The 568272-nt window shown below is 52.5% G+C and overlaps 8 protein-coding genes and 3 long non-coding RNA genes across 29 annotated transcripts; 4 read left to right on the top strand and 7 right to left on the bottom strand.

The window, feature by feature from the left end:
* Positions 1-132695: 132695 nt before the first annotated feature.
* Positions 132696-148165, bottom strand: LOC123376583. Of its 2 annotated transcripts, none has more exons than XR_006581837.1 (3): positions 148074-148165; positions 138088-138234; positions 132696-133385 (listed from the first exon to the last, which is right to left on the bottom strand). It is a non-coding gene; the product is annotated as an uncharacterized LOC123376583 (long non-coding RNA). The 2 variants fall into 2 exon arrangements; XR_006581836.1 differs by having other exon boundaries at positions 148024-148152.
* An 8155-nt stretch (positions 148166-156320) lies between these two features.
* LOC123375762 (collagen alpha-1(I) chain-like) lies at positions 156321-268727 on the bottom strand. Its single transcript, XM_045027005.1, has 9 exons — positions 268708-268727; positions 268083-268382; positions 267472-267967; positions 267252-267355; positions 267081-267188; positions 165431-165630; positions 158908-159834; positions 157861-158631; positions 156321-156601 (listed from the first exon to the last, which is right to left on the bottom strand). The coding sequence occupies exons 1-9, from the start codon at positions 268725-268727 to the stop codon at positions 156321-156323; spliced, it is 3207 nt and encodes a 1068-aa protein (XP_044882940.1).
* Positions 268728-272570: 3843 nt separating this feature from the next.
* HYI (hydroxypyruvate isomerase (putative)) lies at positions 272571-277518 on the top strand. Its single transcript, XM_045025989.1, has 8 exons — positions 272571-272797; positions 273450-273561; positions 275451-275565; positions 275863-275941; positions 276049-276098; positions 276521-276590; positions 276841-276975; positions 277345-277518. Exons 1-8 carry the CDS (start codon positions 272599-272601, stop codon positions 277416-277418), a joined length of 834 nt encoding a protein of 277 aa, XP_044881924.1. The 5' UTR covers positions 272571-272598; the 3' UTR covers positions 277419-277518.
* A 1287-nt stretch (positions 277519-278805) lies between these two features.
* Positions 278806-358151, bottom strand: SZT2 (SZT2 subunit of KICSTOR complex). 11 transcript variants are annotated; one of them, XM_045027418.1, is made up of 75 exons: positions 358061-358151; positions 356054-356179; positions 355649-355822; positions 355036-355206; positions 353612-353665; positions 353114-353245; positions 348640-348799; positions 348257-348363; positions 347760-347970; positions 346312-346482; positions 343154-343385; positions 342329-342458; positions 341572-341714; positions 339914-340066; positions 339154-339268; positions 336665-336870; positions 336007-336231; positions 335510-335588; positions 333962-334059; positions 333442-333610; positions 330801-330915; positions 320670-320783; positions 319039-319236; positions 318824-318936; positions 318133-318271; positions 317465-317623; positions 316352-316556; positions 315967-316079; positions 315402-315645; positions 313978-314137; positions 313802-313894; positions 313527-313608; positions 312934-313221; positions 312384-312522; positions 311918-312034; positions 311761-311824; positions 311249-311434; positions 310781-311116; positions 310490-310682; positions 310003-310077; positions 309733-309871; positions 308588-308708; positions 308257-308386; positions 308016-308168; positions 307709-307811; positions 307220-307337; positions 306776-306887; positions 306061-306179; positions 305496-305660; positions 304010-304091; positions 303278-303328; positions 299196-299384; positions 298726-298908; positions 298295-298470; positions 297924-298090; positions 297485-297582; positions 296723-296855; positions 296414-296541; positions 293974-294095; positions 293277-293459; positions 289061-289331; positions 288751-288830; positions 288320-288445; positions 287830-288032; positions 287630-287720; positions 286211-286291; positions 285531-285605; positions 284447-284512; positions 282913-283126; positions 282278-282461; positions 281913-282035; positions 281088-281586; positions 280623-280739; positions 280077-280145; positions 278806-279494 (listed from the first exon to the last, which is right to left on the bottom strand). In XM_045027418.1, the coding sequence occupies exons 1-75, from the start codon at positions 358088-358090 to the stop codon at positions 279351-279353; spliced, it is 11034 nt and encodes a 3677-aa protein (XP_044883353.1). In that variant the 5' UTR covers positions 358091-358151; the 3' UTR covers positions 278806-279350. The 11 variants fall into 11 exon arrangements, with proteins under 11 accessions (XP_044883353.1, XP_044883364.1, XP_044883355.1 ...); XM_045027429.1 differs by having other exon boundaries at positions 281169-281586; XM_045027420.1 differs by having other exon boundaries at positions 308588-308705.
* On the top strand, positions 358072-377943 carry MED8 (mediator complex subunit 8). The gene is made up of 7 exons (XM_045027431.1): positions 358072-358216; positions 362861-362979; positions 367510-367654; positions 368407-368547; positions 369297-369378; positions 374594-374842; positions 377436-377943. The coding sequence occupies exons 1-7, from the start codon at positions 358211-358213 to the stop codon at positions 377498-377500; spliced, it is 807 nt and encodes a 268-aa protein (XP_044883366.1). The 5' UTR covers positions 358072-358210; the 3' UTR covers positions 377501-377943.
* On the bottom strand, positions 372823-416212 carry LOC123375958. The gene is made up of 3 exons (XR_006581642.1): positions 416093-416212; positions 395650-395768; positions 372823-373029 (listed from the first exon to the last, which is right to left on the bottom strand). It is a non-coding gene; the product is annotated as an uncharacterized LOC123375958 (long non-coding RNA).
* A 9436-nt stretch (positions 416213-425648) lies between these two features.
* Positions 425649-458668, top strand: ELOVL1 (ELOVL fatty acid elongase 1). Of its 4 annotated transcripts, none has more exons than XM_045027383.1 (9): positions 425649-425749; positions 436261-436335; positions 451228-451384; positions 452095-452285; positions 452508-452588; positions 453003-453059; positions 455879-455984; positions 456423-456559; positions 457018-458668. In XM_045027383.1, exons 3-9 carry the CDS (start codon positions 451339-451341, stop codon positions 457276-457278), a joined length of 879 nt encoding a protein of 292 aa, XP_044883318.1. In that variant the 5' UTR covers positions 425649-425749; positions 436261-436335; positions 451228-451338; the 3' UTR covers positions 457279-458668. The 4 variants fall into 4 exon arrangements, with proteins under 4 accessions (XP_044883318.1, XP_044883316.1, XP_044883319.1 ...); XM_045027381.1 differs by having other exon boundaries at positions 451191-451384; XM_045027384.1 differs by lacking the exon at positions 425649-425749 and adding an exon at positions 434817-434945.
* An 18061-nt stretch (positions 458669-476729) lies between these two features.
* Positions 476730-492649, bottom strand: CDC20 (cell division cycle 20). The gene is made up of 11 exons (XM_045026027.1): positions 492492-492649; positions 491549-491790; positions 489315-489460; positions 487146-487242; positions 486269-486397; positions 484376-484572; positions 479266-479360; positions 478467-478698; positions 478077-478202; positions 477655-477772; positions 476730-477231 (listed from the first exon to the last, which is right to left on the bottom strand). Exons 2-11 carry the CDS (start codon positions 491769-491771, stop codon positions 477059-477061), a joined length of 1536 nt encoding a protein of 511 aa, XP_044881962.1. The 5' UTR covers positions 491772-491790; positions 492492-492649; the 3' UTR covers positions 476730-477058.
* Positions 492650-493163: 514 nt separating this feature from the next.
* LOC123375329 lies at positions 493164-494006 on the top strand. The gene is made up of 2 exons (XR_006581402.1): positions 493164-493414; positions 493783-494006. It is a non-coding gene; the product is annotated as an uncharacterized LOC123375329 (long non-coding RNA).
* A 1603-nt stretch (positions 494007-495609) lies between these two features.
* On the bottom strand, positions 495610-516195 carry MPL (MPL proto-oncogene, thrombopoietin receptor). 4 transcript variants are annotated; one of them, XM_045026079.1, is made up of 12 exons: positions 515928-516195; positions 509929-510064; positions 507371-507549; positions 506296-506450; positions 504438-504594; positions 503896-504025; positions 503077-503249; positions 502424-502566; positions 501906-502065; positions 498148-498286; positions 497670-497757; positions 495610-496409 (listed from the first exon to the last, which is right to left on the bottom strand). In XM_045026079.1, the coding sequence occupies exons 1-12, from the start codon at positions 516028-516030 to the stop codon at positions 495873-495875; spliced, it is 2100 nt and encodes a 699-aa protein (XP_044882014.1). In that variant the 5' UTR covers positions 516031-516195; the 3' UTR covers positions 495610-495872. The 4 variants fall into 4 exon arrangements, with proteins under 4 accessions (XP_044882014.1, XP_044882016.1, XP_044882017.1 ...); XM_045026081.1 differs by having other exon boundaries at positions 507371-507471; XM_045026082.1 differs by having other exon boundaries at positions 507371-507468.
* Positions 516196-516268: 73 nt separating this feature from the next.
* Positions 516269-559269, bottom strand: TIE1 (tyrosine kinase with immunoglobulin like and EGF like domains 1). Of its 2 annotated transcripts, XM_045027953.1 has the most exons (23): positions 558723-559269; positions 557248-557535; positions 546242-546352; positions 544120-544275; positions 543021-543152; positions 539383-539523; positions 538196-538324; positions 537277-537422; positions 536446-536590; positions 534816-534974; positions 533522-533659; positions 532618-532908; positions 529086-529376; positions 527950-528143; positions 527532-527742; positions 525866-525976; positions 525488-525678; positions 524279-524392; positions 523887-523957; positions 523401-523441; positions 519978-520074; positions 519524-519623; positions 516269-518716 (listed from the first exon to the last, which is right to left on the bottom strand). In XM_045027953.1, exons 1-23 carry the CDS (start codon positions 558769-558771, stop codon positions 518645-518647), a joined length of 3378 nt encoding a protein of 1125 aa, XP_044883888.1. In that variant the 5' UTR covers positions 558772-559269; the 3' UTR covers positions 516269-518644. The 2 variants fall into 2 exon arrangements, with proteins under 2 accessions (XP_044883888.1, XP_044883889.1); XM_045027954.1 differs by lacking the exons at positions 543021-543152; positions 544120-544275; positions 546242-546352; positions 557248-557535; positions 558723-559269 and adding an exon at positions 539678-541100.
* Positions 559270-568272: the final 9003 nt, after the last annotated feature.

Genomic DNA, 568272 nt, shown 5'->3' with positions numbered 1-568272 from the left:
AGTGAAGGAGCTGCGGAGTGCCTATTGCAAAGCCCGTGAGGGAAACCGCCGCTGCCCCCACAACCTACCGTTTTTACAAAGAGCTGGACGCGATACTTGGGGGTGACCCCACCGCCAATCCGAGGACCACGATGGACACTTCAGAGCGGTGGGGGGAGGAGGAGAAGGAGGGGGAGGAGGAAACCAAGAGTGAGGGTACTGGGGTGGGGGGAGACATCCCGGAGCCCCTGGAGGCATGCAGCCAGGAGCTCTTCTCAAGCCAGGAGGAAGGTAGCCAGTCACAGCAGCCGGTACTTGGTGGAGGACAAACAGAGGAGCGGGTTCCCGGTAAGCGGCTTTTATTTTCAGGATGGAAATTTTTCAGGAGAGGAGGGAGGGTTAGGGCTGCATGCATGCCTAGATGTGGAATAGCATGGGCAATGCGCTTGCGCAAGTTTATTGGGAGAGCCACTGTGGTCCTTGTCCCAGTCAGGCTAACGCGTCCGCGCCACTGTGCCGCGAGGGGTGGGGGGACCATTGCAAGACACAGGCAAGCTGCATAGGGGCCAGGGCGGAATCCGCATAGCTGTAAAAGACCCTCCCGCTCTTCCCAGCTGACCCGCAGCAGCGAGATATCTTCCAGGATCAACTCCTGTGGAAAATGTTGGGAGAGTGTTCAGTGTAGGTGCCCCCTGCAGCTGTTTGCTTTCCCCAACGCACAGAAACCCCGAGGACAGTACAGCCCTGAAGCAATCAGTCCCCCTTACTCACCATTTCGGGGCTCCCGTGGGTTGTGTGCGCTCTCTTTGGTATGGGAAAATTATGCTATTGTGAAGACTGTAAACTCCTTCACTGTGTGGGAATAACTGTCTGATATAAACAATGCTGCCTCTACTAAGTGTTGCCTTTCCACAAGCAACCTTGAGATCTCGGCTGCCCATGTTATCAACAGCTCAAAGATTCCAAAACCTCCGGAAGAAGCCGCGAAAAAGCAAAGAAGACCTGCTGCAAGCAGTTATGGATCACTCTGTCACAGAGAATCAAAAAGTGCAGGACTAGAGGGAAAGGGAAAGCAGGATCCGCCAGAAAAACGCAGCGGCCATGAAGAAAAGCACAAAGCATCCTGGCGCGCCCAAGCGGACTCTATCCAGGCATCTGAAAGAATTTGCTGAGCACTTGGTGAGCACTGTTGTGGAAAGTGTTTTGATGGGTAATTTTAAACTCTGGCCATATGAGATGCAATTCATCGCATTTCAACAATTAACGTTCAGATTTATGAAAGATGTTACACAAATGCTTGGATCATGCTACTTTGGATCATGCTATTTTCTTTCTCTATTCTCAATTAAGTAAGCCAGCCGTGTTTACCTACAGAACAGTGGATGTAATAAGAGAGCTGGCAATTGATAGTTAACTTCCGCCTGTTTTCATTATACCTTTCCTAACTTCAGTTCCTGATTTTGTGTGACTTGATGGTGTGGGTGGTGGGGAGAGCCGGGGCTGCATTTGAAGCCACCATTTTAGCTGAGCTTTCTTTCCTTTTCACTCTCCCACCAGTTTTTTAAAAGATAAAAAAGACAAAGGAGTCTCAAGAATAAGGACAGAACTGAAGATCCAGTTCCCAATGCATAACATTTCTCAACAAGTTTTTTTCAAATAAAAGTCTAGCATTGTAAGAATGTCTTGCAAAACCTTTCCTGGTTTATGTCTCCTCCAAAAGGGGAGATACAAGTTAATATCACAAATACAGTCAATATGCAGATCTACCACGGATGTGTTACAGTGAAGCCAACTTCTTAACTTGCTGTCACTAGAGGAAATTACAGTTAGAGCTGGGTACCTACTCCAATAATGCCAAGTTTTTCCTGACTTGTCCTTTTCACTAGGGCAGATACTCTGGGTTCTGATGCAGATTTCGGTCTAGATGGCTCTAAGTTTTCAGAGACTAATTAAAAGCATACTTCTGATGGTACAGTTGAAATATTTAACAAAGGTCAAATTTTCCTCCTAAAAAATACTGTCTAGTACAATACGATGGCAGCTCCAAGAGCAATCTGGGAGTGATCATGCACCTTTAGTTGACATTTGAGAATCACCTGGTGGCTGACAGTAAAGTGCCGATTTATGATCTGTAGACGACATTATTTGAGGGCAACGCTCCCCATAGGCAGGCACTGAGACAGCACAGCATATCTGTAACTCTCTGTAGCTCACTCTAATCCAGTGCATTCTGGAAGCTTCAAATGCAATCTTTATGTGAGCAGGGCAATCTTGCATACAATTTTCTTTTTAAAAGAATTTTCGATTTATTTTAATCAGTTCGAAAACGTTCCTGCTTCCTCTAACAGAGAGTAGATGGTCTCATTTACAGAAACTGACTGCAGCTACTTGGTGATTCCAAAACAAAGACTAAGAATAAGTGTTCGTAGATTTCTCCATCTCTCACTGTGTAGAAAATTGGGTCATTCACAAGACAGGATTTAGAGTGGGATACACACTTTTAGGAGGCTCTGCTAGGCTTTTAAGTAAACAACTGATTTCTTTTCTTTCCATTGTAATAAAAGCTTGAGGTGTGAATCATTAAAAAGCCAATGTGAATCAAGCTGCATAAATTTCTCAAGTATCTACAGAAAACCCCAAATATTAAATCCTTCCTTTGGAAGCTGAGCATATAGTTTGGTCTATAAATGGAGAAAAATTCTCAGCAGTAGTGATTTTATAGTTCAGAGTAAGGACAATCTAAATCTGCAAAGATATTTTCTTTTGTTTAGGAGGAAAAATAATCTGCCACTTGTAAAAATTATTGATTTCATGCAGGCTAGCTAAACTGCGCATTAATTAAAGTAATATGCCCGTTAAAGAGAGATAAAAGACTAAAAACTGCCTTTCACTATTTTAAGTCCACTCAGCTGGCATTGGGATGGCAGAGTTCAGTTTGGTTTTGCTAGTTTTTTATTCCTTATTTCAAAACTAGAACTGGACTCATCTACCTTTGTATGTACTATTGAAGAGATTCAAGTGAGTTGTATGGGGTTGGGAGCAAGTTGCATTTACGAAATCATAACTAAGCTTAATATTAAACACCCCAATTAAAGTAGAGTGTTGGAAATGTCTACCTCTGTTGGCCCTGTTGTTTCAACCTCTTTGGCTGCAACCAAATGCACATAGATATACAATGGGTTGAAGATATACTGCATTCGTATCGTTTGTAATTTTTTTCATTCCACTCTACTTACATAGCTTTCATTTGCACAATAATCCAAAATATCTTTAGTCACTCCAAAACTGCTGAGGATGCAGCAGCACCCATAAAAGTTAATCAGAACACTCACACATGTTAGAGGTTGGCAATATTATTCTCCAAAGATTCCATCCACAGTGAGCATAGTCCATCACCACAAAGCTCCTGTGTGCCAGCCAGACTGCACACACTCCACCACAGGGCTCAGCAGGATTTTTCCTGCAATTACTCCCCGCAGTTGTCAGGGGACACTGCACTGCAAGAACTGAGATGTTCTCTCCCTGATTCCTCCCCCCTTCTCTCTCCACTCCTCACTAGTGCCAAGCCAGCATGGAGGAGGAGGAGGAGGAAGCAACTTGACTCTAAATGCAAAGGGGTGAGGAATGTGGGGGATGGGACAGAAGGCAGGGGAAGGAGGGAAAAGATTAGGAGAAGATGGCAGGGACATGCTGTTAGGACAGAGGCAGAAGGGTTTATAACCACAATACATTCCCCTCCACAAGCTGGCACTGAACCCATGATTGATTAATCGCAACATTCCTCTGCTGTCTAAAAGCCAGCTGTGAATCCCACTAGCAAAAACGCATCCTCCATTCCTTTCTAGTGGCTGGTCCACACTAGCTACCAGTTACTCTGTTAGCTGCAGTGGTAGAATCTGTTCTGGGACAATGAAAGGTCCTAGACCTGATGATAAACCACATAGGGATCAATGTGTTCCACACGATGGAACTTTTATTTTATTTATTTATTTTTTTACTTTGCTTTCTGTTATTTCATACCAAAAACTACATAGTGCTGTGCTGCATATTACATACAAAAAGCTACATTAAAACTATAGTAACATTGCAAAGTCAAGCATTTAGAAGTTAGGAAATGCCAGAATTACAGTTGTCCATGCAACCTTAATTCAGCCCTTTGTGCAAATGCATTATGATAGTCTAATTACACAATTACCTACTATTTCTTCCACAGCAACCTGTCACAGTCAGTGCATGGCATGGACGACATTCATCTCCTAACTTCTGAGTGCTGGAATTTGCAACCTTGATGTTCTTTTACCATTTTTTTTGGTAAAAGAATATGTAGCACAGCACTACATTCTCTAGACAAAAATGACTGACGCAAGTTAAGATACAATTCTTTAAAGCTAACCAGCAGCTTCAAATCAATAACAACTTAATTATTTGACAAAGAAGATTAAATGATGCCGTGAAAATTACTAGCAGCATTCTTCTTCCCAATTCAATGAAGTGATAATGGCATGATGTTATACTGATAGATGCCAAGTGCTTTACAATGAAACACTGGCATACACAATGTGGCCTTCGACTCTTGTTAGAACAGCACATATTTTAACTGGGGGCAGAAGAATTTACACTTCTATTAGCCTCCTTTGATACTAAACTTTGAGAGAGGGTAAGTTAAGAAAAGGTAAATATGACAGTAATCAGAGAACATTAAGACAAAAGCATCAAAGGGTAACTAAAAAACTAACCGGATGCAACTTCAGCTAAGGGTTTGTCAATATGGAGCAGCAATGCACGCTAGAGAAAGAGCACTACATTAAAGGGCTCTAGGGAATTTTTAGTTCATGCCAGCAGTGTCTACACAGACGAGTTAGTGCACAACATGGTGGTGCACTCCATGTAGACAGGTTTCAGAGTGATAGCAGTATTAGTCTGTATCAGCAAAAACAATGAGGAGTACTTGTGGCACCTTAGAGACTAGCAAATTTATTTGAGCATAAACTTTCGTGGGCTAAAACCCACTTCATCAGATCCATGCAGTGGAAAATACAGTAGGAAGATATATATACGCAGAGAACATGAAAAAACGGGTGTTGCCATACCAACTGTAACTAATCGATTAAGGTGGGCTATTATCAGCAGGAGAAAAAAACTTTTGTAGTGATAATCAGGATGGCCCATTTTCAACAGTTGGCAAGAAGGTGCGAGTAATAGTAGGAGGAAATTCAAAAGAATAAATGGACACAAATCAGACTTCAAGAATCAAAACATTCAAAAACCAGTCAGAGAACACTTCAACCTCCCTGGTCACTCAATTACAGACCTCAAAGTCTCAAATCTTCAACAAAAAAACTTCAAGAGCAGACTCCAACGAGAAACTGCAGAATTGGAATTAATTTGCAAACTGGACACCATTAAATTAGGCCTGAATAAGACTGGGAGTGGATGGGTCATTACACAAAGTAAAACCTATTTCCCCATGCTAATTTTTCCCCTACTGTTACTCACACCTTCTTGTCAACTGATGGAAATGGGCCATCCTGATTATCACTACAGAAGTTTTTTTCTCCTGCTGATAATAGCCCACCTTAATTGATTACTCTTGTTACAGTTGGTATGGCAACACCCATTTTTTCATGTCCTCTGTGTGTATATATTTTCCTACTCTATTTTCCACTGTATGCATCCAACAAAGTGCGTTTTAGCCCATGAAAGCTTATGCTCAAATAAATTTGTCAGTCTCTAAGGTGCCACAAGTACTCCTCTTTCTTTTTCCATGTAGACATGCTCTTATTTACTTTCTAGCTGCAGAACACTGTGTGTATTAGGATTCATTTTAGAGCCACTTTTAAAAACCTGATCTCAGAAACAAAAGAAACAATTCATTCCCTACCTGTTGATTCTGTTTCCATGCCTAGAATCCACCCTTATAGGCAGGATAGGTTATTCCCTAATCACATCAGTCTGAGTAAACTAACTGTGTAAAAGGATTTTATGCACACACCACTCTTCTCTCCATGAGTTTCCCAGAGCAGTCCACAGAGAAGGCCTCTATGCAATATGTGGAGATCCATGTTGGCAGATCCCAGGCACACAGATCAAAAACTGTTGGCTTTTTCCCTGTAACTAAAATCTCAAAATGTTATCACTAGAGATTTCGAATGTTGGATTAGACAGGTGAAGTACCTATGATAAGATTTATAGAGCTGCTTGCTACTCTTGATATTGTGGCTGTAGATCTGGTTATAGTCTTAAGCTTCATATTGTCTATAAAGTGGCGAGGGGTCTTCAAAAAGTTACATCAAGTGCCTTATATTCTGGATAAATTCTGAGGATTTTTTTTTAAGATACACTCTTGGGGACAATAACTGCCAGGCACAAATACAGCTGAGTAAGAATAACAGATTATCTTAAATTGTACGCAGACAAATTCAATAGTCAGAAAGTAGAAAATCTGACCAGAGGGGAAGCCACACTGCATCTACACTGGAAACCTGAGTTAAAGGAGGTACTCCGATACACAAGTGCCGGCTTTCTCCTTTCCCTGGGGTGCTCAACCCCAGGTCCCACCCCACCTCTTTACACCCTCACCCCACCTCTTCCCGCCCAGTTCAACCCCCTCCCCTGAGCATGCCCCACTCCTGCTCCTCCCGACCCCACCCCCAGCGCCTCCTGCATGCAGCAGAACAGCTGAGCGCGGTGGGCAGGAGGCACCTGGAGGAAGGGGGAGGAGCTGATTGGCAGGGTCGCTAGCAGGCGGGAGGTGCTGGGGGGCGGGGGGAGGAGATAGCTGCTGGTAGGTGCTAAGCACCCACTCATTTTTTTCAATGGGTGCTCCAACCCTGCACACTAAACCCAGGTCTGTGGGACCCAGGAGGGTTGCCAGCCCTCCAGGATTGTCCTGGAGTCCCCAGGAATTAACGATTAAACTTTAATTAAAGATTATATCATCTGATGAAACCTCAAGGAATAAGTCAAAAAAAGTTGGCAACCCTAGGATCCAGGCTTGTGGACTTGGTGTTTCCAAGCCTGTACTTGAGCATCCAGACTGCATTGTAAACCTGAGTTTACAGTTATTGGAACCAGGTCTCCCAGCCAGTCTCATGCATCCACATGGTACTACTGCCTCGGGTCTGAAGCTTGATGTACGTCTACACTACAAAGCGACAGGGCTTGGACTCCAGTCATAGTGGAACTCAGGATCTGATCCACCCCCCTAGCAGGGTCCTAGAACCCAGATTCTGAGTGTTTGCTGACCCGAGTCAGACTAATTTGTGCATAGACAAAGGGGGACTTGGATTCAAACATGAGTCAGAGCCCCAGCTTAGTGTACAGTGTAGAGGTATTCAGACATACCCACCCAGAGAGATTAGAAACCTTGGTTCCAGCTAACACAAGCTAAAGCTATTTGAATTCAACAGAGTAAAGAAGGCATCCACAGAACAAATTAACAAGAAACTCGTAGAGATCAAGAAACAGACTAAAAACTGAAAGGACATACATTCATCATATTGAGTTGAGGTGGGACACAGCGGAGTGTCTCAAGAGTCAGTCTTTGACCTGTTCCTATTTATTAGTGATCTAGAAAATAAGAGGAAAATTAGCCACATTTGCAGATACTGGGCAGTGTGGTGAGGACTGAAATATGTAAACAATTTAAGAAAAGTGTGTAAATTGAATAATGGATTAGAGGAGATAACCTATAAAGAAAGACTACAGGAAGTATAATTATTTGGCCTAACAGTAAATATAGGGTAAGTATGATAACCATCTAATTAATATCTGCAAGGTGCAAACACCAAGGAGGGTAAATGAATATTATATAGTGGTCAAGAAGAAATGTGACGAAATTAAGCAAAGAAAAATATAGGTTAGCTATCAAGAGATAGTTCCTAACAATGAGATCTATTTCTGTAGGCTGTGGAACAGGCTGTCAAGTGAAGACATGGAAGTCCCATCACTTTAGTCAATTAAACTGGGTCTGACAAAGCACTGGAGAATACATCATACAAACATTCTTTAACTGGGCCAAGTAATGAACTCAAGAATCTTCTTCAGCTCTATATTTGTTATGAAAGTCTTGCTCCAACTAGAACCAATTTTAGTGATCTTATGAAGTCTAAGTTGTGCTAAAGTATAATCTGAAGCATGCTGGGCAAAATCTGGAGATGGACCCCAACTTTTGGATAATACAGAAGGCTTCAAAATATAAGACTTGTGGCATAAATAAAATACAAAAGGGGAGTGCGAAGGAATGCATGCAGTGCGCCAAGACAAAGCAAAGAGACTGCACCTTGAGCAGAGAGAGGACTGGACTGAAGATATTCCAAACCTTTATATACTGTGGTTGCACTTTCCTTGATCAAGAGTGGCAAAGCTTTGTTTGTCTGAACTGGGGGATATCAGATTCAGCACTACCACGAATGTGTACAGAACACAAGATTATAAATGACCAGTTCTGATTTTCAAATGTATTTTAAATTAAGAAAGGTAACTTAGAAACCTCTCAACATACTTTGCTTTTAAATCTCTCACCACAGTCTAGGGGATCACTTGAGGACATTGAGCACATTCTAACTAGCTCCCTCAGTGTACCTGGAGAAAACTATCATTAAGGCTATGTTTTAGTCACGGGTATTTTTAATAAAAGTCATGGTCTGGTCACTGGCCGTAAACAAAAATTCACGGCCTGTGACCTGTCCATGATTTCTACTATATACATCTGACTAAATCTTGGATGCTGGGGGGAGGGTCTGGGGGGGTACCATGGATGCGGGGAGGGGGGAGTGTCCATGGTGGGGCTGACAGGCTTCCTACCTGGCTCTGCGCGGCTCTCCAGAAGTGGTGACATGTCCTTTGACTCCTAGGCAGAGGCGCGGCCAGGGGGCTCTGCACACTACCTCTGCCCCAAGCACCAGTTCTGCAGCTCCCATTGTCCAAGAACCATGGCCAAGGCCAATGGGAGCTGCGGGGGCAGTGCCTGCAGGCAGAGGCAGTGAATGGAGCTGCCTGGCTGGGCTCTGCCTAGGACCTGAGGGAAGGACATGTCACCGCTTCCAGGGAGTCCCCCAAGGTAAGTGCCGGCCAGAGCCCTCACCCCCTCCCACACCCCAACCTCCTGCCCCAGCCCTGAGCCCCCTCCCACATGCAAACTCCTGCTGGGGTGGGGCACAGTGGCCTGCAACTGCCCCAGCAGCGGTCAGTCTGGCTGATCCAGGGCCTACCCAAGCTGCTCAAGTGGCCCCCCAGACCAGCCGCACCAGCTGCTGCAGAAGTCACAGAGGTCCCAGGAATCCGTGACCTCTGTGACAAACTCGCAGCCTTAACTATCACACATGGTTCCTGAATACCAACCCTACTAAGACGTAAGTTTGCACCTTCCACTGTCAGACCAAACAAAAACTCCAGATATCGGGAGATGTTACAATATTTAAGTACTATGAATTTCCAGTGTACCCTGGGGTTACATAAGACTGAAAGCTGACATTTAAAGAGCACACATTAAGAAGCAGAAAAAGAAAGCGAACTCCAGGAATTGTGTACTTCAGGAAAGGGCCAACAGAAAACGGGGAGCTGACCCCAAAACACTGTCAGCAGTCTCACCCTGTGTTACTCAACGGAGGGCTACAGTGCCCTAGTATGGTCATGCTTGAACCATGCACACAAAGTTGATACCAAATGTAATCAGCCCTGTAGCGTCATCACAGAGATCCTGAACCGCAATTCCACACTGTCACTGTACTGCCTTGTAGGGACTGCACTTCATCAGTGAGGCGGGATGCCTTCAGTAAAATGGAGACACCAAAAACAGATGCATGAGCCAAGACATCCCCTTCATGGACACATTCCACATCTAAGAGGTTGAAGTGCAGAAAGAGCTTTGCTTCTGAAAATCCCTTACTCCATAGCCTTCCACAGTGGTATTTGGGGGTAACAAAATGCCAGGAAATAACGATCTTGGAGAACCTGGTTCTTTCAAAACTCCTCCCTCCAGGCACCGACCTCAAAGGTAAACACTGGGTTACTCTAAATCAAGGGAGAGCTTGGGTGGCAAAGACTGGTGACAATATGACCAAGCAGAAGCTGTGGAACGATCCCAAATGTAAAGCCCAGGTGGACACTTGAACACTGCTTGATGTAGTGCCTTCTGTCCACATCATGTGCTCCCAAGGAGTACTGGATTTTGGCAGCATTTTTGGAGTGATAAGCTATGATGATAACCCCAGTCTAGATAATAAAATTGAAATATTCCTCCATTTTCCCCATTGCTATGAGAACTGTAGCTATGGGATTTCTTTAATCTTAAAAAAAAGTTTAACAGTTTTAGCAGAGGAGGATTCACAATTTTCTCCCACATGTCTGGTGCTGGACTGGAAGTCCTGAAGACAGACATCCTCAAGACATAGAGCATGAAGAAGCAATGAGATTATTCCACACTGCCCCACCAGTGATGGGGTGTGGTGCTACTGATATGGGTGACAGAAAAGTTTTTTCTTTGTGGCCTATTCAGTTCTTGCCTCCTCCCTTTCAGATCAGCAGTGAAGAGAAGTGAAGTCACTACCAGTTGTGTTGGTAGGGTTTTTTTTACGTGAAATGAAGTTGGAGAGTTCTGAGTCAAATTCCTAGGTTGTGTCTACACTGCCACTTTCAGCACTAAAACTTTAGTCGTTCGGGGGTGTGAAAGAAGTGACAAAAGTTTTAGCGCTGAAAAGCACCAGTATAGATATTGCTTTATCGCCACTCGTTCGGGGTGGGTTTGTTTGGTTTTTTTAATCGCAGGGAGAGCTCTCCCCCGGCAATAAACATGGGCAGTGTAGACATACCCTTAGCCTGCAGAATAGCCATCAGATGGTAATAAACTTCCTTTCTGAAGTAAAGAACAGCCTCAGGTCCAGAAGTTTCTAGTACTGACCTAAAACATCCCAAAGAATAGTCTTACTTTCTAGTTTCTTCCCCCTTCAATCCTTCCCCTTTTGTATGTCCCTCATGACTGGATTGCCCAGCTGCACACTCACTGTTTAATTTCCATCTTCCCATGCCAACTGAAAAAAATAAGCTTATTTCTTTTCATTCCCTATTACTAAACGACCCAGAAGCAAGGTCAGAATAGTAAACTAAACATCTGTTCATAGAGAATACCATACAAAGAACAGTAACATGCTTTGCAAACAGCATAATGAGCCTTCTAAAAATTCCTCAGTACTAGTCACTTTATCTCAAAACAGAGAGGGTAGAAATAGAAGGGGTTCGAAGACAGGTGACAAAGATTATTAGAAGCCCAGAGAGACTTGCATGAGCAAAGACTGGGACTCTGGTTTAGAACAGAGATGGAAAAGAGAAGATGTGTAATAGATATTTGCAGTGCTGCTGTAGCTATGTTTGTTCCAGGCTATGAGAAAGACAAGGTGGGTTAGGTAACACTTTCACTGCAGAAAGTGGTCCAATAAAAAGTGAGATGCTTTCAAGCTCCACAGAGCTCTTCTTCTGGTCTCTCTCACCAGCAGAAGTTGATCCAATAAAAGGTATTACCTCACCCCCCTTGTCTCTCTCGAGACATGATAGAGACATCGATAATAATCAATGGCTCAGAGAAGGTAAGTGATGTGCTCTCATTTATCTCTTTTTATTATACAAAAACAGAGGGATTTTCTAGAAAGGGAAGTCTTGTTGGCACCCTTTCTACTTATCCCTCCCCCTGTTTACTCTGAGGAGGAGACAGAGAATGATCTTAGACACCAGATGGCCCCTATTCCTAGTCGGTGGCACTGCCATGTGGTTGTGAGACCAACTTGTGAGGTGCACCTTTAAGTCGTGCATCCTAATCCCCAAGCCACTTGGCCTGCCTCAAGGAAGCATTGTTGCTGGAGAAAATCAGCTGATCTCAGGCTGCAACCACAATGGTGGGGATGGAAGAGCTGGAACCAGTCCTCCGGGGGTCCATTACATGCTTCCCAGAGGTATGTGACCAAGGGCTACAACATATCTTCTCTCACTTTATGAGGGGGAAGCAAGTATACTGTTTCATCTCTCTTCCTCTTCTCATTTTCTGGAAGATTTGCAGGCCAGGCACCTAGAGGCAAGAGCATGAGGAAAGGACATGTTGCATGGTGCACTCCTCCAGAAGTAGCTCTTTCCATGGCCTACCCTTCAAGAATACCCCTCGCTCCCAGCCTCACTTGACTGCTGGGGAGGTCCACTGAATCCAGCTCTCTTCTGAACGGTTCAAGTAGAAGGCCTTGCTCCGCTCGGCTGCAAAGGAGCCTGGCAGAAAACACCTTTATGGCTTAAACTGGGCAAATGCTGAACACTGATAAAGGTGCCTGTTGCACATGGGACTGAATGCCAAAAAGTTGTCCATGCCTCATGCACAGCTGTGGAGGCAGCCATGCAGAGTACCGTAGTGTTGGTGGATAACTTCCCGATCTCGGAGTCCTGCTTCTCTTTTCTAGTGTTCAATCAACGAACCTAGGAGGGTTACTGTTCCTCCACCTGCTGGAGCCACTAGAGTCTGATGGAGAGAGAGAGAATTATATGTAGCTGGGTTGACATACTGAAAAGACTTTATGATCTGTCCCTGACCATTGGGAGGAACGGACACTAAAATACCTGGACTTGTTGAGAAGACTGAAAAGAGAAATGGTGCTAAAACAATACCTCTGTGGTAATTTACCAGTGGTTTGTATATGCTGTCTTATGCACTCCAGTTCTCATCTAACAGGGAGGGAGCCGCTCATGCCACACACTGCCAACTCTCACAATTTGCTTAACTCGCCTACATTTCTTGAATACACAGCTGCTAAATCTTGAGTGCCAACTCCACGGAAAATTCTGAACTCCTTCTTGATAGCATTGCAGGTCAATAATAATCATTCTTTGATCTAAGAACAGTCTTATAAAGAAGGGATTGAAATAATTTGACGTTTTGTCATTCACATTTATTTTCCCATTTTTGTGGCAACCCTTCTTCAATTTTCTTAAAGTATATGGTAATTTTTAACCACTGGTTTAGACAACAAGAAAGCAGGATGAATCATTCTGGGTATTTAAAGCCTACAATCAGACAGCTTGAATCTCCTAGTATTTTGCTACAATTCTCAAGCCAGAATTCTATTTGCTACATAACAGGGTGCAATAATTCATTTAGAGAAGAAAATGTTTCTAAGTTGGGAGGGAGGGTTTTTATATGAGATTATATATAATATATATTCATATATATTCTACCAGGTTTTACAAGTCATTTTTCCTTCCTTTATATCATTTTCCCTCTTTTAAAATTGCACACCCAGAATCAGATGACTTGACTTTAGAGCTAAAATGGCGTGGTAGCACATGTGTATAAATATACCATATAAAAATAAAACTGGGCAGATGCATAAGAAACTCCCTGCAGCATACATTATCCTTGTTTTCCTCATCACTGCGTAGGCAGCACATCTACTAATACAGTATTTCAGAAGCTAGTACTGCTCTTAGGGATAAACAGGCCGTACTGTTGGGGTAGAAGCTGCCCTTGGCAAGAAGCCAGCTCTTACCTTTGTGGTAACCTACACAGCAAAGAAAAACCTGTGGCTGGCTCGTGCCAGCTGACCTGGGCTTGTGGGGTTCAGGCTGTGAGGATGTTTCACTGCTGTGGAGACGTTCTGGCTCAGACTGGAGCCCGAGCTCTGGAACCTTCCCATCCTACAAGGTCCTACAGCCCAGACTGCAGTCTGAGATGAGAAGTCTACGCAGCAACGAAACAGTCCCTTGGCCTAAGCCCCATGGGACCAAGTCAGCTGGCATGGGCCAGCCACAGGTTTTTCTTTGTTGTGTGGTCATACCCTGTATTTGCTGTTCATTAAGTCACCAACTGAGCTGAATGCTGAAATAACTTGATGAAAATCAGTTTTAATTTGTAGTCTGTATTTTAAAATATGATACTGCTATAATAAACTCAATTAGTAAAGACTGGTAACAGTCTGTAAAGATCAAGCAAAGCTTGCTGAAGAGTTTTCTCAGGTTGAATATGTCTACTTAAGGGATCCTTTATAGCACAACAGCAATCCATGTTCCCTGCTGTTTGTTCTTTTTTAAACTTACTTTTGAAAAATATTGTAACAGTAGAAAATCTGTGTCAGACCAGAGTCTAGCAATACTTTTTTGTTTTCTCTCTCACACACACACCCCACACACAATTCTTCTATTGTTACTCAACGTGGATTTTTTACATATTTTTATTATGCCTTACAAAAACAGCAACCACCTAAAGAACCTGAGGAAACTGAAAATATCCATTTATTGTGAAACATGACAGCTACCAGACCAGAATCACGGCAGAGCAGAATTTCAATTAGGTCATGCAACATTTAGTGCCCGAATAACATAGCCTGACTGAACTAATCATATGTTGATATAGTAATACTATCATATGTCGACATGCAGGTTTTACATGGCAAAGATGAACCTGCATTGGTTCAAGTGATACAATAACTGCACCTTCAGAGTACGGTTTTTAAATTAAAAGCTATATAAAATTAATGAATCCCTACATTTATAGAACACCTTATTTCATCCCGCAGGATTCCAAAATGCTTTAAACCTTTACAATCATATTACTGGGATTCCCCTTTACTCCCTCCTCATAGAAGAGTGGAAATTTCTCTTCTTCCTTTCTGCAACCAGAGCAGGTGATAATCCCCTTTGAAAGCAGTATTTAACACCTATCTGGTAGGTGACAAGTGCTACAATCCAAGAGGATTAGCATAGTGAAGTCCTTTACAGTGGAGTGAAATTTGCTATAAGCAAAGTGAAGCATCTTTGGCCCTGTCTATGCAATTCAAAGCATTTAAACAGATACAAACACAGGGCATGTCTACACTACCACTGGTACAGTGACACTGCAGCTACGTCACTACAGCACTGCAGTGTAGACACTTCTTACACTGATGGAAGGGGTTTTTCCATCAACATAGTTAATCCATCTTTACAAGAGGCAGTAGCTAGGTTCATGGAAAAATTATTCTGTCAACCTAGCTGCATCAACACCAGGGACTAGGTCAATCTAACTAAAGTGTTCAGGGAGTGAAATTTTTCACAGTCCTGAGCAATACAGATCAGACTACAGAGTAGTTACGGTCAGCGCTTGAAAAAAATCCACTTGCACAGAGGCAATGGATAAAAATTAGTTTGACCAAGTAGACTGCTAAGAGGTACCCTAACAGCCAAAAGTCAAACAGCTTGAGGAGTCAAGGTGTTGCAGTTCCAACAGGCAGTGCTTCTATAAGGAGGACTTTAAACTAGGTTCACAGTGGGGAGGAGACCAGAGCCCTGAGATAAGTGGAGAAGTGGGATACCAGGAGGAAGCACGAGCAGGAGAGCGCAAGAGGGGAGGACTCCTGCCTCATACTGAGGCTTTGGCTACACTTACACTTCAAAGCGCTGCCCCGGCAGCGCTTTGAAGCGCTAAGTGTAGTCAAAGCACCAGCGCTGGGAGAAAGCTCTCCCAGCGCTGTCCGTACTCCACCTCCCTGTGGGGAATAACGGACAGCGCTGGGAGCGCGGCTCCCAGCGCTGGGGCTTTGACTACACTGGCGCTTTGTAGCGCCGCAATTTGCAGCGCTGCAGAGGGTGTGTTTTCACACCCTGCTGCAGCGCTGCAAATTTGTAAGTGTAGCCAAGCCCTGAGAAAGCAGGACAATCAGCGAGTTATCTTAAGTGCCTATACACAAATGCAAGAACCCTGGGAAACAAGCAGGGAGAACTGGAAGTCCTGGCACAGTCAAGGAACTATGATGTGATTGGAACAACAGAGACTTGGTAAGATAACACACGTAATTGGAGTACTGTCATGGATGGATATAAACTGTTCAGGAAGGACAGGCAGGGCAGAAAAGGTGGGGGAGTTGCATTGTATGTAAGAGAGCAGTATGACTGCTCAGAGCTCCGGTATGAAACTTCAGAAAAACCTGAGAGTCTTTGGATTAAGTTTAGAAGTGTGAGCAACAAGGGTGATGTCGTGGTGGGAGTCTGCTATAGACCATCAGACCAGGGGGATGAGGTGGACGAGGCTTTCTTCCAGCAACTAGCTGAAGTTACTAGATCACAAGCCCTGGTTCTCATGGGAGACATCAATCACCCTGATATCTGCTGGGAGAGCAATACAGCGGTGCACAGACAATCCAGGAAGTTTTTGGAAAGCATAGGGGACAATTTCCTGGTGCAAGTGCTGGAGGAACCAACTAGGGGCAGAGCTCTTCTTGACCTGCTGCTCACTAACGGGGAAGAATTAGTAGGGGAAGCAAAAGTGGATGGGAACCTGGGAGGCAGTGCCCATGACATGGTCAAGTTCAGGATCCTGACACAAGGAAGAAAGGAGAGCAGCAGAATATGGACCCTGGACCTCAGAAAAGCAGACTTTGACTCCCTCAGGGAACTGATGGGCTGGATCTCTTGGGAGATTATCATAAGGGGGGAAAAGAATGAGGAGTATTTGTGGCACCTTAGAGACTAACAAATTTATTTGAGCATAAGCTTTCGTGGGCTAGAACCCACTTTGTCAGATGCATGCAGTGGAAAATACAGTAGGAAGATATATATATATATACACACACACACACACACACAGAGAACATGAAAAAATGGGTGTTGCCATACCAACTGTAACGAGAGTAATCGATTAAGGTGGGCTATTATCAGCAGGAGGAAAAAAAACCTTTGTAGTGGTAATGAGGGTGGCTCATTTCCAACAGTTGACAAGAAGGTGTGACTAATAGTGGTGGTGGTGGGGGGAGAATTAGCATGGGGAAATAGGTTTTACTTTTAAAAGTTATTTCCCCATACTAATTTTTTCCCCTACTGTTACTCATGCCTTCTTGTCAACTGTTGGAAATGGTCCATCCTGATTATCACTACAAAAAGTTTTTTTCTCCTGCTGATAAAAGCTCACCTAATAGCTGGAGCACATGACTTATGAGAAGAGGCTGAGAGAACTGGGATTGTTTAGATTGCGGAAGAGAAGAATGAGGAGGGATTTGATAGCTGCTTTCAACTACCTGAAAGGGAGTTCCAAAGAGGATGGATCTAGACTGTTCTCAGTGGTACCAGGTGACAGAACAAGGAGTAATGGTCTCAAGTTGCAGTGGGGGCGGTTTAGGTTGGATATTAAGAAAACCTTTTTCATTAGGAGGGTGGTGAAGCACTGGAATGGGTTACCTAGGGAGGTGGTGGAATCTCCTTCCTTAGAGGTTTTTAAGGCCCAGCTTGACAAAGCCCTGGCTGGGATGATTTAGTTGGGGTTGGTCCTGCTTTGAGCAGGGGGTTGGACTAGATACCTCCTGAGGTCCCTTCCAACCCTGATATTCTGTGATTCTATGATTCTCAAGCCCTGCAACTTCCCCAACAGCCCCACTGCTAGCATGTAACTGTGCAAATAGGAAAGAGTATACTGAGGCGATTAAGGACCTGATGAGAACCTGGACTCTGAGGCAGCATGAAACAGATTGAGCAGGAGAACAGGAAACCAAGAGAGGCAGGACCAGGTGGACTAGAAGAGTGCAGCAGAACTCCAAGGGACCAACAAAGGGGGGAAAGCCGACTGCTGCAGAGGTGCGTGTGGATCGGACACAGACTTCTCTTACGGGAGAGTCTGATGATAGAGAATCTCCAGGTTATAGTCAGGAGCAGAGGAATGAGAAGTATAATGTAAGGGCCGGATCAGATGACAAACAGTCACATAAAAAAGAATCTGGCACATCAGAAAAAGGCAGGCTAATAAACAGGGACAAGTTTTTAAAGTGCTTGTACACAAATGCCAGAAGTCTAAATAATAAGATGGGTGAACTAGAGTACCTTGTGATAAAGGAGGATATAGATATAATAGGCATCACAGAAACCTGGTGGACTGAGACCAATCAATGGGACACAATCATTCCGGGGTACAAAATATATCGGAAGGACAGAACAGGCCGTGCAGGGGGAGGAGTGGCACTATATGTTAAAGAAAGTGTAGATTCAAATGAAGTAAAAATCTTAAGCGAATCCACAGGTTCCATAGAGTCTCTCTGGATAGAAATTTCATGCTCTAGTAAAAATATAACAGTAGGGATCTATTATCGACCACCTGACCAGGACAGTAATAGTGATGATGAAATGCTAAGGGAAATTAGAGAGGCTATCAAAATTAAGAACCCAATAATAGTGGGGGATTTCAATTATCCCCATATTGACTGGGAACATTTCACTTCAGGACGAAATGCAGAGATAAAATTTCTCGATACTTTAAATGACTGCTTCATGGAGCAGCTGGTACGGGAACCCACAAGGGGAGAGGCGACTCTAGATTTAATCCTGAGTGGAGCGCAGGAGCTGGTCCAAGAGGTAACTGTAGCAGGACCGCTTGGAAATAGTGACCATAATACAATAGCATTCAACATCCCTGTGGTGGGAAGAACATCTCAACTGCCCAACACTGTGGCCTTTAATTTCAAAAGGGGGAACTATACAAAAATGAGGGGGTTAGTTAGACAAAAGTTAAAAGGTACAGTGACTAAAGTGAAATCCCTGCAAGTTGCGTGGGCCCTTTTTAAAGACACCATAATAGAGGCCCAACTTCAATGTATACCCCAAATTAAGAAAAACAGTAAAAGAACTAAAAAAGAGCCACCGTGGCTTAACAACCATGTAAAAGAAGCAGTGAGAGATAAAAAGACTTCCTTTAAAAAGTGGAAGTCAAATCCCAGTGAGGCAAATAGAAAGGAGCACAAACACTGCCAACTTAAGTGCAAGAGTGTAATAAGAAAAGCCAAAGAGGAGTTTGAAGAACGGCTAGCCATAAACTCCAAAGGTAATAACAAAATGTTTTTTAAGTACATCAGAAGCAGGAAGCCTGCTAAACAACCAGTGGGGCCCCTTGACGATGAAAATACAAAAGGAGCGCTTAAAGATGATAAAGTCATTGCGGAGAAACTAAATGGATTCTTTGCTTCAGTCTTCACGGCTGAGGATGTTAGGGAGATTCCCAGACCTGAGCTGGCTTTTGTAGGTGACAAATCTGAGGAACTGTCACAGATTGAAGTGTCACTAGAGGAGGTTTTGGAATTAATTGATAAACTCAACATTAACAAGTCACCGGGACCAGATGGCATTCACCCAAGAGTTCTGAAAGAACTCAAATGTGAAGTTGCGGAACTATTAACCAAGGTTTGTAACCTGTCCTTTAAATCGGCTTCGGTACCCAATGACTGGAAGTTAGCTAATGTAACGCCAATATTTAAAAAGGGCTCTAGGGGTGATCCTGGCAATTACAGACCGGTAAGTCTAACGTCGGTAGGGGCAAATTAGTTGAAACAATAGTAAAGAATAAAATTGTCAGACACATAGAAAAACATAAACTCTTGAGCAATAGTCAACATGGTTTCTGTAAAGGGAAATCGTGTCTTACTAATCTATTAGAGTTCTTTGAAGGGGTCAACAAACATGTGGACAAGGGGGATCCGGTGGACATAGTGTACTTAGATTTCCAGAAAGCCTTTGACAAGGTCCCTCACCAAAGGCTCTTACGTAAATTAAGCTGTCATGGGATAAAAGGAAAGGTCCTTTCATGGATTGAGAACTGGTTAAAGGACAGGGAACAAAGGGTAGGAATTAATGGTAAATTCTCAGAATGGAGAGGGGTAACTAGTGGTGTTCCCCAAGGGTCAGTCCTAGGACCAATCCTATTCAATTTATTCATAAATGATCTGGAGAAAGGGGTAAACAGTGAGGTGGCAAAGTTTGCAGATGACACTAAACTACTCAAGATAGTTAAGACCAAAGCAGATTGTGAAGAACTTCAAAAAGATCTCACAAAACTAAGTGATTGGGCAACAAAATGGCAAATGAAATTTAATGTGGATAAATGTAAAGTAATGCACATTGGAAAAAATAACCCCAACTATACATACAACATGATGGGGGCTAATTTAGCTACAACGAGTCAGGAAAAAGATCTTGGAGTTATCGTGGATAGTTCACGCAGTGTGCAGAGGCGGTCAAAAAAGCAAACAGGATGTTAGGAATCATTAAAAAGGGGATAGAGAATAAGACTGAGAATATATTATTGCCCTTATATAAATCCATGGTACGCCCACATCTCGAATACTGTGTACAGATGTGGTCTCCTCACCTCAAAAAAGATATTCTAGCACTAGAAAAGGTTCAGAAAAGAGCAACTAAAATGATTAGGGGTTTAGAGAGGGTCCCATATGAGGAAAGATTAAAGAGGCTAGGACTCTTCAGTTTGGAAAAGAGGAGACTAAGGGGGGACATGATAGAGGTATATAAAATCATGAGTGATGTTGAGAAAGTGGATAAGGAAAAGTTATTTACTTATTCCCATAATACAAGAACTAGGGGTCACCAAATGAAATTAATAGGCAGCAGGTTTAAAACAAATAAAAGGAAGTTCTTCTTCACGCAGCGCACAGTCAACTTGTGGAACTCCTTACCTGAGGAGGTTGTGAAGGCTAGGACTATAACAATGTTTAAAAGGGGACTGGATAAATTCATGGTGGCTAAGTCCATAAATGGCTATTAGCCAGGATGGGTAAGAATGGTGTCCCTAGCCTCTGTTCGTCAGAGGATGGAGATGGATGGCAGGAGAGAGATCACTTGATCATTGCCTGTTAGGTTCACTCCCTCAGGGGCACCTGGCATTGGCCACTGTCGGTGGACAGATACTGGGCTAGATGGACCTTTGGTCTGACCCGGTACGGCCTTTCTTATGTTCTTATGTTCTAACAAACCAGCACACTAATGGGTGGGCCATGGGTCCCCTACGCCCAAACCACCAAGTAGGAGCCAATCGTTGGGAGGCTGATTCCATCATGCTGAAGCTGCAGGGGAACACCAAGGTACAGGGGAAACTAGTCAGCAGGAGGCTAGAGACTCCATAAAATCCACTAGGCTCTCCACCAATTCCAATCTAACCTGGAAAGCACATTGTTATTAAGATAAGAGGTGCCTCTGTAAAATCCTAAATTAGATGTGGGTCCTCCCCCAAAGAGCTTACACTCTACAGTGGTTCCCAAACTGGGGTTCGTGAACCCCTGGGGGTTCTCGGGAAAAAATCCCTAATGGCGGACAGAGCTGTTCCTAGGGACCCCAGGCAGCACGGGGCCAGTAGCCAAGAGCTAAGCAGATCAAAGCAAACATATCTATCACACTGAGGAGATTTAAACTTCAAGACTCCTTATAAAAAATGGAAAGGGAGATGGATATTTTTTTGCTGTTTTTAAAGTTAAATAGGCAGCTAGTATTGTTTTTAAAATTATCATGAAGAACAAGTTTAAGCTTTGTTGTAACGTGAGTTGTTTGCCTAGACTGCTCAAGACCTGAATGCTTGGGTAGGAGGAACTCTTTGAGTTGGCTTCTTAAATACCTTCATGCTGTTTCACATCTGATACTCCTTGATGAAACATAGGAGCCTTGTCTTATAACAGGCTTATTCAAAGTAATACATGCTACGAAAGTGAGATCTTGGAAGAGTGTTGCCATTTTCATAACATAATAAAAATACTGTAATGATAAATAATAATAATAGTGTGTAATAAGCATGTCACGAAAACAAATTTTATATTTCGAAGATCACTGCTTTTATAATTTATACTCAGGTAAAGGAGAAAATCCCAGGAAATATTCATTTTTAAGAGGGGGGGGTTCATGAGATTTGACATTTTAGTGAAAGGGGTTTGTAGGTTGTTAAAGTTTGGGAACCACTGCTCTACTCTAAGAAGCCAAGTGACATACAAAGGGTGGAGGAGAGGAATACAAGCAAACATGAGCAATTCTTATATATATTGTGACAAAATTCCTACTCTACCTTGGTGGGTCCTGCGCTTATTGGCGGATTTGCTCACCTCAGTTATCGTCACCTCTGGTGGATCCCACAGTCTGGGTCAACTCCTCTTGTGTCTAATCAGGAGTTGGGAGGTTTGGGGGGAACCCAGGCCCGCCCTCTACTCCGGGTTCTAGCCCAGGGCCCTGTGGATTGCAGCTGTCTAGAGTGCCTCTTGTAACAGCTGCATGACAGCTACAACTCCCTGTGCTACTTCCCCATGGCCTCCTCCAAACACCTTCTTTATCCTCACCACAGGACCTTCCTCCTGGTGTCTGATAATGCTTGTACTCCTCAGTCCTCCAGCAGCACACCCTCTCACTCTCTGCTGCCTGATTGCGTACTTCCAGTTCCAAATAAGGTGTGTGGTTCACCAGTCAAAACATAACGCTGGGGTTCATAACTGAGATTCTACTGTACTTAGTTTCACTATGCGCCCATACTTTGTATATGTCTTAAAGACATTACATAGGACAGGGGTTGGCAACCTTTCAGAAGTGGTGTGCCGAGTCTTCATTTATTCACTCTAATTTAAGGTTTTGCATGCCAGTCATACATGTTAGCGTTTTTAGAAGGTCTCTTTCTATAAGTCTATAATATATAACTAAACTATTGTTGTATGTAAAGTAAATAAGGTTTTAAAAATGTTTAAGAAGCTTCATTTAAAATTAAATTAAAATGCCAGACCAGTGGCCAGGACCCGGGCAGTGTGAGTGCCACTGAAAATCACCTCGCGTGCCGCCTTCGGCACGTGTGCCATAGGTTGCCTACCCCTGACATAAGACAAAGTTGCACAGTATTATCTTGGAAGCTTCTGCTCACAAATACACTAAATGCAGCCCCAAAAATATATGAGTAAACCAAATATATGAGTAAAATTAGTAAAAATATTTTTAGACAATGCATAACAGTGACATGCCCTCTCTACTGAACAAAACAGTGCCTAGTCATAAGGACTATGAGCAAAGATCTACACTTCCAGTTCAACAGCTTGTATGATCTCTGCTTACAGTAAAGGCTAATCTACAGGGAGAAGCGAACCAGAACAGCTATTTTGGAATAGCTCCACCTGTGGACACTACTCCAGAAAAACAATGGATTTTTTCCAGAATAAGTATTCCAATTTGGAAGAACATCAATTATTCCAGAATCAGTTATTTTTATTCTGGAATAGTGTGTCCCGACACAGAGCTTGACCAGAATTGCTAATCCAGAATATTGCCCCATGTAAGAAAATCCTAAATCATTCTGCACCTAATTAAATCCCAAATGGAAAGTAAGTGCCACAAATGTTCTTGGAACCAGAGAGAAGATCTATTACTTGCCACTCCTTGTTTAGTTAAAAGAGCCAATATGACTTTACAATGTTCAAGAGATCTAAATCCTTGACTGTGTTGTTTTAAGAAATCAAGGATAACACACTCACATCTATCTCTGGCTGTCATAAGTGCCCCATTATGGAGCCATAGTAAAACCACCTCCCCAAACAGAGCAGAGCCATAGTCAACCTACTAAAGTCGACAAAGCATGAGTGTAGGCAGCTGTCCCACAATACCCCATTCCCTGAGCACTGGAATGGGTTACCTAGGGAGATGGTGGAATCTCCTTCCTTAAAAACCTCTTAAGGTCAGGCTTGACAAAACCCTGGCTGGGATGATTTAGTTGGGGATTGGTCCTGCTTTGAGCGGGGGTTGGACTAGATATCTCCTGAGGTCCTTTCCAATCCTGATATTCTATGATTCTATGACAGCAATAAACCCCACTAGCCAGGGGTCACTGAGACCAAAAGCCACTGCCCCACCCCACCCCTCTACTTCTGAAAGGCCTTTACCTGATTGCTCACCTTGGTGAGCACACCTAGGTGCTCTCAATTATAGTGTGCAACTGCCCAGCTGACTGTCAGCTCCGCACACTAGATGTACTCCTGCCTGGAACAGACATGAGGTATTGGATATTTTGGGCCTGGGAGGAAAAGAGGCTGTGCAAACAGAACTATGGACGAGCCATAGTAACACGGACATCACTGAAAAGATTGTACGGGGGATGCCCGCAAAGGGGTATAACAGGGATTAGCAGCAGTGCAACATGAAAGCAAAGAAACTTTGCCAAGGATACCACAAGGCTTGCAAGGGAGGCTAACCATCAATCTGGTGCTGAGCCGCAGACCTGCTGCTTTTACAAGAAGCTGCATGCTATACTTGGCAGAGACCCCACCCAGCACCTCACAGACTACCATGGATACATCGGAGAAGCCCAAGACATGGAATGGGGGGGGGGTGTGAAATGCAGCGAGGGGATGAGATCTCAGTTAAAACCACCACCGCCTGTGAAAAACATTGCCAATAATCAGTGCCACTGCCCTACACTCACACTCATGGAATAGGGATGAAAATGTTATTGTTCCATGGAACCAAAATCCCGCTCACTCCCCAGACATGCTCAACATGGCTGCAGCTGGAGAGCAGTGCTGTGCAGACACACTCCAAAGCTGAAGTGTCAATAACCATGTCTTATTAAACGTTTTTATGGGAATAAGAGAAGGGAGTTTTGAAACTTAGCTTTCCCTTTCGGTTTTGACTGTAAATCCAATGATACATCTCCTTTATTAGCAGCTGCTGCCATCACAGCCTTGAGGGGTGCCCCCTACAAACCTGCAAAACGCCTGCCCCATAATGAGGCAGAGAAAGACTGACGAGGGAGGACGTGTTCAGCCAGATCCTGCAAGCCACTGCTTCATCAGACTGTGAACAAAGGGCCTGGTGGGCCAATGTGGCAGACAGCATGGATAGGAGAAAGGACCAGGAGCTCCAGCAAGAAAACAAGAGGGAGATGCACCAGGACATAATGGATCTTTCTCAGGCAGCAAACCCAACTGCTGCCGACCCTGGATGACCTACAGGTCCCAAAATTCCAGACTTCCCCCCACTTTACAAACTCTGAGAACTCCATGGTAGGAGTTCTTTACACCTCTCACCATATCACATGGCAACAAAGGCTGCATCCTTATGCCTATCACTCCACGCTGGGAGGCAGCAAGGAAAACCACAGTTTCACTTACACTGACTGGTGAGAAGCACGGCTTGTCTACGTCCGCCACAAACTACAGATGTGCACTGAAATGGCCAGAAATGTTTTCTGCCTTTCCGATTTTAAACTTCCGTTCCATTAATTTATGTTAAAAGTTCATATGGCATTGCATGTTGACTTTTTACACATTGTTTTTCTGCCCTGGCTTTGCCACTCCATAAATTTCTATCTTTGGAGAATAAAATTATCTTTATTAGTTCAGAACACGTATTGCAGAATCCATGGTAGTATGCAAAGGACACATTATTGTAAACGTACAGCAAGCACCAGAGAGCACATAGGCACAATAAAACACAGTCTAATATTTATAACTGTACATCAAGTGATGCACAATTCCTACAACCACCAAAAGCTTCAGACCAAGAGAACAGTCCAGCACAGAATACTACTGTGGCTGACCATTAAAGTGCTCTCTCAAAGCCTCCCTCGATTGCATAGCTCCATGCTGAGCCCTTCTAGGGGTCCTTACGTCTAGCGATTCAAAGTCAGCAGACCTCTCCATGTCCACAGATATTGTGCAGGATAAGACAGGCAGCTATAACCATTCAGATATTTTTCTCACTGAGATCCAATCTAGTGAGTACAAACTGCCAGTGTACTCTCAATCTAGCAAAAACACATTCCGGTCATTCTGCACCTGCTAAGCCAGCAGTTGAATCATTCCTTGGTGCTACTGAGTGTACAGCTTCATGAGCCAGCAGAGCAAGGGGTAGGTTGGGTCCCCAGAATCACTATTGGCATTTCAGTACCACCAATGATAATCTGCCAGTTAGTAAAGAAAGTCCCTGCTTGCAGCTTTCTGAACAGTCTTGTGTTTTTAAATACATGAGCAATCATGCACCTTCCCTGACCAGCCCACACTGATACCAGTGAAGCACCCAGAATGATCCACCAACGTTTGCATAAACCATAGAAAAGTAGCCCTTTCCATTGATGTACTGTGTGGGATGGTGCTAAAATAGGAATATGCATGTCATCTATCACCCCACCACATGTCAGTAACCCCACAGCTGTGACTACATCTACTCTATCCTGCACAATGCCAAGAGTCAGAGTTCTGCACAACAGGAGACAATTAATGACGGTTCCCAGTTCCATGACAATGGCCCCCCACTGTGTATTTTACAGCTCCAGAATGATTTCTCACTAACAGGCAGTAAACCAGCCTTTCAAGGCTCTCAAGTGCCACTTGCTTCTCCGCTGTCAATGCAGTTCTCATTCTGGTGTCCCTGTGCTGGAGAGCTGAGACTAGCTCAGCAAACAGATCCAGAAATGTGGCCTTTCACATACAAAAGTTCTGCAGTCATGGCTTGTCACCCCAACCCTACATTAGATGTGATCCCACCAATCAGTACTTGTTTCTCAGACCCACAAGCAGTGGTCTGCTGTCTCCAGCTACTCCATGAATGCCACCAATAACCTTGAATTGTTTCTTACTATGTCCCTCTGAAAACTGCCCTTTAAGAAATAATCATATCCTCCATTGTTGCGGTACTTCCTGTGGGTCTGCAAATACAGGAAAATCATACAATCTGCATTTGCAATGTTTATGAGAATAGTGCACCACTCTGGGAGCATCATGCTCCTGTCAGAGATGGCAGACACGGAAAAGCACCACACACACTTGTGGGATTTAAAAAAAAAGGTGCAAAAGTTATGGGTGTTTAAAGTTATGGATGGCAGTTCGGGCTAGAGAAAGTTTCATGCTGGGACCTTGCCCTTAGCTCCCAAAGATCCCTGGGGGGCTCATTTCAACCCCACAACACATTATGAAAAGATCCTAAAAGGCACTGCATGAGACAACAGCGTGTGGCACACTGGGATGGCTACCTGTGGTGCACCACACTTTGCATCAACATAAGCACTCCTGGTGAGTACAAGCAGCCACATACGCACGTGGCTAAACAACACACAAACTTTGGTGGCTGTATGCTGACATAACCTGCATCAACCAAAGCTTGTAGTGTAGACAGTCTCAGACACTATTGCAAAGAGCTCCATATAAATATGTCCATTTAAATTTTCTTTCAAACTCATGTGCACTTGTGAATTTGAGGCGCCCCAAATAGCCCATTGCTCTTCCTTTCCCTATTTGATTCTTTTCCATTCGGATACAAGCCTCTCAGAGAAAACCATTTCAAGAGGAAAGCCTGTTTTAAATCCTCTAGATATTTTTGGAACATTTTTAGTTTCTTGCGGAAGGCTGCTGAAGACAGTGGTAAAAAGTTAAAGTAAATAAAATCAACACTTTTTTTTTTAAGCAGTCTTATGCCAAGTCAGACAGAGGATAATGTGCCCCTTCCTCCAGGAGGTGTAGACACTCCCTTTTAGGGCTGGTCTAGATGTCAAATAAATCCAGCCCTCCCATGTGAGAGACACAAACCAGGTAAGGTAATATCTTTTATTGAACTACCTTTGGCTGGGGAAGAGACAAGCCTATGCAGAGCTGATTGAGTAGACCTGAAGAAGAGCTCAGTGTAAGCTTGAAAGCTTGTCTCTTTCACCAAGTGCAGCTGGTCCAGTAAAAGATATCACCTCACTCACCTTGTCTCTCTGGCCTGGTCTACACTACGCGTTTAAACCGAATTTAGCAGCATTAAACCAATTTAACCCTGCACCCGTCCACACAATGAGGCCCTTTATATCGATATAAAGGGCTCTTTAAACCGGTTTCTGTACTCCTCCCCGACGAGAGGAGTAGCGCTGAAATCGGTATTGCCATGTCGGATTAGGGTTAGTGTGGCCGCAAATCAACGGTATTGGCCTCTGGGCGGTATCCCACAGTGCACCATTGTGACCGCTCTGGAAAGCGGTCTGAACTCGGATGCACTGGCCAGGTAGACAGGAAAAGCCCCGTGAACTTTTGAATTTCATTTCCTGTTTGCCCAGCGTGGAGCTCTGATCAGCACGGGTGGCAATGCAGTGCCAAATCCAAAAAAAAGCTCCATCATGGACCGTACGGGAGATACTGGATCTGATCGCTGTATGGGGAGACAAATCTGTTCTATCAGAGCTCTGTTACAGAATACGAAATGACAAAAGCATTTGAAAAAATCTCACAGCAGGGACTCAGCACAGTGCTGCGTGAGAAGCGTAACGGAAAGCCAAAGAATCAAATGGACGCTCATGGAGGGAGGGAGGGGATACTGAGGACTCCAGCTATCCCACAGTCCCCGCAGTCTCTGAAAAGCATTTGCATTCTTGGCTGAGCTCCAAATACCTGAAGGGTCAAAACATTTTCCCATGTGTTTCAGGGTGTATGTCGTCAATTTACACCCTTCCCCCCCCACCCCCCGGAAAGAAAAGGGGAAAAAATCGTTTCTCGCCTTTTTTCAATGTCACCCTATGTCTACTGCATGCTGCTGGTAGACGGGGTGCTGCAGCGCTGAACACCAGCATCCCCTTCCCAGTGGCAGATGGTGCAAAATGACTGGTAGCCCTCGTCATCATCAGCCCGTGAGTGCTCCTGGCTGGCCTCGGTGAGGTCGGCCGGGGGCACCTGGGTAAAAATAGGAATGACTCCCGGTCATTCCCGGCAGATGGTACAAAAGGATTGGTAGCCGTCCTCATTATAGCAACTGGGGGCTGAGCTCCATCAGCCCCCCTCCTTTCATGTCTAAAGAAAAGATTCTGTACTGCCTGGACTATCATAGCAGTGGGAGGCTGCGCTCCTCTCCCCCCCCCCCCCTTTAATGTCCAGCCTGGACTATCATAGCAGCTGGAGGCTGCCTCCCCCTCATTTTATCTCACTAAAAGTCAGTGTTTCTTATTCCTGCATACTTTATTACTTCATCACACAAATGGGGGGACACTGCCACGGTAGCCCAGGAGGGTTGGGGGAGGAGGGAAGCAACAGGTGGGGTTGTTGCAGGGGCACCCCCTAGAATGGCATGCAGCTCATCATTTCTGCAGGATCTCTGGGGCTCTGACACGGAGTGGCTGTGCTCTCTGGTTCTCTAGTACACTTGCCCCATAATCTAGGCAGGACTGACTCTATTTTTAGACAAAACAAAGAAGGGAATGACCCAGGGAGTCATTCCCATTTTTGTCCATGCGCCCCCGGCCGACCTCAGCGAGGCCAGCCAGGAGTACCCATTACAGCAGGAGACGGTACAAAAGGATTGATAACCCTCATCGCCAATTTACAATGGCAGACTGTGCAATAGGGATGGTAATCGTCTCTGCTACCTTGCAAAGACAAATGAATGCTGCTATGTAGCACTGAAGTACCACCTCTGTCAGCAGCATCCAGTACACATACGGTGGCAGTGACAAAAGGCAAAACAGGCTCCATGGTTGCCATGCTATGGCGTCTGCCAGGGCAATCCAGGTGAAAAAGGGCACGAAATGATTGTCTGCCATTGCTTTCACGGAGGAAGGATTGAGTGATGACATTTACCCAGAATCACCCGCGACACTGTTTTTGCCCCATCATGCACTGGGATCTCAACCCAGAATTCCAATGGGCGGGGGAGGCTGCGGGAACTATGGGATAGCTACCCACAGTGCAACGCTCCGGAAATCGACGCTAGCCTTGGTACATGGACACACACCGCCGAATTAATGTGCTTAGTGTGGCCGCGTGCACTCGACTTTATACAATCTGTTTTTAAAAACCGGTTTCTGTAAAATCGGAATAATCCCATAGTGTAGACATACCCTCTAATATCATGGGACCAACACAGCTACAACAACTCTTCAAACACCTTATGGTACGCACATTCATTTTGGATTAAGGGTGCCTTACTTTGATTCTGCTTAAATCGGCTCCTCACCAACTTCAGCAACATTGGAATACGGTACTCAATACAAAACAGGGTGGTCGCACTGATTCAATGTAACTGGTTTCTGAATCAGTAGGAATAATGGTCTAGTGCAAAGCACTGCACTTGTTTGTGTAACAGCTCATTTGCAAAAAATCAGTTACTGAGACTGGTTAGTGATTAGTGCCAATTGGTGATGTTTCACTGTGGTGGAATTTGGAATTGGAAAAGGGGAAGCATCTCAATATAGCTGAGAAATTTGAGTTCACTTCCTTTGAAAAAGTAATTGAGTTGAAGACAACCCTCCTTCAGAAGTCCCAAAGTTTATATTAAAAAGTATTAACTGAAGACTTTAATTAGAACACTGGCTGGCTCAAGTCCTCATAAAGGGTCATTTCCTTCCACTGTGTATCCTAACTATGCACATTGCTTGTTTCTGCATTTATTTTTTTTTAAAGCTAAAGAAATTAAAGACTACCGTGGTATCGCTTTAACTCATTCTCCACAGCAAACCCCACACAGTACATACTGAAGCACACCCAGCTTTCCAAGACCTTCGCATAATAAATGACCAGGGCTATATAGTCTGAAAAAGCTTGGTGCAGCAACAGGATGAATTAAGACAATAATGATAATTCAGTTTCTTAGATTTTATTGTTTTAATTCATACTTGATCTACATACTTATCTTACTATGTAAACACACACACACACACACACACAAATCGTAATGCCATGTTTGTACAAGAGCTCTATGTTCTGGCCAACAGAATTTCCACTGATATCACTTGTCACATAGATTAATGATTCCTATATATTCACCTACCTTAGCAGTAGTATATCAAGGCCATTCCTATTGTAAATGATCAGTAGCAACCCTTGTACTTCGGCTTTAATCATGCATATCACCCATTTTATAAAATTTTGTTTAAAAATTAAAGTAATGAAAGTTTGTTCTCGTTTCTGCCAAAAACAAATTAAATAAAGTGAAGATTTTGTGGAGGAAAGGGATTTTTAATAAAATAGCTGATTTGCTGCTGGAGGGTGTCTGGTTATATTTAAAACACACCATGTTTTGCTGACACCTCCCTGCAAAGTTGACAGTATAAAGCCCAGCCACAGGGTGACTATGGCAACAGCAATGGGAAAAAAGAGAATGACGCTGAGCTATTTAACCAGATACTCTGGATTTTCTTTATTTGTTTTCATTCTTAAGGGAATATATAAGCATTTCCAGACAGGCTGCAGTGGGAGCAGTCATTTCTACATGATGGAAATATTCAAAGAAGAGAAACTTAGGATTTATATAGAGACAAACACACAAATTCACACAAAAATATTTCATTTTATAGCCAATAAAGAAACCCACAAGCTTGTCTGTAGAGATCCCATAATGTGGCTAGTATTTCAGCTCTTAACTGTCAGCATGGCAGGCATTTATTTTCCATATTCCCTTCCGTAAAAGGGGGTTAAATCTACAGTTTTACCTCTAGTACTGTGGTCTCACCTAACAAAGGGCAAGCATGCTGTTTTTAGACAGAACCATCCCCCCCCTCCTTTCACCATCTGGTCTCCCTCCCCCAACACAAAATACACAAAAGTACTTCCAGACAGCAAATTAAATACTACAAACTGAGCTGAAGTTGTTATTTCTGGTATTAATTTCTCTCTGCAGACAAATCCAGGTAGGTGATGCAGGAAATTTGAAATGACAAAGGCTTCTCTTCACACCAGTAGAGAATGCTCAGCTAGAGGGAAAAAATGGAACAGAGCAGAAGGCTCATACAGTATTAAGCTTATATACACTACACAGTGTATGTGTTGAGTCCAGCAACCAAAAAAAATGTAGCAGACTCAATACAGTATTAATAAATACTAATCCTTTTACCTCTGGGCTATTCATGAGCAATATGCAAAGCTGTTCTCAATGCTGTGGTTATGCCAGCATCAGCATTCCCATTATGAGCTTCTGTTTTCAGAAGTTTATCACTTCACCAAGTTTTAGTCTGGAACAATTTTACTGGGAGCCTATGTGATCTTAGTCCAGGGTTTCGTTTTAAGGCTGGGGAGGAAAAATTTGGATAAAATTTGCTTGGCTATAATATTAATTAGCATGCAAAACTGGTCCTCCTCAACTGCTGGACTGGAAAACCCAACAATAAAATACTTTATTTTCCAGCTAAGAAAAGAATACTCTGCCCCATATTTCCTTGCATTACCAAATCACTGCAATGGTACCCTGAATTGAGCATTTAGATTGGAACACTTGATCAGCTGGAACAAGCCTTCTCCAAAAATATTTAAAATGTTTTTCACAGCCCACTTAAAGACAAGTAACAGCCTACAACTTTGGAGATGCTCTGCAACAGTTTGTAATTGTTCCTCATCACGAATCATTTTGCTTCCTAGCTAGCACAAATAGGTGAACACCATTATCACACTGGTGCTGTACACTTTAACCTGTTCTACACTTTAACACTGTAGAACTGCTTCAAGGTCATGCTTATTTTTAAAGAATTCAGTGAGAGGGAGGCCCCAATTCTGACTGAGATCTCCTGACTGCTACTTAAATTTATAATAATAAAGATCCCATTATCTCAGAGAGTGCTTTGAACTCCATAATTCACCTCAGCAACAGTTGTAATCCCCAGGGACGCTCTGGCTCACTAAAACCACGATGAAACTTTCAGGAGTTGAGCACTTTCAGTGGCAGCCCCCCATCCCAACCATTAAATGCCACACTACCACGAGATTAAGCCCACTTCCAGAGATCAGTGTACAATACACTTCTTCGTGAAAGCCTTTCCTCTAATAACCCGTCTCCTAAATGAAGACAAAGGAAGAAAATCACACTTAAAGAGACAAAATCCTGAGGATATGAAAGTTTGGATCCTTTCAGATAAAATAGATTCTTCTTTATTTATCTATATACCAACCAAGTCCCAGGGTCTTGGGTGCATTAAAAATACATAATGTTCAATAGACAGACAATGGTTGATAATTAATGCAGCTTTCTTGTCATACCAAACTTACAATTTTACCCTTACCAGCCAGGCTTTAATATCAGTCTATAAGGCCTGTTAGATTCATAGATTCTAGGACTGGAAGGGACCTCGAGAGGTCATCGAGTCCAGTCCCCTGCCCTCATGGCAGGACCAAATACTGTCTAGACCATCCCTGATAGACATTTATCTAACCTACTCTTAAATATCTCCAGGGATGGAGATTCCACAACCTCCCTAGGCAGTTTATTCCAGTGTTTAACCACTCTGACAGTTAGGAACTTTTATATTTACCCCTATGAAAATCAATTCTCCATGCAAGTAATTAAATCCTTTGAACACGCAAGGACAAAGTCACAAAGCTTATCCACACTGTTGGTGCATAAATTTTCATTTCTGATGAATTACAGCTAAAAATTACTCTAAATCCAATTTTTAAAATTGCACCAGATCTACTCAAAATCTACCTACCGATTGTTGTGTTGACAGATGTTATTTTAAATATCCATCAAAAACAACATCGTTTTGTTCATTGTAAAGGTTAATTATTGGTTTTCCTATAACTAAAATGAAAACAGAAGGAAGTTCCCATACTAGACCTCTCAAGTACATGACTTTGCTCTGTTTTTGTATCTTTGTACCTGTATATTTTCAACCCATAGTTAATTCAAAAACTACACACTTTTCTAAAAAACAAGTTTTGTTACCCCATCTCTCTTGGTCTGTCATACGCTATTTTAGATTAATTTCTTATTAAAATTATATGCCATTGTATTGAACAAAAAATGTTATTGGCAAGGGAAGATAAACAGTAGCTCTTAACTGATACAAAATTATTTGTAGCATGCAAAGTCAGTAAGCATGTCTACCTGGCTATACTTTAGACCATAATATACATTTCATGCCAACCTAACTAGTTTAGATTGTATACTAAATTGGCAGCCACTAGCTAAAAAACATATTTAAAGTTTCACCCAAGAATCAGTATTAACACAGACTACTTTGGACTTTAGACATCTGGTATAGGACCAAAAAGAATTTTTTTTAACATGTTATTTCTCTTTGAAAGGAACAAAAAAATTCAGGAGACAAACTGTTCCTCAAAAAATTAATTTCAAACAAGCTTGAATATAACTATGGGCTCCACTACATGAATTGGAGACCAACTGAAAGACTAACATACACATATCAATGAAGCATACTGGGGAATGTTCCCAGTAAGGTAATACAGGAATCAGAATTTGGCCCGACCATGTTTAATATGCTCATTAATAATATAAAGATGGAATAAACACCACAATTACATTTTCAGATGTTAAACTGGGAGACACTGAAATCAGCAAAACACCACCCAGTGACCACGAGTTCAGAAATTAAAACAGAATAAAATCAGATTCAACCTGGAAAAATTAAAGCTGGAGAAAAATAATCCAAAATAGTATCAGAGGGGTAGCTGTGTTAGTCTGGATCTGTAAAAGCAGCAAAGAGTCTTGTGGCACCTTATAGACTAACAGACGTTATGGAGCATGAGCTTTCGTGGGTGAATACCCACTTCGTCGGATGCATCTAATCCAAAATAGATATTCAATGGGCGGGTGGGGAAAGATAACCTAGAAAGCACCAACACCAAAAAAGCTCTAGAAACAATAAGAACTTGAAATGCAATATGTAGGAAGAAGAGAGGGCAAAGCAATTTTTGATGATTATGAAGAGAAATCAGAATTACAGGAAAATAAAAAAATTCCAAGTCAATTACAAAACAAATACTGACTTTTACAAGAAAGAGCGTGGTGGTGAAATTCTTTTGTTAAGCATACAAGGAATAAAAAAAACCCAGAAAGGAGAAAACTGTGGGATCTGTTACAGACCCCAAAAACTGAAGGACAGAATTCCTGGACCAACTCCCAGAATACTAGAAGCCACAGGAGACTATTCATGGGGGGTTTTAATTAGCCAGTTCGCCATTGGATAAATACAGCCAAACAGGCATCAAAGAGGTTCCTAAGTTACATAGCATATAACCTTACAGTCTCAAGAAAGAGGTTCCAAATAGAGGAGAAGCCATCCTGGATCTACTTCTCACCAATAAGAATGAACCTATTGAGAATGTGAAAATAGAAAAGCTTGGTGCCAATGACCATTAGCTCTTTTAATTCAGCAAAGCATGGAACTGAGATGGGAGAGTGTTCACAGCATGTAGCAGAACAAAGGAATTTATTTCATTTCAGGAAAGAAATTTTTGTGGAATTAAAAGTCTAGTAAGCTCACATAGGAGGAAATATTAAAATCCCCCAGTGTGGAACAAATATGTGGAATCCTAAAATACATCCCAATTAAGGCACAACAAACTATAGCCCCTTTGAAAAGGAAGAATGTAAGAAAAAATGTTTACTAACCTTCCGTAACTGTTGTTAAGAAAATAACAATGGTTATACTGGGTCAGACCAGAGATCCATCTAGCCCAGTATCCTGTCTTCCGACAGTGGCCAATGCCAGGTATGAACAGAACAGGTAATGATCAAGTGATCCATCCCGTCGCCCATTCCCAGCTTCAGGCAAACAGAGGCCAGGTAACATTCTTTAAGATGTGTTGCTCATGTCCATTCCATGCTACATGTGTACACATGCCATGTGCACAGTTGCCGGAGATTTTTCCCTTAGTGATATCCATAGAACCAGCCTAGTGCCCCCTGGAGCCCCACGCACATGCACCCATATAAGAGGCACCACCAGCTCCGCAGCCTCTCAGTTCCTTCTTACCGGTAAAGAAGGCAAATCATGGAATGGACATGAGCAACACATCTCGAAGAAGAACAGTTACAGAAGGTCAGTAATCATTTTTCCTTTGAGTGCTTGCTCATGTCCATGATAGGTGGCTCATAAGCAGTACCCTCAGAGGTGAACTCAGAGTTCATGGATATGGTGATTGCAACATTACTCTCACGAAACTGACATTGTCACAGGTCTGTTGGGTGATGCCATAGTGCAGGTGTGGGCAAACGTTTTGGCCCGAGGGCCACATCTGGGTATGGAAATTATATGGCGGGCCATGAATGCTCACGAAATTGAGGTTGGGGTGCGGGAGGGGGTGAGGGCTCTGGCTGGGGGTGTGGGCTCCATGGTGGGGCCAGAAATGAGTTGTTCAGAGTGCGGGTGGAGTCTGTGGCAGGGAAGGTGGGGTGCGGGCGGGAGGGCAGCTCCTGCTGGGATGCAAGCTCTGTGGTGGGGCTGGGGGGTTTGGGGTGCAGGAAGGTGCTCTGAGCTGGGACCAAGGGCTGTGGAGGGTGGGAGGGGAATCCACGCTGGGGCAGTGGGTTGGGGCTATGCTGCATGCTGCCCCATCCTCAGGAGCCGCCTCTGCTGCTCCCATTGGCCACGGTTCCTGCTCAATGAGAGCTGCAGGGATAGCGCTTGGGGTGGGGGCAGCATGCAGAGTGGAGCCCCTTGGCTGCCCCTATGCATAGGAACCGGAGATGGGGGACCATGCTGCTGCTTCTGGGAGCTGCACACCACGGCCCCCAACTGTGCTCCCCAGCTCGAGCACCAGAGCAGGGCAAGCCCCAGAGCCAGCTCCCCAGCAGGAGCTCAAGAGCCGGATTAAAACAGGTGGTGGGCCGGATGCAGCCTGTGGGCCATAGTTTGCCCACCCTGGCATAGTAATACGCAAAGGTATGAACCGACGACCATGTTGCAGCTCTGGAGATGTCCTGGATTAGTATCTGTGCAAGGAATGCTGCTGATAAAGCCTGGGCTCTTGTGAAACGAGCGGTTACAATGGCTGGAGGTGGAACCTTCACCTGCTCATAGTAAACTCGGATACAGATGATTATCCAGAACAAGATTCTTTGGGATGATGATAGTCCTTTAACCCTTTCCACTGCTGCTTCAAAAAGTTGCGTAGACTTGCAGAAGGGCCTAGTCCTCTCAATATAGAAGGCCAGGGCCTGCCTAACTTCTAACACAGGGGTAGGCAACCTATGGCACAGGTGCCGAAGGCGGCATGCAAGCTGATTTTCAGTGGCACTCACACTGCCTGGGTCCTGGCCACCAGTCCAGGGGGCTCTGCATTTTAATTTAATTTTAAATGAAACTTCTTAAACATTTTATAAACCTTATTTACTTTACATACAATAGTTTAATTATATATTATAGACTTATAGAAAGAGACCTTCTAAAAACGTTAAAATGTATTACCGGCACGCGAAACCTTAAATCAGAGTAAATAAATGAAGACTCGACACACCACTTCTGAAAGGTTGCCAACCCTTGGTCTAACGTGTGTAGCCAACGTTCCTCATTGGAGCTGTGAGGCTTTGAAAAGACGACAGGCAGAAAAACACCCTGGTTGTTATAGAACTGTGACATCACCTTTGGTAGGAAGGCCAGGTGGGAGCGCAGTGGACCTTGTCCTTGAACACCATATAAAGGGGTTCTGACGTCAAGGCTTTGATCTCCAAGACTCTTCTGGGCAAAGTACTCACTCCCAAGAAGGCGACTTTCCAAGAGAGGAGCTGTAAGGAACAAGATGCCAACAGCTTGAACGGGGGCCCCGTGAGCTTCAACAGGACCAGGTGTAAGTCCCAATGGGGAATTGGGTCGCGAACTTGCAGGTAGAGTCTTTACAAGCCCTTGGGGAAACTGACTATCATCTCGTGGGAGAAGACTGATTTGTCTTGTACTGGAGGATGGAAGATCAAGATGGCTGCCAAGTGAACCTTGATAAATTACAGGGCCAGACCTTGATCTGTCAGATAGAGCACATAGTTTAAAATGGACTACATGGAAGTCCAAAATGGAGAAAGATTCTGTTCAGTGGCCCAACAAGAAGGGTTTTCTGCTATCTAGCAAGACTGACTGGACTTGCTCCAAGCAGGTCTGCTCCTTGGGGTTCGGCCATGCCACAGCCATGCTGCCAGCTGTAGGGAGGTGAAGCAGATCAGGGGAAGCAACCGGACGTGGTCTTGCAAAATCAAGTCCAGATGGGGTGTGAGTGCTGGTGGAGTTGCTACTGAGAGATCTAGAAGTGTGCTGAACCAGTGCTGGTGTGGCCACGCCGGAGCTGTCACGATAACCTTTGGCTTGTCCCTCTTGATCTTCAGGACGACCTTGTGAACCAAGGGATCTGGGGGGAAAGCATACAGCAGTCCGTTTGCCCACGAAAGCAGGAAGGTGTCGGACAGGGAGCCCTAACTGAGCCCACGTATAGAACAGAAGCAATGGCATTTCCTGCTCTGTTTGGTGGCAAATAGGTCAGGTCAACCTGGGGAGTCCCCTACTTCTGGGGGATAACACTGATGATCTCCAGGAAGAGACCACTTGTGGCGAGAGGCAAAGGACCTGTGAGGGGATCCGCCAACATATTCTGGTCTCCCAGGAGATGTGACTCCTCAAGGTGAACGGCGTGCTTCACATAGAAATCCCACAGTCGGGGAGCCTCAATTACACAGGGCTGAGGAATGAGCTCCCCCTTGCTTGTTGACGTAAAACATTGAAGCCGTGTACTCTCTGTCAAGACCTGCACAACCTTGCCTGAGAGCTGGGGAAGGAACACTTGGCAGGCCAAGCTCATTGCCCCAAGCTCCCTGATGTTCATATGCAGGGAGGGTTCTTCCTGGGACAAGAGACCCTGGGTTCTGAGTCTGCCGATGTGGGCTCCCCACCCCAGGTCCGATGCATCTGAAACCAAGGTGACTGTCAGATACAGGGAGCGAAAGGCAACCCCTTCATCACAGAACACAGGTCTCTCCACCACGCCAGAGAATCTAAGACAGTCGACGGAATTGTGGGAACCAAGTCCAAGTGGTATCTGCTCAGAGAGCAGACTGATGACAGTCACATCTGAGTTGCGGCCATGCATATTGCACCACGTAAGTATATGCTACCATGTAGCCTCTGGTAGGTAGGCCTTGGCCTGAGTGGAGTCAAGCACTTCCCCCATAAACTCTATTCTCTACACCGGGACTAGTGCCAATTTCTTTTCATTTATTAACAGGGCCAGCACCTGACAAGTGGCCCGTACTATGCCAATGCTGTGCTGAACCTGAGCCTGCAAGCAGCCTTTGATCAGCCAATCGTTGAGTTACGGGTAGATTTATATGCCTCGACATCTCAGGTAAGCTGCAACCATTGCCATGTGCTTTGTAAAAACCCATGGGGGGGGGAGGGCGGGGTGCTCACAGACCAAACGGAAGTGCAGTGAACTGGTAGTGACATTGGCCCATCACAAACCTGAGGAATTTTCTGTGTCTGCTGAAGATGGAGATGTGGAAATAAGTGTCCTTTAAATCTAGGGTGGCAGTCTCCCTGATATGGGGAGGGAGACCATGAAGAACCTCAACTTCTTGAACATAACGGCCATACTGCGTCAGATCAAAGGTCCATCTAGCCCAGTATCCTGTCTGCTGACAGTGGCCAATGCCAGGGTGCCCTGGAGGAAATGAACAGAACAGGGAATTATCAAGTAATCCATCCCCTATCGCCAATTCCCAGCTTCTGGCAAACAGGCTAGGGACACCCTCCCTGCCCATTCTGGCTCATGGCCATTGATGGACCTATCCTCCATGAATTTATCTAGTTATTTTTTCAACCCTGTTATAGTCTTGGCTTTCACAACATCCTCTGGCAAAGAGTTCCATGGGTTGACTGTGCATTGTGTGAAGAAGTACTTCCTTTTGTTTGTTTTAAACCTGCTGCCTATTAATTTCATTTGGTGGCCCCTTGTTCTTGTGTTATGAGGAGTAAACAACACTTCCTTATTTCCTTTCTCCACACCAGTCATGATTTTATAGACTTCTATCATATCCCCCCTTAGTTGTCTCTTTTCCAAGCTGAAAAGTCCCAGTCTTATTAATCTCTCCTCATATGGCAGCTGTTACATACCTCCAATCATTTTTGTTGCCCTTTTCTGAACCTTTTCCAATTCCAATATATCTTTTTTGAGATGGGGCGACCACATCTGCACGCAGTATTCAATATGCTGGCGTACCATGGATTTACATAGACAGAAAATATCATATTGACTCTTATTATCTATCCCTTTCCTAATGATTCCTAACATTCTGTACTTTTTCTGACTGCCGCTGCACATTGAGTGAATGTTTTCAGAGAACTATCCACAATGACTCCAAAATCCCTTTCTTGAGTGGTAACAGCTAATTTAGACCCCATCGTTTTATACGTATAGTTGGTATTGTGTTTTTGAATCTGCGTTACTTTGCATTTATCAACACTGACTTTCATCTGAGATATTTGTTGAGGTGATGCACGCCCAGGATGAGCTACAGGCCCCCTTTGGCCTTCGGGATTAGGAAATATCAGGAGTAAAACCCTTTCCCTCCCAAGTTTTGAAAAACTTCTTCTATGGCCCTCACACGTAGGAGGGCTTGCACCTCCTGCACATGAAGCTGCGCGTGAGAAGGGTTGCTGAATAGGGATGAGGTTGTGGGCTCGGGGGGTGGGGAACAGATGAAAACTGCAGGGTGTACACTGTCACAGTACTGAGCACCTAACGGTCCAATAATGAGTCCGGTGGCACCTTAGAGACTAACAGATTTATTTGGGCATAAGCTTTCGTGGGTAAATAAAAAAAACATCACTTCTAAGGTGCCACCGGACTCCTTGTTGTTTTTGTGGATACAGACTCACACGGCTACCCCCGGATACTTAACGGTCCAATGTTATGTAGGATCACGTAGGGCAGAAGGGTGATGGGGGATCCACAAACAAAAGGGGAGATGGATCCCGAGTTGAATCTGGCAAGTCGTCCTCAGGCATACCCTCAAAAGGCTTGTCTGGCCTCATCGGGGTACCTGCTTGAACCCGACTGGGAAGTTGAGATAGAAAGTAAGGGCTGCAGACGTTTATAGCCCTTCTCCTTTTCTCTTATAGGGTTTCTGCCTTTGAGGCCCTGAAAACCTGTAGGGCTGCTGAGACCTGAAATGCTGGGGGCCGGGGGCATATACAGGCCGATCTTTGAGATTGTGGAGTTTGGAGACCATCTGTTCAGACAGGTTTCCTCGAAGAGGAGTTCCTGGATTGACTTCTGCAGTGCGTGCGAGAGGCCTGATGACTGGAGCCACGAACAGCGCCTCATGGTGACTGCCAATGCCATCGTTCTGGCCGCTGAGTAAGCCACATTGAAGCCTGCCTCCCGGCAGGCCACTCTCTTGCCTTCCTCCAGAACCATGAACTCCTGCAGCAGGGAGACCCTGAACTTGACCACCGAGTCCCATAGGTTAAAATCATACCTCCCCCTGCAACACCTGCTGGTTAGAGATACGGAGCTAGAAGCTGCCCATGAAAATTTTTTTTCTCCCGAACAGATCTAGCCTCTTTGTTCTTTGGGGTGACGCTGTACTGCCCCCTGTCTGTCCCTCTCATTTGTGGCTACCACCACCAGGAACCGGGGGGGAGGAGTAGAAGTACTCAAACCCCCGGTGTGAATATAAGTACTCGAACCCACGGGCTGGTACATAGTACCTCTCCGTCCTTTTTGAGGTAGGGGGCAGAGACGAAGGGGTCTGCTAAAGTGCCCTGACTGGTCCCAACACCGCTCACTGACTGGCAGGGCCACTCTGGAGGGAGCCACTGTAGCCAGAGTATCAATCAGCCTGTGCGTGGATTCCTTCAGTTCTTCTACTTCCAGCCCCAAGTTTGTAGCGACCCTTTTCAGGTGCTCCTGATGGGCCATAAAATCACCTGGCGGGTGTGGGTTAGAGGGGCCTGCGACTGGCTCCATGGACAAGGAGGCAACAACTACCTCCGTGGGATGGGGAAAGAGCATTAGGGCCAGTGTTACGGATACCACTAAGGGAAAAATCTCCAGCACCTGTGCATGTGGCATGCACACACCTGGCATGGAATGGACATGAGCAAGCACTCCAAGAAGAAATATTATTAATCATGTTTATTACAGTAGTGCTAAGGGCCAACCAAGAACAGGATCCCATTATGCTAGGCCAGTGGTCCCCAAACTTTTTGGGTTGTGTCCCCCACCCCGAGCCGGGCTGTGAGCAGGGTCATGGCTCCCACGGTGGAGACGCGGACAGGCTTAAGGGGGTTAAGACTGGGGCTGCCGCGATGGGGGCTGGAAGCCAGGTACAGACCCATGCCAATCCTGGGGCCGAGACCAGGCCCGGGGCTGGAGGCCGGAGCACAGCTGGGTAACTATCCCTCCCTGCCCCCACCCCAGGGGGGCTGGCCCAGGCCTGCTGGACCCCTGCAAATATTCCTTCACACCCTTCTCTGCACTAGGCACCGTACAAACATATAGATGGTTCCTGGCCTGAAGAGCTTTACAATCTAAATAGACAAGACAGAGACAGGGTGGGAGAAGCAGTATGACACACAAGTAGAGTGAACAACGTAATGGTCAACGTAGAGGTCAGCACAGATTCCAGAGAGACTGCTCAAAAATCAGAGGTTTAACAAACCAGTACTGGAAATGGTGGAGAGAGGGCAAACAAACAAAAGTTACCAAAATGATTCTTTGCAGTACAAAATAAGTGTCACATAAAAGCCAAATGAGATACTGCTGCAGGGGCCATTCGTGAGAACACTGGACTATTAATAAATGAAGGAGGAGGAGAAATTAAAGATTCAAAGAGGCTACCATACTGACCCTTTTAAAGTCTAACAAGAAAAATAAAGAAATACTAGACAATCAAGAATGTAATTAAGAATTTATAAAAATTATTTACATAGCGCCACAGGCACACATGGTGGTTTACAGGAAAATAAAGCTTACAATCTCAATTAGATAGATCAAAATGATGACAAGCAACTATTCTCAGGGAGTATTACTGATAATACGTAGTGTGGCAGTTTCACCGTTTTTTTTTCCTTTTTTTTCTTTTTTTCCAATATAGATATAGGGCAAGAATTTATAGCCATTGCAAATTTCTCTGAATAAGTACATCTAAACAAAGGCCTTGGAAAATGTAGAGATCTACAAACCATCTGATCCAGACAATAATTCATCCTGGGGTGTTAAAGGAATTAGCAAACAAATTTAACATACTACCAATAATTATTTTTTAAGGTGTCATGGAAAACTGGAGAGGTACCCATAGATTAAAGACACATGTATAGACCCAAACTTCAGAAAAGGGAGGAGGAGAAATCTTGGCAATTACTATCCTGTAAGTCTAACTTCCAACTCCAAGTAAAAGAATCTGTATTAAGAGGGTAAAAAATCCACTAAACTTCTAGAAGATTATTATCTTCTTCCAACCAGAAGCAAAAAATGGCACTGAGGTTTATAAAAATAACATTGTGCCTGACAAAGCGGATTACTTTTTTTGACAATTGTAATTAGTGGATAAAAGGAATGCAGTAGATGTAATATACTCTGATTTTAGTAAGCCTCTGATACCGTCTTATGACATCTTACTATCAAAATCCACTCAAATTGGCATGGATGTGGACCGACCACTGACTAAAGGACAGTAGATAACAAAGGAAAATGAGAATCAAATAGTAAGCTGGAGAAGGTGCCTACTGAGTACTGCTGGAACCTGTGTTAGGTTTGGCCTTATTAATATCTTTGTTAATGATCCAGAACAAGTAGTAAATGTATGTCCCTGAAATTCAAAAATGATACTAAAGTTGGCAAACTCTAGTGAGAATAGAAACACACAAATGGACAAAGAAAAATGAGAAACGTGCAATTAAATAACGAGATTTTCCTTGGGAGAATGCAGCAAATTCATTTGAGGGGAAACACTCTGAGGGTATGGCTACACTTACGGTTTGCAGCGCTGGTAGTTTGCAGCGCTGGTCATCCAGCTGTGTAGGAGCAGCGCTGGTGTGTGGCCACACTCACAGCTACCAGCGCTGGTGTGTGGCCACATTTGCAGTATTAGCAGCGCTGTTGGGAGTGCTGCATTATGGGCAGCTATCCCAGCATTCAAGTGCAACAACGTGCTTTTCAAAAGAGGGGGGTGGAGGGTGGTGTACCGTGACAGGGAGCGGGGAAGATAGAGTGGATTTTTGGAGCCAACACTGTTGTGTGTTAGCTTCCTGGATTGGAAAAATCACAAAATGTTCATGAGCCCTTAGTCTTAACTCTTAATTGCATACAGCCTGCCTCCAACACGGACTCCCCCCCTTCCCCCCCCCCCGCTGTTTCACTCACTCCCTGTGGTGTTTGCTGTGATCAGTGTTTGTTTTAGATTAGCAGTTCAACGGAGCTCCGATAGGTTCTGTTTCATTCACTCTCCCTGCCTCTCATTTGATTGTTTACAGCCAGGTACAGATGATCACAGCAAACAGGAGCTCTGTTCGGAGCTCCGATGGGTTCTGTTTCATTCACTCTCCCTGCCTCTCATTTGACTGTTTACAGCCAGGTACAGATGATCACAGCAAACAGGAGCTCTGTTCGGAGCTCCGATCGGAGCTCGTTCACAACAAAACAAAGACAGGCTGCATAACAAAACAAAGAGAGTAATTTATAAAAGCATTCTGGGATACACCTTATACCCTGGAGGCCAATCACAGCGCTGGTGTGTGGCCACACTTGATGACCAGCGCTGCAGCACCAGCGCTGGAATCCTTATTCCCCATGCCGAGTGAGGTGTACGGCCAGCGCTGCAGCCAGGGAGTTGCAGCGCTGGAAGTGCCCTGCAGGTGTGGCCACTTACTAATTGCAGCGCTGGTAGAGGCTTTCCAGCGCTGCAAATCGCCAGTGTAGCCATACCCTGAGACACAAATACTCCAGGGGAAGAAGCAATGCAAAGAGATCTACAGGGCTTGGCGGCAAGACAAGCTGATCAAAGCTTGGGTCGCATATGCAGAAATACCATGTCAAGGAAAAGGGAAGGAGAGGTCACTAATCTTGTGCAGTAACTACACTCTATGCATCCTCATGCCCCGTACCACGGATATATAGAGCTGCATGGGTAAACCACCCACACAGTTCCTTCTGTACCTGCACAGTCCCACAGAGGAAATTGAAGCAAGAGGGAGGAGGGCAGGTAGTGGAGCCCCATAGGGACACACATCTCAAAGAACTCTAGTTACTCTCATCTCCTCTTTGTGCCTAAGGATACTCCATTTCAGGTAGGGACTACCAAGTAGTATTCCCATGGTGGGGAAGGAGCTTCAGAGCAGAGCCTAATACTGAAGACAGAAAAGCATTTCCAACAGCATTATCGGATCTAGAGGCATGAACCAAGCACAGTATAATAAAAAAAATAAAAGTGTTTGCAAGAAGTAAATACACATCTACCTCGATATAACGCAACCCAACAGAACACGAATTCTGATATAACACGGTAAAGCAATGCTCCGGGGGAGCAGGGCTGCACACTCCAGTGGATCAAAGCAAGTTCGATACAACGCAGTTTCACCTATAACATGGTAAGATTTTTTGGCTCCCAAGGACAGTGTAATATCGAGGTAGAGGGGTACTCTAATTTGTCTAGGTCCCTCTGTATCCTAGCCCTACCCTCCAGCGTATCTACCACTCCTCCCACTTTAGTGTCATCTGCAAACTTGCTGAGAGTGTAGTCCACGCCATCCTCCAGATAATAATGAAGATATTGAACAAAACCGACCCCAGGACCGACCCTTGGGGCACTCCGCTTGATACCGGCTGCTAAGTAGACATGGAGCTGTTGATCACTATTTGTTGAGCCCGATGATCTAGCCAGCTTTCTATCCACCTTATAGTCCATTCATCCAATCCATACTACTTTAACTTGCTTGCAAGAATACTGTGGGAGACCATAACAAAAGCTTTGCTAAAGTCAAGGAAACACATCCACTGCTTTCCCCTCATCCACAGACCCAGTTATCTCCTCATAGAAGGCAATTAGGTTAGTCAGGCATGACTTGCCCTTGGTGAATCCATGCTGACTGTTCCTGATCACTTTCCTCTCCTATAAGTACTTCAGAATAGATTCCTTGAGGACCTGCTCCATGATTTTTCCAGGGACTGAGGTGAGGCTGACGGGCCTGTATTTCCCCAGATCCTCCCCGTCCCCTTTTTTAAAGATGGGCACTACATTAGCCTTTTTCCAGTCATCCGGGACCAAAATGAATGATGAATGGTCTGATTAATATGAAATTCATAAGACATCTTAGGTAGAAACTTAAGATGTGGTTGTAATGAGATTTTTCCCTTGAAAAATATTGTTGGGGGTGGGGAATCTGCCATTAAAAGCCCTAGTCCTCTGACCCTCTACAAAGAAGAGATGGCCACCAAGAATGCGGTTTTCATGGATAGGTGAAGCAACAAACATGTAGCTAATAGCTCAAAGGGGTGTTTTATAAGGCAAGTAAGGACAAAGTTAAAGTCCCATCTGGGATAGGTTCACTAATCTGTGGGAAAAGATTAATCAGTCCTCTGAGGAACCTTGACTTTGCAGGGTGATCAAAAAATATTGAAAAAACTTCCACAGGGAGAATGAAAGGCTGTGATAGCTACCAAGTGAATTCTGATGGAACTGAAAATAAGACCTGAACTTTTAAATTCCAACAGGTAGTCTAGGACAGTGGAAAGAGAAGAATGAACAAAAGGAACTTGTTACCAGTTAAACCAATCGTGAAATCTCTTCCATTTCTGAAAACATTTCCCATATAATGCCTGACCGGAATCCTGAGACAACAGACTGATTGACTGGAAATCTCAGAGGTGGATGAGAAGCAAGCCGAACCAGGTAAGGATACCAAATCTGTCTCGGCCAAGTCGATGCAATTAAAATGACCTTGGCCTTACCCTGATTGACTTTATTCAGTACTTTTGAGAGCAATGGTGTTGGTGGGTATGCATAAAGAAGGCCCTTCACCCATGAAATAAGGACAGCATCCCATAGTGACTGAGGATTAAGTCCCTCTCTTGAGGAAAATTTTTTGTACTTTGTGTTGATTAGTGGTGGCAAAGAAGTCCACTTCTGGAAGCTCCCAGGTTAGAAATATGCTGTTGAGGACTTGTGAGAACAACTCCCATTCATAATTCTGGGAGAAGAGCCTGCTGAGGTCATCAGCCATGGTGTTCTGTATATCCAGGAGGTAACAAGCTGAGATAACTATCTTGTTGGCTGTGCACCCCAGATCCCAAGTCTTATTGCTTCGGCACAAAGAGAGGGAGAGTGCACTCCCCCACACACACTCCCTGATAATTGATGTAGAACATGCAGAAATCATTCTGTCATGATCTTGACAGATTTGGCTCTGATCATGGAAAGAAAAGTGTGCAAGCATTTCTGACTGCTCTGAATTGTAGAAGGTTGATGTGATGAAGACACTCTTGGAAGACCCCTGGCCCTAGATAGTGAGAGACCCTAGATGCACTCCCCATTCCCAAAAGAGATGCATCTGATGTTGTCATGGTACTAGGAGAAGGGCGTCACGCACAGACTTTGGAGGGGCCTTGCCACTAACTGAGTGAATCCAGGAGCTGACATGGATCACTCATGGCTTGTCCAGACTGTGCTTGCCCTACGCCATCCCTGGAGGACCAAAGATGTACCCTGCCAATATTAAGGTACAAGCTGCCATAAGTCCTAATAGTTGGAAACAATTTCTTGCTGATGTTTGAAGACTTACCTGAATCTTAGCAATTAGATTGTTTTTAGGTTCACGGACTTGTCCACAGATTGGTAAGCCCTGGCAGTCACAGCATCCAGAGAAGCTTCTATGAAATCTATCCGCTGTACTGGAGGGGTCAAGACAGACTTTGAGACTGAGTCAAAAGACCTAAACTGTGGAACAGAGACCTTGTTGTTTATACTGCCAAGAAAACCTCTTGGTAAGATTGGCCCCTCAGTAGCTAAATCACTGATGTAAGGGAAGACAATTATTCCCAGTCAAAGTAGGTGGGCAGCTATGGCCACTATGACCTTCGAGAATACCCTTGGGGAAGATGAGAGGCTGAACTGGGAGCACACCGTACTGGAAGTGATCATAGTTGACTGTAAAATGAAGAAAATGATTAAGACCATGGAGGGCCACACAGAGAATAGGAGAAGGCCCACTGTTAGTCATACCAACTAGATGGAGGTAGAGATAATCTGTTCCCAACAGTCTCTCTCTTAGGATAGGTAGGACAGTAATGTCTCATAGTAGACAGGAGATCCCTGAATCAAAAACAGAGTCAGAAGAATCATTCTCAACATATTCCAGGGCAGGTGATAACTGTTCATCGTGGATGGTCAATGTCAGTTAAGCAGGAGGTCTCAGTGACCCAGAAGATCTTGGTGCAAATAACTATGTTACCAGTAAGTGGCGGAGACTCTGGCTCATCCAAGACAAAAAGATCCCTTGAATATCTAAACTCTTGTGGTACCGATGGTACATGAGCAGGAGCGGAGTGGGATCCTTGAAGACCGACATAGGTACCAAGGTAGGGACTTGTCTAGAATGCACTGAGGCTGTGGGCACCAAATGCTTTGACTGAATATATCCAGACATGCATTCAGGTGTTGCCAGCATGGGGGTCTGAGACACGACTATAGGTACCAAAGATATAGAAGAGTCTTATGGTGCAGACTTCTTTGTAGTGGAATGTCTACTAGAATGGATAGGACCACCCAACACCACAGAAGTTTGTAGTACCGAATCCAGCTTAATGGTAGAGTGGCTTTTAGAGGAAGCCTTAGACCATCTCACAGTACCAGGACCACCTAGAGCCTCAACAGTACTCCTTCTGGGACCTGAGTCTACAGAACATTCTTTCTAATAGGTGACAGAATTCTTAGTAGGAGACCTAACACTCTCCTGCTCTTCTTGCATGTATCTGGAGTCTTATTGTACGAAGCTCTCAGTACCGTGGACACAGATGCAGGTGCTGTATCCCTCGCAGTGTTTGGTGACCAAGACCTGGAGTTAATTGGGGCACTTCATGCTACATCCCTTGAGGATCTTGGTCACCAGAATCCAGAGACAGACAAGGCACTAAGTGTGCTCGAAGATCAGTGTACAATTCTTGTAGCTGCATCAGAGGTTGGTCTTCAGGCTTACTCCAGCATTAGCAATTTAAATTTTACTTCTCTATTTTTAAGAGATCTGCTCTCAGAGGAGCAGATCTCCCACTTGGTCAGTATATAGGTGTCTCCCAAACAATGAAGACACTAGGAATGTCTGTCACTAACTGGGATAGCTTCCCAGCAGGAAAGACAGTACTTAAAACCTGCAGATCCCAAAAGCATCAAAGTCCAAAATAATCCCCCAGGCATGAAAGAAAAAAAAGGGGGAAAACAGACCCCCAACTAAATACTACAGCTAAATTAAGTTAAGAAACAGAAAAAAATATATTTAACTAACTACATCTAAGTGAAGCGGGAATGATTGATGTTCCATCTCACACTGAAGGCAGTTGGGAAGAAACTGCGGGCTGTTCGCCTGCACTGCTCTCTGTATATTTTGTACAGGACATGAACTTGCATATAGCACATGTGGAGACTGAACGAGCACTGCTACTGAAAATCTCCAATCAAAGGTGTATGCACACCTGAAGTGGAACACCCATAGGGACACTACTTGAAGAATCAGCAATAGCTAAATATATCTAGCTTGGCTAACAGACAACAAGGGACACAATAACAGTCCACAAATATTAAAAGGATGTAAACACAAATGAGGGGGGGGAGGAATTAGTCAGAATTATACATGGGAGTAAATGGATAAAATTAAGAAGTGGAAATACTTAAGATGAGTATCTGGAAGGTTTATCACAATGTGGCCCCTTCTCAGGCCACAGTCCTACACTCTGACCATGCATAGATACGGGGGTCCACACACAGAAGTCACACAAAGATCAGAGCTGTACGGTAGAGAGTAGTTTCTCATAGGATGTAGTGGAAACCCCACGACATAGGGCATTTCAAACTGGATTGGACAAGACACGAATAAATGTACAAGAGGAAACAATTCTGAATTGGGGCCAGAGAGATGGACTGTGTAATTTCTAAAATTGGCAGAAAGCAATGAAATTCTTAGTGAGGAATGAAAAGCATATTTACTTTCTTCCAGAAACAAGAAAACAACCATTTTCACACCAGAAACACAGCAAACAACAGAGAGTATTTTCATAGATTCACATATTCCAGGGCCAGAAGAGACCACTGAGATCATTTAGTCTGATCACCTATATAGAACAGGCCAAAGAACTTCTCCAAAATAATTCCTAGAGCAGATCTTTTAGAAAAAACATCCAATCATACCTATAGACTGTACTCTAACAACTCCTAACCATCTCTTTGTAAGATAAAAAGATTGAGCTCCTTCAGTCTATCACTATAAAGCATGTTTTCTAATCTTTTAATCGTTCTTATGGCTCTTCTCTGAACCCTCTCCAATTTATTAACATCCTCCTTGAATTGTGGGCACCAGAACTGGACACACTATTCCAGCAGCAGTTGAACCAATGTCAAATACAGAGGAAAAATAACCTCTCTACCACAGTTGCCAACTTTCACCTGGTAAATAAGCACCTCAACTTTCACAATAAGCCAAAAATCAAGCTAATCCTATTTCAAAACAAGGCCAAAACAAGCCACTTCCTAAGAACCCCAACACTCTATGTGACTAGATCCCCACGGCATGCAGTCAGACTGTGGTGGGCCTGCTGTGCACCCCTCTCTTTTCCCCTTGCCCCTGCTTGCCAGGAGCCAATCCAAAAAAAAAAATGCAACAAGCAGCAAGCTACAAGCAAAAAACTGGCCAACAAGCAACTCGCAAGCCAATTAAGCCAAAAACAAGCCCAATTTCTACTTTTTTTCCCTGCAGATGTGGCATGTTTGCTCTCTACTCCTACCCAAGATTCTCCTGTTTATGCATCCAAGGACTGCATTAGCTCTTTCAGCCACAGCATCACATTGGAAACTGATTATCCACCATCACCCCCAAATCATTTTCAGAGTCACTGCTTCCCAGAATAGAGTGTCCCATCCCGTAAATATTGCCTACGTTTTGTTCCTAGATATATACATTTACATTTAACTATATTAAAACACACATTATATGCTTGCGCCCAGTTTACCAAGCAACGCAGATCACTCTGAATCAGTGAGCTGTCCTCATCATTTACCAATTTCTCTCCCAATTTCTGTCATCTGCAAATTTTATCAATGATGATTTTATGTTTTCTTCCACGTTATCGATAAAAATATTAAACAGCATACAGACAAAAAACGACACCTGCGTATCCCACTGGAAACACACCCACTTAATAACAATCCCCTGTTCACAATTACACAGACACCCATTAGTTAGCCAGTTTTTAATCCATTTAATGTGTGCCATGTTAATTTTATATCTACTTTCTTAATCAAGCTGTTATGCAGTACCACATCAGACGCCTTACACAAGTCTAAGTATATTATATCAATCCTACCGCCTTTATCAACAAAATGTGTACTCTCACAAAAAAAAAATATCAAGTTAGTTTAATAGGATCTATTTTCCATAAACCCATGTTGATTTCCATTAATTACATTATCCTCCTTTAATTCTTGATTAATCAAGTCCCATAACAGCCATTCCGTTATCTTGCCAGGGATCCATGTCAGGTTGACAGACCTATAATTACCTGGATATTACCGTTTATCCTTTTTAAAAATTGGCACAACATTAGTTTTCTTCCAGTCTTCTGCAACTTCCCCACTACTACAAGACTTATTGAAAAATCAACATTAATGGTCCACGGAGCTCCTTAGGCAACTCTTTTAAAACTCTTGAATGCAAGTTATCTGAACTTGCTGATTTTAAAATGTCTAACTTTAGTAGCTTCTGTTTAACATCCTCCAGAAATACTAACGGAATGGACAATGTCTTCCATATAATAAGACTATATCATGTTTTCCCCCCAAATACAAAACAAACTTATTGAACAGTTCTGCCTTTTCTGCCTTATTGATAATTCTACTATTTCCATCTAACAATGGACCAATACCATTGTCATGATTCTTTTTATTCCTAATACATTCTAAAAACTCCTCCTTATTGTCCTTAACTCTGCTGGCCATAGATTTCTCCTTGTGTCCCTTTGCTTCCCTTGTCAATTTTCTACAATTCCTAACTTCTGATTTAGATTCTTTACTGTCAACTTCCCCTCTCTACCACTTATTTTGTTCTACAAACATTTGACCAGTAACAACAACAAAAAAAACCAACACACTACAAAAGTGCAATGGGACTGAGTGAATATTGCTATGAGGACTTTATATTTCCTGATTTTTTTGTAAGTTTAACTGTTCCATCTGAATATTGCATTAGCAGCACTTTGTATTTTCTTTCCTTGCTTTTATAAAAGAAAGCAAGAAACAAAAAATGACCTGTTTCACTTAGCATTTGGATAGTTCCAACTAGGTTTGAAGTTCATACCTCATCAGGATGAACAGGCTGGAGATGGAGGAGTAACTCATGGGGCCTCCTCCCAATTCTACTAATAGTCCATCCTCTTCATCCAAAACCTTCCCTAAAACCCACTTTCTTCTATGAAGCCCACAAATCCTGATCCACATCAGTAATTAAAAAAGGGGGGCAGGGGTCTCAAACCACTGCTAAAACAAAAAAATTTACACTCCAAATTAGCACCATCCTCTGAGTCTCCTAATGCACTTCTGTGTCTAGTCTTTACCTATTTAAATTGTAAACTCACAAAGGGCAGGGATTATGTCTTCCATTTTATCTTGTACAGGGCCAAGCACACTAAGTGCATAAACAAAAGTAAATAAAGTGAATTTCAGCCTTTGCTTCATCTATTGTGTGCCTGCTTCTTTTTCCCATTCCCTTTCTGGAGCATTTGATTACCCAGCCTATGTATAACTTACTTGAGTCTCTGCAGTAATAGTCATTTTTACTAGCATGCATTATTCAGAGAACATGTTGTTTCAAGCATGCCTAGAAAGTACAATTTCAGAACTCCATGAAGATAAATATTAATATCAGAACTTTTAAAGAAATATGGACCTGGGGATTACAGTTGAGAGAAGCTGGCTATGAGTCAGCAGTGTGCCCGTATTGCCAAGGCGGCTAATGGCATATTAGGCTGCATTAGCAGGAGCACTGCCAGCAGATCGAGGGAAGTGATTATTCCCCTCTATTTGGCACTGGTGAGGCCACATCTGGAGTACTGTGTCCAGTTTTGGGCCCCCTACTACAGAAAGGATGTGGACAAATTGGAGAGAGTCCAGCGGAAGGCAACAAAAATTATTAGAGGGCTGAGGGGATTGGGCTTATTTAGGGGGGATTTGATAGCAGCCTTCAACTATCTGAAGTGAGGTTCCAAAGGGAATGGAGCCCAGCTGGTCTCAGTGGTGGAAGATGACAGAACAAGGAGCAATGGTCTCAAGTTGCAGTGGGAGAGGTTTAGGTTGGGAAGTAGGAAAATCTATTTCAGTAGGAGGGTGGTGAAGCACTGGAATGGGCTACCTAGGGAAGTGGTGGAATCTCCACCCTTAGAGGTTTTTAAGGCCCAGCTTGACAAAGCCCTGGCTGGGATGATTTAGTTGGGGATTGGTCCTGCTTTGAGCAGGGGACTGGACTAGATCTCCTGAAGTCTCTTCCAACCCTAATCTTCTATGATTCTATGGTTTGTTGAATCATATTCTTTATTTTGTATTCTTACTGTAACAAGATTTACCAAATATATTAATGGTATCATTTTGGCATATGCTGCACCAAAATCCAGATAAACATTTGCTACAGAATCTTCTCTGACACAAAGTGATTTTCTGTTAACATCTGTGATGGGGTCTTGGGGTGGAGGGGTGACAAGGGGCACCAAGAAAAGAAATGTAATTCTGCAAGGAGGAGTCTACTTTCCATTGAAAACAAATTTAAACAAGGTTCTAAATGCAAATTATTGAACTTCATGTCTGTGGAATAAAGTGTTTTCACTGAGAGACTGGTGTGGTATAGTAGTTCAAGCACAGATCCAGGAAACAGCAAGCCATGAAACCTCTGTGCCTCAATCTTTTCATTTGTGGACCAAGAATATTGCCTGCCTGGCAGGGGTGCTATGAAGACTGATGTGCAGGTGACCACACCTGACACCTTTCAATGTCACTGGATTCTCCCTGTATTCCTCTGACAATTCAGGGAGGGAGATCATGACTGCTGCTCTGCCTGGCACTTTGACCTTAAACTGCTACATACCTCTGGCTCTGCATTACAGAAGATTCAAAGTGTTGCTCTAGCCCCAGAATATTAGAGAGACAAGGTAGATAAGTTAATATCTTTTATTAGACCAACTTCTGTTAGTGAGAGAGACAAGTGTTCGAGCTTACACAGGGACCTGAAGAAGAGCTCTGTGTAAGCTCAAAAGCGTCCGTCTCTCTCACCAACAAAAGCTGGTTCAATCGAAGATGTTACCTCACCCACCTTTTGTCTCAGGAGATTTAAAGACAGTTTCTCTGAGGTGTCCTTCAGTGACTGCCCCAGTTTTGAGATTCTATTCAAGTTGCCTTAAACAAAAGAACTTTTACTGGCAAATTAGAGAGAAAAAGAAGTTAAATGGAGCAGGGGTGGGCAAACTACAGCCCGTGGGCTGTGTCTGGCCGGTCAGAACTTTTAATCTGGCCCTTGAGCACCCGCGGGGGAGCAGGGTCGAGGGCTTGCCCTGCTCTGGCACTTGAGCCGGGGAGTGGGGTCGGGGGCTTTCTGCGCGGCTCCTGGAAGCAGCGGCATGTCCCCCCCTCCAGCTTCTACACGTAGGAGCAGCCAGGGGGTTCTGCACACAGCCCCTGCTCCAAGCGCTGCCCCCGCAGCTCCCACTGACTGGCAACCATGGCCAATGGGAGCTGCAGGGGTGTCTCCTGCAGACAGAGCAGAGCGCAGAGCTGCCTGGCCGGCGCCACACCTCCATGTAGGAGCTGGAGGAGGGGACATGCCGCTGCTTCTGGGAGCTGCTTGAGGTAAGCGCCACCGGGAGCCTGCACCCCTAAGCCTCCCCCCCGTGTCCCAACCCCCTGCCCCAGCCCTCATCCCCCTCCCACCCTCCAAATCCTTTGATCCCAACCTCCTACACCCCAAATCCCTCATCACTAGCCCCACCCCAGAACCTGTCACAAACCCCCTGCATCCCAATCCCCAATTTCTTGAGCATTCATGGCCCACCATACAATTTCTATATCCAGATGTGGCCCTCAGGCCAAAAAGTTTGCCCGCCCCTGCTTTAGAAACTAAGCCCTGGTCTACACTACGAGTTTAGGTCAAATTTAGCAGCATTAGATCGATTTAATCCTGGACCTGTCCACACGACGAAGCCATTTTTGTCAACTTAAAGGGCTCTTAAAATCGATTTCTGTACTCCTCCCTGACGAGAGGATTAGCGCTGAAATCGACATCGCTGGGTCAAATTTAGGGTAGTGTGGACGCAATTTGACGGTATTGGCCTCCGGGAGCTATCCCAGAGTGCTCCACAGTGACCGCTTTGGACAGCACTCTCAACTCAGATGCACTGGCCAGGTAGACAGGAAAAGCTCCACGAACTTTTGAGTTTCATTTCCTGTTTAGCCAGCGTGGCGAGCTGATCAGCATGGGTGACCATGCAGTCACAGAATCACAAAAGAGCTCCAGTATGGACCAAACGGGAGGTACTGGATCTCATTGCTGTTTGGAGAGACGAATCTGTTCTATCCGAACTCCATTCCAAAAAAGACGAAATACCAAAATATTTGAAAAAAATCTCTAAGGGCATGATGGACAGAGGTTACAACAAGGACCCGCAGCAGTGCCATGTGAAAATTAAGGAGCTCAAGCAAGCCTACCAAAAAGCCGAAGAGGCAGACAGACACTCTGGGTCAGAGCCCCAGACATGCCGCTTCTACGATGAGCTGCATGCAATTCTAGGGGGGGCCCCCACCACTACCCCACCACTACCCCACCCCTGTCCATGGACACCTGCAAGGGGGAGTCTCATGCAACAGGGATAAGGATTTTGGGGATGAGGAAGATGAGGAGATGGAGGAAGAGGAGGATAGCGCACAGCACACAAGCGGAGAAACCATTCTCCCTGACAGTCAGAAACTGTTTATCACCCTGGAACAATACCCTCCCAACCCAGGCTCATGGACCATGAAGCCAGAGGAGGCACCTCTGGTGAGTGTACCCTTGTAAATATAATGCATGGTTTAAAAGCAAGCGTGTTTAATGATTAATTTGCCCTGAAGACTTGGGATGCACTCACAGCCAGTACAGCCCCTCCTTTTAAATGGCCAACCCAACGGGTGCTTGGTATGGGAAAGGAGGGCACTGCTGTTTGAAACCATTCCCACATGTTATGCAAGTTGAAGCCAAAAAACTGTGGCTTACCATGGCTGCCTGCAAGCCAAATTCTGTTGCCCAGCCCTGCGTGTGTGATCCCTCACACCAAACCGGCAGGCCCTCAATATAAGAGGCAAAATGCGACCTTAAACCGAAAGCACTTGTGCTATGTAACGTTAACAGCTTTGTTCACCGTGAAACAATCTACCCATTGTTCTCTAAAATGTGTCTTTTTAACTACCACTCTCCCATTTTTTCCCTCCACCAGCTGCAAATGTTTCAATGCTCACACTATCTTCTCCTTCCCAGAGGCTAGGAAAGATTAGAAGGCGAAAAAAAACACACTCGCAATGAAATGTTCTCTGAGCTCATGCAGTCCTCCCGTACTGAAAGAGCTCAGCAGAATGCGTGGAGGCAAACATGTCAGAGTCCAGGAAAGCAGAAAATGAACGCGAGGACAGGTGGGGCAAGCGAGATGAGAGGTGGCGGGAGCAAGAGGAGAGGTGGCGGAAGCGCAATGAGAGGAGGCAGGATGCAATGCTGAGGCTACTGGGGGATCAAACTGATATGCTCCGGCATCTGTTGGAGCTGCAGGAAATGCAGCGAGCACAGACTGCCGCTGCAGCCCCTGTATAACCGCCTACCCTCCTCCCCATGTTCCATAGCCTCCTCACCCAGACGCCCAAGAATGTGGGGGGGCACTTCCGGGCACCCAACCACTCCACCCCAGAGGACTGCCCAAGCAACAGAAGGCTGGCATTCAATAAGTTTTGAAGTGCAGTGTGGCCTTATCCTTCCCTCCTATGCTCATCCACCACCCCAGCCAGTGCTTCCCTCCTCCCCACCCCTTCTGGGCTACCTTGGCAGTTATCCCCCTATTTGTGTGATGAATTAATAAAGAATGCACGATTTTGAAACAATAATGACTTTATTGCCGAAGAGGGGAAGGCAGTTGGCTTACAGGGAAGTAGAGTGAACCAAGGGGGTGGGTTTTCATCAAGGAAACTGGGGGCTGCTGTGATCCAAGTAGCCAACACAATCACTGAGCTGCTGCTATCAAGGTAGTGACTCTGGGAAATGTGCAGCTCATAGTGGATGGCTTTGCTGCAATGGGATTCCCTAACTGTGGTGGGGCGATAGCCGGAATGCATATCCCTATCTTGGGACCGGACCACCTTGGCAGCCACGATGGAGGACGATGGTTTGCAGTCCTACTGCCCCATCTGCTGCCAGCAGCACCCAGGACACAACAGCGGCGGTGTCTGTGAGCTAAGCTGAGTGGGCTGCACGCTTGCCATGGTATGGCATCTGTGCGGAAAAAAGGCGCGAAACAATTGTCTGCTGTTGCTTTCACGGAGGGAGGGGCAACTGACGACATGTACCCAAAACCACTCGCGACAATGTTTTTGCCCCATCAGGCACTGGGAGCTTTACCCAGAATTCCAATGTGCGGCGGGAACTGTGGGATAGCTACCCACAGTGCACCGCTCCATAAGTCAATGCCAGCCACGGTAGTGAGGACGCACTCCACCAACTTAGTGCGCTTAGTGTGGACATATGCAGTCGACTGTATAAAATCGATTTCTAAAATTCGACTTCTATAAAATCGACCTAATTTTGTAGTGTAGACATACCCTAAGACTGCTAAAAATATTGCTAGCTGGGCAATACTTTGGGGCAGGCTTTTGGGAACATGTGAATAGGGTAATTCCTCCCAGGGTAATAGTACACAAAGTTCTTGCTTATAGTCAATTAAAACTTTCCCTGATCAGTATTTCATTGCCAAGCAAAGGTAGATCAGTCCTCCACATGTCAGAGAACACAAGCATAACAATATGGTCTCCTCCTTTCAGGGCCCAGGCAGCCCTCTTCAATTTTCAGACCCAGCTGGAAAGGGCCAGGTGATCCCTATAAAGATCTAAGGGCTTGTCTACACTTACATTTTATAGCACCTTAACTTGCTGGCTCAGGGGGGTGAAAAATCACCCCTCTGAGCGCAGCAAGTCTGAGCGCTTTAAAGCGCTAGTGTAGACAGGCTCCGACCCTGGATTCGAACAGCTCCTGCTCAGACACACCCTCGCTGAGGAGCAGCGGAGGCAGAACAGAAGCCTGTTGGAGGCCTTTCCCAGGACCTTCACAGCCTTACCAGGACAAGCCGTCCCAGTCCAGCACACCATCCTGACAAACCTCGGAGAGATAATCTGCAAGGCGACAAATGCGGGAGGTATTAGAGAAGGGGGTCCAGGCAATGAGGGACCTAGGGGATATCGATAGGTCGCAGAGCCAATAATGCTGCCCTATGGTGCTGGTCCCAAAGTTGAACAGGACCCTTCGCTTCTGCAATATCCAAATCTGATGCATACTGATGCCCTGGCTTGATGATCTGCTCTATCGACTCGGAGAGGCCCAGTACATAACTCTTGATCTCATCATGGGTTACTGGCAGATCTCACTGGACCTGGGGTCAAAAGAAAAAATAGCCTTCGCCACCACGCAGGTTCTACCAATTCACTCGGCTAACCTTCGGCCTTTGTGGCACCTCAGCAACCTTCCAGTGGCTAATGGACCGCCCACGAGAGCCCCACACTTAGTATGCCTCTGCATACCTCCAAGTGGTGGTCTACAGTAGATCAGAAGAATTTTTTTAACTGAGTTATTTTGATTTAGCATGAAAATGTACTAAATGAAATAAAGGTATTTTTGTTACTTTAAAAATTAGTCACAAATTACTATTTGACTGAGCTACCACTTGGTTATTTGCAAACTATTCCACACTGATAACATCCAAAAATTACCCAGAGAGCAACTGTAAATAAATGCAACCTTTTTGAACAGTTTAAAAGCATAATGATAGCAGAGAAAGATATTGCTTATACCCGTGGCTGCAATGCACAGTTTGCAGGCATTTGAAGAATCTATCCACAGTTTGCATCATGCTGTGAATGTGCTTAGTCAAATGATGTTTTGTACAGAAATGAACTACATGATCAGGCAAGAATCCTCTTTTAGGAGTAATCTTTGTAACTAGTTAAGGGACTGCAGCGAATCTTGTAGACATGCTATGAAAACTCCAGGGCTCAGTGGGGAGGGAGGGGACCCCCAGGGCAGGGGCCTTGGGCATAGGCATTGTTTGACTTTTATTTGAGGGGGGCAGAGGCAGGAAGGGGGTAGCTAGGGGCTGTGTGCGGACAGGGGTAGCTCAGGGTGCAGGCAGAGGGTCGCTAGGGGCTGTGTGCGGGCAGGGAGGTAGCTTAGGATGCGGGCAGGGGGTAGCTCAGTGTGCAGGGAGGGGGCTGGCTAGGGGCTGTGTGAGGGCAAGGAGGTACCTCAAGGTGCAGGGAGAGGGTAGCTAGGGGCTGTGTGAGGGCAGGGGGGTAGCTCAGGATGCAGGGAGGGGGTCGCTAGCGGCTGTGTGTGGGCTGCGGGTAGCTCAGGGTGCAGGGAGGGGGGTGGCTAAGGGCTGTGTGTGGGGAGGGGGTAGCTCAGTGTGCAGGGAGGGGGCTGGCTAGGGGCTGTATGTGGGGAGGGGGTAGCTCAGGGTGCAGGGAGGGGGTGGCTAGGGGCTGTGTGTGGGGAGGGGGGTAGCTCAGGGTGCAGGGAGGGGGTGGCTAGGGGCTGTGTGTGGGGAGGGGGGTAGCTCAGGGTGCAGGGAGGGGGCTGGCTAGGGGCTGTATGTGGGGATGGGGTAGCTCAGGGTGCAGGGAGGGGGTGGCTAGGGGCTGTGTGTGGGGAGGGGGGTAGCTCAGGGTGCAGGGAGGGGGCTAGCTAAGGGCAGTGTGCGGGGAGGGGGGTTGCTAGGGGCTGTGTGCGTGCAGGGGGTAACTCTGCCAATGGGCTCAGGGCTTCTGCCCCACAGGGAGCACCAGTGCTCAGGGCTCCAGGATTCAGACCCCGCACCTCCCAGCTTCAGCCCCGCGGGGGGCACCAAGAATCGGGGCGCCAGCCCCGCACCTCTCCAGGGATCGGAGCTTCAGCCCAGCGCCTTCCAGCTCAGCCCAGAGGGGGGCGCCAGGGATCAGGACTCCAGCCGCGCGGGGGGCGCCAGGGATCGGGACTCCAGCCCAGCGCCTCCCAGCTTCAGCCCCGCGGGGGGTACCGGAGATCAGGGCTTCAGCCGCGGGGCCCCATGGACCCCTTGAAAGGGCTCACGGACCCCCAGAGGGCCACGGACACCCGGGTGAGAACCACTGCCTTAGAGAAAACACTGCGCAGTTCTAACTCCACGGATTTGGAAAAGGAATACGTCTGCCTAGAGCCAGGAACAGTCACTTTGTAACCTGTTCCCCTAGAAACCCAGCTGAAGTCCTGCCAGCTGGAGGGCAGCAAGCCCCGCGGCCCCAGCCGGCAATCCGAAGTGCTGCCGAAGACTGGGAGCGCCGCCCGGTGAGTACAAGCCCCGCCCCCCCAGGAATCAGGCCCCGCACTTGCTAAAGCCGTCCCTGAGTGGTTCTCAGACGTATTTGATCGCACCCCCTTTCTGTATCAGAGGGGTAGCCGTGTTAGTCTGGTTCTGTAGAAGCAGCAAAGAATCCTGTGGCACCTTATAGACTAACAGACGTTTTGCAGCATGAGCTTTCGTGGGTGAATACCCACTTCTTCGGATGCAAGCAGTGGAAATTTCCAGGGACCCTTTCTGTGTGTCTGTAGTAGTTTAGGCCCCTCCCCCAGCACACAAGTACATAAACCGATACAAAAAACAAAATGCAACTCTCACGAAATGTTAAAAACAATAAAGCATTGATTCAAACAGAGCCAAGGATCCATTGTAGTAAGAGCAAAAGCAAAACTGCGATGGTGGTATGCTTACAATTAAATGTGCACACCATATCGTAGCAAAAGGATTAAAGTACAGATGGCAACAACTTTGTATAATGCTCTGCAAGCTTAACAGAAATCTGTCAAAATGCACAGCACCATCTAGAGTCAAACGCACAGTGCCATCTGAGGACGTGATATGTCTGGAGGAATCAGCTTTGCTATTCATTGCTGTGGGTACAATATGTGCAGTTTTTTGCTGTGGGTACAATATGTCCAGTAAGTTCCTAAAACGTCTCATGCCCTCCCACCCCACCCCCAATACATTCCACACACACACCCAGGAAGGCACGCCCCCCAGTTTGAGAACCTCTGGTTTAGATCATTATCTCACTTTCAGCACCTACTACCCTTTGTGGAACAAGGGCAGGGCAGCTGAGAACTGCAGCATGGTTTCTGAAGAAGTGACTAACTCCACAAGTTTTAAGGAGTACATTTTTCCTGCTTATGGGTTTTCCCACAAAATGATTTCCCTTAATCATTACAAAGTTATGATTTGGCCCTTCCTTTTTATTAAATGGAAGAAATCCAGGTAATCACAGTTTAAATTTTGAGGCCTTCTTGACTAAGCTGATCAATGTCATTTAACACACACGCATCCTAGAGATAAAACTTACTCTGCACCACTGAAACTATATTTCTATTTGCATTACCCCTCAAGATTTTCTTCATCCCAAAATTAAATGTCCACTGCCCAGTTAACCAATCTATACACCAAGCTTAGAATCCATAATCCTAAAGTATCTGCATCAAAATCTAACTAAAAAAATCTCCTTTTCTGCAACCACATTATACTCACCCGTGTTATTAAACCAATTTCCATATTGGGGTTTCAAAATCCACCATTTTCCTAACATTTTATGTGTAATATCTGTCCCTCTCCATAAAGGGTCATTTTTCTCCTCGAACAATACATTATTGGAATAAATCTGAGGAAAATATTTTAAGGAAGCAGTAAGATTTGGAATTCAAAACAACAATAAAGATCAAACAAACCCAGAACATATGAGAGAGAGAGAGGGAAAAATAAGTCAGGTAGTTAATCGCATCACTCTAGAATAAGCTTGCTAGCCCACTTGTTTTCTTCTTGCCACTTAATTTCAGTTAAATCAAACTATACTGCATAAACTTGACTAAATAGAGGAAGCTGCTAAAATGTTCTCTAGCTAGTTAATTAGAAAAACTGATTTAGCTACACTTTAAAGACAAACTGCAAAGCTCTCTGAAAAACAAAAACTAGTCTGTAAGATTCCAAATACCATATGACTGTTGTAAAGTAGATCATAGAAATGCCTATAAAAAATAAAAATATCAACACAGCCCTGCAAAATCATGAAAATTTACCAGCCCCAGTGCAAAATCTATTCACCCGACCTTACTGAACTCATGATGAAAAATCTAAATGATACTGCCCTGTCAAAAAAAAACCCAAAAAATAAAGACGAAGTTATTCATTGCAGGCTAGTGGGTGAACTGAGTTTTACAAGGCTGATCAGTAGTACTGTATCTTAAACGTGAACCAAAGTATATTTGAAAACATAAGGTGAAAACACTGTTGGATCTCATATCATTAACAAAATACAGGGACAGCTATAATGCATGTTAAGAGTAAACAAAGTTATGTTTCCTGCCAACACCTGAGTGTTCGGCTCTTGTGGAAGAACCGCCTAACACCTAATAAACATTGTCCTTTCCGTCTTCCAGCACGTGTATGTCTCAAATATGTCTACAGTATCTTCATTGGAAGCTGCTTGGGCTCCGAACACATCCTCCTTCACATCTTGCACAGTAGCATTTGCTGGTGCTTAACAAATAAATAAATAAATGCAGAGAACTGCCATGGGGTCTGTAATGTCATGAGAAAGACTGTGCCATGAAGTCAAGGTCTTTTGTTTCAAATGCAAATATACTTATACAAATTTATGTTTATACACAGTTTGTTAATGGTTTAGGACCTTATGCAATATTTGGTATATAGAAGTATCGCAAAAATGTACAGACAATTAGTCCTATCAAACCCATAAGAATCAGAGTTGCAGATTTCCTGGGTCCCCTGCCACAGCAAACAACATCACAACCCTCCCCCTACCATCTCCCCCTTTCTCTCTCTCTCTCTCTCTCTCTCACACACACACACACGCTGGACAAGACTTCCATTCTAGCTCTGAATTTCTTTCTATCTGACCTTTTCCAAATGTTTGCCTTTTGGGACATAAATTCTTTATCTCAGCCCAAAGGTTAATAAATATTTTCTACTATGTTGGTGCTGTGGGAATGTGACTCAAGTGTCTTTTAGGTGTTTCTAGAACAAACGGCGCATAGGCAAGGAGAGCCTTTGGTGCCCCTCCCCCACTTGTTAAACTTTTGAATACTTGGGGGGGGGGGCATTTGTAGCCCATTTCACAACTCTGATGCATGATCTGCATGCATGATTTATCCCTGTCATATAAAACAATAAATTTGCAAACAAGTTCTGTAAATCTGTATTTATTCATGTCATATATAAGCAAATACAGAATATCTGAAACATGTTACTTCAAACATTCTATTTTCCCTTTTGTTGCTAACATCAAAAACAGCACCTGGAGCCTGGCGGCCCCCGCACCCCACCTGCCCCTAAATCTGGCCCTGGTGATAGGTATAGGGCACTGCAGAAGCCAAGTCTGAAGGCTGCAAACACTTGGATCACTATGGTCATAACTGCATTCAGCAAGGAAGGCAGAGTCTTTTGACCAGCTAAAGATAGTATAAGGCATTTCTCTTTACTAAAGCTGTTTGTGTGAACAAGGACACAAGTTCAGAAGACAATGTGGATCAGCTTGCCTTGATTATCAGAAAACAAATGCCCTCAAATGATGGCAACATTATGGTTTTGACCAGTTCTTCAAAAGGTTTCTCTCTGCCCACCTACAGTACATCTTAGTTGCGTTCAGTTTTAGCTAGCTATTCATCCACAAATGAGACTTTGAAATCAAGAAGGCCACGTCCCAGACCCAATCCAGACAACCTGAGGACAGTGATCACAACTCAGCAATCTCAGTTGCCCTTGATGGGACAGAACAAAATATGACCATCCATGTACCACAGTCCTAGATTTTAGTTGCCTTTTTAAACAGTATTTGGTACTCAGAAGACATTTCACAATCTAAACATATTTCAGTTAGAAAATCTATAAATTATGTTGATTGTGACAGTATTAATGAAAAAATCTGCAGTAACAAGAAATCTTGTACTTAGGACAAAAAACTGCAGAGGCGATTTAAATGAATACAGTATGTAGCATAGATTGTTATTTCTAATGGAAAGGTGCATGAACTGTTTTTTTTCTTTGATCTTTCAAAGATGTGAAACTTCGCAAAAGTTGAATGAAAAAGGACAAGATCCCAGAGGAATCAGATTCCCTGCTTCTTTCAGTGAATTTCTAAAGTTCTCTCCTAATAACCAAAAAAGATCACTTCCAAGTGAAAAATGTAAACTGAAGCATTTCTACTCAATTCCTTTCATGTCTTTCCACTGCCTAGTTTGAGATCATGTGACCACTTCTGACCTTTACAAATTCTCCTCTCTGCCTTGCTATCGTGTGTTATTCAGACTATCAACTTCATTTAGTGAAACTATCCTGTTCTTTCACACTTGACTCTTTTTACAGACAAGCAGTTCATTTTCATGCAGACCCACTTTCAACTTCAAAAGGTTTCTTTATATCTCGGTCTCTCATGTCCCTTGTTAAAAACACTTTCAAATAAGGATCTAAAAAAATATGTGGTATCTGGGAACTCAGCCCTGAAAAAGAAAAAATTTCCACCATTAACCAAAGAGGGCAAGCATCCCACAGGACTTCATGCAACTCCTCAGTACCACACCTAGCTCTTCTGTGCACAGTCAAGGTCACAAGAATTGCTCTGAAACCTGAACCTACTGCTACAAGGCTGGGTTGGTTTCCTGTAGTTACCTTCATGATGACAGGTGCCTTTATAATATATACCTTCTGTGAATTCATTCATTTCCAGTTAACTGCTCATAGGCTTTCTCAAAAGGATTATCTAACTTAAACCAAAGTATAACAGAATCTAAAAGGTATGTCACAAATGACCAAAAAATTTAAGGGTGTCTTACATGTGGCAATTGCATATTTTAACAAGTGAAATGACCCTGAGCCACCCTAAAAATGAGAACAGTAGTTTTATTCACTTGTTTAAACCCAACAGTATCTCATGCACCATAAGACTTAACAAATGAACAAAAAGTGTTACGTATTTCAACAAATCAAACTAATTTTATTCCCCTTTCTGTATCCTAATATAGCCTCGTCTCCAAACCAGTGCACAGCAATACATAACTGTGCTCCTCTCAGCAAATCAACATTTCGAAAAACACAAGGCATACACATTCTGCACAAATGCTTCAATCATAACTGTGAACTTGTCCATTTTAAAAGCTTGTATTTCAAGCACTGAATCACCCACATCTGTTGGTCCGCCCAAAAAACATCTAATACCTATTCTGAAATGCTTCAGCAATCATGCAAAACCAGTTTATTTTAATTAACAAGATTATACAACAGTGTGTAGAGTGGTTTAGTTGAGAACACAAGCTAAAGAAAAACTGCAACACTTTCTGAAATTTAAACCCAGCCAAAAAATGTTTGTTTTGCAGTAAACTCTATTAAAAACATTGCAATAGTGCTGATCAAACAATCCTATAAACGTAGAATTGGAAAGCACCTCGATAAGTCATTTAGTTCAGCTCCTTGCACTGAGGCAGGACTCAAACCATCCCTGACAGGTGTTTGTCTAACCTGTTCTTAAAAACCTCCAGTGATGGAGATTCCACAACTTCCCTAGGTTTGTTCCAGTGCTTAACCACCCTTACAGTTCGAAAGTTTTTCCTAATGTCTAATCTAAATCTTCCTTATTGCAATTTAAGCCAATTACTTCTTGTCTTGTCCTCAGTGCATGAGGAGAACAATGTATCGCCCTCCTCTTCACAGAATCGTAGGACTGGAAGAGACCTCAAGAGATCATCTAGTCCAGTCTCCTGCACTCATGGCAGGACTAAGTATTATCTTCTAGACCAGAGATGAGCAAACTATGGCCCACGGGTCCCTCCTGCCGGGCCCCTGGCCCAGGAGGCAAGCCCCCGATCCTCCCCTTCTGTTGCCCCTCCCCCGCAGCCTTAGCTCACTGTGCCGCCGGCGCAATGCTCTGGGTGGCGGGGCTGCAAGCTCAGGCCGGCCTGACCCGGTGCTCTGTGCTGCGCGGTGCCATGGCTGACTCCAGCCGGGTGGCACAGCTGCCTGTCCTGGTGCTCTGGGCAGTGGAGCTGGTAGCACCGCCAGCCACCGGTGCTCCAGGCAGCATGGTAAGGGGGCAGGGAGCAAGGGGGGTTGGATAGAGGGCAGGGGAGTTTGAGATGGTGGTTAGGGGTCAGAGCGGGGAACAGGGGGATTGAATGAGGGCAGAGGTCCCGGATGGGGCAGTTAGGAAGGAGAGGAGGGGTTGGATGGGGTAGCACATGGAGGGGTGGATGGAGTAGGGATCCTGGGCGGGCCATCAGGGGACAGGGTGGGTTGGATGGGGCAGGAGTCTTGGAGGGGCCATCTGGGGGCAAGAAGCAGAGGAGGTCGGATAGGAGGCGGGGGCAGGGCCATGCCTGGCTGTTTGGAGAGGCGCAGCCTCCCCTAACTGGCCCTCTATACAATTTCTGAAACCCGATGTGGCCCTCAGGCCAAAAAGTTTGCTCCCCCCTGTTCTAGACCATCTCTGACAGATGTTTGTCTAATCCGCTCTTAAAATCACCAATGATGGAGATTCCATAACCTCCCTAGGCAATCTACTCCAGTGCTTAACCACCCCGACAATTAGGAAGTTTTTCCTAATGTCCAATCTAAACTGCCCTTGCTGCAATTTAAGCCCATTGCTTCATGTCCTATTCTCAGAGGTTAAGGAGAACAATTTTTGTCCCTCCTCCTTGTAACAATATTTTATATACTCGAAAACTGTTCCCTCTCAGTCTTCTCTTCCATGTCTAGTTGGCAGCCGGTATCAAGTGGAGCGCCCCAAGGGTCGGTGCTGGGGCCGGTTTTATTCAATATCTTCAATAACGATCTGGAGGATGGTGTGGACTGCACCCTTAGCAAGTTTGCAGATGACACTAAACTGGGAGGAGTGGTAGATATGCTGGAGGGTAGGGATAGGATACAGAGGAACCTAGACAAATTAGAGGATTGGGCCAAAAGAAATATGATGAGGTTCAACAAGGACAAGTGCAGAGTCCTGCACTTAGGACGGAAGAATCCCATGCACTGCTACAGACTAGGGACCGAATGGCTGGGCAGCAGCTCTGCAGACAAGGACCTAGGGGTTACGGTGGACGAAAAGCTGAATATGAGTCAACACTGTGCCCTTGTTGCCAAGAAGGCTAATGGCATTTTGGGTTGTATAAGTAGGGGCATTTCCAGCAGATCGAGGGATGTGATCATTCCCCTCTACTCAGCACTGGTGAGGCCTCATTTGGAGTACTGTGTCCAGTTTTGGGCCCCACACTACAAGAAGGATGTGGATAAATTGGAGAGAGTCCAGCAGAGGGCAACAAAAATGATTAGGGCGATGGAGCACATGATTTATGAGGAGAGGCTGAGGGAACTGGGATTGTTTAGCCTGCAGAAGAGAAGAATGAGGGGGGATTTGATAGCAGCTTTCAACTACCTGAAAGGGGGTTCCAAAGAGGATGGATCTAGACTGTTCTCAGTGGTAGAAGATGACAGAACAAGGAGTAATGGTCTCAAGTTGCAGAGGGGGAGGTTTAGGTTGGACATTACGAAAAACTTTTTCACTAGTAGGGTGGTGAAGAACTGGAATGGGTTACCTAGGAAGGTAGTGGAATCTCTTTCCTTAGAGGTTTTTAAGGTCAGGCTTGACAAAGCCCTGGCTGGGATGATTTAGTTGGGTTTGGTCCTGCTTTGAGCAGGGGGTTGGACTAGATGACCTCCTGAGGTCCCTTCCAACCCTGAGATTCTATGATTCTATGATTCTCCAAACAAACCCAGTTTTTTCAATCTTCCCTCATAGGTCATAGTGCCAGATACAGAGGTAAAATAACCTCTCTCATTCCTACTTGAGATTCTTATTTATGCATCCAAGGATCGCGTTAAGAAGCCCTTTTCACCAAAGCATCACACTGTGAGCTCATGATCAACTGATAATCCACTATCACCCCAAATCTTTTTCAGTCACTGCTTCCCAGGATATAGTCTTTCATCCTGTAAGTATGGCCTATGTTCTTTGTTCCTAGATGTATACATTTACATTTAGCCATTAAAACATGTTTGCTTGCACCCAGTTTATCAAGCAATCCAGATCGCTCTGTATCAGCGACATGTCCTATTCATTATTTACCACTGCCCAAATGTGTGTCATCTGCAAACTCTATGATGATTTTATGTTTTCCTCCAGGTTGTTAAAAATGTTAAACAGCTTACAGCCAAGAACCAATCGCTGCAGAACCCCACTAGAAATGTACCCACTGAATGATTTTTCCCTGTTTACCATTACATTTTGAGACCTAGCAGTTAGCCAACTTTTAATTCATTTTATGTGTGCCAACCGATGTGTTAAGCAGGGTTTGGGTCAACTAGAATCAGAAAATTCAGAGTAGAACCTGCCTATGCCACACAAAATCCACGCATATTATAAACATGCTTTTTTTCTTGCTGGCATAGACAGAAAAATTTTACCACCATATTACAGAAGCATATTATAACCTCTATTGTCCTTTTCTACATTAGCCTTTCATCCCCTAAAATTTACCAGTAATACTACCACCAGTGCAACTCCACAGGTAATAGCAATGATGGGAGTCCCAGTTTAGACAAGGGGCCTTGACCATCAACTTTTTAACCACCTTGCCCTCTAGGTTAGATTATACAGGAGTCAGAACACCAGCAGCTCGTCTACATTAGCATTTTCACTAGTAATCGCAATGGCATGAAATTTTAGGGGTGAAAGCCTAGCACAGACAGTTTTAGACAAACATAAGCTAAAACGTGGTTCTGTAATTTGGTTATAAAATTACTATTTTCTGTCCACATCAGTAAGCAAAAATGTTATAGAAGGGTTTAGCCGTAACAATATTTCACAGCTATGCTTAAACAGTTAGATTTGCAGCATAAACAGCGTGCCGCATCTTTGCCTAGGCACAATATAGTGACAGCTTTCAGAGTGGTAGCCGTGTTAGTCTGTATCAGCAAAAACAAGGAGGAGTGAACTGGAATTAATTTGCAAACTGGATACCATCAGATTAGCCCTGAATAAAGACTGGGAGTGGTTGGGTCATTACAAAATCTAAACCTAATTTCCCCAATACTAATTTCTCCCTACTGTTACTCACACCTTCTTGTCAACTGTCTGTAATGGGCCACTCTCATTACCACTTCAAAAGTTATTTTTCCTCCCTTGGAATCCTGCTATTAATTGATTTATCTCATTAGACTGACCTCACACTTGGTAAGGCAACCCCTATCCTTTCATGTATTTATGCCTGCTCCTGTATTTTCCACTCCATGCATCTGATGAAGTGGGTTCTAGCCCACGAAAGCTTATGCCCAAATAAATGTGTTAGTCTCTAAGGTGCCACAAGGACTCCTCGTTGTTTTTACAATACAGTGAGTTATTGAAGTAGTTCAGAGTAGGGGATAAGACAGTACAATATATCCTGCAAATATACTGTGTTGTGTCTAGGGTTTAAGTAGCTGAGAGTTGTTCTCTTTGATATTTAGCACTATTTGACAAATAATGGATACAAAGAGAGACTTTGGGACAAAAAGGTTTGGCATAGTATAGTGCTTCCAGTGATAGAGAGGTATGGAACGCATGGATTTTAAAGATACAATAGGTCTGTGTTGTGATCATAAAATCACAGAAGATTAGGGTTGGAAGGTACCTCACGAGGTCATCTAGTCCAACCCCCTGCTCAAAGCAGGACCAATCCCCAACTAAATGATCCCAGCCAGGGCTTTGTCAAGCCTGACCTTAAAAACCTCTAAGGAAGGAGATTCCACCACCTCCCTAGGTAACCCATTCCAGTGCTTCACTACCCTCCCAGTGAAATAATGTTTCCTAATATCCAACCTAGACCTCCCCCACTGCAACTTTAGACCATTACTCCTTGTTCTGTCATCTGCCACCACTGAGAACAGCCGAGCGCCATCCTCTATGGAACCCCCTTTCAAGTAGTTGAAGGCTGTTATCAAATCCCCCCTCACTCACAAGCCCAATTACCTCAGCCTCTCCTCGTAAGTCATGTGCCCAGTCCCCTGATCATTTTCGTTGCCCTTCGCTGGACTCTCTCCAATTTCTTTACTGGGGGGCCCCAAACTGGACGCAATACTCCAGATGTGGCCTCACTAGTGCCGAATAGAAAGGAATGATCACGTCCCTCGATCTGCTGGCAATGCTCCTACTAATGCAGCCCAATATGCCATTAGCCTTCTTGGAAACAAGGGCACACTACTGACTCATATCCAGTCTCATCCACTGTAATCCACAGGTCCTTTTGCTTAGCCAATCCATCCCCAGCCTGTAGCGGTGCATGGGATTCTTCCGTCCTAAGTGCAGGACTCTGCACTTGTTCTTGTTGAATCTCATCAGATTTCTTTTGGCCCAATTCTCCAATTTGTCTAGGTCACTCTGGACCCTATCCCTACCCTCCAGCGTATCTACCTTTCTTCCCCCAGCTGTGTGTCATCTGCAAACTTGCTGAGGGTGCAATCCATTCCATCATCCAGATCATTAATAAAGATGTTGAACAAAACCGGCCCCAGGACTGACCCCTGGGGCACTCCGCTTGATACCGGCTGCCAACTAGCAGCCAACTGATGCTGATGAATCAGTAACAAAGATTATTGTATTATTTTCCCACCAACAATAGACTTGAAATATGAATTCTCGATTGAATGTTCCAAAACATTTTGTCTTATCATCACATATATGGCCATGATTTGCTCAGTAATGCTGTCAATGTTTAGATAGATTTCTTTGGCACTGTAACGGGTGGTATCAAACTAAAATAAGGTAATGTGAAACATGGATCTTATATGGATTTTTACCTTCTTAAAGCTGATATTGCAATTGAGCTGCAGGCTGAGTGCTAAAAATGGCCAACTTTCCAGCTGATTGCAATGACTGCTACAAAATACTAGGTTAGCAGAACATAACAGCAACTTTTCTAGTGAAATATTGGTCAAACCAATGGTAAGTAGGCTAAAGAGACTTGAAACAAATACTTGCTGGCAATAAAAATGGCTGTTCAGCAAGAAATTTGGCAACAGAATTACATATTTTCACAGCAGTCGTTCAGTTTGTTGGAAAAATATCTTTCTGAGAAGTTATTTAAATTAAAACATTTTGGCATTCTAGAATTTCACTTAGTTCATCACTGTGGTTGTTGTGTAGCCTACAGCTGTATTACCTCAAGAGATTAGATAATAAGATTACCCACGGCTTTTTCTACATATTTCAGGGCAGCCCTGCAAAAATTTTCGTTACCAATTTACCAGACTAAATAAAGTCTATTTGCCCAGCCTTTATTGTGGTAAAAATTATAACTAAAAATAATAATTTATTGGTCTGCCATGACAAAAAATTTACTTATCCTGGCAAGTGGGTGAATAAAGTTGTGCAAGGCTGTTTTAGAAGATGAGGATGTTGTCTAATATTGTTATCAATGGAAGACGACCGTGGGAATATTAGACATCTGTGGCATGGAATCAGTTTTTGCATTAGTAGTCAGTGCAAAATATGCGCTGTGAAGTTCTAGTATTCACAACACGAGACTTCACAATAAAAGCAAAATTTGCGCCCCCACCCCCAAAAAGGCCTCCTACCAAATGAAGCATGACTAGCCGTACTGGAATGCTGACTGTCCAAATACTGCATTGACACACCTGCAAACAGCACTCAAAAACAATCAGATTAACTGCCACATCACCGAAAACTGTTCATTATTTCTGCTTTTTCCTTGGATCACAATTACTAAATTAAAAGACTGGGAAATGATGACTGTTCATATACAAAGCAAACAGAAATGGAATATTTGTCACATCCCTACTTTTCCCAAACAGTATTAGAAAAAAACTGTTTTACACCAATATGAATGAACCATTCTTCAACATGTAATAAAATACTAAACACTGGGATATTAAGTATTGACAATCAGACTCCCACTGAAATCAATGGGATTTTTGATAGAACCCTTGATACGGAATGTAAATATGTATGGTAATAGAAACGTAAATGGACAATAGCTGCTCTTCACAGTTAAACCCAAACATTTAAAATATCTTAAACAAAAATACACCAGTCTACACTAGGACTGAGTGCAGAAATTGGGGACTGGAAATGGAAATTTAACCCATTTCTAACAGTGTTTGCCTCTATTCCCCAAGAATTTATGTGCTGTTTTTCAGCCCGATAAGAACTTAAGTCAGATAATAAAGCCTTCAAAAATTGATTTTTAAAAATAATAAAATGTCCCCATTACTCCCTCACCTCTGCAACAACATACCTTAACTGAGGAAGTATGTAGAGGCACAACTATGCAAGCAGAACTGGCAAGTGACACTTAGATATAGTGGTGCTAGCAAACTGATACAATAAATCAATATTAATTCGACACACTTTCATTATAAAAATAAAACTATGAAATTCCCTAATGCTCACCTGCCCAGACAAATCTCAGACCAAGATTGCTGGTGGAATTTTTTTGCAATGTCTTTCTAAAGATATGTAATTGATTTCAAGAATAAACTTGTGTTGAATGTTCACTGAACCAGATAAAATAATCTCCTTTCAGGAATCTATTAAACATTATGTTTTTATTTCATTTAGAGACCTTGGAATGACAATCTGATTAAACAAAAAAAGGAGGCAAGTTTTTCTGTTTTAAGAAAGTATCAGAGGGGTAGCCGTGTTTGTTGTTTTTTACAGATCCAGACTGAGTCCTGTGGCACCTTATAGACTAACAGATGTATTGGAGCATAAACTTTCGTGGGTGAATACCCACTTCATATTCACCCACGAAAGCTTATGCTCCAATATATCTGTTAGTCTATAAGGTGCCACAGGACTCTTCGTTGTTTTAAGAAAAGCAGTTATGCCCACAAGACCTTTTTTCTGATATATTTTACCTGACTCTTCTAATAATCTCTATAAAATCCAAGAATTATCTTAATTTCTTCAAGGGCTTTTTATACATACCAAGCAAATCTGAAAGCTTCTTGACACAGAAGCAGTATAGAAACATCTTAGAAGTAGAGAGAACTTTAACCTAGGCCATGTCAATACATACAGCACTGTGGAATATTCACACCCCCGAGCGACATAAGTTTTGCCAATATAGGTGGTAGTGTAACATAGCCCTATTGTAAGAAAGAGGAGGGAAAAATCACCGTAATTAACATCAAGACTAAACAGCCCCATCATTATGGTGATCTATGGCAACTCTGGCTTAGATGATGCAGTGCAGTGGCTCTCAACCTTTCCAGATTACTGTACCCCTTTCAGGAGTCTCATTTGTCTTGCGTATCTCAAGTTTTATCTCACTTAAAACCTACTTGCTTACAAAAGAGACATAAAAATACAAACATGTCACAGTGCACTATTACTGAAAATTGCGTACTCTCATTTTTACCATATAATTATAAAATAAATCAACTGAACATAACTATTGTACTTACATTTCAGTCTATCGTATATAGAGCAGTATAAACAACTCATTGTCTGTATGACATTTTAGTTTGTACTGACTTTGCTAGTGTTTTTTATGTAGCCTGTCGTAAAACTAGGCAAATATCTAAATGAGTTGACCCCCTGGAACACCTCTGTATATCCCCAGTGGTACACATACCCCTGTTTGAGAACAACTGATACAGTGAATTAACAAACTACAGCTCTCCATATGCAGATTCAAAACTTGATTGTGTCATAAAATTTGATTAGTACTGAGATTTCACACTAATCCTAATCGGTTTGTCATATCACAATAACTGCCACATAATTCGCTAAAATTCAGTCTAAACCAGGGGTCAGCAACCTTTGGCATGCGGCCTGCCAGGGTAAGCCTCCTGAGCGGCCAGGCCTTTTTGTTTACCTGCCTCATCCACAGGTTCGGCTGATCGCAGCTCCCAGTGGCCACGGCTCCCCGTCCCAGGCCAATGGGGGATGCGGGAAGCGGCGTGGGCCGAGGGATGTGCTAGCCAGCCTTCCCGCAGCCCTCATTGGCCTGGAACGGCGACTCGCAGTGGGAGCTGCGATCAGCCGAACCTGTGGACGCAGCAAGTAAACAACCTGGCCTAGCCCGCCAGGGTGCTTACCCTGACAGGCCGCATGCCAAAAGGTTGCCAATCCCTGGTCTAAACCATGCTGACCAAAAGCATACTAGCAACAACTGCGTGTCCTCATTGTTTCCCTGGAAAAAGAACTTTCTATCAACTGTGTTATTAAAATATTCCTTCCTATTATCTTTCACAAAAATTGTACTATGACCCTTAAACACTGTTGTTGCTACCGTGGTAGGCAGGGTCTTATTTCAGGACAAGGCTAGGACAGCAAAACCTTTACAGGTTAAGACTGGAGCAGAACTTTAGCAGCACTAGCTAATCATTAACTTGCATAAATTCCCAACTATACATGACTATCAGTCAATAGCTTATGAAAAACACTGTACCTATTTAAATTACATAAGCTAAATAGATCATTTAACAGAGGCTCTCAGACTCTGAGCCATGAACCAGCTACACCCCATAGATCCCTTACCAGTTGTCCACAGAATGAAGCACTTTTAGAAGCAGCAGGAGATTGGAAGGGGAGTTAGTCTACTGAACTCTCCCATGAAGTGGTCTGCTGAACGAACCAGTTAGAGAAGTGCTGCACTAACAAGCAAGAGAAACTACAAAGACAGGAACTGAACTCCGTTCAAACACTCCTCCATACAAGAGAGCTTGAACTGCAGTTATTAGGAAAAACATCTGGTATGTTGCTTTGATTTTCAACACTAGTCATTGGACAGAAACAAAATATCATTATTTTCCCCTCAAAGAAGTAAATAATTGCAAATTTACATCTATGTATAACCTGTCATTTATTCACTTCATCAGTGACTGCTTGAGTCTAATGGTATTAAACACTTAAGTGTGGCAGTTTTTCTTAAAAGCAATAATTACTTTATTTCTAGAATATACTATTAGGTAATGAAAAATGAAAATGAGTCTGCCTAACAATATTTTATCCACTCTCACAGAAATACTACTGGACTGGAAACAGGCAGCCTAATAATAAATAAATAAATAGTATTAAAACTACTTTCACCAAAAGTATAGCAGCTTCTAATTTAAAACTTCAGCCAAAGGCAAAATACATAAATGATTAGCATGATAGTGTTTATTTTAATTACACTGTGCAATTAGAATCCAGCGAGCTGTCAACTCACTTAAGATGCACAGAAAACCAATAATTTCACAACAGGCTCTAGTCAGAACACTTGCCCCTCAGTTGCTACATTACATGCTTATTTGGCCAGTTCCAGCACCAAGATGTCATGACAATACACCAAACCCAAACTGAAATGTTAATGCTTCTGATCACATCTAAAAACAGCACACATCTTTAGTGATAAAGGGTAAAAGAAAAACAGGGGAAAGCAGTACAGCCCTGACGTACTTGCTAAAGGAGACATACATGAATGACAAGAAGACATTAATCTTCAAAATGCAACTAAAATTTAATAAATTTAGAATAATCCACCTTTAACGCCGATTTCTATTTACAGACAACATTTTTCACTACTAGAACAAATTAATATTAAATATTTTACAACACTAACATGCTCAGAACCACACAGTACAGATAAAGTGCACATGATCCCTTCCCCTGCACAGCTTGCAAACTGAACAAACAGAGCAAAACATATCATTTGTTGTGTATTAAAAAGCCATTATTCTTATTGTCACTGTGGGTAGACTGTTGATTCTTGTGATTTTGGGCAGGCTATTTTTCAAGAAGTACACAATGATCTGTTCTGTATCTAGCTACTTTCATGGCCCTAATCACCATTGTATCTGAGCCCCTGCAGAAACCCTTATTCACTTTTTTAGAAAAATTCTACAGCTTTAAAAGGTACCAAACATTACAAAGTGTCTGGAGATCAACAGAAAGCCATGCAGCCTGTGGCTCATTACCATACAATGCCACAGAATTTACTCTTACTCCAGTTAGTTTATACCACCCAACCTCCCCTTGCTCCCTAACATTAGCAAAGACCTATGCAGAGATTACACAGGTGTAAGAGTTAATGTAATAATACAGTTTTGTCACTGAAGTCCGTAAGAGCTTTATAAGTATAGTAAGAGCTAAGCATAATTAGTCATACTTTGCTCATATAAAACTCTTACAATTTTGTCACAAGGCATGTGTTATGCTCTAGGTAAGTATAGTACAAACTTACCTACATGCCTCCTGCTTTCATCCAGACCATATCACATGATCCATTGTCTACAGCCAAGCTCTAAGATACAACCGCATTTGCTCCAATCCCTCAGACAGAGACAGACACCTATAGGATCTCTATCAAACGCTCTTAAAACTACAATACCCACCTGGGGAAGTTAAGAAACAGATTGACAGAGCCAGAAGGGACCCAGAAGTCACCTACTACAGGACAGGCCCAACAAAGAAACTAACAGAACACTACTGGCTGTCACCTACAGCCCCCAACTAAAACCTCTCCAGCGCATCATCAAAGATCTATAACCTATCCTGAAGGATGATCCCTCACTCTCACAGACCTTGGGAGACAGGCCAGTCCTCACTTACAGACAGCCCCACAACCTGAAGCAAATACTCACCAGCAACTACACACCACACAACAGAAGGGAGGGATAGCTCAGTAGTTTGAGCATTGGCCTGCTGAACCCAGGGTTGTAAATTCAATCCTTGAGGGGGCGATTTAGGGATTTGGGGGCAAAAATCAGTACTTGGTCCTGCTAGCGAAGGCAGGGGGCTGGACTCAATGACCTTTCAAGGTCCCGTCCAATTATAGGAGATATACCTATCTCCAATTATTACTTATTACTATTACTTAAAAACACTAACCCAGGAACCAAACCCTGCAACAAACCCCAGTGCCAACTCTGTCCGCATATCTATTCAAGGGACACCATCATAGGACTTAACCACATCAGCCACACCATCAGGGACTTGTTCACCTGCACATCTACCAATGTGATCTATGCCATCATGTGCCAGCAATGCCCCTCTGCCATGTACATTGGCCAAACCAGACAGTCTCTACGCAAAAGAATAAATGGACACAAATCTGACAACAGGAATTACAACATTCAAAAACCAGTAGGAGAACATTTCGACCTCCCTGGTCACTCAATAACAGATTTTAAAATGGCAATTCTTCAACAACAAAAATTCAAAAACAGTCTCCAACGTGCAACTGCAGAACTGGAATTAATTTGCAAACTGGACACCATCAAATTAGGCCTGAATAAAGACTGGGAGTGCATGGGTCATTACAAAACCTAATTTTACCATCCTAATTTCCCCCTACTGTTACTCACACCTTCTTGTCAACTGTTTGAAATGGGCCACTCTCATTACCACTACAAAAGTGATTTTTCCTCCCTTGGTATTCTACTGTTAATTGAATTGTCTTGTTAAGACTGACCTCCCACTTGCTAAGGCAACTCCCATCTTTTCATGTCCTATGTATAAGTACTTGCTATTGTATTTTCCACTCCATGCATCTGATGAAGTGGGTTCTAGCCCATGAAAGCTTATGCCCAAATAAATTTGTTAGTCTCTAAGGTGCGACAAGGACGCCTCGTTGTTTGTGCTGATACCGATTAACATGGCTACCACTCTGAAACCTGCTTTATGTCAACGTAACTGTAATATTTTCATACCAGCAAAGATGCAGTATCAGGAGGGGGAAAAAAACAACCGCCACCCTGTTTTTGCCAGTATATTTTATTTTACTCGGGAAATCGGTGTAAGCCAGTGTTTCTCAAACTCGGGTCTGCGGACCACTGAGGGTCTGCTGGCCCTGCTGATCAACTCTTCCTGTTCCCTCTAGCGCCTCCTGCACAACAGGGAACAGCTGTTCAGCAGTATGCAGGAGGCAGTGGGAGGGAGGAGGAGCGGGAACAGGGCACACTCTGGGGAGGGGGCGGAATCATGTCTCGGGCTGCCAGCCCCACTGATCAACTGCTCCCCTTCCCTCCCAGTGCCTCCTGCATGTCGCAAGAGAGGCAGGGAAGACGAGGGGCAGGGGTGGAGCGGGAAGGGGTGGGGTGGGGGTGGGACCTTGGGAAAGGGGTAGAATGGGGGTGAACATTTTTAAATCAAAATGGAGGTCCTTGGGTTGGTAAAGTGTGAGAACTGCTGGTGTAAGCTATACTAGCCAAAGTACTTTTTTGCCAGTATAAACTGCATCTACACCAGGACGGTTTGCCTGTGTAGTTATGCCACTAGATATTTTCTAGTGCAGACCTGATATCACAAACTGGTTTTATTATACACCTTGTAATGCTGTAAAACACCCTCCACCCCAAATTATTAAAAGGCACATTTCATCATGGCCAAAAATATATATATATTGAGTCCTTTTGGACGTATTAAGAACCCTCAAAAAGTTTTTAAATAAGTTTAAAAGTTAAATTTAGGGAAGTGCTCCAAATTCCCAGAAAAACTCTAACTTACAACAAGGTGTGGAATGCAAAATTTCAGGAAAATAATTTTATTTTATTCTAAGTAGTATTAGTTATGTTTTGATCCTGCCAAAAAGCCCCAATCAGGATCGGAGTGCTATTAACACTTTCTCAGGGCGTTCAGGATTGAGAATCACCATGTTACCCTTCTGCTTCCAGCAAGAAGGAGTATTACTTGTGATAGCTGGATGTCATTCATCTCCCTAACACTCTAAGGCTTTGGCTACACTTGCACTTCAAAGCGCTGCCGCGGCAGCACTTTGAAGCGCTAAGTGTAGTCAAAGCGCCAGCGCTGGGAGAGCTCTCCCAGCGCTGTCTGTACTCCACCTCCCTGTGGGGAATAACGTACAGCGCTGGGGCTTTGACCACACTGGCGCTTTGCAGCGCCGCAATTTGCAGCGCTGGAGAGGGTGCGTTTTCACACCCTGCTGCAGCGCTGCAAATTTGCAAGTGTAGCCAAGGCCTAAGCCCTTCAGCCACTCAAGCACTCCCCTCAGGACTCTGCCAGCCCCTACTTTGCCTTGCAGGTTAACAGTTGATGTATTCCAGTCCCTGATCTCTGCAGAAGCACCCCCGTGCAGGATCCAGTGAATCACTGGACACTCTCAGTAACTATCAGTAAGCTCTCCCCAAAGAGACAGCGTACACATAGCTTGACTGGCACAACTCAGAATCAGCTCCCTATATAACACAGCATTGGAATCTACTTATACTGAAAACAAATTTAAGTTTCTTTACAAAGATTAAGATTTAAGAGACAGTGAGCAAGGATAAGAAGAACAGGTCACATGTAAAACAAAAAGGATGCTTCCTACACTTAACTTTAACAGTCTAAAATCCTTACCTAAAAATATTTTCTCACCTAAAGCAACCTCCCAGCATCACTAGTGCTTATGGTCAGGATCCAACTTTCATGAATACAAAAAGCACTGTCCTTTTTGCTTCCCAATGTCTTTTTGCTTCTCCTTGTATTTACCAAACACATTATTTTCTCCCCCAAAGACGGGATAACCTCTGTGACTTTCTTCCTGGGGTGCTGGCTCCAACATGTCTTCCCAGACTCCTGTTTGTTTCACATTCTCCAGTTGACCGGTTTTTCCTGTTGACTTTCACATGTAAATGGATCTTCCATTGTGTTGGCTTTACAATGCTTGAAAATACCTCCCTTTGTCTGGCAAAACCAGTTTTTCCACCTCTACTGGGGAGTAAAACCTTAATACAAACGATAAGGATATATTTTCAGTATACAGACATTGCTTTTTAAATATAATCTGTACATACATTGCATAATGCTATTAATGACCAGCATGATCCTGGCTTTCATTTAAGATCTCACATTATAACTACTATGGCAGCAAAGTGTTAGGTGTAGTGAGTTTGTCAGGCATGGTAAGAGTTACTGTTACAGAACAGTGAACTCTGCTAGTTAGCATCAAGGGGGTCTTGGGATCACAGTCCAATTGTGCTAGGTGCTATACAAACCCCAAAAAAGGGAGAATCCAAAACCTGAAGGGCTTACAGCCTAAAGACCCGGACAGATGAAGAGCAGGGGGCTGGGGACACAGGACACAATCAAGTAAAATTGCGAAGTCCTTTCACAGCTTCATAAATTACATGGATTGTAAAATGTGGTGGGGAAGGAGGCTAAACTTAAGGCAGGTGGATTTTTAAAATTAGTTTTACAATGGGATAGGAAGCAACTCCCACCACTCTCTAAATGAAAGATGCAGTCCTGGCACTCAAACCCTGCAGGAAGAATTTGCTTCCAAGCACCAAATAAATACTAGTAAGAACCACACACATTAATAAAACCAGTGAGAAAAGCAACCGTTTTAGATATAGAAACTTCAATCTCTCAGGTCTACAGGAAACAATCAGGTTTTTGCAAAAATTTACCATTTTTATCTTAATAGCAAGAGATGTCGGAAAACTAAATCCATAACCTTACGATCTGCTGGAATATTTGTTTACATGCATTTATTCTTTTTCATATCTAACACTGCAGTGATTGAAAGTTACCCAGGAACAAGACTAGCACAAGGAAACAGAACCTCAGCAATCAAATTCTCCCTGGAGGGAGAAAAATTAATGTACCTTAAAGAGAGAAATGTCTCAACTCAACAACCAGCATTTGGCCAACTCACCTTTAGAACAGATAACTGAAACGTGGTCAAAAATGCACACTTCAAACTGACAAGTTAACATTTTTTTTAAATGGGTTCGCTTACCTTACATTAATACAAAGGTTTTACTAAAAATCTAATTAAGATCCTAATCATGTAAGCAGTCCCAAACTCAACAGAACTATATACATGCATGAAATTATTTCCTGCTTACACGTTTGTAGCTTTAGTACCCTAATTTTTAACTATTTATGCTATTTACTTTTTGCATTTCTTTCTGCTTGGACAATGAAAAAGACTACTGGATTTCTTGTGTTTGTTCCCTGTCAGCATCTAGTCACTTTCACTGTCAAGTTCTATGCATGCTACAAGTTACAAAGATTGCAATGGAAAATTTGTATTTTATAAAACTTTCCTTTGGATTTTTTTTAATTGAAACATTTCTATTGTTTTTATATTTTGCAAAACCTAAACTTTGGGCCAAATTTGCCCTGATGGTAGTCCTTTAACAAAATATAAGCAAACATAACTGTTTCACATTTGAAGTACACCAGTACCTCGATATAACGCCACCCCATATAACACAAATTTGGATATAACGCGGTACGGCAGTGCTCGGGGGCAGGGCTGCACACTCCAGTGGATCAAAGCAAGTTCAATATAATACGCAGTAAGATTTTTTGGCTCCCAAGGACAGCGTTATATCGAGGTAGAGGTGTAATAGGCACCTTACTAAGAAGTTCACTCAGAGAACATATTATCCATTTTTCCTCCTTGGAGATGTGTCATATCTTGATAAATATTAGACAAAATAGATATATAGTATCTTTGTAACACATTTAATCTGACAGGTTTAATGTGGTGTACAACCAGCACCATTCCCATAGGGCACGTCTTCACTGGCAACGTTCAAGCGCTGCCCGGGCAGTGCTTTAACGTGGCTTGTGTAGTCATGGCAGAGCACTGGGAGAGAGCACTGGTACTGTCTATACTGGCACTTTACAGCACTGAAACTTGCAGCGCTCGGGGGGGGGGTGTTTTTTCACACCCCTGAGTGAGAAAATTGCAGCACTGTAAAGTACCAGTGTAGACAAGCCCATAGTGTTTTTTCAGCTCAAGGATCCCAAAGCTCTTTACAAACTACATTTTTAAACACACATCATAAAATATATACACATAACAACCAAGATAAGGACATTATCCCTCCACTTTATACCTCTTCTCAGATTCATTTACTCTTTAGTTTATATAGTGAACCTATCAAAACATCTCTAGGCACATGCAGAATTTAAAAAAAAATATTTGACAAACTGACATACCAACAGTTCCAAAAACTACCCCACACAAATGAGAAATACAAACTTCCTAACACAGCCATGTGGAAGCAGAGAAAAGGATAAAGGGAATTTGAATGCAGATATCTTAACTTTTAGGAATAAAGTAATAGGCTACCACTAGCTCTAATAACGTGAGATTTCAGGCAGGGCCTGGGCAAGTGGAAAACGAGTGGAACAAAAAAAACTGTAAGAGATACTGTTTTTCGACCATGTGTTAGATATGAATGGAATACAGACTGTAGCAGGAACTGCTGATAAAAGTAAGATATCAGAAGGAATATGTATAAACAAGATGCAGTTGTTGATCATTATTGTCTGTAACAAAAGGTATAAATGCTTGCCCTAATTGTTTATCTAACGGAGACCTGACTGGGACGGGGGGGAACCCCTGTCCGGGTGTACTCTCCCCTTGCAAGTGTCAGGAAAATAAACTGTCTCTGACTTGTTACAACTAACCTGAGTGTGAAGACTCTGTTTTCTTCCACAGCCACGTGGGCAGAGTGGTCTTCCAGGCACACTACAAGGTCTAACTTTGGTTCTCTCAAGCCAAACACAAGGAAATCTAATTCAAGAATCAAGTGTCCTATGTTAATAACTTCCTGTTGCCCAAAGGTACAAAGCTCAAGGATCCCAGTTGATTTCATCTGTTAAAATGAAACACGAAGAAGCCAGACACTGAAAAAAACTTCCAAGCAGCTGCACTATACGGGTCTTACAGAGACAGAGCTGAATTTTATCCCTGGAACACAAGTGTAAGGAAACTCATGCAGTTCAATGCTGAACACTCCACAGAATTTTAGAAGTTATAAATGGTAGAGGCTTATTACCCCAGTACAGGATTCTCCTCTATAGTAAACGTAAGAGTCTTTGGCTTAAATAAGTGATATTGTTCTACCATTGCCCTTGAGACAGGATGCCACATATTCAACCTTACATTTTTCCTCTGTTCAATTTCATCCTGCAACTCCCAATTATAGCCCCCTCGTGCCAATCTAAATAATTCCTCTCCTCACGGGTAAGGCCTGAAGAAAGTACTTACCTACATGTCAACTGCAACTGAGAGTTTAGTGCTGAAAAATAAATAGCTTTCTGAAAGGCTGTATCCTAGAAGTTTATATGTTTACTGAAGGAAGGGTAGGGATCAGAAGACTACTCTGCATGCATTCTGCCCCTTTGCTGAGAATACTCCCTCCATGCTTCTGCCATACAAAGGATTGCACTGGGTGACAGAATTAGAGGAGAGATATTCTTGCTAGTGGCCTGACCTGGTCCTGTGGGGTGCTTCTCCAGTTCTGCTGCCAACCAGGGTTAGCTACCTGTATTACTCCCATTCTCCTCCCCAAAGCAATGGACAACCTCACAGCCCAGCACCCAAAATCCCAACAATACCCTAAGATCTGGAAAAGAGAAGATTCCCAAACTGTAAGCCCCTTGATTGGGGGCAGGAACTGTGTCTTTCTGTAAAGCACAATGTGCATCCATACACTGTATACAAATATTAAACAGCAGCAAATGTTCAGGCTCCCCTCCCTGGGTCTCTCATAAGAGTCTCAGAAGATCTCAGACCTTCCACAGACGGCAGAAGAACTTTCTGGCACTTGCCAATCACATCTCCCAGAAGAGATGGGAAGTGAAGACTGATCAGAGCCGCCCAGAAAGGGGGGGGGGGGCAAGTGGGGTAATTCGTCCCAGGCCCCAGGCCCCGTAGGGGCCCCGTGAGCCGCCCCAGGTTTTCGGCGGCACGCCCTTCACTCACTCCGGGTCTTTGGCAGAGGGTCCTTCAGTGTGGCGGAAGACTTGGAGCGACTGAAGGACCCGCCTCTTAAGTGCTGCCGAAGCCTCAGAGCGCCGCCCAGTGAGTACAAGCGCCACAAGTGGTGGGGAAAAAAAAAAAAAAAGCCGTGACCAGCGGCACTTAGGCTGCTCTACTGCCGCCGCTTCATTCTTCAGCAGCAATTCAGCGGCGAGTCCTTCCCTCCGAGAGGGACCTGCCGCTGAATTGCCGCCGAAGACCCGGCCTTCCCCCAGGCTCTCTGAATCCTCTGGGCGGCCCTGAGACTGATACCAGATAATTATACACCCCCCCCCATAACGGAGAAAGAAGAAGGAAAATGGAGAGTGAAGGAGGAGTGGGATGAGTAACAGGATGGGTCAGGGATATTTTAGAACATAACGGGAGGAAGAGATGGGGGTGCCACTCAAAATTTGCCACCTGTTAAATAAGATAGTTAAACATGGATAGTCCTTCCAGCATGATGCACTAACAAACACCACACTCCAAGAAGCCATTCATGAGATTCTCACCCAGGCATTGCCCCTGGACACTGTTGGCCTCCACTCAACCAATTTTCCTACTGGCCTCCAAATCAGTAGGATTTGCTTTCTAACTAGAATAATTTACCACAGTTTATATATTCTGCACATTTAGACATAATCTCAGCAAAGCCATAGAGAAGGGGACTATTATCTTATTGGTACAAGACTTTCTTCCTGTCTCTCCACAACCCAAAGTCAGTCACGTTGGCATCCATACTCCAACTGCAACTTCATATGTAATTTGCTATCCACTAATGACCAATAAGTCTTTTTCTAAAACTATTTTCATATGCATCCTAGACTAACCACAAAACTTGGAGGATAGCAGTCAATTTCACTATAGTTCTGTGGAGTTTCCAATAATATATCATGAGCACAATAAGTGAAAAACACATAAATATGAAAGATCAACAAATAAAACCCACACCACTCCAATGGGAGAGTAGTTCCCTCCCCTTTAATCTGCAATTACTGCACCTTTACCCCGTTGAATAGTGTTAAGTATTCACTTTGATAACATAGCTTGAAATGTATTCACAAAGAGTTTGGCAAGATTCTGAGCTTGATTTCTTGGTTAATATTCCAAACACTGAAAGACGTTTGTGTAGATAATAGAAAGAAAATGAAGCATGTATACTTATACAAGATGGTAATAGAAAAGAGAAAGTAGTATTGATATATTGAAGAAGTTACCATTTTATATAATAAAAAATGAATGAACTAAGACATCCACAACACTGTGGACCAAGTCTTCTGTATTGACTTAGCATAACAACAGCATTTTCCCCTGCCATCTTAGTATGTGTTTAAGTTGCATAATGGAACTAAGTAGTTTAACTCTTAGGCCTAGATTCTAAAAGGCACTTTAAAACCCACTGTAAAATTGGAATCCAAAGGTTTCCCCTTTATAATGTACTAACAAGACCAGATAAAACTGCTGCCTAGTGGCATTTAGCTGATCCAACAAATGCTTAATGGGTTTGTAATTGTACAATCCTATTGTGAAATACATGTCTCAACTTTTCATTCATAATCATGGAAATCACATTACAAAAATTGTAGCTGTATATTATGTAATATGAACATATGAATCATGTTTTTGTTTAAACTGGCTACTAAACTTCTTCCTACTGGCAACTAGTAGTCTCTGAACATCAAATAAAATTCCTGCTGAACTGCAGATCATCTGAATCTGTTAAAGCTCCACGGTCTGAATCTGTTCTACAGTCTACAGTCTCCCTAAGACAGAGTGGAAAGAAAGAAAAACCTGTTTTTAATTAGAAAGTTAGTGAAGATTCAAGAAAGTAAGGATGAAACAGGCAGCAACAAATGTTTTTTTAAATTACATATACAGCAACTATACTATAAGAAACATTTGCTGGTAAAAGTAATACTTAAATTGAGATCTATAGCTGAATGTTATCACAAGGATTGCACTTACTTGACAGTCTGCTATTAGCCAGCTCCATTATCGCTATTTGCAGTTTTTAAATGTACAGATTCAGAAGTAACTGTACAAGCCTCCATTACAAGGGGATTTATAGAAAGCCACAGACACAGCAATAATCATCCTCATTAAGCATCTCTTCCCACAGCCCTGCATTATGTGGACACAAAGAGGAAAACATTTCTTCTCCGTTACCCACAAGCTTAGATCTTTCTGCTTATAATCACAAGCTCAAGCAACTGTCATTGGCAGAAGCATAAAACCTAGTCCAAACATACCCAAAAACAGTCCCATAAGCAAAAAAACAAGTTAAAAATACCTAAACACCTCTCAATCCACAACCACTTCGATTTCCCAACAACTTACATTTTCAGCACCAGAATGCATCAGAACAAAACATTAACTATGGCTTTATTATTTTGCTAAGAACTACAACAGTACATCTATCCAAGATACATTTATGCTCATGCACATAAAAAGAAAATGGCAGATGGCAATATTTGTAACTAAGCTGAATTATAAAAAATCTTTTGAGCTAAAGTGATGCATTAACTCTTCATCCATAAGCTGTTTTAACTCCTTAGTATGAATGTTCATGGTGCATCCTATTCCAGCAATAGGATACATGTCAAGAAAATCACACTTCAAGTCAAAGGGTTAAAAGCACATTAGAAACTCAGATAACCTGAGACTACTATCTACCACACATTCAGGTCGGAGATTGGCTGTTGTGATATGCAGCTTTTATTTCTTGATTACAAAGTTCAGTTTGCTGATTGTACACTTTAACATATGGATATACCACAAATAAGTTCTCAGACCCATAACAGGCCACCCTGGCAGAAGTAATAAAAATCAGGATTAAAGTACACTGACACCCATCATAAAACTGTTCTTGTGAGCCAAGCATGTCCCACATTATCATAAGGAGTGCTGTACACTATTTAAATAAAGCTGTTTTTAAAACCAGTCAGCAGACTTGGAACAATCACCCCAGTTACAAAGCAAAGTAATTTACAGTGTAGGACTTTGGTAATCTGAAATTAAATTTGTCATATCTCTAACGTTTACTTTGAAAAATTAACAAAAGTGGTTATACAAGCAATATAAAGAGAATGTATTTGCTCATCTTCCCTGCTCAAGTTAACTGTCTTCGGAGAGTTCCAAACCAGCAAATATTCTACAAAAATGCACATTTGAAGCTATGATTATCCAGTTCGCTCCAGAATAAATCACTCTTTATAATTCAATCCTATATGTGACAAAAGAGCATTTTATTTGATATTGACAGTACAACTTAATTTAGTTACATCTGTGATAGCTGAAATAAATATGGATCTTCAAAATGCTTTAAAACAGTTACCACAATCAATGCCCTGGAAATAGAATCCATCTTCTTCTACATGACTGTATCTTGGTTTAATAGTGTGGAAATACTTTTTATAAATTTACATTTATGCTAAGCATTTAAACTGCAACTGAAATGCTGAGTTAGGGTTTAAAAACAGTTTCAAGATACTGGAAATATCAGAAAGCTAAATGCATTAGTTTGCAGCATACGTTTTTCTTCTTCCATATTAATAATTCCTCTAGCCACATTTATGATGTCTAAATTGAACTCTGATTCCATACTGTGACTTCATGGTTTACACTTTTGCACTATCATATAGCCCACCACGAGAAGATTAAAAACTCCAAGAAGCTAAACACCAAAAATGCTACTTTAGATCCTGATAATTCAGAGGTTTTGGGATTTCATACAATCTGCTAGTCTCTGCTCTGTTAATAAAACAAATCAACAGGTTGAGTGGGAGACTGCTCACAAAGTACCTACACCATTTGCATTTTAAAAAGGGGCCTTTTTCTTCTAATCTAGAGATCACTTCACCAGTCCAATAGGGGGCAAAAGTTGGAATCTTAGGCATTTTACTTTAGAGCCCCTTTGAGAATAAATTGTGAGAAAAAGGAGGGGACATAGTTGGGAATTTAAAGAGATTTTTTCCAGTTTCAAATTATCAGACAGACAACTATCATTGAATACCTCCTCTCTAACTCTGAGGGGAATTTTTCCATTATTTTTCCACTCCTTGTTAAAGGCCTTTGAGAATTACTATCGAAACCATTTTGTTCTTAGCACCCATAAGAACCTACTGAATACTTAAGAATCACCATCATCATAACACTTTTCTCTTTATCATCCATTAATATTATTCTATGAGCAGAAAGTGATCACCACTGACCCTCATCACAGAAAAAATATGCAAATAGCTTGAATACGAGGCTCACAAATCATTTTAATGCACTTCTTTCTTTGAAGGAAAAGTGATAAATGCTAATAACCAACTGTTAGTGCAAAAATGTGTTGTAGGTAGTTTTCTAATTACCCCATATTTAGCTTAAATCACTAACCATATACTTTGAAACAAGAAGGCACTTTTCTAAAGCTATCCGAAAGCATAAAACCACAAACCAGTATAACCAAAGTCAGGAAACCCATTGTATTCTATCTTTTCTCTCAATCCATCTGCAGTGGAAAGAACAAAGCTTTGAAGATAAAAAGCCCAACACTTTCCGTTGCCATTTGAAAGAGTGAAGCAGCCATTCTGAAAGCATCTGGTTTTTGAGGGTTACTGCTAAAGTGGTGTCATTGCCTCTTTTCCAGACTGCTTGGTGGACCTCGTTGAAATTCAAAATTTTGTTTCTGAACATTTGTCTCTGAGTGGAGGAGCAGGAAAGGCAACATTTCTATGGTTTCCTATCCTAGGCACCTCAGGTAAAGTCAGACAGTCTGGATCATGTGTATTCCTTACCTATTAAAAGTGCCAATGGGAGAAACATTTATATGAAACCGGAAATGATGAACTTTTCAAAACCATGACGACTTAGGTACATTCTTCCACTAAGAAAGGTCACTCAGCCATTTTCATTAATAATTGAAGATTCATTACATCAATACCCTTTCCTCTCTCGTTAGGTAATTTGTACCTAGAATGTTTCATTTGTTGTCCAAGTAAATTAGTTTTAAAAAGGGTTAAAAATCCAAAGACTAAAACTGGAGAAGATTTTCTACAACCCTCTAACTGTGTGTCTGTTCAAGTGCCCGCTCTTTCTGCTGCAAATCAGCCAACACTTGATAAAAAAGGAGTTTTGTGCTTGCCAAAAAACAGTATTTAAAATACACAGGTGGAAAAAAAAATAAAACAGTTACAATCAGGTACAATTAAGTCCACAAGAGCTATTTAATTATAAATAACCAACGAACGCAAACAGAATAACCTTAGAAAGGGGTGCTGATTTGCTGGATGGTCTCAGTGTCCACACACCGTTTTTTGGGTTTGTTTTTTAACAATGAAATACAAAAACGTGTAAGAGGAGGCTGTGATGAGCCAACCAAAGCCAGAGTACTGACAAAGCTAAACTGGCTTCACGTTTCTCCTTTTTCCAGAGACCCGAGTTCAGGATGGAGTTTCCATTGTGATTAAATAGCTTTTTGTATTTTGTTTCCTTGGGTTAAGGCAAATGTAAGCCTGCCCGTGAAAGGTCAAAAGCGGGTTCTCGGCTCCAGGCGGATGAGAGCCGGTACGATCAGTTCCCGCACTCCGAGAGACCGCGGCCCAGGTCCTGGGGCCCCCGCCATGGGGCAGCGGGCCCGGCCCCTGCAGCGCGCTGGAGCCCCGCGCTCCTCCGCCGGGCCCGGGATCCGGGTCCGAGCCGTGTCCAGAGCCGGGCTGGAGCCCCCGCCGCAAGCGCGAGCCCCGGGGGGGAAGGGGCCGAGCCCGCACCGAGCCCCCGGGGGGGGAACCGAGCCCGCACCGAGCCCCCCAGGGGGGGAGGGAACCGAGCCCGCACCGAGCCCCCCCGGGGGGGAGGGAACCGAGCCCGCACCGAGCCCCCCCGGGGGGGGGAAGGGGGCCGGGCACAGGTCCCACCCACCCGCGGGCTCCAGGCCGCCGCGGCAGGTAGGGCTGCCCGGGGCGGGGCGCGGCTGCCCGGGGGTCTCTCCCCGGGAAGGCTCCGGACCCGGCTCAACAGGCGGCGGCATTGGGGCTCGCAGAGCTGAGCCCGCGGGCTCGGGTCGGCGCCGAGCCCCAGGGGTCGGGGTCGGGATCGGGCGCGCACGAGCGGCTCTCACTCACCGCGGGGCTGCTGCTGGGGTCCCGCCCGCCCGCATGCTGCCTCCCGCCGCTCCGGCTGCGCGACCGCCCGCCCGCTCCGGCTCCGGCTCCGGCTCCGGCTCCGCCGCCCGTGCCCGCGCGCCCTGCGCGCCGCCGCCGCCAGCCCGCCCGCCAGCGCCGGGGCGAGCCGCGCGTGCCCGAGACCAGGCTCCGCTGCGCTCCACAGCGGCCACCCGCTCCCCCTCGCCCTCACCGGTCCCCCCTCACCCCGCTGCCTCGCCCTCTCCCTCACACTGCTCCCCCTTCCCCTACCCCGCTCCCACCCTGCCCCCCGCCCTCCCTCACCCCCTGCCCCCGCCTCACGCTGCCCCCCTGCCTTGCCCTCCTCCCTCACCCCGCTGCCTCACCCCCTGCCCCCTCCCTCACACTGCTCCCCCCGCCCTGCCCCCGCCTCACGCTGCCCCCCGCCCTGCTCCCTCACCCCGCTGCCTCGCCCCCTCCCCCCTCCCTCACGCTGCTCCCCCTTCCCCTACCCCGCTCCCCCGCCTCACGCTGCCCCCCGCCCTGCCCCCCTCCCTCACCCCCTGCCCCCGCCTCACCCCGCTGCCTCGCCCCCTGCCCCTGCCTCACGCTGCTCCCCCTGCCCCTGCCTCACGCTGCCCCCCGCCCTGCCCCCCTCCCTCACCCCGTGCCCCGCCTCACCCCGCTGCCTCGCCCCCTGCCCCCGCCTCACGCTGCTCCCCCTTCCCCGCTCCCCCCACCTCACGCTGCCCCCCCGCCTTGCCCTCCTCCCTCACCCCGCTGCCTCACTCCCTGCCCCCTCCCTCACACTGCTCCCCCCGCCCTGCCCCCGCCTCACGCTGTCCCCCGCCCTGCTCCCTCACCCCGCTGCCTCGCCCCCTGCCCCCGCCTCACGCTGCTCCCCCTGCCCTGCCCCCTCCCTGCCCCCGCCTCACGCTGCACCCCGCCCTGCTCCCTCACCCCGCTGCCCTGCCCCCCTCCGTCACCCCCTGCCCGCCTTCCCCTTCCCTCACCCCGCTGCCCCACCTCACGCTGCCCTCCGCCTGCCCTCCTCCCTCACCCCCTGCCCCCTCCCTCACACTGCTCCCCCTTTGCTCCCCTGCCTCATGCTGCCCCCCCACCTTGCCCTCCTCCCTCACTCTGCTCCCCTTTCCCTCCGCTTCTGCTGCCCCTCTCACCCCACTGCCCAACCCCCTGCCTCTGCTGCCCCCTTCCCTCCGTGCCCAGCCCCACCCCCACCCCAGTCACTCCTCCACCTAGTCCCTCACATCCCCTCCCCTCACCCCTGCTCCCTCAGCACCTAGCCCCCTCGCCTCCCCCTCTGGGCTCAGCCTCCAGCTTCCCTCGCCCAGCCTCCTGCTGCCCCTTCCTTGCCTTGGCCCCCCTCAGTGCCCAGGCCCCAGTTCCCTCCTCCCCTCAGCACTGCTCCCCGCTCAGTGTCCAGCCCCCCACAGCATCCTTACCCCACCGGCATTGGGCTGGGAGCCTGGGCTCAGCCGCTCCCTGCCCACCCCAGGTGTCCCCAGCCTGGCTTCTCACCCCACCCTGCCTCCCCCCCTTCAGCCTGTGCCGCCTCATGGAGCCTGCCCTGGGCCCCAGTGATCTCACTGGCAGGGAAGAGTGAAACTGTTGCTTGCTCTGGTGCTTTGGGTTCACAGGGATGTGTGAGCAGCCCCCACACTAATCTCCGCTGCAGCCACAGACAAACTGCCTCCAGCTCTCCCCTCCCACTGTGCTCCACAGTTGTTTCAGGTGGTGCTCATAGCCTGCAGGACACCCCCACACCCGCAGTGGAGACAGGTGATATCTGACAGGAAGCAGACAAACCTGCTATCCCTCTTTTGTGAGGGGCCTGCAGGGGAGGGGTGCTCCTCCTGAACTCGTGTGCACCACATTGCATCAGCCTGGCACCAAGTGCACCTCACATATTCTTGGGGCTGTTAAAAATAATTAATAAAAATCACAACGTTGTGCATTTTCAACCATGTTTTGAATCCAGGTACCTCTTAATGGTGTTATATGAGTTTATGCTTGTTGGGGCAGGCATGGCCTTAGGCCGTGATTTGCCAGGCATTCACTAAAGATCTATATCTGAGCCACCTTTGGAGAGAAAGAGATGGAGACAAAAAGAAGAAACAAGAGACAGATGGAGACAGGCAGAAGCAGCAAAATTAAGGAGCTGCTGGAGACCAAAACGGAGCAATAACCGGGATCATTCCCCCTGCCATTTGTAAAATAAAAATCCAATAAAATAAACAATATTCACCTTCCTCATCTTTTTTTCTCCTGAACATATTTAAATCCCTTATAGATTTGTTCTCAGAGTTCCCATCTCTCTCTTTCTTTTGTTCCTCCATCCCCCTGTTGGATTTATTCCTTGTGTTCTTTCAGGCACTGCTCTTCTTCCTACATTCAAACTCTTTCTGTCCTCATTCCCCTACTAAAGTCAGCCCACTTCTTCCTTTACCAGGCTCACCAGATCAGAACCCACTTTTTTCCTCCCTTGCAGCTCCCTTCCAGTTTAGAGTCTTCCTTGGCCCCCATCCCAGCTCAGTCCTCCCCAGCTTCCAGAACTCCTGTCTTATTGCTACAAGCTTTGCCATGTCGTCATGATTGAGGGGTACATCCACATAGCTTGCTGGTAAGTGCAATGGCTTTGAAGCTCCTCCAGTGCTAAGGGGTAGGATAGGCAGGGGACGGGGAAAATAGGAGGCAGGTGAGGATTGAAGTGGGATTGGAGTTAGTGAGAAATCTATGGAGAAGAGCAGATAAGGTTGAATGAGGGCCTCCGCAGGGATTGGACCACCTTTCATAGCTCAACAACCCTTGAGAAAGAACAGAGCTGCACCAGGGGGACAGGTGTGTAGCGGAAAGGTGGTGTTATGCTACACAGCCACACTGGGCCAATACAAGCACTGCTCATCTGTAAGAGACTCATAATCCTGCCTCTGTGGGGGTTTGTGATGCTCCATTACCTAATGTTTGTAAAGCACTCCCAGATCCTTGCCTCAAACAATACAGAAGTGCAGAGTTATTGTTCCTATCCTCTTTTCTCTCTCATCCCACCTAGTTACATCATTCCACTCCTTCACTCATCCCCAATCACTGCTCTCTTCCTTGGATTCTTATCACCCCCAACTTTGCTGAAAAAGTAACATTTGGGTGGGTTCAGCCCAATCTCAGCAGGGAAGGGCAGAGATTCCTCAGTAGACCATGGGGATGCTACATATGCCTTGCAATGGCAGCCACAGCAGCAATCAGATAATTAATTAGATTGTGGCAACTGCATGTCACCTTTCCATCAAAGACGGAATGGTGCATATCTTGTAAAGAGACGCTTTGGGTGAGGTGGAAGGGGATGGTTCAGAGAAGCCAAGGAGGCAATTACCCCATTAGAATGAGCCTTCTGTCTTGGGAAATGAGGGTTCTCCTTCATTCAAGCTGGGAACAGCAGAGTTCTTGCAATGCCTTTGTTCTCCTTCCCCACACTTCACAGGAAGAGAAAGGGAAAGGGAGTGATTTTCTGTTAATCCCAGAATTTATTTTAATTTGTTTTTTAGCAAGTGGTGCACTTCATCTACATATTATCTACAATGTAAATCCTATTCATTTTGTCATTGATCCATAACATGGAACCATCACAACACTAATGTGAATAAATTAATACCAGAAGAGTTTTAGTGCATGCTCAGTAGTCAGCTTTTACATATTAATGGTTTCATAAAGAGATGGCTTTAGGGAACTGGCTTGAATCCGGCCCAGGTCAGAAAGTGAGCATGAGGTTGCATCCCTGGCCATCTTGACTAATAGCCATTGATGGACCTATCCTTCATAAAGTGATCTAGTTCTTTTTTTAACCCTGTTATAGTTTTGGCCTTCACAACAAATTCCTCTGGTAACAAATTCCACCGGTTGACTGCACATTGTGTGAAGACGTTCTTCCTTTTGTTTGTTTTAAACCTGCTTCCAGAGGCCACGCGTAACTGTGGATAGCCGGGGGGCACATTTGAAAGGTTCTGGGGGGTTCATGACCACCCGCCTATTGCCTCTGCCTCTTCTCAGTGGTCTGCAAAGCAGGCAACAGAAAGAGCTGGAACTACAGCAGCAGGGAAGGAGAAGCATCCCCATGGTCAGCTGGCCATCCTGCTGCTTCCTCACTCCCTGCACTGCAAAGACATAAGGTGGGTGCCACCACCTGGAGGAAACGCTGCCTCCTCACTGCTGGTCGTCCTGGCAAGAGACGACCCAAGAAATTGGGGGTGGGGGGCCATAACCCTGCATGCCTCACACACACATCGTCTCTGCGTGTTGCCTATTTAATTGGGTGACGCTTGGTCAGGGGTGGGCAAACTATGGCCTGCAGGGCGGATCCAGTCCACCAGCCATTTTAATCCAGTGCGCGGTCTGGGGCTTGCCCCACTCCAGCCGGGGAGCAGGTTGGGGACCGCTCTACCTGACTCCCGGAAGCAGCAACATGTCCTCCCTCTGGCTCCTATGCGTAGGGGCAGCCAGGGGGCTCCGGTCTGCATGCTGCTCCACCCCACGTGCCACCCCCGCACCTCCCATTGGCTGGGAACTGCAGCCAGTGGGAGCTACAGGGGTGGCACCTACGTAGGGGCAGTGTGCAGAGCCCCCTGGCCATGCCTCCGCATAGGAGCCAGAGAAGGGACATGCTGCTGCTTCTGGGAGCCGCTTGAGGCAAGCGCCGCTCGGAGCCTGCACTCCTGAGCCTCCCTCTGAGCTCCAACCTCCTGCCCCAGCCCTGATCCACCTCCTGTCCTCCAAACCCCTCGATCCCAGCTCGGAGCACCCTCCTGCACCCCAAACCACTCATCCCCAGCTGAAACCTGCACCCCTTCCCACACCCCAACCCCCTGGCCCAGCCCTATCCCTCTCCCGCCCTCTGAACCCCTCAGTCCCATCCCAGAGCCTGCACCCCCAGCTGGAGCCCTCACCCCCCCCCACACCCCACTCCACAACCCCAGCGCCCCCTCCCACACCCTGAACTCCTCATTTCTTGGCCCACCTGGAGCCCCCACCCCATCCAGAGCCCTCACCTCCTCCCTCACCCCAACCCCAATTTTGTGAGCGTTCATGGCCTGCCATACAATTTCTATTCCCAGATGTGGCCCTCGGGCCAAAAAGTTTGTCCACCCCTGTGTAGTTACATTCAATCTGTAAGCCCTATGACGTGAAGCCACAGAAAGAAGGAGCTCACTATTGACACCTATTGGTGAATGGAGAGAAGTGCAGCCCCGAGCTGTGTAAAAGCTGCAGATGGACGGGCTTCGTAGAGGAGGGAGCTCTGCCAGGGTCTGTGGGAGAGCTGGGGGGACTGACTGACTGAATGGTCCAGGCTTTGTTTGCTTTCTCTTATGTAACCATCTGGGGCATTTTGGTTAAAGTGCAATTAAGTTTCGAGCTTGGGGGCACCAAAATGCTATTGACCATGTTGGAAGCTGAAGCCAGAAGACAGTTACCAAATGTGCCTGTGGTCACTCAGTCAGGCGTAGCTAGATACAGTCTCCTGGATTGGGCTACGGTGAAGGGAAAAGAGAGTGTTGTTTTCCGATGAGGGCCTCTGCCTGGTTATCAGGACTCTGCTAAGGGGCCGAGATACCAGTGGCTTCTCTTGGAAGAGCAGAGGTGGTTTTGAGACAATGGCCAGCACAGAGCAGAGGAAGCTTGGGTTGAAGCTGAAGAGAGGAGCAGCAGCAGCAGCCACCTACTTAAGGGAGTCAGGTGTGGTCTCCCTATCCAGCAATTAAAGCTGAAATCACCTGGGCTGTGGCAGGTGGGAGAGCCCCTGGAGGAGACCAGGCAGCACTGTCCTTGCAGAATCTTTGGACTCCACCAACTCAGGACAGCAAACTGTGAGTGGGGAGCCCAGCTAGGAAGGAGGAAAGTGGCTCAAACGCAGCTGCCACTCACTCCCAGGGGAGGGCAGAGATTGGGACTGTTGTTAAAACATCCTGGGTGGATGCTGGTTTTTCTAAGTGTTTTCTCTTGTCTCCTTCCCTCTTTGTTTTAAATTCTTGGACTCGCTGCTTGCGAATGGGAAAGTATTGCCCATCTAGGGTGCCCAGGGTAGTGTAAATAGTTTCCCAGGTTTCTGGGTGTGTTCTTGAACCACTGTTAAGTCTTCAAACATTGAACTTGTCTGTTTTTGCTGCTGACAGCACCTGGAGGAAGGGTTACAAGTACAGGGATGCCTCAGAGCATTATCAGCACAGGCCTCAGACCCATTTTCATCCCTGGGTTGGAGGCACAGGGTCCTAGGTGTTGCAAAGGTACAGTCTGAAGACAGTCTCGAACTGTGTTTTATTGAAGCAGGTATTTGCCTGCTCTCATCGAGATGGGATTCAGCCACAGATGCTAGGATTGGACGACGGCGGATAGATCACTTCACATGACTATCACCCTGGTCTGTTCATTCCCAGCACCTGGCATTGGCTACAGTTGGAAGACTCAGCATGGCTGTTCTTATGCTCTGTGTGGTTTGAGCATTGGCCTGCTAAACCCAGGGTTGTGAGTTCAATCCTTGAGGGAGCCATTTGGGGATTTAATTGGGGATTGGTCCTGCTTTGAGCAGGGGGTGGGACTAGATGACCTCCTGAGGTCCCTTCCAACCCTGATAGTCTATGATTCACCAAATATAATTAAAACTAATCAGCCCCTGTTTCCCTTACCACCCTCTACCTGTCTTGGGGCCTTATTGAAATTGACTAAAGGCCCCTCCCCCAACCTTTGGGGAGGAGCCACTGGACCTGGGACTCAACTGAAGAGGGGAGACAACTAAGGAATAACAGGGCTGGGAGTGAAGGTCACAGGTTCAAAACTAGGGATCCAGAGAGGGACACCAAGCAGAGGACCCCGGACAGCGCCCACTGCTCCTCACAGCTGTCCAGGGAGCCAGCGGACGCCGCCCAGAAGAACTCTGTGAAAGCCCTGGTCTACACTAAGCTCGGGGGTCGAACTAGGGTACGCGAATTCAGCTACGTGAATAACGTAGCTGAATTCGAACTACCCTAGTTCGACTTACTTACCGTCCAGACGCCGCGGAAGCGAACTCCGCGGCTCCAGGGTCGACTCCGGCAACTCCTCCTGCCGCGGTGGAGTACCGGAGTTCGAACTAGCGCTTCCGGGGTTCGAACTATCGCGTCTAGATCAGACACGATAGTTCGAACTCCGAGCAGTCGAACTCGCCGCGTCGACCGTCCCGGTAAGTGTAAACGTACCCTGAGACAAGGGAGTAATGGAAATAGGCCCCACAGCTGCAGAGCACCTCCCCTTCCTGGGTTATATTGCGCCAATTGGGCCAGGGACAGGAAGAGGTTGACTTCATGGGGCCAGGGATGGGGTGTGCATATATGAACAGGTGTGGGGAAAAGTGCAGCCAGAACCTCAACAGGAGGTTCCCGAGGAGCCTGAAGAGGGGCTGCAACCTGGTGCATTCCAGATAGGCATGTGCCCGGGTCTCCCTCATGCCGCAAAATGGACAGGCAGTGGGGATGGGGTGAACCGCGCCAGGTAGACGCCCATGCTCAAGGCTCCATGAAGGAGCTGCCAACCAATATCTCCAGCAGGCCATGGGACCAGGGTGGAGTACAGGCTGGCCCACTGGGATTCCTCACCTTCTGCAGGTGGTAGTAGGTCCTGTCACTTGGTATTGGGGCGGGACACGAGGGTGAGGAAGTGAAATGTGTGGAGCACGAGCATGTAAAGTTGTTCCCTTGGTGCGGTTCGGAAGTGGCTCAGATTGTGGAAGGGAGGGGGCCTGCAGGGCTCGCAGGACAGGGATCTGATGAAAATGTCTGGAGAGCCTGTGTGGGGGAGCACCCTCTCTCAGGACCGGCTCAAGGAAAACCCAAGAGGTGGGCGATAAAGCTGCCCCCACCTCCTGTGTACCCTCACGGGGGTCTGAAGGGTGGAGAGCCCCATGCACTGACTGAGCACTCAGAGATCCACCCAGTCCTGCCGGTCATAGTCCAGGAGGTCTCTGATTCTGGTGGTTTCTGGTGGTGTTTGTCTTAGGGACTGTGTCTTACCATGTGTCTGTGCAGTGCTTAGCACCATGGGGCCCTGCAGGGCAGGATTAATCTTTTCTGGGCCCAGCGCCAAACAGATTTGTGGGCCCCCATGGAGGCAATGGAGCCTGGCATGGGGAGGTCAGTCCCCAGAGCGAGGGGCCAGTGGGGGCAATGGGGCATGACAAGGGTGGCCCTGCTCCGCCCAGCGCGAGGGCACTAGTTACAAACCAGCACTTGCCAGACGCACAGTGGCCTGCCCGGCCCTGTGCTGCCAGCGTGTCCCTTCCCCTCGGGGGCAGGCCCATGCTGCACCACACAGCCAGCCCCCTCCCCCCCCGCCCAACACTCCCTGACTTCCTCTGGCCAGAGGCCCCACCAACCTACTATGCCCAGCGCCCCCCCACCCTACCCCCACCACAACTGCCCAGCACCCCCACAAAAACCCCACTCCCTAGTGCCCCAACACACATTTTCCCACCCCCTCACAGCGCACACACCCCAGAGACCCACTCCCCCGGGCCCTGCCTCCCGGCTGCACTCACCTGCTCTGCTGGGAGGCGCCTGTGTCTGCTGGGATGAGACAGCAGCGCAGCCAGGGCTGGTCCCGGGGTGGGGAATCGCTCTGGCCCCTCGGGAGTGGCTGGGCTCCCTCAAGATGCACTTGCCTGGGGGGCCCAGCCAAGCCCCCCCAGTGTTCTCCCACCCCTACCTGGCTGAAACTGGCCAGGCTTCTGCACCAGTCCCAGGCAGCTCAGCTTTGGGGAGACAGGTGGGGCCCCACAGATGGTGGGACGCAGTCAGAGACTGCCTGGAGCCGGAGGTGCACTGGGTCCAGCCAGGGGGCAGAGAGGAACTGGAGGGTGGGGCCAGGGGGCGGAGAGAAGGCCTCAGCCAGCCAGCGAGCAGGCTGAGAGGACCAAGTGGTGGGCGGGGGGAGCCAGTGGGGTCTCGGGGCACAGTGCAAGCAGAGCAGGCCAGGGTCCCTTAGCATGGCCTGGCTCCATGGTGCCACTGGCACCATTGTAAACCCGGCACTGGGGCCCTGATCTCAGCTGGAGCTGCAAAGCGCCATTCCACTATAAATAATATTTAATTGAGAACCTTCCTTTAGTCACACAGGTCCAAAGTTGCAGACTGGGAAATGTAATAGTCTCCTTATAAAAACTCACAAGCTTGCCTTTTTCAATCTCATTATCTTGCCTGTGAGGGTTCAGAGTCTTTCCACCATTCCTCCCCATCCTTCTTAGGTCTCCGAGGATCTCCAAGTTCTTGCTGATTTTGTTATCATGGCCTCTATGCCCAGCAAATGAGAACTAGCCAGGACTTCTTCTGGAGCCCTTCAACATTGGTCCTCTCCAGTTTGGGCACCAGGGTTCCATGCTGAACACGTTCTGAGAGGTGCTGAACACCCTCAACCCCCACTCACCTCCCTAGCACTCAACTGACAGACCACTGCAATCTGGAGAAGAAGAGACTGAGATCTGAAATCAAACTCAAGGCTTTGTTGCGGTAGAATCATTGGCCTGGACCAGTGATGGGGATTTTGATACTTCCCTTGAGGAAGGAAGGTGTCTTTTCCACAGGTCAATATATCTCACTGTCAAGAAGCTTTTCCTGATATTCTGCCCAAATTCCTGTACCCGGTTAACTTTAACTTTGCCATAAAATTTACCTTTAGGGCTGAAAGATCCCCTGCTTGGTCTCAAGCTAAGAAAGTGAATCTTTTCTGTCAACTGTTATTTTAGCCCAATTTGGCTTGTTCAGTTTGTTACTTTGTTACCAGAACGTGTTTTAAAACATTAAAAAAAGCAGGTATGAAAAGTTGATATGGTAGAGACTTTTATGCTCAAATATCTTAGACACAATGTTGTTTTAAAACTTCAAACTTGGCTTGTATGTACTGGATGAGGAATGCTGCTATCATACATTCTATCTACTATGTACAAGTGTGGATTTTTGATTAAGTGCTTTTCCTGATAAGCATTTAGAAGGGAAAGGGAGTGACATACCTTAGTCTTACAGCAAATTTATGGACCTTGTTAAAGGATTTGGTACTTTTATACTGAGGGAACTCTCAACACTTTCTTCCTGCAACAAAAATACTCCTGAAAGTTTCAAATTGTGACCCATGTAGCAGATGCAGTAATACAAAATACTGCATACCAGTGCAAGAAAAATATCTTAAAATGCAATTCTGATCTCAAAAAACTATTCTGTAGAAATAGCAGCTGTTCATTCAAATAGCTCTGCTCCCTGCCTCTGTCAGAGTGATAGCTACCCCCTTTAGTAACAGAAAAATGATTTTTATACTTTGTATTCTTTTTAGCATTACAGAACGAATTCTGTCCATTCTCATGCCCCTGAGTTCCGACTGCAGGGCCCAGTTCTTCCTCACTGCACATGTACAATTTTCTAATTATTATCTTCTTCAGTGGGTTGCACAAGTGTCACTGAGGTGTGGGGTGGCCCTGCAGCAGCTTTCCTGCTGAGGATGACAAGCAAACAGGAAAGATCTGAGACAGAGTTTCAGGTCCCAAGATGAGTTTGGAAGGCTGCTACTTAAAAAAAATATACATTTATTAATTGAATTAATTAATTTGTAAACTGAGTAAATTTGATCCTGAGGTTGCGAGGACACAATAAGCAGGGAGATCCATTTTGACAGAGTCCCTTTTCAGAGCAGACCCACGCTGTAGTTAGATTTGTAATCCTGAGAAAGTGAAGAAATTAATGTATTGTTTTTGCGGCAGCTAATCCCAGACCTCTTGCATGTGAGTATTCTCTTTCCCTGCATGCAGCAAGGGCTGTGTCAATTCTTCCTGGGCCTGTAATGGTCACAGGAGCCCCACCCTCACCCCCAGTATAATCCACATGTTTCTGTTCTGCAAAGAGAGTCAGTGTCTGGAGAAGCCAGGCAGGGGAATTTGGATATAGCAATCTTCTGCAGTGGGTCCACGGAGGAGAGCGGAGGGCCTGTGCAGTGGATACGTGAAAGTCTGGATCCCCAGGCCAAACCCCATGTCTAGGAGCCAGAGCTAGCCATGCATACTACAGCAGCCTTGAGACTATGGATGCTGTGCATGCCCTGCCACAGGCATGGGAGAAGAAGGATTATGCCCCACTGTAACTACCTATGAGGCTGTGGACAGCTTTCTGCAAAGACCAGAATTAATACAGATGCACAGCATGGCTAGGTACCCTCCCAGCTGCTGAGGAAAACCATAATGCCGCCTATCCTGACCTTAGTACAATTAACATCTCTGTCTTCATGTTACACCAGCACAGGGTGATGTCCTCCCTCTGGTCTGTGTGTAGAACTCCCATTATTCTCAGGGAGTGATTGTCTCCCCTGGGCAGAAGGCCAGCACAACGGGCTCTGTATTATTTATCCTATGAGTCTGAGCAGGACACGGGGCTTTCACAGCCCCTCTGCACAGGGCTGAATTTCAGCTGGGGAAACTTCTGAGCATGGGAGCAGGGTGAGGCTATCCCCCGTTGAGTTTTTTTTGCATTTAATGCAGCCTTTATGGGTAAGCCTGAGCAAGCCGCCTTGACAGATCATTTAAAAAAAATGCTCTGGTACTAGCAGATTAGGGTGACCAGATGTCTCGATTTTTATAGGGACAGTCCTGATTTTTGGGTCTTTTTCTTATATAGGTTCCTATTACCCCCCAACCCCCTGTCCTGATTTTTCACACTTGCTGTCTGGTCACCCTATAGCAGATACATATTTCATAGCTTGATATTTTAGAGGCTGATGATTGGTTAGAGTCCTTTCAGCACATGTACCTCTTGCTGTGGGCTCCTGCCTTCAAATGAGTCCCTGGTTGTCATGATTTATTGTATTTGATACAAGAGGAGTACACGGTTTTGCCAAGGAAAGACATTTGGGTACTATCTGGGAAGATACTGGGAGATTTCCTTAGATCAGTGTTTATGTAGAATAGTTTTCTTGTTTCTGAAGTCACCTGTGCTAGAAGGACCAACAGGTACAGCCTTGTGAGCAGCTGAGTCATCAGCTGCGAGGCCACAAATGGTTCTGTGTGAGTGCCAGGACTGTGAGGGAGGGTTGCAAGTTTAAAATGGAAAAACTATCAAGGGACTCAGATATTCAGAATATCAGTTTTGTCTGAATTTAACAACCACCCATCTCAATTCCATCCGAATGGTACAGTCCTGTGAATATAAGAACAGCAGCTAAGGTAGAGATAATAATTAATGTCGTTTATAAATATCCACCATCAGGATGCTCAGGGTGGTTTTACATCAGCATGGAAACCACTTAACATACATTTCCAAGCCTTAGAGGTTACAAATTTAAGCTACAGATTTAAACATACAAGACCAATAAATCAGGGAGGTAATAAATGTGAGGCAGACATTGATCGAACTTTGGAATAAAGAGCATTTAAAGGTATCACTTAAAGCGGGGGAGAGATGGTTCTCATGTACCATAGCAATGGGCGCTCTGCAAATACAGCAGCTCTGTTCATCTCAGCAGCTTGGGGACACCTCTCTCCAAAACTGAAGGGTTCGGCATTTTAAACAAATGAAATAATCTGAGTAGCTGAACACTTCTTAGTTCCCTGTCTCCCCAGCCCCTTCTGCGTGGAGAGCTGCAAGGCTCCATCCTTTGCCCTCCTCAGACTGGAAAGTCTTACTCAGCCTTGTATGTCTTTCTGTTCAGATAACCCCTAACTGTTCAGCTCTCTGACCTATCCAGCTTCCCTGCACTGAATGCTTCAAGGACTGAAGTCATCCCTCTGGGAACTAGCTGTTCTTTCAGTATCAGATCTATCTCTGACTCCTCCTGACTCAAACTCCCAAGACTAGAAAATGTTAAGACATCCTTGATCTTGTACATTCTTTTCCCTCCCACATTTTCCTATCTACAAGTCACCACTTGCTACGTGTGCAGCATTGCCACATCTCTTCTGCACAGGTTTCTATCCTGCTCTCCTCCCTATAGTATCTGAGCACCGAAGTGCTTGCCTAGCATCTGCTGGGTGCAGGTCATTTTCTCTCATCCTCTCCCAAGGGGGAGAATCCTGCGTGCAGTGGAATGTCCTGTTTTGGGATATTTTTGTTTTTAAATGTACACACTGTTCTGTGTTTATGGTGGAGAAGGCAGGTTGGAGAAGTGCACCTGGCCCTGGGAGCAGAAGGTGGAGAGATTTGTGATGGTCCTTAGTGCCTGCGGAAGTTTGCTCCACAGTCTAAGAGCAGCCTCTGAGAAACCTGTCATCCACCCTGCTGAGCTTTATCTTTGTGGTAGAAAGTTCCATTGTGCTTGAGGAGCAGAGCTGCTGACCACACAGCCTTCATCCAAGAGTTTTATGCTCTTTTAGATATGCTGGGCCTCGGCCACTGAGAGACTGGACTGCAAGTCAATCTTTACCTTATCCATGCACTATATTCATATGGTTATCAAGAATATTCAGAGTTGTCATAATTAATATGAAGAAAAAAATTGAAAGGGATATTAAACCACATGCTTTAGGACTTAAGCTAATCCCTAGCTGTTAGAGACCAGGATGGGAATTAATGTGGGGGGAAGATTATTCCACATCTGCCAGTTGCAGGAGTCTTACACCTTTGCAGCATCTGATGTTGCCACTGTCAGAGACAAGATATTGGGTTAGATGGACATGGGGGCTGATCTAGTCTGGCAATTCTTATATTCCTATATTTTGAAATCTTTATTCATGTCCTTCAAGGCAGCTGGGAAAGGACTCACAAAGGCAGAAAGACATCCTGTACAGTACTACCTTTTCTCTTTACTTTTCTTCCCACATTTTTATTACAATGGATATTTACAAGACGACAGCTTCCTGGAGTTCTTCTCTGTAAGCTTTGTGTTTTTAATTACATTAAGAACTCTACTATCTAAAAGATGCTGAAAGAAAATAATGCAATTATCAGCTCCAACGTTGGTTTAAAAAGTCTAAATGGTCCCTGCCCATCAGTCTTCAGATGAAGAAAAGGGAGCAATAATGTTCCTTAAAGAGAGGTGAGGAAAAATAGACATGCAAAAAGGGTGGGGGAAGGGGATTTGGAAAGAACTCTCAGCTATTCACTTTATCTTGGTAGGCAAGGAACCAAACCTTCACTGAAAATTTAACTCTAATGAAATACTAAGTAATCTTTTAAAAATAATACAAATAAGCTTTGCTGAGTGCAAGGCATTTCTATAGATCATCACAACGCCCTGGCACTGTCTTAGGAGTCAATTTTAGAGCAATCTAAACTGATAAAAGCCTGAAACTGCAAAGAATGAGTCACAAAGCAAGCTCTAGGCTGCCTCAGCTCTTCCATGATTTTACTACGAGCACTTGAGGGGAGTGATATCCTTCTCTCCCACACATTCCCCTTCCCCATGACTGCTTTCCAGAGAGCCAGGCACAAGGCAGGCAGTGCTGACTCCCTCCCCCATGCCTCGAACAAGAAAAGTCCATGGATGGAAAGCATCCTCTGCACACAAAGGGGAGGGCCCCACCTAGCCCAAAGTGTAGAATCTAAAAGGCTTCTTTATAGCAAGGTGCATATTGAAGCCCTGCAGACTCAATACACTAATATTATGGGCCAGATTGAGTGGTGCCACTCCAGTGGTGCAAACCAGCCACAGAGCCAGCTAAGCTCAGCTGGGTTTTTCAGCTGCGTTGCATGGCCAGATCAGTATGAAGCAGCCACCCTGTACTAGGGAACCTGAGGAGATATATTTAACTAGTCCATTTTTTCCCTTGTTGGTTACTCCAGAGAGAGATGGGGAACCTGGCCTCCAGAGAATGGAACCATTCCCCTCTCCCTTCCGCTCTCAAAACTGGAGGAAAGGCTCCCAATGCATAGTAGCAAAGAATCCTGTGGCACCTTATAGACTAACAGACGTTTTGCAGCATGAGCTTTCGTGGGTGAATACCCACTTCTTCGGATGCACTTCTTCTTCTTGCATCCGAAGAAGTGGGTATTCACCCACGAAAGCTCACGCTGCAAAACGTCTGTTAGTCTATAAGGTGCCACAGGATTCTTTGCTGCTTCTACAGAACCAGACTAACACGGCTACCCCTCTGATACTTGACACAATGCATAGTGTGACTGTGCCCTGCTTGCAAAGGCCTCCAATTCAGAATCATATTTTAAATAAGAAGCATCTTGGGTGTCCAGTAAACCTTCCTAGTGGGATCCAACTTCACTTTTACAGCAGTGAAAATTAACAGCATAGATTGGAAGTAATTAAGGCCAGAAGGGACCATTGTGATCAGCTATTCTGACACAGGTGAAATTCTCAGGCCTGGTGATTCTTGCATCCACCCAATAACTTGTGGTTGAACTAGAACGTATCTGTTAGAAAGGCAGCCAGTGACAGAGAATCTACCACATCCTCCTGGAACCTGTTCTGATGGTTAATCATCCCACTGTTAAAACTGTGCACCTTGGTGCCAGTACAAATTTGTCCAGCTTCATCTTCTAACCACTTGATCTCCTATACCTTTGTTTGATAGACCAAAGAGCTCTTTAGTATGCATGCTGCCTAGAATCACTGCAGGAGCTGGATTATCTAAGGTTTCTGCATCATTTTCCAGTTTTTCAGAGTTTCTGTTATAGAAGGGTCCTCACTGAGAACTCAGATCTGAACTCCAGATTTTACAACTGGCAAATCCAGGTGTCAAACACTCCTGAAATCAAGTCCTCACCCAAAGTTCCCCAAGTTCAGGGTGTTTTGGTGCCGTGTTCAGATCTGACCCATTTTAGAAAGATGTTTGAGCTGCAAAATCCAGAACGTAGCCTCCCAAGGCTGGCCTACAAGGGAACCAGAGAAACCCAGTTACTGATTCCAGTGCCGAGTTTATCTGATGTTACAGACTCTGTGGATAGCTCCAACCTGACTCTCTGATCTCCTGTTCCTGACGCTCCTCGCTGCCCCTCCCCCATGACTGTCCTTCCCCCACCTACAAAACGTGCACTGTATCCAAGCCGCTTCCTCTCTCCAAGTGTCACCCGCAAGCTTTATTTGCCTCGTTCTCTCTCTCTCTTGCTCATGATGAATTCTCTCTGAAGCATTTTGAGACACTCAGTCTGAAGGATGCGCTATAATGAAGAATATGTTGTATTGCACTGCTTTAAAATGCCGACTGCATTGGTCTTTCAAACTGTATTTAGTGGTGCCACTTGTGATGCTGTAGATAAAGCTTTGTCAGTGTTCCCATTATAGACTTCAACTTCCAGCGTTTACCACCAGGTGAAACTTGGCAAACAGCCTCTCAGACTGGAGAGTAATTCTTGCGAAAGGTGAAGAAGATACAAAACCCTTCTGAAAATAATTTCTGAAAAAACAAACTGTTACTGGGATTTGTTGCTTGTATAACCCAGGAACAGTTTTAATTAAACAATAAATCTGAGAAGCAATTAGGCAAACAGTAGTTGAAGCAGAGATGGTATTTTGAAAGAGAGCCAATCTATTGCTGTTTAAAAATCAGCTCTGTTGTGTGCAGCAAGACTCTGCTACAGCACCTGTGGGCGAGCTGCACGCGTACTGCACAAAGTGATAGTTCAGAAGCAGATGCCGAACAGGCAAGAGGGCCTCATGGGTAGGTTTGTAATTATGCAACTTTCCACCAGTGACATGTCACTGTAGATATGGGGGTGGGCACAATTTAAAGGTTGTGGTGTGAACCCTGGCAGCAGAGGTGATGCATGAGGGGGAGGGGGCACGCCATAGGGCCTCGTGGTCACCCGGTCACTTGCTGCGCCTTCCTCAGTGCAATGCGAAGGAACTTCCCTGCTCAGAGCCAGCTCCTGGCCCCCCGGCCAACCCCCCAGCCAGCCACACCTTTGGCCACAGACTCCCAGTCCCACCTGGCCTTTGATCCCAGCCTCCGAGCCTCTATTTCTGGCTCTCTGATGGAGAGACGAATTAACCTTAGGGGCCCTGGCCGTGGTCCCACCCCGCTGCTCTGCCCCAAGGCCCCACCTGCGGCTTGCACAGCAGGAGGGTCAGAGAGGAGCGAGCGGTGGGGAGGGTGCGGAGCACAGGAGCGGTGTCCTTCGGGGTGTGGCAGCCTGGATTCTGGCACCATCGTAAGTCCGGTACTGCCGTGGTGGACGCTGTGAGCTTGGACAAGGCAGCTGGACCAAGTTCTCAGGGCTGCAGGTGCAGCCCCTGCGCACACACACACCTGCACAGCTGCAGGAGGTTAAACGTGAAGCCTCCCCCACTCTATGCTGGGGGACCCCCCCCCTCACTCCCAGCGGTGCCCTGCAGCTTGTAAAGCTCTTTGAGATGCCGCCGGAGCAGGGCAAGCTGCTTGCTGCTCTAGGAAGACGTGCTCTGAGCCAGCCTTGGAGACCAGCCATGCTGAGCCCTCCTGGATTTCTGCCAGGCAGAGGTGACACGTAACTGTTAATAGTGGTGGGGGGGACAACACAATTTATAAGTTCTGATGGGAACCCTGGCAGAAATCTGGGGGCCCTTTGACCCTGCTGCCTAGGTGACCAGACAGAAAATGTGAAAAATCGGGACAAGGTTGGGGGGTAATAGGAGCCTATTTAAGAAAGACCCAAAAATTGGGGCTGTCCCTATAAAATCAGGACATCTGGTCACCCTACTGCTGCCCTCCCTCGCTGCATTGCCTCTGCAACTGTTTAAAAGCAGAATATTTATACTGCAGGCTGGGTTGGCTTCAGTCATGTGCATAATAAATGCATTTGGAAACATCCTAATTACGTGTTTACCTGACAGAGGGAGCCAGTAACAGTCACCTTGGCTCATACACAAACACGTTTGAGAAATCGGCCTGCTTTTGCTCTTATCCAAGAGATGTAAAGCGCACGTTTTATGACCTCTTAAAAAAAATCCACAAAACATATAAGGTTTTCAAAGGGTGTCATTAAAGGCTTTTTAAACATTTTTCGTCTCACTATAACTTGGAGTAAACTTTGTCTGAGTTGGACTCTGAGCTTTTCAGTGCAGGGATCTTGCCTTTTGTTCCAACAGACACATAATCTCCACACTCTAGAAATAACACCCTCCAGAAAGCCTGATGCTACCCCTCTGCCCCGAACGAGCATCTTTCCCTTCAGTGAGCAGGTGCGTGTTGTGTTGTGATGTTGGATTTGCTCATGAACCCCAGCATGCATGGGGGTGTTTGTGTGCGTTAGGTTGTAGGGTTTCTCCTGAGCGTTGAAAATATGCCCCTGAGTTTGCTCTTGTAGCGAGTTCCAGGCTGCACACGCTAGTTTGTTACTGACACTTTGTTCCTGGGTCTTTGGGTGTGCATTCCAGACTCGTTAAAGGACTGCTTGTTAGGACTCCACTATGTAGTCTCAGTTGTTATTTCAGGGTCACTCATGACTGCTGGAGCTAGAGGAGATATCATTGTGTTTGTTTGCTTCGGTGCGTTTAGTTCTATAACATCTGCTAAAAATAAAAGAAAATATAAAGAATTCCAAGAACTTTGCAAACAGCCATGGGAAGAAAAGTGTGGCAAATGTGGGGCTTTGTAACCATGAAAATCTCTCTTTAAATAATGTCAGCTGCCTGATATACTGGCAGAAGTAAGGTACATTAAAATTTACAGATGACTCCATCCTTAACACACAGGATTCTGGTTTAGAAAGAGAAGGATCATACCAGCAAGATTTAAGGATGGCAGTGGCAGCCTTAGCTACCCATTCTTTCAGTCTCATTTTAACTTAAACTCTAACTGATTTAACAAACTCACATTCTGGATTTAAAGGAATACTCTTCAACTTGATGTTTTCTTTAACACAGCTTCATCATTACTAACTTAGATATTTATAACTAAAATATGTTAATTCAAACTGCAAAAAAATACAAAAACAATTTAAATTAAAAAATGAAGCAGGGGTTGTGGTTGCCCTCACTGGTTGGCGCGGCCTGCCAGCCTGGTTATACAATCATTGCATTTGTGCTGGGCTCTGCAGACACTAAGCGCTGCCGTTCTATTGTCTAACATGGCTCCAATTGCTATGGGTGAAACCCTGGCTCCATTGAAGTCAATGGCAAAATTCCTATTGACTTCGGTAGATCCAGGATTTCATTGTCTCTCTTCAGAGGTCTGAATACCAATAAATTATTGAACTCACTAATTCCATGCCAAAGAAAACCAAACCTACCATTAATGCTACATTAAGGATGATTAACTCTGACTTTTAAGTTTCAGAGTAGCAGCCGTGTTAGTCTGTATCCGCAAAAAGAACAAGAGTACTTGTGGCACCTTAAAGACTAACAAATTTATTTTAGCATGAGCTTTCGTGAGCTGCAGCTCACTTCTTCAGATGCTTGATTTACTTGAAAACTCAATCTCTATGGCATATGCATTTTAAAAAAATAGACCCCCAACTTCAAAACAACCACATTTCCTTCAAACATGGGCTTGTTTTTCGATCTCAGATCTATGGAGCAAGCTAAGTTTGAACAAAATTTGTTCAGATGCTGTTGTTTTACCATATATGATCATTCTGATTAGAAGTTACAGGACACACGCTTGTCGGCTTCTTGTACATAAAGGTAGAATTCAGAATGGATTTACTGACAGATTCAAAAAGAATCAGACCCATCTGGGCTAAGATTTCAGCCCCAAAGGAATTTGTATGTGAACATTATGAGCCATCAGAAGGGGGGATTACAATCCAATTTCATTTCAATCATAAATAACGGCCCCAGAAGCTGGGGCTTTGAGCAAAACACCAGATATTGTGACAACTGGCAGAAATGTATCGGTAGCTCCTGCATGTCCCAGATCTCTCTCCCCATTCCCGCCCCCCAGCCTCCTATGAAAGAAGAAGACTGGCAGGCTATTTCCCCCAAAGGAGATGGTGGAACCTTGCTGGAGACATTGTTCTGGGGAATACACTGGAGGGAACAATTCGAGCTGGCTGGGGATCAGCTGATCCCCTAGCAGATTTCCTTCATCTCTGTTTAATGTGCACTCCTGCTTGTTAGTTTCTACCGTGGCTTGGTCAAAGGATCCTTTGGGGTCTGAACAGGCTCCAACCCCCTTCTGCTGCCTCAGGCTCCCATCAAAGATGTTTTAATAGGAGGCTTTGCAGATCCTGCCTTCTGAAATGCCACTTTACCACTGTGTGGCAGCACTGGATACTGGAATTGTGCTCACTGGCAGGCCATCAGGCAGAGTGCGCTTTCAGGGGACTCCTGGCACAAGGGTTGCTAGTGGAACGTACAGCAACTTGGGCACTGCTCTAATCCAGCTGAGCTTGGCAGTGGGTGTAAGTGTTTGGTAGACCTAGTTCTGCTTCTAGAGCAGGGCAGCCACAGAGCGGAAGCCCCAAATGCAGCTGGCACATTCTAGATACAAGGTGGGTGAGATGATAAATTCTTGGACCAACTTCTGCAGGTGAGCAAGACAAGCGTACCCAGAGCTCTTCTGCAGGGCTTGTCTACACACACAACACCGCTGTAGCATTTAGTGAAGACGCTCCCTACACCCAAGAGAGAGCTTCTCCTGTCTGCATAGGTACTGCCCCTCCCCGAGAGGCGGCATTGGTGGGAGAAGGCCTCCAGTCAACATAGCACTGTCTGTGCTGGGGGTTAGGGTGTTTAACTGCGTCACTCAGGGGGGTTCCACACCTCTGAGCGCTGTAATTATGCGGATGGAAGGTTGTAGTGTAGGCCAAGCCTCAGTGTATGTAGCTCCACCACTCTAAACAAGTTGTTCTGCCTTGTAAGAAGTTAACAGGCATTGTAAGGGCCCATTCAAGGGAAAGTGACCAGTTAACGTCTCTCTAGTCATAGAACAAAAAGGGGGGTTCATGAGTTACAGATTGTAACGAGCCATAAATCCAGCATCTTTACTGAGACCATGATTTTTAGTGGCTAGCAAAGTTATGAATTTAAGCTCCCAGGCTCGTCTTTTGAAAGCATTGAGCAGGCTCTCGGGACGGGGGCAGCGTGCAGAGCCTCGCTGGCTGCCCATGCATCTAGGGGCTGCAAGGACCTGGCGGCTGCTTCTGGGAGCTGCGTGGAGCTAGGGCAGGCAGGGAGCCTGCCTTAGCCCCGGACCCCTGCTGCGCCCCCGACTGCACTTTTAACAGTGCTGACTGGAGCTGCCAGGGTCCCTTTTCAATCGGGCATTCAGTCGAAAACCGGACGCCTGGCAACCCTATCTTACTGCCCAATTGCCCTTACTGGAAAGAACCTAATCTCTAGCCTATGCTTTCCTGTTTTAATTCCAGGAACTTGCTCTGTGTCCTACCATCTTCTGAGACTGTGAATTAATTCCCTTCCTTCCGTTATGTTGTCACCTGGAAGCAGGGCCGGTGCAAGGATGTTTTGCGCCCTAGGCGAAACTTCCACCTTGCGCCCTCCCCCCACCCGCGCCCCTGCCCTGAGGCACCACCCTGGCCCCAGCTCACCCCTGCTCCGCACACGAGCACCCCGAGCATGCCGTGGCCGCTTCACTTCTCCCGCCTCCCAGGCTTGTGGCACCTAAGCTGATTGGCGCCGCAAGCCTGGGAGGTGGGAGAAGCGAAGCGGCCACGGCGTGCTCGGGAAGGGGGCGGGGCAGGCATGAGCTGGGGCAGGGAGTTCCCCTGCATGCCGCCACCCCCTTACTTGCTGCAGGCGGCCCTCCCCGCACTCCCCTGCCCCAGCTCCCTCCGCCTAAATGCCGGCAGCGACCAGGGTGGCCGAAGATCCGGACGCTGCAGTCGCGGCCGAAGAAAATGGCGCCTCCCCAAATGCCAGCACCCTAGGCGACCACCTAGGTCACCTAAATGGTTGCACCGGCCCTGCCTGGAAGGTGTTTATAGACAGAGATTGTGTTCCACTGATTCTTCCATTTGCTAAATTATAAAACTTCAGCTCCTACAGTCTCTGTGCTGTATGCTTCAATCCGGTGTCATTTTTGGAGTTTTGTCTATCTTTCCAAAGCTTTGGGGATCTTCCTAGCATAAACACAGAGCAGCATGCACACTCCACCAACCACCAAAGCCCCACCAAAACAGAACACCCTGCTGCACTCACGATGCTCCCCACGGCGGGAGAGAGAACAAACAACGTCTGGTGGATGTTAGTTATGTTGCTTACTGCATGGTTGGAGGGCGCTCGGACACTATGGCCAGGAGAACCTGGACAGAACAGAATAAACCAGAAGGGCCCCCCGCATTCCAGATGAGGTCATACCAGGGCATGTCTGGACATGCATTTTCTCTCCTCCTCACCCCCATACAGACACACTACAAAAGATCTTGGCTTTGTTCACCACTGCATTATACTTCAGGGTCGTACAATAGTAGCTTTATCACCTGCTAGCCTCAGTCGCTCAGACTTGCTGTTATTGATTTCTTCTCCCTAGGTTTATGGGTTTATATTTACTGGCATGGAATCTCATCCCATTTCACGCAGTCCACTGCCTCAATGTCTCCGGGTCACTTTGGATGCCTTCTGCTGGGTGTTTGCTGTCCATCTGGTTAAAATCAATCACGGGTGATATTACATCTTTCTCTGCTTAATGAAATTTTAAATACAGGTCCCAGTGCTGACTCCTTCAGTGACCTATTCAAAGCTGTTACCCCTTTTGGAGGCTTTATCTTTAATGATCAGAGGGGAGCCGTGTTAGTCTGGATCTGTAAAAGCAGCAAAGAATCCTGTGGCACCTTATAGACTAACAGACGTTTTGCAGCATGAGCATCTGAAGAAGTGGGTATTCACCCACGAAAGCTCATGCTGCAAAACGTCTGTTAGTCTATAAGGTGCCACAGGATTCTTTGCTGCTTTTATCTTTAATGGTTACTCTTTGATCCTGACTCATCAGCAATTCCTAGCCCACACTGAAATATTTGTATCTAGTTGGAATTTAACCAGTTTATTTTGTGGCTGCAACAAAAACTGAAGTGAGGGGACTGAGCAGTCAGTTATTTAATGAGGATGGTCTTTTGGTAACGGGGGAGCAAAATTGTTCTAATCAAAAGGGGGTGGGTCAGGGCTGGAGGTTTCACAGCTACACAGGCCACTGGCCATTCCTCTGGGCAGAACGGGGTCCAGAGCTGGATGTGCTGCAGCAACGCCGAGGCTGCAGAACTGGCCACAAAGCAACTGGGGGTGGAAGATTCCTCCCCTGCTACTGCAGACACCACAAACACCCAAAATGGTTACTTGGGTCTGGACTTGCTATACTGACTCCCCCCCGATTTTACAGTTGACTTCTCCCCCCTCCGCCTGCCAAAAAACCCTAAAGCTTTAGTTTGGGGAATGATTCCAGGTGCAGTAACAAAGGTCAAATGCAAACAGATTCCCTCCTGACGTACTGGAAGGATTAAAACAGGGGTCACCAACCTTTCAGAAGTGCTGTGCTGAGACTTCATTTATTCACTCTGATTTAAGGTTTCGCGTGCCAGTCATACATCTTAACGTTTTTAGAAGGTCTCTTTCTATAAGTCTATAATATATAACTAAACTATTGTTGTATGTAAAGTAAATAAGGTTTTTAAAATGTTTAAGAAGCTTCATTTAATTTTAAATGAAAATGCAGAGCCCCCTGGACCGGTAGCCAGGACCTGGGCAGTGTGAGTGCCACTGAAAATCAGCTCGCGTGCCGCCTTCGGCCCCCGTGCCATAGGTTGCCTACCTCTGGATTAAAACAAAGCCATATATATATATATATATATATATATAATAGAGAGAGAAAAAGAAATGAATGCAACAAGCAAGCTGCCTTACCTGAATGTTTTGATTACTGTAGTTTAGTGGGGGCCCTTGGCAAGCACTTGGAGGTTCAGCAAGAGAGTAACAAAAAGAAGGGGAAGAGATGAGGGGCCCAGGAAGAGCGAGCGAGAGAGAGAAGTGGTTGAATATTTTGCCTGCAAAGAAAGTGTGGTGAGTTGGCTGGTAGAGTCCTCTTGTCCTCCCTTCCCAGCCTTTCTGAAGACAGGAGCCACATTTGGTCTTTCCCAGGCACCAGGTACCTCTTCTGAGTCCCATGATAAATGGAAGATTATCTTTCACAGCTTCTCTTCAGTGACTTCTTTTACAATTCCCAGGCAAACCACATCTGGACCTGCTGGTTTACAATATATAGATGTAATTTTTTCAGATACTCTTATCTTTTGGTCTTGGCCTCTCAAGCTGCTCCCTAATAAATTCTCTGCTTCCTGCACAAGGTTCCCTGATTTTTTCCCCAATTTTATTATAATTTGTCCAATTTTTGGCAACATACCAACAAAAGTGATAAAATGTTTAGAAAACCTGACCTATGAGGAAAGGTTAAAAACACTGGACGTGTTTCTTCAGTAAAGAGGATTGATTGGAGACTTGATAACAGTCTTCAGATATGTCAAGGTCTGTTCTAATGGGGACAATGACCAGTTGTTCTCCATGTCCACTGAAGGTAGGACAAGAAGTAATGGGCGTAATCTGCAGCAAGGGAGATTCGGGTTAGATATTAGGAACATTTTTCTAACTCTAAGAGTCATTGTGCTCTGGAACGGGCTTCCAAGGGAGGTTGTAGAATCACCATGACTGAAGGTGGTTAAGAACAGGTTGGACAAATGCCTGACAGGGATGGTCTAGGGTGACTTGGTCCTGCCACGGTGCCGGGGGTTGGATTGATGGGTTCTCGAGCTCCTTTCCAGCCCCGCATTTCTATGATTATTGAAGAGTGATCAAAAATAGTTCTATGAAATCTATGCTGTGGTGGAGCCTCCCCAGCTCACTCCTCTTCTGTTGCACAGCTCTCATTCTGTCCTTCGTTCTCCTCTTCTATGCTTGTGTTTAAATTGCAATGTTCCCTTGTTAACTGCTGCAAGATGAGCAGGAGCAAAGCTGTTAAAATGAAGGATGTTTAATGTACACAATTTGAGCATGTTTCAGGTAAGACTTTGTATCGTGAGTACAAAGTTACGCTGTCACCTGCTGATCTTTATGCTGATTCTGTGTCCTATTGTTCTTGGTGCATTAATACACAGGTCATGGCTCTACTTGTCTCTATAGACTCTTTGCTTATTTCCTGCGACTCACCTCACTTGTGTGTAATTTCATTTTGCTTTTTTGCCTTCCTAAGTCTGTATTTCTTGTTGGCTGTCTTATACCTCTGGGTCAGCTGTGAACTCTTACTGTGACAAGTATGCTCACAGGCAACCCAGTCATCCTGTAAAATGGGGTATGGCCCCTTTATCCATCCCCCCGGTCATCCCTTAGTCATCAGTGACAAAGATCTGACTATCAGCCAGTCTGATCTTAATGGGCATGAGGCAATGGGCACTGCACCCACTGGCATCGCTGACAGAGCACAGCAGATTGATGATGGTAGCGCACACACTGGTGCCAGGTGGTTGGTGTTCCTGCAGAAACTAACATGTGTCAGTGCAAAGCGCTTGCTGGGCACCCTCACTTGTTGTCTGTGACCATATGGAGAAACAAAGTGGTATCCCAGGAGCTGAAGGATGCTAATGCTGGTGCCATTTACAAACCAAATGAGTTGTGAAAACTGCCACTGCCCTGTGCCAGTGTGACACCTGCTACCCCAAATATTTTCCTGCCACAGACACAACATGGACAGGGTCTGAGAGCAGAGCAGCACCTCAGACAGAGTTTCTGCCTTGGTGCCAGAAAAATGCCTTGAACCGCAAAATGACCCATACTCTGTCCTCGACTAAAGCCTCCAATGCTGAAGGATCACCTAGGTTATGGAAACTGCTTTCAGGCTCTGAATGCTCCCAACGGTGTGTGAATTTTAAGCACTGCCTGTGTGATGACCTGCAAGATCCGAGGGCATCCATGGGACTGCGTGCGCACCTCTGGGTTCGCGGGGATAACACGGCTGCAAGGAAAGCTGGAAGAGGCTGGACTGAACTTCCAGCTCAGTTCTGGCAGCCCTACCAGTGCCTGTGAGATACACATTTTAAAATAATTTAAGCTAAGTTTCTAGCTCTGCTGGTTGGAAAGAGAACTTTCCAAATACTACCTGATGGCAGTGCTGAATTCCTGAGTCTGCAGGAAGAACTAGCCTAAAAAAATAGCTCTAAGAGAGGGATGAACATCTTGCGTTCTCTTCAACAGGATGTTGATTCCGAAACCCGATGATGATGATGATGATGATTCAGCAGTATTAACTATTTACTGCTGCTCATTGTGGGCTTGATCCTGTAAGATACTGAGTAACAGGACTCTGATCCATTAAAGTACCTCCTTTAATGTTAAGCATATGTATAGAATCATAGAATCTCAGGGTTGGAAGAGACCTCAGGAGGTGATCTAGTCCAATCCCCTGCCCAAAGCAGGACCACCACCAACTAAATCATCCCAGCCAGGGCTTTGTCAATCTTGACCTTAAAAACCTCTAAGGAAGGAGAATCCACCACCTCCCTAAGAAGTAACCCATTCCAGTGCTTCACCACCCTCCTACTGAAAAAGTTTTTCCTAATATTCAACCTAAACCTCCCCCACTGCAACTTGAGCCCATTGCTCCTTGTTCTGTCATCTGCCACCACTGAGAACAGCCAAGCTCCATCCTCTTTGGGACCACCTTTCAGGTAGTTGAAAGCAGCTATCAAATCCGCCCCCCTCACTCTTGTCTTCTACAGACTAAACAATCCCAGTTCCCTCAGCCTCTCCTCATAAGTCATGTGCTCCAGCCCCCTAATTATTTTTGTTGCCCTCCGCTGGACTCTTTCCAATTTTTCCACATCCTTCTTGTGGTGTGGGGTCCAAAACTGGACACAGTGCTCCAGATGAGGCCTCACCAATGTCGAATAGAGGGGAATGATCATGTCCCTCGATCTGCTGGCAATGCCCCTACTTATACAGCCCAAAACACCATTAGCCTTCTTGGCAACAAGGGCACACTGTCGACTCATATCCAGCTTCTCGTCCACTATAACCCCTAGGTCCTTTTCTGCAGAACTGCTGAACTAGCTATTCGGTCCCTAGTCTGTAGCTGTGCGTGGGATTCTTCCTTCCTAAGTGCAGGACTCTGCATTTGTCCTTGTTGAACCTCATCAGGTTTCTTTTGGCCCAATCCTCCAATTTGTCTAGGTCCCTCTGTATGCTATCCCTACCCTCCAGCGTATCTACCACTCCTCCCAGTTTAGTGTCGTCTGCAAACTTGCTGAGAGTACAGTCCACGCCATCCTCCAGATCATTAATGAAGATATCGAACAAAACCGTCTCCAGGACCGACCCTTGGGGCACTCTGCTTGATACCGGCTGCCAACTAGACATGGAACCATGGATCACTACCCGTTGAGCCCGATGTTCTAGCCAGCTTTCTATCCACCTTATAGTCCATTCATCCAGCCCATACTTCTTGAACTTGCTGGCAAGAATACTGTGGGAGACCATATCAAAAGCTTTGCTAAAGTCAAGAAATAGCACATCCACTGCTTTCCCCTCATTAACAGAGCCAGTTATCTCCTCATAGAAGGCAATTAGGTTAGTCAGGCATGACTTGCCCTTGGTGAATCCATGCTGACTATTCCTGATCACTTTCCCCTCCTCTAAGTGCTTCAGAATAGATTCCTTGAGGACCTGCTCCATGATTTTTCCAGGGACTGAGGTGAGGCTGACAGGCCTGTAGTTCCCCAGATCCTCCTCCTTCCCTTTTTTAAAGATGGGCACTACAGTAGCTTTTTTCCAGTCATCTGGGGCCTCCTCCCATTCGCCATTCCAGTGCTTCACACCCTCCTAGTGAAACAGTTTCCTAATATCCACTCTAGACCTCCCCCACTGCAATTTGAGACCATTGCTCCTTGTTCTGTCATCTGACACCACTGAGAACAGCCGAGCTCCATCCTCTTTGGAACCCCCCTTCAGGGTAGTTGAAAGCAGCCATCAAATCCCCATATCAGGAGTTCTGAATGTGTTTTGCTGGATTGAGGCTTTGGTGCTCAGCAGTTCCAAGGGTTGAGTCCTTTAACTGAAACATGCAGAGTAATTGCTTGTCCAGAGTGGTTTGATGACAACAGAAGTTAGAAATGGGAAAAAAAATAAATTAAAATCTCAAACAACCTGGATGATCTCTATGACTTAAATTGCAAATCATTTCTTCAGCAAATAAAAAGAGATCTGAGGTGCTGGGGGAAGTCTGCAATTTCTTGGCTGGGAAGAACAGCCACAGTCAAAATGAACATTTTGCCAAGGATAGCTTTCTTGTTTTAAAGTCTTCCTGTGATTGTGACGGGTTGCCCCCTTTGGATGCCATCTGATGTGCTGAGATACCACTGAGCCTGCCTGTTATGCCAACCTGGGCGCCCTTTTTTACTTGTTTTGTTGAGTTAAGCTATTAAGCTTCCTCCTGCACACACACAGAGGCAGGGCCACACCCAATTGCAGAACGAAACAGACACTGAGATCGGCTCTGGGAAGGCTCATCTTAAGGGACTTGCCCCAGCACTCAAGTGTCTACCTCCCTTGGAGTGCAGACCCAAAGGTGTATTATGAAATCTGCCGCCTCCCGCAAGGCAGAGGAAGGTACGGATAGCCTCTTACTCTCGCCCCCTTCAATTATGAATTGTACACACAGGGTAAAGTTATTTAACTACAAAAGGTGAATTTTAAGTAAATATAAGAGCAAATAAACCAAAGTACACAAGCTAAGCTCAATATACTTAAACAGGTTACCAAATGTAATGTCGTACCCTAAATGTCATTTTAGGCGGGTTGCAAAGGTTCTGTGGTTCAGAGTTGTAGTTGTATTCCTTTTCAGACTGGACCTGTCTCAGTCTGGAGTCCCCACTTGCCTTCCCTTTCTTTTTGGGCAGACAGGCCATGGAGAGGAGGGGTCCCGTTTGCCTTCCTCCCCACCCTTCAATAGGATTTACATAAGGCAGGAATCCTTTGTTTCCCAAACTTGACCCCCCCCCTTCCAGTGGAAAGTACCTAGGACTTCTTGTAAATGTTTAGAATCAGGTGACAAGGCCACCTGACCTAGGCATGTCCCCGGACACCTCCCAGGAGGGAGAGAGACTAGTATCCCATGAGTTTGTTGTTCCTTCTTGATGGCCCATCAAATGTGGTGACCTGTCGTCTGGTGGGTGTCTTCCCTGTACACACCCAGTTGTAATTTTACATAGTCCATGTTTCTAACTTTAGCTACAGAGATGATACATGCACACAAATTGGATAATCCCATTCAGTAAATCATAACCTTTCCAATGATACCTTACAAGAGCCATCTTGCATAAAGTACATCTCAGTTATGTCATGTCCATATTATAAGCATATTATCATAAAGAGTATGGAGTGTAACGTCATAGTGATCCTCTCAGATAAAAACCTAGCAGGAACACAGAGGATGTTGTTAGAATTTATATGAAATAAGCAAGGATCAAGAGTGAATGCAGACTCTTTGTACATCGCCATTAAACAGGGTGGACTAGCTTTTACAGATAGTCTATGGTACCAACAACCCAGCCAGGTCAAAGCAGTAATGGACTGGGGTTGCTCTAACCAACCAAATGCTGGGTCTTTATTGAACAAGAAAATGGCAGCAGTGTAAACATTACTAGGCTACCATGGGATTAATTAAAAAAAATAAATAAATCATGCCCTCCAGAACTGTATACAACATCCTTTAGTGCAGACTGCTCCTCAGGGCTTGGGACCAAACCAGAGTTGATAGAAGTTCTTTCCCCTCACCATTGCCAACAATCCAGATATTAACCCAAACCACAAACCAGGGCGCACTAGAGATGGGAAGAGCCATGGGTTACGTATGGTTGGCTAGCTATTCAGCAAAGAAACTTTTCTAATTTTATTTAGAGATCAAAACTACCTTTAGCTGGCTCCGTCTCTCCGGGTACCAGTACTTTCAAGTGACACATTATGGTTCTCAATTTTCTGGCTATGCTGTTTTATACAGAAAACTAACTTTAATAGGTTCTAAGGCCAAAAGGGAACATTGTGATCATCTAGTCTGACCTTCTGTACAGCACAGACCAAGTACCAAGGTAGTCCTGGTAGTCTGTATCCACAAAAACAATGAGGAGTCTGGTGGCACCTTAAAGACTAACAGATTTATTTGGGTATAAGTTTTTGTGGGTAAAAAATCCATTTCTCCATGCATCTGAAGAAGTGGGGTTTTTACCCATGAAAGCTTATGCCCAAATAAATCTGTTAGTCTTTAAGGTGCCACCGGACTCCTTGTTGTTTTAGCACAGGTCAGAGACCTGCCCCAACATAATTCTCAGAGCAGGTCTTTTAGAAAAACATCGAGTCTTGATTGAAAAATCGGCAGTGATGTAGAATCCACCATGACTATTGGCAAATTGCTAGGGTGACCAGATAGCAAGTGTGAAAAATCGGGATGGGGGTGGAGGGTAATAGGAGCCCATATTAAAAAAAAAAATCCCCAAATATCGGGACTGTCCCTATAAAATCGGGACATCTGGTCACCCTACAAATTGCTCCAATGATTAATTTCTCTCTGTTACAAAATGTACGCCTTGTTTCAAATCTGAATTTGTCTAGAAACAATGGCATCTGGTCAATTAGGAAACAAACTAATAAAACTATAACTAATTTATATCAAACTTTGCAGACTGCTTTCCTAACTAAAAAAGGCCATATACGACACACTGGGCAAAGGACCTGGACAGACAAATGGGGTTGGATCTGGAAAGGAGGACCAGCAACCTCCATCTGCAGCACAGTAAAAGGCAATGTCTTTAAGATACTGTTTCAGTGGTACCTCACTATATAGAATGAGGATAAATGGAGAAATTCTGGTGAAAGAGGAGATTTTATGCATATATGGTAGATGTGTGCAATCATTAAAGGTATCGGGATGCAATTCAGAACCAAATATCATAAGATGTTTGATAGGTATTACCAAATGATCTTTTAGTAATCTTCCTGGGGCTTCCTAGCAGAAATGGTCCCACAAAAGAAAATGAAGAATTAATCTCTCCTCTGCCAAGCTACTGATAGCCTTCTTTGGAAAAAGAAAAATAGTTCAACTCTCAAGGAATGGTTCATAAAATAGAGGAGGTGGCTGTTTATGGAAAAATTAACTCACCAATTACTTACCCAGACAGAAGAGAAATAGATACTCAGATTTGGTTACCATTTATTCAATACTCAAATAAAATACATTCACCTGCCAAAAACAACAACAACAACAAAAAAACCCTAGTACACCTGTTAATTTATTTTTTAAATATGAACATTTGATAGACATGCCTCATTTGTTAAATATGAGTAATCCGAGAATTTACTCAATTTTATAAAATCACTACAAGCACCATGTCATGAGTAGTGCAAAGGTGCTCACTCTGTCGCACGGTCACGCCCTGTAAAATAGAGATCAGTAATTATATTACTGAATAAGGCTCACTATTGTTTATAGTTTAGTCTCTAATATGCAGGTGGATAGGATTTGTAAACTGGTTAAAACTTCCACAATAAAGACATAATGTGTGGGATTGTGTGTGGGGTTTTTTTTTGTTTTGTTTTTTTTAAGAAATGGAAAATGTAAGAGTTTGGTGGTGGTGGTATTATTAATTAGTGCTTTTCAGCCCTAGAGCTCAGAGTGCTCCACACAGGAGAAGAGACCAGGCAGTTTAACTCCTACTTTCAATGGGGTTAGAGTGGGACTGTTCTCCGGGGGACAGTGGTTGGACCATTTTAGGCTTAAACAATTCAAGGGATTCTCTTGGGAGAGGAATCCACAGCCTGCTCTTTATTTGTATTGTGGAAGTGCCTAGAGCCAGGGCTGCATGGTGCTAGGTACTGTACGAACACCTGTCAGACAGGGTTGCTGCCAGAAGAGCTTATAGTCTTAGTAATGTGGCTGACAACTCTCCCTGTCAGGTCACGTTTCCCTTGATATTCAGACCTCACATTCTGTTCTTAGCATTACCTTGTAACTCTTAGTTAAACCACCAAGGGGGAATCCTGGCCCCATTGGAGTCACTGTGAGTTTTGACATTGACCTCAGTGGGGCCAGGTTTTCACTGTGGGGCTCAGAATGAGCCACCAGGAACGGGAAGCTTTTACCTTTGAGATAACGTGATGTGTACTGAAGCTGGCCAATAGATTTTTATTTTTTTTAATAATTTTCAAAGGCTCTTGGGTAACTAGTCAGCTGTAATCTATCCCTGTGCTCAATGGCTGGCTGGTTTTCTCGGGACAGGGCCACTAACAGCTCATGCCAGGCTTGTTGTTCCGTGCTTTCAACCTGGTCCCCCTGGGTTTTGGCAGCCTTTGGGAGGCTAGTGACTGCAGTGATTCTGGATACAGGATTTCTAATGACCAGAGTTTTTCCAATGCCTGTTCATCTGTCTGCTCAATGCCAGCCAATTTCAGTTGCCAGCTATTCTGGTAAGGGAATATTGACTTTTCAGGTTGGTTCTGAAGTGTCTTTTTTGCTGTCTATAAAATTTACATTGTCTTCAGTTGTGCTTTTTAAGAGTCCCAGCCCAATTTAAAATAGCAGCCATCAAAACTGCAACACCTCAACCCTCAAAGATCTGTGCAATTACTGTTTGAAATACGTCAGGAGCAGGACTAATGCTAAAGGGCATTCGCTTACATGTATAACGTCCAGAGGATACATTAAAGATGGTGTAGGAGCTAGCTGTGAGCTTGTCTCATTGACATTTACTTGCCAAAATAGATGTCCCTCATTTAATACTGAAAATGTTTTTTTTTCTTGAGAGCTTAGCTGCCATGCTAGTTGTTGTCCTAGGGTAATGCTAGTTTGATAGTGTTGTTTAAAGGAGGTAAATTACTGGGAGAAAGCATGGTCGAGTGGCTAGGGCCTTGGCCCAGGATGTGGGAGACCCAGGTTCAATTGCTTGCTCCACCATGGACTTCCCGTGTGACCTTGGGCAAGTTGCATAGCCTCTCTGTGACTAGTTCCCCATCTGAGTCCCACCCTGCTTCCTAGGGCTGTTGTGAGGATAAATACATTAAAAGATCGTGAAGGGCATTATTATTCATTAAAACATCTCTCTGCTGCACTTGGCACTAACCCCCAGATTTTCCATATTATGTTACATTTTTGCTTTATCTATTCAGGCTAATGGATTTGTTCTTTGTGATGGGTCACTGGAGGACTAATCTATCTTAGCATGGTATTCTCTTTCCTAACAACCTGAGCCTTACCAGACATCTGGGAATTCTTCTAGGCAGGGCCTATGATAGCAAATGTCATGAGTAGTGCCTGTTTTTGAGAACCAGTGCAGCTACATAGCTGCTGAAAAGCCAGCACTAAGTTTGCTCGTGTAGGTGAAGCTTTGTATGCGAACGTCTGGGCTTAACTGTTGCATAGAACTTGGGCTGGCCCACTGCACAGGTGAATATCCTATATGCAGTTCTGTGGCATTTACAGCAAACGTCTCTAATTAATTTCACAGCTGGGAGAGGCTCTGAGTTCTAACTAAGGTGATGCACTGGGATTTATTATTTGGGAAGTTATTACATGATACTAATTTTCAAAACAAGTACCAGCTGTTGTGCTGGTATATTGTATGTCCAAACTATGACAAAAGCATCGCTTTAGGCTTCTGACTAGTTTCCTTAGCTGCACTATTCTGTGTTGTCCTTAAGGTAATATTGCATTGTGCACTGGTTTCCAATTTAGAGGCTATCATTTAAACCTACATTTTCAAAAGCATCCACTGTTTTTGATTGCCCCAGTGTTACCTGGGACACCTAACTTTGGTTTTCAGAGGCACTGAGCACCTGCATTGTCTGCTGACTTCAGCTGGCGTCCTGGGTGTTCAGTACCTCTGGAAATCCGGCTCCAGCTGTCTCAGGTTGGGTACTCACCAGGCAGACACTTGAAAATGTAAGCCAAGGTGTTAAAATATAACTAGTGAGTGACTTTAGGGCCACTCGAGTTTGGGCCCTAATGAGGCCTGATGTTGAGAGTGCTTGTTCAGCACATTGTGCCCTTTTGGGTCTCTCAAGTTAGACACCCAATGTCACTGGTTCCTTTTGAAAAATCTTGTCTTCAGAGGGAGGTTTTCAAAGGAACAATGTGGGAGTTTGGAGCCCAGCTCTGTGTTTCTAACTCATGAGTGTCTCAGTATTTGGTGTGTTTGTTCCTTAAAGCCCCATCTCCTGGAGTCATGTGATAACAAAATAATCTCAGCTTTTCTTTTTTTTTAAAGAGTGTTTGTTTCTAGCCCTCATGGTTGCAGAGAATTGCTTGAAAACCTGGCCCCAAGGGCCCCCTAAAGGCTCAAAGTCCAGAAGACAAATGAGAACTCAAAATGTGTTGGTTTCAAACATCTCAGAGGTGTTGGAGGCTCACGCACCATTGTCAAATGCTCAGGCTTGGTGCTACTGTTGACTTTCAGTGGGAGCCCAGCTGACGTTGTGCCTTTGGGCATCTCCCTGCGAGCATAGACCCTTGCAGCGCTTTCCATGCTGGAGCAGTGGCTCTGCAGTCGCTCTCTGCCCCTGGCAGGGGGGCTCTGTCTCACTGTTCTCCACGGGGCCGGGCACCCTGGGACAACAGCGCAACGTACTATTGAAAATGGCTTTCTGTTGCAATGATAGCCCGTTTGATTACATTTGAAGCAAGTCCTTGGCCTGTGTTCTCAGCGAGTCCTTGCATGCAGGGATTATTACCTGTCAGTTCACTCCTGATTCCTCTTTGCTTCCCTTCATTTCTAGCTTCCTGTCTTTGAACGATATGCTAGCTGTTCATTTAGAGCTCTAATTTGCATGTACCTCTGCAAGGCCTCTTCACCCTCTCCTCCAGTAGAGATGGAGCGGTGCATAGCCCTGCTGCTGGCCCTCCTTCGCGCAGGGTGAACTTCACCCCAGATGTCTCTGGCTCAGGGTCGGGTTCAGTCAGTTTCCCACAGCACTCTGTGCTTCACTTGCTTAATTATATTCTACACATGAGCCTATCTGTTCTTAATGAGTCACTCTGCTTCCCAAGATCCTATGTTTGAACTTTAAGGTTTAAGTCTGTCACATGTGCATCAATTAATTTGCAGTGCTCTTAACTGTGAAATAAAAATGAGTCCCTCTTCCAAATAACACTTTCTTTGGGAGTTAGAGATCTGCTCAGAAGTCTCCATAATCTGTGGCAAAGCCTTGTTCTCCTGGGGAAGTATCATGAACCTACAATACTACTTATTACGCCAGCTGGACTTCAGCCCACAGTCTTTGGCACCACGCCACAGGCTCCAGAACAGAGCCAAGAAGCCGGCTGGTTCTGCTCTAGACAGCTCACTATGTGGGCAGATATCCTGCCGGCTCCATAGCTGCTTCCTCAGCAGACTCGGGAGTGATGAGAAATGGTTCAAACTGTTGCTTAAACGAATTCACTCTCTCTGGAAGTTTGCCTTGTGAGTCGAGTGGGTTTGGTGGGGGTGGCTGTTTGAAACCGCTTCTGATTCCATATGCTACTAGTGAGCGTGCAGGAGCTAGGCTTGCCAGGAGAGAATGCCCCGCACTTCTCATTGGCTGCATGAGGCTCTGTGTGACTCTGCTCTGGCATCTGGAAACATCTTGACTAGCACTGGGCATGCTCAGGGGCTGAGCACAATTGCATCCACATTAACATTACATCATCTCATTTGCATGGTGGCTCACATATTAATGACTTGGTGCTTAGCCTTCACAATGCTCTCGGATTCCTTTATCATCATCCATAGGCTTTCACTATCTCCCCCTCCCTCCCATGTGTGTCTGCACTCCAAGGCTTTTATGTACATTTTGATATATGGTGCTACATCCTTTATTCCCCCTAATGATGCACTTCCCTGCGTAGTCCCCTGTTGGCATTCCAGTCACGTGTCATGCCACCAGGTCTCTGTAATGCCAGCGAAATCACAATTGTGTTCATGCATGAGAACCTCTCATTCCTCCTGCTTATTCCCCTGGTTCCCAGAGTTAGTGCAGAGATGGCTCTGACATATTTTGCCTACTCCCTCCTTAATTCTCTCTTAGTATTTCCTATACTAGTCACATAGATGCATTTTTTGTCCTGTGCAGACCCCAGACTACTGAGTCCTAACATGGAGAAACATGTCCTTAGAGCTGCACATCTGGCCTGGTTAAACTCTCTTCCTGTTCAGCAGCTGCTTTGTGCTGGAGCTGCGGATAGGATTTCTTCAGCGAAATGAGATGCTCATTTGCATGCTGTCATTACCCAGAATGCTCTTCCAGACAGCTGATTTTCTTCACTTCTAGACTCCAGACTAGAAAGATAGAAAAACAATTTAATGATAAAAATTCAAACATGTTTCCATTTTGCAGGGTTCAAAACAGAATAATCTATTCAGGATTTATTTTTTTTATTTGAATTTTCATCCTCTCTCTCCCTGTTTCTCTTGTCACTGAGTGCTATAAAGTGGATGATTATCTGGGAGTTCTCCCTTCACGTCTCATTTTATCTTTTTGCTATTGTTGCTTTCCAGGACTTCCCCAGCTTTGCTGGAGGTCCAGAGTGATAGTTTTGTTTTTCATTTTGCCACTTTATCCCGTCTCCAAAGTTGAGGAGGCTTGGATGAGTTCCAAGGTGGCAAAAGAAACAATGGAAAAGGTCAGGAGAAAACACTGCTAGATATCTCCTTTCATCTGACCTGTTCTTAAAATAACTCCAGTGGTGGGGATTCCACAACCTCCCTTGGTAGCCTGTTCCAGTGCTTAACTAGCTTTAGATTTTCCTAATATCTCACCTAAATCTCCCTTGCTGCAGATTAAACACATTACTAGTCCTCCCTTCAGTGGACATGGAGAACAATTGATCACAGTCCTCTGTATAACAGCCCTTAACCTATGTGAAAACTGCTATCAGGTCCCGCCTCCATCGTCTTTTCTGAAGACTAAACGTGCCCAGTGTTTTTTAACCTTTCCTCATAGGTCAGGTGTTCTCAACCTTTGATCCTTTTCATTGCTCCCTCCAGAATTGGGCACAGTGCTTCGGCTGAGGCCTCACCAGTGTCAAGTAGGATTACCTCCCATGTCTTCCATACAACGCTCCTGTTAATACACCCCAGGATATTCGCCTTTTTCGCAACTGCATCACATTGTTGACTTGTATTCAATTTGTGACTTACTGTAACCCCAGTTCCTCTGCAGCAGCACTGCCGCCTAGCCACTTCTTCCCATTTAGTAGTTGTACATTTGATTTTTTTTCCTTCCTACGTGAAGTTCTTTTCACTTGTCTTTATTGAATTTCATCTTGTTGATTTCAGACCAATTCTCTAATGTATCGTGGTTGTTTTGAATTCTAACCCTGACCTCCAAAGTGTTTGCAACCCCACCCAGCTTGGTGTCCTCTGCAAATTTTGTAAGCGTACTTTCCACTATGCTATCCAAGTCATTAATGAAAACATTACAGAACCAGGACATGATGAGATTGTGGATGATAAAGGGCTTCCTGAGCAGAGCCCTGGCACTGATCAGCTGGAGCCTCAGACTCTGGTGTGTGTTTTTGCTGGTTGTAAACTGATGCGAAGCAGCTGTTGTATTGTTGCATTTGATTGGCTGCTGTGCTCTGGGTGCTACTTTGCATGTGCTGTGGGTGTTTCTTGCAGGCAGGGTGTGGATTGGGAAGACGTGTGCCTGACAGCTGGGCACGGTACTGTGGCAAAGCCATGGGCAGAGGGAAGGCTGCTGATATCTGGCTCCAGAGTAGAGAGGAGTGGGAGGCAATGGAGGTGCAGGTTCTAGGCTCTTTCAGGAGTTGGGGTGGGGAGGGCTGCAGCCCATAGGCTGGTGTAGTGCTGGGACGTGGTATCGGGATGGGTCCCACTGCCCTTTTGGCTGGGAAGGGGAGAGGGAGGAGCTGGCTGCTCCCGGGAGCCTGCTCCCGCCATGGTGAGTCAAAGCCACGCAGCTGACCTGCTCTGTGCCCTGACCGTGCGCTGCTCGCTCTGAGGCCAAGGTGGAGGTGCCAGGAATAATGCAAATAGTGATTTAACCCCAGGGCGGTGACATCGACACGGGCTGGACAGTGGAGAGCCATTACCATCTAAAGAGTGCTGGGCCTGGCTGGCAGGCCGGGAGCAGCTCTCTGGGAGGCAGAGCGTAGGGGCGGCTCTTTAAATTTAGGGAGAAAATCCTCCGATGTTCAAAAACCAAATGACAGAGTTTTGTGTGAGTCTTTGGGGACACTATCAAACAGGAGCCGGGGCCTTGAGTGTGCTCGCTGGGTGGAAGCCCAGTCTCTGTGTTGTGTCCGAGTCCCTTCCTTTTTATCTCCCCCCTCAGTTTCAAAGGCATCTCCCTGATTTCACATCAGGCTCAGCTCCTTGGCACCTTCCCGGGTCCTGCAGAATCTCTCTCGGCTGCACCAGGGGCCAGCGCTGGCAGGACTGCACAGCTGCAGGAACTGGAATTGGGCAAGGCCAGCTCTCAAAGGGAGCGGCCGCACCCTGGGGCTCATGGGAGGCACGTCCCTGCCCCGCTGCTGACCTTTTCTGAAACAACAAATTTTCAGTGCCTCACTGGAGCAAAGGAGGGGAGTGCAAGGGAGGAACGGACAGATCCTGTGGGGAGGGAGGAGTTATTGTCACATCTGGCTCGGGCGGCTCTGCCGGTTTTCCTTTGGCTGTACAATACTACAAGGGACTCAAGTCAAACATTCACACATTTTGAAAACCAAATTTCTTTATCACCTCAAACCTCTAAAAATGAAAACTTTATCAAGCTGACAAATTTTTAAAAGTGTCTTGGGACCAACAACATATAAGACATTAGTTAAACCCTTGTTTTATTCATGTCAAGTTATTGCCAGTATAAATAGCCATCATTAAAACTTGTTACATTTTTACTAAACTCACCGAAAAAAACAAACATGTACAATGATGGGGTCTAAATTAGCTGTTACCACTCAAGAAAGATCTTGGAGTCATTGTGGATACTTCTCTGAAAACATGCTCAATGTGCAGTGACAGACAAAAAGCGAACAGAATGCTGGGAACTGTTAGGACATGAATAGATCATAAGACAGAAAATATCATATTTCCTTTATATAAATCCATGGTACATCCACACCTTGAATACTGCGTGCAGATGTGATCGCCCCATCTCAAAAAAGATGATATATTGGAGTTGGAAAAGGTACAGAAAAGGGCGACAGAAATTATTAGGGGTAAGGAACAGCTTTCGTATGAGAAGAGATAAGACTGAGACTTTTCAGGTTGGAAAAAAGACGTCCAAGTGGGGATATGATAGGTATATAAAATCATGTGGAGAAAGGAAATAAGGAAGTGTTATTTACTCCTTCTCATAACACAGGAACCAAATGAAATTAATAGGCAGCAGGCTTAAAACAAACAAAAGGAAGGATTTCTTCACACAACACACAGTCAACCTGTGGAACTCCTTGCCAGAGGATGCTGTGAAGGCCAAGACACTAACAGGGTTCAAAAAAGAACTAGATAAATTCATGAAGGATAGGGTCCATCAGTGGCTGTTAGCCAGGATGGGCAGGGCGGGTGTCCCGAGTCTCTGTTTGCCAGAAGCTGGGAATGAGCAACAGGGGATGGCTCACTTGATGATTCCCTGCTCTGTTCATTGCCTGTGGGGCACCTGGCATTGGCCACCGTTGGCAGACAGGAGACTGGGCTAGATGGACCTTTGCTCTGACCTACTATGATCGTTCTTATGTTTTCCCTCCTGCCCTGCTCTTTCCCCATCTGCAGGGTGTTTCCTTGTGCATTGCCTGAGTCCGCCTCCTGTGGAGTGCTGGGCGGCTGTTCTGGGAATGGCTTTGTCCCAGGGGAAAGCTCACTGCTCTCAATAATCGTCGTGTGGAGCAGGCTTGGGACAATAACCCATTAACAATTAACTTGGCACAGAACAGCGCTTGTAATAGCATCCTGGCGCCCTTCCCTAGTCTCGCACGGTGCTCAGCTGATGCAGGCTGTGGCTGGCATGGCGTCCATGGGTAATTGTTACTAACGCCTGCTCGCTATCTGGATCTGGCTGCGCCTCCACCTCTTGTGTAACCTCCCACCGGGCTCAGGAGAGTGCGAACAGGGGCACTGCGGGGGGCAACGCACCAGCCAGCCGAGGTACACATTTCGCTCCCCTTTCTCCGATTCATGGGAAATCTCTCTCCTCCCCAGCCATCCCGGACTGCGGCAGCCCAGGCACCCTTGTCCCATACATGAAATGTCCTTTTTTCACCGTGGCAGCCCTCCCCTGTGCTGTGCCCAGAGCCGATCCTGGGAGGGGAGCCGAGCTGGCTGGGGGAGCACCGGGCCGGAAGGGACGGGGTGACCCTCTGTGCCCCTTGCCAGCGTGGCGCCCTCCTGCTGAGTGCGAGCTTTTCAGGGCTGGGGGAGGGGCTGGGAGCTGGAGGAGCCATGCCTTTAAAATGGAAGCATTCCTATGGCATTGTGTGAGTCAGGAGCAGCAGAAAGTCCCTAAAAGTGGGGGGGCCACCAGCGCCTGAACCATGGCCCCGCCCCCCTATGCTGCCTCTTTCCCCCCCCGCCAAGACCCTGCCCCCGCTCGCTCCTCTCTGCTCCCTCCCCCCGTCGCTCACTCTTTATGGCTGGTGAAAAGTGGGGGGTCATGGCCCTGTGCCCCTGGTCTGAGTGCGCCCGCCAGGTGGCTTTCCCCGCTGACCGGTGTGTGAACCGCAGACAGTGGTGAGCTGGAGCCGGTTCCCACCGGTTCTCAATTAGACCTCCGTGGAGAACCGGCCTTTAAAGGGCCAGGGGGTGGGGCAAAGAACTCCGGTCCGCGGGCCGGATGATCCTGTTGCTCCCAGGATTGCCAGCTGGGGAGGCTGAGGCTCCCTCCCCCGCTGCCCCCCAGCTGCAGCATGGCCAGCCGCTGGCACCAGCTGGGCAGCTCAGCTGAGCTCGGGAGTCGTCCTGCTGCCGCTTTTTTAGGCCCGGCAAGGTGTGGGGGCGGGGCTGCTGCAAGCTCTAGGGCTGGCCAGAGGGGAGGGGAGGGGGCAAGTGGGGCAATTGGCCCAGGCCCTGCAGGGACCCCCGGCCCCACGAGGATCTCTCCCCCCGCCCTGGCCCCTCCCCCGCTCCTCCCCCCCCTTAAATAACTTTTTATAGGGAACCGGTTGTTAAGATTTTGGCAGCTCATCACTGACCACGGAGGGGTGTGTTTGCTGTGTGTGCCTTGCTCAGCAGCCTCCGGATCAATCGCAGGCCCGGTGTCTGCGTAATGTCCTTGGGGAGCATGTTCCTCTCAGCCTGCTGCCACCAGCTCTGTCGCCACGCTGCAAAAAGAACCCAGCAGGGGGAAGGAGCAAACCAGGAGTGCCAGGTCCCAGCAGGGTGAGAACCATCACAACCTCCCCCGTCCGTCCGGGGCAGAGCGTCTGCAGCCCCCAGAGCTTCGTAAAGAGCAGTTGGCTGAGCAGAGGAAACCTTTCAGCACAGAGCAGCGTGTGAGGCCATGGAGACCCTCTGACAGAGCTGTCAGCGGAGAAGGGCACTGCCCCACTCCTCCAGCAGAGAGCAGGGCTTAGCTGGCAGTGTACCAGGAGCCCAGAGACCCCCCTTCCCTGTCATGAGATGGAGCAGACTGCGGCCCCTCGGCCCTCCCCTCCCCTCTTCCTCACCGGGCATGCGTGCAGGAGAGCCCCCGGGGAAGCTACCTGCAGGGAACAAGGTAGATGGCAAACGTCATGAGACTTAGGAGAGAGGGGCCATCCTGTGTGTTCCCAGCCAGGGACCCTCCCCAGCAATTCCTGCATCCAGCCCAGAGCCTGAGGTGCAGCCAGAGGGTGTTTCATTATTTGCTCTTCTCTGGCAAATGCTGCATGCTGGAGAGAGCTCTCGGGACCACAGCCCATGGAGCCCTGCTGTGGGACTGGGGCCTTAACTCCCTCCCGGACCAACGTCTGAGGAAGGGGGCTAGGAAACATGCTCTCCCCAGCACTCCTGGGGGTCGATCACACCGAGCACACGCTGTTCCCTGCGCTAACTGATGCTTGTTACAGCTAAAGTACTCCCGGTTCCTGAGTCACATGGTGGCACCTGTGCTGGAACTGGGAATGTGCAGTGGAGACAGAGTGGCAGGGCAGCACCCCACCTCTGGGCCCGTGACTTCCTCAGGGCAGGCTGGGAGTGGATGTGGCGTCACGGTGGCCTCCTTGAGACTCTCCTGGGCCATTCCAGAGTGGCCTGACTGCTGGGGAAATGGGCGATTGTACGGTGGTGGCCAGAGTCAGGCACTGAATTACGTGTGGCCAGGGGCAGCCAGCACCCTGTCCCGCTCGTGTAACCGCTAAGGTGCTGGGGCTCCAGCCAGGGCCTTGCCTAGGGTTCAGTGGATTTGGTACAGGCCTGGGGGAGTGCTGGCGAGCGGGGGCGGGGGGTGAACACCCCAAATCCCTTTTCTGATGCCCCCGAATGTCCACGAGCAGTTTCCTCACTCGTCACCCGGCTGTGATGGGGCCGGAGCAGCTGCCACCTGAGCCCCAGCTGAGGAGCTCCCTGTGCAGTGAAGGGAGGCGGCGGAGGGAGGTGAGTCCCAGCCCTTGAAGCCCTGTGCAGGAAGGACTCCCCACTCCTCTCAGGCAGCCACTAACGAGAACGGTTCCTCCTTCTCTGAAACAAATTCCTGTACCCCCCGCCCCCGGGACTTTCCTCTCCCCTCCCCCCGTCACTCTGATGTCATAGTGTGTTTCCATGGGGACAGCCATGAGGTCACCGTGTAGGAGTTGAGGGATGGGTGTGAGACTGTGGAGAGACTCCCGGGCCCCCGTTCATTTAGAAATGCAGAGAAATGTAATTCATCAATCAAAATTCTTTCATCAGCGAAGAGAATTAATTTTAAGCACCATTTGATTTTAAAGAGCTGGAGTCTGCAGCCACCAGAGACTCCGAATTGAGTGCAAATGCAGCTTTTAAAAAGCAAATGATTGAGAGTCTGTTATGAAGCTGCCTTCGCCAGCTCTCCCCTCCCCCTTCTTCTCCCTCCCTGCTTCCTTCCAGGCTACAAACTACTGGGGCGGGTGCTGCCAGAGCTGGCTGAACGGGCCTGGAGCAGCCTGGAGCATAAGCTGTGGGCTTTTCACAGGCACAAGGTCACACCTGCAGGAACAATCCCTGTTTCTGATTCCTGAGGAGGTAGCGTATGTGACACCCCAAGGCCATGGAGCCTTTATCTTATGAAAGATAAAGTGTCAGCTCCAGGCAGCTCGGCCCAGCCACGTGGGACATCTGTGGTTACATGCAAAAGGCCCGTTCTTTGCAGGCCAATGCGAACTGGTACTTCCTGGCAATCCCAACACCAGTGTTCCCCTCTACATCTGCGTGTCCTCCTGCCAAAATAGCAAATCTTCCCTTCTCAGCAGCGTGTGCCTGGATTTCACGGGCTGCGCCCCAGCGCTACGTTGCCTGATGTTCGCTGGTTGTTTTTTTTAACAAGTTGTGAATGTTCCAAAACAGTTGTGCTTGGTCCCTCCACGCTGGCTCCCAGAGTGATCTATAAGCCGCTGGCAGCTCGTGCAGAACGGAAAAGTCAGGCCTTCCCTCCAAACCCCCGAAGCGTCTGTGCTGCAGACGTGTGTAAAGCTTCGTGGTCTGGGCACTGCTGCCAGCCCAGCAGCTCTAGGATTTCAGATTCACAGGAGCTGTGAGGGGGTTTTGCTTCACTCTGACTTTCCTCTGAAACTAGCAAAACAGAGGCCAGTCAGTACTGCAAGGGACAGACACCGCCTGCGAGTTCCCACCTCCTTCTGGCTGCTCTGCACAGGGGCCTGGCCTGATTAGCAGATGGAAAAACACCTCCTCTGCTCCAGAGAGCTGTTTATGCAGGTCCTGCTTTATGGCACTCCCCCCGAACTATCAGGGGAGCTCCCCACTCTGCCCAGGCAGCTGTGACGCGGCTGGGGCACAACGGCACGTGAACGCGAGCCGAGAGCTTGGGCTCCTGCACAGGGTTGCCATATCAACCGGCTCCTTCAGCAGAGAGCCGTGTTCTGGGTTATTTTGTGCATGCGCTACATGCAGGCGGCGTGTTTTACAGTTCCACGGAGCCACCAGGCCCCAGGCCCAAGCCTCAGCCCCCTTCCGGTTCTCTGGGGCTCTTCTGGGGTGAACTGTAGGGCGGGGGGTTGTCATCAAGCCAGGGCCGCCCAGAGGATTCCGGGGGCCCGGGGTCTTCGGCGGCGGGGGGCCCTTCCGTTCCTGGACCCGCCGCTGAAGTGCCCCGAAGACCCGCGGCGGGGGCCCCCCCGCCGCTGAATTACCGCCGAAGCGGGACCCGCCGCCGAAGCGCAGCCCGGTCTTTGGCGGTAATTCAGCGGAGGGGGGCCCCGCCGCGGGTCTTTGGGGCACTTTGGCGGTGGGTCCCGGAACGGAAGGGCCCCCCGCCGCCGAATTACCGCTGAAGACCGGGCTGAACTTCGGCGGCAGGTCCCGCTCCGTCTTTGGCGGTAATTCGCCAGCGGGGGGGTCCTTCCACCCCGGAGCGGAAGGACCCGCCGCCGGCGAAGACCGGGAGCGGCAGAAGCTCCTGCGCCCGGCCCCGCAAGAGTTTGCTGGGCACCCCGGAGCAAGTGAGGGACCCTGCTCCAGGGGCCCCGAAAAACTCTGGTGGGGGCCCCTGTGGGGCTCGGGGCCTGGGGCAAATTGCCCCTCTTGCCCCCCCCGGGCGGCCCTGCATCAAGCCCAATCGGCTGAAACCACCACGCTCTTGTTCTGGTTTGACCAGGTCCAGGCTTTGAGCCCCTGTCCCCAGGCTGTAACCTAGCAACCGGCACTCCCGAGTCTGGCCAGTTGAAATGGGGATGATTAGCCGTCGGCAGGATGGCTGGGCCCCTGCCCTGCGGGTGGCCCTCTGTCTGTCTGATGCCTCTGGGCAGCTGTTAATGTGGCCAGTTGGAGCGATGAGGAGGTGAGCTCCACAGGAGTGCTGGCCAGAGGCTGAGCTCTCTTTCCTGGCCCCACACGTGATGTTGGCCAGGGAGGTGAAGGGTTAATGCTCCCGACCCAGGGCACCACCAACCGTGCAGGTGGCCTCAGACAAGTGCAGGGTTGGGGAGCTTGGTGTGCAGGTCGGCTGCAGGGGGCATGCTGCCATTTGCCTTGCCTCGTCGAGGGAGGCTGCTGTGCTCTGCCGCAAAGCTCTGCTGGCTATTAGAGCCCTTTCAGAGGGTGCTGGAGCAGCCTGCCTGAAACACCCCTCCTAGTCAGCTGGGAAAAGGTTAAGTGGGTGCTGCTGACTCATTGAGGCAGGTGGCTCCTTACCCCACCTGGACATGCGGGAGGGCAGAGAGGGTGTGGGCTGAGCAAGCCTGAGGGAGGAGCCCTGGGAGCAGCCCAGCCTGGGGGAAGGTCTGAGTGTGACACCCTTATTCACCACTAACATGTAATTAGGATATGTTTTGCACAAAGTGTGCCTTGTGAGGTAATATTCTAAAAGTCTGGATCTGCTAGACATTAATATCTCATTGGATTGTATGTGCTACCGTTGTATGTGAAGTTGTGAAGTTTGGCTATGTATGTGTTGTGTTGTGAGGTTGAAAACACCCACAAGCAGCGTTTCAGGTACAACAGTAAAAAGGCCAAACAATGTTAATGGCTTATTGAGGAAATGCACACAAGCACCAGGATTACCCCAGGAACTGTGTACAATAGAAACCTCTCAGAGCTAGCACTACATAGTGGGAGCTGTCTGACCCAGGTCACAGCAAAAGAGCTTCCCACCTTTATTTAGTGGGAGGGATAGCTCAGTGGTTTGAGCATTGGCCTGCTAAATTCAGGGTTGTGAGTTCAATCCTTGAGGACACCATCTAGGGACCCGGGGTAAAAATCTGTCTGGGGATTGGTCCTGCTTTGAGCAGCAGGTTGGACTAAATGACCTCCTGAAGTCCCTTCCAGCCTGGATATTCTATGATTATAAAAGGGGGAAAATTACATGATGGGACCTCACTCTCCCCACAACAACACACCTGGAAATACCTGAGGAGCAATGACTGAACTGGGGATGGTCCCAGGCTAAAGGGATTTCTAGCCTGTGTATGAAAACCTGGGGAAACCCAGGCTGCAAAGCAAAGGCAGCTTGTGGCTTAAGAATCTGCCAGCCTGTTTATCACTCAGGGTGAGAATTTGCTAATTCATCTCCTACCTATCTAGTATGTTAAGCTCAGCTTGCATTTTTGTTTACTAGGTAATCTGCTTTGATCTGTTTATCACTTATCACTTCAAATCTATCTTTTTGTAGTTAATAAACTTATTTTATGTTTTAACCCAAACCAGTGTGTGTTTGACTAAGGTGTCTGGGGAAAATCTGTTTGGTTACCACAAGTGTGCACTGTCCTCTTCACATTGAGGGAATGGCAGACCGGGTATTAAACCCATAGACTGGCCAGATTTGGCCAGGGCAGGATGGTTCTGCTCTGGGACCTAGGCTGGTGGTTCAAGAGCCCGAGTGTAACTGCAGCTGGGTGTGTCCCGACCTGTGTGAATGCTGGTGAAAGTGCAGGCTGGAGGGCTTTGCAGTGTGCCACAGCAGCACAGGGTGGGAGGGAGCTCAGGCTGGTGGGTCAGAGGGCTCAGTGGTACCTCGGTTCCAGGTGGCGCCCGGGGGGAAACTGTCACACTGAGGTGGAATTTATTTTCCTGTATTGTTCTTTTCTGTGTTATTAAACCCAGACCCCAGGGGAGCAGGCTGTGTCTGAGCACAGGCCCTGCTCCCAGTGTCCAGTACAGACTGGGGTGCTGGAGCAGCTGCCTCTGTGTAGCGCCATCATGGCAGAGCCAATCGGTTCCATGAACAGCTGTGAATTCTGACTAGCAAGGAGGGGACACCAAACCCTCCAAAACCAATGAAAAGCCTGCGGGGGAGAACCCATCCTCTGCGGGCCGTGCCCACAGGCCTGTTTCATGCTACGCTGCAGGCTCTGGCTGCCTCTTCAAAGGGTCCTTCAGTGCTGACGTTCCGGCCCCTTGTTCCTGAAATCAGTGCTGAACAACCCCTGACCGCGCTCCCGCAATCCCGTAACAGACGCTCTGTCTGACAAGAACGGCCTGAGGAGGAGGAGGATCAACCGTGGGCAGGGGGTAGCATAGTCTGGGAAAGGCTGTGCCTCCCCAAGCAGCCTGGCATGGCCTCGCCCACCCCCCACCCCCAGGCCCTGCTTCCTGCTTCCAGTTGCCTTCCCGCTCTTCCGTGGCCGAGAGGCTGGGGCAGGCACCTGGGGCTGGTGCGCACAAGGCCCAGGGCTAGGGGGGCTGGGGACACGCCGAGCCACCTGTTTGTCTGGCACTGGGGGGGCTCCGGCTATGCCCCCTGCCCAGCACTGGGGCTGGGAGTGTGCGACGGGGCCAGCGGCCGTGGGGGGTGTGCTCCAGGCTCCGGCAGGGGAGGGAGGCGAGGCCTCGGGCAGAGGAGGAGGGACCGGGGTCTGGCTGGCCTCCTCCAACAGCAGGTTCACCCACCGCCTCGAACCAGTGCCTGTTGGCACTCAGCACCACACCGTGTGCTGTCAGAACCTCCCCAGGGATCCCCCAGCTGAAGGTGGCAGGTGCCGGAGGTACCGGGAGAGATGCTGGCAGAGGGAGAGGGGGAAAGGGCTGGGCAGCTTGGCACAGGCTCGGACGGGGTGAGAATGAAAACAGAAGAGCAGCAGAGAAGCTACGTGCCCATTTCACTGCCCCTTGCATGGGAACGTCCCTCCAGCACCTGGGAGCCTGCTATGCCTGCCCTGTCGTCGTCGCCTGCTGATAGGCCCCTGCCCCACTCAGCGCCAGGCACGCTGGCTGCCACCAGCATTCCCACGGCCGCCTGGAGAGGTTCCCCTGCCCTTCGGGGCCCTGGGGCTCTCCCGTCAGCACAGACACAATGGCAGGAATTCGCTCCCGAGGCCTCACTCGCTGCTTCAGATGCTTGGGATGCCTCAGTGCAGAGGCTGTTTACATTTCTCATGGCTTATCAGTGCCCTGCCCCTGCAAGCCATGGACACACCTGCCGGGGCTGCTCCCTACTGCACAGCAGGGGCCTGGGCATGTGCCTGCAGCCGGGCCCCTGTGCTTCTTGTCTCAGCCCTGCCTGTGGCTGTGTGACCCAGGGGCTTCACCGCACAGCCCGTGCCAGCCTGCCAGGCCAGGATCAGGGAGGCAGGGGAGAAGCACAAAGGAGAGCCAGCCGGCCATGGTTTGGGTGTCTCTGTCTCTGTCTCTGCCTCTGCTTGGGAGGCCCAGGCCCCTGGACAGGGCAATGCCTGGGGCTCCCCCAAAGCCCCCAGAGGTTTTCTTTCACACACTGCTCCTCCCACTGGCAGTGCCACTTCCTTGCACTGGTCCAGGGCCTGTCGCTGAGTCCCGTGGAGTCGAGCCCCTGGTGCAGCAGGCCAGGCCAGGAATCTCTTACTAGTGATGCTGTTCCTCTCATTCTCCATGGAGCCAGGCGGCCTCATTAAACCTCCCCAGCCCTGGACTGGGCTGCTGCCAGTGCTGTGTCCCTTTATTCTGTGATGTACGGTGCGCTGGGCTCTCTGCCGGACACTGCAGGCCCTCCCTGGAAAGAGAAAGGAATTGTCAGGAAGGCAGCGGAGGGGCTGGCCTGCCACGGCCAGAGAAGGTGGGAGCGGGCTGAAGACGGAGGGCAGCAGACAGGTTCTCTGAGCAGGAGAGCTAAAGCCAGCAGGGCAGAGGGGGCAGGAGGCAGCGGCAAGGTGTAGTGCCAGGCGCTAGAGGGATACCTGGGAGATGAGCGTGGTGAGAAATGCTTGGTGCATGGACAGGCTCTTGGGAGGTGAAGACAGACTGTAGTGTGCCGGGGAAGTCTGGACAATGGTTGTGCTGTATGTAGATGGGGTTTTCCATATTAACCCCATGCGGGCTCTACATACTTGGAAAACCTTGGTGGACTATTTCTGGGAACCACTGGAAGGGAAACTGAGGCAGACACACCTGTTGTGCTGCAGCCTGTCAGAGGAGGGCACCCCACCCCAGGAGGGGCTGCCTTACGGTCCCTTCCATCCGTGAGTTGACGTGACCGATGGTCTGGAGGGGACAGATGGAGCCCAGGTTTGGGCTGGGGGAAAGGGAGCCTCCTGTTGGATTCCCAGTAATGTTTCGGAGCAGGACAGAGGCGTGAGTAGAGGGGCAGAGGGGCGTGGAGCTGGGCAGATAGAGAAACATCCCATTTCTGCCAGGTTATTATAGCAGAGCAAGACTCAAAGCACCCTCCACCCTGCACCCCACCACACAGACCTGCCAGCACTGCCTGATCTAGCGCAGCCTCTCGGGCTCTCTCTAGGGCCTGTGATTCTGGGCTCTTCCGTTTGCTATGGGAGTGGGGGTGATACGCGGCTCCTCCGTCCCTCCTATTTACATCTGCCAGGCGCTGCATCAGAGGCCTGTCAGTGACTCCATGGTGAGGCTGTTATAGGGCCCGCCTGGGCAGTTCACACTCCATAATTGGTTGGTGAAATCCAAGTACAGAGCTCACAGCCGGTTTGGGGTTTGTGCTCTGGTTCCTACCAGTGCCCCGAGGCTGGTACCCGCGCTCTAGAGTCCCTGCAGGCAGCATTACAAAGGGGTCCTAGGAATGTAGGCATCACCGACTGGATCAGACCAGTGTCCATCTAGTCCAGTGGCCAGCACCAGATGCTGCAGGAGAAGGTGGTAAGATCCTCCCAGAAGCAGATGTGGGATAATCTGTCCTCTTGTTAAGTCCCACTCTGAGCCCTTTAGTCCGGGATTGGCTTAAATCATGAGGTTAAATATTTGTCCAATATTTGTTAACAGTGAGAACGCTGGGTATTGTTAGCCAGACACGTGTCCAGTTCCTTTTGGAATCTTGCTGCGTTTTCTGGCTTCTACAGCATCCTATGGCAATGAGTTCCCCAGTCCAAGTACACGTTTGGTGTGGTAATATTTCTATTGATCAGTTCTGAATTTGCCATCTTTTCATTTAACTCTTTGTCCTTGTACCGTGGGACACAGTGCACTGTAGTGCCTGCTCTCCCTTCTCTAGACCAGCCATGATTTTACAGATGTTTATCTTGTCCCCTCTTCTTCATCTCCTTTCCCAGGTAACAATCCCAGTCATTTCAATCTCTCTTCCTAAGAGAATTTTCCAGCCTTGGGATCATTCCTGGTGCTCTGTGCTGAGCCCCCCCTAGTTCTGCGCTATCCTCTGTGAGATGCAGAGAGCAGTGCTGCACCCAGCGTCCAACAAGCTGTGTAAATATTCTCTGTTATTCCCGTCCTGTTCCTGATGCCATCTAACATCACATTTGCCTTTTTGCCTGCAGCTGCACGTTGAGCAGAGGTCTCCCTTGAGCTGTCTGCAGTGACACCCAGGCCCCCTCTGAGCTGTTGCAATTCATTTAGAGCCCTCTCAGGTGTCCAAGGCGTTTGTTTTTCCATCCAATGTGCATGACTTTACTTTGTCAGGCCTGGATTTCATTTGTCATGATGCCCATTCTCTGCCTTGTTCTCTGGAGTTCCTCACAACCCTCTCTGGTCCTGGTCCTAACTAACCTAAATAACTGGCTCACCTGAAAATTTTGCCCCTCACTGCTCACCTTTTCAAAGAATTAATAAATATATGAAGCGTGTGACCTAGTAGGACCCTTGAGGACCCTGCTGTTCACCTTCATCCAGGAGGAGAATTGACCAATGACTCCAACTCTTTGTTTTCTGCCTTTTGGGGCAGTTTCTGCGTCATAATAATACTTTGCCTCTCATCCCCTTGGTGACTTAGCTCCTTAGTAGCCTGTCGAGCAGGAACTTGTCAAAAGGCCTTTGTCAAATAAATAAATAAATAAATAAACTATGTCAGCTGGTTTTTCTTTATCCACCCATTTATGGATATGTGTGAAGAATTCTAATAGATCAGTGAGACATGATTTTTTTTGGCAGAATCCATGATAGTTATAGCCTGGCATATTCTGATCTTCCAGATGTTTATTATTCCATTTTTAATTATTGTTCTAACCTCCAATTTCCCAGGAACAGATGTAAGGCTGACTGGTCTCCATTTCCCCAGATTATCCCAAAGCCTCTTTAAAATACAGGTACAACATTTCCTACCCTCCATCTCAGGTAGAGTAGCTCTTTTCAATGAGAGTTTGCATATTTTTTTGCTACCTGTTCTGCCACTTCATACTTGAGTTCTTTCAGAACTCTTGCAAGTACCATCCAGGGCCAGTAGACCCAGCAGTGCTAATGCTCCCCTGGTACTTGAGTTCCTGCAGCCCTGTGCACTGAAAGACCTTCCCATCAGATGTTATGGCAGAGGTTGAGGAGGGCAAGGAGTCGAGATCTTATCGGAGCTGGCGAAGTCAGAGTGGGAGGAGGATAGGCGGGTGGGTTCCTCAGGTTCATCTCTTGCACAGAGAGGTGGTGGTTGACTGTAGATATAGGAACTTGTTGGCCTAAAACAAAGCTCCTTTTGCTGTTAAGAATGCTAATTGTAAAGGTGCATCCAAAGTCAGACTCTCGGGTGAGGATACGTACAGGGGGCCATAGGCGCTGACTTATTCAGAGCCCAGGGGGTGCTCGACCTCTGTTCCACCCCAGACCCCTTCCCCACTCCACCCTTTCGTCCAAGTCCCCACCCCGCCCCGCCTCTTCTTGTCTTGCTCCTCCCCACAGCGCCTCCTGCATGCTGATGAACAGCTGAACACGGTGGGTGGGAGGTGCTGGGAGGGAGGGGGAGGAGCTGATTTGTGGGGCTGCTGGCGGGTGGGACGCGCTGGGGTGGGAGGCGCTGAGCTGCAGGGCTGCTGGTGGGAACTTTTTTCTTCTTCAGTGCTTAACCAGACAGTCGGCCGTAGTGATCATTTGCCATTTGGTCCATTCTTGTGCAACCACAAAGGCTTGTCGGCCTGAGAGTCCAACATCGGAACAGACTTGATGAACCCATGTCATAGGGGGGTCTGCTGTGGGTCGCCTCCACCCCTCGGTTGGTGGGATTTTATCCCGGATGTTACAAGCCACCCGGAGAACTGTGTTCGCTGGAATGTCTTGTGGCATCCTTGCAACATGTCCGAAAAGTGTAAGATGCCACTTGCGGACAATGGCCCCAGTAGACTGTAGACTCGAGTAACCATAGACATCTGCATTACAGATGAAGTCATTCCACTTTATGTCCAATATATGATGTTGACATTTTGCGTGGAAAGCCTCCAGCTTTATTCAGTCTGAGCGGCGTAGTGTCCATGTTTCACAGCCGTAAAACAGTACGGGAAGGATACGGCTCGAATAAATCCTGAACTTGGTTGTCATACTAAGATGATGTTGATTCCATCTCCATTGTAAACGGCTCATGGCAGATGCTGCGATGCCAATCTGATAGAGAACCTCCGTGTGAGAATTGGAGGAGCTGGTAAGTATAGAACCCAGATAGCAAAAGCTGGAAACTATTTGACAGTTTCGTTGTTCAGAGAGATTGGAGTCACGGGAGGACCTGGTCCTAGATTTTGCAGTTTTGTCTTTGAGCATGAAACATGGAGACCAATCTTAGCTGACTCCTCCTCCATATGCTGGAGTACCTCATGAAACCACTATTTTTTTTCTGTGGATGCTCCAGCCCCAGAGTCAGCGCCTATACAGGGGGACCAGAAATCTGTCTAACTGCCCAGGTGCTGGTTGGGAGACTTTGCTCTGGGCCTCCAGAAATTGCTCTTTATTTTATTTGCACTGAATATTGTGTGTGCTTCAGTCCCTCCCATGCATGTGGCTGTGAGGCCGATTCATCAGGCCGACCACAGACGTTTCCTGACCTTGTAAAGTGAAAATCTGCTCTGTGATGACTGCAGAAGACCCTGCCACTCTCAAGGATGAAGCCAACCGGCTTTTGAAGTGGAAGCCTGGATTTTCTGTAGTCGCCTCATTGCTGATTTGCCCAGGGTGCAGTTCCCCCTTTTTTTCTCCGCCTCCTCCGAGCCACAGGTGCTCATTCTCATAAGGCAGGGAGGGACGTACCCCTGACACCTGGGAATCCCACTCCAGCTGCACTGGGGCTGTGTCGCGTTATTGACTTGAACTGGGACCATATAGAACATGGTTGCAACCAATGTCCTGTAGTGGCACCAAATCTCCTATAAAGTTGGGGTCTAAGACAAGGTTGTGGGTTGCTGGTTAGGATTGTGCTGTCTGGGTGCATGTATCAATTTTGTAGTTGAAGTTATGAATATTGGCTCTGTACTGTCTGTACTTCAAACTTCTGCTGTGCTTCTGAGAGACACCCCAGACAAGTTGGTGTTAGCTCTGCCTAGCCTGCTTGATGGCCCATTAAGGACCATCAGCTAATACAACTGACCCATTGAGAGAAGGCAGATACGCCTTGTAACTCAGCAAAGTGCAGGGACTTGCCCACGTGACTCAAGACTCCATTTTGCTGTAATTTTCCACAGTAAGGACAAAGAGGTTCTTACACCTGGAAAAGACTATAAAATGCTGATGCCTCATCTCCATCTTGTCTTCAGTCCTGCTTCTTACCTCTGGAGGGACTTTGCTACAAGGAAGCTCTACACAAAGGACTGAATGACCCATCCCAGCGGGGGATGTTCCAGAAACTTAATTTAAACCTGCAGTTTATTCTATCCCGGCTACAAGCCTGAACTAAGAACTTTGCCATTACTGTATGTAATTGATTCCATTTAAGCAATTCTAGCTCTCATCTATATCTTTTTCCTTTTATGAATAAACCTTTCCTTTTTAGAGTCTAAAGGATTGGCAACAGTGTGATTTGTGGGTAAGATCTGATTTGTATATTGACCTGGGTCTGGGGCTTGGTCCTTTGGGATCAGCAGAACTCTTTTTCCTTTATTGGGGTATTGGTTTTCAAAACCATTTATCCCCATAACGAGTGGCACTGGTGGTGATACTGGGAAACTGGAGTGTCTAAGGGAATTGCTTATGACTTGTGGTTAGCCAATGGGGTGAGACCAAAGTCCTCTTTGTCTGGCTGGTTTGGTTTGCCTTAGAGGTGGAAAAACCCCAGCCTTGGGCAGTGACTGCCCTGCTTTAAGCAATTTGTCCTGAATTGGCACTCTCGGTTGGGTCCTGCCAGAACCAACATTGTTACAGTGCTGGGAATTCCACTCCAGCTGCACTGGGGCTGGGGCTGGCCCTTGAAAGGGCCCAGCTAGAGGGGGCGATGCCGGCATAGCGGGGAGGGGATTCCCTTCTGGAACTCCACCTTCCCCTTGGGAAGGTAGCCACTCTCCCCGCCCTGCTACACAAAGGGCTGGGATCGTCCCTGGTGTAACTCTGGAGCGGGGGAGTGATTTGCAGGAGTTACCCCAAGGATGAGCATGGGCCCTGTTTTGCAGGATGGAAACCCAACATGTGAGTCAATTACAGGGTGAAGGAGGCTGTTTCCTGGGCCTGTGTATGCGCACACCCTAACTCCCTCCCAGAGCCCAACCCCCTGCCCCAGCCCGATCCCCTCCCAGAGCCTGCACCCCGCAACCCCTCCCACACCCCAACTCCAGCCCTGAGCCCCCTTGTGCACCCTAAACTCCTCATCCCCAGCTCCACACCAGAGCCCCCAGCTGGAGCCCACACCCCATCCCCCTGCCCCAGCCCTGAGCCCGCTCCCGCACTCTGAATCCCTTGGCTCCAGCTCAGAGCCCCTTCCTGCACCCCAAACCTACCATCCCTGGCCCCACCCAGCAACCACATCCCCAGCTGGAGCCCTGCCTCAGCCAGGAGCCCCCTCCCACACCCTGAACCTCTCGTTTCTGGCCCCACCCCAGAGCCCTCACCCTCTTCCACACCCAACCCCCCCTACCCCAGCCCAGTGAAAGTGAGTGAGAGTGGGGGAAAGCGAGTGACGGAGGGATGGAGTGAGTGGGGGCGGGGCCTCAGAGAAGGGGCGGGGCCTTGGGAAAAGGGCGGGCATGAGGCGGGGCAGTGGTGTTCGGTTTGTGCCATTAGAAAGTTGCCAACCCTAGGCTGGTGGGATCCTTCTGACCTTAGCCTCCCTGCAGAACGGAAGGAGGGGTCAGGCATACCCCAGCTCTGCGGCCAGGGCCGGCTCCAGGCACCAGCCAAGCAAGCTGGTGCTTGGGGCGGCAGACTCCAAGGGGCGGCTTCCGCCCAAACCTTTTTTTTTTTTTTTTTTTTGCGATTCGCTGCTTCCGCCGCCCCTGCAGGATTTTTTCTTTTGGTTTGCTGCTCCTGCGGCCCTGTAGGGGGCGGCGGCGCGGAGGAGGGGAGCTGCTGGGAGCGGTGCCAGGTCTGCAGCAAGCCCGGCACGCAGCCCGCGTCCTCCCCTGCCCGCCCCCCGGAGCGGCGCGGAGCCCTCCTGGCAGGCGGCGCGGCAGGAGGGGCCGCACGGCGAGCGCCCTGCTTAAGGAGCCCTGGCCGCCCCCTTCTCTCCCCCCTCCCCCCGCTAGCTGGGGTGTGCACACCACTGCCCGGGGGCTGCGGGGCTGGGAGTCCCCCTGCACCCGCGCTCCCGCCGCCCCGCAGGGATTTTTATTTCTTTTGGGTTTTTTGTTTTTTCTTCCCTTTGCCGCTCTGGCCGGCCGGGCGGTTTGTTTCATGCCCCTCCCCCCCTTCGTTGCTCCAACCGGCTGGCAGGTTTCCTGGAATTCCTGCCCCCCCCCCCACCCTCTGCTGCTCCAGCCGGGCGGAAGGTTGGTTTCCGCCCCCCCCCCCTTTGCTGTTCCGGCTGCTGCAGAGGTTTTGGTTTTTTTTTTGCTTGGGGCGGCAAAAAGGCTAGAGCCGGCCCTGTCTGCGGCTAGCAGCTGGGCATAGGGCTTTCAGAGCAGGCCACCAGCATGGAAAGGCCCTGTAACAGGCTGGGCTGCTCCTTTCAGGGCCGGGAGGCCGGGGTCTGTCCAGCCCTGAGACCCAGCTGGGAAGGAGTCAAGCAGCAGGTGGCTCAGTTGGGAAAGTGGCTCCTGCAGCAGGGGATGGAAGGGAAAGGAAGGGGGTGTCCTCCTTCCGGCACCGAGAGGCAGGGGCGGCGCTAGCCATTTCGCCGCCCCAAGCATGGCGGCACTCTGCGGGGGGCGCTCTGCCGGTCGCCGGTCCTGCAGCTCCGGGTGACCTCCCGCAGACGTGCCTGCGGATGCTCCACCGAAGCCGCGGGACCAGCGGACCCTCCGCAGGCACGTCTGCGGGAGGTCCATCGGAGCCGCCTGCTGCCCTCCCGGCGACCGGCAGAGCGCCCCCTGCAGCATGCCGCCCCAAGCATGCGCTTGGCGTGCTGGGGCCTGGAGCCGCCCCTGCCGAGAGGCCACGGGAAAAGCCTCTGGGAGCTGCAGCCCGTGGTGGCAGGAGGCTGGCTGTGTTTGGATCAGGCTCCGTTTTGTGCTGGAGTTAGAGGTGCTGCTCCCTGGGGCGACGTGGGCAGAATGCCCTGGGATTAGGGATGACAACAGACCCCTCCAACTCGTCCCGCGCTGGGCTGGAGCGCAGAAATGAATTCATGGGGCTGACCACCCCTTCCTGGCCGTCTCCAGAAACCCTCCTGGTGCTGGGAGCTTCCTTCCTGAGTGTGTTCAATCCTGGGGCTCTGACGCAGAGCTCCTGGTTCCAGTGCACACAGGCCCAGCCCCACTGAACTCTCAGCCACCCCACACATCCCCTGCTGGTGCTAGGGCAACCTCTAGCCGGGCCTCAGCTCCTTGGCTAGCGCCTTGCCTTGCTCGCTGACGCTCAGCCTGCTGGGCCAGCGCGCACTGCTCGGTACGCTCCGCTCCCACAGACCTGACTGCTAGCCACGCCGGCCCCTGGTGGCAATGAGCAGGGTCAATGCTTGTCAGGGCCAGAGCTCCGGGCCCTGCTGGAAGGACCCTCCAGATCTGAATCGACATCTCAGGACTTGCTTCATTGCAACCCCAGGGATAAATCCAGCCCCCTTCCCCACCCAGGCAAGTCTCGGACTGATTACTGTGGACAGGACGGCCTGCCAGCTGCTCCCCACCCCTCTGCTTCGCTGGCTGATCAAAGAGCAGGTGTGCAGCAGAGTCAGTCCTGGCTGGAGCCCTGTGCGCTGAGTCTCTCTTACATTCCCCAGCTGCGAGCCTCACTTTGATGGGCCTGGGGCTGCTCAGCTGAGGGTAGGGGAGAGGACACCACACCTCTGCAAAAATGAAATTGACTGGAGCTGGGCCAGGAAACCCCACTTCACTGAGTGGCCGACAGCAGCACTAACTCAGCACTGGGCTTTCCTGCATCATTTATTTATCTGTGCTGGCCAGCAGGCTCCAGGTGATTAGCGCTTCCTGCCCACACTGCTCCTCTTCCTGCTCTTCACAGGAGATTAAAGGCTCAAAAGCATCTTCCAGATCTTTCGCAGGTCAAGTCTGCTGCAGCCCAACCTGTCCTGCGAGGGGAAACCTCTCCCGGCCTGTCACCCCTTCCACTTAGCTCTTGTGCACACTGGGGCCGTGGTATGATGCATGCCCCTCGTGCAGGTCATTGGCGCTCACACCCGGCTTTACACTGGGTGATGGGTGTCAGTGCATGTTGCAGCATGGCACTGTTCGCCCCCCACCATCTGTGCTGGTGAAATTCCCAGCTCGAGGGAGCCAAGGGCGCAGCTAGACACAGTCAGACCGAGTTATGGCTGTTTGGTGTCAGATCAGCGGGCCCAGGACTGTAAATGTTCTGCGGCACGAGTGCCTTTTTGTTCTGTTTAGACAGTGCCTAGCACACTGGAGTCCTGGTCCAGGACTGGTGCTCCTGGGTGCTACCACAGTACAACTCATAATAACCGTACCAGGCGCTGCACCGACACCCAGTGAGCGACAGTCCCTGCCCCAAAAGCTTACAATGGAGACAGACCAAAGGTGGGAGGGGAAACTCAGGCACAGAGCAGGGAAAGTGACTGTTCAAGGTCGGATAGCAGGTCAGCAATGGAGACAGGCGTAAAGCCCACGTTTCCTGTGTCCCAGGCCCAGGCCATTGTCCTATCCATTAGACCACGCGGTTTCGCTGTAGGCAGGCAGATTCTAGCAGCGTCGCTCGCTGCTGCATGCAGGGTTCCTTTGGAGAAGGGAGCGGGACTGGATCTCAGTCCAGCTGAGAGAGGAAATGCTGGTAACTGTTAGCTTGTTACAAAATTGTAATTAATATCAGAAAATTTCCTATCTGCAAATAATTCAGCCCTTATGAAATCCCGATAAAACCATTTATCACAACTGGCCCTTGCATGCTGCCGGCAGAGTGCCCAGACACGTGGGCAGTAATTGATGGCCTAACAGAATTTTAAATTAAGGTTTGTGTTATTAATTTGAGTCCCTCCAAGTCCCTCTTTGCTGCGAATAAACCCAGCATTTCCTGTCAGTCCCCGGGGAGCTGAGTGACTCCTACTCCTGTCTCCAGTGCTGACCTCTTGGCCCTGGAATCATTCCATGGCATCAAATGGGGCAGACATTTCACCTCCAGGGAGGCCAAGCCCGGCCCTGTCCCACGGCTGCTCTGAGATGGTTACCACCCAGCTCTCCGGGCGGCTCCTTCCCCGGCTCCTCAACTCTGCGCTTGTGACATCATAGTCGTTGCCATAGTCACCAGCAGATGCCCTGAGCCCAGGGTTGTGATGTCACTGCGGGATACGGGTGGAGCTGACCTGGAGGAGGACAGCCCTTCTCCAGCCAGGCCCCGGGCTGGTGCTGGGGTGCCAGCGAGGAGCAGCTGGGGTGCTGAATTCCCCAGGCTAGTGGCTCTCCAATCCCTCCTGGCCTAATGAGCTGGACATGAGCTTCTGCCCTGCCCCAGCCTGGACCCTGCCCTTGGTCTGGTCCTGTCCCAGCCTTGCTCTTGCCAGGACCCGCGGCCAAGGCTCCTGGTTCTGACTCTGTCTTGACTCTTGGCTCTGGCATTGGGACTCTGGCTCAGACCTTCTGCTACAACCACTAGGCCTGACTCCTGCTCTGACAAGCCCTCTGCTTATCTCTTTCAGCTCCAGAGTGAACTGCCCCCCTGCCTGGAGGAGGGGGCTGGGGAGGTATGCCAGGCCTCTGGGACTGGAGTGGGAGAAAAGCAGGAGGGTGGTAGGGAGTGGGGAGAATTGAGTGTGTTGACGACAGCCAAACAAACCTGTGACCAACAAGTTGCTCCCCCCATCCCATTGCTTGGCCGTGGCATCCATTTCCTGCACCCAGGGGCGGCTCCAGTCCCCAGCACCCCAAGCGCGTGCTTGGGGCGGCATGCTGCAGGGGGCGCTCTGCCGGTCGCCGGGAGGGTGGCAGGCGGCTCCGGTGGACCTCCTGCAGACGTGCCTGCGGAGGGTCCGCTGGTCCCGTGGGTTTGGTGGACCATCCGCAGGCACGTCTGCGGGAGATCCACCGGAGCCACGGGACCGGCAAAGCACACCCCGCGGCGTGCCGCCGTGCTTGGGGTGGCGAAATGGCTAGAGCCGCCCCTGCCTGCACCCCCTGTCCGTCTCTCCCCCTGTGGAGAGTTTGGAACATGCCTGACAGGTTTGGCGCTGCCGCAGCGTGGGCCTGGGCTGTGGTGTTCATGGCCACGTGGTTTCCTCTCACCACCTGGTGGGACGCCAGCGACGTGAGGACACCACAGCTGGGAGCCAGCAGAAGCAGCAGGTGTTTCTTGCAAGGCACCAGTGGGCCCCCAGGATCTCACAGCCTGGCTGGAGTGCGGGCAGCGAGCATGGTAGAGGCAGGAGGGATTCGTTAACAGAAACAATGGGACACTTTTCAGCTGAGGACGTGGGTGGCTTTCCTGACACAACCGTGGGCTTGTTGCACCCTTCCTCCAGAATCCAGTGCACCTGGCGTTCCGCTACCTGGGTGTGGGTCTGGCTGGCGGCTGCCGACTGCTGAAACCAAGGGGAGGTGGCAGGTGAGCTGCAGGCAGGAAAGCATCGAATGCTGCCTTAGGGTGGGAGGTGAGTTGTTCTTATAAGCCAGGCAGGGCCAGACCTGGTTGTGTCTAATCAGTACTTGGATGGGACTCGCTAAGGGGTGCTCAGTGTCTTGCTGTGCTGCAGGTGTGGGGCAGGGCGCACTCACTCCCTGAGTCAGTGTTGACCCAAACACCCCAGCACAGGGTTACCTGGCTGGAGGGCAGAAAAGACCCCAGGCTGCATCTGCATACAAACCGCAGCATTATGCCACCTGAGGCCTCCAAACCCAGAAACCTGCCTCAGGCAGAGGCCAGCACCAGCTGCTTCAGTGGAAGGCGCAAAAGCCCTGCAATAGCAGTGGAATAATCTGCCAGGGGCAGCTCTAGGGATTTTACCACCCCAAGCACGGAAGTCAGGCTGCCTCCGGTGGTTTGCCTGCGGGAGGTCCACCGAAGCCGCGGGACCAGCGGACCCTCCGCAGGCAAGCCGTGGAAGGCAGCCTGCCTGCCGCCCTCACGGGGCCGGCAGAGCGCCCCCCGCGGCTTGCCGCCTCAAGCATGTGCTTGGCGTGCTGGGGCCTGGAGCCGCCCCTGTAATCTGCTCCCCATATTCGTTCTCCTCCTGGTCCCTAATAGCCAGAGATGGGTTAAGCCCCACAGCAGCAGCTTTACTATCCCTGCGCAAAATCTGTTACCATTAATATTGATACCCCTGGAGATAGTCTTGCCATAGAAATATCCAACCCCCTTTTGAATCTTACTAAGGTCTTGACTTCGACAATTTCCTGTGGCCATGAGTTCCACCAGCTAAATACTCATTGTGGGAAAAACGATTTCCTTGTATTGGTTTTCAGTTTCCCCCTTTAATCTCATTGAATGTCCCCCTATTTGTGTGTTGTGAGACCAGAAAAAAATAGTTCCTGATTGCTCGTCTCTAGAACATGCATTTTTTTTATAGGCTTTATCATGGCCCCTCTTATTCGTGCATTTCTTTGATTTGCTGTTGGATTCCATTTGCTATCGTTGCCCATTCACCCGGCTTGTTCAGCTCTCTCTGAAGTTCTCCCAGTCCTCTCTGGTCCTGATTAATCTAAATAACTCTGTGTCAGCTGCAGATTTTGCTCCCCTTTCCAGATCATTAATAAACATATCAAACAGCACGGGACCTGGTACTGAGCCTTGCGGCCCTGCTGTTCGCCTTCTGCTGGGAGGAGAATTGACCATTTGCTCCTATGCTGTTTCCTGTCTCTTTAGCCAATTTTTGATCCATGACAGTACTTTGCATCTCACCCAGTGACGACTTGGCTTCCTTAGTAGCCTCTTGTGCGGGGCCCGGTGAAAGGCCTTTTGGAACTTAAATAAAGCATGTCAGCCACTTTTCCTCTATCCACTATGTTACTGACACATTTAAAGAATTCCAAGTGATTCGAGAGACACAAGTTTCCTTTGCAGAATCCATGCTGGCTAGACCTTGCCAGATCATGATCTTCCAGGTGTTGCTATTCTGTTTTCAATTATTGTTTCTACCAATTTGTCAGATCCAGATGTAAGGTGTACTGGTCTATAATTCTCCAGATCACCCTGAGACCCTTTTTTAAAATACAGGTACGACATTTGCAGCCCTCTAGTCCTCCGGAACAGTGTCTGGTTTTAATGAGAGATTGCAGAGTTTTGTTAGCAGATCAGCTACTTCATATTTAAACTCCTTCACAAACTCCTTGATTTAGACCATATGGGCCTGGGGACTGGTTTTTAAATGATCAATTTGCTCCAGAACTCCTACTTCTTGCATCTCAGTCTCTGAGAGAACCTCCGCATTGGTCGCAGAATACAGCAAGTGTGGGGTCAGATCTCCCCAACATCCTTGGTGTTGAAGATTGAAGCAAAGAAATTATTTAGCTTCTCAGCAATGTCCAGCACTTCCTTTACTGCTCCTTTAACTCATGCATCTGACGAAGTGTGTATTCACCCACGAAAGCTCATGCTCCAATACATCTGTTAGTCTATAAGGTGCCACAGGACTCTTTGCTGCTTTTACAGATCCAGACTAACATGGCTACCCCTCTGATATTTAACCCATGGTGATCCAGTGGACCCACCAGTTCTTTCCCAGGCTTTCTGATTCTGATAGACCTAAAGAAACTTTCGTTTTTACACTGTTAGATATTGGTTCTTCGAATTCCATTTTGGCCATTCTGATTTTCCTCTTCCTTATTACCTGTTGTGAGTTCTGCTCCTGTGTATTGGCTTTGCCGCGGTTCGATTTCCACTTTGAAGGATTTCTGTTTGGCTTGACTACCCTTGGGAACCTGCCATTTACCCCTTGCCTTCCTGTTTCCCTTGTTTTGCAAGATGAGGGGCAGCAGAATTTGTTATCTGAGTAACTGCAATTTACTCATCCTTTAGCAGAATTCCTGTCCCTCTGCCCCCACAGTCCTGCGTAGCATTGTTAAGCAGCTACTGCATCCTACTCCAGAAGCAGCTGCATTTCAGTGGTGGGTGAAGTGAAGTGATCCCTATACATAAGTGGTTTATAGTTCTGAAGTGTGCTCTGAAGCTTGCAAAAGATTCCCAGAAATGCATATATAATGATAATCGAAATGTGACAGTTTCACAATCCTGGAGATAAAATATTCACTAGTAATTCAACCAACAATCAAAATAGAAAGGAACCAAAGCCCACGGCTAAGCATTCTGTGTTTGGCGAGATGAGTCACTGCCATTAAATGTGTTCAGATAAAGTCGGCGGCGAAGGGACTGATTGATTCACTAGCGGTGAATGGCAAGAGAGAGATGTCACTGAAATGCGTGCAGATCCCACAGGGCGCAGGAAGGTGTGTTGTAATAATTGGGCGTACAAATTTCCCCTAATTGTGAGCTCAACTGTCAAATGTGAATGTAAATTGCTAAGATGTCACAATAACTGATAACAACCAGTGTTGGTGGGACAAGGTGCCAAAGGCAGACGCGCTGAATTAGTCCCAACAAAAGGGCCTCCGGATAGAACTCGAGGACTGTGTTAAGATCACGCCTGGTGAACAAGAACAGGGTGGGATCAGAAATCAATGGACCAAAATTGGTTTCTCAGAAACTAGGCCTAATAGGTGGATAAAATAATGAGGCCATGGGCTGTTCCTCCCATCACTGCCTTTTGGATCCTTAAAGAAAGAGACTTTGGGGAGAAAAATTGGCTACTGAAGCAAGCTGCACCATCCTGGATGCCACCCCCATCTCCTGGTACCCTGGGCCTTCATCCCCCTGATACTTAGAGCTGGCCTGACCTGGCCAGACTGAGCGGGAGAGAAGGACCCAGATCACAGTGCTGCCTCCCTGGCTCCAGCTGAATCCCAGCCACCACCTGGGACAGGAGACTGTCACACTGCCCCGCCCCCCAACCTGGTGTGTCCTTTTCCTTCTCCACGTTAGTTCTTCTCTTTCCTACCCCCTCTCCTTTGCCTTCTGTCTAACAAGAGCCTGGCGTATTGTGCAGCACGGCTGTGAGCCTGCAGCCAGCCCGAGGCAGCTAAAAGCAGCGCCCTGAACAGCCCGGCGCTGGTACGAGTTTGTCAGGTCTCGGAGTGGCTGATCCGACCAGCCGTGGGCTGGGCCAGGGTTTCTCCAGCAGGGAGGTGGCAAGTGAGGGACACCCCAGGGACAGAAGCTGCAGCCTCGCTCTGCTGCTCTTTTCCCTCCCCCGTCGTGTGTGTTCGTCTGGTTTTGTCGGCTAGGAAACGGGATCCAGCTGCAGCAGCAGCAGCAGCTCCAGCCCAGCTCCACTAACCTCTTCTCTTGGCCCAAAAGACCAGAGATCCCGTCTTTCGTACCCGCTAACAGGCTGTCCAACAAGGGGGTTTTCCTTCTGAAAACTGTCTCCAGCTGCAGGGACTGGGACCCAGGGACATTGTCACACTGACAGCCGCACTCAATACTCCACCTTTCTGTGGTGCTTAAACTCCCCCCTTGCAGTACCGGTAGGAAAAGGCTGGTTTCCGGTGTGTTTTGCACAGCTGAGGTCTCAGCCGGGCCTGACACTATTTAATGTTACAGTGATTGGGTTCAGTTAGACCCTGTGGCCCCCAGCGCTCATCTCCATTAACACAAAAGGTGGGGTGCCAAACAGCGTCCCCCTCATTTTTCCCACTAGAGTGACCAGATGTCCTGAATTTATAGGGACAGTCCTGATATTTGGGGCTTTTTCATATATAGGCTCCTATTACCCCCCACCCCGTCCCAATTTTTCACACTTGCTGTCTGGGCACCCTATTTCCCACCCACATGCGGAATGAATTTTGTTATGTGCACCAGTATGGAGGTGATGTGTGGCGGGGTGGGGCCGAGGGGTTCGGAGTGTGGGAGGGGGATCAGGGCTGGAGCAGAGGGTTGGGGTATTGGGGCGGTGAGGGCTCCATCTGGGGGTGTGGGCTGTGGGGTGGGGCTGGGGATGAGGAGCTCTGTGTTGGGGTTGGGGGGTGAGGGCTCCGGCTGTGGGGTGGGACTGGGGATGAGGGGGTTGGAGTGCAGGCTGCCCCAGAGCTACGGCAGGGAGAGAGGACTCCCCCCAGCTCTCTCTCCCCACAGCAGTACCTGGGCTGGGGGGAAGAGGTGCCTCTCCCCACTGCCATAGGTCTGGGGTGGGGCTGGGGTGGGGCCGGGGGAGGGGTGCCTATCCCCTGGCCGTGGCAGGTTTGTCGCTGGGCCTTAATAGGCAACTTAGAGGGAACTTAGGCCAAACACAATCCAGGGACGATGCAGCCATGGAGTGGAGAGAACAGTGGCTTATAAACTTGCTGGGCGGGAAATGATTAGACACAGTCTGGCCGGGAGCCGCGCCCCCACGGTGCCCAGACCTGGGAAAGGGTAGGAAGCTTGGCTCAGGCAGGTTTCATGCGGTTCATTAGTGGGGGAGGTCTAGGTTGGACATTAGGAAACACTATTTCCCTAGGAGGGTGGTGAAGCACTGGAATGGGTTCCCTAGGGAGGTGGTGGAATCTCCTTCCTTAGAGGTTTTTAAGGTCAGGCTTGACAAAGCCCTGGCTGGGATGATTTAGTTGGGTTTGGTCCTGCTTTGAGCAGGGGGTTGGACTAGATACCTCCTGAGGTCCCTTCCAACCCTGATATTCTGTGGTTCTGTGAATGTGCATGCAGGGCTTTGAGCGCATGAAGCCCGCAACACGGGCAAAGGGCTTGTTATTTTCAGTGATTTCTCCATTTTGATAACTAGAATCCATTTGGCCAGGAACAACCCAGCTACACCCAGGCCTGGCGGTGTGGCTGGCCTGGCAGAAGCTGAGTTGCGAGGCCAGGAGTGACAGGAGGTAAGTGCTAAGGGGGTGACTGTGGGTTTAGCACAAAATTTCAGCTCTTGAAACTGCTGCAGACCCAGAGGGCGGCTGGGCTTCCTCTCGGAAGAGAGGACAGGAGTAAGCACTGGTGAGTGACGAGGGGTGCTCACCCCATGCCCCAGTGCAGCGCGAGGGGGCACGGCCCTGCAGGGAGTGGGGTGGTGGGCTCAGTAGGGGGCGCTCTCCTCCCAGAGTTGTTGCTGACCCTGGTGCTTCAGTGCAGCACTGGGGGGGCGCTGTGCTGCTGGCGTTGTTGCCTTAGGGCTGCAGTGTTACGCCAAGGCCCTGCTCCATGTGTCGCTGCGCGCTCCTGGCACTGTCCTGGGGAATCTGGTGTTCGCCTTGGTGCCCGGGCTGGGATCCCAGTTTGGGGGTTCCCTGCGACAGATGCCCCCAACCGTGTACTGTGGCAAGGCTGGTGCAGCCAGGTTTGACATGCGAGACACACCTGTGTGACCCCAGGCTCGATTCTGCCCCCCCTGGCTCCCGGGGGCCCATGCCTGACTTGTGAGCTGTCCCTGGGAGCTCCCCGTGTGCAGTCCAGGGCAGAGTCTTTCCTGTGCCTTCCCCTGCAGACGCTGTGCTGGCTGGAGCTGCTGCTGCTCCGTCCCAGTCTGTGTGGCCTGCAAAGCGGCCCTGCACCCAGGGCCAGGCCAGCAGCTGCCCAGGGCTGACATCTCCTGCCGCACTCCCAGCCCCTGCATTTGCTGGCAAGACCCCAAAGGAGGCTCCATCCAGAGCAGCGTGTGAATCACAGGAACCTCGTTGGCTGGTGCGTCATAAACTCCCCTCTTCTCCCTCTGCTGTGGGACCTGCTCCCACTGCCTCCAGTGCGCTTGGTTGGTGTCTGCACGGCACCCGCAGGCTGGCCCCCAGGCTGGCTCCTGGCAACGCTGACGTGGCGGGGTGCCCGGGGGGCTGGGGGCTGCACAGACCCAGACGTGGTCCCGGCCCCAGAGAGCTCACAATCGAAACGAGCGTCGTCATCAACCCCGCTGGCCCCGGGAGATGGGTCGGGATCGTTATCCCCGTACCAGAGGGGAACCTGCGGGGGCTGCGGGGCTGGGCTGGGAGTCCCCCTGCACCCGCGCTAGCTGGGGTGTGCACACCGCTGCCCGGGGGCTGCGGGGCTGAGAGTCCCCCTCCCCCCCGCTAGCTGGGGTGTGCACACTGCTGCCCGGGGGCTGCGGGGCTGGGAGTCCCCCTGCACCCGCGCTCCCGCCGCCCCGCAGGGATTTTTATTTCTTTTGGGTTTTTTGTTTTTCTTCCCTTTGCCGCTCTGGCCGGTCGGGTGGTTTGTTTCATGCCCCTCCCCCCCTTCGTTGCTCCAACCGGCTGGCAGGTTTCCTGGAATTCCTGCCCCCCCCCCTTTGCTGCTCCAGCCGGGCGGCAGGTTGGTTTCCTGACCCCCACCCCCACCCCCCGTTTGCTGTTCCGGCCGCCGCACAGGGTTTTTTTTTTGTTTGGGGCGGCAAAAAGGCTAGCGCCGGCCCTGCTCAGTAATGGGACAGTCAGTTAAGGGCCGGGCAGCGAAGCTGCGGTGGTGGGAGCAGCGTTCGTCCTCGTGCCACAGGCGAGTGCCTGGCAGAGTCCAGCCGTTGACATCCTTTCTCGGGTGCCATGTTACGATGGGCACCTGGCCCCAGGCAGGGGGCAGCCCGTGTCGCACGCAGGCAGGGGACAGTGGGCCGTCCCCATTAGAGGCGGCACTGTCAGCAATTGGGTTAGTGGGGCCTGGAGCCCACAGTGCTCCCCACAGAGCTGAGGCGAGTGGATGGGAGAGGGAGCGTCGTCTGACTGGGGGATATGTTAAGACAGACCCCCCTGGGTAACGGGGGTGGGGGGTGGGGGCTATGCTGCGCCCTGCAGTGATATGGGTGAGTAAATCCCCGAGACTCCCTCCAGCCAGGGCCATAAGGTGCCAGGAGAGGGAAGGGGTGTGTGGTGATAGGCCCCTCCCAGCTCACTGCAGCGAGCTCAGGAGGTTCTTGCGTGCGCCTTCCCTGCCCCACGTCACCCTGCCCCGCCCTTGTCTGCCTTCCCTGCCCCTCGTCGCCCTGCCATGTCCTCGTGCGCCTTCCCTGCCCCACGTCACCCTGCCACGTCCTCGTGCTCCTTCCCTGCCCCTTGTCGCCCTGCCCCGCCCTCGTGTGCCTTCCCTGCCCCACGTCGCCCTGCCACACCCTCGTGCTCCTTCCCTGCCCCACGCCACCCTGCCACGTCCTCGTGCGCCTTCCCTGCCCCTCATCGCCCTGCCCCGCTCTGCTCCTTCCCTGCCCCTCATCGCCCTGCCACGTCCTCGTGCGCCTTCCCTGCCCCTCCTCACCCTGCCACGTCCTCGTGCGCCTTCCCTGCCCCTCATCGCCCTGCCCCGCCCTCGTGCTCCTTCCCTGCCCCTCATCGCCCTGCCCCGCCCTCGTGCTCCTTCCCTGCCCCACGTCACCCTGCCACGTCCTCGTGCGCCTTCCCTGCCCCTCATCGCCCTGCCCCGCCCTCGTGCTCCTTCCCTGCCCCACGTCGCCCTGCCACGCCCTCGTGCTCCTTCCCTGCCCCACGTCACCCTGCCACGTCCTCGTGCGCCTTCCCTGCCCCTCATCGCCCTGCCCCGCTCTGCTCCTTCCCTGCCCCTCATTGCCCTGCCCCGCCCTCGTGCGCCTTCCCTGCCCCTCATCGCCCTGCCCCGCCCTCGTGCGCCTTCCCTGCCCCTCCTCACCCTGCCACGTCCTCGTGCTCCTTCCCTGCCCCTCATCGCCCTGCCACGTCCTCGTGCTCCTTCCCTGCCCCTCATCGCCCTGCCACGCCCTCGTGCTCCTTCCCTGCCCCACGTCACCCTGCCACGTCCTCGTGCGCCTTCCCTGCCCCTCATCGCCCTGCCCCGCCCTTGTGCTCCTTCCCTGCTCCACGTCACCCTGACATGCCCTCGTGCGCCTTCCCTGCCCCTCATCGCCCTGCCCCGCCCTCGTGCTCCTTCCCTGCTCCACGTCGCCCTGCCACGCCCTCGTGTGCCTTTCCTGCCCCACGTCGCCCTGCCACGCCCTCGTGCTCCTTCCCTGCCCCACGTCGCCCTGCCACGCCCTCGTGCTCCTTCCCTGCCCCACGTCGCCCTGCCACGCCCTCGTGCTCCTTCCCTGCCCCACGTCGCCCTGCCACGTCCTCGTGCGCCTTCCCTGCCCCACGTCGCCCTGCCACGCCCTCGTGCTCCTTCCCTGCCCCACGTCGCCCTGCCACGCCCTCGTGCTCCTTCCCTGCCCCTCGTCGCCCTGCCACGTCCTCGTGCTCCTTCCCTGCCCCTCGTCGCCCTGCCACGTCCTCGTGCTCCTTCCCTGCCCCACGTCGCCCTGCCACGCCCTCGTGCTCCTTCCCTGCCCCACGTCGCCCTGCCACGCCCTCGTGCTCCTTCCCTGCCCCACGTCGCCCTGCCACGCCCTCGTGCTCCTTCCCTGCCCCACGTCGCCCTGCCACGCCCTCGGGCTCTTTCCCTGCCCCACGTCGCCCTGCCACGCCCTCGGGCTCGTTCCCTGCCCCACGTCGCCCTGCCACGCCCTCGGGCTCCTTCCCTGCCCCACGTCGCCCTGCCACGTCCTCGGGCTCCTTCCCTGCCCGACGTCGCCCTGCCACGTCCTCGGGCTCCGTCCCTGCCCGACGTCGCCCTGCCACGTCCTCGGGCTCCTTCCCTGCCCGACGTCGCCCTGCCACGTCCTCGGGCTCCTTCCCTGCCCCACGTCGCCCTGCCACGTCCTCGTGCTCCTTCCCTGCCCCACGTCGCCCTGCCACGCCCTCGTGCTCCTTCCCTGCCCCACGTCGCCCTGCCACGTCCTCGTGCGCCTTCCCTGCCCCTCGTCGCCCTGCCCCGCCCTCGTGCTCCTTCCCTGCCCCTCGTCGCCCTGCCCCGCTCTGCTCCTTCCCTGCCCCTCGTCGCCCTGCCACGTCCTCGTGCGCCTTCCCTGCCCCTCATCACCCTGCCACGCCCTCGTGCGCCTTCCCTGCCCCTCGTCGCCCTGCCCCGCTCTGCTCCTTCCCTGCCCCTCATCGCCCTGCCACGTCCTCGTGCTCCTTCCCTGCCCCACGTCGCCCTGCCACGCCCTCGTGCTCCTTCCCTGCCCCACGTCGCCCTGCCACGTCCTCGTGCTCCTTCCCTGCCCCACGTCGCCCTGCCACGTCCTCGGGCTCCTTCCCTGCCCCACGTCGCCTTGCCACGCCCTCGGGCTCCTTCCCTGCCCCACGTCGCCCTGCCACGCCCTCGGGCTCCTTCCCTGCCCCACGTCGCCCTGCCACGCCCTCGGGCTCCTTCCCTGCCCCACGTCGCCCTGCCACGCCCTCGGGCTCCTTCCCTGCCCCACGTCGCCCTGCCACGCCCTCGGGCTCCTTCCCTGCCCCACGTCGCCCTGCCACGCCCTCGGGCTCCTTCCCTGCCCCACGTCGCCCTGCCACGCCCTCGGGCTCCTTCCCTGCCCCACGTCGCCCTGCCACGCCCTCGGGCTCCTTCCCTGCCCCACGTCGCCCTGCCACGCCCTCGGGCTCCTTCCCTGCCCCACGTCGCCCTGCCACGCCCTCGGGCTCCTTCCCTGCCCCACGTCGCCCTGCCACGCCCTCGGGCTCCTTCCCTGCCCCACGTCGCCCTGCCACGCCCTCGGGCTCCTTCCCTGCCCCACGTCGCCCTGCCACGTCCTCGTGCTCCTTCCCTGCCCCACGTCGCCCTGCCACGCCCTCGGGCTCCTTCCCTGCCCCACGTCGCCCTGCCACGCCCTCGGGCTCCTTCCCTGCCCCACGTCGCCCTGCCACGTCCTCGGGCTCCTTCCCTGCCCCACGTCGCCCTGCCACGTCCTCGGGCTCCTTCCCTGCCCCACGTCGCCCTGCCACGTCCTCGTGCTCCTTCCCTGCCCCACGTCGCCCTGCCACGTCCTCGTGCTCCTTCCCTGCCCCACGTCGCCCTGCCACGTCCTCGTGCTCCTTCCCTTCCCCACGTCGCCCTGCCACGTCCTCGTGCTCCTTCCCTGCCCCACGTCGCCCTGCCACGCCCTCGTGCGCCTTCCCTGCCCCACGTCGCCCTGCCACGCCCTCGTGCTCCTTCCCTGCCCCACGTCACCCTGCCCCGCTCTGCTCTGCTCCTTCTCTGCCCCACGTCGCCCTGCCACGCCCTCGTGCACCTTCCCTGCCCCATGTCGCCCTGCCCCGCCCTGCTCCTTCCCTGCCCCACGTCGCCCTGCCTCGCTCTGCTCCTTCCTTGCCCCACATCGCCCTGCCATGCCGCCCTGCTCCTTCCCTGCCCCACGTCACCCTGGTTCTTTGCCGCCCCACACGGCCGTGCCCACTGCTCAGCACGCCAGCTCACCTGCTGCTGGGTGCAGCCTGCAGGGAGGTCTGGGCTGTGTGTGGGGTAGCTGGGACAGCGTCTGTCAGCCTGATGCAGCAGGGTTGGGTGAAGGGCTGGGCTACCTTGCTCCTTGCGCAGAGCCTGGGAGACTGTTTCTTGGGTGAGTTATGACTTTGTTTTCCCCGGTGTAAATTGCCAGGCAGCACAGCTAATGTTCTGTGTGCAGCCGAGGCAATTACAGTCCTTAGCAAAGCAGCGCTGGCCCCCAGTCCCCTCATGCAAATCAGGCCTGGGCCCGTCCCCACCCACCGTGTGTAGACACACACATGCAGTGTAAAGAGAGACCTGCTAAACCAACAGCATAAACCAAGCCTGGTGCTGCCTGCGGCCCTGCATCTGCCCCGGGAGCCTCCTGCACGGCTTCCCCGCCTGGGATAGCAGCTGCTCCCCTGAGCCTGCCACAGGCCCAGCTCTTCCCACGGGCTGCTGGAGAAGCCCCATGCTGACCCCGCCCAGCAAACCAGGGGGACAGGCCCCCCGGGAGACCGGCCCGGGGACAAGGTGCTGGCGGCACGGTTACCAAGGGGACCTGGAGTGACGGCACAGCACTGACGGCTCCCAGCCACCCACCACATGCATGTTGGAGCAACCGAGGCTGGGAGCATTCAAAGCCAGCAGGCACGGTCGCCCCACGGCAGGCAGAGCTGGGGTGAGCTGGTGGCGCCCTGAGCTGGGGCCCCACGGGACAGACGGCCCTGAACCAGCCTCATTAAGAGTCACTGATTTGTTTGCTGCTTAATATATTTTTCATTTCCAAATGTGTTTTTCCAGCTCCACAGCGTGTGCAGCTTGTACCAATTAAGGCAGCCGCATCGAGTGAGCACTGCAGCCCATTAATTAAACGTATAGGGAGAGATTAAGTGCCCACTCCATTCTCCCTGGCAGCCCTCGCTGGCCAACAGACTCGCTGGGTACCGCTGTGAGGGCATGTTGGGCAGAGAGCAGTGTCTTACTGCGACACCCCCACATGTGCACTTAGACACCCCACACGGGGCCGGCTCCAGGCACCAGCCAAGCAAGCTGGGGCTTGGGGCGGCAGATTCCAAGGGGCGGCTTCCGCCCAAACCTTTTTTTTTTTTTTTTTTTTGCGATTCGCTGCTTCCGCCGCCCCTGCAGGATTTTTTCTTTTGGTTTGCTGCTCCTGCGGCCCTGTAGGGGGCAGCGGTGCGGAGGAGGGGAGCTGCTGGGAGCGGTGCCAGGTCTGCAGCAAGCCCGGCACGCAGCCTGCGTCCTCCCCTGCCCGCCCACCAGAGCGGCGCGGAGCCCTCCCGGCAGGCGGCGCGGCAGGAGGGGCTGCACGGCGAGCGCCCTGCTTAAGGAAGCCTTGGTCGCCCCCTTCTCTCCCCCCTCCCCCCGCTAGCTGGGGTGTGCACACCGCTGCCCGGGGGCTGCGGGGCTGGGAGTCCCCCTGCACCCGCGCTCCCGCCGCCCCGCAGGGATTTTTATTTCTTTTGGGTTTTTTGTTTTTTCTTCCCTTTGCCGCTCTGGCCGGTCGGGGGGTTTGTTTCATGCCCCTCCCCCCCTTCGTTGCTCCAACCGGCCGGCAGGTTTCCTGGAATTCATCCCCCCCCCCCCCCGTTTGCTGCTCCAGCCGGGCGGCAGGTTGGTTCCCGCCCCCCCCCCCCCTTTGCTGTTCCGGCCGCCGCACAGGTTGTGGGTTTTTTTTGTTTTTTTTGCTTGGGGCGGCAAAAAAGCTAGAGCCGGCCCTGACCCCACAGCTCCCCCACGCCCCACAGACACCCCCCACTAAACTCACCTACACCCAGAAACACCCACCACACCCCACAACCACCCCCAATAAACACCCCCACACCCACAGACACACCCCACTAAACTCACCGACACCCACAGACACCCCCTTACTCACCCACAGACACCCCCGTACACTCTCCCACACCCACAGACACCTCCTTACACTCACCCACACCTCACAAACACTCCCCAATAAACTCACCCACATCCACAGACACCCCCTTACACTCACTCACATCCCACAGACACACCCCACTAAACTCACCCACATCCACAGACATCACCTTACTCACCCACAGACACTCCCTTACACTCACCCACGCCCCACAAACACCCCCTTACACTCACCCACACCCCACAGACAGACCCCACTAAACTCACCCAGACCCAGAAACACCCACCACACCCCACAAACACCCCCCAATAAACACTCCCACACCCACAGACACCCCCTTACACTCTCCCACACCCACAGACACCCCAATAAAATCACCCATACCCTGAAAACACCCCCTTATGCTTTCCCACACCCACGAACACACCCCAAAAACACAACCATACCATAAACACCCCCTTAAGCTCACCCACAAACACACCCACACCCACAAATACCCCTTTATGCTCACCCACCGCCACAAACACCCCAGTAAACTCATCCACACCCACAAACATCCCCTTACATTCACACATAACCCACAAACACCCACAAACACCCCAATAAACTCACCCACACCGACAAACACACCCCTCCACACCCCGCACATCAGAAACACCCCATCACACAACTCTCTCTGTCTTGCTCACACCCCACAAACGCTCTCTCTCTCACACACACATGCAGTGTGTCTCTCTCTCACACCCACTCCAAACTCAATTCCCTGGGACAGCTGGCATGGCAGGCTGGGTAAATGTGGCCCAAGGGTCTGGCCCAGGAAGGTGGGGCCCGCCCCAGACGGGGTTACGCTCTGTGTTTCGGGTTGGCCCCGTGTCCGTTTGTCATTGATGCCCATTCCCGGTCCCGGGGGAGGTTGTTCTGGGTACAGGCCGAGCCCCCTCGCCACTGATCAGGGCAGGTCTGCAGGGCTGGCCCTGACCTGGGGGCCTGGCTGGCGACTCCCCACCGCACAGAGAGCCCCGGCTGGCTGGAGCTGCCAGCAAATCCTGCCCCACTCTCTGACCGGAGCAGCGGCCCCATGCAAAGGGACTGGGCAGGCTGCAGAAGGGACACAGCCCTCGGCCGCCCACCCTGGGGAAAACAACAACCAAGCATGTCGGGTGGGCCCTGCCCTGTGCTAAACGCGGGGCCTTCCACGCAGGCGCAGCCCAGCCGCGGGCCTTTGCTCCTGTTGTAACTCGGCCTGCGGGCTCAGGACCCGGAGGGAATGCACACCTGAGCAGCGCTCACCGAGCTCAGCCTGGCCACAGGGCGGCTGGCTCGCTGCCATGGCTCAGCGGAGGGCAGCCTGGCCGAGCCGCCAGCAGGGAGCTGGGCTTCTCCTGCCCTGCACTACCTGTCACACTGTGATGTCACAAACGCAGCGTCCCGGAGACGGGAGGGGCTGGGATGGGAGGGACCCTCCCCCAGAGCAGGTGAGGGGCTGGAGCTTGCCGCATGCCCAGGCGCTGGTCCCGGGCAGAGGGCCCTGCCTCACGGAGCAGTGTTATGTGGCTGGGGGTTCTGGGGGCAGGGCTGTGCGTTAATGATTGGGCAGGGGGGGTGCTTTGGGGGTGCCAGGCACAGAGGCCAACTCTCCAGCCAGCTCTTACCTGGCCTCTGACTGTGCCCATGGTGCCACCTGTGCCCGTGAGTGGATTGCATTGGACAGCTTAGTGCCAGGATGGGGATGCATCCTGTGGCCCCCCAGGCTCTCCTGGGGTTGTGGGACCCTTTTCTACCTGGACACCCCAAGACAGAACCCTCCCCCGTCAGGGTCACCCTGGTGCGGGCAGGGCAGGGCAGGGTGGGGGGCGGAGGAAGCAACAGGTAGCTCTGTGTGGTGTGCAGAGCAGGGAGTGCCCTGGGGGGGGGGAGGGTCACTTTGCTGGGCTTGGACCATGCATAACCCACCTCCCTGGGCCTTAGCAATGCTGGCCAGCCCAGTACCAGAGGGCTGTGGGGGAAGAGGAGCTGATTCCTACCCGGCTTTGTGGGGGCCGGCTTTAGGCCTATTCCACCAATTCCCCCGAATTGGGCCCCGCGCCTAAGAGGGCCCCGCGCCCAGTGAGAAGCCCTTCCCTGGCTAGAGGCACCTTTTTTAATTTTTACTCATCCGATGGCACTTCGGGTCTTCAACGGCACTTCGGCGGGTCCTTCAGTGCTGCTGAAGACCTGGATCGAGTGAAGGACCCACCACTGAAGTGCCACCCAAGACTCGGAGCACCGCCCGGTGAGTACAAGCCCCACGTATTTTTTATTATATTTTATTTTATTTTAAACACGTGTGGGTGGTTTTTTTTTAAAGTCATCCCTACCGGGGCCCCGTCGAAACTGTTCGAATTGGGCCCCGCACTTCCTAAAGCCGGCCCTGGGGGCTTGGATAGGGTTCTGGGGGGCTTGGTATGGGGCAGCCTGGATCTGTGGCCTGCCTTGGTGCTGGCACTGTGCTATGGCAGCTGCGTCGCTCGGAGTATGTCCTGAGCTCGGGACCCAGGCATGGGCGGTGTGTGAACTGTCCGCAGGGGAGGTTAGCCCCCCGCCCACCAGAGCCCAGAGTCCCTGCACCGCGGCCGCCGGCCCCTGCACTGGGAGGGAGGGCGGCGCGACCCAGCCCCTGGAGCTGGGCTGCAGAGCGGAAGCAGGGGCCTTGGGGTGCAGCGTGGGCGGGGCCATGCCTGGCTGTTTGGGGAGGCAGAGCCTCCCCCAGCCTGTGGTCCCCGGCGCCCATGGGCCCAGGGGCAGTCCTTCAGTGCCAGGGTGGCAGGGAGCACTGAGGGGCAGGCAGAGCGGGAGGGAATGTCAGGCCGTCTGGGCGCACAGCATCTCGGCCTGCAGGGACCCGGCTCTGCATTCGCGCTGCTCAGGGCAAGGGGAGCAGCTCAGCCCCCTGTGCCCACAGCGAGCTGCTTTCTGGGTGGCCTCGGGTGCGTGTGCGGGGCGGGGGCCTGAGTGGGTGACCCCAGCCTAGTGCGCAGCCCGGCCTGCACCACAGCAGGGCTGGGGGTGCACAGGTTGCAGCTGCCCCCAGTCTCTGTCCTGGTCCAGAGTGGGTCTGCCGGAGCGGGTGCGGCGGGGCTAACCTGGGCCTTGTGTTGCAGTAACGACCCTGCCCGAGCCGACGCCGGCCACCCTGCAGCCAAGGCTGTTTCTGGCCTAGCTCGGCCCAGCTGGGAGCGGGCAGAGGTGATGCCTGCCATGGCCCAGCCATGCCCCCCCCATTCTGCTGGGGTCAAGGGCCCGTGATGGGCTCCCTGAGCCGGGACCTCTCAGACAGAGCCGCTGCCAGGCACCGTGGCCTCATCCTCACACTGGCTGACCTGGGGCCGGTGCAAGCCCTGATCCGTGGCGCTGCTTCCAGGGGAGAGCAGCCGGGCCGGCGTTTCCAAGGCAGCCGGGAGCTGAACGGTCCTTGCTGGGAACTGGCTTTGCTGCAGATACGCTGCCGCTGGTCTGGAGCAGCTGCTCCGCTCGGGGCCTGGGGTGCTGCTCAGCAGGGATGGCCCGGACCTGCCGGGGGGGGGGGGCAGAGTGAGCGCAGCAGCTTCAGCAGATGTTACTGAGCATGCTCAGTACAAGCCAAGCAGCAACTCTGGGGAGCCCCTGCCCCACGTGCCCCTCCCGCATTGCCTGTGCTGCTCAGGGACGGGAGCGCTAGCTCTGGTGACGCCAGCAGGCAGGGCCGGGGCGAACCGGAGCTGATTGTCAGAGCCTCGTGGCACGAGGGCTCAGTAACCGGAGCCCCTTGAGGCGGGGATTCCCCAGGCCCGACTCCTCCATTCCCCGGGGGCGGTGGGGAGGCAATGCCGGCCGCACCCCGTGGTTCGGGACCCCAGGGATCCTGTGGGCCCCGGCTGCCGCTCGTGCTGGCAGCGACGGCTGCCAAGTGAGCCCGGGTGGCTCTAGGTATTTTAGAAGCAGCAAAGAATCCTGTGGCACCTTATAGACTAACAGAAGTTTTGCAGCATGAGCTTTCGTGGGTGAATACCCACTTCTTCGGATGCAAGCAGTGGAAATTGCATCCGAAGAAGTGGGTATTCACCCACGAAAGCTCATGCTGCAAAACTTCTGTTAGTCTATAAGGTGCCACAGGATTCTTTGCTGCTTCTACAGAACCAGACTAACACGGCTACCCCTCTGATTCTAGGTATTTTGCCGCCCCAAGCACGGCAGGCAGGCTGCCTTCGGTGGCTTGCCTGCGGGAGGTCCCTGGTCCCACGGATTCAGTGGCAGCCTGCAGGAGGTCCGCCGAAGCTGTGGGACCAGCGGACCCTCGGCGGGCATGCTGCCGAAGGCAAACTGCCTGCCGCCCTCGCGGCGACCGGCAGAGCACCCCCCGCGGCTTGCCGCCCCAGGCACGCGCTTGGCGTGCTGGGGCCTGGAGCCGCCCCTGCAAGTGAGGGTCTCACCAGCCGGGCCTGGCATGAGGGCTGCACCCGGCCCTGTCCTTGAGGCCGTTCCCTAGGGTCATCTGGCGGCTGGGTCAGTGCAACACGCCCCATTGGTCCCCAGTGGGAGCGACTGCCCTGCACGCCCGTGCCCCTGTGGCTGGGCCCGTGGGGATGCGCTGCCGCAGGGCTCCATGACCCAGGCTGCGCCCGCTCCATGCCAGCCGCCCCTGCTGTCGGTTGGGCAGAGCAGAGCTGGCCGTGGGGCTGGTGTCCGTGTCGCAGCACAGCGGCTGCTGTGCTGGCGTGTGCGCGGCTCGGCGGCACAGCCTCCCCCTGCTAACGTTACAGCTCCCCTTACACAGCCAGGGTTTTACTGTCTTGTTGCTTTTGATTTAGCGCCTGTGCCGTAAATTAGAAGTTACAGTTTCGGGAGCATCTGCATTTTAATTAGTAATTACAGAGGCAGCAGCGTCGGCTCCTGCCCAGCTGCTGCCTCCTTCCTCTCCGTCTGCCGCTGCCGCGTGGTTTGGGGCCACCCCAGCAGGGGAGCGGGGCGAGAGCAGGGCTTTGGGTCCGCCCTCGGTGCAGGCAGCCCTGCCCGTGCCCTGGGCACACCAGGGGAGGTGCTCCGGCCCAGCACACACCCCCACAGCCATGCTGCTCCCTCCCCCTCAGGGTGCCCCGGCAGAGGGCAGCCCAGATCCTGGCGTGCCAGACCCTGGGGACACACAGGCTATTTGGTAGCCCCCCGCCCTTCCCCGCTACCAAACTGACTGCTGCTGCATGGAGGGCAGACCCCGGGCCAGTGGGGGAACCGTGCAGGCTCCTGGGGTGCAGGGAGGCAGAGAGATTCAGGGGGTGAGGCAGAGACTGTTCTGTATTCGACCCCCCAGAATATAGCGTTCAGATGGGTTTGTGGCAGGTACCTTCCCCCCACCCTGCCCACCCACCACGGTTTGTGGCAGGAACCATGTCACCTCCCCCGCCCACCCACCACGGTTTGTGGGAGGAGCCATGTCACCTCCCCCCACCCGTCCACCAGGGTTTGTGGGAGGGGCCATGTCACCTCCCGCCCACCCACCAGGGTTTGTGGGAGGAGCCATGTCACCTCCCCCTACCTGTCCACCAGGGTTTGTGGGAGGAGCCATGTCACCTTCCCCCCCTTCCCCGAGGCCTCACCCCCCACTCACTATATCTCCCCTCCCTCAGTGGCTTGCTGTCCCCCACCCTCACTCACTTTCACTGGGCTGGGGCAGGGGGTTGGAAAGCAGGAGGGGGCGAGGGCTCTAAATGGGGGTGCAGGCTCTGGGGTGGGGCCAGAAATGAGGGGATCAGGGTGTGGGAGGGGCTCTGGGCTGGGGCAGGGAGTTAGTGTGGGGCGGGGTGAGGGCTCTGTCTGGGGGTGCAGGCTCTGGGGTGAGGCCGGGGATGAGGGGTTTGGGTGCAGCAGGAGGGGGCTCCAGGCGGGGGGGTGGGGCTGAGGGATTCGGAATGTAGGAGGGGGCAGTGGGTTGAGGCAGGGGGTTGAGGTGGAGAAGGGGTGAGGGCTCGGGGGTGGGGCCAGGGATGAGGGGTTCGGAGTGTGGGAGGGAGGGGGCATGGGGATGAGGGGTTCAGAGTGTGGGAGGGGGCTCTGGGATGGGGGTGCAGGCTCTGGAGTGCAGGAGGGGGCTCTGGGTTGAGGCATGGGGTTGGGGTGCAGGGGGGGTGAGGGCTCTGGGGGTGCAGGCTCTGGGGTGAGGCTGGGGATGAGGGGTTTGGGTGCAGCAGGAGGGGGCTCCAGGCGGGGGGGTGGGGCTGAGGGATTCGGAATGTGGGAGGGGACAGTGGGTTGAGGCAGGGGGTTGAGGTGGAGAAGGGGTGAGGGCTCTGGGGTGGGGCCAGGGATGAGGGGTTCGGAGTGTGGGAGGGGGCTCTGGGATGGGGGTGCGGGTTCTGGGGTGTAGGAGGGGGCTCTGGGGGGGGGCTCAGGGCTGGGGTAGGGGGTTGAGGCACAGGTTTACCTCGGGCAGCTCCCAGGCAGCGGCACAGCAGGGCTAAGGCAGGCTGCCTGCCTGTCCTGGCTCCAGGCTGCGGCCCAGAAGCAGCCAGCAGGTCCGGCTCCTAGGTGCGGGCGGTGAGGGTGGGCAGGAGGCTCCACAGCGCGAGCTGCTCTCACCCGCAGGCACCGCCCCCCCCAGCTCGGCCAATGGGAGGGCAGAGCCGGTGCTCGGGGCAGGGGCAGCGCGCGGAGCCTCGTGGCCCCCCTGCCGAGGAGCTGGGCCAGCTGGCTGTTTCCGGGGTGCAGCGCGGTGCCCCAGGACAGGTAGGGACCAGCCTGTCTTAGCCCCGCAGCACCGCCGACGGGGCTTTTAACGGGGGCTGGTATCATCGCTGCGTACAGGCTGGTGACGGTCAGTATCTCCAGACAGTGCCAGCTGGCGGGTGGTTCTAGATTGCAGGGATGGGTTCTGTGGCAGGCAGGCTGCATGGAGCCGCTGCAGGAAGCTGCCACAGGCTCTTAGCTCCTTTGCAGCAGACAGTGTGGTGCTGAGACCTGCTGGAGGGATGTTCGGAGACCTCCCTGCCCCCCGTGCCTGTGGCTTTCTGGGGGGTCAGGGCTCTGGGTCATAACTGCATCTGCTTCCCACTGCAGAGTCAGCCCTGGAAACGCTCATTCTGCCTAGCCTCTCCAGCTGCCAGCTGGGGACGCTCCGCCTCTGCAGGCTGCGGGTGGGTCCCCAGTGGCTGCTGCATGAGCTTCAGAGCGACCCTCAGGAAACCAGAACCCGCCCAAGAGTGCCGTGGCAAGAGGACCCAGCCTCGCACCTGGCCCCCCCCATCCTCTCCAACCAGAGGCTCCTGCCGCGTCGCTGTGGGGGCCCGGAGGCCGATGAGCCCCTCTGCAGCGGGAGGGCATCCCAGCAGCCCTGACCGCCCTCCTGGGGCTACACCTGGGATGCTCTGATCAAACCACAGCCCTGCAGGCATCTCCGGGGCCGGGGCTGCGCGTAGGCGCCGCTGGGTGCCGCTCACCAAGTGGACTCCTGCGCTCAGTGCATCTTTGCCTCCTGAGCCAGCTGGCTCTCGGTGGGGTCTGCTGTCCTGATCCAGAGCTCTGGCCCCAGGCTGCCTGGAAAGGCCGACTCACTGCCAACCACGCGGCACTTCAGCCGCACAGAAACCTGCAGAGCAGAGCAGCTCCAGGGAGCGGCTGGAGTAGTGGGGATCTGCCCCACAGCCAGCACTCCTGCCCCACTCCCCACAGCGCCCCCTCCTGGTGCTGGAGTAGCGGGGATCTGCCCCACAGCCAGCGCTCCTGCCCCACTCCCCACAGCGCCCCCTCCTGGTGTTGGAGTAGCGGGGATCTGCCCCACAGCCAGCACTCCTGCCCCACTCCCCACAGCGCCCCCTCCTGGTGCTGGAGTAGCGGGGATCTGCCCCACAGCCAGCGCTCCTGCCCCACTCCCCACAGCGCCCCCTCCTGGTGCTGGAGAAGCAGGGATCTGCCCCACAGCCAGCGCTCCTGCCCCTTTCTTTGCGGGTGCTGCCATTACCCCGAGCGCAGCGCAATGCTCCCTCTGCTCCCCTTCACTCTGCTCCCAGGCCACGGGGCATTTAGTGTGAATTCTTTGACTCTCTGTTCTAGCATCTTTCTCCTCAGCCTCCCTGCTTCCTCCGCTCGGCGCCAGCCAGAGGCCCTGCCCCTGGGGCCCGTGGGAGACCTGCTCGGCTCAGTCCTCGTGGGCCTTGCTGCAGCTACTGCCAAGCTCTCAGCCAGTCCCCGGGCGAGGTGGGGAAGCCCCAGCTATGGAAGCCCCTGTGGTTAGCGAGCCGAGACACCGTCAATGGAAGAGGAATGTGGCACCGCAGCTGAGCCCAGTTGGGCGGGGCTGCAGGGCTCACTGAGATGCCAAGAGCCCCAAACTGATGTGTGAGCGTCTCCTGCAGCCTGCGCCTGGGGAATGCGGCGCTGGTTAGCAGGAGTGGGGGTGCGCTGCAGACGTGTGGCTGCACAGCCGTGCGCAGGGCATGTTGCTGCCGGTGCCTGCCTGGGAGGGCTAGCTGTGCGCAGGGTGTGTCCCCACAGGCTGGTGCATGCTCAGTCCAGCCCTGGGCCTGTGTCTGGGGTCAGGGGAGGCTGGCTGCTGAGCAGCTCCCCAGGTTGCAGGTGGGTGGCTCTGTCCACTGCCTGGGGAGCCCAGCCGAGCAGCGTGGCAGGGGGCATTTGGTTCTCCAAACTGCCCAGACCTGCAACCCAAGCCCAGCGGAGCTTCTGGCTAGACCCTCACCAGCAAGGAGGGGAGGGGCGTGGAGGGGAGGGGGCGGCACCCACAGGATCCGTTAGGTGGACAGAGGTGCTGGGTGGAGGGAGCATGAGCTGCAAAGTGCAGGCCGCGGGAATGCAAACACCGGGGGGGAGGGGAGCTGCATGGGGTTAGCCTGAGAGGCCCTGGGAGCTAGTTAGGGGGGTGAGGTCTCTGTGCCCTGAGTGACGGCTGCCAAGAGAGCAGCGCAGGGGCTGCTTCCCAGCACTGCCTGTGCCTGCGATTCCTGGTGGAGCCGGCACGGGCGCGCGCATGCTGCTGCACTCAGCCAGGAGCCCTGCCGTGCTGGCCAAGGGAGCTGTGGTTAGCTAGTCCCCATGTGCACCTAGAGCTGCCTCCGCCCTCTGCCACACCCTTGGCAGCTCTGTGCCAGCCCTCAGGGCTCCAGGCCCCATGCCAGAACCCAGAGGTAAACATCCTGCACTTGCCACACCATGGGGGAGCGTGCCCTTGGGGAGCCCCCCTGATTTCTCACCCAGGGGCTCTGGGACTGCCTCCTACCAGGCCTGGCCCCTGCTGGGAGAGTGGAGTGGGCAGGAGCTTGCCTTCTGGGCCTGGCCCCGGGGCCAGCCTGCTCCACAGGGCACACCGCTGGCAGGGCCCTACAGAAGGGTCCTGTGGGCTGGGGGAAGCTGGCACCGTCTCCCTGGATGGCACCTTTGACTGCACTGCTGTCCTGGGCTCAGCTGTGCCCGGTGTCTCACTGCAAACCACCTGCTGAGCCTGCAGCGTCTCAGCTGCTGCTCCTGCAGCAGCGTGTCCTAGGACTGACGCTGTGAGCGTTAGTGGCCAAGACCCTCGGGTTCTTCCCCGCCCCCGTCACCAGGGCACAGCTCCATTTAACGAGGCTTTTAGGCCTAAGTGCTGCTTGGCTCGACTGGGAGAAATTGATATTTTGAGCACATGATTGCAGGGCCTCATGAATAATTCACACCTGGGGCGGTTCTATTCCCATAACCAGGCCGCAGAAAAATCTCACTTAACAAGGAAACAAATTCTCCTTGTGCGAAGCCCTGGCCCCAGTGCCACTGCCACGGCAGCTCTAGTCTCTGTGAATTGATTCCCGTAAGGCAGGCGCTGTGTCTCTAGCCTCTTAACTGGGATTTCCCGTCTTCTGCACTGCCTGGTTTGCCAGGCCAGGATGAGACATACAGCGGCTGCTCGGGGGTGGCTTACTCAGAAAAATGCCTGTCGGAATAGAGGTGTAAAACCCTGCGGCTCTGAGGTGGGTGTGGACGGGCAGGCCCATGGGCGTGAATGGTGCTGGGGGGGCCACAGCCGTGTGGGTGCAGCTCAGGATGGCTCGTGAATCCCTGTATCCAGTATCAAGTGCCCCGAGCCCTGGGGAATAGGCTGGTGTAGCAAAGCCGCTCTGAGGAGCAGGTGCACTCAAGCCTGGCTTGCTGGGTGGGGCTGGGCTGCGGCCTGGGGTTTATAGTAACCCTCACCCAGGGGCCGCGAGGCCCCGTGAGTGACCTGGAACAGTACTGCCTAGTGCTAGGAGCAGCTCTCAGCTGCCCGGCTCCTTGTGCCCCAGGGGGTGGGGGTGGGGGTGCATGCAGCACCATGGGGCCCATGGCGGTACTCAGCACGACCCTGAGGGGTCTGGGCCCAAAGCCCACCTTGGCCGGGCCCCGGGAGCTCTGGCTTTAGCCCTGCGCTCTCCCCAGGGGCGGCTCTAGGCATTTTGCTGCCCCAAGCATGGCAGGCAGGCTGCTTTCGGTGGCTTGCGTGCGGAGGGTCTGCAAGCTGCCGAAGGCAGCCTGCCTGCTGCCCTTGCGGTGCTGGCAGAGCGCCTCCCGCGGCTTGCCGCCCCAAGCACGCGCTTGGCGTGCTGGGGCCTGGAGCTGCCCCTGGCTCTCCCTTCCAGGTTCTCCACGTGGCTGCGTCTCTGTGCTGAGCTCACTAGTCCTGTCTCCCCGTGGCACAGATCGTGCTGCAGAAAGCCAATGAGCTGGGCTTTAGCTGCAGGGAGAATCCTTCATCGGAGCACAAACCCCGGCAGCCCTTCTGCGAGGCGGGTGATGGGGTAGGCAGCGGCCTCTGGAGCCGGGCTGTTCTGGACTGGAGAGTAGACGCACATGGGCTCAGCTGGGGCTGTGCGAGGTGCTCTGCTCCTATTGGCTACACGCACTTGGGAGCAGTGAAACCCCAAAGAGCTGCCCCTGGTTAGGGCCGGCCTTAGGGCGATTCACTCGATTCCTCCGAATTGGGCCTTGCGACGTCCCTAAGGACCCTCCGCTGCCGTGCTGCCGAAGGCACCGTCAGCCAAAGTTTCACTGCTGTCTTCACAGCAGCTCTTTAGAACTGGGCCCTGCAGTGCCTAAAGCTGGGTTCTCTCCCTGGCTCTGCTGCTGAATCACTGTATGCCGTCCCCTGCTCTGGGCCTCAGTTTGCCTGGGTGCCTTGCACAGAGGGGGCTGAAGGACAGGAATGTGCTGTCATAACACCTCACTGCTCCTGTTCTAACCATTAACTGCCGGAAAGAGCGCTGTGCTGAGCAGGAACGTGAGCTGCTTTGACAAGGAACTCCAGGTGGGTGCTTTGTAATCTCTGCACTGGACCCACATGCTGCATTCCTGCTGCATAGCTGGGCCCATCCCAGAGCCCAGAGCCCGTGCTGATGGGAGCCCTGAGAGCAAGCACCTCCTCCCTGTGAATCCCTCCCTGCCTAGGGCGTGGCAGGCTGGAGAATGGGGTGCTTGCTTGGCCGGGCTCTGCCCCGGCACTAGGCCCGTTGGTTGGGGAGGGGTTGTCGGGCTGTCAGCGTGGCTGGAGCCAGGCGTGAGAGGGGGTGGGCTGCCCGAGCTGCACCCCTGCTCAGCAGCCTGGGCTGGTTCAGGGACCGCTTCCTCCTGGCACTTCTTCCCCCTCCCTCCCCCGGCCCCTGGGGCAGAAGCAGGAGGCCCAGCCCTTCCTGTGGGTGGGTCACCCAGCCGGTTTAGCCAGCTCAGGGTGGGGTGCAGCGCAGCAGCCTCCCTACAGAGAGCGGGAAGCCCAGCCAGCTAGGCGGGGATTGGACCCAGCTCCAGGGCAGAGGCAGAGCTTGCTCGCTGGGCAAACTGGGTTTAAATCCCCATCAGCCAGCCCTGGGGTGCTCAGCTGGGGTGGAGACCCCCACCAGGACTCAAGCAGGCCATAGGGGCTGTTAGGGCTAGACGGGAGGGTCCCACCATATAGATCAGAGCATGGCGAAGGTCCCGGCTGTTGTTAGAGTGGTTGTTAGACCAGATCAGCGGTCGGGGTCACCAGTGTTGTTAGAGTGGTACCGGTGTGGTGCTCTGCTCTCTCCAATGTTGATATTACTTGGCTGCGTGTGTGTGTTCCCTCTGTGTGCTGCCCCAGCTCTGCGCAGATAGCTGACACAGCAGACCCAACGAGAACCCCCAGTAACCACAGAGTCCAGTAAGATGCAAAGTTACGTCGGCCAGGTTTATTGCGACCTCGGACACAATGGCAGTTCCCTGTAGGTTTCTTAGCCTAACTCAGGGCATACTACAAGAAAGTGCCTTTTGGCAATGGACCCGGCTCAGTCAGTGGCGGGATTTTTCACTGCCCCCTCGGCCGGACAAAGACACTGCCCCAGGGGTACATTCTTATACACAGGTACAAACAAGTTACACATCACACCTGACGTATTGAGGGGCCACCCCTCTACGCAGCACGGTTTAACCTCTCTACGTATTAAGGTGCCGCCTTTTACCTTGTACATGTTGGTTCAATTAAAACAACTTTATCCATCATTTTACCCTTTTGCCCCTGTCATTGGGATGGGTCGGCCTGTTCTTTTATTATCTATGGAATGTTTCAGTATAGTGTATTCTAGTGCTGTGTTTATACTTCGGTATGCTAGGTAAATATATGTTTATGCAGCATCAGCCCTTTTCTTGCTAGCTTCTGTGAACTGAGCCGGCCTTCAGCTCACAGCCTTACTTTGCTTTTTAGCTAAGTCTTGTCCATTACTTTAGTTCAGGCCTCAGGCCTCATACTGGGCCTTTATCAGGGCCTGCACTTACTACACCGACCCCGTCACGCTGAGTGCATGGGGATTGGTGTGCACGTGGGAGGGGACATGCCCCTGCTGGGGTTCTCCTGCACTCATCCCAGGCAGGGCTCAGACTCCCTGGGCGCTGGGGAGGAGGGCAGAGAGAGTAGACAGCAGCCCCCCCCAGCACAGGGAACCGCCCCCCAAGGGCAGCCCCTGGCTGCTCCTGCCCTGCAGCGCCTGTTGGAGGCCGTCCTGTCGGCAGGGCAATCGCTACCCATCAGCCAGTCTCCCCACCTCTGGCACAGGCCTGGCGCTCTCCGCTCGCTGCTGCGGAGTGCTGGGGGCTCCAGGCCAGTTCCCAAAGGGAATCCAGGTTTGGGATCCTATTCAGTGTCTGGTTCCTGCTGCCCCCGGGCCCTCCCAGCCCCACAATCAGAGTTTCGGTCACGGGGCGAGCTCCTCCTCTGCTCCGTGGGCCTTGTGGGCAGAGGAGAGGTCTGCCTGGGCAGCGAGCCGAGCCCAGCCAGGGGGGGCGCGTGTCACAGGCCCATTATTTCTCATTTGAAATGTTTCTCTCACTAGGTCCCTCGCTAAAGAAAAGGATAAAGGGCACCGAATGCTTGTCACCATGGCAACGGGGGCAGGGGGGCGGGGGTTGGGGAGGTGAACGGGGTCGCACGGGGGAGTGACGACAGCTGCCTGGGAACCCAAACGGGGGGACTCCTCTGTGGGGGGAGCCTCCTCCTGTGCCTGCCGCCTCTCGCCAGGCCCTGGACCCTGCCTTGTCTTCTCACACCCATGACTCTGCCTGTCCCCGCTCGGCACGTCGCCGGGAACTCAGCCACCCCCTTGCCCTGCCTGTGGCTGCCGCTCCAACCTAGGCCCCCGCAGCCTGCCATGGGGGAGCATTTCCCGTGGGCTGGCATGTGTCACGGACTCACAGATTGTGCCCACTCTTGGCCCCGTGTGGTCCGGGTGGGGGGTGTCCCTTTCAGTGCAACAGCCCTTCTCGGGGTCCACTCTCTCTTGGGGTCAGGCCCCTCCACCTCCTGGAGCCGCACCGCTCTGAGCCTCAGCACGTCTGTCTCTGCCGTGGGCCCCCTCAGGGAGTCCACGTGCTCTGGACCCCTGGGGCCTCCGCCCCCTGAAGGGGTTGATGCAACCCTGCTCTCTAGCCCGGAGTGACTCTCAGCCAGCGGAAAACAGGGGGGTTTATTGAGCATTGATCACAGCAGAGGAAACTTTCAGGGCCTCAGGCCTGGCCTCCCTCAGCACAGCACATCCCAGTCCCCCTGCAGCCAGGTCGGCCCTGCCTGCCTTCTCTCTCCAGCCCCGAGCCCCCCTGCTTCCCAGCTGGGCATCTGAAATCACCGGCCCCAGGCCCCCCCTCTGTCCATTGTCTTCTCTCCAAGTAAAGAGGGTCGTCTAGGCCTCCTCTCCTCTCCGCCCTCCTCTGGCTGGAACCGGCTGCGACTCCTGAGCTGGTCTCCGGGTCGTCAGCTCACCAGCCGCTGGGGTGTCCCTCCTCGAGGCCATTGGCCGGGGTCCCAAGTTCCCTCTCCAGTCCTCTGTAACAACAAACTCCCTCTCTTCTCCCCTCGTTAAACCAGTAACACCCGGGGACACTGAGTCCCACCCCCTCTGCATGCAACTCACTGGAAAACCACGAAAAAATTAAAAAATCTCCCACTTCGTCACAGCATGTTACATCCGGGCCCTGGGCTGGCCTGCTGGGAGGGGTTTCTGTGCCCATCAAGATGGGGGGATCTGGTGACTGCCCCCCTGCGCCAGGGTAGGCAGAGCAGCGGGAGCCAAGCGGGATGCCCAGTCAGAGAGCATCAGGCAAGATCAGTTTGCACCAGCAACCAGCGAAGGCCCATTTCTGAGCCCACCGCTACCAGAGCCGCCCAGCGCCTGCCAAGTTGGCAGGTCCGAGAGCCGCCAAAGTCATTTCTGCTGCCACAGCAGAGCCTGCTCACTGCTAGTCTCTCTTCCTCTCTGGTGGCTCGTTACTGGATGTCGTCCAAGCGACAAGACTCAAAGAAATGCATCTGGCCGGTTTCCTAACACACGGGCAGGCTTGCTTTGGAGAAGGGCTCAGTGTCTGCACCAACGCAGCTGGGGCAAGAGACGGACCTGGAGCCAGACCCGTTCCAGGGTCTCCCCATTGGTGGCAAGCTGAGATCAGTTACATTGGGCCAGTGCTCAGATGGGGGCAGCCCATCAGATTCTGCAGTGGGGGTGCGCGTCCCTCCGAGTCGCTGCTCATCCCAGTGCTGTAGCATGATGCTAAGGTGTGTACTTGGACACAAGGCTGACGCCAGCTGGGCTGCAGGGAGCAGGGCAGGGGACCCAGCGGAGATGCCGGACGGCAGGGAGCGGGGCGGGTGACACAGAAGGGGTTGCTTTTCGGGGGGCACTGTGCTGCAGGGAGCAGGGCAGGGGACCCAGCAGAGATGCCGGACGGCAGGGAGCGGGGCGGGTGACACAGAAGGGGTTGCTTTTCGGGGGGCACTGTGCTGCAGGGAGCAGGGCAGGGGACCCAGCAGAGGTGCCAGACAGCAGGGAGTGGGGTGGGTGACTCAGCAGGGGTTGCTGTGCCACAAGGCGCGGGGCGGGGGCTTGCCGGGGGGGCACTGTGCTGCAGGGAGCAGGGCAGGAGACCCAGCAGAGGTGCCAGACAGCAGGGAGCGGGGCGGGTGACTCAGCAGGGGGTGCTGTGCCACAAGGTGCGGGGCGGGGGCTTGCCGGGGGACACTGTGCTGCAGGGAGCAGAGTGGGGGCTCGCTGTGGGGGGCGTGTGGGGGGGGAAGCGATGCCTCTGGGAGCAGGCTCGCTGGGGTGCTCACCTGTGCTGCAGCAGGTGCCATCTTTGGAGCAAGCCATAAAGCTGAGGCCCTGGCCGCTCGCTCTCATTACCAATTACCCAGCTGGCATGTTAACCCGGCAGCCTGGCTCCTTACATCCTGTTGCCCCGCCGGGGCTGTAGCCAGGGCATAGAGCTGGCCAGAGCGGTTAGCTGGGTGCACACCCCCGGGGCGGTCCCAGGCACGATCTGTGAGGAGCCCCCTGGTGCAGCGGGGAGTTCCTCGTCTCCTGAGTGTAAGGGGAATTGGGCCGCTGGACTCTGGCTCGTTGCTGGAGAGGTGAGAGGGTGGAGGATGGAGCTGTGCCTGCCCCCAAGGGTGGCAGAGGGGAGACTGTGCCCCACCCCATGTGCCCCCGCCGGCTTGCACCTTGCTCATGTCAAGAGGGGGGCTGCACTGCTCCTGCAGGGAAGTCAGGGTCTCAGGGGTTGCCCGGGCTGAGACGCTGGCCAGGTCTGCATGGGGAGAGCAGGGCTCTAGCTTTGCGGGCAGTGGTGCCCCAGGGGGTGAAGGAGCCTGGGCTAAGTGCACCATGTGGCCTGGAGCTTGCCAGGGGCTGGGTGTGGACCTGGCACATGAGCTGGTCTCTCTCCTGGCTCCGGCTGCCATTGATTTCCCACTAATGGGCTCGTTGTGCAGGGTGGGGCTGGGGAGCTCTTCCCACAGAGCTGCAGCCGCCCTGCCCCTGCGGTGCTGCTGCTGGGCCTGCTGCAGCCTGGGAAGGGTCGGGGGAAAGGCAGCCTCCCCCTGCACGGACCACAGCATGTACTCCTGCCTCGCTGCCCTCCTAGGCCACCATGCAGACGGACGCTGGGCTCGCCCCAGGTGCCTGAGCCCTGCCAGGCTGCGCCAGGTGTGGTGCATGCTGGGCCCAGCCCTGGGGTGGCCATAACTGTACTGGGAGAGGGCATCTGACCCTCCCAGAGTGCAGGTGTAACCCCGGTCGACAGTGGGCGGAATCGAACCTGGGACCTCTGGAGCTTAGTGCATGAGCCTCTACTGCATGAGCTCAAAGCCACATGGCCCTTAGCTAAGGCTGCAGCAGATGCATTAATTGCTAAGCGGTCTCGGTGCCACTGAAGGGGACAGAACACCACACCCAGGTGTGTGGGTCACACAGGCAGGGCATTCGGCTGCCCTGTGGTGTGCAGCGTGTGCTGTGCACCCCGTGGTGCCTGTGGGGAGTGCGCTGAGGTTTGTATGGTGGAGGTGGTGCCGTCTGTGCAAGGTGCAGGGCCTTGGGGGGAAGAGGTGTGTGTGTGTGTGTGTGTGTGTGTGTGTGTGTGTGTGTGTGTGTGTGTGTGTGTGTGTGTGTGTGTGTGTGCAGGGATGTGTGTGTGTGCGGGCGCTGTCCGGTCCCTTCCTGGATTGCTCTGGTAGCAGTCCAGCCCAGCTCCCGTGTCTGCTTCAGGGGGATGCTGGGGGCATCTCATCCCGAACGATGCCAGGCTCTGGGTCCAGATTGCTGCCTGCCTGCTGCTCCCAGGGCCTAGTGGGGTTGCTCGGGGCCGAGGGGCTGTTCAAGGGGAATCCCAGCCACCCTGTGCTTGGCCAGCATTAGCATTCCCCGGGTGCGCTGCCTGCGCCTCCCCAGGGCTCCCCATGCTGCTTGTGGCTCCTGCTGGGCCTGGCCTGCGGCAGCTTCGCCTGCTGCCCCCATGCTGGTGGCTGGGCCTGGGAGACTGATTCCGTCAGTGGCAGCTGCCTTGCTCGGTGCCTGCCAGCCCCTGGGCTCTGAGTCCGGAGCTGGCTCTGGCCGCCCTCCCCACTGCCTCAGCTCCTGGCGCTGCAGCAGCTCCAGGAGCATCTGCCCTGCCCGCCATAGCAGCACCCTGCCCCCTTCCTGCCCCCAGGCCCTGTCCCTGGGAGCTTCCCACCCAGACTCGGGGGAGGAAACCCCATTGCACGTCCACGCCCTTTAGTGCTGCAGGCATCAACCTCCACTTTGTGCAGCAGCCTTGGGGGGCTCTGGGTAATGGCGGGGGCACTGGGGCTGGGCACTGGGGGATGCTGGGAGCAGGGTGACAGTGCGGAGAGCTGTGCTGGGTGGGCACTGGGGGGCTCTGGGTAACGGGGGGGCACTGGGGGATGCTGGGAGCAGGGTGGCAGTGCGGAGAGCTGTGCTGGGTGGGCACTGGGGAGCTCTGGGTAACAGGGGGGGCACTGGGGGATGCTGGGAGCAGGGTGGCAGTGCGGAGAGCTGTGCTGGGTGGTTCCTGGGGGGCTCTGGGTAACAGGGGGGGCACTGGGGGATGCTGGGAGCAGGGTGGCAGTGTGGAGAGCTGTGCTGGGTGGGCACTGGGGAGCTCTGGGTAACGGGGGGGCACTGGGGGATGCTGGGAGCAGGGTGGCAGTGTGGAGAGCTGCCCTTGGGAGCTCTGGATAACAGAGGGGGTGCTGGGGCTGGTTACTGGGGGATGCTGGGAGCAGGGTGGCAGTGCGGAGAGCTGTGCTGGGTGGTTCCTGGGGGGCTCTGGGTAACAGGGAGGGGCAATGGGGGATGCTGGGAGCAGGGTGGCAGTGCGGAGAGCTGTGCTGGGTGGGCCCTGGGGGTTCTGAGTAACAGAGGGGGTGCTGGGGCTGGTTACTGGGGGATGCTGGGAGCAGGGTGGCAGTGTGGAGAGCTGCGCTGGGTGGGCACTGGGGGGCTCTGGGTAACGGAGGGGCAATGGGGGATGCTGGGAGCAGGGTGGCAGTGCGGAGAGCTACCCTGGGGGGGCTCTGGGCTGTGACGAGGGCTGTGCTCAGCCGCTGGGAGCGTCTGTCTGGGAGCAGCAGGGGCCGGTGCGCTCTGCTCTGTGGCTGTTTCAATTTCAGCATCTTTCATGCAGGGCAGGACGAGCATCTCTGACAGGCTTGATCTTCGAGGGATGTAATTAAACCCACTGTCTGAAAGGGAGCTGAGCGGCCCCAAGCTGGGTTGCCTGGTACGAGCAGCAGGAAATCGGCCGTGACCAGTGGGCCGCGCACGCTGCTCCTGGAGAGGAGACGCATCCGCCTGGGCTTCGTTACCATCAGCATCTCGCCTCACTGAGCTCCAGCAGGCCTGGCCGCTGCCTGGAGACCTCTGCTAGCCTGGGTGTGTAGGGAGGGGAGCTCCCTGCTCCCAACCCCACCCAGCCTGGAGACCCCCCAGGAAATGCCTCCTATCTCTGGGGGTGGCAAGGGGAGGCCGATTCCCATGGTCAGTGGCGTCCCAGCCCCGCCTCCCTTTGGGCTGTGCAGCCCAGTGGCAGGAACCGCACCGCTTTGGGCTGGCCAGCTTCCCACGGCAGATGTTCTGAGACTCCCCCACTGCCCCTGGTCTCAACCCCTGTAGTCTCGATGGTGATGCCTCCCTACTCTTGCTAGCTTGCCCCAGTGCAGCCAGCACCAGCACACGCCCGCTTGGCTCCCGTCCGTTCAGAGAGCTGGACTTCATCACATCCCCTAGGCTGGAGGACCCTGCCCGTCAGAGACGCTCGTTCCTGCCTGGCATGAGCAAGGCAGATTTGGGTGAGATGAAGGGGCAGAAGTGAGCATGCAGCACTTCAGAGGTAAGAGTTGGAAGAGTCCATGAGAGGGGAGCATGCATGGGGGGGTGGGGGGCATGGGAGGGGAGCGTGTCTGGAGAGGGCGGGGTGTATGGGAAGGGCGTGTGCATGGAGAGGGTGGGGTCAGAGAAAAGGCAGTGCCTGGTGGAGGCAATCCTGAGTGAATGGGGCCATAAACCCTGCTACCCCCATCACTTTCTGGCCCCAAACTGCCAGGGTCTGAGAGCTGGGCACCAGCAGGGCACCAGCAGGGCAAGGCTGCTCTGCCAGGCCAGGGAGAAACATGCGGAGGAGGAGGATCAATGAGGAAAGCAAGGTCAGGCTGGGCCTCGGGCTGGGGGCTGCAAGGTACAGACCAGTCCCAGCCTCCTAGCGCCTGGTGTGTTTAGATGGAATAAAGGGGCCCAAAGAATCGAGGTTTGAACGTGACCCAGTCACCGCCCAGCTCTGAACGGTGCTAAACGAGGGTCGGGGTTTGGTGTCCAGAGACCCCCGCCTGCTCCGTCCCAGGCAGCGACACCATGAACGGCCCGTCACCCTTTCCGTCCAGATACAGACCGGGGGGGGGGGGCAGCGCTCAGTGAGGCTGTCCCTGTAACAGCAGCCCGTGGTCCCGGGCAGTTTAGCTGGAGGGAGGTTTTAGAGACGGCTGGACAGTCTTGAGGGGACTCACTGGCCTTTGGGGCAAAGAGACGGGCAGGAGCTGCTGCTGCTGCAGCTGGATCCCGTTTCCTAGCCGACAAAACCAGACGAACACACACGACGGGGGAGGGAAAAGAGCAGCAGAGCGAGGCTGCAGCTTCTGTCCCTGGGGTGTCCCTCACTTGCCACCTCCCTGCTGGAGAAACCCAGGCCCAGCCCACGGCTGGTCGGATCAGCCACTCCGAGACCTGACAAACTCGCACCAGCGCCGGGCTGTTCAGGGCGCTGCTTTTAGCTGCCTCGGGCTGGCTGCAGGCTCCCAGCCGTGCTGCACAATACGCCAGGCTCTTGTTAGACAGAAGGAAAAAGTAGGGGGGTAGGAAAGAGAAGAACTAACGTGGAGAAGGAAAAGGACACATCAGGTGTGATGAAGTGGGAATTTTCTGTAATATGTGTATGGGTCACGTGTGCCTCAGTTTCCCTCTATAATTGCTACCCAGTTTGGGGGGGGCGTGTGTGACACAGCTTCTGAAAGAGCACAAGAGATATTGGTGCATGCGTGTGTGTGTGTGTCACCTCGCTGCCTGGGGTGGTGAATAGGGTCGCTAAGGAACTGGTTGACACCAACCCAGATCAAATGCAAACTCCAGCAACTCAACACTCAGCTGTGGAAAGCTCTGGCAAGGGGGGTTGTGACCTCCGCATGGAGAACAGGGGCCTGGGAGGTGAGCAGCAGGGAATTAAGTCTGGGCTCCTGGTAAGCTGGCTGCTCTCACCTGGGACTGCCTGGAGCAGTCAGAGAGACAGAGCCTGAGACAGAATCTGCACCAGCTGGCTGGGGCTTTGCGCTGGCCTGCCCAGCCTGGGCCCTGCTTGAAGCTTTATTTCTCGGGGCTGACCTCAGGCCATCCAGCGCTGAGTCCAGCTCTGTGTCCCCGACGAAGAGCGCACAAGTCTCTGCCAGGGGTCGTACTGTGAAATGGGCGCTGGAGCCCAGGTCCTGTTCCAGGAGCAAGGTCAAGCTGCATGGCCTTGTGGGACTCCTTAGGGGGCTCTGCCAAGAGGCTGTGGAAAAGCTGGGGGGCAACACCAATTCTGAGGCTCTGTGACAGTGCGAGTGGGGCACAAAGTCCCACATCTAGGGTGGGCACAAAACCGAACACCCTAGTCCTGCCCCTGCCCCGAGCCCCCCCCTGCTCACTACATCCCCCCTCCCTCAGTGGCTCACTCTCCCCCACCCTCACTCACTTTCACTGGGCTGGGGCAGGGGGGTGGGGGGTGGGAGGGAGTGAGGGCTCGGGGGGTGCATGGGGATGAGGGGTTCAGAGTGTGGGAGGGGGCTCTGGGATGGGGCAGGGAGTTGGGGTGGGGGGGGTGAGGGCTCCAGCTGGGGGTGCTGGCTCGGGGGGTGCATGGGGATGAGGGGTTCAGAGTGTGGGAGGGAGCTCTGGGATGGGGCAGGGAGTTGGGGTGGGGGGTGAGGGCTCCAGCTGGGGGTGCTGGCTCGAGGGGGCATGGGGATGAGGGGTTCAGAGTGTGGGGGGGGCTCTGGGATGGGGCAGGGAGATGGGGTGAGGGGTGAGGGCTCCAGCTGGGGGTGCTGGCTCGAGGGGGCATGGGGATGAGGGGTTCAGAGCGTGGGAGGGGGCTCTGGGATGGGGCAGGGAGTTGGGGTGGGGGGTGAGGGCTCCAGTTGGGAGTGCAGGCTTGGGGGGTGCATGGGGATGAGGGGTTCAGAGTGCGGGAGGGGGCTCTGGGATGGGGCAGGGAGTTGTGGTGGGGGGTGAGGGCTCCAGCTGGGGGTGCTGGCTCGAGGGGGCATGGGGATGAGGGGTTCAGAGTGTGGGAGGGGGCTCTGGGATGGGGCAGGGAGTTGGGGTGGGGGGTGAGGGCTCTGGGGTGGGGCCAGGGATGAGGGGTTCGGAGTGTGGGAGGGGGCTCTGGGATGGGGGTGCGGGTTCTGGGGTGTAGGAGGGGGCTCTGGGTTGGGGGGGCTCAGGGCTGGGGTAGGGGGTTGGGGGCTCGGGGTTGAGGCACGGGTTTACCTCGGGCAGCTCCCGGCAGCGGCACAGCAGGGCTAAGGCAGGCTGCCTGCCTGTCCTGGCTCCGGGCTGCGCCCTGGAAGCAGCCAGCAGGTCCGGCTCCTAGGCGGGGGGTGAGGGTGGGCAGGAGGCTCCACAGCGCGAGCTGCTGTCGCCTGCAGGCACCACCCCCCCAGCTCGGCCAATGGGAGGGCAGAGCCGGTGCTCGGGGCGGAGGCAGCGTGCGGAGCCTTGTGACCCCCTTGCCAAGGAGCCGGAGCAGCTGGCCGCTTCTGGGGTGCAACAGTTTTGCAAACTGCTGCTGCTAACGGGGAGTTTCGCAAGGGAGTTCTCCAGGTGAAGGATGAGCAAATACAGCACCCTTGGGGTAAGTGGCTGTCTGTAGTGTGTGTTTGTTTGTGTTTGGGGGTTACTTGCTGTGTGCTGAGCTTGTGTTTGTGCTGTGGCTGGCAGTTGGAGGCTGTGAGCTTCAAAGGAAGGTTTGAAAGCTCGAAGCCTCTGGTAATTGGCTGAGCCTTAATCAGTGGGTGGGGCATTCACTCAGGCCAGGGCTTTATAAAGCCGCGCACAAGCGACCAGGGAGCTTTGCGAACTGGGGCTGCTAACAGGGAGTTTCGCAAGGGAGTTTGGGAAGGGAGCGGGGGTCCCTTGTTGTCCTATCTGTTCCCCTGTAGTCCCCTTAAAACCTATAATCCAAACCACATTTCAAAACCTCTTTCTTTAAACCGCCCTTCCATTAACTAGGAGACAATGCAGGTAGAAGCCCAGCAGCAGAGTGGGGGCTATCCAGTTTATTGCACTGACTGTCGCATGTATGATTCCCTGCCCTGTGGGCGGGTGGCGTGTGTGTGCAGTCGGTGCAAGGAGCTCCTGGCCCTCAGAGACCATGTACGGACTTTGGAGGCCAGGGTGGCGGAACTGGATGAGCTAAGAGAGGCAGAGAGGTATGTTGATGAGGCTTTCCGGGACACTGTAGAATTGTCCCACCTCCGCTCAGACAGCCCCTGCGCTGTTGAGGAGGAAGAAAGGCCCAGGGAAGCAGAGCAGTCAATGGGAGCAGAGGGAAACTTTCCCGTAGTTGGGACCCTCCTTCCAGATGGTGCTGGGTTTGCCTCTCACACTGAGGTTACCTCTCCGGGGGAGGGAACTGCAGTTTCTAGGAAAAGGCAGGTGTTAGTAATGGGAGATTCGATCATTAGAAACGTAGATAGCTGGGTCTGTGATGACCGGGAGAACCGCGTGGTGACTTGCCTGCCTGGTACGAAGGTTGCGGATCTCTCGAGGCATCTAGACAGACTTACGTGTAGTGTTGGGGAGGAGCCGGTGGTCGTGGTACATGTAGGTACCAATGACATAGGGAAGGGTAGGAGAGATGTCCTGGAAGCCAAATTTAGGCTGCTAGGGAAGAGACTGAAATCCAGGACCTCTATGGTGGCATTCTCAGAAATGCTCCCAGTGCCACGCGCAGGGCCGGGTAGGCAGGCAGAGCTTCAGAGTCTCAATGTGTGGATGAGACAATGGTGTAGAGAGGAGGGGTTCACGTTCATTAGGAACTGGGGAAACTTCTAGGATGGGAGGAGCCTATACAGGAGAGATGGGCTCTACCTGAACCAAAGTGGAACCAGACTGCTGGCACTAAACATTAAAAAGGTTGTAGAGCAGTTTTTAAACTAGGAGATGGGAGAAAGCCGACTGCTGCAGAGGAGCATGTGGATCGGACACAGACTTCTCTTAGGGGAGAGTCTGATGATAGAGAATCTCCAGGTTATAGTCAGGAGCAGAGGACAGAAGAATATAATGTAAGGGCCGGATCAGATGATAAACAGTCACATAAAAAAGAATCTGACACATCAGAAAAGAGCAGACAAATAAACAGGGACAAGCTTTTAAAGTGCTTGTACACAAATGCTAGAAGTCTAAATAATAAGATAGGTGAACTAGAGTGCCTTGTGATAAAGGAGGATATTGATATAATAGGCATCACAGAAACCTGGTGGACTGAGAGCAATCAATGGGACACAATCATTCCGGGGTACAAAATATATCGGAAGGACAGAACGGGTCGTGCAGGGGGAGGAGTGGCACTATATGTGAAAGAAAATGTAGATTCAAATGAAGTAAAAATCTTAAGCGAATCCACATGTTCCATAGAATCTCTATGGATAGAAATTTCATGCTCTAATAAAAATATAACATTAGGGATCTATTATCGACCACCTGACCAGGACAGTGATAGTGATGATGAAATGCTAAGAGAAATTAGAGAGGCTATCAAAATTAAGAACCCAATAATAGTGGGGGATTTCAATTATCCCCATATTGACTGGGAACATTTCACTTCAGGACGAAATGCAGAGATAAAATTTCTCGATACTTTAAATGACTGCTTCATGGAGCAGCTGATACGGGAACCCACAAGGGGAGAAGCAACTCTAGATTTAATCCTGAGTGGAGCGCAGGAGCTGGTCCAAGAGGTAACTATAGCAGGACCGCTGGGAAATAGTAACCATGATACAATAGCATTCAACATCCCTGTGGTGGGAAGAACACCTCAACAGCCCAACACTGTGGCATTTAATTTCAAAAGGGGGAACTATACAAAAATGAGGAGGTTAGTTAAACAAAAGTTAAAAGGTACAGTGACTAAAGTGAAATCCCTGCAAGTTGCATGGGCCCTTTTTAAAGACACCATAATAGAGGCCCAACTTCAATGTATACCGCAAATTAAGAAACACAGTAAAAGAACTAAAAAAGAGCCACCGTGGCTTAAAAACTATGTAAAAGAAGCAGTGAGAGATAAAAAGACTTCCTTTAAAAAGTGGAAGTCAAATCCTAGTGAGGCAAATAGAAAGGAGCACAAACACGGCCAGCTTAAGTGCAAGAGTGTAATAAGAAAAGCCAAAGAGGAGTTTGAAGAACAGCTAGCCAAAAACTCCAAAGGTGGTAACAAAATGTTTTTTAAGTACATCAGAAGCAGGAAGCCTGCTAAACAACCAGTGGGGCCCTTTGACGATCGAAATACAAAAGGAGCGCTTAAAGATGATAAAGTCATTGCGGAGAAACTAAATGAATTCTTTGCTTCAGTCTTCACGGCTGAGGATGTTAGGGAGATTCCCAAACCTGAGCCGGCTTTTGTAGGTGACACATCTGAGGAACTGTCACAGATTGAAGTGTCACTAGAGGAGGTTTTGGAATTAATTGATAAACTCAACATTAACAAGTCACCGGGACCAGATGGCATTCACCCAAGAGTTCTGAAAGAACTCAAATGTGAAGTTGCAGAACTATTAACTAAGGTTTGTAACCGGTCCTTTAAATCGGCTTCGGTACCCAATGACTGGAAGTTAGCTAATGTTACGCCAATATTTAAAAAGGGCTCTAGGGGTGATCCCGGCAATTACAGACCGGTAAGTCTAACGTCGGTACCGGGCAAATTAGTCGAAACAATAGTTAAGAATAAAATTGTCAGACACATAGAAAAACAAACTGTTGAGCAATAGTCAACATGGTTTCTGTAAAGGGAAATCGTGTCTTACTAATCTATTAGAGTTCTTTGAAGGGGTCAACAAACATGTGGACAGGGGGGATCTAGTGGACATAGTGTACTTAGATTTCCAGAAAGCCTTTGACAAGGGCCCTCACCAAAGGCTCTTACGTAAATTAAGCTGTCATGGGATAAAAGGGAAGGTCCTTTCATGGATTGAGAACTGGTTACAAGACAGGGAACAAAGGGTAGGAATAAATGGTAAATTCTCAGAATGGAGAGGGGTAACTAGTGGTGTTCCCCAAGGGTCAGTCCTAGGACCAATCCTATTCAACTTATTCATAAATGATCTGGAGAAAGGGGTAAACAGTGAGGTGGCAAAGTTTGCAGATGATACTAAACTGCTCAAGATAGTTGAGACCAAAGCAGATTGTGAAGAACTTCAAAAAGATCTCACAAAACTAAGTGACTGGGCAACAAAATGGCAAATGAAATTTAATGTGGATAAATGTAAAGTAATGCACATTGGAAAAAATAACCCCAACTATACATACAATATGATGGGGGCTAATTTAACTACAACGAGTCAGGAAAAAGATCTTGGAGTCATCGTGGATAGTTCTCTGAAGATGTCCACGCAGTGTGCAGAGGCAGTCAAAAAAGCAAACAGGATGTTAGAAATCATTAAAAAGGGGATAGAGAATAAGATTGAGAATATATTATTGCCCTTGTATAAATCCATGGTACGCCCACATCTCGAATACTGTGTACAGATGTGGTCTCCTCACCTCAAAAAAGATACTCTAGCACTAGAAAAGGTTCAGAAAAGGGCAACTAAAATGATTAGGGGTTTGGAGAGTGTCCCATACGAGGAAAGATTAAAGAGGCTAGGACTCTTCAGCTTGGAAAAGAGGAGACTAAGGGGGGATATGTTAGAGGTATATAAAATCATGAGTGATGTTGAGAAAGTGGATAAGGAAAAGTTATTTACTTATTCCCATAATACAAGAACTAGGGGTCACCAAATGAAATTAATAGGCAGCAGGTTTAAAACAAATAAAAGGAAGTTCTTCTTCACGCAGCGCACAGTCAACTTGTGGAACTCCTTACCTGAGGAGGTTATGAAGGCTAGGACTATAACAATGTTTAAAAGGGAACTGGATAAATTCATGGTGGCTAAGTCCATAAATGGCTATTAGCCAGGATGGGTAAAGAATGGTGTCCCCAGCCTCTGTTCAGCAGAGGATGGAGATGGATGGCAGGAGAGAGATCACTTGATCATTGCCTGTTGGGTTCGCTCCCTCTGGGGCACCTGCCATTGGCCACTGTTGGTGGACAGATACTGGGCTGGATGGACCTTTGGTCTGACCCGGTACGGCCGTTCTTATGTTCTTATGCAGCGCGGTGCCCCAGGACAGGTAGGGACTAGCCTGTCTTAGCCCCGCAGCACCGCCGATGGGGCTTTTAACAGTCTGGTTGGCGGTGCTGACCGGAGCTGCCAGGGTCCCTTTTCAACCAGGAGTTCCGGTTGAAAACCGGACACCTGGTCACCCAACCCACATCCCAGGTGATATGCATGATTCAGCTGGGGCCAGTTGAGGTGGCACTGTCATCTGCGTCCCTCTCTCTGGCCCAGTCTGGTTAGGACAGCTCTCGGGAGGAGGCTGAAGAAGGTGTAGGGTCCCAGGAGATGGTGGGAGATGGTAGCCATGAAGGTGAAGCCAGCTTTTCTCCCCCAAAGTCTCTTTCTGAAGTTCCCAAAAGGGAGGGATGAGTGGACAGCTCATTGCTTTGTGCACCAGAGAGGCCTAATATCTGACACACCACTTTAGGTTTATTAAGTTTTGGTCCCCAGTTCTCCTTGTTTACAAGACATGATCTTAGCCCAGTGCTGGGGTTACATCAGGAGGCCGTTGTGTTTAGACTATTTCTGTCTCCCTTGGGCACCGTTTACAGGTTATTTTGTCACCTTGTGAGCTTTCGCTCGCTGTTCACAGCGGAGCTCACAATTCGGTACCTGTGTGGGCCCTGTTATTACAGCGTGTCCCTTCCGGGCCGTTGGAGCAGCTCAGGACACGTGGGGGAGCTCTCCTCAGGGTGGGCAGACTGGAAACTGGCAGCAACAGCCTTGTAGCTAGAGGGACCCTCACCCTTGTACGAGCCCAGCCTGTCCACACGGACGTGGGCAGAGCACCCTGTGCCCTGGGCGTGCACTGGCAGCTGCTGCCCTCGGCCTCAGCGTGTGCCACAGCTTCTCCTCCAGCCCTAGCTCTCTGGGGCTGCACTGGGAAACATGAGGGGAGGAGGCAACGCAGAGCCAGGCCAGCTCTGAAGCCAGAGACCTGAGCTGAAAAGCTTTGAGTGGCAGCAGCTGTTGGGCTGAAAATGCCCCTCTGGCAGCTAATGGCAGCACCCGCGATTGCCATGCCTGGCTGGATGCGATTTGAGCCCTTACGCTCCAGAGGGTGGCTGGAGGGGGAGGAACTGCCAGCCTGTGCATGGGCACAGCTATGCCGTCCCTTCCCCAGGGGCCAGGGCAGCGCGGGGGTGACCTTGTCGACTGCAGCCAGCTCCAGCTTCCTGGAAGCTTGTGGCGAAATGAATCCTGCAGCATTCACCCGAGAGCCGGCACTGCCAGGGCAGCAGAGTCTGCTGGGCTGAGGGGCCAGGTCGCTGGCACTGAGGCAGGGCGGGGGGCTGCCAGGAGGGCAGGTGTCCCAGCTGGAGTGACTGTTTAGAATAAGGAGCAATGACAGGAAGGCCCTGCCCAGAATCTGACCTCTTACGGCTACCCCAGCCCACTGGATCCCTGCAGCCTGTCCCAACGCCCCACCTGGGGGCAGGAGAGTGACCGTCCCTTCCCCACTTGGCTACACAGGCTAAGGGGCTGGCTCCCTGGCAGCTGGCAGCAGCACTGGGTGCCAGGGCAGAGCAGCGCCCCCCCTGTGCCCCTGTGTTTGGAGCGATGGCTGGTGGAGGAGACTGTGACATAATTGATATAAACTGGGACCATATAGAACATGGTTTGCAACCAAGATCCTGTAGTGACACCAAATCTTATGTAAAGGGGGTCATATAAGGTGTCTAAGACCAGGTTATGGGTTGCTGGTTATGATTGTGCTGTCTGTATGTCTGTATCATTTTGTAGTTGAAGTTATGAGTATTGGATCTATACTGTCTGTATTTCAGATTTGTGCTGTGCTTCTGGGAAACATCCCAGACAAGTTGGTGTTAGCTCTGCCTGGCCTGCTTGATGGCCCATTAAGGACCATCAGCTACACAGTTGACCCATTGAAAGGAGGCAGATACGCCTTGTGACTCAGCAAAGTGCAGGGACTTGCCCATGTGACTCCAGACCCCATTTTGCTGTAATTTTCCACAGTAAGAACAGAGAGGTTCTTACACCTGGAAGAGCCTATATAGGGCTAATGCCTCATCTCCATCTTGTCTTCAATCCTGCTTCTTACCTCTGGAGGGACTTTGCTACAAACTGAAGCTCTGAACAAAGGACTGAATGACCCATCCCAGTGGGGGATGTTCTCCAGAGACTTGATTTAAACCTGCAGTTTATTCCATCCCGGCTCCAAGCCTGAACTAAGAACTTTGCCATTACTGTATGTAATTGATTCCATTTAACCAATTCTAGCTCTCATCTCTACCTTTTTCCCTTTATGAATAAACCTTTAGATTTTAGATTCTAAAGGATTGGCAACAGCGTGATTTGTGGGTAAGATCTGATGTGTATATTGACCTAGGTCTGGGGCTTGGTCCTTTGGGATCGAGAGAACCATTTTCTTTTACTGGGGTGTTGGTTTTCATAACCATTCATCCCCAGGACGAGTGGCACTGGTGGTGATACTGGGAAACTGGAGTGTCTAAGGAAATTGCTTGTGTGGCTTGTGGTTAGCCAGTGGGGTAAAACCGAAGTCCTTTTTGTCTGGCTGGTTTGGTTTGCCTTAGAGGTGGAAAAACCCCAGCCTAGGGCTGTAACTGCCCTATTTGAGCAATTGGTCTTGAATTGGCACTCTCAGTTGGGTCCCGCCAGAACAGCATCGTCACAGAGATGAGCCAGGCAGGTTGATACCAGCTTCCAGCACACGGCACTGGTCCTGGCCAGCAAAGCCCCCGCCGCCCCCCATCCCATCCCCCTGCTGTCAGAGCTCCCCCACGTACCCAGCGTGCTGCTGCGGTTCTGGTGGCCAGGATGGCAGGAGGTTGGCCCGACCGAGAGCCTGTCTGAGCCGGAGAAGGTCGGAGCCAGCGGCTCTAGGTCCCTGCCTCTTACAGGCAACCTCCTGGCTCCGAGGACCTCGCTGAGGCTGGGACCGGTTCTGCTGCGAGCCCCATGGCAGGACGAGCAGCCAGCGCAGGGCTCCCCCTCCCAGGCTCAGTGCCGCTCAGGCACGTGTGAGCACTGCCAGCAGGGGCAGCATCCCCGCATGCCGCAGCCAGGTCTGGTTGCATGTCCTGCACGGGACGCGGGTCCTGGCTCCACACTGCCCACGTTTGGAGGAGGGTGAGGGAAGACAGGAGCCAAACAGGGGCAGGCATGGGGCAGGCAGGGCCTTGGGGCGGGCTCCCTGTGCTCAGGGCCTGGGGCTGGGGCTGGGTTCCCCCCGCTCAGGGCATGTGGGGCTGCACCTGGCCTTTGCGGCTCCCTACATGAGGCCCCGGGGCCATCTCCCAGCCCTCCCCAGCAAGCCGCAATGTGGCTGGGACAGAGCAGCGAAGGTGAGTCCTCCAGGCCTGCCTAGAGGGGCCATGTGAAGCACCAAGTGGAGCCCAGCAGAGCCCCGCCCCGCCCCAGGGAGAACCAGAGTTGGGCTCTGGCTGCGTTTGCTGGGCTGGGAGGAGGCAGCAGCGGGTGCAGGGAGCTGTACGTGGCTGGGTCCCCAGGCTGGCGCCCGGAGCAGCGGCAAAGTGCTGTAAACCCCGAGGAGAAGGGGACGAGGCTCGTTCGGAAGCCCGAGTGAAGGGCTGAATGTAAAAGCCTGAGCTGGGGCCGATGCCCCTGGTGGGGGCAGGCAGACCGTTTCTGGTGGGCTTTGCTACCCTGGAAGGGGTTCGTGTTGACTGTGACACCTGGCTGGAGGGTAGGCCATGGAGGACCCGCCAAGGACAGCCGGCAGCGTGCTGTGGGAGCCGGGGTGAGGAAAGGACTGCAGTGCCACACCCAGCTGCTAGGAGGTGCTCAAGAGGTGAGTGTCCCCGTTACAGCCAGGTTCTGCCGTCCCTGCGCCTGGCGTTATGGGCAGGTCCCCCCAGGCTCGGGGCTGGGTTTCCCTGTGTTGGGCACCCAATGTGCTGAGCCCAGCAGCCTGTCACGTATTCGGGTGCGCAGTGGGGACGGAGCTCTTGGGAAGGTCTGGCCTTTGGACTCTGCTGGGCTCAGAGAGACGGAAATGCAAGGCACAGAGAACTGCTCCCCATAACGTGCAGAGGCAGGGAGTGTCCTGCAGCCCTTGTTGCCTGATTTGGGGAGGGTTAGTAGGGACAGTGAAATTTATCCACTTAATTTAGTTTTATTTAATAATTAATTTTCTAATTAATTAAGAATGTTAGTAATAATTAATAAGTATTAATAATATGGGTATGGCTCGCCAATATGTGTGATCAGAAGATAAAAGTTCGTCTTGAATCAGGCTTCACAGAATTTAATACAAGGAGATTGGGGTATAACAGGAATTTACACTGAGACAAAGTTTAGTCAAACAAGACCTTTTATTTAAAACCAATAAAACAAGAAGTAAATGTAAAATGTTAAAAGCAGTTTGATTACAAAGTTACAAAATATCACAGTTCTTTAAGAGATATGATATGATATCTAATGCACTTTGCAGCAAATAGTACTAGAGTGAATTTCACACCTCTGCTAGAGGAAGTATAGTTATAAAGAAACTGGTTATGAATTAAACCCTTCTTAGCATAGATGCTTTAGAGGTGAAGTAGAAATTAAGAATTATTTCATACTTACAGCTGTGAAAGGACAGAACACTACGACTTATCATTAGTTGACAGCTTTCGTAGGTGTAGGCAGGGTGAGGCGATGAGAATAGAAGGATGGGTGTATCGCCTGCCCTAATGGTGGATTATCACACCTTTTATAGGGAGAAATCCTTCCTCTTATGCCCAAATTTGTCTTTCCCCATGGAAAGGTGAGGGTACCTGTTTTCATAGGCTGACCTTTGTATACGTATTAAATGACAACTATCTACGTATCTTGTGGTGTACTTGTTAGGTCCTTTTGCACCTAACTAGGTGAAAGGTTAGCAGATATTCGAAAAGTCCCTAGACAATTTGCGTAGGTTTGTTTCCTATTATCACTTTTCTGAGTAAGGGTCTTAAAGGTTGCTTTCAGCGTCACAGAGGAAATAGGCCAGGATGTCTGGTCTAGAAGTTTCTAGGTATCATTACAGCTTATTGCAAATTCTATTAATCTATGCAGCCTACACACTTTTATCAAAAAGACATTTTATACAGACCAACAGATTAATCCTCAGGGCTACACCCTTCAGCTCCCCACTGCATCCTGGCCTCGGGACTCCCGTCCCGTCTCTTCAGCCCGAACAGCTCCCCGAGCCCCACGGCTCTGGGGGTGAGGTGGGGGCTGAGGACGGCTTGGCGGTGTAGCTCCTGTGTGCTCAATGGCAGGTGTTATCCCGAGAGCCCCACAGACTCGTGGCCTTAGTTGGGATCCATGTGCCCGGGCTGCTGGGCCCCGGGCTCACCTGGCATCCATGGGCTGGGACAGATCAGTGACTTCTAATTCCTCTGTCTGGATGGACTGAGGTGACTTGGAGGCCTCCTCCTCCAAGATGGGTTGAGTTGAAATAGCTTTGGATCAAGCTGTCCGTTGGGTATGGGTCCCCAGTGGGGCCATAGGGGCTCAGGGCAGGCAGGGTCCCCAGTGGGAGCGAGGGCTCTGGGGGCGGCTATGTCCCAGTCCCGTTCATGCTCTGTGTAATCGCGGAGCGAGGTGCCTGTCTGTTAAGAACAGGGCAGAGGCCTTGGCTTGCTGCCATTGTTCGGGGAGAATTAGCTGTAATAAGTCATGATCATCCCTGGCGACGAGCACTTAATGCGCGCCAGTTCTGTTATCAAAGCACCTCTTACAGCCCAATCACCTTGTCGATAGCAATGGCAGCGGCTGATGGATCCCCGGCCGGCCGCGCGGCCACTCCCAGCATGCCCCGGGCAAGGCCATTGATTTCCCACAACTGCCAAAAGGCGAATATCTGAAGAGTGATAAATAAGGGGGGCTGCCGTGTGTCAGCGCCTGGGATTAAGGCAGCGGAGTGAGACGAGCCAATTAAATCCCAATAAAAATGGCTGCAAATTCAATTTCCCCCTCATCCGTATCCATAGTTGGTGCCGCGGGGGAGGGGGCGCGGAACATGGGCTCATCGATTGCTGCTGCCAGGAAGAAATCTCTCTGAATGTAATTAGATTAGAAAATACACAGGCCCTCGCAGGGAGAGCGATTAGCTGAGGGTGTTATCTCCATCAGCAGGGCACTGCCACGAACACTCGGCTGGCGCCCGCTCTGCTCCTCCAACCGCCGTCTCAGAGGGGGCGCAGCCATGCAGTGCTGACAAACCATGGCCTGCTCTGTGCCTTGTACTGCCCCCTGCCAGGGCTGGAGCAGCTGGGAGCTGCCACCGCTCCTGCCCTGACCCTACAGCAGCCGGCCAAGACTGAAGTAGCCAGGGGCTCCCCTCACAGCCAGCGCTGCTGCCTGCAGCAGTCTGCATTCTGCGCCCCCGCACCTTATTTCCAGTCTGAATGTGTTTAGCTTCAGCTTCCAGCCATTGGAGCATGTTATAGATCTTTCCGTGCTAGATTGAAGAACCGCTTATTAAAATGTGTTCCCAATTTAGGTACTCAGAGACTGTAATCAGGTCATCCCTTCACCTTCTCTTTTTGTTAAGCTAAATAGATCGAGCTCTTTGGGTCAATCATTATAAGGCAGGTTTTCTAATCCTTTAATCATTCTCATGGCTCTTCTCTGAACCCTCCCCAATTTATCAACATCCTTCTTGAATTGTGGGCACCAGCCCTGGACACAGGATTCCAGCAGCGGTCACACCAGTGCCAAAGACAGAGGTAAAATAACCTCTCTGCTCCTACTCGAGATTCCCTGTTTATGCATCCAAGGATCCCATTAGCTCTTTTGGCCACAGGATCATGCTGGGAGCTCATGTACTGTTGATTATCCACCATGACCTTATTTATTTTTCAGAGTCGCTGCTTCCCCCAGGATAGAGTCCCCCGTTCTGTAAGTATGGCCTGTATTCCTTGTTCCTAGACGTGTACATTCACATGTAGCTGTATTAACATGCACATTGCTTGTGCCCAGTTTACCAAGCGATCCAGATTGTTCTGAATCAGTGACCTGTCCTCGTCATTATTTATCACTTGCCCAATTTTTGTCTCATCTGCAAACTTTATCATTGATTTTGTTTCTTCCAAGTCATTGAAAGAAATATGAAATAGTGTAGGAAAGTGTTCCCTCTGCTTTTGTACATCCCTGTGCGGAATGAAGTTTGTTATGTGCACCAATATGCAGGTGATGTGGGGTGGGGGTGGAGCCGAGGGGTTCGGAGTGTAGGAGGGAGCTATGGGCTGGGACAGAGGGTTGGAGTGTGGGGAATGTGGGCTCTGGCTGGGGGTGCGGGCTTAGGGGTGGGCCTGGGGATGAGGGGATTGGGGTGCAGGAGGGGGCTCAGGGCTAGGACAGGGAGTTGGGGTGCAGGGGGGGTGCAGGCTCTGGGGTGGACCTAGGGATGAGGGCTTGGGGTGCAGGCTGCCCCAGGGCTGCAGTGGGGGGGAGGACTCCCCCTAGCTCTCTCTCTTGCTGCAGCAGCTCGGGGCTGGGTGAGAGGTGCCTCTCCCCGGCCATGGCAGTCCCATTGAGGCAGGGCTGGGCTGGGGGAGGGGTGCCACACAGCTTACAGGGAACTTAGATCTAGGACCAAGAACTGATCCCTGCTGGCCCCCACTGAAACACACCCACTCAGTGCTGATTCCCTATTTACAGGTACATGTTGAGACCTATCAGTTAGCCAGTTTATAATGCGTTTAATGTGTGCCAGGATAATTTTAGATTCTTCTAGTTTTTTACTCAAAATGTCATGCAGCACTGAGTCAAACACCTTAGAGAGTCTGTCTGTTACCTCAGCACTATCGCTGTTATCAATCAAACTTGTACTCTCATCAAAAAAGCTATCAAGTTAGTGTGACAGGAGCTAGTTTCCACAAACCCATTTTCATTCGCATTAATTACATTTTCCTCTTTCAGTTCTTTGTTAGCTGAGACTTGTAGCAGCTGCTTCATTGTCTTGCCTGGGACTGATGTCAAGCTGACAGGCTTATAATTACCCCATCAACCTGTTTACCATTTTTAAAAATTGGCACAATGTGAACTTTCTTCCAGTTTTCTGGAACTTCCCCGGGGCTCCAAGACCTACAGACAATCAACACTAATGGTCCAGCGAGCTCCTCAGCCAGCTCTTTTAAAACCCTTGGGAGCAAGCTATCTGGCCTGCTGATTTAAACATGTAGGAGCTTCGGTTGAACATCCTCGAGAGATACCAGTGGAAGGAAAAGCATTGCAAAGTATAGCCCCTCCTGAGAGAGGCGGGGGGGCTCCCCTTAGGCCCCCTCCAGCGCTGTGCAGGCTGGATGGGACAGGAGGTCACTGCTGCGCTCTGGCAGATGTGCACTGAGCCCAGAGACTTTGGCCTCTCCTGAGCACATGGTGCTGGGCTGCATGTACAGCTCAGGCGGGGAACCTCCACAGAACGGCGCATGCAGGCTGAGAAGTGGCTAGAGCCGACAGCCTCTCCTCTCAGCAGGTTTAATACCCAGCTGAACATTAAGTGGGTCAGCCTGATGCATGTTGGGCTGACATGTTTCAATCAGCCCAGCTGCTGTGGCCCTGAAATCTCCCAGAATGCACTGCTTGTGGAGCGGAGCCAGGAATTGTGGGGAAGGTACGCAGAGGACATTGCTACCCAACCAGGTTTAGAGCAATGCTAGCGTGGACGCCTGGCACAACCTGTCCTGCCTCCGCTGGGCTAGCGTGGCTGCTGGCACGGGCCCCTTTGCGCTGGGCCCGGCTGAGCCCTCGAGTGCAGCCAAGGCCGGTGTCCCAGCCAGGCGGGCGCGCAGCAGCAGTGAGGCTTTCGTAACAGCCTTTAGGCAGGAGTCAGGGCTCCTCAGTGATCTTCCTGCCCCTGCACCCTACTGTGGAATGGGGTGATGGTCCCAACTCTCCTCCCAGAGGCGGGTGGAGAGAAGCAAGACTCGGGAGGTGGATTCCTGGGGTGCTCTTTGCTCCCCAGGGGGTGCCCCTCCTTCCCAGGTTGCACTGCTCAACTCCGTGGGGCCGTCCAGGGGTGGGGAGGGGCTGGGCTGGGCTGGAAGGGAGGGGTGCAGATACAGGGCTCTGGCTGGCTGGGAAGCAGCCGCTCCATGCACCAGCTGCCCTGGTCTCCTCACCCTGTACATGCCACATATATCCTCCTGTGGAGCTGACCTATCTGCCCGCTTGCTTGGCCCTGCTTGCAGCTGTCCGCTAATACGTCTTCCGCCTCAGCGCATGCATGCTGCCAGGCCTGGGCTCCCTGCGCCCAGACAGAGGTTCCTGGCCAGCAGCTCCACTCCGCAGCCTGCGGATCGGAGCATGTGCTGGGCATTTCGGCTGGAGAATTGGTCATCGCAGGGAGATGCCACACCACACGCGGCGTGCAGCAGCCACCTGGCCGTCGTGCTTGTAGCACTGGCCCCTGCTCGCTGGGACAGCACTGAGCTGGGGTCCAGCAACTGCCTCCAGCCCCACCCCTCCAGCCCTGGGTGTCACACTGCTGTGTGCATGGTGGCCAGGGACGGGAGGACGAGGACTCTGTGCAGCCCACTCCCTGGAGCACTGGGTGATGGGGTGAGAGTGGGCGAGGCCAAGGAGATTGGTCACGGCACAACCCTCACCACCCACTTCAGGGTGCCCATGGCCCCCACCGCCTGCCCCAGGTAGGTCAGGGTGCCCGTGGCCCCCACTGCCCCCCTCCCAGACAGGGCAGGGTGCCCGTGGCCCCCATTGCCCCCCCCAGGCAGGGCAGGGTGCCCGTGGCCCCCACTGCCCCCCCCAGGCAGGGTGGTGTGCCCATGGTGTTACTTTCTCCCTCCTTGAGGAGTTCAGCTGCAGAGTAATGAACCTGTCAGGCTGAAGAGCCATTAAGTACAGTCACCATAGAAACAGAAGGGACCGTTCCTTCTGAAGCGTCTTCCCCCCCACAAATTCCTGGGAGACCCTCCCCCCCAATGCCACCCAGGGGAGCTAGGCCCCACCACACACCGGGGAAGTGGGCCCCTCCCCCACTCCACTAACCCCCAAACACAGGAGCTGGGGCCCCTTAACTCACCCGGGGAGCCCAGTGGGGTGAGGCTGAGCTGGTGCACTGTGTTGGGGGTCTCTCAGGCCTGGTCTACACTAAGAAGGGGGGTCGAACTAGGGTACGCAAATTCAGCTATGTGAATAGCATAGCTGAATTCGAAGTACCCTAGTTCGAACTACTCACCCGTCCAGACGCCGCGGGATCGAAGTCTGCGGCTCCAAGGTCGACTCCGCCACCGCCGTTTGCAGTGGTGGAGTACCGGAGTCGACCGGAGCGCGCGGGGAGTTCGAACGATCGCGTCTAGATTAGACGCGATCGTTCGAACTCCGAGAAGTCGAACTCACCGCGTCGACCGGCACGGCGAGTGTAGACCTACCCTCAGGCTGTGCTAGGGGATGTGTGTGTGATGCTGTAGCTCTGGGAGCTCTGGCCTGGATCTCAGGGAGATCTGAGCCCCAGCCCCCCTTTGCTGCAAGGAAAGGCTTTGGTCCAACAAGTGGGGCCTGTCCTGGCTGAAGAACAGGGCCCGGGCACTCAGAAGACCCCGGCCAATAGTGTTCTTTAGCTAAAATAGCTCTTCCCCCTCCCTGGTTTTTATAGAGCACTCAGATCCCTGCTCCGCTAACGAAGCCAAGCTCTTCGAGTCTCCTCTCATGAGATTGGGCCGATCCTATTACTAGTTCTTCTCTGCACCAGAGTGACGTCACCTGTCTTGAACGTGGCTGACCAGACCTGTACACAGTGCTCCAGATGAGAGCTTCCCAGTGCCTTGTGCAATGGCATTAATACATCTCTAGCTCTGCTGGCAGTGCCTCGCCTGATACATCCTTGGATCCCCCCGAGCCCCTCTCTGATGCCCTCTACTACACCGAGTCTACCTGGACCCGGGAGTGGGTGGGGATGGTGTGTAATGCGGTCCCGACACAGGAAGCCGCACAGTTAATACGTGGAGCTGGGGGGCTGGCCACACTCCTGAGATGTGGCTGGATTTTGCTTATTTCCCTTTTCCCCTGTAGACGGTCCCTGTGGTCCCAGGCTCCCAGGCCTTTGAGTGCAGCCGCTTGCAGGGTACCAGGAGGTTCTGTTCTCATTTCCCAGAGCCAGCTCGGGGCTGGGGGGGTGGGGTCTGAGTGTGGATGCCCCAGGTGCCCCATGGAGCTCCTGTACCTGTGAGCTGCTCTGACCGGCTTGGCATGCGGGGGCGGGCGCAGAGATCCAGGGCAGAGTGCAGGGCTGTGAAGAGGCATGGGCTTAGCGCGCTGCGATCCCCACCCTTGCGGGTGTGCTGGGGAGAGGCAGCTGGGCCGGGGAGCTGGCTGGATCACACGTGGGTCATTGCGGCAAGAAGGGGAAGCTCAGCCTGGCTGGATCCTGGCTCAGCCCACCCTGCCAGCTGGCCCCTGCCTCTCAGATCCCAGCAGCAGACAGAAGATCCAGAAGCCGTGCCCTGATGTGGCTGGGACATGGGCATGGGCCAGGCTCTGGCCACGTGGGGATGCTCTCCCTGGGCAGTGCCTGGTTCAGCCGTCCACAGCCATGTGGCACAGCAGGGACCAGGGGATGTCTGGCTGGGAGCAGGACATTCAGCCAGAGGGGCCGATCTCCCGCAAGGGGCAGCTCCCGCCCATCACCCCTCAACACTCAGAACTCAGGCTGCGCTGCCAGTTCTCCCCAGGGGCAGAGCTGGCTGGGGCAGTGCTGGGGGGGACAGCTACCCTAGGACATCAGCCCTTGTCTGAATGAGGCCGGGTTTGTGGCTTCTCCTACTTCCTCCCAGTGCTCTCCTTATGACATCAGCCTGTGGCCATGGTAACGTTGGTGATGTCACTGCAATGACCTCATGGCTGGCACCAGCAGGGCCATGGGGGAGGCAGTGGAGGAGGATTTACAGTGATGCCTCCAAGGTGGGTTTGCGGGCTTGCCCCCGTGTGCCAGGGTCCCTCTGAGAAGGCAGCATTTCCCCGATGTTTCTTGGCGGTAGCACCCCTTGTGCGGCGGGTTTCCCCGACCTGATCTGAGGGCAGACCAGGAGGCCAAGGTCAGGGGAAGGGCAGTGAGTTATCCAGAGACAACCTGGTTCCCTGGAAGCAGCAGGGAGAGGTGGGACTGCAGTGTGGCAGGGGTGGTGTGAACTGTGGGAGGCAGCACCGCGCACAGACAGCTGCCTGGGAGAACCCCGGGGCGCAGCTGCCAGGATCTGACACACGGGCCCATGGCCAACAAGGAGCCTTGCAGGGAGTGCCAGGGAACAGAAATCCGATGCAATAGCAGATGCGGAGTCACAATGAAACTGACCGCATTCAGCATGGAGTGGGGGAGATGTGGGGGGCCCTTGCAGTTTGGGGGGCAATGCCCCCTCTGCCCCACACACTACACCCATGGGGCAGGCCTTGGTGTCAAAGAGCCAGGCCTGGTGGGAGGACATTGCAGGACAGAATGGAGCAGGAACAAGAGGTTTGGCTGTGGGCATGGAGAGGAATGGACGGATCTTAGGGGAACCCTCCCTTTCTCTTGGCTAATTATCCCTGTGCCATGTCGGCATCGTCTCGCCCGATCAGATACACGGCTCATGGCTGGATTGCATCACGGGAGCTTTATCTCCCAGGGCACAGGAGCTGAGTGCAAATGGGAACAGCAGGAGCTGTCAGCGGGGATGCAGGGAGCAGATTGCAGGATATGGGAGATCTCTGCTGATTGTGTCTGGCTGGGCTCTCTCTAGTCTGCTGCGACTGCAGAGACTGGGCTCCTGTCACAGCCGCGCGCTCGTAGGCCCCGGTGAGCTGACAGGGGCCCCCAGGGCCAGGCCTTGGCTTTGCAGGACAGCACCCTCCTGCTTCTGGTGCTAGGTCCCGTACGGGGAGGGTGGCTTGCAGGTCCTTTGCTGCCTCCTCCTTAGCCTGCTGAGAGGTCCCTTATGGAAGTGTAAGGGGACTGTTGCCCCCTTACTAACATTCAGTGGGGGTGTTTGGTTGCTAGCTCCCAGCACTAAAAAGGGAGCGGTCGATGGGAAATCAGGAGCCTGAGACTGACAGTCTCCAGGAACAATGTGGAGAGGCCAGTGCTCCAGGCCGCGGGCAGGCTAATCAAGGAGTCAGGAGGCCAGGGGGTCCCGTCCTCCGTGTGAGCTGAATTTGTCTGAGTCAGATGGAGTGGGGCCGAGCTAAGGAGAGAGAGCAGGGCCCCAAGCTAAGCTGATGGGAGCGGAGCTGCAGCCCAAAAAGGCCAGACAAGCAGCCCAGGAAGCAGATGAGAGCTCAGAGTAGAGTCACAGAAGCAGCCTGCAGAGCAGCCCTGCCTTGGGAGCAGAGTGGTAGCAACTGGAGCCAGAGAGGCCAGAGAAGCAGTCCAGGGAGCTGGAGTCAGAGCAGCAGCAGCAGCCGTGCTGAGGCAGAGTGGAGCTGGAGCTGGAGCTGGAGCAGTCCGGAGCTGGGTGCGGTGAGCAGCTGGGGAGAGCGAGGGGGACCCCGGGCAGTGGGCCCAGCGCAGGGAGATACCTCAGCCAAGAGGCCCTGCTGGCCAGACTGGGAGGGGGATCGTAACCCTGACAGGGCGGGGGTGACGCTGGAGAGAAGGGTCCTGCCACCCAGAGCCTGAGAGTGTGTGGCCACCGCCAGAGCAAGTGTCTGACCCACAGCATCCTTGCAGCACAGCCAGGGCCTGAGAAGGAGGCCTGGGACCTACAAGGAACAGACTGTGAACTGCCCTGACCTTTCAGAGACACTGTTTGTGATGTTCCCTGCCACAGAGCAGGGTGATGTGTTTTCCTGTAACCTTTCCCATTTTTCTTATTCTTTTTTTAAATTAAGTGTTAATTAAATAACTTGTATTTGCTTTAAATTGTATGATGTGATCAGTGGGTCAGGGATGTGCGCAGGTGCAGAGAGAGAGTACCCCGGAGTGGGGACACCCTAGCCCCTGTCCTAGGTGACCGCAGCAGGGTTGGGGGTCGAGCCCCCTAGGAATCCTGGGCCCAGCCTTGTTGGGGTTACGAGGACTCTGCCAGACAGGAGAGTGGAAGGGGAGTCCTCAAGGGCAGGGAGGCCTCTGGGTAAAGGAAGTGGGAGCGAGGACTCAGATCCTTTCGCTAGCCCACTTCACCGGGGTAGTGCAGAAGCCAGGAAAGTTCCCCACAATAGCGGGACCATTCCCCCGCTTACAGAAGCAAGTGTTCAGCCTCTGCTGTCTCTGGCTGCCCTGCTGGAGGCCCCTGAGCTGTCCCGCTCCCCCAAGCAGGGCGAGCCGCTCGGGGACATCTGGGATGAGCCTGAGCCCATGCAGCTGGCAGCCTGCACTGAGCCCCGATGGCTTTCCCAGGTCAGCTACCTCAACCGAGCGATGGCAGCGTGGGGTGGGAACAGCTGGCAGCCTGGCACCAGGGCAGACTGTGAGGTCTAAGGGAATAACCCTGGCACAGAGGCAGGAGGCCTGGCACTGTTGCACGGCACCGCGTGGGGACTGGTTGGCCCCTCTGTGGCTCAGCTGGTGCCGAGCAGGGCCCAGTGAATCCCATGGGGCAGCGCAGTCTGGCCATGGCGCAACAGGCCGCCGTGATGCATGTGAGATACCAAAACACACCCAGTCCCGGTCCCATCGGCTGCGTCCCACAGGTGGCAGGGGCCTCGGCCGGCTAGGCCCCATGCAGTGGGGCAGGCAGGGGAGACACAGCTGTTCTGCAGATGCTGGGAAGAAGCCATGTACTGGGCACCGTCCAGACACGTAAGGAGACCCAGGCTCTGTCCCAAGGGCTGCGAAATGGAGGCAGAGCCGCCAGGGAGCTCTGGGTCTTGCAGCAGGCGGGGACCGCAATGGTCCCTCCATTCTGATGGCAGCTGGGTTTAGGATTCAGTCTGTAGGTGGTCTGAGTGGCGAGAGGCAGTGGTGTCAGCTAGGAGGGCCTGGGGGTGGCTGGGGGGGTGAGGGGGGGAGACAACTTGCCTCCCTCCCAGGTTTTTACGTTTGCTCAAAGTTTCCCAGGCCACGCAGCTGGGGGCGATGGCCCGAGTGCTTTCAAGCCGTGGTCCCACATCAGATCAGTCCGGCTGCTGCTGGAATGGTCTGGGTGCAATGGACCCAGCCGCCACTCTGTCCGGGGAGAGGGCCAGCCAGGCCACATGGTGCTGCGACCTGGTGTGTGGGGCGTCTGTTCCTGTGTGGCAGAGTGCAGGGGAATCTCCCAAGACCTGATTCCTGGCGGCACTGACTCGTGCTCTCTGGGTGGCCCAGTCCAAGGGAGACCAGAGATGCCTGCTGGGGGGTCAGGGGAACGAACGGGTCGCTGCTGGGCAGGTGTGAAGTTATGAGTGTAATATAATATCTCATTGGGTACGTCTATACTTACCGGCCGGGTCGACGCGGAGCGTTCGACTTCTCGGAGTTCGAACTATCGCGTCTAATCTAGACGCGATAGTTCGAACTCCGAACGTGCTCCCGTTGACTCCGGACCTCCACCACCGCGAACGGCAGTGGCGGAGTCGACGGGGGAGCCGCGGACTTCGCTCCCGCGGCATCTGGACAGGTAAGAAGTTCGAACTAAGCTATTCGCTATTCGCGTAGCTGAAGTTGCGTACCTTAGTTCGACCCCCCCCCCCCCGCAGTGTAGACCAGCCCATTGAAAGGTCACAGGGCCAGAAAGCATTAATTACCTCACAGACTGACCTGACCCATGGCAGAACTTTAGAGCCGGTTAGGAAGATCTGTAAATGAACAGAGCTTTGAAATGCATTGTTAGAGATAGAAAGGGAGCTGTTTGCTCAGGGCTTGGGATGTAAGCAAACAAGTCTTGTCTATTGCTATAGCTTTGATTCAAAGATCAAAAAAGGAATATTGGTATTATTGTCTCTTTGAAGGTTGTGGTAACCTGTATCTGAACTGTTTAATGGATAAAGTACCCTGTGCTAATTGCCGTAATGTTTAGGAGAAGGAGAGTTAAGCCTATTGTTTTCTCAGGCCAAAAGGCTGCAGGAAAAGTATAAAAACCCTGAGACATGATCCTTCTTCATCTCAGATCTGCTTTGGGTTTCAAGAGGGGGAAACCTTAAGCCACAAGGCTTGAGAGCCCCAGTCACTGACTGGAGTCACCCTGAATATGGACATTGGACTATAACCTCTGGACTATTTCTAAAAGGACTTTTGGCAACTACAAGCTCATCTCTGCTGTGTATCTGAACCTCAAGAATTGAATTCAAGTCTGTCTGTATATTGATCTTTTAACCAACATTCTCTCTCTTTTCTTTTTTAATAAATTTTAGCTTAGTTAATAAAAATTGGCTATAAGCATGTAATTTGGGTAAGATCTAAGTTATAATTGGACCTGGGTGTGTGGCTGATCCTTTGGGATTGGAAGAACCTTTTCTTTTATATGATGAGAGAAGATTTTCAGTAACCATCATCATATCTGACAGGTGTGTCTGGATGGAGGCCGGAGGCTGGGCACTTTAAGGGAACTGCGTTGTTTGGACGTCTGAGTAACCAGTGAGGTAACACAGGAGCTGTTCTGTGCTGGTTGGTGAATCTAAGTATTGGAATAACCACCAGCGTTTAGGGTTTGTCTGCCCCATTTTGTTTGCAGTTCACGCTAATTGAGTGACCTCATTTGGCTCCCACAGGTTGCATTGTCACAACAGGGATCAGACGTTGCTCCCCCCGAGAAGTATCTGAATCGGTGCCACTGGAGAGAGGGTGGCACCTGGGTCTGATCAGGGACGGTGGTGGTTTGGGGAACCTATGTACAGCTTACGCCTTGTGGTTGATGGTATGCACCTCCCTAAGCAGACATTGCTATGAAAGTCGCTGTGTCAGGGATGCCCTCTCTGTCTCTGTGCACCCGCCACAGCAGCCCAGGGCCCATGGGGGGTCATTAGAGCTCAACAGCTGTCCAGCCCGGGTCCAGCACCTGAGGACAAGGGGTTTGCTGGACCGGGGAGAAGAAATTCGCCCTTCTGTGTGAAGGGAACGGGGCAGTGGAGCATGGCAATCCCCGGGCAGGAGAAAGAGGGAGGGACCTGGCAGGTGGTTATGAAAGGGCTCCCGGCATGGCTCCGGGCCACACAGGTGCCCGTGGCCAGGAGAGGGGAAGAGGTTGGCCAGGTCAGAGCAGGTCAGGGGCAGAACCCCAGGAAGCAGGCATGCAGCAGCCCCGGGTGACCGTGCGCCCAGCTCAGAGTGCTCGGGAGTGGGGAGGAAGCTGAGGCAGGGAAGTGCACGTGGGGTTATACAGATCTGTGTATTTCGCGTGTGATTATCGAGAGCAATAGTGGTTTAGAACCTCGAGCAAAGCATGTGGCTCTGCTAAGCCTTTGCCCTCCCATGCGCCCCCCGAGTGGGTGTTTGAGCCCTGGGGAGCCTGGGGGCTCAGCACTGAGTCCAGGGGCCGGGCAGGGGGTGCCAAGAGGCTGCAAGACAGTGGCAGTGCCTGGCCGGGGTGCAGGCTCCGGGGGCTCAAGCGAATGGGGACTGAATGGCTGAATGGCTGTTTCTAGTCTGGCAGCTCCTTGGGGCAGGGACTGAGTCTCCCCGGGACTTTGTCCAGTGTCCGGCCCAGCACAGCCCCATCCTGACCAGTGGTAGAGCCCCCCTCAGCCCCCTGCCCCCTCTCAGCCCCCTCTCAGCCTCCCCCTCAGCCCCCTGCCCCCTCTCAGCCCCCTCTCAGCCTCCCCCTCAGCCCCCTGCCCCCTCTCAGCCCCGCCTCTCTCAGCCCCCCCAGCCTCTCCCTCAGTCCCCCGCCCCCTCTCAGCCTCCCCCTCAACTCTCCTCTCAGCCCCCCCCAGCACCCCACCCCCCTCTCAGCCCCCTGCCCCTGTGGTGCAGGGCAACAACTCCCCCCCCACACACACCCTGAGCTGCAGGGCTACACCCCCATACACACACCCCGTGGTACAGGGCTACACCCCCCCCACACCCCAGGGTGCAGGGCTACATCCCCCCCCACACACCCCGGGGTGCAGGGCTCCCCCCTCCCGGGGTACAGGGCTCCCCCCCCACACACACACCCCGGGGTGCAGGGCTCCCCCCCCACACACACCCCGGGGTACAGGGCTCCCCCCCCACACACCCCGGGGTGCAGGGCTCCCCCCCCCACACACCGGGGTACAGGGCTCCCCCACACACACTAGTGGCACAGCGCGGCGCTGTCAGCTGCAGGAACAGTAGGCTGGTGGTGTGCCACTCATTTGCCACCCCGCTGTGTTTATCCTCTCGATCCCTCCCCCCTGAGGTGAGAGGAGACGGTGCTAATTAAAAGCCGATTACACTCCCATTAAAGCCAGCAGCACTGGGGACGGTTTGAGCTGCAGCGCCCGCCCAGGGACTCCTGTTCCCCGCTGTGCCTGGAGCGGCAGCTGCGGTGCTGGGCCAGCTGTGAGCTCCCAGCATGGAGGAGTGGCGTGGGATGGCTCCACTGGCCCATGCCGCTAGCTGGGTCCTGCAGCCTGGTCACCGAGGCTCGGGGCGGGTGGGGGGCCTAGCTGCTGTCCCAGGCAGTGCAGCTCCACCCCGGGCCTGGGGAGACGATCCTGGTGTAACTGTGCTGAGAGACATTGCCTCAGCTTCAGCCTAAACCTTCCTCCTCCTCACTCTGTGCCAGCCTGGCCTGGGCTGCGGTGTCAGCTCTCCCCAGCGCAGTGCGTTCGTGGCCCCTGCTGCAGGACGGCTTGCGACGGCACGGAAAGCTGAGGCTGCTCTGTGATCTGGGGGCGACAGATTTCAGAGGCCATGGCTGAGAACTTGCCCAAACTGATTTTCAGCAGAGCCGGAAGGAGACCTGGAGGGGTCCCATACCCAGGCCAGGTCTACTCCACTTTGCCTCCGTCTTTCAGCAGGAAGATTAGGAGCTTGTGAGCGTTGTGTCACTCCCTAGTGCCAGACTGTAGTTTTCACTGCCAGGGAAAGCCAAGAACGCTTCTGCCCAGGGCCCAGTGCTGGTGGGAAGCCGCTGGTGGCATATGTATTGTGGCTCTGTGTGTGGGAGTAAGACCCTGCTCCCCCCACCCCAGTCCTTCCCGCAGCTGAAGCAGGAGGCGGCTGGGCTGTGGCTCTGAGGGCTGCGGGTGCAGATGCTGCCTCAGGCTGGGGAGAAAATCCCCAGATGTCTGTGTTGGAAAGTTGGTGTCAGGCCTGGCGCGCCGGCTGGATGCTCTGCTGTGCGACACGGTGTGCGTAGAGCTGGATTTGGCTGGTGCACCAATACTTGTGCGCTGTTGCTCTGGTGAGTGGGAGCTGCCTGGTGTGGCAGCCGAGAGCCAGCGTGAGGGCCAGGCAGGTGACCAGGCCGCTCCAGGAATTCAGCCTTCCACAGCTTGGTTCTTCCAGGCACCACCTCGGGGCTTACAGGGACTGCTGCCCCAGGGTGGCGCTAATGACTTTTCACTGGGGGTCCCCATCTGGTTCCTGCCAGCCCAGCAGGGGTTAACAGCTGTGCCATGGTCCCTACAGGGGAGGAGTTTGGTGGCCCTAGTTTCCGCATTACAAACTCGCCACCACTTTCCATTGGACTGTAAGCTCCTGGGGGCAGGGACTCTCGTGCTCCACGTGGCTATGGGGCCTAGCACGATGCGGCCCCAGTTTCAGCTGGTGCCACTAGCCAGTGCTCCTGGCGCAGGGTCCAAGGGCATGAGTTGGGAGCAGAGCTGGTGGCCAGCGTGCAGGGGACAGGAGGCGGGGACCCAAACGCACTGTTCCATCCTTACATAAATTGGTCTGGGGGCCAGCGTTGTGGGTTTGGGGGGTCTGGTGTCTTATTTTTGAACAGGTGGGGCTGGCACTACCGTGTGGGGCGATGTGTGTCCAGGCATGTGCACTAGGTGAGGCGTCATGCAGGGTGTCTGGGTTGGCCTGGCGTCACTCCTCTGGCTCCACAGCACATGCCAGTTCTGTGGAGTCATGCACAGGTCCAGCCACTGATGCCATGGGGCAGATCCTGGCACTGGGGTTGCAGAGCCCTGGGAATAGGCCCCTGCAATCTCCTGGGTGCAGTGACCAGCACACATTCGCTCCCCCGTGGAGCACGGACAAGGAGAGGCGGCTGTGGGGGCTTTGCCATCGCAGGGGAAGGTGCCTTTGCCAGGCGCACAGGGGCGGGGGGCAGTCGCTCTGCCCACGGCAGGACCAGCTGCTGAGGGAGCGAGCGAGTGGTTGTAGCTACCCCTGGGCTGGTGAAGCCCTCTGTGTATCCGTGCATGATGGTGTCAGTGCAGTGGTGCAGGAAAGAGAACATGCTCCTGAGGTGCCAGCCCTGGGGCCTGCAGCCCCGAATGACACCAGCTCGCTGGCACGAGCGCATGCCCGCGTCAGCCTTTCCTTGGCATGACATTCTGCAGCGTGCGCTGTGGGAGTGCAGCCCGCTGGTGTCCCAGCCCACCTCCTACAGGCACCCGGAGAGAACAGACGGGGGCTGAGAGCACAGGAGAGGGGACCCAGCATGGACTCTCCCAGGTGGCGCAGGGAAAGGGCCTGGGACAGAGCTGCCTGCTGGGCCAGGGGATGGTGCCATGTGTTATCTGGGTGGGGTCCTGTCTGTCTTGCATCCAGCCACCCTGCTCTCTTGTCTGAGCTTAGTGGAGAAGCTGCAGCTTGCTGGGGTGTCCCCAACTCTGCCCTGTGCCCCAGTCCAGCACCTGGCAGGAGGCCAGAAATCTCACTGTGTGGGGTGCGGAGGCTGACGGCATCGGTCCCCCAGCAAGGAAGTTGTCAGAGGCTGGGGAGCCCGCCCTGGAAAGTCGCTGGTACCCAGGCAGGGAGACACAATCTGCCATGCAGCCTGTGTCCCCGAGGGGCAGCCCTGGGGCTCAGCCCCTGTGCGGGGCTTGAATCAGAAAGGGTGAAGGCTGTTTGCTGTCACTGAGAGAAAACGACCCCCCTTCTCTTTTCCTGCTGGGTGCCAGCGAGCCTGGGAAAGGCTCTCGGGTGGTGCTGGCCAGCATGGCAGCTCCGTGGAGTCCCGGGTGAGGCTGCGCCCCGCAACGTTCTGTCACTGCAAATGTAACTCTTTGTTCCCCACAAAGCTGGTGAAATGCTGGAGCTCTGTAACTCCCAGCCCGCTGCACCTGCCATCCTGCTCCCCGCCAGTTCGGGGAGGAGGGGGTGCATGGCTGCTGGGGGCTGGGCTAGCTGGAACGCTTGCTTGCAGACGAGCTCTCTCAGGACAATGCTCTGGAGTGAACGCAGAATATCTGCAAATGTGCCCCACGCCTGCTCCAATGGCTGCATTGGGCGGAGACATTCCCTGCTGGGCTGGCAGGGAACAGGGGCAGGCCACCCCGGTTCTGCTAGGACAGAGCATGTGCCTTGTGCTTTCCATGCACTGTTCTGCTCTGGAGGAAATCTCTCCCTCTGCAGTGGCCAAGGTGGCTCAGCCCAGGACATGCCCTCAGTGGGACATGGTCCCTGCCAGGAGGCGCTGCTAGCCCTGGGGGTGGATACAGCCCACTCAGGAGCACAGGCTCTCCCCTCCACATCCAACTGCAGCTCCCATTGGGGAGTAACAGCACCTGCCAGAACAGCCTGAGCTTGCCTGGGTCGGGGCCAGCGCCAGACACAACTGGAGACCGAGTGTCCTTGGTGTCTTCCCTCCTGGTGGGGTGCAGGTTGGGCCTGGCAGCTGCCTGGGTGCAGGGAATGTGGATGTGGCTGGAGCACCCCTGAGAGCAGGAGGTTCCTGCTACAGGTCTGAACACTGTCTTACCACACCCGTCTCAGGAAAGGAGCAGATGGTTGCGAGGAAGCAGCCAGTGAGGGAGGCTACAGGGTCAGAGTCCGTCAGTTGCTGCCTGGAGCTGGAGGAGAGGGACCCGTGCTCCTGGCTGGTTGCAGGGACTGAGGAAGGACCAAGCCCAGGGAGGGCTGCAGGAAGACTGCCTCCAGGGAGGAAGCCCTGGGGGACAAGTTAAAGACTCAATATCCTAGAAGGGAATTGTTCTGTTCCACATACAGTGTGTGACTCAGCCAGAGGGCTGAGTCACTGAAAACCCGCCTGGTCACCACCACTGAGAGACAGCAGACACACGCGCTCACCCGGGGGCTCGCGAGAGGTGGGTGTCACCCTGTTCCAGGGAGATACAGGCCACACTGCAGCACAGAGCGGCTGCATGGTCTACTCACACTCTCCCCTTCCCCACTGTGTACGCCAGAGCACTGGCCGGGCTGGGGCGTCGGCCCTCCCCATGAGCAAGAGACAGCCCTGATAGCCCCGAAGACTTGTGGGCGGGCAGGGGCTCAGGAGTGCAAGGAAGGTGCAGGATCAGCCCAAAGGTGCACAGCAAGACGCTGGCACAGGTGTGGCTGGGCCAAGCTCTGTGGAGTGGGGACAGAAGGGCTTACGGCAGGAACCTGGAGGAGGGGTTGTGCCAGCACGGGACACCATGTGGGTGGGTTACACAGATACTGTCCTGACATGCAGCGAGCTGGGGTCTGGTAATGGTGCAGCCCCCGTGCAGGCCGCATGGCTGAGTGTGTCCAAGATGCGGGTAGGGAGAGGGGGGTCCGGACGGATCTCTAACTGCAGGTCGGTTTCACTGGTAACTCAGTGTCACTCTAATACTGTTGCTTCCTTAGTTGCCTAGTTACCAAATTCCCCAAATGCAGCAGAGCCAAGATGCTGCTGGTAGGAGCCACTCGTGGGCTCCCTCCTAAGGATTAATTGGGAGGGAGATGGATGAGTACATTGCTAGGGAGCGTTTCAGCCCACGCTGCAGAGAGCTCTTGCCCAGCGCTGAAATGCAGCTGCCTCGAGCCCGGGCTGAGGCACTTGCCCAGCAAGAGGAATCTCATAGCCAAAAACCTACAGGGGAAATGGGGGGGAGGCAGAACCTGGGCTCCCCAATAGGAAACTTATTTTACTATGGTAGCCCCCCGAGTCCTCATCACGCCAGAGACAGTGACTGAGACAGTGACTGAGATCAGGGTCCGGGTTAGGGGCGTGTACAGGAATAAAAATGTGGCTGCTTTTGGAGGGGCACTTTCTGTGTCCCCCCACAGCCGGAGGAGCTGGCTCTCCCACTCCCCCCCATGCACCCAAAGGAGCTGGCTCTGCCCCTGCAGCCCCGGGGCTGGTGGAGCTCACTCCCCTAGCAGGCAGTGAAGCTGTCGTCTCTGCCATGGCCTGGGGCAGCTTGCTCTCCCTGGCCCCAGAGGAGTTCTGGGCTCCTGCTTGACCCCCCTTGTGCACACCCCTGGTGTGTGGGGCACTACCCAGATCCCGAGTGACCGAGATCAAGGCCCTCTTGTGTCAGGCACTGCACAGTCACATGCTGGCCGAGACCAGGATGCCGTTGGGGAGGCAGCATATACAAACAAAGCAAGGGGTATTTCCAGCCACAAAGAGCCTGCAATCTAACTAGACAAGACAGCTGCAGGGTGGGAGAAAGGAAGGGCTCTGACCCTCACTGGGCAGATGGGAACTGAGGCCCAGAGAGACTAAGTGACTTACCAGGGTCACACAGGGAGTCTGTGGCAGAGCCGGGATTTGAACCCAGGGCTCCTACAGCCAAACCCCCACAGCCTTACACACAAGCCCATCCTTGCTATGGGCCTGAGTGCTCCAGTCATGGGCCTCCTCGGGTGCTCTGCAAACACCACAGCGTCTGGTCTAGAAGATGCCTTTAGCCCAGGGGTGGGCAAACTTTTTGGCCCAAGGGCCACATCTGGGTATGGAAATTGTATGGCGGGCCATGAATGCTCACAAAATTGGGGTGCGGGCTCTGGGTTGGGGCCAGAAATGAGGGGGTTCAGGGTGCGGGAAGGGGCTCTGGGCTGGGGCAAGTGGTTGGGGTGTGGGGGGAGGGCTCCGGCTGGGGGTGCAGGCTCTGGGATGGGGCTGGGGATGAGGCATTTGGGGTGCAGGAGGGTGCTCTGGGCTGGGATCAAGGGGTTTGGAGGGTGGGAGGAGGGGGATCAGGGCTGGGGAGGGGCTCAGGGGAGCAGACTCCGGGCAGCACTTACCTCAGGCAGCTCCCGGAAGCAGCGGCATGTCCCTCTACGGCTCCTATGTGAAGGTGCAGCCAGGCGGATCTCCGTGCTGCCCCATCCGCAGGTGCTGCTCCTGAAGCTCCCATTGGCTGCAGTTCCCGGCCAATGGGACCTGGGGGGGCAGTGCTTGGGTTGGGGCCAGCACGCTGAGCCCCCTTGCTGCCCCTAAACATAGGAGCCGGAGAGGGGACATGCCGCTGCTTCCGGGAGCTGCGAAGAGCTGCGGCACATGCGTGTGGACTGGCCACCAGGCCCGCTCCCCGGCTGAAGTGCGGGAGCCCCAGACCCTGCTCCCCAGCGGGAGCTCGAGGGCCAAATTAAATCGTCTGGCAGGCCGGATGTGGCCCGCGGGCTGTAGTTTGCCCACCCCTCCTCTAGACACACGCTGCTAACCGTTAGGCTGGGGCCATGTTTCAGTGCTCACCCTGGGGCAGGGACTGCCTGCTGTAGCACCAGGGCTTTCTGGTGATCACCAGCTCTGTAAGCCCAGCCCAGCTGTCTGCCACTTGGGAGGCCTCAGTGGCCTGGCTGCAGCCGGGTCATGCTGGGAGCCTGGGGCTGGGGCCAGGGGCTGTGCCAATCGCTTTGCAGCCTGCACCCCTTTGTGTGCATCCGGCACGTCTCCTGAGGGCAGGGGCCGAGCTGCCCTGCGTGTCTGTGCAGGGGAGGGCTCTGGCTGGCAGTGCCTCACTAGCCACTAGCGATGCTGCCACCTGGGCCAAGCCCGGCTGGGGGCCAGCCTAGGAAATGCCCTTTTCCCAGCTGGGCCCCTTGCCCCCTGGCAGCTGCCTGGGCCGTGCGGGTGCATGGGGGGCAGAGGTGCTCGGGAGGGCTGGCCTGCAGCCAGCCAGTCAGCTGAGGCGCTGGCATTAGCTTGCATCAGGCTCAGCCCTTCTAATAAGCAATGTTTAGCTTCTGCCTCTCGCAGGGAAAACACTAATTACAGGGTTATAAATAAAATATTTGCTGCTGCCGCAGCAAGGGGCACACGTGCCAGTTCCTCCGAGGAGCAGCTCCTCCCAGGCAGAGCCCATGGCTCCACGGGGCTCAGGGCAGGACGCAGCGCGGGGGAAGGGAGGGGTGGAGGCGGGCTCGGTCCGACACCAGCGCGAGTCCTGCAGGGCCCGAGTTGTGGAGATGCTGGAGTCACCCTGATCTCTGTGCAGAGCTGCCAGTGGAGGGTACCGCCCTGCCAAGCTGCCCCAGCCGTGAGGCACCGGACTCTGGACCAGAGGGTGCTAGCGGGCTCTCCAGCGATGGTCCCTTGGTACCCTCCGCCCGTGTCTGATTGCTCTGTGCTCTGGGCTGGCGTTACCCCCACACCTCCCGGGGCAGGGCAGGGCTATTGGCCATGCAGGGAGTCTGGCAGAGCAGGCCCAGCTTTCCAAGGCCCTGGCCATCACCCAGCCTCCTGGGGCGTGTTGCCACCTGCTTTCAGCTGCTGCCTGGCCAGTGTCCAGCTACTCTAGGCCCCCCAGAGCCAGTCACGTCCCTGGGTGAGCCTGAGACCAGCCAGACCCGAGCCAGCCCACCTGCATGCTCCTGGCCCCATGCTGCCAGCGGTCCCAGGCCTGAGCCGGGGCCGCCTGAGCTGTGACGGGGAAGCCGAGTCTCCAAGGGTTTCTCCAGCAGGAGCCGCCTGCGAGGCAGGAGCTCCCAGCGGTCAGGCTGTGTGCGTCTCTGCGTGGCTTGGCCGGGCTCTGTGCGTCTGTCGGTCTCTGTACGTGTGTGTGTGCGTGGGCACGTCCGTCAGTCTGTGCATGCACACACGTCCCAGCATCTGTCTGCACGCGCACGTGTGTCTCGGTGTGTGCGTGGCAGGGTGCTTACATACGTGTGTGCACGCATGTGTACGTGGCTCCGTGCCGACACGGGCATTTGCACAGACAGGCCAAGCTGCACTCTCCCTCTGCAGCTGGGGGAGTAGGGATGTGATTGTGAGCGGCTCAGAACCCTGGGGCGGGGCGGGGGACCAGTGCTGACCCCAGCGCCTCACATGCTGCTGGGAGCCGAGCCGCCGTGCTAGGCTGGGGACGTCGGGCTCCATGGAGCAGCCTGGCCAGGAGCTGGCTGCGTGGCTCAGAAACACGGCCCATTGCGTGAGGCCAGGGGGCAGCCCCGCTTCAACGCAGAGGAGACGCTTCCAAAGAGATTTTGTTTCGTCCAGATGCAGAAGGTTCCCTTCCTCCCTCCCCCAATCGCCAGCCAGTCCCCGCATCTGCATCCCTGCCTCTGCTGTGTCCTCTCTGTGCACCAGGGCACAAGCAACGGGCCTGTGCTGGAAACAGGCTTTTATGGAGGGAATTGCTGACTAAATTTTTTCTGTAGATAAATAATTGCTGGGAGGAGCGTGTGGTGCAGGGCCCTGCCCCCGCGGGGGCTGCACTGGCCAGCATCAGGGCGGCCAGGCGGCACAGCAAGTTGAGAAGAAACAGAATCGCCTTCGTCTGTGATGGGGGTGGGGGGGTGCAGCTGCCTGCCCTGGAGTGGAACCTGCACTCATGGCCTTCGTGCTGAGGAGACCCCACTGGCAGCCTGGACTCCTGGGTTCGCTTCCTGCTCTGCAGACTTGGTGCATGGCCTCAGGCAAGTCACTTCTCTGTGCTCCTTGCTCCCCTCTCTGAAAGCTCACCCCAGCGTCCTGCCTTCACGCCCCCCACCCCCGCAGGCCCTGCCCCTCTCCTGTGTTCAGGCCCCTTGCGGCCAGCGCCCAATGGCTGCGCCAGGTGCTGTGGTTGCTCCGTGTCCCCTGTGCCATGTGCCAGCCTGGCAGCTCCAGGGCCAAGACTGTGATTCATCATCCCGCCTGCTCCCCTGCACACGCACTGGCAATTAGATAATAATTGTAATATTTGCATATTCATAACAGCTGAAATTAATCACATTTGCATAATGGTAATGAAAGGGACTTCATTAATTACTGCTTTTTCCTGGAGATTTTGCATATAAATGGGCTCCATTAAGCTGCTGTGAGGAGTGTAGCTGGCATGGGGAGGGGCCGTGGTGTGTGCTGTTCCCCGGGTGCAGATGGCACTGCCATGCTGTGGGGGAGCCGGGGTGGGGGGAGCTGCTGTCCACACCCCAGCGGGGCCCAGTGAACACTGACCAACTCGGAGCTGGAGCCAGGCTGGCTCACCGGTGGCTTAGTACCGGTAAACCAGGTATTTGGGTTATCAGAAGGGTTCAGTGTTTGCACTTTATGGAATGCTGGCGAGTTGCTGGCAGCATTAATCTCACGTACGGCATCCGTATCCCGCCTCGTACGGTAATGTTGGAGCATTTGCATCGTGAACCTCTGTGACTATAACTCACCAGCCAGGAGAGACACTAAGTAGTGTGAAGAACGTCTCCAAGGAGCTCTGTCCTGCCGCACGGGGGGCCCAGCGACACCAGGCGGACTAGAGCGGGACATTAAAGAGGACAAAAGCCTGCCCTGTCTCAGATCGATTGTCTAGCACCCAGGGTGTGCCGCAGCGCTCCCTCCCCACTCACCTGGGGCCCTGTGCATGGCTGGCCGCCTGCCGGCCTGGCAGATCACTGCTCTTCAGGAGAGCCTGCGAGGTAGCGCGAATGGGAGTGGGAGCCTGCTCCGAGGGGAAGGTGGCAGCACTTTATCTGAGGGGGCAGCTCCCAGGGAATGGCTGGTGACCAGGGCTGGGAATGACAGGGATGGATGGGCACGGGATGGAGTCACTGCTAACGGAACTCCCTGGTGACTTGCAGCCCAGGGCGACACACCACCGCAGCCCCCCAGCTGCATGGGAGAGATGGCTGCCTGCCACTCACCCTGCAGCCCCACCCCTCTGCCAACAACACCCACCACACGCAGGCCCTCTGCCCTTTGGGGACTGGGCTGGGGCACTGTGCTCGCCCTCAGGGTGCCCGAGGCCTGGAACAAGCTGGCCGGTGGTGGGACCCCTTCTCCCAAGGCCACCCCACAGACTCTGCACCCAGGATAGCTGGCTTGGGCCTTGCCCTAGGATCAGCCCTGGCAGGTCGGTGCCGTCTGAGCCTCTCCCCTGTGGGCTGATTGTCCCAAGCCCCTGCCTCTGAGCCGCCCAGGGAGGGAGCCGGCCCTGTCCCTGGCTGCCCGGCTGGGACTCCTGGGGGGTGGGGGAAGCAGCCGGAGCTCCCCTTCCCCAATGCCCGTGGGCTGGGGCACAGGGCTGGCACATGTGGGGCTGGTGGGAACAGAGTGGGGGGAGGGGAGGCATGGCAAAGCATGCTGGGAAAGGGGAGGAGTCTGGGCCTTTAAAGTCTGGGCTCGCCCCGCCCCCCCCCCTCACTTGTGGCGGGCTGTCCTGCTGGGGAAGTGTGGGGGCTGCACAGCTGGTGAGTCTGGCTGGGAGGCCAGAGGAAAGGGATGAGGGAAACTGAGGCTGGGATGAGGAGTGGGTGGCCTGGAGAGAGGCAGGACTTTGGGATAAGCTCCCTGGCTGAGTGAGCTGTGGGGTGCTGTGTGGGGAGCCCCATGCTTTGGGCAGTTAGCACTAGGCTGGCCACAGAGGCTGCCCCTCACCAGGGGTTGGGGTGGGAAGGGACAGCAGTGACTGAGGGGAGTGTGCCCCCCCGACTGACACCCCCCCCCCGCTCCCATCACTGCACTGGGCCTGGGGGGCAGCACTGACTGAGGGGAGAGAGCCCCTGACTGGGACCCCCAGCTCTGGGGTATTGGGGGGGAAGCACTGACTGAGGGGAGAGAGCCCCTGACTGGGACCCCCAGCTCTGGGGTATTGGGGGTGGGAAGCTCTGACTGAGGGGAGAGAGCCCCGACTGGGACCCCCCAGCTCTGGGGTATTGGGGGGGCAGCACTGACTGAGGGGAGAGAGCCCCTGACTGGGACCCCCAGCTCTGGGTATTGGGGGGGAAGCACTGACTGAGGGGAGAGAGCCCCTGACTGGGACCCCCAGCTCTGGGGTATTGGGGGGGAAGCACTGACTGAGGGGAGAGAGCCCCTGACTGGGACCCCCAGCTCTGGGGTATTGGGGGTGGGAAGCTCTGACTGAGGGGAGAGAGCCCCGACTGGGACCCCCCAGCTCTGGGGTATTGGGGGGGAAGCACTGACTGAGGGGAGAGAGCCCCTGACTGGGACCCCCAGCTCTGGGGTATTGGGGGGGAAGCACTGACTGAGGGGAGAGAGCCCCTGACTGGGACCCCCAGCTCTGGGGTATTGGGGGGGGAAGCTCTGACTGAGGGGAGAGAGCCCCTGACTGGGACCCCCCCAGCTGTGGGGTATGGGGGGTGGGAAGCACTGACTGAGGGGAGAGAGCCCCTGACTGGGACCCCCCCAGCTGTGGGGTATGGGGGGTGGGAAGCACTGACTGAGGGGAGAGAGCCCCTGACTGGGACCCCCCCAGCTGTGGGGTATGGGGGGTGGGAAGCACTGACTGAGGGGAGTATCAGAGGGGTAGCCGTGTTAGTCTGGTTCTGTAGAAGCAGCAAAGAATCCTGTGGCACCTTATAGACTAACAGACGTTTTGCAGCATGAGCTTTCGTGGGTGAATACCCACTTCTTCAGATGCAAGTGGTGGAAATTTCCTGGGGCAGGTATATATAAGCAAGCAAGAAGCAAGCTAAAGATAACGAGGTTAGATCAATCAGGGTGGATGAGGCCCTGTTCTAGCAATTGAGGTGTGAAAACCAAGGGAGGAGAAACTGGTTCTGTAATTGGCAAGCCATTCACAGTCTTTGTTTAGTCCTGAGCTGATGGTGTCAAATTTGCAGATGAACTGGAGCTCAGCAGTTTCTCTTTGAAGTCTGGTCCTAAAGTTTTTTTGCTGTAGGATGGCCACCTTAAGATCTGCTATTGTGTGGCCAGGGAGGTTGAAGTGTTCTCCTACAGGTTTTTGTATATTGCCATTCCTAATGTCTGATTTGTGTCCATTTATCCTTTTCCTTAGAGACTGTCCAGTTTGGCCGATGTACATAGCAGAGGGGCATTGCTGGCATATGATGGTATATATTACATTGGTGGAAGTGCAGGTGAATGAACCGGTGATGTTGTGGCTGATCTGGTTTGGTCCTGTGATGGTGTTGCTGGTGTAGATATGTGGGCAGAGTTGGCATCGAGGTTTGTTGCATGGATTGGTTCCTGAGCTAGAGTTACTATGGTGCAGTGTGCAGTTGCTGGTGAGAATATGCTTCAGGTTGGCAGGTTGTCTGTGGGCGAGAACTGGTCTGCCACCCAAGGCCTGTGAAAGTGTGGGATCATTGTCCAGGATGGGTTGTAGATCCCTGATGATGCGTTGTAGGGGTTTTAGCTGGGGACTGTATGTGATGGCCAGTGGAGTCCTGTTGGTTTCTTTCTTGGGTTTGTCTTCCAGTAGGAGGCTTCTGGGTACATGTCTGGCTCTGCTGATCTGTTTCCTTATTTCCTCGTGTGGGTACTGTAGTCTTGAGAATGCTTGGTGGAGATTTTCTAGGTGTTGGTCTCTGTCTGTGGGGTTAGAGCAGATACGGTTGACTGAGGGGAGAGAGCCCCTGACTGGGACCCCCAGCTCTGGGGTATTGGGGGAGGAAGCACTGACTGAGGGGAGAGAACCCCGACTGGGACCCCCCAGCTCTGGGGTATTGTGGGGGGGAAGCACTGACTGAGGGGAGAGAACCCCGACTGGGACCCCCCAGCTCTGGGGTATTGGGGGGGAAGCACTGACTGAAGGGAGGTGCTTTTAAAAGGGCCCATTTGCCAAAGCTGAGCATGGGGGGTTTTGGGGGGCCCTGCCCTGGGGGGAGCATGGGGGGCTTTGGGGGGCCCTGCCCTGGGGGGAACACCGGGGGCTTTGTGTGGGATCAAGCCCTAAGGCACCTGCCTTTGCACTGGTGGGCTGTGTTCCACGGTGCTGCTCCAGGGTCTGGCCCACGCTGCTAGCTAGGAGAAGGAGGCTGCTCCCAGCATGGCACCCAGCTTGGCCGCTGGGGGGCGGGGGGGGAATAAATCACTAGGCTCCTGCCTGAGGGCAGGTCCTTGGCTCCTTGGGGGAGAACCCCCTCCCCTCCCAGCCCCACTCTGCTGCTTTGTCCTCCTGTTGCCTGGTTTATACGTCCTTGGTGCAGGGGCTGGGCACAGAGTGAGGCCAGCTGCAAGGAGCCGACTGCAGGCCCACTGAGCCAGCACAGGGCTGTCTCCCCAGCAGGGAGCTCTGGGGGATGCTGCGGGGGGATCTGACCAGGGCAGCCGCAGGCTCTGGATCAGACTGCAATGAGGTGGCCTCGGTCGTTAGCAGGCAGCCCCTGCACCGAGCTGGCTGGGAGGTTTAAGGTGCAGACGGGAAATGAAGCTGTGCCATCAGGCCTGTACTGGCCCTTTATTACGCCGTGTGCAGCTAACAGCCCTGAGCCTGAGCCGAGGGGCAGCTGGGGCTCAGATCCTGCATTAGTGCCAGGGCAGGCCAGCCCCCGTCGTCTCCCAGCCGCCACGACTATCACGCAGGGGGACGCTGCTCTGCTCCCCCCGAGACTCTTGTCGTGTGGGATGAGAACCTGCTGCCCTGCGGGCCAGGCAGGCACAGTTCATTGGGATGACCAGACAGCAAATGTGAAAAATCGGGATGGGAGTGGGGGGTAATAGGAGCCTATATAAGAAAAAGACCCAAAAATTAGGACTGGCCCTATAAAATCGGGACATTTGGTCACCCTAGAGTTCATCTGAGAGCGCAGTGATTTTCTAGTTTCACCCACATAGTAGTTATTGGGGCATTTAGCGCACTGGATGCAGTACACCACATGTAGGATCCAGTGGAGAGATGTCTGTGTGTTTTGGATCTGCTGTTCTGGGAGGGTTGGTGGGCCCTGGTCTGTAGGGATATATGTGTTAACTACTTGTGCTAAACAATCTGTTCCACCTTACAGGTAGCTGTGACACTCTGAGTACGTTTTTCAGACCTGAAGAAGAGCTCTCTGTAAGTGTGAAAAGCTTGTCACTCTCACCAACAGAAGTTGGCCCAATAAAAGATACGACTTCACTAACCTTGTAGTCCTGGACAGCAATATGTACAACCTGGTGCTTTTAAAAGGGCCCATTTGCCAAAGCTGAAAACAATCATAAGCAAAACTGAGGGGAAGGAAATATTTAAACATGAAACTGAAAATTTGGAGTTCTTTAGGAATGCTTTATCAGTCTTTCAAAAACCACAATTCTGCAAACATAAGGGTAATGAGGGGTAATGGAAGAAGCAATTAAAAATAAATGTTTAGCAAATAGAAAAGCTGATAGCAATGAGAACCAATGCAAATTAGCACCTAGGAAACATTTTTAGCTTCCCTTTTCAATTGTTTGTATCAGTGAAGGTTTAAGGATAATAAGAATAACCAAGAGTCCTGTGGCACCTTATAGACTAACAGAGGTATTGGAGCATGAGCTTTCCTTGGACTCTTTGCTGCTTTTACAGATCCAGACCAACATGGCTACCCCTCTGATACTTGATAATAAGAATGAATTCTTTTAAATGTGTCAGGAACAAACCAAATCCTAGCAATGGTTTGCATCTGAGTCTAGATAAGGATGGTAAGATTGTCAATCATGATGCAGAAAAACCAAACGTTTTCAGTGTATATGTTTCTGTTCTGAATTTGGAAAGAAGCAGAAAGATGTATTCATAGTATCTTAGTGTGATAATTGCGTACATTCTATTCCATCAGCTACGAGAGAGAATGTTAAACAGTAGCTAGTAAAGGGACACAATCAGTAAAGAATTAAAGGTTGGTAGCATAATTAATGCCAATCAACATAGTTTTATGGGAAATATGTCTTGTCAAATAAATTTGATATTTTTTTAAACGAGCTCATAAGTGTGGTTGCTAATGATAACACTGACAGAGCAGAGTGTTAGAGGGGAAAGTGTTTAATGGCTTCCCCCAACCATGTCTTTGATCTGTAGAACAATCAGAGACTAGGACACTCAGGGACAGTAACCAACCACCTTTCATTTGAGCTGACTGGAAGGAGCGATTAAATGACCCTTTGTGTCCTGTGACAAGGTGTGGGAGGTAAGATCTCTTATTGGAGCAACTCCTGCTTTTGAGCTACCCAGAGGCTGAAGCAACAGGAAGCTGCTGCCCGGCCCAAGGCGTTGAGTCACATGGCAAGGTGGGCAGAGGGTATCCTTGGGGTGACTCCAACCATGGGCTGGGAGCAGCTGTGTGCCTCAGAGTGGGGAAGGGAGAAAGCCAGCAGAGAGCAGGAGAAGTGGTGAGCAGGGCCCCAGGAGGATGCTTAGAGCTCCTGGGGACATGGGAATGCAGGCTTGGCTTTCTGAGCAAGGGAGCTGCCTGCCCTGTTGTGGGAACAGGGCTGTGTACATGCTGTGTCCGTGAACAGCGCTGCCCCAAAGTTCTACCTGGCTCCATCGCTCATTTCCACTTCTGCGGCAAACAGCCCACAAGGCCAGGAATGCTGGCTCACCACTCTGGCCCAAAAGGGATAATCCTTCGGACTGAGTCAATGGCTCTATAGCAGCCTGCGTGACAGTCGGATTTAAGTAACCAGCTCTCTACAACGTCAGCGTAGCCTGTGTAAAATGGATTAAAAACTGTTTAACTGCTCGATCGCAGAGAGAGACGAGGTGGGGGAGGTGAGACCTTTTATTGCCCCAGCTTCTGTTGGTGAGAGACAAGTTGGTGGGCTCCACAGAGCTCTTCTTCAGGCCTCAAAAAGTAAATGCCAATGGGGAGCCACCCTCCAGGGGGTGGATCTGGTGAAGGGCCACAGAGCGCTGTTCTCGGCCCAGGGCTAGGCCACGTCTTTATCAATGGGCTGGAGGAAAGGATACAGCCATTGCTGGTAAAAAGGCAGCTTTTGGCGTGGCAAATGATGGGGGCGGGGCAGGTCTACCGAGCAGTCCCTTGGCAAAGGGGCTCATTTGAACAGCAGGCATTTTAATGGAGTCAAATGCAAGGTCAGGGGTCTAGAAACAAAGACCCTTATAAGATGGAGGACTGCATGTGAGACTGCGAGGACATGGAAAGGACACAGGTCAGTAGAAAACCAGGTGGACATGAGCTCCCAGTATAATGCTTTTGGTCAGGGCTTGTCTGCTCAGGAAGGTGACCGGCATAGCTCTACTGGGGTGACTTGCCTGGTAGATTTCCCTGGGTCGACAAGCCCTACGAGGGTGACCGTGAGCCTTGCACCGTTAAGCAGGGGAATCTCGAAGGGTATCACCGCTGTATACAGCAATAGTGAGACTATTACTGGACACTGTGTCCGCTTCAAACAGAGCTGTGAAAACCTGCTTTGCAGCAAAACTAAAGGAGCTCAGTCTACTGAGTTATCCAGGTGACCCTCAAGGGGTCCCACAGCAGAAAGTGCCCACAGGGGAAGAGACTTTTTTTTTTTTTTGATAGATGGGTGAATAAATGGAACATCATCTAGGAGGCTTGTGGTGGATTCTCCATCAGTGGCAATTCTTAAATCAACAGTGGATTTCGTTTAAAAGAGCAGGAGTTATTGTGGGGCAGTTCTCCGGCCTGTGCTGTACAGGAGGTCAGACTAGATGACCACAGTGGGCCTTTCTGGCCTTGGAATCTCTGACTCTGAAGTCTAATAATTGCGAGATTGCATCAGACCCATAGTTCACCTTGCGCAGGATCCTATCTCTGAGCGTGGCCAACGCCATAGAATCATAGAACACCAGGGTTGGAAGGGACCTCAGGAGGTATCTCGTCCAACCCCCTGCTCAAAGCAGGACCAATCCCCAACTAAATCATCCCAGCCAGGGTTTTGTCAAGCCTGACCTTAAAAACCTCTAAGGAAGCTGGTGCAGAGGAAGGTGTGAGAACCAGCAGCATGGGCGCCAGGTTTGTATAATTTTTGGTGGTGCCCAGAATGGGTCCAAGCTAAGCCATCCCATCCATAGGATGGACCAGAGCAATTGCCCCAGGCCCTGTGATTTGGGAGGGCCCTATGCTTCAGGAGGGTGCAGGGGCCAGGGCGGCCTGCGTGGTGAGTGGGTGGCCTGGCACTGGCAGCAGCGAGTGACCTGGTCCCAGCCTGCTCCGCCCTGCCCTGCCAGCTCCCAGCATCACTCAGGAGAGGAGTCAGAATCTGGAAAGAGGCAGGGTGGGGGCTTGGTGGGAGGGGTGGAACAGAGCAGGGGCGGGAGGAGGCAGGGCAGGGGCTTGGGGGAAGAGGTGGAGTGGGGAAAGGCAGGGCGGAACAGGGGCAGGAACAGGCAGGGCGGAATAGAGCACAGCAGGCTGGGTCCATGTTGCTTGCTGCTGCCAGTGCCAGGTTCCCCACTAGCCCCCCAGTCCACCCTGGACCCCGTGTCCCCCTGAAGCGTGGGGCTTCCCAAAGTGCATGGCCCATAGCAGTTGTCCCAGTCCATCCTATGGATGGGACGGCTCTGAAAATATAAGCCCAAACATTGGTGGAGCCAGGCAAACATTCCTGAATATTGGTGGAGCATGGGCACCATGGGCCCATATAACTCGCTGCCTAGGGGGATAGCATCCCCCATGAAGATCTTGTCCTAATACCTAGGAGTTAGAGACCAGTTTAAGTCCCAAAGCATAAGGTTTTAATTCCTTCTAATATGCTCCGTGTGGTGCTGCCAGACCAGGTGCCAGCTCATGCCATGCTCTCTTTGTCTCAACTGAAGAATAAAGAGGTGGAACCAGTCTGGCTCACCTGTGCGTTCGTACTGTTGAAATAGGGATTAGAGTTGTAAGAATGTGTTTAGATTTAATGAATGCTTGTGAATGGCTGCTGGCATTAATCTCACTTACAGCATCTGTATCCCATATTGTAAAGGGCTATTTGAGCATTGGTATTGTGAGTTTCTGTGACCATGTAAATCGCCTGCCAGGAGAGAGACACTAGCTAGTGTGAAGTGGCGATCTGCAACTGAAGGTGTTACATCCTGGCCACCAGGGAAGGTCCATCGACACCAGATGGACCATTATGAAACATTAAAGAGGAAAACAGACTCTGTTGCTTTGCTCTGCTCTCCCCCATGAAGATGAGTCTTGCAAGTAGATTCCTCCCATCAGCCAAGTTTGCAGCTCAGAGTATGGGGTGGAGGAGGAGGGAATACCAACACCTAATAAGAAGGAACTGTAGCTCTGTTCCACTTGGACTCTGGAGGGCAAGGTTTTCCAGGCATAAGCAAGGGATCTCCAGCTGCTTAGCTTGTTAGTCCTAAAGAGCATATAGAACTTACTAATTATAGAAGCTTCTATTACCCTTTGAAACATAAGATTGTAACTCATTTGTGTATCTATATTTACCTGCTTTAACAATATAAATACCTCATTTCCTTTTCCTATTAATAAATCTGTGCATAGTTTATTATAGGAGTGGCTACAAGCATTGCCTTTAGTGTGAGATCTAAGGTGCAATTGATCTGGGGTAGGTGATGGGTCCTTTGGGATGGGGAGTGACCTGAATGTTGCTGTGATCCTTGGTGTAAGGGGCCATCTGTCATAAACGCAGGCTCACTGGGATGGCGAGGCAGATCAGAACACCCCAGGGTCCTGTCAGTGACGCCACGGCGAGGCTGTTACAATGCCTGAGGAGTTCACACGTGATTGGTTGCTGGAAGCTAAGCATAGAACTCACCACCAGTTTGTTCTGGTTCTTAAAAGTTTGCCCTGAGATGAGTGATCACACTTTTAGTCACTGCAGGCTGCTTGACCCTGTGTTAGCAATTATTATAACTTGGCCTATTCTCGTTAGCCTACAAATGATCACTCCCTCTTTAACCTTGCCAAGTGCTAGGCCTCAACAACATCAAGTAGCAGTGAGTTCCAGAGTCTAATTTCCTGTCATGTTTTGCATTTCCTAACTTTCAATGTCATTGAACTTTCCCTTGTCCTGGTGCTAGGAGCCAGGGAGAACAGATGCTCCTGATCTCCCTTATCTAGGCCAGTCATTATTTTATAGACTTAATCACAACCTCTATTGTTCATCTACTCTAACAGTCCCAGTCCTTTCAATCTCTTCACACGAGAGTTTTCCCAGGTGATGTTTCTCGTTGCTCCTCTGAGCCCTCTCTAGCTCTGCACAGCCCTGTCTGTGCGGGGTGCCCGGACCTGCATGCAGTATCGGACGAGCTCTGCCATTGACGGATCTATCCGCATTATAATGTTGTTGGCATTATTCTGCCGATGCCAGGTGAGCTGCTGAAGCCTGGCCTGCAGGGACCCATCCTGCCACTCCCCTGGGGGGTTGGAGCCGGTGTGAGGGAGGGGGCTTCTCCAGCTCCCGCTGCTGGGCCCCCAACCCCAGCTCCCAGGGCAGCTATGCTGCTGTTCGCAGAGAAAACCCTGATGAGGTCCATGTGCCCCTAGCCTCCTGCTGCAACTGGAAGCCGAGTGCCATGGCTGGGCTCAGCCCTTTCCCATGCCAGGGCCAGTTTGTGCTGCACAGGGTGGGAGGAGATGCTAGTGGCCACAAGCCCTCTGTCCCCCAGCCAGCCCACGGTGCTGCTGGCTCCAGGCTGTCCTAAACACCAGGCCACGGTCCTGCTTTTTGCTTGCTGAGGGAGCAGGCCCAGTGCTGCTGGGACGGAAGCCAGAGAAAGGAGAGGCAGATGCTGGAGCCCTGGCACCTCACTGGTGCAAAGCAGGAGCAAGTCCCCCCCTAAGAGATTTCTCCCAATCCCCCCCCACCCAGCTTGCCCTGCGGATACAGGGTGGTGGTGGGGTCAACCGTTCTGCTAAGCAGAGGGTAAGGGGATGGGGGTTTTGGTTACCGCCCTAGTGCCTCGGGCCAATCCACCCCTGTCAGAGATGCGCACCCAGGCTGCAATGTCCTTCTCCGAATTCCCCACCTGGCCCCAGGCTGCTCTGTCCGGTGGAGATTCCACAGCAGAAGCCAGAGACTCCCTTTCCTTTTTATTAGGCTGCCTTCCCTTCTGCCAGCTCCAGCCTGCAGAGCAAATCCATGAGAGAGGCGGATCAGGGCAGCTAAAGACTCTCAATGAGATGATAATTGCTCTGGTAATGACAGCAAAGCCCTGATGCTGCAGATAAGGAAACAGCTCAGCATCACTTCCTCTCCATCTTGCTGTGATCATTTGTCCTGCCTGGCCACACGCTGCCCTGCAACCCTGAGTGCCAGGCCCAGTGTGGGGCAGGCCCAGGCCCAGGGCCTCTGCTGTCCTGGGACTCGCCAGCACTGCAGTGGGGAGCTGCAGGGGCGCTGGGGCCAGGCCCAAGGGAGAGTTCTGGGCACAGCTTGAGCTAGCAGGGGCGGCAGAGCCAGCCCTGGTGCCTGGAGCCGGCATGCATGCCAGGCCTGGCAGCAGGGGAAAAGGGGTCAGGCCTCCCCCAGCAGCAGCCAGTGTCGGTTCAGCATCCCGGGGTCACGGGATGCGGGGCTGTTCCCAGGCTGCACAAATGCAAACAGCAAGCGAACATGACAGGTGCAGGGTATTTATGGAGCACTGTGGGTGGGCATTGCCCCCCCAGCATGGCAGCAGCCGCTCCCTGCCCCAGAGTGCCAGAGATGCTGCAAAGCTGAAAGGAGCCCGGGGCACGCACCCACCCAGCGATTCCTGGAGCCATCTCATCGTTCCTGCTCCATTCAGCCACCAGAACAGCCATGGAGAGGGACAGGGCGAGCATCAGCAAGCGGCACCAAGCCCCCACTCAGTCTAGAACCCCGAGCCTCCTCCCCGGCAGCTGGAGCCAAGGGAGACAGTCTGCTCCGTGCTGCAGTGTGGGGCTGAGGAGCAGATGCAATGAGCAGGCTGGGGAGGTTTGTGTGTGCGCACACACACACACACACACACACAGACAGACATGCACACACACACACACACAGAGACATGCACACAACACACACATGCACAAAAACACCTCTACAGAGAGCGAGTGGGGAGATGTCCATGTCTAAAGGCCCCTTCCCCAGCCTTGCGGGAGGGACCACTGGACCCGGGAACCAAATGAAGAGGGGGGAGAACTAAGGAATAACAGGGAGTGCTGGGGAATTGAGTGCTGGTCACTCGCTCTCCCCCACCCTCACTCCCTCGCTCATTTCCACGGGACTGAGGCAGTGGGTTGGGATGTGGGGGGGTGAGGGCTCCGGCTGGGGGTGTTGACTCTGGGGTGGGGCTAAGGATGAGGGGTTTGGTGTGCAAGAGGGGGCTCCGGGCTGGGGCAGGGGGTTGGGGTGCAGGCTCCGGGATGGAACCAGAAATGAGGGGTTCAGGGTGTGGGAGAGCGCTCAGGGCTAGGACAGGGGTTTGGGAAGGGGTGAGGGGTGTGTGCTCTGGGTGGTGCAGACCTCAGGCAGCTCCCAGAAGCAACCGGCATGTCTCTCTGGCTCCTAGGTGCAGGGGCAGCCAGGGGGCTCTGCACGCTGCCCACACCCGCAGGTCCCATTGGCTGCCATTCCTGGCCAATGGGAGCTGTGGAGCTGGTGCTGGGGGCGGGGACACTGCATGGACCCCCCAACCCCCCCGGCTGCCCCTCTTCTTAGGAGCCAGTGGGACATGCCAGCCGCTTCCAGGAGCCACACAGAGCCGGGCAGGGGGCCTGCCAGCCCCATGGCAACTGGACTTTTAATAGCCCGGTCAGTGGTGCTCACCGGAGCCGCCAGGGTCCCTTTTTGACTGGGTGTTCCAGTCGAAAACCAGACGCCTGGCAGCCCTAAGCACAGGGGCTTGGGCCAGGGCCTCATGGGGGCAATGGGGCACCCAGACGGTGCGGGAGTGTCTGTGGGGGAGTGAGCAGCTGGGACGATGGGGTGTCTGGGGGGAGGGGAGAGGGGCAGCAGGGGGCTGACCTTGGCAGGTGGACGAGGTGCTCGAGGGGGGGTAATCACTGCTGGCCCCATGGGCCCTGCCCCTTGTCTCTGGGGTTGCAGCAGGGAGTTGGGTTTTGTTTCTCTGGAGAGCAGGATGGGACACTGCTGCCCCTTGTCCCCCTCGTGCAGGAAGGCCCTGGGTGCGGGGTTGTGCAGGTCACTGGGCTCCAGGCATGGGGTGCCTGGTGTGGGGCGAGAGTGCCCTCTGGTGGCTCATGTGGTGCATCCCACAGCACATGCCCCGGTGATTCCCTGCCGCTGTTCCTCCCGGGCTCTGGACCAGGTGCTGGCTTTGCAGCCTGTGTGGGCCAGTGTTCTGGGAGCGCGGGGCGGGGTGTGTGAACCTGGCTGGGACCTGCTGGCCCCTGTTGTCACCCCGGGGGGGCTGGCAGGCCTACCCAGTGTGCACCTCACTGGGGAAAAGCTGGGGAAGGGTGTAAGATGGTGCCACCCCCGTAGTCCCAGTGGTGCCCAGAAAAGGACACAAGCGACGAGTCAGCCAGATGAGTTAGTCTAACCCGTGAGGCCATCAGACCTCTGCACCACTCCAGGGATTTTGTCCTTTGCCCAGGATCCCGCACGTCACGGCCTCAGAGCAGTCCAGACCTCAGCAGAGCAGCAGGGCCACCCGGCCAGCCCTGCCATGCCAGCAGACCAAACTACCCTTCCATCCCACCAAGCAAGGGGGCCCACACAACCAGACTGACTGGCGTCCTCCCAGGGGTTGGTTACGTTTGTTTTATAATCATTCCGTTCCAATGACGTGCTCTGTCACTTGGTTTAGCTCCTTTCCCTTGCGTGCCCTACCTGTAAACCTCCAATCTTGAGGGTGCATTTCTTCGGGTCTCCGCCGTGGGCTGGAGCAGGCGGAGGTCTCTGGACACCAAACCCTGACTCTTGTGTAGCGTTGGACAGTGTCAGGGGCCCGTTAACCCCTTTGACTCTGGGCCCCTTTGTTCCCTCTAAATTAGACCAGGAGCGCTGTGGCGCAGGGCTGCCCCCTTGGGACGCTCAGCCCGTCTCAGGCACCCCAATCTCACCTGTGGGGCAGCAGGGGCCCCACGTGGGGCAGCAGGGGCCCCACGTGGCATGGTGCAGGTAGCCCAGCCTCATCATCATCCAGGACTTAATTTGCTAGCCACTTCTGGCCTCTTTCCTAGGGCGACCATATTTCCCTACGCTGAATACGGGACACCTGGTAAAATTACTCGTATTCAAGCGAGTTCAACAGCAATCAACTGGAACTATGCCGCAGAGGCGACACGTAACCAGCTGCTGCCTGGCGCCTGCCCACACTCACCAACTACCGCCGCTCGCAGCGCGCAGCCAGTGCCAGCTGGAAATGGGACGGAGCGTGGGGCCCTGCTGGCCGAGACGCAGCACAAAGCGGGGGCTGCGCTAACGGACCGGCAGGGGGAGTGGCCAGCCCCACACACTGCATCTTTGCCCCGCCACCAGCCTTGCACCCCCCACTCATCGTCGGCCACTGGATCCCCCCACTCACCGCTGGCGAGCAGGGATCCGACCAGCAGCAGGACCCACCAGTACAGATGGGAGGGAGACAGAAAATACAGGACAATTTGCCCATTTCTAAGAAAAAGTCAGGACACCTTCAGGAGGGCTTAAATCGGGGCCTGTCCCTTTAAAAACGGGACGTCTGTCACCCTACTCTTTGCCCTCCTGCTCTTTCCCAGGCACCCAGAACAAAGCAGGGCAATGGGGCAGCAGCCCAGCTGTGGGTCGCATCATTCACAGAGTGGGGTGGGAGGAAGGCCAGGCCTTGTCCCTTCTCCCATGCAGCCCCCCCAGGCTTGGGGCAAGCCCTGCTCAGCCCTGGCTAGGTCCCTCTGGCCCCGTGCTGCCCCCAGCAAGGCTGAGTGACTGGTACAGAAACACTCCGGCACATGTTCCCCTTCGCCTCCTCCCCAGCCCAGCGCGCTGCTGCCATGACCCAGCCCTAACCACCAGTGGCAACAGGCCACGGCTGAGCGGGGCCTGCCACGTCCATCCTGAGCACCACCAATGGCCCCTTTCAGGAACAGCCCCCAGCCTGTGGCTGAATGAGGTCAATGGCTGGAAGGTGAACAAGCCAATTCAGACTGGAACTGTCACAAATTACACTGGGAGGGGGATTAACAACGGGACCAACTCTCCGGGGGACGTGTTGCGTCTCCAGCCTGCAGGGCTAGATTCCAGAAGGGCCGTCGGTGCCCGACTGGCACTGTAGACGGGCGCTGAGCTCCCCAGGGCACAGGCCCCATAGGCTCCCTTATGCTGGGTGGGGAGAGGATGGGGACCATGAGTGCCCGAATCACTGTTAGCCCAGTGCTTCGAGCATGCCCTGGGAGACGCCCCTCCGCCTGAGGGGAGGTGGGCTTTGACCAGGGTGTTGTCAGATGCTACCGGTGGGGTGCTCTGCTCTGTTCAGTGTTGATATCACTCAGCTGCGTCCTTGTGTTCCCTGTGTGCTGCCCCAGCTCTGCGCAGATCGCTGACACAGCAGATCCCGAGAAAACCCCCAAAGACCACAGAGTCTAGTAAGGTACGAAGGCACTTCGGCCAGGTTTATTGTCAAACGAAGCACAATGATAGTTCCCTCTAGATTTTACTCTACAGGACATACTACGAGTATGTGCCCCCTGGCAATGGACTCAGCTCAGTCAGTGGTGGGACTTTCCACTGCCCCCTAGCTGGACAAAGACACCGCCCCAGGGATGCATTCTTATACACAGGTACAAACAAGTTACACATCACTCCTGATGTACTGAGGTGCAACCTTTCTACGTAGCAAGGTACAACCCCTCTATGTAGCAAGGTGCCGCCTCTCACCTTGTACATGTTGGTTCGCCCAAAACAACTCTATCCATCAGATTACCCTTTTGGCCCTGTCATTGGGATGAGTCAGCCTGTTCCTTGTTATCTGTGTGGAATGTGCAAGTGTGCGAATGTTCTGATATCTGGTGTCCAGTACCTTTTAGGTACGTCTCTTCTTGCAGCATCAGCCCTTTCCTTGCCAGCTTCTGAGAGCAGGGCCTGCCTCTGGCTCACAGCTTAACTTTGCTTTATGTTAGCAAAGTCTTGACCATTACTTTAGTTCAGGCCTCAGGCCTCATACCGGGCCTCTGATACCAAGGTTTATATCTTAGGGCCGCCTCTTACTACACAGGCTCTGCCACCTCTCGGCTACTGTCCTAGCCCCTGGGCTATGGGGCTCCCTCAGGCTCTCTGTTGAGACTGTTCCCTGGCATTGGCACAGGGACCGTTTCTCAGGTTCAGGGCCAGGAAGGCCCAGCAGTGCCACAGCAGATCCCAGGCCAGGAGATGGCCAGGCTGGCAGCCATGTTCCCTCCCCCTCTAGCATCTTTCAGTCTCCAGGACTGTCAGTGCCCCCAAGGTCTCTTTGAGAGGACCAAAAAAGGGGAGTGTGTATGGGGGTGCAGTAGCCCAGCCTCTCATTATTTTAGTCCATCCTTTAGGCCTGATATCCAGTTCTGGGCCATGAGGTTCCAGTCCCACATGTCGCGTGTTTACAGGCACAGTCATACCACACGTCAGTGTGAGTGTGAGTCACTCGCCCAGTTACACTTTCCCGGCCCCGTATCACACCGTCACCTGCTGGGGGCGCTGCAGCTTCCTCTCATGCTGCTGAGCTCGCAGGCTCTGGCCCAGCGGCTTCGTCATTGTGTCCAGAGGGGAACAGCTTCCCCGGGGGCCTGGGGGAGCCCCCATCTGATTATCCCCTAGCCCAGGGCTTGGGGAGTGCTGTCCAAATCCCTTCTCCCCTCAGGCAGCACCACGGGGATAAACCGGCCTCCCACCTCCCAGGTGATGCCCTAACCGCTCTGAGCCAGGCCCTGGGCAAACATGCCAGAGACGGGGGAGGGGTGTCCTGGACCCCACGCAGCAGGAAAGGAGCCTACAGATCCTGGCCTCAGGGATGCCTGGGGTCTGCTGCTGCCTCTCTGGGCTGCTCCCTGGGCCCAGCCCCAAATGGAGTTTCAGGATACAGGCTCACTGATCCGGCGCCTTGGCGCAGGGCCGGTTCCAGCTCTGCCTGGCGTGTGCTCCTGCGACTCCAGCCTGTCTGCCCCAGGCTCTCTGCCAGTGCGGCCTCTCGCCGGCCTGGCTCAGGGCACGGTCACGCTGGACGCTGGGCTCTGTGTTGGGGCGGTTGTGAGCACCCAGCTGAACTCCTCACAGGAGGGGCAGGGAGCTGGGGAACTGCCAGTCCCACCCTTCATCTTGTGATGCTGATGTGCCCCCTGCATGGGGCAGTGGCCCGGTTAACGCCCACCTTCTGGAGACCTCATCACAGACCTGCAGCTTTGCCAAAATCCTGAGCCTTGCATGCCTCAAACACAGGTCGAGCTGAACCTGGCATGTGCCTGTGGCTGCCAAGCAGCATGCTGAGCCGAACATAGCGGTGCCCTGTTGGAGCAGGCCACGTGCCATGGAGGGTTACAACCCGGCGGCTGTAGCTCCCGGCTAGCGTGGGATGCCAGCAGGCTGTTGGCAGAAGGGTCAGACTATGCAGGCCGTGGAAATTGTGGGCTAGCACTGGTGACTAGCAACACATGCACTAGCTGTGGTGTCTGGCTCCCTGGGGGCGGGGGCTCCCTGGGGGCATGCACAGCTGTGGTGTCTGGCTCCCTGGGGGCGGGCGGGGGGGTCCCTGGGGGCATGCACTAGCTGTGGTGTCTGGCTCCCTGGGGGCATGCACAGCTGTGGTGTCTGGCTCCCTGGGGGGCGGGCGGGGAGGTCCCTGGGGGCATGCACAGCTGTGGTGTCTGGCTCCCTGGGGGCAGGCGGGGGGGGTCCCTGGGGGCATGCACAGCTGTGGTGTCTGGCTCCCTGGGGGCATGCACAGCTGTGGTGTCTGGCTCCCTGGGGGCGGGGGGGTCCCTGGGGGCATGCACTGCTGTGGTGTATGGCTCCCTGGGGGCGATGGGCTCACAGCAGTCAGGCAGGAGGCCGGGACGAAGTTCAAAGCCTCAGCATTGGCGTCACTGGCAGGAAGGCCCCGTGGAGCAGAGCTCTGGCTGTAGCTTGTTTGTGGAAAGGAGCTGAGGCCGGGAGGTTCCTATTAATTTGTCTCTGCACTAATTCCCCCTGGGATGTGCAGCGAGACTCGCTAACATGCTGCCATGGCCTGCGATCAATCTCTGCTCCTGCTCGATGAGCCAGCGCTGCTTGCTGCTTTTATTACTGTGCCGCACAGACACTGGCTCCGTATTTTACACGTGCCACTTCCCAGCGTGGACTCGCCAGCCCACCTGGTTGGCTGCAAAATGAAGCAGTTATGTGGGCGGACGTCTCTGCTATTAACCGGAGCCTTTGGGCCTGACTCAAGCCGCTGCTTGTGTTCAGTGGCCCAGCTGGGCGGGAGCCGCTCTGGCCGAGTGTCACAGGACACTGGCTCACTTCTTGGAGGAATTTTGCCTTATTTGAAGTTGGCAAAATTTTTGAAACCCTGCACAAGGCTCCTGGATGCCTCAGTTACTCAGCCCCATTCCGGTTGGCTCCGGTTCTCCAGGGCCTGGCCCACGTCCTCAGCATGGGGCCCTGGCTGATGTGGGACAAGCCAGCCAGGGAGTACAGACCAACCCACGCGGTGCAGGGAGCTAAGCCAGCCCAAGCTGGCATGGGTTGAACGTTGCACTCAGCTTGGGGTCAGGCACTGGTACTCAGGGCAAGCTCTCCCCCAACCCCGCACTGATGATTTTCAAAGTGGCCAAAGGAAATACTTCTCCATTCACTGCATAATCAGACTGTGGAACTCACTGCCTCAGGAAGTCAAGGCTAACCACTCACTGCAGTGGTCTCAAATTGTAGTGGGGAGGTCTAGGTTGGATATTAGGAAACACTATTTCACTAGGAGGGTGGTGAAGCACTGGAATGGGTTCCCTAGGGAGGTGCTGGAATCTCCTTCCTTAGAGGTTTTTAAGGTCAGGCTTGACAAAGCCCTGGCTGGGATGATTTAGTTGGGGATTGGTCCTGCTTTGAGCAGGGGGTTGGACTAGATACCTCCTGAGCTCTCTTCCAACCCTGATATTCTACGATTCTGTAATTTGAGGATGGACTGGAAGAGTTGGAGGCAGGACACTGGCTAGCCGGGTCTCCAGTCTCCCAGTAACGATGTTCCTCTGCCACTCATTGGGGAATTCAAAGCAGCCTTTGGGGGAAGATTCCCCTGTGTTTGCTCAATGCTGCTGCTCCCTCCCAGAGCCTGGGCCTCACTCCACCCCCGCCCCAAGACATGCGGGCCCCTCGCCTGCAGCTTCAGGCAGCCACAGACCTTGTGAGCTGCCAGGAACTCCCACAGGCAACAGGTGTTTTGCTTGGCATCTTTCTAAGGACGCACTCTGCTCCATGCCCTTCATGCTCCCCTCAAACCTTCCTGCAGCTGCCACCTCTCGGAGGGAGAACACACCAAACCCCACCCAGGGCACGAGTTCTCGTCCGACCTGCTTTGCCCAGCCTGGCAGCCCAGGATCCAGCCCCACTGAGCGCATGGGAAGGGGCAGTGGTGGCAATGGACCATAACAGAGGTGGGCTTTCCCGGCTCAGCCCAGAGGGCCGCTGTGCCATGCCCTTGGGGAGGGTGGGATGGGAACAGTTGCCCCAGAGCCAGAGTTCTGGAGGGGGCGGCCCCTTGGGCAGAGCTCTGCCTGTGGCACCGCGAAGCAGCTGGGCTGTGCAGCGCGGTGGGCCGAGCACGCACGTGGGAGGGATCTGCTGACAGCGTGATTATAGCGTCTGATTAAATATTTTTGCCGAGTGACAAAGCCCTGGGCTGGCTGGGAAATCACTTCTCACGAAGGTAGCTGTTAAGGGGCTGACTGGCACCCAGATTATAGGGGTGCAGGGGAATTGCTCAGAGCTGACAAAACTGTTGTGACAAACACACACTGAGTGTAAGGGAGGCAGTTCTGCTGCCGCCCGGCGAGGAGAATGAGTGCCAGCGTTGCCTGGGAAGTGCAGTATCCCACTCCCGGACAGCCCCTGCCAGCAGAATTGCCGGTGCCAGGCATGGGCACGCAGCCAGGCTGTGCTAATATGGATGAATACCTCTGGTGGCCAGGCCGGGTGGGTCGAGCTGCGGGTCCCCCGTTCAGAGAAGAGAAGCCGTGGGACTGAGAGGGGAAGGGGTTCCCGGGGCCTGTGGGGCTCGTGGCAGAAGGACACTGCTGCGGAGACGGAGACGCATGGCAGAGGGATGGAGGCAGAGACTGGGGTGACAGAGGGATGGCAAGTCAGCCCACTGACCGCGCAGCATCCCTGGCCAGCGGCACCACAGGCTGGTCCATGCTAAGCGGCTAATTGAGGGCGCTGGAAGTGCAGACGGGGAGGGGGAGGGCGTTCAGCTGGAGGAAGATTCTTCATTAACATGCCGGGGGGTTGGATGATCAACCGGCAGTTTAACGAAGGCCCAGCCAGGGCCGCAGGTGCCTCGCTGGCCCCAAAGGCAGCTAATGAGTCCCCGTGTCTGCAGCCGCCACGTGCGCTGCTCCCACTCGCCAGCCCCTGGACGTCCGAAGGCTCGTCAGCGGTCTCCAGGGGGGATGCGCAGGCTGGGCAGAGCACACACTCGCTCGGCCTGGCACTGTGCCCCCCCGGCCTGGGCCCACAGCCAGTCTGGGGCTGCGGTTACCACCTGCCCCACTTCCCGTGGGCACCAGCGCAGGCCCCGTGCTCCCTGTGCGTGAGTGAGAGCTGCTGTCCTCATGCCTCTCCCAGAGAGCGGGCCGGGGCGGCACACGCCTGCTCTGTCAGCCCATCCCTGCTCACGCTGCCGGGGTCCTCGTGGCCCGAGGGGTGGGGGTGGGGGGTGAGCAGAAGCCGGGAGGTGAGACCCCGAGAGCAAACCAAGCTGCGACATCCCGCCTGCAGCCGCCCCTCCGTGAGCAGCCAGGCAGGGACAGGGAGCCCAGGGCGAGGAAACAGGCCAGCATCCCTGGGCTGCTGTTTGCCTGGTGAGGGCTGAGGCCCCACCGGAGACTGAGTGGAGCCCTGCGGGGGGGTAGGGCACAGACCCCTCCCCATCCAGGGACCACAGAGAGTGATGAGAGATGAACACTGCCTCTCTCAAACCCTGCAATGCTGCCCTCCATGCCAGGGCCCCACACAGACCCCATTCCCCCTCACACCACTCTGGGCTCCTCTCCCGCCCCACCCTGCTCTGGTCCACACAGACCCCATCCCCCCAGGCCGTGCCTGGACCCCCTCCCCCTCCCTTCCCAACCATTCTCCCCCCACACCATGCTGGGGCTCCCCTCCCCTCTCCCCCCTCCCATGCCTGGATCCCACAGACCCCATCCCCCCAGGCCGTGCCTGGACCCCTCCCCCTCCCTTCCCAACCATTCTCCCCCCACACCATGCTGGGGCTCCCCTCCCCTATCCCCCCTCCCATGCCTGGATCCCCTCCCTTCCCCCCTATGCCCTGCTCCAGCCCACACAGACCCCATTCCCCCCGGGCCATGCCTGGACCCCTTCCCCTCCCCCTCCCAACCATTCTCCCCCACACCATGCTGGGGATCCCCTTCCCCATCCCGTGCCAGGGCTCCCCGCCCCCCATTCCCTCTCCATTTGCCCCCATGCCACAGCCCACACATGCGATTGGCAGCTCCTGGGGCAGGGCTGGCTCTGTGCTCTGTGTCCCTAGCGCAAGTGGGGGCGCACGGGGGATGGGACAAGAACCGAGAGCCAGTCACTAATAATGCGGCTGCCCTGCGAGCTGCACTCCCCCGCTGGCCTGATGGCTCTGACCCGCCGGCAGGCCCCGGAGTAATGGGGAGAGGGGCGCCCCGGGGTACGTCCCAGCCATTCCAGCAGATGATCATTTACCCTTTGGTTCCAGACCCATTTCCAGCAGCTCCCCCTGGAGCCTCAGGCCAAGCCCAGGGGAGGTGGGTCCCAGCAGGCCACAGCCTGGGGTCTGACAGACCCTCCACCACCAATCGCTGGCTGGGCACAGTGCTGGGCGGCCCCCTCCCGCAGGGGGCCGCAGCTCCCAGCAGCCCTGGCGCTGACACCGCTGCCCTGCTGCTCCTGTCTGCCCTCTCCAGCGGTGCGTTGCAGCCGCCAGGTCTCGCTGCTCCGAGGAGGCAGATGGACCGAGAGCGAAGCCTGCTCCAGTTAGTTAAGGAAAATAGCAAATTGCCCTAATTTGGCTGCCGGCTGCGCTGCCGGACGCGCTCTGGTCGACAAACGCTGCCAGTCTGCTAGCACAGTGCGCGGGGAGGCAGCAGGGGCGGTAGGGCCGTGGCGCTTGTCTGGGAAGCTGGGCTGATCTGCATGTGTAGCCGAGCCAGGGCTGCAGGCCCCCGCGAGCCAGCAGCCCTCAGCGCCAGGCAGCGTGTGAGAGAGAGCGAGAGCACTGGGCACGGGTGGGCCGGGCTCCTCTGACCCCAGCCTTCGTGTTCGCCCTGTCAGTGAAGCCAAGGAGCGAGGGAAGGAGAGAGAGAGAGAGAGAGAGAGAGAGAGAGAGAGAGCACGGCCACCACCGTGTGTGTGTGTGTGTGTGTGTGTGTGTGTGTGTGTGTGCGCGCGCATGCACAAGTCTGTGTGTGTGAGAGAGAGAGTGTGACAGCCATCCAGACTGTGTGTGTTTGTGTATGTGTGAAAGAGACCCTGGCTGCCCTCCAGGATGTGTGTGTGTGCGTGTGTGTGTGTGTGAGAGAGAGAGAGAGCGCCTGGTTGCCATCCAGGGTGTGTGTGTGTGTGTGAATATGGCAACCAGCCTAGGTATGTGTGTGTGTGCACCTCTATGTGAGCACGGCCACCATGATGTGTGCACACGCGCGCATGTGTGTGTGTGTGTGTGTGTGTGTGTGTGTGAGCGATCACATGGCTGTCATCCAGTGTGTGTGTGCTCGCTCATGCGTGTGCAGTGAGTGTGAGCACAGTTAGTAGGGTTGCCACCTTTCGAACTCCTAATAACTGGACCCCGAGGCCCTGCCCCCGCCTCACCTGTTTCCCCAAGACCCTGCCCCCGTCGCTCTCTCCTCCCCTGGCTCACTGGATCCTCTCCAGGACCTGCTTACACACAGGAGGGGGCCTTGGCTGAGCAGAGGCTGGCGCCTCCCCGTGCCATGTGGTAACCAAGAATTTAGTTCAGGTGCCATTTAGGGTTGCCAGGTTCCCAAAGCCGGCAGCTGGCAACCCTACATGGTATCTGGACACAGAAGCCAAAAACTGGATTTTTAATAATGGAGATACACCCATCTCCTAGAACTGGAAGGGACCCTGAAGGGTCATCGAGTCCAGCCCCCTGCCTTCACTAGCAGGACCAAGTACTGATTTTGCCCCAGATCCCTAAGTGGCCCCCTCAAGGATTGAACTCACAACCCTGGGTTTAGCAGGCCAGTGCCCAAACCACTGAGCTATCCCTGGATGGGTGGCAACCCTACTACCATGGATTGTGTGCGCATACAGGGGGCGACCGTCCCATGTATGAGTGTGCAGGTGTGTGCAGATGTGTGTGAGAGCATGGCTACTGTCCTTTGTGTGCGTGCACGTGCACCGGGGGGTGACCATCCAGTGTGTGTCTGCATGGGGGGGGCATGCATGGGTGCATGTGTCTGTGAGCATGGCTACCCTCCTCTGGGCATGTGCACACGCATGTGGGGACAACCATCCGGGGTGTGTGCATGGGTGTGTGTGAGAGAACATTGCATGGCTACTATCCAGGGTGCACCTGCACATGTTTGCACGCGCACAGTCCCCAATCCCCACCCATCACGCCAAGGAGTGGAGGGGTTTCTGCCCAAGCATGGTTCTAGGTGAGCAGAAGCATCTCCTGCGGCCTTTGCAGAGTCAGTGCGCTTTGAAAACCTGGCTCGCATCAGGGCATGAACCTGTTAACTACCTAAGGCTCTCCCCCCTCCCCCACAGCTTGTGTGAAGTTCTGTCATGAGCTTTCCAAAAAACGCAACACCCCAAAAACCTGTGTGATGCTGGCAGACCAGGTGCCAGCTCAGGCCAAGGTCCCCAGGTCTCAACTTGAAACACTGGAAATCAAATCCTACTGAGACAAACAGACTGGAACATCAATTCTGGCAAGTCAAGTGTAAAAATATAATTACGCTGCCCACAAAAGAATTTGAAAAGAAACTATCAAAAGACACAAAAATTAAGTACACCCGCAGCAGGAAGCCTGCCAGACGAATAATCAGTGGGGGCCATTGGACAATCGAGGTGCTAAAGGAGCACTCAAGGAAGACAAGGCCATTGCAGAGAAGCTAAATGGATTCTTTGCATTGATCTTCACTGCAGATGATGTGAGGGAAATTCCCACACCTGAGCCATTCTTTTTAGGTGACAAGTCTGAGGAACTGTCCCAGACTGAGGTGTCATTAGAGGACGTTTTGGAACAAAATCAATAAATTAAACAGTAATAAGTCACCAGCACCAGATGGTATTCATCCAAGAATTTGGAAAGACCTGAGATATGAAATTGCAGAACTATTAACTGTGGTACGTAACCTACCACTTAAATCAGCCTCTGTCCCAGATGCGTGGAAGATCGCTAACATGACACCAATGTTTAAACAAAAGACTTTAGCAAAGCTTTTGATACAGTTTCCCACAGTATTCTTGCCAGCAAGTTAAAGAAGTATGGGCTGGATGAATGGACAGTAAGGTGGATAGAAAACTGGCTAGACGGTCGGGGTCAACGGGTAGTGATCAATGGTTCCATGTCTAGTTGGCAGCCGGTATCAAGTGGAGTGCCCCAAGGATCGGTGCTGGGGCCGGTTTTATTCAATATCTTCATTAACGATCTGGAGGATGGTGTGGACTGCACCCTTAGCAAGTTTGCAGATGACACTAAACTGGGAGGAGTGGTTGATACGCTGGAGGGTAGGGATAGGATACAGAAGGACCTAGACAAATTAGAGGATTGGGCCAAAAGAAATATGATGAGGTTCAACAAGGACAAGTGCAGAGTCCTGCACTTAGGATGGAAGAATCCCATGCACTGCTACAGACTAGGGACCAAATGGCTGGGCAGCAGTTCTGCAGAAAAGGACCTAGGGGTTATGGTGGACGAAAAGCTGAATATGAGTCAACAGTGTGCCCTTGTTGCCAAGAAGGCTAATGGCATTTTGGGTTGTATAAGTAGGGGCATTTCCAGCAGATCGAGGGATGTGATCATTCCCCTCTACTCAGCACTGGTGAGGCCTCATTTGGAGTACCGTGCCCAGTTTTGGGCCCCACACTACAAGAAGGATGTGGATAAATTGGAGAGAGTCCAGTGGAGGGCAACAAAAATGATTAGGGGGCTGGAGCACATGACTTATGAGGAGAGGCTGAGGGAACTGGGATTGTTTAGTCTGCAGAAGAGAAGAATGAGGGGGGATTTGATAGCTGCTTTCAACTACCTGAAAGGGGGTTCCAAAGAGGATGGATCTAGACTGTTCTCAGTGGTAGAAGATGACAGAACAAGGAGTAATGGTCTCAAGTTGCAGAGGGGGAGGTTTAGGTTGGATATTAGGAAAAACTTTTTCACTAGTAGGATGGTGAAGTACTGGAATGGGTTACCTAGGGAGGTGGTGGAATCTCCTTCCTTAGAGGTTTTTAAGGTCAGGCTTGACAAAGCCCTGGCTGGGATGATTTAGTTGGGTTTGGTCCTGCTTTGAGCAGGGGGTTGGACTAGATACCTCCTGAGGTCCCTTCCAACCCTGAGATTCTATGATTCTATGACTCCAGAGAGACAATTCTGGCAATTACAAGCCAGAAAGGCTAACTTCAATACCTGGCAAATTGGTAGAAACTCTAGTAAAGAACAGAATTATCAGACACATAGATAAACACAATATGTTGGGGGCAGAGCCTACACGGCTTTTGTAAAGGGAACTCATGCCTCACCAATCTATTAGAATTGTTTTAGGGGGTCAATAAGCATCTGGACAAGGGAGATCTAGTGTACTTAGATTTTCAGAAAGCCTTTGACAAAGTCTCTCACCAAAGACTCTTAAGCAAAGTGAGCTGCCATGGGATAAGAGGGAAGGTCCTTTCATGGATCGGTAACTGGTTAAAAGACAGAAAACAAAGAGTAAGAATATATAGTGAGTTTTCAGAATGGAGAGAGGTAAATAGTGGTGTCTCCCAGGGATCTGTTCTGGGGCCAGTCCTATTCAATATATTCATAAATGACCCAGAAAAAGGGGTAAACAGTGAGCTGGCAACATTTGTAGACAATACAAAACTATTCAAGATAGTTAAATCCAAAGCTGGCAGCGAAGTGTTTCAAAGGGCTCTCACAAAACTGGGTGATTGGGCAACAAAATGGCAGATGAAATTCAGTATTGATAAATGCAAAGTAACGCACACTGGAAAACATAACCCCAACCATACATACAAAATTATGAGATCTAAATTAGCTGTTACCATTCAAGAAAGAGATCTTGGAGTCATAGTGGTTAGTTCTCTGAAAACATCCACTCAATGTGCGGCGGCAGTCAAAAAAGTGAACTGAATGTTAAGAACCATTGGGTAAGGGATAGGTAATAACACAGTAAATATCATAATGCCACTATATAAATCCATGGTACAACCACGTCTTGAATACTGTGTGCAGTTCTGGTTGCCTCATCTCAAGAAAGATATATTAGAATTGGAAAAGGTACAGAGAAGAGCAACAGAAATGATCAGCGTATGAAACAGCTTCCATATGAGGAGAGATTAAAAAAGACTGCGACTGTTAAGCTTGGAAAAGAGACAACTAAGGGAGAATATTATCGAGGTCTATAAAATCATGACTGATGTGGAGAAAGTAAATAAGGAAGTGTTATTTACTCCTTCTCATAACACAAGAACCAGGGGTCACTCAGTGTTTAGGCAGCAGGTTTAATATAAACATAAGGAAGTATTTCTTCACACAGCACACAGTCAATCTGTGGAACTGCTTGCCATGGGATGTTGTGAAGGCCAAAACTATAACTGGGTTCAAAAAAGAATTAGGTACGTTCATGGCAATTAGCCAAGAGGGTCAGGGATGCAACCTCATGCTCTGGATGTCCCTAAAACTCTGACTGCCAGAAGCTGGGACTGGATGATAGGGGGATCACTTGATAATTGCCCTGTTCTGTTCAGTCCTTCTGAAGCACCTGGCACTGGCCACTGTTGGAAGACAGGATACTGGGCTAGATGGACCTTTTCCTATTTAATCCATCTTTGGAGAATTTATGCCTGTGGTGTGAGTCTAAGGTGCAATTGCAATTGAGTCTAAGGGCGACAGGTCCCTTGGGATGGGGAGTGACCTGAATGTTGCTGTGTTCCTTGGTGAAAGGGACAATCTGTCACAGAGGCAGGCTCATCGGGGTGGCGAGACAGGTCGGTGCACCCCAGGGGCCTGTCAGTGACTCCATGGCGAGTCTGTTACAGGGCCTGGGCAGTTCACACTCCATAATTGGTTGGTGAAATCCAAGTACAGAGCTCACAGCTGGTTTGGGGTTTGTGCCCTGGTTCCTACCAGTGCCCTGAGGCTGGTACCCGCGCTCTAGAGTCCCTGCAGGACAGCGGGACAAACTGCTTTTCTGCACCAGGCTGCCCGATGCCCCTGCCTGGCACTGTGGGAGTGCAGGAGTCCTGCTGGATTCTCAGTGTGGGCACCTTGCCAAGAGCATGGAGGTCCCACAGTCCCCTCTGGGGTCCGGATGCTAAGCCCTCGGGAAAGGAAGGGCTCATCCGACCCGCATCCCAGGCTGCTTGCCAGACCCACAGTTACATGGGGATGAGGCCCTGGGGCATCTTTCCTTGGTGGCTTGAAGCAGACCCTCAGCAGCGCCGCTTGGAGATGCCCCGAACTGGTTCCGTCTGTGGAGGACCTTCTGCCAGCTGCCAGCCCAGCCACGTGCAGTGGCCTGGCAGCCTCCCTGGCTGCAGTGAGAACAGCTTTGCCGAGCCTCCATCGTGGGGCCGGCTGCAGAGCCCTAAGGCAGCGGCCTGGGTGAGGAAGGGAAGTCTCCGCTGTGAGGAAGCAGAGTTGATCTACGGCACTTACCCTGGGCCTGAAGTCGGCGGAGCACAAGGCCCTCGGAGCAGAGGGGCCGGGCACAGAGCCTCTGAAGGGGAAGAGGAGCGTCTGGAGGGAGATCGGTGTTCGCTGCCGAGTGGGCTCCCTGGGGAATGGAAAGGGATGTGCTGTAGATTGCAATGTGACTTCCATACTGCTGACTCCCTGGGTAACGGACGAGGCCCAGGGCCTGCTCCCAGGAGCTGCGGCCGGACAGGAGCCCCAGCTCGTGCGCACAAAGTTTAAACTGCATTACCCTGTTTAGTCATTAGGTGGCACTGAGAGGAGCCCACCGCAGCACATCTTTACGGCACGCTGGAGGCAATCTAGCTTATTTTTTGCAATAAGGTTGCCGGCGGTGGTGTCCATTTTGCCTCTGTAACTAACCCAACAACAATAACCCTGCAGAATTTTGTCCCAATGCCACAGTTGGGTGCCTCAGAGAGAATCAGCATCGACAGCCCAGGCTGGAGGGAAAGGTTTGCACATTTTCACATGGCAGCCAGATGCCCTGCAGAGCCTGGAGCGGTGCAGGCACGTTCCTCGTCTAGACCACCGGCGGGGAAGCTGAACGCCTCTTTCAATCCTTTGCCTTTGGTGAGGAGCCCTGAGAACAGTTACGCTGTGGTGCTGGCTAAGTGTGAGGAGCATTTTATACCTCAGCAGCGTACTGTGCTGTGAGGGAGCGTGTGCCTACCAGTGTGTCCAAATACCTGGGCAGCCTGTGGAATCTTTTCTACGAGGCTTGTGTGACATGGCAGATGTGACGGTGATCCCCAGAAGGCTTTATGAAAATATGCTTATGAATGTATCTATCTGACACAACTGGAATATCTTTTATGCTACATATGCCATGTAACATATCAATGTAAAGGTTATGATCTACTGAATCTATTCATCCTATTTGTAGGCATGTGTCATTTTTGTATTCGAAGTTATGAGTGTTGGCTGTGTACTTGCTTGATTTTAAGTAGCCTAGTACAGCATTTGGTCAGCTTCTTGAGAAAGGAATGTGCAAATTAACTGCCCAGTCAAGAACCACTTAAGCCAACAATGAACTTGAAGATGCCAATCCACATCTGAGCCTTCCCAGGAATGTGGCTTGGCTGGTAAAATCTGAGTCATGCGCGGACATGTGACTTGCCCATGTGACTCCAAAACTCCATCTTGGAACTGGACTTTGCATAGGAGTGAGGTGGGGGTCTCCACCCACATGAGAAAGTCTATTTAAATCCCTGGGAGACCCCTCCATTTTGTCTTCAGCTGGCTCAAGAGATAGCCTCTCCACCCCCAAGGATACCTGAAAGAAACTGGAACAAAGGACAGTAACTACAGCAGGTGTGAGTGATTGCTGGACCCAGACTAGAAGGAGACTAGTCTGTAAAAGGAAGCTTACTGGGTGAGGTTTTTATCTGTATTCAGTTTTCTTAGACATAGACTTGTGCGTTCTATTTTATTTTGCTTGGTAATTCACTTTGTTCTGTCTGCTATTACTTGGAACCACTTAAATCCTACTTTCTGTATTTAATGAAATCACTTTTTACTTATTAATTAACCCAGAGTTTGTATTAATACCTGGGGGGGGGGGGAAAAACAGCTGTGCATCTCTCTCTCTCAGTGTTATAGAGGGTGAACGATTTATGAGTTTACCCTGTATAAGCTTTATGCAGTCTTTATTTATTTGGGGTTTGGACCCCATTGGGAGTTGGATATCTGAGTGTTAAAGACAGGAACACTTCTTAAATTGCTTTCAGTTAAGTCTGCAGCTTTGGGGCACATGGTTCAGACTCTGGGCCTGTGTTGGAGCAGGCTTGTGTGTCTGGCTCAACAAGACAGGGTGCTGGAGTCCCAAGCTGGCAGGGAAAGCAGGGGCAGAAGTAGTCTTGGCACATCAGTTGGCAGCTCCCAAGGGGATTTCTGTGATCCAACCTGTCACAGCAGAAAGCTGTGGTTTTGAAGACAAAGGACAAAAGTGCGCTAGAGACAGTGTCGTGACTGGCATCAGACAAGGGCCTGTCAGAGAAACTGAATGGAGGGAGATTTAACCCTTCACACAGCCACAGAAATGGCAAGGCAATCAGAGGTGATTAAAAATCAAAACCGAGACCAGTGACTGCCAGAAAGAAGCCTTGAGGAAGTGACTTACACAATAGGAATCACAGCACAGTTACAAAAAGCAATTGTAGTAAATCCGCAAAGGCAATGTGGTGTCAGCCCCAGGCAAAATGTTGCCCTTTTTAGAGCAGGAGCCCAGGATGTGGGAACGATGGCGGGGAAGGGGAAAATCAATCATGTGTGATTACACAGAGCCAGCCTAGAGGGTGGAGCTGAGTATCTGTAGAAAGACTGCTAATTTTAAAATAGATGTAAATACGTATGGGTGCAAACGTAACTGTCGTATCAGAAGGGATTTATAATCGCCTTCCACCCCTGTCCGAGCTGCAACCAGCAGACCCTGTCCTCAATAGCTGGGGAGGTATTTTGAACAGTGTTGGACAATTTTCCACAGAAACAACCTAAAAAGACAAAACTTTAATTATAATGTTTATTTGATTAGAGGACAAGAGGCTGCCAGTCTCCATAGTTGCAGTATGGTTGCCAGGATGGGTCTAGTGAGCAAGGTGGAAGAAGTTGGTGGAATATTTAGTGATATTGGTGTGACGGGATCCCTGGGATGCAGCCTGGGACTGTGGGACCACCATGCCCCTTTATCTCTCCCCCCTGGGCTGTCTCTCACAATGCCTTGCTAGTGACAAGCAGCAAACCCCTCCAGGTGCTGTGATCACTCAGCACAACCTCATGTGGAGACCCACACCCAGCTAGATTGTGTGAATGCTCCCAGAGCTGCTCATGAATAACTTAGAGAAAGGCACCAGCCAAATCCCCCGAACCCCCAGTTGTACCTCCGGAATATACTGCCTTGCACTGCTCTATAGTATGTCACAACTGGACTTTTAAAAGGAGAGCCAATAGAAATAATCTTGAAAGACTATGCTGACCCACACATATGCCCCCCAGAATTCCTGTCCTGTTCATTCATAAAGCAGTGACAGAGTTAAAGAGAATGGAAAAGAATGGCACCATGAGACAACTGCATGGTGTGCACTGAAGGTACCTGTTATAAAGAGAACGGGGAAGATACAAATCTGTATGGATCTTAAAAGACTAAATGAAGTGTTTATGGAAGAGAAGCATATCCTCCCAGCACTAGACAACTTCCTACCTAAAGTGGCAGGAGATACTGTGTTCTCCAAGCTAGATGGCTCAAGTAGTTTTTGGCAAATTCCTTTGGCCAAAGAGAGTGCTAATCTAATACACTCATCACACCATTTGGGAGATTGTGCTTTCAAAAAATACCTTTTGGGATTAGCAGCATTCCTGAAATTTCCCAAAGAATGACAGCAGAATTGCTAAAGGACACAAATGAGGTTGTCATTTTTGCCGCTGACATCCCGCTTCCCATCCCATAGGGAGACCTCTATTGTGGGTCTAACATGTGGTGGCGAATGTGGGCATCGATCCCACTACCTCTCTAATTAAAACAACAATTAAAAAAATTAATTAATAAAAGCAAAAAATCAGGATATATGCAAAAAATGTATCTAAGTCTGCTCAGCTAAGAAAAAAATAAACATTTTAATCCACAATGGTCAAATATTATTTTTTTTAAATGGCAATTTCTCATTGGTATAATGTTTAAAAAATGGTCTCCCAGTGTCACAGCTCTTCTAAATTTAATACTACATCCTATTGTCATAATATTTGCATTAATAATTTTGTTAACCTTTATTATGCTATGGTTATACTGCCAAATAAAAAAGCAACAAAAAGTTTTAAAGCAAGTAATATATAAAATTGAATTGCTTGCAAAATTATAAAGTGATACAATAATTAATGGCATTAATCATGTATTAAGTGGGGGGAATGTTGGTATTTTATATGTATCTATATACACATTGTGATTCATATATTCATGTAATATGTTATAGGTCACTGAGACCTGGTATGAATGACACGTGCTTAACATAAATACATGCATTGCAAGTTGGCAACCAAAGCAAGAACTTAAGGTCAAGGACTATTAAAACTATTTGTGCAAAAACAATCTTGTTATGTTTGGAGAAAAATATGGAAAATCAGAAAAGAAAACCACCACCACCAGTGGGACTGATAAAAATTTGTATAAAAATTGAAAAAAATTGCATGCCTTACATCATGGTAGCTCGCCCAGGATTTTCTCTTTGGAATTGTGTGGATAGAAAGCCTAGTAAACAAAGCAAAAACCGATAACATGATGGAATGAACTATAAATGGTTGCCTATAACTTCTGCAAATTGCAGTAGTTTATTGATCCAGAGTCCCATGTGGATATAGATGTGGTTTTTGCCTGCTCCCCGCATGTTATGATCGGAAGGAATCTCAACTGGTCATCGAGACCATTCTGACCTTTGGACTCTGGTATAGTATGTTTGGGGTGTGAATGTGGAGTGAGTAAGGTTTTTTTGTAATCAATAAAAAGCATTTAAAGTATTATATACTAACACTGTGTCCGGTATCTGCCTACTCCCCATCTCATAGAGAGACCTCTGTTGTGGGTCTAATGAGTATACAAGTCATCAACGGAAGACTGTGACAAAACCCTCAATGAAGTTCTGAGCTTAATCAGTGGGGCCAGATTCAAGCTAAATAAAGTGTGTTTTCTGCCTACATCAGATTGAATTTTTGGGACAGATAAACAAAGATGGAATTAGTCCTAGTCCGGAAAAAGTAAAAGCAATTAGAGCATTGAATGCACCAGCAAGTGTATCAGTCTTGAGACACATGCTGGGGATTATCTTGGCTAATACCAGCAAGACTTTTCTACAGTGACAAACCCCTGAAGGAACCAGTAAAGTCCAATGCACCCTGGCTCCAAACCAGGAGACTCTCTTCAGAAGAGTAAAAGAAAAGATCTCAGCTGCTCCAAACAAACAAACTCCCAAGAGTCAGTGCTGATGCCAGCAGCGATGGCCTTTACTGTTACTGTTGGTGGTGTCCTGTTATAGTGACATGGAGATGAGTGGAAGCCAGTTCCTTCTGCCCTCGTGCACTTAGAGAAGCAGAAGAACAACATGCTCTGATTGAAGAGCCATGCCAGGCAAGAGTGTGGGCACGGAAGAACTTCTACAGCTAGCTGTGTGGGTTGGGTTCCTTTAAGCTGATAACCAACCAGAATCCTGTTGCATCTGACGAAGTGGATATTCACCCACGAAAGCTCATGCTCCAATACATCTGTTAGTCTATAAGGTGCCACAGGACTCTTTGCTGCTTTTACAGATCCAGACTAACACGGCTACCCCTCTGATACCAGAATCCTTCTGGAACCTTTATCAATAGAAAGGACCTGGATCAAGTAAAGCTGAGATACCAACGTCTTTTGATTAGGCTCATGTGATTTAACTCAGTCGCTGAATATATTCTTGGTGAAAATCTGACCCACTGTCAGCAGACCCACTGTCACAGAGACCAGTGTCACTCAAACACCTGTGAGCTAGAGGAACATGGAAAGGCTCACCTGGATCCTGTGGAAGCCTACAGACCAGTGTCAAGTAGGAGACTATTCTTACTACAAAAAGCAACCTTGGCAGATAAGCAACGTCAAGAAGTTTTTAGCTACATTTGGGCAGGGTAGCCCAAGTATCTAAGAACACTATGGCTGTGGCAAGAGACCACTTTGCTGTATGCGGACAATTAAGCAAGTTCAATGGGCTAATGATTAACGGTGATCAGATTGTCCTCCCAAGTGCTTTGAGAGGAAAGATTCTAGACCTCATCCATGAAGGACATCAAGGTCTAACTAAATGCCGTGAACAGACCAATCAGTCAGAGTGGTGGCCTGGAATCAGTAAGGACATGGAGAATAAAGTATCTTCATGCAAACATTGCAGAACTGATAGATCAACACAGTGCAAGGTGCCTCTAATAACACCACCTCTCCTGGACAGACCCTGGAAGAGGCCAGCAGCAGATTGATGCAAATTCAACGGACAGCATTAGCTAGTTGTAGTGGATTATTTTTCTAGCTATGTTGAAATAATATATTTGAAAGATACAACATGTAACAGTGTTATCGAGAAATTAAAGAGCCCATTCTCTCATTTCAGAATTCCAAAACAACTATTGACAGACAATGGACCACAATTCACTGCAGCTGAATTTATGTTATTCCAAACAAAATATGATTTTGAACAGCAGCACACCTTACCCACGAGCAAATGGAGAGACTGAGAGGATTATACAGACAGCCAAAAAAATATTGCAGCAGGACGATCTGGTCCCTGCTCTTCTGATCTACAGGTCAAAACTATTAGCAGCTACCAACTGGACCCCAGGCCAGCTTCTGATGGGACGGCAACTACTGTTCCAACCCTGGAAAAGAATCTAGCCCCAAAGCAGGGCTGCCCGGGGGAGAGGGGGGCAAGTGGGGCAATTTGCGCCAGGCCCCGGGCCCCACAGGGGCCCCCACGAGAATACAGTATTCTATAGTACTGCACGTCTTTTTATGGAAGGGGCCCCTGAAATTGCTTTGCCCCCAGACCCCCTGAATCCTCTGGGCGGCCCTGCCCCAAAGTGGCCAGACGTAGGCAGAGTAGATACATCAGATTACAATTTACAGCCGGCTCCAGAGTACAACGGGGCAGCCAGGATCTATCGGCCCTGGAGCACTCCTGCGAGGATCCATCCAGCAGCAATAGACTAAAGGGGTCGGGAGGGGTGCAGTGGCACCAGGGTCATTCGAAGTGGCTACATAAGAGGGACCAGGGACCCGACGGAGCAGGGGGCCCTGAAGAGCCGCAGACCCAGCACCCAGAGACCCCATCAGCACAGGACAGAGACGGACCCAGAGTCTGGAGGCCAAGCCCGCGGGAAGGGGGAGCCGGTAGCGAGTGCTTGCTAGACTCGGAAACGGGCAGGGAGACAGAGACGGGTCACCCGGTGAGGAGACCGGACCATGTCCCCAGCTGGGTCTGTGGCACAGACAGGACGGGGTGGGCTGTGTGGGGGCCACGTTGGGGCTAGGGGACCAGGAGCTGCACAGTGGGGCCGGAGGGGAGCACCGGAGCTGGGGGCGTGAGGCCAGGCCTCTCCCTGATGGCTGCAGTGCTGGGTCTGCTTCCAGCCCAGAGGTGCTGCCCTGCTGCCATGCAGCCAGCGGCACGGAGCCCTCCGGGCTGTGACTGCCTGACCCGCCAGGGCCAGCCTCAGCCGTCCGCGCATTGGGGAACCAGGAGCTAGGCAGGTGGTTGGAAACAGGGAAAGGTCAGTGGAAATGAAAGCAATGTCAGAGGAGAGGAAAAGCTCTCTTTGAAGTGGAGTGAGCTGTGGATTTATGGGCTAGCGAAGCAGCCTGGTGACTGGCACGGCACAAGATTAATGCCACTCGCTGGCCGTGTTTACCGTTCATTCCCTCACAAGCTAATACTTGCTCTGAATTTCCAGACCCAGCGCTCCTGGCGGCTGCGGGGGGGCGGGGGTGAGGAGTCTCCCTAGCCCCAAGGCTGCCGGCTGGCGGAGCCGGAGCTGAGCTCTTTGGCAGCCTGGCCGTCAGTGAGTGGTTGGGAACGCAGACACTCGGCCAGGTGTTTTCGTTCCCATTACTCATCGGCGGAGACCAGAGCCAGGTCTGCACCGAAACGTCCCCCTGCTAGTCAAACCAGCCAGAGCCTCAGGGCGAATAAAACTCCTTCAGCCACAAGAGCCGCTACAAGATGGCGACCTGCCGCTCCCCTGGCCTGGGGCCGAGGCTGCTGCCCGCTTGCCATAGACAAGCTGAAGGGCCTTGCAGGGACGCTGGAACATCCCCCTGCTTGTAGATGCTCAGCGCTGCCAGGCAACGTCCCAGAAACGCTGCCAGGTCACGACCAGCAGCAGGAACATCCCTTGGCCGACTCCTAGCTGAGTGCAGGGCTTCTGGCCTGTGGGTGGCCTTTCTGCTGCAGCTCCCCCGAGTCCCCATTGTTACCTTCTCCCCGGCGCTGAAAGCATGTGGACACCCCCAGAGCCCAGACCCACCCAGCGGGGGTGGGAGCCTCCCGGGCAGGGTAGGGCTGCACCTTGAGGAACTTGTTCAGAATGTCACTGGGCGCGCCTGGGTTCTTACCCCACCGCCTTCACCCCGCTGCTGGGGCACTGCCCACAGTGCCATGTGGCAGGCGCCGGTCGCTGGGGCTCCTGGGAGCCCCTCTTGCTCCCTGGCCCCGGGGAAAGTTACAGGACGGTGGACCCCTGCCGTGGCCACTCTACTATATGTACAGCTCCCGCCGTGCCCCGTCGCAGCTGCCGTGCCGCGCGTGCGGCTCCCGCCGTGCCCCGTCGCAGCTGCCGTGCCGCGCGTGCGGCTCCCGCCGTGCCCCGTCGCAGCTGCCGTGCCGCGCGTGCGGCGCCCGCCGTGCCCCGTCGCAGCTGCCGTGCCGCGCGTGCGGCGCCCGCCGTGCCCCGTCGCAGCTGCCGTGCCGCGCGTGCGGCACCCGCCGTGCCCCGTCGCAGCTGCCGTGCCGCGCGTGCGGCGCCCGCCGTGCCTATGCCCTGCCTGCCATGCTGCGTGTGCAGCTCAGAGCAGCCTGCGGGCTCTGGAGCAGAGGGTAGTGGCATCAGTCTCAAGTGGTTTTTAGAAGAGCCTGCTGAGCACCCATCCCTGGAGAGCATCTCGGTGTGGCTGATGTAGAGGCACAGCAATAGCTCTCGTCTTACGCTTGGATGGTGTGACGAAGTGGGACTGTTTTTAATGTTTCCTCTGAATACTGTGTGGGTGCCTCAGTTTCCCCTATGCATTTCGTAAGTCTCTAGGGGGTGAGAGTGTTGCAGAGCAAAGGGTCAGTGCACATAAATGGCCGACCCTCTGTCTCCTGGCAACTAATGGCCAGGCCCTCCCCCCCCGCAAGGCGATGCTAAAGGTGCTGGAGAACAAAGAGATCAGGTGACCTCCTGGCCCGGGAAAGGAACAAAGCCCAGAGGAGGAGGGGCTGGAGGGTGAGTCAGTTTGGGGCTGGCTGGGGATGGGAAGTGAGGGCAGATGTGGGGGTCTGGCTCGCTGGGCCCCAGAATGGACCCGGCTGAGGGGTCCCGTTCTCTGTACCGACAAGCTCTGTTTTAGACCGTGCTCCTGTCATCGAATAAACCTCTGTGTTACTGGCTGGCTGAGAGTCACGTCTGACTGCGCAGTGGGGGTGCAGGACCCGGTGGCTTCCCCAGGACCCCGCCTGGGAGGACTCCCTGTGGGAAGCACACGGAGGGGCAGAGGATGCTGAATGCTCCAAGGAGAGACCCAGGAGGTGAAGCCATGGGAGCTCCTTGCCCTGAAGACAGGCTGCTCAGAAAGAGGAGACTTCACCAGAGCCCTGCCTGGCTTTGCAGGGAGCGGTTCCAGAGCATCGCCCGGGGACTCCGTGACAGACGGTTAAGCCAAAGACCCGCGTCTGGCACAGCCGAGTGCAGCACTGTGATGCCGCCTGCGTCGTTGTGACTCGGGCACAGAGCTGTTCTGTGCTCCATGGTCTGTCTGGGTGACCACTGGAGAGTCTCGAATGTTCTAGCTGTGCAGCGAGTATCTGCATCTGTCCTGGTCTGTGTGGTGGTGGTTTAGGGCCGCCCAGGAGCTTGGCGGGAGATCGAAGCCGGGGATCGTCTGCGTGGGGCCTTTCGCTATTGAAGGTGAATCGTGTGGGTCCAAACGGGCTCAGGCAATGCCAGGCAGTGAGGAGGGTCCTGGTGGATGGGGAGACGTTCCTTTTCCATCATCCTCTGGAATTCCCGAAGGGCTGCGGCATCGCGGCGCAGGGATGGGAGCGACGTGCGACAGGCGCTGGGCTCGCCTGGAGGGGTGCAGTGAGGCGCCGCACTCAGTGTTCAGCTGGACGTCGACAAGTCGAGTGTGGCTGCTTCTGGTCTCATCACAGGGAGACGAACACCCATGGCAGTTGGCATGAAAGGCAGCAGCAGCCCCAGAGCCGCCTCCTCTCTGGCCAGTGGGGATGCCAGCTGCCAGCGCGCCACAGCAGAGGGGCCAGGACTTGCAGAGAGAGGAGCCTAGAGCCTGGGTCCTGGGCACAGAGAGAGACACCCACAGAAGTGACAGGTGCTGCTGGCTGCCCCAGAGTTTGGCACGCAGACCCTGCAGTAAGGTGCCCAAGCACAGGGTCACAGGCCGGAACTCCTGGCCCGTACGTAAGCACCTTGCCCAGCCCGAGCAGCCCAGCCAGCGCCCAGCTCTGGCTGACGGTCGCTCAGTCCTTGTTTATTACCCATCAGGGTGCTGATCAGGGCGATCCAATCACAGCCTCTGCGCAGCAAGCGGGGGGCTGTCCTCATGGGGCCGTGCTGCCGGTCACACCTCCAGCGTGTGGGCTCGCCCGCCTCTGCGCAGCAAGCGGGGGGCTGTCCTCATGGGGCCGTGCTGCCGGTCACACCTCCAGCGTGTGGGCTCGCCCGCCTCTGCGCAGCAAGCGGGGGGCTGTCCTCATGGGGCCGTGCTGCCGGTCACACCTCCAGCGTGTGGGCTCGCCCGCCTCTGCGCAGCAAGCGGGGGGCTGTCCTCATGGGGCCGTGCTGCCGGTCACACCTCCAGCGTGTGGGCTCGCCCGCCTCTGCGCAGCAAGCGGGGGGCTGTCCTCATGGGGCCGTGCTGCCGGTCACACCTCCAGCGTGTGAGCTCGCCCGCCTCTGCGCAGCAAGGGGGGCTGTCCTCATGGGGCCGTGCTGCCGGTCACACCTCCAGCGTGTGGGCTCGCCCGCCTCTGCGCAGCAAGCGGGGGGCTGTCCTCATGGGGCCGTGCTGCCGGTCACACCTCCAGCGTGTGGGCTCGCCCGCCTCTGCGCAGCAAGCGGGGGGCTGTCCTCATGGGGCCGTGCTGCCGGTCACACCTCCAGCGTGTGGGCTCGCCCGCCTCTGCGCAGCAAGCGGGGGGCTGTCCTCATGGGGCCGTGCTGCCGGTCACACCTCCAGCGTGTGGGCTCGCCCGCCTCTGCGCAGCAAGCGGGGGGCTGTCCTCATGGGGCCGTGCTGCCGGTCACACCTCCAGCGTGTGAGCTCGCCCGCCTCTGCGCAGCAAGCGGGGGGCTGTCCTCATGGGGCCGTGCTGCCGGTCACACCTCCAGCGTGTGGGCTCGCCCGCCTCTGCGCAGCAAGCGGGGGGCTGTCCTCATGGGGCCGTGCTGCCGGTCACACCTCCAGCGTGTGAGCTCGCCCGCCTCTGCGCAGCAAGCGGGGGGCTATCCTCATGGGGCCGTGCTGCCGGTCACACCTCCAGCGTGTGGGCTCGCCCGCCTCTGCGCAGCAAGCGGGGGGCTGTCCTCATGGGGCCGTGCTGCCGGTCACACCTCCAGCGTGTGGGCTCGCCCGCCTCTGCCCCAGCAGGGCGCTTCAGCCTGGGCTAGGAGGCAGTTCAAGCCATGATAAAACCCCTGCTCGGCTCTGAGCACCGCCTGAGCCCTGCCTGGCTGCACCCCCGGGGCAGATGTCTCGCGACCTGCACACAGACCCACGCCGGAAAGGCCATGGCACTAAACCCCACTGCACCCGGCTCTCAGGAGCGGTTCCAGAGGCTAGGGGTGACCCGCAAAGGGCCAGGGAATCGGCGGCCCGCGCAGCCTAAACGGCAGCATTAGAGCCCTAATACAGGACACTCTTGTTTCCCTTTGAATGTTTCCCTCTGGCGCAGAGCCAGGCTGCCGGCAGCCCGTGCTCACCTGCACCTGGGATCCCGCCAGCACAGCCGGCTTACGCTGTTTATTAGCCGAGAAATCCCTCTAAATGCTCCGGGTGCTCTGGGGTTGTTTATTCCTGTATCTGTAAAGCCCTGCTCTGTGCCGACTCCTGGGCAGTGTGCAGCCATCCACAGCCTGTGGCCTATGGGCATGCACTGGGGTCAGGAGACGAGCTCGGGGAGGCACAGTGTGGAGCTGTTATTAGTGGTCCCTTACTAAGGGGAGCGGGCGGAGCAGGCAGCAGCATTTCTGCGCTTCTCAGTCTCAGCACAGGCTGCAGCTGCCAGTCAAACGGCTCCTTACGCGTCCAGCCTGCTTGGGAGAGGAGCAGAACCGAGCTCCATGCGCACAGGGGCTGCTTCGCATGGGGCGCGCCTGGCTTGTTAGCTGGGCCAGGAGCTGGCTTTGCAGCACAGCCGTAAGCCTGCTCTCGCTGAGAGATTGAGGGGTCCAGGGCCAGGCCTCAGCCATGGAACGGAACAGCCCGTTAGCAGAACCACCCGCAGCCCTCTGTCCTTGTGCTGCAATTCCACCAGCTCTTCCGCCTCCCTGCAATAGCCCAGAGCGCTGCCGTGACCCTGGTGCGACAGAGACGGGAAGCACCATGCAAACGCATTCCTGTGCCTGAGTGACGAAGTGGGACTGTTCTTAATGTTTCCTCTGAATACCGTGTGGGTGCCTCAGTTTCCTATGCATTTCTTAAGTCTCCAGTGTGCATAAATGGCCGACACTCTGTATCCTGGCAACTAATGGCTGGGGCCCTCCCCCCCTGCAAGGCGATGCTAAAGGTGCTGGAGAACAAAGAGATCAGGTGACCTCCTGGCCCGGGAAAGAAACAAACCCCAGAGGAGGAGGGGCTGGAGGGTGAGTCAGTCTGGAGCTGGCTGGGGACGGGAAGTGGGGGCAGACGTGGGGGTCTGGCTCACTGCCCCCCAGGATGGACCCGGCTGAGGGGTCCTGTTCTCTGTACCTACAAGCTCTGTTTTAGACCCTGTTCCTGTCATCTAATAAACCTCTGTGTTACTGGCTGGCTGAGAGTCACGTCTGACTGCGACGTGGGGGGGCAGGACCCTGTGGCTTCCCCAGGACCCCGCCGGGGCGGACTCGCTGTGGGAAGCGCACGGAGGGGCAGAGGAGGCTGAATGCTCCAAGTCAGACCCAGGAGGTGAAGCCGTGGGAGCTTCTTGCCCTGCAGACAGGCTGCTCCGAGGGAGAGGAGGCTCCCCAGAGTCCTGCCTGGCTTTGTGAGGAGCAGCTCCAGAGCAGCGCCTGGGGACTCTGTGATAGCCTGGCAGGTCAAGTCCATTCACTGCCCAGCCGCACAGTGAGAGCGTCCTTGCCCTGCAGCGTTACAGCCCAGCGAGGATCGCCTCCCCCAGCCCATGTGTTACCCCCGTGCTGCCGGGAGGCTCTGTCGTGCACAGCTCCAAACTGCCTCTTTAACCCCCCAACTCTTTGTTCTGTTTGTCCAGCGCCCGACACCGTGGGCCCTGGCCCCTGCCTAGGCGCTGCTAGGATACAAATACCAACAGGAAAGGGGGGTTTCCCCATTGCCCAGCTGAGGGGCGGAAAGACTGGCTTGGCCAAGGGCACACCAGGAGTGGTGGGAATGGAACCCAGGAGTCCTGAGTCCCAGGCTAGTGCTCTGGCCGTGAGGTCACCCTTCCATAGCTACTCCAATCCACCGCTGAGAAAGGTCAGCATCAGCTGCCTCCCAGGACAGTACGAGAACCCAGGTTTGAATTGTGCTGAGCCTGGGGCCTCTGTGACATCTTGTGATAGAGAGTGCCCCAGGCCAGCTGCAGCCGTGTGAAACAAGTGGCCGAAGGATCTCCTTGTAACAGGCTGAATTCTTCTGCCTTTAATGTGTTCTTGTTCATCCCCTTATTCTTCTGTAACAGGCGCCCCACAGACCTTCCAGCTGGCCCTTGCGAATGGCTGACATTTGCACCATCAATGCTGCTTTCTTGGGGGCTGGAACATTGCTGGGAAACGACTGTGGTGCTGAAAACCTGCCATGTCAAATGGGGGTGGGGGATTTCCCTCCGGCACGCAGAGCCGGCACTCGGCCTGGTCCCCGGCATGCAAATCAAATGGCCCAATGAAATTCTCGCCATGTGCTGAAAAATCTGCTTCTGTTTTTGCAGTGAACAGCTGTTCATCACCAGACGCGGATTTTGATCATTGCTGAGAAGCTGAGTCAAGCTCATACTGATTAATCAATACCCTTAATTGAGTTGAAACTGTTTGATGGAGAGCGTCACTGATCCTTCCCTACCGCCGCCACCTGCACTGCCCAGAACAGCTCTCCTGCGGAAAGCCCCTGCTCCAGCCAGACTCAGCGCTGGCTGGTCACTGCTGTGAGCTGTCAGCTACTGGTCTTCACGCCTCACTGGGGCACAGGGCTTTAGGGCCAGGGCAGGGGAGCTTCCCTGCTGGCTCAGTCCATGGCAGACGTCCCAGCTGCTCAGTTAAGGTTTTCCTGACATTCAGCTTAACTTGTCCCTTTCCTAGGGCTCAGGCCCCAGGTTGCTGAGCCCTCCAGCCCCGCCTAGCCCAGCACTCACCGTGCCCGGGGGAACAGTCCCCATGGAAGCTGGGCAGTGCTCAGACAGGCACAGGGCTGGACAGGGGTCTTGGCAGCTGAACATGGGGGTGCGCTCGTGAATGAGGGGTAGGCTCGGTGGGGAACCTGCAGATCTGGCTTCTCTGCCTGGCAGGGACAAGCTATCTGGCGTGAGATCCCCGTGAATCCGTGAGAGAAGAGAAAGTGCCACCTCCCGTACTGACCCATTGTTGCAGACAGCCTCCCCCGGAAACTCATTAACACAGTGCTTGCTACATGTCAGGCCAACACCTGGCAAAAGCACCTGTGACAAAGTGGGAATGTTCTTGCTGTGTTATGTGTGTAACTCTTCTGCCCCTCTGAGTTGGCAGCAGCAAGGGCCGGGTTCAGTATCCAGGGGTTCCGTTTCAATAACGCAATGCAAAACCGGCTCGAGCCCTCACCCAGTGACCTGGGACAATTACATACCACCCCCCCCCCCGCCGCCGGGCGCCTCTAGGAGGCAAAACTTCCCCTCCCGCAAGCACAGAGTCCGAGTGTAGCAAAATCCTTTTAATAAAGGAGGGAAACAACGTGGCATCATATTGGGGAAACACCACAAACAGGATTCATAACGTAAACCATGAGCAAAAGTCCCACCAAGTAAGTTTTGGCAGTGTCCTTTTCCCCTTAGGGTCTTAAGTCCAATCACCCCAAAGTCCAACAACCCAAAAGCCTCTGTCCCTGGTCAGTGCGCCCCAGAGTTCAAAAGTTTACCTGCAGAGTTTTAACCCCCCCCCAGCCTGGGTGGAAATGAGAGGGGGCACACAGGGTGTTAAGGGGCACCTTACGTGGGACGGGGCTGACTGCCCTGCCTCTCCGTGGAGTTCTGCTGCAGCCTTCACCACGACCGGCTCCACTCCACCAGCTGTGCCGCTCCTCCAGCCATCCCTGCAAACCGTTCCACTCCGCTCCGCTCGCTGTTCTGTGGGCCGCTCCAACCATCCCACAAACCGCTCAGCTCCGCTCACTGTTCCGTGGGCTGCTCCAGCCATGCTGCAAACTGCTCCGCTCTGCCAGCTGCTTAGCAATAGATCTTCAGGCTCCCCCACTAGTTAACACCACACTCAGTGATCTCAGCTCAGTAGGTTTAGCTCTTAGTGATTTCAGCTTGTAGTAGGGGAGCCCCAGTGCTGGTGCACCATTGGCCCAAAGTGAGCTCAGCTCAGCAGCCTCTAGATGAACTCCTAATAGAACCAAAATTAGCTCTGCTCTTCAATCATGGAGAGAGGAGAAGAAGATGTAATTAGTATTCCAGGCCCTCAAAGGGGGCCCATACCATCAGGTACACACACCAACCCCCAGCCTTTCTGAATTCACTGGGTTTTGGCACCCATGTCCCTTGTCTAGCGAGTGCTACTTCATTGATGGTGAGATCCTCCGTCATAAAGCAGTTTCATAGTTCCTCATTCACATAATCAGGATGACAACACTTTATTCCTCCTGCCCCAATAACAAAGAAATTGGGGAATCCCACAGCTGTCAAAGTAACCATTTTAGGCTGCCGTGGGCTATGCTAGGCGGGGTGGGTGTGCCTATGCAAACATGATCAGCCCCTGAAATTGTTTTCCACACTCACCATAATTCACCACCAGATGTCAGGGTAGAGCTCATCCTGACTCTGCTTACATGTGAATACTGAGTGGGGAGTATTGACCTGGGAAGGTTGCAGGGGAGTTTTGCAGGGACTGTCTGCATTGGGGAAGGGAGGATACCTGAGCATGTAACATGAGAACCCAGGAGGGGGGTGGGAAGCCAGGTAACACCTCTGCCCCGGAAACTGGACAAAGGCTGGGGGAGGAGTCAGGGGGAGGCTACGTGAGTCGGCTGGAAGGAGTTTCAGTTTGGAGCTGGCTGGGAAATGGAGGGGGCCCCGACAGGGCTTGGGCTTCCCAACGGGGCTGTGGCCTCCCTGGGGGCCCCAGATGGACCTAACTAAAGGGGGTCCCGTTGTCTGTACCAGCAAGACCTGTCTTGGACTGTGTTCCTGTCATCTAAATAAACCTTCTGTTTTACTGGCTGACTGAGAGTCATGGTGAATCGCAGGAAGCCGGGGGTGCAGGGGCTTGACTCCCCCACACTCCGTGACAGTACCTTTCCCAGGGAACACACAGGCCTCGCTGGGTCATTCACAGCATCCTGCAGCCCTCTGTGATGACAGCAACCTCACCGGTGTACAACGGAGCAAGGAGAACCTGGCTCTGCCTACCAGGGCCCGCCCTGGAGTGGCCGATCCAATGACCCCAGCAGCAGAGTATTAAATACCTGACAGAAAGGCAGCAAAGCTGCCAGCCTCAGCGCAGAATGCAACAGGGTCCTACTGATGCTGGGGAACAGGCCAGGGTGCCGTGTGCACATGGGCAGGGAGGATGGGGGAGGGGGTGTCTCGTAACATTGCTAGGGGACTCTGTGGGTGGACGAGTGGATCTGCCTGGCTGTTTGCCCCCACCCCCAATCAGAGCACTCCATTTATGGTGCCACCTCAGCCAAGGCAGCAAACCTTCCCCTGCAGCCCAGGAGAGAAGACTCATTCCCTGCACTGCAGGCAGCCCTGGGGAAGGTCTCTGCCCTGGGCTATGCGGGATGTGACTGTCCCATCTGGCCTCAACACCCACGTCCCAGTGTGATGCTGCGGCCAAAAGGGCTAATGGGATCCTGGGATGCATGACCAGGGGAATCTGGAGTAGAAGCAGAGAGGTTATTTCACTTCTGGATCTGGCACTGGTGCGACCGCAGCTGGAATCCTGTGTCCGGGGTCAATGCCCACGATTCAAGCAGGATGCTGATAAACTGAAGAGGGGTCAGAGAAGAGCCACGAGAATGATTAAAAGCTCAGAAAACATGACACATAGTGATAGACTCAAAGAGCTCGATCTGTTTAGCTTCACAAAGAGAAGGTGAAGGGTGACTTCATCACGGTCTATACATACCGACATGGGAACACATAACGGGCTCTTCAGCCGAGCAGACGGGTCTGTCGTGGGCCTAGGGCTGGGAGCTGAAGCCAGGAATAAGAGGTACATTGTTGACAGTGAAGGTAATTAACCATTGGACCAATTTCCCAAGGGTCGTGGTGGATTCTCCATCATGGACTATGTTTAAATGGCGATTGGATGTTTGTCTAACAGCTCTGCTTTGGGAGCGATTGCGGGGCAGGTCTCTGGCCTGTGTTACACCCGATGTCGGACTAGTTGATCACAGTGGACCCTTCTGGCCTGGGACTCTCTGGATCCTCAGGGTAACAGCTCTGAGCCCCTGGCCAGGTCACTCCTGCCATGGTCAATCAGCAGCAAGCCGCCGATATGGGCAGAACTCAGCTATGAGCACCTAAGGGCAGGGACTGTGTCTTTCCATTGCAGCATAAAGCAGGGAATAGCCACGGCTAGGAGAAGCAGAAGAAATGCAGCCAAGCAGCCACCTGCTGCTGATTCCCACTGAGGCCTCCTCGCGGTGGGAGGTGCAAGGCTAAGGCTGTCCCCATTACAGCCTCGCTGGCCGTCGCGGAGAGCTGGCGATTGGGGTGCATGAAACACAGGCCCTGGGAGGGAGACCCAGGAGGGCAGGGGACAGAGCGACAGACAGGGGCCCTATCTACTGCCATGTCCCCCTAGCAGAGACATTTGCCTCAGACTCTTGGAACCATCAAAGATGCTTTATCAGAGAGCTGAGGAAACGCCGTTCCCGGCCCCGGGGAAAGGAGAGGCACAGCCCTGTGCTATGGACCTGTCTGCTGCCGCGTCAGAATGGGCACAGAGATCCGCCCCCAGCACAGCATGCAGCCCTGGCCTGGGCAGGCCGCGCCTGGACTCTGACCGCGCTATACTTCAGTAGCATTTGTCCAGTGTGCTGTGAACTGACGCAGTCTCTGGGCAGCTCTGGTATCCTTGTGGGTGTGAATGCACGTGTTGGAGCTGGATTAAGGCAAAGGCACAATGGATCCATGCCCTCGGCCGGGCACCGGGCGTCACGTGACGATGAAAGAATGTCAGCTTTGAGTTACGGGTCAGAAGCAATTCAGTTTATGACTGTGAAGAAAAACTTGAGAACGTGTCCCAAGTGTAACTGATGCAGCAACGTCTGTCTGAATCTGCAGAGAGCCTGACCCCATTGCTTGGAGAAGGGAACTGTCCTGAGTGTGACCAACACAGTGACACTTCCTGTATCTGCAGAGAGCCTGAGCCCATTGCTTGGAGAGCGGTGATTTACTCTTCACCGCATGTGTTTTATGTAAAACACACTGTTTGGGTGGGCTCTGGGGAGGGGGGGGCTCATTGTCACCCCATCATGGCTCACAGGGCCCCCAGGGTCCTGTGCTTGGGTGGATGGGAGCAGTGTCCACCCTCCTGCTGGACAGGCCTCAGCCCATGTAAAGCCAGGGAGCAGTGCAGAGAGGGATGGGTGCCAGCCCCCCGAGCGGAGCAAATGGCCCTTGTATGGATGGCTCCTTTCAGTAACACCCTGCAGCACCCCCTGACTTGAAGCGGTTTCCATCACACACAGGGTTCATTGTTTGGTTCAATGGTTCTCAGCACCCCCACAATACGAATTGTTCCAGCCCCCTGACCCGTGGGGGGGGGGGTTGGGCACTGTGATGGGGTGCTGTACTCACCACAGGGTGGGATTAGCTCTGCATGGCTGGCCCCGCTTCCTGCTTTGCACGCCCTCTCTCGGTCTGCAGCTCCTCGCTCGCTCCGGGGCCTGCTGCTGCCTCTTCATGGCTCAGCCCCCCGGCCCGGCCAGTCAGCATCCCCTGCGCTCCGAGTCCTTCGGAGGCTCGTCCGTTCAAGAGGCATCCGGCAGCCCTCACACCGGGGCGCTGACCCTGTCACTCCTGCAGCGACCCATCAGTCCTCCAGTTCACTGCCCTGCCAGCGCCCCTTGCCCAACCCTCCGTACGCTGAGTTCCAGCCCAGGGACCCAACAACATGCAGCCAAGGTCTGTTCAGTCCCCAGCCTCGCTGCTTCCTACCCCATGTGTCCCTCCCACAGCTTCTTCTCCACCTGCTCTCCTCAGGTACCCCCTTCCCTCTGAGCCAGGCCCCCTAGTGCTCCCTTCTTCCCGCTCGACTAAACAGACGGTGACCACAGACATCCTCCGGCGCCTGGCAGCTGCCAGCCCCCTGGGTAGCCTTGTCCGCGGGCTCAGTTGTTGTAGGAGCAGCAGAATCATCAGAATCATACCTAGAAATTGCTTATTTGGAAACCCAGATATGTAAGTAGATCAGAAAATGTGTAGAAAGACACGATTAGGTTTATTTTGTTTATTTCTTATGGCTTGTGGATTCCTCTGTGCTAACCCCAGATGCTTTTTTGGGTGCTTAATTTTTGGAATTGCTCTTTTAAAAATCTAGCAATAGTCTGAGTTTTCAGATGTATTTTCTTTCTTTTATTTTTAATAAAATTTACTTTTTTTAAGAACAGGATTTGGATTTGTGTGTCTTAAGAGATTTGTGCGTGTTTTTTAGTTAGCTGGTGGCAACAGCTGATTTCTTTGTTTTCCTTTCTCAGCTCTTCCCTGGAGGCAGGGTGAAAGGGCTTGACGATACCCCACAGGAAGGAATTCCCACATGCGCCTTCCTGGGCTCTCAAAGGGGTTCTGCACTTGGCTGGTGGCAGCATCTACCAGTCCAAGGTCAGAGAAAAGCTGTAACCTTGGGAGTTTAATACAAGCCTGGAGTGGCCAGTGTTAATTTTTAGAGTCCTTGTGGGCCCCCACCTTCTGCACTTGAAGAGCCAGAGTGGGGAATCAGCCTTGAGAGGTACAAATGCCCACAGTACTGAATGCAGGGTAGTGAAATATGGTTACCAGTGTTGTAATTATTGTTGGAATACAGAAAAGCAGGACTTGCTTAACGTGTCCCAGATATGGGGAGCACCCTCAGTTGAAAGAACCTGGTTAAGCCAGGGGCTCGAATGCCAGAGCCCTGTGAAAGTAAGAGGGGTGGGGACAGGAGTTCTGGTCAGGAGGCTGCACAACTCTTCCAGGGGGTTCTCTCTAGGCTGGCTTAACCTGTTCTTCCCCACTGTTCAAATAATAGAGCTAAATAGGCTTCATTAGGAGCCTTTTTTGTTATTTTAGTTGCTCAATCAGAGCTGAAACCAGCTGTGGTAGGAGTGTGTTTCTGCCCAGCCTGCAAAAGAGCAGAAATCACTGAGAGAATGATGTGCAGAGGTCACAGCAGAGTGGCAGAAGGTGACTGACAGTCAGCTGGTGAATGAGTGACCAGCAGGGCAGTGGCAGAGAGCGTGAGGAGTGGCCAGCAGGGTGGCTGGTGGAGGGACCAGCGAGAGTGATGAGCAAGCGGCCAGCGGAGCGAGTAAGAGGCCTCTTTGCCCTGCCCCCCTTCAGGGTAGGAGGTGAACTCTGCAGATTGAACTCTGGGTCTGCACTGACCAAGGACAGCAACTGTCCTGAAAGGATGCAGAGGAAGGACGAGCAAGTGAAAGGGACTTTAGGGTTGCTGGACTTAAGAACCTGAGGGGAAAAGGGCACTGCCCAACCTACTTGGGGGTGGGTCTTTTACTCATGGTTTATGTTTATTAACCCTGTTTGCGGTGTTTTCCCAAATTAACTCCAAGTTACTGCCCTCCTTTATTAAAAGTTTCTTTTCTACACTCAGACTCTGTGCTTGTGAGTGGGAAGTTTTGCCTCGCAGAGGTGCCCAGGGGTGGTGTGTAATTTTCCCAGGTTACTGGGTGGGGGCTCGAGCCAGTTTGGTGTTGTATTGATGGAAAGGAAGCCCTAGATACTGAACCCAGCCCTTGTTGCTGCTTGCAGAAGGGTTACACATACTTCCTTAACTCCGCTGGGCATGGATTTTACCTTGTGGCCTTTTTTTATTTTGTCAGTTTTCTATCATGCCTAGCTTCTGAGTCTTATCTATAATATGTGTACTGATGACAAGCAATGGCCCCTGGCTTCCATTTATTATAGATTAGCTTTGCTATCTTTCAATGTAATTATCCCCTTGTTCTTGTGTTATGAGATGCTGCATTTCTCAACACCGATTCCTGGCTGCCAGCGGGTTACCTGTTCACCAACCTGGTTTCAGTTTCTTTGAAGTTCCTCTCAGCGTTTACTAAATTACTGGCAAATTTAGCCACTTGCTCAGCCTGTTTTCCAGGTTGTTAATGAATATTGCTATGCTTGCAGCTGGGTGGCTCCCCACATCATGTCTTTGATCTATGAGCAGTCACAAACCTCATTGGGCATGCTAGCTGCCTTCCATTCAAGCTAAATCAGGGAACAACTAAATGACTCTTTGTTTGGTGGGAGGTGAAACAATGGAAACTACAGCCCAAAAACTAGACTGGATGCAAACGCAGGGGCTGGAGGCTGATTTCATTGCAGCTGTGTGGGTGTCTGTGCGAGTCGAAGCAGCCAGAGAGCAGCCAGTGAAAGAAGCAGAAAGCCAATGACAACAAGAAATGTACATGTGGCATGGACCTGAGAGAGAGAGCCCCAAGAGAGAACTTTTTGGACAGAGTGCTGATTGGAAAGAGGCTTGGAATTGTAAGAAAGGAAACTGTCTCTTGTTTAGCCTGCTGTGTTCAGGGGAACCAGAATTTATGGACATTCCTTGTGAATAAACATGATTGCATCAAAGAAATATCAGATTGCATCAATCAATATTTCCTCCTCATAGAAACCATCCAAAAAGCCCCAAACATTGGCTAACCACTGAGGGGATAACAATACATTAAACAACATTGGTCCTAGTGTACAGCCTCATGTCAGCCTTCTGCCAGGCTGAAAACTGATCATTTGTTTCCTGTCTCTTTGGCAGACTCTGATCTGTGGCACCATCATGCCGCTTGCCCATGGCCACTTAGTTTCTTTAACAGTCTCTTGTGAGGGACTTGGACAAAGACTTTTTGAAAATCTAAATGCATGATGTCATCCAAGTCCCTGCTCCGGTGGCTACAGTGCAACCTTGCTGAGATTCTCTCAGAACACTCAGGGACTTTGGAGAGAAGGTTCCCACAGCAACATCATTCAGCCCCCTGATGCCTGCATTTGCAACAGGGTCATTCATTACACAGTCGTGGAACACAAATGCTGGAACATACAGTGCTATGTAGGTTCCTCCACCAGAAAAAGCTACACTATTGCAGCCGGACAGCCACATGTGAAATGCAGCTCTAAGGAGAGACACAAATATTAACCCTATGTAGGCAGCCCCTGGCAGCTGAGAGCTGATCAACAGCAGGTTAGCACGGTAAGGCGGTAAAGAGTCTAGGGCCCTGGCCCCTTTAGCCCAGCCCCCTGGCTGGGACAGGCAGGCAGCAAGTGCAGTCAGGCCCCAGTCCTCTGGGCGGGACAGAGCAATACAGCAGAACCTCCAAGATACAAACACCAGAGTTACGGACTGACTGGTCAACCGGCCACCAAGTGAAACCAGAAGTAACCAGCCAGGCAGCAGCAGAGACACACACACAACATGTGCCTGTATTGCACATCTGGGCTGCCTGTCCCCAGCCCACCCCCACCCCCGGGGCAGGCACTTGCAGCAAGATGCCAGGGCTACCAGCTGCCAGAGCCAGCAGAGCAGGAGCAGCACTGGGGTCTGCACCGCTTTCACCCCTCCTCCCCTCCACTGGGAGGGGGATGCGCTGCTTTTAAGCCCCCCCTCCCACAACACGGGAGGGGGACAAGGGTTGCAAACTCATGCCAGGGCTGAGGAGGGAGCTCTGCTGCTGCTGAAGCCTCGCTCGCTCGGAGGTCTGGAGCCCGAATGGCACTTTGTTCAGAGTTACGGACACCTTCCATTCCCGAGGTGCTGGTAACTCCACGGTTCTCCTGCAGTGGCCTGTAGCCAGCTCGCCAGCCGTGCAGACTGTAGACAAATGCAGGCAGCCACCCCAGGGATGGGGCTGGCAGCAGGGGGACCTGGACTCACTGTATTCCACCAGGTCCCAGCCCAGGGCCCTGGCAGCGGCAGCGAATCCCACCCCTGAGTCAGCGGGATCCCACTGAAACACGCTGACCTAGACTTTGGCAACCAACCAGACTAATGTCTGATGTCCCTAGGCTAAACCTACCCCCACCTGTTCATCGGGCTTCGTCGCTCATGGGCCTTCAGTTCCTTGGGGGTCTCAGACGCCGGTAGTTCCAGCAGCTCCTCGGGGTACTCGCCGGGGGGGCGGCTCCTCGGGGTACTCGCCGGGGGGCGGCTCCTCGAGGTACTCATCGGGGGGGCAGCTCCTCGGGGTACTCATCGGGGGGGCAGCTCCTCGGGGTACTCGCCGGGCAGCAGCTCCTCGGGGTACTCGCTGGGGGGCAGCTCCTCAGGGTACTCGCCGGCGGGCAGCTCGTCGGCGTACTCATCGGGGGGGCAGCTCCTCGGGGTACTCGCCGGGGGGGCGGCTCCTCGGGGTACTCACCGGGGGGGGGCAGCTCCTCGGGGTACTCGCCGGGGGGGCGGCTCCTCGGGGTACTTGCCGAGTGGCAGGTCCTCGGGGTACTCATCGGGGGGCAGCTCCTCGGGGTACTCGCTGGGCGGCAGGTCCTCGGGGTACTCACCGGGGGGGCGGCTCCTCGGGGTACTCGCCAGGGGGGCAGCTCCTCAGGGTACTGGCCGGGGGGGTGGCTCCTCGGGGTACTCGCCGGGCGGCAGGTCCTCGGGGTACTCACCGGGGGGGGCGGCTCCTCGGGGTACTCGCCGGGGGGGTGGCTCCTCGGGGTACTCGCCGGGTGGCAGGTCCTCGGGGTACTCGCCAGGGGGGCAGCTCCTCGGGGTACTCGCCGGGGGGCAGGTCCTCGGGTTACTCGCCGGGGGAGTGGCTCCTCGGGGTACTTGCCGGGCGGCAGGTCCTCGGGGTACTCATTGGGGGGGCGGCTCCTCGGGGTACTCGCCGGGCGGCAGGTCCTCGGGGTACTCGCCGGGGGGGTGGCTCCTCGGGGTACTCGCCGGGCGGCAGGTCCTCGGGGTACTCGCCGGGGGGGCGGCTCCTCGGGGTACTCGCCGGGCGGCAGGTCCTCGGGGTACTCGCCGGGGGGGCGGCAGGTCCTCGGGGTACTCGCTGGGGGGGTGGCTCCTCGGGGTACTCGCTGGGGGGGCGGCTCCTCGGGGTACTCGCCGGGCGGCAGGTCCTCGGGGTACTCGCCGGGGGGGCGGCTCCTCGGGGTACTCGCCGGGGGGGCGGCTCCTCGGGGTACTTGCCGGGGGGCAGCTCCTCGGGGTACTCGCCGGGGGGGCGGCTCCTCGGGGTACTCGCCGGGGGGCAGCTCCTCGGGGTACTTGCCGGGGGGGCGGCTCCTTGGGGTACTCGCCGGGGGAGTGGCTCCTCGGGGTACTCGCCGGGGGGGGCGGCTCCTCGGGGTACTCGCCGGGCGGCAGGTCCTCGGGGTACTCGCTGGGGGGGCGGCTCCTCGGGGTACTCGCCGGGGGGGCGGCTCCTCGGGGTACTCGCCGGGGGGCAGGTCCTCGGGGTACTCGCCGGGCGGCAGGTCCTCGGGGTACTCGCCGGGGGGGCAGGTCCTCGGGGTACTCGCCGGGGGGCGGCTCCTCGGGGTACTTGCCGGGGGGGTGGCTCCTCGGGGTACTTGCCGGGGGGCAGCTCCTCGGGGTACTCGCCGGGGGGGCGGCTCCTCGGGGTACTTGCCGGGGGGGCGGCTCCTCGGGGTACTCGCCGGGGGGCGGCTCCTCGGGGTATCCCTCTGCGGGTAGGGGTGGCACAGCTCGGTCCCTGGCTCAGGAGACCACAGCAGCATCCAGCTCCCTCCCAGCTGAACTGGAGGCCCCGCCTCTTATACTTCCTGTCCTGCCCCTCTGCTTCCAGCCTGGGGGCCATGCCTGGCCTGGCTTCACCCACCAGGGGGCGGGGATTGGTGCCTCCCTGACGGCCCACGCCACCTCGCTACACCTACGTTTCCAAAAAGCCGTTCATCCCAAAGCATCCCACAGCACAAGCTCTCCACATGCACCTCAGAGGGCGACGTGGGGTTGGCGAAAGTCACGTAACACCATCGTACAACCGATCAGGGCAGGAAGTGAAACATTCGGCATCCGAGTGAGACTGCAGGGGGAATTCAGACGGGCAGAATGAAATGAGCCGAGCTGGAATTGGGCCAGTGCATCGTGGGATCTTTTAGTTCAATCTGAACTCTGAGAGACGAGTCCCCTCGATTCAGCATTAGTCCCCCCGGCCAAACCCCCCAGGGCTCAGCCTGAGACAAAGGGCAGTTAGAAACGGCCGGTTTTCACAGGGGAGAGAGCCAGGTACATAGCAGTGTCCCCCAGGTGTCTGCACGGTGACCGGAGCTGGTCAACATATTCATAAATGAGCTGGAAACAGATAAACAATGAGGTGGCAAAGCTTGCAGATGATACTAAATTACTCAGGATTAAGTCCAAAGCAGACAGCGAAGAGTTACAAAGGGATCGCACAAAACTGGGTGACTGGACAACAAATTGGCAGGTTAAATTCACTGTTGATAAATGCAAAGTAATGTACATTGGAAAACATAATCCCAACTATACATACAAACTGATGGGATCTAAATTAGCTGTTACCACTCACGAAAGATCTTGGAGTCATTGTGGTTAGTTCTCTGAAAACATCCACTCAATATGCAGCAGCAGTCAAGAAAGCGAACGAATGTTAGGAGCCATTAGGAGAGGGATAGATAACAAGGCAGAAAATATCATAATATCGCTGTATAAATCTACGGTACACCAGCCCCTGGAATACCGTGTGCAGTTCTGGTTGCCCCATCTCAGAACAGATATATTACAATAGGACAAGGTGCAGAGAAGGGCACCAAAAATGTATAATTGGGTTCAAAATGGATCAGGTAAATTCATGGAGGATAGTTTCATCACTGGCAATTAGCCAGGATGGGCAGGGATGCTGCACCCCAAGCTCTGAGTGTCCCTAAAGCTCTGACTGCCAGAAGCTGGGACTGGAGACTGGGGATGGATTACTCAATAATGGCCCTGTTCTGTTCATTCCCTCTGAAGCCCTTGGTATTGGCCATTGTTGGAAGACAGGACACTGGGCTGGTTGGACCATTCATCTGACCTAATCTGGCCATTCTTTAGGGTGACCAGGCAGCAAGTGTGAAAAATTGGGACACGGGGTGGGAGGTAATAGGAGCCTATATAAGAAAAAGACCCAAAAATCAGGACTGTCCCTATAAAATCGGGACATCTGGTCACCCTGCCAGTCTTACATTTTTATGTTCTTAGCCACACTAGGGATGTTTGCACCTGGGATAAATGTCTCTACTGCAAATTCCACTGCGCACTGGGGCTGTGCACGCACCCTGGGGGTTTGCAGCCGGCCAGCAATCCCTCTCACGCACACACCCTGGGGCCTGGGGGCTGACCCAGCTGCCGCAGGGTGTGGGAAAGTTGCATGGCTAACCCTCATGCCTGTGGCCGTTTTCTGACTGGTCTATGGGAATGATTAGCTTGGAGAATGCTGGTATTAAATGGAAAGTTGTCAGGGGATGCTTGGAGTTTGATACATGAGCCAGTTACATTGGTATCAATAAACTCTATCCATAGGCTGATGGTATTTAATCATCAGCACAGATTATTTTATCATGTCAAAACAAATGTACACTGTGCATCACCCCTCTGCTGCAGAGCTGCGTGCTCAATGCAAACCCCAGCGGGCATCGGCAAGGCAGGGCAGGGGAAGGGCCTGAGTGCACACAGATCATCCTGGATGGATTGGTTTGTGACAGGCACAATTCTGCATAGTGCTGAACATGCTCGGTCCCCATTGCTAGGTCTGGAGAGTGCGCAGCACACACAGGATCAGGCGCTTCAGTCAGATATCGCCACCGCTGAGCTCATGCAGAAAGTGCAGTAAGCAGACCCCAGAGAAAACAGCGGCAGCAGGTGCTGGGTGGGGCAGCTGTGGGTGTTGTGGAGGGATCTGGAGGGGCGGGGGCTGCAGAGACCAGTGGTGGGGCTCTGAGTGCAGGGAGCACAGCCTGGCTGGAGCTGAGAGCCAGCTCTCATTGCCGTGTCCTGGAAAGATAGAGACAAGTGTGGTGCCTTAGACACCCCCCCCCAACATGTTATTCACTCTTGCGAAAAAAAGCCTGGGAGCTCTGCAGGCAGGGGCTCTGCCATGGCTCCCTCTGTACAGTGCCCAGCAGGCTTCAGGCGCTGGCTCAATAAGTGACAAGAGCAAGAACACACCTAACGAGCCATGCAAGCCCAGCCAAGGGATAGGGATGCAGCTGTCCCGTTAGGTCAGACCTAGTGCACGGGGAGGTCAGAGCGGTGCACGGGGACATCAGCCATAGTGCACGGGGAGGTCAGGGTGGTGCACGGAGTGGTCAGCGCGGTGCACAAGGAGGTCAGCCATAGTGCACGGGGAGGTCAGCCTGGGAGGTCAGCCATAGTGCACGGGGAGGTCAGCCTGGGAGGTCAGCCATAGTGCACGGGGAGGTCAGGGTGGTGCATGGAGTGGTCAGCGCGGTGCACAGGGAGGTCAGCCATAGTGCATGGGGAGGTCAGGTTGGTGCACGGGGAGGTCAGGGCGGTGCACGGGGAGGTCAGCGCGGTGAGGTCAGCCATAGTGCATGGGGAGGTCAGGGTGGTGCGTGGGGAGGTCAGCCATAGTGCACGGGGAGGTCAGCCATAGTGCACGGGGAGGTCAGGGCGGTGCACGGGGAGGTCAGCCATAGTGCATGGGGAGGTCAGGTTGGTGCACAGGGAGGTCAGCCATAGTGCATGGGGAGGTTAGGGCGGTGCACGGGGAGGTCAGGGCGGTGCATGGGGAGGTCAGGTTGGTGCACAGGGAGGTCAGCCATAGTGCACGGGGAGGTCAGGGTGGTGCGTGGGGAGGTCAGGGCGGTGCATGGGGAGGTCAGGGCGGTGCACGGGGAGGTCAGGGTGGTGCGTGGGGAGGTCAGGGCGGTGCACGGGGAGGTCAGCCATAGTGCACAGGGAGGTCAGGGCGGTGCGTGGGGAGCTCAGGGTGGTGCATGGGGAGGTCAGCCATAGTGCACGGGGAGGTCAGGGCGGTGCGTGGGGAGCTCAGGGTGGTGCATGGGGAGGTCAGCCATAGTGCACGAGGAGGTCAGCACGATGCACGGGGAGGTCAGGGCGGTGCACGGGGAGGTCAGGGCGGTGCACGGGGAGGTCAGCGCGATGCACGGGGAGGTCAGGGCGGTGCACGGGGAGGTCAGCCTGGGAGGTCAGCCATAGTGCATGGGGAGGTCAGGGCGGTGCACGGGGACATCAGCCATAGTGCACGGGGAGGTCAGGGCAGTGCACGGGGAGGTCAGGTTGGTGCACGGGGAGGTCAGGGCGGTGCACGGGGACATCAGCCATAGTGCACGGGGAGGTCAGGGCGGTGCACGGGGAGGTCAGGTTGGTGCACGGGTGGGGAGGTCAGGGCGGTGCACGGGGAGGTCAGGTTGGTGCACGGGGAGGTCAGGGTGGTGCGTGGGGAGGTCAGCCATAGTGCACGGGGAGGTCAGGTTGGTGCACGGGGGGGTCAGGGCGCACTGGGTCTTCGGCAGCAATTCGGTGGCGGGAAGACCCCAGGCTCCCTGAATCCTCTGGGCGGCCCTGGCTGGGCCTGGCAGAGACCTGGGCTCCCCTGCTCTGCTCCAGCGCCCGCAGAGCCCAGCCGCGAGCACGTGGCAAATGCCTAGGCCCCGCCCCCGCCCAGGCCCCGCCCCCAGTCCACCGGCCCCGCTCTCCGGCAAGGCCCCGCCCCCGCTCCACTGGCCCCGCCCACCCCAGCTTCCCCATGGCCCCGCCCCCGCCCAGGCCCCGCCCCCAGGCTCACCATGGCCCCGCTGCGCTTCGCCGCGAACCTGGACTGGCTCTTTCTCGAGCGCCCGGCGCTGCCCGAGCGGCTGGAGGCGGCGGCCCGGGCCGGGTTCCGCGCGGCCGAGGTGCCCGGGCCCTACGGCTGGTGCCCGGCGCTGCTGCGCGGGGCTGCGGACCGGGCCGGGCTGGGGGTGGTGCTGATCAACACCCCGCCAGGTACCGGGCCCGGGCCCCGCCCCCCGGACCCCCGCACCTCCCCCCGGGTCCGGGCCCCGAACCTCCCCCCCGCCCCGCCTGGTGCCGCCCCGGGTCCGGGCCCCGAACCTCCCGCCAGGTATCGACCCGGGTCCGGCCCGACAACCCTCCAGTCCCCAGGTACCGCCAGGTACCGACCCGGGCCCCGAAACCCCCCTGGCCAGGTACCCCCCCGGCTCCGGGCCCCGAACCCCCCCCCCGGCCAGGTACCCACCCGGCTCCGGGCCCCGAACCCCCCCCCGGCCAGGTACCCACCCGGCTCTGGGCCCCGAACCCCCCCCCGGCCAGGTACCCACCCGGGGCTGGGCCCCGAACCCCTCCCCCCGTCACGGCCAGGTACCCACCCGGCTCCAGGCCCCCCGTTGTCTGCTACTGCCTGACGGCGGCTGTCTAGGCGCCAGCTCCTCGGGCCCTGGCCCCCTGGATGGCGTCTCGGCCCCTGGGGGGCTGCAGCCCCCAGCTTATGGCCAGAGGTGGGCACTGACTGCCCAGCTGCGGGGCCCTGGGTCCAGCCCCTGCCACGTGGGCGCAGGCGTCCCGGTCCCTGGCTGGCTGGGCAGGGGTCGGGGTCGCTCCTGCCTCTAACCCGGGCGGTGCTGGCTGCTCTCCCTAGGGGACGAGGACAAAGGCGAGAAGGGGCTGGGTGCTGTGCCGGGCCGCCAGGCCGCGTTCCGGGAAGGCCTGGCCCTGGCCGTGAAGTACGCAAAGGCCCTGGGCTGCCCAAGGTAGGGAACCAGCCCGGCCCTCCCGCCCTGGCCAGGGGATGAGCCGGGGAAAGAGCCGGGTCTTGGCGACAGACGGAGGGCGAGATCATGGGTGTCACTTTACTCGCCGTGGGAGCTGGGATTCTCCAGCCAGGGGCGCTGGAGGGAGAGGCAGCCACGGCCAGACACGCTGGGGCCCCCCACCCCTGGTCCTGCGCCTCGGTCCCGACCCACCGCACCCTGCTAGGCAGCCTGGGCTCCTCCCATGCCCACAGCTCAGCCCAGGCTCCGCTCCCACCCCCTGGCAGTGGCCCCGGGTGCTGGCATAGGGGAGGGGCTGCTAGCAGCCATGGACAGGTGGGCTGGAGGGGAGACAAGGCAGTGTCGAGCGTGGTCAGTTCCAGCTAAGTCCTGGGATGGGGGCAGGCGGCTCTCACCCAGCTCCCTGCGGCAGCGTTACGCCCGGCAGAGCGCCATGGATCAGTCGGTGCACCGGTCGCGAGCGCCCGGAGCGGGATGGGGGCAGGCGGCTCTCACTCAGCTCCCTGCGGCAGCGTTACGCCCGGCAGAGCGCCATGGATCAGTCGGTGCACCGGTCTCTTGCCTATGCTGTGCAGGGGTCAGATGATCACAATGGGCCCTTCCGGCCTTGCAATGATCAGCTGCCCGGAGAAGTCAGACAGGACCCCACAGCGAGGGCTGGGGAAGCACGAGAGGGGGCGGGGGCCATGTCTGTGGAGGAAAGTTGTTCAAATCCCTGTTTGTTTGTTGTATTACATACAGCAGCGTGGGAGAGCACCACACCGCAGCTCTCTCCCCCTGGGTTTGGCTGCTGTCTCCAGCACCTGGTTCTCTGGGCTGTCCAGGGGAAATCCCGGGGTTGGGGCCCACGGTTGCTCCAAATTGCAGAACCCTGTGCTGGGGTTCAGTGGTGGCCTCCGTTGCACAAGTCTGTTCAAGCAGCTTGTAGAAAGGGCATTTCTGGAGCACCTGTTCTTGGCCCTGCGTGATTGTAGCTCCTTTGTGGGCGTGGCAGCCCTGGGCCATGTCCTTCCCCAGCATTTGCCCTGCCAGCCACTTGTAGATCCTGGCATTCCAGTGACTCTTGCTCCCAGGGGCCTGACCGTGTTCCTCTCCCATGAGGGCCCCTTGGTGATTCGCACACCCACAGCCATGTACCCCTGGCTGCCAGTGTGTAAATCACCGAGGGGGACACCTGGCTGCACACCAACTCCAGCTCAGCTGGGATCCCAGCAGAAATACTCTCCCCCTGCTCAGCCTGTAGGTGAAAGCATGAGCAGCCAAGGAGGAGTGTGCCGTCTGTGCACGCTGTGTGGTATCCGGGTGGGTGGCGTCCCCCCGGACATGGAGATCTGAGTGCAGTGTCCTCCTTCTGGGTGAGGTTTGAGGTTCTCTAGCCTTTAGATTCCACACACCGGTCCCTCGCCGCGGAGGTGGCCTCTGGTTGGAAGGCACCTGTGGCTGCAGCCCCCCCGGGGCTGGGGAGTGCTGGCATGAGGGGGGCATGCTGAGGGGTAGAGACCCCTCCCAAGGAGTGCGTGCTGGCCTGTAGGCGGGGGGGGGTATCAAAGCCCACCTCCTCCTGCCCAACCTGAGGCAATGCTGCTGAGGGCTCCTGGATCTCCCCCTCAGAGGGAGTGGTACCCCACCTCCCCCATCCGGGGTGGCCTGGGCCGGTGCCCCAGCCGCTGCAGGAGGGCAAGTGCCTAGGGCCTGTGCCCTGGTGGTGCTGGAGCTGCTGTTCCCGTCACCTCTCCCGCACTGGGCACCTGGAGCGGTTTGCTGCATCCTCCGTCTCTGCTCCCGTCCCATGCGCAGTCAGCTCAGCTCCTGTGCCCTGTGAGCAGCTCAGCTCCTGCCCGTGGGCTCTGACCCGGCTCTGTCTGCAGGATCCATCTCATGGCTGGGCGGGTCCCTGCGGGCACCGAGCGGGCAGCAATGGCTCTGGAGATGGAAGCCACCTTCATCGAGAACCTCAGATATGCTGCTGACATCCTGGCCCAGGTATGAGGGGGACACTAGGAGGCAGCTGTGCCCCCCCCCCCGGGCCTTTCCTGCACCATGAGAGGGACGGGCAGAGACTCCCCGGGGGGGCATGGGGCCACACAGTCCATGAGATGACTAGGCCTCTGGCTGAGGAGCAGCCCCTGCGTGGGACACCAGCACCAGCTGGAGGAGAAGGGGTGGCTGGGGAGGGAGGGGAGGCTGCAGGGAGCCATGGCTGCCCTGCCCTGCCCTGCCAGCAATGGGATACAGGCATTGAGGGGACAAGCGCCCAGGGGCTCACATGTGGCTTTGCAGGAGGACATGACAGGCCTGCTGGAGCCTATGAACAGCCGCATCACCGACCCCCGCTACTTCCTGACCACCCCTCACCAAGGTAAGGGGGCCCTGCCGCACTCTGACTGCCCCGGACCCAGCCGAGGGGAGCTGGGCGCTCGTGCTGCAGGGCCCCTGCTCTGACTGACCTGCCTCTTCCCCCCACAGCTGCAGCCATTCTGGAGAAGGTGGGGAGGCCCAACCTCCGGCTGCAGCTGGTGAGTAGCTGTGGCTTGGTGGTTTCTGTAGCGCCCGGCCCCGTTTCCTGTACAGTAGAGTAAGTTCCCAGCCCCTGGTGCCAGGGGTGCCAGCCACGGGGTGCAGCAGGTAGGTAAACCTGACCCAAGCAGTTCAGAGGAGCCTGCTGGCATGGCCAGCAGTGGGTCAGTGATGGTGCCATGCCCCAGGTGGGGCCGTGCCCCCACCATTCCCCAGCCAGCAGGAGGCAGCGTGGGCCCCAGAGAGCGTTGTGCTGTGTGCAGTGAGGGGCAGGGGAGAGGGTCTCAGACACGTCTCAGGCACTAGGTCTCTGCTGCCAGCCAGCTGCGCGGTGACCCCCCTGGGCATGCCAGGAGGCGCAGTCAGTCCCTGCAGCCGCAGCCTTGCCCCAGACCCTGAACTGCAGTTCTGGTTCCTGCAGGACATTTTCCACTGCCAGATCATGGATGGGAACCTGACACGGAACCTGGAGATGTACTTCCCGCTCATTGGTGAGGGCCAGGGCTCTGCTCCAAGCATGGTGGGGAAGGCACTGGGCCTGGCCATGGGGTGGGAGGTTTGAGTCAAGGGCTGGAGGGGAGGCCTGGCCTGGCCCCTGGGAGGGAAGGGCTGCCTCATACCATTGGGTGGGGGCAGGACTCTTGGGTTAGGGGCTGTGCCCCCCTGCGGATCGGAGCTCAGGGCTGTGCCCACTACAGCAATGCCCTGGACACCCTGAGGAGATGCTGGTTCCACCCCCAGGTCACATCCAGGTCGGGCAGGTGCCTGGTCGGCATGAACCTGACAGCCCAGGCGAGGTGAACTTCCCCTACCTCTTCCAGCTGCTGGAGTCGCTCGGCTACGAGGGCTACGTGGGCTGCGAATACACCCCGCAAGGTGGGTGGGGCTGGAGTGCAGGGACCCCAGCACACACTGGAGTGGAGCCAGGCTCTGCCCAGCGAGCTCCACCCCAGTGGGCAGGGAAGGGGGGGTGGATGGAGCCAGGGCCTGGGAGCTGTGCCCCTGCCAGGGGCAGGCGCTGCCAGGCTGGGAGGGGGCTGCCCACTGTGGCTCAGACAGTGGGTGCTGGAGCAGGGCTCCTAGGGGGAGGAACATGCGTTAGGGGAGTGTGTGTTGCAGGACTCACCTGGCGGGAACTGGGCTGTAGCTACTGCTCCCTTGAGGGTACCAGCCCTGCCCTGCTCCAAGGCAGGGGAAGCTGCTCCCACCCTGTTCTCAAAGCCCCGGATCTGGCTCTTGTTGCAGGAGACACACTGGAAGGACTGGGCTGGTTGCACGCGTACTGGGAGAGCCGAGGCCGGCAGCAGCGCCGGTGTTAGCCCAGTGGGGGCCCTACGCAGGAATATTTGTAACCCTCCCCTTGCTCAAACAGGCAAGTTCTTTAATAAAAAGCAAATAGGGGCCTTCCCGCCGCTCAGGGCCCCAAGCAATTGCTTAGTCTGCTTGTGCCCAGCGCCGGCTGTGCCCACTAAATGGGGGGAGCTGAGAGGTGGAGGCCGCAGCTGCTGGGATAAAGAGCAATCAATGGCTGAGATGCAGAGGGAGCAGCTGTCCTGTGCACTGACTCCCCTGTCTGTTTGGGGGTTCACACCCCAGTGCCCCTCCCTTCACACTGCCTTGACTCTCCAGTGTGCCAGCTCCAGCAGCCAGGCCAGTGCATAGCAAGCAGCACACACACCTGCTCCCTGAGGCCTGCTGGGACAGGAGAGCAGGGCCGCCTGCAGCCGGAGGACTGCCCTGCCCCACACAGAGCAGGGGCAGGCAGCTGCAGTGGGGCCAGCCAGGGGGCAGGTCTGGGTCCAGGGCTCTGCTGTTCCCTGGAGAGGCTCCAAAACTGCCTCCTTGCAGCTCTGGGCAAGGGCAGTTACCTGGCTGAGCCTGCCCCGGTCAGGCGGGGAGCATTTCATTTGGGCCCTTGGGCCCTGCTGGGGGTCGCAGGTGATGGCAAGGAGTGGGGAACCAGCACCTTCCCACCCTGCAGCTGGCACCAGGCAGGATCTGGCTTGCAGAGGGGTGGCTAAGGCTGTTGCTCCTGCACCAGCCGACCCTGCAAGAGGGCGGGGCTGTCAGCCCATCTACGCAAGACAAGCCGCCAGCCCTTCTGGGGGTGGCTACAGCCCTTTAAAGGCAACAGGAATAACTGGGCCAGTGCTGCCTGCCTGGAGCCTGCCTCAGCCCTCAGGCAGGGGACTCCAAACAGCACAAGGTGAAGTCAGCATTGGTAACTTTCCCTGCTGAGCATGGTGGTTCAGAGAAGGGGCAGGGAGCAGCTGCTTCCTGGATGGCACCCAGGAGAACGAACCCCCCCCCCCCCACACACACACATCGGACCAATGGGCTCGAAGGCTGGTGGGGCAAAGGGAGCCCAACCTACGGAACGCCCAGAGCCAAGTGCTGGAAGGACGGCGTGGTGACAGCCAAGGGCCTGAGTCCTTCAGGACATGCTCTGCCCTCCCTGCGGCCCTGCTCGGCCGGTGAGCGGCCCCCACGCAGCCCCACCGCCACAGGACTCCCAGCACTTTGCCCCACTGTTCCGGACTCCTCCCCGCGCTCAGCAGCCAGGCTACAGGGCCAGGAGAACACTGCCCAGTGGGGGGCTTGGTTCTGCCTCCCCAGTGTGCTTGGCCCCCTACCCTCTCCCCCATGGGCAAGGCTGGGACCCCCCCGTCCCCTGCAGCACCAAGCTGAGAGCCAGGCAGCAGTGGGACGGTCTGAGGCAGTTTATTTGACAGCGACATCCTTCAGTACATCCTCGTAACCCCCCACCGCCCCGCGGCTGGCCCACCACTGAAACCCCACCCTGCTTCCACCCATCCAAGTGACGGCCTGCAGCGACTTGGCCTGGCTCCAGCCCAGCATGCCAGGCAGCTCTGTCGCCAAGCCCAGGGCTGTGCATACAGGGATGCCAGGTTTCTGGGCCCAGAGACGGCAGCTGTGCCAAGTTCCTGGTGCCAGGGCCACCGGGACCATCCCTGGGTCTCCATTTCAAATCCATTCAGTGTCAAACACACGAGTGTCCTTAACAGCAGCTCCCCTACCCAAGAAGGGGGGACACCCCCCAGCCCACCCCTTCTGGGGAGTCTGGGCTAGCTGCAGGTCCGGGGCGCCGCCAAGCCCCAAGCACCCTCCACTCTGTCCATTACTTGTGCATCACGTGACCCCCGTGCTGCCAGCAGCGCTGGGGGGATCCTGCTGGAGGGCAGCTCCTGGGTGTGGCACTGTGTGTCTGGCTGGAAGGTGCTGGCCCCTGGCTAGAGCAGCCCTGTCCAGAGGTTGAAGCAGGCCGTGTTGATGACAGATTCGAGGTGATGGTAGGTGGACACTAGCTGCGGCAGGGGGCTCTCGCTATTCTGGGGCTGCACGGGGAACGGCTCCCGGAAAACCACCGTCAGACTCTGCAGGGAGGAACGAGCTGCTCACAGCAGAGCCACCGGCCCCCAGCCCCTGCCCGGCTTGGGGCCAGCTCAGTGCCTGTAGCTGCTCTTGGCGAGGATCCCTGCACCTGCCAGCATGGGGGGGGGGACGACACCGGCTCCCAGAGGGACAGACACAGCTGGGGGCGGGGGAGGGGGGGAAGCACTGGACAGCACAGGCTCCTGGATGGGATGAGACCCCCAGTTGGGGGGCAGGGCATCAGCAGGCCCTTGGATACCTGGGCTCCAGGCTGCTGCCTCATTGAAATGCTCCTGGACTTTCCGTAGCATGGTTCGTGTGTTAGACACTGCCCCTGCTGCCCCCATTCACCCCTGCCTGGCCCCCCATTTGCTCCCACTTGACCCCCATTCAGGAGCTGACACCTGCTCTTCAGGGAGGGGATAGTTTTAGCTCTGACAGTTCTGGGCAGAGCCCAGCCTGATGGTGAATCCCCTCTGGGCTTTGCCTGGGCACTGGAAGCGCACTCCCTCCCGCTGCCCCTGGGCCGGGCACGCCTGCAGAGCCAGGTACCCGCCCAGACCCCCGCGGGGAGCAGCTCTTACCGTCTTCCCAGAGTGGGAATCCAGAAACACGAGAACAAAACAGTCTGTGAACTTCTGATTGAGCACGACCTGCAGAGAGCGCGACAGGCTGTCGGGGAGGGGCTCCCTGATGTGCTTGGGGGCACAGTGCCAGAACTGTGGGGCGTGCCAGGGGGCGCAGCGACACCACCGTGGGGTGGGGGGGCCAGTGCACGGTGCAGTCGGGGCACTGCGACTACTGCTGTGCCCTCGTGACATCACACCTCAGGGCAGCCTCACTAAAGCAGGCACAGAGGCGTCACATCCAGCCCTGATGCAGGCAGGAGCCCTGGGGTGCGTCTGGCCATGGGGGGGTGACACGGGTGGGACAGAAGAGAGTCCTGGGGCAGGGGAGCCACCTCTGGCTGCAGGGGAGGGGGCAGAAAGGTGTCCCAGGGCAGGAGGCGGGTCTGGCCATAGGAGCGAGGGCACTGCAGGACCAGGGAGTCTGGCAGTAGGTCTGGCTGCAGGGTCGTGGGCAGTGGTGGGGCCGGCTGCAGGGGCTGGTGCAGGGGCCCTGGCCCTTACCAGATACTGGGTGCCAGTTTCGATGTTGTGGAAGTGGCGGCAGCTCTGCGGGAAGCGGCTCAGCAGCACTTTGATGAGGCTCTGGTACCAGGGCACAGTCATGGTGAGGAAGCAGCCCTGTGAGGATGGAGAGAGGGTGAGGCCACCAGGCCAGAGGAGCAACACAGCCCAGGAGCTCCAGCACTCACGAGATGCGCGCTCAAACCCCGTTCCCTGACAGCCCAGTGGACCATGCCCCACAGCTAGCTGGGATTTCCCACCCCGACCCCTCACCAGCAGGGGGACAATGTTCCCGATGATTCCCACACGCCATGCTGGGACTCTGCCTCCCCCCACCAGCAGGGGCTGCTGGGCCCTGGGGGCGTGTACACACACGCGTATCTCCAGCATGGGATGATGGGTCCCGGGTGCGTGTGTGTTTATGTACATGTGCACACACATGCATGTGCGCCCCCTGCCCCTCACCAGCTGGGGGTCGATGTCAGCGATGGATTTCCCGTGCACTGCGTTCAGCAGCTCCTCCAGCTCCCCCAGCGACAGCTTGCCCAGCTTGAGTTTGTCGGAGGCCAGTGGCTCCAGCAGGAAGAGGCGTTTCCAGAGGTTGTCCCTGCGGCAGTGGCACTTGGCCAGCTGCACCATGCTGCTCAGCTGTTTCTGGGCCACGGCCACCTCGGAGGCCAGCAGGGGGAAGAGCGGCGAGGTGTAGAACAGCCCAGGGCCCAGCTTGACCTGGGCACCGCCTGCGTAGAATTCGCTGCTGTCCTCTACCTCCTGCCACAGCTCCCTCTCTGCCTGCTGCTGCCAGCCCTGACCCGGCTCCGGCGCCTCCTGCGCCGCCCGGCCCACCACTGGCTCCAGTACGCTCTCCCGCTGCAAGCGCGGCTGCTTCTTGAAGCGCCGCATATCAGCTGTCAGCCGGGGGAACAGCTCCCGTTGGCTCGTCATGATGACGTAGAAACGCAGCCTGAAGAGGAGACGCCTGTGAGGAGGGGGCGCCCCTGCCAGCCAGGCTCTGTGCCTCCAGGGCCTCCTGAAACGCTCCTTCCCCAGGCAGACGTGCCAGCCAGTGCCCACCCGACCCAGGCCCTCACCCCCCCTGCCAGCCAACGCTACCTTGGGACTGCACTGGCACAGCCACACTGTTCGTGCCCCCAGGATCTGAGCCATGAAAGCGGCCCTGGCCCGCAGTGCTGGCCTGTGCACCACCCCCCAACCATTCCCCAGGCACTTCCCCGCCCAAGTCCCCCTTGGCCTCTCCACCCATCCCTGACCAAGGGCTCTGGTTCTCACCGGAGCACGTGCCTCTCCGCCTCACTCTGCTCCTCGAACGGCGCTGCGCTGTGACACACCAGCAGGGACACATCAAAGTCGTCATGGTGCCGCAGCCCCTCCGAGTCCTTGTAGGAGCCTGAGCTGCAGGCACAAGCAGAGCGTTGGGGGCCGAGGCAGCTGGCCAGCAGGGCCTCGCAGGAGGTGTCCGGGGAGGGGTGAGGAGAACCAGCTGCAGCACCCACCCACCATCCAGAGCCCAAGACCAGCAGCTGGTGTGAGAGCATCTCCCAGCCCCAGTCCTGCTTGGCCCTGGCCAGGCAATGCCCTGAGTGGGACGGGCACTCAGGCTTCCCGGAGCCCTTGGGGCAGTGCCAGGTGCTCACCTGTTCCAGATGGAGACCAGTGCGTATTCATTCTGCTCCATGCCCGGGGTCCCCTTCCTGCCGTCGCTGCCCGCAGCCAGCCGGGCCATGCGCAGGGGCTTCATGTGGTAGGTGTTGGCATGGTCTGCCACGTAGTTGTAGAGCTGGTGGGCTGTTATCATGTTGGTGGGCATGGCCAGCAAGCCTAGCAGAGGAGGAGTCAGTGTTTGCCAGGGTGTCCCCATGTCTTCAGGGGCAGGTCGGGGCCCCCAGAGCCGGACAGCAAGTATCTGCTTCCCAGCCCCCAGAGCGCACTCACGAGGCAACGTCGCCCGCCCCGGGCAGGCTCTCTGCACAGCCCCAGCTGACCACAGCCTGGCTGGGGTCGCTCAGTCCCAGACAGCCGCGCCCTGGAACCGTGCAGGCCGGGGGCAGTGGCACAGCGTGCCCCAGGCGGAGCAGATCCATCCAGGCCAAGGAACGGATGGGGCTGGATGACGCACTGAATTTGGGAAAGGAATCTCCAGCTGGGGAGCGGCCCCACCCCTGGGGGAAGGGCGAGGGCCAGAGCTCCTGCATTGGGGGGATGGATTGAGCCAGGAGCACCAGAGCTTGCAGGGCCACAGGCAGCGCCGCCCCCCCCCCCCCCAGCTCACCTTGGAAGACGTGGTTGCGGCCGAATTTGGGGATGTCGGGGTGGTGGGCAATGAAGTCCTCCAGGAAGCTGGTGAGGTGGTAGCCCTGGCGCAGGGCCATGTGGGAGCCCAGCAGGTACTGGTGCACGATGCGCAGGTGGAAGTCGTAGCTGAACGAGTGCACGTGCATGAGGTCCCGCACCTTGTCACACTCCTCCGTGAAGAGCATGGAGAGCTGGGGAGGGGCACAGGGTCAGGGGAGCCCCAAATGCCTTGTGCCCTGCTGGCAGCAGAGTGAGACATGCCAGCAGCCTCCTGGCGAAGGCACAGGACCTGGCGATGGGGAGCTGCCCATTCACCCCTCTCTGCCCAGGCTGCGCCCAGCCCGAGGCAGCTGTGTCTGTGCCGCTTCAGTTCCAAGCCCCGGTGCAGAGGTGCTGCGGACACCTGGCTGCTAGGAACCAGACGGCCCCACAGCTGGCTCTGAGTGGCAGGGCCCCAAACCTGACAGCCTGCAGCAGCTCAGCTCTCCCACCAGTAGCCTAGATCTCGGCCCTGCTGCACGGCCCTCCAACCAGCCAGGACCCCACCGGGCTGGCATTAGGCAAAGTCAGGCCACGGGCTCTGAGTCTGGGGCAGGCGGCGCAGCGCTCTGCAAGGACTGCAGCAGGGTGAGGGCAGAGATCTGAGCTGCCCCCAGAGCAGGGAACTAGGGCCTGCTTCAGTCTCCACCCCCTCTGCCCTTCCCCACACGCCCCTGGATGCAACCCGTCCTGCTGAGCTCAGCCACTGGTAGCCCCAGCAGGACGCAGCACAGCTGCTGGGAACCTGCTGCGGATGCCTCGCCTGGGCCAGCTCTGACCGCAGACATACCCCATCCTAACTGAGCACAGCTGACACACAAGGCCAGTTCCCAGAAGGCCTGAGGAGAGGAGGCAGAGGTGGCTTCCCCCATCCGGATCCTGGGGCAGCCAGAGGCCAACTGGGGCTGGAGCACAAGCTAGAGCAGCCTCGAGGGCACTCCGATGTGTGCCGCAGTATCTGCCCTGGACCAGGATCACCAGAGCACACCATGAGGTACTGGCATTGCTGGGCTGGCTCCAGCGCCTTGATTCCTCACAGGGATGCCCTCTGGGTGGCACCAAGGCAACAGAGCTGGCCCCGAGCGTTTGAGAAATGGGGGTGAACAAGCAGCGAAGGGGACCGGGCAGCAGCACTCGCTGCATCCAAACGCAGCCCCCTGACCCCGTGCCAGCAGCAGAAAGGACACCAAGCGGATCTAAGAAGTGAGCCCAGCAAGAGGCGCCTTTGCCCCAGCCCTGGAGAGAGAAGCAAGACGAGTGAGGCTGTTTCCACGCCCTCTCCTGAGGGCCCAGCTGCCTGCTGGGATGTCTCCCCCACGGGAACCACCTAGCAAGAGGCCCAGCATCAGCCAGCACCCAGGGCAGGAAGGGGCTGTGGGTACAGAGCACCCAGCATGCCTGGCAGGGTGAGCCCCAGCCCTGCAGGGGGAGATGCTGCAGTACCACGGCAGTAGTGGGAGGAGAGGACGTACCGCAGACTCAGAGATGGAGCTGGGTCCCATGCAGCTCTTGCTACGAGCTCTGGCCGTGAGAGCACCCTGATGGAGAGAGGAGACGCGCAGCCAGTGGGAAAGGGGACACTGCCCAGGCCTGCCCCTGTGCCCTGCCCGCCCTCCATGGGCCACAGGGAGGAGCCAGCACTCCAGCCCTGTGGAAGAGGGGCTGACCCTGCAGTCCCAGCCCCTGCAATGAGCCCTATGCTAGCCAGCCCTGCCCAGTGCTCCCTGCACTGCAGAGGGAGGCCAAGCACCCCTGAAGAACTGGGCACTATCCCCTCATCAGATGCCCCAGCAGAGGTGGGACAATGCAGAACCCTGGGTGACCTACTGGGGTGACCTGGCCCCCTGCCGGAGCCTAGAGGGGTCTATGGTGACAGGAGCTCAGCTCATAGCAAAGGCTCCCCAGAAAGAAGGCTCCATGCACCCTCAGCAGCTGCTTTGAGGGCCTGGCAGACTTCAACCCAGGGGAACAGCCCCACCAGCCAGCCGGGGCGATCAGCTGCCGGTACGACCGGGTCCTGTGCCCCTCGCCCAGCTGGAACGTCTAGGGTGCTGGCTCCCTGGGGAAGGAGGGCATGTGCCCCATTCCCAGAGGCCTCCTGCACCCAGCACAGACTGCTAGGGCAGCGGGCAATGGCCGGCTGGCCCCTCTGGCAGCAGCCCACTGCTCACAAGAGAGACCAGGAAAGCTGGCACGCTCTACACCCGCTCACTGCTCCCCTGGGGCTCCTGGGGAGCGGGGCAGCCCCAAGGCACTGCAGGGAGCATAGCAGGGCATGGTGCTGGAGAGGCCTCTCCCAGCCCGGGTCGGTCCATGTGCATTCTTGGCCCTGCTCCCTCCTTGTTCCCGTGAAGCAGAGGAGCTATTGCTTTTACTGCAGGCAGTGAGCCCCCGAGCAGCCACCCCAGGCCAGGCCTAGGGAAAGGTGGAAGTGCTACCCGGAGCCCTTGCAGTCCTGCCCTCCTGTCCCGGCAGGTAGCAGGCTGGAGATTCCAGCCCTGCCTGCCCAGGCACGGAGCAGCCAGGACGGAGCAAGCACCGCAGGCCAGCTGTTACCTGCGAGTTGACGGACTGGCCCATGGGGATCCGCGAGCACTCCAGCGCATACTGCTTCACGCAGAAGTAACAGCCCTGGGGAGAGAGCGCACTAAGCACACGGCCCATGGGCAGGCATGGCCCTGCTGCCGACAGCCTCCCAAAGGGCCAGCAGGATCCTGTGCAAATAGCCAGACCACACCCCAATCCTGCCTCAGCTCCCCTGCGCCAGGCGTAAGATCTCCCGGCCTGGGCCTTCCCCCATCTGTGGCCTCACCACTCTAGCCCCAACCAGCCATGAAAGCCCTCTCCTTGGGGCGTGGCCGAGCCCTATGCCCTCCCTGCTTGTCTCACTACCCTCCTCGCTGCCTCTTGGGCATGTCAGGCCCTTGCTGGGCTGATCTGTGAGGAAGTGCGCTGGGCAGGGCCAGACGAGGGACAGCTCTGTCTAGACAGCGTTTCCGCTCCCACCTGCCACGCGGGGCTCGTCTCCTTCAGCAGCTAGCTCTTCAGGGTGGGGGCAGTGCCTGCCCGCACTGGGGCAGCGCCCAGCACAGCGTGAGCATGGCTGGCACATGAGAACAAGGCCCCAGGCTGGCTGCAGCCCGCCATTGCAGACACTACGCACAAGGTCCATGGGAGCCCTAAGTGAGCTGGGCACAGAGAACCCGGGTGGGGACGACAGATTCCTGCCCTCTCACCTGGAAGCCCAGCTCCATGAGCACGATGCCACCCGGGAGGGCTCTCTGCAGGTGGTAGGTGGTGACTGGGGGGCTTGTGCTCTGCAGAGAAGAGGAAGAGAGCTGGTCAGAAGGCAGGTGGGTGCTGGCGCCCATCAGCAGCCGTCATCCATGCCAACAGCCAGGCGGCACCAACTAGGAGATGCAGCTGGCATGGGCATCCCTCCCTCTGGAGCCAGCTTTTGTTCCCCCCACTGTTGGAGTCAGGAGGGAGACCCATGGACACCTGAGGCTCGGTCTGTTTATCTGAGAGAAGGGGAAGAGGAGACTTGTCTGGAGGCCCCCACCTTGGGAGGAGGTTTCTGGTCAAGGGTCCGTAACCTGCATTACAACAAACCTAGGGCCATGGTGGTTTCACTGGCACTTGGAGACTAAGCCTGACCGGACACCGGAGGGGCTGTTCTCCCCCGCAGCCCGGCACAGAGACATCCCCCCACAAAAATATTCCTGCCCAGAACCTCTTGCTGAGGCCTGGGCAATTTACTCTGCTTAACTGGGTCACTTGGTGCGTGAAAAATCCACCCCTCTGAACAGCAAAGTTAAGCCGACCTAACCCCCCCCATGTAAACAATGGTAGGTTGATGGAGGAATTCTTCTGCCAATCCAGCTGCCGCCTCTTGGGGAAGCGGACTACCCACAGATTTCCTCCCGTTGGCATAGGTAGCACCTACACTGACATGCTACAATGGCACAGCTGTGCCACTGTAGCATTCTAAGTGTAGAGACACACTGAGCTACAGCAGATCTCGCAGAAAGACACTCCTGGTCTGGGTGAAGAGACTGTGCTGGAGACTCCACCCACATCCCTGGGTGAGTTGTTCTGATAGTTAATCAACCTCACAGCTTCATTTGTGCCTTATTTCTAGTCTGGGTGGTCTCGCTTCTGCTCCCAGCCAGCAGAGGAGCCCTCTGCTATGGAGCTCTCCCCCCCAGGTGGGACTGCAGCCACGACCAATTCCCCTCACCGCCACAGACTGGGCTCCTCCAGTCTCCTACAGGCAGGTTTTCCTCATGCAACAAGCAGAGCATCACACTGCATTGTGTGTTACACTATTCACGTGCCCCGTGAGAGGCACCTGGGCCCAGAACACCCCCCCCCCCCCAAGCTGGAGCTCTGGGAGAGGGGATGAATAAGCTGTGGAAGGAGCCCGAAGGGTCAGAACTGCGTCCAGGGACTGGGCAGGGGGCTGCTGGCTTGCAGAAGAGGGTGCTAGATACGGGACGGGCGCGCTGAGAGCATGCCCAAGGGCCCCAGGAGAGGGATGCGTAGAACCTCCAGGATCCCGTGATTGGCTCTGCTTACAGCAGCCTGGTGAGTAGCCAAGAGCAGGCATGTGAGTAGAGCAGTGACCCATGCCTGCCCTAACACTCGGCTCTCACCTTTGGACTCCCATCTGCTTTGGGCTTGTAGGAGAAGGAGCCTCTCCCCTCAGTGCCCAGGAATGCCAGAGCTCGCATCCGGCTCGTGCTACTGCAAAGCAGACAGAACAAAGTCAGCTGACCAGAGTCACCCTGCAAACATGCCCTGCCTGCCCGGGCGTCACTATGCACAAGGGTGGGGGGGTCTGAGTCACACTGACCTGCGGGCGGGTGAGGGGGGCCGCACCTGCACCAGGATGAAACCCATGCTCTGCAGGTACTGGATGTACTGCTGCAGGAAGGCATTGCACATCTCCTGCAGCCAGGGCTCCTCCTTCAGCTTGCAGGGCAGCACCTCTGCCGAGTCGCAGCTGTGGCTCCGGTCCCGCCCCGACGCCGTTGAGTCGCTCGAGCGATGGCGCTTCTGAAAGACAAGGGAGCCGGGGCAGCTAGCACCTGCGGTAGAGAACGGCCAGCAGGCGCTGCCCTGCCCGAGAGGAGAGGGACCTGCTGGCTGATAGCTGCTCAGCTGCTGCCCCCGAGTGCTGGAACAGCTCCGAGGGCCGCCTGACCTAGTGGCCTGGCCCTGCACAGCTGGGGCAGAGCCCCTCCTCCAGCTCTGGGGAAGCTGGCTCCCTCCCTGGGACAAGGCTGCAGCTCAGGCAGGGTGGGCCCCGTCACAGCACAACCCCCACTTGGTGAGTCGCTCACCTTCCCCTCCAGATTCGCCTGCTGGTCGGCCTGGATCTGCTGCCGGAAAGCTGGGTCGAAGAGCAGTGGTGTGGCACAATAGTGAACCAGGCGCGAGGACTGCTTCAGGGTCTCCAGGTCTGCCAGCTGCACAGTACAAGGGGCACAGCTGCAGGGAGGTGGCCCATGCCCCCCCACGGCCCATGGGAGCCCCCTTCTCCCCCAGGCCCATGCTGGGAGTCCTGCCCTTTCAGGGCCAACCCACCTGCCCAGGGGGACCACTGGCTCTGCAACCCTCCCCCCACCAGTCCCAATGCAGGATCCCCCACCCCTGGGGCAACACCTCCCCTCACCCCATGTCCCTATGCCCCCGGCCACCCCTCCACCTGCCCCTGGGGGCAGTGACCATGTCAGAGCGGGGCGGGATGCTCATGCTGATGGGTAGCACTTACACCGATGGGCATGTTGGACTGTGCCGATCTCTGCTGCCACGTCACAAAGAGATTCTCAATCTTCATCTGCTTCTCCAGCTCTGATAGGGAAAGGAGCAGCCATGGGAGCCAGAGCCAGGCCCCTCCCACCGTCCCCCCACATAGAGTGAAGCCTCCAACCCCCCTTGAACTGCGGGCCAGGCTCCCTACACTCCTGCTGGGAGAGGCCAGGGCTGGAAAGCAGGGGAGGCTGAAATGCTGTGGCTGTGAGCACCCCCATCCCCAGAAACCAGTGCCCAGGGCTGGACAAGCTGGGGGGCTCCCCCTTTACCTCTCCTCTCCAGGCTCTTGATTTCCAGGAACTGGGCACCATGCCAAGACACCGGGTCACGTGGCCCCAGCTCTGGGCCGAGGGGGACGCCCTTGAGGGTGGTGACATCTCGCAGAGCCTCGTCGAAGGGCATCATGTCAGGCGGGAAGTGCAGGGACGGCAGGCTGCGCGTGGAGCTGCCGAGCCGGCCTTGCTCCTTGCTGGGGGGAGGACTCGAGCTCCGGATCAGGGCGTCCACCTCCAGGGTGGAGTTCAGGAAGGGGTTTGGCTCCTAGGTAAGCAAGAGACAGCCCCGAGACGCCCCTCACTGCGAGCCTGGGAAAGCCCCTGAACGCCCCTCTAGACCTTGCCCAACAGCCTAGTCCCAGGGCTCTGCCCAGTCCTACTTCTAAGGTGCCCCTGCCATAGGCAGCGGATTCCCCAGCCTGGCATGGCCCATCCCTCCCACCAGGGGCGGCTCTAGGTTTTTTGCTGCCCCAAGCAAAAAAAAATTTGGCTGCCCCCACCCCAGCCCTGGGCTCTTCCCCCACCCCCACCCCAGCTCTAGGCTCTCCCCCCCACCTGACCCGCACCCCCCCCCGCCGCCCCAGCCCTGGGCTCTCCCCCATCCTCCCCACCCCCACCCCAGCTCTAGGCTCTCCCCCCACCTGACCCGCACCCCCCCCCCCCGCCGCCCCAGCCCTGGGCTCTCCCCCACCCTCCCCACCCCCACCCCAGCTCTAGGCTCTCCCCCCACCTGACCCGACCCCCCCGCCGCCCCAGCCCTGGGCTCTCCCCCACCCTCCCCACCCCCACCCCAGCTCTAGGCTCTCCCCCCCACCTGACCCGCACCCCCCCCGCCGCCCCAGCCCTGGGCTCTCCCCCCACCCCCTGCCACCTGCACCCTCCTTCTGCCCCAGCCCTGGATCACTGGTAACTCGCTCCCAGGGTGGGTCATTCAGCAGGAATTTTGGATGTGCACAGAACACAGACGGGATTGGTTTCCATGTGGTTACAGAACTGCAGTAAAGTGGAACAATTTTCAGCTTGTGTGATTGGAGGATATCTGGATGCATATTATAAGACTGTCCTACATAAATGAGGAAAAGTTGAGGTGCCTTTATTATTCTTTTGTTCCACTCTTTCTTTCTATGGGGAATTTGCCAATGCAATATCACTGTCTTCCTTAAACAAACAAAACTTAAAAAAAAAAAGTCAATGGCTGTTGAAAATAGCAATTCCAGTCCTAAAAACCACTGGGAAGCATTTCTTGCTCAATTTTATCCTACTTTTTCTACAGCAAATTACAGGGGATCAGTATATTTGATTTGGGAGAAATGAAGTAACAGCTGCCCAAACTCAGCTTGAGCACTCCTGAATTTTGAGGTGTTCAAATCTGGAAGGCAGGTGCTAGATTCCCTTTCTGAATATTAGCTACATCTGGAAAGGAAAAGTCAATTTCTGCTTCCATGGCTCAGAAGTGGAAATCCTCCTACGTGCCTGGTACTGTATCTAAAGCTGCCCAGGTCCAGAGCCTCCCCTCCCTTACTTTTCATTTTAAATTCTAGTGGGATCCACGTACCTCCCTTGCCAGGCTTCAGATAGAGGGGGGCACTGTCCATTTAGTCCACCCAATTCCTTCTTTGAGGGCTGCAAGGTGGGGTCACACCAGTATCCCTAATCCAGTCTGGGGATGTCTTCTGAAGGGGATATCTGGGGCAAAGCCTTCTACTCCTTGGGCACACTTGTTCCCCATTCACAGTGCCACCCCGCTCTAGCAGTGAGCTCTCCGTTCACAGCAAGCTGCAGCATGAGGTTTCAACTACCATACTCCCTCCCACCCTCTTTCTTGTTGATAGCGGCCAAGGGAATGCTGGGAAATGTAGTTCTTTCCCTGCTCCAGGGCTGGCTCTATAGGCAGGGAACTAACCAAGGAACTACAGCTCCCAGGGCCCCCTGTTGGTTCTCAGCTCCCAGGCTGGATCCCTGCCGGCTGCCGACCCTGCGAATGGGCTGCCCCAAGCAGCTGCTTGCTTTGCTGGTGCCTAGAGCCGCCTCTGCCTCCCACTTTCATGCCCTTGGCCCCTGCTGCTGTGATTAACTGTACCCGAACTGCAAGTAAGTGAAAGTTCATAAGAACCAGTTGGTGGGAAAAGGTGCCAAAGGCAGACGCGCTGAATTAGTCCCAACAAAAGGGCCTCCGAATAGAACTTGAGGACTGCATTAAGGTCACGCATGGTGAACAAGAACAGGGTGGGATCAGAAATCAATGGACCAAAATTGATATGTTGGATGTTAGGTCTAATTGTTGACCAAAACAATGAGGAAATGAGCTATTCCACCCATTGCTCCCTTCAGCAGGGTCTTAAAAAGAAAAAAAAAGAGTGTGATGGAATGCACCCTGGATTCACACTAGTGTAGTCATCTGTGTACGGAACAGGCCTGGTGAGGTATCACTTGAAAACTAATAACTTGCTGGTCAGTAATATCATGATGAAACGCATGTAGCAACATGACACGTAAACGTATGAACATGAGTTGGAATCATGACTGACGTGTGTTTACCAGACAAGTCTGAGGAATGGGTAAACGGGTTTCTCAAAGACAATGGACAAGTTGCAATGAATCCTGTGGCACCTTATAGACTAACAGACGTTTTAGAGCATGAGCTTTCGTGGGTGAATACCCACTTCGTTGGATGCAAGTTGACGCTTCTAGCCAGGTGTCACCGAAGTTGATGGGCCATCACTAAAGCTGCGAGTTCGTCACAGAAGTAACAGAATCCATGACTTCCTGGGACTGCTGGGACTTCTGCAGTGATCATTACAGCTGATCCGGGGGCCACCTGAGCAGCTCTGGCAGCCCCTGGGTCAGCCGCACTGGCCGCTGCTGGGGCAGTCTCAGGTCACCACACCCCACCCCAGCAGGAATTTCGGTGTGGGAGGAGGCGGCTCAGGGCTGGGGCAGGAGGTTGGGGTGCAGGAGGGGGTGAGGGCTCCAGCTGGCGCTTACCTCAGGGACTCCCCGGAAGTGGCGACATGTCCCTCCCTCGGCTACTAGAAACGGAGGAGCAGCCAGGTGGCTCCATGCACTGCCTCCACCTGCAGGCGCTGCTCCCACAGCTCCCATTGGCTGCAGTTTCTGGCCAATGGGCGCCACTAAGCCAGTGCACAGAGACCCCTGGCCACGCCTCTGCCTAGGAGCTAAGGGACATGTCGCTTCTTCCAGAGAGCCGCTCGGAGCCAGGTAGGAACCCTGCCAGCCCCGCCAACGCCCCCCAGCAACAGCGGGGATCCCCCCCGAGCTCCCAAGATTTAGTCAGGGGTATATTAGTACAAGTAATGGACAGGTCACAGGCCATGAATTTTTGTTTACTGACAGTGACCTGACCATGACTTTTACTAAAAATACCCGTGACTAAAACGTAGCCTACGCCATCACCTCTCAAGCAGTCATTCTTTCTTCCTGACCCCCTTCCTTGCCAAACAGATTCTGCATCTTAGCAAACAGCATGAAACCTCTTTCCCACCAGACTCCATGTCTCCTTTCTCTGAGCCCAAAAGATCTTTATCTAGGGGTCACTCTCCGGAAAATGAACTTCAAAGGGAGACTGACCTATAAAGGTGAGGGACAAAACCACCCCAAGTTCTCTCTCTCTCTTCATGTAAGAGAGCAGAAAAAGAGCCACCGACCTTAGGAGCAGAGCCTGACCTGAAACTTGGTCAGCATCGCTACTGAAAACCTGTGGTAAGAATTTCACCTTGAACCAAGGCTAGTTTAAGGTTAGAATGTGTTTTATCTATTTCTCTTGTAACCACTTCTGGCTTTAACGCCTCATTACTGGTACTGACTTCAAATCCGATCTTCTGTTGTTAAAGACACTGGTTTTATTCCTTAATCAAAATTAGTCCCATGCTGTGAGCTCTGGGGGTAGCTCCACTGCAGGCGGCAAGCTGCTCTATGTTGTTCCCATGCAGGAACAAGGGACCTATCCGGACTGCCCAGAATAGCACACACATTTCTGGGGGGGAATTCGGGACTGGGAGTGTGTTGGGGTCACCTGACAGGTAGTAACCAAGGCTGCTGGGAGCCAGCGTGTGCCTTGCGTTTGCGGACTGGCTCTGGGTTAGAATTGACGAACAGAACTGTGGCTGTACACAGACACTCGTGGTGACCTGTGAGCGGCCCAGGTGGGCGCTACAGCAGTAAAGCATTGTGGGGCTGGCAGTGCCATTACCTGCTTGCTGTCCTCATGCCAGGGTGTGTCCAGGTAGCAGTAGTGGTGGAAGAGCCCCAGTTTCTGGCTGAGGAGGCAATGCACGATGTGGGAGCGGGCGTTCTGCCACTGCAGCAGGCGGGTGAGTGAGCTGTTCAAGGAGCTGCCCAGGTCCGGGGACCAGTTGTAGGTGTAGAGCATCAGCTAGAGGGGAAGGGAGCTGGTGAGAGCTCTGCTGGGGGGGGGAGCGGGGGGCACCAGCTGAGCCATGGCCAGGCCGCTGTCACTCAAGAGCCTACGGGCTGCTGCTGCTACACCCCCAGCCAGCTTCCCCTACAGGATGGATGGGGGGCACAGCACCACCTCAGCGCCCAGCTGATCACCACGGTGATGTGTCCTGGTGTTCACACCTGCTCTGCAGCATGAGGGCCCAACGCTGCTGACTGCAAGGCGCCTGGGAGCACAGGCTGGCCCTGGGCCCTTGGGAACAATGGCCGTTATCAGCATGCCCGTCCAGACGGGGTGGCAGCACCAGGCCACAGAAAGACCACGGGGTTTGCCGTGCAAGGGCAGACAGGGAGGCAGCTGCCCAGCACTGCCCTGGCTCGGCTGCCTGCTCTGCCCCACCTCACTGTTACACAGGGCCCTGTGAGGAGCCAGGCCCTCACCCACAGGCCTGCCCGGAGAGGCTGCAGGGCCAGGCTGGATTTGTGCCCACCTTCTTGTCGAGGATCTCCAGGAGAAGGAATCTCTGCCGTGGGGCCAGTGAGGGGCTGGAGTCGGAGCCCTTCTCAGTCAAGCTCAGCTCCACGGCCTCGAAGTGCTGGAGCCCCTTGTGGGCTGAAAGAGACCAGAGAGAAACACCATGTGCCTTCCTGCTGATCACTGCCCGTACTCTGCAGGGAGGCGTCGGCAGGACCCTGGGCACCACAGGCCCCCTGTTCTCAGGAAGGAGGCCCATGACAGCAACTAGCCAGGACCCAGCTTGAGCGTATCAGCGCTGCAGCCTGCCAAGACACAGCTGGCCAGGAGGGCTGCACCCTAGGTTCCAGCCTAATCCCCAACCACACGTGCCAGCGCACGCCCCACCCTCAGCACTGAGATCCCAGAGCGACTTGGCAAAGTTGGCCCAGGCCCATGCTGGGCTGCAGTGTTCTGTGCCCATGTCTGATACCCATTCCGCTCCCAGAGGTGGGTACATTTCAGTGGGTATGTAGGGAACGATCAAACGTTGAGTGCCACCAAGCTGTAAGGAGCACTCCCCTTGTGCTCCCCAGCCCTGTCTGCCAGGCCGGTCCCCAAAGCAGCCACTAAGGAGCAGCATAGCCCGGGCCCGTGATGCTGCCATGCCAAGTCCAGGGTGGAGCCAAGGCCCCCTCCCCTCATCCAGTCCTGAGCCAAAGATGGGCCCGGGGCACATCCCTGACTCCAGGCAGGGCTAAGGCGGAGAGTCAGGCAAGACAGGAGCAGGGCTCGGGTCAGGCTGGCACCATGCAGTGCCACCTCTCCCATGCGGCTCTCATTTGCCACTCTCAGCTTGTAGGAAACCTCAGTGCCATGACACCTGTGCAGCTGCTGCGGAAAGGGGTCTGCACAGCGCAAAGGGGTTAGTGCCTCTGCCTGCGATAATCACGGAGACATCAGCATTGCTCACTCTTTCACCCCCCATGCGAGCAGGTCACAGACCTGTGCAATTTACAGCAGGTGCCCACATTCTGGAGCCACGAGTGAATGGCGCTGGAAAGCCGTTTTATTTTTCCCCAGCCAAGGTGCCAGGCCCAGGGGCATGAGCACACCCCACCCTGGGGAACCCAGGGCAGCTTTGGGCACTGCGCATTCTGTGTGCAACATCTGCCACGAGCAGCACCAGGCTGGTGGACACTCCTCGTCGGCGCTTACTTTTTGGGTGTGGCTTGGAAGAGTGCCCTGCAGGAGTGAAGGTGTGCAGCTGCAAAGTGCCCAGCCGGGGCCTGGAGCCCACCCTGAGGGCTGGAGGGGAGCTGATGGCAAAACCTGCTCAGGCCACTGTACAGCCACTGGCCTTGGCCCTTCTCGGGAAGCAGATGTGGTTTCTAGTCAGGAACATCAGGCCTCATCTGCCCTGGCTCCGTCAGGGTCTTGGGCACATGATGGGAGGGTCAAACCCTTCCCGAAGAGCTTTCCTGCAGAGTGCATGAGCTGAACACCAGTGTTGGCAGCTTCACCCCTGGGTGCTGGTATGGTCAGAGCCCCAGAGCTCTGCAGCCAGCCAGAAACCAGGCTGGAATTTTAATGGGGAGGACTGGACCCCAGGTGCACATACACCCACCCGCTCACCGAGCAGCAGCCCCCCGAGATTCTCTCAGTGGAGGATGAAGTTTTGATAGAGCCGATGCTGGAGGAGTTCCTCTTGCTCCTCTCCACATTCTGCTGAGCACCAGCTCCGAGCCTGTCTCGCTGGCACCTCACTCTGTCCCACATGGGGACTAAGGGCAGAATCCCCACGGGAGGCCAGCCAGGGTGGGCATCGTCTGAGCCAGCTAACCACTCTGATGAAGCAGCAGCATGTCTGGGACCAGCACAGCGTGTTCCCAGGGGCGCTAGCTCGTCCCTCCCTGCAGTCCCTGTAGGGCCTGTCTGTGAGGAAGAGGAATGGGCCTGGCCTTCCCTTCTCCGTACGGCGCACCACCCCTCGCTGTGCTGAGAGATTCTGGCAAAGCAGAGACAGGCTAAAACTCCTCGGGAGGCCCTGGCCCAGGAGTTACCCTCTGCTTAGCCACTGCACATTGCTCTGGGCTGGAGCAGCCGCCTGGTGCCAGCCTGAGGGGTGCATGGCACAGCCTGCACCACACGCATTGCCTGGAGTGTGTCACAGAGCAATGGCTCCTCCTGGAGAATGTGCCACGTGGCGTGTTCAGTGTGACACAGGCGGACTGGGAGAGGGGAACTGCTCCTTGGGGTAGAGCCTGTACTGCCCAAGCCTGAGTCCCACCTGGGGGAACCCCCTGGGGTGAGACAAGTCAGACAGGGGCCACGAGCAAGTCTGAGAACAAATGCCTTGTGGGCATGGAGCTGGGCACAAGAAGTTTCTGCCTGGGCACCTGCCCTCTCCCAACACTGCTTGCTTGGGGCCCCCTTGGCAGCCCCCCCAGAATGCCTGCACCCGGCCCCGCACTCACCCTGCTCAGTTTTGTAGCGCCACTGGTGGAAGTTGCGTCCCAGCAGGATGAAATGTCTGATGGCTGCAGGCCGAGGACTGGAGCTCTGATGGGGGTTATATGGAAGGAAGGTGGCACCCTGAGGGCAGCTGCAAGGGAGAGCACCACAGAGAGCATTGGCCGCCAGGAGCCGCCCCACCCAATACCTGCCAGCTGCAACAGGGAGCCTGGCAGCGACCCCCCACCCTACCTCCCAGCCGAGCTCAGGGCAGCCGACTCCTTGGGCCCTTCTCCCAACCCCACGGCCGATCCCCCCGGTGCGACACTCACCAGTGCTGCTGGAACACCTTGAGAGTGGTGTCGCTCGCCAGGGCCGTGACCAGGCTCACCACCTCCTCCAGGATGGAGGAGAGCAGGAAGCGGGAGACGATCTCCACCGAGCACTGCTGCACCGAAGGACACCCTGCCCCACCCAGGAGAAGCGGCATGAGCCACAGACATACCCAGCTACAAAAGCAGCCTGCTGGGAGCAGAGGGAACTGGCCTCCTGCCGGTTTCTCAGAGAGTGTTCGTAAGTACCCTAGTGGGGATGCACTTGGCAGAGCCAGAGGGCATGGACTGGGAGGAGCTGCGAGGATCTCAGGCAGGTATTCCAAAGGCACAGTTCTCCTCTGTGGAGCTGGACAGTGCCCGAATCTCCAGCCCACGGTGTGGGGCCTGCGCTCTGGCCTCTTTCCTCTGGCAGGTGCCCTGTGGCTGCAGATGCCTAGCAGCTTCTCCAATATCGAGCCCTCCTGATGGGCTGGGGAGAGTGACCAGGTCTCCCAGGCTGATGTGTTCAGCACTAGGCACTGGCTGGCCAGCGCAGGGCCATCGGTCGGAGGCCGTGTTACTGCTTATGCCATACCCCGGGCACATGGTGCCTTTAAGGAAACAAACAGCACCTACATGCTGGGTTAGAGGCACAGGGCAGGGTCAGCGTGGGCCAGAGGAAGGAATGGTTACACAGGGATTACTGGCAAAGCTTCGGGGAGAAGAGCCCCATTCCAGCCCCATCCTCGGAGGCAGGGGAGATGGGCCCGTGGTACATACCCAGCCGACTCATGAACGCCATCCACTGCCGGCAGGTCTGACTGAAGAGCGGGTGCATGGTGCCCACCTCCCCTTCCTGGAGCTGGCAGACTTGGCGCCTGTGGGAGCAGGGCACTAGTTATGCAGCCGAGGCCAGAGACGGACGTCGGGGCAGCACAAAGCAGAAGCTAGAGGGATGAGTGAATGTGGTGCCTGCCCGCCACCGGCACATATGATGTCTGGTCACTCCTTGTCCATGCGCAATGCCCGTGTGGGTCACCACAAGCCTCGGGCCCAGTGGGCCAAAGCCCCTCTTGCTCAGAGTCCTGCCACGCACACAGCAGCAGCAGCAAGGGCAGCCAGACGCGGTGCGGAGCCGGCCGGCCGGCCGCGGGGACAGCCGGCCGGCCGGCCGCGGGGACAGCCGGCCGGCCGTGCAGGGAGCGCTGGGGGCACTTGCCTCTGGGCCTGCTCCAGCTCGGCCGTGGCGGAAGCACGCTCCTGGCTCAGATGCTGCTTGACGCTCTCCGTCTTGTGGCGGCGCCGGGTGCGACTCTCCTCTGGCCGCTCCAGCACGATGTCATCAGTGGTTTTGGGGCTGCCCAGCTCCGAAGTGTCAGCCTTACTCTGGAGGGAGGGGGCACGAGAGGGGGTGGAGAGGGGCAAAGCTCTGACCTCCCCTTGCCCACCCATCCCAGCTGACTTCCAGCTGTAGGCCCATCCCCCCGCACTGCCATCCCAGCATAGCCAGTTCCTCCCTTCCCAGGCCACGCTGTGACCCCAGCCCCGGGGCTGAGCACCCCGCTACAGCCCACGTCCCTCTGACAGTACCAGCATGTCCCAGAAGCTCCGGCGCCCCATCTTGTTTGTGGGTGTGACTGGCTCGCCAGAGCTAGAGCTGGGGGCTGAGGTGAAGTGCAGAGGGGGTGGGGGCACTCTACTGGCACCAGCACTGCCCGCAGGAAGAGCCAGCCCCTTGGTCTCCGACACGGTCCTCCTGAGGCCTCCTGCAGACAGAGTGCACATCAGAACCTGGACGGAGGCTGTGGACCCAGCGCCGGAGCAGCCTCCCCATGGAGCCAGATCTCTCTGGCCAGGGGGAAGGGGCCAGTCTCCCACTGGCTCCTGGGCTGGGGCCCATCCTACCCCCTTGGGCTCCAGGACACAGCTAGCTGGGGGTCCTGGCCCCACAGCTGCCCGTGGCGAGAAGACCCAGAAGAGACCCCACAGCCAGATGGCAGCAATCCTGCCCCAGAGCTTACCCCCACTGCCTAGCTCCTCCAGCGGGCAGGCGGCCTCCACGCAGAGTGGGGCTGGCAGCACTCGGAACTCCATGACTGCGTCGCACAGGGCATGGCGCACGGCGCTGCGGAGCTTCTCGGACAGCTGCAGGGGGCTGATGTTCCCTTTCTCCCAGACGTCCAAGCGCACCAGGGTGCAGGCAGCTGTGGGAAGAGGGTAGTCACCAGAGCTGCATGGCCCCTGCAGAGGGATGATACCTCCCCCTCCCCAAGCTCAGAGACACCCACTGCTACACGATGTCCTCTCCCCTGGGCACAGCAGGCCCTCCTCAGCTCCAGCGAGCCATCCTGGGGACATGGCTGGAGGGGCTCCCCACCCAGCCTCCCCACAGAGCCTTGAGCCCACTGTCCACGGTGCCCAGAGCTCCCCCATCAGGCTGCAGCTCCTGCCCAGGCTCAGCGGCTCCAGTACAGAACATGCGCACTCCCACCTGGTTTGAGGGTGCCAGGTTCAGCATGGTGCCTGCTGACTGCAGTGAGGCTCTCGAAGTCTGCATCCTGCAGCAGGTCTGTGCCAGGCAGGGACGGGGGCAGCTTCAGGGAACTAGACCGTTCCCAGTGTGCCAGTGAGAGGGGGCTGCCGTGCTCATCCACGAATGACAGAGCAATGCACGCAATTCCTGCAGGAGAGGAGAGCCCGAGTGACTGTGTGTCAACCCTGCACTGGACACCCCCAGCCCACAGGGACTCTGGGCCCTTGCCGAGAGCTGCCACTGCAGCCAGTGCCCACAGCCAACAGAGGAATGCAGCTGGGTCTGTCCTGCTGCCACTCTAGCATTCCCACACTTATACAGCTGCACAGGAGTGCCTGGTGCAGACTGACAGGGTCCCTGGCCTAGGCGAGCAGAGGGGATGGGCTGCAGATGCTCACATGATGCCTGGAGGAGGTGTGTGTGGGTCATGTACCCATCATGCTGCATTTGTATTGTTGGCTTGGTGCAAGGAGTCCAGCTATGCTGCCCTCAAACCCCCCACCCCAAATGCTGCACCAGCTCCCCCCTGCCCTTCAGTGTGCTCCTGGACGTCCCCGCAGCATTCTGGCTAGGACATGCCCTCCCCACTCCTGGGGCAGGGCTCTGGTGTCCTTGCTCCTCTCCATGCCAGCATCCAACACTCGTCAGTAGCCCCTTTTGGGCCAGCACAGTGGTGCAGGACCTGTAGCTCCTGGTGGTGATGCTGGGAAGGCCTCAGGCCTGCAGCCTCACTCTGAAGAGCTGAGCCTTAGCCTGGGGTTTTACCCCCTCCGGGACCCACCCTGCAGGGGCAGACAGAGTGAGGGGTGCGGGGCATAAAGCAGTTAGTTCTTTGTACGGCAGGAGCCAGACCCTCGATCGGCCCCACTGTGCCACACACAGCCAGAGGCCTCGTCCCCAGGGGTCTGCAGTCTCCATCGGGACGAGTGGGAGAGAGGCAGCAGCAGCAACAGGTGACACAGCCCAGCCCTGGGACCATAACTCAGGCACCCAACCCCACGCTGTGCTTCCCAGTGCAGCTCTCCCAACAGCCAGAGCGGCAGCACCACGCTTATTTTGTGGATAGCAGCCCATGCAGGAAGCGCCGGTGCAGGAAAGGAGGCCAAGAGCACTGTGTCCACTGCACACATCGTCCTGTGTGGGGTCCCCACACTGCTGTGTCTCTGGACATGGAGCTGGCCCCCATGGACCATCAGGAGGGCCCTGGCAACTGGGAGAGGGTGCGGGGAAGTTGGCTGGGTAAGGACAAGATCTCTCCTAGGGGCAGTATGCGCAAGGTGGCCCAGGAACCTGCACTTAAGGGCACTGAGACAGGCAAAAAGCAACAGAGTCCTGTGGCACCTTATAGACTAAGAGACGTACTGGAGCATGAGCTTTCGTGGGTGAATACCCACTTCGTCAGACCTATTCACCCACGAAAGCTCATGCTCCAATGCATCTGTTAGTCTACAAGGTGCCACAGGACTCTCTCTTGCTTTTTACAGATCCAGACTAACACGGCTCCCCCTCTGATACTTGAGGCAGGCAAGTCACCACACAGCTGCTGGCACGTGAACACACACAGGACCCATGCACTAGGTGTGCCAGTTACATGTCAGCAACAGTGGCCATCACAGGGGCCGCCAGGGCCCTGCCCCAATCCATCTCACAGGAGGGTAACGCTCTCCCCTGCAGAGCGCAGAAAGTCACTCTCATGGGTGCCAGCGACCCAGCTGGGACAGTGGGTCACCAGGTCTGCCCATCACCCAGGGAGGGCAGCAGGTGGCCGGGGCCTGCCCCCACTCAGCACTGGAGGCAGTGACCCCTTTTCCGGGGGCGGGGGATGCTTTCAGCGGAGCAGGAGTCAGCGGCTCGGCAGGGTTTTATCTTCCTCGGGGGCTGGGCTCCCCCAGCCCATTTCACCCCATTAGCGCTGCACCTCAGACTGTGCTGGGCCACTTCCCCTGGGGGAGGGGGCACAAAGGAAGGTGAAGAGAAGCAAGCGGTGCCCCCTGCTACACACACTCCAGAGCGCAGCGCCCACCTTGGCAGCCCAGGGAGGTGCTGAGGCGGTGCCTTTTCCTGGTGCCCACATGTCAGGGCTCTGCAGTCTGGGATGGCAGCAGAGCGCTGATCGGTTCCCTGCAGCCTGCCCTTCCCAGGACATGCACTGAAGCATCGGTGGCAGATTCCCAGCAAGGTGGGTGATGAGAGACGTTCACCAAGGACTATGATCATCCTCCAGTTTGACCAGGCGTGTAGCAGGCCAGAGAGAATCTCCCCTGGGATGCCTGGATCCAGCCCAGAACTTCGTTCTGAGCTAGAGCAATGGCTAATTACGTCCAAAGTTTAATTTGTTTATAGTCCGAATTGTCTAGTTCAGCTTCCCGCCCCGGAGCCCATTCGGCCTGTCTGCCAGCCTGAAGAGCCCTCTGCTAGCGGAACACGAGGCTCCACCCAGGGTGCTCAGACGTGCTCCAGTCATCCCTCTCTCTTGCCAACACTGAGCTCCTTTAGTCTCTCATGACCTGGCAGGCTTTCCAGCTCACCAGTCCTCCTCGGGACTCCTGCACCTTCCATCCCTGTGACGCGTGCACACCTGAATGGGACACAGTACCCAGGGCTGGTCCCTGTCTGCCTGCATCTCTCTCTTGGTAGTCCATCGAGCCGAGGATGACAAATCTGTGCAGATCATCTATTGTTGGTCTCATGGTGTGCCTTCGGATGACTGTACAAGCCAATTCTCGAGGTGCACATTTTGCTGCAGATGGTGCATGGGGTGTATGGGGTGCCCAGGAAGGGGTAGTACCTCTGATGGGGGGGACTTGTCGTACCCCTTCGGGGGTGGTCCCCACCTGTCACTCTGCCTGCATCAGGAGGGCTGTTACCCCCTCCCTGGGGCAGGGCTAGCCATGCAGCTCTGTGACTTGCCTGATTCCTCAGGCCCACTCTGCAAGTGCCTGCCTCAGGTAGACGGCTGGTTCCCATGGGCTGCCCCAGCACGAGGCGCCAGCCAGGATCCAGGCACAATGCTCTGGAGCAGGGGAACAGGCTGGGGTACACCAGAGCAGACCCACTGGTGTGCCTGCAGGGGGCTCGCTGCTCCTCCAGATGCCAATGCTGCCAGTCCCATTATGAGAGCAGAGGGGTCCCCACACTGGGCATAGCAGCTGGGAGCTGCAAGGGCCCTGCTGTGGCTGGGCCTGATGCCTGCAGCAGCTTGGAGCTCTGCCCCTCTCCCCGCCACAGCCAGGAGCCGCAGGGTCCTCCCTGCCACCCGCACCAGCCAGGAGCTTCGGGGTTCCCCTGCTGCCTCATGCCACGGGTGGACCCTGCAGCCCCCAGCCACCGCAGGCTGAAGTCATGGAGGTCTCGTGAAGTCAGGGACTCTGACTTCCATAGGAAAATCGCAGCCTTAACCATTGCTGGTGTGACGATGTCTAAGGCCCAGCTGAAACTGGAAACCCACTCTCGGGCACAGCCCAGACAGACAGCGACCGAGATCACGGTCCCCCCACTTCCTGCCAGGATTCCCACCCAGACCCACGATGACGGAGATTGGGACTTTGTGCCCTCCTACCCTGGTTCCCATTGGAAGTGCTGGCCAGACCGCAGCACTCACCTAGCCCCATCTCACCGGATCCCCTCCAACAGGGGTGCTGTCCACTATAAACCCCCCAGTGCAGCCACCTGGGTCTTGGGGTGCAGGGTGACCTCTCAGGGCCCTGTGGACACAGCCGTGGAGGGAGCCTGTACCCTGTGGGCACTGCCTGCAGCATGCCCTGGTGGCAGGAGACGTGTTCCCATTGCAGAGTGGGGGGTGGGAGCCAGCAGCAGAACTCTCTCTCCAGGGGATTTGAGGGTTGTGGCCGCAGGCAGCAGCAGCCTTCTGCTCACTGACCCCACAGGCAGCTGGGAAGAGGGAGCCTGGGAGTCACACAGCCACAAGACGAGTCAGCACTGAAGCCACAATACAACCCAACCAGTCCATTGCAGGAACCGGAGGGGCCAGGTGCGGGGGAGGGGAAGAGGTTCAGTGCAACACGAACCACAGGTGCTACCTTGAAAGTGGGAGAGCGGAAACAGGTGCTGCACAAGGTCCGACATGGTTCCTACACAACAGAAGAGCATTCAGAGGGCACAGAGGGCCACACCAGCCTCGCCACAGGCAGACAGAGACGGGACACCACCACCCAGCACAGGAGGGGCACAAGGGACCAGCACCAAGCACAGGACGGGCAGGCTCTCCTGCAACAGCCCACAAGAGAGGGCAGGGCACCGCATCCACAACTCATCTTCAGCAGCTCAAGGGTCCCCATCGCCAGGCGCCTGCACCCCGCGGACCTGCCCTTCCCCACCCAAGACCCTGAACCCTGAGGATTACCCCAGCCCCCTACCTGTTGGAACCCAGCTATGTGTCACCCCAGAGCTGGGTGAACAGTGACCTGGGCTACTGAGGGGCAGGGCACACTGGGGCCCTCGGGGACCAGCACCGCAGGAGCTACTGCTTTGCTGCTCAGCCATGTCCAAGGAGCCTCCAGCCAGCCCCAGAGCTGCGCTGCAGCAACACTTCAACGGAATGGAATGGGGCAGGGGACCCTCTCCAAGCTGTGCTCGGCCCCAGCTGCCATGACGGGCCTTTTCCCCACGGCCCCACATCCACACGGCCCCACATCCACACTCTGCGCACAGGACACGCGCTGCCTCCTATCCCTGTGGGACGCTCCGCACAAGAAAGCAGCTCCCTGCTGCTCAGCCCCTCACCCAATGCCAGAGAGCCCAGCACCCAGTACCTTTGCCGCCAGTGCCTTGGCCACCGGGCTTGTTGTACAGGTAGAGATCGAGGTCGGGACTGCCACCCTGCTGGAAGTAGTGCTGGGGAGCAGAGGAGGAGAGGGGTGAAGGGTGTGCCAGGGTAAGCACCCCACTGAGCGACGGGAGGCGGCCCCAGCCACATCGGCAGGAGAGCAGAGCCTTGTCTCGGAGTGGGCGCGTGCCAGCCCAGCGTGGCTTCACCCACTGTAAGCGCTCTGCCTCCAGCCACATGAGCAGGTCCCTTGCTAACCCTGAGCCTGCCCCTGCCCCATCTGCTTCAGCCCTGCCCTCCATGCTCAGCCCTCATCATCTACCAGCCTCTGGGACTTGATGGGCCCTGGCGCCTAGCAACCTGCCTTGCATGCTGGTGGCATCACCTCCTCAGCCACAAGCCCAGAAAGGCTGCCCGGGACACTGAGCTGCCTAGGGTGGCTGTCAACCTGCCAGGCCCCACAGCTAGAGGGGAGGGGAGCAGACAGCCTGCCAACCAAGCAGTGCACTGCTGTGGGTCAGCGGGCACCGAACTCTCCACCACCGGCCACCCCACCTCCACACCCCGATGTAGAGTGGGTGGGGCTGTAGGCCGGGGTCTGGAGTCTGAGCCTTTCTTAAGGGCATGAAGCCCTCAGAGCCACGTGGCAGCACACCCAGGAAGCCAGAGCCAATCACAGAATCACAGGGTTGGAAGGGACCTCAGGAGGTCATCTAGTCCAACCCCCTGCTCCAAGCAGGACCAATCCCCAGACCCCTAAATGGCCCCCTCAAGGACTGAACTCACAACCCTGGGTTTAGCAGGCCAATGCTCAAACCACTGAGCTATCCCTCCCCCCAGCAGATCCGGGGTAGGCTCAGCGCCCACATGGAGGCTGGCACAGCAGCCCTGCTCGTTCTGTAGGTGTGGCATGGCTGGCTGGAGGCGCTGGCTCAGTGGGGCCAGGAGACAGAGCCACGGGGCATTGTCACAATGAAAAGAGACAGACGTGGCAGGGGTGTCTCCACGGCGACAGCCGGGAACAGGACCATCGCAGGTGAGTGCTGCAGCTGGGCCCCTCCTACTCCCCACCCTCCTTGTCCTCTGGGTCACCCCTCAAACCCCTCCCCCCTCCCGTCAGCCCTCGGCTGGGCTTTGCTGCGCAGAGCCCCAGCTCTGTGGGCATTGGCCTGTGCGTGGGGACAATGCCCAGTGCCGTGCAATAGGGAAGTGGGGGGTGACTGCAGGGTAAGGAACCAGCACCCGGCAGTGCTGCCTGCCCCAACCGCTCCCAGGGGCTCTTCTCCTTGGGTGGGAATTCACTCTCCTCAGGCTCCAGAGCGAAGCATCAGCCTTGACCACTCTGCCACTGCCCGCGAGGGCAGCAAGACAGCCACAGGCCTGCACAGTCAACCCAGTCGGAGCCCTGTTCCGATGCCACCCCCCCAGCCCACTGTGGGAACACAGCCGCACACAGGGCCCCGGCCCCTCACCTTGAAGTGGTGCTCAACGTTGCTGTCGGTGTACTTGGGAGTGTGCAGGAAGATGAGCAGGTTCTGGCGCAGGTAACAGGCCACAGCATGGAGCCAGGGCAGAGAGGCTGGGGGCAGAGTGAACTGGAGGACTTCTGTGGGCGGAGAGCCTGGGGGCTGGATGAACTGTGAAGAGAAAACCCGCTAATCCCTGGGCACAGCACTCCTGGGAGAGGCAGCATCAGACAGGCCCCTCCGAGTGCTGCTGCACACAGAACCCCCCTGAGGACCCAGTAGACGTACGAGGGGTGCTCATGGGCACCCTGTTCCAGAGATGGCATGAAGTAGGGGGTCTGCACTCTGAGACAGCTGGCAGGAGCCCTGCGCCACCCCAGCGCCTGGCACCCCAGCCATGGAGACAGCCTAAGGCAGTGGCTGCTGATTTTTAGATGTTCCCTGCAGAGGCAGGGTGGCTGGCCTGGGGGTGGGGGACAGCGGGGGCGCAGCAGGACTGATGGCTCCTGGCCTCTAGCAGGGGTATGGATCTGGCTCCGGGCTGTGATTGTGGGCCCTGGGAAAGCGTTACCTCCACGTCAGCCGGGGTCAGCTTGCAGTTCCGCACTAGCATGACAGTGATGATGTCCAAGGTGGCTTCATCCAGACGCCTGCGCAGAACCTTCACCAGCTCATCTGTGATCTCGGGCCCTGGGAAGAAGCAGAGGTGAGAGCAGCCCCCAGCACAACACGCTCATCGGGGCACCACCAACGGAGCTCCCACCCCGCCCCTCAAGCAGGGCCCCCGCCTGTCACAGCAAACCCCGAGAGGCCACGTGCGAGAGCAAGCTGCTCCCGTCGGAGGAGCAGCCCTGGCACTGACTGGGGGAGGCATGGCGCTGTCTGGGCCGCACGTACTGCATGGAGTTTGACTGTAGGGCCCTCTGGCATCAATGCCCAGGAAAGCTGGGGCGCAAGAGGAGAACAGGGCCCGGCACAGACAAGGAAGCAGCCTCCCCCCACACTGGGCCAAGGGAGAAACTGTTCCCCCTGAACTGAGACATGCCTCACGCCACGCTGAGCTGCTGACTCCAAGCCCCAGCACCAGGCATCGCTCAGACAACAGCCAGGGCAGAGAATCTTGCACCCCAGCCTACCCCCCCACCCACTGCCCCGGAGGCGATCCTGCCCCCAACCCACCCCCCACCCACTGCCCCGGGGGTGCCCCAGCCCAGCCCCTCCCACACCACTGCCTAGGGCAGGGGGTGATAGATCCTGTGCGCCCCTCCCAGGAGGTCCTGACCCACCTGCTGGGGCGACACCATGCACCATGAGCTGGATGTGTCTGTCCACCTGTCCCACGGGCCGGGCAGAGTCTGCGCTGCGGCAAGAGGCTGTGTCCAGGGAGGAGCGCGAACCCTGGGGGGAACAAAGGGGCTACTCTAGACACACCTGCTTCCACAGCCCCCTAGAGCCAGCCCCACCCGAACTGCCCCCTGCCCTACCTGCAACTCCCCTACCCCACAATTCCCCCACCTCTACCCCCAACCCTCCTATGCCCCACATGCACTCCCTCACAAACCCTCAAAACCCACAACTGCCTGCCAGAGAGGAGATGGGGCTGCTCCCTGTATCCCAGGCCTTCGGCACTCACCACCACTGCGTGCCCATGCTAGGCTCACTGACCCGCCCCCCACAACCCTGAGGAGCTGCCCCAGATCCCGCATGGGCAGAGCGCAACACAGACTTACTGTCTGATCCTCCATGTAAATGGGCTCCTGACTGCGTGTCAGAGCCAGCGAGCGGCACACGCAGCCTTGGATGCTCTCCCCTTCCCACGCCTTCCCGCTGTGGGTGGTTTCAGAGAGTCTGGGCACAGGGAGAGAGGGACGAGAGAAGTGTGGGGCAGCAACCTCAGCCCCAGGGGGTGGGGCCCAGGGCATTAAGGTGTCAGTAAAAAGGAGCAAGAGTTCAGTGGGGTTTTTACTGAAGGCTCAGCAGGTCTCCGTATGGAGGGCCAGGCAGCAGTGGGCAGGAGGGACCCAGTCTGCCTGGCACCACAGGTGGAATGGTGCGGTCACTGTGGGTGCTGCAATAGCATGTGCAGGGCACTGCCAGACACAGACCGTCCCTGCCCCAAGGAGCCCAGAAATCCAGGGCAATAGCCCCCTGAGGGGGAAGAAGAGAATGGCTGAGGGACAAGGCGACCAGGGGCAGGGCTGAGGAAGGGGGCTCCTTACCGGAGGTAGAAGACTGACTTGGTGGATCGCTCCTGGTAGACAAACATGTTCTTCCTGTTCACCACGCAGAAAGCATTGAGCACCGAGCGCAGCGCCTGGATCGCTGCGGAGACACAGGACACAGCTCTGTTCTGCAGCCCACTGCCCCACTGAGCTCTCTGTCCTCCCCCCCAGGGCACACATGGTGCCTTGGCAGGCACTGCTCAGACCCCCGCCTGCTGGATGCCTGGGAAAGGCAGGACCCGCCCGCCCATGTCAGCAGGGCAGTCAGTCCCTATGGCAGCGAGGGGACCCCGACAGTACGCACCTCGCGAGACCCCCATGTTGGGCCCCATCTTGAGACGGGAGTGCACGTGGATGAGGGTGCTCCACACGACGGGGCAGGCGAAGTGACCTGGCATGAACTGCATGGTGGCTGCCAGGTAGTCACGGGGCTGGTAGCTCTCCTCGGTGGAGTAATCTGCAGGGCAGAGAGTGGGTCATTTGGGCATGGCACTCCGGTCACACCGGGGCTGCAGGGGGAGGGGAGGGGAGAGAGAGCGGCTTACCATCGGTGGGCTGGGCGCGCTGCCGGTAGGAGTTGTAGGGAGTCTCGCTCTTCCAGATGTCCTCCTCGCTCTCCGCCACCAGCAGCGTGTTGCAGACGTGGCTGTCGTGCAGGTCCTGCAGCAGCAAGCGCTGCAACAGACACGGGGTGGGCTCAGGCTGGCTTGCCATGGCCTGAGCCCCATGGCGAGCGAGGCTGGAGCCCAGGGCCCAGGCCTCCTTGCACTGGTGCTGCAGAGGGAACTGGGAGCTGGGCCGAGCCCAGGAACCCCTGTTCATTCAAGAGCCAGGCTGGGCCTCAGAGCACCAGAGCCTCCCCAGGAGCCACATTACCTGGTTAACGACCCTGCAGATCTCGCCAATCTTCCTCACCACGGTCTGGTGGAGACGCAGACACTCCCCGGCCGGCTCCTTCCCGGCCTCAGCCATCGCCACCTGCTCCGCACTCAGGCTGCTTCGTGGGGGTGAGAGAGGGAGGTCAGCAGGCCTATGGGATGCAGGCTATGGGGCCCAGCGACGGGCACAGAGCCCAGGATCCCCAGCCACACGGGGGAGCTCCTTTGCAGCTGGCAGGGACAGGGAGGGGGGAAAGCTGGCAGAAAGGGCTGGTCTCCCAGTGGGCAGGAGGGATGGAGAAGGGGAGGAGAGACAGTCAGGACCCCACGCCTGGACAATGGAGAGAGCAGCAGCCGGACTGGCTGGCAGGACAACAGAGGGAGAGACAATGAGTCACTCCTTGGCAGGGAGATGGGAGCTGGGGCTGTGAGAGCAGAGACCCAGGACTGGAGCTCAGGGCTGGGGAGGAGAGCAGTCACATGGGGTCCTGGAGAGAAGGGCGGGCGAGGGGCTCTCAGACCCTGCGGGAGCAGGCTTGGGGCAGGTATGCTGGAGCGGGACCGAGGACTCGCACCCTGCAGCGGGACTCCATCTGCCGTGGAAAGGATCAGCAGAGGGGAGAGGCTGTGAGCAGCAGAGGCCACAGACCTAGAGCAGAGTCCTGCTGAGTGGGGTGTGAGGCTTCAGACAGGGAGCAGCAGAGTTGTTAGCAAGGAAGGCAGCTTCTCCCATGAGTGGCTCGGTGCCTGCCCCAACCCCCTGGCCACGGTCATGGCTGGGGGCAGCTGGGAGGGCAGAGCGACAGGAAGCCCCACCCAGCTCAGGTCACAGAGATTGGCAGCATTAGCCCAGCTTGCCCTGCCAAGCGTAAGAACCAACTGCCCAGCTGTTTGTCTGAGATCGTGAGGGTTGTGACAGGGGCTGTGCTGTCCTGGGCCCCGTGTGACATGGCTGGTACCCAAACACCCCAGCGCTGGGCTGAGGCAACCAGGGTGCCCCAGAGACAGACAGCAGACACAAGGAGCGAGCAAGGCTGGGAGCAGGCGACAGAGGGGAGCAAAGGCACTCGGAGCAGAGAGCGGGAGAAGTCCACGGGCCAATGTGAGTGACAGGAAGGGGTGGGGGAACAGGACCTTCGTTACCGTGTGTGAGAATACACCTCCACCCGGTCCTGCTGGATCTTTACAAGGAGCCAGAAATCCGGCATCAGGGGGCACTTGGGGTCATGGTCGCTTATCAGGGCTTCCTCGCACTCCGAGTCACTGCTCCCTCCGTCGTAACCTGACACAGAAACACGGGCCCTGTGAACAAGCCCCCCCGCTTCCTTCCAGAGCGGGAGCTGGGACCTTGGAGCCCAGCGCCCAGCCAGTCCCGTGCCCCACGCTGCCTGCCCTCGCCGAGGGCACTCTCACCTAAGTGATCCGAGTCCATGCTGCCCTGGCTTGACACTAGGCTCTGCACTCGGCTGGGACGCTGCTTGCTGGCGCCTGCGGGAGAAGAGGGAGCACTTAGCAGAGCGCGTGTTGCAGCGCACAGACCCCAGGCTCCCAGACTCCGCAGGGTGGGACATGACACCAGCTGACTAGCAGCACAGGCCCAGGGTGCCGGGAGGTACAGCGACGGGCCTGGGACTGACTCTGGAGCGGCCTCCGTGTCTAGGGACACCCAGCACAGCCCAGTTCACAAACCCCCATGTGCCAACAAGCAGAACCAACCCCCCAGGCCGGCACAGAAAGGGGGAGGCAGCTGGCCTTGAGAGACCCCGTTCCCAGGAGCAGGGCTCCCCCTGTGCAGAACACCTGTGTCAAGCAGGGACCACACGGGAGCTCCGAGGAAGCTGCTCTCGTGCCGTGGGCTCCAGCCCAGCACATGCTGCCCAGCCCCATGCAGGGCTCCTACCTTCCCTGCCCTGGGTCCCGGAGTCAGCCAGGCTTGCTGCAGATGGTGATTTCTCACCACTCCCCTTCTCTGAGGACAAGGGCAGGAACTGAGAATGGGGAGGAGTCAGGGGAGTCATCTCCTGGGCTGCCTCCTCCAGCGAGCTGTGCCCCACCGCTCCACTTTGCTCCGGCCTCAGCACCTCCTCTGGCTCCTGCACCCAAATCAGGGGCTGTGTTACTGACCTGCCCCCAGGCTGGTTCCCAAAGCTCAGCTCCCCCATGCCGTCCTGACAGCATCCATCCCTCTCACCTCATCCTGCGTCTGGCCGCTCTCACCCCGTGGATTTCCCATGTCTGGCCCAAACTGGCTCTCACCCACGGACCAGGCCCAGAGGCTTCCAGCTCCCTGCGGCAGGGAGGGCATTGGATGGTTTGGCTGGAGGCCTTCAGCATCTGCTCCGCTACTCCTCTCCTGCCCAACGTGGCTCTGGGCTGCTTCGGTGCTTCCTCCTGGCGCAGGCTGCTGCAGGCTGGGGACAGTGCTGGCGGGGGTCTCCAGGGGGCGCAGGCGGCTGACGGAGACGTAGTGGTAATCACTTCCCTCTGCATTGAGCACGTAGCCTGGCAGGGTCATTCTCCGGAACTCCTGCAACACAGAGCCCAGGAGAGTGCACTGTAAGGGGGGGCCGGGCACTGCCAAGGGCAGAGCAGAGAGCACCCTGGGCATGCACACGAGGGGTGAGGTAGGGCACATCGGCAGGGGCTGTGGGGCTCTCACCTCTCTGAACTTCTCCAAGGAGTGCTCGGGCCCGAAGACAAACTGCAGCGGCACCACCTCGCTGTGGCAGCTGGGCCTCCCCTGAGAGCTGTAGACGTGGGTGGCGACCCGTTCCAGGATGGAGGTGCTGACCGCCTGCGAATGGCGCAGCGCAGACACCATCTCATCATCCAGAAGCCAGCGGATCTAAGGGCCAAGGACATGATCTGGGTGACCTGTGCCCACACTCCCCACCATGCACCCTGGGCCTCTATCTCCCTCCCCAGCCATGCCCACTGGTGGCCAGAGGTCAGAGACACTCCTGCACCAACCCCAGGCCTTGGCTGGATTCAGACAGACTTGCCCAGCAGATGGGCAGCACACAGGCAGTGTCCTGTGCGTCCTCAGCAAGGCCTGGGGCCTGCTCTCCGCATGCAGCCTGCTGCAAGCAGGAAAGGTCCCTGCGCTGGGATACGCTTGGCTGGGCAAGGCGGCGGCACTGCGGTGACCCAGGGAGGGCACCCAGGGCTCACCTCATTCATGGTGGCTTCGACAGCTTGTCTGTGTACCCCTGGGAGGTTGGAGAGCGCTGGGTGCCTACGAGAGAGGGAAGAGTGGGGTTCATTCTCTCACACCCCCTGCACTGCAGCCTAGCACGGAGCCCAGCTGCCAGGCCAAGGGCTGCAGTACCTCTCGTCTCCCATAGACGGCAGCCGCTCCAGGTTGTGCATGATCTCCTCGTCAGAGCGAAAGGAGGAGGGCTGCCCGGGCGAGCGGGTGAAGGAGATGCTGCTCTCAGACGTGTACCTGCCACGGGAAGAGAGCGCAGGTTGGGACAACATCCCCCGAGCCCCAGGCAGGAGCCACACGGAGGTGGCTTCAGTGGAGTACGGGGGCCCCAGGCAAGGGCTGAGCAGTTGTGGAACAGGGGAGCCATTTCTCCCATAGCCAGGGACCCTGGTGCCACATCACGGGGAATCAGGGCAGCCTAGTTCTACAGGAAGGTTCAGGATGCAAGGGGGAATTCCACCTTCTTTGTCTGGAGGGGTCAATTCAGGAGAGCCAGGCCAGCCGGACACCCGGTCTGTAGGGCCGGGGTAGCCAGTCCCGGGTCTGGAGGGGTCAGTTCAGGGGAGCCAGCCCAGCCCCCGCCCACCTGTTGTGGTGAAGGTCAGCATTTACACCTTCTATCTCCAGCGGCAAGGTCAGCACGAAGATGTCCAGGGTCACACACAGGTCGCTGAGATCAATGCTGGCCATAGTCTGGCAGCTCTCCAGGCAGCTCAGCACTTCCCCTGAGGAAGGACACCAGGAGGTCAGGGGAAGGGGCTGGCATGGGGGTCCTGTGCCGAACCCTGCCCTGCCCAGACAGGTGGAACAGGCCCCTGAGGGGTGCCATGAGGCAAGAGGAGCCCAAGTCCTGCCGTTCCTGTGCAGCACCCTGGAGCCACTTTCCCAGGGAGCAGGAGGGCTGGCTGGCTGATGGCACCAGCATAGTACTGGGAGAGCTTTGGCCTCCAGCCTGGGAGGGAACCTGCCTCAAGCAAGCAGCATCTAGGGCAGAGGGAGAGACGAGCGTGCTGTGCTCCAAGGGGCTCCACTCACCCAGCCAGCAGCCTGGCACTGACCTGGGCTCCCTGCTGGAACCCTTCAGCTCAGGATGCAGCCAAGGCCCTAGCCCTGGCTGCCTGCAGGCATGCTCTTACCCAGGCAGGTGGGCAGCGACCGCACAGGCATGGAGCTGTGCTGGCTGCGCAGCTTCACCGAGCAGGTCAGGTGCACGAAGAGCGGTGGCATCTCCTGCTCCAGGAGCTCCTGCTCATTCAGCGAATCCCCGCCCAGGACACTGAACGAGTCGTCGTCGTGGTTGACGGTGTTTGAGTCCGAAAGGGAGCCCAAGTCCGGGAACTCGTTCTCCAGCTTCTCCCGATACTCCACCTCCAGCTCCGGGTCACTCTCCGTGGCAATGCAGCAGCCAGACACGGTTCCTGCACCTGCACGCACACACACACACACAGCGTAACCGCACCATTACCCTGTTAGTGGAGACGCAGCTCACAGCAGTGCTCCATTGCCAACATGGCCAGGACTGGCCCCCCAACGAGCTGCATTTATAACTGCAGCTACGGTAGGGCTTCTGCCCATACAGCTACGGCAATTGGGGGCAAAATCTTCACACTGCTCCAAGAACGATGCTGGAACACTAAGTGCACTCCAGCCGAGCTCCCCTCCCTTGTAAGTCCAGCCCCCCCGGCACTAGTGCCAGGCACATGCTCTCGTAGGGAGGACCGAGAGTTACCTTCTTCAGCTGCCAGTTCAGCTTCCGACCCCTCCATGTCCTCGCTGCCCTTCCTGTCTGCCTGGTCCCGGGAGGCCTCCTCCTGAGCAGGAGGAACAACCTCGTGTCAGTCATCACTGCTCCAGCGCCCCAGGGGCTCAGCAGATGCCCGAAGGGCAGACTCGGGGGAGACAAATGGCACCTCCCTCCTTGGAGGAGCCTAGTTCACTTGTCCCACCACCAGGGCACTGGGGCAGAGCTAGGCACAGGGACCCGAGTCCCCACCCCACACACACCTCTTTCTTGGCACAGGGCGGACAGTAGAAGAAATAATGAGGATTCGAGAGCACTGGCTTAAAATGCAAACTCCCAATTTCCAGGAACTTCTCCTGCCGAGAGAGACAGGAGATGGTGAATGTGAGACTGACTCCCTCCGGCCCCAGCCCACTGCATGCTTGCTCCCCTCCCTCACCTGGATGATTTTATGCAGGTCAGGGTGCACCTGGCAGGGCTGGCCATTCTCCAGCAGGGATAGGGGGAACTCTGGGCAGCAGCTGGCGCTGATCTTCGGCTCCTCGGTGGGGCATGAGAAACCTCCGTGGTCCTGCTCGCTGTAGTCCTCCATCTCCGCACTGACAAGGCCACATGCATACAAGCCAGATGGGCACAATACGAACCATGAACAGAGTCAGTGTCACCGTCAGGTACAACGCTCCCATAGAATCATAGAATATCAGGGCTGGAAGGGACCTCAGGAGGTCATCTAGTCCAACCCCCTGCTCAAAGCAGGACCAGTTCCCAACTAAATGATCCCAGCCAGGGCTTTGTCAAGCCTGACCTTAAAAACCTCTAAGGAAGGAGATTCCACCACCTCCCTAGGTAACCCATTCCAGTGCTTCACCACCCTCCTACTGAAAAAGTTTTTCCTAATATCCAACCTAAACCTCTCCCACTGCAACTTGAGACCATTGCTCCTTGTTCTGTCATCTGCCACCACTGAGAATAGCCTAGATCCATCCTCTTTGGAACCCCCTTTCAAGTAGTTGAATGAGGGGGGATTTGATGGCTGCTTTCTTCTCTTCTGCAGGCTAAACAATCCCAGTTCCCTCAGCCTCTCCTCATAAGTCATGTGCTCCAGCCCCCTAATCATTTTTGTTGCCCTCCGCTGGACTCTCTCCAATTTATCCACATCCTTCTTGTAGTGTGGGGCCCAAAACTGGACACAGTACTCCAGATGAGTCCTCACCAGTGCTGAATAGAGAGGAATGATCACATCCCTCGATCTGCTGGAAATGCCCCTACTTATACAGCCCAAAATGCCATTAGCCTTCTTGGCAACAAGGGCACCCTGCTGACTCCTATCCAGCTTCTCGTCCACTGTAACCCCTAGGTCCTTTTCTGCAGAACTGCAGCTGAGTCTATACCAGGCCTTTGCCAGGCTTTCAGGAGAGGAGCAGAGGGAGTCAGACCGGGGTCTGGATACAGACACTGACAGAGTTCAGCCACGCAGGGAAGGGGCGGTGCCTCTGGAGAAGTGGGCAGAGTGCAGCAGTGTCCATGCTCAGTGCTGACTGGGGCTGGTCGCACTGCACGTAGCAGGGATTCAGGGCGCTGCAGTCAAGCCACAGACCTTGGCTCAGCACGAAGTCCGCCAGCCACAGAACTCGTTCTGCAGACATCTCATGCCATTCTGTCCCTAGGCACTGTACCCCTCGGTAGCACCAGGGAGTGGGAACCCGGCAGGACACATTGCAGCCCCCAGCCCAACGCTGCCTCACTTCCTTAGCCCTCCTGCTCCATGATGCTATCTCTCCTCTGCATGGAAACGACCCGTGAAGGGCCAGGAGCTCACGGCTCTTCCCTGAGTCAGTACAAAGGGTGGCAGATGGCTCCTACCTAGACTCTGAGACGAGGACGCCCCTCTCCCTGGAGGGCAGCTCCTCCTCCTGCTCCAGGCTGGCCGCCCTGGGGTGCGTGTGGAAGTGCCGGTGGCTCTCGCGGAAGGCCCGCACGTGGCTGCAGAGGGTCAGCAGGAAGTGGGTGATGTCGATCTCCTGCAGCAGCTCCTCGCAGTAGTCCATGGCTGTGAGAAGGTCCTGGGAGCTGATGCTATGTGACTGCTGCAGGCTCTTGAACAGCCCTGCGGGTGCAACACTGGGCTGAGTGCACGGCTGTGCCCAGCAGGGCGGGAGGCGGGAAGGTTACTCTGGCAGCTCAGTAAGCCCCCAATGAGAGGACTTAGCAAGTGGTGCCCGCTCTGGGCTGAGCTCCCCGTGGCTGTGCCCACAGACCTGGGCCCCAAGGGGCCGTGCGGGGACATCTTTAAGCCAACTCTGACAAGAAACTAGTTCCCTGCAGAGAGTTCTTCCCTCCCCTCACGCACCAAAGAGTGGGGTCTAGGAAGGCCCTGGCTCAGCCCCCCTCCAGGCCAGAGCACAGCTCCTTGCCATGCCCTCCTTACCTTTCACGTAGCACTGGTGCGAGTGCTCCTGCAGCAGCGTGCAGTAACTCACCAGCTCCTTGTGCTTGTGGTCTAGCCAGGTGGCATTTGGGGGGCGGTCCAGAAACTGGGACCTGGAAAAGAGCAGCAGTGTCACCACTCAGCCCTGCTGGCGCGTCACATCCCTGGAGGAAGGGGTTATCTGCGCCAGGCGGGGCCATGGCCAACCTACAAGCTCTTGCAGGCAGGCAGTGCTGTGAGTGAGAAGGAATACGCCAGCAGACCAGGGCAAGGCTGGAGCCAGCATCCTGCACAGGAAAGACTTGACTGTGCAGCCCTGAGCTCCCTGCACTTGCACCCCAAGGAGTGTGCGCTCCCAGCCCCGAGCCAGGGGAGCTGGCTTTACCTGAAAAAGATGTCCCGCGGAGGCCGGTGTGTCCGGGGGCTGACCATCTGCTCCCGCAGCAGCTCCAAGGAGCAGCTATAGACGTAGATGGGGCAGCGGAGCCGGTGGCCCTCGCTCAGCTCGGGCTGCGAGGCCTGGCGGCTGAAGGAGATGTGTACATCCTTCCGCAGGGATGTGCCTGGCTCTCCTGGATCCTGGCCTGCTTCTGCAGAAGAGAGACACCCTGAGGGAGAGCTCCCCACTGACAGCCCGAGACACCAGCCACTATGCCTGGGCCTGCCCTTGCCTCACTGGCTTGCCCATTCAGCTCAGTACGCTGGTATCCTAGTTCCCAAGAGCCCCCCTCCATCTTGCTCCCAGCCCCCGCAGCAGATGTCTTCTCCAGGCCCACAGGGAGCATGAGGCCAGTTTGTAACTTTCCTGACTCTCCGCAACTGAGCACACTGGCCCAGGGCTTTCCCACTCCTGTCCCCTGCAGCATGGACCCTCCGCTCCTCAGACACTAGCCAGCCAACTGATCCCCCCGCCCCTTTTCCATATCAAGGGCTCTGTATGGGGCTTGAACACCCCCAGCCTGCAGTGCTGTCTCTTCCCCTGCCCCTGCCCTCTGGGGGGCTGTGATCTCCAGCAGGGAGCAGGTGGCTCCGCTCCACGCTACCAGAGCAACATAGCACAGTCCGAACAGCCTGTCGGGACAGGGTCTGTGTGAGATCCAGGGGCCTCCATGGCAGAAGAGCTGGTGTCTGTCCGGCACCAGCGCTTCACTCTGAGGAAGCCCCATTGCTTTGCTGGAGGCAGAGTCACCTGGTCTGCAGCCTGTGCGCCAGATTAGTGGACGTCCATTTCCCAAGGAGCAGCCCCTCTGGAGGGGGGCCGAGCAGGCTGCATACATAGCTGTGCTGCTCGGGGACTCCTCAGCCCTTCCCCACACCCCTATCAGGGGATGGGCATATCACACAGTCACGCTGGGCTGAGCCAGGAGCAGCACATGCTGCACAAGCCTCTGGCTTGCCTAGCCGTGGCAGGCACTCTGAGTGGGAGAGGACGACTCTCCTGGGCTCCGGAATGGGCTCTGCCCACAGAACACATGGGGTGAGGAGCCGGGGCGACTACCGTTGGCTGGCGTTACACTGGGGGCAGGTGGGAATGCTGCAGCCGCCTCCTCAAATCTCGTTCTACCCGGCTCCCCACAGACAGGGTCCAGGCTCTCTCCTGCAGAGCCGTCCTCCTTCGGGGCTTTCTCCAGCGCACAAGCCATCAGCTTCTGTACATCTAGAGAAGAAAAGGAGAGGTCAGGCCCTTCTCGTGTATCCCGACAGGTGAGGGCCGCTGTTAGCCCAGCACCCCAAGGGCAGCTTGGAGGGCCAGCCACCGTCTAGGTGCCTTCGACCCAAGTTAGAGAAGCAGCCAACTCAGTAGCTCACCCTGGGTAACTGGTATCAATCCTTAAAATATTCACTTCCTGTGAGAGGCAAGGGCCCTCAGAGAACGTCCTGCCAACTGCCCCAGCCTCCATTCCTGGGAACCCCAAGGGGCTTCACTCAGATCCCCCCGTGGCAGGGGTGGGGAGCTCTAGGCAAGCCCCAAACCAGGTCGCAATAAACGGGAAAACCAAATCAGCCAGGCAGGTCCCAGAGCACTACAAGAGACCCACTGCTAAGCCCCTCAGACCCAAGCTCTGCCCATCTCCACACAGCAGGAAGGCTGTCCCCCCTGAGAGAGTCACTCAGCATTCCCGCTGCTGCCTGACTCAGCTCCCTGGCTCAGCGGGACAGACTCACCAGGGAAGGTGGCTGGCAGGAAGGTGAGGAAGAGGTGCTGTGGACTGACCAGCTTGGCGTAGCATCGCCACTGCAGAAGCAGCCCAGCAGCATTGGCCAGGGACACGTCGGTCTCCGGCAGCTCTGCATTACACAGGCTCTGAGGAGAGAGCACAGCGGGGTAAGGCTGCAGGGATGCCCCGGGGCAAGGAAGGGGTGATACAGAGCAGAAACACCTCCGGGGGGCTGGCTGGCCCTCAGGTGCAGCAGCCTCCGTGTTCACACGCTCGACCTGCTGACAGAGCAGTCTGGCTCAGACCCGCGCTGCTGCACGCAGCATAGGCTGGGGCTCCCCCATTGCAGGTATAGCACAGGTGGCCATGGGGCCAGCTTCCCCAGTCCCTCCTCAGCCTCGCTCCTGTCCTGTGTCATCCCCAGCCCTCTCCATGGGCAGTGCCAGCCGGGGCAGTGCTGCCAGCTGTGCGCCTGCCCCAGAGCGAAGCCTTCGCTTCTCCCAGTCCCTGGGCAGCCAAGAGAGGCTGGTGGGTCATCACAGACGGAGGCTGGATTTGAAGCGCCCCATCCCAATCCTTGTCACAGGGCTCAGGCCGTGCCCCAGCAGCTGCCCCCTTTGTGCCGTGTTCAGGAGTTTCCGGGGCAGGGGAGCATGCGGCCCCCAGCAGCATGAGGGACACGGAGCCAGGGGAGGTACCTGCAGGGTGCTCGTGGAGCCACTCATGTCCCTGGCAGCGCTACTGCCAACAGGGTGAGCAACCAGAGAGGGATCCTGCTGTTCCAGGCGTGCAGGGGCCTTCAGGGGCTCTTCTGGAACCAAAGAGACAGGCAGTGAGGAGGGGAGCCCAGGAGCAGGGCACCAAGGGCCCTGCCTTGCTCACGTCTCCAGCTGCCAGGCTCTCAGCCCCTTACCTTGGATCACTGGGAGCGTGAATGGGGGCAGGTGGCCATCGCGGTCCCGCTGTAGGACCTGCTCCATGAAGGCCATGTGATCCGAGTCTGCCAAGGGGATCTCCCGGTCGCTGAGGTCATGCTGCAGGCAGCCGTGGAAGAAGTCTAGCAGCATTTCATTGGGTGCAAACGAAGAGTCCTTGGCCATCACATCATCCTCTGCTCCAGAACAGAACCACCAGCATCAGAGACCTGCTCCAGCCAGCTACTGTCCCAGCACCCCTCCGGCCAGGCAGGTCATTGCAAGGAGCCAGCTGCATGTGGCTGGTGAGGTTTTCCCATTACGTCTGCAAGGTGAGCTTATACAAGGCTGAGAGGGAGCCTTCTGCTACCAGCCACACAAACCTTTCTGCACCCACCCACACCAGATACTGGAACCACGCTGAAGACAAGGTTCAAGAGGTAGGAAGCCACAAGACAGCTCAGAGACCCAGGCCTGGCACTAACAAACAGACCTGCTACCAAGCTAACACCAGCACAGGAGCAGCAGCAACCCCCAACATCTCCACCAGTGACCCTGGGGCTGTAGGAGCCACCTCGCATGCCCCAGCTGGGAGACACAAGGTGGCACCACTGCAGGGAGGAAAGAAGGCAGCTCCCCTGCACTGCTGTAATAACCGGGGCCCGAGGGGCCTCCCTCAGCTGTGCGGTCAATGCTGCGGATGCAGATGAAAGTTTATAAAACGTTCCAATTACCTACATCAATCAATGTTAATAGAAAAAGTACAGAAGGGAGACAGACCACATCCATCCAAAACTAGGCAGCCTGCTGATACCACCCCACACCGTCGGGATATTGCTGAAGGACTGCGGGACAGAAATCGATGGACCAGAACTGGTGTGTCGTAAATTAGATCCAACTGGTGAACAAAATAATGACAGGCTGGGGCACTGCACTCATCACCTCGCTTTGGGGTCCTGAGAGCACTGGCTGAAAGACACTCCCCATCCCACTCTGGGACACCAGGCGCCACTGCAATACTGATGGGCCTTCACTGGCCTGATCCTAAGAGCTGCCCTGGACAGACTGGGCCAGAGAGAGAGAGAGACACAGATCACCTCACATCTCCCTGGCTCCAGCTAGATCCCAACCACTACCTGGGACGCAGGGCATTAGTTTCTGCTGTTGTCCCTTCTCCCTCCTTTTCCTTCCCCACCTTATTTCCTCTTTCCTGTGAGAGCCTGAAAGACAACAAAAAGCAATTCCCTGAACCGCCTGAGGGTGGCACTAGTTTCCCAGTGTTTGGATTGCTGATTAGTCTCTGTGCTGTGCCTTGTGGTTCTCCAGCAGTGAGATGGCAAGCGAGACAGCAGCTGCATATCCGCTTTGCTTTGCTTTTCTCTCCCCTTTGTAGGTGTGCGTCTGGCTTGATTTTGAAGCAAGCAAAGAAACTAAGCAGCAGCAAATCCTGCCCTCCTCTCTTCCCCAAAAGCACAATTACCACAGTCAATGCCATGGAAAGGAGTGTCCCTGCTAACAACTCTGCAGCAAAAGGAGTGTGGTTACAATGAATGCCTGACTCAGTACATCTGTTCCCCAGGCTTCACTATTCTCCCTCTGCTGCCTATCTCCAACAAATGTCAGTGCTCACCTCCCGTCAACATGAGGAAGAACATTTCGATCTGCAGGCATTTGGGTAGCAGCTTCAGGAGACTGAACTGGAATGGGATCTCATGCACATGGGAGCCAGCCCCCATGTCAGGGTCTGCAAGGAGAACAAGGGAGATAAGGCACTGCTCCCTCCTGGGGCACCAGGTGGCTGGACCCACAAGGAGAGCCTGCCAGCTGGAAGCAGCACAAGCTGGGAGACATGCACACTAAAGGTGCCTTTGCTGCTCACTGTGTGGTGGCATCTAAAGCCATGGAAGGGGAGGAATCAACAGGATTTATTATTAATTATTTGTATTATGGTAGCACTTAGGAGTCCTAGTCGTTGAGTAGGACCCCACCATGCTAGGCACTGGACAAACCCAGAACAGAGAGAGCCCCTGTCCCACAGAGCTGCCAATCTAAGGACAAGAGATAGCCACAGAGACATGCCATTGGTCAGCATGACAGGCAGTGGTCTCAGCACACAATTGGTTGTAGGCGGCAGAGCAAAACAGATTTTGCAGGAGGCTAATGGTTCCTTTGGGGGCTGTTTACAGGGAGCTCCACCCAAGCGTGAGGGGCAGCAGGGGACAAATCACAAAAGGGCTTGCTTGAGAATTTAACAAGAGGGAGCTGGAGGGTGGCACCTAGGGCCAAATGGAGGTGGGAGCTGGCTTTCCTGCACGAGGGAGACAATACATAGGGTGGGGATGCTTGTTAAGGGCATTGGAAGTAAAAACAAGGAGCTTACATTTGATAACAAGAGAAGAGGAAGCCAGTGAAAGGATGCAAAGAGAGGGGTAATGTGGTCAAAGCGACACAGCAGGAAAAGAATCTTTGCAGCAGCATCAGAATCCATATGAGTGGGGTAGGACTGCATTGATCGAGGCCAGAGAAAAGGATGCTGCAGTAATCAAGATGCGAGATAACAGGAGCCAAGATGAGAGGTTTAGCTGCGTGGCTGGCTAGAAAAGCAGTATCTTAGAGATGTGTGCAGTGTTGCTGTAGCCGTGTTGGTCCCAGGATATCAGAGACACAAGGTGGGGGAGGTGATATCAACCAAGAAGTTATCCACTACAGGAGATTCCTTCCCCCTCTTCTCTCTGATAAAATGGCATGCAGAAAGAATACACAAGACTTCCGCCTGGTCTACACCAGAAAATTAAGTCGGCTTAACTATGTCACTCAAGGGTGTGAAAAATCCACCCCCCTGAGCAGTGTACTTAAGCCAACCTAATCCCTGGTTTAGAAAGTGAGAGGTCAACGGAAGAACTCTTCTGGCACCCTAGCTACCACCTCTCGGGGAGCTGGATTACCTACCCTCACAGGAGAACCCTCCTATTGGCCCAGCTAGGGTCTAGGCTGAAACGCTGCAGCATTCTAAGTGTAAACACACTGCTAGGTACTGCGTAGATGTGAGGACCCAGGGAGAGGCGTGAATCAGAGGGCCTGAGTGACCAATAGGATGGTGTTGTCCACGGTGACGCAGAGAGGAGGTAGCAGGGAGGGTTTGTCTGGCAACGGTTAGGGGTTCTGTTTTAGCTGGCAGCTCGCCATCCACAAGGAGATGAGAGAGAGACAGGCCCAGATTGTAGTTTGGACAGAAGACGACAGGTCTGGAGTAGGGAGGCAGAGCTTGAGTTGTCAGCGTAGAGATGGTTGTTGAATTTGTGGATGTGGATGAGATTACCCAAAGAGAAGGTGTTGAGGGAGAAGACAAGGGGACACAGCCCTGGGAGCCCCACGTGAAAGCTGGAGGTGGGCAGGGGATAAAATTAATCCTCTAAGGACATGCTGAAGGTGGAGAAGAACCAGGAGAGGACAGAATCATAGAAGCCAAGGAAGGACAAGATTTCAAGAGGAGGAGCATGGTAGAGTATGTCAAAGGCCGCTGACAGGTCCAGGAGGAGGAGGATGCAGTGCTGGTCCTGAGCTTTGCCTAGGAAGAGATCATCAGAGACTTTGGCAAGAGCATTTTCAGTGGAGTGCAATGGGCGAAAAGTGGATTGGAGAGGGTCTAGTTTGGGACTGGACAGGAGGAGCTCCAGACAACGCATTCTGGGAGTTCAGAGAGACAGGGCAGTAGCTGGAGAGGCAAGTGGGGCCATGGATGGTTTTTTGTTTTTAAGATGGGAGAAACCTGTGAGGGGCAAAAGCCAGAGGAGAGCAAGGCGGGGGATGAGAGAGGATGGAGAGAGATCAGGAGATGGGATGAGCGGCAAACAGAGAGGTTATGGAGAGAGAGAGAGAGATGCAGATGTTTCTTGTCTGCTATGACCTGGAAGAAGGAGAGAGTTGTTGCAGGGGAAGGGAAGAGCATGATGCATTTTTTCAATTATCTCTTGAAAGAAAATCAGTGAGATCCTGTAGAGCAGTAATACTCAGATCTCAGTAGCCAAATTAGCAATCAGCATTACCCAAAAAAGCCACAGCCGTGTGAAGTGATTGTTTCATTTACTATAGTGCTGTAGAGTCATATTTAAACAGTATGACTGGGAAATACTATATATTTTGTATATTTTCACCCTGTGGGTTTGGGGACAGAATAGGCACACTGCTCCTCCTGCATATTGTAAGAGGCGACTAAAAGGGGGCTGCCTGGAGAAGGATGGACTCCACCAGGTTAGAAATTGCCAAGACACACCATATGATGAGCAAGTCAATGATGTCCATACCAGATTGATCACAGCCCCTATTAATAATGACTGCGCGATCCATCTCCCAACAGGGCAGACGCGACAAGTATACTACAGGTGTAACCCCAACAAAGAGGAGCCGCGGAAGAGATAACATCACCGTAGCCACATGGAATGTAAGGACATTGAGACAAATAGGGAGGTTGAAAGAACTCACATATGAAATGGAACAATACACCTGGCACCGCCTAGGAATCTCTGAGGTCAGATGGAAGAACTTCTGAGAGGTACTAACGGAAGGCGGGCATGTACTCTATTACAGTGGAGAGGACAAATATGTCAACAGCATAGGATTTCTTATGCATAAAGATATCAAGGATTCAGTATTAGGATGCTGCCCAGTGTCCAGCAGGCTTATTTCCATCTGTCTAAAGGCAATACCGTTTAATATCACAGTGGTAAGAGTCTATGCTCCTACAACAGACTATGACGATGAGCAAACTGTAAAAATCTTCAATCAGCTCCAAGATATCATCGATAAGGTACACAAGAATGATATCCTGATTGTACAAGGAGATTGGAATGCTAACGTGGGTACTGACGCACAGGAAGATTGGTGAGATTATTGTGGTCCTTTCTGTAACATGGTAACCAATGCGAGAGAAGTAAGACTTTTGGAGTTTGCCAGCTATAACAATCTGGTTCTTGCAAACACATTAGGAGCAAATAAAGCATCCAGACGATCAACATGGCACGCACCTATGTCACAGCCAGATCGACTACATCATGGTGCAAAACTGATTTCGTTCTGGGATTAACAGAGCTAAAACAAGGAGCTTTCCCGGAGCTGATATTAGAAGTGATCACGACCTTGTGATGCTAAATTTTTGGCTGCGGCTAAGGAAAATTGTCAGGCCAAAGTTCACCAGAACCAAGTTTGACTTAGAAAGACTCAGAGATCAAAACATTGCAGAGTCATTCCAAGCAATGATCAGCGGAAAATTTGCCCCACTGCTTGCTCTAGAGGAATACGTAGAAACAATGACCAGCAATTTCAACGCTGTAATGAATGAGGCAGCAATGGACATCCTTGGTAAACATTGTAAGAAGACAAAACTAGTTCAAACTAGGTGGAAGGATAAACAAAAATAGATCTGGGACTAGGGTTTTTTATTTCAAAAGGGCTAACTTTAAAGATTTAAGGAAATTAGTTAGGGAAGTGGATTGGACTGAAGAACTTGTGGATCTAAAGGCGGAGGAGTCAAAGTTGCAGAAACTATCAGAAGCCTGCATCCCAAGAAAGGGGAAAAAATTCATAGGCAGGAGTTGTAGACCAAGCTGGATGAACAAGCATCTCGGAGAGGTGATTAAGAAAAAGCAGAAAGCCTACAAGGAGTGGAAGATGGGCGGGATTAGCAAGGAAAGCTACCTTATTGAGGTCAGAACATGTAGGGATAAAGTGAGAAAGGCCAAAAGCCATGTAGAGTTGGACCTTGCAAAGGGAATTAAAACCAATAGTAAAAGGTTCTATAGCCATATAAATAAGAAGAAAACAAAGAAAGAAGAAGTGGGACCGCTAAACATGGAGGATGGAGTGGAGGTTAAGGATAATCTAGGCATGGCCCAATATCTAAACAAATACTTTGCCTCAGTCTTTAATGAGGCTAATGAGGAGCTTAGGGATAATGGTAGGATGACAAATGGGAATAAGGATATGGAGTTAGATATTATCACATCCGAGGTAGAAGCCAATCTCGAACAGCTTAATGGGATGAAATCGAGGGGCCCAGATAATCTTCATCCAAGAATATTAAAGGAACTGGCACATGAAATTGCAAGCCCATTAGCAAGAATTTTTAATGAATCAGTAAACTCAGGGGCTGTACCGTACGACTGGAGAATTGCTAACATAGTTCCTATTTTTAAGAAAGGAAAAAAAATGTGATCCGAATAACTATAGGCCTGTTAGTTTGACATCTGTAGTATGCAAGGTCTTGGAAAAAATTTTGAAGGAGAAAGTAGTTAAGGAAATTGAGGTCAATGGTAACTGGGACAAAATACAACATGGTTTTACAAAAGGTAGATCGTGCCAAACCAACCTGATCTCCTTCTTTGAGAAGGTAACAGATTTTTTAGACAAAGGAAATGCAGTGGGTCTAATTTACCTCGATTTCAGTAAGGCATTTGATACAGTTCCACATGGGGAATTATTAGCTAAATTGGAAAAGATGGGGATCAATATGAAAATTGAAAGGTGGATAAGGAACTGGTTAAAGGGGAGACTACAACGGGTCATACTGAAAGGTGAACTGTCAGGCTGGAAGGAGGTTATTAGTGGAGTTCCTCAGGGATCGGTTTTGGGACCAATCTTATTTAATCTTTTTGTTACTGACCTTGGCACAAAAAGTGGGAATGTGCTAATAAAGTTTGCGGATGACACAAAGCTGGGAGGTATTGCTAATACAGAGAAGGACCGGGATATCATACAGGAAGATCTGGATGACCTTGTAAACTGGAGTAATAGTACTAGGATGAAATTTTATAGTGAAAAGTGCAAGGTCATGCATTTAGGGATTAACAACAAGAATTTTGGTTATAAATTGGGGACACATCAGCAGGGGCGGCTCTAGAAAATAGGCTGCCCCAAGCAGCGCGGTGTGCTGCGCCGCCCTTCCTCGGTCCCGCGGCGGGTCCCCTCTTCCCGCGGCTCCGGTTGAGCTCCCGCGGCAGGTCCACCGGAGCCCCGGGACGAGCGGACCTCCCGCGGGCACGGCTGCGGACGGTTCGCGGGTCCGGTGGCTCCGCTTGAGCTGCCGCAGTCATGCCTGCGGGAGGTCCAGCCGAGCCGCGGGACGAGCGCCCCCTCCGCAGTCATGCCTGCGGCAGGTCCGCTCGTCCGCGGCTCCGGTGGACCTCCCGCAGGCATGCCTGCGGCAGGTCCACCGGCCCAGCCTGCCGCCCCCTAGATTTGGCCGCCCTAGGCAACAGCTTGGTTTGCTGATGCCTAGAGCCGCCCCTGCACATCAGTTGGAAGTAACAGAGGAGGAGAAGGACCTCGGAGTATTGGTTGATCACAGGATGACTATGAGTCGCCAATGTGATATGGTCGTTAAAAAAGCTAATGCGGTCTTGGGATGCATCAGGCGAGGTATTTCCAGTAAAGATAAGGAGGTGTTAGTACCGTTATACAAGGCACTAGTGAGACCTCATCTGGAATACTGTGTGCAGTTCTGGTCTCCCATGTTTAAGAAGGATGAATTCAAACTGGAACAGGTAACAGAGAAGGGCTACTAGGATGATCCGAGGAATGGAAAACCTGTCTTATGAAAGGAGACTGAAAGAGCTTGGCTTGTTTAGCCTAACCAAAAGAAGGCTGAGGGGAGATATGATTGCTCTTTATAAAAATATCAGAGGGATAAATATCAGGGAGGGAGAAGAATTGTTTAAGCTTAGTACCAATGTGGACACAAGAACAAATGGATATAAACTGGACACTAGGAAGTTTAGACTTGAAATTAGACAAAGGTTTCTAACCATTAGAGTAGTAAAGTTCTGGAACAGCCTTCCAAGGGGAGTAGTGGGGGCAAAAGACATATCTGGCTTCAAGACTAAGCTTGATAAGTTTATGGAGGGGATGGTATGATGGGATAGCCTAATTTTGGCAATTAATTCATCTTTGATTATTAGCAGGTAAATATGCCCGATGTCAGATGGGGTGGGATCTGAGTTACTACAGAGAGTTCTTTCCTGGGTGCTGGCTGGTGAGTCTTGCCCACATGCTCAGGGTTTAACTGATCGCCATATTTGGGGTCGGGAAGGAATTTTCCTCCAGGGCAGATTGGCAGAGGCCCTAGAGGTTTTTCGCCTTCCTTGGCAGCGTGGGGCACGGGTCACTTGCTGGAGGATTCTCTGCACCTTGAGATCTTTAAACCACGATTTGAGGACTTCAGTAACTCAGACATAGGTTAGGGGTTTGTTACAGGAGTGGGTGGGTGAGATTCTGTGGCCTGCATTGTGCAGGAGGTCAGACTAGATGACCATAATGGTCCCTTCTGATCTTAAGTCTATGAAAAACATGGGTCACAAATGAAATACTACAAATGTGTGACATTAGAAGAGAACTTGAGAGACAAGAACAGCACTGAGGAAGCTGATAAATACAGAGTGATTGGCAGAAAGATCAAGAAAGGAATGAAGGTGGCCAAGGAGATATGGACTGAAAAACAATGCTCTAAAATTGAAGAGTGTATCAATAATAAAAATAGCAAATGAGCCTTCCAGGCTGTAAAAGATCTGACGAAGGAAAGATGGACCAAAGCTAATGCAATTCAAGACAAAGAAGGGAACAGTCTTACAGAAGAAAGGGACATCATCAATAGGTGGACAAACTACAGCTCTTATCTATACAACCTCCAGCCAACTGGAGATCCTAGTGTCTTAGACAGCCCAGATTCAACAGAGGAGGATGACTTTCCAATACTACATGAAAAAGTGGAGACAGCAGTGAAATCACTCAAGAACAGAAAGGCTACAGGTATTGACAACATCCCAGCCAAACTGATGAAATTCGGAGGAGAAATAGTAATAGATGTAGTCACCAAGAACTGCAACAAGATCTGGCAGACCGGTGAGCGGCCCTCCACGTGGACACAGTCACTAATCACCACTCTGCCAAAGAAAGGCAACCTGCAACTGTGTCAAAATTACTGGACCATAAGCTTAATTAGCCATCCCAGCAAAGTGATGTTGAAAGTCATATTGAACAGACTGAAGCCACAAGTGGAGAATATCATCACTGAAGAACAGGCTGGCTTTTGTGCTGGAAAGAAGTACCACAGAACAGATTTTCAATCTTTCATGTTCTATATGAGAAGTACTTACAATACCAGCAGGACGTCTACCACGTTTTTGTTGACTTCAAGAAGGCGTTTGACAGAGTATGGCACAAAGCTCTCTGGGCAGCCATGAAGAAGTACAATGTTGGTCATAAGCTTATTCTTACCATTAAACAACTGTATGCCAAGGGCAGCAGTACAGTTCTCATCAATGGTGCAATAGGAGAGCAGTTTCGGACCACAGTTGGAGTCCAGCAAGGCTGCCTTCTTTCGCCCACACTGTTCAACATCTACTTGGAGCGCACAATGACTGATGCCCTAGAAGATCACATATATAGTCAGCATTGGGGGGCGAACAATCTCAAATCTTTGGGTCGCTGATGACATTGATGGCCTGGCAGGCAGCAAAGATGAACTTGCCAACCTTGTGAACCGGTTGGATGAAGCCTCTGCAAATTATGGCATGGAAATTAGTGCAGAGAAAACCAAGCTGATGACAAACAAATGTGATGGGACCAACTCACATATCACTGTCAGTGTACAAGAGCTGGAGACAGTGAAACAGTTCAAGTATTTGGGGGCAATCATCACTGATGAAGGATCCAAGGCAGAAATTCGGGCAAGAACTGCACAAACAGCAGCAGCAGTGGCAAAGCTAAAGCCAATGTGGAGGAATAAGAACAAACTGAAACTGCTGCACACACTGGTCATCTCCATTTTTCTGTATGTGTGCGAGACATGAACCCTTACAGAAGAACATGAACGGAAAAATACAGGTAGTAGAGATGAGATACTTCCATAAAATCCTGGGCATCTCTTACTTCGACCATGTCACTAATGAAGAGGTCTGCAACATCATCACCCAATGTGCTGGGTCATATGAAGACCTCCTGACGACCGTGAAGAAGTGCAAGCTGAAGTGGTACAGCCATGTAACAAGATCATCTGGCCTATCCAAGATCATCCTCCAAGGGACAGCAGAGGGGAAGAGAAGAAGAGGTAGACAGAAGAAGAGATGGACTGACAACATAAAAGAGTGGACAGGCATGGACTTCATGGAGACTCAAGCACTGACACACAATTGTCAGGGGTGAAGACAATTGGTTGATTGCTCATCAATGATGGTGCCCGAACGACCAATGCGGTTATGGGAGTGATGATGATATTGATATTCTCACAGCAAAGAGACCGACCAAGTATATTATGTTACCAATTACAATTGGTTAATAACGTAATTAAATCAGGCTGCTTTTCCTATTAACCAATCACACGTCTTTTAATATCATGTGCCGCAAAGAGCTGCAGGAGACACATTAAAGCACACTTGCGGCTCGAGTTCCGCAGTCCGAGCATTGCTGCGATAAGAGAGGGAAACCCTTCTGCTGCCACCACTCTTCGGGAGCGGGTCAAATGTGGCAAAAAGCGGGCTGGGACTCAGGACTGAATTAAGCTGGAGAAGGAGAGCTGTTTGGCTAGGAAGAGTATAACCGGGAGGGACAGGACAGAATAGGCTGAATACCAGGGAATCTTAACCGCGCAGGGAGCACATTCAGCTGTGAATCCATCCTACACAGGGAAGCAGGGGCTGCATTCATGGGCACCTAGTACCAGAGGAACCCCTGGTCCGGCCTTGCCAGGGAGAGGGGCCTGAACAGGGCTTCCCCAGCTCTCATTCCCACCTTCACTGGCTGGTGGTTAGATCCCGCTGCCCAATGGTGACAGGTTTACCTTGCCACACAACACAGGGCCAGTGGCTCCAGAGTGGGCAGGGCTTTCAGAACAGCTCAGCTCCCAGGGGAAGTACTTATTGCTCGAGAACAGTGGAGATGCTGGAACTGAGCTTGCCTGAAAGCCTGGCCCTCGGCTGTACAGCAGCCAGCCAGCTGCAGGGACCTTGCTGACAGAGAGCTTCTGGGCCTGTTCTAGTTCCCATACCACTGGTGGACCATTGCTAGCTGCAGCGCCAGCACAAAACTGCACAAGCAGGAACGTGTCCCCTTGCTGTGCTGCCCGCCAGGACCCTTTTGCTTCTGGAGGTATGGTCACCCAGGTTAAATGAGTCGAGGTTCCTGGGCAGCTAGTGCACCAGATCAGGAGGTGCCAAGGGAACATGACCCGCAGACAGGTAGCTGCAATTTCTAGCTAAGGGATTTAGTGCTCCAAGAGGTTCAGAAGGGTCCTGAGAGCAGAGCTCCTGGAGCATCAAGGGAGCTCCCCATGGTTTGGTCTGTAACCCTTCCTACATTCAGCTGTCCGTCTAGGTGTTCAGCCCACAGCAGGTGAGCGCCTGCTCCTAAGAGGGATTCTCTTTGCAAAGAAGCTGAGACACCCACGGTGCCCAGTCAGGGAACAGGGAATGGAGACAGACAGCAGCTCTTCCTTGCCCAGAACTGCTCCGCAAGCCAGAGCGAAGGATTTCTCCTCCCCTTCCTTGAGACCTCAGGGTGTCTGCTGGCTTTCACAAGCCCAGCCCGCCTCCTCGCCAGCTGAGCCAAAGGCTGGGTGATCTATGGGAGCAGCACAGGAGGCTGAGGCTGTCAGACGGAAAGAGGGAGCTGTCAGAGCTTCAGAATGAGCTGCTGAGAACTTCGTCTTGCTGGCAGTAGGCTCTGCCCCTGGTTCCGTCCATCATGCCAGAGCAGAAACAGATTCTTGACTCACCTTCAGCAGTCTTGGCTTCCAAAGCCGGGGACACCCACTCCTTGTTCTGGCATAGCTGGCTGATGTACTCAAAAGTTAGCATGGTGCTAATGCAGGCCAGATCCCTGGGGTACAGCTGCAAGAAGGATACAGGCTCAGTCTTGAACAAGCCTCAAGCAGAAGACGACCCAGGGCAGAGGAAGTCTGAAGGCAGGAGGGTCCATCCCAACCCTCCTGATCTCCCTTGTTTCCACTCTCATCCTCTGCTTAACCCGTTGCTCTCCTCTGGCTCTTTCACTTACAATACTGTCATGTTTCAGTCTCTCTCATCTTGGAAGTCCACCTTTGACTCCACTTGCCTCTCCAACTATTGCCCCATCTTCCTTCCATCACTGAAGGCACCATCTATAAATTGGTGACTGAGTTCCTCTCCTCCAATTCCACCCTAGACCCTCCAGTACAGCTTCTGCTCCTTGCACTCCAGGAAACCACTTCTGATGAGGACTCCGTGACCTCTCCCTAACCAAAGCTTAGAACCAGTGCTCCGCCTTCACCTTCTATGATCTATCAGCCATGCTCCTCTTGAAACCTTGGCCTCCCTTGGCTTCCGTGACTGTCCTCTCCTAATTCTCTAGTCTCACCTTCAGTGTGTCCTTACGTGTCCTGCACCTTGCTGGGGGAGGAGGGGGTTTCCACAGGGCTCTGCCCTTGGTCCCCTTCGCTTCGCCCTCAACACCTTATCTCTAGGTAATTTCATCCACCTACACAAATTCAACAGCCATCTCTATGCTGACGACGCTCAGATCTACCTCTGCTCCAGACCTGTCTCCTTCTCTCTGTTGTGTGTGTACATGCTAGCCAGCACATACTGGTCGGCATATCCACACACATCTATCTATCTTGTATTAGTAGGTATTATCCATACCATTATATACATTAGTATCCATTAAACACAAATATTATAGCAACTGCATAGTTTTGGGAGCACACCTTCTGCGTAAAGTGAATGTAAATGGCTCCTGAAGACTGGTATCACAAAGAACCGTTTCCCCTGTACATTATTATTGGCTCATAGCTAAGGCTAAGTTTTTGTCACAGATATTTTTAGTAAAAGTCACAGACAGGTCACGGGCAATAATGAAAAATTCATGGCAGCCCATGACCTGTCCTTAACTTTTACTCAAACTACCCGTGACAAAATAGGCAGCCTGGGCAGCTCAGGTGTGGGTGGAGGGGAGGGGAGCTGGAAGCTCCAGGGTCCCCCTCAGGTGGCGGCTCCAAGCTCTGGGGTCCCCCCACCACCCGTGGGGATAGGGAGCAGCAGGGGTCCCCCCTGCCAGCCAGCACTGGCTGATGTCACAGAGGTCTTTGGAAGTTACGGATTCCGTGACTAAAATCGCAGCCTTACTCAGCAATAAACCTGACTGACATTGGCTATTTGGTCTCTGAGTATCTTTCATAGTGAACCAAAGTCAAACAACTGTCCATACAATTTATCAACATGTCCAAACTAAAATCTTGGCCTGCCTCCCTGACATCTCATGGATGACTACCCATCAGCTCCAGCTCAACCTGGCTAAAAAGCAGAGCTCTTATCTCCCTCCTGCATCTCCTTTCTCAGTCATTGCGTACACCATCACCATCCTGCCTGTCACTCGGGCATGTAACCTAGGGAACACCTTTGACTAAGACTCTCTTTAGGTCCTCACATCCGGGTACCTGTCTCTCCAATTCTTTCTCCACAGCATCTGTAAAATAGGGCCTTTCCTAAACACGTACACAGCTGAAGCACTCATCCAGGTGCTAATCACTCCACATCTCAATCGCGGCAACATTCTCCTCCTGGCCATGCCAAACGCAGCCAGTGCTGCCGTAGAGATCATTTTCTTACCCCATTGCTTTGACCAAACTCCTTTCTTTGCAACCCTTCACCAGCTCCCCTTGCTCTACTGCATCAAATGTAAGCTACTTGCTTTCACTTTCTCTCTCTTGTTCATGATTGTGGTGTCCACTCCTGCCTCTCACCATCCCGAGGCCAGCCTCCCTCACCCACTTGGCATAGGTACAAAGGTGTTTGTTTGAACATTTCTCCCATGCTGCCCCTTGCATCCCATAAACATCTGTAAAGCTGCCTCACTACTCTCCTTCAAATCTCCCTTAATGATTTATCCTCGTGCCTAGGAGACCTAGTCACGGGCTGTGCTAAGTGGTGCACAGACAGAACAAAGACAGCCCCTGTGCCAGAAAGCTTCCAGTCTGAGCATAAGACAGAGAGATGGGTACAGGCAGACGGGGGAGCACGCAGAGACAGTGAAATCCTATTTGTCATCATGATGGGCAGTAGGTTCGGTGCACCAGCAGACGGTTGCCATAGTTCTGTGGGTATCACAGCAAAGGAGAGCTTTGAAAAGGACCACCAGATAGCTTTGACCTCCCCAGGTCTCCTTGGCCATGATGCCCAGAAAAGACCTGACAACGGCAAGGCCGCAGGTGTGCTGAGACCGCTGCCCATCCTGCTGAGCAATACTGTCCCATTGTTTCCCTGCACTTTGCCGTCTGTCCGACCATCTAATGTCCCACGCTTAGAAAATTTTGGTTTGTGTTTGCACGGGGCCTAGCACGTGACTGGGCTCACCATCCTCACCCACCCTTGGAGACTCACAGCTTTGGGGATCTTCTGGTAGGGCAGCCCTTGGAGATACCTCCAGTTCTCAGCAGTGCTGTGGATGTGGCCACTCTGTGGTTCCACCCAGCACTCAGTGACCAGGTTCAGCTCGGTGTCCATTTCGATGGCCTCCACCTCTGTGTCATTGTCATCATCTGTAGAGAAGCTGGAGAACAGCGTAGGTGGTGAGCATCCTGCACATCCAGGTGTTTGCTCAGGCCTCTCCACCAAGGGCTGCACGGGCTCCAGACACCGCCCAGGGCAGCACCACCCGCCTACCCCTGTAGCACCTTCCACCCCCAGAGAGCAGGCATCAATGGCTAGCCCGCTCCCACAGCAGGCCACGCCCAGCGAGGCACGCGGGCACTGCAGCTCCAAGCAGCCACAGCCCAACAGCTGCCACGGGTGCGCTAGGTACAAGCCCTCCCCATCCCCACACACTGCCTGACAGGCCCGAGGCCAGGAGCCAGAGGGGCTGGCTCTCAGTGCTACCTGGGAGGCTGACCCCTGACCTCACCTGTCCTTGGTGGAGGTAGAGTGTGGCGGGAAGAGGACATACTGCACGATGCAAGTGTGCTTCTCTCTGCCACTGCTGTCATCACTGGAGGAGTCACTCTGCAGCCAAGACGCTGAATGAGCCCAACTGGCAATAACGGCACTAATGTGTGCCTACCCCCTGCCTCCACCCAACCCTCTGCCCCGTCACTGTGCCCCCGAAACACAACCCACCGCTGGACCTCCAACACTTGCACCCATGCGTGCCTACCCCCTGCCTCCACCCAACCCCCTGCCCCGTCACTGTGCCCCCGAAACACAACCCACCGCTGGACCTCCAACACCTGCACCCATGCGTGCCTACCCCCTGCCTCCACCCAACCCCTTGCCCTGTCACTGTGCCCCTGAAACACAACCCACTGCTGGACCTCCAACACCTGCACCCATGCGTGCCTACCCCCGGCCTCCACCCAACCCACTGCCCCGTCACTGTGCCCCCGAAACACAACCCACCGCTGGACCTCCAACACCTGCACCCATGCGTGCCTACCCCCTGCCTCCACCCAACCCCTCTGCCCCGTCACTGTGCCCCCAAAACACAACCCACTGCTGGACTGGCAACAGTGGCATCAATGCATATCTACCCCCTGCCTCCACCCACCCCTCAGCCCCCGAAACACAACCCACCACTGGATCTGCAACACCTGCACCCATGCATGCCTACCCCCTGCCTCCACCCAACCCCTCTGCCCCATCGCTGTGCCCCCGAAAACACAACCCACTGCTGGACTGGCAACAATGGCATCAATGCATATCTACCCCCTGCCTCCACCCAACCCCGCAGCCCCCGAAACACAGCCCACTGCTGGACCTGCAACACCTGCACCAATGCGTGCCTACCCCCTGCCTCCACCCACCCCTCAGCCCCCGAAACACAGCCCACTGCTGGACCTGCAACACCTGCACCAATGCGTGCCTACCCCCTGCCTCCACCCACCCCTCAGCCCCCGAAACACAGCCCACTGCTGGACCTGCAACACCTGCACCAATGCGTGCCTACCCCCTGCCTCCACCCACCCCTCAGCCCCCGAAACACAGCCCACCGCTGGACTGGCAACACCTGCACCAATGCGTGCCTACCCCCTGCCACCACCAAACCCCTCAGGCCAGTCACTATGCTGCCAAAACGCAGCCCACAGCCAAATCCGTCTCCTGTCACTGCTCCCCTCGATCCCTCTGACCTACTTCCCCATGCCCCTGCAATAGCCCACCCCCAAGTCCCTCTGCTCCCAACCCCTCTGCCCCCAATCCCCACACCTCCCCCACCACTCCCCACCCTCAAGTCCCCCTTCCTGTGGCAGGGAAGTGGAGAGGGAGCCTACACATTTACAGCAGAGAGCTCTCCAGTGCTCCATAGAACCCTTCAGCCCCAGGGCTGGGGAAGAGACAGGAGCCGCTGAGCCCCAGGGAAGTGAGTGGGTCTCCCCACGCTCGTTCCCATGGTGTCTCAGAGCATGTCCCCCTGGAGGTGCTGGGAAAGCAGGCTGGGTGTGGCAGGGACAGGACTCACCCGTATGGGCAGCTCCAGCACCATATTGATAATTCCGTCTCCACTGGATGCAAAATGGAAGCCCTCTGACAAACGGACCCTGGGCAGCACCACAGAAAAGCACTGGGAGATGAGCAACTCCTCCACTCCCCCTCCCCTGACAGGAGCCCCTCAGCCACAGGAACTCCTCAGGCCCCCCCAGCAGGGACTGGATCTGAGCCAGCCCCAACACACCGGGAGTAGCTTGGCATGTTACACAGACATAGCCCAGACCATGGTGACATGCTCCAGGAGACGCCTCCTGCGCCCTCACGTCAGGAAACCCACTCTCCCTTAGCTGGTGGCAGCAGGACTGGGTGAACCCCCCAGACCCAGTGGTTCTGGCCGCTGCTCACAGAATCAGAGCCGTGCTGAGATGGGTTATGGGACCCCAACCCAGCCTCAAACATTCCGGCCCTGCCCTGGGGTCTGCACCTTCGGAAAGGGCAGCTCCCCGCCCCCTCAGTTGTGACACTTACTCAGTGAGTGTGGACAGGAGATGGGCTACAGCTGCAATAGGCACCGCTGGGGCCAGCCCCGACTGGATGCACCAGATCCAGCGCTGGTGATAGAAGTAGCGGGAGAGTGAAGCCAGGGTGGAGGAGGCAGTGCGGTTGGCCACCATGGTGAGGGGGCCAGACACAGGGGGGTGCTCCAGGGTGAGGATGAAGGGAGCCCGGTAGTCAGAAGGCAGCTTCTCATATCTAGAAGGGTGGAAAGGAGAACGACCAGCCGAGGGGGAAGGGTCCCCAGACGAGGCCTGGACTTCTGGCCTGATCCTGGATCTAACCCCACGGGGGCGGCAGCAGGAAGGCTGGGATCTGCTCCACTTCAGTCCCTCCTCGGGGGCCAGTGATCCTCTCTCCCTCTCCTTCCGCTCTGGCCAGGTTCGGATTCTCCAGCGCAGCACTGACCCCGAGCCCTACAAGTCACAGCCACTCCTGGGCCATGGCCACAGCTCTGTCAGAGAACACGCCTGCTGAACCCACCCCACGGGCACAGACTCCCCAGCCGCCAGCAGCACCAGCCTTCCACTGGCCTCTCCTCGGGCACAGGGCTAACCCTCAGCGCTTCCCCTCCCCACCCCGACTACTAAGCAAGAGGAGCCCTGGCAGCCTGTTGCCCCTCTGCCACTACCTGATCAGGAGCTTCTCCAGCGGCTTGTGCAGCACTACAAGGCAGGGCCTGTCCGAGAGGGCTGGCGGGGCCCCAGCCACGGGTGGGGACTTCGAGGGAGAGCTGCTGCCAAAAGTTTTCCTCTTCACTTTGGGAGTCGCCTCTTTGCTCTGAACCCTGTGGGGGAAGCGCAGCTGCAGGATCCGGTCCTGTAACTCTTCCACTATCTGCAGGACAAAGGCAAAAGGAAGCCTGAGCAGCTCTATTTAGGGATCACAGGGTGTCTGCACTGCACACTACACCCAGATTCCAACTGAGATCTGAGCCCAAGCCCCCCTTCCATCCACGAAGAGATCAGTCTGACCCAGGTCAGCAGGCACTCAGAGCCTGGAGCCTAGGACCCTGCTAGGGGAGAGGGTCAGATCCTGAGTCAGCCACAGCTCGGGCTGAAGCCCTCTCATTTTGCAGCATGGCTGCAGGTCAAGCCACAGTCAGAAGGGCTGCACAGCATGGTGTGGATGTGTTAGCCCATCTGAGGGAGCCAGGCCCAGCCAGTGCAAACCCAGATTTACAATGAAGCATGGATGCTCAAGCAGGGCTTGGAAACATCGAGTCTACAAGCCTGGGTCCTGCAGACTTGGGCTTAGCTACGTCCATGCTGCCTGCTGTAGAGACAAGCAACTTGACGTGAGCTGCTAGAGCAGTGCCTTGGCAAAGAGGGTGAATGTGATCCTGGGATGTACAGACAGAGGAGCAGTGAACCGGGGGGTGATTTTACTTTTGCATGTGAAATTGGTGAGGCTGATACTGGAATACAGAATCCCGTTCTGGGTCCACACTTTAAAATGGATATTGAAGATTGGAGAGGGAGCAGAAGAGTCACAAAACTGCTCTGAGCGCTGGAGAACAAGCTTGATAGTGACAGGCTTAAAGAGCTCAAGCTGTTCAGCTATCAAAGAGAAGATTGCAAGGTGACTAGATTCCAGTGACAGGTACTTCCCAGGGGAGAAAACACCCAGTGCCAAAGGGCTCTTTAACTTGGGACAGGAACCACCAATGGCTGACCGCTGAAGCCAGACAAATAAGGCAGAATTGTTTTTCAATCCGTGAGGGTGACTAACCCCTGGAACAGTCTGCCGAGGGAGGAGATGGACTCTCCAACTGGAGGCCTTTCTGAAGAGATGATTTAGCCAAACAAGTTATTGGGCTCAGCACAGGGGTAGCTGGGTGCAGTGTAATGGTCTGTGTCACACAGCAGGTCAGACTAGATGATCACAATGATCCCTTCTGGCCTTAAACTCTATGAATCAACCACCCCTTCCCCACTCCTGATCAACAAACAGCTCTGCTCTGTGGAGAGAGGCACCAGGAGAATCACTCCCTACTCTCGCCCCATTCTGAGTCTGCAGGAACGCCGTTACACAGGCACTGCCAGATGGGTCCAACCCACAGATCTGCCTAGCTCAGTGTCCTGGCTCCAATGGCTGCAGACGAAGGTGCAAAAACTCTGCTGTAGCACGTGGGGGATAATCTGCCCCCATAAAGGGCTCCTGATTTCTAATAGTTACAGGTTGGGTTAAGCCCCCGAGTTCAAGGTTTTTTAGGTTATTCTGTACCCACGTAAAGGCCCTATCCCTCTTTGAATCTTGTTAAATTCTCGCCTCAGCAACTTCCTGTGACTTCCACAGTCAAATTTCCTTTTATGTTTTTAATTTGCCACTTTTCAACCTCATTGAATGTGCCTTATTTTTGTGTTAGGAGACAGAACAATGCTCCTGACTGCCTCTCTCTAGTCCACTCCTTTCAGAGACCTTTATGAAGTCACCTGCTGTGCTGTCTGGTCTGCCACATCTGCAGGGAGTTTCACTTTTCTCTGCCTCTTTTCCTTTCCAGACCATTAAAGGACACAGGACCTAGTACAGATCCTGCGGGCACCAGGATGAGAACTGAACATTTAATCCCACTGTTTCCTGGCTCCTTCACAGATCCTGATCCCTCACTTGGCCTCTCAGCCCATGACATCTTAGCTTCTTAGTAGCCTCCTGCCTGGGACTTTGTCAAAATCTAAATTATGTTAACTAGGTTTCTCTTCTATCCACTACTTTACTAATGCTCGAAGAATTCTAATAGCTCAGTGAGTCATGGTTTTCCTCTGCACAAACCAAGCTGGTTAGATCAAATCATATAATCTTCAGATATTTTATTATATTATTTTTAATCATCATTTTGACCTGTTTACCAGGCACAGATGTGAGGCTTACTAGTCTGCAATTCCCTGGATCACTCTTGGAGCCTCTTTAAAATACAGGTGCAATATCTTGCCACCTTCCAAATCTCTGCTACAGCAGCTACATTTTAAATTCATTTGTCCCAAATCCCAAACAGCTGCCTGGTCAAGGTGTCAGTTCTGTAAATACATCCACCTGCTTCTTCTCCATGCCAGCCCCCCCATGCCTCCCAGGCTGCTCACTCTGTTCCCACTGCCCCAAAGTGTTCTCCCTCAGACTCACCTGGTTCCTGGCCTGGGCAGGCGTCCCGATGGGGAACCCTAGCCGGAGAACCATGCAGGGAGCTTTGGAGATGATCCGCACCACATAGAATGAGGAAGGAGCTGGATCCTCAGAGCTGGAAGAGGTGTTAGTCACTGACTGGGTAGCAGGGAGAATAGTCTAACCGGGTGGCATGGCCTCAGTGGCAGAGCTCTAGCTGCTCTGGGGCCTGATGCAGAATGGATGCTCCTTCCCCAGCTGCAAGGTCAGAGAGTTTCCTGCTATGGGCAAGCTGCAAGCTGGGTTTGGAGTCATTCAGAGATTTCCACTGCAAATGGGCAGCGGAGACAGAACCAGCACTGGGGTCAGTCAGGCGGAGCCAAACGGGCCCTGCTAGCAGGGATCAGCCTGTACTATTTCCATTGCACAGCATGAGAGGCATGCAGAGAGCTGCTGAGTCAGCCGCACTCCCGGGCCCCAGTGAGAGAGGACAGAGTACTGCCATGGGGGTTACAGCTGGAAGGCTTCCTGGCAAGAGGAGGGGCTGCGCTCAGGTTAGCAGGGCCTGTCCCAGGCAGATGGGGCAGAAAGGGGGCCAGGAGCAGAGAGAGGGGAAGAGGGCTCTAGCAGTGCACGGAAGGGGGGGGACGGGGCACACCTGAATGGCAGTTCCAACAGCCCATGAGCCATGGGGTTAGTGCACGAAAGGAACTCTGACTCCTCCCCTGCCCCGCCAGGCTCTCTATGGAGCACAGCAGAAGCAGCACAAGGAGCCTCTCACCTGGGCATCAGTTTGACGTAGGAGTAGCCTTCCACTAGCACAAAGCTGCTCCAGTCCCGCAGCAGGGAGGTGAGTGCTGAGTGGGAGATGCGGCACTGGATGGTGCTGTACCGGCCATTGTTGCCTGGTGTGTGCAGGTGCTTTGGGACGGGTCTGTGGAACACACCAGTGCGTCACTAGCCCAGCACTCCTGTCTGCTCCCACCCTGGCCCAGGAAGGGCCCCTGCAGAGCCCCTGGCCCATTCACCCTCTCTCACTAGCCTGGGCAGGATCAACCTGCTCCTCCCCCACCCACAGGCTGTCACTAACGCCTCTCCTGCTGTGCTGTCTGGCTCTGCCGCATCTGCAGGGAGTTCCGCTGTTCTGTTGTCTCCCCCTAGGCTGATCTGCTACTTCCCCCTCTGTACAACGGAGGTAGCATTACCTACCTGCTTCCCAGGGACCTATGGGGTAAGCCTTTGATCAGGGCTGGGGATTAGCCACACTGATCCTTGGCTGGGACGAGCCCCCCTGCTAACAGGGCGCCCTCCCCTCCTTAGCTTCAGATGATGTCAGGGTGGGCAGCAAGCCACTGTGTCCATCTGAGCCAATGGAGCTTCGTAGTCACCTGCCATAATGTCAGGACTCAAATTGACCCCACTCCTGGAACCTCCGGCTCTCTAGAGGTTCCAGGCCCTGGGCTCTGCCTGAGGCAGGAATCAGAGCAGACTCCCGCAGTGTTTTACAGAAATGAGGGCCATTGTGAACAACTGGCAGCCCCCTTCTCAGCAGGACACAACAGGCTGTACCCGTCCTTTGATACCCCTGAAAGAGGCCACAGCCCCACTATACTGAGTCCTGGGCTAGACTAGAGTTAGGTTGACGTAAGGCAGCTTATGCTGCCCTAACTCTGTGAGCATCAACAATAAAATGTTGCTCCCGCTGATGTAACCCGCCCACTACACTACTTAACTCCACCTCTGCGAGAGGCTTAGGTCAGTGTAGTTAGGTCGATGCGGCATCAGCGTAGACACTGCATTGCTTACATCAACTGTGGCTGCCTTTCAGGAGCCGTCCCACAATGACCCACATTGACCGTACAATCGGTGCGAGTGCTCCTGGGGAGGACACGCACCACTGAAACACGGAGCGTAGTGTGGACATGCAGTGCTGTACATCCACGTAACTTAGGTTGACATAATTTTGTAGTGTAAACACACCCTAAGCGTCTCCACCCTGCAGGGAGGCCTACTGAGCCACAGGGTGAAATTCCAGCTGGGAGGCCCACAGGAGAGCCTGCAATCGGATTCTCGGGCAGAGACAAACCCTGAGGGCACCCAACACTCCCAGGAGCTGCCTCTCTTCTCCCCCCCGCCCCCTCCAGCCAGGATGCCTTCCCAGCCTGCAGGGGATTAATGCACAAACTGCATGGTCTCTTCAGGCTAATGGACCTTCCCATGCCTGAGAGCCCAGCCTGTTACTGCCTGTGCTATACAGCTAGCAGATACCTTCCCAGGGCCCTCCTGTGTACAGAGTAATCCTGCATAGCCCCCTTCTGTCAGCGAGGCAGCTCCTGCAGGCTCTGGCTGCACAGCCTGGCTCCCGCTGTCCCTAGGGCCGCTTTCCTACCCACAGCGACTTGCCCAGGTCATGCTGCCCTAGCCCCACCACAGACGTACGTGTCATGCTCCAGCATGAGGACAATCCGATGCATATGCAGCCACCTCTGCCAGAAATTAGCATCCATGGAGAGGATGGGCTTCCAGTAGGAGGCAAACTGTGATTGGCTGCAGTCAGAGCCGCTGTGCTGCAGGGACAGCACCTGAAAGAGAGAAAGAGCCGGGGTTACAGAGCTCAGCAGCAAGCTGTTGGTTTCCCCACGGAGAAGGTCCAGGCCTCCCCAGAGTCTGAGCCTAGCAGGCTGGCTGAAGAGCATGGTCTCTGAGGAGAATGAATGCTTTCAGCAACGTAACTGAGCAATGCAGCCGGACAGCCAGTATGGGCTTCCGCACAGATGGGAAGGTATCCCTAGACGCACCGAGGCAGGCTGAGCCTGCGGCACTCCTGCCCTCTCTAGCTGGAGTGCACCTGGCGTACACCCCACACACTCACTGGGGAATGCTCTGCACATTGCCTAGAATGGGCGGCCTGCTATTCACCCCAGGGGCTTTCCAGGAGCAGCTGCTGGAGCAGACACCCTAAGCTGGCGCCATGGAGTGCATAATGTTCGGGAAAGGCCATCAGAGAAGGGCCGGTTCACACAGCATCATGCGGAAGTGGAGCAGTGCAACTGTTAGCAAGGAGAACAGCCTCTGGGCTGTTCCTGTGAGGCAGTTACCATGGCAGCCACCTGCATGGATCAGCCCTCTGACACCAGGATACAGAACAGAAGGGCACCTGTTCCCAGGGCTCTCAGGACAGGGGGAGGCGGCGTACCGGGGTGGTGGAGCCCGGTGGGATGTAGAAAAGGGGCACTCCGTTCTTAGTGCTCTCAGGGATGGTGAAGTGCTCTGGAACGGTGTCAAAAGACTGCAGGTGAACCAGCATCTGATCTGTCTGGTTGATGCTGCAAGACAAAAGCCATCAGTAAGTCTCCGGGGCGCTCCCAGCCAATCGAGCATTCAGAGCTGTGCAGCCTGCACGTGTGGCACTGCAAGGCCAGATGGGGGCATGTCCTTGGGGGAAGCAGGATTCCCCCAGGCCTGGCAAAGGGCACACTAGAGGGAGCCCGGGTGCAGCCGCCCACCCCCAGGCGAGAGAGCTCAGCGACAGCAAGGACAGAGTTAGGAAAGGGTTCGGCCGAGTCCTTCCCTCAAGGCACAGCAGGCAGGGAACAACTGCACAGAACAGGGGGAGATGCCCCAGCCTCTGCAGAGCTTGGGAACACTGGGCAGATGCCCACAAGTCATCTAAAATCAGCCACACACCCCACCTACCTGAGAGAGAATCACCCACAGCTCTGACCTTCAGAGCAAGGCTGCATTGCAGGGTGGTGCCAGGGGCACACATCCCCTGCTCACTGCCTAGACCCTCCCAATGCCTGGGGTCTGGTTAGTGACAGCAAACAGAGCAGGGCCCAGGGAACGCAGCACCGTCAGCTCTGGGAATCCTACCGCCTAGGACACAGGTCAGTTCACATCCCTCTTTAGGCCACCCCCACTGGGGAGCCCAGGTGAGCAGGGAAAGGGGGTGCAGAGGCATCCTGGAGCCAGCAGGTGCTGGGGTCAGACTACGAGAGCTGCAGGGAACGGCCAGGCTCACCTCTGCAGCGTGTTCCAGAAGCGACGGATCACTGTAGTACGGTACAGGCTGGTGATAGGCTTCCTCATGGTGCAGCTGATATCATGCAGGATGTCATAGCTGCCCTCCATTGTCACCTCCACCCAGGTACTGCGCTTGGAGGGGTCAAGGGGCCATGCCGCCACAGCCAGGTATTCTATCCGCATGTTGTGCTTCCACAGCAAGACCAGCTTCACTTCCAGCTGGGAGCCGCCTGTGTGGGATGAGGGCAGGGCAGTGAGGGCTGCGATCAAGCTCACCACCCAGGCCATGACCCAGCAGCACCACCTCTTGCCCCAAGATACAAGATTCAACTAACATGGGGGCCCCTGGACAGGTAAGATGATTCCCAGAATCCTTTGGGTGGGATGGCCCTGACCTCCATGGGGTCAGGGCCAAACTCAGCACCCCCAACCTGCCCTAAGCACAATGCACCCAGGCTCCGCTCTGACTCCCCAGCAATGGGGACTCCACAACGCCCCCTGGCAGCTTGTTCTGGCAGCTGAACAAGCCCCCTCCCACTTACCCTGGCCTTTCCCTTCAGCCACTGCTGCCTGTTCTGCACCCCACAGCATGGGAGCACAAGTGGGCCCAGGCCCACCCAAATACCACTCCGAACTGGCAGAGGCTACTCTGTCCTGTACAGGTGTCATCCTAACCCCCGAGCACCTTCCAATCACACGATGAGCGCGGGGACGTGTGATTCGTTCTCTCGCGCGCCCCCAGGGAGAGAGGTGTTTGTGCAATACAGCGGTTTACTGGGGAGCTGTTTTGAAACACACACACCGCTGTGTGCGGGTCACAGACATGCACCTGGCCTTTGGAATGAGAGGCCACTTCCTCAGGCAGACTCAGACTGAAAAAGCAGAGCTCTGTCTCCTGCACAAACGAGCTCTCCCCTTGTGAAGGAAGCTCCATGGTGCCAGAGGAGCAGAGCGGTCAGCCAGAGGCTTCATCCTGGAGCTTTAGGCTCTCAGATGTGCTGGGCCTAGGCCATGGAGCACTATGCACACTAGGACCAAGACCCTGCCCCTAACTCAGCGGGCTATAGGAAGCCAACGCAGAGCGTAGGACAGATGTGGTTTGCTCACGAGTACGGGATACTGCAGCACTCAGTACCAGCTGGAGTTCCCTGAGGGCTGATAGCCTTCGTGTCACACTGGTCCCATCTCTCCCCAGACATGCCTGCCCCAAAGTGAACAAGCCAGCCTGCCCCATGGGCTGTTCTCCAAAGTCCTTCGGCTCTTTGGGGCCTGCTCCAAGAGCTCCATTTCCCCACTAGCAGAGTGATGGCAGCGCCCAAGGAGGGCCTAGCCGGGCCAGGGGAGCAGAACACCCATCCCACACGCTAGCCTATCGACGCAACCCAATCAAACAGGTCATCACACTGCCGACTCATTCACTCGCTCCCCCACTAGGTCCTCAGTGCTGCACAGCTAGCAGGGCTTATCAAACCTTCCCTTAGCGAGTGGCTGGAGATGCTAAGCCATCGAAGGAGGTAAGTCACTGGTCAGAACCAATCATCCCAACCAGACCTGATGCAGTGCTGCCTGCCTGAATCTGCAGCCAGCCTCAGCTTCCTCTGCACAGAGCTACCCAGAGCAAGAATGACATTAACTAGACCAGGGGCAGGCAACCTGCGGCACGTGAGCTGATTTTCAGTGGCACACTCACTACCTGGGTCCTGGCCACCAGTCTGGGGGGCTCTGCATTTTAATTTAATTTTAAATGAAGCGTCTTAAACATTTAAAAAACCTTATTTACTTTACATACAACAATAGTTTAGTTATATATTATAGACTTATAGAAAGAGACCTTCTAAAAACGTTAAAATGTATGACTGGCACGCGAAACCTTAAATCAGAGTGAATAAATGAAGACTCAGCACACCACTTCTGAAAGGTTGCCGACCCCTGAACTAGACTCTGGTCAGCAGCTGCCCAGAACCACACCCACAGCAGTGACACCAATAAGAAAGAGTCTGGTCAGCTCCATTCTGCTGCTTCTCCTTTGCAGAGGCTGTGCTGATTACATGGTCATGTCCAATTTTCCAACCATTTTATAATTCTATTTTAAAAACTGTTGTTTCAACTAATTTACATAGTGCTAGTTTACATGCCAGAATTCCCAGGAACATCCTACAGGATGCAGATACAACATTTCCTGTCCTCTGAGCCTCCGGCATACATGTAGATTTTAAATAAAAGATTGCAATTTTTGGTTAGCTCATATACTTCATTCTGAAGCTCGTTCAGCACACTATCTGGCCCAGGTGACTTGTCACTCTATTTGTTCCAGCAACTCTACTTTTGACACTTCAGCCCCTGACAGTGCCTCATCTTTACTGTCCGAGTAGGTATCTCCCCAATACCTCCTGAGCTGAAGACTGATGCAAAGAAATAACGTTTCTGCTATAGCCTTATCCTTCTCAACTGCTCCCTTGACTCCCAGCTAGGCAAGCAGACACAATGATTCTCCTGCAGGCGTCCTGTCTCTGCATACATAAATGATTTCTTGCTATTTGTGTTTGCTCTTCAAAAGTCATGTTCTCACCCTAGTTTACTCCGTACATTTCTCCTGCTGGCATTTATGCTTCTTGACTTGGCTTCACTAAAGTAAAAATTATAAAGTAAAGTATAAAATTTCCATTTTCTCTCTCACTGTCTAGGAAGGACCAGGTACATTTATGGTGCTACTGAAATCCTGCCCATGCTATCATTTCTGCAGCCACTCACCTGGTTCTGCTGCAGCCACTGCTGTGCTGGCAGGAATGCAGAAGGCTTAGGCTAACATAAATACAGCACTACCTGCTGGCAGCCACTCTCTTTGCATAAAGTGCTGCTATTTGCACCTTCCTTGGTTCAGTACTTGTGCCCACATCAGACCTTGCACCGCTGTCACCTAGGGGGCACCTCCTCACCCTGTAGCTTCTCCCCACCTCTGAACTGTTGGTATCTCCATACCGTGAGACAGGATTTGCCTAGCAGGCACACAAGCACCATGCAATCCTGTGCATGTGTCATGGAGAACAAGCTCCTTCCCCAAGACCATGGTTTCCTGTCCTCACTCCACCAAGGCTGGCCAGACTATGGCGAGCCTGCACTTAAGTCTGTGTAACTGAGAATGGAGTCCCAAGTCACCTTTGGTGATGTTGACCTCACGGATGCTGTAGCCCTCACGTAGCCGGACAGAGACTATGCTCACGAGGTCTGCATGCACCTCCTTCTCCGTGTGCTTCTTCCTCCTCATGGCCAGAGCCGGGTTGCTGCTCGCAGACACCAGGTGCTCATTGAACAGTCTGTGCTGGGACACTGCAAACAGCAGCAGGCACATGGGTCACGCAGGAGCAGCTCCTCCACTCCCCAGCCTGCAGCAAGAGCCCAAGGCACTTGGCGAGTGCAGCTGTGGGACCTCTCCCTCCCTCCCAGTGAGCAGTACATCCCTCCGGGCTTGCTCAGGAAGGGGACAGGAGAGGCCTGCTGGTGCAGAGGAGATGTGTAACAGGGCAGGGGCCCAGCCTGAGCACATGACGGGACAGGCGTGATAATCAGGAGCAGCATAACAGGGTTATGTATTTAACCAGACAGGAATGGCAAGGCCGCTGTGCTAATCCACCTGCAAGCTCCTCAGGCAGGGATCCATTTCCCCCTGTCCCTAGGGAGTCTTATGCCCACCCTGGGTGCTGTATAATGACCGGTTAGTAGGGCCCTAACGGCCTTCACTGCAAGGTTTAACAACTAACAGCTTTTAAACAGCATCAACTGAACCCCTCCCCCAAGTCCTTCAGGCCACATCTCCTCTGAAGCAGCATGGGGAATCTCAACCACCCCCACAGACAGCAGGCATTTTCCAAGAACTGATGATGCCTCCGAGCCTTAAGGCCAATTTTCAACTGACACAAACTGTTGTGTCCCCCCTGTATCCTCAGTGAGAGCACCCAGATGCTGGCATTGTGACCATTTCTCTGGGGACCATAACCTTGTAAGCTAAGTTCCCATGTGCAGACATAGTCTGGCTGTGCTCTGCAGAGCACATCCAACCAGATCAGCGTTCAGAGGGCCTCCATGTGCAAAGGGGCCAGTGAGCGTTTCCTCACCCTCACTGTACTCCCATGGCAGGGGGGATTGTGCTCAGCCTTCCACAAACATTCCCCTTTGGGCTGGGTAGGCAAGCTGAGAGCAGTGGTGAGAAAGGCATGTTAGCACTCAACTCCCCAGCTAACGCTTCCTAAAGCACCATGCCCCAGGAAGGGAGCCACAGAGATTCTGCTCCAGCATCCAGTAGTGTTCAGAGCCTCGAGAAGGCCTAGAATTCTGCAGGCCCTGACCACATGCTCCAATCCACTGAGCAGTGCGCTTGTTAAGCTGTCCTCCCCAGAACCGAGCTCTCAAGGCTGCTGGAGAAAAGAGGACCACTCCCTTGCCTTGTGTGCACTGCAGTAGGTAGAAGGGGCTGGAAAAAGGCTCTCCCCACTGCCTCCCTCACCCACTGCTATTGGAAACAACCAGGAAAGGGTACGAAGGCCCCACCACATGAAGGAATTCCAGGCCCCCCATACGATGGAGCAGGACACACATGCTCTCCTCACCACAGTAATACTCTGGGTTCAGGGACTCCCCGGTGCGCAGGAAGGAATACAGCAGGAAGGCCTTGTGATACACGTTCAGGTCGAGGCTTAAGGGATCCAGCTCAGGGCAGGTGGACAGGTATGCACCAAAAGTTGCCATAGCAATAAATTTCATCAGTTCCACGTTGGGGACGTGGCCAAAGCTGCAGTCATACGAGTAGACTCCACCCACCTGGGAAGGCGCAGGAGAGAGATTCATGTGAGACAGAGCAAAGGGGGAGAGAGGAGAGAGAGCAGCAGAGGTAAGCTCCACTCCATCCTGCTAGGGGCGAGTGAGCATCAAACCTCCAAAAGGGAGAGCACATACAGCACGGTGCCCCCGCCCTGGATTGGCATCCCCGTCCCCACTCTGCACCAGAGGTTAGCATCTCTCCATCCTCACCCCATGCCCACCCTCTGACTCAGACTGGCATACCAGCATACACGGTGCAGCCTGCAGTGCCCCGCCCCAGGCATACCTGCACAAAGGAGCAGGCCACAGTGCTACTCCGCAGCTGGTTGAGCAGAGTCTCACACACAGCCACGTCCGGGACACTGGTCACACCGTCTGTGATGATGATGATACCTGGAGGTAACAAGGGCACCATCTCAGAGCACCGTCCTCCATTTGTGATCAGACTCCCCACCCTACACCCCCAGTGCACTCGCTGGCTTTATTTGCATTAACACACCACAATGGGATCATGAACTGCTGCACCGCAGAGCTGCTACCCTGAAGCCTTGCCCCTCCCCCAGCTGAAGGGCCCAACATGACTCCTTGGGCATGCCCACCCTGAGCCTACAGCTAGAGGGATACAGACTTCCAGGCCAGCCTCCCTGGAGCCCAGGAAGTGGAACTAACCTGCACCGGAGTTGGAAGGCAACAGCTGCAGTGCTAAGATCCCCTGTCGGATCATGCTGACGAGGCCAATGTCAGCAGTGACCATGGAGACACCCGGCTTCCTTCCAGAGAGTTCCTGTGTGGCACAAGGACTCTCCTGGCTGAGGGGCGACAAATCTACCTAGCAACAAGAAACCAACGAGATGCCATCAGCCACACTCTGACCCTATTCCACCCACTCCTTTTGCAGGTGCTTGGAGTCTAACAGCTCCATACACTAGGGCTGGGGTAATGTTATTTACCCAGTACTATGCTAACCTTTAATCTTCTAGCCCTTCTTAATCCCCTTCATGTGGCTTTCCCCTGAGCTCTCACTCCTACTGGTCCCTGAGAATAAGGCATCTATGGTGTTATATGCCCCATATTCTGTCTGGGCAGAGCCTGAGCGTACCAGATCTCCCCATGGGGTGAGTAGAGGAGATGCCGGGGCCCGTAGCCTTCTGCAGTCAGCACTAGATGTATGTCTACACTGCAGTTAGACCTGACAGCTGACCTGGGCTCGCGGGGCTCAGGCTGTGTGGCTGTTTCATTGCAGTGTACACTTCTGGGTTCAGGCTGCAGCCCAGATAGGGTCCCAGAGCTCGGACTGTAAGCCAAGCCTGGAAGTCTACACTGCAAGGAAACAGTTACACAGCCCAAGCACGAGTCAGCTGGCACAGGCCAGCCGCGGGTGTCTGACAGACCCTAACTCCTTCAATCTAGTGCAAGCTGCAGCTGCGCAGCATCTCTAACTGTGCAGCCCAAGATCTCTCTTGCAGGGCATCTATGAAAGGTAGGTCTCTTTTACCCTGTCTGGGGCACTGCTCCTGGAGGCGCTGAGGATTCAGGTCATAAACAAATGTGTATCTATTTGCTTAGATCTGTACAAGCAGAACAAGTCCTGTTACAAAGACGGATACAAATGCTGCCCAGTCTTTCCCGTCATTTGCCCAAAGGCTATTATGGGTGAAAGAAGGTGTGTGGTCCTAAGGTACATAAGTATTTGTCATGTAAAACCAAGAGCCCTTCTGGTCTGGGATGGCTTGGGACAGCTCTGCCAGCCTCATCCCATATAACTATTATTTTGTACTCTTGAAACAGGTAAGGGTAAAAAAAAACCTTCCCAGGCACAATCACAGGGCTGCTCTTGGCTGGGGAAAGATACATGATCAGCAAAAATTAAAATCCCTCAGTGCGCATCAATACACCTTTAATTCGCTGGATCCAATAAAGTCATCAGTGTTTGCTGGCAAGGACACAGTCAACTGAAAATCTAGGCAACTTCAAAAATAAAAAAAATAAATTCCAGTTCTAGCATATCCTCTGCTCCAAAGCCTCCTGCCCAAGGCCACTGCCAGTTTCCATGGTTTTACAATGACTCTTGTTTATAAGTGTTTCTCTCTCCCCCCGTGTGTGGCAGAATGCCACATAAACAGGGGCTGCTGATTCTATCAGGAACACGAGTGGGACTTGGCACAAAATGTTGACAAAGTACCTGCTAAACAGGATCTCCACAAGTCTCTTTCAGTTCTAGGAATGATAAATGTTACTCATGACATTAGCAGGTCAAACCTTTCCAGTCAGAATATGAAGTTTATGGTGCCCCTTTAAATGTGTGACTCTCTGTCTAAGGTTCTCACAAACCAGCAGCAGGACCTAAATACAGAAGCAGCTTCTGTTTCACTACCCTGGATTTGAGCAATTTTGTTCTTGTATTAAGCCCCGATGCTGAAAACACTTACACAAGCATATAACTTTACAATGAGATTGCTCTTGCGCATAAAAGGTACACACTGTGGCACTCTGTACCTCAAAGCACCTTGGAACCCCCATATTCACACTGTCATACACTTATGATCTATTTCATACAAAGCATGGCATGTAAACTATTATATTCATAGATTCTAGGACTGGAAGGGACCTCGAGAGATCATCAAGTCCAGTCCCCTGCCCTCATGGCAGGACCAAATACTGTCTAGACCATCCCTGATAGACATTTATCTAACCTACTCTTAAATATCGCCAGAGATGGAGATTCCACAACCTCCCTAGGCAATTTATTCCAGTGTTTAACCACCCTGACAGTTAGGAACTTTTTCCTAATGTCCAACCTAAACCCCCCTTGCTGCAGTTTAAGCCCATTGCTGCTTGTTCTATCCTTAGAGGCTAAGGTGAACAAATTTTCTCCCTCCTCCTGATGACACCCTTTTAGATACCTGAAAACTGCTATCATGTCCCCTCTCAGTCTTCTCTTTTCCAAACTAAACAAACCCAATTCTTTCAGCCTTCCTTCATAGGTCATGTTCTCAAGACCTTTAATCATTCTTGTTGCTCTTCTCTGGACCCTCTCCAGTTTCTCCTCATCTTTCTTGAAATGTGGTGCCCAGAACTGGACACAATACTCTAGCTGAGGCCTAGCCAGCGCAGAGTAGAGCAGAAGAATGACTTCTCGTGTCTTGCTCACAACACAGCTGTTAATGCATCCCAGAATCATGTTTGCCTTTTTTGCAACAGCATCACACTGTTGACTCATATTTAGCTTGTGGTCCACTATAACCCCTAGATCCCTTTTCTGCCGTACTCCTTCCTAGACAGTCTCTTCCCATTCTGTATGTGTGAAACTGATTGTTCCTTCCTAAGTGGACCAATTTGCATTTGTCTTTATTAAACTTCATCCTGTTTACCTCAGACCATTTCTCCAATTTGTCCAGATCATTTTGAATTATGACCCAATCCTCCAAAGTAGTTGCAATCCCTCTCAGTTTGGTATCATGAAAGGTCATGATCTGCTGACACCCACTGTTCTGTGCAAATACATATATCATCCGTGTGTACCAAGTTATGAGATTTTGCTGGATGGTTGTTACTGAAATATGTTGTAAATTTGAGAGTCTCCACTGATATGTGGAGATCCACTCCCAGGAGGGTGTTAAGTGACCATAAATCAGCAGGGGAGTTATAAACAAGGGATTTATAATTCTGTAAGAGAAGCACCACACAATGGGGATTGCTCAACCCTGTGACTCAGCAAAGCCCACCATGACCATGTCTGGGCTAGTGTTTTCCCAGGCACATGGAGCAAGGATATAAAACAGAACAGTGGCATCATGCTTTGGCCTTTCTCCTCCCACACCTACCCCGGAGGCAACAAGAACACTGAGAAGACAAAGACTTGAATTGAGGAGACTGGTCCCAGGCTTAGAGGGGAAGCCTGTGTATTAAGAACTGTAACCTACCTGCAACATCCAGTGAGGTGAGAAAAGCTACTTGATCCAAATACTCCTTAGTGTAAATAAGGTGTAAGATTCAGACTGCGAGCTTATTTTTATTTTCTTTGGTAGCTCTCTCTGACCTTTTGTGCCTACTACTTACAATCAATCTTTCTGTTTCATATTTTACCTAAAACAGTAGGTTTTGGTTGAAGTGATCAGTTTACAAAGGCTAGTGTGTGCCCTCTCCACTTGGACTGGGTAATAAACATACACTGGTCAGGTACAGCTCTGGGGTGCAAGGCTGGGGGATTGGGAGATTTGCTGGTGCCTTTCTCTGTGTGATTCGAGAGTGGCTCTGGGAGCATTCATGCAATTTAGCTGGGTGTGGGACTCCACATGCTGTTATGCTGAGTGATAACAGCGCCTGGAGGGATTGGCTGTTTGTCACTAGCAAAGCACTGAGAGATAGCCCGGGTGGGAGAGTTATGGGAGCACATCGGTACCCCAGTTCCAGGTTGTGCTCTGGGGATCCCATTAAACACACACAGGCACTTGCAGGGTCAGTCTTATTCCTCCATCCCCTCCATTTCATTCCGCAGATCTTGTTCTTATGGACAGGTCGCACTGAGCTCTGAAGCCCCATGACCCCGAACAGCTACTTGAGGGCACTTCCTGTTAATTTGCTAATATCTGTATCCTTCGCTAAAAATCCCTCAGCCACCATTGTTTCAAAATGATGTTAGGAACAGCTGGGCCTCACTGTTTATGTAGCTCAAGAGTCAGCTGTTACACCAAAGAGGAAGCTGCTCAAGCCACCCTTCCCATGTCAGTACTAACACTGAACCCTGCTGTGGGCCATTCAGAGACATGAACTACCTGGGAGCGGGAGTGCAGAGGTGGGGTCTGACCACTGATCTCACATAAATCCAGTTGCTTAACTGTATAACTCCGAGCTAGGGTAAATATTTCCCACATGATACCTCCCAAGTACCTCTTGGTCCTGCTTACCTACTATGGAAACCCCTCAGTCCATTTATCTCTGCAGCCAGGCACTGTTCTCTCAGCCATTGAACGAGGCTTTTCCTCAAAAAGGACAGACTCCCAGCTGAGGCTTACATAGCATGCCCATTTTAGTACAAGCCAGCATCCTATGAGCCTCTCCCAGAGGAGTGGCAGGGCAGGAAAGCAGCCCCAGAGAGCCTAGATCTCTCCTCCAGTCCATCCATCACCTCTGCCTGCCTCACCTGGGACTTGGGTTCATACTGTTGTTGGAGCATCTCAGCCACTTTATTCTCAAAGGCACACAGCTGTGTGTAAATTTGCTGCAGGAAGGTCTCTCTCTTGGTCTCATCCAGCTGACAGCCTTGGAATAGCACCTGAGCCAGAGACACATGGGAAAGATATTACCGTAGGGTTTTAAATGGCCACCCATCACAGTGGTCTCTGACCCACTGATCCAGACACACACATGCACTACCCTAAGGAAATGCAGGGGGAACACAAGAGATGGCAGGTCATTAAGTCATGACAAGAAAGGCCTCAAACCAGCCACCTCTGTGTTGTGATCCTGGGAGCCACCACAACATGCACCTGTCAACCTCATTCTGGGGCAAGAGGTTCCTGCTGCCCTAGGAGTCAGGGAGAGGGACGGCACTGAACAGGAGGAAGTAGGGCTCCTTGTCCAAGCCTCTAACTTCAGCCTAACATTCTCAAGAAGGCACATTTGTTCTACTCTAACTCACATGCAGCCTGATCCCACTACCTGTTGATAACTGGCAGGATAAAGGAACAGCAGCCTGAAGCAAAAGAAAAAAACATTAGGGTAGAGACTAGGGAAAAAGCCTGAGCAATTGGACAGTGAAGTCCACTGGTCAGGGAGGTGGGAGCCCAATCACAGCAGATAATTCACAGCAGGTCAGAGATGATGCTCTTACCATTTATATTACAGCAGTACCCACAGGCCCCAGCCACGATCAGGGCTCCATCATGCTGAGTGCTGCACAGACCCAGAGTAAGAGACAGTCCCTGCCCCAAAGAATTTACAAGATGACATGGAGGGGAACGTGATGCAACACACAAGCAGAGAGTTCAGGAGATAATTGGCACACAACTTGCTAGCTCCATTCTCCCCCCACTGAGATGAGTAACAGAGTGGGGGAGAGGGAAACAACTAGAATATGGACAATTTTATTCAGATGAGTTGCACACATACACCCTTCTCCTCCCCCACGTATGCACAGCAATCTCCATCTGCCCCTCAGCCCTGGGCTAGTTTCTTGAAGGCCTCATGGAAGGAGTGGGTCTTGAGAAAGGATCTGAAGGAGGAGAGGATAGTGGCCTGCAGATCAGTTCAATGTCGCTAGGGGAGATGCACTAGAACAAAGCACACAGACAGTTATGGGAGAACTGGACAAGCAGGCAGTCCAGGCTGACATCAGTGACAGAGGGCTAATGGGAAGGACAGAGGGAGGCATCCTCGTCATGTTTATTATGGTCGTGCCTAGGGACTAACCAGGATTGTGCAAGAACTGTACAGGCAGAGTAATAAGCAGTCCCTGCCCCAAGCAGCTTACATTCCAAACACGCAAACAGAAGACAGAGGAAAGGGATAGAACACATCAGCAGGGTGAGAAGAGCGATGGTCTGCAAATGGCATAGTAACACCATGATTTTTGAGGGTTAAGGTTTTGCTGGGAAGGGATTAGCTACATGGGTGCCCTCTGGCCCCACCAACCAGAATTAAGTTGTTTAAACGGGAATTTCCCTTGCATGTGTGGTTTATAGAGCACCTGAGCTACGGCCCAATCTCACTAGGAAGCCACCCAAAAAAGTGAACTGAAGAGAGTTCAAGTCACACTGGGGCAAAATATATCCTAGATGTACTTCCCTTAATTAACAGCAAGCTGCTGCTCACAGATCCCCTTCTTTGCTTGGCATTGCCCACATATGCCAAACCTCAGCCTCCCGCCCACAGATACACGATGGAGCTGTGCCCACACTAGAGGAGCTGCTCAGACTATAGGATCTCATGAAGCAAGACTACAGCATCACATAGCAGTGCTCAGACAACTCCCGTCTCCACTTCCCTAGGAGCTCAGCAGCAACCAGGGCAACAAAAAGTGCTCTCACACAAAGATTGGGGGAAGGGAAGGAGGTAGAACTTTACCTGGTGGGACTGCAGGCCAATGATGGAGGAATATGCTTGGATAGTGACAAAGATCTCTGGCTGGTAGGTAATTTCTGAACCAGGAATTCGGAAGGGTTTTAGCAATCCCACTAGGCATCGGGAAAGGGCATGAAACACCTCATCAAAAATGATCTCCCCCGTTGAGTCATCCTGCAGAAGTACAAACAGGAAATTTTAGCTGCTCCCCCTGGTGTATTGACAAGGGTCCCTAGCACATGGAGTTACCCATACATCCTTCTAGAAATACTCTGCAGAGCCCCAGCATGGAGAGGCAAACACTCCCGGGCCAGCTCCTCGCAGGCAAACCCATGCACAGATCATCCCTGCAAAAGGGGTGGGATTTTCCTGCAGGGATGATCTGTGCATGGGTTTTGCCTGCGAGGAGCTGGCCCAGGAGTCGCACTGGCCAAGTGGCAGCTACTGGCACACACTGCTTCTAGTAGGAGCCAACCTCTCGTGGCACACAGAAGTAAGATGTATGCTGGGAGTAAATGCACAGGAGGAAGCCATTCCCAAACAGAGATGTCAGCAGGAGCGCCTTGTGGGCAAAGCCATGGGGTACCCGGGGAGAGGCAGAGACGTATACACTCACCACAATGCCTGTGGATGGGCTCAGGTCGAGCTCAATCACAAAGCGGTACTGTCGTGCCAGGAAGGTGACCTGTGTGGAGGGCACTAGAAGGTAGGGCCTAGGCCGCACAGACTCATGTGGCTGCCAACCATTTGGCAGGACGCTGAGAACATCCAGTTCATTATCTGACTTCACCTACAGGAGAAAAGAAACAGCAAGTGAGGGAAAGCCAGGCTTGCAGGGGAGCAGGAAAAGGAGCAGACAAGAATTGGGCGAAAGCCTTTCACAGGAATCCTAGGCTCCCAAGGAGCAGTGGTAGCCAAAAGTCCTGCAGCTTCTCTCCTACTTGGCCAAACTGCCAATGCCAGAGGGCACTGATCAGCACACAGCACCATCCTGCCTTCAAGCCTGGGGACACGTACTCACCAGCTCTGACTCAGGCACAGCCCAAATGACTTGATGCAGGTGATTGAGGAACCAGGCTAGGCGCACGTTGCGGGAGATCCGATAATCTTTCTTCATCAGGAGGAAGACCTGTCCTGCGTCTTCCACCTGCAGCAAAGGGGAACAGGTCACCATATCACTAGGCAGGAGATGACCAGAGAACACAACAGCTAAGCTGCTTATTTTTTCCCATTAACAAAAACCCTTCTACAGCTAAAAGTGCATATTGCTCATCTCTGCAGATACATGCTGCTTCTCCATCCTCACCCATACACCATGCCTCATCTTGCTGTAGGGTCTGGGTCAGGGATTGTGCTTTGTAGATGCCTGTACAGCCCCTTGTACAACAGGCCCAGGGTTAGCACCACTGTAACCCCGAACAACCACAGTCATAGCAGGGCACCAACACTGTTCATTAGGGAGACGGCACAGTTCAGGCAAACCTGGGCCCAAATGCTGCAGCCAGCACATGCTGTCCCCACCAAACCTGCAACCAGACCCAGCACCAACCCCCATCTCCCCCCCATAACATCAGACTCAGACCCTTTCTACTGATTCAGGCCCAGGCCCCAGCCAAGCTCCCCACCCAGTGCCAGGCCCAGCTCCCCCTGACCAAGCTTCCCACACAGTGTCAGGGCCTGCCCCTTCCCAGCCCACCTCCCCCTGCCCCCTGCCCAGCCCACCTCCCCCTGCCCCGCGCCAGGCCCAGCCCCTGCCCAGCCCACCTCCCCTCCCCCTGCACCACGCCAGGCCCAGCCCCTGCCCAGCCCACCTCCCCCTGCCCTACGCCAGGCCCAGCCCCTGCCCCCTTCCCAGCCCACCTCCCCCTGCCCCATGCCAGGCCCAGCCCCTGCCCCCTTCCCAGCCCACCTCCCCTCCCCCTGCCCCGCGCCAGGCCCAGCCCCTGCCCCCTTCCCAGCCCACCTCCCCTCCCCCTGCCCCGCGCCAGGCCCAGCCCCTGCCCCCTTCCCAGCCCACCTCCCCTCCCCCTGCCCCACGCCAGGCCCAGCCCCTGCCCCCTGCCCAGCCCACCTCCCCCTGCCCCCTGCCGAGCCCACCTCCCCCTGCCCCGCGCCAGTCCCAGCCCCTGCCCAGCCCACCTCCCCTCCCCCTGCACCACGCCAGGCCCAGCCCCGGCCCCCTTCCCCTCCCACCTCCCCCTGCCCGCCGCCAGGCCCAGCCCCTGCCCCCTTCCCAGCCCACCTCCCCCTGCCCCACGCCAGGCCCAGCCCCTGCCCCCTTCCCAGCCCACCTCCCCTCCCCCTGCCCCGCGCCAGGCCCAGCCCCTGCCCCCTTCCCAGCCCACCTCCCCTCCCCCTGCCCCGCGCCAGGCCCAGCCCCTGCCCCCTTCCCAGCCCACCTCCCCTCCCCCTGCCCCGCGCCAGGCCCAGCCCCTGCCCCCTGCCCAGCCCACCTCCCCCTGCCCCCTGCCCAGCCCACCTCCCCCTGCCCCGCGCCAGGCCCAGCCCCTGCCCCCTTCCCAGCCCACCTCCCCCTGCCCCCTTCCCAGCCCACCTCCCCCTGCCCCGCACCAGGCCCAGCCCCTGCCCCCTGCCCAGCCCACCTCCCCTCCCCCTGCACCACGCCAGGCCCAGCCCCTGCCCAGCCCACCTCCCCCTGCCCCACGCCAGGCCCAGCCCCTGCCCCCTTCCCAGCCCACCTCCCCTCCCCCTGCCCCGCGCCAGGCCCAGCCCCTGCCCCCTTCCCAGCCCACCCCCCCTCCCCCTGCCCCGCGCCAGGCCCTGCCCCTGCCCCCTGCCCAGACCACCTCCCCGTGCCCCACGCCAGGCCCAGGCCCAGCCCCTGCCCCCTTCCCAGCCCACCTCCCCTCCCCCTGCCCCACGCCAGCCCCACCGGGCCCAGCCCCTGCCCCCGCACCCGTCCCATCCCATCGCCCCCGGGGAGCGGCCGGGCGGGGCGGGGCGGGGCGGGGAGCTGGGCAGGACGCGCCCCCTCGCGGGGATCGGGGAGGTTGCGGGGGGGGGGTACCTCAGAGTCCGCTCGCTCGGAGGCAGCCATGTCTTCCCCGCCCCGCCCCCTCTGGCAGGCGATGACCTCTCACCCCGTGACCCGGAAGTAGAAGGGAGCCGAGCCAGCCCCCCCCTCCCGCGGGCGTAGGGAAGAGCTGGAGGCGCCGCCATGCAGGTGCGCGGGACTCAGCCGAGGGGCTGGTCATCGCCGTGTGAACGTGTCCCTCGGGGCGGGGCGGTGTGAGATGGGGCATGGCTCGGGGAGATGGAGGGGGCGGGGCATGGCTGAGGGGGCTCGGGGAGATGGAGGGGGCGGGGCATGGCTGAGGGGGCTCGGGGAGATGGAGGGGGCGGGGCATGGCTGGGGGGGCTCGGGGAGATGGAGGGGGCGGGGCATGGCTGAGGGGGCTCGGGGAGATGGAGGGGGCGGGGCATGGCTGGGGGGCGGGGGAATCGGGAGGGGCGGGGCATGGCTGGGGGGCGGGGGGAGATGGAGGGGCGGGGCATGGCTGGGGGGCAGGGGTAGATGGAGGGGGCGGGGCATGGCTGAGGGGGCTCGGGGAGATGGAGGGGGCGGGGCATGGCTGGGGGGCGGGGGGAGATGGAGGGGGCGGGGCATGGCTGGGGGGCGGGGTGAGATGGAGGGGGGTTGTAAGAGGTGGAAGGGGGCGGGGCATGGCTGAGGGGCGGGGGGAGATGGAGGGGGGTTGTACGAGGTGGAGGGGGGTGGCGCATGGCTGGGGGTGGGGGGAGATGGAGGGGGCGGGGCATGGCTGAGGGGGCTGGGGGGGCGGGGCATGGCTGAAGGTGGGGGGAGATGGAGGGGGCGGGCGGATATCGAGGGGCGGGGCATGGCTGGGGGGCAGGGGGAGATGGAGGGGGCGGGGCATGGCTGAGGGGGCTCGGGGAGATGGAGGGGGCAGGGCATGGCTGGGGGGCGGGGGGAGATGGAGGGGGGTTGTACGAGGTGGAGGGGAGCGGGGCATGGCTGGGGGTGGGGGGAGATGGAGGGGCGGGGCATGGCTGAGGGGGGTGGGGGGGCGGGGCATGGCTGGGGGGGCGGGGGGAGATGGAGGGGCGGGGCATGGCTGAGGGGGCTGGGGGCGGGGCATGGCTGAAGGCGGGGGGAGATGGAGGGGCGGGGCATGGCTGGGGGGGCGGGGGGAGCTGGAGTGGGGTTGTACGAGGTGGAGCTGGAGTGGGGCATGGCTGGGGGCGGGGGGAGATGGAGTGGGGTTGTACGAGGTGGAGCTGGAGTGGGGCATGGCTATTTGAAAATGTCACAAGTGGGCGATGAAGGTTCACATCATGGGCTGGTCATAGACAGGAGTCAAAAACTTGATGGTGAAGGAGAGATGATAGGCAAGGTGGGGACAGGTCACAAAGGCCTTGAAAGTGAAGATAAGCAGCTTATGTTTCCACTCTTGCATCCGACGAAGTGGGTATTCACCCACGAAAGCTCATGCTGCAAAACGTCTGTTAGTCTAAAAGGTGCCACAGGATTCTTTGCTGCTTTTACAGAACCAGACTAACACGGCTACCCCTCTGATACTTGACAGTTTATGTTTGATGCAATAGAGAACAGGGAGCCAGTAGAGAGATGTGAAGAGAAGGGTGACATGGTCAAACAACTGGCTACAAAAATGATCTTTGCAGCAGCATTCTGAATCATAGAATATCAGGGTTGGAAGGGACCTCAGGAGGTATCTAGTCCAACCCCCTGCTCAAAGCAGGACCAATCCCCAACTAAATGATCCCAGCCAGGGCTTTGTCAAGCCTGACCTTAAAAACCTCTAAGGAAGGAGATTCCACCACCTCCCTAGGTAGCCCATTCCAGTGCTTCACCACCCTCCTAATGAAATAGTTTTTCCTACTATCCAACCTAGACCTCCCCCACTGCAACTTGGGATCATTGCTTCTTGTTCTGTCATCTGCCACCACTGAGAACAGTCTAGATCCATCCTCTTTGGAACCCCCTTTCAGGTAGTTGAAAGCAGCTATCAAAGCCCCCCTCATTCTTTTCTTCTGCAGACTAAACAATCCCAGTTCCCTCAGCCTCTCCTCATAAGTAATGAATGTGAGCAGGGCAAGATTGCATTTGTCACAGCCAGAGAGAAGGATGCTACGATAATGATGATATGAAACGGTGATAGCCTGCATGAGAATTTTACTTGTGTAGAGGGATACAACAGTCCATCTCTGACAGATGTTAAGCAGAAAGAATCTGCAAAATTTAGAAAGAGCTTGGATGTGAGGACCTAGAGAGTGGTCCAAGTGGAAGATGAGACCCAGGTTTCCAGGCCCAAGTGGCAGGCAGGATGTTGGCATTGTCCACAGGATGGTCCATAGTGATCAAGAAGAGATGGAGCAGAAAGTGCTAGTGTAGACAAAGCCTGAGTCAAAGGTGGTGAAAAGGCAGTTGGCATTGTAGCCATAGGAGTCAGTGAAGTTGAAGAAGTAGTGTTGTTTAGCTAGAAAGATGGCAGAACTGAAAGGGGGGAGAACAGATTTGTAGTGGAGGAAGTCAGCCTGCTCATTCGTAAGAGATGCTCTGCAGTGTGAGAGCAGGCACAGAGGAAACAGATGTTGGGGGTGAGCCAAGGCTGGGGATTGACAAGGTGGGCCTTGTGATGAGAGAGAGGGTCAAAGGAATCAAGGGTGGAGGCAAGTGAAGCCTGGAGTGAATCAACAATCCTACGAAGGGAGGAGAGGGCTGAGAGCAGAGGAGAAGCGCTGATGGGCTGGAGGCAAACAGAAAAGGCAGTGCCAGGGCGGGAGGGCAGGGGCTGATGGGTGGCGCTGTAAGAGGGCTGGTGATGATCAGAGAGAGGGAACGCAGGAGTTAGAGCAGTGCTTGGTGAAGACTGAGTCAAGTGAATGGTCCTTTTGGTGAGTGCAAGAGTTGCACCAGGGCTGCAGGTCAAATGAAGGGTAAGGAAATGTGCAGCTGAGAGGTTGGATGGGTTATCAACATGGACGTTGAAGTCACTGAGGATGAATGTGGGAGATTGCGAGGAGAGGAAGGAGAGCCAGAGGGAGGCTGATGGGGAGGAGCTAAGTGGATGGTAGATGAGAGCAAGGTGGAGTGGGAGAGGAGAGAAGAGTTGCATGTAGTGCTGTTCAAGGTAGGGGAGGAGGGAGAGGATGGAAGCGGTAGGAGCAGGAGGGGAGAGGTCCAACACTTTCACTACGGTCTGATCCAGGGTGGGAAATGTAAGAGAAGGAGGGGCCTCAGTAAGAGGGCAGCTGCAAAGGCTGGATGAGACAAAGGGATCCAGATCTCTGTGAGAACCAGGAGCTGGTAGGAGGGAGATATGGAGAGTTCGTGGATGGCTGTGATCTTTTTAGAAATGGCGTGGTGTTCCAAAGAGAGACAGGGTAGGGCATGGGGGTGGAGGAGAATGGGTGTGAGGTTGGGAATGGTGCCATGAGGGGGCAGAGGTGATGGTGGACATGTGTGTGGGAGGTGGAGCGGGTAGGGATGGAGGGAGGACCAGGACTGGTGCAAATGTCAGCAGAGGGGAGGAGGAGGAGGAAGTGGTAGAGAAGGATGTGGATGTGGGATCTGGATTTGTGGTGGTGGGAGGAGTGGTACATTGGAATGGGAAGAGGAGTGAGTAGAGCTGGTGGGAACCGTAGAGGGGTGATGTAACCAGGATGGGGAGATGGATGCAGTGAGGGGGAAGTGTGGAGGATGGAGAAGGATGGTTGCTCTGAGACAGGAAGGGTGTAGTGAGAGCTGTGGGTGGATGCCTGTAAAAAGACTGTGTCATGATCTGCTTTCCCAATCAGCATTCCCTTCCCATTGTTTGGTTGCTCTCTCTCACCCTCCTTGACGTATTATTATTCTCTTTGTGGGGCAGGGACCTAGTCCAACTGTGTTTCCTAAAGAATTTTATGCAACTCTGCTACTATGTAAGTAACATATAGTAGCCGAGATCCTAGGGTGCTTTTTGTAAGAGTCCAGGGTTTGACCCAGCTTCCTAGGCTGCAGATACCCACCCATCTGTTAGGTGGCATGCTGTGCCCCAGTTGTCTGCCACCCTCCATCCCAGAGGATGTCAGTGAGATGGCTGTATGTAGGTATGAAACATTTTGAAATGAAAGGGACTAGTCAACTCTCTTTGTGGGTCTATGTATTTATATGACCCTAATCACCACAGTGTCTGAGCACCAGCCACAAATTAAAAATGACAGATGAAACATGGGAGCCTACAGGTTCCATGACCACTGGAAATGATGTGGCCAGTGCAAGACCAAAGGCAGGGGGTGAGGGAAAGAGGCTGGTACCTGAGTCTCAGGTGGGTACCTGAGGGGGTCGGGTCTAGTGGTGCTTAGGAAATGCAGGAGAGACCAGCTGCCTGTGAGCTGCACGAGATTGAGTTCCTGGCCAAAGGAAAATGGGGCTGTGACAGAAGAAACCCTGGGCATTTTATCTCCAGCATGCTTCTCTCCTGGAAGAGTGGTATTGCTCTATCTGATAAGGGCGAGTGGGGCGATGCATATGTGTTTAAAGAACAGGAGTACTTGTGGCACCTTAGAGACTAACAACTTTATTTCAGCATGAGTTTTCGTGGGCTACAGCTCACTTCATCGGATGCATAGAATGGAACACACAGACAGGAGATATTTATACATACAGAGAACATGAAAAGGTGGAAGTATGCATACCAACTGGAAGAGTCTAATCAATTGAGATGAGCTATCGTCAGCAGGAGAAAAAAACATATATGTTTGTGTCTGGTGACCTCTGTGCATTTCTGGGGCTGAGGAGAGCACTAGGCCTTGTCCTAACCCCTCTCTTCCTCACTTTCTGCAGAGGGAGGAGAAGCAGCTCGAATTGTCCCTGGAGGCGCTTATTAGCCAGGTGGCTGACCTGAAGAATTCCTTGGTCAGCTTCATCTATAAGCTAGAGAATGAGTATGACCGGCTCACCTGGTAAGAGGGTGTGCATGTTTGCGAGTGTGGGGTGTCATGGCTAATCTGTCCTGTTGTGCAAGATGTGCTTGCTGGGGTTCACAGAGGCCTGACAGCACACGTGGCCCTTATTTCCAGCTGTTAAATCCCATGAAAAGAATCCCCACCCAACAAAACTTTCCTTAATATTAACTTTTCATGTTAGCAATTGCTGGTGTTGCCACATGACGGTCAGATGATTTTGGAGGGGAGGTGCCCACACACTGGGTTTGGCAGATGATCTTCTGAACAAAGAAGCAGCCACAAGCCTTGTAGAAGAAGTGCAAACTACAGAGGTGCCTGCTCCTTGTGTTGGCTCCTGAGCAAAGTGTGCTTCTGAACCAGTCAAGAATGGAGTAAGCAGGGACCCTCCCTTGCTCTGTATAGATTCTAAGGCCAGAAGGAACCACTGTGATCATCTAGTCAACCCTCTTGTGTAGCGCAGGCCACAGAACTTCTAGGGAATGTAAGGATAGTTGTGCATGACATTCTTCATGCTAGAAAGGGTCTGGTTCTGTCATCTGATCTAATGTGGGTGGTTTTCTTGCTTGTTAGTCCAGCGTTGCAATTGATTTCTAAATCTCGGTTTGGGTCTTTGTCCTAGGGTTTTTATGCAGCACCTATCACCACAGTATTGAAGTGCTTGAGGGAGATACATCTCTCCCTATATGCTGTCATGACTTTTCAACTGTGAAAATTCAACTTTGGGGTTGAAATTTTCAAGGTTTGGTTTTTGCCCAGAGATTAACTTCATAGGAGAGTTTGAGCACAATCCTCTCTGGTGTTTCTGAGTTCCGGGTGGGTGAACTCCCCAATTTTCCCACTTCTAAAAATTGCCACATTTTACACATTCAGATGCCATGGTGATGGGCACGGTGTAAGACCCTAGAAAGAATAGAATTACCCTACACAACTCAGTACTGCATGTGCTCTGAAATGTGACTGTCACGGAGTGTGGGGGACACAAGGCTCTGCACCCCCGGCTTCCTGTGATTCACCATGACTCTCAGCCAGCCAGTAAAAGAGAAGGTTTATTTAGACGACAGGAACACAGTCCAAAACAGGTCTTGCAGGTACAGATAACGGGACCCCCTTTAGTTAGGTCCATCTGGGGGCCCCAGGGAGGCCACAGCCCTGTTGGGAAGCCAAAGCCCCGTTGGGGCACCCCTCTCCATTTCCCAGCCAGCTCCAAACTGAAACTCCCTCCAGCCTCTCACTCAGCCTCCCCCCAACTCCTCCCCCAGCCTTTGTGTCCTTTGTCCAGTTTCCGGGGCAGAGGTGTTACCTGGCCTCCAACCCCCCTCCTGGGTTCTCATGTTACATGCTCAGGTATCCTCCCTTCCCCAATGCAGACAGTCCCTGCAAAACTCCCCTGCAACCTTCCCAGGTCAATACTCCCCACTCAGCATTCAAATAACACATCAAGAACATTCCCACTTTGTCACAGTGACCTTGTCTTGTGAGTTAGTTCTTATGGAAAGGAGTGTCCACCCACAAGGAAAGGAAGGAGCATTTCCATATATAGGACTCGATTGATAAAGGATTAAAGGAAGGCAATGTAACTGATTCCAATGAACATGGGTTTATGGAAAGTAGATCCTGTCAAACTAACTTAACATCTCTGTTTCATGAGATTGCAAGTTTGGTTGATAAAGGGATTTGTGTTGATGTAATATAGATAGACTTCTGTGAGGTGTTTGACTTGGTACTGCACACCATTTTGCCTGGAAAAAAAACAAAACAAAAAACTAGAAGGATATAAAATTTATGTGTGACATACATTGAATGGATTAAAAACTGACTAACTGATAGGTCTCAAAGTGTAATTGTAAATCATCATCAAGTGGATGTGTTTCCAATGGTGTCTTGCAAGGATTAGTTTTTGGCCATACGCTATTTAACATTTGTATCAGTGAGCTGGAGGAAAACACAACATCATTACTGATAGTTTGCATATGACACAGAAATTAGGGGAAGTTGTAAATAATGAAGAGAACAGGTCACTGATTCAGAGTGATGTGGATCTCCTGGTTAAGCTGGCCACAAACAAACAATGTGTTTTAATACAGCTAAATGGATACATCTGGGAACAGAATGTAGGCCATACTTTCAGGATGGGGGACTCTATCCTGGGAAGCCGTGACTCTGAAAAAAATTTGGAAGTCGTGGTGGATAAGCATTTGAACATGAGCTCCCAGTACTGTGACCAAAAGAGCTAATGTTATCCTGGGATGAATAAACAGGGGAATCTCAAATAGGAGTAAAAGAGTTTATTTTTCCTCTATCAGAGGGGTAGCCGTGTTAGTCTGGATCTGTAAAAAGCAACAAAGAGTCCTGTGGCACCTTATAGACTAACAGAAGTATTGGAGCATGAGCTTTCGTGGGTGAATACCCACTTCGTCAGACGCATCTGGAGGTGGGTATTCACCCACGAAAGCTTATGCTCCGATATTTCTGTTAGTCTATAAGGTGACACGGGACTCTTTGTCGTATTTTTCCTCTCTTTTTCACTGTTGTGACCGCTGCTGGAATACTATGTTCTAGTGCCCACAATTCAAGAAGGATGTTGATAAATTGGAGAGGGGTCAGAGAAGAGCCACAAGAACGAATAAAGGATTAGAAAACCTGCCTTATAGTGATTGACCCAAAGAGCTCGATCTATTTATCTTAACAAAGAGAAGGTTAAGGACTGACTTACAGACTATAAGTACGATACCGACGTGGGAAAAATATTTAATAATGGCCTCTCCAGTCTAGCTGAGAAATGTTGAACATGATCCAATGGCTAATCCAGTCTAGACAAATTCAGACTGGAAATAAGGTGTACATTTTTGACAGAGTATTTAATCATTGAAAAAATTTACCAAACATCTTGGTCAATTCTCTGTCACTGGCAATTTTTAAATCGAGATTGGATGTTTATCTAGAAGACGTGTTCTAGGAATTATTTTGGGGCAGTTTTCTAGCCTGTGTTGTACAGGAAGTCAGACTAGATTATCACAATGGTCCCCTCTGGCCTTGGAATTTGTGAATCTATGAATGAATATGCAAAGGCACAGACAGGTGGATCTGGTCAGGCCTCAGTGCAGCCAGCTTTCTCAGCATTCTCAGATCTGAGAGTTCACTGAAAGGAAAGATCCAGTTGGATTTTATCCCTATCTAGAGACGGCCTTCAGATCTGTCTGCCCATACCACCAGGAATCATCCTCCGTAGGGGTTCTAGCGGAGGGGATGTATGAGGACTTGTATGATCTGTCCTCAGTTCTGAGCTGCATCCTTGGTTCGGCACTGGCCTGCAACTCCTTGGTACCAAACTGAGGCACGTACAATTCCAAGGGAGACTGGGATCTTTGTTAAATCGGGAACGTCAATGGAGCCTTGAGCTCCTTAATTCCAGCCAGGGACAGAATCACACTGAGATCTGAGAGAGACCAGATCCATCTCATTCTTTTACTACTCCTGATTAAGGCCACTATATCTGTCTCTGTATCTTACCCAGGCCATCCCCCCAGCCCCACCCTATGTGTGGCAGTAAAAATCGTAGTTGTTGCTTTGAATCTTTGTCCATGTGAATCTTACATGATGCGCTTGGGCCTCGTGCATGAAACTGTGTGCGTGGCTCCCCAAGCACATCTTGAGTGGGATCCACTTAGAGAAGACATCTTGAAAACCCACATTTACTATACGATAGCTAAATTGTTTGTTCCACGTTCCTTGGTCTTGCCAGCTATGCCACCTGACCCCTGGACAAACAGCTCTTGCATTTGTTGTTTGACGTTGCTATGCATTTGCCTATAGGTTTTTGACATCAATCACATAATGACATTCACCTTCTGAAGGACATTCAGTACAAAATGGCTGAGCTGCTAACTAAACTATGCAGTCTCTCTTTAATGTCAGCTACCACAGTGAAGCATTGGAGAGAGTCACTGTTTATATGCAGCATTGTAAAAGGCCTGCAGAATTGTCAGAACCTCCCTGATGATTTCTCCAAGAAATCAAAGAAAGTTGAAGGGGGCTTTGCTGATGGTATTTATTAAGCAAACTTCCCACCTGAGATTAGGAGCCAACAAAGTAGATAATGTTTCAACAGCCAAACCATGAGCATGTTCTCTACTCCTAGTGCCAGGTGCTGGGTAGAACTTAAAGGGTGTCTCAGGCACTGCCATACGGGTCACAATGGGAAGTGAGCAATGAGGAAAACTGCATCTCTTTCTGTGCATGTAATTTAAAACCTACAGGCACCTCCTCCCCCTTTTCCCTTCCAGTGGTGCTGGGAATGGCGCCACCCATGGCATCATACAGGGAAAGGGGGAGTTATTAGTCCCTGCTTTGAGGCAGGCTTCTTTCACAAATACCAGAGACCACTGTTCCTCCCCCAGCCTGCTCTACCCCTGGGTCTGGGGGTCTTGCAGAGACGAGTGGATGACGAGCCAAGGCTGAGCTGTGAGAGAGCTCTCTCTGTCTCCTGCATCCGTTCCCAGGTCTCACTCATCCCCTTTCCCTTCCCAGGCCCTCAGTACTGGACAGTTTTGCGCTGCTCTCAGGCCAGTTGAACACGCTGAACAAAGTGCTGAAGAATGAGAAGACACCCCTAATGCGCAACCAGGTCATCATCCCCCTGGTGCTATCTCCAGACCGTGATGAGGAAATCATGGTAAGAACCTGGCAGCTCTGCTCTGCTGAGAGATACCCATGGAGCGCTGGAATGTGCTTCAGGCACTAGCTCCAACTCACCTACAACCTCCTAATGCTTAACACACACAGCCTTTCCACAGAAGGAAGAGGGGGATGAACAGTTTCGGGGAGGGGTGGCTCATCCCAGAGCTGCTCTGTGGAGAGGTTTCACCTGCCAACTTGCACTTTGGTACAGTCTGTTTTCCTTGTTCCACTTTGTGAAAATGCAGTTACCGTGCAGCCAAGGCCCCCAGAGAGAGCATCCCCTGTACTGACAGGCCTCCCCGCTGGCTGCCCAGGAACTTAGCCTCAGCCATGCTCTCTCCAGAAGAAGTCTGCATCTTGCATCGTGTCCTCGGCTAACTGACCAACAGTGTAGTAAATTCCACAGTCCAAGACACACCACTAAGAACTCCCAGGCCCCCCGATATTGAAATGCGAGGGCTGTTAGCACAAGCATGCCAGCTAAACGTGGCTGTCCTGGCAGGCATCGCCGTGGGAGAGAAGAGGGATCTCGGGTAGCCCCTAGAATGTTTAGATACCATGAGGACAAGCGTATTGTAAGAACCTAATTAGATAGGACCCAAACCATTTAATGCTTTATAGATCAAAATCCCTCAACAGCAAATTGTTAGCAGGGCTCTAGCTTCCTAGCCAGCGTTCTTTGCTCCAGTTGTGTGACTGCTCTGCTGGAGGGTTGGGCTCTGAGCATAGATTCTCTGATTGTTCCAGCGACAGACAGAAGGGCGTGTGCCAGTCTTCAGCCATGAGGTGGTGCCGGACCACCTCCGTACCAAGCCCGACCCTGAGGTGGAGGAGCAGGAGAAGCAGCTGATCACAGATGCAGCTCGAATCAGCTCTGATGTGGCACAGGTAGGGGAGGAACAGCTAGGTGCTGCACCCACCTTCAACCAAGAGAACAGGTGCAGGCTCCCCATTTCTCTGTCTCGCTCCTGAGTTGCTACATCCTGCCATTCTGTCCTTGTCGCAATCTGCTTTTCTTCTAGGCCCTTCTCCCTCTCCCCTTCTGTGATTTCTCCAGCTGCCCCAGACCATTGGGCTCCACCTCCTCGGGGTTCAGCTGAGCTCGGGGTTCAGCTGATCGCCATATTTGGGGTCGGGAAGGAATTTTCCTCCAGGATAGATTGGCAGTGGCCCTGGAGGTTTTTCGCCTTCCTCCGCAGCATGGGGCAGGGGTCGCTTGCTGGAGGATTATCTGCTACTTGAAGTCTTTAAATCAGGATTTGGGGACTTCAACAGCTGAGTCAAGGGAGAGAATTATTTCAGGAGTGGGTGGGTCAGCTTTTGTGGCCTGCATCTTGCGGGAGGTCAGACTAGATGATCATAATGGTCCCTTCTGATCTTAAGTTCTATGATTCTATGATTCTAAAGTGACAGCACCATAACCACTTCCCATTCTGTAGGAATTGCTGTTTGATCAGCAGAGATGAGGAGTACGCAGTCGTTCACATGGCTTCCCGGCCAACCTTTTATTGGATCCAGGCTCCCTAAATGCCTGCATTCAGTCACACAGCCGCTGGGAAAGGTTTTATACACTAACCTTGCTGTCCTGTACCATGCTGGAGATGTCCTTGCATTTTCTCATTATTTTCACTTTGCAGAAACAGATCCAGAGCCTGAACAAAATGTGCTCAAATCTGCTGGAGAAAATCAGCAAGGAGGAGCGAGAGTCTGAGAGTGGAGGTATGGCACTGGGGTGGAGGTGGGGTAGAGAGTCCAAGGGGAAGGCTTGAGAGGCCAAGTAGAACACAAACCATAGAGCATGGGGATAGCGGAAGGGCCTTATGGGAGAAGAGTTCGGGGTGTGCGGGGGGGAAGAGAAGCTGAGCCAGGAGAGCCATTTTTTAGAAAGGAATCCAGACAGCGTGAGATGGGTTTCCTTTGTGCCAGGCAATAGCTATTCTTTGCTTTAGGGAAATCTAATTGATCCAAACTAGCATCATTCAGGTGAGTTCTGATCCCATCAGGAATGTCATTCTGGCCATCTCTGCAACTTCACTTTACATCCCTCTAGGTGACCCTAAATGCTGCTCCTGGAGTTTGCCAACACACAATCTTAATCAGCATAAAGTAATTAGAATGACCATGCAAATACAGGAGAAAACAAGAAACCCCTTAGCCATGTTCTGAATGAGTCAAGAATGTGCCAGCTCGTAGCCTTGCCCTAGGCTTGTTCATGCCCTGTGTTTCAAGACATGCAACAGCCTGCTCTGTCTCACTTTGAGTGACACAATGTTGAGCACCCTTGCATTTTATCTCCAGCCATGCTTCTGTCTGCATAAACAGCACCGCTCCATGCAGGCTTCTATTTCTTGTTTTTTCCATGCTGATGCTGTGAGTGGTGCTGTCCAAGATCCAAAATATAGGTTTTCTCTGCTTCAGAGGGCTTACCATCTAACCAAGACAGATGTGTAACAGACAGGGCACCCTGGGAAGCCCAGAATGTAGGGCGGGGGTGAGGGGGGCTAAGGTATTTGCTTTGCTTTTTTTGACTCATTATTAGGGGCTGTCACATTTTGGAGTTCCACCCGGGCCAGTGAGAGGCCCTGTAACTCTGCTCTGCTGCTGTGACTCTCAGCCTGCAGAACAACAGCCACCAGACAAGCATGCAGTGCCCTGAGTGGTGTGTGCTCTGCAGCCCTGATTCAGCGATCTGACTCCAGCAGGCCCTCCCCTCCCCCTGGTCTTCCCCAGCCTCGGTTACTACTTGAAGGGTGACCTCAACACACCCCCAGCCCCAAAGCACCCCAAAACCATCTGTCCTGAACTGCTCAGCCCTCTCTGGGGACAAGTTTGTTGCTCCTCTAAAGAGACAAAATCGCAGTTCACTACTTTAACTGGACTTAACAATCACTTCAGTTCAGACCCAGCACTAGGTTGGTTTAGATAAAACGGAAACAAAAATATTAGCACAAAGAGACAGCACAACCCAACCATCTCATTTCCTTCCAAGTGCAGCACTGGGGATGGATATGGACCTTCTCCGGATCTTGTAGATCTCTAAGGGCTTTGATAAGTGCCTTTATTCTCTTAGGATAGTCAGTCAGTTTAGTACGTTTAGTTTGTTAGCCAGTAGTTCATAGTAAATAGCTTTAGTCTCGGTTTTAGTATCTAGTGACATTACCAGTGTCTATGGTGGGGCCGAAGACAAAGAAGTGTGGCTTTAAAAGATGTGCATTATGCTCCGTGGGCTTCCTAGCTTTGGATGCCCACTCCAGGTGCTTTAAATGCCTAGAGAAAAGACACCATCCTTCGTATTGTGCTGTCTGTCGCACATTCACTCCCCATGTCCAGCAGGAGAGACAAAAGATTTCAAGCCCTCTTATTACAAGAAGTTTTGACTGTTACCCCTTTGGGATTGTGGAGGGGGGGTCAGAATTATCTGAGGGAAAGAACAGGTGGCCTGAATCAGCCCCAGGCATTTCCAGACTGAGGAAGTTGGTTACGCCAAAGGCATCAACCTCTGCACTGAGCTCTAGTTCCAAGGCAACCGAGCATTCAGTAGCTAAACATTCAGACCCTATTGCAAGAAAGGTACAGCCCTCTACTGAGACCGTTCAGGATACAGGACTTAAACCCCCTGACATCACGTCAGACCTGCGGACATCAGTTCAAGCAAACAGAAAGCCAAGATGAAACATATCTCAGAGCTGGAAAAGATTGCCCATTTCAGGTTATTCATCAGATCCCTTGGTTTGTGAATTCAGTATGGGTCCAACGTTGGCTAAGGATCCGCAGCCTAAAAACATAATAGCCCTGTATCATACCAATGTAACGTATCTAAAGAATCCAAAATATCCATCAAAATCAAGCACTTCATCTCTTCCGGTTCTTTCTGTCATGGTGTAGTCACAGTCTGGTAACTCCAAATGATGGCAGCGATGTAACAAACTGCCAACTTCCCAACAGTCTTTTCAAGGTGCCAGATTCTCTGGGACCCCTGCTTTGCATCCAGTCCAAACAGGCCAGAGATGCAGAATCTTTCCCTGAATCCATACTTACAGCTGCTTCTTACAGAAAGCAAACTGACAGGGTCACCACCCAGAGTCTATTTAGGGTCTTGGATCTCTGATTATCACACACAATTACCACTTGCCTTCAAATGCACACTAATTAGTGCTTTCCTGCTAAAATTCTTTGTTTGCATTATACAAAGCGTCTTTGTCATATCTCTGCAACTAAATAAATGAGAATGTAAATGTTTTCCATTATAACAGGATACAGATAAGTGAAAAGAATGCATATAATATCCCAAAGTTTTCATGAAGTTTAAACGCCAAATACATATTTATAGCAGTAGATTGTTGACACACTCCCCAACCTGTTTTGGAGGCGTCCGATGTAACTATTACAGTAAGAGGTGGGGGAACCCACTCTCATCATGGTGAAGCCTGAGCTTCTTCCCTGAGCAGGGTCTGTCAGAAGATTGTAGCATGTGTGCTATGGTTTAGCAGGTATGTACCCAAGTAGAAACAAACGTTGGCTTCACTCAGCTGAATTCTGTGTATCAGGGTTGGAAGGGACCTCAGGAGGCCATCCAGTCCAACCCCCTGCTCAAAGCAGGACCAATTCCCAACTAAATCATCCCAGCCAGGGCTTTGTCAAGCCTGACCTTAAAATCCTTTTAGGAAGGGGATTCCACCACCTCCCTAGGTAACCCATTCCAGTGCTTCACCGCCCTCCTACTGAAAAAGTTTTCCCTAATATCCAACCTAAACCTCCCCCACTGCAACTTGGGATCATTACTCCTTGTTCTGTCATCTGCCACCACTGAGAACAGTCTAGATCCATCCTCTTTGGAACCCCCTTTCAGGTAGTTGAAAGCAGCTATCAAATCCCCCCTCACTCTTCTCTTCTGCAGACTAAACAATCCCAGTTCCCTCAGCCTCTCCTCATAGTCATGTGCTCCAGCCCCCTAATCATGTTTGTTGCCCTCCGCTGGACTCTTTCCAATTTTTCCACATCCTTCTTGTAGTGTGGGGCCCAAAACTGGACACAGTACTCCAGATGAGGCCTCACCAATGTTAAATAGAGGGGAATGATCACATCTCTCGATCTGCTGGCAATGCTACTACTTATCCATCCCAAAATGTCATTAGCCTTCTTGGCAACAAGGGCACACTGTTGACTCCTATCCAGCTTCTCGTCCACCGTAACCCCTAGGTCCTTTTCTGCAGAACTGCTTCCTACCCATTCGGTCCATAGTCTGTAACAGTGAATGGGATTCTTCCATCCTAAGTGCAAGCATCAAGGGAAGATGCCAGATTTGGACGAGTTGTCTTGCAGTTCTTGTTCTTGATAGACTCTGAATCCTTCCTCCTTCCTGCACTGCACCTGAAGTGGAATGGACATGAGCAATCACTTGAAGGAAAAAAAAAAAAAGTTACTCACCTGTTCTGTAACAATTGTTCTTTGAGCTGTATTGCACACGTCTATTCCATGACCCACCCTCCTCCCCTCTATATTAGACTCCAACTTACTGTTTTCCAGTAAGAAGGAACTGAGGGAAGGTCAGCTCAGCTCTACCCCTTTATACCATTGGCTTGCAACACAAGGATAGGGGAGGGATAGCTCAGTGGTTTGCGCATTGGCCTGCTAAACCCAGGGTTGTGAGTTCAATCCTTGAGGGGGCCACTTAGGAATCTGGGGCAAAAATCAGTATTGGTCCTGCTAGTGAAGGCAGGGGACTGGACTTGATGACCTTTCAAGGTCCCTTCCAGTTCTAGGAGATTGATATATCTCCAATTATTATTTTATTTTATTATAAGCATGTGGATAGTGCATGCGCTGCTTTATGGGTACTGGTGTAGGAAAAAGAGCTCTGGCTTTGGTGCACTTGAACACATGTGCTCACCCTGAAGTGGAATGGACTTGTGCAACACATGGTGAAGGGCAGCAGTTACTGAACAGGCAAATAACCATTTTATATGCCATTAGGAGTCTCAGTTCTAAAGTTAAAACAACGAGGAGTACTTGTGGCACCTTATGCCCAAATAAATGTACTGTGCATATATATTCTGCCTACTACAGATGCATGGAGTGGAAAATACAGTAGGCAGAATATATACCTTAGAGACTAACAAATTTTGTAGTGGTAATCAGGGTGGCCTATTTCAAACTTTACATGAAAAGATGGGAGTTGCCTTATCAAGTGGGGGGTCAGTTCTAACGAGATAATTGAATTAAAAGTGGAAGTGAGCTATTATCAACAGGAGGAAAAATCATTTTTGTAGTGGTAATGAGAGTGGCCCATTTCAAACAATTGACAAGAAGGTGTGAGTAACAGTAGGGGGAAATTAGCATGGGGAAATAAGTTTTTATCTATACAGGAAATCTACTGTTTTTAAAAACAGATCTTAGGTATTTCCAGTATCCATGGCCAACATGGACTGATCATGCACAGCATGACCCTGTTACCTGAACCCACGTATGTTCAGTTCTTGAAAGTAGGTTTGATTTTCCAACAGCCTGGGTGGGCTGGGCCATCTTATTCCATAGCTATCTGCCAGTCCACAGCATGGCATCTTGGAGAAAGGGGCCTCATGGGTGTATCGTAGATGTCCCATAGTGTCTGAGCACCTCACCATCTTTAGTGAACTTACCATCATACACCCTGGTAAGGCAGGGCAGGGCTATTGTCCCTGTTTTACAGATTGGGAACTGAGGCACAGAGACTGACTTGCACAAGGTCATACAAGGAGTCCTTGAGGGGTATAGAGCCCCAGTCTCCTGAGTGCCACTAGCACGCTGGCCCATCCTTATTCAGTTTCATCTACTGGTATCCACACCAAGTTCATTGTTACAGACTCAGGACAGTAGTGAGCCCAGGTTGTCTGCTGGGAAGTGTGCAATGGGCTTGGCTGTTGAAATGCTCCAGAAATCTTCTCTTTCCCTGCAGGTTTACGGCAGAACAAGCAGACTTTTAACCCTGCTGATACCAATGCACTGGTGGCAGCCGTGGCATTTGGAAAAGGGCTGTCGAACCGGAGGCCTCCAGGCTCAGGGGGACCTGTCCAAGCAAGTCAGCCAGGTGCCGGTGCCATCATAGCAGGGGCTTCAGGGATCCAGCAGGTCCAGATGTCAGGTGCTTCTAGCCAACAGCAGCCAATGCTTGGAGGAGTGCAGATGTCACAGGCAGGCCAGCCAGGTAAATAAGAACACCTAAGAGTGCTTGGTGTATGGGGAGAAAAAGAGGGACATCAGCAGTCCTACCCCAAGCACCACGCTCGCTGTGCTGCCGGGAAGAGCTGGCCCTAAGAGCAGAGGGATACGCAGTATGGAGCTGGGAAAACCTGGCTTTGATAGAGACTTCTTTGTGGCAAGGTGGGGGCTCAGGACAGGGAGAGCAGAGCATACGTAGCATGGAGCTGGAGAGACCTGGCTTGGAGGGACACCTCTCGTTATTAAAATCTAGATATTATGGAACTGTTCACAGATTCATGGTGTTCAGGCTAAAAAGGACCATTATGACCATCTAGTCCGACCTCTTGTATAGCACAGGCCAGAGACTCCTGTCTCCAGCCCAGTACCCTGTGGCTGAGCTAGAGCAGATCTTTTAGACAGAAACTCTGTCGTGAGACATCAGGTAATGGAGAACTTGCTTATGTCCCTTGGGAACCTGTTCTCAAGGTTAGTTACCCTCACTGTTTGCATCTTATTTCCATTTGATGCTGTTTTCTTAACAGAAGAATTCAGTTTGTCATGGCTCTGATACTCCCACAACTTTAAACCTGGCTGAATAACTGTACACATGGAGTTACAATAAGTGCCAGTATGTGGGGTTGTGGAGGACACCAGGGTGTAGCTGAGTAGACTGCGGTATCTTGGGGATCTGGGTTAACCCATAATACGATCCAAACTGCCATAAAATACCAATTCAGAGCTGGAGTCAACAAAGGGACACAAACTGTGAAATAAACCTATATTCTCCTAATACAAGGGTGGAACCTGGCATTGCACTGGCAGCTTCCTGCCTAGAAGTGTCCCTCGGTTTCTGGATGAAAGCCTCCTTTTTAAAGGGATCTCCCCCAAAACCATGGTGACTCGTGGTTATTCAGATTGGGGAAATTCCCTCTTAAGGTGATAGCAGGGGATGTCTCAATGTCTCCCCATTAACTCTCATCATTACCTGTTCCTGGGCTGGACCATGATGATTACATGGAGCCACTTGCCTTAGGATGTGCCCCTCCTTGTTGTGAGGTGGAGCTGAAGTTTTAGTACAGGTTATTAGCACACTCTTCTATAGATAAAAATACTTAGAGTCATAACCAGTCATTATACTTATTTCATTATGGCCATCATGTTCAGAACACGACAGCCTGTGATACAAGACGTTACTCAATGTACTTTGCATGCGGTATTCGTGTTCTGTAAATCAGTGCCTCACTCCCCTTCTGCCCCGGGGTGTCTGGACCTTGATTGTCATATCGGTCACTAGCCAGAAATGCCGAAGTCAGCGGTAAGGCACTCCTTGGCATGACTCCGAGCAATAGAACGTGAGTGCTGTGGATGCTCAAAGCAGCAGGGAGTTACGTAGGTGCAGACCCTGGCTAAGTTTAGTGCTAGGATCCACTCCAGGCCCATGGATTTGTGATGTGTAAGTGTCCTCCAGAAACTCAGCTTTATTCAAAATGCACATTTCTAGCCCTTATGGTTGTGAAGGAATCCTTTGAAATATAACCCAGCATATCCAGTGCAGTGGTGTCTGCCGGGGCCAGCAAACAGCCTGAAACAATGGCCCAGAGAGGTAGAATGACCTCATTTATCTCAGTGGGGTGATAATTATGAACCCTGACAATGACAATGTAAATGTCAGCATTGTTAGCGATTTCATGGTTGGTCCTGTTAGCAGAAACCTCCAGTTAATGTGTTACTCCAAGGGTGTGGGGGGCCCAGCTGCTCACACCTCCACTTCCACCCACAGCTTTGGGAATGAAATGACAATGTAGTGTCAATACAGAATTCTGTAGCACACAACACTGAATTTAGGGCAGCCCAGAAACAACTGAATTAAATATCATAAGGAAAGCTGCGCTGATTGAATTACTCATGAGCCTATTTAATTCACTAAAAACCTCAATTTTCTAAATTATTCTTGAAGCTGCCACAGAATCCAGGGATGGTGGGTATGATGTTTGGGGAAGGAGGTGTTAATTGAGGCTAGCGTGGATGTAACTCTGCCTACTGGTGAGTTCCTGGATGTGCAATGATAGTGTTGATGGAAAATACCTTTGAGCAGCAGCCTTAACCCTAAATTAACATTGAGGAAGACTGAGTGTAGTGTTAGTCATTAATGCTCTCAGATCCTTGTGAAGTGGCAAGTGCTATAGAAGAACAAATTATAATGTATGGCTTGGCCAAAGTAATGACCAATGGTAGCAAACCTACCTGCCTGCAAATGTGATGAAGGGTGTAACCAGTAAGGAAAAGGGAAGAGTTTATTTAGGATGGGACAGAAGCTGGAACTGGATGACAGGAGAGCATCACTTGATAATTGCCCTGTTCTGATCATTCCCTCTGGGGCACCTGGCATTGGCCACTGTTGGAAGACAGGATACTGGGCTTGATGGACCATTGGCCTGACCCAGTGTGTCCATTCTTATGTTCTAACCATCCTGCCCTGGAGCCTGGGGTTGAGACTGGATGACTCCCAATAGGGCTGTTTCTGCACTGATGTGGTGCTGTCCTGCATAGACCCTTTCTCTTATCAAGTGACTGCACGACTCCTTTTTCTTCTCTAGGTAAGATACCCAGTGGCATAAAAACCAACATCAAATCTGCCTCAATGCATCCATACCAGAGATGAGCAGAGAGGAGCCTCGTCCTGGCTGACCATACAACACCAGCATTGTTCCTGTCAGTTGCCACTCCAGGATTTCCTTCCATGCCTGTCAGATCCCCTCAAGCCTCCACTCATCATCCCCAGCAGAGAGATTTCTGGGTGGGTTTTCCCCTCCTGTGAACTCCAGGCTGTCTCCTCCATCTGGTTTTATTCCGTGCTGGAGGGTTTGTGCATAGCTGCTGGTGGCCACGTGCTTGGGGTGGGAGCTCCCTAGACAAGGGAAAGCCTGTGTGCCACCTGATCTGGCCTGGAGGACCCATACTCTTCATTCATCCAAATGCAGAACCTGAACGGCTTCAGAGAAAACTCTTCTCCTGGCTTCTGTGTAAGGAGGCGCATGAAGGTTGCACTGCCTCCTCCCTTTCCCCTGCCTCCCATTGTTGAATAAAGACCCTGTACTATGCCAAGTGTGACCACTGCTGTCTGTGTGCAGGTTCCAAGGAGCCTCACAGCCTGAGTCTCATTTCCCTTTGGGAATGGCTGTAGAACAGCTTTGTCTCTAAACATGGCATGGAGCTGGCCATTTATATGGCATCTTGTTCTCTATTGAATACTGATATGGAGGCTGAATCCAGGAGTTGCTGTTGGGTTTCACCTGGACACAGCACTCCCTGCCATGAGCAGCATAATTTTTATTTACTGTAAAACTCACAAATAGCTATTCCCCAGGCACCAGTCCTAGAATGAAAGAAAATCCATTCAAGGGGAAAATGAGTAACCCTGTACCACCCGTCAAGATGCTGTGTTGTGAGGGTCATAGCAGAGGGAGCTGCAGGAACAGAAGCACAAATATTCTGTTATCTACGCACCTCTAATGTCTCCACTTGCCCTGATCCCATCCCATGTCCTGATCTCCCTCGCACCAACTTTCACTCTTCTCCGTAATTTCTCACTCTCCTTGTGCTCTTTCCTCTCGCAATACAAACATGCTTTAGCCTTTCCTATTTTAAACAACCCTCGCTTGACCCCACTTGTCTCCCCAACTACTGCCCCATTTCCCTTCCATCTATAAAGCTAATTGAACACACTGTCTAAAATAATAGATTATCAAGGCCAGCAGGGACCACTGCTGATCATCTTGTCTGTCGTCCTAAAACAAAGTATAGAACTTGCTGTCTGGAGTTCCATCCTAGGCCCTCTCCAATCTGGCTTCTGCCCTTACACTCCACTGAAAGCACTCTTGCCATAGTCTCTAATAACCTCTTCCTAGACAAAGCTCCTCAATCTGTCAGCCACCTTTGGCACCATCAACCATGCTCTTCTTTTGGAAATCCTGTCCTCCCTTGGCTTTGGTGATTTTGCCCCTTCCTGGTTCTCCTCCTACGTCTTTAGTCACACATTCAACATGCCCTTTGGAGGGGGATCCTCATCTGCACTCCAACATTATATGGTGGCTCCATATGGCTCTGCCCTTGGTCCACTTCTCCCTCTACATGTTTATACAGGGTAATCTCATCCACAAATACAAGTTCAACTACCATCTGGATGCTGATGACTCTCAGATCTACCTTTAACATAACATAAGAACATAAGAAAGGCCGTACCGGGTCAGACCAAAGGTCCATCTAGCCCAGTATCTGTCTACCGACAGTGGCCAATGCCAGGTGCCCCTGAGGGAGTGAACCTAAAAGGCAACGATCAAGTGATCTCTCTCCTGCCATCCATCTCCATCCTCTGACGAACAGAGGCTAGGGACACCATTCTTACCCATCCTGGCTAATAGCCATTTATGGACTTAGCCACCATGAATTTATCCAGTCCCCTTTTAAACATTGTTATAGTCCTAGCCTTCACAACCTCCTCAGGTAAGGAGTTCCACAAGTTGACTGTGCGCTGCGTGAAGAAGAACTTCCTTTTATTTGTTTTAAACCTGCTGCCTATTAATTTCATTTGGTGACCCCTAGTTCTTGTATTATGGGAATAAATAAATAACTTTTCCTTATCCACTTTCTCAACATCACTCATGATTTTATATACCTCTATCATGTCCCCCCTTAGTCTTCTCTTTTCCAAACTGAAGAGTCCTAGCCTCTTTAATCTTTCCTCATATGGGACCCTCTCTAAACCCCTAATCATTTTAGTTGCTCTTTTCTGAACCTTTTCTAGTGCTAGAATATCTTTTTTGAGGTGAGGAGACCACATCTGTACACAGTATTCGAGATGTGGGCGTACCATGGATTTATATAAGGGCAATAATATATTCTCAGTCTTATTCTCTATCCCCTTTTTAATGATTCCTAACATCCTGTTTGCTTTTTTGACCGCCTCTGCACACTGCGTGGACATCTTCAGAGAACTATCCACGATAACTCCAAGATCTTTTTCCTGACTCGTTGTAGCTAAATTAGCCCCCATCATGTTGTATGTATAGTTGGGGTTATTTTTTCCAATGTGCATTACTTTACATTTATCCACATTAAATTTCATTTGCCATTTTGTTGCCCAATCACTTAGTTTTGTGAGATCTTTTTGAAGTTCTTCACAATCTGCTTTGGTCTTAACTATCTTGAGTAGTTTAGTATCATCTGCAAACTTTGCCACCTCACTGTTTACCCCTTTCTCCAGATCATTTATGAATAAATTGAATAGGATTGGTCCTAGGACTGACCCTTGGGGAACACCACTAGTTACCCCTCTCCATTCTGAGAATTTACCATTAATTCCTACCCTTTGTTCCCTGTCCATTAACCAGTTCTCAATCCATGAAAGGACCTTTCCTTTTATCCCATGACAGCTTAATTTACGTAAGAGCCTTTGGTGAGGGACCTTGTCAAAGGCTTTCTGGAAATCTAAGTACACTATGTCCACCGGATCCCCCTTGTCCACATGTTTGTTGACCCCTTCAAAGAACTCTAATAGATTAGTAAGACACGATTTCCCTTTACAGAAACCATGTTGACTATTGCTCAAGAGTTTATGTTTTTCTATGTGTCTGACAATTTTATTCTTTACTATTGTTTCAACTAATTTGCCCGGTACCGACGTTAGACTTACCGGTCTGTAATTGCCGGGATCACCCCTAGAGCCCTTTTTAAATATTGGCGTTACATTAGCTAACTTCCAGTCATTGGGTACCGAAGCCGATTTAAAGGACAGGTTACAAACCTTAGTTAATAGTTCCGCAACTTCACATTTGAGTTCTTTCAGAACTCTTGGGTGAATGCCATCTGGTCCCGGTGACTTGTTAATGTTGAGTTTATCAATTAATTCCAAAACCTCCTCTAGTGACACTTCAATCTGTGACAGTTCCTCAGATTTGTCACCTACAAAAGCCAGCTCAGGTTTGGGAATCTCCCTAACATCCTCAGCCGTGAAGACTGAAGCAAAGAATCCATTTAGTTTCTCCGCAATGACTTTATCATCTTTAAGCGCTCCTTTTGAATTTTGATCATCAAGGGGCCCCACTGGTTGTTTAGCAGGCTTCCTGCTTCTGATGTACTTAAAAAACATTTTGTTATTACCTTTGGAGTTTTTGGCTAGCCGTTCTTCAAACTCCTCTTTGGCTTTTCTTATTACACTCTTGCACTTAAGTTGGCAGTGTTTGTGCTCCTTTCTATTTGCCTCACTAGGATTTGACTTCCACTTTTTAAAGGAAGTCTTTATCTCTCATTGCTTCTTTTACATGGTTGTTAAGCCACGGTGGCTCTTTTTTAGTTCTCTTACTGTTTTTCTTAATTTGGGGTATACATTGAAGTTGGGCCTCTATTATGGTGTCTTTAAAAAGGGCCCACGCAACTTGCAGGGATTTTACTTTAGTCACTGTACCTTTTAACTTTTGTCTAACTAACCCCCTCATTTTTGTATAGTTCCCCCTTTTGAAATTAAAGGCCACAGTGTTGGGCGGTTGAGATGTTCTTCCCCTCACAGGGATGTTGAATGCTATTGTATTATGGTCACTATTTCCAAGCGGTCCTGCTATAGTTACCTCTTGGACCAGCTCCTGTGCTCCACTCAAGATTAAATCTAGAGTCGCCTCTCCCCGTGTGGGTTCCCGTACCAGCTGCTCCATGAAGCAGTCATTTAAAGTATCGAGAAATTTTATCTCGGCATTTCGTCCTGAAGTGAAATGTTCCTAGTCAATATGGGGATAATTGAAATCCCCCACTATTATTGGGTTCTTAATTTTGATAGCCTCTCTAATTTCCCTTAGCATTTCATCATCACTATTACTGTCCTGGTCAGGTGGTCGATAATAGATCCCTACTGTTATATCTATATATATTATATAGATCCCTACTTTGCTCCAGGCATGTGTCCTTCTGTCCAGACTGAAATCTTGGCCTGTCTCTGACAGCTCCTCATGGATGTCTAGCCATCAGCTCAAGCTCAACATGGCTAAAACAGCTCCTGACCTTCCCCCCATGTCCTCCTTACTACCTGCTTACTTGATCACTATGGATTTAGTTGGGGATTGGTCCTGCTTTGAGCAGGGGGTTGGACTAGATGACCTCCCGAGGTCCCTTCCAACCCTGACATTCTATGATTCTATGACAACACCATCGCCTGCCTGTCACTAGGGCCCATTACCTCGGCATCATCTTCTACTCAAACCCCTGTCTAAGTCTAAGTGCAAGCATCCAGACTATGTTTTAATCTTGCCAAATCTTTCTGCATAACACTCCTTCTGCGGTCAGATCATCTGAACTAGGCCTTCCCTCCCTTACCACTCCTATCTTGAGTCTTGCGGAAGATTCATCAGGACAAGACACGAGTCATTATCATTGCCCCCAACTGGACCAGACAGTTTTGATTCCCGAGTCTCATACTCCTGTCATCTTTGTCATCGATCAATATTCAGCCCTTTTCCAATACCCAGACCCAGGGGAAGGGCAGAATCAAGCATTCCAACCCCCAAGCACTCCATCTCAGGCATGAGTCTTTGGATGGGCATCAACTCTAGAACATTTCTGCTCTGAAGCCATGCAAAGCATCCTTACTAATATTTGAAAAGATTCCACTAGGAAAGGCTACTTAGCCAAGTGGGAGTGTTTCTCTGTCTGGGCACAACAACAACTTATATCCCCAGAAGCTGCAGGTATTCCCCTTATTCTTGACTATCTTCTTTCCCTCAAAGCAGCTGGTCTTTCCATCAGCTGTTTATGAGTTGACCTGGCACCTATCGGTGCATACCACCCACCTTCATATGGGAACTCAATTTTTGCTTACCTGCTGACTGCCTGATTCTGGAAGGGGTGAGTTAGAACCTTTCTGCCAGTAAGGAACCCTGCTCCTCAGTGGGACCTACGCCTTGTTCTTTTGGTGCTCACAAAGCTGCCCTTGGAACCGCTGTCTACATGTTCCACGTCTCGCCTATTTATGAAGGTTGCGTTCCTGGTTGCCATAACCTCAGCCAGGAGGAAGAATTGAAGTTAGCTTAAGTGATAAGGCAAGAAGGACTGAAGTACGGAGGACGTCTGGTTCAAAGAACAACTAGTGAGATAAAGGGAAGTTTCTAAACAGAAGGCCTCTGACCAACAGGGGAAGCTGTAGATGGCTTTAAATAAAACAAAGATAATCTGTCTTTAAATGAGCCAACCCTTCCCTTCCCCAGCCCACAAACCAGTGTTAACGCCTGTGTGAACCCAGGTGCAATGGGAAAACTGTTGGACAGCAAGAAGGAGGGAGGAAAGGCTTTGGGAAGAAAGGAGGTTGTAAATCTTACCTGGATTAAGGCTGGAAATAAGGGTGAACTGTATCCAATTGTCTTTTGCTGAAGTCAGTAATTGGCAGTGGTATAACTTGTTTGTTAAAGATATAAATAGTAAATTCTTAAAGGGTTCACTGATAATATCTGCCTGACCAAGCTGGAGCCGACCAATATGGGTCTAAGCACTCCTTACTTTTAGCCCATTTGTAAATATCTTGATCAAATGCTTATACATGTTGTTTTGTTCCTGTTTGGATGCATTGCTTATTATTTAGGCTTTTTAAGCATGTTTAGAGTAATTTTATAAGTTTGTTTTTGGATTTAATAAAGGAATTTATGGTTGTAATGGGGTACACACTGCACCCCTCTGGATTTGGCCCCTTGGGCCCTCTACTCCATGAATCAGGGGCACTTCAATCTGGTGCAACACCTGTGTTCTTTATTTGTGATCAGTTTCCAGCTATATACGGGCTTTACAGCTGCTTGGCCTACCACAAGCCTGGCCAGCAACAGACTAGGAGACTTCTACTCCTTCTGAGCCTGACCTCCCAATCCTAGGCCACATCTACACTACCCGCCGGATCGGCGGGTAGTAGTCGATCTATCAGGGATCGATTTATCGCATCTCGTCTAGACCTGATAAATCAATCCCCGAATCGACACCCGTACTCCACCTCGGCAGGAGGAGTAAGCGGAGTCGTCGGGGGAGCTGCGGCAGTCGACTTGCTGCTGTGAGGACAGCCAGGTAAATTGAACTAAGATACTTCGACTTCGCGTAGCTGAACTTGCGTATCTTAGATTGATTCCCCCCCTCCCCCCAGTGTAGACCAGCCCCTAGTCTCCACCCCCCGCACCCTTCTCTCACTTCCTTCCAGCCTTATAGCTCCTGCTAATGAGGCTGGCAGGTGTGGTCAGTTACCAGGCAAACATAGGGCAGTTCACCCAGCCCTGGAGTGGCAGGAGCTGATTAAGGGCTTCTCTTGCAGTGCCCTGCCACAATGGTTAAATTAGTGGTTTTCCATATTAATAATTTCAAAGATTATTTATCATTCCAGCAGTGGGTGATCTTGGAGCACTGATGGTGGATCCACCTTACATCACATTCTGTGGAGACAAAGTTTCATAGCATTTGCATCCTGACTGCTTGTCAGTCCCCACAATGGAGTACATATAGGGACCACCCCGCAGAGAAGAAGATAAAGTTACATACTTTATAGTAAGTGGAGGTTCTTTGAGCTGTGTGGTCCCTATCTATATTCCACTACCCACCCTCCTTTCCCTCTGCTTTGCATCATTCTTGGATTTGCAGTAGAGAAGGAACTGGAGAGGTGGCTAGTCCACTTTACCCTTTGTATCTTCAGTTGGAGGCACAAGGAGAGCAAGGGTGTGTGTGTGGACCAATGAACTCTGCTTTCAAAGTTCTCCGAGTACAGGTGCATGGACCACATGCATACTCACGGGGGAATACAGATAGGGACCACACGTTTCAAAGAACCTCCTGTTATAACATCAGTAATTTTCTCTTCCACAGCATCTGTAGGTAACCTGCTCCAGTGCTTAAGTATCCTCATAGTTCAAAATCTTTTCCTAATATCCAACCTAAATTTCCCGTGCTGCAAACGAAACCAATTATTTCTTATCCTATCCTCAGTGGACATGGAGAACAATTGATCATAGTCCTCTTTATAACAACCTTTTGCATAGTTGAAGACTGTTATAAATTCTCCCCCTCAGTCTTCTCTTGACAAAAACATGCCTATTTCTTTCAATCTTTCCTCACAGGTCATGTTTTCTAAACTACACCTCTACCCTGATATAATGCTGTCCTCGGGAGCCAAAAAATCTTACCGCGTTACAGGTGAAACCGCGTTATATCGAACTTGATTTGGTCCGCCAGAGCGCGCAGCCCCACCCACGCAGAGCGCTGCTTTACCGTATTATATTCAAATTTGTGTTATATTGGGTTGTGTTATATCGGTGTAGAGGTGTACTTACCATTTGTGGTGTTCTCCTCTGAACTCTCTGCAGTTCGTCCACATCTTTCTTAAAGTGTGGTTCCCAAAACTAGACATGACACTCCAGCTAAAGCCTTACCGCGCCAAGTAGAGTCAGGGGCGGCTCTAGGATTTGCACTGCCCCAAGCAGGGCGGCACGCTGCGGGGGGCGCTCTGGCGGTCGCCGGTCCCGCGGCTCCGGTGGACCTCCTGCAGACGTGCCTGCGGAGGGTCCGCTGGTCCCGCGGCTCTGGTGGACCTTCCACAGACGTGCCTGCGGATGCTCCACCAGAGCCGCGGGACCTCACTCACTTTCACTGGGCTGATGCAGGGGCTTGAGGTATGGGAGGAGGTGAGGGCTCTATCTAGGGGTGTGGGCTCTGGGGTGGGGCTGGGATGAGGGGTTCAGGGTGCGGGAGGGGGCCGCTGATTGAGGCGGGGGGTAGGGTGTAGGGAGGATAAGGGCTCCATCTGGGGGTGTGGGCTCGGGTGGGGCAGGGATGAAGGGCTTAGGGTGCAGGAGGGGGCTCCAGGCTGGGGGTGGGGCAGAGGGGTTCAGGGTGTGGGAGGTGGCTCTGGACTGGGGCAGAGGGTTGGGGTGCAGGGCGGTGAGGGCTCCATCTGGGGGTGCAGGCTTGGGTGGGGCCAGAGATGAGGGGCTTTGGGTGCAGGAAGGGGTTCTGGGTTCGGGGGGGCTCAGGGCAGGGGGTTGGGGCACAGGCTTACCTCTGGCGGCTCCCAGTCAGCAGCGCAGTGTGGGGGCAAAGCTTCCTGCCTGTCCTGGCGCCATGGACCACGCTGTGCCCCGGAAGCAGCCAGCAGAGTGCAGCGCGGAGCCAGGACAGGTAGGGACTAGCCTGTCATAGCTCCGCAGTACCGCCCACCAGACTTTTAATGGTTGCTGACCAGAGCCGCCAGGGTCCCTTTTCACCGGACACCTGGTCCCCCCACATGCGGTCCAGTCCCCTGCAGTGAGGCAGGACTAAGTATTATCTAGACCATCCCTGACCGGTGTTTGTCTAACCTGCTCTTAAAAACCTCCAACGAACGGGGATTCCACAACTTCCCTAGGTAATTTGTTCCAGTGCTTAACTACCCTTGCGATTAGGAATTTTTTCCTAACGTCTAACCTAAATCTCCCTTGCTGCAATTTAAGCTGATTACTTCTTGTCCTGTCCTCAGTGCATCAGGAGAACAATGTATCGCCCTCTTCTTTATAATAATCTTTTACATACTTTAAGACTGTTATGATGTCCCCCCCTCAGTCTTCTCCAGACTAAATAAACCCATTTTTTTTCAATCTTTCCTCATAGGTCATGTTTTCTAGACGTTTAATTATTTTTGCTGCTCTCCTCTGAACTCTCTCCAGTTTGTCCACTTTTTTTCTGAAGTATGGTACCCAGAACTGGATACTGTACTCCAACAGAGGCCTTATCAGTGCTGAGTATAGAGGAAGAATTACTTCTTGGGTCTTACAATGCTCTTGCTAATACATCCCAGAATGATGTTCACTTATTTTGCAACTGTATTACTTTGTTGACTCATACTTCGTTTGTGATCCACTATAACCCCTGAACCTTTTCTGTAGTACACCTTCCTAGGCAGTCATTTCCCATTTTGTATTTGTGAAATTGATTATTCCTACCCAAGTGTAGTACTTCACATTTGTCCTTATTGAATTGCATCTTATGTATTTCAAACCATTTTTCCAATTTGTAAGATCATTTTGAATTCTAATCCTGTCCTTCCAAGCGCTTGCAACCCCTCCCAACTTAGTATCATCCACAAACTTTATAAATGTGCTTTCTGTGCCATTATCCAAATCTTTTATGGAAATACTGAATAGAACCGGACACAGGACAGGTCCCTGCGGGACCCCACTCAATATGCCCTTCCAGTTTGACTGTGAGCCATTGATAACTACTTTCTGAGTATGGTTTTCCAATCATCTGTGCACCCACCTGACAGTAGTTTCATCTAGGCTGTATTTCCCTAGTTTGCTTATGAGAAGGTCATATGAGACCAGGACTTTGGAGCTGTGGTCTGGCTCTGCTCCAGCTCCAGGCAAAAACCTGCAGCTCCACTGCTCTGGAGCTGCTCCACACTCCAGCTCCGGGCTTCGCTCCAAACCTCTGTATGAGACAGTATCGAAAGCCTTACTATAGTTGAGCTATATCACATCTACTGCTTCCTTCCTAGCCACAAGGTTTGTTACCCAGTCAAAGAAGGATATTAGGTTGGTTTGACATGATTTGTTTTTGACAAATCCATGTTAATTGTTACTAATTATCTTCAAGGTGCTTACAATCTAATTGTTTATTTGCTTCCTTATCTTTCTGGGTACCAAAGTTAAGATGACTGGTCTGTAATTCCCTGGGTTACTTTTATTCCTGTTTCTATAGATGGGTATTATATTGCTCTTTGCCAGTCCTCTGGGGTCTCTCCCATCCGCCATGACGTCTCAAAGATAAATGCTAATGGCTCAGAGATCTCTTCAACCAGTTCCTTAAGTATTCTAGGTTATATTTTGTCAGGGCCTGCCCATTTGAGGACATCTAACTTGTCTAAGTAATTCTTAACTTATTCTTTCCCTACTTTGACCTCAGATCCTACCCCATTTACACTGATGTTCATTACATTAGTCATCTAATCACTGTTAATCTTTTTGGTGAAAACTGAAACAAAAAAGGCATTGAACACTTCCACCATTGCTGAATTTCTGTTGTCTTTCCCTCCTCATTAAGTAACAGGCCTACCCTATCCTTGGTCTTCCTCTTGCTTTTCATGTATTTATAAAATGTTTTCTTGTTACCTTTTATGTCCCTGGCTAGTGCAATCTCATGTTGTGTCTTGGCCTTTCTAATATTGTCCCTACATGCTTGTCTTGGTTTTTTTTATATTCCCTTTGTAATTTGACCTAGTTTCCACTTTTTGTACGACATTTTTTCCCTTTCAGGTCATTGAAGATCTCCTGGTTAAACCAGGATGGTCACATACCTTACTTCCTATCTTTCCTATGCACTGGGATAGTTTGCTCTTGTGCCCTTAATAATGTCTCTGTAAAAAAAAAACAAAAAAAAACTACCAAGTTTCCTGAACTCTTTTTTCCCCTTAGACTTGCTTCCCACAGGGTCTTGCCTGCCAATTCTCTGAGTTTGCTAACATCTGCCTTCTTGAAGTCTAATGTCTTTATTCTGCTTGTTCTCCCTCCCACCATTTCTTAGGATCATGAACTCTATCATTTCATGATCACTTTTACCAAGCTGCCTTCCACCTTCAAATTCTCAACCAGTTCCTCCCTATTTTTCAGACTCAAATCTAAAACCTCTCTGTTAGTCACTTTCTCCACCTTCTGTAATAAAAAGTTGTCTCCAATACATTCCAAGAACTTGTTGGGTAATCTGTCCCCTGCTGTGTTACTGTCCCAGCAGATGTCTGGGTAAGTTGAAGTCCCCTGTCACTACTTCTTTGGATGATTTTGCTAGTTGTTTAAAAAAAGCTTCATCCACCTCTTCTTCCTGGTCAGGTGGTCTGTACGGACTCCTACCATGACATCACCCTTGGTTTTTTTTTATTCCTTCTATCCTTACCCAGAGACTTTCAACAGGGCTGCCTCCCACTTCTATTTCGATCTTAGTCCAAGTGAAGACATCTTTGCCATATAAGATAACACCGCCTCCGTTTTTTCCTAGCCTGTTCTTCCTGAACAGCCTGTACCTTCCAATACTAATATTCTAGTCATGTGAATTATCCCACTGAGTCTGTTGTAATTGTGACTCTTAACAGGAAGAACTAGAAATACTAGTGAATTCCCCAAACTACTTATGTTAGTATACAGACAGATAAGATGTTCATTAGATTTCCCTCCTACATTCCCTTCTGTCTCTCCTTTGACCCTGCTATGATTGTCCATGTGCCCTCCAGATTCTGACCATTCACCCAGGTTATTGTGTTATGGACGCATCTGTGGGCCTTTGTCTCCTGCCCCCATCAAACTAAGAGCATTTCTATGCTGCAAAATTAAGTCAACTTAAGTCGACATACAGCCACTGGAGTAATTAATTTGATTTTTAATGTCCACACTCTGCTGTTTCTGTCAGCAGTGCACATCCTCCCCCAGAGCCCTGCTGCCTGGGGTCAGGCTCTCCTTCCCTCCCGCCCAGGCTCAGGCTGTCAGTGCCACATGGGGGGGCTCCGGCTGCAGCTCCGCCTGGCAACAGGCGCTGTAAGTAACGCAGTGTCTACACAGGCGACTTACATTGGCGGGAGCTACATTGTAGTGTAGATGCTTACAGAGCTAGATTGACGTAAGCTGCCTTACGTCACCCTAACTCTGTAGTGTAGACCAGGCCTTAGTTCAAAGGCTGCCTCACTGGTTAGCCAGTCTGTATGCAGATATTCTTCCCCTTCCTTGATAGGCAGACCCTGTTTCTGCTCAGCAGTCCTTCTCAGAACTGCCTCTCATGGCTGAGGAAGCTGAAGCCCTGGCAACACCAGCCGTGCAGCCATGGGTTCACTTCCAGGATGTGTCTGGCTCTGCCTGGGCCGCTACTCTTGATGGGAAGGATTGATGACAGTGCCACCTGCACCACCAACTCCCTCACTCCCAGAGCCCTGTAGTCCCATCTGATCTGTTCAGGGTCACACCCTGCAGAACCTTTAGTGCCCACGTGGATGAGCAGTTGTAGACAGAGGGCGGATGATCCTCCGCAGTCCTCCTGGAATGTCTCAGATATGGGCCCTTCCAGGATATGCCGTGTCAGGCTGGCAGCTGAATGCCTCACTTCCCCCTTAGAAGGGAGTCACCAACCACCACCACCCTTTGTTTCCTCCTGGGAGAGGTGGCCATGATCCTCCCAGTCTTGGGAGTATGCGGCTTCTCCTCCTCCACCTTTCAGGGAGGTTCCTCACACCTGGATGCCAGAGCAGCATACAGTTTTTATCTATAGGGATGGTGGATTGGGAGCAGAGGTGTAGCAATGCTTGCTGCCAGAAATAACCTGCAGCCAGATTCCGCCCTGTGCTGGAACTGTTTCCTCCTGCCCTGGTGACGCTCCTGCAGTCCTCTCCAGCTGCATTGCTTCCTCAGCCTTGGAGATCTCCATATGCATATTTTCAACGGCTTCCTCGTGTGCACAGATGCTTCTCAGTGTAGCACCTGCTCCTGCAGCTCTCTTACTTTCTTCCTGAGAGACTCTACCTGTAGGCATCTCTCACATCAGACAGTGCCCCCAACCTGGCTTTCTGCGACGGGGAAAACATAGGCCCCAGACCCTGCAAATCCACACCAGTGACTGGATTGAGGCATCCATGGCTGGTTTCTCTGTCTGGATGCAGGTGCAGATGGAGGAACTAGGCGTAGCATAGGCAGTGTGGCCTTTTGGAACCATGTGATTTTACTCTTGTCTCCCTGCTACAAACTGCCTCTCAACTCCCCTAGGTGCTAGCTCCTCGGTCACTTGGAGCTTGTCTACACTTGAAATGCTACAGCCATACCACTGCAGTGCTTCAGTGTAGACAGTACCTCCACCAACAGGAGGGGTTCTCCGATCGGCATAGGTAACCCACCTCCCCAAGAGGGGTAGCTAGGTTGATGGAAGAATTCTTCTATCCACCTAGCGCTGCCCCCACTGGGGATTAGGTCAGTTTAATTCCGCCACTTGGGAGTGGATTTTTCTCACCACTGAGCACCGTAGTTAAGGTGGCTTAATTTTCTAGTGTAGACCAGGCCTCAGTGTCTGGCTTCTAAGCCCTTCTCCCCTACAACAGCCTATGTCCCCTCCGCCCCCTTGCTAACACACAGGAAGGGTGTTCAAGGGACAGGAGGCTAGTGCTCACTTAGCTAGTAGCTAGTTGGCCCTGACAGACAAGCTCGCTCATTAGAAATCAGGAAGTGTTTACACTGCCAGAGGCCATGAAAGCACCTTGGATGGATGTGATTTCTCGGTACATTTATGGCTAGCTACGGTGATGCAGTTCCAGCTACATTCATGAGCACTGGTTTCGATGAAGTTCTGCACCATCATTAATAACTACCTCTGTGATCACGTTGAATGGGTGACCCTGTGTATCTAGGAGAGCTCTGGGCTAAAGGGCGGTGTGTTAATTTGGTTTTCTTTTTTAAAAGGAAATTCAGTGTAAACAACATTAATGCAGTGCCCAGGTTGAGATGTAAGCATCCTAAAGGAAATAAAAAGTCTCAGCTCTTGCAGCAATTAACTTGGCCATCCATTGCCATAGTATCTGAGCGTCTACCACATCAAGATGGTAGCAACAGCAAAGTTCCTAGTGGATTTCATGTGGTCTCTGGCTTGCCTGCTTTTTTGTAAAGACCCTGCTTGAGGGAAGGTTTGTGTGATTGACTTCTTTATTTATTTATTGTATTCTATTAATTTCCAGTTTCCTCTTTTTTCCCCTTTTGGTTGGCTGCTTGGGTTTTTGGCTAGAGGAGGTTGTCAGTGTGAGAATGTCATTCTTATGGTAGAAAATCCTTTTGAAAAGGACAGTTCTGCAACAATTCCTACAGAGGCTCGGAGTCTGGATTTGCCAGATCTCCTCTGGAAGTTTCACAGCCAGATCCCCTTGGCAGAGAATGTTTTATCCCCGCTCTCATGCGGTGCATTATGGGCTGTGAGCTGCGTTGTCCCAGAGGAGTGCAGCTGTCCCTGTGAGTCACAGATTGAAATTTGGTGTTTGATGCAGCTGGTTGTTATTATTAGGTATTTGTATTGCAGTAGTGCCTAGAGGTCACAGCTGAGATCAGGGCACTGTACATGAATGTGAGACAGGCCCTGTCCTGAAGAGCTAGACAGAGAGTCTGGGTCAGAGCTAGGAATTGAACTCAGGATCTTCTGAGTCCCAGTCCAGTGCCTTTCACAAGACAATCCTTCTATTCTTGTAAAAACTCAGATATCTATCAGCATCTTTAGGAAACGACTTTAAAGCACTGTACAAATGTAATTCCAGCAGCAAATATATACAGTATTACAGAGTGTTACCCATGTGAAGTGTGTCCTACTTAATGTTGCTGAGGAACCACAACTCTGATTATTTTGAATTTGTTCACTTAATTTTTTTCTAGGCGTTGCTGTAATAACAGCAATAGTGTAGTTGTTTGTGGGTTTTGCAATGGATAACACGGTGACCATTACCAGGACTCCATTTCACGGGGCATGCAATGAACATAAAGTACAATCCCTGACCCAAAGACCATCTGGCTCAACAGGGATGAGAGCTGACCACAGAGGAGCGTAGGCCACAGTGGCAGAGGGGAGCTGCCCGGAACACAGGTTTGTAATACAAGCCTGTGGAGGAGCAGAGGGATGGATTAGTGCTGATGAGATGGGGGCTGTTAGTTATTCATTAACAGTTCTTGTTCTTTCATTTACTTAAATAAAGAAAATAATTAACTCTGCAGCCTCCAACAGAGACACCAGCTCCTAGCTGCAGTTTTGTGTTCCCAGTGCCATCGCTCTGTCCTCCCCGTGTTCCCTCTGTTGGGCCCTGCACGCCCCCTTATTTAGACTAAGCTTGTGGGGCAGTGCCCAGCACAATGGGCACAGAATCTTAGAAATGTCAGGCTGGAAGGGACCTCAAGAGGTCATTGAGTCCAGCCCTCTGTGCTATAGCAGGACTAAATAAACCTAGACTGTCCCTGACAGGTGTTTGTCCAGCCTGCTCTTAAACACCTCCAATGATGGGGATTCCACAACCTCCCTTGCACACCTGTTCCCAAGCTTAACAGCCCTGGTCTCTAACCTAAATCTCCCTTGCTGCAGATGAATCCCATCACTTCTTGTCCTGCCTTCAGTGGACAGGGAAAACAATTGATCACTCTCCTCTAACAGCCCTTAGCACATGTAACAATTGTTATCAGGTCCCCGCTCAGTCTCCCAAGATTAAACATGCTCAGTTTTTAACATCTTTCCTCATAGGACAGGTTTTCCGAACCTTGTATCAGTTTTGTTGCTCTCCTCTGGACTTCCTTGAGGTCGTCCACATCTTTCCCAAAGTCTGAGGCCCAGAATTGGTCACAGTACTTCAGCGGAGGCCTCACCAGGTACCTCCCATGTCTTACATATGCACTCCTCTTAAGACACCCCAGAATGAGAGTAGCCTTTTTCGGAATTGCAGCCCATTGTCGTCTGATATTCAATCTGCAACCCTCTGTAACCACCCTGTTCCTTTGCAGCAAGTAGCCAGCCAGGCTTGCTCAGCAGCTTTCCATGCTCCTGCCTGCAAAAAGGAAGCCATCGCCTTTCCCAACTCGAGCCTCCACGTTTCTGCTCCTCGCTGAGCCCTCCCCTAACGGCCGAGTGGGGCAAGTGAGGCAGCTGGGCCTAGTGACCTAGCTGAAAGATCTCAGCCCCTTGCTGCTTGGCCAGCCCTCTCCACTGAACACTGGGCACTTCTCCCTACCATCTGCCTGCGTCCATGCACCTCTGGTGGTGCCTGGCAGGCTTGTGGAAGTCTCCTGCCGGAGGTATGGTACAGCTAGTTCTTCGAGTGCTTGCTCATGTCCATTCCAGGGTAGGGGTGTGTGTGCTTGCCCCATGCACCAGTGCCGGACGTTTTCCCTCAGTGGTATCCGTAGGGGATCGGCTCTAGTGCCCTCGGGAGTGACATGCGTGTGCGCTGGTATAAGGGGTGCTGCCAGCCCCCTCCCTCCCTCAATTCCTTCTTATCACCAGTGTCGAAGGCTCCCCTTGCTCTAGCAAGTGGTTCTCTTTCAGTGGCTCCTGGAACTTTTCTTGTGTAAATAGTTGCAGTTAGAGATAGTTAACAGTTCCTAATAGTGTTAGTATACTTAGTTATTCATAGTCCCCGGGCTTGGATCACTGTAAGAAGCCCATGTCAGTCAGCGATCCACATCTTAGTTGTTTGAAGTGTCTGGGTGAGTCCCACATTCCTGAAAAGTGCCATATCTGGAAGGGATTCAAGCCCCAGACCAGAAAGGAGAGAGACTTTAGGCTCCTCCCGCTCCTCATGGAGTCTGCTCTTGCACCAGCCTCAGAGCCGTCACATTCAGATTCAGTGCCGAGTACTTTGGCGTTGACAAAAAGTGCCCCCGGCACTGGCTGCCTCCTGATGCCAATCCTTGTCGCTGGTACTGGCCAAAAGGCACAAAAAGCACCCCAGGAGAGGGCGCTCCCCACGGTCCCATAAGGGTAAGGAAAAGGGAGAAGAGGAGCTTAGAACAAGTCAGACCATCTTGCCATCTCTGGAGTGCAGCCACGCAACAGCCTCGCCTGTTGGGCCTAGTCCACCCCAACGCGACCTGCCTCCTATCCCAGGGAATAGTGGAGTACGTCATGGTGCCGTCCACCCCAGAAGCCTTTCAAGCAGGTAAAGACATCTTCTCCTTCCCGGTGCCGCCTACTCCTCGGGAATAGAGGCCTAAGGACCCCTCCCACCCGCTGTTCCTAGGGGAAAGCTCTCAATGGCGCCCCTGCAGAAGTCACCCCTGCGGCACCGTACTCTGGCCCACTCACCAGGACCATGCCAATGATCTCCGGAGCCATGTCTTGAATCACAGACCCATGGCCACTTGGCAGGTTCCAGGCACGAATCTCCGGGATCCACAAATTGGTCACCAGATCCACGGTACCAGGTCACAGAGCAGCAGTTACCCAAAAGGTGCCGCTCCGTGGTTCCCAGGCACTGCTCACCAGAGCCTCCTTGCTGCCCTCCGGAATCCCAGCACCGCTCCTCAGAGCAACACCCGTTGCCACAGCCCTGACACCGGTCACCAGAGCCCCATTGCGGATCACCAGAACACCGATACCATTGCCAGAGCCCAGACATCAGTCACCATAGCATCATAGACAATCCCCGCGCTCCCAGTCCCTGGAGCCTGCGCACCGTTACCGAAGCGGGTGGCATTGTTCTCCAGATTATTACCAGGCCCATGAGCAGCAAATCTATAGCCCATGGGCAGTTCCCCAGGCTGGGGGACCTCAGACCTAGAGCTTAGTCTCAAGGGCATTGGAAAGACCTTCGGCCTCAGTGTCTCGACTGCCCCTGGGCTCAGATGTCGCATCGGTCCAAGGGGCCCAAGACCACTTCCTCTAGTGGCTGTGATTCCTCAGGCAGGGCCCCTCCCGCGGCTGGAGGCTGGGGAGGAAGTTCCCACAAAACGAAGAGGGAAAGGATTTTACTCCTGGTACTTTCTCATTCCGAAGGCCAAAGGGGGCCTACGCCCCATCTTAGACCTGCGGGACCTCAACAAATATCTCAAAAAATTGAAGTACTGCATGGTCTCCCTGGCCTCCATCATCCCCTCCCTGGATCCTGGAGATTGGTATGCCACCCTCGACCTGAAAGACACTTACTTTCACATCTCAGTATTTCCCGGCTGCAGGAGATTTCTGTGGTTTTTGGTCAGACACATTACCAGTTCGCAGTGCTCCTGTTGGGCCTAGCAAGAGCGCTGAGAGTGATTTACAAAGTACATGGCAGTAGTCGCAGCTTACTTCAGATGTTGGGGGTCCAGATCTATCCCTGTCTGGATGACTGGCTCATCAAGGGCCGCTCAAAAGGGCAGGTACAGCGCAGTATCGAGGTGTTGGAAGTCACTTGTCACGCCCTCGGCCTGTTGATAAACAAACAAAAATCAACATTGGTCCCTGCTCAGAGGATAAAGTACATTGGAGCAGTCCTCGACTCTACCCAAACCAGAGGTTCTTACCCCAAGTCAGGTTCAGAGCAATGTCACATCTGATTGCCCAAGTCACCACACGCCTGCTCACCACAGCTTGGGTCTGTCTCAGACTCCTGGGGCACAGGGCTGCATGCACCTATGTAGTCCAGCACGCAAGGCTGCGGCTGAAGCCCATTCAAATGTGGTTATTGTCAGTCTATTCCTCAGACAGACACCCTTTGGACAGGCTCTTCACCATCCCACCCTGGGTACTCACCTCCCTCCAATGGTGGTGCAACCCGAATCCGGTGATGGAAGGATTCTGTTCATGGTTCCACAGCCCACAGTGTCCATGATGTCAGATGTGTCCGACCTCGGCTGGGGAGCACACTTCGGGGCCCTCAAAACTCAAGGACTATGGTCTTGGGAGAAGCTGTCACTTCACATAAATGTCAGAGAGCTTAGGGCCATTCGTCTGGCATGCAAGATGTTCCTTCCCCATCTATCTGGTCAAGTGGTGCAGGTACTGACAAACAACGCAGCCTCCATGTTCTACGCCAACAGACGGGGGAACTCGGTCATCAGCCCTGTGTCAGGAATCCTTTCACTTGTGGGTCTTCTGCATCCAGCACGCTATCTCCCTGGAATCCTTGCACCTCCCAGCATCCGGAACATGCTGGCAAATCGCCTCAGCAGGTCCTTCTTCTCTCACCACAAGTGATCCCTCCACTCGAATGTTGCCAGGTGGGGAACTCCCCAAGTAGACCTGTTCACCACCATACAGAACAGGAAATGCCACCAATTCTGCTCACTACAAGGCCTCGACAGCAACTTACTATTGAATGCTGTTCTCCTGTTGTGGTCAGAGGGTCTCACGTATGCCTTTCGGCCAATCCCGCTGATCAGCAGGGTCCTTTTCAAGATCAAGAGAGACCAGGCACGAGTCATTATGATTGCCCTGGCCTGGCCTGGCCAGCATTGGTTCGGCACTGTCATGGACTTGGCAGTGGCAGCCCCATGGACTCTTCACGGCCGTCCGGACCTGCCTTCTCACAATCACGGACAGTTGCTGTACCCGAATCTCACCTCTCTCCATCTCACAGTGTGGATGCTGTGTGGGTGAGCCCTGAGGAGCAGGCCTGCTCCACTCAGGTCCAGCAGGTTCTTCTGGAAAGCAGAAAGCCCTCCACCAGAGCTACCTACCTCACCAAGTGGAAGCGCTTCTCCTGCTGGGCCCTGGAGCAGAATATCTCTCCTGTTAGTGCCTCTTTACAATCCATCCTGGACTATCTCCTTCATCTAAAGCGCCAGGGCCTTGCCTTTTCATCGATCGAGGTGCACTTGGCGGCCATATGAGCCTTTCATCCACACGTTCAGGGTAGATCAGTATTTTCACATAAGATGATGATCAGGTTCCTCAAGGGCCTCGAGAGGCTGTTTCCTCCGGTCCAGGATCCGGTTCCCCAATGGAACTTCAGTCTAGTCCTTTCTAGGCCTACTGGTCCTCCATTCAAGCCTCTACCCTCTTGCTCTCTCTCACGCCTGCCGTGGAAGGTTGCATTCCTTGTAACTATTATATCGGTGAGGTGAGTCTCCAAGATAAAAGCTCTTCCATTGGATCCCCCGTACCCGGTGTTCTACAGCCGTGTCCCTATCCTGCCTTCCTTCCAAAGGTGGTGTCGCACTTCCATGTCAGCCAGGACATCTTCCTCCCGGCGATCTGTCGAAAGCCGCACGCATCTAAAGAGAAGCGTCTGCACACACTAGACGCCAGGCATGCTCTGGCTTTCTACCTGGAGCTCACCTAGCCTTTCCGCAGATCGATTCAACTCTTCATGGCGATGGCTGACAGAATGAAGGGACTTCCAGTGTCGTCCCTGGATCACCACCTGCATCCATACCTGTTACGAATGGGCACAGTGACGCCCCACCAATAATAACTGCTCACTCCACGAGAGCTCAAGCATCATTGGCCATGTTTCTGGCCCTTGTCTCCATCCAGGACATCTGCAGAGCTGCGACGTGGTTGTTGGTACACACCTTCACGATGCATTACGCCATCACCCAGCAAGCCAGGGATGGCGCTGGATTTGGCAGAACTGTGTTGCAATCAACACATCCATGAGCTCCTATTCACCTCTGGAGGTGTACTGCTTGGGAGTCACCTACATTAGAATGGACATGAGCAAGCACTCGAAGAAGAAAAACGGTTACTCACCTTCCATAATTGGTGTTCTTCGAGATGTGTTGCTCATGTCCATTCCATGACCCACCCTCCTTCCCCTCTGTCGGAGTCCCAGTAAGGAGGAACTGAGGGAGGTGGGAGCCGGCTGCGCCCCTTATACTGACAGATACACACGCTACTCCAGATGGCGCCAGAGCCGGTCCCCTACAGAAACCACTGAGGGAAGAACTTCCAGCACCGGTGCATGTGGTGAGCACACACACCTACAATGGAATGGACATGAGCAACACATCTCGAAGAACAGTTACAAAAAGCGAGTAACCGTTTTTTCCTCTCAGACGTTCTGGGAAGCTGTTTGAGAGTCTCTTCCTCCCCACTCACCCCAAGAGCTTGGGGCAGGTCTCTGCTGCTAGTTGGGCTTTCGAAGGATCACAGAAGAGGACATGTGTGCTGGGGCGATGGCCAGAATGTCCTTGGAAAGTCACTGGCCCTTAACAAATGTAACTGTTGTAACAGTCACTTCAGCAATGCTCCAGGCCACTTCTATGCTCAGCATTCAGAAATGCAAGGAGGCCAAAGTCCAGACCAGCTGGGGGCTGAGAAACAATTCCAGATTTGTGTGGCCTCTCTGCCAGCACAGTCCTCTGCTGTGACAATGGATCCCTCTGTCCCACAGAGAACAGCAGCTTGTTCAGCCAGACTCCAGTGAATTCCCCTGCCCCTCTCTGGATGCCAGCGCCTGGTGACCAAGGCCCCTGTGCCCCACGGCAGCTGGGACCTAAGTTCTGCATCGGGGCTCCTAGGTTCTGCTGCGTCCATGGAAATTCTGCAGCAGCTTCAGATACAGGACATTTTTTCTCCCCGCAGAGCAGTCCTCAAAGGAGCTGGGCTGCTGGGCTGCTCGGCATACGTGCTCCCCAAAATGAGTCTGCTTTTGGTCCAGGCACTGACTCCACATGACTGCACCGTGAGGAGGGAGCTGGGGGGTTGGGCAGCTGAGGAGATGATTTCAGATCAAGGGGTAAACACACTAGTTTGGTGTTCCCTCTGATACTACCAACTTTGGTTGCAATTTTAATACCCCATTGAAATAATTGGGGAGTTCCCCTTCTCGGAGCTGTTCCTGGCTGTCTTCAGCCTCAGACCTGGGCCACATTAGAAGGTTTTACTAGCAAAACTTGCCTTTTCTTGGTAATCGCTGTGGGCGTGATCGCCCTCTTCTAGGTCTTGGCGGTAAAACTCTGACTTTCTGGCAGTGGCTGAAAACCCGCTCACCAAATGACACTGCCTGCTGGCACTGATTGCCTGGTACAGCGTCAGGACGGACACTGCACTGCCTGTGCCGGTAGGAACAGTCCTGCAGTGTCCCTGTCCCTGCGGTGGTGACCAGAAGCCCATCCCGCTTTAAAATCTCCAGCGTGTTTTTGAAGTGCATATCTTCCTGCTCACCCGCCTTGGGGAGCAGGCCCAGGCCTGGCTCCACATAAAGCTACAGCTAAACCTCATGCTGTGCTTGGTCCCAGATCCAGGGAAGTCCTGGATCTCCTTGGCCTGTGGGAAGAAGGGGCAATGCAAACACAGCTGCATAATAACCCCGCTGCCGAAATACATCTGTCTTCAGATATTGCAGAGGGCGTGCAGCAGTTGGAGGATGAGCAGCAATGCTGGATGAACGGGAGGACCCGCGCCCGTCTTAACAAAAGGCAAAGGAGACCAACACAAGCTGATGCTGACCCCAGACCTGCCGCTTCTGTGTGGAGCTGAATGCCACCCTTGATGGGGACCCCCCACCACCCTGCGAGTGACAGTGGACACCTGACAAGCCCTGCAGGCAGGAACCCCCACCGGTGCCCTGATGACGAGCTCATTTGGGGAAGGGGATGCAGGGCCTGTGACTGCCAGGAGTTTTTTGAGACCCAGCAGGACTTGAGCTAGACAAGCTTCAAGGCAGAAGGCAGCATAAGGAGCTGTATTAATTCACGCTGCTCTTTTCCTTTCACTCTCTGCACAGGCCCTGAAACTACCTCCCCCTTCTCCATCCAAAATGGTGGCCAAGAGCGCACACACAGGGAACACATATATTGCCTTTTGAAGAAGAAATTGTATTTCAAAAATGTGCCCTGGCAGTAATGCTAGAGTACTGTAAAGATCACCAGCATATAAACCTTGCTAGATTTTCGCAGGCCACCAGATTGGATTTCTACCAACAAAAATCAATGCATTCCTTGCAAACACTGATACTGGACCATTCAAATAAAAAACGAAAAAATTCAAATAACCCTTGCAAGCAGCCCAGTAACTGGCCATTCAGATGACCTGATCCTTATGAATAAACTTGAAAACTGAATGTGCAACATCACCATTGCAAAAGTCAGGGCTTTGGTTTTCCAGTCCCAGAGCACAAGTCCAAAATAAATCATTCACATGGTGTGCTTGGATTCAGGGATACAAAGAGGTAGAGATGGTCATTGCTGGCTCAGGGGGCTTGGCTTTGTACTGGCTTGAAGAGCTAAGTAGCTGCAGCAGCAGAGTTCTGCTTTTGTGAAATTTTAACTTATCTTGCATATATCCCTTTTTGTCCTCTCGCACAATCCCAGTAACGTTTTGAAGCAGATGCTCTTTAATCTGTGACTGAACATGCCTGGGAAGGACAGCCTCGGCTCATTCACCGTGGTAGGACACTGTGACCCTTCCCAGGGGTAGCCAGGGGGGAGGCACCTGCTCTTACCAGCCTGGTCTGTGCTTCCTGCTTTTGCTTCTTTGCTAGCATCTCCATTTCCTGGACTCTTTCCTTTATTTCCAGTTTTCTCATCTCTAGTTTGGCCAGTTCCAACTGCATTGCTATTCACTGGGACTTGTGCCAGGCTGGTGTCCGAAGCCCACACCCCTCTTGGCCTCAGGCACTTTGAATAGATTAGTCAGTTCCTCCTGATGTCTATCATCTTCCAGGAGCACAGGTCTCATCCCCTCTGCAGTGTTTACTGGACCTCCTGGGCCATGCTTGACACTGAGCTTTTCCCACTGCAGTGTGGTATGTTTAGCTGGTGTCTCCGGCTTACTCACCTTGTCCTTCCCTTTGTTCTGTTTCCCTTACCCCAAATAAACAAATGGAAAATAACAAACTGTGACCTTTTATCTTTACCCGTTTTCAAGCTGCTCACCTTTTGAATTTCTCAATATCTGTGTTATCTGGTGCATAAGTGTCTGGAGCATGAACCTTGGCTTATGAGCAGACTGGCTGTAGATCCTGCCGACTACAGTGATGCTTCCCAGGGCTTGGAATAGGGTGACCAGATTTCCTGATTTTATAGAGACAGTCCTGATTTTTGGGTCTTTTTCTTATATAGGCTCCTATTACCCCTCATCCCCATTTTTCACACTTGCTTTCTGGTCATCCTAGCTTGGAAGCACCTCGCTACCACCTGCGGTAAGTGTGTGGAAGCCTTACCTATGCATGCTGGGGGTCCGTTCCCCAACTCCACCAGCCACAGGCAACACAAGCACTCCCCTCTCAGCCTATGCAGGCCCTGCTCTATCTTCAGGTTAGTGATAGGCACACTTCGTGAACCCTCCCACCATCTCCCTGGAGTGTCCACAGGGCACTCGCAGTATTCAGAGTCACTGCTACTAAAGGAACAGGGCCCCCAGTTCACCAGTTGCGCCTTAGATCACTCTGCTTCACACACGGCACTTAGATAAGTTTACAGGGAAAACAAGTAAAAGTTTATTTAACAAAGTCCAGCGATTTGAGTGGTAGCAAGTAGATGTGTTGGGAACAAATGGTTACATATAAAATAAAATCATAACACAGTCTGGAGTCTACACTTATTTAATGAGAATTTCACACATCTAATAAAGTATTGCTCACCAGTGCTTTCCAGGCAGATAGACAGGCTGTGTTGCCTTTTCCGTAAGACAAGCCATGCCACCAGCTTGTGTCCTGGGTGAAGAATGCTGTGTGTTTCCTGGAGTTACCTGATGTACAAGTTGTCACAGAGTGTGGGGGAGTCAGGGCCCTGCACCCCCCACTTGCAGCCAGCCGGTAAAACAGAAGGTTTATTAGATGACAGGAACACGGTCCCAAGCAGGGCTCGTAGGTACAACCAGGACCCCTCAGTCAGGTCCCTCTGGGGGGCAAGGAGCTTAGACCCCAGACTTAGGGTCCCTGCCTCTTCCCAGCCAGCCCAGAACTGAAACCAAAACCCCTCCAGCCGGCTCTCTCCCCCTTCTTCTCTCCCCCTCTCCCTGTGTCCAGCTTCCCGGGCAAAGGTGTCGACTCGCCCCACCCCGCTTCCTGGCTCAGGTTACAGGCTCAGGTACCGTCCCTCACCTAAAGTCACCCCCTGCTCTCCCATCCCCCAGGCAGACAGTCCCAGTAAAACTAAACGACATTCCCAGGTCAGTCCACCCCGCACCCTACTACGTCACACAAGTCTAATCTTTTGATCTTAGTAATAAACAAGACATCTCCCTGCTGACTACTCTTTTCCTGTAGGATTTCTCTCTTATAGGTTTCAAAATCTTGCCTTGCCTTCAACCCGGGGCTAAAATTTAGTTTGGATACATATATTCTATGTCCAAGCTGGAGTTTGCAGCTTTAAGAGAGTACATCCAGGAAAACCTAGAAAACCTTTATCCACTGCTCTACCTCCTCTGCAGGTGCTCTGGTACTCTTTGTTAAAAGAAAGCTCTCTGAGATTTTGTGTGGACTACAGGGCACTTAACCAAATAACTATATGCTATTGGTACCCACTGCTGTTAATTCCAGAGCTTTTGGATCAAGTACGGTCAGCCTGGGTGTTCACCAAATTGCATCTTAGGGACCATATAACCTAGTTCACACCAGTAAAGGGAATGAGTGGAGACAGCCTTTAGAACTAGCTATGGGCATTTTGAATATTAGGAAATACCCTTCAGCCTTATTAATGCCCCTGCCACCTTTCAGCACCTAATTAACAATATTCTTTGAGACATCCTCAACCAATATGTGTTCACATATCTGGATGATCTCTTAATGTACTCTTTTGACCAAGCCAGCCATGACCACCAGATCCATGAGGTTCTCACAAGATTACACTGGCATAGATTGTACACAGAGCTAGAGAAGTGTGCGTTCAAACAGTCATCATCCATTGAATTTTTGGCGTTTATCCTGTCAGCGGGAGAGCTATGGATAGATCCTCAGAAGGTATCTGCAGTTCAGTCTGGGCAGAGCCCCAGACTATTTGAGACATTCAGAAATTCAGGAGGTTTGCCAACTTCTATAGGAGATCTATTCCCAACTTTTCAAAAATCACATCTCCCATAACCACTATCCTTCATGAACCTGCAAAGTTTCACTGTGCCCCAGAGGCCCATCAAGCATTTGAACATCTGAAGGTAGCCTTCATCGACTCAGCCCCAGTCCTGGCCCACCAAGATCCAGACCAACCTTTTATCCTTGAAACTGACACCTCCCATGTAGCCAGTGAGGCAGTTCTGCCCAAAAGAATGGGATCCCAACGGGATGTGCTTTTTTCCCCTCAAAAGCTTACTTCAGCTGAATGCAATTATGAAGCAGCCAACACAGTATTACTGGCAATCAAGGTGGGGCTTGAGACATGGGGACACTACCCTGAGAGGGCTAAGCACTCCATGATCATCTTAACAGACCACAAAAACCTGGAGTGTGTATAATCCGCCATGGCGCTGAATCTACAGCAGTTTCATTGGGCCTTGTTCTTTTCAAGGTTTGACTTCATGATCATGTACCATCCAGGCCACAAGACCAGTACATGCCTCCACAGAAGGGGGAATGCTATACAGAGCTTATGAACCCCAGAGAACCACCACCTGACCTACTGAAACCACACCATTTCCTTTGTGGATCTGTGTCGTCGGATTTCCTTTTGTAAAGCTTATAACGTTATCCAAGGAGGGCCTCCCTGGCACCGGCCTCCAGCGTTACTCCTGGGCTGACACTCTCGTCTATATTAATGGCCATCTCTATGTCACCGAGGGTCCCCCATGACTTGAGATGCTGCGCATGCACCATCACAGCCCCCGTGTTTCTTTGGACAATCCAAGACCTGGCGTGCAGTAGATCGCTCATTCAGTGGCTGCAGATGCAGGATGATGTCCCAGCCTATGTCAGGTCCTGCAACACTCGTGCTGTGAGTAAGATCTCCCAAAGCAAGCCTTTTGGCCTCCTGATACTCTTCCTGACCCTGTGTTGTCGGATTTCCTACAGGGAAGAACCTGCCAGTGTTACTTCCCACAGGGCCCTGGGGTGGGTCCCCGTGGAGAGGGAGGTCTGGGTCCTCCTCCTAGTCTCCATTCAAAGACTTCGATGCAGGGGGGGAGTCCCAGACATTCCCAGCCTGGGGTCAGGAACCAGGGACTGTTACTGACCCCCCCCCACAACAGAGAGATAAGGGGTTGGAGGTCAAGTGCACTAACCACTAGGCCACTCAGTCATCTGAGCACCTATCACAGTTGCGTTATGCCTATTAGCCAAATTTGCTTATAATAGCGCAGAACACACTTCCACCCAATTCAGTCCTTTCTACTCCAATTATGATTTTCATCCACAGTTTGATCCCTCTGTCCCCTTGTCCATGGCGGTTCCTGCTGCCTCAGATCTGGTACTGACTATTCATAAGCCACAAGCTAACTTGCAGGATCACCTGGAGACTGCCAAAACAGCCTACAGACATCACACTGACAAATACCGCACTGCTGAATGCTGGTCAAAAGGTGTGGCTGTCCACTTGCATCTACATGCCAGCCGACCTGGGCACAAATTGGACCACCAATACGCAGGCGCTTGCACCATCAATAAAGTGGCATCTGAATTGCAGCTCCCTCGATCCTGGAAGATCCAGCCGATAGTTCATGTATTCCTCTCAAAGTCTTTTCTCAGTGATCCATTTCCTGGCCAGAGTCCATCACCCCGGTTCAGGTACAGAACCACAAGGAATACGTAGTTCAGAACATCCTGGATTCCTAAATACACCCAGGAACAATGTATTGTTTGATTGAATGGGAAGGTTATGGGCCCAAAGAATGCTCTTGGGAGCCAGCTGATTGCGTGCACACCCCTGCAAAAGTACAGGCTTTCTATAGGGATCACTCTGAAAAGCCTGGTCCTGGGCCACCCAGGGACCACCCTCAGTGGGCAGAGCATCAGGCCTCCCAGGGCTGCTGAGCAAGAGTCTGTTTCTCTGCACTCCTGTGCTACAAATTGCAGCTGATACCCCGCAAACGGGCTACACCAGCTGACTCCGCGGGTTCAGCTGACTAGCAGCAGACTGCTAATTGGTCACCACCTAGCACAAAGCTTCCTGTTCCTGCCCATGCCCCGTCGCTAGGCCTGCTGCTGAGTGACCCCCTGAGACCACGTTCCTGCCTCCATGCCTGGTTCCCGCTGTTCCTCTTACCTCACCTCGTTCCTTGTTCCTGCTCCCTCGTCCTGGCCCCAGTTGCTGACTCTGGCTTGACCCTTGACATAATTCTGACTGTGGTTTTGACTTCTGGCTCTGATGTTGGTTTAATGCTGGACGTGGCTTCTGGCTCCAACTCCAGCTATGATTCTTGGCGTGATTCCTGACCATGACTCTACTCTGGGATCAGACCGTTAGGTCAGACATCCAGGCCCAGACACTCATGTACCTCGGATCCGTGTGGACAAAGATATTTATGATCAGGTCTGAATATGGGTTTCTGACCAGACTGGCAAGTCGCCCTTGGCTTAGATGGTCACACTGGCTTTTCCTGCACCTTATCTGGAGCTCCCTAGGTATGAGAATAGTCTTTCAGCAGTGTGGTACAGAGAGGATGTTCAGTTACCGGATAGGAAGGATATGTCCGACAAGCCCTATAAGACCTGATGGGTCTCATACAGCAGTTAGGGATCTCTTGTCAGAGAAGGAACTAATGGAATTTCAGAAGTCGGCTCCAGACTCTGGAGGGATGACATGTCCAGATAAAAGTGTGGGGGACAAGTCGGCCTCGGCACCATCGGAAGATGCAGTGGCATTCCATGAGCTGATGGATTGCATGGTAAAGACTTTGGATATTCCTTCAAGCTCATTGGAGGAATAATTTCAAAATCAGTTTTTGATATACTGGGAGCAGCTACCCGACAAGGGGTTACACTCCCCTCACTGGAAGGATTGTTCCACCTAGCAAAAGCAGTATGGAATCTCCATCCTCTCCGCCTTTAGTGAAGAGGGCAGACATATTGTATCGGTTTCCACAGGAAGCTCTGGCCATGTTTCACACCCACCCACCCATCTCCCATTCATGAGTTGTAGAAGCGGCATTACAAAGATCAGAAGGTGCTCAGGTGGGCTCCACTCCCTCTGATGAAGAAGGGAAAACACTGGATGGTATTGTGAGAAAAAAAAATTCTTCAGCCACTTTAGTCATGTGTGTTTTGAATTATGAAGCTGACCTGGTGAGATACCAGTACAGTACCATCTATGGGGGGAAACGCTATCATTCCTCAATACTCTACCTGAAGAACATTTGAGGTTAGCGGATGCTCTTCTCCCCGAGGGGCAGGATGTTGCCAACATCAGTTGAGAGCAGCATTTGATTCTTCAGCTTCTTTGGCAGTGGCAGTAGCTTCAGCCATTACTGTAAGAAGGCCTGCATGGCTCAGGTCAGTAGGTCTGCCTCATGAGACAAAGATGAGGATTGAAAACCTTCCTTCTGAAAGAGAAGGTCTCTTTAGTGTACAGAGGGATTAAGTGTTAGAAAAGATTTAAAATGTGAGATCAACAGCTAGATCTCCGGGTTTCTTTACTATGGAGAAGAGATCCTCTGCAACTCCATTATTCAGATACCAACAACAACATCTGACTTCCTCTGCATCAATTCCTTACCATTATCACAGAAGGAATTATCATCACCAACCTCAGTATCGTCTCACTCAGCAGCAACATCAAAGGAAGGAGTCGTATAAACCTCATAATAATAAAGGGAAAACTTCCACTTCTTCAGCTGCTGCGATTCCTGGAGGGTCTCAGGTTTGACATGAGGATGTGGGGTTACAAACCAGTCCAGTTGGACATCATTTATCCACAGTTTGGGGACCGTTTGTCCCATTTTTATTAGCAGTGGGAATTAATAACATCTGATAGGTGGATCCTGGAAGTTTTTGCAAGCAATTATACAGTTCAGTTTGAGAGCCTTCCCCCGAACAACCCACCTCTTTCATCCCAGGTCAGGGATCAAGTTTGCTTTAATTTGCTAAGAAGAGAGGCTCAATCTCTACTGTAGTCAGGAGTGATCAAGACAGTACTGCGAGATCAGAGAGGGATGAGGTTTTATTCATGATATTTTCTAATTTAAAAAAGGTGAGGCTGTTGCCCTATCTTGGATTTAAGAAAACTATAAACACCTATATAAAGAAATTTTGTTTCCTCCTGTTACCTCTTACCTCTTTAATCCCTTCCTTTTTCCTTCAGGTTTGGTTTGCAGCGCCTTCTGGGCTGGCCAGAGCTCCTGGAGTGTTTACAGAATACTTCCCTGTAGTAATAGCAGTGAACCTAAGAAGGCAGAGGATGTGTGTACACCTATACCTACATCCCATCACATGTAAAACAAATACGGTCCTTCTTTGCCCATCTGGGATTACCACTAGACTGGGAAAAGTTGTTCCTCGCTAAGACCAATTCCGAGGATGTTTTTATAGGGGCCATACTACATTCAGCTGTGTCAAGAACTTTTCTCCCAGAGGAGAGACTTATAAAAACATCTAAATATCTCCTTCTCCAATCCCCACAACAATCAATTCTCTTCCGTTCTCCAGTTGCTGAGTCTGTTGGCATCACCGATCTCAATGACACCATATGCTCATCTTCAGATGAGAGATCTTCAGCACTGGTTAGCGATAAGTTACAGGCCAGGTTTAAACAACATGCATCGCAAACTAGTAATTCCACAGCAGGTGATACCATCCTTAATGTGGTGGACAAACCGTCAACATGTAATGAAGGGTGTGCTTTGTAATTTCCCTCTGCCATTAGCAATACTTACCTCTGACGCATCTACAATGGTATGGGGAGCTTATTTCAATAAAAGATATTACCTCACCTACCTTGTCTCTAACAATTTGTTAGTCAGAGCTCATTAGTCACCAAAATGAAAGAATCTACATATTAATATATTAGAGCTGAGAACAATCAGACTGGCCCTATAGTCATTTCTACCTCAGGTCAAACACAGGGTAATTGAGGGTAACAGACCATATGACCGTGTTATATTTATCTGGACAAGCAAGGTGCGAGGGGCTCATTCCTTACAGTTATGCCTGGAGGCAAAGAGCCTTTGGAACTGGTTTGTAAAACATGATGTTCACCCAACATCAATCTTGTATCTGGGGAGCAAAACACCCTTGCGGATCATCTGGCCAGGTCAAATGCACAAGTGGGCTCTGAAGGACGAAATAGTAGCACACCTCTTCCAATTCTGGAGGAATCCAATAAAAGATATTGTTGAATCCAGCAGCAACAAGAAGCGTCAGAAATTTTGCTCAAGATCCAGCAGAGACAGGGACCCAATATTGGGCACCCCCCAAAAACACTGGGGTCAGGGATTAACATATGCATGTCCCCTATTTCCCCTCATTCAGAGAGTGATAAACAAGATAAGACAAGACAAAGCCAGGATAATTTTAATAGCATCAGCATGGGCCGCACAACAATGGTACCCAGACTTAATTCATTGATCAAGTAGCCTCTACCGTTAGTACCGGACTTGTCGCAAAAACACAGGATGGTTTATCACCCAGATCTTCAGGCTCTTCGTCTAACAGCCAGGGGCATAGGAGTCTGGGATTGTTAGAAAAAGGTTATTTGTTACATTCCAGGAAAGAGTGCACAGAAAAATGTTATAGTCATAAGTGGAAAAGATTGCTATTGTGGATCTCTGTGTCTGAGGTATACAGAACCAATTAGCTATATATTAGAATACTTATTGACTCTTAAGACAACAACTCTCTCACTATCTTCTGAAAGTTCACCTTTCAGCCATAGCTCCATGTTCCTGCAGGTGATAAATCAATTTTCACTAATGATGTAGTCAAAAAATTCTTTAAAGGCCTTAATAATTTATATCTTCCAATAAGACATCCTGTGCCATCTTAGGATATGAACCTAGTGCTATTGCAATTGATGAAACCTCCCTTTGAACCTTTGGGAAGTTGTACTTTGTTTCAGCTGTCTATTACGACAGTGTTTTGTATAGTGAATACAGTACAGACCTGTTTACACATGGATGTCGGGAGTCAAGCCGTCACGACTGCATATTAATGGACCACGGGTTAAGAGAGCCATGCTGAAATATCTTAAGATATCTATGTATACATGTATAATTATCTAGGATTACATACATATTCACAGCGTCCCAAATACTGCAGGCCTATCTGTTAATGGCGCTTTGCAAGAATATAAATTCAAATGTGTAATCTAATAAAAACATTATTATTACTACACGGGGTGAAAGTACAGTACATCTGCAAGGCACATAGGTAAATCACATGCACTAATGGCTGATCCACCATTCACTGTCTTTTGTAAAGATAAAGTAATTCTTCATAAATTTCTACCAAAGGTAGTCTCAGACTTCCACATAAATCAGTCTATAATTTTACCATTTTTTCCCAACCCTTGTGCTCAGGAAGGGGAAGCTAAATTACATATGCTAAATGTTAGAAGAGCTTTAGCCTTTTATTTAGACAGGACTAAGCAATTTAGACAGGCTCCAAGATTGTTTATTGCCTATGAAAAGAGAGATAAGGTTAAAGCTATTTCTGTACAAATACTTTAAAGCTGGATTAGATTTTGTATTAACAAAGCTTATAAATATAAAAGTTTGTCTGTTCCCCAGGGAATTATAACACATTCTACTAGGTCAAAGGTAGCCTCTATATTTTTTTCTAGACATACACCTCTAATAGAGCTTTGCAGAGTAGCAACGTGGAGTTCTGGTCACACCTTTACTAAACACTGTACCTTAGATTTAGAATCTAGAGCTGAGGTGAGATTTGCCACAGACTTCTTGCTGTACTCCTCCAGTGAGGACTCCATGATCCCACTGGCCTGGGTCAGAGAACTGCTTATTAATCTGCCCCAAGAAGTGAAGGTGACTTACCTGTAACGGAGATGCTTCGAGATGGACTCTGCACGTTGACACTCCCCGCCCACCTCCTACTTACCAAGGGGTTTGGGGCCACAATGGAAGGGACTGAGGCGGCTGGAGCGCCATGTCCCTTTTATACCCCTGCCCTGGAATGTTCAGCATTCACGGTGGGGGAAGGGAGGGTGAGATGCTCCAGTGGCTACTGCTAGCTAGAGTTCTACCGTTCAGGCTGCACCAGCTGGGGTATCCCATTAGCATGAATATGCGAGAACCTCAGTAACATGTAAGTAACCTTCATTTTCCTGGTTTTCAGACATTTGAATTTTGCTCAGCTCAACGTTCTACAAGGGAATGACATGCCACCAAGCAACCCTGATTCTGCATTAATTTAGGGTTTTGCCATTGAATTTCCTAGTAGGGTTGAACAGAAAAAGACATGGTGGTGGTGGGAGTTAGCAGTCATTTTGCCGGTTGTATGTATCATGTCACATGCTTTCCATATCAAACCAGCCACTCCCCCCTCCCATGAGCTGAGCCCCACCAGCCCTGCTTCAGCACACCGCCCAACCCATTTACTGCCTTCCCCTTCCAACCTGGCCTCCTTCACATTAGTGTACCCAGCCCCTTTCCCCCACAAGCAGGGAACACGTCTTCCTGAAGTCGTCACTCCCTGGTATACAAACATTTCTATAGCCATTACTTGCCCTGCTCCCCAGAACCCCACTCGCATGCATTGCTGAGAGCAAAGGACAGCTGTGTTACAATAGCATGGTCTTCCTCTTAGGGTGGCCACTCATCCATTTCTGGACTACCAGACATCCTGGTACTTCCTGGGACCATGTGGGCCCGCCCCATGGGCATGACCCTGCCTCCGGTGGTGGAGCAGCACACTCTTGAAAATGGTGTCCCCCATCTAGGTAACAAAATGGAGGAATTGGAGCTCCTGGTCCGAGAATTGAAACCGGATATCGTAGGAATAACCGAAATATGGTGGAACGGTAGTCATGACTGGAGTACAGGTATGGAAGGGTATGTGCAGTTTAGGAAAGACCGAAACAAAGGTAAAGGTGGGGGAGTAGCATTGTATGTCAATAATGAGGTAAACTGTAATGAAATAACTAGTAATGGAATGGATAATACAGAGTCTGTTTGGGCAATGGTCACATTAGGGAAGAAAACTACTAGAGCCTCCCCTGGGATAGTGATTGGGGTGTGCTATAGACCGCCGGGATCTAGCCTGGATATGGATAGAGAACTCTTTAATGTTTTTAAGGAGGTAAATACTAATAGGAACTGTATGATCATGGGAGACTTTAACTTCCCGGATATAGATTGGGGAACAAATGCTAGTAATAATAATAGGGCTCAGCTTTTCCTAGACGTGATAGCTGATGAATTCCTTCATCAAGTAGTAGCTGAACCGACGAGGGGGGATGCCATTTTAGATTTGGTTTTGGTGAGTAGTGAGGACCTTGTTGAGGAAATGGTTGTAGGGGACAACCTTGGCTCAAGTGATCATGAGCTAATTCGGTTCAAAATAAATGGAAGGATAAACAAAATTGCATCTGAGACTAAGGTTTACGATTTCAAAAGGGCTAACTTTACTAAATTAAGGCGACTAGTTAGGGAAGTGGATTGGACTAACATATTTAGGGATCTAAAGGCAGAAGACGCCTGGGATTATTTCAGGTTGAAGTTGCAGGAGCTGTCAGAGGCCTGTATCCCGAGAAAGGGAAAATGGTACTTAGGTAGCAGTTTTAGACCGAGCTGGATGAGCAAGCGTCTCAGAGGGGTGATTAAGAAAAAACAGAAAGCGTACAAGGAGTGGAAGATGGGAGGGATCAGCAAAGAAACCTACCTTATTGAGGTCAGAGGGTGTAGGGATGCAGTGAGAAAGGCCAAAAGCCGGGTAGAGATGGACCTTGCGAAGGGAATTAAAACCAATAGTAAAAGGTTTTTTAGCCATATAAATAGGAAGAAAACCAGGAAAGAAGAAGTGGGACTGCTTAAAACTGTAAACGGAGTGGAGATTAAGGATAAGCTAGGCATGGCACAATATCTAAACGAATATTTTGCCTCGGTCTTTAATGAGGCTAATGAAGGGCTTAGGAATAGTGGCAGAGTGACTGATGGGAATGAAGGTGCGGGGTTGGAAATTACAGTATCCGAGGTAGAAGCCAAACTTGAACAGCTTAACGGTAGTAAATCAGGTGGCCCGGATAATCTTCATCCTAGAATATTAAAGGAATTGGCGAGTGAAATTGCAAGCCCGTTAGCGATAATTTTTAACGAATCTCTAAACTCGGGGGTTGTACCGTTTGACTGGAGATTAGCTAATATAGTTCCTATTTTCAAGAAGGGGAAAAAAGTGACCCGGGTAACTACAGGCCTGTTAGTTTAACATCTGTAGTATGTAAAGTCATGGAAAAAATATTAAAGGAGAGAGTAGTTACGGACCTTGAGGTCAATGGCAATTGGGACAAATTACAACATGGTTTTACGAAAGGTAGATCGTGCCAAACCAACCTGATCTACTTCTTTGAGAAAGTAACAGATTTTTTAGACAAGGGAAATGCGGTGGATCTAATATATCTTGATTTCAGTAAGGCGTTTGATACGGTACCGCATGAAGAATTACTGGTTAAATTGGAAAAGATGGGGATCGAAATGAAAATCCAGAGGTGGATAAGGAACTGGTTAAAGGGGAGACTGCAGCAGGTCGTATTGAAAGGTGATCTGTCGGGTTGGAGGGAGGTTACCAGTGGAGTTCCTCAAGGTTCGGTTTTGGGTCCGATCTTATTCAATCTATTTATCACTGACCTTGGAACCAAAAGTAGGAGTGGGCTGATAAAGTTTGCAGATGACACGAAGTTGGGAGGTATTGCCAATTCGGAGAAGGATCGGGATATCCTCCAGGGAGATTTGGATGACCTTGTAAACTGGAGTATTAGTAATAGGATGAAATTCAATAGTGAGAAGTGTAAGGTTATGCATTTAGGGATGACTAACAGGAATTTTAGTTATAAACTGGGGACGCACCAGTTGGAAGTAACGGAAGAGGAGAAGGACCTCGGAGTCCTGGTTGATCGCAGGATGACTATGAGTCGGCAATGTGATGTGGCCGTTAAAAAAGCTAATGCGGTCTTGGGATGCATTAGGCGAGGTATTTCTAGTAGAGATAAGGAGGTGCTAGTCCCGTTATACAAGGCGTTGGTGAGACCTCATTTGGAGTACTGTGTGCAGTTTTGGTCTCCCATGTTTAAGAAGGATGAATTCAAACTGGAACGGGTACAAAGAAGGGCCACTAGAATGATCCGAGGAATGGAAAGCCTGTCGTATGAAAGGAGACTTGAGGAGCTCGGTTTGTTTTCCTTAACCAAAAGAAGTTTGAGAGGAGATATGATTGCTCTCTTTAAATATATCAGAGGGATAAATCCCAGGGAGGGAGAGGAATTATTTCAGCTCAGTACCAATGTGGACACGAGAACAAATGGATATAAATTGGCAGTCGGGAAGTTTAGGCTTGAAATTAGACGAAGGTTTCTAACCATCAGGGGAGTGAAATTCTGGAACAGCCTACCGAGGGAAACAGTGGGGGCGAAGGACCTCTCTGGCTTTAAGATTAAGCTTGATAAGTTTATGGAGGGAATGGTTTGATAGGATAACGTGATTTAGTCAATAGGTCAATAATGTGCGACCACTGGTAATTAGTACCGAGGGTCAATGTTGGGATATTGAAAGTCTTTTTCCTGAGTGTCTGGCTGGAGAGTCTTGCCTGCATGCTCGGGGTTCAGCTGATCGCCATATTTGGGGTCGGGAAGGAATTTTCCTCCAGGGTAGATTGGCAGTGGCCCTGGAGGTTTTTCGCCTTTCTCCGCAGCATGGGGCAGGGGTCGCTTGCTGGAGGATTATCTGCTACTTGAAGTCTTTAAATCAGGATTTGGGGACTTCAACAGCTGAGTCAAGGGAGAGAATTATTTCAGGAGTGGGGGGATCGGCTAATGTGGCCTGCATCTTGAGGGAGGTCAGACTAGATGATCATAATGGTCCCTTCTGATCTTAAGTTCTATGATTCTATGATTCTATGACACCAGACAAAGGCACGTGCACTTTTGTCCCGGATGGGGGACAAACCAACCCAAAAGAGAACTGTCAAGATCACAACCTCCACGCTCTCAAATGAACTCCTACAGGAAAATGATAAAAGACAAAAACACTGTGGCACATGTGAGTGAACACTTACACAAAGCAATCACTCTATATCTGACCTCTCAGTCCTCATCCTCCAAGGAAAGCTGCACAGCACTTTCAAAAGATGCGCCTGGGAGCTTAAATTCATAACTTTGCTGGACACTAAAAATCATGGACTGAATAGAGAGACACTGGATTTATGGCTTATTACAGCAATCTGTAACCCACTAACCCCTGTTTGTCCTATTAATGGGTGTTAATGGGCCACTTCACCTTGAATGGGCCCTTAGAACATGTGCTAACTGCTTATGCGAGAGTTCTAAACTGGGGTGGCCAACCTGAGCCTGAGCCTGAGAAGGAGCCAGAATTTACCAATGTATATTGTCAAAGAGCCAGGGCCAGCTCTAGGCACCAGCAAACCAAGCATGTGCTTGGGGTGGCACAATTTCAGGGGCAGCACAATTCCAGACACTTTTTTTTTTTTGCGTGGGGCGGCAAAAATCCTAGAGCCAGCCCTGCAAAGAGCCACAGTAATACGTCAGCAGCTCCCCCATCAGCTCCCCCCACCCCTGCTCCCAGCGCCTCCTGCCCACCGGCAGCCCACTGATCAGTGCCTCCCCCTCCCTCCCCACACCTCCCGATCAGCTGTTTCGTGGTGTGCAGGAGGCTTTGGTGGGGGGAGGAGCGAGGGCACAGCAGGCTCAGGGGAGGGGGCAGGAAGGGGTGGAGTGGGGGCCGGGCCTGTGGCAGAGCCAGGGGTTGAGCAGTGAGCACCCCCCGGCACATTGGAAAGTTGGCGCCTGTAGTTCCAGCCCCGGAGCCTATACAAGGAGCCGCATATTAACTTCTGAAGAGCCGCATGTGGCTCCGGAGCCCCAGGTTGGCCACCCGTTCTAAGCCATCTGTTCCATCTTGTATTTAGCTGTGACACTCTTAGCACCTTTCCCGGACCTGAGGAAAAGTTCTGTGTAGCTGGAAAGCTTGTCTCTCTCACCTACAAAAACTGGTCGAATAAAAGGTATTACCTCCCCCACATTGTCTCGCTAAGATCCTCGGACCGACAGGGCTACGACGACACTACATACATAAGATCAAAACCAGACGAGTGGCCTCCCTACTGTCTGGTTGTGTTGCAGAATGGTTGGAGGGGGCAGTTTGTAGCAGGGCCAGCAAGAGACATCACAGACTGGGTTTCTGTTCCAAAACACTGACAGCTTTACGTTTGAGAGAGAGATCCTCCGACCCCTGATCAATAGACGTACCCCCTCTCTAAGAACCAGTGAGGTGTCAGAGCTCCTAATGTTTCTATGCCACCCCCTACATTTTCTGGTCAGCCATGAACCCTTCAATTTCCCAATTAATGTTCTTCCAACACTGATTAACAGCTTTCATCTCATCACTGAAGCAAATATTCAGATGCTCTGCCAACCCAGAGAAAACGATCACAGCTCCTGGACACAAAGCTCTGATGTGGTCCAAATCTGCCCTCATACCTTTTGTGAGGTGTGCACCAGGACTAACGCCCAGATCATTTCAACCTGAGTGAATCACCACAATGTCCAGTAGCTCACAATCTCGTAAGTCACCGGTGAGAGGCTGCAGAGTGGCAAAACAAGATGCCAACTCAGACCACCTCTCTCTGTCCCAATCAGCCTGTAGTCATCAACCTCCATGTCACGGTGTACTCCAGCTGCTGACTGTTCTGCTGTGTTCACAGTAAACCTCCCCATAAAATAAAACATGTTATATTAAAACAGAGATAAGAGTTACTTACAACAACACGAGTTACTAAATCTTTACAATCCGCACAGGTTTACAAAGCTTGGGCTTGAATGTCAGCGGAGGGGCGTTCCCCAGAGGAAATAGTGTCAGCACATTCCTTTGAGCTACCCAGGCAAGTGCAAAGTGGCTCCATAGAAACCCTCTCATTTGTTTTTTCAAATTGGTGCATGCGCAGTGGAAGCCTTCCAGGCTGCACATCTCTGTAAGTGCAGAAATAAACCTGTTCTTAAACAATGTTCTCGGATTGGGTGTCCCAAAAGTGTAGTGGGTGCCATGCACTGCCTTGGGTAAAACCTGACAGACTGAGACCATTTTAACAAGGTCACATCAGTAGTTTGATCCCTAGCTCTGCGCAAAAAAAAACAAACAAAAAAAACAACCACTTAAAGAGCTTTTCAAAAATTGCTATTTTTTTCAGGGCTTATATCACCTCAACTCTTAGCTCAAATGGCCCCAAATTTGAGTCACTAACACTACCCTGCATCCTCCTGAGGAACACCAAATTTCAAGGGAATCTGAATAAGCATGCCAATTTTAGAAAGGTCAATCTTTGCAGAGAAGTCATGACAGAACCTTCACTGCAGCAGAACAGGAGCACCACTATAATGAAGAACTTCATGGGGAAAGTGTAGGGCGTTCTGACATTCATATCTTTTCCTGCTCGTAAAGCCTTTAAATCTAACAATGTCTTTGTCTTGGTCCTGAGCAACCTCAGTGTCCTCCTCCCCACCCCCACCCCCACCCCCACCCCACACTCCTCCGCACCTGAGGAGAGAGAAGAAACACACAAGGCAGGACATTTTTCAGATCTTCTTATGAGCTCTGAGGCCGGTTTACAAGAAGCAAGGGATTGGAAAGCGCACATGCTGGAGGAAAAGCAAAAGAACCGAGAGATGCAACGAGAAGTGCGCCAAGACATAATGCAGCTCCTCAGACAGCAAACTCATTAGTAGGAGCATTGCCAGCAGATCGAGGGAAGTGATTATTCCCCTCTATTCAGCACTGGTGAGGCCACATCTGGAGTACTGCGTCCAGTTTTGGGGCCCCCCACTACAAAAAGGATGTGGACAAATTGGAGAGAGTCCAGCGGAGGGCAACAAAAATGATTAGGGGGCTGGGGCACATGGCTTATGAGGAGAGGCTGAGGGAACTGGGCTTGTTTAGTCTGCAGAAGAGAAGAATGAGGGGGGATTTGATAGCTGCTTTCAACTACCTGAAGGGGGGTTCCAAAGAGGATAGATATAGACTGTTCTCAGTGGTAGCAGATGACAGAAAAGGAGTAACAGTCTCAAGTTGCAGTGGGGGAGGTCTAGGTTGGATATTAGGAAACACTATTTCACTAGGAGGGTGGTGAAGCACTGGAATGGGTTACGTAGGGAGGTGGTGGAATCTCCATCTGTAGGGGTTTTTAAGGCCCAGTTTGACAAAGCCCTGGCTGGGATGGTTTAGTTGGGGTTGGTCCTGCTCAGAGCAGGGGTTTGGACTAGATGACCTTCTGAAATCTCTTCCAACCCTAATCTTCTATGATTCAAAGAGAACTGCTATGACTGTCCATAGGCTGACCCGTGAATTCATGCAGGAGCAGTGAGCATTTTGGACTTTGCTTTCAACCTATTTTTAATGTTTTAAAGTATTTAATAAGTTGGTTGTTTGTACTGCTCAGAAGATTGATTGGTAAAAATCATGATTTATTTATGTCTCACAAAGCAGACATGTAGGGTAGTTGTACCTGTGTTGGTCCCAGGGTATTAGAGAAATAAGTTGGGTGAGGACCAACTTCTGTTGGTGAGAGAAACAAGCTTTTGAGAACATAAGAACGGCCATACTGGGTAAGACCAAAGGTCCATCTAGCCCAGTATCCTGTCTTCCAACAGTGGCCAGTGCCAGGTGCTCCATCGGGAATGAACAGAACAGGGAATCATCAAGTGATCCATCCCCTGTCGCCCATTCCCAGCTTCTGGCAAACAGAGGCTAGGGACACCCTCCCTGCCCATCCTGGCTAATAGCCATTGATGGACCTGTCCTCCATGAATTTATCTAGAGTTTACACAAAGCTCTTTTTCAGGTCTGTGAAAGGTACTCTGAGTGTCCTGGCTCAATGCAAGGTGGAACAGGTTGTTTAGCAGAAGTAGTTATGCAAATCTTATGCTAAAGAATCTGATTCATCTTGCATTTAGCTGTGATGCTCGGAGTACTTTTCCCAGCCCTGAAGAAGAGCTCTGTGTGAGCTCAATATCTTGTCTGTCTCTCTCAGCAGCAGAAGTTGGTCCAATCAAAGATATTATCTCTCCCACCTGGTCTCTCTAAAGCAGACATGTGATAGCAGAAATCAGCCCCCCCCACCAGACTCATAACAGGTGTTAACAAATTGTTTAAAATTCATATAGAAGCTAAGCACACCAAACCAATACACTCCAGGACCCAGGCACACTGTTAAAGTGATCTTGTAAGGCTTCCTTCAGCAGTACAGCATCTTGACGTGATCTTGCTGAGGTCCTTGTGTCTGCTGATTGTGAACAGCCAGAGAGTCTTTCCACTTCCCCTGGCACTATGCTGGTCACTCCCCCCGGCCCTGCCTCGGTTTGCAAATATTACATAAAACACAACAGGCAACAATAACAGTGGGAATATTTGGATCACTGAGATCCAGACTAGTCAGAAGGCAGCACTAGCATCCTTTCAGTCTACCAAATGCATTCAACTGTCATTCTGCACCTGTTCGAGCAGCAGTCAGATCTTTCGTTGCCGCTTTCCAGGCACCCGGTGTATGGCTTCATGAGCCAGGGAAGCAAAGCATAGGCTGGTCTCCGAAGGTCACTATCCACATTGCAGCCCCACTGATGTGAATGTGCCAGCCTGAGAAAAATGTCCCTGCTTGCATCTTTTCAGACAATCCAGTAGTAAAGCTGTGAGCATCATGCACTTTCCCCAACCATGCTTCGTTCATCTCAGTGAAACATTCCTGGTGACCCACCAGCGTTAAATCACCACTGGAAAACACCCCTCTTGCTGTATGTACTCAGAAGCAAGGTAGGTGGAGGGTTATAGTCCAGATACATGTCCCATCTGTCACCCCACCATGCTCCAGTTAAGGAAGCCCATTGCATTGAATCCCTCAATTACTTACTGCCCACACTCACAATCTTGTGCAGCAGGACTTGCTTAATGGCCTTGCAGACCTGGTGATGGCAGCTCCCATTGTATCAGTCACCCATTGGTTACCCACTGACTGATAGCAATCCGCAGTTGCAAGCTTCCACAGTGCGATGGCCGTACATTTCTCCAGAGCAGCTATGATGGGGTCTACTCCCCACACCAGCCCAGAGAGGGTTGAATTAGGCCAGGCAGGGCAAATCAACCAATTAAGCAGCAAATGAGAGAGATTTAGGCTACCAGAAGCCTGCTAACTGGAAGGGGACTGGCGCAACAGAGATAGGGCTGCAGGGTGACCTAGCAGACGCTAGGAGAGAGGGCTCTGACGAGAATATTGGCAGCAAGGTAGTTAGTAGTCCAGAGTAGTAAGGTCAGGGAAGCTGCAAACCTGGACTGCTTGCTGCAGGGCCCTGGTCTGAAACCCAGAGGAGAGGGAGAGCCTGGGCTCCCTACCAGCCATGGCTGGATGGTACTGCCGGAGCAGTGAACTAGCAGACTGTCTGAGTCATGGCAGGAGTGATAGAGGCAGGGCAGCGGGTGTGAGGACTGTTGACGCTGCTTGTCCAGAGACACTTAGAAAGTCTCCCACCCTGGAAGGGGAAACCAGTTAGTGACCTGGGCGAGGGCTGGGTCATGAAGAGGAAGCTGGAGTGGCAAGAACTTGGAAACTGCTTATGGGCTGTAACAGAGGAACTGTGGGGATTGTTTTGAAAGCCACAAAAATAGCAGATTGTGGTTTGGAGCAAAGGGAATTGGGAGAACATGACCTCAAGCTCCTAGTGTTATTCTACACACACTGCAAAAATGCCCCACAAGGCAGTGTCCCGTATGGTGGTGCAGGGGACACTGGGACCTCTACCCACAGGGCAGCACATCTTTTGCCAGGATAGCTTCTCACCATAAGGACATATGGCACTGGCCAAGGCAAACAAGTGTGAACACACTCTGGTGACATAGTAAGTCAGTAGCTGTATGCTGGCAACTGGTAAAGCTTTCTAATGTAGACATGGCATTGGGTGTCTTGCTGCTTTGGTTACACTCATGGTGTCAAGCCTTTCTTCATAATTAGAGCTAGAAACAATTGTTTTAAAATTAAAATTGAGGTTGTGGGGCTGTGTCATACACGGGTCTCTGCCTACAATTTGGGGTACGTGTGTAGTGCACTTTCTCTCTCTGATAGAGCGTCTCCAATCAATGAAACCCCAAACCCAGCTTGCTCTGAAAGGTCCGTCTCCAGGTCCCTGTGTGAAGCAATATGTTTCAGAATGTTGAGTGCTGTCGCTTCTGCTGGGATGCTGCATGCTCCTCCTGCTTCTGTTCTTGTGTGTTGGGATGTGTGTGTTTCCAGCAGTGCCTGAGAGCTCCCTGTGGGCTCAGCACTGAACAAACATGTATTAAGAAGACAATCCCTGCCCTAAGCACTTACAGTTTATAGGGCACCACAGATAAGTGGAGCAGAGCGTGGTGGGTGTGGTCATAGGGGAAGGAGGTTAACTGCTCAAGCACACTGCATTTTAGAATGATTTATGACTCCCCTCTCCTTGGCCAATACCAGCTGTCAGCGGCCTGCAGGCATTGTGGCCCAGATGAGTTTTCAGAGGAATATGATGGCCGTGGCAAAGCAGATTTAGTCAGAAGTTTCCCCATGGGGACCAGGTGGTGTGGGAGGAAGTATGAAGGTGGTTGTGGGAAAAGCCCTTTGACAAAGCCCTGGCTGGGATGATTTAGTTGGGGATTGGTCCTGCTTTTGAGCAGGGAGTTGGACTAGATGACCTCCTGAGGTCCCTTCCAGCCCTGATATTCTGTGATTCTATGAAAAGCTGTTGGCATGAACGTGATGGTCAATGTCTCAATGAGCCATTAGAGCTAGGTACGGTGCCTGGCCTTCTCTCAATGTGCTGTCTCAATAGACAGAAATGGAAGGCACTGTGCTTGGTTTATGGGTTGCTGAGTTAATGACAAATGTCTGGCCACCACACAGCAGGACCATCCCACATGGAAACCTGTGAGGGGATGGTCAGTATGGTGCTGTTGCCTGTGTGTTGCTTGGAGCATGTCTACATGCAGATGAAGGTGTGGATTTAAACTGATTTAGCTGATCTGCTGGAAAGAGGCTGTGCGGACACTTTAATTTCAGTTTAAACTGCATTGGTTTCAGTTTGGTTTAAACTGCTTAGGAGCAGGTTTAAATTACACTGCAGTAAGAACATCTACACCCAGGTTTGCACCAGTTTGACTACACTGACACCGGTGAAAGTTTGTGTGGAGACAAGGCCTGGCAGACATCAGAACTTGACCTCCATCAATTCATAAGCCTATAAGGAGAGTCTGATGATAGAGAATCTCCAGGTTATAGTCAGGAGCAGAGGACGGAAGAGGATAATGTAAGGGCCGGATCAGATGATAAACAGTCACATAAAAAAGAATCTGGCACATCAGAAAAGGGCAGACAAATAAACAGGGACAAGCTTTTAAAGTGCTTGTACACAAATACTAGAAGTCTAAATAATAAGATGGGTGAACTAGAGTGCCTTGTGATAAAGGAGGATATTGATATAATAGGCATCACAGAAACCTGGTGGACTGAGAGCAATCAGTGGGACACAATCATTCCGGGCTACAAAATATATCGGAAGGACAGAACAGGTCGTGCCAGGGGAGGAGTGGCACTATACATGAAAGAAAATGTAGATTCAAATGAAGTAAAAATCTTAAGCGAATCCACATGTTCCATAGAATCTCTATGGATAGAAATTTCATGCTCTAATAAAAATATAACATTAGGGATCTATTATCAAACACCTGACCAGGACAGTAATAGTGATGATGAAATGCTAAGGGAAATTAGAGAGGCTATCAAAATTAAGAACCCAATAATAGTGGGGGATTTCAATTATCCCCATATTGACTGGGAACATTTCACTTCAGGACGAAATGCAGAGATAAAATTTCTCGATACTTTAAATGACTACTTCATGGAGCAGCTGGTACGGGAACCCACAAGAGGACAGTCAACTCTAGATTTAATCCTGAGTGGAGCGCAGGAGCTGGTCCAAGAGGTAACTATAGCAGGACCGCTTGGAAATAGTGACCATAATACAATAGCATTCAACATCCCTGTGGTGGGAAGAACACCTCAACAGCCCAACACTGTGGCCTTTAATTTCAAAAGGGGGAACTATACAAAAATGAGGGGGTTAGTTAAACAAAAGTTAAAAGGTACAGTGACTAAAGTGAAATCCCTGCAAGTTGCGTGGGCCCTTTTTAAAGACACCATAATAGAGGCCCAACTTCAATGTATACCGCAAATTAAGAAACACAGTAAAAGAACTAAAAAAGAGCCACCGTGGCTTAACAACCATGTAAAAGAAGCAGTGAGAGATAAAAAGACTTCCTTTAAAAAGTGGAAGTCAAATCCTAGTGAGGCAAATAGAAAGGAGCACAAACACTGCCAACTTAAGTGCAAGAGTGTAATAAGAAAAGCCAAAGAGGAGTTTGAAGAACGGCTAGCCAAAAACTCCAAAGGTAATAACAAAATGTTTTTTAAGTACATCAGAAGCAGGAAGCCTGCTAAACAACCAGTGGGGCCCTTTGACGATCGAAATACAAAAGGAGCGCTTAAAGATGATAAAGTCATTGCGGAGAAACTAAATGGATTCTTTGCTTCAGTCTTCACGGCTGAGGATGTTAGGGAGATTCCCAAACCTGAGCTGGCTTTTGTAGGTGACACATCTGAGGAACTGTCACAGATTGAAGTGTCACTAGAGGAAGTTTTGGAATTAATTGATAAACTCAACATTAACAAGTCACTGGGACCAGATGGCATTCACCCAAGAGTTCTGAAAGAACTCAAATGTGAAGTTGCGGAACTATTAACTAAGGTTTGTAAACTGTCCTTTAAATTGGCTTTGGTACCCAATGACTGGAAGTTAGCTAATGTTAGGCCAATATTTAAAAAGGGATCTAGGGGTGATCCCGGCAATTACAGACCGGTAAGTCTAACGTCGGTACCGTGCAAATTAGTCGAAACAATAGTTAAAAATAAAATTGTCAGACACATAGAAAAACACAAACTGTTGAGCAATAGTCAACATGGTTTCTGTAAAGGGAAATCATGTCTTACTAATCTATTACAGTTCTTTGACGGGGTCAACAAACATGTGGACAAGGGGGATCCAGTGGACATAGTGTACTTAGATTTCCAGAAAGCCTTTGACAAGGTCCCTCACCAAAGGCTCTTATGTAAATTAAGCTGTCATGGGATAAAAGGGAAGGTCCTTTCATGGATTGAGAACTGGTTAAAAGACAGGGAACAAAGGGTAGGAATTAATGGTAAATTCTCAGAATGGAGAGGGGTAACTAGTGGTGTTCCCCAAGGGTCAGTCCTAGGACCAATCCTATTCAATTTATTCATAAATGATCTGGAGAAAGGGGTAAACAGTGAGGTGGCAAAGTTTGCAGATGATACTAAACTGCTCAAGATAGTTAAGACCAAAGCAGATTGTGAAGAACTTCAAAAAGATCTCACAAAACTAAGTGATTGGGCAACAAAATGGCAAATGAAATTTAATGTGGATAAATGTAAAGTAATGCACATTGGAAAAAATAACCCCAACTATATATACAATATGATGGGGGCTAATTTAGCTACAACGAGTCAGGAAAAAGATCTTGGAGTCATCATGGATAGTTATCTGAAGATGTCCACGCAGTGTGCAGAGGCAGTCAAAAAAGCAAACAGGATGTTAGGAATCATTAAGAAGGGGATAGAGAATAAGACTGAGAATATATTATTGCCCTTATATAAATCCATGGTACGCCCACATCTCGAATACTGTGTACAGATGTGGTCTCCTCACCTCAAAAAAGATATTCTAGCACTAGAAAAGGTTCAGAAAAGGGCAACTAAAATGATTAGGGGTTTGGAGAGGGTCCCATATGAGGAAAGATTAAAGAGGCTAGGACTCTTCAGCTTGGAAAAGAGGAGACTAAGGGGGGATATGATAGAGGAATATAAAATCATGAGTGATGTGGAGAAAGTGGATGAGGAAAAGTTATTTACTTAATCCCATAATACAAGAACTAGGGGTCACCAAATGAAATTAATAGGCAGCAGGTTTAAAACGAATAAAAGGAAGTTCTTCTTCACGCAGCACACAGTCAACTTGTGGAACTCCTTACCTGAGGAGATTGTGAAGGCTAGAACTATAACAATGTTTAAAAGGGAACTGGATAAATTCATGGTGGCTAAGTCCATAAATGGCTATTAGCCAGGATGGGTAAAGAATGGTGTCCCTAGCCTCTGTTCAGCAGAGGATGGAGATGGATGGCAGGAGAGAGATCACTTGATCATTGCCTGTTGGGTTCGCTCCCTCTGGGGCACCTGGCATTGGCCACTGTCGGTGGACAGATACTGGGCTAGATGGACCTTTGGTCTGACCCGGTACGGCCGTTCTTATGTTCTTATGTTCTAAAGCCAGAATGGACCATTAGATTGTCTAGTCTGACTCCCAGTATATCACAGCCAGTGAATTTCACCCCATTACTCCTTACTGAACCAAATTTCTTGTTTGACTGATGTCTTGTCAGGACAGGGAAACTGACTGGCACAAGCTTTAACCCTTACAATAATAAGCTATTCATAATAATAAACTATTCTGGAATAGCTCCCTGTCATTTTATTCACTTTCGTCTTTAAATCGCTCTATTCCCGCATAATCAATGCACTCCCATAGTGGGCTAAAATCACTTTTATTCCAAAATAGCACCCCCAGGTTGCACTGGAATAGGGCTAGAAACCGGCTGCTTGGGGCTGTAGGGACAGAGGCATCCGGGAAGGAAGGCCCTTGTCTCCGGGAGATGGGCGCAAAGTGGAGGCAGCCCAGAGACCAGCCAGGAAGTGAGAGGCTGAGCGGAGAGAAACGCGCAGCTTGGCTGTGCGCCATGAAGGGGGAGAGACCAGTTCTGCAGAGCCCCTGGACGAAGGGAAGAGAGGAACCGCCTGAGGGGAAGCGGCACCAGGGAGCCCCCCCCCTGCACCGGGGTCTTTTAAACTGGGCCGCCCCAGACCCTGGAAAAGGGGCAAACGGCTCTGTCCGTACAGCGCCTGGCACAGTGCCCGGGCTCCGCGCCCCGCAGGCTCCGCCCGACGCGGCGCGGCCTGGCCCGGCCCCCGCTAGCGCCCCGCGGACAAGGGAGCCTCCGACGCGGAGGCGGCGCTACCGGGGCTCCAGCTCCGCGCACGAGACGCCGCCGCCCGCCCGAGCGGAGCTGCCAGGCGGGCGGGGCCGGGGTGCGGGGGGTCAGCCCGGCTGTGCGCGCCCGCGCCGGGAGGGGGCGCTGAGGGGCGGCTTCCCCCGCCCCGCCCCGGAGGGCCGCCGGGCCAATCAGCGGCCGCCGAGCGCCGGGGGCGGCCCCCGTAGCGCTGGGGTGACAGCGCGAGCCGGGCGCGTCGGCTGGTCAGGAAGCGCCGCGAGCTCCCGGCAGCGCCAGGCGGGTGAGTCCTGATGCGGAGCGCCGGGCCGGGCCTCCGCCATGGCTCCGGGGGGTGCGGGCCGGGCCTGGCCTCGCCTCCGCCATGGGGGGCGCAGGGCAGGGGGGGCCGGTGCCCGGCGGGGGGCTCTCTGCGTTACGGGGGGTGCAGGACGGGGAAGGGGGGCCCGGGGCCGGTGCCCGGCAGGGGGCTCTCTGCGTTACGGGGGGTGCAGGGTGGGGAAGGGGGGCCCGGGGCCGGTGCCCGGCGGGGGGCTCTCTGCGTTACGGGGGGTGCAGGGTGGGGAAGGGGGGCCCGGGGCCAGTGCCCGGCGGGGGGCTCTCTGTGTTACAGGGGGTGCAGGACGGGGAAGGGGGGCCCGGGGCAGGTGCCAGGCGGGGGGCTCTCTGCGTTAGGGGGGGTGCAGGACGGGGAAGGGGGGCCCGGGGCCGGTGCCCGGCGGGGGGCTCTCTGCGTTACGGGGGGTGCAGGACGGGGAAGGGGGGCCCGGGGCCGGTGCCCGGCAGAGGGCTCTCTGCGTTACAGGGGGTGCAGGACGGGGAAGGGGGGCCCAGGGCCGGTGCCTGGCGGGGGGCTCTCTGCGTTACGGGGGTGCAGGGTGGGGAAGGGGGGCACGGGACTGGTCCCCTGGCAGGGGGCTCTCTGCGTTACGGGGGGTGCAGGACGGGGAAGGGGGGCCCGGGGCAGGTGCCTGGCGGGGGGCTCTCTGCGTTACGGGGGGTGCAGGACTGGGAAGGGGGGCACGGGGCAGGTGCCTGGCAGGGGGCTCTCTGCGTTACAGGGGGTGCAGGACGGGGAAGGGGGGCACGGGACTGGTCCCCTGGCAGGGGGCTCTCTGCGTTACGGGGGGGTGACTAGACAGCAAATGTGAAATTGGTATGGGGTGGGGGGTAATAGGGGCCTATATAAGACGAAGCCCCAAATATCAGGACTGTCCCTATAAAATTGGGACATCTGGTCACCCTAGGTGGGGGTTGCAGGGCTGTGTGGGGAGGGTACTCTCTGCACTGCTATGGTGGGGGAAGAGAGCTGTGCACAGCTAGGCAGGAGCATACCTGAGGATCTGATTACCAGCCCTGATCATAGCATCATAGAATATCAGGGTTGGAAGGGACCTCAGGAGGTCACCTAATCCAACCCCCTGCTCAAAGCAGGACCAACCCCAACTAAATCATCCCAGCCAGGGCTTTGTCAAGCCTGACCTAAAAAACCTCTAAGGAAGGAGATTCCACCACCTCCCTAGGTAACCCATTCCAGTGCTTCACCACCCTACTAGTGAAAAAGTTTTTCCTAATATCCAACCTAAACCTCCCTCTCTGAAACTTGAGACCATTGCTCCTTGTTCTGTCATCTTCTACAACTGAGAACAGGCTAGATCCATCCTCTTTGGAACCCCCTTTCAGGTAGTTGAAAGCAGCGATCAAATCCCCCCTGATTCTTCTCTTCTGCAGACTAAACAATCCCAGTTCCCTCAGCCGCTCTTCATAAGTCATGTGCTCCAGCCCCCTAATCATTTTTGTTGCCCTCCCCTGGACTCTTTCCAGTTTTTCCACATCCTCCTTGTAGTATGAGGCCCAAAACTGGACACAGTACTCCAAATGAGGCCTCACCAATGTCGAACAGAGGGGAATGATCATATCTCTCGATCTGCTAGCAATGCTCCTACTTATACAGCACAAAATGCCATTAGCCTTCTCGGCAACAAGGGCACACTGTTGACTCATATCCAGCTTCTTGTCCACTGTAACCCCTAGGTCCTTTTCCACATAACTGCTTCCTAGCCATTCGGTCCCTAGTCGGTAGCAGTTCATGGGATTCTTCCATCCTAAGTGCAGGACTCTGCACTTGTCCTTGTTGAATCTCATCAGGTTTCTTTTGGCCCAATCCTCTAATTTATCTAGGTTCCCCTGTATCCTATCCCTACCCTCCAGCGTATCAACCACTCCTCCCAGTTTAGTGTCATCTGCAAACTTGCTTAGAGTGCAGTCTACGCCATCCTCCAGATCATTAATGAAGCTATCAAACAAAATTGGCCCCAGAACCGACCCTTGGGGCACTCCGCTTGAAACTGGCTGCCAACTAGACATGGAGCCATTGATCACTACCCGTTGAGCCTGACGATCTAGACAGCTTTCTATCTACTGTATAGTCCATTCATCCAGCCCATACTACTTTAACTTGCTGGCAAGAATACTGTGTGAGACCCTATCAAAAGCTTTGCTAAAGTCAAGGAATAACACATCCACTGCTTTCCCCTCATCCACAGACCCAGTTATCTCCTCATAGAAGGCAATTAGGTTAGTCAGGCATGACTTGCCCTTGGTGAATCCATGCTGACTGTTCCTGATCTCTTGCTGGAAGCCCTTGTGCTGAGCTCTTGGGGGAAGAGCAGGGTGGCTCCTTCTGGGTGATATGGTGCCCCCTGTCCCCTGCTGGGGAAGGGGATGAGAGTCTGGCCCATTTACCCCGAGAACTGCACATGGTGCCCCTGTGGTTGGCAGTAATAGTATAGTAGTCTGAGTCCGCAGGGCTTGGAATTGGCTAGAGAAGAGCTTCAAAGACTCAAGCTGATTCAGCCAACTTCACAGGGACTGCTACGATCATCCATTCTGACCTCCTGCATAACATGGGCCAGAGAGTCCCACCTACTGATTCCTGCATCAAGCCCATAGCTCTGCTTTGGGCTCTGGCCTAGCTTTTTGAAAGCCCTCCAATCCTGAGTTGGCATCAACTTTACCCATTACCTGGAGGAGACCCTTTCTCTTGCTTGCAAAACTTTCCCAGGGCCAGGCCTGTGGCCAGGCTGAGACAGGCTATCCCTCTGTGTTCCTTGGAGAGAGGTTTCAGGTGTGATAACCCCTGCCCAGTGATACTCAGAATGAGGCTTGTGAGTCCCAAGTGACTCTTTGATGTGTCTTCTGTGGCTCTTTTCCGTGCATGATATCAAAACCATGTGATTTAATTATTCACCAATCAGGAGGCTTTTACTATGTTAGTGAACTGTAGTTGATATAATAACACTTGGTCAGTCACTTTGCTATGAGAATATATGTATATATTCCCCTGTCATATTGTACTACATAGTCATGCTGAAGCTATAGTAAAGGGAGGGAAATGAATTCACACCATTGTGGCTCTTTTGGGTAATGATGATCGCTAATAAACCACTGAGGTCTGAGTATCATTGCTCTCGGGCCATGTCTACACCATGGGGACTATAGCAGCACAGCTGTGGCCCTGTAGCTGTGTCGCCATAAGCCTGCAGTGTAGGCACAGCCTACAGTGACAAAAGGGTTTTTTCCTCTCACTGTAGGAGTTGCACCTGCCTGAGTGGCAGCAGTTGGGTCAACAGAAGTGTTCTTCCATCAGCCTAGCAGCAGCTTCCCCGTGGGTTAGGTCAGCCTGGCTGGGGTGCACCCTGCGCACTGTAGCTAGTCAATTTACATGTCATTAACTTAGGCCTGGGTTACACTTAACAAGTCACCACAGGTGAAGTCAAGTGGGTGGTTGTGTGGGAAGAAATGGGACCAATAATCAGAGCAAGCTTATGCATAGGTTAGCTGTGTGCCTGCTGCAACAAGTATCTGCTATCAGCTTTGAGGCCGGGAGGCCTCTTGACAAAGATGACTCTACAGAGTTTGTGCCAGAGGCAGCTGTGAAAAAGTGGGGAGGGATATGCTTGTGTGAGACAGTGAAGGATGGACATTTTCAGAGCAGAGGCAGGAGGCAATGATGCAGTAAGATGATAGATGCAATAAGTGGGGCAGAGATGGGTCATGAGGAGTATTAAAGGTGAGGATGAGATGCTTGTGTCTGAGGAAATAAGGAATCATAGAATATTAGGGTTGGAAGAGACCTCAGGAGGTCATCTAGTCCAACCCCCTGCTCAAAGCAGGACCAACCCCAACTAGGGGGAGTGGAAGCCAGTGGAGGGACTTATAGAGGGAGTGGGAAGGGGAAGACAGAATTGTGACACACTGAAGTGATGTGCCTGGAAACTGATTTTTTGGCAGCAGTGTTTTGATTGGGGTGGGTAGCTGAGATGCGAGGTGAGGAGCAACTGGACAGAGGAAAAAGATTCAAAGATTCTTAGTGTATCCTCAGAGTGTGGCTCTCTGGGGAGCTAAGCTAGCGCTCTCCCCCATTCCCTCACTTCCAAGTGCTGCCGCAGCTTGGGAGTGGGGCTTGTAACATCTGAGACAATCTCTTCCCCTCCCTCTTCCTTTACAGCGCTGTAGTAACACTAACACCTTACACTTGCAGTCCGTAGCACTCTGCACAGCATGGGGATCCCTCCCCTTGCCAAACTCAGGGCAGGAAGGTGAGGATGGTGTCCCAGTTAACCTGCAGGAAGGTGGAGGACCTCACACTGGGAGATGTCTGAGAGCCTGCAGCAAACATCCCTGCACTTGTGAAAGGTGTTATGGGATTCTCAGGCTGTCTACACTAGCACTTTCGTTAGTATAACTTATGTTGCTCAGGGTGTGGAAAAAAAAATCACACCCCTGACTGACACAAGTTTCACCGACAAAAGCACTGGTGCGCACAGTGCCATGTCAGTGGGAGACGCTCTCCTGCGGATATAGCTACTGCCACTCATTGGGGGCGGTTTAATTATGCTGGCAGGAGAGCGCTCTTCCATTGGCATAGATCGGCTACACAGGAGACTGCTGCAGCTGTGCCATTGTAGGGTGTAGTTGTGCTGCTGTAAGGTCTGTAGCATAGACATAGCCTTCGTGTTCACAAGTGTCTATGTCTGTGTAGAGGCTCAAGCTGAGCTGCCTCTGTTTTAAATGGAGGATGCTGGAGTGAGTGTTCTCTGAGGGCCCTTCTGCCCTGGAATTCATTCCCCCCCACCCCAAATATCTCAGTTCTGTTCATTGTAGTGTGTCCTGTAAAGGCCATCCAGGCCCTTTGGAGATGGCATGGGGAGGTACCCCTTCTGTTTTTCTTGTCTGGCTGTCTCTTGCTATGGGGGTTGAGATGAAATTTAGATTTATCATTTTTAAATATTTGACAAAAACACCTAGATCCAATTCCAAGCTCTTTCTATAAAAACAATGGTGAAAGATTGGAGAGGGTGCAGAGAAGAGCCACACCAGGGATTGGAGGGCTGGAGAAAATGCCTTAGAAGTGAGAGAGTCTTAAAGAACTCCAATCTGTTTAGTTGTTTGATTAAAAAAAAAATCAAGAGGTGACTTGATTAGCAAGTAAGTACCTTCATAGGAAGAAAACAGCAGGCACTAAAAGGCTCTCTAATCTAATGGAGAAAGGCATGGGAGGATCAATGGCTGGAAGCTGAAGCCAGACCATCAAATTAGAAATTAGGCACAAATATTTCCCACTGAGGGTGATCTACTTCTAGAACAAACTCCCAAGGAAGTGGAGGCCTTTCTGGAAGAGGTGCTTTAGTCAAGCACAAACTATTGGTCGCAATACCGGGGTAAATTAATAAAATTGTTTAGCCTGTGATAGACAGGAGATCAGACTGGTGGTATGTCTACACTGTAATTAAACCCCCCAGCTGGGCCATGCCAGCTGACTTGGGCTCACTGGGCTGTGGGGCTGTTTAATTGCAGTGTAGGTTTCTGGGCTTAGGCTGGAGCCTGGGCACTAGAACCATGTGAGGTGAGAGGGTTCCAGAGTTCAGGCTGGAGCCTGACCCAGAGTGTCTACAGCCCAATTAAAGAGACCTGCAGCCTGAGTCAACAGGTGCCAAATTGCATAGATGAACTAATGGTTCCCTCTGGCCTCAAAAAAATCTGACTAAATAAAGCTCCTGAAGTATCACTGGGAAGATGGCAGTTTCAGGAGCCCAAGGCCAAGACACAGGGATCTGGACTCATTGAGGCCTTCTCTAGATGAGGATTTAAAAGCTTGATGTATGCATATGTTACCAACCAGTGCTCAGGACTAGTGTAGGCATGGCACACTGCCTGTAACATGTGCTGTCCTGGTTGGCATTTGTAATGTTGGCTAGCATCACGCTTTTAAATATTAGTCTAGACAATGCGTTGCGGGGAGAGGGTCCCCTGATGAGTCCCCACCCTACTCCTGCAGCATTGCACCTCCTAGTACCACACTGGAACATTGCAGTCAATTTGCTTTTGTTACCATATCACACTCGTGGTCTCTGCTATCAAAATTTTGACTTCCCATTAAATATTGGCTTGGCGGTGCCTAAACTTTCCCATCCCTCTAAGACAGGGGTTCTCAAACTGGGGGTAGGGATCCTCAGGGGGTCACGAGGTTATTACATGGGGGATCGTGAGCTGTCAGCCTCCACCCCAAATCCTGCTTTGCCTCCAGCGTTTATAATGGTGTTATAAATTTAAAACACTTTTTAACATATTAAGGGGGAAATCACACACAGAGGCTTGCTATGTGAAAGGGGTGACCAGTACAAACGCTTGAGAACCACTACTCTAAGAGGCTCTAATGTAAGCAATCAATTTGGCTCCAGTCATTGTAGTATCTGGTGCTGCTGAGGAGACAAGGAGTAGAAATCAAGGCCTACCTGAGGGCTTGGCTACACTGGAGAGTTGCAGCGCTGGTGGTGGGTTTACAGCGCTGCAACTTACACACCGTCCACACTTGCAAGGCACATGCAGCGCTGGCTGTACTTCTGCTCTGCCTCGTGTATAACTATTGCAGCGCTGGTGATGCAGCGCTGCTCCGCAAGTGTGGCCACCAAAAGCGCTGTAATTGGCCTCCAGCAGAATTTTCCCATAATGCTTTTAACTAAAGAACTCTTTGTTTTGTTGTGAACTCGGGGCTCCCGGAGCTGCTTATTTAAAAAACAAACACAGCTCCTGTTTTCTGTGAATGAGGCAGGCAGGGGGATGAATGTCCACAGCCTAGTGTTTGCTTGAGGAGAGAAACAGCACGAGGGGGGCAGGAAAGGGAGTCCATTGGAGCAGCTGCTTATCCGGTCTGCAGGCTGAATGAGGGGTCCAGGAAGTGGTCAGAATTTGCAAGGCAGGGAGCTGACGCAGTGTCGGCTCCAAAAATCCCCTCTCTCTCTCTCTCCCCCACGTTCCCTGTCACACTCCACCCCACCCCCCTCTTTTGAAAAGCACATTACAGCCACTTGAACGCTGGGATAGCTGCCCATAATGCACCACTCCCAACACCGCTGCAAATGTGGCCACACTGCAGCGCTGGTAGCTCTCAGTGTGGCCACACTGCAGTGCTTTCCCTACACAGCTGTACGAAGACAGCTGTAACTCCCAGCACTGCACACCTGCAAGTGTAGCCAAGCCCTTTAAAGGGAGGGTCACAGGAAGCATTAGAAGCCTCCACAGAGTCATGCAAGCATCTCTTTATGGATATCTGTCTGAACTCTGAACCTTTGTATTCTCCCATCTCTGATTTGAACTGTAACTTTGCTGTTGATTGTGGAGTTTGTGGCTCTTAACTGACTTTGGCAACAGTGCATCATACTGATGCAATGTCATGGGATGGTATGTGAGACAGAATGGAGGATGGGGAGTGTTTGGCCTGAGAAGATCTTTCAGATTAGCCTGGAGGTGGTGCCCTGAGAATTAAATATTTATGCTACCCTCCCGGGACAGAGCATGCACCCTCTAGCAAGCAGCACTAGCAGCCCCTTGTTATCTGGAAAGTTGTCCCTATGTGAGAAGCCAGTTCCACTTGAAACCCTTGGGTGTGTTGGGGGCCATGGGGAGGGGGGCTTATGAAAGCTGGCACTTCCCCTTCAGCAAAGCTGGTAGATGGGGCAGGGCACAATACGCATTTTGATACATAGAGTGCAAGAGCCAGGATGGGACCTGAAGCCTCCCTAGAGAGCTCAGTCCTGTGGCCTGCCAGGACCCCAGGAATAACTGACTACTGGGAAGGGGGGTCCTGCCCCACAAGAGAGGGGCATGAGAGTGACAGCAACAGAAGCCACAACCAAAGGAGGGGGCAGAAGTGGCCTGTGCTGCATGGAGGCTGGGAAGGCAGCTGTGCCTCTTCCCACAGGGCCCTCCTCCACCTGAGCTGGGGGAGGCTCCCAGCCCGTTTCCACCTGCTGCCTGATGTATCCTGCCCATTCCCATCCTTCCCCTCTCCCCCGACAGCCCTCTGAGCCCTGACAGCCCGTGCCCCTTCAGAGCCCTGCCCCCTCAGGACCCTCTCCCCTGCCCCCTCCCTGACAGCCCCCTGCCCCCTCAGAGCCCCGCCCCTCCCCTGCTCTCACAGCCCCCTGCCCCCTCAGAGCCCTCTCCCCTGCCCCCTCCCTGGCAGCCCCCTGCCCCCTCAGAGCCCCGCCCCTCCCCTGCTCTCACAGCCCCCTCCCCGACAGCCCCCTGCCCCCTCAGAGCCCTCCCCCTCCCTGACAGCCCCCTGCCCCCTCAGAGCCCCGCCCCTCCCCTGCTCTCACAGCCCCCTCCCTGGCAGCCCCCTGCCCCCTCAGAGCCCTCTCCCCTGCCCCCTCCCTGACAGCCCCCTGCCCCCTCAGAGCCCCTCCCCTCCCCTGCTCTCACAGCCCCCTCCCTGACAGCCCCCTGCCCCCTCAGAGCCCCGCCTGTCCCCTGCTCTCACAGCCCCCTCCCTGACAGCCCCCTGCCCCCTCCCTGACAGCCCCGCCCCTCCCCTGCTCTCTCACTCTCCTCCCCCTGCCCCCTCCCTGACAGCCCCCTGCCCCCTCACAGCCCTGCCCCCTCAAACCCTCTCCCCTGCCTCCCTCCCTGACAGCCCTCTGAGCCCTGACAGCCCGTGCCCCTTCAGAGCCCTGCCCTTCCCCCTGCTCTCACAGCCCTGCCCCCTCAGAGCCCCCTCCCCTGCCCCCTCAGAGCCCCGCCCCTCCCCTGCTCTCACAGCCCCCTCCCCGACAGCCCCCTGCCCCCTCCCTGACAGCCCCCTGCCCCCTCAGAGCCCTGCCCCTCCCCTGCTTTCACAGCCCCCTCCCTGACAGCCCCCTGCCCCCTCAGAGCCCCGCCCCTCCCCTCACAGCCCCCTCCCCCCACAGGCTGCCCCTCAGCCCCTGCCCCTAACAGCCCCTGCCCCCACCCCGCCTCCTTCTGCGCCCGGGGCGGGGCCGCCGCTGTGATTGGCCCGGGCGCCCCCTCCCGTGGCGGTGCCCGGAGCCGAGTCGGGCCGCCCAGCGCCGGGGGCGCCCCGCCCGCCGCTCGCTCGCTCGCTCACTGCAGCCGGCGGGGAGGCGAGGCGGGGCAGGCCGGCGCGGCTCCGCGGCCCGGTGAGTGGGGCGCTGGCCGGGGACTCGGGGGCCGCGTAGGGCGGGTCGCGCCGCGGGGCCTGGGCCGGGTCGGTCTGTCCCGTGCCTGTGCCCGGCCCCGGCCCCTCCCTCTCCCCGCAGGCGGGCCGCGGGGCCCGGCCCGAGCTCGGGGTCGGTGTCTCATGGCCCCGCTGCCGGCCCTTCCCGGGACACAAGGGCCGCGGCCGCCGGAGCCCTGGCTCTGAGCGCGGCCGGTGCGGGAGGGGACGGAGCCGGAGCCGGCTGTTCTCCCGTGGGCCCGGCCCAGGTGAGCTCCGGGCCCCGCGCTTCCCTGGGTGTCCGCAGAGGCGGGTACTGCAGCCGGGCGCTGGGGCTCGGGCTGGGGGGAGCAGGGCCCCGTAGCGCTCACGCTCGGGTGCCCACCCTGGGGGGAGTACTGGGGTCCTGGGAGAGCGCAGCCTGGGTGAACCGCTGAATGGCTCCGGCCAGGAGTGCTGGGTGAGCCGCCGGGAGCGGGTAGGGTTGGAGGCCAGGAGGGACGATCCTGAGTCCCTGCAGAAAGGGGTGCTGGCTGGCTTTGGCCTCTGGCAGCTGGCTAAGCTAGGGAGAAGTTGTTGCTGTGGGTTTCCTAGATAGTGGCAATACGTTGGGGAGGGGGTGGCTCTTTACCTCTGGCTGTGTGGCTAAGCTGGCCTGACTCAATTGTGTGCTCCCACTTAGTGCAGGGACTGCCCATACATGTTCCCCTTGTGCAGAAAGCTTCACCACCTATCCCAGCCGCAGATTGAGTTCTGTCCAGCGCCCCTTACCAGGTGCAGCCTTCTGTGACTCCAGCCTATAGGGTGAAAACGTGTAGGTCCCAGGCATGAGCTGGGTGTCATTTCAGTCTCCAGGCACACACCTTGCCCCTCCTGCTTGCCTCAGCCCAGGTACTCAAACAATAGGAGCTGCAAATGTCAAGTGGGTGACACAGGTTCCTCTTCGGGTTTGTCCTGTGATCTCTCCAAGGCAAAGGAGCCCAGTGCCATCTTGTTCTTCCTCTGCATTCACACCCTTGCTTGTCTCTGCTACTCCCAATCCTCCACTCTGACCTTTACTCTTGTCTCCCATCTCATATACACTGTCCTACCTTGGCAGCCTTGTCACAAACCTGATGGCTCTACCCTTCTGAGCACCTCTCTCTGCCTGCATCATCTCTCACCTGGGCTACTGAAGCTCTTCCCTAGTGCCACCCCAGCTCTGTGCTGGACCATTCTCCCTGACCCCAACAGTTGCTACTGTTTTCCCCTCCCTCAGTGAGTGCCTCAGTTCTAAGGGAGTTTCTGTCTCATTACAGCTAGCAACACATCTGTGACCCGGAGAAGAATTCAGGGGCCTGTTCCTGAGAGAGGCATCTTTGATTGGAGAAAAGGTAAAATTCAGCTGGGGCTGCATCAGCAGTGCCCCTCTCCTCTTGTTTTCAAATTCATGCCTCCTGCACTCTGAAGCCAAAGCTGGAGGGAAGCTGGATGTGCTGTGTAAATAAGGCCCCTGGACCCAGGTTGATAGGTGGCTGAGGGGAGTTGTTTGGGGGCACAGAAGGTCAGATCTTCAGTTGGGAACAGTCACATGTGACATTGCCCACCTCTTGCAGCAGGGCAGCATGCTGTCCCTTTGCAGCTGAGCCTGCAGCAGTTGCCATGCTCAGACCTCTGCATTGCAGGGCAAAGGCAGTCTGACTCTTGTGATTGGCTGACTGCTTTGTAGCATGAGAGCTCCTTCTCCCTTCCAGGCCACTGCATCAATGTCCCATTGAGAGATTCCTCCTCCCCTCCCTGTGCTGGATGGCAGTGCCAGGCCTTGTGCGCTGCCTGTAATAAAACATTGGCTTTCATGAGTTCCAGCTCGCGTAGGTGCATGGCCTGTGTGTGGGTCTCTTTCTGGAACATCTGTGGGAAGGAGGCTTTTGGGAGGGTGCAGCACTAGCACTGGGATGCCAGTGCCAGACTCATGTGAGGCTTGTGGGGTTATCATGCATAGGGGATCTGTGCTGCTCCTTGTGTAGGGAGGAGGTAGAGGAATTTCTAATCTCCTGGACCATATAATTCAGTAGCTGTCAGCCCCCACTCCTGGGCGGGACTGGGGGTGACTCAGCAGCTTACTGTCCCGCCTCTTCCCCCTCCACATGTGGTTGCCTTTTTTTAGAACCTTTCCTTAGGGATGTAGTCGGCGTGTGTGGTGGGTGAAATGGGGCTATGCACAGAGGCATTGTGGAGATGGTGGGCAGTTCTTGTGTGTGCACCTGGGCTTACGCCTGCTGCAGCAGGAGTGGCAGTCTCTCTGGAATGCTCTGTGCAGCTGCCCCTGGGATGACTTGCTTTGTTTTGGGTACCTTAGTAACTAGGGAAATGGGAGAATTCAGAGATACTGGAGGCACGAGCCTGGTGAAGAAGTGGCTGTGGTGGAGAGGGGTGAAATGAGAGAGGCAAGTGGCTGCAGGAGTGGTAGGCAGACTGGGCTGATAGCATGGGAGCTGAGGAGAGTCTCCTTGGGAAGGTCTCTGCCCCAGGCCTGAAGGGCAACAAGCATTGTGTGAATGGCAGGCATGTATCCTGCTGCTGTGGGTTACAGGCTCTGGGCTGGACCCTCTCCCCACCTTGCAGAATGTGGGCAGGGCAGATTCCAGGCTGGGCTGACCTTCCAGCAAGACCTGCTAAACAGCTACCCAGGGATAGAGGGCTCCCTGAATCAAACAGCCTGCCTAGTGGCTAGGGACTTGAGTGACACTGCTGGGTGCTGTCTCATGAGCCTGGGTAGGCAGGCGGGTGCTAGAGGGGCTCAAGGTAGCATGCTAAAAATAGCTGTGTGGACATTGTGGCTCTGGCAGTGAGTCAGGCTAGCCATCCGAGCTCAAGCCTGGGCAGTTGTACGGTCTTGAGCTCGGGTGGCTAGCCTATGGGAGTGTCTACACTGGAAATGCTGCAGTACTGCAGTGTAGACACTTAACTACAGCAACGGAAGGGGTTATCCATCTCTGCAGTAAATCCACTTCTTCAGGAGCTGGCAGCTAGGTTGATAAAGAAAAGTCAATTTAGCAGTGTCTACACTGAGGCTTAGGTTGGCTTAACTATGTCACTCAGGAGAATGCATTTTTCCTACTCCCTGGGCAATGGAACTAGGTCAACGTAAGTTTGTAGTGAAAGCGCTGCCCAAGGTGCAGTGTCCATACAGCCATTCTTAGCATGCTAGAGTGAGTCTGTCTGCCTGGGCTGGGAGGCTTGCTGCCTGCTGCAGTGTAGACACGCCCCTAGAGCAGGGTTAGTCTATTTTTTTTTGTTAAGGTTCTTGGTCAACATATAGTCAAGGTTCATACTCCAGAGGAAAAAAATCATTCTCTTCTCTTCCCTCCATGATGATAATAAGTAAATAAGATTTTGGGGTCTGCTCAAGCATTTGGATTTGGCCCTCAGTCCCCCTATTGACTTCCCCTGGCTTAGAGGTTAGTGCATACCGGTCAACCTGCAATTCTTTGTTCCAGTGACAGTGCCCAGCCCTGAGGGTAACATGCTGGCTCCAAGCTGCTGCATGCTGCTCTCTCTACCACACCACAGGTGTGGAGCTGCCAGGCCCTGCCACACACAAGCCAGGCCTCTGCTGGGTTCTGATCTGTGCAGTTTCAGGGGGAATGAAGGGAGGAGTAATGCCTCGAGGTATGTGAACTAGATGGTCCCCTAGGGCAGAGAGTTGTGTGGGAGGAAGCACAAGACCTAATTCCCCACTCACTCCAGAGCAGGTAGGACAACTTGTTTGTTTGTGTGGGAGTGGGTAGCAAGCCCAGTGCTTTCTGAATCTCTGAGCCATGCTGAGTCTGTCTTCCTGGTGCTGTGTGAGTTGGGGAGAGGCCCAGGGTCTCTTTCAGGTTTCATTGCCTCCTCCTTCCCCCCCATGTTGGTCTGGATTCCGGGGGACCTCCTATTTGCCCCACAGAGTAATAGCAGGGAGAGAGCGTTCTCTCCCCGTACCTGGCCTGCATACAGACTGAGCAGGGCAGGTACAGGCACTGATCCTCCTGCAGAGATTGGGGAGGGATGAATGTTGTTCTGTGCTCTGCTCTTCCCGAGTGCTCCAGGGCCAAGAGGAGCATAAACCCTCAGAGGCTCTGGAAGAAACCTGCACATATTGGATTAGATGGTGCCTTGCCACTGCACAGCTGTTGGGGCAGAGGGAGCTCTCTGGCTGGAATGTCTTGCCCTTTCCTGTTAGACGGGTGGAGCAGGTTGAGATGCCTCTGGAAAGGAGCCGGTCCCTAAAGACAAGAACTTCTCCATGCCGGGAAGAGCAGAGATGCTAGGCTCTGGGAATGCAGTCATCCCTGCTGGTCCAGAGCGCTGGGGAAGCTGTCACTTTCTGATAACAGCAGTATCCAGTTTGGGTACTATACTCTCCTGCCTTCTTGGAGCATTCTCTAGCTCCAGTGGAGGAGTGGGGGCTAGAGAGTTTGTGGACATGCTTGGGGACAGGGGATCTCATGGGGTCTTCATTTCCTATCCTGTGCCCTGTGCAGGGATCATTATGGGAGTAAATTCACTCCGGTAACCCCCAGAATGGATCAGGGTGGGCAGCTGTTTACTGGGAGTGAAACCCAAGAGCCTGCTGTAGGAAACTACCTTGCTTTGATGCCAGGTATGGTCAGCTAGCTCGCTCCCTGTGTTATAGCATCACTTAGTCCATGGTCCTGGTTGTTGCCTATAGGACAGTTGGGATAGCTTATCTCATCCCAGCCTGTGATATGAAGGTCAGCCAGAGTCTCCCAGGCTCTGCCTGGGGCCCCTTGGAATCTGCAGTCAGGCTCTGGGTTGATTGGTGCATCCCCATGGGCATCAGATCCAAAGGTTACTCTGGATCATGCTTTTCTCTCGTGATCAATGGAAAGAGTGGGGCTGCAGAGAGGACAGGCCTTTCCCGTCCTTGTTGCACAGGGTCAGCCTGGGTGCTGATCCCAGCTCTGCCTCTGTGGTCTTGTGCTGTCAGTCTCTCCATTGAAAACAGCAAAGAGTCCTGTGGCACCTTATAAACTAACAGACGTATTGGAGCATGAGCTTTCGTGGGTGCATCCGACGAAGTGGGTATTCACCCACGAAAGCTCATGCTCCAATACATTTGTTAGTCTATAAGGTGCCACAGGATTCCTTGCTGCTTTTACAGATCCAGACTAACACGGCTCCCCCTCTGATACTAGCCTCTCCATTGTTGAGGTGGGGGCTGGAGATCCTGGGTGAAGATGTTCGGTGCCTTGGGTTTATTAGGACATGCGATTTCCCCATAGGATTGGAGCCCCTGCCGAGTGTTATCAACACCAAATACCCTTTGTCCTACATAAAGGGTGTGGGAGAGAGAGAGGCTGGCTGAGGGGAAGTCACCTCTCAGAGCAGGGTGTGGGGCCTGGAGTCTCAGATGTTGCAGAAGTGCATTCCATAGCCTAGTTCTGGCTCCTAGGTAAACTTTCTTTCTCTCCCCTCTCCATGCTTCCTTTGCTGGCTGATAGCCGCATTCTGCTGGGTGGTAGCTCTCAGGGGAGGTTGTACTTGCAAAGGGAGAGTCATCTCTTGGGTAGCCAGGGCTGACCCCAGGGTGGGGTTTCAGTCGTTAGAGCCCTCAAAGTCTTTCTCCTGGTTCTTGCTTTCCAAACCTTTTAGTGTGCCTGTGCCCTTCTCCAAGCTCTCTGTTCAGTCCCTGTCTGTGTGATGCTGCAGCCAAGGCCTAGCTAGGGCGAGAGAGTGGAGTAATAACTGGTAACTACAGGCCCTGTCCCAGCAATCAAATTGAAGCCTTGCAGCATGGAATTTGCACTCTTGTGTGTTTCAAATAACCAAGGTGGGTGCTGGTGAAGCCCTGTCTGCTCTCACCAAGTAGTGGGCCCCTCTGGGGCTTTGGCCCAGGGAATGGGACTTCCGGCTCTGCCTCTGGAAGGCTGTCAGCCTAACCCATGTGCCTGTCAGGAAGCTGTTCCCCTTGGGACTTAACTTCACTCTTCCCTTCCTTGTTGTAACACTGTTCCTCCACACACTCTCCCACTTCTGCCCCAGCTAGTTCTGCTCTGCCTTGGCCTCTCCACTCTTTAGATATTTGTATAGAGCTGCTGGGTTCCACCTCCTTAATCATCATTGGGCTGGGCTGCCTGTGGCTGTGCGGTCTAATCTCCTGCCCCCACAATTGTTGTTGATTACTGGCACGGTGTTGGAGTTTCCACACTGGCCATAGGCTGCAGGCAGCTCAGGGCAGGAAGAGCTCTTGCTCGGATATCGCTCATCTCATCCCTTCCTGCTCCAGATGCTCTGCCCAAGCCTCTCTGGTTGCTGCTCCCTTTGTTACCTTTGCCCGTTTCTGATCCTGTGGCGCTCTGCTGCTCGTGCAGGCTGTGTTCAGATGGTATTAGTGCAGCTGTTCTTTACTGATACTCTTACTGTTGTGAGGCAACGAGAATTGAAGGGTACGTCTACACTGCCAAAAAAGACCCGTGACAGCGAGTCTCAGAGCCTGGGTCAACTGATTTGGGCTTGCAGGGCTCAAGCTACAGGGATAAAAATAGCAATGCAGATGTTCCCACCCAGGCTCTGAGACCTGGCCTCTGTGTATGATTTCTCCCCACCCTGCATACACACAATCTCAGAGCCCAGGCTCCAGCCCAAGCAGGAGTGCCTATGCTGCTATTTTTATCCCCATAGCACAAACCTTGCAAGGATGAACAAGTGGACCTGGGTTCTGAGACTTGCTTCTGCTCTCTTCCCCACCCCCACCTTTTCTAAGATTTAATTCAAGGTCCTTGAAGGGCTTTACAAACATTGCTGCAGCCTGTCCAAGTCCTTGAAAGGCAAGGAAGTGGTATTGAAACACACCCCTCTTCACAAATGGGGAAACTGACTTGCAGAGATGGGAAGTGACTTGCCTAATGTCACTTGGTGATTCTGCAGTAGAGTCAGGAATAGATTCCGGACTAACAGACTCCAGGCCTGTGCTGTAACTGCACAGGTCCCTTCCTCTTAGCAGAGGGGCTGTCAGTTGTGTTTTTTGGAATCCCAGACCCTCCCTACCCGTATGGAATTTATTAAACACTCCCTGTTAACACTTGTGCCTCGTACACTTTTGAAATCCAGTGCACTGGAGGAATGGATGCAGAGCATGCAATCAGTTCGCTGGTGTGAGGCCACCAGCCCCAAGCTAGCCTAGCATACTTGGGTTCTAAAGCCACTCTGCCTGTCGGTAAGAAGGAGACCTGGGGTGGCTGCTTGCCTAGACAGGCTGCATAGTTTGGGTCACAGAACTGTGACATAGGAATCTGTTGGGTTGAGGGTGTTCTCCTTCAGAGATCTGTTTAGGGAACTCTCCGGGAGTGCACTGACCTTGGTGTTTGAGTATTCTGGTCCAGCAGAACTCTTCAGTCTTTTTCTGACTTGCAAGCCTGCACCAGGCATGTGGAATCAAATGGTAGGAAGGGAAAGCTCACCTTTCCCCTATTTTAAAGCTGCTGAACTGGTTCTGCCAGGCTTGAATCCAAGAGGCTGGTGCCATGATGTTGGAATTTTCTGCTGGGTACAGGAGACTGCTGAGTTGTTTGCATGGCATCTTCATAGCTACTCTGGGAGGCACCAGGTCTAAGCACCTCTGGGTTGCAGTTTAATTTTGTCAGGAAATGAGACTGCCGGATGGTCTACTCCTTGGACAGACACGTCAGGCAGCCTGATCGGATGGTGGAGTCCTTGTCTGCTTCCTGCCTTTCTGAGAGTTAGAAATTTCCTCGTGTGCCACGTGCCGCTGGGGCTATAGGGAACAATCCTGAATTCAGTGCTTTTTTTTCCTCACTTTGGTCTGTTGCTTCAACTCTCTAAGGGGCAGACATTGAGTGAGATTTTGCCCTGACCATACTGGGGGAAGAGATGGGCTTGGCTGTCCCATAATACTCAGCCTGGCAACTTTGAACATAGCGTATCCGCAGCATGATGGTACTGCTTGGCCCTTGCTTATTCACTCCCTCATCTTCCTAGAAGTGCTTGGGCGGCATCCCATGGCTGCTTCTGCGAGTGACCTAATCATCGGCCATGGCTGTTTGCCATGTACTAAGTCAGTCTCTGACTTCCCTCCAGCTCCTCAGCCTCTCCAGTACTGAGGTGCCTGGAGTGTAGTGCACTACCTCAAGTGCAGTCGCACCAGTGCTGTGCATACCATTCTGATGTGTAGTATCCAGGTGTTGATCTTCCCCTCCCGGCTGGGACATGAGGCCTCTGCCTTTGTAGCTCTTAACCACATCCGCCTCTACTGCTGCCATACCATAGTGCAACCCCCTGTCTAATCTCCTGTTGCCCTCTGCTGGGTATTCCTAAAGGGCCCATCACTGCGATCTGTGTGCTGTCAGCATTCCCGCTTATGGGCCCCTCCCTCTCTCTGATGCTTTGCCTAGGCTTGATCTACATTAGCAACTTATGTCTGTGTACCTGTGTCGCCCAGTATAGACAGTGCTCTGTTGAGGGGAGGGCTTCCCCCTCAACATAGTTCTTGGGGAGGTGGAGTACCTGCATTTTTGGGAGAAGCTCTCCTGTCTGTGTAGGAGCATTAAGTGCAGATCTGCCCATAGTGACAGGTCTGTGACTGTTCCAATCAGGCTGCCCTGGTGCAGTGTTTCGGTGGAGTTAATTGGGGAGTGGGGGAAGTAAGAAATCAATTCCCACCCCTTCAAGGCCCTATTTATAATGCTGGCAGAGAGGGGTGGAGGGAGCAGGGCTCGCAAGCCTGGAATGGAGGGGGCAAGGTCAGCTGAGGTAGAGCAGCCTGCCCTTCAAAGTGGGGGTGTAAGGTGAGGGGGAACAAGGGGAAGTCCTGGCCCTTGACAGCATCCCTGTCTCCTGGCTGCCACCTGCAGCCTCATGGGGTCTAGATTCTCCAACTGTAGAACTGACTCCTGCTGGCAGCTGCTCCTACCATTGTAAAGCACTTGGGTGTTTTCAGTGCATTGCTCTTCCTAGGCAGCAGAATCTCTGTCCCTGCTCAGCCAGCTCTGTGTGCGTGTGTGTGACACTCTGCCTTATCTCGGGGCTGGCACCAGGTGCTACAGCACTCCTCCTCAGGGCAGTGACTCATGAATGGTGTGCATTCTCAGCACGGCTCAGGGGAAGAGATGCCCTGCTGATCTCTGGGGTGGTAGGAAATGTGGTGTGAGGCCTTTTGAGCTTTGTGCTGGGCTTACTCTGGGGGCCGGGCCGGCAGTGCCTGAGACCCTGGGATATTTGGAGACCTGTTGTCTCCATTTGCTTCAGAAGGTCTGTTGCTGGCCCTTCTGGCTCCATGTCCCCATGGAGGAGGGATGGTCCTGTAGGAGTTGCGAAGCAGGACAGTGGCTGCTAGCTGGTCTCCCCAGTATGAGGAGGGGTCAGTCACTGATTGGTGGGGTTGGAACTCCACCAGTAGGAAATCTGAGACCAGACTGCTGCTAATGTAACCTCCCAAACAAGCCTGCCCTGAGCCAGGCGATGGCACCCTTGTGGCTGGGGAAGGGCCCCATTTGAGCTGGGCACTAGTGAGTTTTATGGAGAGGTGAGTGCTGCGCGCACACTCTCCAGCATGGTCCCAGCCCTCATGCTGGGAGAGGGAACTGTGTGGTTCGCCACCGCCGCCACCACCTCCTGTGAGCTGCCAGGTCCTTCTCTGCACCCCCTCCCTGCTGATAGGTTTGGCTCACCTGCAGCAGAGGCAGGTTTTCTAATCCTTTAATCATTCTTGTCTCTTCTCTGAACCCTCTCCAATTTGTCAACACCCGTCTTCAGTTTTGGGTGTCGGCACTGGACACTGCATCCCAGCAGCAGTTGCATCAGTGCCAAATAAGCAGAGCCAGAGGTGGGCTTACCTCTATCTGCTGGCCACCTGCACAGGGACTGCTTGGTGCTGGTGGGGTGATGTGCACACCTGTCCCATTGGGGCCTGCACTGAGACCAGTGGGGCCCTTCGGGACATGGGCTCTCCTAGGCAAGGTGGGGCCGATGGGCCATCCAGCCCTGTCTGTCTGGCCAGTACCAGGTGCTTCTGAGGAAGCTGCAGGATACCTCCTTTTATGGACAGCTCTGCACAAGACCCTGTGGCTTTGGCTTGCTGGTGCTCAGTGTTCAGCAGTTCCATATGGATGGGGGTCTCTTGGGGTGCCAGAGTGTTAGTGGCTGCATGTGATGGCTGGGGCTTTTGGCATTGCAGAAGGAGATAGGCAGCCAGATCCAGCCAAGGCATCTGGTGCTGGGGAGGAGGCATGCTTCCCTTTCCCTGCTTTAGCTAGCTGCCTCCCCCCAGTCCGATATCTGGGTGAGCACATCAGATAGTTTCTGCAGGAGCATCCGTCAGGCTGCCATTTAAATTGCTGCCATTAGTCTTCAGTGTTGATGACCGGGGGCAGCTCACCCCCTGGAGCAGCAGTTATGAAGCTCATGGTTGAGAGTTTTCTCTGCAGCTGAGAGGCTAGAAAGCATTGGTGGCAACTGAATGGAATTACAGCCTCTGCAGCAAGGAATGGGCTTGCGGGAAACCCAGCACTGTGCCCTCTAGGCGTGCTGAGCCTGGCCCTTCCAGCCCCTCTGGATGTATGCTCAGCAGTCCAGGTGGATGGGCTCCCATGCACAATACTCTTGTGGTTTCTGCTGTTGTCAGAAAGGCCTTTGTGCATACTCTACTCCTGCAGTGGCCTTGTCTGCAGGGCGGGTGGGGTGGGGTGGGGGGGTCTCCTCCCTGGGCATCACCACATGGTTCTCCAGCTCCTGCTTCCTGACAAGCATGATGAGAGGCACAGGAGCCAGCCCTTTCAGTCATCTGGCTGGGGCCTCCATGGTACTCCAGCCCTGTGCCAACCAGTTGCTGGCTCTCCAGCTCCCTTTCTGGAGCACACAGAAAGAAGAGCAACCATGTGGTCTCAGCACCGGGCATGAGCTGGGGCTCCTGGGCTCTATTTCCAGCTCTGGCACTGACTGGCTGGTGGCATTGGGTAGTCCCCTGTCATCCTGGTGCCAGCAGTGCTGGCTGATGTTTAGAGTGACTTCATTCCCATGGTCAGCTGGGTGAACCTCTCCCTTAATCCAGGCATCCTGGCTCTGTAGGCTGGGCAGGTTTCCCAGGCTTGCAGGGAGTTTGGGCAGTGCATCTGCTTCTCAGTACCCTCTGACTTTGGAGCACAGGCACTGCCCTGAATCTGCAGGGGCCGAAGGCATAGGAGTGAAGAGATGTGTGAGGGTGATAGCAATAATGCTTTGATTATATTGCTGAGTTGGCAGGCAAGATATCCTAAAGAGCTCTTTCTCTATGGATGTGTCTTCAGGGTCGTTGACTCACATTCTCTGCACTTCTCTTAGGTAGAGGATGCTGCAAAGGTTTCTGGGGGCATATTCTGTGGTCCATAGCTTACATGTTGCCCCTAAACTTCAATGGTGTGTTTAATTCAAATCGGCAGGGTGGGGGTGGGAGTCACAAGTGCTAATGGAACTCCTTACCTGAGGAGGTTGTGAAGGCTGGACTATAACAGTGTTTAAAAGAGAACTGGATAAATTCATGGTGGTTAAGTCCATAAATGGCTATTAGCCAGGATGGGTAAGAATGGTGTCCCTAGCCTCTGTTCGTCAGAGGATGGAGATGGATGGCAGGAGAGAGATCACTTGATCATTGCCTGTTAGGTTCACTCCCTCTGGGGCACCTGGCATTGGCCACTGTCGGTAGACAGGATACTGGGCTAGATGGACCATTGGTCTGACCCGGTACGGCTGTTCTTATGTTAATGCAATCCTTGGATGTAGAAAGGGGACTCTTGAGGAGTAGGTTATTCTCGCTGGTTGTCACACCAGGGTTGAGTTCTGGTATCCATAAGCCAAGAAGGATATGGAAAAATTGAAGAGTGCTCACAGAAGAGCCCTGAGAGAGATTAAGGCCATATTTTCCAATCCTTTATATTGAGAGACTCAAGCTAAAGAGTCTGAGCTCCTTATCATATCACAGGCTGGGGGTAATTTGATTACATCTATAAGTACCTCCATGGGGAACAGATGTTTGATAGTAGAGGGCTCTTCAGTTTGGCTAACCAGGCTACCACAATGCAATGGGTGGAAGCTGAAGCTAGACAAATTCGGACTAGAAATAACGTGCCAGGCTGGAACAATGAGAGTCATTAACCATTGGTACAGCTGTGGTGGGTTCTCCATCCCTGGAAACGGTTCAGTGAAGATTGGTTGCTTTCCAAAGAGAGATGCTCTAGCTCAAGCGCAGCTGTTGGAATTGAAGCAGGAATTAATACAGGGCATGGGTCTGGCCTGTGTGATGCAGGAGGTCAGACTAGAGCAAAAACGGTCCCTTCTGGACTTGGAATATATTAATGTGAGTTGTGTTAACATGTGTCCAGAGCACAGAATGGCCTGTTAGCACCACACGAATGCCCCTCGTCCTCCAATGACTTCCTATGATTCTCTTCTCTCCCTTTTCCCCCATGCCCACCAGGACAGACAAACTCTCTTCCACAATTCACTGGACAGAATTCATAGCTTGAGACAAGCCCTCAGATAGGTGCCATGGGGGTGGGGAGGATTAACATGTCATCCCCCCACCCCCTGGCCCCAGACAGCTCACCAGTGGTGGGTGCTGAGAGGGGGGCAGTGGCCAAACAGATTGGTGGAATGGGGTCTGGTGGGGTCACTCTTGCTGTAACTGTGCCCTATGGGGGAGGAGCTGCCACCCATGGGGTGGCCATTGTGGGCGAGGCAGTGACTCTCTAGGAGAGAGCTCAGTGCCATCTCTCCTGTGTACCAGTGTCCTCCCTGGCTGGTTGCTGGGGGCTGGCATCCCCCATCCTGTGGGGTGTCTCTGCATCTTCCCTGGGGCCCTTCACTGTGCTAGAGGCTGGGGCCTACCCTGCCCAGAAACTGCAGAGAGGGGGCTGTTGTCTGTAGAAGGTGGGTGGGTGGAGTGTCTCTTTTGGCAGGGGAGCCAAGGGAGTTCCCTCTCTGGGCTGGCTCTGAGTGAGTCAGGCAGGGCTGGGCCTGCAGTCAGAGCTATGCCAGGCACACACTCCCCTCCCTTCCTGTCCCATTCACCCCTCGGGCAGGTGGAGGAGGGCACGGCAGGTGGAGGAAGGCACTGCAGATGGCTGTCCTCAGAGCTGTTCCATGCCTGCTGTCCCATTTCCAGGAGAGCACCTGGCTTGCTGTGTGCTTGGTAGAGTGAGCCGTGTGGACGACTGTCCGGTACTGCAGCAGCTTCACACCTGGAGCTCAACTTGTCCCTCCAGAGGGGAGCCGTAATGAGGCCAATAGGAGAGATGTGGGCTGGGAAGTGCTAGGGTTGTGTGGCTAGCACCCTCCCAAGGCCAGGGGTAGGTCCTAGGGAGCCATGCATGGGATTTGGAGACCAGTGAGCTGGTGTCCAGTTGCCTGAGCTGGCAGCTTTCACCCAGCCCTGCTGTTCCTCTGCCTTGGGTGCTGCTGCCCAGGGGCTGTGTCCCTCCCTGGCTGGGGCCTGCAGAAGCTCAAAGCTTTATGTTCAGTGTTCTGGTGGCCATTGATGTCCTGAGGCCCGTGTGTGGTGGCCCCTCCCTTCTTTGCCCTTGTCCTGGCAGGAATAACTTCATTTTGCTCAGATGATAGGTATGTGAGCAGCGGGGGGGGGGGGGTGCCATGGCACCCTCCTGGCTCTGTTGTGTAAGGGGTGGGATCACCCTAGCTGGTTTGGGCGAGTGCTTGAAGGGGCAGGGTGAGGGAATCAGGCTGCAGCCATGTGGAAGGCTGGGGTCTCTCTCCAGGCGTGAGAGGGATTGGGCATGGCCATGGTCTGGGAAGAAGCCCCTTCTGCATGGGGAGGGGGAAGGTAGTGCTGGAGGGTGCAGATGGCCCAGCTCTGGGAACTGGGTTGGCGCAAGAGGCTTCTCCACTGCAGCAAACGGAGTGAAGCTGTTAGGTGTGGCTGGCACTGAGCCCTGCCTGCACATGGCACTGAGCTGTGCAGCAAGAAACAGGCTGAGAACAGCCTGATGGGGAGGAACGGGTGCTGCTGCAGCTGGGCTCTTCCAGTGTCTAAGTAGGGCCAGAAGGGCCTGATGGCTCATCTAGGCTGACCTGTGCATCACGGGCCACCAGCACTTGCACACTAGCCCAGCAACCAAAACAAGACCCACAGGAAACTAGACTGGGGTGTGCCACAGGCAGAGAATGGAGGGGACTGAGGTGCACCAGTGCTCGGGGGGCCCCTGCAGTGATTCTGTGAGATGCCCAGATAATCCTGGGAAGTGACCTCCGGACCCGCATGATGCAGGGGAAGGTGTTAGCACGACCCTGACACTGTTCAACTTTAAACAAGGTTTGAGGTTTGGCTAGAGAGCCCCCAGCCTGCATAAGCCCATGGCAAACACAGTATTAAAAATCTCTTTATTTAAGACACAGAAAAGGAGAAACAGCTCACGCATTAAGTGAGGCTTATGTTTTAACCACCTCCCCTTTTTTTTCCCCTTGGATTTTTAGCAGTAGAATTTTTAAAAGGGAAAATTGGTGTTTGATGATCTTAGTCCTTTTTGGTGAAAAGAAAAGAAGGTAGCTGAGTGGTGCTGGAGCTGCTGTTGCTGGTAACATTTGTTCCCATTTTCTAAAAGACAAGACAAAACCCATGAAGGGAGAAGAAAACAGTGAAGATAAAAAATGCAGATTCTGTCTCTGCTGTTGACTCTCACTTGCTGCTGGGGAAACACAGGCCTGGCGCTTGACTTTATTAGCCATTCTGAGGCCTGGCAAACTTGTACCAGCATTGGGCTGTTTAGGACATTGCTTTTGTTTGTCTCTTTGTTACTGGCTCACAGCCATGTTGCAAAATTGAGACAGACTGTGATTAGAAAGATGAGGAGAGAAGTAAGGTGGGGAAGGAAAAGGACACCTGGGCGGGGGGTGGATGGGAGAGGGATGACACATTCCTACATCCCAGGTGGCGTTGGGGATCTGGCCGAAGTTGGTGGAGGTGATGCTGTGATCTGGGTCTCTCTCCCTGGGCTGGTCTGGTCAGGATAGCACTCAGGATCAGGACGATGAGGACCCAGTGGTGGTGTGATGCCTCTTGGGACCCCAGTGGGGATGGCAGCTGTAATGGTGAAGCTTGCGTCTTCCTCTTTTCCGTCAGCCAGGGGTTTTGTCAGGCAGCTTTTTTATTTCTTGCTCCCTCCCTCCTTCCTCAAACCAAAAAAATCCTTTTATTTTAAGGACTCCAGAAGGGATGGTGGGTGGAATAGCCCGTCCCTCGTTATTTTGCCCATTGGTTAGGGCAGTGAGTCTCAAACTTTTTTGTACTGGCACATAGCAAGCCTCTGAGTGCGATTTCCCCCTTTATAAATTAAAAACACTTTTTTTAATATATTTAGCACCATTATAAATGCTGGAGGAAAAGCGGTGTGTGGGGTGGAGGTTGACAGTTTGCAACACCCCCCCCCATTATAATCTCACAACCCTCTAAGGGGTCCCAACCCCCAGTTTGAGAACCCCTGGGTTAGGGCTAACTTCCAGCGCACCAACTTTGGTCCACTGAGTTCCAGTTCCACACTTCTCTTGGTTACCTGGCGTGATTTTAACTCAGTTCTTGAGATGTATTAGTGCAATGGTTCTCAACCAGGGGTACCCCCAGAGGTCTTGATGGGCAGGGCTGGTGTCCTTAACATCTGTTTTCCAGATGCTGGGAATGTGCGACAGGATGGATCACTTGATGATTCCCTGTTCTGTTCATTCCCTCTGGGGCACCTGGCACTGGCCACTGTCGGCAGACAGGATACTGGGCTAGATGCACCTTTGGTCTGACCCAGTGTGACTGTTCTTATGTCTTCCAGGGGCCATATCAATGTACCTAGACATTTGCCTAGTTTTACAAAACAGGCTACATAAAAAGCACTATCAAAGTCAGTACAATTAAAATTTCATACAGATAATGACTTGTTTATACTGCTCTATCTACTATACACTGAAATGTGAGGGCAATCCAATCATTTTATTTGTTAGTTATATGGTAAAAAGGAGAAAAGAAGCATTTTTCAGTAATGTGCAGTGACACTTCTATATTTTTATGTCTGATTTTGTAAGCAAGTAGATTTTAAGTGAGGTGAAACTTGAGGGTACGCAAGACACATCAGACTCCTGAAAGGGGTACAGTTGTCTGGAAAGGTTGAGGGGCACCGTATTAGTGGGCCTCAAACTGAATTCATTCAAACAAATCTCCCTTGTGCACCTTTTCCCATCACATTTATTGTTGTAGGTTACTGTGGCACTTGGTGAACTTTCACTTTTTACAGTGAAGCTCGCACTCGGGGTAAATCAGCAGGCTCTGCTCACCACAGACAGCTGCGGATCCTGAACCCAGAAAACCTGACCCTTCCCTGACTCTCTGCAGAACTCCAGCTGCTATGGAAGCAATTGTAACAATGTACCGGGACTTCATGAAGGGAACAGGTGAGATCTTCCTTCGGTGCCCAGCTGCTGGCCAGGGAGCTGGGTGCCATGGGAACTGCAAAAACAACAAGGCGTCCAGTGGCACCTTAAAGACTAACAGATTTATTTGGGCATAAGCTTTTGTGGGTAAAAAACCTCACTTCTTCAGATGTATGGAGTCCATGGGAGCTGCCTGAAGGACTAGCCCTGCTTGCTGGCCATCACAGCACCCAGTGGAATACAGTTCCACAGCTCTTGGATTCACACTGGTACTGAGCCATGCTGCAGGACCGCTGCTCTGTGCTCCCGATGCCCTTGGGGTGCCCCCATTACTGAGCCATGCTGTGGAACTCCTGCTCTGCTTTGGGTGTCCTGGGCTGCTGCTGCTCTTAGTGCCTCCTGCATGGTATTGTGATGCCATCTGAGGGGCAGGGGAGAAGTCCTGGAGTGGAGCCTTCACCCAAAGTGGTTTGTGGCTGCCATGGAGCCTGGTGCGCATTAGGAATTACTGGAGTTCATCAGGTGCTCCCAACCACCTCCCTCCCTGAGCACCATGTAACCGTGATTGCCCAGGAGGAGCAGGGGGTCTCCAAGGGCCATGCTCTGGGTCAGTGGCAGAGTCCAGGTCTCCTGACTCAGAGCAGTGCCCTGACTGCGGGCAAAGGGAAGCAGGGGCTTGGGCTGGGGGGTGGTTTCATCTTTACCGGCATCCTTTGTGCCTCTCCCTGTAGACCCCCGCATAGCTGAGTACCCACTGATGCAGTCGCCCTTCCTCATGATGGGGATCCTGCTGGGCTATGTCTACTTTGTGCTATCCCTGGGCCCCCGGCTGATGGCGAACAGGAAGCCCTTTGACCTGAAGAAGTTCATGGTGGTCTACAACTTCTTCCTGGTGGGCCTCTCACTCTACATTGTCTATGAGGTGAGGTGCCAATGGCAGTGCAGTCTGTGCCAGGCGTTTGTGCCATCAGTCCCTGCCCTTGGACAATCCGAGCTGCCGGGCAGAGGGCACCTGGCTGCCCAGTGACTGAGGCACCCCCTCATGGCTGCTTTGGGAGCTTCGGCCTGCCCTCTCTGAGGGGGAGGGTGGGCATGGGAATGTGATGTGTGCTGAACCTGGTCTGGTGGTGTCCCCTTGCTGCAGTTCCTGATGGCAGGCTGGCTGACGGGATACACCTGGAGATGTGACCCTGTGGATTTTTCCCAGGACCCCAAGGCCCTTCGGGTAAGTTCTCCCCTCTTGCTGCAAGCAGAATGGGGCCCTTAATCACAGGCCCTGGGCAGCATGCAGCTGCTTCCTTCTTGTTACTGTAGCCATTGGCCTTGGGGACCTCTGGCCCAAGATGGTGGCTGGGTGTCTCCTGTGGCTTATAAAGCAGCAGCGGGAGCTGAATAACGAGGCAGTGCCTTCCAGAGATGGGTGTTTGTGTGCCATTATGGGATTGAAGAGACCCAGGGGTCCATCTACTGAACCACAGAGGAAAGTGTCACGACCCCGACATTTGTTGGCCCTTGCTGGCTGCCTGAAACGAACCTGTCTGGGAGGGTTGGACTGCAGGGCAGTGGGGCACCCTGCACCAGGGCAGAGCTGGGTGGGCATTGCCTAGTCTCTGACGCACATGCATTCTCCTTGTTGCAGATGGTCCGTGTAGCTTGGCTTTTTGTCTTCTCCAAGTTCATTGAGCTGATGGACACGGTAAGTGATGGATTCTGGGGGAGTGGTAATCAGGCACCCACTCCCTGGCCCCACTCTGCCCCCCCAGCACTCCAAATTTCCTAGAGTGGTTTGCAAATCCAAATGAGCCTGGCCCAGACCCCTGTGCTGGGCCTCAGCAGTGCCCGTGGAAAAAATACGGAGATTGGGAATAATGAGCTTCATGAGAACAGCCACACTGGGTCAGACCAGTGGTTCATCTAGCCCAGTATCCGGTCTTCCGGCAGTGGCCAGTGCCAGGTGCTTCAGAGAGAGTGAATGGAACAGGACAATTTATCAAGTGATCCATCCTCTGTCATCTAGTCCCAGCTTCTGGCAGTCAGAGGTTTAGGGATACCCAGAGCATGGGGTGGGGTCCCTGCCCATCCTGGCTGATAGCCAGTGATGGAGCTTCCCTATACCTCATGCCAGGTCATTGCCCTGGAGCAGTGACCAGAGATTCCCCTCTTGGGCTTTGGAAATGAGTTAGAGGGAGCCAGGACCCATCCAAACAATAAGCCCAGCCCATGGGAGGTGAGTGCTTCCTTTCATGCCAGTACCAGGCTCTCCCCTTCCTGAGCGGGGGCAGGTTGCAGTTTTTCCACCTTTCCTGATGGCTGCGCAGGTATTCACTGATTACTGGGAATTGGCACCGCCCCAGTAAGCATGGCACCATCATCCCTGGTGGCTGCTGAATCAGATGTTGTTAGGACGCAGGACAAGAAGTTTCTGGCAGTGGGTTCTCGCCAACATATCACCCGAGCTTTGGAAGGACCCTCCCTGCTGCTGGAGCCTCTGCAGTCACTCTAGGTTCTTCAAGTGCTTGCTCATATCGATTCCAATTAGGTGTGTGCGTGCCGTCAGAGAATTTTTACCTTCCAGTGGGTCGGCTGTGGAGCCCCCTGGAGTGGCACCTTCATGGCGTTGGATTTATACCCCGGCCGACCCAGCGCCCCCTCAGTTCCTTCTTACTTCCTGTGACGGTCTTGTGGAGCTTGGCTTTGCTACTCTCCACTCTCCTTAGCGTTCCCCTACAGTTTGTTAATAGTTTGTTATAGAGTTTACTATAGTTAGAACTACAACTATTATAGTAGTTGTATTAGTGGGGGAAAAGGGGTTTCCCCGCTTTCCCATATTTGATTGGGCTCATGCCCAAAGCTCCAGGCTTTAAACCCTGCGGATCCTGCTCCAAGCCCATGCCAACGAGCGACCCCCCCCCACAACTCTTGCCTGAAGTGTCTGGGGGGAATCTCACCAGGCGGAGAAGTGCAGGATTTGCAAGAACTTTTGCCTCCGGACTAAGAAGGAGCAAGACTTTCGTTTGAGACAGCTCCATATGGAGGTGGCTCTTAGTCCTGAGCCTCCAGCGGCGTGCCAAGACCCGGTGCCAAGTGCTTCGGTACGCAGTGCCCCGGCTTCAGCTACAGGAACAGTACTGCGCTCGGACTATGCGGTCCCCGGCACCGCAATCAACTTCTGCAGTCCGACACTGCTCTCTCTCACCTGACCAGAAGCGGCACCGGAAAAGGCTGGCCCACCTCTACCTCTTCCGGATCCGCCTTCAGAACCTCGTCCCCCAGCAGAGTGCCCGGGGACACAGGTGACGACCTCGGCACCGTTGATTCTGGCGCTGGGGACGGAGCTGTTGAGTCTGGTGCAACTAACAGCATGGTTGAGGTCCAGTTGCCATTTACACCAGATACCTTTGCGGCGGTAAGGGATCTGATTTCCATGACTGTGTCGGCATCCCCTCAACAGACCAAGGCACTACCACCTATCCACATGGCACCATCCAGGGGCAAACCGGCTCTTATTCACCCGCTGGCACCGTCGGGCAAGTCCCGGCCCCACTCGCAGTCCCGGCACCGGTCTCGACACCGCTCCATCCGCCGGTCACCATCCAGGAGTAGGTCCCGGTCCTGATGCCGCTCCCAACGCCGGTCATTGTCCTTGAGACCCAGGTCCAGGTGCCAGTCCAGGTCCTGACACCGATCTAGGTCCAGACACTGCTTCCTAGTGGAAAACGACGCAGCTCTTCGTCGCGATAGCAGACCTGATGGAAGGTCTTCCAGTCTCCTCTTAGCAGATCTCTTCCTGGATCACATCTTGTATTTGTCCCTGCTATGACCTGGCCGGGGCCCTGACCCCCATCTCACTGCTCACTTCATGAGGGCTCAAGCCTCGTCGGCAGCCTTCCTGGCCCAGGTGCCAATCCAGGAGATCTGCAGAGCTGCTACTTGGTCTTCAGTGCATACGTTTGCCTCACGCTATGCCATCGTTAGGCCAGAGACGATGCGACATTTGGTAGAGCGATCCTACAATCCACAGTACTTCACTCTGACCCCACTGCCCAGGTAAGGTTTGGGAGTCACCTAATTGGAATCGATATGAGCAAGCACTCGAAGAAGAAAAGACGGTTACTCACCTTTGTAACTGTTGTTCTTCAAGATGTGTTGCTCATATCCATTCCAAACCTGCCTTCCTAACCCTCTGTCGGAGTAGCTGGCAAGAAGGAACTGAGGGGGTGATGAGTCGGCCAAGGTATATATCCAGCGCCATAAAGGTGGCACTCCAGGGGGCTCCACAGCCGACCCACCAGGTGTTGCTAGGGTAAAAATTCTCCGACAGCCGTGCACGTGGTGCACGCACACCTAATTGGAATGGACATGAGCAACCCATCTTGAAGTACAACAGTTACAAAGGTGAGTAACCGTCTTTTCCGGAGAGCCCTGGCAGAACCTCTGCACTTTCAATAGCCATCCTGTCCCAGCTGCTCCAGCTTCTGCTGACTCGGCCACCCACCTGCTTCTCTCTGCTTCTAGGTGATCTTCGTCCTGCGCAAGAAGAATGAGCAGGTCACCTTCCTGCACCTCTTCCACCATTCTGTCCTGCCTTGGAGCTGGTGGTGGGGTGCTAAGTTTGGCCCAGGTGAGGGCTGGCACACTGAATCACCCTGCAGGGAAGAGAGGGGAGATCTGGTCCCAGTCTCCCAGTGAGAGGCCTACGCCACCCCGTTGGCCTCAGGGCTCTTCTGCCCTTGTTCCCCGTGGGCCCTGCAAGGGAAGATCTTATCACTACCATTGTAGGAGTGCATGCACAGTCTTCCCACGCCTGGCTGCAGCCCCCATTCTCAGCCAATGGCTGAGTCAAACCCCTTCCCTACCCACCCCTCACACCCATTATTCCCCTTTTGTGGGGGCTGGGAGCCCTGTGTGGGCATGGGGAGGGCTGTAGTGCAGTTTGGCTTGCTGCAGTAGGTCATCCATGAGCTTGGGAGCCTATGCCCCTGTCGGGTGGGGGTGGGGGATGCAGCACCACAGGGTGGGACTGGCCCCCAGCACTAATCACCTCTTCCCTGCCTGGCAGGGGGAATGGGTTCCTTCCATGCCATGATCAACTCCATGGTGCATGTCGTCATGTATTCCTACTACGGGCTTTCGGCGGCAGGGCCTGCCTTTCAGAAGTACCTGTGGTGGAAGAAGCACATCACAGCTGTCCAGCTGGTGAGTCGGGGCTGCGCAGCAGCTGCAAATGCCCCAACCCCTGGGGCTGGGTGTTCCTGTGGAGGCACAGCATGGGGGCAGGGTTGCTCTGGAAATGATCCATGCCAACCTCTGGCAGGACCAGCACCCTCACTAGAGTTCAGGTGGGGCTGTGTCCGTCCCACACTGAGGGCCTTAGCAGGCTGCGCCTGTCTGGGTGCTGTGACCAGCTGAGGTCTGCAGCAGCTCCATGTATTGCCCTGGGAAGGGCTGGGCCTTCGCCCCCGCCAGGGGCACCCTCGTGGTGCTGTTCTCAGTGTGTGCCCTGTGTGAATAGGCACTCTCCCATGGGCTGGGGGGAGGAGGCATAGCTGGGGTTGGGATGCTCCTCTCCTCTCCCCCCCCCCCCCCCCGCCCCGAGTAACTGGTCCCCTCTCTGTCTCCTTCTCCTGCTGCGCACACTCCACACCGGCTCCCAGGCACAGTTCGTGATCGTCTCCATCCACATCTCCCAATACTACTTCATGCCCGGCTGCCAGTACCAGTACCCCATCTTCATCCACCTCATCTGGATTTATGGGACCATCTTCTTCATCCTCTTCTCCAACTTCTGGTACCACTCCTACACCAAGGGCAAGCGGCTGCCCAAGGGGGCCCAGTGCCCAGCCCAGCTCCAGCACAACGGCATCAGCCTGCACGAGAACAGCGCTGTCACCAACGGCAAAGTCAAAGCCAACTAGAGGGCCAGCCCCTCCCAGAGCCAATGAGAGCCCCGGGGCAGAGGTGGCTGGGACTGTCCCCCTGCTCCTGGGTGTTACTAGCCAAATCAAGTGCCTACAGACTGTTGTATCCCAAGTGCCCGGCCCCGCTCCCTGCTGCCCTGTCTGTCTTCAGGCATGGCCCCTCTGCTCTGGGCAGCTCCTCCCACCAGTGCGGGGGAGGCTCCTGCTGCTTCCTGCCATGTGAGCAGAGGAGCAGCCACCTGCGTCACTGGCAGAGGGGTTACAGCCCTGCTCCGTTGTCTCCAAAGGAACTTCCCCATAAGTGCCTGTTTGCCCCTTCTGCCAGGGCCCCCTTCCTGCACCAGGAGGCTGCTCCATGGTGAGTAGGACCAAACATGGAGCCCACTCCACCTTTGCCATGTGTTGGGCCCTGTGTGAATGAGGGGAGTCGCTCTCCATTTGACTCCAGGTGCTCCCTGTGCCCCTCTGCTCTCAGCACTGCTGCCTAGGAGTGTAAGGCCCTGGGCCTCACTCCCACCTCAAGGACCCTGGGTCCTCCCCATTCACCATCTGTCCTTGCCACTTCATTGCATTTCATTGCGCTGCTCCCGTCTGGCTCCAGTATGCATAGCGAAGGGTTGCTGGGCCCTGCACTGAGAGCTCTGGCACTCCAGGACAGCTAGACTGGGGGCAGGGGCAGGTCCCACTCTGGTTACTACTTGAATGTGAGGCTGGGCCTACCGCCCCTGTGCACTAGCTGACCCTTTTCACCCTGTGCCTTGCACACACATGGGCCATGCTGACACTCGGGGGAAAGCCATTCCCAGAGCGCATGCTCCCAGCCTGCCTGCACCCTTCTTTCCTGGCTGGCTGTGGGGCGAGTCCATTCTGGCCGTGGCTGCTATGCCTCTGCTGGCTGCCTGAGAGCTAGCCTCTTCAGGTTGTGGCTTGGTCCAGCGTTGGAGCAGCTGCGTTTTGTCTCCCTCTGCTTAATACCCGTAAACTCAAGACTGGAGCAATAATCTCCCCTGGAATTTGCTCTCTTGCTGCCGTGGCACTGGGCCAATAGCACACTGAAGCCCAGCAGCCGTATGCACAGTGAGAGGAGGTCAGAGCATGGCCGCAGCCCTCTTCCTCCCGGTGGCCCTGCTGTCCCTTGTGCAGGTTCCCAGGGCAGAGCCCTTTGTGCCTTTTAAGTGTTTCCACTTGGAGGGCATGGGGGGCCTGTTCTTGCACTTGGGAGTAGTGCAGCAGCTGCTCAGTGGGCATCTCCCACTCTGGCTGCAGTCCAAGCCTTGTTGGTGTGCATCCTGTGGGGGAAGTAGGGGGCCTTGAGCACCCTCCCCCCCCCAAACCGGGCTGCTCTTGTGTATCTCCAGAAATAAAGGCAGAAGGAGAAGCGGCTCTACCCTCTTGTTTTCTGAGATCTTTTTTTTAGTGTAAACTCAGTGACCCTTCCGAGCCTTGCCTGAGCTAGATAGAGATGTGGGGTGAAAGAAAGAAGTGCCTTGCACTGGCAGAACATGACAGGGAGACAGCAGGCACCTGCAGTGAACTCGCTGCCTTGAGGGCAGCTGCTCATGGCTGGGAGGGAGTTAACAAGGCAGCAGATACTAGAATCACTTTCTGCTGGGGGAGGCAGCTGGACTCTCAGAGCACTCTGGGAAGAACAATGGTAGGGGTGGGAATAGGGTAGTCAACTGTCTAATGGCACAAACGCAAACACACTTGCCCCGTCCCCAGCCCAAGGCCATGCCCCTGTCCTGCCCCTTCTCCGAGCCTCCACCCCCTCACTCACTCCATTTCCCCCTCCCCCTGTCGCTTGCTTTCCCCCACCTTTATTTACTTTCACCAGGCTGGGGCAAGGGTTTGGGGTGTGGGAGGGGATGTGGGCTCTGGGCTGGGAGGGTGGGTACGAGAGGTTCGAAGGGTGGGGTTGGGGTGCGGGAGGGGGTGAAGGGTGCAGGCTCTGGCTGCCTGACCCTTGCCTCGGGCAGCTCCTGGAAGCGGCTGGCATGTCCAACTCCTAGGCTCGAGGCGGCCAGGCGGCTCTGCATGCTGCCCTTGCCTGCAGGTACCACGCCTGCGGTTCCCGGCTAATGGGAGCTGTGGAGTTAATTCCTAAAGGGTAGGAATTAATGGTAAATTCTCAGAATGGAGAGGGGTAACTAGTGGTGTTCCCCAAGGGTCAGTCCTAGGACCAATCCTATTCAATTTATTCATAAATGATCTGGAGAAAGGGGTAAACAGTGAGGTGGCAAAGTTTGCAGATGATACTAAACTACTCAAGATAGTTAAGACCAAAGCAGATTGTGAAGAACTTCAAAAAGATCTCACAAAACTAAGTGATTGGGCAACAAAATGGCAAATGAAATTTAATGTGGATAAATGTAAAGTAATGCACATTGGAAAAAATAACCCCAACTATACATACAACATGATGGGGGCTAATTTAGCTACAACGAGTCAGGAAAAAGATCTTGGAGTTATCGTGGATAGTTCTCTGAAGATGTCCACGCAGTGTGCAGAGGCGGTCAAAAAAGCAAACAGGATGTTAGGAATCATTAAAAAGGGGATAGAGAATAAGACTGAGAATATATTATTGCCCTTATATAAAACCATGGTACGCCCACATCTCGAATACTGTGTACAGATGTGGTCTCCTCACCTCAAAAAAGATATTCTAGCACTAGAAAAGGTTCAGAAAAGAGCAACTAAAATGATTAGGGGTTTAGAGAGGGTCCCATATGAGGAAAGATTAAAGAGGCTAGGACTCTTCAGTTTGGAAAAGAGAAGACTAAGGGGGGACATGATAGAGGTATATAAAATCATGAGTGATGTTGAGAAAGTGGATAAGGAAAAGTTATTTACTTATTCCCATAATACAAGAACTAGGGGTCACCAAATGAAATTAATAGGCAGCAGGTTTAAAACAAATAAAAGGAAGTTGTTCTTCACGCAGCGCACAGTCAACTTGTGGAACTCCTTACCTGAGGAGGTTGTGAAGGCTAGGACTATAACAATGTTTAAAAGGGGACTGGATAAATTCATGGTGGCTAAGTCCATAAATGGCTATTAGCCAGGATGGGTAAGAATGGTGTCCCTAGCCTCTGTTCGTCAGAGGATGGAGATGGATGGCAGGAGAGAGATCACTTGATCGTTGCCTGTTAGGTTCACTCCCTCAGGGGCACCTGGCATTGGCCACTGTCGGTAGACAGATACTGGGCTAGATGGACCTTTGGTCTGACCTGGTACGGCCTTTCTTATGTTCTTATGGAGTTGGCGCTCAGAGTCGGGGCAGCATGCAGAGCCCACTGACTGCCCCTGCGCCTAGAAGCCAGAGGGACGTGCAGGTCGCTTTCAGGAGCCATGTGGTGACAGGGCAGGTAGGGAGCCTCCCTTAGCTCTACTGTGCCACTGGATTTTAGCAGCCTATTTAAAATCTCCTGGATTTGTTTGTCGTCTCTAGGCGACTCTTGGCCAATCTGGGAGAGTTGACAACTCTAGGTGAGAACCACAGCTGAGACCAAATACCAGACCAGTGGTTAAAGCCTAAGCAGAGAGCAAAGCGTTTGGGGTGGAGGGTGCAGACCAGCCACTGCTGCTCATGAGGGTCCTGTGCAACTGCTAGGGCAGAAATGGGGCAGGAACCAAACCTCCAGCAGATGGGAATAGCTGCCAAGGCGTTTTGGGTTTTAGCCCAAAGTTGAGCTGATGTGGAGAGCCAGCAAGCTGCCTGCATGTGCTTCCCCTAGAGTCCACGCTCAGGAATGTCCTCCAACTGCTGGGTGTGTGAGAGGAACCGTTCCCGTTCCCAGGGGCAGGATGCTGGCCAGAAACCAGGCATGTGCCATGTGCACTCCCAATGCCTCCAGACCAGGGACTTCCTCCTCTCCCAGCTTTACGCAAGGGTGGGATGAAGGGGCGTGTTAAAGCAGATCAGATGGATAGTAAGAAGATCCTGGCCCAGGCTCCTGCCAGCCACACAGCGCCACTGAGCAGAGGTAAATGGAAGGAACAAAACATGTAACTAGACTGAGGAAATTGTTGAGGCCAGGGATTTAACATGGTTCACAAAGGGATTGGATGCTTAGATGGCTATCAGGAATAGCTTTCAGTAGCAGCAGTGATACATTTTGGAAGGGACTAAAACTTGTTTCAGGGTTTAGGATTATCTCCAGCTAGTAGGGACTAGCATGGGACTACTCTGCAAGGCAGGTTATCCCACACATGCTACTGTGGGGTTTTCACAACTTTCCTCTGAAACCGCTGGCTGTCCTCTCTGTTGGAAGTAAGATACTGGGCTAGCTGGACCTTGGGTTTGATCGACTCAGGCAATGCTGATGTTCCTAGGCTCTCTTCTCTCAGTCCCCCCCCCACCTCCAACCACCATGCACCCTATTGCTCATCCGCCCTAGGCTAGCAACAAAGGGATTGACAATCTGCTGTGCCCAGCACTCTTGTCCTGTATTGACAGTGACCAGTACCTGATAATGACAGGAGAAGGTGGTACTTGTTGGGGGGGGGGGGCGCAATGATGGACACACACACACACACACACACACACCCCCAGTGGAGGCAGGAGTGGTCAGTTCAGCCACTGAAGATGGGAAGGGTTGTCCCTGTTTAATGCAACTCTGGATATTCTTATCCATTTAAGGCCTGGTGTTGTGCTAAACTCTTTGCCTCAATCTTGTGGGCAGGTGTCCCACCGCTTGTGGTTTTGTGGATTCTAGATGTGGTCTGTTTACTCCTGGGGGAATTCTGCGCCAATGCAGAATTTGCGCAGAATTAATCTTCTGTACAGAATTTCATTTTTCCCTGGAGAATTGGTGCTGCTGGCTGCCACTAGGGGCCACTGGACCTAGAGCCCAGCTCTCTAGCTCTCAAATACAGGACACTGGAGGGTGGGAAGAAGCTGGAGGGTTCTGGGCAGCTGTGGCTCCCAGCATGTCTGGAAGGAAGGAGGCAGCGTGTAGGGAACTCTGCACAAGCCTGGGACCCAGCATCAGGCTGTTCCTCTCTAGATCCCTGGGATCTCAGGGGGTGTCCTGCAGCTGGGTTCTGGGGTGTGTGTGGGTATCTGAGACCTGAGGGGGTAGAGTTTTCCCCCAAGATGTGCCTAGTTGGCATGTGTGATACACCCATACTAAGGTGCCCAACAGGAGCGTTGCAGTGAAACAGGAATTGGGTTGTCGTAGGGGTTTGTTTAGCTCTCTACTCCTGGGAAATTGTTGTTGTCTGTGTTACAGACATATTTGCTGACAGGTATTTTGAAATAAATTACCAAAATATCTGAAGCTGGTGTGATTATATTGCGTTGTTTTGACAAATAAAGTATGTAGAGTTTTTACTTTTTTGGTGCAGAATTCCCCCAGCAGTTTCTGTTAAGGTGTGTCCTTGTCTTTGATTCATGGGAACGTGAAAGCCTCTTGTGAGCTGTTGAGTCATTTATGTCATCTCTCCAAATGGTTTTATTCCCTCCTTGTATGGAGCTCTCCCAGGCCTAACTTTCTGGACCAGGTTGGCTCCCTTCACCTTGTAGTGTGAGGGCAACTGGAGCTCTGCATCCTGGCAGGGGGTGCTAGCCTAGGGACTGAGGGATAGAAGTGGAGAGGCAATGCCTTCTGTGTGTTCTCCCTGTAACTACAACCGCCTTGTTTCTTTGGATCAGGGCTGCACGCTGAGCCATTAACAACCTGCCCTGCTTCTAGAGAAAGCTGAGAGCTCAGCCCTATGTAGGGGTAAGTGGAAGTTATTCTAAAGCAACGAGCTGATCCACTGCAGGCTTAGGATGAGGCAGAGCCATGTTCAATTCCCTGCTCCACCACAGGCTTCCTTGGGAGCCTTGGACAAGTCACTGAGCCTGGGTGGGCCTCTGTTCCCCATGTGTGAAATGGGTATAATAATGCTTCCCATCTCCCAGGGGCTGTGAGGTTCTGTACATTAAAGATTGTGTAGCCCTTTGAGAGCTAGCGATGAAAAGTGCAGTCTAGAAGAGGAGGGTTGCTGTGAGCGGGGATGTGCTTGCTCAGTCCTGTAGTACTCCTAGGATGGATGCTAATTATGGGGTAAGGTCTTCCTAAACGAGTCAGAGACAACTGCGTACACCAGCTGCCCAGGGAGAGGCCCTGGCTGGAGACTCTTTAGCACAGTGATACTCTGACCTCAGTGCTTAAGGAGCCAAATTAGTGAGTGACATTACCCAAAAGAGCCACAGGTGTGTGAATTCATTGTTTCATGTACTGTTGTGCTGTATATTCATATTTAAACAGTATGACTGGGACATGCTTAGTTTTTATGTATATGATTCTGAGCAAAATGACTGACCAAGTATTTTATCAACTACAGTTGGTTAATGTTATTAACCAATCAGGAAGATTTTCCTAACTAAATCAGTGTTCTAATGTCCTGAGCTGCAAAGAGCCAGAGGTGACACCTTAAAGAGGCACTTGTGGCTTGCAAGCCTCAGCCTGATTATTGCTGCTCTAGCACGTTGGATAAAGGTAGACAATCAACCAGCAAAGAATCCTGTGGCACCTTATAGACTAACAGACAATCAACCCTCCCTCTGAAGTGAGAGTCTAAATCCCTGTCCCAGGCCTCAAGCTAGGTGGGGGCCTGGGGTCAGCCCATCCCCTGCCCGATGTGGAAATGAGGCTGTACTGCACAAGATGGAGCGGGGGCTGCAGCTGCTGTTCCTGTTCCTGTAGCGCTAGCAGCTGGGGCTCACTCACTTTTGGCTGGCCTTGCCCAGCTGAGAGTAGAGACCAGAACCCAGGGGCTAAATGGGAGCACTAGTGCTCTGCACCCAGTCATGCCTCCTAAGTGTCTCAGGAAACATGGGCAGGGCGGCCTGTGCCCCAGTGTCGGCAGTGGGGACACCTGAAGCCCCTTGGCTAGCAAATGCTGCAGGCCATGATACTGCAGCGGGGGCCAAAGTGCTCACTGCCTGTTCCACACGGCAGCTGTGGCTCAGACCTGAATAACTCCTGGCTTTAATGGAAAGGGGAGGGAGGGGACGGAGGCAGCAGGGAGGGTGGTGGGTATGGGAGCACACGGGAGCTGCTTCAACAGGCAGCCAGCCAAGCTGGAGGGGGCAAGAACTCTGCCATAGCCACATGGGCTCAGAGGAAGAAGGGGCTTAGGCAGAGTGTTGTGGAGGAGACAGACTCAGCCCTGGTGGCACAATAGAACTAATATACTCCCAGGGCTGTCTCTGCTGCAACATAGGCTCTAGCATCAGAGTAAGTGGCTGGGATGCAGGGTATGGCTACACTTGCAGCTGTACAGTGCTGGGAGTTAGACCTGTCTTCGTACAGCTGAGTAGGGAAAGCGCTGCAGTCTGGCCACACTGACGGCTACCAGCGCACTGTCGTGGCCACATTGGCAGCATCTGCAGCGGCATTGGGAGTGGTGCGTTATGGGCAGCTGTCCCAGCGTTCAAGTGGCTGCAACGTGCTTTTCAAAAGAGGGGGGTGGGGTGGAGTGTGACAGGGAGCGTGGAGCGGGGGAGAGTAGATTTTTGGAGCTGACATTCTGTCAGCAGCTGCCTTGCAAGTTCCGACCTGTTCCTTGAAAGCAAATAGCCCTCTTTGTTTTTTTTCCTTACCAGACCAGATAAGCAGCCTCCCCAAAACGGACACCCCCCCCGCACGCCACGCTGCTCTCCTCAAGCCCCTTCCTTCCCCTCTCTTCAAGCAAACACTAGCTGTGGGCGTTCCAAAGGGAGCTCATTCACAGCAAACAGGAGCTGTGTTTGTTTTTTTGAGAAGCAGCTCCGGGAGCCCCGAGTTCACAACAAAAAACAAACAGAGGCATCACAACAAAAGAGAGGGAGTTATCTTTTCTTAAAAGCATTATGGGAAGGTTCCGGAGGTCAGTTACAGCGTAGTAAGATTATTCCCTGTTTACACTGGCGCCCCAGCACTGCAGGAGCAGCGCTATTCTCTTTATTCCTCTCGTGGAGGTGGAGTACATGCAGCACTGTAGCCAGGGAGATACAGCGCTGTATGTGCCTTGCAAGTGTGGACGGGGAGTGAGTTACAGCGCTGTAAAGCCACCACCAGCGCTGCAACTCTCCAGTGTAGCCAAGGCCGCAGTCTCCGCTGCAAGTCAGACTGGGTAGCAGCAGTATGCATGGGGGGGGTCACCCCGGGGAGGGACTTACCCTAGACCCCTGGGGCTATGAGCTAGGATCCTAACCCCCATCCAGGTTTGGGCTTTTGTAATGCCTAGGTAGCAGTGCTAGCTTCCTCCCTGGCTTACTGCAGGGACTCTAGTTTTACCTGCTGTTGATTTGGCTGTGTGCAGTCCCTCCATCCTTTTCCCACTCAAACTCCTCCAGCTCCTGCAATTGTCCCCCCCCCCCACACTTAATTTAAGGAAAAACCCACCACCTGAATGTTGGGCCATGTGCACCACCCGTTGGCTGCCTGCTGCTGCAGAGCCTTGCATTGTTCCACACTCAAGTCTTGTCAGGACTGAGCAGCGGGGCCTGCTCTGCCCTCTCTGTGCCTAGCTGACAGGAGTTGTAGCACTCTAGGTATGTGCCGTTGCTAGGCTGCCATAGTCCTGGAGCACAGACTCCTACAGTGAGGGGAGAACAGCACCGGCCTGACCATGCATCCATTGACCTAGCTACATCTACACCAGGGCTTAGGTCAGCATAGCTGCAGTACTCAGATGTGGGTTTTCTACACCCCATAGAGCTGTTGACCTAAATTCTGAGTGTGGCCTGGATCCCATGCTGTGGGGCAGGGGGTGGCGCTAGTCACTCGCTGCTTGGCTGTGAACCCCTCCATTTTCTGTCAGGGCATTAAAGTGCTAGACTCAGTACCTGATGATATCACAAGGAAAGCCACTCCTCTGCCTTATGCAGCCTGAGCCTTTGCTCTTTAGGGTGAACCCCACTTCGTTGCAGTACCCACAGCTGCCCCCTGGCCCGTTGCTGTGATGGGAGCAGCCCCTGCCCGGTGCACACTGAAACGCAGCTGACTATTATCAAATGTCGTGGTTACCCCAATGGCTTTTACAGAATTCTAAGGGCAGAACGGCCCATTGTGATCATCTAGCCTGACCTCCTGTAGAGTACAGGCCAGAAACAGCTACACATTTGAACAAATAGACTCAAACAAATAGAAAAAGTATAAGTTAAATAGTAATGCAGCAGGACCAGCTGGCATTTGCCCAAGACTTTGGAAGGAACTCAGAGGAAGGTTTCAGAGTGATAGCCGTGTTAGTATCTAAAGGTGCCACAAGGACTCCTCATTATTTTTGCTGATACAGACTAACAAATTTATTTGGGCATAAGCTTTTGTGGGCTAGAACCCACTTCATCAGATGCATGGAGTGGAAAATACAGGAGCAGATGTAAATACATGAAAAGATGTGATTTGCCTTACCAAGTGTGAGGTCAGTCTAACGAGATAAATCAGTTAGCAGGGTATCAGGAAAAATAACTTTTGAAGTGGTAATGAGTGGCCCCTTTCAGACAGTTGACAAGAAGGTGTGAGTAACAGTAGGGGAAAATTAGTATTGGTATTTTTCAAAGAGGAAGTTACACTAACTGCTGTGTAACCTATTGCTGAACCAAGCCTCCGTACCAGAGGACTGGCACGTAGGTAATGTAACACTGATTTTTAATAAGAGCTCCAGAGCTGAGCCTGCCAGTTAGACTGATGACTTCAGGACCAGACCCAGGGGTAGAAGCTATAGCATAGAACAGAACTATTCGATACCTAGTCAGTGGTTCCCACCCTTTTCTTAGCCGTGGCACATCTTGAGCTCCAGGGGCTTTTTTCTCCTTCCACCCCCAGCCAAGGCCACCCAAATGACCTCCAGTCTGTCCCTGCAAACCTTTAAGTACCTTTTCCCCAATTCCTCTCGTGCACAAGGCATACAACAGGCAACCTCCCCAGGGAAGCAGAAACATGTCCGTGATTGAGCCAGGACTGTGATTGTGGAAGGAGCAGAACATTGGACACTTCCTGTTGCTCCTGGTAGCAAATAGGTCGACCTGGGGAAACCACCCTTGGAAGATGGAGTGAATGACATCCAGACGGATGGACTATTTGTGATTTTTGTAACAATCTGCTGAGGTGCTTTGCTAGTTTGTTCTGCACTCCTAGGAGATAGCCCACTCCATTCACCTGGAGGCATCCTATGCAGAACTCCCTGAGGGCTTCTTGAGATAAGGGAAAGGGGTGTTGTCTGTCCTCACTGCCACACACTGACCTCATAGTCAGGCTGGAAAGGTCCGGCATGCTAATGGTACTGCCCTGAGCTCCTTGATATGAAGGGGAAGCTCCTCCAGTGACCACAGGCCTTTGTTTGGAGGTCTCCCAAACGCGCGCCCCATCCCAGAGCTGACGCATCTGTTAAAAGGGACAAGGAGGGCTGGGCGCTGTTGAACAGGACTCCCTCGTAGACTGCCCAAGGGTCGAGCCACCATCAGAGGGACTCGAGTATTTGCCCTGGCACCGTCACCTGTCAGCAATAGGCCGCAGTGAGCCACGCCTGGAGTGGCCTGAGCCTCAGTCTGGCATGGCAGATCACATAAGTGCAGGCCGCCATGTGGCTGAGGAGACTCAGGCATCCCCTTGCTGTGGTGGTCAGGAATCGCCTGAGGCCTTGAATAGTGTCCATCATAACTTGGAATTGGGTCTCTGGCAAAAACGCTTCTGCCCGTACCAAGTCCAATAGCACCTCGATTAACTCTTTTCTTTGGGTTGGTGACAAGGTTGACTTGTTCACATTGAGGAGGAGACTCAAAAGTAGATATGACTAGTCGGACTTGAGACTCCAACTGGTCTCTTGTGCGGCCCCTGAGCAGCCAGTCGTCAAGGTGGATATACCTGCACCTGCCTTTGGCAGAAGGCTGCTATGACTGACATGCACTTGGTGAACACTCAGAGGGCTGTTGACAGGCCGAAGGGGAGGACCGTGGACAGATGTTTTTGGTCGACCAGAAACCAGAGAAATTGTCTGTGTGCCAGTCAAATGGCTATATGAAAATACGGATCTTTCAGGTCGATGGTGGTGTACCAGTCCCCTGGATCCAGCAAAGGGATAACTGTACTTACAGAGACCATGCGGAACTTCAACTTTATCATGAATTAGTTGAGTCTTCACAGGTCTAGGATGGGTCTGAGCCCCCCCCGCCCCCGCCCTTGGCTTTGGGGATTAGGAAATACCGGGAATAGAATCAATCCCTGGCCCCTTAGCTCCTGAGGAACCTCTGCCACTGCCCCTGCTGCAAGGAGAGCCTGCACCTCCTGCATAAGGAGTTGCTCGTCAGAAGGGTCCCTGAAGAGGGATGGGGAAGGAAGGTGGGAAGGAGCAGAATTGGAGAGAATATCCCACCTCTACCATGCGAAGAACCCAGTGGTCCGATGTTATTTGAGACCAAGCACGGTAGAAGTGGGGCAGATGATTCATAACGGGGAAGGATCTGGTGTCATGGCGAGTGCACTGTCCTCAGGCGTCCCTTCAAAAGGCCTTTCTAGAGCAAGATGAAGGTTTGGTTGGGCCTTGGCCTCTGCCGAGAAGGGGGACTGGAAGGTTTGCACCTGCTGTTCCTGCCCCTACGCTATAAAAATCCTGTCTTGTTGCTGCTGGGGCTTGAAATGTCATTGGGTTGCTGGGCTGTGCGTACCCAATAACTTCATAGGCGCCAGGGAGTCTTCGAGACTCTGCAGCTTGGAGTCTGTTTGAAAATAATCCTGCGCCTTCGAATAGTGGGTCCTGCAGGGTTTGCTGCCGCCCCTCCTCGGGGCTACTCCTGAGGAAAGGGTGAGGGCGGCTGAGTCCAATGAAGCCTGGAGGGAGGTTTATGCCACTCCCTTCCCTTCATCAGTGATAGCTGAGAACTCGAGTCTGGTGGAATCAGCTCCTTCAACTTGTGGGCCTCTATGTTGAGGTTTAAGTTGTACCTGCTGAGGATAGCTTGCTGGTTAGCTATCCTCAGCCGCAGACCCCCAGTTGCATAGATACTGAGGGAGCATGGTTGCAGGTGAGAGAACAGGTACTCGTATCCCCTGGCGGTAGGCGGGATTGAGGCAGGGGTCTGCCATGGTCTTAATATTGCTCTGGATAGTTTTTATTAGTGGCAGAGCTACCCTGGATGGTCCCTCTGGTGTAAGGATGTCGACCATTGAGCCTTGGGATTCGACCACTTCCTCCGCCTGTAACCCCATGTTATGGGCAATCCTTGGTAGAAGATCCTAGTGGGCCCTGTGCTCAATTGAGGGAGGGCCCAAGGTTGAAGTTCCTGCCACCGCTTCATCTGGGGCCAAATATGAGGAAGCTAGAGGTGGTACGGGGTCCTCCTGACCCTCCAGCTCCCTGACCTCCTGTTCAGTGTCTGAGGCGACTGTAGCTGAGGTGACAGTAGCCTGGCCTTGCAACTGGTCATGCCTCAGAGTTGCCTCACCGGTGACCTGGGCTGTGGGGCTTGCACCAAGGTCACCTCAGCACCATGGGTCTTGGCTGTCTGGGATGGTTGGAGCTCTGAAGCCACCAAATGGGAGCCCTGGGCCTGATGGTGAGCCCAGGGGATCTAAAAAGGCCGTTGTGCTAGAGGCTGCCACGGGGGTTGCCATGCCGTTGGTTCCTCCCTCCGTCACTTGTTGGATCTGTGCCTGCTGCAACGGGAATATGAGTCACCATCCGAGTCTGAAGACACGCATCTCAATTGAGATGACCACGGTGGCACTGCATGGTATTGTGCTGGGGACCTGTGCTGAGTTGATGATGCAGAGGACCAGTGTCGAGATCCCGGGCTGGTGACCGAAACTGGGGGTCCGGTGCCAGTCCTCTCTCAGAGCTGGGGATTGCGGCTACCACGTCAGTGTCAGGGAGCGTTGTGCCCTGGTACCCAGGGAACCCTTCACGGGAGTCCAGTGCCACAGAGTGGTGCCTTGAGGATGGCGATCTGGAGTGGTGCCAGGCACGAGAGAGTGACCATTGCATCATGACCAGTTTGCCTATAGATGGTGCCAGTTGTGGCAGCGCCGGGGCTTCTCTCTGATCACGGGGGCCTGAGGAGCCATCATCACTATTAAGTCTCTGGCAGCTTCAAACCTGTCTGTGGTGGAGGGTAACTCCCTCCTCCACCTGGTACTGCCCATCCTGGGAGTCGCCCGCACTGACTCTTGTTTCCTGGACACTAAGGACTCCTTCACGGGACGCCCCCGGTACTGCACCTGCAGCTACTGCTGTTTTCTGCACTGGGGAGTACCCCGTCAGCTTTTCTGTGCTACTTGTACGGCACCGGTGATTGTGAGCGGTGCCGGCTTGTCTGTGCAGCCTCCAGTGCTGGAGAGTGCTCGTGCCAAGGGTCTCTTAGACTAGCATCCTTCCTTTGCAGCATTTCACGTACCTATCTTGGGGCACTCCATACGGATGTGCTTAGTGCAGGGTTGTCCGCAGCAGCCTGGGCACGAAGGGCGGATTCCCTGAGCAACTGCTTCAATTGGAAATCGCACTCCTTTTTAGTTCTTGGGGGAGGAAAGCCCTGCAACTCTTGCACTGTTCTGCATGGTGCACCTCCTGCAAATGCTTCAGAAACGAAGCATGGGGGGTTGCTCGTTGGCAAAGGCTTGCTGCAGGTTCTGCAGGGTTTAAAGCCTTGGGCTCGCAGCATGCCCCGGAGCCCATGGTGGTGGGAGTTGAGAGTGGGGAACCCCTGCTCCCAAATCTCACTATATGCACTTGACTAATTATAACTAAACTAGGCTAAGCTATGTGAAAAAACACAAAGCAAGTGACTGCAGTTCCAGTGCCCGTCACTGGCAGTAAGAAAGAACTGAGTAGGGGCTGGCTTGGCAGGGTCATATATTGAGTACCATGAAGGTGCCACTCTAGGGGCCTCCATAGCTGATCTGACAGGAGCTGTTAAGGGAAAACTTTCTGATGACTGTGCACATGGTGTGCACGGACGACCTGATTGGAATTCACATGAAGATGTATGTGAAGGTGGCTTCTCCCCCATTCTCATTTTTCAAAACACTTCACAGCACACGTGTTTGGGTCTGATAGCACACCAATGCAGAAACACTAACCTAGCTTAACACACTTTGTTAGGGAAGCCTCAACCCACCATTTGTATAGGGAAATCATGCCTCACTAATCTACTAGAATGATTTGAAGGTGTCAACAAGCATGTGGCCAAGGGTGATACAGTGGATACAGTGTACTTAAATTTTCAGAATGTGTTTGTTGAAGTCCCATAACATAAATGGTCATGGGCTAAGCGGGAAGGGGCAATATTTGCAGATGATACAAAAATCACTCAAGATTGCTAAGTTCAAAAGTGAGAATGAAATGTTAGAGGGCAAAGCTCACAAACGGAGTGACTGGGCAACTCAATGGCAGCTGAAATGCAACGCTGCAAAGGGCAAGTAATGTACATGTGAAATAAAATCATCCCAACTACAAGTATAGCAGGAGGTGGGGCTCAAGTAGCTGTTACCACTCAAGAGATTGTGATGTGTGTGGGGCTAGTGCTCTGACATAGATTCATAGACTCTAGGACGGGAAGGGACCTCGAGAGGTCATCGAGTCCAGTCCCCTGCCCTCATGGCAGGACCAAATACTGTCTAGACCATCCCTGATAGACATTTATCTAACCTACTCTTAAATATCTCCAGAGATGGAGATTCCACAACCTCCCTGGGCAATTTATTCCAGTGTTTAACTACCCTGACAGTTAGGAACTTTTTCCTACTGTCCAACCTAAATCTCCCTTGCTGCAGTTTAAGCCCATTGCCTCTTATTCTATCCTTAGAGGCTAAGGTGAACAAGTTTTCTCCCTCCTCCTGATGACACCCTTTTAGATACCTGAAAACTATCATGTCCCCTCTCAGTCTTTTCTTTTCCAAACTAAACAAACCCAATTCTTTCAGCCTTCCTTCATAGGTCATGTTCTCAAGACCTTTAATCATTCTTGTTGCGCTTCTCTGGACCCTCTCCAATTTCTCCACATCTTTCTTGAAATGCGGTGCCCAGAACTGGACACAATACTCCAGCTCAGGCCTAACCAGCGCAGAGTAGAGCGGAAGAATGACTTCTCGTGTCTTTCTCACAACACACCGGTTAATGCATCCCAGAATCACGTTTGCCTTTTTTTTGCAACAGCATCACACTGTTGACTCATATTTAGCTTGTGGTCCACTATAACCCCTAGATCCCTTTCTGCCGTACTCCTTCCTAGACAGTCTCTTCCCATTCTGTATGTGTGAAACTGATTGTTCCTGCCTAAGTGGACCACTTTGCATTTGTCTTTATTAAACTTCATCCTGTTTACCTCAGACCATTTCTCCAATTTGTCCAGATCATTTTGAATTATGACCCTGTCCTCCAAAGCAGTTGCAATCCCTCCCAGTTCGGTATCATCTGCAAACTTAGTAAGCATACTTTCTATGCCAACATCTAAGTCATTGATGAAGATATTGAACAGAGCCGGTCCCAAAACAGACCCCTGCAGAACCCCACTTGTTATATCTTTCCAGCAGGATTGGGAACCATTAATAACTCCTCTCTGAGTACGGTTATCCAGCCAGTTATGCACCCACCTTATAGTAGCCCCATCTAAATTGTATTTGCCTAGTTTATCGATAAGAATATGGTATCAAATGCATTACTAAAGTCTAGGTATAACACATCCACCGCTTCGCCCTTATCCACAAGACTCGTTATCCTATCAAAGAAAGCTATCAGATTGGTTTGACACGATTTGTTCTTTACAAATCCATGCTGGCTATTCCCTATCACCTTACCACCTTCCAAGTGTTTGCAGATGATTTCCTTAATTACTTGCTCCATTATCTTCCCTGGCACAGAAATTAAACTAACTGGTCTGTAGTTTCCTGGGTTGTTTTTATTTCCCTTTTTATAAACTGGCACTATATTTGCCCTTTTCCAGTCTTCTGGAATCTCTCCCGTCTCCCATGATTTTCCAAAGATAATAGCTAGAGGCTCAGATACCTCCTCTATTAGCTCCTTGAGTATTCTGGGATGCATTTCATCAGGCCCTGGTGACTTGCAGGCATCTAACTTTTCTAAGTGATTTTTAACTTGTTCTTTTTTTTTAATTGTATCTTCTAAACCTACCCCCTTCCCATAAGCATTCACTATGTTAGGCATTCCTTCAGACGTCTCAGTGAAGACCGAAACAAAGAAGTCATTAAGCAGCTCTGCCATTTCCAAGTTTCCTGTTACTGTTTCTCCCTCCTCACTGAGCAGTGGGCCTACCCTGTCCTTGGTCTTCCTCTTGCTTCTAATGTAGTGATAAAAAGTCTTCTTGTTTCCCTTTATTCCCGTAGCTAGTTTGAGCTCATTTTGTGCCTTTGCCTTTCCAACGGTCAGATGAAGGGGCAGCAGTGGTCAAAACAGCTAATACTGTTAGGAATGATTAAGCAAATGCTATAAAAATCACACAATACCCCTATCTACAGCCAGGGTGTGCCTATACCTTGAATAGTGCGGCCTGTTCGCATCACCCTGTCTCAAAAATAAGCTAGGGGACTGGAAAAGGGTCAGAACCTGCCAACAAAAATGGAGCAGCTTCCATATGAGGTGAGATTAAAAACAATTTAGGTAGGTTCAGTTTAGAAAAGACAATTAAGGGGGAAGATATGGTACAGGTCAATAAACTCATGGTGTGAAAAAAAGGTGAATAGAGACATGTTATGTATCCTTTTGCACAATACAAAAATGAGGTGGGGGGGTGGGTCAGTTGATGAAATTAACAGGCACCAGTTTTATACAAATGCGTGGAAATACTTTTTCACACAGTGCACCGTTAACCTGTGGAACCCACTGCTAGGGGATGGTGTGATGACCAAACATATAACAGTTCAAAAAGAATTACATAAAATCTTGGAGAATAGGACCATCAATGGCCATTAGCAAAGATGGTCAAGGATGTAACCCAATGCTCAGGGTTTCTTCCCTGCCCCACACCAGATGAGCAAGACAAGGGTGGCTCCCTCTCCAACAGTGTTATGGCGTAACTACTCCCCCATGAAGCTCTGGAACTGGCCTCAGTGGGAGAGAGGTTACTGGCCTAGTAGGACCCTTGGTCTGACCCAGCATGGCAGTTCTTACAGCCTTAATACAATACCGAGAGCAGATCTGTTAGAAAACCAGCCAATCTTGATTTAAAAATTTTCAGTGATGGAGACTCCACCTTGGTAAATTGTTCTAATGATTAATTACCCTCACTGTCAAAAATGTACAGCTTAGTCCTAGCTTCAACTTCCAGCCATTGGATCATGTTATACCTTTCTCTGCTAGACTGGTGAGCTCATTATTAAATATTTGTTCCCTTCATAGATAAGTGTTGATTGTAATCATGTCCCTGCACCCTCTCTTTGTTAAACTCTGGAGCATCTTGAGTCTAGCACTCTAAGGCAAGTTTTCTAATCCTTTAATCATTTTTGTGCCTCCTCTCTGACCCCACTCCCATTCGGCAATAGTCTTCTTCCATTGTGGACACGTGAACTGGACATAATATTCTAGCTGCAGTCACAGCATCACTAAATACAGAAATGAAATAACCTCTTTCCACCAACTTGTGTGTCTGCTACTTATGGATCCTTTTAGCTCTTTTGGCCACAGCCTCCCAGTAAGCACACTTGTTCAGCTGATGATACACCATGCCCCCCCCCCAATCTTTGTAAGACTCAGTATTTCCCCCCATTGGAGTCCTTGTACCACCACGTATGGCCTACATTCTTTGTGATAGATGTAGATACCTTCACATTCAATACCCGCCCCCCCTTTTTGTTTGTAATATATTTTGAAAACCTCTTACTGTCCATAACTCTGCATAGATTTCTCCTGTCCCTTTGTTTCCCTCATCAATTTTCTACTCTTGCTAACTTCTGGTTTATATCAATTACTTGTTATATATTTTATTTTTTTAAGAGCTGCTTCCACTTCCCCATCTACTCCCAGGGTGTTTTTTATTTTTATTTTTTTTTAAACCCAGAACAGCCTTCTTCATTTGTGGAATTATGACATTTTAGGCCTCAAGGTAGATGTTCTTGAACAAGTCCCAATAATCATTCACCATTGTCTGATTTCTTCATTATAGCTTTCATCCTTATGAATTGGCCCCATTAAAGTATCAGTAGATATATTACAGCTCTAGACTCATTTCTGCTTGAACATCATAAATATGCTCACGTCACATACACTGGTACCTAAGCTCCCCTTCCCTGTTAGGCTCATGTCCTCTAGCCCTTAAGGCAAAGTCTAATAAAGAATTGGCCTGTGTTGGTTGTAACATTTAGAGATTCCAAGGATGTTAAGTACTGGCCCGATCAGCTCTCCAACATGTGTCACTCACATTGAAGTCCCCTGGGAGCACGTAGCTTCCCCCTCCCATCCCCACATTATAGACAGGTGCATAAGGAGACAATTATCCTGTTCCCTCCTGTGATTGGGTGGTACACCACAGACACTAAGTAGTAGCCCCAGGTGTGGTTTATCTGTTAAGACATTGATCCACAAATGCAATCATTTTCTTCCAAGTTATCACTGACCCAAGAACAAGGTAATGGAAGTGTTGACAGTGATAATCCTGCTGTCCGCTTGTTCCTACCTAACTAGGTTATAAGCATTATTTTAACATACCAGTTATGCAATTCATCCTACCACATTGAAGTAACAGCACCTAGACTGAATTTATGCTCATCTTCGAGCAATTCCAGGGCCTTGTTTGTTGCCAAACTCCTACCCTTAGCACATAAGCAAGTCACTAATTTTAACCCTTCCTGGGCTTTGGTTCCTTAATTTTGTTCTCAACATCTCAAGGAAGACTGCACAGCACGGAGCACATATTGAGGGAGAAGTATTCCAGGGAGGAAGCACTCTAGCCACTGCCACTCTTTGTCTGTTAGCAAAACAGTCACTGGAGAGAGGCATGAGTCATGCTGCCAATTTCTGACCCAGTGCAAACAAGGATTGAAGTAGTTCAGCTGTACTTCTACAATACGCCACAGGGCCGAGTCTCTCAGCTATCACAGACGGGGAAGTTGCCTGGGGCAGAGCATTGCGTTTTGTAGTCCAGACACTAGCAATGCCCCATGCACTGCTCTTTGCTGTTAGTGCCCATCTTTCTAAGGCATCTGTGCACAGAAAGACAGGAATAGTGAGGACCAAGCACAGCTGGGGAGACTGTATACCCAAGGCACAGGCCTGGAGTCACCTTGTGAGCCCGAAGCAGATGGGCCACAAAGCACAGGGATGACTGCTTGCAGGTGTCTGCTTCAGGCCCCTTGGAGCTGGAAGAGGGAACATTGAATCTTAAAGTTCCCTTTTTGTAGCCATTCTAGGGACCAGCAGGAGACTGGAGTCTGGCCCAGGGGCAGTGCTGGCTGTTTCGAGGCACTTTAGTTTAAGAAAAAGCTTCTCAGCCTTGCCACCACCACTTACCTCTACAGGAGCTATGCCAGCTTTACAGCTCAGTGCTCACATTAACTCCACTGCAGCCCAGCTAGCACAGAAGGGATTTGTTAGGAGGGTTCTTCCCAGGCTGGAAGGGCTCCAGGTAGCCTAGCTCCTTGGCCAACCGCTTCTCCTATTCCCATGGCTGGCTGGCTCTACATCACTGGCTGTCAGGGTCCAGCAGTGGCAGGTGATTGTGTTTAGCTCCCAAGAGGTCTGATCCCGAGACAAGCCAGGGTCACTTATTCCATCAGACTCCATAAAAGCAGACTAAGGTATTTATTGACATTTAAAATACTGTACAAAGTGTAGACCTCTCTCTTGCCAGTGGCATCTCGCATGCTCACCGGATGCCCTGGTGAATGATGCTGCTCTTGGCACTGCCTGCCTTCTCCTTCTTCTTTACCGGATCCATCTCAAAGCAGCGCCAAAGCCGCAGTGTTTCATCAGCAGCTGCAGATGCCACTATTGAGCCATCTGGGCTCATGGTCAGGTTCAGGACTCTGGCTGTGTGACCTGGGGAAGGAGGAGCTGCACTATCAGGACTCTGCTCACATCCCCCACCAATACCACAGTCCTTTTCAGCCACACTTATGCTCAATCGCACTCCCAGTTCAGTCTGCTCTCCCCACATAAACAGACTCCATCCTGCCCAGCTGATGCTTAGGCTGACCTGGGCAGCTCTGCAAGGCTGAACACAGAGGAACTCAAAGGAGACCTGATCCCTCAGCCTTCCCTAGGGTGGAGTCACTCCCAGCAGGACACACCTTGCTGCCATCCCCCCATCTCACTAGCATGCTGCTGCTGCTGCTCTCACGAAGACTGGAGAGTGACTTTCCTTTCAGGATCTGTCTGGATGCAGCCAAGCCCTTTCCCACTGCCCTGAATCCCAGCCCTCTCAGTTGCTCCTGGGCTGCACAGCAAAGGATGTGGACCTACCTTTCAACTCTGTGACCTTGGCCATGGTAGGGTATTTCCACACCACCAGCTGATTATGCGCAAAGCCATGACCAGAAATGAACTCCTTGTAGTTTGTCGACCACAGGATGGAGCACACCTATAAGGAGGCAGCTTGTTACAATGCCAGGGAGCAGACCAGCAGCAAGAGGTCACTGATCAGGTGCCTCATTTGGGGACCAGCTCCTCACCTCCCAAAAGAGCCCACAAGGAAGGGGCACATACACTGCAGTAGTACACAACATCTACCCCCCATCCAGAGACAAGAAACCTTCCCCCAGTATCCCCCATGCTCTCCTGGGAAGTATCCCAGGCCCTGGCCCTCAGGTTCCATCCCTTGGCAGCACTTATGTTGCTCACTGTGCCTAAGCGCAGTCTTGGACAGAGTCAGTGCTGAAGCTTACCTGGGAGTGGGCATCTACCGCGTTGAGGCAGGTGCCTGAACACACATTCCAGATCCTGATGTGTCTGTCACTTGTCCCACCACCTGTGGCCAGGACATTTGACTGCCACGGGCACCAGGCCACAGCCTACAGGAGAGGCACCAGTCATAAGACATGCAAGAACAGCTTGGTCCCCATTGCCCTTATACATCAGGCCAAGCCACAGCAGCTCTGCCATCCATGCAGCAGCACGAGCAGCACTGGCTGGCCAAGATGCAGGCAGATTCTTCACATGTCTCAGGAGAAGTCCCTCTCCAACAGATGGAGCCTGCCAGTGCACTGACAGAGGAAAGTGGAACCCAGCAGCTGTTGCATCACTGTGCACAAGTCTCGCACAAGCCACCCACTCACCTTGACAGCACCCTGGTGTTGAGTGAAGGTCTGCACAGGAGCAAAGTCACCACTGTCCCCTTGGGCACATGGCCAGACATTCACCAGGTTGTCATTGCCTCCACTGGCCAGGTAGCGGCCATCGGGTGACCACTTGAGCCCGCACACCTCCTGTGTGTGGCCAGCAAGCGTGGCCACGTGGTGCTCAGCAACCCGGACATCATGGTGATGGATATGACCGGTCCTCGCCCCACTGCAGAGGGAAGTTTGAGTCAGGGGCCGTATTATGCTTGTGAGCTATACTCCATCTCATAACTGCTCCCAGGGGCTCCCTCTGCAGAGTTCCTGGACAGGCATTTCAGCAAAGGCAGCTATTCAGTGATGTTGTAATCTTGGTGTCACCTGCTACTGGGGACAGCGGAACACAGCAGCAGGGACTGCACTGCAGAGGACTCATACAGAGGTTATGGGGAATGGAGGACCTTCCCACTGCCCCTACATTCAGAGGCTTAAATCCAGCCCCTTCTAATCAGAGGCTAGGACATATACAGGTCCCTCCCCCAAGCAGGGCCAGACACCAGGGAGGAGTTACAGCAGCCCAGGGCAGAAACAGGCTGTTCACCAGGACCTCACTCATTTTCTACTTGCATCTGGGGAATCTGTGCCCTGGTTATGCTGAAGTGGTCCATGCAGAACTGCACTGCTGACTTTGTGAACAGATCACTGAGCACATGCAGTGTCAATGTGGTTTTTCCCCATCTGTTCATCTGGAGCAGGGGGCTCAGCAAAGTGTTTTGCCATGCCTTGGTCGTGTCCTTACCTAGAGAGAATGTAGCTGTTCCAGCTCAGTGACCCTACACGGGAAGAATGGCTGGTCATATTTCGGAGTCGTTTCTGTTGCTGTATGTCCCACAGCTGCAGAGAGACATTAAGAGCAGTCATTTCTCTAATTGTGCTAGGTGATGAGACTATAGCCCTTGTCACATTGGTGCATTCCTATGCTGTCAAATCCTGGGTCCCTTTGCATGTAGGCTATGGCATTGAAACCTCAGTGCACTAGGCTATGTGGGAGCCATCCAAAGAATTTTATACCTGTTGCCCATAAGACATTTGGAAACTTTAGATGTATATTGGGGCCTTCCCAATTAGTTACCAAGTGCTAACAACTCAGGGCCATCTCCACAGAACCCACTAGAAGGCACTGCCCAGGGAGTTTGAACTTTGGACAATGGGCACATGAAGTAGGGCATACCCCTGCTGCCCTCCGTGCATGGGCAGTACACTCTGCACAGGAATTAGCTTCATTCCACTAGCCCAGGAGAGGGAGTTTGCTGCCTTTAGAAGGATCTATAAGTAGTGTAGGAGATGCCTATGTTTAGAGTGAAGGTTGCAAACTGCCTGCAATGCAGATACATTTCTCCCCCCTTCCCCCCCAGCTCTGGCAGGCAGCAGCTCTGATGCATTAGCCTCCCCCTGGCATTCAGGAGTTTGAGGTAGTCACTTGGCATCTGTGCTAAGCCACACTCACTCCAAAAGCCAGGAGAGTTCTTCTGACCTAATAGTACAATTTCCTTTGCTGCCCAGAGTGACTGAAGCACACTGCTCTCCGGAAGCAGGAAGTCATGCTCAGAGCCATACAGATCGCATGCAAGCCTAGTGTTCAGGGACCCAGCAGCACTCAGGATTTACAGACAGTGAAGCCATGAGAGACCGTCCACACAGCAGTTCCTTCATCAAGCCCATTAGTTTGTTACTGAACTACCATATCTTAGAAGAAAGACCCACTCTTGATTTAAAGATCCCAAGCTCCATCACAGGCCCTCTTGGCCAGTACAGCGGGGATTGAACCAGGGAGCTCAAGTGCTACAAGAGTAAGCTGCTACAACTTGAGCTGAAGAGAGTCAAGGCTTGTGGAGCCCCTAGGCATAGTTGCTGCCCTGAGAAGCTCCCTCAGGCTGCTTAGCTGTGCTGCATTGACACCTGTACAACTGAGTACTTGTGCAGCCACAGCACTACTGATGGTCATAAACAGCCACACCAGGTCAGACCAGTGCTCCACCTAGCCCAGTATCCTGTCTTCTAACAGTGGACAGTGCCAGGTGCTTCAGTGGGAGTGAAAGGAACAGGGCAATTTGTTACGTGATCCATATCATCCAGTCCCAGCTTCTGGCAGTCAAGAGTTTTTGGGACACCCGGAGCAGGGGGTTGCATCCCTGACCATCTTGGCTAATTGCCATTGATGGATCTATCATCCATGAACTTCTCATTCTTTTTTGAACCAAGTTATTTTTGGTCTCCACAACACTGCCTGACAACAAGTTCCACAGGTTGACTGCATTTTGTGAAGTAGTATTCCCGTATGTTTTAAGCCTGCTATCTATTAATTTCATTGGATTACCCCAATTTGTGTATGTGAAGGGGGTAAATAACACTTCCTTATTCTATTTCTCCATACCACTCATGATTTTATAGACTTCTCTCTAGGGCTCTCAAGCGATTAAAAAAAATCAATTGTGCTATTAAACAATATAATTTATTTTAATATTTTTGGATTGTTTTCTACATTTTCAACTATATTGATTTCTATTACAACAGAATACAAAGTGTACAGTGCTCACTTTGTAATCAAAAATCTAAATATTTGCACTGTAAAAAATAGTATTTTTCAGTTCACCTAATACAAGAACTGTAGTGCAATCTCTATCGTGAAAGTTGAACTTACAAATGTAGAATATTGTACAAAAAAATAACTGCACTCAAAAACGAAACAATGTAAAACTTTAAAGCCTACAAGTCCTCTCAGTCCTACTTCTTGTATGTCCCTTCATGGTCCAACCACCATTCCAGAGGACGTGTCCATGATGACAGGTTCTGCTCGATAACGATCCAAAGCAGAGCAGACTGACGTATGTTCATTTTCATCATCTGAGTCAGATGCCACTAACAGAAGGTTGATTTTATTTTTGGGGGGTTTAGGTTCTGTAGATTCTGCATCTGAACGTTGCTCTGAAAGCATGCGCCACACCTTATCCCTCTCAGATTTTGGAAGGCACTTGAGATTCTTAAACCTTTAGTCAAGTGCTGTAGCTATTTTTAGAAATCTCACACTGGTGGTACCTTCTTTTTATTTTGTCAAATCTGTTGTGAAAGTTTTCTTTAAACGAACATGTGCTGGGTCATCTGAGACTGCGATAACATGAAATATATGGCAGAATGTGGGTAAAACAGAGCAGGAAACATACAACTCTCCCTTAAAACATTCAGTCAAATTTAATTAAAGCTTTTTTTTTTTTTAAATGAGCATCAGCATGGAAGCATGTCCTCTGGAACGGTGGCCGAAGCATGAAGGGGCATATGAATGTTTAGCATATCTGGAACGTAGATACCTTGCAATGCCAGCTACAACAGTGCCATGTGAATGTCTGTTCTCACTTTCAGGTGAGATCATAAATAAGAAGCAGGCAGCATTGTCTCCCGTATATGTAAACAAACGTGTTTGTCTTAGTGATTGGCTGAACAAGAAGTAGGACAGAGTGGACTCGTAGGCTCTAAAGTTTTATATTTTGTTTTTGAGTGCAATTATGTAACAGAAAAATATACAATTGTAAGTTACGCTTTCACGATAAAGAGATTGCATTATAGTACTTGTATGACGTGAACTGAAAAATACTATTTCTTTTGTTTATCATTTTTACAGTACAAATATTTGTAATATAAAGTGAGCACTGTACACTTTGTATTCTATGTTGTAATAGAAATCAATATATTTGAAAACGTAGAAAAACCATCCGAAATATTTAATAAATTTCAATTGGTAGTTTATTGTTTAACAGTGCGATTAATTGCACGAGTTAACTGCAATTAACTGACAGCCCTACTTCTATCATATCCCCCCCCCCCCATAGTCATCTCTTTTCCAAGCTGAACAGTCCCAGTCTTTTTAATCTCTCCTCATATGGAAGCTGTTCCATACCCTTAATCATTTTTGTTGCCCTTCTCTCTAGTTCTTCAAATTCTGATACATCTTTAAGATAGAGATACCTACTGTTTGCAATATTCAAGGTGTAAGCATACCATGGATTTATGTAGTGGCATATTTTCTGTCTTATTTATCTATCCTTTTTCCTAATGATTCTTAACACAGCTTTTTTGACTGCTGCTGTACATTGAGCAGATGTTTTCAGAGAACTATCCATGATGATGCCAAGATTTTTCATGAGTGGTAATAGCTAATTTAGATCCCATCATTTTGTATGCATAGTTGGGATTCTGTGTTCCAATGGGAATTACTTGAAATTCAATGTTGATAAATGCAATCTGCCATTTTCTTGTCCAGTCACCCAGTTTTGTGAGATCTTTTGTAACTCTTCGCTGTCTGCTTTGGACTTAACTATCCTGAGTAATTTAGAATCATCTGCAAGCTTTGCCACCTCACTGTTTCTCTCTGTTTCCAGATCATTTATGAATATGTTGAACAGCACAGGTCCCAATATAGATCTTTGGGGGACTCTGCTATGTACCTCTCAACTGAGAGAACTGACCATTTATCTCTACCCTTTGTTTCCTATCTTTTAAGCAGTTACGATCCAAGAGAGGATCTTCCCTCTTATCTCATGACTCCTTACTTTGCTTAAGACCCCTTGGAGAGTGACTTGTCAAAGGTTTCTGAAAGTCCAAGTACACTATTTCCACTGGACCACACTGGTCCACATGTTTGACCCCACTCAAACAATTATTGGATTGGTGAGGCATGATTTCCCTTTGCAAAAGTCACATTGACTCTTCCCCAGCATATCATTTTCATCTATGTGCTGGACAATTCTGTTTTAGTTTTAACCAGTTTGCCTAGTACTGAAGTTAGGCCTACTGGCCTGTAATTGCCAAGCTCACCTCTTGAGACCTTAAAAAAAAACCAGCATTACATTAGCTACCCTCCAGTCATCTATTACAGAAACTGATTTAAGCGATGGTTATGTATCAGTTAGTAGTTTTGCAATTTTGTATTTGAGTTCCTTCAGAATTCTTGGGTGAATAGCATCTGGTCCTGGTGACTTATTACTGTTTAATTTATCAGTTTGTTCCAAAACTTCTATTGAACCTACAATCTGGAACGGTTCCTCAGATTTGTCACCTAAAAAGAATGGCTCAGGTGTGAGACTCTCCCTCTCATCCTCTGCAGCAAAGACTGATGCAAAGAATTCATTTAGCTTCTCTGTAATGGCCTCATCTTCCTTGAATGCTTTTAGCATCTCAATCATCCAGTGGCCCCACTGATTGTTTCTGCTTCTGAAGCACTCAATTTTTGTTGTTAGTTTGTCTTTTGCTAGTTGCTCTTCAAATTCTTTTGTGGCCAGCCTAACTGGTACTTTTACACATGACTTGCCAGAGTTTGTTCCTTTCTGTTTTCCTCAGTAGGATTCGACTTCCAAATTTTAAAGGAAGTCTTTTGATCTCTGAACGCCTTTTACACTCTGTTTAGCCATGGTGGTGTTTTTTGGTCCTTTTTTTTAAATTTGGGGTATACATGTAGTGAGCCTCTATTAGGGCGTTTTTAAAGTTTCCATGCAGCTTGCAGGCATTTTGCTCTCGTCACTGTTCCTTTTAATTTCTGTTTAAGGAGCTTCCTCATTTTTGTGCAGTTTTTTGAATTTTTAAATTCTGTTGTTGGGGAAGGGAGGCTAGTATTTTGCCCTCTACAAGGATGTTAAGTTTATTACATTACAGTTGCTATTACCAAGTGGTTCAGCTATATTCACCTTTTGGACCAGATCCTGTGTGTACTACTTAGAACTAAATAAAGAATTGCCTCTCACCTTGTGGGTTCCAGGACTAGCTGTTCCAAGAAGCAGTCATTAAAGGTATCAACAATGGTCCCTGGGCAGGAGCCTCTATTTAAAAGACTCTTCCCTGTACTGTGCAATTCCTCTCACCTGGACCTCAGCATTGCTGGTGCCAACAGCAAGGTAGTTTCCTTCTTTGATCCAGGACACTGATGAGATGTAGTCATCTGGCTGCTCCATCTGCAGCAGCTGGATGATCTCACCAGAGGAGTAATTCCACAGATACACAGAGTTATCCAGAGCCACAGCCAGGAAGTTCTGGGAACTCCAGTCAATGAGGTTCAGATCTATGATCAGAAGACATTGCACAGGTCACCCACTATGCCCACTGCTCATTACAATACCCCAGGGAAGTCTTGCCTGCAGCCTGGCTCAGCACCATGGCAAGACAACCCCCCTCTTCCCCCACCCACTTCTTCACCCCCAATGCTGATGGACCAGGAACTCCCACCGGCACCACTGATTTATTTCTATAGTGCCACAGGTGTATGGCACTCTACAGGTAAGAGGATTGGCCTTGTGGCACATTGGAGTCCTAGCTAACAGGATCAGCACACTGAAGCTTTTCGTTCCAGTGCAGTTGCATGAAGCTCTGAACTCCCTTTTCTATAAGGTTAGATACAGACATTATTCAGCAAGCCACCCAGAGTCAGCGTGCCCTAAGAGTGCCATTGACACAGCAGTGACCAAGCTTAGAGAAGGCTCCATTGTTCCTCCAGGACCAAACTGCTGAGCCAAGAGCAGGCACTTTCTGCTATTTTTATCCCACCCACCTTACTCCTAGGTGGAACTACCTTCTCACTAAAGCAGCTGATTTGGGGGTAGGGGGGTTGATGACTGAAGCCAAGCCTCCTCATTCCTATAGGGAATTTTTGGCATCCTCTGTGAGAGGAACCCAGTCTCCACAGCACAACGAAGGAAACGGCAGCCATAAGAGCACACCTTTCCCCACCTATCTTTGGCCTTTTGAATGAGGTGCAACAGAAAGTGGCAAAAACCACCACAATCCCAACAGGCTATGAGGCACAAAACAAGCTGCCAGTGTGACTGCCCAATGGGATAATCAGAGGCCTCAGAGTAGAGACAACTTGTCCTGAAGTGGAAGTGCGGCCAGACAGGAGCATTCAGAGTCAGGGTCTTAAGGAGAACACAGAGTTAGTGCCAGCGAGAGGAGTATTGAGGAAAGAGAGAGACTTTCAGATATCAGGAGATGGGGACCAGAGCCACCCACTCACAAAGGAAGGGCAGAAGTTAATTACAACTGAAAATGGCCAGTACTGAACCCTTTAAGCCTGACTTTTGAGTTCCTCTTCAAGAAGAGCAAAGGACTGGCCTTCTGCTCAACAGCATCCAAGTTTAAACATACAAGCCAGCAGGTCTAGATGAGAGAGAGCCTGTGACACTAATGGATTTGCTGAACTCCTTTGGGAGTACACAAGGTTCTGCAGTCACAGAACCAAGGGAGAAGCACCATCCAAACAAGCAATCCCAGCAGTAAGTGCCTGGTCAGGCTCATTTCAGTCCCTATCAGAACAAGTCTTAGGACAGACTTCTAGAGGGGGATGGCCCTGCAAGTCATGAGAAGTCTGAGGTCAGAGAAAAAGAGAACCTGCTAGACAAAGTGAAGAACAGAGTGGGTGAAGGGAACAAGGGGTGAACAAGACCAGGATGCTATGGAGAGAGACTTTCAAAATCTTACTTAGAATTAGCTACAATGGGACACTCATATGGACTGACAAATGGGCTGGAGGATAGCCAACCAGTGGCACCAAGTGACAGCTTTGAGTTGGAGATGGTATCAAAGATACTGCAAGAACTCTTAAGTCTGATCTTGTTTAACCTCTTCATGCAGGGTGAAGAGGAAGCAAGTAGCACCCTTGTGACATTTAAAGGGCATGGCACGGGGAGGGTAGCAAATTCTAGTATGGACAGGAATACAGAGGGCCACCAAGGGCCCTGCACATAGCAGCAGAACCTGCTTACAGTAGTCGTTACGGATCTCTGGCGCATCCAGGATCCGGTCTGGCATGGAGGGAATGTATCTGCCATTCTTCCTGCTGGACCCAGGTGTTGTTTTCTGGCTGTAGAGCACTTTCAGGTTATTCTGGTAACCTGAAAACCAGAGAGACAGCAGTGGTTATTCACTAGATAGATTCTACCACCTCATCTTCACAGACTTGTGGCTCACCTAGGCACAGGGAGTCTTCCACTGAAGGCAAAGCCAAGACTTAAAAGGGAGATGCACTTGCTTCAGGCCAGTGGAGCAAGCTGTGGTGCTAGTTATGACACCTGCCCACTAGGAGACTGAGCTGATGAGTCTCACTCCTTTTATGCAACCCGTTGAGCTGCCTTCAGATGGCAGCTAGTTTACCTGCTGAAACCAGATTCAAATTGGTAGGTTGAGAAGTTTCACTTTTCCCCAATCCTCTGTTAAGTAACAGTTTAGTTGAAGCATGACTTAAATCAAGGATAGTATGGGGTGGCTGGGGGCTACCGAATATTCTACTGCAGCCTTTCCTTGAAGGAGCTTAGGGCCAAAAGCAATTTTTTAGGGAAGATTTGCTCTTTGCAGTGCCAATCACTGACCTGTGCCGCTACTTCTCAGCTTAGACTCGAGGGGTGTGCAGTGGCTGGGATGCCAGTAAGCCACTGACCACAAAGGAAAGCTATTAAGGAACTCATGGTGTTCCAGAGCTCAGTCTGGTACACAGCTATTTTCACACATTCCATTACTTGGAGTGGGAGAGTACACAGGACACCAGTCAGGGTTCTGTTATGGATCCCTCCTTTGAGAGAAAAGGAGCCCTTCTTCCCTTCCAGCACAGAAAGGGCATTCAGATCACCCCCAAACCCTGCATACCTTCTGGGGCATTTTGAGGCTTTCCACTAAGCCGGAGGATCTTTGCTTCTTCCACATCAAACCCATTCAGATTCAGTGCCCAAGCCTTCTGTTGCTCCTGTAGATAAGATATACAGATCCTCTCAGGCAAACACGAGTCTTCCTACCACATTCAGAGGGAATGTAGCTCAACAGCTCTGTGGCCCCCATGGCCCCAGCAGTGCCATCAGCTTAAGGTAGTTCCCTCTGCTCCAGATGGTATGCTGCTTTGCTTGGAGAACCAGCTGCATGCAAGCCAGTTCTCCAGGCTGCCCCTAGTTCACTTGAACAGCTGTGTCCTGTTTGGCCAGTTTTGGAGTGTACCAACTGCCTCCAGATTGGCCCTCTTTTGCATCCCATTCCCAGTGTGGAAATATGGCCACAAGGGACTGGCTTTGTATAGCTGCTTCATGATTTGTCTATATGGAGAAGTCATTCCAGAATAATATAGGCTGTGAATTTAAAGTGCCATAGCTATTGCTAAATAGCTTATTCCACAACAAGTTCTGTGGAATTTCCTTATGCAGCCAAGTCCTTGAGCTTTGAGCCTGGAATAGCCAGCTCTGTGTGTGCAAGTCTCATTAATTCTGAAGCACTTAGAGGAGAGGAAAGTGTTCAGGAACAGTCAGCATGGATTCACCAAGGGCAAGTCATGCCTGACTAACCTAATTGCCTTCTATGAGGAGAAAACTGGCTCTGTGGATGGGAGGAAAGCAGTGGATGTGTTATTCCTTGACTTTAGCAAAGCTTTTGATACGGTCTCCCACAGTATTCCTGCCAGCAAGTTAAAGTACTATGGGCTGGATGAATGGACTATAAGGTGGATAGAAAGCTGGCTAGATCATCGGGCTCAACGGGTAGTGATCAATGGCTCCATGTCTAGTTGGCAGTTGGTATTAAGCAGCATGCCCCAAGGGTCGGTTTTGTTCAATATCTTCATTAATGATCTGGAGGATGGCATAGATTGCACCCTCAGCAAGTTTGCAGAGGACACTAAACTGGGAGGAGTGGTAGATACACTGGAAGGTAGGGATAGGATACAGAGGGACCTAGACAAATTAGAGGATTGGCCAAAAGAAATCTGATGAGGTTCAACAAGGACAAGTGCAGAGTCCTGCACTTAGGACAGAAGTGGACTAGAGACTGAGTGGCTAGGCAGCAGTTCTGCAGAAAAGGACCTAGGGGTTACAGTGGACAAGAAGCTGGATATGAGTCAACAGTGTGCCCTTGTTGCCAAGAAGGCTAACGGTATTTTGGGCTGTATAAATAGGAGCATTGCTAGCAAATCGAGGGATGTGATCATTCCTCTCTGGTGAGGCCTCATCTGGAATAATGTGTCCATTTGGGCCCCACACTACAAGAAGGATGTGGATAAATTGGAAAGAGTCCAGCGGAGGGCAACAAAAATGATTAGGGGGCTGGAGCACATGAATTATGAGGAGAGGCTGAGGGAACTGGGATTGTTTAGTTTGCAGAAGAGAAGAATGAGGGGGGATTTGATAGCTGCTTTCAACTACCTGAAAGGGGGTTCCAAAGAGGATGGATCTAGACTGTTCTCAGTGGTACCAGATAACAGAACAAGGAGTAACGGTCTCAAGTTGCAGTGGGGGAGGTTTAGGTTGGATATTAGGAAAACCTTTTTCATTAGATGGGTGGTGAAGCACTGGAATGGGTTACCTAGGGAGGTGGTGGAATCCCCTTCCTTAGAGGTTTTTAAGGTCCAGCTTGACAAAGCCCTGGCTGGGATGATTTAGTTGGGGATTGGTCCTTCTTTGAGCAGGGGGTTGGAGACTAGATGACTTTCTGAGGTCCCTTCCAACCCTGATACTCTGTGATTGGCCTTCCACAAGTTTGCATTCAGACCTGCCAGATGCAGTGCAGGCCAGCCGAGGGTCCCAAGGCATTATATGACAAGACAAAAATCACACTCTGCCTTCAGCCTTTGTATCTAGGGGCCACAACCCAAGTCTCCTGCAATAACTGTGTACAGCTCTACCCATTCCAGCCACCACTTTTCATGCCTCACTCCATAAAGATGAGTGCTGCAGATGTGAGCATCACACCAATTGCACATGAAGCAGTGTGAATACTCTGAAGTTTGCTTCTCAGAAGATTAAGAGGGACTGGCTGTTAGGAGAACGCGTTGCTCACCTTCTTGGTAGGTGTATCCTCAGAAGAATCATTCTCTTTGGTCAAGAGGAAGCTAGCGACCTCCATCTGCATGGCACTGCGGTTGGGAATATAGCGATCCCCGCCTGCTTTAGTTGGTGTGCTCTGGATTTTGGATCCTGATTTACCTGTGTTGTATACAGAAGAGAGCCATCCCATCTGCATTTAGTTGAAGCAAACTGCCCAGCAAGGCCCCAGATAGACAGTGTTTGCTTCAAAGCCCTCAGGCACTGCTGGCTACACACCTTGTTTTCCAGGCATTGGTGTTTTGCCAGTCTGGAGCCTCTAATGCAGCCACACTCGATTGGATGGGAGGAGACTGATGCAGTAGATAACCAGCTGCCTCCAATCCAATGATCATGTGCTGCTGGTCTTCTCTGAACCTCAGCACATCTTAGAAGGGCCTGGGTCCCAGCTTAATTTCATTAAGAGACACTCTGAACTCCAAAGCAATGGCTTCAGCAGCAGGCAGCATTGCTCATAGCTCCAGGAAGAACCTCAACTTGTTTCAAAGGCTCGTCATTCAACCTATGCATACCTCAGTCCTCTCCAGGTGCAGCCAAACAGAGATTCCTCTAGAGGGACTGAGGATAGACTGGTGGCATTGCCATGTAGAAGGTCACCAGTATCCACTGTGCAGAGCTCAGCAACACCAGATCCCAGTCACTGTGACAGTAGCCACTTACAGACCCCAGAGTCAGGAATCCTTACATGGGAATTCAAAATGTTGGATCAGACAACAAGATCCATCTACTTCAGTATCCTCTCGAACAGGGCCAGTACCAGATGCAGCAGAGAAAGGTGTAACAACCCCCAAGTAGCAGATGTGCCCCATATAGGTCTCCTGCTGATCTCTAATAGAGATTAGCTTAACCTGCGACATGCAAAGTTTAAAATACCCTTTCTAGAATTTGTCAATTATGTTAACTCTGAATATTCTTGATATCCATATAAATGTCCATTCCCTTTCTGAATTGTGTCAAGTCCTTAGCCTCTATGATTTGCTGTGGCAGTGGGTTCCACAGTCTAATGTTCTATGAAAAAAATTAATTGTACTGGTTGTGAGTCTCCCCATCTTTCAATATAATTAAACATCCCCCCTGTTCTGTGTTATGAGACAGGGAGAACTAGAGTTCTTGATCTTCCCTTTCCAGGAAGAGGTTTTTTTATCCCTCCTGCATGCGTGCATACTGATTATATTCTCCATCCCATTTATACTCTTAAGGTAACAAACCCAGTCTTCCCAAACTGTCTTCACAGAAGAGCTTTCATAGACCACTGACCATTCTCATTGGTTTTCTGAGCCCTCTCTAGTCCTGCACTACTGAAGAGACAAGGTGCCCAGTGCAGTACACAGTATTCAGATGAGGCTAAACCAATGATTTAGGTAAAGGCATTAGAAGTGAGGTCCACAAACTGTGGGGCACACCCCCGGGGGCACAGAGGAACATTCTCTGCTCCTGGCCCCCTTACCCTTGTATACCCCCTCCTCCACTGGAGCTGCAGCCCCACTCCCATGCCCCTCCACATCCGGAGCTGGGCTGCAGCTCCAGTGGATTGGTGGGAGGGGGCGCACATGTGAGGTAAACAGTTTGGGGACCACTGCATTAGAATATTCCTCTATTATTCACCATACCATTCCTAATGCAACCAAGCAAATTTTTTTTAAACCACAGCTGCATACTTAGAGGTCTCCTCTGAGCTGCCTTGGTGTTGCCAAGCTCCTTTTCATGGGTTGACAATTAATTTAGAGCCCATAAGGTATATGAGGAGTTTAAGTTTCTCCCTTCAATGTGCAACATAGGATTCCATTTGCTATCATGCTGCCCATTCACCCAACATCTTCAGGTCTCGCTGAAGTTTTTCACAGTTCTCTCCAGTCCAGTCTATCCTCAGTAGCTGTGTCATCTGCACATTGTCCTACCCTCACTGCTCATTCCACTTTCCAGATCAGCAGTAAACAGGTCAAACCACACAGAACCTAGTTCTGCTAGCCTTCTGCCATAAGGAGAACTGACTAACCCTATTCTGTTTCCTCTTTGCCAGTTTTCGATCCCTGACAGTACTCGGTCAGCCTTCTGTGCCCTGGCAAAGGAGTCACACCAGCTAGGTTGCTGGTGCACTGCTTCCCACACAACCAGCTGGCTAATTCAGGGCCCCAAGTCTGTTCACCCACCTCCACAGACCCAGGGGTACCAGCCCCAGCTCTGACTCACCAGGGGTCTTGGAGGGGGTTTTGCTGGTGCTGTGGGGCCGGTTGGCTGGTTTCATGGGGGAGAGGCCAGTGCTGCTGGTGTTGGCAGGGCTGGGCCCGGGGCCAGCAACAGAGGCACTGCTCTCCTTGGCCTTGCGTTGCCATCGCGCCAGGGGGGCATTGGGGATCGGGGTGTCCAGCTTCAGCAGACCGTGCAAGTCGCTCTCAAATACAAACTGCGCCATGGCAGGGGGAGAGAGGTGTCTGGGGGACAGAGACCGACAGTGAGTCAGAGACCAGCCCCCACCTTCCTGCCAGACACCCCCACCACACCCACCCCCCCGGGACCTCCCCCCCAGCCCACACCACCACACACACCGCAGGCTCCCCCGCAGCCCAAGGCCGCCCAGAGGATTCAGGGGGCCTGGGGCAAAGCGGGGGAGCTGCGGTGCTTGTACTCACCCGGCGGCCGTCCGGGTCTTCGGCGACAGGGGGCCCTTCAGCGGCTCCGCGTCTTCGGCAGCACTGAAGGGCCCCCCGCCACCGAAACGCCGCCGAAGACCCGGACCGCCGCCGGGCCAGGGGCAAATTGCCCCACTTGCCCCCCACCCCCAGGGCAGCCCAGCCCCAGCCCCCATCCACACCCCCCCCAGGCTGCCCCGCGAGCTCCCCCCCAGCCCCCCACCCCGGCTCCCCCCCAGCCCCCGCCGCTACCCAGTGCCCCTCCTGCCAGTCACCGCCCGCCCCACACCCCGGCTCCCACCCCCACCAGGCCCCCCCCGCCGCTACCCAGTGGCCCTACTGCCAGACACCGCCCGCCCCGGGCTCCCCCTCCTGCCAGTCACCGCCCGGCTCCCACCCCCACCAGGCTCCCCGCGCCGCTACCCAGTGCCCCTCCTGCTAGTCGCCCCCCGCCCCGGGCTCCCCCTCCTGCCAGTCACCGCCCGGCGGGGAGGGGAACTAACCGCGGAGACCGGGCGCGGGGCGGGGCAGGTCACTGCCGGGAGGACCGGGACACCTCACTCTCGTTCCCTCCGTCAGCCTCCGCGCTCCAAGCTCCGCCCCCTCGCGGCGCTTAAACCTGGCGCCCCAAGCCCCCATTGGCCACTTCAAACCCAACGGCCGCCGGCACCATGGCGACCGGACCCTCTGTCCCTATTGGCCCGCACGGACTCGGGGGCGGGGCTTAGCCCTGCGCCGGTAGCGTCCGTCTCGTGAGACTAGGGGCTTTGACCCTTGACCCGAGCCGCGATCAGGTGACCGCCGACCTGGTCTGCTGATTGGCCGGAAGCGCCTGCCTGGGGGTGGGTGTTGGCCGGCCTGGCCCCAGGAGCCGGGGGGGCTGAAGCCCGGCCCCAACCGGAGATACTAACCCCCCTCCCTGGTCCCAGCCCCAGCCCGCCCGCGGGCCTCCCGCTGTGCCTGGCGCGCGGGGCGGGTCACGGGTCAGCTGCTGAGTTGGGGTAGGAAGGGGGGGGGAGTGATACTTTCCCGGCCCCTAAACCCCGAGCCGCCCGCGTGGGGCCGCTGACGGGAGGTGGCGCGTTGTCCGCAGTGTGGCGCCACGTCTGCGCGCCTCAGCTTTCGGCGGGCTCGGCCGCCCCTTGGACTCACTGGCTCTGGCCGGCCCGCCCCGGTGCAGCTCAGATTCCCCGCCGCAGCCCGAGCTGCTCTGTGACGGGAAAGAGAAATGGCGGGATCTTCCCGCGGACCGCTCAGTCTTGGCCCCAGAGCGATCCGCAGCCTGGAGAGCTGCACAACAGGCTCATCCCTCTTCTAACGTGCTGTGGTCAGCAGTGAGACAGCGAACCGTGCTGCCACTTATCGCTGGTCTCTGCGTAGAGAAATGCCCTTCAGAACTGTTGTTGCAGGTTCGCAGTAAACGCAGGTAGATATTGCTGCATAGGTTACACCAGGGGCCAGATTTTAAACCGTATTTAGCTGCCTAAAGATGCAGATAGGTGCCTAGGGAATTTTCAGATGCTTAGGTGCCTAACTCTTATGGGGAGCTTAGAGAACTAACAGCACCAGAGAGGGAAGTTAGGTGCCCATGGGAATTAGGTGCCTAAGCACTTTTGAAAATCCTACCATCTGCCTGTCAGCAGATTTAGGTGCCCAGATAACTGAAAATCTGACTGGGAGGCCTTATGGATATTACAAAAGTATAAATTAATTTCAAAACTGATTTAGTGAAACAGGCACAATCCACTAATATAAACACATTTAAACTGGTTTAATTGTGGCTTTTACGCTTAGGAGAGGTTTCTGGCCCCATGGATAGTGGCATACAAGCTCAAGTGAGACTCCAAAGTACATAAATGAGAAATCCTGGCACAATGGTCTCAGACAGCCCCAGGCAAGGTCAGAGAAAGGACTTTCAACAGCAACAGCAGCAATTCACTTCAGTTTGCCTGAGAGAATGAGACCACAGCACTCATGCACTAGCTTAGTACAAGTAATGCATGGTAATAAAGGACAGACAGGCTCATTTTCTTGTCCCCAAATGATTTCTGAATGCTTTGTTTCCTCACTTTGTATGGGACACATGCAGAAGCAGTTAGGTAGCTGTGTTGGGAACTGTGGTGTGTCTGGCCAGAGAGAGCAGAGTGTGCATGCACAGTGCTCTCCACAGTGTAGCTGTGTGATGGGAGGTTGCAGCCTCCCCCTGCTAGCTATACCTTTGGACACACCGTTCACCTCTCCCATCCATGAGGCTTGGTGACTGGCATGCCCTCAGAGCAAGGCTCCCCTGCCACTAGCGGCTGGTGCTGAAAACAGCAATCAGGACTGTGTTCTGCCTGCTCTGCTATTCATAAAGGTGCTACATAGGGTGACCGCAAGTGTGAAAAATCAGGACGGGGTGGGGGGTACGAGGAGCCTATATGCAGGGCCGGCTCCAGGCACCAGCCAAGCAAACTCATGCTTGGGGCAGCAGATTCTAAGGGGCGGCTTCCGCCCAATCCTAGGGCAGCACAGCCACCCTTTTCTTTTCTTTTGTTCACTGCTCTGGCCACCCTGTAGGGAGCGGCGGTGCGGAGGAGGGGAGCGCTCTGCTGGAAGCCAGCTGCACGCTCCGTCTGCCCCAGCCGGTGCCAGGACTGCAGCAAGCCCAGCAGCCCATGTCCTTCCCTCCCCACTGACCGGAGCAGCACGGAGCCCTCCCGGCAGGTGACACGGCGGGTGGTGAGCGCCCTGGCTGAAGGAAGCCGTGGCTACCCCCTTTCTCTCTCTCACCCCTGCTCCCTCCTCCTCCCCCCCCCCGCTAGCCAGGGCGCACACTCCACTGCTCGGGGCACGTCTGCAGCGCAGGGAGTCCCACTAGCCGAAAGTTTGCACCTTGGCTCCGGCCGCCCCCCAGGTGTTTATTTTTGCTTCGCCGCTCCAGCTGCCCCACAGGTTTGGTTTTTTTTTGGCTTGGGGCAGCAAAAAAGCCAGAGCCGGCCCTGCCTATATAAGAAAAAGACCCCAAAATTGGGACATCTGCTCACCCTAATGCTACAGGATTTTAAACTGGTCCTGTTGGTTATTACTAAGGCCTGGGGGCAATGGCACATTACCCCCCCCTCCCCCCAGCACCAAACGGGAGCTCCTGAACACACACACACACTCTCCCACCTGCACCCCTCGCACCAAACAGGAGCTGCCCAGGTAAGTGCCCCACACCCAAACCTCCTGCCCCAACCCTGAGCCCCCTCCCTCATTCTAGCTCCTGGACAGACCCTTCACCCCTAGCCCTGTGCTCAGTTCAGAGAGAGGAAAAGAATGGGCCAGAACCAGGGAGAAGGTAGGTACCCACTGTGGGGAGAGCCGGGATCCCGGCTGGCACAAGCCGGCGGATGGAACCTCTGAGCAGCAGTGGGCTGAGCGGCTCAGCCCACTGCCGGCCTGGGGTCCCGGCTGCCAGCCCCGCTCAGCCCGCTGCCAGCCTAGGTGAACAGAACCCCAGACCAGCAGTGGGCTGAGCAGGCTGGCAGCATAAGATCAACATTTTAATTTAATTTTAAATGAAGTTTCTGAGACATTTTGAAAACCTTGTTTATTTTACAATACAACAATAGTTTAGTTATAATATATAGACTTATGGGGAGAGACCTTCTAAAAACATTACAATGTATTACCGGCACGCGAAACCTTAAATTAAAGTGAACAAATGAAGACTCGGCACACCACTTCTGAGAGGTTGCCGACCCCTGCTCTACAGTATTAGCCCATGGGGGTTCCTCCAGCCCAGCTGAGAATCCAGGCAGGCATAGACATCCCAGCAGTGAGGTTCTAATGACATGCCAAGCCCTCTGCCTCACTCCCATCCTCGCTGGGCAGCCTAGGGCATGTAGCAGATCCTGGATTCAGAGGAAGGGCTGCTGCTCCCAGCTGCTCATCAGCAGGTAGGACTGGTTAGAAATGTCTGTAGTGGACATGGACTGCTTCCCGGAGCATGGGCACTCCCAGTCCTCCTCCTCAGAGTCTACAGGCCCCCCTAAAGGCACGTGTTCAGCCTGAAGGCTGATAGGCACCTGTGCGTTGTACTGGATCTCAGCCCGGTCCTGCCGGAGCTCTGAGTGAGCATCTGGGACATGGAGCAGGAGCACAGCGAGACCCCTAAGGTAGATGTCATCCCCCTCCCCTCTGTTGTCCAGGTACTCGTTCTCGTAGCGGCTGCCTGTGGGGCTGCTGGGATGCAGCACCATGTAGTCCTGATGAGGAGAGGAGAGATTGCTAGTCTCTTCATCCTCGGGGCCCTCTGGGATGCCAGACCCTGGGCATGCTGTCTTCAGCAGGGTGGGCTCTGGGGGAGTCTCAGCCCCCTTCCTCTCAGAAAGGACTTCCAGGAGGCAGGGTAGGATCACATCTTCCAAGGGCTTGTTGTAGAATGAAGTGTTTGCCTTAAGGAGAAGGGGAAATAGCATAGCTGGGTGTAGGCTGGGGCAGGACGGAGAGGGAGAGTAATGCAGCCCCCCCCAGACCACACTTGTTTCCCACCCTCTGTGTATATTACACATGCAGGACAGATCTCCAGGTGATACATTTCCCCAGTCACTAACTTCTGCCAATCCTGCCTGCCCTTGGTCCATTAATACATCTCCTGGGACCAATCCTCACATATCAACCCGCAAGCTGTTTCAAAGAACCTGCCAAAGGAATGTGCCTCATCCCTGCCTGCCTCAGTCTCCCGCTACGTGATATGGGGGAAGTGACCCCTGACTCCCTTTGTAAAAGGCTTTGGGATCCACAGTGAAAAGTTGCTGCAGAAGAGAGGATGATGACCCTGCCTGACCTGAAGTCACCCCAGGAGCCTGAGGCCCAGGACAGGTAAAGGTAAGAGTCAGGCCTGGCCCAGTGGCAGCTCCCCACATGCACCACAAGGCTCAGAATGGGGGCATTACCCCTTGGGGAGCTCATGGAGAGGGCTGTACAGCCCTGTGTGTCTGGAAACACCTGGGTCTCCTTTGGGGTGCTTTTACAGCCCAGAAGCCATCCCCACATGGCTGACCCACAGGAGTGCTGAGCACCCAGCTGCAGCCACAGGGAGCTGCAGTGCTTAATTCCACTGAGACTCAGGCTTGTGATTACTTGGGAAATGGCTCCACAGGCAGAGACATGACAAATAGCTCCTGTGAAAGGTTTTGCTTTGTTGGCTCTGGAGCAGGGAGGTGGGGAAACACACAGTCTCGACCAGCTGGCATTCATCTAGGGCATAGGGTGGCCAGGTGCCCAGTTTTTGACCAGAAAGTCTGGTCGAAAAGGGACTTGACAGTGGCTGGTCAAATCTACCAACCGGACACCCAAAGTCTGGTTACTGTAGGCAGGGGAGGCACTGGGTCATCACCTGCATCAGCCCCTACTCAGCCAGGGCTGCCTCCTACCTCCGTGGCTGCAGCTCCCAGCCCCGGCTCCGCAGGTGAGTCCCTCCTGGGAGGGTGGGGGGGAGAAGAGCAGAGAGCCATGCGGGGGTGGGAGGGAAGAGGAGCAAATCAGAAGTGGGGTCTTGGGGAGGAGGGGGTAGAGGCAGGGCTGGGGAGGTTCTGGCACTCCGGTTCAGTGTCTGGTTTTTAAAACATTACAAAAGTTGGTGACCCTACTGGGGCAGGACAGCCACCTCGGTTCCTGTCCTGGGAACATGGCCCGAGGCTTCTGCATCTCACCTGCTGCTGCTTGCTGTCGTCAGTGAGGAAAGTGCCCAGGACGCGATGCAGATCTGGGGCAGGAGGCCAGAGCTTTCGCTTCACGCTGCTGGGTGAAGGAAAATGGGAGCATGAAATCACTCTCCCCAGCTCTACAGACGCCAATAAAGGAAGACCGCCCCCTCTCCCCAGCTCCACATGGCCCTGTGGGGGAGACACTTTCCCTCCCTCCCCCAGCACCACACAGGTCTATGCGGGAGACACCATCCTGCCCCTGGCTAGACCCAGAAACACACTAACCAGGCCTGTCACAGCACCCTAGCACAGTCCCTCTGGGGAAAAGACAAATTAGGGCATAAAAGGGTGGGCACAGCAGGGAGCCCTCTAGGGGACAGGCAGAGAACAGGGGAGCAGGAGACATCAGTTACCTTTACCCTTGATGAGGGAGGGACCCGTTGGGAGCAGAGGTCTGTTACAGGAATGGGAGGGTGTCAGTTACCTGTACGCAGAGGGAAAAGAGCACCTCAGCCCCAGGAGTCCCACAAAGAAGAGCAGTGTGATGGTAAGGCTCAGTATTATCCAGCCAGGGACAGAGAAGGAAGCAGTGAATGCATCAGGCTCCCCAGTGTCCTTGCTGCCTGTGATGAAAATGAGAATTGTCTGTCGTGTTGTTATGAGCACTGTGCATCTCAGGTGACCCATCAGACTTTGTCTTGTGACCTGCTGGGTCCAAAGGGATTAAACCACTTCCCCTGGTGCAGAGGAAGATATGAGGTGTTTGGGTCATGTAGTTGTCTGGGGTGGAACAAATGTGTCCTCAAGAACTGGCTGGGATCAACACATATCAACACGGAGGCATCCACCAGCTGACCTGACCTGAGGCACCAGGAGGGGTGCTGCCGCCTGCCTGGATCCCACATCTGTGACATTAGGGAGAGGTTGCTGAAATAGAAATGTGGGTCTGGAAGGGACCTCAAGAGGTCATGTAATCCTGTCCCCTGTGCTGAGAGAGGGCCAATTAAACCTAGTTCATGTAATGATTGTTCTGAGCCTGATGGCTCTGGGCTTGATATGACATTCGAGATAATTACCTGTGAGTCCTAAGGGTCCAGTCAATCCACAAGCAAGGGTCTGGCAGGTATCTAATGAAAGCAGCCACTTCAGTCTGCTCAACGTCACTACCTTGCTGGGTATGCTGCCTGCTAGACTACTCCTGCTCCAGACTGTGCTTGTTCTTACCTCAGCTCCTGCTCCACCCTGTGCCTGCTCAAGCCACAGCCAGTCGTCCAACTGTCCTGATGGACCATCCTTGGCAGGTGTTTGTCCAACCTGTTCTTAAAAACCTCCAGTGATGGGGATTCCACATCCTCCCTATTCTAGAACTTAACTACCCTTATAGTTAGAAAGAGTCCTGTCCTGGGTCTAGTACTATTCAATAGTTACATCAATTAGTTAGATAATGGAGTGGAAAGGACGCTTACAAAATGTGCAGATGATACCAAACTGGGAGGGATTGCTAGCACTTAGAATGACAGAATTAGAATTCAAAACAACCACGACAAATTAGAGAATTGGTCTGAAATCAACAAGATGAAATTCAGTAAAGGCAAGTGCACACAGAATTTGCTCCAAAGAGCAAGTCAAGGATACACACCTAAGCACACTTAAAACCACCTTCACTAAGCAAGGACAATACATCAGAAAAGTAGATTGCATTGTGCAAAATACACCAGGAGAACCTGTTTCAATACAGAAAAAACAAACCAACACACTTACTGCACATCCTCAGTTATCACCTGCCACCCCACATTGGACCCATGATGTATCATGAAACAATTACAACCCATACTTGATGGGAACCCTCTTCTGGCCTTCAACCCCATCTTTGCCAAGCTCATCATCAGAAGCAAGCTCCTCATTGCCCAGGACACACCAACTCAAAGTTGCACTAGTCCCTACCAGAACAGATGCCAAACCTGCAGACATATCTCCATGACAATGATCAATACCCCTCACAACACACCTTTCAAGATCCAGGGGTCCTACATGGAGTGTACCCCATCCAGTGCATCAAATGCCCAAACAACAACTATGTGGGTGAAACCTGACAATCACTATGCTCTCAAAAATGATAAAAGACAAAAATAGTCTTATCACCCAGAAGTGAACATTCTTCACAAAGTGATCGCTCCACAGCTGACCTCTCAGTGCTTGCCTGCAGAGGAAACCTGCAGAACACCTTCAAAAGACACTCTTGGGAACTTAAATTCATAACTCTGCTGGACACTAAAAATCATGGACTTAACAGAGACACTGGTTGTATGGCTCATAACAGCAATTTATAGCACACCCCACTGCTTGCTAACCCTTAATTGCCCATTTCATTTTCAGTGGTCTCTTACAGCATGTTTAAGCCCTTTATACTTAATCTGTCCCACCTCATATTTCACTTGGACACTCTGGTTACCTTCTCCAGACTTGAGGAAGGCCTCCATGAAACTTGAAAACGTGTCCCTTCCACCAACAGAAGATGATCCAATAAAAGATATTCTCACATACCTTCTCTCTCTCTCTCTCAAGTACTACACTTATGAAGATAAAATCAAATACACAACTACAAAATGGGGGCTAACTGACTAGGTGGCAGTGCCGCTGAAAAGGATCCAGGGCTTGTAGAGCAGTTGCGAAAAAGGCTAATGTTCTGGGGAGTATGAAGAGGAGTGTCATATAAATGACACAGGAGGGAATTGTTGTACTCTACTTGGCACTGATGAGGCCTCAGATGGAGTCTTGTATCCAATTCTGGGCACCGCACCTTCAGAAAGATATGGATAAACTAGAGAAAGTCCAGCGTAGAGCAAAAAAAATTATAAAAGGTTTTAAAATCCTGACCTAGGAGGAAAGGTTAAAAAAAACTGGGCATGTTTAGTCTGGAGAAAAGCAGGCTGTGGGAGGACCAGATAACAGTCATTAAATATGTTAAGCGCTGTTAGAAAGAGCATGGGATCAGTTCTCCATGGCCACTGAAGGTAGGACAAGTAGTAATGGGCTTAAAGGGAGATTTAGGTTAGATATTAGGAAAATCTTTCTAACTCTAAGGGTAATTAGGCTGGGGACTAGGCTTGCAAGGAAGGTTGTGGAATCCCCATCACTGGAGGTTTTAAGCACTGGCTGGACAAACAGTTGTCAGGGATGGACTAGGTTTACTCAGTCCAGCCTCAATGCAGGGGCTAGACTTGATGACCTCTTGAGGTCCCTTCCAGCACAATGTTTCTATGATTCCGTACCAATGGAGCAATCGGAAAAGATAGTGGGAACTCCAATGACCAAGCATGAATACTCAATGGGAAAGCCTGGCATGCTGAACAGGTGCACTCGGTATGGTTGCAGCACAAAGATAATGGACTGGAGGGGTCAGGGGCCTGGGATAAGAACAGGGTTCACATATACAGAGCAGCTCTCCTTTGGGACTCAGAGAGAGGGAGAAGATGGATTCTACAGCAGCTTGGCTGGGGGAACCCCATGCACTGGACAGTCCGGAAGTTTTCAAACTGTGGGGCATACCCCCCCAGGGGGGTGCAGAAGAATGTTTGGGGGGGGGAGAGCAACACCACCAGGGAAGAGAGCACCACCTCCACCCTCTGGCTCACCTCAGTGGGGCACCCAGCCTGTGGGTCAGTGTCAACATCCGCCATGGCTGCACTAATTTCTCCACCCCCAAAGACTGCACGTGCTTTCTCCCACCCTAAAAATCCGACATGGGGAGAGGCAAAGATTGTGTCTATTTTTGCCTGGATTGGGGGGGTGCACCCCAAAATTGTAATTCAAGGAGGGCTCAGCTCAAAAAGTTTGAAAACAGCTGGACCAGTCTGAACTCAGTCTTAATCTTTGCTCCCTATGCTAATCTAAGAAATCCCTGACACTGCATTCCAGCTGGGGTCTGAGACAGATTACTTGGCATCACTGCAAATGCTGGCTGACCTTCACTGATCCCCAAGGGATGAAGAGTCTTCCTCAGTCCGACTCGCTGGGCAGAGCTCATGGGAAGACATGGGATGCTGGTGGCCAAAGTCACTGGGGTTGCGTGGCCCACCTTTGTGGAACAGTGTGACCCACACTAATGGCGACTGTTAAAGGCTGGGGAATCTGTGACAGCGCCTCCCCCGCATTGCCCCACCCCCAGTGCCCCTTGCCTCAGCCGGCTGCAGGCCCCCCTCCTCGCTCAGGCCCGTCCTCATCAGGAGCACTGGCCCATACCTGCTCCAGATGGGGACTCCACCACGATGGTCTCTGACCAGGCACTCCAGAACCCCTGGAGCTGCTGCCCATTGGGCTTGGCTCGCACCTGGAGGAGGTAGCGGGGGCCAGCACGCAGGTCCAGGGTCTCACTGTTGGCCGCATGCTGGATCTGCAGGACCTGCCCAGGGAAAGCTGGGTTACACCCTGAGGCAAGAGATGCTTCGCTGGGCTCCACATGCCCCGTGCTGATCCTGGGGATAGAGCGGATGGGGACTGGGGTGGGACAGACAAAGGGCGGGCCAAGTTCTATTGGGTTTGGCACCTTTTTTTCTTGGAGCCCTCTCCATGGTATTGGAGCACCTCCAGGGGAGGGGTGCGCCAGTTCCCACGGAGCGTGTGCGTGCGCGTGTATCCCCAGGCAGACCTTCCCTGCAGGGTAAGGGGTGTGCTAGTACCCAGGGAGACCTCTGTGGAGATGAGGGGGGTGCCAGTCCCCCTGGCAACCTCTCCTGCTGTGGGGGGCCATCCCCAATTACCTTCCAGTCCAGGCTGTTCTCCACCGAGTAGCGGATCTGATACACCATGTACTCTGCCAATTCCTCCTCTGGTGGGGCCCACTGCAGCCTCAGCTGCCCACCACTGATGTTGGCCTGCAAGATCCTTGGGGGGCTGGTGAGCACTGCAGTTGGAGCAAGGAGCGCATGTTGGCACAGCTGGGCAAATGGAGATTCCCTCGCGCAGTCCAGCCCCCAAGTTCCACCCGCACTGACCCCATCTCTGCCCAGCCAGGACAGGAGAGAGCTCCCTCCTACTGCAGTGCCAGGGCTCCCTGGGCCGCACCCCGTGCAGTCAAGACCCTCACAGCAGGGCCGGCTCCAGACACCAGCGAAGGAAGCAGGTGCTTGGGGCGGCCAATGGAAAGGGGCGGCACGTCTGGGTCTTCGGCGGCGGGTCCCTCACTCCCTCTCGGAGGGAAGGACCCACTGCTGAATTGCCGCCAAAGAATGAAGCGGCCTGGTAGAGCTGCCGCCGAAGTGCTGCCAATCACGGCTTCCCCCCCCACCCCCTGCTTCGTCACTTGGGGTGGAAAAGAAGCTGGAGCTGGCCCTGCCTCACAGGACACAGGCTTGTGCAGCCATGGGGAGGAGACCTAGAAAGGAGACAGGATGGGGCGTCAGCGGGTTCTCACCGGCCTGGTGCATCCGGAACGGCTCCCCAAAGTAGCTGAGGACTGGTTCAGGGTGCCTCCGAGAGATATTCACCAAGATGAAGATGTCACTGTCATTCCTGGGCTGGAACATGCAGGCATGGGTGTTCTGGGGCCTTGCACTGTGCTCTTGACAGCGCTGCCAAGCCTGGCCTCTGGGAAGGAAGCAGGGCGCACGCGAGTCCAGCTGAGACCTCTGCTTCCCAATCCCTCCAGCAGCCATGGCCACCCCTTCACTGATCTGTCTCTGTGCAGCCTGGCTCCTCTCACCACCCTCGCCCAAGTCACCCTCCCCCCCGCAGGGTAACAACCCCACCCTGTCTGCGAGGGCCCGAATGTCACCAGCAACTGGGCACTGCCCCAACCTTGCCCACAAGCACCTCTGGCCTCCTGGGATCTCTCCCCCTGGCTCGAGCCCACCCTGCTTCCTGAGAGTCTGTCCTCGCTCCCCAGGGGCTGCTTTTGGTGACCAGCCCTCCATGCACATCACAGAAAGAATGGCATGTGGCCCATCCCGTAGCACAGCCTCCTTCGTCTCTGCTCCTGAGCGAAGCAGAGCATGGGCAGGACAGAGCATCCCCTCAGTCTGGGAACCTCTGGGGCCGCAGAGCACAGGCACCAGTGGGGGGCAAGGGAAGGCCCTGGCTGCATGGGATTTGCAGTGCTGCCCAACCTGGCAAGCTCTGCTCCTGGGACAGGGCGCTGCATCTGTGCATCTGAAAGTCGAGCCCAGAACAGCTGAAGCACTTCCCCACCTCGCACAGGAGTGGCGTGTGCTGGGCACTAGCCGGAGCCTGTTACCTGGAGGCATCACTGCTCCCTTGGGACCGATAGAAGAGGCTGTGGGAGCTGTTGGAATCTGCAGAATCCCAGGTCCACTCACACTGCACCCACCGCAGGTCAGAGGTGAAACAGCGCAGCCCGATCTCTCCTGGGCAGGAGAGAGCAAGTGAGCTCCAAGCAGACAGTGCAAGGCCACAGGAACAAGGAGGCAGCTTATAGTTTGTTGGATGTCTGAGATCCTGCAGGCAGGGCCCCACAGAGCTGAGCTCTAGCAGTGGGCCCCTTTGTGCCCAACCCCCCAGGTGCCATCTCCCGCAGCTTCCACCAAACCCTGTCCTCTTGCTCTTTCGCTGTCAGTCTCCTCCCTTGATGCTCCTCAGAAGCCTTCCGAGATGGGCGGTTGTGGCAGTTTGAGGAGCCCTCGATGGGTGAGCAGAGTTGGAGTGACACTCTCAGCCCCCACCCTGGCTCCTGCATGGGCTGTGTGTTACCAGGCAGGACTGGGGAGATGCTGTGTGTGCATCTCACAGCCAAACCCCTTCTGTCCAGGAGTCACTCACCTGAGGAGCGGGGTGTTTCAGCAGCCACTGCCTGAGACCAGGGGCCCCAGAATCCATCCAGGGACAAGCCATCTGGCTTGGTGCGGATCCGGATGTGGTACTTGGCTCCCGGCTGCAGGGGGTGGAGGACACAAGCCCTGGTGCTATGCACTTGCTTCTGTAGGAGAGGGACCAGACTGGGTGAGGAGGAGAACGTGGGAGCTGTTTCAACCACCACATACGCTGTCCTTGCCTCTAACAAGACGCCCCCAAACCTCTCAGCCCCTGAGCCCCAAGGGCCTGGGGCAGCACCAGAGAGGTGAAAGAGAGTCACATCCTCCCCTGCAGGAGTCTGGCTGAATTTCCAGTGCGCCCATTATATGGCACATGCCCATCTAGGGCAGGAAATGAGGTGACTGCAGCTGCCAGGCTGGGATTGGGAATTGCAGGGAGAATGGCATGAAGGTTCACCAGAGAGTTACCCACAGCCTGTGGGGCATGTTACAGCTGGCCAAGGCGGGAGGGACTCAGTATTACCTACAGCCCATGGGGTATGTCACAGCCGGCCATGGGAGGGGAAGAACCCAGTGTTACCCATAGCCTGTGGGGTGTTACAGCCGACCACAGGAGAGAAACACATTACCTACAGCCCAGGGGGTATGTTACAGCCAGTGGCAGATTTAGAGTTAGTGGGGCCTTGTGCACAGCTTCATTTTTGGGGGGGCCCTCCCTCGGGACCCAGCCAAGAAAAAGAACATCCTCTCATCTCCCCGCTCCCCTCTCCCGGTTTTTCATACATTTTTTTCTTCATGCTCCTCCTATAAGTAATAGGAAGTAAATGAAAATAAAGTGAGGTACCTTGACTGGGGCAGGGGGTTGGGGTGCAGGAGGGGATGCAGGGTTCAGGCTCTGGGAGGGAGTTTGGGTGCAGGATCTGGGCTGGAGTAGGGTGTTGGGGTTTCGGAGGGGGTAAGGGCTCAGCCTCTGGGAGGAAGTCTGGGTGTGGGGTGCAGGCTCTGGGCTGGGGTATGGGGTTGGGGTGAGGCAGAGGTCAGCGCTTACCTTGGGCGGCGCAGCTCCCAAAGCGACCAGCACACCCCTCTGGCAGCGGTTCCTAAGCTGGGGGGGGGAGGGAGGCCAAGGGGTCTCTGCGTACCACTGCCCACAGGCGCCATCCCCTCACCTCCCATTGGCCACAGTTACCAGCCAATGGGAGCTGCGGAGTCAGCGCTTGGGGTGGGGGCAACACACAGAGACACCCCCCTCCCCAAGGGCCTCAGGGACATGCCAGCCACTTCCGGTAGTGGTGCGGTGCAGAGGGAAGGAGGCAACATGGGCAGGGAGCCACCTTAGCCCTGCTGCTGGCACGGCTCTGCATGCCCATTGAGGGAAGGAGGGCAGTGGGTCTCTGTGCACTGTCTGGGGCAGGGGCAGCACACGGAGCCACCTTCCCCCCGCCAGGGGCATGCAGAGATGTGCCAGCCGCCAGCTGCTGCCAGGAGTGGTGTGGGGCCACCAGCCACAAATTCAGGCAGTGTAAGCCCTGCTGCACCCCCGGCCAGGACTTAGGGGCAGGTTGTCAGATGAGATTTGTCCTGCATTTTGGTGGATGCCCTGTCATCGGGGGGCCTGTGCTACTGAACTGTTTGTTTTATGGTAAATCCACCTCTGGTTACAGCAGGCCACGGCAGGAGGAACACAGCAATGTTCACAGCCCATGGGGTATGTTACAGCCAGCCATGAAGGGAGGAACACCGTGTCACCCACAGCCCATGGAGTATGTTACAGCCGGCCCTGGCAGGAGGAACACCGTGTTACCTACAGCCCATCCCATGGGGTAATGTTACAGCCAGCCATGAAAGGAGGAACACAGCCTTACCCGGCAGGGTGATTCCATGGAGCCCACAATGCAATAGAGGATCTCATAGATGAAGAGCTCGGTGTATTCAGTAGCTGGGGGTTCCCAGCTCACCTGCAGCTCCCCAGCTGCCCCAGTCCAGATGACTGTTATATTCACAGGGGGAGCAATGAGCCCTGGAAGGAAAATGCCAAAGCTAAAGGCCTCTGCTGCAGGCTCATGGGCATTGCCACAGCTCCAAGGCCAGGCTAGCAACATGCAGCACCAGCAGCCTGTAAGGCTGGGTGTGGCCCCGAGGCGTTGTTTGGGCATGGGGCCTGGCTGTGCCAGAACACACAGTCACCTCACAAAGAGCTGGGTACTGTTAGTAGCCAGTGCCCTGGGGTTGGAACAGGGTCTGTTGGTACTTGGGCTTGCGGCTAAGCTGCCTCTCCATTACTGAGCGGTTTGGAGGCAGGTGGCATGGTCCCGTGCTGACAGATGATGTTAAACCAAGTGCTCGAAGAAGAGCTGCATGGAGCAAGCCTCAGAGCTGGGACTGAGCCAGCCAGGGCATTTCCATCTCTGCAGAAAGGTGACGACCCCTGACGTCAAACACCGCAGAGGCCCGACAGGAACCGTGTGGATGGGTTCCCCTTCTCTTTGAGCAGGAAGAGGGCATCCACCTGAGCAGCAAGGGCTGTTTCTGTGCCGTGCCCTGGCCTGACTGGGAGGGGGCCAGCATGCTAGCAGGCTGCACCAGGGTGTCAAGACCTCGGCAGTGGGGTGAGGGTCACTGCTGCTCTCCATGCATGGTGTGAGCATCAGTAGGTAATGGCAGCTCTCTCCCAGCATCTCAGTCCTGTGCTGTCCAGGAAGGAAACACCACCATGCCCCATCGACCCAATGACCTGCCAGTGCCAGAGAAAAGTGGCAGTGGTGGGGGGCAGGGCCTGGGGCTTCCCATAGCAGTAAACTCTTCACCACACGGCCCCTGTAAAGGACAAAGCACTGAACCTAGCAGGGCTTTTCCATCTCCAATGGCCATGATGTACGGGGTGGGGCTGGGGCAGGGCTCCCCGTGCGTCGTAGGCAGAAAGTGGAGTCCAACACTTACCAACCGTCTCCACGGCGACTTCCCGGGAGTACTTGGTCTGGTTGCCGGGTGTGTCTAGCACGTGGATGCAGAGCTGTGTGAAGAGTCGCACCTCATGGCTGCTGGGGAAGACGCAGACGTAACGTCTGCCGCTGCCGCTCCGTCTCTGCACAGCCAGCACGCACTGCTTGGCCTTCTCCCTGGGGAGCAGGGCAGTCAGGGCGTGGGCTCGCCCCCCTTCCTCACCCTTGGGCACAGCCCCAGCCTCGTGGCCAGGCCAGGGGAACTGGGTCCCAGCAGGGTTGCCAACTTTCTAATTGCTGAAAACCAAACACCCCTGCCCTGCATCTCCCCCTGACAGGGCCGGCTCCAGACCCCAGCGCGCCAAGCGCGCGCTTGGGGCGGCGTCCCAGTGGGAGTGCGGCAGGCGGCTCCGGTGGACCTCCCGCAGACGTGTCTGCGGAGGGGCCGCTGGTCCCGCGGCTTCGGTGGAGCATCCGCAGGCACGTCTGCGGGAGGTCCACCGGAGCCGCGGTGCCAGCGGACCCTCCACAGGTACATCTGCAGGAGGTCCACCGCAGCCGCGGGACCGGCGACCGCTAGAGCGCCCCCTGCAGCATGCTGCCCTGCTTGGGGCGGCGGAAATCCTAGAGCCGCCCCTGCCCCCCGAGGCCCCGCCCTGCTCAGTCCTCTCCCCCCTCTGTCCATCGCTCGCTCTCCACCCCTGCCTCCAGGACTCACCTGCTGCCTGCAGAGCCAGGCTGGGAGGAGCTGATGTGGAGCCTGCCTGATCAGGGCACAGTGGGGGCCAGTCCCCATAGTGAGGGTCTGGGGCACAGTGGGGGCCGGTCCCCAGAGCAAAGGGTGGGGCAGGGAGGGGTCAGTTCCCATAGCGAGGGGCCGGGGCCAGGGCAGGCAGGGGTTGGATTGTTCAGAGGCCCAGAAGCTGCTCCATGCCCAGGGTCTCCCGGACGGAGCCCTGTGAACAGAGCCCATTGACTGCACAGTGCACTGGAGGCTCCTGGAGCCTCTGGCCTGGCCCTGAGTGTGCCCCCACAGCCTGTCTGTGAGAAGGTAGCTTACAGACCCCTCACCCCTGGGCTCAGGGCCTTGTCCCTTCACCTGGGGGGCCGATATTGAAGTGAAAAACAGAACCCCGCAGAGGGGAGTTCTGAACTCCTAGACTGCTGGCATCCTATCAGCCGCATAGTGAATACTGGCTGGGACCACCCTTAGAATGGAGGGGTCTGACAGAGCGAGATCATTCACACACACAGGCAGAATATTCCATTACACACACACAATTTTCGGCACAGTTTTGCGTGCAAAAAAGGCACACACAATTACGGCAGTTGCATGTTCAAATAATCAATTTGAATGCTCGATCATGATCATTACAACTGAGATCACCGCAGATGATTTTTGTATATACAGTTCTGCACTTAGCACTTGAAAGAGCAGACCCATGGTGTGTGAGGGTAAGTAGGGAGAGTGTGTGTGCATTCTCTTCTCTCTCACCAGCAAGTAGAAAGCCACCATCCTTGCTGTTTAGCTCTGAGCATTGCTAAAGCATTCAGCAGACTGAGCGATGGAAGCATAGGGATGACTGATACCTGGAGCTCACAACTGGAGTCAATTGCAACCAGGAACCTTGGGGTCTTGCAGAATGAGGCGGGAGCGGGGTGCCCAGAGCCACCTCTGACTGCAGGGAGAAGGTGAGGAGCAGCCACAGCCCAGGGGCAGGGCCCAGAGGGGAGCAGGGGTCCCCCAAGCAGTTCATCCCGCTGCAGAGGGCAGAGCCTTCAGACAGGGGCAGACGCCACGTGTGGGTGCTGGGATGGGATGGAGCCAGCGGCTACTGTGGCCAACCAGATTTAATGCTGCCAGGTTTCCTTTTCAACTGGACGTTCCAGTCGAAAACCGGACACCCAGGCCCAGCAGCAGAGTCCTTTGTGGCAGGCCATGCTATTGCCCGCCCACCAACACCCGCCCTGCGGGGGCCAGGCTTGCGGTGGGCAGCACAGGAAAGGAGGCTGCCCCCCCTCAGAAGCAGGTTCTCTGTCTGTGGGGGCCCAGGCAGCAGGGAGACAATGGGCAAGAGGCCAGGGCACTAAGATAGGGCTTGGGCAACCAGCATTCGAGTCCCTGCTCCCTGTGTGACCTTGGGCCAGGCTCTGAGACCCAGTTCCCAGCTGTACCAAGGGGCCAATGGCCCTGTGCTGCCTGTGAGGGTGGAGGGTAAAGCCAGACCACCAGGCACGCAGGCACTATGGTGGGGGCACCACAGAAGTACTGACAGTAGTAGGGGTGCATTTCCCCACACGGCTGCCAAGAACATACTGCAGCAGGGAGCCAATTCCCAGGCTCTGGAAACCAGTGAAAGGCCAAGACTGCTGACGAGGGCGAAGTGCTCCACTCGGAGCTGTGCCGGGGAGACAAGTGGAGTGCACCATCTTTGAGCAAACCACCAGGAGTTAAGCAGGGCTGAGGCAGATGGGGAGTGCTGGCAGTCAGGTGCCTGGCCCTTGGGGAGGGAGAGGCCAGGGCTGGGATTCCAGGGCTTGCGAGTCCTGACCTACCCATTGTAGGTGTAGTAGAAGCGGTACGTGTGGTTCCCATGCTGTGCCTCCTCCTCATCCCAGAAACAGGTGAGGTCTTCAAAAGATCGGGAGAAGCAGCGAATGGTCTCAGAAACCTCTCCCAGGAGAGCCACATCTGCATGGAGGAGAGAGCTGTTAAGTGCGGCGGGGCCTGGAGAGGCTGCTCCATAGTACAGTCAAAGTGCCACCAGAAGGCAATGAGAGTCCGGAAATACAGTGCCCCATTTGTGCAATTGCCGTGCACTGGCCTGGTCTCAGGGCAAATTAGAGCAACCATGTTGCTGTGTCCTGTGCCAGCTGCCAGCAGCACCCAGGGCCCATTCCAGAAACTGCAGCTCAACCAGCTGCCAGAGCAGCCTGGCCCCCACCCCTGACCACACCGTTATGCTGAGGGGACAGGCGAGGCAGAGCAGCCACATGACAGTGCTGGGCCAGCTGAGATTTCCCCCAGGCAGGGGAATTTGCTGCTTTGTGTCACCAGAGCCGCATGTGGCAGCCCTACTGCTCCAGAGAGTCAGGGCTTTAATGTCTTTGCATGTTGTCAGGTGCCAAGGTGATGGGCACAGGATAGAAAAACGTGCTATTGGTTTTTGATGTTGTATTAGGAAAGCTCCCTCCCGCTAGCCCAGGCTTATAGGTGCTTCCCCAGCTCAGCCCCCAGAGGTAGGTGTTCATCACCCCCACCCCACCCAGACAGATGGGGAGCATATGGGGGGGCCCTGCCTGCCACCTTCTGTCACCATTTACCCCTGAGCAAAGCAGCTGCCAATGGTGCTCTGGGGCAAGGGGTGGACTGGGAGGTGCACACAAAGGACAGGGAGGGGAGAGTCAGGCCTGGGATTCAGCCACAGAAACTCCCTTCCCCACAGGTGGCCATCAGCCTCCCATGCTGGCCAGCTGGCAAAAGCTCTTTGGGAGGCCTAGCCGTGTAACAGGTAAGAACCCGCCCGTCTCATTGGGCTCACCCAAGCAGTACTTTCACAAGGGTCCAGTGGGCTCACGAGCTCTGCTCCCAGTTCTGATCAGCCTCACAAACTGGGTGCCATGGGCCATCAGGATCCGAATCCATCCCTCCTCCCAGGCTATCGCGTAAGGAGGGGTGGGTCATTTGGGTACAAACAAACATCCCAAAATAGCCCTGTGGTTGGCATGTGGCTCAGGCCAGTCTCAGGCCAGCTCGGCGGGAAGCACACCCTGTCTCATGCTGGGCAATAGCATTCACTGCGGAAAAGTGTGAGGAAGTGAGATAAGGAAAAGCAGGTCCAGGCGCTCCCAGGACAGACACAGCAGCTCTGCAGCAGCAGCCACTGGATGGAACAGACTAGCAGGAAGGCCTGGGGCTTCCGGACTCCTCCCTGGAGCGGGAGCAGGGCAGGGCCAGGGCTGGGGGAGGAGACAATGCAGGCGAGAAAGAGGCAGAGAGTGCTGCACCATGCAGGGCTCAGGGAGCTGCCTGCTGGGGGCATGCATCCCTGCTGCCATCAGGCTCACAACTGCTCAGACCCTCGCCCCATGCTGTCCCCAGGTAATTGCTGACATAGTCTCGGAGCATCTGTGTCCCGATCAGCGAGCCAGTGCCAGGACTCACCTAGGGAGAAGCGCAGTGAGGGGTGCCCTGGTGCAGGAGTGGGAAGAGGAGCCTGCGACTTGGGCTTCCACAGGAAGTATCAGGAGTTCCCTCAGCTCAGGGAGCTGGCCTGACAACCCCCCCCAGGAGCCCACCGTCCAGCTAGAGACACCCTCCTTTCCCCCAAGAAGCCCACTGGCCAGCCAGAGACCCCCCAGGGGAGCCCGCTATCCAGCCAGAGACATCCCCCCTCCAGGAGCCGGTTGGCCATAGACAATGTCCCAGGAAGCCAGCTGGCTAAAGGAGCTGCAAGGCCACCAGCATTAAGGTGGCATGTACCATAATCTTCCAGTTCTTGGTTTTCAGCAGTGTGAGTTCAGCTGAACACCACATTCTGGAAGGGCCCCAGACAACCCTGGGCACCCTTACCTCAGTGTGAATGAAGTTTTGGGGCATTTAGTTTCCTTGTTGTTTTGTATTTAAAATAATTTCTCAGCCCACCCACATACCAGAGCCCAGCTCTCCCCTGCCACAACCGCGGGCTCCTTGGGAATGGTTATCCCAGTCCCAGAATGCCCTTCACTGCCCCTGCAGCATCTCCTGCCTAGGCCAGTTCCCCCTCCTCAGCCCACAGAGCGACAGGTGGTGGCATGGGACCTGCAGGGCCAGAGGCTAGGGAGACAATGCAGGAACAGTACAGAGCCTAGCATGGAGTTAGCTGGGACATTTCTGAAGGTGGAGAGGCCCCCCCAGTCCCAACCTCTGCCTCGCATGCATGTGCAATGCACACCCATACACATCCACACCCACAGTATCGCTACACTGCAAAAGCGGGGTTGTGACTTGGATTAGCTAAACTGGGTGAAAATAGCTGAAGAAACAGCAATTTGGCTTTTATCTCAGGTAAGCAGTGCATGCTGAAGCCTCTAGGGAGCCTGAGGGCAGCCATCCCGCTGCTCACCCACATGCAATGCTGACTTGCCTGGCATAGCTAACCAGTTAAAATAGCAGCGAACACAGGTTAAGAACACACTGGATTTCTTTCCAGGATAAGGATACCCACACAGCGCCCCCCAGCCCCACAACATGTCCATGCGCACACTCTCTCACACACTCCCACCTCACAACGCTTGATGCAGCGCCACTCAAAGGCAGGGAGGTGGTCGAGAGCAAAGAGAGGTGCTCTCTCTTCCCAAGGACCTTGGGGTGCTCCCTGACCCTGGGGCCCCAGTGCACCCCTATCCCCAGCACTCACCAGTTGGCCAGAGGCATGTGCAGTGTGAACACATGAGACAGTCACTGCTGCAAGCATCTGCAGGGTCTTAGCTCAGGGGAGCTGTGCTTAACACAAGACCCAAGAGAGTTTGCGAAAATGGCTTGTAGCCTGGGGCCCTTGCCTGAAGCAGACAGTACCCACCCGGTCCCAGCTGTAAGTTGAAGCCATCTGCCTACCCCCAGCAGCACATGACCCCAAGGAACCACTCACAACTAGGGCACAGCCAGGTGTGGCAGGGCCTTGGCCACGCCCCATTTTACTCAGCTCCAAACCAGAGGAACCTGGAGGCAGTCTGTTTTGGGACTGGCTCTGTTCAATATCTTCATCAACAACTTAGATATTGGCATAGAAAGTACACTTATTAAGTTTGCAGATGATACCAGACTGGGAAGGATTGCAACTGCTTTGGAGGATCGGGTCATAATTCAAAATGATCTGGACAAATTGGAGAAATGGTCTGAGGTAAACAGGATGAAGTTTAATAAAGACAAATGAAAAGTGCTCCACTTAGGAAGGAATGATCAGTTTCACACATACAGAATGGGAAGAGACTGTCTAGGAAGGAGTACGGCAGAAAGAACATAAGAACATAAGAACATAAGAAAGGCCATACCGGGTCAGACCAGAGGTCCATCTAGCCCAGTATCTGTCTACCGACAGAGGCCAATGCCAGGTGCCCCTGAGGGAGTGAACCTAACAGGCAATGATCAAGTGATCTCTCTCCTGCCATCCATCTCCATCCTCTGACGAACAGAGGCTAGGGACACCACTCTTACCCATCCTGGCTAATAGCCATTTATGGACTTAGCCACCATGAATTTATCCAGTCCCCTTTTAAACATTGTTATAGTCCTAGCCTTCACAACCTCCTCAGGTAAGGAGTTCCACAAGTTGACTGTGCGCTGCGTGAAGAACTTCCTTTTATTTGTTTTAAACCTGCTGCCTATTAATTTCATTTGGTGACCCCTAGTTCTTGTATTATGGGAATAAGTAAATAACTTTTCCTTATCCACTTTCTCAACATCACTCATGATTTTATATACCTCTATCATGTCCCCCCTTAGTCTTCTCTTTTCCAAACTGAAGAGTCCTAGCCTCTTTAATCTTTCCTCATATGGGACCCTCTCTAAACCCCTAATCATTTTAGTTGCTCTTTTCTGAACCTTTTCTAGTGCTAGAATATCTTTTTTGAGGTGAGGAGACCACATCTGTACACAGTATTCGAGATGTGGGCGTACCATGGATTTATATAAGGGCAATAATATATTCTCAGTCTTATTCTCTATCCCCTTTTTAATGATTCCTAACATCCTGTTTGCTTTTTTGACCGCATCTGCACACTGCGTGGACATCTTCAGAGAACTATCCACGATAACTCCAAGATCTTTTTCCTGACTCGTTGTAGCTAAATTAGCCCCCATCATGTTGTATGTATAGTTGGGGTTATTTTTTCCAATGTGCATTACTTTACATTTATCCACATTAAATTTCATTTGCCATTTTGTTGCCCAATCACTTAGTTTTGTGAGATCTTTTTGAAGTTCTTCACAATCTGCTTTTGTCTTAACTATCTTGAGCAGTTTAGTATCATCTGCAAACTTTGCCACCTCACTGTTTACCCCTTTCTCCAGATCATTTATGAATAAATTGAATAGGATTGGTCCTAGGACTGACCCTTGGGGAACACCACTAGTTACCCCTCTCCATTCTGAGAATTTACCATTAATTCCTACCCTTTGTTCCCTGTCCTTTAACCAGTTCTCAATCCATGAAAGGACCTTTCCTTTTATCCCATGACAGCTTAATTTACGTAAGAGCCTTTGGTGAGGGACCTTGTCAAAGGCTTTCTGGAAATCTAAGTACACTATGTCCACCGGATCCCCCTTGTCCACATGTTTGTTGACCCCTTCAAAGAACTCTAATAGATTAGTAAGACACGATTTCCCTTTACAGAAACCATGTTGACTATTGCTCAAGAGTTTATGTTTTTCTATGTGTCTGACAATTTTATTCTTTACTATTGTTTCAACTAATTTGCCCGGTACCGATGTTAGACTTACCGGTCTGTAATTGCCGGGATCACCCCTAGAGCCCTTTTTAAATATTGGCGTTACATTAGCTAACTTCCAGTCATTGGGTACCGAAGCCGATTTAAAGGACAGGTTACAAACCTTAGTTAATAGTTCAGCAACTTCACATTTGAGTTCTTTCAGAACTCTTGGGTGAATGCCATCTGGTCCCGGTGACTTGTTAATGTTGAGTTTATCAATTAAGGGATCTAGGGGTTATAGTGGACCACAAGCTAAATATGAGTCAAGTGTGATGCTGTTGCAAAAAAAGCAAACATGATTCTGGGATGCATTAACAGGTGTGTTGTGAGCAAGACACGAGAAGTCATTCTTTCGCTCTACTCTGCGCTGGTTAGGCCTCAGCTGGAGTATTGTGTCCAGTTCTGGGCACCGCATTTCAAGAAAGATGTGGAGAATTTGGAGAGGGTCCAGAGAAGCGCAACAAGAATGATTAAAGGTCTAGAGAACATGACCTATGAAGGAGGCTGAAAGAATTGGGTTTGTTTAGTTTGGAAAAGAGAAGACTGAGAGGGGACATGATGGCAGTTTTCAGGTATCTAAAAGGGTGTCATAAGGAGGAGGGAGAAAACTTGTTCATCTTAGCCTCTAAGGATAGAACAAGCAGCAATGGGCTTAAACTGCAGCAAGGGAGGTTTATGTTGGCCATTAGGAAAAAGTTCCACACTGGAATAAATTGCCTAGGGAGGTTGTGGAATCTCCATCTCTGGAGATATTTAAGAGTAGGTTAGATAAATGTCTATCCGGGATGGTCTAGACAGTATTTGGTCCTGCCATGAGGGCAGGGGACTGGACTCAATGACCTCTCGAGGTCCCTTCCAGCCCTACAATCTATGAATCTATAAAGCCAGCTTTCTGTGCTGGCAACTTGGGCCAGGCTGGATGAGAGACCAGCTGTTCCCTAGGCTCACACAGGCTCATCTCTGGCCATGGCCCATGTACCGACTGCAGAGACCCAAAAGGGACTGAGCACACCCTCCCCTGCTCCCCCCACAGCACTTCCCCAAGGGGGGGGTGCTAAGGAAGGACAGAGGCTCTTTGGACCCACCTTCAGATGTCACCGGAGCAGGGCTCAAAGCAGGAGTGAGGAGGCTGAGCAGGAGTCCAGCTACCAAGAAAAGGGGCTGTTCTTGACACAGCTGGGCCCCCATTCTGCACAGTGAGCATTCAGTGCCAGTCAGAGCGCAGGGCTCCAGCCACCTGCCCTGCAGAGCTGGGCACCCGGGGCAGGGCTGTTCTCTTTCTGGGCCTGGCTTGCTGCTGGAGCTCTGAGACACAAAGCCTTTATCTGAGACATGTCAGCCTCACTCCGCAGGAAGCCTGGGTGAAGGGCCCCTTCCACCCCCATCCACCCAACTTCCCCGGCCCCCAAACCACCATGCTGTGGCCGCTCAGCCGCTGACAGTGACGGCACCAATAGAGTCTGTTCCTATCAGATAGGCAGCACGTCCTGCCCTTGCGGCTACAGGAGAGAATGGAGGCCAGGATAGGAAGAAAAACAACCCTGCTGCGAGACACCCTGAGTCCCTGCATGGTGGGTAAGGAGGGGGTGCACCCGGGAGGGACTCCTGCCTCTAGGGTGCACACTGGGTCCCTCTCAGGCAGCACTCTGGGACTAGCTGCCCCCTACACACCCATTGTGTGAGCTGCTCTTTGCACACACCAGACCAGTCAGGGGCATGCGCGCACACACCTCTCAGCTATTCATTTATTAATAACTCAAGACAACACAGGGTGACGGGGCTGCAGCATGTTACTGGTGAAAGGAAGCTCTGGCTCGTAGAGGAATGCTGCATGGTTTAGTCCCTTGGAGATTTCACACCTCACGTCATCTCAGCCTGGACAGAAATCCCCTCCTAACACATCCTGTATCCACCACCTGTACAGGCTCAGCAAGATGGCGATATTCAACTGTGCAGACAGGTGCCACCAGCCCCAGGCAACTGCTTGCTCCAAATGTACTGAGCTCCCGCCAGGCGCCTAAGGCCAAGCCTAGCGACTGTGAGGCCAGGCATGTGCTCCACACCATCTTCCCAGAGAGTGAGAGAGAGCGAGCAGAGCCAGAGGGCCTGTGCAGAGCACCAGGATACAGCTGCACCTCTGCGCTGCCTCACACCCCACCCAGAGCCCATGCCCAGCGGGCACACAAGCCCAGCTCTGGGTTCCCTGGCTGCTCACACCCAGAACACCCCGATCACAGGGCATGCACTCAGAGCACACACGTGCTGCAGAATGTGTTTTTTCAAATCATACATTGTAATTGGCTTTTGCACTGCCAGCCATGCAGGAGGAAAATACCACAACTGGACTGGATGTGGGCAAGAAAACTAGACGATCAGCAACAATGTGGGCACTCACCAGAAAGCTGACCTCAGGGGAATCCATTCTCATGTACCAGAGCACCAGTTGTCTCCTTAGAGTTCAGGAGGGAATTCCATTGCTATTCAGCATGGCCCAATATCCCAGTGCAAGGAGGGTTTCTTTAATTAGTTTGCTTGCCCCTGAAGAAAAGGGCATAAGCCATACCCTAGCCAGCATTCTGGGAGCGATGGGCCCATGCTTGAATCTGGCAAATTCCGTGCTCCTGAGATAGCCCAGGACACTGACATCCTCATGGCAGGTCAGGGAACACACAGGCACCAGTGGTGCAAGACCCAGTATCCCATTCCCTGCTCCCTGAGCCAGCCAGTTCCCCCACTCGAGCTGGCTTGGAGCCAGTGCCCCCTAGCGGAAGTCAAACTAAACGATCTAAGTATCAAAGGGGTAGCCGTGTTACCTTTCTAGACTTACAATCTGTGTTTCTATGAAAGAGAGAAAGAGGAAAGGCCCCGGCCCCTTCCCCAAACCCCTGAGCCAGCCAGTCCCTTAGACTTCCTTTATTAACCATAAAGCACAAGTCGTGTCAGCCACTGGTCTCTGGCAGGTCAGAGAGAAGCCTGGGGCCAAGCCTGGAATATTTTACTCCTCCATGGTGTGCCAAAGGCAAGCGCTGGAATCCTTCCTCTCGGACTCCCCTAATCAGCCCTGTCCCAGAGGGTCTCCAGCATCCGGGAGCAATGTTCGCACGGCTCTGCGTGCCAGTACGCTGGCCGCATGGTGCCAGTCAGTTCCAAGAGCCCACGGCCAGCAGAGAAGCCGAGCAGCCACACACGAAACACCAAGGCCGGAGGTGGGGGACAAGGGCTCTACATTTGGGGCTGTTTCCAAGTCTGTCCTTTACCCAGGACAAGTCTTTGTGCCTCTCTTAGGGCAGCAAGGGGCTGGTGTCACATCCTCCAGCTTCAGAGAAGGCCCCGTGTCCACGGGCTCACGGGGAGACAGGCCTCCCTGCCTGTGATCTCGGCCACGCACAGCACCTAGCTGCAGCAAGGATTAGGAGAGTGGGGAGGGGCACGAGACAGGGAGAGCCTGGCCCATTGTCTGGCCCTGCCACTGGTGTAACGCTGCACTGCAGAGACCGGCAGAGAGGGCAGCAAGCGCAGGGCAGTCCGGCCTGAGTGGACGGAGGGGCAGAAGCTGCAGTTCAGCCAGGAACCTGGCTGAAGAATATGGGGGTATCATGTTAGCCAGAAACTGCCCCCAGGCAAGTTCCTGCTCCAGGACAAAGGGCAGTTCCTCATCTCCACACTGGAGCAGGCCGTTTACAGCATGCCCCACACAGGGCAGAGGCCATGTCCCTCCCCTGGCCTAGACCAGCTGGCGTCCAAGTGCGGCAAGTCGGGGTGCGTTATTTACAGGGCTCCCGGCGCGGTGCTCCACTCGCCCTCAGGCCTCCTCCGCTGTGGCATCGATGCCAGCGTAGGTGAAGTTCTCGAATAAGGCCATGTTCACATAGGCCTGGATGGGGAGAGACAGTGTCAGGCCTGGGGCTGGGGCAGAGCCTCCTGCTCAGCACTCACCTTCCCAGCACCCTGATCCTGGTATCAGGACCCTGGCTGCTCCGAGTGCTGCTGGGGTGATTCCCCATGTCCACGCGAACGCAGGTAGGGCTGAACACCCTGTGAGTGGGGTTTGGCTTTGGGCCCCTTGGCCTGAGCTAAGGCTTGGAGCTGCTCCTCCCTTAACCAGGAGGGGGCAGTGTTCTCCCCAGAGCCCCTTGCAGTCTGGGTCTGGGCTGCGGCTCCGCTCGGCGAGGTTCAGAACAGGGATTAGAACTGGTGTCCCTGCCAATGCCAGGCAGGGCGGGGCACTGGGCAGAGCGGGACTGTCCTCCAGAACAGGGCTGTTCCCACGCTACGCGCCTAGTCCAGCCATGACTGTCCCCCTGCAAAGCTTCCTGGGCTCTGGCTTGGAGATGAGTCCCAGGCACGTGGCAGGGCTCAGAGCCCTGCTCCCCGGTGCCCTTCCGAGGAGAGAGGCTGCAAAGCCCCCAGGATTTCCCCAGCATCAGGGCAGTTCCCGTGTGGCACAGTCAGATTTACATCAGTGCCCAGCAGCTGCCAACACGGGGCATGGCCAGGGAAAGGAGCTACAGCAGCTCTGCAGTCCAGCTGGTCCTGGCCGCTGGAAGAGCGCACTAGAGCCCTGGAGTGGCAGTTACTGTGATGGGGCTGCCCCGTAAGGCCACCCTTGCCTCCCCCTTGGGTGCAACCCTGCCCCAGGGCCTGAGTACAGCGCTGAGGGAGGGAAAGAGCTGCAGACTACCTTCCTGGCCTCCAGCATCCGGATAAGTTGCATGGAGATCTGAGCGAAGGGCGGGCGCTCGTAGGGGCGGTCTCGCCAGCACTGCTTCATCAGCTCATACCTAGGAGAGAGGGCACAACAGGGCCTGGGTCAGTGCAGACAGGACATGGGGGTGGGGGAAGCACTAGTAGGGAAGGCGGCAAGTTACAGAGGCATAAGCAAGCTGCAGTAGGAGGGACGAAGGCAAGGGAGCCCTACCATGGGTCATGAGTGGGGAGGCTGCTAGCTTTCCTGCTCCTAGTGCACAGGGATTACATCATGTCCCCCAAGACACCAAACAAACACAGAGGCCGTGCAAGGAGGCTCTGGTTCCTGTGTGTGGCTGGTGCCCCATGGCCACAGACAAGGCCAAGCCTGTTTTCCTGGTCCCAGCAGGCCCAGCCAGGACAGACTGGGGCAGCCAGATCCCACTTACACCTCGTCATCACAGTTGCGGGGCTTCTCCATACGATATCCCTGCGGCAGTTTCTCGTAGAGCTCGGCACACGTCATCCCGCAGTAAGGAGTTCCTCCTGGGGGCAGAGCGCAGCACACACACTCATAAGGACATAAGAACAGCCAGACTGGGTCATACCAATGGTCCATCCAGCCCAGTATCCTGTCATCCAACAGTGGCCAATGCTGGGTGCTTCAGAGGGAATGAACAGAATAGGACAACTGATCAAGTAATCCATCCCCTGTTGTCCAATTCCAGCATCTGGCAGTCAGAGGTTTAGAGGCTTCCAGACCATGTGGTTGTGTCCCAGACCATCTTGGCTGATAGCCATTAATGGACCCATCCTCCATGAACATATCTAATTTTTTTTTAAACTCAATTATACTTTTGGCCTCTACAATATCCACAGGTTTACTATGTGTTGTGTGAAGTAGTACTTCCTTATCGTTGTTTTAAACCTGCATCCTAGTAATTTCATTGAGTGACCCTTGGTTCTTGTGTTAGGAGAAGGAGTAAATAACACTCCCTTATTCACTTTCTCCACACCAGTCATGATTTTATAGACCTCTATCATATCCCCCCTTAGTCGTCTCTTTTCCAAGTTTAACAGTCGCAGTCTTTTTAATCTCTCCTCATATGAAAGCTGTTCCATACCCCCGATCATTTTTGTTGCCCTTCTCTGTACTTTTTCCAATTCTAACACATCTTTTTTTTGAGATGGGGGCAACCATCTATCCCTTTCCTAGTGGTTCCTAACATTGCACATTGAGTGGATGTTTTCAGAGAATGATCCACAATGACTCCAAGATCTCTTTCTTGAGTGGTAACAGCTAATTTAGACCCCGTCATTTTATATGTATAGTTGGGATTATGTTTTCCAGTGTGCATTATTTTGCATTTATCAATATTGAATTTCATCTGCCATTTTGTTGTCCAGTCACTGAGTTTTGTGTGATCCCTTTGTAACTCTTCGCAGTCTGCTTCAGACTTAGCTATCCTGAGTAATTTAGTATCATCTGCAAACTTTGCCACCTCACTCTCTACCCCTTTTTCCAGATCATTTATTAATATGTTGAACAGCACTGGTCCCAGTACAGATCCTTGGGAGACCCCACTTTTTACCTCTCTCTGGTCTGAAAACTGACCATTTATTCCTACCCTTTGTTTCCTGTCTTTTAACCATTTACTGATCCATGAGAGGACCTTCAACTGCTTAATTTCCTTAAGGGCCTTTGGTGAGGGACTTTGCCAGAGGCCTTCTGAAAACCAAGTCCACTATATCCACTGGATCACTCTTGTCCACATGTTTGCTGACTCCCTCAAACAATTCTAGTAGATTGGTGAGGCATGATTTCCATTTACAAAAGCCATGTTGACTCTTCCCCAACATATCGTGCTCATCTAGCAGTCTGATAAATCTGTTCTTTACTATAGTGTCAACCAATTTGCCTGATATTGAAGTTAGGCTTATGGGCCTGTAATTGACAGGATCGCCTCTGGAGCCTTTTAAAAAAAAATCTGAATTCCATTAGCTGCCCTCCAGTCATCTGGTGCAGAAGCTGATTTAAGCAATTGGTTACATATCACAGTTATTAGTTCTGCAGTTTCATATTTGAGTTCCGTCAGAACTCTGGGGTGAATATCATCTGGTCTTAGTGACTTATCATTGTTTAATTTATCAATTTGTTCCAAAACCTTCTCTATCAATGCCTCAATCTGGGACAGTTCCTCACATCTGTCACCTAAAAAGAATGGTTCAGGTGTGGGAATCTCCCTCACATCCTCTGCTGTGAAGATCAATGCAAAGAATTTATCTATCTTCTCAGCAACGGCCTTGTCTTCCTTAAGTGCTTCTTTAGCACCTCGCTTGTCCAGTGGCCCAATAACTGTTTGGCAGGCTTCCTGCTTCTGGTGTACTTTAAAAAAAAATGCAGTTAGTTTTTGCTAGTTGCTCTTCATATTTGTTTTTGGCCTGCCTAATCATACATATACACTTGCCTTGCCAGAGTTTCTTTCTATTTTCCTCAGTAGGATTTGACTTCCAATTTTTAAAGTATGCCTCTAATCGCCTCTTATTCTGTTGTTTACCCATAGTAGCATTTTTTTGGTCCTCTTACTGTATTTTTTTTTATTTGGGGTATACATAGAGTTTGAGCCTCTGTTATGGTGAGTTTAAAAAGTTTCCATGCAGCTTGCAGGCATTTCACTCTTGTGACTATTGCAGTTTGCAGGTCCCACTCCACACGCCACCCCTGTGCAGACTCTGCCATACAAAACCAGAGCTGCCCAGGCTCCAGCCACCCTCAGACCCTCACCAGCCAGATTGTGGCTGAGGCTGAACCAGCTGCCTTCCTCAAGGGGCTATGCAGCGGGTGGGCTCTCCCCCCGCCTCCCTGCTCTGCCCACATGTGTCTCCCTGTGATGCTCCTTTCAGCTCCATCACTTTGGAAGACATTTGTTGCTGGTGGGTTGTGTGTTCCCTGAAGAGACCTGGACAGGCAGTGCCCGCTGGGGCCATGGCAGGAACTGGGCCAGTCCTAGGGTGCTGTCGTGGGTGCCCACAGACGCAGAACCTACAGCACTGGGAACATGTTCAACACTGGAGTTACTGTCGGGATTGGCCTGACTCGGGACAGGCTGGCTCAGGGGTTAGAGCTCCTGCATGACCATGGGCAAGTCACCTGGTCTCTCTGGCACAGATCCTCCAAGGCATGTAGCCATTGGCTGTACTGAGAGCCAGGTGTCTGAATGCCCTGGCGGGTCTGTGCCTCTATCCCCATCTGTACCATGGGGATAAATCTGCCCCAGACGGTGCGGCGCTCAGACGCTATGGCGGGGAGACACAGATGGCCATGGAGAGAGCCCTGGGTACACCCTCCGCTCAGGTGTTGCTCAGCGCTGTGGGGCAGCCACACATTGAGAGACGTCATTACGCTGACCTAAGCCCAGGTGTAGACGCCGCGAGGTCGATGGTGGCCCAGCGCCCGCCTCTTGAGGGAGTGGCTCTAAAGCAGTGGGAAAGCCCTTCCGTGGCTGTCGCGAGTGTCTCCAGGACAGTGCTGCAGCTGGGCTGCATGTCTACGCTATGACTCATGTGCCAAGGCCCAGCAGAGGCAGCTCAGTGGAGCCCCTATGCCAGCTCCTCAGCATGTGAGTACTCCCTTGCCCCGGTGGGTGCTTGGGTCTGAGGGACCCTCCCAGCTGGCACTGCCTCCGCTGGGCAGCGCTCAATGAGGCATGTTCACGTTCCTCACTCAGACAACATTTCTGACATGAGCCAAGAGCTCCCTGACAGAGCTATGGGAGGGAGGGCCAGGCTAGCTGGGCACACCTGTGCCATGCCCGCAGGACCCACAGGTAGAAAGGACGGGCCCAGGATGAGCCGCCTGGGCTGGTACTTACCCAGGCTGACAATCTCCCACAACAGCACCCCAAAGGACCACCTGAAAGAGAGACAGCGCTTGGGTCTCCAGCAGTGCCTCCCTTCCCGGGCCCCCTCGCCCAGCTCCTGAGGCTTGGCAGCATATCTGTCTGGGGCTTTACTCTGGGACAGGAATGGGAGGGGCTGGGACTGCACCAGGGCAGGGGACCGGGAAGATGGAGGCACTGGAAATGGGAACAAGCTCCTCAGAGCTAGGACTGTGTCCTGCTAGGGCTGAGCAAGGCCAGCGCAATGGGGCCCCGGTGTAACAGGAATCCATGGCTCTGAGCACAGCGAGCCTGGGCTGAGCGGGGGATGGGCTAGAGGCTGGGAACAAGGCACAGGGAAGCTGTAGGAGCAGTAGCCCCTCCGGTATCAGCAGGGAGGGGTCGGCTAACCCCCTTCTGCATTGGCAGAGGGCTAACCCCATAGACATAGCTACCCCACGGACCGGGAGCAGGACTCACACATCGCTCTTGGTGGTATATACGCTGTAGTTCAGGGACTCGATGGCCATCCAGCGAACTGGCAGGCGGCCCTGGGGAAAAAGACCCACTGTAATGAGCAGGGTAGTGGGGAAGTGCCCCCCCCCACAGTCAGGGAGAGGGGGGGTAGGAAACAGCCACTCCCAACCCAGCCAGGGGGGAGATCCAGGTTGGGTACAGGTGCCACCCACCACCGAGTGAGGAAAGCCGGGGTAGGGAACAGCTGCCCCCAATCCAGGCCTTGCTGTGGGACAGAAGAGATCTTGCACTAGCACAGGGGCAATTACAGTAATTGTCCCTAGAGTTCCTGGGTTGGGGCATTGCAACCTAGGTCTGCCAAGGGCGCAGTAGAGAGCCCCTCACTCTGGACTCACCATGGTTTTCTTCACGTAGACCTCCTCCCCTCGGGAGAGGCCAAAGTCAGCGATCTTGGAAGCCAGGTTCTCCCCCACCAGAATGTTCCTGGCTGCCAGGTCCCTGTGAATGAACTGAGACAGCCATGGTGAGTGAGGGCTGGGCCTGTGTGGCCCCTCCTGGAGACAAGCTGGCCGGCCCCAGCTTCCTATTACTCCCAGCCCTGGGACGCAGAACAGGGACCAGCTTTGGCGACAGGTGTGTGGGGGTGGGGGCGATGCAGCGTTCACCCTCTGGGACTCTGCAGCTGGGAACAGGAAGGTGCCGGTGGGCCCTACCCTCGGTGCTTTGGACATGCTGAGAGACAAAGCTGTTCTGCTTCTGGTCCAGCCCTCATCCCTGGGCACATCTGGGCCCCAGCTACTGCTCCCGAGGAAGCTGAAGGCTGCAGTGGATCCTGACCAGCTCTCCTGGAACCGGGGGAGTCTCCCCGTGCCAGCTGGCTCGGCAGAGGGCAGGCAGCCAAGCTGCGGGTGGGTTCAGGGAGCCTGGCCAGGAGGCAGCAGAAAGGAGCCTGGACTCAGCAGCGGTGGCTCCAAGTCCCTGGCTGGGCTTTGGGGCAGCCCTAGCAAGAGGCGAGTGGGGGCCTTTCGCACCCAGCACTGGGGAGTCATGGGGCGGCTAAGCATGGGAGGATGCTTCAGCAGGACTCAGGGGGGTGCCCGGTCCCCTGCATGCTTGGTCAGAGCATGGGTAGGTCAGCTGGCTGCCCCGGAGACCTGTGCCCAGAAGGCTGCCGGGCCAGCCACTGAGCAGCAGAGCTGCTCTCCGAGACATGGCGCCAGCTCCTCCATTCCCAGGCCCCACGTGCAGAACACATCACAGCCAATCAGAACGCAGACGGGCAGGAGACCCCTATACTCATTGGCTAGTTTGCCCCAGCTGTGTTCTTGTTGGTGGCGAGTGACATGATGGGGCGTGGTAACGCTGCCTCGCTGCAGGCAGGCTGGGCTCCCATGTCGCTGGGTCACAGAGCGGTGGCCATGGCTGGCGTGTTTCAGGGAAAGCCTGGTGCCAGACGCCTCGGCTCCTGGTTCTGATACACAGCTGTGCAGTCATTGGCACCCCTCCCTTGCTCCTGCCCCCGCACCCACGTGGCTATCACGGCTGCTGGCCGTGGCAGAGCTTGGCCTGGGCTCAGAGCAGGCAGGGCAGGGGAGGGGACACACCTGCTTCTCGCTTAGATACTGCATTCCCTTGGCCACGTCGGAAGCAAACTGGAGGAGCTGCTGGGACGTGAGGGTAGATGCTGTCCCATGCTCCTTCGCGAAGGCCGGGTCAGTCTCTAGGACTCGGCTTTTCCGGAGGAAATCGAGCAGGTTCCCATAGGGAGCGTACTCAATAGCAATGTACAGGTAGCCTGAGGGACAAAGGAGGGAGACAGGCCTTTAACATCCTGCAGTGGGTAGGGTGGGCAGGACTTTGCCCAGAGCAGAGAGGAGGGCAGCGAAGCGGGATGGGGAGAAGTGCAGGGACCCCAGGAACAGCAGGGAAAAATGCCTGGCCCACCCCACACAGAGCAGCGGGGGGTGGGGGGTAGCTCCCACCTTTGTTCTCACAGGCTCCCAGCAGGTTGATGATATTGGGGTGATGCCCCAGTTTGCACAGCACCTCCAGTTCCCCCGCAAAGTCCCGGTGGTCATTCTCTGAGGCGAACTCTGAAACAAGCCAGGAACAAACGCTGCAATCCAGGAGCCCAGGCCACAGACACCCTCCTGTCCCCAGCCACCCTCCTCTGCAGTCCCAGGCCCGAGACATCCTCCTGTCACCATCCAGCCCCCTCTGCAGTCCCAGGCCCGAGACTCCCATCCCCAGCCACCCCCTTCTGCAGTCCCAGGCCCAGGGCGGGTGCAAGGATGTTTAGTGCCCTAGGCAAAACTTCCACCTTGCCCCCCCGCAAGCCCTGTGGCAGCTCTCTGCCCCCCCCCACACCCTAAGACGCCCTCCCCAGGGCAGCTCCCCCTCAGGCCCTGCGGCAGGTCCCCCTGGCCCGGGGAGCCGTGCGGCAGCTCCCTGCCCCAGCTCACCTCTGCTCCGCCTCCTCCCCGAGCACGCTGCCCCCACTCCACTTCTCCCGCCTCCCAGGCTTGCGGCGCCAATCAGCTGTTTGGCGCCACAAGCCTGGGAGGGAGAGAAGCAGAGCGGGATAGCGTGCTCAGGGGAGGAGGTGGAGCAGAGGTGAGCTTGGTTCCCCTGCGTGCGGCACCCCCTCATTACTTGCTGCAGGCGGCTCTCCCCGCGCACCCCTGCCCCAGGTCCCTCTGCCTAAATGCCGACGACGATCGGGGTGGCCGAAGATCCGGCCGCCGCGGTCGCCGCCGAAGGACCCGAAATGCTGCCCCCCAAATGCTAGCACCCTAGGCGACTGCCTAGGTCGCCTAATAGGTTGCACCAGCCCTGCCCAGGCCCGAGACACTCTCCCATCACCACTCATCCCCCTCTGCAGTCCCAGGCCTGAGGCTTTGGTCCCCAGCCACCCCACTCTGCAGTCGCAGGCCCTAGACACCTGTCCCCAGCCACCCTCCGCTGGCACTGCAGTCCCAGGCCTGAGGCTCCTGTCCACAGCTACCCCCCTCTGCCATCCTGAGGTACCTCCCCCACCCCTCGGCCAGGTGTGACTCTTACAACAAAGGAACTGGCACCACACCCCCCGCAGGCGCAAACCACCAGCACTGGCTCCCATCCCCCTTGGCACCCTCCTGGGTGGGTGCAAACCTCCATCACCCCCCCCCCCGCCCCTGAGACACCCTCCCACGTGGGTACAAACCGTCAGAACTGCCCTCTCCCCCACCCCCCCGTGGGTGCAAACCACCAGAAACCCTCTCCCCTGAGGTGCTCTCCTGGGTGGGTGCAAACCCCCATCACCTGCCCACTCCTGAGAAATCCTCTCGGGTGGGCAAAAACCATCCCCCCGCCCCCAGATGTCCACGCTATTCCCATTCAGATAGCGTTTGGGGGACACACATTGGGCGCTTCTTGGATTTGGACTTGGGCCCCACGGAGCCCAGATGTGGGGCCTTCAGGCAGCCTAGTGAGCTCTGGTGTCTGCTCAGCAGCTCAGCTGGTTGAGGCTGAGTCTGTCCCAGTACCTGGAGCAAACTCCGGCTTGGCCCTGGGGCCCAGCTCAGGGTGCAGGGATCCCTGCCAGGAGCTGTATGTTGTCCTTAACCCCCTTGCCATTCCTGGGCCCCAAGCAGGTGCCGGCTCACTCACCTTTCAGCATCTTGATGGCTGCATTCATTTTCAGGCCGTCCTTTTTGATCATTGCCCTGATGACCTGCCCGAAGTTCCCCTCTCCAATCATATCCTCAAATTTGATGTCCTCCCACTCCAGGATAGGGTAGCTGAGGGGCTCAGGCTGGGGCTTTGGCCGGCGGGTCAGGGTCAGGGTCCCTGAGTTGAACTGCAGGATGGTCTCTTCCCCCTGACAAACAGGTAAGGGGGAAGTTAAAGATTTCTGGCCCCCAAAGAACCCAACACCGTGGTCTGAGCAGGGCTGGGGGTGATGGTGTGTGTGCATGAGGCAGGCTGCACTCTGCCCATGGTGCACTAGGATTAGAGGTCGGGCTGGCACATGGGGACTCAGGGAGCCTGGCTGGGGGTTTGATGAGGCAGAGGCAGCATTACTCACTGAGCCAGACTGGTAGGTGAAGGTCCGGCGCCGGTGAAAAAAATTCTTCTTGATAAGGAAAAGTGCCAAGAGGGCAAAAAGGATGGTGAGGCAGGTGACAGACACGGAGCCGATGATGGCCAGGAGCAGCTGCTGGTCTATTCCCGAGGGCTGCATGTCCTGGCTTTTCAGTCTGGGCACCTCACTCAAGGCATCTGCAGGGAGGGAGGGGAACAGAGGGCTCATGGCTGTGCCCGGCTCAAGGAGTCAGATGTGCCAGCTCCAGCCCGACGCATCTCTTTGCACTGCTCCATGCACTGGGAAAACCCCTCTCCTCCTTGGCTGAATATGGCCCTGCAGCCCAATAGCAAAGGCCATGCAGCGAAGTGGCTGCAGCTGACCCTGGCATTTCGAGGCTCTGCAGTTCACCTGCCCCAGGCATCACACTGCACGACTGGAGCCATGACAGCACCTTCCCGACCCTGATGGCTGCAGCTTATTTGCACCCACACATACACTGATTTGCCCACGTGTTGCATGTTCCCCACGCTGCACTGAAACGAACGATGTTCTGGAAAGGGCGTTTTACTCCCCTTCAGTCTCTGCCCTTCCCTGCCCCCCAACTCCACTGACTTATTATTTCCCCCGTCTCCTCTCTCACACCATTCCCCTCCCCTCCTTGCTCTTTTTCACCTTCAGTTTCTCTCTCGTGCCCATTTCTGCTTGCCCCGTGCGCCCCACGACAAAGACAATGTTCCAGCCCCAGGAGCTTTGCTGTCTCCATGCACCACAGCAGTGCTGCTGGGAGCAGCTCTCCTGTGGGCTCACAACTGATGTGGGGGTCAGTGCCCGAGCTGCTCAGTGGGTCACACACCAGCCAAGAGGTGGTTACTGGTGACACTCTGGGGCACAGCACATCACCCACTAACTAGGCTTTTTGCAGGGCTGGACACAGAGCCAAGACTCCAAAGGGGCCTCCCAAGGGGCCTGTGTGTGGGCTGCCCTGTCAATATGGCTCCGTGTGGGAGAGGAGGGAATGGATACAGGTGCCAGGCCTCCAGCTGGGGTAGGTCAGCAGAGCAGCCAGGATGGAGGGGGACTGCATACCCAACTCAGTTCAGCTCTTTCCTGGTGCATCTCTGAAATAACCCACTTACCGTCCCCCAGGGTCTCCGCCTTCACAGGCTCACTCCACTCCCCAGGCACATGGGAGTTCGCTCGGACCCGGAACTGGTACCATGTGCTGGCGTTGAGGCCCAGGATGGTCTTCGTGGTCTCCCCACCGCTGTCCGTGTCAACCCACTGAGGCTCACTGGCCCCACCCAGCTGCTGCAGCTCCACAATGTACTTACTGACACCCCCGTTGGGATACTCAGGGGCCTGCCAGGTGAGTTTGACGCTAGTATCCGTGAGGGGCTCTGCGTGGAGAGACCTGGGGGAGGATGGGCCTGGGACGAGGAGAGGAGGGAAATCAGCACCACAGGTAACATCTCCAGGGTGTGAGGCACCGGGCCTGGCTGCACCCAGCCCCCAACCTCAACCACAGCAAAGGAGACTCCCTGGGCTGTGCAGGGCATGGGACCATGGAAAGGACATGTGTGCATGTGGGAGGGGGTGACAGTCAATGGGCCACAGCAGAATAAACAGAGAAAGAAGAACAGTGGGATCACCCCCAAGACAAGTCCCCCCTTGACCTCTGGTGCAGAGGGGCAGGGTTGGAGCCGCGCGCCCCGTCCCCAGGGCCGGCGAAGAGGGGCAATGAGGTGGGAGTCTTGACTCCAGTTTGATTTTACTGCTGAGGCTATAGACAGAGCAGACTGAGGGCTGCCTGGCTGGAAGGCTGGGAAATGCCAAGGCCACATTTTTTAAATTCACACACGCCCGCACGCACACACGGTGACGGGTCTGCGGCGTCAAGAGGTGCAATCCCTGACCAATGGAGTTGGGCTGGGGAAAGCCCCTAGGCTAGGCACGGTTATTCTGGCAAAAGTGCGCCTTTGCCTGTAGAGCCTATTTCGCAGGGAGGCGCTGGAGGAAGCCACAAGTTGAGGACTTCAGTAGCTCAGACATAGGTCAGGGGTTTGTTACAGGAGTGGGTGGGTGAGATTCTGTGGCCTGCGTTGTGCAGGAGGTCAGATTAGAAGATCATAATGGTCCCTTCTGACGTTAAAGTCTATGAGTCTAAGCTCTACCGGCAAGAGTGCAGTGTGGCTGGTATAAGCTGTGTCCATGCTAGGAGCACCACTGCAAGAACTGTACTGGCAAAGCACACCTAGTGTAGACGTGGCCTCAGCCTCATCTTTCTAGTCACCGCTATTTGTCTGCACTAAATGGCAGGGCTCCCGGGGGCACTATCAGCCCTTCTCAGATACTCCCGGCTTGCAGTGCAGGGCTGAGCCCTCAGGGCAGCGGGATGCAGTGCGCAGAACCAGCTACAGGAGATAGAGTGCTGAGGCATCAGCTGGACAGGGAGAGCAGCACGTTTGGGTGAGCAACGGCTGCCATCCTGAATCAGCACCAACGCTAAACAGTTAGAAGGGATGGGACAGAGGAGGAGGCAGGGTCTAGTGGACGCTGACCACTGCCTCCCTTTACCCAGCTGTGGTATGGGACAGGACCCACAAGTTAATCAATGGCTGGTCATTTTTTAAATTAACATTTTAATTTCTTTCTTCAGCACCACAGAAAGAGAGGAATGAGCAGGCTGGGTTGGGCCTGAGGTCTGTGTAGCCTACTCTCCTGTCTCTGACCATAGCCAGCCCAGGAGCTTCAGAGGACACTGTAAAAACCCCACTGCAGGCACATGTGGGATAGTGTGCCCTCCGTGAAGGACTCAGCCTGCTCCCTAACTGTCAGCGATTGGCTTAAGCCCCAAAGCAGGGTTTTGTCTCCCTTCCAAAAACCCTTTTACACATTAACTGTAATACCTGTGCATATTACTGATAGCCATAGAAATGTCCAACCCCTCTTTGAATTTTCCTGTATTCTTGGCCTCAATGTCATCCAGTGCCCATGAGTTCCACAGTCTAATTACAGTATCCCAAAGTCATGCTGAATTTGGTGATTGTCACCTCCAGGGGGCACTGTTACTTGACAGCAGGAGGGTTAACCTCTCCAAAGTACAGTTAGCTGAAGTGGGAGCAGTATCTCCAGTTCTGCACATGCCCTGGGGACAACTCGCTGCAGTTTATTTTAAGTGAGGTGACTTGTAGAAAAGTCCCTTCCCCAAACAACAGGGAAATTCAGTGACCCAAAGACAAACTGAATCCGTCCTGTTTGGTACTTAAAGTGCCTACATGGGGAACAAATATTTAATAATAGGGTCTTCAGTGTAGCAGAGAAAGGTCAAACTAACACAATCCAATGGCTGGAAGTTGAAGCTAGACAAATTTAGACTGGAAATAAGGTGTAAATTTTTAATGGTGAGAGTAATTAACCATTGGAACAATTTACCAAGGGTTGTGATGGATTCTCCTTAACTGACAATTTTTAAATCAAAATGGGATGTTTTGTTCTAGGAATTATTGTGGGGCAGGTTTCTGCCCTGTGCTGTACAGCTCAGACTAGATGACCACAATGGTCCCCTTTGGTGTATCTCCAAGGAGGTTGGTGCAGTGGCACCTGGGAAGAATTGAGCTGTTGTGTCTGCAAAGAATCGAACTGGGGATGGTCAGTGCTATAATTTTAGTCCTATTAAATGACACAATGCTAAGGAACCACAGCAATTTCAGCCACAAGTCACCGGGCTTGATGCAGGAATCACCGGTGAAATTCCATGGGCTGTGTTATCTATTATTTCATAGAACCAGGTCACCTAGTCTAACCCCCTGCCATGGTGCAGGATTTGTATTACAGTAGCAATCTGGGACGGTGGCCCGACTGCTCTAGTGCTTTACACACAGAGGGCAAGCAGTAGCCATGGAACAGGGGATTATGCAGCAGGAAGCCACTCTGGGCCAAACAATTGTGGAAGAAAGAAAAGGAGATGGTGTTTCCCTCCTCAGGCAATCAGCCTAGGGAGTCATGGATGCAGGGGCAGAGTGACATACAGAGCTGAACTGAAAGAGGTGCTGGATAATACTGTAGTTTTATGCCTAATAACACTGGCAACTAGATACTAAGGGCTGGTCTGCACTGAGAACTTAATCAGCACAGCTACATCTCTCAGGGCCTGTCAATCTAGCTACCACCTACGCTGATGGGAGAGCCCCTCCGAAGGCATTACCTATACTGACACTGGAGCACTGCACCTCTGCCGCTGGGGCGTTTCACGTGTGGCCATACCCAAGACAAAAGAAAGAGCCTCATGCTTCAAGATACCAGCTGATCCCTACAAGGGCCAGGAAAGATTTCTCCCCTCCCCATGTCAGGCTAAGCTATTTACCTGTGCACGACTGTACCATGAGCCAGGTGCATCATGGTTTTTTTTGCCTCTTTCTGAGGCATCAGGTATTGGCCATTGTCCCTGAACTAAGCAGGCAGAATTGCCCAATGGACCAGTAGTCTGATCTTGTGTGGCAAATCCTATGGATCGGATCCCCAGCCAGTGTATCTCCATTCACTTCAATGGGACTATGCTGATCTACGACAGCTGAGGAGCTGGCCCCATGTCCCTATGACAGACAGTTCCCTCCCTTTGCTCCTGACAGTGCTGGTTCTGCAGGGCAGGAGGGGCTGTTGGTTACCTACCTTTGCTGTTGATCATGACCTTGTAGAGGTCAGATGGAGGGCCCAGGCTGGTGCAGTGATAGACCAACACTTCCAAGCCATACTCCTTGTTGAACTCCAGGTTAGGGATGCGGGCAGAGTGCACAAACATGGAGGTTATATTAATCTCACGGACAAGCACTTTTGCTGAGTCCAAGAGACGTACAACGAACCCATTTGCTGGCTCGTAGTTATTTGGCAAGTTCCAATTAACATGAAGCGTGTTCTTCCCCTCTACGGACCAGCCTTCGATCACAGGCTTAGCTGTGGGTTCTGTTAGAGACACAAGGTGGGTGAGGTAATATCTTTACTGGACCAATGCCTGTGAAAACCAGACAGAAAATTCACCTTGGGGCCAGTCCTCTCTCTCCTCCTGAAGGAATGCACAGAACCTCATGCTGCCACTCTAGGCTCCAGGGCCTGGCAGAACCCTACACTTGTATCAAGCCCTGATGCTGAGGAGGGTGAGCATGCCCCAATAAATTCAGACTAGACTCAGCATGGGCCCAGATTCTCAGATCAGCTAGAACAGAGTTGATTAAATCAGAGAAATTCCAAGAAAACTGGGATTGGGCTAGGATGAACTGGACTGGACAGGATTAAATCTCATTGGATTGGTTCAGAGCAGGGTGAATTAGGTGAGATTCATGGAACAAATGGCTTGTGAATTAAACCACACGTGTGCAGAGCCCAGGACAACAGGGCCTGATCCCTGATTGGAAGCTCTAGACACTGGTGCAGTATAAATCAATAACCAATGGATGAATCCCCCCAGCTCTAGTCCTGGCGGCTCTTGGGGAGGGCAGGGCCAGGCACACCCACTCTGTAGTATTTTTATTCGGGGGATTCCTTTCCTGTCTGTCCCCAGTCCCTGCCAGGCACTCACCTTGACACTCTGTCACCATGACCGCCTGCGGCCCCATGGCACCTTCCCCTTTGTCACCAGGGCGAGTCAGCTGCACCTTGACCAGGTAGGCCGTGACTGGCCGTAGGTTCATGAGTGTGATGTTTTCACTGTTGTCAACTGTTGATTACAAAGGATCCTGTTAAACCAAAGCCACGTGACCAGCAGCCTTGTTCCGTGCTGTGACACAGCTTCCTCCCAGAGCCCATCGCAGGCTGAGCACTGGCAGCAGGATGTCCCTGGCTGGCCTGCTGCCTCTTCCCTCTCGAAAGCTCCCTGGGCCCAGCTGTTAGCAATATGCAACAAGGACCTGCTGGATCCCAGCATCTCAGCCCTAGCCCATCGCCACACGCTATTCAGCCTGCTTTTGCTTCTCCAGTTAGACCATTCCCAGTGGGACTTAGGATTTCCCCTGGTGCTACGAGAATGCTCTGTTTGGCGAAGCTAGTGCTTGGAGTGCCTGACGCCCAGTGTCTTGGGGCTAGAGCTCAGAACAGAATCTGGGTCAGCACCAGCCCTGCTCCTAGAACAAGAAGCTCTTCACAGAGCAGCACATTGGATTCTGGTCATGGTGCTGCCAGGCCTCCCCCCAGGCAGCCATGCCCCACCCTGTGCCCAGGAAAGCCCTGATTGCACTCTTGGCCTTGCACAGATCGAACATGCTCCCTGCAGCGTCACACACTCTGCTTTCTCCTAAAGGCCCCTGCAGAGATTCCCTGTGATGTGGCAGCCAGGGCAAGGCAGAGTGGGATTAGAGCTGGAGACAGGGGAGGGGACCTCATGGGACTGCTGAGGAAAACGGCGAGGGGAGAACTGGCCGAGCAAAGCCCTCACCTGCCCTATCCTTCCCCGGCTAGGGTTGGAGTTTCTGGAGCATGGGTTCTTTGCCCATGTCCAGCCAGGCACGTTGACAGTGGGGTCTGAGCCACTGCTGCCATCATGATGTGGCATCACCTGTCAATCTCTACGCAGCAACAGGTTCTGCTGGTTTTCACTCAGCCTGAGAGCCTCTCCATAGGCTTTACTGACATGCTAGCTCAGAAGCAGCAGCAGCTGGCTTAGGCCTCCCTGGGGTAGGACTTTCCTTGTTGTAAAATCAGTTGTGGCCAAATTTGAGCATGACACCAAAATCGGAGCAGTAGCAAATACAGGGAGGAAAGCATTGTGGCAGAGAGACATGAGGAATCAGTCCTGCAGGCAGTGGGGCAAGAGGCAGAGCCATTGCCCCGTGACTTTGATCCTACCCCAAATGTCCCTTGCAAGCTGATTCCCTTACCCACAATGGATGACCAAGGTGAGGTGTTGTCCTTGGGCTTGTAGAGCAGTTTGATGGAGGTGACTGGGCCGTCACCAGAGAATCCATCCACTGGGGAAACCACAAGCTGCCGACTCTGCTTGGCCAGCAGCCGGGGGGGCCTCAGTGGCACTGGAGGGACTGTAGGCAAAGAACAGAACCAACATCAATAAATCCAACACAACTGTTTATGTTTAACACGGACACTTGGCCACACTGAGCAGCTGGTCAGCCCTAGCACATCGCCCGTGCTAGTCTCATACTAACCCTTTCCGTGGTAGTGTAGGGGGAACCCCGTGATCCCAGAGTCTCTGCCATCAGTACCGTGATGGTACATGCCCTCATCCCACTGATGGAGAGGCTAACACGGGTCCCTGCACTCGGGCAGTGCCAGCTAGGCGCATGTGCAGAATCTGCTCCACCTGGAGAATGGGAGCTTAAAAAGGCAACAATGCTACTGCAAGTGGTGGTGGGGGTATTGCCCAGGAGGAGAGGCTGCTGGGGACTGCCAGTGAGCTCCAGTAGCCAGGGGAGCCTGGCTGGGGGAGTGGCTATCCTTTCCTCCCACCCCGCCCTTGTCTGGGGGCAGACTGACACCTGACATGGGCCAGGGGCCCTGGAAGGCGGCTCCCCACTATAACCAGTGGTGAGGCCTGGGGAATGTCACCAGGGACTAGAGGGAATTGGACTCATAAGGGACCACAGGAGTGAACTGAACTGCCAGGAGCAGTGAGATTGCCCAGAGGGGACCCAGGGGCAAGAGAGGGATAGATTCTATGGCCAAGGCCAGGCTGAGGGTCGGCCAGCTACAAGCAAACCATGCTAGTTCCTGTAACCATGACAATGCCAATTGCTCCCCAGAAGTAGAGGGCAGCTCTGAACCTCCCCCGTGCTGAGCTCAGGCCCAGGGACCCTGCCTTGGCCTCTGGGGAGATGGATGTCTTCGGCAGTGGAGACTCCACCTCTCTCTAGTTCAGGGGTTCTCAAACTGGGGGTCGGGGCCCCTGAGGGGGCCACGGGGTTATTACAGGGGGGGGTCATGAGCTGTCAGCTTCCACCCTAATCCTGGCTTTGCCCTCAGTATTTATAATGGTGTTAAATATATATAAAAAAGTGTTTTTAATTGATAAGGGGGGGTCGCGCTCAGAGGCTTGCTGTGTGAAAGGGGTCACCAGTACAAAAGTTTGAGAACCACTGCGCTAGTTGCTCTTGTAAGCAGAGTCTGAATGAGCTCTCGCCTGACATCTAGTGGTGAGGTGTGGAAAAGGACTTCAGGAGTTGATCTAGTTTACATGGGCACACCCACCCTGCCTAGGTGCTTAGCATGATGGATTGCTTGCCCAAATGATCACTTGTGGCTGGTGCTGGATCCCCAGCCTCCTCGTTATTGGGGCAGGAGTAATAAAGGGTTGTTATCCTTGTTGTGTGAACTGAGGGCAGCAGAACTGTACCTGGCATACCCTGATGGAAGGACTCACCCTCAACTGAAGGCATTCGCTAGGCAGGGGACATGGGAATCTCTAGCTATTGAACCTGGCCTTTGTTGCTGCTAACTTGGGCTGGCAGAAGGGTCACATTCGCAAACATTCCAGCAGTTCCCTCCCCTGCTCACCTTTGACATTGACCTTGACTCTCTTGCTGTCCTGTCCCCCGCTGGTAGAAACTCTGCACTCCCAGAGGCCTGTGTCTGCCTTGGTGAGCATTGGCACCAGGAACTCAGAGGTGGTTTTGTCTGTTTCCATGATGGCTTTAATTGACTGGGTGGGAGAGAGAAGCTGCAGTTACCCCTCCGAGGGCTACGGGCACCAAGCACAGCCAGATGGGTAGAACAGAGATGGGTGGGGCAGAGGGATGCTGCTCAGGATCCAGGCCTGAGCAGGCTCACGTTCAGGTCTGCAGCCATGGAGCACTAGATGGGGCTGCACGGGCCTAGGGATTTGGGGTAAATACCAGCTTGGAGACTGAGGTACCTGGGGGCAGCTGGATCTAGTCACACAGAGCCCTGGCAGGGTGGAGGGGTGCACAGAGAGCAGGGGCGGCACAGAGAGCCTTTCCTGGGCAGAGTGGGAGGAGGCTACTAGGAGCCCCGGAGGAATGGGACTGGGGCGGGGAAGCACAGGGAGGGACAGGACTAGGGGGGCAGCAAAGGGAGCCCCAGTGGGACAGGACTGGGGGGGCAGCACAGGGAGCCCCAGTGGGATGGACCTGGTGGGCAGCACAGGGAGCCCCAGCGGGACGGGACTGGGGGGGCAGCACAGGGAGCCCTCTGGATGGATGGGACCGGGGGGGGCGGCACAAGGAGCCTCGGCAGGATGGGACTGCGGGTTGGGGGGCAGCACAGGGAGCCCCCTGGAGGGACGGGACTTGGTGGGGTAGCACAGGGAGCCCTGGGAAGATGGAGGGGCACAGAGACCCCTGATGGGGCAGGAGGGGGGGTGGGTACCGTGAGCACTGTCCCGTCAGCCTTGCGCAGCTCGATGCTGTCTCGCACTGGGGGCGGGTTGCCCGTGGCCATACAGCTGATCACAGGCTGGGAACCCAGGTTAAACTCCAGCTCTGCATCCAGGTTGATGATCTGGGGAATCCGATCTGGGACGGCAAATAGCAGTGCTGAGCGTGCAAGCTCCAGCCCCCTGAGCTCACTGCTCTCTCTGCTCCTGAGCCAGAGGCTGCTGCAGGGCGTCTGGGAGGCCCAGGGCTCTGCTCTAACCGAGGGTTCTGCGTTGAGGTCTCAAGGCAGCTCCGCAGAGCCACCCACCCCCTTCCCAGTTTTAGATGCCCTGAAGAAGTGACTGCCCTGGTCCCAACAAGGACGGCTGGTGGATCTGCCCCCCTTCTTCGCTGACACCATTTCACTGCTCCTCTCCGAGGTCTCTTCCCTCACTGGCGGCAGGAGGAGCCAGCACCTTGTGCCCAGGCAGCTCTCCACACCCCAAGCCAGTGCCAACGGGCCATGGTCTGAGCACCTCGGCTAGGCAGTGATGTGCCCTGATGGAGCTGGCCTGCCCAAGCACTGGCATCTGATGGGCCTGCTAACAGCGCTGCAGCACTTTGCTCTCCCACCCAATGCCAGGGTCCCAACCAGCCGCTCCTCGGTGGCTGTCCAGCCGGGAGCACTGCCAGCCAGGAGGGGCTGCGTTAGTCTGTCTCTAAGCAGCACTTTGCGGCATTGGGCAGGGAGCAGTTCCTGAGGTTTCGAGCACCCCCAGAGTTACAATGGTCAGTACGTGGGCGATGCTCAGACACTGCGGGGCTGGGGCTGGGGCTGGGTGAACACCAGCGGCAGACAGCTCAGCGGGCTCCTTCCTGGCAGTGCCGAACCCCCAGGTGGATCATAGGTATTGCACTGAAGGCAGCTCTACCTGATTTCTCACAGCGATCCCCGTGTGATCCTGATGGGCAAATGCAGCCACTGAAGCGGTTGCAGGTGCCTCCATTTTGGCAGTGACACTCCAGGGCACAGTCTGCGCCGTAGTGTCCAAGAGGGCAGGCTGGAGGGAAGAGCCAAGAATTCACTGGTCAACACCTGGCAACGGTTCAGGATTTAGGCTTGAGGCCGGTGCAAGGAAGAGCACGAGTAGCAGCCACAGAATCAGACTCCCAAGGCCAGGGCCGGCTTTAGGAAGTGAGGGGCCCAATTTGAACAGTTTCAACGGGGCCCCGGCAGGGATGACTAAAACAAACAAACAAACAAACCCCACACATGTAAAAAAAACACATGGGGCTTGTACTCACTGGGCGGTGCTCCGAGTCTTTGGTGGCACTTTGGCGATGGATCCTTCACTCACTCCAGGTCTTCAGCGGCACTGAAGAACCCACCACTGAAGTGCCGCTAAGACCCGGAGCGCCGCCAGGTGAGTAAAGATTAAAATGGCGCCTCTAGCCAGGGAAGGGATTCTCACTGGGTGCGGGGCCCTCTTAGGCGCAGGGCCCGATTCGGGGGAATTGGTGGAATAGGCCTAAAGCCGGCCCTGCCCAAGGCACTAATACTGTGTCAGAGCCAGGTGTCAGTGGCCCAGGGAGACAGTTCTCACATGCCCTTCAGTCCAAGTGGTGATGTGTGCACAGGGCTTTCTACTGTAGGCACCCTGGCCCATTCTCTTCCAGCCCAGCTGTGTCTCCAGGGATCCATTGTGGGGCTGGCCAAGGACATGGGGGATGAGAGGAGACAGGGAAGCAGCAGAGAAGATTCGTTTGCCTCTTTCTGCTGCAGTCTGAGCTGTGGAAGTTCCTGTTCCCAAGGCACTTTGCGTGGCTGATGGACTGAGGCTGCAAAACTGGAGACGTGAGCCATACTCAGCGTCCTCGAGTAAGCACCATTGTATCGGGAATGCTGCACAGGCAGCAGGGGACCCAGCAAGAGAGAAAAAACACAGCAAAACAAAAGAGCCAAAGGTGTGGGTGGGGGTTGGAGGCTGCCTTGGCCCCAGGGGGTGTCTCCCTTTGGAAATAGAAAGGTCAGGCCAACTCTGCCTAGGAGGAACCCAGTCTGAGGGTGGAGCCTCTGTCGGGGAGGGGAGAGGAAAGCAGGCAGGCCAAGCTACTGTACCTGTGCTGCACTGTGAGCCACTCCATCCAGAAGCGCAGGAACAGCCGTATGGATCTGGCAGGCAGAAGCTCAGCCCCTTGCAGCCCTGGTCATTGTTGCACTTTTCCTGGCAGTTACGGCCAAACCTCCCTTCCCTACAGGCTTCAAAACAAGACAATTCTCCTCATTACTCTGCTGCAGCCAGCACCAGTCCACTCACTGCCCTCCATTTCCACATGGCCTGGCCCTGCCACCACCACAGCCAGGACAAGCTACGCAGCCAGCACAGAGATGCAATAACAGTTAATGAACTTACCAAAACCAGCAGGGAATTGGGGAGGCCCCGTGCCAGAACATGGCTGAAAACAAAAGTCTGTTGAGTTCCACAAGGCAGAGCAGAGATGCTGGCCATTATTGGTGGGGGAATCCAGCCTCAGTCCCGTGTAAAATATAATGGTATAAGCAGTAAGAGCAAAATGTGTATTAGCGGGAGATAGAGAAACACCACTCACAGGGACAGGATAGGCAGAAATAACTTCTAAGGAGACCTTAGCTACAGCCAGGAGCAGCTTTGACAGCATCAGAGACAAGGCTAAGTCAAATGGACCCAGATAAGAAACAGCCCCAGCTACTGCACAGAGCAATCTTTCTACCCCAGCTCCATTTTGTAGCATAAAGATGGAGCAGCGTAAGTCAGAGCTGAGGGTTTCTGCCATCTTGCTGGCACAAGAGATCTCAACTCAGGGGACAATGAACAGATGATCTTTGAGTAGGGCCAGATACTATGAGAACTTGGTCTGCTGTGCCCAGGCCAGGAGTCACAGATTATAGCGCCAGAAGGGACCATTGTGATCATCTTGTCTGACCTCCTGCAAAGCATAGGCCAGAGACCTGCCCTGAATTAAATCCTGTTCAAACTAGAGGATAATGCTCAGAAAAACATCCTATCTTGATTAAAAATTTGGAGCAATGGAGAATCCACCAAAACCCTTATAAGTTGTTCTCCTCACTGTTTAAAAATTTGCACCTGGTTTCTAGTCTAAACCTGTCCAGCTTTAAGTTCTAGCCAATGGATCTTGTTATACCTTTGTTAGCTATATTGATGAGCCCCCATTATCCAATTTCTCTGCCTTGTGTAGGTACATATTGACTGATCAAGTCATGCCCTTCTCTTTGTTAAACTAAATAGACTGAGCTCCTCGATTCTCTCACTGTATGGTACATTTTCTGATCCTTCAGTCATTTTCATGGCTCTTCTCTGAACCTTCTCCAGTTTATCAACATCCTTTTAGCAGTATGGACACCAAAACTGGACACAGTATCCAGTAACAGACTCACTAATGCTGTATACAGAGGTAAAAATCACCTCCCTACTTGACAATCTGTTGTTAATGCATTCAAGGATACATCCGCCATCTTAGCTATAGCATAGAATCATAGAATATCAGGGTTGGAAGGGACCTCAGGAGTACATCTAGTCCAACCCCCTGCTCAAAGCAGGACCAAACCCAACTAAATCATCCCAGCCAGGGCTTTGTCAAGCCTGACCTTAAAAACCTCTAAGGAAGGAGATTCCACCACCTCCCTAGGGAACCCATTCCAGCATTGCAACGGGAGCTCATGGTGATCTGCATCCTCCCCTGTGGGTCTATGGTGATTGTGCACCTGCGAGGTGAAGAGACGATGAGGTCACTATATTCTGGGTACACCATGGAATGGAGCCTGAGCTCTGTGACTCTCCCTCTTCATGGAGTCCCAGAGCCCAGGCTCCAGCCCAAGCCCAACCGTCTACACCACAGTTAAACAGCCCTTTAGCCCAAGCTCTGCAAGCCTGAGTCAGCTGACACAGGCCAGCTGTGGGTTTTAATTGCAGTGTAGACATACCCTCAGTGTTCAGACTGTATTTTATTCTAAACCCTTCCACTCACACCAGTACAGTGCAACATCACAGTATTCAATCCCTTTCTGCCTCTCTTTACTAGGGCCTAGGAGGAAAAGCGCTCTCCCTCTCTAGGGAGACCGGCCAGGCCAGGCCAGGCTCAGATCAGACACTCCAGTCCCCCCTTGTAACACTCCCTTCCTGGCTTTTATCAGGTTAGCCAGCTGAGGACTAATTAGTTCTTTACCTCCCCACCCTCTCCTTCTGATTAGCTCATTGTTCAGTCAGCTGTCTCTGGGAAAACGAATTGAGGCTACAGTGATCAGAGTGCTGACTCACCTGTCAGGTCTCAGCACTGTCACACACCTCACCATGAGCTCCCAGTGTGATGCAAAAAGGGCTAATGTGATTCTGGGATATAGTGAGCAGGGTGGGGATTTTGCCTCTGTCATTGGGGATACTGCTACTGGAATACTGAATCCCGTTTTGACATCCACATTTTTAAAAGGATGTTGAAACATTGAAGAACATGCAGAGAAGACCCACAAATACGAATTGAAGGATGGAGAACATGCCTTATCATTGAGACTTAAAGAGTTCAGTCTGTTTAGTTTACCAGAAAGAAGACTTGATTATAGTGTGTAAGTCTGTTCATGAGGAGAAAATACCAGGTACTTCTGGGCTCTCTTATTCAGCAGAGAAGGACAGAACAAGAACCAGTGGCTGGAAGTTGAAACCAGACAAATTCAAATTAGAAATAAGGCCAAAAATTAGCCATCAAGGTGATTTACCACTGGAACCAGCTCCCAAGGGAAGTGGTAGATTTCCATCTCCTGCTGTCTTCAGATCCAGTCCGGCTGCCTTTCTGGAATTGCTGCTTTACCAGACACAATTTACTGGGTTCAAAACACAGGGAACTGGGTGAAATTCTCTGGCTTGTGATAGACCAGAGATAAAACTAACTGATTTAATGGCCCCTTCTGGCCGTAAAGTCTATGAGTTTATGAACCCATACCCTCAGTGGGAGGAATCTTTAAAGGTATCTTTACAAAAGGACAGTCCCTCTGTCCCAGGATCTAAGCCCCAGCTTCAGCACGGAGGGATCCGAGATGACACACTGCCTCCCACACCCAGCACTAGCAGAGCCTCTTGCAGGAGAAGGTTCTCTCAGATCCCTGAAGGCTTCACAGTCCTTAACTGAGTGCCACTCCCGGGGGCAGGTAAGGCAGTTCCCTGCCTCTCTGGAAGAAATGGGGAGCAGCTCCTGCCCCCGTCCTGCTAGAGGGGCCCCAGCCTCCCAAGCAGGCCAAGGAGACTCACAAGCAACAGACATTTGACAAATCAGTCAAACCCCCAAAAACTGCAAACAGCCCCTATAGTCTAGAGGAGGCTGAGCCACAGACCTCCTAGAGCCCATCCCCGCGTCACAGACTGAGGTCAGCCCCATCCCTGCATCACCATCCGTGCCGCACAACGAGGCCCAGCACCAGCTCCAGCTCATCCCCATGCCCATCCCCCAAGGAGCCCCAGGTCCAGCACAACCCATCACCATCCCTGCGACACCGTCCCTGCCACACGGCAGAGAAAGGGGAGAGGAAGGCTCTGTGCCTACTGCAGCTGGAAAATGGGAGATGGGGACTCGGGGTCAGTGGAGGGAGTGGGGTGTTTATTCCCTTGGCCTATGGAGTGTGGGGTTTGGAGGTACTTATGCCCCACGACTGCTTACTCCTGCTCCAGAACTCACCTCCTCCCGCAGGGGCTGGGTGTGTGGAGTCCATACCTTTCTCACAGCGAGTGCCCATGAAACCTGGAGGGCAGATGCACTCCCCAACACTGTCATGGCAGATGCCTCCATTCAGGCAGTCAGGACAGTCCTTCTCACAAGAGTGGCCCCACTTCTTCGCTGGACACCCTGGGAGAAAGCAGAGGGGGTTTAGGGCAGTGCCATGCCACATGTACCTGGGGGAGCACCGGCTGCATGCTCAGTCTGCAGCTGAAAAATGAACCGAAGCCCGAGGGACTCCTAACCTCTGCGAATGCGAGTGCAGAGCCTGCCCGCTAGGCAGGGCCAGGGCAACGGGACCCAGCATTCTGACAGCAGGAAATACCAGAGGGGCCCGTCTCCCCAGCACACAGACCTCAGTCCTGTGGCGCACACATGTTCTGCCCCTGCCAGTTAACATGGCTCTGCATGAATGCCTCACTGGCACCCCAAAGGGCAAAGATGAGCCACTGCTCTCTTCCACCAAACCCCGCTGCTCCCTGTTCTCTGGCACCACCACCCTCTGTGTCACTCAGGCCTGGAACCTGGTGTCACCTGCAATTCCTCCCTCCCTTGCACCCACACATTCACCATGCTGCTTCCCTCTCCAGAACGTTTCTTAGACTCCACCTTTGTTTTCTATCCACACAGCTAAGCTGCCCTCCAGGCCCTCCTCGCCTCCCGTCCTGACCACTGCAGGCGCGTCCCCGCGGAGGCCTGGCTGGAGGAGAGCATGGAAAGAGCACGGCCGTATCCCAGCCATTTCTGGCTGCCAGGGGCGCCTCGCTGGGCCCAACACAGCCTAGCTTCGTTTAGAGCAGCATTCTGTACAGGCCCTAGCTAGCCCCAGAGCCAGAAGCGGCAAACGCGGTGCACAGCTGAGCTCAGACAAAGCCAGAACAGGGCCCATGTCTGCTTGTGTGACTCCAAATCCAAGACCCCCATTTCTCTTGGGCCAGGTCCCAGCCTAGACTGAGCCCTCACACCCACCAGCCCCTTCTCCAGTGGGTCTGTTGTATGTCTGGAGCCTAGGCTCTGGCCCCACGTGGCATTCCTGCCCTGTTCCCTACCCCAGCCAGGCTCCAGACCCAGCCCTGAGGTCCCACCGCAATCTTACCTCTCACGATCAGTCTGTAGAAGGCACTTGTCAGGGGACTGTCCCCTATGAATGTGGCACTGTACACCCCATTCTCACTCAGACCCACATCCGGAAGGGTTAAGGTTAACAGCGTCCCATTCACTTCACCCCGGTGCGTTGTCTGGTAGAAGGTACCTGAATTAAGGAAAGAGGGCAAATGGCATCAGGTCCTGAAGTTACCCAACACTGGAGCTGGCCTGAGTCAAACCCTGTCCCTGCTAGTCCCTCTAGGGAGAGCCAACCATGTGCAGCACCGAGGGGCTCTGCCCTCTTCAGCTTGATGACCCAGACACGTCTCTAGGATGTGGGTGAGCATCAGGTCTCTCCTGGACTGTCCCTGAAAGGCCAGGCCAGGCCAGCAAAGCGAGTGCAAGGGCATGAGCCAATCCCTGGTGGCCAGTCCCGTGGCCGTCTGTGGGGGATAGGGTTCAGGATCCCAGAAAAGGAAGGGGTCAGACAAACGTGCAGCCTGACTCCTCCTCTCCCTGGTTAGTGAGGCGCTCCATCCAGGGTAGGTCTGAGCCCGCAAGGCAGCACTGTCTGGAGGGACCGCATCAGATGGAGGCAGTATCTGTCAGGGTCCGTTTGCACTGCAGCAGGGTGCATGCTCCCCAGCATGGATAGACAGGCACAAACTAGCTCTGTTCACAGGACTAGCAGAGGCAGGGGCTCCAGCTAGCTGCCCACGTACATAGCCCAGGAGACTGGGTGGGTTTGTGCTCAGGCAGCCAGCCTGAGCTGCCAGCCAGGCCACTCCAGCAAGGCTACCCTGCTGGTTTTAGGGCGCTATCGTGAGCAGAGCTAGCGCATCTGTCTCCTCACACTGGCAGGCATTGCGGTGTAAACATACCTAGGAGAAGGGGAGTCTAGAGACACTGCAGAGTGAGTGCCTGGAGCCTATGGCAATGGCACAGTCTGGACCAGAAACTGCCAAGGCTCATCCTGCTCAACGCAACTGCCTTGACTACTTCCAGAGCAGTCGGGGGGAGGGGGCACGGCCCCAGCCTCATTTGCATCTGGAGCGGGGCAGAGGGGGGGGCTCACTTGTCACTTGTCCTGGGCTCATGCAATGTAGGGTTCAGTCATATGTGGAGGAAGGTCTCACTGACCCCTCACTCTGACCCTGTGGGGAGGAGTTTTGGGAGATCATGTGCCCTGGCTGTGTGTGCACCTTGGAACCTGGTCCAGAGCTCTCTGGGGTCCCTGGCCCTATGTATCCACAACAGTCTGGTTGTTTCACTAGGGTTGCCTGCCCCAGCCTGGCAAAGGGGGTGGATCAATGGGGTCTCCTGCTGTGGGAGGGACTCTATCTTGGGAAGCAGTGACTCTGAAAAAGATATGAGGGTCGTGGTGGATAATCAGCTGATCATGAGCTTCCAGTGTGAGGCTGTGCCCACGAGGGCTAATGCATAAACAGGGGAATCTCGAGTAGGAGCAGAGAGGTTATTTTAACCTTTGTATTTGGTTCTGGTGCAACTGTTGTTGGAGTCCTGTGTCCAGTTCTGTTGTCCACAATTCAAGAAGGATGTTGATAAATTGGGGAGGGTTCAGAGAAGAGCCACGAGAATGATTAAAGGATTAGAAAACCTGCCTTCTAGTAGTAGATTCAGGGAGCTCCATCTACTTAGCTCATCAAAGAGAAGGTTAAGGGATGATTTGATCATAGTCAATAATAACCTGCATGCAGAACCGAAATCTGATGGTAGGAGAGCTCCAGCGGCCAAAGGTCTAACACGAGCCAATGGCTGGAAGCTGAAGCTAGACAAATTCAGACTGGTGATAAGGCACAAATGTTTAACAAGCCACTGGAACAATTTACCAAGGGCTGTGGTGGATTCTCCATCACTGGCAATTTTTAAATCATGGTTGGATGTTTTTCTGAAAGGTCTGCTCTGGTTTAGGCTGGAATTAATTCAGGGAAGCTTCATGGCCTGTGTTATACAGGAGGTCAGACTAGCTGATCACAGGGGTCCCTTCTGCCTTTATTAGCTATTAATCTCTTGGGGGCATGGCTCCCTGGGGTCTCCTGCTGGGGTATGAGGGGACTGCTCACTAGGGTTGCCTTCCCCAGCCAGGGGAAGCCGCTCACTGGATCACTTGCCATTTCTTTTCCACAAGACATCTGTGTTCTTCTTGTGAAGGACTTTGGCAGAGAAGGTGGCTGAGTCCGCAATGCTCACAGTCTGGGTAACTTTCAGTGGGACCAGGAGGGCTACAGAGAAACGGAGAAAGAAGGGTAAAGCTTAGGAGGGTGTTTGAGTGTCCACAATGACCTCTCTTTCCCAAGAGGGGACAGCTGCTGTGGAGGAACTGCCAACCCCTGGGACATCATTTGGACCAAAAAAAAAGAAAAAGTTAACATGGCCTTCTATGGCACAGTCTCATTGCTGACGTCACTGAGAGCAGGGCAGAGCCAGGCCAAGCAGCACTCTGATATCCTGGGCACTGGGATGTAGAGATGGGAGCTCCTCACACCCTGTGCTCCATACATGCTGGAACTATGGGTACGGGGGGTGCTGCCGCATGCCCCGGATTGAAGTGGTTTCCATCATATCCAGGGTTTACAGTTTGGTTCCACTGCTCTCTATACACATTGTTCCAGCCCCCTGCTATGCTCCAGGCCATTCTGAAATCCAAATTACAATGAAGTTACCTCCCAGAGAGGATTTCTGCAGTGTGGCCGGGAGCCACCTCTGTCCCTGGCTGTATCACGGGCTGTGGGCTCCTTGCAGGTGCTGAGGAGGGAGCTGCACTGCTCCTGCTTGGGGCCTCTAGTCGACATTTTCACCCATGGGCACAGGAAGTCAGGACCCCGGTATCTCTATGAGCAAGCAATGACCACGTGGCCTGACTGCCGGAAGAGCAGAGAACCTCGAGAGGCCCATGCATGAGAGAGACGGGGTCAAACACTGTCAGTGATGGTCTCTGCTCTCTCTGAGCCCTTCTAGGTCCACCCACCATGTTGCAGGAGGTGCAAGGCTAGGAGGGGAGCAGGAGGACACACAGTCACAGAGCCTCTGTCTGTCTGGAGTCCCCAGTGTCCACAAGCCTAGCACAAAGGAGGGGGAATTGCCCTCTCGTACTAACCAGTACAACCCAGGCAGGTGTGGGCAGCAAGACAGGAAGGTCACTCGGGAACAAACATTAACAGATGAGCTGTACCTGCTCTGCTGATTTTCCCTCTGCTGATACTCACACCTTCTTGTCAACTGTTGGAAATGGGCCACCTTGATTGCATTGGCCTCGTTAGCACTACAAAAGTAATTTTCTCTCCCTTGGTATTCATCCCTTCTTGTCAACTGTTGAGAGTAGGCCACTTCCACCTTAATTGAATTGGCTCGTTAGCAATGACCCCCCACTTGGTAAGGTAGCTCCCATCTTTTCATGTGGTATAATATATAGAATATTCTGCTTACTGTTTTTTTCACTCCATGCATCCGATGAAGTAGGTTTTAGCCCATGAAAGCTTATGCCCAAATAAATTTGTTAGTCTCTAAGATGCCACAAGGACTCCTTGTTGTTTTTGCTAATACTGACTAACACGGCTACCATTCTGAGAGCTGTACCTGGACACCTTGCAGTAATCACTGCCACCACCAGAGAGCACTTTGCTGGCCACAATGATTAGGCATTAAGAAGGTTTTGGAGTGAGGCACTGTTGTATGGCTGGGAGTGATGGCAGGTTTGCAGAGGACTTCTTGTTGCATAGTATGGGCTGGAGAGGGGAGCAGGACGGTTCACAGGGCATGTGTGGAAGTATGAATGTAGGCCACCTGTGCTTATGCTGGGGCACCCACTTGCTTCAAAAGGGCCAAAAGCCCGTCGCTCTTCAATCTCCTGGAGCTTTCCTTTGTTAAGATAGCAGAAGGGAAGTGCCCCTCCCAGATTGTTCCTACAGTTTCTTTTCCCATCTCCCCCAGCTGCTGTTAGTGGCCTGGTCCACAGGCTTAGTCCAAGAGAGCCCCTGGGCAGGCAACCAGCCCTGCCACCCACTTCCCACAGTCTGATCTGCTGCAATGAGATTGTGGCACAGACTCACCCACGTCTCTGCACGTGTGCACAACACAAACAGGTAGTGCAGCCAAAGGATTTCACAGTTCTCTTGGGGATTTTCTGGTTTTCACAGCAAATGGTCAGTTTAATGTTTCCTGTGAAATCTGTGTGGCTAATAATACAGCTTTGTAAGTGATCACTGTTACCCAGTAGAATCTATCTGAGGTATTTACAGATCCTAAAAATTGTTAAAAGAACATTAAAGTTTCAAAGTCAACCATTAAAAAGTTAGGAAGTGCCATACTTAAGGCTGCCTGTGCAGCCTTATCTGCCCCCCCCCACCCCCGCCCCGGTGTGTATGCATTATGATACAGCCTTTGATTACCTGATCATATACTATTTTTTTCCACAGGCCCCTTGCCTCATTCCATGCACAGGATGAATGGTGCTCTGGGGATGTATCAGGGTTGTGCATTGAGTGATATTGTTGTCTGTAAGACTCCTGCTTCATTCGTTGCAGAAGTGGGAAGGTGTGCAGTGAATGAGACAGAGGACTGCAGGAAAAGAAAGGATGGTCTCCTGAGTAAGGGAGCTGAATGCTGCCTTGGAGAATTGTATCTCCACCTCTGCCACAGAGTTCCCCTGTGATGCTGGGCAAGTTACTTAAAACGTAGGAGCTCATAATTGTGTGGTCCTCATTTTCTGGGTGCTCAGTGTAAGATACCTGGGGCCAGATTTGCAGAAATGGTAAGTGCTCACAACTGCAACTGAAATCAACTGGAGCTGTGCTTTGAAAGTATAAAGTGCTGTAAAACTGCAAAGAAGTCTGGGAACTCAAGTCTTGTGTGTCTCAGTTAGACACTTCTAACAATTTTGGCCTTAATGTCTCAGTGCCTCAATTTCCCATCTGTAAAGTGGGGATTAAAATACTAACTCATCTCACTGGGGTGTTGTGAAGATAAATTAATTGAGATACTATGGCAAGAGCACCACAGAAACACCTAAGAGGAAATTAATAATTTTATATTGAGTACTGGGTTTGGATGGGATGTATCCAAATAAGGCATGAGGGCACACATTATATGAGGAGATTAAAAAAGATACTGAATGACAATCTACTCACTGAATGAGGTGGGATCCTATGAAAAAGTAGCATGTGATCATGTATCGAGGATTGTAGCATAATGCATATGCATAAGGGGGGACAATTAAGTTTGCATGGGAACCCACATAGGTCATCAGTAGGGTCGGAACCTTTAAATCCACCTCAAAGTCCTGTGCCATGTCCTTGGTCCCCTTCTCTTCTCCCTTGACACCTTATCTCTTGGTAATCTCATTGCAAACAGAAATTCAACAACCATCTCTATGCGGATAACTCACAGATCTACATCTACTCCAGACCCGTCTCCATCTGCCCAAACTACAATCTCAGCCTCTCTCTCTTTCACCTCCTTGTGGATGACAAGCTGTCAGCTCAAGATCAACCTGGCTAAAACAGAGCTCCTAATCTTTGCCACCCAAATCCTCCACTACCTCCTTTCTCAATCACTGTGGATAAAACCATCCAGTCGGTCACAAGCCCGTAACCTGAGTGGCATCTTCAGCTTGGACCTCTCTCTAGATCAGTGATGGGCAACCTGAGGCATGTGGGCTGCACTCGTCCCATCAGGCTAATCAGCTGGCGGAGCATGAGACAGTTTGTTTACATTGACCGTCCACAGGCACGGCCACCTGCAGCTCCAAGTGGATGTGGCTCTCCGTTCTCAGCCAATGGGAGCTGTGGAAAGCGGCGACCAGCATGTTCCTGTGGCCCGTGCCGCTTCCCGCAGCTTCCATTGGCCGGGAATGGCAAACCGCGGCCACTGGAAGCTGTGGGCGGCTGTGCCTGCAGACGGTCAATGTAAACAAACTATCTCACGGCCTGCCAGCAGATTAGCCTGACGGGCCGCGTGCAACCCACCACTGCTCTAGATCCTCACATCCAGATGATATATAAATCTTCATTTCTTTCTGCATAACATCTCTAAGATATGGCCTTTCTTATCCATCCACACAGCTAAAACCCGTGTCCTGACTCTCATCTTCTATCTCGATTATTGTCACATCCTCTCTGGCCTTGACAAATGCAGTCTTGTCCCACTCATATTCAGAAAGCTGCTGCTGCAAAGATCATGTTCCTAGCCTGTCACTTTGACCATGTCACCCCTTTCTTTGAATCCCTCCAGTGGCTCCTCCTTCTCTTTCGCATCCAGAATAAGCTGCTTTGTTGTCACTTTCAAGGCCCTTCACAGTCAATCCCAGTCTACCTGTTTCCTCGAGTCTCGTTCATTTTTCCAGTTGTCAGTGCTCTCCTCTGATCGGCCCATGATGGTCTCCATTGCCCACTTCTTACAGTTTCAAGCACCTTTGTGCTTTCTCTCATGCTGCCCCATACGCATGGGAGTGGCTCCTCATAGACATCTGCAAAGCTACCTCATTGTCCACATTTAAATGTCTCTTCACAACTTTCCTTAGCCATAATCCCTACAAAAACAACAATGGTTAGGCTGCTAGTGTGCAGAGACTGCTGCTCATCATGCTGACCACCCCTCTTTGTTTGTAGGCTGCCATCTGGGGGGAGGGATAGCTCAGTGGTTTGAGCATTAGCCTGCTAAACTCACGGTTGTGAGTTCAATCCTTGAGGGGGCCATTTAGGGAACTGGGGTAAAAATCTGTCTGGGGATTGGCCCTGCTTTGAGTAGGGGGTTGGACTAGATGAGGGCCCTTCCAACCTTGATATTCTCTGCTCTGGCTATATTTACCTCTTAGCTGGGGGGAGAGACCACCTTTCTGTTCTGGGTTTGTGCAATGCCCAGCACACTGGAATTCTGATCCATGACTAGAGCCCTTAAGCACAATACAAATAATAAAGTTTGGCAAAGTTATAAGCACCTGATAACAGGGTCTTATAATGGAAAGTGTCAGGCAACCTTAACTACAGGCGTTGCTGCCAGCATCCCCTATCATAAACATACCCAGCATTGTAGTACCTAGGCAGTAAGATACGAGTACGGGTGTGAGAATCCAACACTCATGGTTACTAGTTACCTAACATTAAGGGCTGCTTAGCACCTTTCAGGCTCTGGCCCTTGTTGGGGACAATGCAGAGCCATGCTACCCAGACCCCACCAGCATGCATGTATGCAATTGGGGTGGCTAGTACTGCTTGGCCCTTGAACTTAGGAGCATAGGGACCAGCCCTTGTGCAACAGTTGCGATATGAGGAAGGCTTCTTGTGCCATCCCCATCCCAAGGGGAACCCAAGCATTAGTCAGTTGCTGTGTTGTTCCTTGTAGCAACTTTAAAGGGTAGATGCTTCTGGTGTCAGTACACAGCTCCCCATAGCTGTGTCCAGGCGGGTTACTCAGAAGCTAATGCTGAGAAGTAACAGGTGTGATGTTTTACAGGCAGATTTTCCAGTTTCCTATATCTTTGACCATAAGAGCATTGGGCCTGAGAGTATGTCTACACAGCAAAGAAAAACCCCATGGCTGGCCTGTGCCAGCCTACTTGGGCTCGTGGGGTATTTCATTGCTGTGTAGACTTCTGGTGTCACGGACCCTGCAGGTTGGTGGGGGTGTCTCAGAACTCGGGCTCCAGCCCAAGTCTGAAACTCTTCAGAGCAACGAGACAGCCCCACAGTCTGAACCAGAATTGTCTGGCATGGGCCAGCCATTGTTTTTCTTTGCTGTGTAGACAGACCCTGAGTCTCTGTTCCATGATGTGCTGCTGGGCCAGATGTAAGACACAAGCTTGTTGCTGATCTCCAGACCCAGTCTCCAGTGGCATCTGCCTTCACAGCTGCTAGTATCTCTGTCCCCAGGGCCTTGTATACCGGTCCTGGGGAGCAGCCTCATCTCAGCAGGCTCATGTGGTGTGACTGGTGTGCATTCACACCAGAAACTGCCTCCCTCCCTACAAACCTTCCTGATCAATGAACACTATTCGGCCCTGGCCAGGAGCCCTACAGCAAATCGCCACAGCTAAGAGCATGTTAAATTATCTAGGTCTGTCATCTTAGACTTGAACTGCTCTCCTGGGGCCTCAGGTTGTTTCCAGCTACTGCATCCATACTCCACTTAGCTGAATGGCTGGGAGTCCCCTCACGACCAGGTGCCGTGTAGCCACTCCTGGCTGGGCTAGCACCCCCGTGGACAGTCACTCCAGCGCTGTGGTGGTTTCTCTGCCACGTCACAGGGCCCTCCAGCCAGGTTACAGTCTTTAGTTCCCCCTTTCTGGGGTCACCATTGACTAGAATCAAGTCCAAAATGCCCTTGACAGAGACAAAACCCTGGGGTTATTGCTCAGCTTCTTCCCAGTTGAAGCAGGGCTGCTCCCATAGCTCCCTGCCTGCCTAGAGAGCATTTCCTTGACAACTCAGGGGCCTTCGGCTCCCTGCAGTCTCTATGGATATTGTGGCAGTTTTCTGGGTTTCCCCCTTTTCACTGCCTCTTATTGCTCTGAGCTTCTGGCCTATCCTGGAACCCCCCTCAAGTTCCTTCCCCAACTGGACTTTATTACTATTTAAAACTGGCTGGTTTTACACAGGAATCACCAGATTTCCTCAGGTGGGCCTCATTCTGCAATCTCTCCATTCTGCTACAGTCTGGCACTCCTCACTGGATTTATTGTAGCTATCACCCTGACTCAAGTGCTGCTGGCCTAAGTCTCTCAGACACCTCTGCAATGGTGTCAGCTTAGTGGGTAATTTCTTACCTCCTACTCTGTGACAGGACCGTAATTCATACAGGGCCAGGGTGCGACCAAGGAGCTAGGAGCAAACCCACAAGCCAGTAAAGACTCTACGTAGAACCGCCATCCAACTAGAACAGGGAACACAGACCAAGCTACCCAGGACAGAAATCAAAGGGTCCAAGACAAACTCTTCAACAGGGACCTGTCCTCGATGACCTGCCCAAAGCGGAGAAGCTTGTGATGTGCCCCACGCTGAGCCTTGCCCCTCGAAAAGAACCCTGAGCTCAGGAAGGGGATATAGCCCTAGAGTCCAGGCAATGGAGGAACTCATAGACTCATAGACTTTAAGGTCAGAAGGGACCATTATGATCATCTAGTCTGACCTCCTGCACAACGCAGGCCACAGAATCTCACCGACCCACCTCCTGTAACAAACCCCTAACCTATGTCTGAGTTATTAAAGTCCTCAAATTGTGGTTTAAAGACCTCAAGGTGCAGAGAATCCTCCAGCAAGTGACCCATGCCCCACGCTGCAGAGGAAGGTGAAAAACCTCCAGGGCCTCTGCCAAGCTGCCCTGGAGGAAAATTCCTTCCCATCCCCAAATATGGCGATCGGTTAAACCCTGAGCATGTGGGCAAGACTCACCAGCCAGCACCCAGGAAAGAATTCTCTGTAGTAACTCAGATCCCAACCCATCTAACATCCCAACACATACCATTGGGCATATTTACCTGCTAATAATCAAAGATGAATTAATTGCCAAAATTAGGCTATCCCATCATACCATCCCCTCCATAAACTTATCAAGCTTAGTCTTGAAGCCAGATATGTCTTTTGCCCCCACTACTCCCCTTGGAAGGCTGTTCCAGAACTTCACTCCTCTAATGGTTAGAAACCTTCGTCTAATTTCAAGTCTAAATTTCCTAGTGTCCAGTTTATATCCATTTGTTCTTGTGTCCACATTGGTACTAAGCTTAAACAATTCCTCTCCCTCCCTGATATTTATCCCTCTGATATATTTATAAAGAGCAATCATATCTCCCCTCAGCCTTCTTTTGGTTAGGCTAAACAAGCCAAGCTCTTTCAGTCTCCTTTCATAAGACAGGTTTTCCATTCCTCGGATCATCCTAGTAGCCCTTCTCTGTTACCTGTTCCAGTTTGAATTCATCCTTCTTAAACATGGGAGACCAGAACTGCACACAGTATTCCAGATGAAGTCTCACCAGTGCCTTGTATAATGGTATTAACACCTCCTTATCTTTACTGGAAATACCTCGTCTGATGCATCCCAAGACCGCATTAGCTTTTTTAATGGCCATATCACATTGGCGGCTCATAGTCATCCTGTGATCAACCAATACTCCGAGGTCCTTCTCCTCCTCCGTTACTTCCAACTGATGTGTCCCCAATTTATAACCAAAATTCTTGTTGTTAATCCCTAAATGCATGACCTTGCACTTTTCACTATTAAATCTCATCTTATTACTATTACTCCAGTTTACAAGGTCATCCAGATCTTCCTGTATGATATCCCAGTCCTTCTCTGTGTTAGCAATACCTCCCAGCTTCGTGCCATCCACAAACTTTATTAGCACATTCCCACTTTTTGTGCCAAGGTCAGTAATAAAAAGATTAAATAAGATTGGTCCCAAAACCAATCCCCGAGGAACTCCACTAATAACCTCCTTCCATCCTGACAGTTCACCTTTCAGTATGGCCCGTTGTAGTCTCCCCTTTAACCAGTTCCTTATCCACCTTTCAATTTTCATAGTGATCCCCATCTTTTCCAATTTAGCTAATAATTCCCCATGTGGAACCGTATCAAATGCCTTACTGAAATAGAGGTAAATTAGATCCACTGTGTTTCTTTTGTCTAAAAATCTGTTACCTTCTCAAAGAAGGAGATCAGGTTGGTTTGGCACGATCTACCTTTTGTAAAACCATGTTGTATTTTGTCCCAGTTACCATTGACCTCAATGTCCTTAACTACTTTCTCCTTCAAATTTTTTCCAAGACCTTGCATACTACAGATGGCAAACTAACAGGCCTATAGTTACTCGGATCACATTTTTTTCCTTTCTTAAAAATAGGAACTATGTTAGCAATTCTCCAGTCGTACGGTACAACCCCTGAGTTTACTGATTCATTAAAAATTCTTGCTAATGGGCTTGCAATTTCATGTGCCAGTTCCTTTAATATTCTTGGATGAAGATTATCTGGGCCCCCCGATTTAGTCCCATTAAACTGTTCAAGATTGGCTTCTACCTCGGATGTGGTAATATCTACCTCCATATCCTCATTCCCATTTGTCATCCTACCATTATCCCTAAGCTCCTCATTAGCCTCATTAAAGACTGAGGCAAAGTATTTGTTTAGATATTGGATTTAGATTATCCTTAACCTCCACTCCATCCTCCGTGTTTAGCGGTCCCACTTCTTTCTTTGTTTTCTTCTTATTTATATGGCTATAGAACCTTTTACTATTGGTTTTAATTCCCTTTGCAAGGCCCAACTCTACATGGCTTTTAGCCTTTCTCACTTTATCCCTATCCACTTTGTTCTGACCTCAATAAAGTAGCTTTCCTTGCTAATCGCTCCCATCTTCCACTCCTTGTAGGCTTTCTGCTTTTTCTTAATCACCTCTCTGAGATGCTTGCTCATCCAGCTTGGTCTACAACTCCTGCCTATGAATTTTTCCCCTTTCTTGGGATGCAGGCTTCTGACAGTTTCTGCAACTTTGACTTGATGTAATTCCAGGCCTCCTCTGCCTTTAGATCCACAAGTTCTTCCCTAACTAATTTCCTTAATTCTTTAAAGTTAGCCCTTTTGAAATAAAAAACCCTAGTCCCAGATCTATTTTTGTTTATCCTTCCATCTAGTTTGAGCTGAATTAGATCATGATCACTCGAACCAAGGTTGTCCCCTACAACCATTTCTTCTATGAGGTCCTCACTGCTCACCAAAACCAAACCTAAAATGGCATCCCCTCTTGTTGGTTCTTCAACTACTTGGTGAAGGAATCCATCAGCTATCGCATCTAGGAAAATCTGAGCCCTATTATTATTACCAGCACTTGTCCTCCAGTCTATATCTGGGAAGTTAAAGTCTCCCATGATCACACAATTCCCATTAGTGTTTACTTCATTAAAAACATTAAAGAAGTCTCTATCCATATCCAAATCAGATCCCGGTGGTCTGTAGCACACCCCAAGCACTATCTCAGGGGAGGCTCTAGTAGCTTTCTTTCCCAATGTGATTTTTGCCCAGACAGACTCTGTCTTATCCATTCCATCCCTTCTTATTTCTTTACAGTCTACCTCATCATTGATATACAATGCTACTCCACCACCTTTGCCTTTATTTCTGTCTTTCCTAAACAGCACATAGCCTTCAATACCTGTACTCCAGTCATGACTACTATTCCACCATGTTTCTGTTATGCCTATAATATCTGGTTTCACTTCCTGCACCAGTAGCTCTAGTTTCTCCATTTTGTTACCTAGGCTCCTCACATTAGTGTACAAATATCTTAATTTTTGCCGTTTGGCTTCACTGACATTCTTTACCTGATTAGGCACTGGCATTCTACCGCCAGTATCACCTATTAGAACTGTACCTACAGTACCCTTCCTCCTTATGTCCATTCTCCTACCCACAACAGTATCCTTTGTTTTCTTCCCTCTCAATGTTAAATTCCGGCGTGGAGATTACCTGGACATCTCCCAACCATCTCCCCCAAATTCCTCGTTTAAAGCTCTTTTAATCAGTTGTGCCAGCCTCCATCCTAGAAGTCTATTTCCCTCCTTACTCAGGTGAAGTCCATCCCGAGAGAACAGTCCTCTGTCCATGAATGCTTCCCAGTGGCCATACATCCCAAAGGCCTTCTTATAGCACCACTGCCTGAGCCATCTGTTGATCGCCATAATCTTGTCACACCTTTGTCGCCCTTCTCTAGGAACAGGCAGAATCCCACTGATGCTCATTTGCAACAGCCAGGGTGGGCCATGCTCTGTCTCTTTTCTAGCTGTTCAATGCCACTTTCATGGCCCCAGCAGCTCTGCACTTCCCAAAGTCCTTCTGAGACCATTCTGGGAATCAGCCCACAGCCAAACTCCCATGCTGACATACGAAGGTTTGACCTGGTCACTAGAAGCTCTGCCCTTAGCCAAGGTCCCTTCGGTAGTTCAGCTGCTCAAATACCATTCTCTGGCCTCTGAGTGCTAACAGCCTCAGGAGGCAGCATAACTCTGGCCTGCCCAGTGCTATTGCACTCATGCACGCCCACACGTACGCTCAGCCATTACCAGGCGTGCTGATGTCGCACTCCCAGACTCCTCAGGGAACGCTTGGGGCAGGCCTGCTGTCCTGCAGCCACTTACCATTCCGGCTGTTATGCACGTAGACCACCCTGGCCTGCTCCATCTGGGTCTTCCCCAGGCAGTATAAAATCCCCACCAGATCCGCCACCGAAAAGCCTCTGGCTTGGACCTCATTGCTGCGATTCCTGTAGTTCTGGAACTTTGTGCTGGGATGAGTCATCACTATTTTATTGTCCCTCTCGATGTGGAGGTAGCTTACAGCTCGCTCGCCCATCACACAGGAGAGGTAGAAACTGGTGTGAGACGGACTTTGCACATTGGCGACCAGAGTAATGTCCAGAATGGCAGCTGTGCAGGAGGGATGAGAGAGAGAGAGAGCGTGTGGGGAGCCATGGCCCTGACACAGCCCAGCAGGACACAGGCCTTTGCTCTCCTGGGTCTCAGCCTGCCCCGTCTCTTAGACATGAACCTTCAAGTCAGTCCCAGATGACCTTCGACATCTACCCTGGCTACAGGTGACTGCGTGGCTGAGAGGGACCGACTGCCAGCACATGGCTAGGTCTGATCCAGTGCGAGAACAATGAACCAGCGAGGAGCTCTGTGTAGGGCACATTTCCTGCAGTGTCAATGGGACCCCTGGCTGTTCCCTGCCCTTGCCCTGCCAGCCAGAGCGGGGCCTTCTCCTCTCTCTTTTGACTGCGGCTCTCCTGCTAGGATGTGCTTACTGTTGTGCAGGGTCATGGCAGTTGCTATTACAAGCCATGTGACCCAGCCATAAAAATCTCAGTTCTTTTCTCCCCAAAAGCTTCTGCTCCCTGCCCCGAGCCACAGTGCGCTCTAACTGGGAGGGGAGAGGGAGCGCAGGGGAGGGAGACTAGAACAGTGCACCTGCCCCAGCCTGATGCCTCTTGGATGGCTCATCAGACAGTCCAGATGGTGACAGTAGCAACAGGGGAAATTCTGGCCTTCTTTCTAATTAAGCCCATTCTTTAGTGGCCCAGCATTGTCGCACACGTGGATCATGCCCAGGCTAGCTGCATCAGTGGGGCAGGTGATTTCTCTAGGGTCCAAAGTCTGAGAGTATCTCAGAGCTCCCTGTTAACCCAGGTCCCTTGTCCCATTATCCCGGACCTGCTGAGGGGTCCCATCAAAGGGTGAGACAGAGAGAGATGAAGGGAGTCCGCTGTCCCAGAGCCTTGGCACTGCACCCTGCCAGCTCAGCTAGTTGGTTCGGGAGCCATGCTGGTCACTGCCTCTTTCCAGCTGTTAAGACCCTGGGAGTTTTCCTTGCCACCCTTTCAGCCCCACTTCTCCAACCTTGCACCCTCCAGAGCAGGTAACCAGTGCCTCGTCACCATTCCCAGCCTGTCCTGCAGGGACCCCGCCCCAGTGCAGCTGCAGCATTACAACTGCATGGCCTGAAGCAGACTTTATGGAAAGTGATCACCCTGGCTGTGCAATCGACAAGCCCCTGGAAATTCTTTGGGGAACCAGTGCAGATGCCATGGGTTTCCCACCAGGGGAAGAAAATTTACCTGTCAGGCGCAGCAGGAGGAAAAGGAGACACACATCCTGGAATCTCATGGCCCTGAAGGTGAGTCCTGACTCTGCCCAGTGTCAGGAAAGCCCAGACATGCCCGACTGGAGAGAGACTGAGCTGGCCGAGGAGGCGGTCCCCCTCCCTGGCAGGTTTCCTTTAGTTTTTAGTTCCAGTCACAGCGACGGGGGCGGAAGTCCAGGAAGGAAATGGTGCTGCTCATATCAGAGACACAGCGAGAAAGAAGCTTCCCTTTCCCTAAGTGGAAAACACTCTGTGCCCAGTCGCCCGGCTCAGCTCCTTTTGGAATCTCAGCAGAATGCTGGCGGCTGGTCTATTCGGAGGCAGATTCCAGCATGAGCTGAATGCCGCACAAGCAGAAAGTCTCTGTGAGCAGAGGTATCCCAGGTCTAGTTCCAGGCTGCTGATCTGTCAGGGGAACTAGAGCCCTGCCTAGAATTCTCAAAGCGTGTTCCAGCTGCTCCTCCAATCATGTGTCGTCTGCATCCATGACAAGAGGTGATATTGCCTGTCTGCTTCCTCTAGTACAGTGGCAGGCTCATTCTGGAGCCAGACTGGCCAGCTTAGTGCCCTTGAACTCCAAGCAAACTTATCCGGCCAGAGGAACTGTGGAGGGCCCAATATAAATAATGTCTATGAGTAGTATAACCTCAAATAGAGGCAAGTTATTAAAGAAGAGAGATTTTTGGTGAGGTTTAGTAAGGAGAGATTATTTTAAAGGCCTAGTCTGGCATGTTATTAAAGAATAATTTTTTTGCAATAAATGTAAAAGGTGTATTAAATATAAGGGTAGGTTAAGAAAAGAGCATTTAAAAAGAGTTAAATAAAAGAGAAACATATAAAGGAAACTGTTTAGTAAGCACGTGGTAAAAAGTATAAAGGAAGGTTAATAGAAAAGCATTTAAACTATTAAATACAAGGATAGGTTAAGAAAAGAGCATTTAAAAAGAGTTAAATGAAAGAGAAACATATAAAGATAAGTTAAAAGAGAACAGGGCAAGAAAAGGGAAAAGAAAGCCCCTTTGCAAAGGGCAAAGATAGACAGCACGTGGTTGAGTCCGAGAGAGAGCTCGTACCCTTCCAAGTATTTCTGCGGAAAGAGGAAACTTTCCAGGTTCACAGCCCCTCAGGCTTGTTATCACTGCCTTTGGATCGGCCCAGTCAGATGATGTTCTACAGCAGTGTCATAGAATTCATTTTCCTGAACCAATCCTATAGTCCCAAGGTTTTTAAACAAGAGCCATCTCCCCCACCCCTCTTTATGTGCCTTATTCTTATCTAAAAAAAGACACCAAGCATTTTCCCCGCCATGTAGCCCTTTTACATAGGGACTTTAATAAAAGCTAAAACCATAAGCCCTTAGTAACAAACAATTTTTAAAAGTTTTCCCCTGTGTTTTAGACTAACATTGGTTATTTTTTAGGGAGGACAATTTGAAGCTGCAGCAAAACCCCTGTTAGCAAAAACAGCGTCTGTGAGTCAGTGGATCAGAGATAAGAAGGCTGCTTCTTCCCCAGACTTTTAAACAAATGCAAGTAAAATTTATATTAAGTCTTGTAAAGGGATAAACACTTTAAAAGACAAGCCTATATGAAGACACATCCCTTCATTTAGCACTTTTGCATGTGTGTTTCAATAAAAAAACTATTATGCAGAAACATCCCAGGGTTAAAAACACAGAGAACCTGTTTATAAAAATAATGTATAGTGATAAAAAAGTTTTCCCCTATGTTTTAGACTAACATTGGTCATTTTTTAGTAAGAACAATTTGAAGCAGCATGCTTGTTCAACAAAGCCATTGTCATCAAAAACAGCATCTGAGAGTCAGTGGATCAGAGATAAGAAGGCCAGAACATAGCAAAAAAGACTAGGCCTGCTTTTAAAACAAAGTTATACCAAATACTTGTTGAAGTAAACATTTCCTTTTGTTATGTGAAGAAGACATTGCTTTGTAACTAATCTTATTAAAAATGTTAAATAAAAAAAAGAAATTACCTCAGGGTTAAAACCACAGCCAGTTAGTTTATAAAAGTAATTTGTTAACGTTTTTAACAAATAGAGGTGAAAGGCTTGTAAAGGGATAAACACTTTAAAAGACAAGCCTATATGAAGACACATCCCTTCATTTAGCCCCTTTGCATATGTTTCAATTAAAAAGAGCATGCAGGAGCACCCCAGGCCTAAACCCACAAACCCTTACTAAGAAAAAGGTTTTAAAAACTTTTCCCTATGTTTTTAATGAGAACAATTTGAAGCAGCCTTTTGAAGTTAGTGGATTAGAAGTCTATCTGAAGAAACAATTTTTAATTTAGCCCTTTTGCTTATGTATTTCTGCATACGCACTTTTTATTGAAACAACCCAGGGTTAAAAACACAGAAAACCTGTTTATAAAAGTAACGTATAGTGATAAAAAAAGGTTTCCTCCCTATGTTTTAGACTGCACTGGTCATTTTTAGTAAGGACAATTTGAAACAGCAGGCTTTTGCAGCAAAGCCACTGTCAGCAAAATCAGCCTCTGTAAGCCAGTGGATCAGAGATAAGAAGGCTGCTTCTTTGCCTGCTTTTTAACAAATACAAGTAAAAGTTATATTAAGTTTTGTAAAGGAACAAACACTTTAAAAGACAAGCATATATGAAGACAGAGCCCTTTATTTAATATTTTTACATGTGTTTCAATTTAAAAAAAAAAGAGCATGCAGAAAACACCCTAGAGTGAAAACCACAGAACCTTAGTAACAGCTAGTTTATATTCCCCTTATTCTGTAATCCAGTGGATCAGAGACAAGTTTATTTTCCTCCCCACTTTTTAACAAATCCATGTGAAAGTTAGATTAAGCTTTCATTTTCTTAGGACTTTTGATGAATTTTTCTGTTGCATTATCAGAATGTCTTTGTTATTAATTTGTTTGCAGTCCCTGTGCTGAGACACAGGTACAAGCTCCTGTGTTTGTTTTGGGTCCATAGATTTCATTACAATAATACAGCACAGGCTGGAGCTGGAGCGTTCTCTACATTTTAAAAACAGATAAGACTAATTAGGCTAGCCAGTGATCCAGGCACTGTAGTCTGCCTAAGTAAGTCTCTAGGGGTCACCCCTTCAGTTTGCTTGGTTTTTTACACAGACTTCTTTCCTAGCTTTTTAAACGCTGTTAAAGTTTTAACAAATGGTGAGATTGCATTGGAAGATACTTTGTGAAAGTTATAACAAGTATTTTATTCTATTTACTGATTGTAAAAGACAAAAAACGTTGCTTTGTGACTGTATGAAGCTCAGATATAGCCTATCTGAAGAACATCCCCCACCACCACTCAACTTTCCCCCCATACTTTTAACAGTTGCTAAACATGAAGGGTTTCGTTGTATAAATTTTTTTTAACATTTAACATGAAAATACAGCATTGACTGAGAAGTAACATAATAACATGACCTTTTTACAGATGTTTAAAGTTTAACATGAAAAAACAGTATTGACTGAGCAGTAACAAAACAAGGCCCCTCTTAGGGATATTTTGTAGAAGTTTAGTGAACTAAAAAGGCTTAAGATACTAGCCTATCCTTTTAAAAATAGTGTTTTTAAAGTACCAAAACAGCAACTGGGTAAGAATATGAAAACTCGCAACTGAGGGGAGTTTACATATGTGTTTTAATAAAAAACAAAATTATCAAAAAAATAAACAAGATTGCTTTTTAAAGTTTGGATTTATACAAAAAACACAAGAAAAAATTAGCTTATGTAAAAAAGTTACCTGTTTTTTTACCAGAGATAAGGAGTCTCACCTTATCTCTGGTTAAAAAAAGTCTGCCCACACACACTTTTCTACACCCCCCTTTTTTCCTTTTTTTCTAATGTTTTTTAAAATCTAAATCAAAGACAAACAAATTTTTAAAAAAGCCACAGACAAAGAGATCAGGCCATGGGAATAAGAAAGCTGTCCTGAGTTTTAGGGGGAAAGTTGATAATTCTTTTAGTGAAACAGTTTTGTAGGCAGCCATTCTGTGTTAGTTGTTATGTTTTACCATGTGCAAGTGTTTGTCATTTGGAAGCACTTTCCCATTTTATGAGGTGTTATCTCCCCCATCCTACAGCCTATCAGAAATATTAACAAAAACAAATCTAAGCTACTTTGTAGCAATGCCTGCAAAGCAACAATTACAATTGTGTTGATCATTATCTTGTCTAAGCCCCTAGAGCAGGGCCATCCCTACCATCCCTAGCTATTCTGGGCCCCGCTACACAGCCCCCCTGTGGGGTGCGGGGGGAGACAGGGCTGGCTTGGGGCGCAGGGAGAACCACCCCCAGCACTCACCGGCAGCGCGTATCCCAACATGATGATATTTAACACATCCTCCATACACAAACTACCCCTAATTTCCTTAATTTTACAGGTTTCAGAGTGGTAGCCGTGTTAGTCTGTAACAGCAAAAAGAATGAGGAGTACTTGTGGCACCTTAGAGACTAACAAATTTACTGGTATTTGAGCATAAGCTTTCATGGGCTAAAGCTCACTTCATCAGATGCATATATCTGAAAATGTAGGAAAATACAGTAGGAATATATATATATACACACACACACACAAACACACACACACACACACACACACAGAACATGAAAAAATAGGGGTAGCCACACCAACTCTAATGAGACTAATCGATTAAGGTGGGCTATTATCAGCAGGAAAAAAAAACTTTTGTAGTGATAATCAGGATGTCCCATTTCAAACAGTTGACAAGAAGGTGTGAGTAACAGTAGGGGGAAAACTAGCATGGGGAAATCATTTGTAGTTTATGTAATGACTCATCCACTCCCAGTCTTTATTCAAGCCTAATTTAATGGTGTCCATTTTGTTTTTCAAGTTTTTTTGTTGAATAATTGCGACTTTTAGGTCTGTAATTGAGTGACCAGGGAGGTTGAAGTGTTCTCTGACTGGCTTTTGAATGTTATAATTCTTGATGTCTGATTTGCGTCCATTTATTCTTTTGTGAAGAGACTGGTTTGGCCAATGTACAAGGCAGAGGGGCATTGCTGGCACATGATGGCGTGTCTGATGTGATTAGGTCCTATGATGGTGTCACTTGAATGGATATGTGGACAGAGCTGGCATCGGGCTTTGTTGCAAGGATAGGTTCCTGGGTTAGTGTTTTTGTTGTGTGGTGTGTGGTTGCTGGTGAGTATTTGCTTCAGGTTGGGGGGCTGTCTGTAAGCGAGGACTGGCCTGTCTCCCAAGGTCTGTGAGAGTGAGGGCTCATCCTTCAGGGTAGGTTGTAGATCCTTGATGATGCGCTGGAGAGATTTTAGTTGGGGGCTGAAGGTGATGGCTAGTGGCATTCTATTACTTTTTTTGTTGGGCCTGTCTTGTAATAGGTGATTTCTGGGTACTCTTCTGGCTCTGTCAATCTGACTCAAGGAATATTTCCAACACACCTCTGAACAACATACTAACCCACAAAAAACTTCCTACCAACACTACAAAAAGAAGGATTCTGCGTGGACTCCTCCTGAAGGTCAAAACAACAGACTGGACTTCTACATAAAGTACTTCCGCCGACTTGCACGGGCTGAAATTGTGGAAAAGCAGCATCACTTGCCCCATAACCTCAGCCATGCAGAACACAACACCATCCACAGCCTCAGGAACAACTCTGACATCATAATTAAAAAGGCTGACAAAAGAGGTGCTGTCATCATGAATAGGTCGGTGTTACCAGATTTGGCCATTACTTTGGGGTATGCTCATTTATTCGGTTACTCTTCGGGGGGTGGGGTTCTGTAATTCTATCAATGTACTGCTTGTGTCACTTGTGTTTTCACATGGAGCTCTACTTCTCTCTTCTGCAAGTCCCCTCCCAATGGAGCGTTCCCCATAGCTGAGTTCCTCCAGCCCCAGAACCGGATGACCACCCACCCACACATACATTAACAGAGCAAGTCTGAGCGGACCGGGTCAATCAGCACTGTCAAGCTGACCCCTTATATGTCTCTGGACTCACTGGGCTGGGTCAAGCAGCACTTTCAAGCTGTTACCCTTATGCGTCCCAGATTCAGCACCTCCCTATCCCCACTCTCACATCACCATTGTACTGGCAGTAACCTACTTGATGAGCAAACCCCACTGTATTTTGGGTGCTGTAGGGATCTTTAGCTCAGGTAAAAGCAGCGTTGCTGTAGAGTGAATGGGGGAAGCTAAAAACACAAAAGAGTAAAGTTCAGCAAGAGAGAGAGAAGCAAGCAGCTCGACCATAAAAGTTATTTATTGAATACTAGTGACAACTACACAAGGAGGCTAAACCAACATAACATACATTATTAAAGGTTAATAACTATGGTAGAAAGGAAAACAGAGAGAGAGGAAGAAGAGGATCTCACCACTCCCTGAAGCTTGAACTGGTCGGGGCTCCCAAGTGATGGTGGTAGCTCAGGGTCCTGAGGGCAGGAGACAGGCAGAGTCCCCAACACGGTCATTCAGGAGAATATGGAGTCCCAGTGGAACTGATGCATAGTTTGGATCTAAGGCTATGGCTACACTTAGCACTTCAAAGCGCTTTCCCAGCGCTGTCCGTACTCCACCTCCCTGTGGGGAATAACGGACAGCGCTAGGAGCCGCGCTCCCAGCGCTGGGGCTTTGACCACACTGGCGCTTTGCAGCGCCGCAATTTGCAGCGCTGGAGAGGGTGTGTTTTCACACCCTGCTGCAGCGCTGCAAATTTGTAAGTGTAGCCAAGCCCTAAGCATCAGAACACTGACTGGAGGGCGAGTAGGGATTTTTGTAGAGAAAATACAGTGGTTCAAGGGCGAACACTAGATTTGTTTATAGGTAAGTTGATGACTCAAGGGTTTTCTTTAGGCTAGATAATAGGAGCTGATCATTCTTGGCTATGGGTGGTGTTTTCTTCCAGGGAGCTCAGAATGCAACTAGGCTGCTTCAGTATTTTGAATATCTATCAAGGATTCATCACTAGAATTGGTCTGATAATTGCTGAGCTGGGTGTGTGCAGACATAGGTTCATTAGCATCTGGAGCAGAGATTCCCATGATGCAGTGCTTCCCTGCTTTTTCTGGTCCCAGAGTTTAGTGAGGTTCTCTGTTCTCCATTCCGTATGCAAATTGGGATGTCTCGTCCCATCTCTCATGCAGATGAGGCTAGGAGAGTTGTCTCTGCTCTCCATTTTGTATGCTAATGGAGATGTCTTAATCTTGTCACCCTTGTCAGGAGGGGTCTAGGTGTGTCTCCCAGCACCCTTCATTGCTCTCTGCAAGTCTTTTCTCTGATGGGTTTTGGTTTAAGCAGAGGCTGGTGTGTGTGGGGGTGTCTTTCATGAGTCCAACAGGATGGATACTGCGTCCTGGTTCCCCAAGAACACAGAGCTGACTGGTATCATCGGAATATAAATAAGAGGCTGCTAGGCAGCTCTCTATCAACACATTCTACAGGCCACTACCCTCTGATCCCACTGACGGTTACCAAAAGAAACTACACCAGGGTGAAAGTAACTTACAGGACTTACCGGTACTGCCAGAGTCCTGAGGGGGCGTGGCCTCATCCGGAAGAGGTGTGGCCTCTTAAGATTTAAAGGCCCTGGGGCACCAGCTGTGGCTGGGAGACCCAGAGCCTTTAAATCAACCAGGAGCTCCCAGCTGAAGAGGTGGCTGGGAGACCTCCAGGGGGGAACCCCGAGTTTTGCCGCACTGGGGCCAGGATTTAAAGGGCCAGGAACTCCTGCCACTGAAGGGAGCCCCGAGCCCTTTAAATCCTGGCCCCAGCCCGGCCGCCAGATCTGTGGCCGGGATTGAAAGGGCTCTGGGCTGCCCGCAGCCACGGGGAGCCCCGAGCCCTTTAAATCCTGGCTCCTGCCTGGCTGCCAGAGCCTCGGCCGGGATTTAAAGGGCTCTGGGCTGCCCCCAGCCGCGGGGAGCTCTGAGCCCTTTAAATCCCTGCCGTGGAAGTCGGTGCAGTCCAGCAAGCCGGTACGCCGTACCAGACCGGACCGGCTTACTTTCACCTCTGAACTACACCATCTGCTCAGGAAACTCCCTGACAAAGCACAGGAACAAATCTGCACAGACAGACCCCTAGAATCCCGACCAGGGTTATTCTATCTGCTACCCAAGATCCACAAACCTGGAAATGCTGAACGCCCCATCATCTCAGGCATTGGCACCCTCACAGCAGGATTGTCTGGCTATGTAGATTCTCTCCTCAGGCCCTATGCTACCAGCGCTCCCAGCTATCTTCAAGACACCACTGACTTCCTGAGGAAACTACAATCCATTGGTGATCTTCCAGAAAACACCATCCTGGCCACTATGGATGTAGAAGCTCTCTACACCAACATCCCACACAAAGATGGACTACAAGCTGTCAGGAACAGTATCCCTGATAATGTCATGGCAAACCTGGTGGCTGAACTTTGTGACTTTGTCCTCACCCACAACTATTTCACATTTGGGGACAATCTATACCTTCAAGTCAGCGGCACTGCTATGGGTACCCACATGGCCCCACAGCAGGGGTTGGCAACCTTTCAGAAGTGGTGTGCCGAGTCTTCATTTATTCACTGTAATTTAAGGTTTCACGTGCCAGTAATACATTATAACATTATTAGAAGGTCTCTTTCTATAAGTCTATAATATATAACTAAACTGTTGTTGTATGTAAAGTAAATAAGGTTTTAAAAATGTTTAACAAGCTTCATTTAAAATTAATTAAAATGCAGAGACCCCCCCCCCCCCGGACCAGTGGCCAGGACCCGGCCAGTGTGAGTGCCACTGAAAATCAGCTCACGTGCTGCCTTTGGCACGCGTGCCATAGGTTGCCTACCCCTGCCCCACAGTATGCCAACATTTTTATGACTGACTTAGAACAATGCTTCCTCAGTACAGGTATGGGAAATTCAGATCCCTGGGACAATACTTGGAATGGTAAAATCTGAGCTGATGAAGGTGTTCTTTTGGGAGATAAGCAAGTGATTTAAGGAAAGAGAGAGAGAAGTTAACTCTGCAGAGGCTGAAGGGAATTAAGCAGTTGAACCTTGTAAAAATGTTAACAAGAAAAAGCATTATAGAAAAAGAAATCTTGGTTTCTTTGCAGCCATTCTGAAGGGAAAGTGGGCCCTTTTCCAAGGAATGTTTGTAAATAAGCCAGGCAAAAAGACAATCTGATTTAAATCATTTGACTGAACAATTTAGTCAAATTTGCTAAAAGAACATAAGGGGTTTCTATTGGAACAAACTGACCCCAAATGTAACCAATGTAATCTATGTATAGCTGTGTAAAAATTAAAGCAATGTAAGGGATGTTAAGCAAAAGAGTATGTATGTATCTGTGTGTGTAAATATATTGTGTAAATATGTGGAATGTTTAGGACCTAAAACAACACTCCTGGCTTGTAAAACTCTATTTTGTAGGTTTAAGATAAATTGGGTTTTGTTTTGTTTTTAAATAATACCACTAAAAAGCCATTTGAATCTTTCATTCAAAGCTGAAAAACTGACAGACACCTTTTTGCCAGACACAGGTAACTAG

Source organism: Mauremys mutica, chromosome 8 (genome assembly GCF_020497125.1).
Source record: "Mauremys mutica isolate MM-2020 ecotype Southern chromosome 8, ASM2049712v1, whole genome shotgun sequence".
Lineage (NCBI taxonomy): Eukaryota > Metazoa > Chordata > Testudines > Geoemydidae > Mauremys > Mauremys mutica.
This window is presented reverse-complemented; position numbering and strand designations above follow the sequence as displayed.

Coding starts and splice junctions, on each gene's coding strand:
- LOC123375762 (XM_045027005.1), bottom strand. CDS start 268,727: ATGAACGGCTTTTTGGAAAC. Junction 268,383..268,707: donor ATGAACGGCTTTTTGGAAAC/GTAGGTGTAGCG, acceptor CCCCCCGGCAAG/TACCCCGAGGAGCCACCCCC. Junction 267,189..267,251: donor CCCGAGGAGCCGCCCCCCCG/GCGAGTACCCCG, acceptor CCCCCCGGCGAG/TACCCCGAGGAGCTGCCCCC.
- HYI (XM_045025989.1), top strand. CDS start 272,599: ATGGCCCCGCTGCGCTTCGCCGCGAACCTGGACTGGCTCTTTCTCGAG. Junction 272,798..273,449: donor GCTGATCAACACCCCGCCAG/GTACCGGGCCCG, acceptor TGCTCTCCCTAG/GGGACGAGGACAAAGGCGAG. Junction 275,942..276,048: donor CCTGACCACCCCTCACCAAG/GTAAGGGGGCCC, acceptor TTCCCCCCACAG/CTGCAGCCATTCTGGAGAAG.
- SZT2 (XM_045027418.1), bottom strand. CDS start 358,090: ATGGCTGCCTCCGAGCGAGCGGACTCTGAG. Junction 311,435..311,760: donor TCGAAGCCACCATGAATGAG/GTGAGCCCTGGG, acceptor CTTGGCCCTTAG/ATCCGCTGGCTTCTGGATGA. Junction 288,831..289,060: donor CAAGAGCCTGGAGAGGAGAG/GTAAAGGGGGAG, acceptor TTTCCCTATCAG/AGCTGGAGAAGCAGATGAAG.
- MED8 (XM_045027431.1), top strand. Junction 368,548..369,296: donor TCAGCTCTGATGTGGCACAG/GTAGGGGAGGAA, acceptor TTCACTTTGCAG/AAACAGATCCAGAGCCTGAA. Junction 369,379..374,593: donor GCGAGAGTCTGAGAGTGGAG/GTATGGCACTGG, acceptor CTTTCCCTGCAG/GTTTACGGCAGAACAAGCAG.
- ELOVL1 (XM_045027383.1), top strand. CDS start 451,339: ATGGAAGCAATTGTAACAATGTACCGGGACTTCATGAAGGGAACAG. Junction 452,286..452,507: donor CACTCTACATTGTCTATGAG/GTGAGGTGCCAA, acceptor CCCTTGCTGCAG/TTCCTGATGGCAGGCTGGCT. Junction 455,985..456,422: donor GGGTGCTAAGTTTGGCCCAG/GTGAGGGCTGGC, acceptor CCTGCCTGGCAG/GGGGAATGGGTTCCTTCCAT.
- CDC20 (XM_045026027.1), bottom strand. CDS start 491,771: ATGGCGCAGTTTGTATTTGAGAGCGACTTGCACGGTCTGCTGAAGCTG. Junction 484,573..486,268: donor AGAGATCCGTAACGACTACT/GTAAGCAGGTTC, acceptor TTCTGATCATAG/ATCTGAACCTCATTGACTGG. Junction 478,699..479,265: donor AACAGCTACATTCTCTCTAG/GTAAGGACACGA, acceptor TTCCCTCTGCAG/TGGGGCGAGGACCGGTCATA.
- MPL (XM_045026079.1), bottom strand. CDS start 516,030: ATGGGGGCCCAGCTGTGTCAAGAACAGCCCCTTTTCTTGGTAGCTGGA. Junction 507,550..509,928: donor TTCTACTACACCTACAATGG/GTAGGTCAGGAC, acceptor CCTGCTCCCCAG/GGAGAAGGCCAAGCAGTGCG. Junction 502,066..502,423: donor AGAACAGCCTGGACTGGAAG/GTAATTGGGGAT, acceptor TTCCCTGGGCAG/GTCCTGCAGATCCAGCATGC.
- TIE1 (XM_045027953.1), bottom strand. CDS start 558,771: ATGAGATTCCAGGATGTGTGTCTCCTTTTCCTCCTGCTGCGCCTGACA. Junction 538,325..539,382: donor TGGCTCACAGTGCAGCACAG/GTACAGTAGCTT, acceptor TCTTCCCTCCAG/CCTGCCCTCTTGGACACTAC. Junction 519,624..519,977: donor CGCAACTGTGATGACGAGGT/GTAAGTGGGATC, acceptor CCTCTCTCCTAG/GTATGAGCTGATGAAGCAGT.